The sequence below is a fragment of the Maylandia zebra genome, linkage group LG3, assembly GCF_041146795.1.
Source record: "Maylandia zebra isolate NMK-2024a linkage group LG3, Mzebra_GT3a, whole genome shotgun sequence".
Classification (NCBI taxonomy): Eukaryota; Metazoa; Chordata; class Actinopteri; order Cichliformes; family Cichlidae; genus Maylandia; species Maylandia zebra.
The window spans coordinates 55,383,827-55,868,687 of record NC_135169.1 but is presented as its reverse complement, the minus strand read 5'-3'; the positions used below and the strand labels follow the sequence as shown (position 1 = coordinate 55,868,687).

Genomic DNA, 484,861 nt, shown 5'->3' with positions numbered 1-484,861 from the left:
AGTGTAACTCTGAAGTGCTGCACTGTATGTTTGTAAGTTTTCTCCCAAACAAACACAACAATGCCGACGAAACGTTTTGCACCCTCAAATGCACCTTCAGGTTTCATTCCATGATACTGGACTTATGTTTCTACGAAGGTTTGAACTCTAAGAGTGTTTAACATGATAGTGATTTATTGATTCTAACCCTAAATCTATCCAGTAATGTCTGCACATATTTTCAGTACTGATTTTAAAGTGTTTTAATCCTTCTGTCACTCAGGGAACCCAATAAGGATTCAAATACTTCAAAAGTCAACCAATGACATTGATGTGTAAGACTATTTAATAATTATTTATTGTTTATATTTCATTTATTCATTCATTCTTTGCACTGTGATTTAACCCATCTTTGTGTAAAGCAGGGGTGTCAAACTCCAGGCCTTGAGAGCCAGCGTCCTGAAGCTTTTAAATGTATCTCTGCTGCAACACACCTGAATAAAATTATTAGGTCATTAGCATGACTCTACCCTACTCAAGTAAATTTAAATAAATGTAAGTACATACCACCAGGTAGCTCCACTCGTACCCAGTGTAACGGGAAGTGAGAGGGTTAGGTTTTGGCGCTTTGAATGTTCAGTTGTGTGATGCAGCGATTAACGTTTGAGTAAAATATTGGGCTCCCTCGCGTCTTCCCTACATTCCTCCACAATGTCCGTTTTTGCAAAAATGTACTTCTAGAAGTACTTTTATTGCACGATGTTCATTCACTCATGAGCTGCTGCAACATGAATCAAATGGCTGAACTGCCACCTTGGCGTGCAGTCAAGTTCTACAGTCTGCTAATGATCTAATAATAAGTATTAATATTCCTCACTCACCTTACTAAATGTTTGTGAACACAGCCAGAAACATTTGCATCACAAACACAGACTAGTGTTTATTAGCAGAAGCTTTTGGGTGGTTGCTCTCAAACCTGTGTACAAGTTGAAGCATTAATGGTCCCTTCACTGATTTCCAGGTATCCAATGTCAGGGCTAACAGATGGATTCAGACGCAGGCAGCGTTCTGGCAAGCAAAGGGTTGACAATTTATTAACACAGAAGGGAAACCACAGTGATGTGTATATACAGTGCATGGGGCAGGGCTTCAGGGCTCCAGGGGAAGGAATCCACACTCGCTCCCCACTCGGCCCAAACTCCGCCACTCCTCTTCTTACGCACACTCGCTTCTCCACAGCCACTCTCGCTCCAATTTCCACTTATGTTGACACACACAGGGATCACAGGTCAGGGTCCGCCACCAGTTCCGGGGAGATCTAAACACAAAGAGTCCAATTAGATCAATACGCCACACAACACTGAGAGAGTTTGTCTTAGGAGAGCTGAGAGCACGAACATGGGAGGTTCAACGTTCCAGTGCCGAATACTCCGTGCCGCAGCGTTAAATAGGCAAGGGGGACGCCGCCTGATCAGCAACAGGTGTAGAAATCACCGCAGATACGTGGGCCAAGGGTGAGAGCCCACAATGAGCTCCACCCAGGGAAGCAGGAGAGAAAACAAAACAAACCTGTGGCCAACATGAGCGAGCCGGAGAGGCACAGGGACCATGACAGCCAATACCAAGTGCACAAGTTCACCCCAGATGGTTCCTCTTCTCTGTAACTTGGAGGATGTGGAGTAGGCTGTATTTTCTAAGCTTCTAAGCTGCGGCTTTTAAATGTGTGCTTGGAAACCATTAAAGGCTGGATGGCTGAAAACTTCCTCCAACTAAATGAAAGTAAAACCGAAGTCCTCTTATGTGCCCCAGATAGACATATACCCAGTATAATAAATGCTCTTGGTCCTCTTTCAACGTTTGTAAAACCATCTGTCAGGAACTTAGGGATTATCCTTGATCCTGCTCTTACGTTAGATAGTCATGTTAAATCTCTTGTTCGGTCTTGCTTTTATCATTTAAGAAATATTTCTAAATTGAGCTCTATTATATCCTATACCGAACTGGAGATTGTTATTCATGCTTTTATCTCTTCACGACTGGACTATTGCAATTCCCTGTTTACTTGTTTAAATAAAGGTTCTTTGGAGCGTCTGCAGATCGTTCAGAATGCTGCAGCAAGACTTTTGACGAAAGCTTCAAAATTTTCACATATAACACCGTTGCTCATGCAGTTACATTGGCTTCCTGTTGAATTTAGAGTCCAGTTTAAGATTTTGGTTTTAACTTTCAAGGCTCTTCAACAACAAGCACCACCATATATCATTGAACTTTTACAGCCCTATGCCCCTAGTAGGTCTCTGAGGTCGAGTAGTCAGGGCCTACTTGTCATTCAGTATACGAGACTGAAAACTAGGGGTGATAGAGCTTTTGTTACTGTGGCCGCCAGACTGTGGAATTCCCTTCCTCAGGGCTTACGATCCGCTGATTCATTGATTACTTTTAAAAAACAGCTAAAAACACATCTTTTTAAAACTGCCTTTTGCTAACTTTGTTTGTATTTTGTATTTTGTCTTTTTAATCTGTTATATCTTGTAAAGCACTTTGTGATCTCTATCTAGAAATGTGCTATATAAATAAAATTTTACTTACTTACTTACTTTTAATCAAAGACATATCAATCAATCAATCAATCAATCAATCAATCAATCAATCAATCAATCAATCAATCAATCAATCAATCAATCAATCAATCAATCAATCAATCAATCAATCAATCAATAACCATGTCTAAAAACAACACAGGTTGACCAAAGTGCTGTACACAGTAAAAGAAAAAGTAAAAAGTAGAAACAAATACACACAATGAACAAAACAAAAAATAATCCCAAATTTCGTTTTTTTTCTGAAGGGGTCAAACACTTTTATGCAAGAATGACAGCGAGGTGAAAAACCTTCACCCGCAAGAAAACTCGAGCTGTGACTCATAGTACGAACACACACCTCACAGTAACACACTTTGTTTAATGGGAACTTTTTGCCAAGCTAGCTAATCCTGACCAACACACCAGACACAGAAGATAAAGGAACGATGTTTTACTGTTAGAGACAGAAAGGTTCAAACATTTTGGCAGAGGGCTAAAAGGGGCTAAAATTACCCAAAAAGAAATTCCATTTGACCAAAAACACTTAATTTTTAAAAAATTAAGTATATAGTTATGAATAATGAACAAATAATTAACAAACTGGGGTTTATAAATCGTGTAACACATCCTTATGGTAAGAAATTTTACCTTAATGCGTTACATGTGTTAGAAGTCAATGTATCTTTAACAATATGCTCCTTATTTTATATCTCCTGATCCTTCACAGAGCTGCATGAACCTGTTGTTGATGTCAGAGAGTCAAACTCTGCTGAAGAGTGGGTTGTTTCCTGTTCAGCCACTGGTCGACCTGCTCCCACTGTAACACTCTCACAACAAGACCTCAGCTTCTCACAGTACAACACTGTCAGTGTGTCCAACACCAACGCTACATTCACTGTCACCACTACAGCTGTGCTCTCAGGTTCACGTAAACACAGCACACAGGTGGGATGTGCAGCACGAGTGCTCTCTGCTCCTCACAGAGAGGTGATGGAGACGATTCCTGAGGTCCAGCAGACGTCAGATTATCAGTGATGGTGAGAAACTGAGATGCAATAACAATGCATTGTGCTAGTATGCATTTTCTCTTTGATCAATAATTGATGTATTCATTTTGATCAGTGTCACATTTTTCCTGCTTTTTCAAGTTTCCTCCTGGATCATTGTATTAGCTGCAGTATTGGTGATGATGGTCTTTGTCAGTGTTGCTGCTCTGCAGTAGGCTACTCTTTAAAGAAAAAGACCAGATAACTTTCATTTTTCATTTCTTGTCATTTTTTTCTACACCAAAATCTATCCAATAATATCTGCATAACATTTTCTACTTGTGATTTAGTTATTAATTCTTTGCTTCATGATTCAATCGGTCTTTGTCTAGTATTAAATTTTATGTTTCCCATTTAATCCCACTGGCTTTAAAGTGTTTCACCAGATTTTTACGAAGTATTTCCAGTCTTTTGTTGTCTCTGTCCCAAATGTTCTGAAATGTGTTGCATGTATTAAAAGAAGTTGGACCAAAAAATGTACTATGTACTTATAAACTTACATTTATGAAAGCTGAACAAACACTGATGTACTTGACTTTTGTAACAGTGAAAAGGCGATCTGTTTTTATTGATAAATATATATGTTTGCATTACTGTTATTTAGATTGCCATGTTAGAACGTAGCAAACAACATTGTTTGTTCCTCTATGGTTTCTTTATTTTTACAAATCTAAATGTTTTTGGTCAAAAGATTAATAATTTCATATTGAGGTCAGATGGTCAGCAGTTTTGATGTTTTTGCAGAGATTTTATTTTTTGCAAAATAGCACAAGTAAACATTAAAAGTAGTTCCTAAATCAAGGCATTTATTATTAAGGCGGCCATTATTATGGCCCTGTGTGGAAAAAGTGATTGCCCCCTAAACCTAATAACTGGTTGGGCCACCCTGAGTAGAAACATCTGCAATAAAGCGTTTGGGATAACTGGCAATGAGTCCTTTACGAGGTGGTGGAAGAATTTCTGCCCACTCATCTTTGCAAAATTGTTGTAATTCAGCCACACTGGAGGGTTTTTGAGTATGAACCACCTTTCCAAGGTCACAGCACCTCAATCAGATTCACGTATGAACTTTGGCTAAGCCATTCCAAAGTCTTTATTTTGTTTTACTTAAGCTGCTTAGAGGTGGACTTGTTGGTGTGCTTTGGATCAAGTGCACTTCAGCTTGTGGTCGTGAACAGATGGCCAGACATTCTCCTTCAGGATCCCAGAAACTGGATTCTGTTCATCTTGACGTTGCATCTCCAGACTGAGAGATCTCAATTACTTTGTTTCTTATTTGCTTCTGAATTTCCTTGGATTGCGCCATGATGTGTAGTTTTTGAGGATCTTTTGGTCTACTCTACTTTGTCAGACAGGTCCTGTTTAAGTGATTGATTCAGCACAGGTTTGGCAGTAATCGGGCCTGGCTATGACTATGGAAAAATTGTATATTTTCTATTGATAAATGCAAATATTTCATGTCTGTTATGTGCATTGCCGTGTGGAGAATATAAGGAAAAAAATTGTGTGGTTTACATTGTTTCTTCCTCTTAGATTTCTTGATTTTTTTTAAAAAATTGCAATAACTTTATGTTAATTTCAGTGCACTTTCACATTTCTTTAAATTCAAACTACAGTCCTGTGAATAACTAGAAACACTTCTAGCAGCACAAATGTAAGCTAATTGTTTTCTGCTTGACTTTATCAGTCTCTCATATTGTTGTGGAGGAATGTTGGCCCACTCTTCATTACAACGTTGCTTCAGTTCTTTGAGCTTTGTGGGCATTTATTTAAGCACAGCTCTCTGAATGTCCCAGGTTGAGGTCTGCACTTTGCTTTTCAGCTATTCTGCTGTAGATTTGCTGCTGTGTTTGGGATCATTGTTCGACTGCAAGACCTAAACTTTACCTATTAAACAGTTAACTCTGTATTTTACACTTTATGTGAATATTGTTGCAGATTTCAATTATTAATGTTTTTATAACTTTGTTCTTTCTTATATTTAATATTATACAATATTTATACTTCATGTCTCTGTCTTCTTTTGAACACTCCAGCACAGCATCACTATAACTTTGTCCTCACTGACAATAAAGCTGTTTTATATATTTCATTGCAAATGTTTCAAGCAATTTGTAGCTGTATCTTAAGATATTTTGTTAATAATATAGTATTTTATATTGTTTTTTTCCCCATATTTGAGAAATATTTAACATGTAAAAGTCTGTTTATGTACAATTTGGTGATATTAGCCCTGATTATTGGAGGAACTTGTACATGAAGCAGATTTCTGAGACTTCAGATTTGAAGGTTGTTGTCATATAATCTAAATGATGGCAGATTAACGTTCCCTACCTCTGTCCTACAACCACAGGACTCCTTTGCATTCGACTGATAGAAATTTCAAGCTCAGTGTTAATGAAGATTTCAAAGGCCTTAGTGCAGGGGTAGGGAACGTCTAAAACCTGCAGGGACACCGGCCCTCGAGGCCTGGAGTTCCCTACCGCTGCCTTAGTGTGAAAGGAATGAAGCTGTAGCGCCTCCCCGTGGTTGAAAAGAGGTACACAAGAGGTTTTGCAACCTGCTGTTTAATGAAGGTAATCAGCTGGGACAAAGGTACATTATGAGAATAATATCTCTGACAAACCTCTACCTCAATTAAAAGATGCATTTTGATTTACATGAATGCATTTCATCTTCTCTGCAAAGGCTACACAACCTTCTTTGCCATTTGAGTGTGTCCAGTCCAGCTGAAACCAGCTCATTACTGATGGCATGAAAACGATCTGTGAGGTAACATTTTTACTGTCATTCATTCCTGTTGAAAACTTGTCACGTGTTTGCTTAGGTTCTTCTCAATAATCCTCCCGTATCCTGTGTAACTACCCGAGCTTAAAGTATACAGACTGCCGGGAGGGGCGAGACGGGAATTTTCATTGCATATATATATATATTAAAATACAGATAGCAGCAGCCACGAAAACATAGGCAAGAGAGAGCATAGCAGTGTCGTAGATGTAGCCAAATAAGACAGATAAATTAAGATGGAAAATCCCCAAAACAAAACCCAATCTTTAGTGTGGGAGCATTTCCATGTCATTCCCAAAGGTGTAATTATTTTCAGCGACTGCAAACTGAACACAAACTTTTCATAACTGAGTTTGTTTCTTCAGTTGTATTTTGGTAATGCTGTTGTACAGCAGGGAAGCAAACACAAGTGCTAACGCTAACAAGATCCAATCAGGATTTATTGGTTAGATCAAAGCTAACATCTGCATTACATGTGAGCACTACACATGTTATTTAACATATATAACGTATAAGATTTTTACATCTTTCTCTTTCCCTCGAGAAGAACTGCTAAAACTGTAGAAATAACATTACAGAAAAGCAGGACATGCTCAAGCAAAACATTATAGAAAGTCTGTCACGGTTCTGGGTCAGTTTGACCCAGTATTTTGAGTTGTCATGTTTTTGCAGGTTTAGTTTAGTTCCATGTGTCATTTTCTGTCTCTCTCTCTATGTCGAGTCTGCGTCTTAGTGTGATGGTTTCTTGTTCCTGTTTTATTGTGAAGGTCTGCGTCTCATGTGAGTGTGTTCAGTTTGACCTCTGTCTCGTCTTGGTGATTATTCCCAGCTGTGTCCACCACCTGTGTGTAATTCCCCTGTGTTTCTCTGTGTATTTAAGTCGTGTCCTCTGTCATTGTAGTTGCTGGTCTGTCTGTGTATCCACCATGTCTCACCCGTGTGTTCTCCCTGCTGTCCATCTCCTCTGCTCGTTCTTGTCCAGGTTTGTGCTCTGTAGTTTAGTTGTTTCCAGTCTAGTCTAGTTCGTGCTCCATTTGCTGTTTGTCCATATTTATTTTTGTGTTCAATAAACCACCTTCACTTCTCCACTACTGCCTGCGATTGGATCCTCATTTATTATTTTCACACGGCTCTCCTCACCCGCTGTGACAGTACGGACCAGCCAGATATGGATCCAGCGGCAGTCACCCCACCTAGGGAGCTTCAGGAGGCCGTTATCGACTCTGCTTCTAAATTGATTTACCAGCTGTTAGAGCATGAGGGAGAAGTGTCTCTTTACACTGTGGAAGCCAGCCTACAACACCTTATTTCCAGTTACCCCTGGTTATTGGACTCACTGCGTCCGCTCGTACAGAATTTTGTTCTTCACGAGCTTCACCTACACCCCCCCCGCCGCTACCGCTCGCCTGCTCATGCAGTGATATCATCAGTGACAAGTCAGGTGATAGAGGCTAATGCAAAATGGTGTTTCAGTGAGGCACAATTTATTATGACAATACATTTTTTTAAATACTCAGTATGAATTAAACAGGTTAAAGGTCAATGCTCTGTTGTAATATAAAGACAAAATGATTGACAGCAGCCCAGCAATATCAGTAAAACACAAATTAGCCACATGGTGCAATGTAAGGAGCTCTGTGATTGGTTAGGAAAGGACAGACTGGCCACCTCGATTTTTCTTCACTGCACATTGATCCATAGCTTTGCTCTGTAAAGGCTAACAAAGTGCTTTTGCTTTACAAAGACATTCAGCGTCGGTATTCACTCTTTTAAAATGCCACTGAACACTGGAGTGAAATGGAGCCCTGATCCTCAGAGTTTTATTGTTGCTAACATTTCTTATAGATAGCACAGATAGTGCCCCACTGCAGTAATCACTCATGTCTAGATATTCCTGTTAAAAAGGAGTTTTTCCTCCCCACTGTAACATGGCAAACATAGCAAACGGATAATCCAGCTGAAGCTTCAGACAGCCGTCAGACAGTGAAACACTGCCATCTGCTGGACGCGAGTAACACAGACGCTGAAGGAAAAGCACTCAGAAGGAAAAGCACGCACACTTGGAAGACTTGACCATTTGCACAAAATGAACGTCTGACACTGGACAGATGAGAGAATGTGGATGGTCACACCCTCGTGCATTAAAGAGGGCTTTCAGTTCATTGAAAACACAAAACCAAACACACAAAAGACACAATGAGACAGCTGATCAGTTTGCTTCACACTGAAAAAAAGGGACTGGCCATCTCTTGGATTTATGTAAGCATCTTGCATGTATTTAACACAATTGCCTCATGTTTTAAAGATAAATGTAACTATATAGTGTAAAAACTACATGATATGCAGAAAGGGTGTATTAAATTGTTCATATCATGTTCAGGTGAAGTAAGTCAATAAGATAGCAACGTTAAATCTCGTGAAACCACGCGTGATTTCATCTCGCGGGCTTTGGATCGTGGTTTAAAAAATGCATCCATCTCAGTCAAGTCGAGCAGCCAACTCTACGTTTTTTGGTATGTCTTGATTTTTTGAATTAATATTTACCATATTTCAGCCAAATGTAGTTAAACGTCTAAAGTGCCGCCATGTAACATGCTAAAAAAGAGCCGTTAGCGTATTTGCTGTTTTATCTGTTATCAAAGAATTGGCGCTTTTTCATTTGAATTTGTCTTTGGCACAAGAGCCGTAATATCACATTAAACCTAATTACGAGGCACTCATAACATAATTTGGTTTTCTGTGTGAATAGATTTGTCAACTGACTCTTCAGTTACATTGTGTATTTACTGCACCGTGGTGTTAGTGAGATTTTGGACATTGAACAGCTTTAGCTAATATCATCAGCGGTATTATGCTAGCTTACATCCCTACCCCTCCTGCCCTCACCTGCTGTCCTTTTGTTTTTGTTTTTGTTTTTGTTGATGCACATTGAGAGACCACATCTATTCTGCATTTCACCAGGAGTCAGCTGATGGATTGTGGGTTCAAGGTGTTATGGTAAGAAAGTATATTCTATTTTCGCTTAAGGTTTCTGTAACTTAATTATAATAGGTTTTTTATAATTATTAGGTGCATGCATACTCAAATAGACCACCCTATTAATACAACTGAGAAATCCAAAATCTGCCATAGGTTTAACTTATACCTGTATGTATTGTCAGAAAGGTGATTACTGGACTCACATTAATGCACACTTGAACTAAAATGAGGTTGTAACTTGTGGGTTCTTGGGTTGCAAATCAGAAATAAACATCTTTGGATTTTTTTAATCCCATAAGATCTGGAAACACAGTTTTTATTCAACAAAACATTACTGATTATTAACCAAGCACAGTGCCTGCTGTTATTTCAAAATAATTTTATGTCATTTCAGATGAAATGCAGCATTCCAGTGCATCCCAACCATGCCTTTACAGTCAAGGTTTCTGACGGAGCTGAGTTTCTCTCTGACAGTCTGCTGAAAGTGTTTGCAAAGTGATCGGGGGAACAGGGCACAAAGCTAAAGGATGTAGCTGCCATGATGACAGTAAGAACTTTAAAATTCTTTAACTACAAAGTGTATATGTATTGCATTAGGTCAGTAAAAGATTTTTATGCTGCATCCATTGAAACAGTCAACTATTACCTGTGAGTACTGATTCCACCGAAAGGATGCCATAATTTTCGTCATGCATTTACTGGCCCACTGAGAAAAATTGATCTTTTTAAAAAAATAAATGTTCTGGAAACTATATATCCATAAAGTTAATGTCAAACAGGAACTTTTGATATTGCTTTGTAGATGCTGGTGTTGCATGTTGACTGGTTTAAGTTTTGGTCTGGGATCATTTTCTTCTGTGCTACTGAAAAGTTCACAAATCTCTGTTTTCTTTGTTATAATACTTTAGGATGACATTAATGCTCAAAGGGAGTCTCATCAAAGTGCTCCGCATCTGTGTGAAAGACAATTGCAACATCTTGGTGCAGGAGTTCATGGTGAGTGTTTTATGAGTAGATTGTGGCTTTGCAACATTTAAAAATGCATTTAGTTATCCACTTGATCCTCATTGGACCAGTTAGGACCAGTAGTCCTCTTTAATAATTTGAAGTTCACATGAGGCCTGGTAGTGAACTCAGCCGCCGGCCCTTGAGGCCCCACCCCTGTATTAGGGGTCACATCAGTGTGAAAAAACTTTAAATTTGTCATTCTAGTGAACAAAGGAAAATCCCACCAATATTTACATTAGCTTTTGTTTGAAAAAAAAAAAGACCAACAGCTAACCAAATTGTGGGGCTGAAAGTCTAAATTCTAACATCTTCTGAGTGACAAAACCTGGATTTCTGATGGGCCGGTGTCTTTCTAAGAAAAACTAATGTAAAGCATTTGAAATTATGTTTTTCACCCTCTCTTAGAAACTCTGTTAGACCATGAATGGCAGCATGGCAGGCCACTCTTTGGCTATAGCTATTTACTATGTTGCTTGCATTGGTTTAAATTACTCTAACATTAGAACTGGTAGATTCAAAAGAGATGAGTTTAAAAAGGAATCTTAAAGAAATGTTTTGTGTTTAACCAGGACTTGACTGAGGCCACTGCACAGATTGAGAAAACCACAATGAACATCTGTCTCCAGAGGATGCACCAGGCAATGACTTTTCTGATGTTGGCATCATCATCGAGGGTATAGTAGTTCTTCAAGATCTGGATAACGTGACCTTTGCAGTAGCCATGCTGTTTGGACCTTTTTTATTCCTTCAATATGAGTTACCCATCACAACTCTGCTACACTTTTGAGGTGATTCAAAGGGTGGTAATGGAGTTGGAAGCAACTCAGCTCTCAAGAAAAGTTCACAACTAAGACAAAACTGCTCCTGCAACGAAGCTCACTGTTATGCATGCAAGCTGATCAGCTCTAGGTGAGAAGACATTTAAATCTCACACTTGTTCTGCTGCATTTTTGAAGCTCAATTCCAGGAACAGATCGCAGGGTTCATTTTTATATACACTGCAACTGCCATGAGGACGAGCCGTTTTTTTGTTGTTGTTGTTGTTTGTTTTTCCTTTTGCTCTGTACAAGTTCTCTGTCTGTTTGGCAGCATTTTTAAATTTCTCTTTGTATTTTTTCTTTCTTTTACTAGTGAAGAGATGTAGCATGAACAGTTATGCAGTCTAAATATCCCATATGGGCCGTGTGAAATGGTATTTTCAGTTTCATTCAGTTGAAGTAAGGAACGTTGAATATTTCTAAGTGTGCTGTTTTGAACCAAGATGTCACAGTATGATCAGTGCCGTAATTTTTGACAGTCACTGTATCAATGTTATTTTTGCATCTCTTGAATAAAGGTTTTGACCTGCAAGTGCTAATTTCTTTAGTTATTGGGGTAAAATGGGTAATGTTAATAGGAAGGTGTTTGCCAATTCAGTAACCTAATTTAATGTTAATGGAAACTAACATTACCTCAAATTGTTTAGTTATAATTGTTGTTTAACTGAATCTTGACGTTAGAGGCCTTAAATAGAATGTTTTGTATTGTTCTTTCCCAACATTTTTCAAAAGAAAGAGTCTAATTTCTTTGCTGTGATTGATTCCAGAGAACACGGAAGAACTGACATTATTTAACTGTTGGTTTATATAGATTCAGTAGTGGAGTAATGTCAGTTTAATTCTTTACCTACTGTCAATGCAGTGAAATTAGACATTTTGTTTTGAAAGGTTACTGGTGGATGCCAGCAACCATCTTGGAAGAGAACAATATAATCTGTTATAAGGCCTCCATTTGAAAATTGTGTATTTGATACTAGAATATAATAGCAAAATGTAATTTGAAGATAACATGTAGTATTTAAGTGACCAAGTAGTATTGGGTAAAAGTTATTGAATGGTGTTGGGATAAAGTGAGAAAATTGTGAAGGATTAAAATATTTCAAGAGCTCAAATTACTTCATCAAAACATGTTTAAGTCACATTTTATCAACACAAATTGCACAGGTTTATTGAACATGAATAAATTGTGTTAATTTAACTCAATTGTTTAAGTTGCTGCCAAAGCAAAACATCTGTGTGCAACAAATGTCCACCATTGAATTAAGTAAATCCAACAACATATTTTTTTCAGTGCACTAAATCATCGACACAAGCCGTGTTGTAGAGGGTACTGCAGCCGTGGCAGGTTATCATCTTAACCTGGAATCTGCGGGTCAGACTTCCTGGGCCCCCGACCCCTGACCTCTGAGATTTTCATGTCTTGTATTTTATAATATTTATCTTTTGTTCTCCTGCCAAAATTGTAAACACTGTCATCATGCCATATTGCACTGTTGTTTGATCAGCTTCATTAAATATACTTTTATATATACTTTTATCCTTTGTTTTGTTATACATCCATTTAAACCCTCATATGAAATTATTACAACCAACTGGTAGTAAAACAAAAATAAAAAGATTGTTCAACATTTTAACTGCAAATGGTCAAAACATTCACTTTATTTGCCAAAAATTATACTTAAAAAGGGGGAAAAAGAAGTGTTAATAGTTTATTTGAAAGGTCAAAATATACCAACACATCTTTTTATTTTAAATCTATTTGTTTGTGCATTAATTTTTTTTCTAAAGCCAGATGTGGAAAAAAAAGGTTGCATCTACATGCAGGTTCTTGTGGTCAGTGGTCATCATATTTGCATTATCTTTCTGAGTCACAAGCAGGGAAGTGTTAAAGTTTCCTAGAAGTGGTGGGCCAGTGATGTAGGTGTGGATGCAAAGGATTATTTGAGGTGGTGCTGATCAGAAGTATAAAAATCAAAGTGTCCAGATCCAAACACACTTTGTTCCTCTGTGACAGAAGTGAACTAGAACTCACAGCAGCATCTGAACTGCAGAAGAGATCTCTGCTCATCTCCGTCTGCATTCCTCTTTTGGTAAGAACTTATTATGTATCATTTAAAATGATTTTCCTTTTAAAGCTGGGCAGCAGGCTCACGTTGAACATCTCCATAAACTGTCATAATTCTGCTGCTACACTAAACACTGCATTCGGTGAGCACACTAAACTTACGTAAGCTGTATATTTGCACGGTGAGAGACCTGTTTTTGCTGATTTGTGTTCAAATACAACAAGATCTTATTTAAACTGACTGTCAGATGTTGCCTATCCAGTTATGTAATGAACCCACTATATACATGAACCACAGACCCTTCACCACATCTTCATCACCTGCTGTTCCAGACAACCAACTTATACCTGAACCACTGCAGGTTAATCATCATCATTAGTAAAGGAAAAAAAAGGTGAGTGTCTTATTATTTTTATTTTGCAGTGTGTCATTGTTACTACAGAGCACACTGAAACATGTGACAGGAAAGAATAACTGAGTGCAGAAAGGCTTTTATATTAAATCGGATTTAAACTTTGTTCTTAATGAACCGGATCTATTATGACCTGGACTTTTATCTATAAAATGGGCTTGTGAAACCCAGAGAAAAACTCTCTCAATATATCTGTAGATATAAATATATATTTATCCAAATCACATCAAGTAAAAAAGGCAAAATGACAAAATTAAAAAAAAGAATAACAAAAAGTATAAATTAAAACACAAAATTTTAAGGCAAAAACAAATATCTTGATGTCTTAATACGATGAATATAAAATATAAAGTAATACAACAAGGTTAAATATCTAAACATTTAAACTACTTCAGCTTTTCAAAGCTTCTTTTTCCAGTTGAAAATGACATCATCACGCCTGAATCTGCTTCCAGGAGCCGTCCAGATCAGGCTTGTTCAGGATATTTAGAAATCGTCCTAACAGTTGAAAAATAAAAAATAAACAGAGAACAAAGTAATATATATGATTATAAATAAATAAAAAAGAAAACTATAAATAAAACGACTTCTTTCATTTAAAGAAAAAGGTCTATCAGTCCTCTTGTCGTGTGTGTTTGCAGCTCACAAAGACGACTTACTGAGCTTCAGGATCCAAAAGGATGTATCTGCCAAATTCTTAATGTGGAAAAATGTCCATGTGTTTTCTTCTCCAGGAGACGATGAAGACACTGTTTGTCTGCATGATGCTCGTGCTGCTCTTTGCTTCCGGATTTTCCAAAGTGAACAATTTTCTACCAAGCGAGCACCGACCTGAAGAAACACCTTATGAAAAGTTTAGAAGACAGCATGTAGATGCTAAGATGACTGAAAAGCTGTGTAACACAGAAATATCAAATAGGAATATCTACAAACTTGACAACAGTTGTAAGGAAACCAACACATTCATCCTCAGCATTCCAGCAAAGGTCAAATCCATTTGTAGAGGTGATGGGAGGTACGATGAAAATAGCGGCATGACGTATAGTACCGCAACGTTTCGCATAATTAAATGTAAGCTAAAGCATCAGGGAGCCAGGAAACCCAGCTGCCAGTATGAAGGCAGGCTTCTCACTAACAGGATCATTGTCGTGAAATGTGAAGGGAAGTTACCTGTGCACTTCGATCGGGACCTTCTACCCTCTGAGCGCAACGATGGCGAGCAACTATGAGGAAAGAGTGGTGTGGAGGGGGGCGTGGTCTGCGATGCTGCTGCAGGTCAGATGGATGTACCTGCGCTGCATTTGCTATCACGCCTCGCCAACTTAAAAGGCTTTGTGCTGTCTGAGTTGTTGGTGTTGTGGATGTGTTGGCTGGCAGTCCACAGACAGACTGATTTACACAACTGTGGAAAAAATAAAATTAATAAATAAAATAAATTGGAAAACATAGATGTTCATGCACTTCATGCACAGATGATCGCCGACAAAAAACAGCATGAAGAAACAATTAAAGAGCTCATAGAGCAACTGGAGGAGGCTAATGATAATAATAAGCCTGATAAGAGCAAAACAGAGGTTCAAGCAAAGGACAACCAAGCAGTTGTCATGCTGGATGACATGATCCGTGTCCTGCACGAAGACGTCAGCGACCCTACCACAGAGCAGTGTGTGGATTCTTCTACACAAACCACAGAGGCTTCACACACGGACTGTGTAGGTCTGAAGGAGGCTCAATTTGAAGTCCAATACAAGACTCAACAAGAGCAAATAGGAACACTCCAACAACAGCTCCTAGAAGCTCAACACCAACTCAAGGAACAGGAAGACAAACATAGGCAGGACCAGGAGACACTGAACATGGAAATCAGTGAGCTTAAATCCCAGCTCTGCTCCAACAAGGAGCTTCATGACATGAAAGTAGAGACTCTTTATCAAGAGTTGAAAGAAGTCAAAGCGTCCTACATTAAAATCACACAGGAGCAAAATGAACAAAATTCCAACACAGCAAATGGAAAATCTGAGCTTCTGGTGGAAAAAGACACCAAAGAACAGGACAAGGAAGAAGAAGAAGACTCCCTGACATCAACTGAGATGTCTCTGCATGACTCTCTACAACAAACAGAAGACAGAGAGAAAACGATAACTACCAATCCAGCTGAACTCGAAACTGAAGCTAAGACTGTGCCAGAGAAAAAACCCAAGAAGAAGAAGAGGAACTGGCTGCATCGGCTTTTCAGCTGTACCAGTCCACAGACAGACTGATTTACACAACTGTGGAAAAAATAAATAAATACAAAAAAAAAAAATAAATTGGAAAATATAGATGTGTCATTATTTCATATAGATTTCAAATAACATACCATTTGATGTCAACATGTTTTAGTTGCATTTGCAGTGCTCGTGCTGTTATATTCTTATGATTCTGTTCATTTTATGAGTGTATCCTTCAGCCTTGCTTCACATATTTACTGCTGCTTGATCAGCTTTAGTCCTGCTAGCATCAGCACAGGTAGAAACAGATCACACATCAGAGAATCGGCCGTGCATCTAAATGCAAATGGAAACTAAAAATGAAAACATAGATAACTGAGCTGAACTTCATAGATCTGAAAGTTGACCAATGCATACATAGTGCTAAAAATCAGGTATCGGGAAAACACATTATTTTATATTATGCTGATGTCAGGGCTCTGAGTGCGGGCAGGTGGAAATGTGGATCCAAATGCAGGACTCCGAGACGAAATGTAACTAAAACCACAGCTTTTATTGCTGGCATGAAACAAAAACAGAAACCAAACCATGAAACCAAGCAGGAACACACAGGCAGGGTCTGAGGGTACGACGCGACACCAAGCGTGGGAAAACACAGGGCTTAAATACACAGGGTAGTAATGAGGGAATGGGCCACAGAAGGGAGACACAGCTGGGGGAGCTGAACTTCATAGATCTGAAAGTTGACCAATGCATACATAGTGACAACACATTATTTTATATTATGCTGAAGTCAGTTTTTATCCAATTTTATAACTATATCATATAATAAAGTCTGTTTTGAAGTTTACTATGGTAACAATTCATCTTTTTAGGCTTTTCAGAAACACTGTAACTTCATAGGTATGAACCAACAAACCATTTTTCATCATGAAAATAAAAAATAAATCTAAAGGAGATAAACATCACAACTGTTCAACCAAGCATTAAGTCCATTTTGAAACAAAGAACGATGTACACTCAGCCAATCACATGGCAGCAACTCAATGCAGTGTAAAAGGTGAGATGTAAAATAAAACAATTAAAAATATTAATTAATCTTAATCAATCTTAAAATATGAAGCAATCTTCTAACTCCCCTTTACATACAAAGCTGTGGCCAACCTTACAAACCATTTTGAATTTTTTCCAGCCGAGGCGTTCAAAATAACCAAACTGCTAATAGTCACGGTTTAATTTGGGCAGCTGCCTGCCTAATATAATGTAAAATCATCACAATATTTTACACAAAGAGAGTAAATGTATCCTTGTACTCAGCTAAGACAGCTGGGCTGCTGTGGCTTGTGTTTATGTTCACAGTGACATCTGATTTAAAAGCAGACTGTCATGGTTGCGGCTGTGTGCAGGCAGGATGAGGACCCAAACGCAAGCTCACGGAGGCAGGAATGAACTCAAAACACAGCTTTATTGCTGGAGAGAGAAACCATACAACCTAAACGAGGAAACTATAACGTAATACACAGAGAAACACACGGCCATGAATGAGGGAGAACGCGACACAGAACTGAGGGAGACGCAGACATAAATACACAGAGGGTTAACGAGGGAAGTGGGAGCACACGGGGAACACAGGTGACACTGATAATCATAACAAGACACGGCAGGAGTGAACGCAACACTGACGGGAGACTGTCAAAGTAAAACAGGAAGTACACGGAGGTTCAGAGAGGAGGAGAGACAGCACGGGGAGAGCACGGACATAACGGGCTGGGAAAACATGGAATAAAACTCAAGGAGGGGAAACGAGGGCTCACAGATAAACAGAGGGGCACACAGGAGGTAATCAAATAAGGAACATCTTAACAGAAACCATGGCATAAATAAAGAACAACACACAAAACATATGAAAACTAAGAATGCTGGGCCAACATGGTCTAGGATCATGACAGACAGCAAAAGACACTGAGCAGCATATCAGTCAGCATGGGAAAAATGCCATAGATTTAAGGAACCAGGCTAAAATAGTTGGTTTCTAGTGGGTTCTATTGTAAGTGCTCTATATTTCAGCATGACATACTGTATGCATCCTACACTGAGAACCCTTGAAGCTGATCATCAGGGTATGCTGTGTACTTCTTACACAGAAGATAAAATAACATGCAAAGATTTTAGATGGTTGTGGTTGGTCCTTACACACAGATGTAAGGTCAAAAAAAAAATCACCCACAATGGATCGTTCACAGACGCTGGTCCAGTGGAACCCACTTCCACAAAGGCTGCACCTGCTCTGGCAGAACAGGAAGCATCAACTACATAGTAGCTATTTTCATAATTAAGACATCAACTATAGGTGTTCCCAAAATGTGCCATGTTGTCTGCACACCTGACAGTTCAATAAGTCCTGTGTTGGTTACAGATGGTGGTTGTTTCCAGAAACAGCACTTGCATAAAACAAGTACAGAGCACTTTATGAGCCAACCTGCTTCTTTAATGAGCATTTAGGTTGTTTGTATTCAGTGTTCACAGATAATATGCTCATTAAAAGGGGGGATCCACTATGTCCTTCTTCACAATCCTGTCTGCCAACTTTAAGAAGAAATCAGAGTGACGCAGAAGCTTTAAAACAGTGTTCAGAATAATCAGTGATGCTTTTATCTGAACTGATGACAGATAAAGATGAACGTGAGTGTGGCAGAAGAGTCAGTTCTCCCTCTTTCTTGGAAGTATACAAAAGTCTGTTGTTTCTAAAAAGTTAATAAACAAACAACAAGTTCTTACAGAATGAGACGTGAAGCCTGGAGACGAGCAGTTCAGACACGCTGTTATTAAATTCTACCTGAGCAGGTTATAGTTCACCTCAGTTACGGAAGAACAAATAACACTTGGCTCTGGGAGCTTCAGTTTTTATACACTGTCGTAGCACCACCCTAAGCCATCATTTGCATCAACACCTACATCACTAGCCCAGCAGTTCTAAGAAACTTCTCTGTTTGTGGTTCAGAACCTAATGTGACACCAATGAGCACAACAGCATGCAGCTGCAGGTTGTTGTTCATACCTGGCTTTACAATAAAGAGCCATGTTTGCAGGCAGCTGTTTGAAGTTTTGTGTAAAATATCATTTTTATAGAAATAAACCAAATGTGTCTAAATATATTAAGTAAACAATCAGAATAAGAACATTTTGAAATAAAATCCAAAAACTGCATCTGGCTTAGTTTTTGTTGAATAAATAATGACTCTGTGTAATATGTCATGTGTTGTATATGTAAGTTGTATTTGTACAATGAAGCCAGGCCTTCTTTGTGTTAGCTGCCTGACAAAACCTAAAACTCTAGTCAGAGATTGCAGGTGTCACAACAGACATGATCAGCTTTCTCTGTCGATCCTATCTTTCTGTTTCACACTCTGTGCACTCATAGAAAAAAATCTTTAAAAAAACAATCACATGACTCTTCTTCCACACAACATGATCCCTGAGTGCCGCCTGCTCCAACCAGACATGTTCTCACAGCGACGATGGTGATAATTAAAATCTACAAAGAACGTGATAAACATTATTAAAATGCAGCACTGTTAAAGCAACGTGATTAATGCTGCATTAAAATGAGCCTTTAGCACATAGAGATGATTCAACAGTTTCATTTGACTTCATTGTTTCTAAGGCAGATGCTACACCAGTGAAGGTGCACTTAGTTTTCACACACTGCTTCTGCATTGTGTCTTAGTTTTAGTGGATTAAATAATGACACAGTGTTTGTTTGTTTTTCTTTAGTAACAAATGACCTCAGACCAGCTTATAATATTTTATAAACAAATAAGCATAAATGCATAAACTCAGCCTGGAATCACATGGGATAAACATGGGATGTGCATTTTTTTATTTGTTTTGTGTTACTGAGTCTTGCAAGAATGCCAACCTTACCAGCAGCAGCTTGGTTTTTTTGTTTGTTGTTTTTTTAATTGAATGAGTGCTGAAAGTTGAGCAACAGCTGTGACAACGAGAGAAGATGGAGCCAATCAGAAACAACTGTGAAAATGTACAATATGCAAGCTAAGAAAGCAAAGTGTAGCAATGTTGCCATCATTTTTGTTGTTGTGGGATTTTTTTCAACATTCACTGAAAATCACTTCTCTCATATTTCCTCTTTATTATTTTCATCACTGTTTAAGAAACGTAACAAAGTCTTATAAAGCATCTAAACCAGCATCATGAAGTGATGTTTAAAAATGGCAGCAAGCTCACAGCATCTCTCAACTCAAGAGCAACATTCAAAGTGCACAGGCTGAAGGAAAGTATTGATTTTATCACATGCAATTACAATACGCCTTTTCATCTGTATCTGGATGTACAATGGGTGTCGTTGTTTGTCCCAGCAGTTTACAATACAGAATGTGCACGTCTGTGGGGCTTTTATAAAGATTTCTATTTGCATTGATACAATTGCTTGGATCACAAATTGTTCTAACTTGATTAAAGTCACCAATGATAAAGGTATTCTTGCGCTTACAGTTACCATTATTATCTCTGTTTGCTATCAGATCATCACATCCCCCTTGTGGGATCATGTTGATGATCTGCTGGTTTTCTGAACATGTCCGTTAGTCATGCAGAGCACAGTGCCAGAGAGCGCCACCAGCAGGAACATGGAAGTCTTCATTGTATTTCTATATGGAAAAAGTAAACAGAGTGAATATATAAATCAGTATTATTTCATTTCATTTATTAACTTGTTTATTTTTCCATTTTCCTAAATGTTAATCGTGCTTAACTATTAAAGTAAAAATACAGATAGATAGGAAACTCTCTGAAAAGTCAAACTGTTTTCAGTGAGTTTATATATTTGCCAGAGGAAAGGTCAGAATCTGCATATCTGACCACTTTGAATCAATTTATATCTAAACAGAAATCAGTAAAAGTTCAAATCAGTTTATCAATATCCTCACTTATGAGGATATTGATATCCGTATAACTGGAGTTATTATAGATTTTCATACATGACATTTGTGAAAAAGGCGAGGGTGTCAGGGTCCCTGTGTCTACCCGCTCGCCTCAGTGTGGCTACATGTGTTTTTTTGTTTTGATTTTGTCCCCGCTCTCTCCCTCCCTCCTTCTCTCACTGCCTGGGCGGAGCTCATCTGTGGGCTCCTGCCCTTGGCCCACGCACCTGGTGACACCTGTGGCTCATCACCCAACAGTGTTCCAGTCCCCTTATAAGATGGCAGCCCTGTATTTCTCGTCGCTGGACCGTTGCCGACTCTCGTCAGTGTTAACCCCAGCTCAGTTCGTTCTCGTGTTTCCCTAGCGATCTTCTTACAGTAACCTTTTGCATCTCTGTGAATAGATTTCCCTGGACCTGCCCCTGTGTTACCTGAGCGATCAAGTGTGTGAGGATTGGAGCGAGCTTTTGTGTTTCTTGTGGAGTGTGAAGAGGAGCGTGGAGCGTGGATGGAGTGAGGACTTTGGAGCGTGTGTGGACTGCAAGTGTCTTTCCCCCCTCCTGTTCGTGTGTGGATTCCCGGAACCCGTCTTTTCCCCACTGTGTAAATAGATCACCTGGTGCTTCTGTAAATAAAAAACCTTTATTGTTCCCTACTCAGAGCCTACGCGTGAGTCCGTTCAGTCCCGTTGTGACAGAGGGTAAGGACGTAAATCGACTGGTAAAGAGGGACTGGTGAAGAGTCTGCAGCCGCAGCACCGATCCATCTGTCCATCTCCTGTTCCCTTCTCTGATCACTCGTGAACAGGACTGCGAGTTTTGTAACTTAATAAAAGCAGTAATTTGTTTGCCAGAGTGCCCCTTCCACGTCACACCCTGTTCTTTCCTTCTTGTCTTATATGAAAATTCACTTTGTGGAGCTTTTTGGGAAATTGTTAAACTTCAGGAAGATTCTGAACATGCCCCATCGTTTAGCCAGCTCTTTGGAGCTGAGCAGGTTCAGGCCTGTTGTTGTAAGTTTTATAAAACGATCTCATTTAAACGGATAATCCAGCTGAAGCTTCAGACAGCCGTCAGACAGTGAAACACTGCCATCTGCTGGACTCGAATAACAAAGACGCTGCTTTGACGGGTGAGGGAGTTTCAACAAGTCTGCAACGACTCAAGCATCAAACTACAGAACTATTCTAGCGGACATGGTGCTCTAATGACTGCTTCATTAACGCAGCTCAGAAAGGATCAAACATATCAATAAATTATGAAATAAAAAAATTACTGTTTCACTGCACACACAAACCTTCTCTTATTAGCACAACACTGCCCAGGCCTCAGAGTGTATTCCTTATAGACTATTAAACCTTAGCATGTTATTTTAAAGTCTTACAGGTGAAACAGCCAACCAGTGATCCTAACTGTAATTTAAAATATTCAGCTGCAAAAATGATTTAACAAATAGTTTTTGAGTGTCACAGGTGATATGGTGTCATTAGTCCGGTCATCATGTTTAGGCTCATTCACTCCAGAATTATTTAGGCCAAATCTTTAAAACAGTGTCACTGCACACACATTTCAATCACACAAATGCAGGATTAATTCTTTGCAGTATTTTATCTGATTTATTATGAGAATGTCACGCCTGATCATTTGCACCCACAACATCAAAAATGGGGGCAAAAGAGAGGAGACCACGTTTAATCGATTATAACACGAGGTCAGAAATATAAGTGCTGACATGAGTAGTGTCCACAGAAACCTCTGAATCTCAGCTAAAAACTCATGTAAACCATGTCTACAAACACCAAACAAAGCAAAGACACCAGACAGTTAAAAGAGCAGTTACGTCACCATGAATCTGTGGACAGGTAATATCCCTATTTTGATTTATGATTTTCTGGAGTTAAATGTGAACCAAAGCATATTTTCAAACGTGTTATATGCTATAAAATACTTTTAAAAATTAGGTGAGGGAAATAAAAAATCTATTTTTCTATGTTTGAGTCACAGTAACTTTTAAAGTGTTTGTGCTAATAACATCATGTACAGTAAGACAGGCATGGAGAACAGCACTGACTGGGAGAGCCTTTGAACAGATGACATTTAGTTCAATTCAACATATAAGACTTTAAGAATGAACAAGCATCTAAGTAAAATCTATTTATTTAGTCTATCATCTGTGATATTATTATGTATAATTATAATGTATTGTTCACCTCTCTTAAATAAACAGGCAGCCTTAATGTATGAAATATTCATTCATTAAAACACTAAAATTTGTCTGTTGTCTCAGTGGCTGATAGTGCCCACAGGCATCAATAGCTTGAAATAGCTTGAAGCTATTTATAATTTTTATGTTTAATGGGTGGGTGCTCACGATAAACAGATTTTGAATGAAAGCCCGGGAACTTCAGTACCACAAAAAGTGGCTATTCTCTGTGCCCATATGGATCAGTCCCTCTTATTACCATTATTCCCTTAAGCCTCAAGTTGACTAGTTAAGTATCTGTGGAAGGCTGTGAATGACCAGAATACGAAGCTCAGCTCTCGTCCGTTTGGAGGCATCGCCGTGTGAGCAGAGGTGAGCAACAGGGAGGAAAAAAGTGACATCATTCAATTTATGAAGTGTGAATGACTGAAATCTCTCATTTGCGTGTGGCTCCAGCATTTCAATTAGGTAAGCACTGCAAGTACTGCTAAAAGAGATAAGCCTGCCTCGCATTGCAACATGCAATATCTGCAAAATGCATAGGTCAGTACCCCCCCTCCCTCACAAAAAGCACTATTTATTAAAACAGGGCAAATCAGTGTGAGGCTGCAAGACAACAAAAAAAAAAAAGCACTGATCAGGAGTCAAAAGTTGTGCGGGTGATCTACTAACAAAGCACAAATTCATGAGCACAGACGCAGCAGTTCATTTTACCGATGACCAATGCAAGCTGCCAACAGCAGCGCAAATTAGTGGGTTGCAAACAAGCAGATGAGGGAGCGAGTAATCCACTAACAACGCTGGTGCGGCTTGTTATTTGAAATTTGACAATTATAATACGGTACCAGCACATGTGAACAATTCAGACCGGGGAGAGGCAGTGGAAGGAGAATCGATGTGTTTGATATGAGGGTGAAGTCTGCAGTCAGGCATCTGAACTCGGATGAATCCTGACAGCTCCAAAAGAGCACAGGATTTATCTGCAGAGGTGCTGCTTTATTACAAACAGCTTCACTGTATCAAAGGTGCATTCTGAGATGACCTTTTGAATGTGCTGTACGTCGCAAACAGGCCTTGTGCTAATGAATTTAGTGCTGTGATGTGTCTGTAAATGCTCACATCATCACATCACTTCACACTCAATTTTTTTTCTGCATGCCGTGTGTATTTTTTCCGAGACAAAGGAAAGACTTTGGCATGCAACAAGCTGACACCAACAAACAGGACTTCAGGGAGTCTAATGTTTCTGCAAAATCTCAAATTACATTCAGTGAAGCCTGAATGTCATTGTTGCAAGATTCGAGCATTAATCTAACATGCTTCACTTCCACAGCTGTATTCTCACATTCTCACAAATGTTATGCAATGGAGTCATTATGCAAGAGAAGACGACTCGAAGAAGTGAAACAGCCTGCTTGAAATCTGATCTATGATGTTGCAGGGCTGCGTATGCAAACTGCTGACTAAAGGGGTTTATTTACAAATGGAAGCTTTGGTGCAGTCTGCAGTGTTTATTATGGACCGATTTCTGCGCAGATATGTGAAGAAAAACACTGAATTACTGCCTCTAATACATCCAGAGCCAGCTATTCTCCCCTTCTGCAGACATATCCCACGTTAAGTTCTGCTCTCCTGCATTAAAATTGAGGACCGGAAATAAGCAGGACACTGCTTTAAACATTTTAGGTAAGAACTTTGTGACAACCGACAGGATGGACACCAAATTTAGGCATGATTAAAGCTGTCAGAGACCTAAAACAACTAATTCAGAAGCACTCTGAGATGCAAAACTTCATTCACATGAAGACACGTTTATCATATTATTCTGCAGCATTAGTTGTACTTTTCTTACTGTCCTACATGCCTATTTGTGCAATTCAAGAACCTTTTCTAAATGCATTACTGAAACATACGCAAACTCTAAATGCATTACAGAAGCCTGCAAACCAAATTGAGAGCTGCGAAGTTATTGCATTAGCAGAAAACTGACCTGGGGTCACAAAGGAAGTCCGTACTCTCTCCATCAGCTCTCCACACCAGCCACTCTCTGAAGGAAGGGTGACAAAACATGCGCGTCTTGTCCCTCCGTTTGATGAGAAAGCACGAGAGCAGCTCCATGCGTTGCTGAAAGTCCTCCCATTGTAGCTCCCCCTGGACGAACCCCGCGTTGATGGCGTTGAACAGCTGCTCGTCAGTCAGGGGGTGCAGCGAGGCGAGCGATACGTTGAGGATCGGCAGTGAGCGCTCAAAGGCTGAATTGGTCATGAATTTCATGTTACACTGTAACTGGTACAGTTCTGCCAGTGAAACAGGCACGACTTTGTAACTGGCACTTTTGATCACGAGGTGGCCTCTTTCAAACAGATCCAGGGTGAGTTTGAGATACAGGTAGGACCCTTGGCTGCGGGAGATCAGGTGGCTACTTAGCTTGCCGACTGTGATAGGATCGGCCTTGCCGTTCAGGCTAATATTGTTCATGATGTCCTTGCTGCCGTTGATACGATACTGGATATATGCGTTGAGGTCATTGCTGATCTCTTTGTTGTCAGAAAAGTCATCCAGGGAGATTTTGGAGAAGGGCAGGAGGCTGGTGATCTCCTATTGAAGACAAGATAAAGACAGAGCGTGACATAAAAACATACATCTGAGCTTCAATGTACTATTAAAGTGTCAATGCATGAAAAAAAGTAATTTGGTGCAGTGTTTGCATTACAGACACAGCTGTATTACTCAATACCACAGCCAATAAATAAATAATTTAATTAATTAAAAGCAAAAATATTCTTTGCATCCTGAGCTGCCATTAAGAAAAACAAAATCTGCCTGTGTACGTGTATTATCAGAAGTGTTTCTTTGAGCAGTGGGGAAGCAAGCATGCTGAGCTATCAGGCCAAAGCAGACACTTGTTACTGTTCAAAATGTGGCTGTGAGGAAAACAGGAGTGGGGAAACTGAGTATTAAGAGGCAGGGGATGGATGGGATGGTAGCTAGCGGGCAAGCAGAGGTCTGAACTAGGGCTCACATTTCAATCTGTGTCCCAGGGGTTGGAGAAATCAATGCACCTTAATCCTCCAATCCTCTGCCTGTCTGAGGCTAGAGAAACATTGCCTCCGCAAGATAACATTTTTCCTCTCCCTCATCATGAGAAGGCAGCGCAAACAGACAAACACACACAAGCACATGTATGCACACGCTCAATAAAACATACCGAACACAATCCACAAGATTGGGGGGAGGGGGTGCAAACAACACCTCAGAGATTGTCCAGATATTAGTCTAGCAGGCAAGGGCCAATATATCGAACCCTTCCTCCGAGGTGAGATGCTATTTGTCTGTTCAAAGCACAAAACAATAGCGTGACAATTTCATCTCTATGCACAACTCGGATTCTGTCTGCAAATAAGAAACATTTCATGCCTTCATATTTTCTTGTCTTAACAATGCTATCTTGATTATTCTTCCATGATTCATTTTTGCTATGCCCCGAGTTAGTCGGGCAGTAAAGCAGATAAGCTTTATTTATTCACTGAGGGGTTTTTTGCAAGAGACACCTGAGTACAAGCGACAAGTACAAATGTACACGCATAATATTACAAGTATGAAGTGATAATGCTTTAAAGTCGATCATTTAGTGCTTCCAATTTCAAGCTAAATTGCAGCTTATACAAACACTAAGCTGCAGAGTTTCTGAACTTGTAGCCGAAAGCTTAGATAGCAAAGCCATACACACACAGACGCAGGTTTACCGATGGCTTTTGCATATTAATGATGGCCAAATGGTTCAGATAACTTACAAAGCCGAATGTAACCACTGTCTGCACTGAATGGCAATGCTGCTGACTGCTGTGTCCAGAGCTTTAATGTTAGGGGAAACGGTATGAGAATACAGCATGGAGCGTACAGTTTGTGCTTTTGATCTTTTGTAGGAACTTGCTCTAAAAACTTTTGAAGGAAGTAGGAACCATCATCATTAGCTCATATTTCAGTTTCAAGAACCTTTGAGTAATGCAAGTGTATGGTCATTATAGTCTATTGCATGGAGCAGGACTGACAACCATCATGTCCAAACAACATTTTATATACATTTTCTTTATTTACTGTATTTATTTCTCTATTTATTTTATTTTGAATGCTGTGCATGGTCCAGTTATCGTAGAATATCTTCAGTTTATCATTAATTCTGTTATTAAGCATTGTGCTGTCGTTATGTGTCATGGCATGTGGTTGTACGCAGCCCTGTTTGTTCATTGTTTTCATTTTGAATTCTGCTTTTGTAATATTTCTCATCACGTCCCACCGGACATAGAGAATTCAATTTTGGAATTTCTTTGTGATTTTGCAACCATTTCCTGCATCTTACCCAAATATGTGGACTCGTAGCCCCCCCCCCCCCCCCCCCCAAAAAAAAAAAAAAATAAACAATAAAAAGAGAGGACATACAGGGTTTTTCTGCAAAAGACTGCCAACTCTCTTAAAAACTATTTAACTGACTTCTGTTACATTTTTGGAAAATTAGACATTTTCAGTCAGTGACTAACAGCCTTTCCATTGCACTTAAAGGGAACTTACTGAACATCATAGGAGCCTGATTTACAAAAACATTGTCAAACCGACTCCGAGGTTTTCACATGCGAAGTCGTCATATAGCTCCCATTAAAACAACAGTGCCATTTGATTCATTACTGCAGACAACTGCTAAGTGGTTACAGTGGGAATGTGAACAAAACAGAAATATAACAAGAAAAATATGATTACAAGAAAGTAAAAGACACAGATGGCATGGTTAACAATGTGCTATCCTTTGCCACAGACCAGCATGTGCACAGGATTCACTAACAGAGGTTGTAAAAAAAACAGCTACTGTTACATATGCCTTAAACCACACGTTTCCTTTCCAGCACAGTTGTTACTATGAAATCTACCACACGGACAACAAAAACACATCTCCGATAACCGACTGCAACCTTGTTGTTGTTGCTGTTCTTGCTTTGCCAGCCTCCAGGTGGCTAAAAACGTCACCCTAGCAAATTCACACAAACAGTAACTCCCTCTCATTAAACACTGTTTCACTTTGTCAGAAGACATTACAACACATATGTTGCAGTGTTCTGCTTATGGATGGATGGATGGATGGATGTTGCAGTGTAGTCGAAATGTATTACTTTAAGTGCAGTCACCTGGAACATCTTTCCACGTCAAAAAACCAATTCTAATGCATTAATAGAAGAGCATAAGAGGTGAATACAAAATATCAGCGCTACAATATATTGATTCACCACACTGACAGGGCCTTGCCTGAATTCTTAATAGCTAGGCTGAATTCACTATATAGTACAGCCCACACTGATGGACAACACTCGACCCTGGCTTCTGACTGAGCAATAATAACTCAAATTCCAGATGTCAATCAAAAACCACATTATTATCCAAGGCTCAGTGCTTTCTTTTTTCCCCCAGCAAGGAAAATAAGTTTTCATGTAGTTCATCAGTAGTGTCAAAGCCTCAGTTGTCAGCAGCGTGAATTTAATCCAAGTCCATAGCATTTCAGGAACTGGTCAACCTAGTGTCAGCTCAAAGTGACTGACTCATCTCTCTCCTGCCCTGCAGGTCATGTGTCTCAATTCTTTCCTGAATGTTGCTGGATATGCCTGACTCTGTAAAGAGTAGAATAACAAGCGGGAGCAGCTCAGGAAACACTTGTCAAAATGTAAAAATGTGCAGGGTCTGGTGACAGTGAGTGAGTGCCTAGAGAGGTGACGGCATGTCCAGCTAGACATTTGTTAAAATGAGAGAATTTTGATTCATTTCTTTTCTAGGGTTGCCACAGTGTTAGATTTTCCGATTTAGGATATGAAATGTTCTGGTCAACAAATCAATAAATGTGTTTTACAGTGTTTTATGGACTGGGAAACAGGGCCAGTGTGAACTGTAAGTGCAGGAGGACTGTTGGCTACAACCGGCATACTTTTTTTTCCTGCACTATAAGCCGCACTTAAAATCCTTTAATTTTCTCAAAAATCGACAGCGTTGATGCTTTATCAGGTGTAACTATTAAGTTCAACATCCAAGCATCCATGAAAACAAAATTTATTAAATTTAACGGAGTTAGAAGTTAGCTCACTAGTTCCACCTAAACATGATATACATGACTAAGAGATTTCTGAAAAAATTTAAATGTACAGCTCTGCCGTCCCTTTCGACATAAATGAAGACAGAAAACTAAACAGCAGTGACATTTATAGGGTTACTGAAGCTTGGCTAGCTGGTATAAAATGATATGCTAGCGACACAGCTATGTTAGCATAACATAAACACAGTGAAGCTAGAGGATGAAGGCTAACTTTTTTCCACTCATAAAAGTTAATGTGAGGGTTCCCGAGGGTTAGGGACAAATGCAATCGCATGGCGGGATGCTGTAAACGGACCAAACTTCAATCAGGAGAACAACTGAGGTAATCCATCCACAATACAAAGGTTAGTCATTAATATGCTGCAACAACATGGGAATAGAGCAGCTGCAAGAGAATTCAGCATTTATGAATCAATGTGGATTGGAGGAAGCAAGAAGAATGAGTTGACTTATCTGACTGTTTTGTTTCGCTTAATGCGCCTTATAATCCGGTGCGCCTTATGGTCCGAAAAATACAGTATATTAAGTAAGTGAAAACTAGCACTAATAACATTAAAATATATTAAAAGGTAAGACTGTAAAAGCACTTAGTTAAAGATGCTTAGTTAAACTAGCCTGTGCAAATTTCATTCAATTTGTATAAAAAAATATAACAACAGAAGTCTTGAGTGTTCAAACTTTTTGATAAGCTTCAGCTCAGAGCGCTTGGAAAGCAGATAGTAGAGGATAAGAGCAGACACGAAACTGGTAATTAAGTTAAGAATCAAGCCCTTAACAGCTTGCCTGTATCCAGTACTTCACTCAACAGTGTAACAGCCAAACTGCACCTGTGTGAGTTCATTGTGGGAAGCGAGTCTCTGAGTGTGTGAGAGAAGCAGCTGCAGCAACAGAAGAGTGAATGCCATTAGCAGTAGTTACTTTAATCAGCCGTAAAGTGTGCGGATAAGCAGAGTAGTTACCGAGAGGGAAGAAAGAGTGATAAACTTTTTAAAACTAAAACTCATCACCAGTATAATGTGACATCTGTAATTCTGACTCGAGGTGATTATAACAGTGAATATTTTGTCATCTGAGTGAACTCAGAGCCATGCTTTATAAGTTCTTTCTTACCACCAAGTTGATTCGAACAGTGACAACCAGTTTTAGCCAGGAGGGGAACTTGGCAATGATTTTTGTGATGAAGGATGCAATGGTGTCTCCATAGTCTGGTTTGTGGAACTCCGCTTCATTCAGCCCGTCTATTAAGATTATGTAATCTTCCTCTGGAATCCTTCGCTCTGCAAAGACATTTACAAATAAATTAATATTAAAATACTATGAAATGAGATTAGTGGTCTCATACACGATGAAAATGAAATAGTGCAATATACAACTACAGTGTTTTACCTTTCCGAAGGTTGGCCAACGGTTCCAGGACTCCTCTCCGGAAAGCAGCCATGGGGTCTTGGACACAGGAGCGCAGACTGAGCATGCTCTGGAGGTGGGGCTCTTTCAGCAACAGCTCCCGGTATGCACTCAGTTGATGAGCTCTGCACAGAAGGGCTGCGATGCTGTGCACAAATTCTGGGACCAAGCAAGTGTACGTGTTATCTGCCTGGCAATAATGATAAGCCACCACCTGGAAGACAAAAGGAACGAGAACAAACGCGAGTGAAGCCATTGCTTTTTGAGAATCAGGAAGAATTAAAAATATGATTCACTGACTGATGGGTACATTTGATAACTTTAAAGCGTTTACAAACACCAACATCTCTGGTGACTGAAAAACTACCATGACAAAGTAAGTAAGTGAGGCTTTTGATACCAACAAGCCTCCATAAAACTACATATTATCTCTACAATGTCAAAGACATGATTTTATCCTTTCATTATTTCACACAGAAGGGATGATGAAGAGATTGGGCAACGGATGAAAAGCTATAAAAAGAAGTGAGTAGATCCCAGGTGGATATCTAAAGGTAGAATCTTCTGTACCTGAGCAGGTTTCCGCAGCATTCAAAGGAGGTCTGATTTAAAAGGAAAATGTAGGGACAGAGGTGGAGAAGAAGGAAGATGACTGTACTAATTACAGTCCAACCTGGAGGAGCTGACACACTTCCAGGCCCACAGGAGGAGGAGCAGGTGATCGGTTCCTCTGACGGCTCAACCTCAGCTGTTGCTGTTTAGTTCTCCACAGAAAACCGATGACCAGCTTCTAGAAAAATGACTAAAGCCTCAAGATATGAGACTTTTTTTTTAACATTTAGCATCAATAAATGTTTTGGACCCAAACTTCTCCCCACAGCACAGATCTAAATGCATATTTATGGTTCTTTCTTTTTCAAATAATAACATATAACTCACATGCCAATAAAGGCACAATTAAAGCTAGCGCAAATTAGAAAAGAGGGAGGTAAGATTTTAAAAATTATAGCTGAACTCCCTGGATGTATATAACCCATCTTTAGTAAGGAAAACATGTGACATCCAGTCAGAAGATGGACCAACTGAAACAATAACACAACCACTGATTCACATCTTCTCCAGAAACTGTCAAAAATCACGACCACCAGAATTTTTCTCTGATGTTATGCTTTAGCCTAAAAGCAGCAAACGTCTGAGAGAAGTCCGAACACTCCTTTCTGTCATTTTTGCGTCACGCGTTTTTTGAGCTTCATCACAAATGTGACATAACAAAGAGGGAAACTGATATATTGAATGCCTATTATTGTACAAAGTCAAGTAACCTGCTGTGTGCATGAACACAACTCTTAATAAGCCCCCTACTGCAGTGATGATTTAATTTAGCATACAAGTCACGCAGACTACCGCCTCATCAATGAGCAATACGAATCTCGACACACGATGATGCAAGGCTCTGCAGTCAAACCTCGGTAGCTCATCTGCTGGCAAAACAATAAATGCATTTTCAGAAATGTTACCTAAAGGCACGTCTCGATAATAAGAATAAGGCAGAAAGGGTAGTAGCCTCAGTGCTCCTGTTATGAGACCACTTTTAAATCAATGATTAAAAAAGCACTGGCAGAATCTGACAGAAGCTGCTCAGCGTTGCATCACACATCACAGGAACAGAGCCCCTGTGAAGGCGCCTATTGGAAACACTTTTCACCATAATTGGCTCAAGAGATACTGCTTGAGTTTCACAGACATTTACATGAAGCTCACTGCATTACCCTAGCTGTCTGGTGCATGAACTGTCCCCTTTGACAGGGTCACTAATTAGGAGGCCTCCCTGACAGGATAAGAGTATTAAATTCTAAAGGTGTTAGAAGGACAACAGGTTGTAATCAGTACCATTAAACGCAGCAGAATCAGTAGGAGACGTCACATCCACTGAGAAAGTCCTTCACAAAGCTGCCACCTATTAAATTACCTTACAACCTACCATCACAGCACTATTCAAACTCAACTGACTACAACAGTGGATCACAAATCTTCTCTGAATCCCGGTGGCCCCCAATCATCTTTATTAGACCTGCTACAAGGCAATAGCAGTGCCAAAGTCATCAAATGGTGCTTTTAGCAAGCAGTATTTCCAAAATGTAGTGAACGTGCACCTGCTATGTGACTGAACCCTCAGCAACACAAGAAGAGGTGGTGCGAGTAAAGATGCGGGAGTGAAAAATCGACAGAGAAATTTCAGTGGAAACAGAGCGAACAATTCCAAAACTAAAATAAAAGAGTCGTAGGCAAAAACCGCACACTGCTTAGTCGGCGTGCATCGAGAGAGGAACATTTTAAAGTGAAACATCGAGGACTTGTCTGTCCACTTCACAAGTCTGAAAGAGAAAGATGTGCAGAAATATGCTCAGTGTCTGGTATGCATGTTTGGGGGGGGTTTCGGTCACAGACAAGTGGTTAACAATGTTACTGACGGTGTGGGGGAGTAACAGAACACATGTAAAGCTGTTACCGTGCAGTACTTTATATCTTGTGAAAAATGTTGACAAGCTTATACAAGAAAACACTTAATTTTCTGCTCAACAGCGCTGACACGTAAACTTCCCAGAGAGGCAGTATTTAGACTTTATTTTGCGATCCTTGTAACGCCAGAAAAATCAACAGATGGAATATTCATCTGTCAAAAAAGTAAGCACTGTCCTCAGTAGTCAGTGTTGCTCCGCTTCATGGAATTTTGAGGATCCTTATCATGTTCAAACATCCCAGTTCAACACTTGAACAGGCGGCCTTACAATATATTTAAGCACCTATTTGAAGTTGACACAGGAACGGATACCAACCAGTAATTAAGCAGTAGTAGTGCCATACATGTCGGTATAACTGATAGCCGCCTAGATAAATGGTGTTGCTATTTGAAACGTGTGTTGATGTTTGTAAATTCCTAAATGACGTCTAATATTGATGAAGCTGGCTCTGTTTGACGTTGGTGTGTGTTTACATTCTGTGCTCTCAGGTCATGGCTGACAGGGCTCGCTGTGGGTTGTTGCTCCCTGAGGAGGTTCTAATCACTGACTAGTAAACTGCAACCTACCCTTATTGTTATGTATAATTTTATGCATCATTCAACAGAATGTATCACAATTATCTGTGGTCACTATTAAAGAGGAGTTTTCAGAAGTCAGACTGAAGCTGTTGTAGAAGTACTTGGTAAAACCTGAGATGCTTTTTGGTCGATTTTCCTTCTTTTTCCTTTTTTTTTTTTTTTTTTTTTTTTTAAAAGAAAGGAAGAAACAACAAATCCATCCATCAAAAACAAAAAATAATCTACTCACTGTTGAAAATTGTTAAAATTACTTTTTTTGATCCAGTGCACACACCAAACATTTTTTCCCTGAGTAAACACCACCATAACTAGTGCAATCTTTTTTCAGCTTCTTTGATTCCTGCTTCTTTGTTACTGTGAGCTCTCTTAGATGTTGAAAGGCGCACCTTTGCAGCCAGGCGTTTGACAGCCTCCTCCCTGTGCCGCTGCATCTCGGGAGTTCCTGGGCAACTGCTGGTCCTCAGTGTGTTGGCAGCACTGGATGGTGGAGTGGGCTGTGGAGGCTGGCTGAGAGGAAGTTCTGTGCTTTGTCCTGGGCCAGCTGGAAGACATGCACATGGTCACCAATATATAAAGTTATTACATTAATATAAACTAACATCTCTCTATATATGTATATGCTAGCATTAATAACATTAGTTGTGTGTGAGGGCATTCTTTTGTAAGGTAAATGTAATATTAGTCAACTTGATTTTATATTGCCAACGAATATATAATTACTTCCCTCCCACACTTTGCAAGCTAATGTTGAAATGAAATTATAATAACATTAGCTAAACACGAGCAGTTAATGTAGTGCTCACATCCAAAGGCAAATACTAAAACTAATTACTTTTCGGGGAGGCGCTGGGACTGTTGGAGGCGATCTGACGCATGCGTCCTCCATGGCAGCTCAGCGCCACAAGTCGGGAGATGATGGCCGTCTTCCCATACCCCACGCTGCCCACCACCACAGCACCGTGGTTCTCTGTGGACTCGCCGGCCTTCAGGACATCTTCCAGATGCTGAAAGAGCCAATCTCGGCCCACAAACACAGAATCTGTGGTGATGCTGGGAACCTCGAACAGCAAAGGTTTGAGCATGATGTCCACGGGTTTGTAGGGAGCAAAACGCGCTGAAGGAAACGGGAAAAGAAATGAAACAGATTAAAATTGTTTACACTACTTCTATTTTTTTTCCCCATGTCTCCGGGAAGTTAACAAATGATTACTTCTTTTAAATGCTGGAAACTTTACTGTAATAAATCGTTTTCCGTTGCAGTTAACCTACAAACATGCTTTGAGCATCTCCCGCATTCTTCTTCCCAGAAGGAGCCACATACATGAAAAACCCTGAACACTGTAGAGGATACATTTTCAATTAAGTGGAATCAGAGTGAAGACCTGAAAGAGGACTCTTATCTGGTCTACTTCAGCACTAATTAGATCTCATAACACTTGTTAACTAACATCACTAAATGACTGCTACCTTTAGTGCTAATGCACCTTTCAACATTACAACTATCACTGCTGTTAGCTGCTAGTGTTTTCACCTTGCGAGTTTGCCTGTGTTCACAAAAGCCTATTGTAATTGGAGGGGCAGTTGAGAGTGTTTATATTGGCAGGTGTAGGTCTGTTTATGTTTCTAGTGCCCTACAATGAAACCAAAAAGCGAACGAGCTGGTTCTGAGACACTTGAAATGATCACCACCTTCTACTATACCAGCAAAATAAGTACAGTGTTTGAAAAACTCTAACTTGAGCAAAAGGAGTATCGACGGGAACTAGAAAAAGAGTTATCTTTTATTAACCTCTCTTTATTGGATCCCCTTAGATTTCAAATCCATCTTCTTGAATATAAAGCCCCTAATGACCATGACTTGCTTTTTCAGTATCCTAAGCCGGAATGACAAGCAGAGGCTAAAGCTGCTTCGCTCCTGTGGAACCAGCTGGCTGTTTAGGGTTGGGAGCCAAACCCAATCTCTAATTTTAAGATTAGCCTCAAAACCTTTCATAGATTTATAGTTAAAGCTCGCTCAGCTAACGTCTGAATCACCCCTTACTTATTATGCTGCGACAGGCCTTTGCTTTCAGGAGGCCTCACATGGTGCACCGACATCCTCACCTCTTCTCCATTTCATTGTTCATGCATGTCAGTTTGTGTATTCTCTCTCCCACAGTTGAAGCTTTTCTCCTTCTCATCTTTTTTCCCCCCTTTCTTTTCACTCTCCTCTCATGGCAATCAAACGAGTGCTGCTCATCCCGAGTCTAGTTCTGTCGGAGGGTTCGCCCAGTCAAAAAGGAAGTCACTAAATGTTGCTCAAATCAGAACTGTAAGGTCCTCAGCGTACTAGGTTGAGTTTCCTAAGATGGCACATGTTGGGATTTTTGCAATATATGAATACAACTGCAATGAACTGCACTGAAATGTTGACCTACTGTTGCAAAATTTAGGTAAAGGTGGTGCCATCACACCCAAATCTGAAAAACAAATACCATAAATCATATAGATAGGGCTGGATCAGCTGACCCTGAATCCTCCCTTAGGTATGCTGCAATAGGTGTAGGCTGCTGGGGGATTCCCATGATGCATTGAATATTTCTTCTTCAGTCACCTTTCTCCCTCAAGATGTGTTAATAGACCTCTCTGCACTGAATCATACTTGTTATTAATCTCTGGCTCTCTTCAACAGCATGTATGTTATCCTGTCTTCCTTCTCTCTCTCCAACCGGTTGCTACAGATGGCCGCCCCTCCCTGAGCCTGGTTCTGCCAGAGGTTTGTTCCTGATAAAAGGGAGTTTTTCCTTCCCACTATTTCCAAAGTGCTTGCTCATAGAGGGTCATACGATTGTTGGGTTTTCATCTGTATGCGTTATTGTAGGGTCTACCTTACAGTATAAAGTGCCTTGATGCGACTGTTGTTGTGATTTGGCGCTGCATAAATAATACTGAATTGAGTTGAACTGAATCTCCCATAAAATTTATAGAAAAGAATCCAATTGTTTAAGATTGTTGCGTATGTACGAATTCATGTAGAAAAAACCTGCTCAGAACCACTGACCATATGCTTATGTATCAGCTTCATGTTTGAGACTGAGTGAAAATGAAAGAGGACATTTTCAAAAGGAAGACTAAATAGTCTGAGTATATATCCAGTGATGACTTATTCAGTAATTCATGTTCCCATGAAATATTTAATCTGCAGGATCTCTCAGAGGATTCAAAACACATAACCAAGATAAAAGTTAGCTGGGAAAAAAGGCATGATTTAAAAGCCAAAAAAAGGCTTTTGAGGATAATGTTAATACCCATAAGTGCTGCATTGTTTACATTGCAGTGTTCAAGTATTTGCACAGTTTTGTTGTTGGCTCTGCACTCAGACGTGGTACTTTGGAAACTTCAGAACTACCGTTGGCTGCCTATTAACTTCAGGGTTTTTCAGAGTCATACCACATAACATTATCCTATGTACTGCGATATTTTACACGTTTATTTTACAAATATCTCCCCTGAGTGCCTACAGCAGTAGTATGAATAGCCCAGTCACCTTTAGCGTCCTGAGGGGGCCTTCCTCCTGTATTATGCCAGGGTAGGCGAATGGATGTCCGGAGGGGGGTATTGCGCTGTTCATCAAGAAAGCTCAGGTCTTCAAGCTTTGTGGAACTGGTGGCTGTAGACAAGAGAGAAGACATACACACACACACACAAAGAGTGAAGCTGACAGTCTAGTACCTCCCGAGTACATTTGTCATCACAACTATAAAGAGAAAGACAGAAACACACACTAGAGTAAAACCTTGTGGCACTTATGCCATGTCTGAGGGTGGATGAGTGAGGAAAGAACAAAGCCAGTGCGCTCTGACATTTGCAGGGGCAGTGTGAGCAGCTACCAGCATATACTGTGGCAGGAAGAATAGCAGTATTCTAAAGTCAAGAGCAATATGCACCGATTCTCTTTGATTTGAGCTGACAGCTGGACACGATATAGCAATGAGAGGTCCATCCCCACAAGCACGCCTGCTAGGCTGTACGGAGAGGGCAGATTACCTTTACCTTTCATAAAACTACAACGAGTTATAGAAATGCTTCACCGCGGGTTTGGCACTCATCACTGTCAATCTACAGGACGCACAGGTGTAATCTCAGGACTTTTGTGTACTACAAACTACAATATCTGTAAGTCATTTGACGTGAAATGAAATAATAAAATTAATTAAAACCAGATCACAACTTGAGTTGTTATGGAGTTCAAATCTACTGAGATTTCATTAGGATTTAGCTTCATTTTGAAGCAGAGAGAGAACAAGTCTCAAAGCAGGCAATGATTTCCATCCCCAAACACAGGATATCTCCTGAAACTACTAGTCTACAGATTAAAACCACTTGATGAGCCAGTGATTAAAACTCAGCTTTTAATTTGAAGTCTAAGACACGGTCTGTTAACATAATAAAAATGTGCATTAGTGCGGCGAGGCCTCTCCTCCAACTGCTGCTCGTTTTTCAACTATGCTATCGCCGTTGCGATCCACGCTCTCCTGGGCTTAGTGAAGAGCAGAATCAAAGCCTCTCTTCTTCTTCTTTATCAATATCAGCTGGGAAAGACTGTCACTAACGCTCACTTCACTCCCTCACTCGGTCGCTAACTTACTCTCCGGAATGTCCCGCTAATTAAAACCGGTCTGCTGGCAACGGGAACTGAGGAAGCTGCCATCAACGCAACTTTGACTGGAACAGGAGAAGGGCCTGATGTTACTTTTACTGCAGTGCATTGTGCATACACAAACATCTACACTGGATAAAGCTTAAGGAATTGCAAACAAAGAGAAAAGAAAACAATAAAAGCAAACGCGCATGACCTGGAAGACCTTTTGCTGTAAAGCAAATGCCACTTTTCATCAGCTACAACTACTTACATCTAAGACCAAAGCAAGGAAGGATGGTGGGAATTCTCAAAGCCCTCTCTATCTCCCCAGTGACGAGATACTTGGGCAGGCATACAGTCAAGTAGGCAGGGTGTAAACTCACAGCTAAATCTCTGGAGAGTGTTCCCAGTGGACGAGGGCACAAAAGCGATTCCTCCACCCCGGTGCTCCCATGCCGGCACTCTGGCAGCCGAGCCGAGTGCTTGGCTGCTTCCTCTCTAGTGTTCAGTCAGTCACAGCACCCACAGCATTAGGCACTTGCTAAATGAACGCGCTGCCTTCCAACAGAGCATCACCCTCTCTACAATTTTAACACGTATGCGTACATCATCTCTGTCCACATGCTGCACATACACACACACACATAAATAACTCGGTATGCAAGCAGCAGAGGGGGAAATTGAGAATATTAGAGGAAATATAAACGGAAAACCAAGAGATTCACTTCGCAGTGGTTGATTAAAGTTTGTTATCCAACGGCTGCAGTATTAATCAACAATCCAGACTGCACAGAGATGGGGTTAAAAGAGGGGAATGTGGAAAAAAATGAAGGCGAAAAAGCAGCAGACTCATAAATGAGTGCAACAAAGAGTATCACGTGGATTTTGTGGGAGGTATGGACAAGACTCAAAAGAGAATAAAGAGAAAAATCAGCTTTATGCAACAAATCGCCACTAAATCCTCATGCTGACACAGGAGGGCCGCAAGATGTCAGTCTATTTCCCCCCTTCCTTCTTTGTTTTGCATGGAATAAAAGAAATAGCACAGTAGAGCTTTATTCAACAGACACGTAATACCGAATTTGACTTGCTAAAGGAGCTGCATAGCTGCATAGACTCCTTGATTCACGTCCGTGGCAGACAGCGCACCCAGCACCATAACTACATTTCTCTTTTGTTGAGTCGTTATCAACATTTTTTCCCAAGGCCAAGATTTCCCACACGATTCCTCCTCATCCCTCAAATCCTCCCCTTCATTTCTTCTCCTCTTTTTACTCCCGAGTTCCCTCCTATTCTTCCTCACCTCTACTCATTGATAAAACATACATATGATACCTTGAAGTCTGCACTTGCAGTCACTTTGAAGCTGCACAAATGTGTCAAGACTGTATTCTGATGAAAATGGGATTCTTTTTTCCTCGGGCAGATCTGCCCTTTGAAAACCCCCTGTTCTGTGTTTCCCATGACAGAACAGAGAAGAGGACTGAGCTCCTTTGCTCTAACCACCCCCACCCTCCCTCCCCAACTTGACTCCCTCTCGCCTCCTTACAAGGTGAATCTACTAAAGAGGAGAAGGGAGTCAAATACTCCCTTCACATATCTTCCTGTTTTTATAGTAGCCAGTTACACTTTACCCATTTTGTGATTTTGTATGAATAAATCAGTTCTTGGCTGTTCTCGGCTTATAGCCAATGCAAATACCCATTTTCCTTTTATTTGGTTTGATTTTGCTGGTATAAACACGCCTTAATAGCTTTTCATGACGAACGTTTGAACATTCAGACACAAATGAGAAAATCTGATCCCTCATATCGATAAACGTTGTTTTATTTGCAAAGAGGCTGATATCAGCACGCACTGATGTTTGGTCCATTTGTCTGCCTATTACTCCTAAGACCCGAACTCTTCCACGGCATGCATTTTTAATTTCTCTTTGATATTTGGTCACATTGGGGCCCGATGAATGTAAAAACAAAGAATTACCAGATTTTCTTTTTAACCTTATTTTTGTTTTTTTTGAAAAATAAGAGCCACATATGAGGATATTAGTTTAAAATTTTGAGAGAACAGTAGCAGTATAATGTCCTCATAAGTGGATATCAGGCCCTTGTAGAGCAGAATTGAGTATTTTGGTCTAAATAACCCAAAATGTGATGTGGTAAATATTAAGGGATAATTATTATTGTAATAATTGCATAGCCTTATGCTAAGATCAACAACATTTACTTTAAAAAAAACAAACCACCACTGTAACTGCTCCATAAGCTATTTCATATATATAAATGCCTCTGTGGTTAGCTAACGCTCTGTTCCTTTTAAGATTGGGCATTTGATAAGCCCTAATCTGTCAATGGAGTGCCGAGCACAATTTTAAAAGGGGCTTTCAAACGGATTGATCTGTAACAGATTTTATTTTTCTCCTGCTGTGACAGCTGGACCAAACAATTCTCTGAAAAAAGGGCACGTTAGAAGATGTCTCTGTGACCTTTTCATGCTCGAGAAAATGAATGGGCTTTCTTTCCTCTTTTTGTTTTCATTTTAAACTCTGCACTAAACAGATCAATATATACATGAAGCCAGAAGCAGAAGTGACTCCCGTGTCTACCTGGAGACATCGCACACACTGTTGGCATGTCTTTAAACATGATCACACAGCCTAAAACAATACAATAGACCACATGGTCTCAGAAACTACCGGGAAAGACAGCAAATGAGAGCAAATGAGATAAATCAGTGTGAGATTATTAAATTTAAGGGCTACGCCACTTTATGAGTTTGTAATTACTGTGTGACCTTTGCAAACATCTTTAAATCATAGGTTGTATTTATGTGGAAAAGGTTAAGATGATTTTAGTCGTTCTAATAAAACACAAAAGCATTCAGATGTTACCTCATCAGTGTTTTAGTAGACAAACAACATATCCTCGAATTTGCCTGTCAGCAGTCCACAGTCTTGGCTCCGTTATCATTCGTGAAGAGAGCCCGGCGCACGAGCTTTGCCAGAGGAATGTATGACTTTGGAGTACAAGCGAGCAATGAGTGCGCCATACCTGACTTTGTCTCAAACCACAAAGCTCTGCTGAATAGCTAAACACCACACAAGCATTGTAGCACCATTCCTCCGCCACGGTGACCCTCACTCAAATCTCCCTGTCTGAGAAACCCAACCACAAGCAGCTCAGGCTAAGATTTCAAAACCATGGAATTCCAGTGGCCAACACTAATATGGCCCTTTGACTGTGTAAGCCTTTATAGAGGAAAAAAGAAAAAAGCTCAACTCCAATTACTCAAAATTAGGATTCTTATAAACTGAGTATATCACCTCAGAGAGGAGGTGAAATTCCATCAACAACTCTAGTTTATACAGAAGATCTTACAATAGAGGCGACAGATAGATGTAAATAGTGGATTGCAAATAATAAAACAAAGAAAACACCAGAGCATAGAGTTAATTTACAAGTGCTTATTACTAATCCTGATGCTGAAATTTGACATCAAGTTTAATTTACCACAGCACTGCTTTTTGGTTTGATGGAACTATTTGGGGGAAACAGGGCAGACTGGCTTCACTTTCACAGAAACTGATATAGAGAAGTTCACAAAGCACCTGGAAGCCCGGGAAAAAGCTGTTCCCATTTATTTCAGGCTCTTAGTGCATCTTACACCCAATGCACCTGCCACGTTTGTTAGATTTAATGAACAGCTGTTGTAAACATGATTACACGTAGATTATTTCACGTATTAGATCTTTAAATGCAATATTTCGATGCCAGATGAAAATCAGTAACAATTTTAACAACCTTTTAAATCTGCCTCAGCAGCAGTTTCCTTTAGGAGGTGGACAGTAATATACAATCCCTAATATAAAGCTCTGCTAAAGACAAATCTAAATGAATTCATGTTGTTCTTGTAACATTTGTGCAATTTGTCACAGGACATGTTGGCACCAAAAAGTGGCGCTCCCACCAAAACCTAGGGACACCCACGCTACATGCAACATCAAGGCAGTGCAAACGACAGTTCTCAGCAATATGCAGACATTCCTTCTACATAATTACGGAGACTTCAAGAGGCCCAGCAATGCATCTGTTGATCGGCATCAGACAGATGGCCAAAATACACTCTGACACTAAGAAAGTGTGACCTTTGTCCAACAACGAGCCATTTTACAAACAACTGTCTGGTGAGTCTTGATTTCTGCTGTGACACTTGAATGCTTAAGGTGAGAATTTAGCTTAAACAACATGAAAGCATTGATCCATTCTTGGTGGTGGTTCTCTGCACTTTTTAGCCTGTTAGTACCAACTGAACATGGTTTTAAATGCCACAGGCCACCTGGGTATTGTTGCTAACCATGTCGATCCCTTGTGTCCAAAGTGTACTCATCTTCTGTCTATAAAAACGAGTTTACAGTACTCACTCTACCTCCACAGTCACCAGATCTCAATCCAATAGAGCACCTTTGGGATGTAGTGAAACAGGAGATTCACATCATGGATGAGCAGCAACTATATCATGCCATAATTTCAATCACTCTGAGGAATGTTTCCAGCACCTTGTCTTTTTGGTGGAGATAATCATAAGATAAAATTAAAAACTAATAGCAATACTGTAGCATGAAGCAATTATGCCCTAAATGAACTCATGATTATTTGTTTGCTTCTGCCTTTAATCTCTGTGCTCCTATTTAATATCTATCAATAAAATAAAGATAAATTTATAGATTAACCAGACAGCTCATTATCTCAGATGCTGTTTCACAAACACAGGACAAACAATAGTCACCAAGGTTCTGGCACAGAATGAATGCACTAATGATGAATACATATTATGTTTCGCCGTGGTAGCTTCTTTTCTCTCATTGCTTCTTTAGACTCGTTACTTTTTGGGGGTTTTTACCGAATACAATTTCCTTGAACAGAAGTGCCGTCTCTGCTATGCTGTGACCCCAAGAAAGATTTTACACTGTGTGACGAAACCCTGGGAGAGAGCATCAAGGACGCGATGAGACAACTTCATTTATGGCCTGAACCAATCTAAGGTGCGTGTTCTGCCGGTCTCAGAGGGCAACACTGCATAACTATGACATCAGCCCATAAACTCTGGGAGGACAGACAGACACAAGCACACCGGTGCTCACACGCAAACCAACACACATAAACAGCCAAACATTTTCTGGTCTGTTAAGCTTTATGAGCCACTGTGCGCCTGGACCGTCCAGGTTTATGTCACACACAATAATGATGAGATGTAAAAATGGTACGGACTCTTGGAACAATAGAATCATCAGGGAACAACACATCCAACTGTGGGCTGCAGAAAATATCAAAGCAGTGGCCACTGTGTAAAATACATGCGCAAGCTATGAGCTATGGTATGCAAGGAAATATCAGTACCGTGAGCCTACCATGTACTACTCCTTACTTCTTCTATAGCTTGTCCTCATCCCATCTTACTCCATTACTGCCTTCACAAGTTAAATTGCTTACCTGCTTCTAATTGTAAGGGCCTAGAGTGGACATTACACAGTTGCATTTCTCTGGTATGTTGAATAGGAACTGGGACTAGATTTTATCAAAGAGAGAAAACAGTCTAGAAGTAGACACACGGGAACTGTTACTATATTTCATCAAGAATAAACCCAAGGGAGGCAGGAGTCAAGTATCTGAACTTCAAAACATTGGCAGCTGCTACATACAGACTAAAGAGGTAAAGCAAAACAACATATTCAAGGAAGATTCTAGAGGAAAAAGTCTCATGAGGTCTTTTAAACTTTGAGTCGTCTCTGTCTAGGCCAGGTGTTTGACCTGAGTCACTCATGTTTTTATGCTTCTTTTCACAGCTCAGCCCAGGTTGCCCCTGCTGTGATTTTCCCTCACTGGCAGAATTGTCTGCTTTCAAAATTCAATGTAACAAACATTTCATCTGTGCTCTAAACTGTTTGTCTTTTCTTCTCTTTCTGTTTGCTCCTTTGACTTGGACTCTAATGTAGTCTCACTCTTTTGTTTCTACAGCCTTACAGTTAACATACCACTCTGGTCCGTCAACGTTTATTCAAGTGTACATTCATTCTATCAACAAGCATGGGCAGCCCTGCTAATTATGGAGTAAAATCATTAGCATAAGCTTGCATTAACATTTGAGCCATAAAATATACTCCTGATTAGTTCAAGATTCACTTACGTGTCAAAATACAGATGCACCGAGTCTATGTCCATGCGGAACATGTACACGGCGGTGCAGGCAAATAGTCGCAATCAAACTTATAGCTACATGCTAATATGTTGCTAGTGTGAAGTATGTCAGGGAAAGCTGGGTATAATTCTTTGTGCCTCTTTGCAATAGCAGAGCACTTTATTTTCAACTAAGTGTGAGAAGATCTTGCAACTTACTGCAGCTTGAGGGAAAGTTTGATCATGTCTTTTGTAATAAAAAATAATATTTTGCATTTGAAAGGTAATTTTTTGGGGGGGGTCCTGCGCATCTCTAGTCAAACCTGTCCAGGGCGTACCCCACTAGGATAAACTGCAGGCAACGCCTCCAACCCTGAATGGGATAAGGAGTAAAGAAGGGAGGTGGGTGAGTGAGTGGATGATAAAAGCTGTACATGACTCATACTGTCAGCTTAGCTACAAACTGCATTTAGGCAAAATTATATATAGGAAAATGCTAAACGTACTGCTGTTTGATTCACCAAAAATAGGCCGAGGTCAAAAGCAATAAGGTATGAGGAGACCTGGGAATAGTATGGGTGAAAAGACATAAGGGAAAAGGGGGTGAAGGGGGAAATATCAACAACTGTGACAGCTGTGTGGATATGGTAAGCTGAACCACAACAGGGAGGCTCCAGGGCAGGAATGCAGAACAGATCAGCCAGACCGGAGCGTGTGCTTAGGTTTGACATGGCGAGGCAGTGGCGAGCCACACCACACAGCAGCTGTCTAATCCCAAACTTCTGCCTTGATACTCCTGTTCTGAAAAGCACAGTCCGTTCTTTGAACTATTGACTTCTTATTTCTTCTAAACCTACTACAGATGCTCTCACTCTTCGGTGTCTATCACTCGCTTGGATTAAACTGACATGCCACATGTCAGCCTCTGGCACGCCACATGTCAGCCTCTGGCACAGGTCGTATCTCACGGTTACGATCTTGACAGGCAACACAATGCAGTCACAGATGAAAAGTATACAGAGCATTTCCTGTATACTTCTTGAGCTCCAGATGTCAAGACCTCAAAAACCAAGGAGTCTTACCTGCTACAGAGTTTGGCCTCGGCATCATGAGGGAAGCTGATGTCTGTGGCGGGTACGCAATGGGTCCCTCAGGTGAGTGACTTGGAGGGTGTGGTGGCCCTGGAGCACCCGCAGATATGTTAGGGTGCTGCTGGTCTGTCCTGGATGGGGTGTCTGCAGGTGTTGCTGTGGCACTGCTGGAGTCTTCTTCGGCCACAGGAGAGCAGGTGTCCGCCCGCACGCTCTGTGCCAGGCCATGGCGACCGCTGCCTCTTAGGCTGCCATCTTTACTCCACTCCAGGCTGGAGCCGCTGCGGTCATCATTCTCTGAAGAACTAGTGATGGTGGCTGAGAGCAGATTTAAATTTAAAAAAAAAAAAACAAAAAAAAAAAAAGAGAGAGAGAGAGAGAGAGAGAGAGAGAAGGGATTTTCAGCAAGTGAGGGAGGTGAAATGAGGGGAAGAGGCACAAGATATATCTGAGTAATGGTCTTTATGTGCGATGAACATTTATCCGTCTTAATCTCTAGTGAGACACCGAGCTGTAATGGAACTTTCAGCTTTGAGTGGCTTGGTGGTTTTGCTGATTGCCCTATCAACAGTTCTCAGAAGCTCATTTTATATTTACAGCGATCGTCTTCCTATACTCGTGAAACTCGGAAAGTAATATTGCACAGATTTATAGAACGTAATGTATTGTTATTGTTAAGAATCAGCGTTTGAATGATTTGGAATCATCCAGTGCAAACAGCAACTGCAACTGCAACAACTAGTCGGAGGGGAAAATGCAAAAGAGCAGGAATAACAATATAAAACCAAACATGGACATTTTTTTTTTACCCCTTCAGTTTAGACAGGTGTCTCTTCTAGAAGAAGAACTCCTTTAATCTCCCCTCGAGCCAACACAGCGACCTACCACAATCTTAAAAGCAAAGGAAAGGACTAACTCTCCATGATGACAGGCAGCTGGATACAGGAACATCAGCACTGTTAGTGGACTGGAGCCGGCCAGCCAGCTGGCCATGTTTGCATCACACACTACTAATCTGGATTTCATAATGGCGCAGCACGTTGCATCACCACTAATATTAATACAACAAACACATCTTGGACCCTGTGATTCCTGCGCTGGTTTCCTGGGCAAACATGAAGTCCTCTCATGGCAGCAGTCACGATAAACCCTGCTCGGACCACGGCATTAAAAGTCATCGTGATCTGACTGGCTAAACTACAGGACCTTGCTAAGAAGAATATGTAATTATTTATTCAAGCTTAGTGAAAATTTGAATTTTTATTTTATAAACAACTACATGCAGTCAAGTCCAGGCCCCTCGTGAAGGACCTTCTGAGGGAGCTGTTTTGTAAATGTTAAGACATTGCAAAGTCTCACTAATTCCATCAAGGAGCTTTTAATGCAAAACAAAGCCAAATTAATGTGCTTCTGAAATCAGAGTCAAAGTGAAACTTCAAAGAACAGAGAACATTAATCACAGGCATCAGTCTGACTTGTGGACGCACTGTGACTTTGTTCTTTCTTTTCCTTCCTGCACAATTTTATTAAGGAGTGTGGGTGGGATGTTGTAGACCAGTGGTACTTTACACCCCCTTCCCAAAAACACTCCACCCGCCCACTCAAGTACATAGCAGACTAGCATGCCATAGTCACCGATGTAACAATTTAATTTAACATCACTCTGCTGCAGATTTAAAAGCCCTCTGCTGCAGATACAGCTCAAGAATCTGCTGTTAGCAGTGAAGCAGCCAGTCAGTCACAGCTTCAAAGGATAGCTAAACACAGCTAATTAGACTCGAAAATTACATGCACATGGCATTTCATAGTTTGTAATGGGTGTACAATAAAGGGGTCGTAGAATTAGGGATCAAGAAAGGAAAACAAGCTGACCATAGTTATAGCACATGCTGCATTTCTGCAAAACTGTGTTCTGTCCGTTTCAAAGTTCAGGTGTTTGATAGTTGCTCATAACGTCTTCATTACTGACAGATTTTGATGCACAACTAGTGTTACTTTCTGCATGTCTGTGTGGGTCTGTGGGTTTGAGCAGCTAATGCACCCTCCCAGCAATCTGTCTGTGACCACAGCAAAGAGCTGAGAGAGACGGAGGCACCGATTTCCATTAAGAACTGGGTTTTATGCAGCATGACTTTACTTCATACCAGCTCGTTTCGCTAACTTTCCTGAAACCTGCTTACTGAAGTTAACAACCACACTTGCAGAGATGGCATTCTCTCACAAAACTCATTTTGAGTTAACTAAAGTAACGTAATTGCGTGCAACTGACAGCAACACATTTGGCACCAGTGCACATCTTATCCTGGGTGGTGTCAAAGCTGCAAGCTGGAAGATACTATATCGCAGCTTACATAAATTATTCAGCACGTTAGCAATGATATTGCTTTGGGGGGCAGAATGACTGAATCATGGTAATCATTTATGTCAACTCTGGAGTATTGGAAATCCAAATTGTTGTGTTGGATCTTGCTTTGGCATGCATTACTTTCTCCTGCATAACTATAATTTTCATCAGCAAGTCCGATATTCTTATTAGTTCAAGAATATCAGACAAATATAAGGGCAAGGGAAAAGTTTAAAATCTGGCACCCTGTCCTCTAGTCTAGGAGTGCAGTCAGGGAAAAAAAAAAAGGGGGGGGGTTTCAACAGTGGATAAATACAGCATCATAGAGTTACAATTTGCTATTCATTCCTCACTCAGAATGGAATCCCAGCATTTTTATAGGCACTGGAGGCTTTGTGAGTAGAAACGGCAGTTGAATTAATGCATCAATAGACTATGCCATCTTCCTGTCAGCTTGAGTAAATCCCCTGACGTCTTTTAGGGCTATTACTACAGATACAGCACAACGTCACACTGTGGCAACTGTCACCTTAACGCCGTCTCATGCCGATACAGCTCTGTCTAAACCCAATGACGTACATGGGGAAGGATGAATATAATGTGACACAGATGGTATTCGATCCCAAAAGGTTTCACACAACGAGTAGTGACTGACACTGCACAGGTGTGTTTTCTTTGTTCTAACTCATAGTGCAGATGAAGCAAGTCAGATTGCAAATTAAAATTAGAAGAGCTTCACAGGAAGTGATTAGTGATTATAAGCAATGCTGCTAAGGGGACTGGGTGTCCATGCTAAAGTGCAAACTAATAGACTACTAAGGAATCAGCAGAGCTGTTGGTATTATTAATGTTCTCATCAAACCCAGAAACCAGTGCAGGCACTGGTAAGCTACAAGTGATAAATTGGAGGCTGGTGTTACATTTTTGTCATTGCTATGAGCTGTGCTACTAGTGCATCTCGCACCAAGCTGCTCAGTCATGCAGGACACATGGTTGAAAGGGTGAGGTGGGGACTAATTTGCACAGGTCCATGCAAACTAAATGAGGAGGCAATGGTGAGGCCATATTTCTGAGCTATGCACAAAAGAAATTATTTTCACTGAAAATTTCTTTTTTAGATTTATGTAATTTGGATTAAAAGAGATGATGTGAAAAGTAACAGTTTAATCAAAGACCATTCATTTAAATGAAATTTAAGTGCCACCTACTTCCACCTCTGACCTGTGTATAGCTGCTAGATTATGAACAAAGTAAGACATTTTTAAATGCATACAGCGCAACCCTGAACTTCTGTACACATTACCCCGTAAAGAGTATTCAAATATCAGCTTCCAGTATGTCTGATTACAAGCCAGCTAGTTTCATATATGTGCACAGTGCCACAGACATATAGGCACACACACTCACAGACACACACTAACCTGTTGTTAGAGGCAAACCGCCTCACTGTGTTTCCAACATCAAACTCCACAGACCCTTAAATCACCCTCACCCAGCTGAACATTGAATATTTTAAAGAAGGTAAGGAAGAAGAAGATGTTGTTAAAGTTAAAGCTATCCAGAGCTCATAGCCAGCCCCAAGCCAGCAGCCTTGGTATGAGTAAAGATCAACACAAAAGAAAAATTCCAGAGATGAGTAAAAAAAAAAAAAGCGAGAGAGAGAAAGGATCAATGCCCTGTGATCTGGTGAAGTTCCTGACATTTGTTTTGGTATATGAATCTGTTGTACCTGCTTTATTTGTAAAGGTAAAATATGTCAGGCAGTGTGGATGCACAGCAACTCATTATTAGACAATTCTTTGAACTTGTTTCCAATAGACACATCATGCTCATCTGATCTGATCTTCTTTTGCTTCCTTAAAAAACCAGTCAGCTGCAGACCTTTTTGGCCAGAGCGGCGATAACGACGCCCAGGTTGGACAGTGAGCTGTTGATGGCGGTCATCTCTTTGAAACGGTCACCCTGAGACTGGCTCTTCACCATTCGCTCACTGCCAGCCAAGTCCACCAGGCACAGAGTGGCTACACACACAGAGAAAACCAACTCTTATAGGAAGCAGTGATCCGTTTTTCCTTCCATTAAAGGTAGTTTTAATACTTTACAAAACACTTCTTTTAGCGCTCAGGGGCTCAAACATTAACGTTGAGTCATCAGAGCAGATTTTGCACTGGTTACAGTAACAATAACTAACCAGACTAAATATTATAGATCCAAAAAGAAGAAGCCACATTCCTGATGCTGGTACTTCCAGTGTGATACATTTGCACTTGACATCCCTGCCGGCATTAACTCCCTCAATATCCAGCTGGAAGACTGAGTGGGAGCGAGACGAGCGGTCATTCTGGGCTGTCTGGGCAGTGGAGCGATTCTGATTGGCCAAAGCAATCAGACGGAGAACCTGAGAGGACGAGGGAACGTTTTAAAACATAGAGCATCGATAAAGTTTGATGTATTTTCAAAGTTTGGTAACAATTTGTCAGCAGATTTGAAATTAATTTGTTCTGAGCTACAGATGTCTGTCTGCTGTACCTGATCCTCATTGGAGACCCGCTCATAGGTGAGATTAGTGATTGTCAATTCGTTGCTGGCTGTCTTGCGGATCTCATGCTCAGGTCTCTTGCTGGACTTGCCGGTGAACACAAGGTCCCTCAGGGTCTCATTGTAAATTTCGACGAAGCTCGCTGTGAACGTGAACTGTGAAGTGAGTGGGGGTTAATGCCCCACACTCTTTTCTGTCACTGCTTTGAATGCACAGACTGGTCTTAATGTTGATCTTTGTAATCTTCAGTGTTACGACCCGGCTCAAAAGCCGCAACATAAAAACAGAGATGAATAGCAGAGTGTGGGTGAGAAGAGGTTTCATCCTAAAATGGAAAACCAGGTTGGCTAAAATGGCTGGTGCCACCAAGGCAAAGACTAGTGCACTGCCGGGAAGCTTGCCTCAGGTATGCTTTTATCCACACCTGACTAGGTGTGGCCAATTAGCACCAGCTGAAAACACTGAGACGATTAGAAGCTGCAGAGGGACGTAACATTCAGTATTGATATTTGTAAATGTAAACTATGAGGATTTATTTATTTTTAATTCTTTTCCTTTTTTTTCTTTTTTTTCCCTCTTTTTTTCTTTTTCCAAATAAATGTCCCGATTGAGTAATGAAACTAACCCAAAGGAGAATTCTAACAATATTAGACAGGCCATTCAATATGCTTTATCGTGGACAACTCGTGGCTAAAAACCCACAAACACACACACACACACACAAACCTCTAATTATGGAACGCCAGGACTGCCATAATGAATTAATTAAATACACCATTAAATAATTAATTAAATGTGGCAATAATTAATTAAAATTGGAATTAATTAATTAAATAAATAGTTATGACACATGTAATTAATTAATTATTGACACATTTAATTAATTATTTATGTATTTCACATTTTAATTAATTATTGACACATGTAATTAATTAATTATGTATTTCACATTTTAATTAATTATTGACACATTTCATTAATTAATTATTGACACATTTAATTAATTATTTATGTATTTCACATTTTAATTAATTATTGACACATTTCATTAATTATTGACACATTTAATTAATTATTTAATGATATATTTATTTATTTCATTTTGGCAGTCCTGACGCCTGGCTCTCATCATGAAATAATTTTATCTGTCAGCCTCACCCATCAAACTCAGGGGGCGGGGTTAACGCTGATCGAGTCAAAACCATTGCTTTGGCCTGGTGGCCATTGTTTCTAGCACACAACAACCGGCATGTGGAAGCTAACAGAACTGAGCTTTGAAAAACCCTGTTTGTGTGTCACTAAATACCGTTTTAATGTTTTTTTAGCCGAGAATGTAGTGGTTTAATCTTCATGTGTCTGGTCGGTTTGTCAAGATACAGCCTCTTTGCAAAAGTGCTTCGATGATTTCGGAGATGTCTGCCCAGTCTCACGGCAAAGCGTGGGATAGACCCGCTCGCCTCGCAAGCAATCCCACCGACAAAGCGCAGGCCCCGGTACACAGCTGTAGTAACCCCCGCTGACTTCTTTTACTGAGGTTATATTTATCGATGTTTTATTTCCTGATGTTCTTATGTGTCCTACGTGTTTCAGTCGCCAATTCTGAATTATAACTAACATTAAAAACATGTTTAAGGAGGAGAGAGAGCAAATAAATCTGTTTAACATCTGATCTTTGGGTTTTTGTTCAGTAATCAGCGTGACCTGTGTATAAACACATAAAAGAGATAACGTTGGTGTTTCCGTCATGTAGTAACTGCTGGCTTTAACTGTACAAAGGTTGTTCGACACTATGAAACACATACAGACTTCATGATGTTCGGCTAATATTTTTATTGTCAATATTAATCATGCTGACCTCGCTCTGTACACCACGCAGCGAGGTCAGCATATCCACGATATCCTCAGCTCCATGAGTTAACACAAAGTTTCCCAGCTGACTATCTAACTGCCAACTATTCCAGAGACGTGAAAATATACAGCATAAAGAAAAGTGTAAGAGACTCAGCAGCAGATTAGAATAACAGTTATACATTTAATAAATCACCAAATGAATCCAAGAAACGAGCAAACCTGTTCCGACAATTTAAATTTGTATTCCCTCAGCTGCAGACTCGCTGCTGTTTAAATGTTTCAAAAGGAAGATTAGATATAAACAAACGTCAAACACAGACTCAGTCTGCCTTCACATTTGATATGAGGCCAGCACGTATAGTGGCCTCAGCAGGCTATTACTGAAATACACATGCTATATCATAAACTATGATATAAACAGGGAGGTCCTATTAACATGTTTAGTTTTAAAGGACACCTTCCTGCCTTTAGTCTCATTCATGAGCAGTATTAGTTTTCTTCTAACATCCAGAAGTCTGCACAATGTGTTTCATAGTTTGTAACAAGCCTTTGACAGGTAAACATAACATGACCGAAAAAGCAAAAAAAAAGAAAAAAAAAAGAGAGAGAGTGTTGACATAAGAAGAGAAAATTCTCTCAATTATGGAGACAGACAAATGGTTCATTTATGTTTGATGTGTGTTTATTCCTCCCTAAATATCGTCGGTGAAGTTTGCCATGCATGTCAGATTTTCCTGCGCATTTTTATACCTCTGCCAACAGAGAGAGAAAAAAAATCACATTCTAACAGACAGCTGGTGCTTAGAATACAGTTGAAGAACTATTAAAAAACAGATGATATTTAGATGATAGTTCAGTCTAACACATGTGCCAGTGAACCATTAAACGTCTGTGAAACTATGCAGTTATGAAACGTAACTTTAACCTCAGCCAAACCGATTTGCTCAGTTGTAAATAAAACAGCAAAGTAAACGTGACCCGACAGACAGAACCTGAGTGAATGAAGTCCAGCGTTTAACCACTGAAAGCTAAAACTCAGCTGAGGTTTCAAAGCTGTGTGCCGGTGATTGGACATCAGCCGCTGATAAAGCTGTTCGCCTATAAAGTGCTCTGTAAGGAAACGAGCTCCAGCAGCTCTGCACTCGGGGAAAACACTATATTTACTTATCTTGTGCAGAAAAATGCGCTGACATTGCGTTATATCGAGCACCGGCTGCCCAGTTAAACTGTGACTATCACCAGGTAACTAGGCGTGTTTCTTGAATTAGCAGCAGGTGTTAAACAGCTGACAGATGAGGAGGAGGATGCATGCAGGTAAACTGAGGGTCTGTTGAGCTGATCGCTGGTTTCGTGAGAAAAATGTCAGCTCGTTCTTTATGTTACAGAAGCACAGAGACACAAGACCAGGCGGAAAGAGACGATCGTTCGGTGAAAATGAGAATCTGCGAATGCAACATGTGGAACACGGAGAGTGGAATATGTAAACAAACCGGTTAACGTAACCCCCTCGGTGCACTCTGCATGCTAACTGTTAGCAGAGCTAGTGAAATCTCTGAAAACATCTGAGCACTTTTGCAAACATGTTCTATGTTGACAACCTGACCAGACATACGTCGCGACATTCGCGGCTAAAACACTGTTAAAAGTGTAGCTGGTGACAGAAAAACGGGGTATTTTAAAACTACACCACCACCATTGCTGCTTGTGATTTGATCTGCATTCTGGGATAACTGGCTGCCCCAAGTCTACACAAGCAATCGATTTTCTAGGATCGACCTGTTTTGACTTACTTTGCACGGCAACCAATCAAATGTTAGAGAAGCTGCATGGGCAGCGTTAACCCCGCCCCCTGAGTTTGATGGGTGAGGCTGACAGATAAAATTATTTCATGACGAGAGCCAGGCGTCAGGACTGCCAAAATGAAATAAATAAATATATCATTAAATAATTAATTAAATGTGTCAATAATTAATTAAATGTGTCAATAATTAATTAAAATGTGAAATACATAAATAATTAATTAAATGTGTCAATAATTAATTAATTACATGTGTCAATAATTAATTAAAATGTGAAATACATAAATAATTAATTAAATGTGTCAATAATTAATTAATTACATGTGTCATAACTATTTATTTAATTAATTAATTCCAATTTTAATTAATTATTGCTACATTTAATTAATTATTTAATGGTGTATTTAATTAATTCATTATGGCAGTCCTGGCGTTCCATACTAATCAAACATGAAAACGGATAATCCAGCTGAAGCTTCAGACAGCCGTCAGACAGTGAAACACTGCCATCTGCTGGACTCGAATAACAAAGACGCTGCTTTGACGGGTGAGGGAGTTTCAACAAGTCTGCAACGACTCAAGCATCAAACTACAGAACTATTCTAGCGGACATGGTGCTCTAATGACTGCTTCATTAACGCAGGTCAGAAAGGATCCAACATATCAATAAATCATAAAACACAAAACGTCTCTTATTGCCCAGGGCTCAGGAAGTGAGTGTGTTCCTTATAGCCTATTAAACCTTAGCAGGTTATTTTGATGTGTTACAGATGAAACAGCTATCCAGTAACATTCAGCTACAAAAACGCTTTTTTATAATTACTTTTTTACAGCTTCGCACTTTTACACAAGTTTTATCATCAGTGTCACAATGGCTGCTGCTAAAATTGAGTACAAGATATTTGTTGGCCTGATTAAAAGGTCTTGATGCGTGCTCAATCATCAGGGAAGTAAATCTCCAAAAGTTGATTCTGTTCTTCTGGACGTAGCGTTTTCAGTCAGAGAAACCAGCCGACTGAAGGAACAATGGGCTGGGAGGTCAGTTCCTTAATCATGATTATGCAAATTCTCATGACCATTGATCAACAACCACTGATCAATGGTCCTGAGTACCATTCACAGAGAGTTGGAGAACGGCTGCAATCACAGCATTGTAAGATGGTGACAGATGTACCCTTAGGCCCCCTCCTTGATTCAGAGAGGGTCTTTCCCTTTTCACGTAAATGGCCTCCTTGACTCCGCCCTCAAACCAGCGTTCATTGCAGTTATTGTTGACAATCATATTGTGTCGTGTAACCATCCAGCTCACATATTCAATGTAAATGATTTGTTGAACTGAAGACATGATGAATGTTCCTGCATTAAAACACATCCAGCCTAGTGTTGTCACTCTCCCTAAATGGATCTGTTACATTAGTGATATATGGGAGTTGTGTTTCAGTCTTTTCCACATGAGGACATTTACATTTAGTTTTTGCTTTACTGATGAGTGGCTGGTTAACCTGCAGTGGTTGAAGTATGTGTCGGTCGTCTGGAAGAGTAGGTGTAGAAGACGTCTTTAATGAATGTAATGCTCTGAAGGTGTCAGTGATTACTGTGAATTCATTATAAAAGTGGATTTCAGTGAATAAAGTGAATAAAGACAGGCCCTCATGGTGACGCTCAGGTGTCCATAAAGTGTAACAGGAGAGCTTTGTCATACTTTCAGAGATTTTACATGAGCCAGTCTTTCAAAAATTACATAAATAAATAATTCATTCATTCATCCACAGGAAACACAATGCTCATATCTGAAAGTAAACTCTGATATATATCCCCGACTAGAGTTACTACTAAATAAAGGATCGCGCCAAAATGACTAAATATATAAAGACACTCTCCAGAAGAAGTTAAAGGGATTTTATTTATTGTACAAGCAATATCTTCATAAGAATTACAAATTCTGCAGACATATTACCTTCTTACTGAACCTGAACAACTCACACACAGACGTGTCTGCTGCTTATCTTTGTTCAAACATGATGTTTTATCTTCTCTTCAAAACACATTACTCATCTTTCTGGCATCGTGTTACATGAAAACACCTGCATTCTACCTGTGTCATTGTACCACAAAGACAATGATTGCAACACTGTGCTTGCAAAATAGAAGAAATAAGACGACCAGCAAATACATAAAAGATGGTAAAAGTGATTCCATCTTTGTGTCTCCTCCCATTGTTTCCCCAGTCTGTCTAGTTCCCATATTCCCAGGACACCGCTGGACAACAAGTGGGTATTCCAAGACTGAGAGACAGCCAGAGTTGGCAAAAGATCAGACATTCTCCACTTAAGTAGAAGTAAAAATACTATTGTTCCAGTGAAAGTTAAAGTACTGATTCAACTTCATTACTCAGCTAAAGCAAAAAAGTACAGGCTCGAAGCGCTTACAGAGAAAAGCAGACAACAGAATACAACAGAATGCTGATGGCGGCAGTAACACACACTTGGAGGAGAGGCTCCAGCCGTCCATTCCAGCCCTATCCCTAACATTAACTCTAACCATAACTTTAACCTTAACCCTATCAGGTCTTGTTTTACAAAGCGATTCATGATTAGAACAAAAAACACATTTACACATACCGATGATTTGTCACATAGCATCGTTACCTGTTGGGATGAGAACGTGTTGTTTCCAGAGCACCACAAATTGGGGTGTCTGTAGCTCAGGTAGAGCAGGAAACCTACTAATCAGAAAGTTGCTGGTTCAATCCCCGCCTGCTCCAGCCTGCATGCCAAATATCCTTGGGCAAGACGCTAACCCCAAGTTGCTCTCCGATGCATCCATCGGGAGGATGAATGCGTATTAATGTTAGATAGAAAGCACTTACAGAGAAAAAGCATAGAAAAAAGTGAGTGCATGAATGAGGCAAGTTGTAGAGAGTAGAAAGGTTTTATACAAGAACCAGTTCATTTACCGTTATATTTTAGTTTCATTTTCAGTTCTGTACTTTTTACATGTAATATTGATTCATTAGATTGACTACATGTATTAGACCTAACTTGCTGACAGCAAATTTAAACAACCGTAATAATTTATTTTCAGCGTCTGAAATATTTATTTAGTTTGTTTTTTGTTTTCTTTTTGGCTCCTGATATTAGTCAACTACTATTTGTCAATGTTGAACTAATAATGAATCTAAGAAAAGCTATTTGTCACGGTTGGCCAGCGTCAACCGTGGGGATGTGAGGAAGGAGGAGCCAGGCACGGAGCTCTGAATGCAAGCAGTGCGTTTATTTACAGTGAATGGAAAATAACAATAAATCCGCAGTGCGTTCCCGACTCCCGTGAAATGTCCTCTTCCCAGTGCTAGTGTTCCTTGTCTCCGCTCCTCAGTGTCTGAGCACCCCGTGCTCGCTGCCCTCTCGTCTCCACGCTTCTCCTGGGGAGATAACAAACAGGCAGCCGTAAGACACATACAATGCGGCAGACTATCCGTACTGACTGGCCGAGAGACTAACGTGAAGTCACGCAATGATCCAGCGTCAGAGAGAGCGCCACCGCATTCTTAAGTAGCTCCTCCGACAAGGCTTGATCAGCTGTGTGATGGTCTTCAAGTGTGGCCAACCACCTGGCAGGGCCACACCCACCAGGCCTGAAGGTGCCTGTAAACAGGTGCTCTCAGAAACTCCGGCATCCACACACACACACACAGATATACCTGCAAGCAGGGAGAACGAGGGACAGCACACCAAAAACACACATGTCCATAACTGCTGGGTCGTTTAGACTCCTGAGCTGTGCACGAGGGGTCGAACACCCACTGGAAGGCCGGGCACTGGTTTTCAACCGTAATATACCTGATGTGCTCAGGTAACCTGTAGCGCCATGAAACCACTGTCACACCAGGGTGCATAAGAAATGATGCTTTAAGAGACTGATGGGATCGGGCAGCAGGGAAAACATCCACAAAATGCTACTTTCAGTTTGACTCCCTAAGACTACCTAAACTAAGTAGAGTCATTACATGCTTGTTAAAAGCAAACTCTCATATAGTTTTTAATGTGCTTCTTTCATTACAATGACTAGATAAAGAATGTGGCCCTGTCTCTATTTAACACTGGCTACCCCAAAATGTTTCCAAACCTACAACCGTAACTTTCACTGAGAGATTTTTAGATACGGTTATTGAAGCTGTGGGGTTAATTTTTTAAGTAACATGAGAGAGAGGCAGCAGCATACTGTTAGATTATAATATTATTTTATGCCATGTTATACCCCTAACTAAAGATTGTGAATTATTATGTAGTTTTAGTTTGCATTATTCTCCTGAATTAGAAGAAGCTGATAACTATTGCATTAGTTAAACTGATTTGCATTACATTAGACTGCTGATTTATTGTGGATGAATGATATTGTTTTATGATGCATAATACTGCTGCAGAAAGTCATCGCCTTATTTGTCTGATTAGAAGAGAACAGAGCATGCTGGAGTTTTCTGCCCCAACTCAGCAGGAGCAGATAAACGGGGAGCCAAGGTCGTAGCTTAGGCGCCGTGTGAGAGAAAAGCATGTGAATGTTTAGGCTTTTATGATAAGGTGGAGGCACCAGAGGCTATAAGAGTTTGAGCAATGCTCCACCATTTTGAGATCTGAGGCTGTCTGTGTCATGGTCCTGCGACCATGACTCAGTGACTTTATGTTTATGTACTTATTGTTATTACTTTCATTATTATTCATGGCTGTTTTGGGATGGTTTGTGTTTGGGATTTTAGACACTGGGTTCTGGGTTTGTGCTCCCTCTGTTGGTCCCTGGTGTTAGTGTTCCCCTGTCTCGTCAGGTTAATCAGGTCCAGCTGTTTCCCCCATCTGTGTGTGATTTCCCAGTGTCTCTTTGTGTATTTATAGCGTGTGATTTCCTCTGCTCCTCGTCGCGTCGTCTGTGTTCCTACCTGTGTTCATCCTCTGTGTTACCCTGCGTACTCTGCATCTACCCTGTGAAATCCTCTGCGTGCTCTCCCTGCTGTTCTCCCTTCGTGTTCAGGTTTGCCACTCCTTTGTGTAGTTTCACCCAGTTTAGTTCATCCGTAGTTCTGTTTTGCCATCTCCTCTTTATGTTTGTTATTATCAATAAATCACCCTCACACCTGAATGAGTGCTGCGCTTTGAGTCCTCCTTCCACTCTCCACACGGCCGCTGCCCCGGACCGTGACAGTCTGCATCAGTGTCCATCTCCCACGCGTGTGATCATCATCGTTTGACTCAACCCGACCGGACCAGTGTTGTTATTGTGATTTTTCTCTTGTCTCCATCCCCAGTATTTTGAACCTTAACAGTACCGATTTAAAATCCTACATGTCTTTGTTCTCAGGTTTTCACGTTCACAAACTTTGGTGTCCACGCTATTTGCCTGCCAGGCTGACAATGATTTAGATCACAGAAATCCAACAACATTTTTAAGCTGTTATTCCTGGTTTCACAGTGGAAAACTCCGGGTAACGTCCATTATCTTTGCTCCTGTATAAGACTTTCCTGAATGCTGAGGTTTGGTCTTCCACATGAAATTCAGTACTTTTGTTTCAGTTTCATTAATGATGCATTGATTTTGGACATCGATGTAATATATATGTGATACACGACAGTCTTTGAGTCCGTCCTTCTCATATATAATCCCACTGTTTTTGCACTTCAGATGATTCCAGTAATGACTGATTTAAAAAAGAAAAGTGAAATATTTCTAATGAACTCACCACGATTCTTATTTCAAACTTCATTAAGAGCTGCTGGATCAACAGGGGTGTCCTGGATTTGTTAGTAATATAATATAGTAATATATTATTATTAGTTTTAATTATTTAGTCAAAAATCAATTCCAGACTGCTCTGAGCAACATGCTGCAGCGAGAGTCCTGACAGGGACTAGAAACAGAACATTTATTGGCTCCCTGTTTTATCCAGAATAAAAGATTCTTTTTTCTTTTGTGTGTCCCGTTTGGATCTTTAGCCATCAGAATTGTTGTCTTAAGGCCAAGAAAGATGCCAAGAGGATTTATTTTACCAAGTGGATCATCATGGCCTTGCCATATTGGTCCATTTGATTGACCTTTATTATAATTATGAATTTATTTTATTTTCAGTTGCAAACGGGACAGACATGACTGTGGGATAGGACAGGGAGAAAGAATGAAAGAAAGAGAGGGAGAGAAAGAAAACCAAAGGGGAGAAGAGACGGTGAGAAGGGGGGGAAGAGAGAAAAAAAAAACCAAAACTCCTGGGTCACCTGTATGGAGAAAAAAAAAACAGAAGAGAAAGCAAACAACAAAGAGCAACATAATAAGAAAAAAAAAGCACCATCACAATAAACCAGCTAGCAGTAGATATCAATAGTTACTAAATAATAAACGATATTGTGCAGCACGCAAGATAGACAGCGCACAATGTGCTTTGAGGCAGCAGCCAAGAAAGCTGTAGTCCGCGTCTGTGAATACCCGTGTGTACACCTGTGTGCATACCTGTGTGGATCAGCATGCTTGTATTCCAAAGGTTTCTCCATGTAACGATCTGCTAGGGAGTGTGTGTGTGTGTGTGGGGGGGGGGCACAGCCCCGTCCTCCAGGGCATGAAGCAGGTATGAAGGAGATCAAAACTCGAGACATCCAGAGGCCCCCAGAACACAAGAGACCAAGGAAGACCCACAGAGGGGCAGCCGCGCCACTGTCCCAGTAAGAGCTGAGGAGAGTCCCAGATGAGGGCTCATTCAGCAGCCGCAGAGCAGAAGCCAGGGGGAGTTGCAGTGACGCGCCCGTGAGCTCCGCCAGCAGCCAGCTGTGCCTGAGTGACCAAGCCCCAGGCCGAGAGGCCGGGGGCACCCCACCTCCGAAGTGCCCCAGGCTCCAGGCCCCGACAAGCGGCCGCCAAGGAGTGAGCCGGTGTGTACCCGGACGCCCACCCCCAGACACAAAGAACCACCAACGCACCGACATCTGAGGGAGTCCGCCACCGGCAGGGGAAGTGGTGGTGGGGGGAGATAGGCCTCCAAACCTTGGAGGGCCTGAGATGTCCCCAGAGAGGTGGCGTCTGATACCCAACCTGACATATAGACACAGACATACAGGCACACACAGACACAAACATCCATTCCCACCCTCATGCTCTCATATGCACTTACTCCACACTCAACCGACGTGGAGACAGACATAAAGAGACGCTGTATACACGATCACACTCCCCAAGCGTACTCTACGAACTGGGTCTAGGTACCCTTGCCCCTGGAGGGGGGAACTGCACCCAGACCCAGGTAGTGTTACCCTTTTCCCTGCGGTGGGGAGAGGCAGACCGCCCCGACTCCGCAGCAGCAGGGAGGCCCCACACCCCAGACCGCAGCCGGACGGCCAACTCCTCCTAGCCCCCCCGCTCCAGCAGGCCGCAGAGGATGGGGGTGAGAGAAGACTCCAAACCTCCCTCCACCCGCTCATTGTAGTGTTGATGCATGTGTGTTCTAAGGTGTAATTAAAACCCAGGAGGGCATGGAGCTACCTGCCAGAGAGCAGCAGGTAAGCGCATGGTCCCTCCTGCTAGCCCTCAATGTCTACATGTATTTAAAATTGAGAGGTGGGCAACGATGCCAGGGGTGAGGTGTACACCCTGATGGTAACTTGGACTCCGTGTATCGTGCCCACCCCCAAGATCCTATATGTATGTGCAATGAGGGTGTGAGTAATGTGAATGTCTAAGTTGTGGGATAAAATTGTCCATCTCCCACGCGTGTGATCATTAAAATCATCGTTTGACTTAACCCGGCCGGACCAGTGTTGTTATTGTGGTTTTTTCTCTTGTCTCTTGTCTCCATCCCCATATTTTGAACCATAACAATACACACAGAGCATCAGTGATAGAAAGCTAGGCTAACATAGGGTAGCTACCTGTTCAAGGAGAAACATGTATAGGCCCATCTCAAGTGCCAGTGAACATCTAAATGATTCAGGGAAGACTTTGGAGAAAGTGCTGTGGGGAGATGAAACCAAACTCCAATTATGTGGCTTTAACTGACCTTTTGAAATAGGAGTGTGATGCAAAAAATAGCATCCCCGCAGTCAAGCAGAGAGATGGAAACATTATGATGTGGGCTACAGGACGACTTAGTCGGGGTTCCAAGCAGTCAGGAAATGTGACATCGTCAGACTGCAGGCCACGGATTGGCTCGTCAGTCGCGGCACTCAATGAGTCATGAGACGGTGTCTTTCACGAAAATCAAAACTGCAGTTTTTTAAAAACCCTGCAACAAGGCGAATAGCTGCACAACACCGTGGTTTCCAAGTGTGACAAAAAGCCACAGATACATCATTCACACATTCACACACTGGTGATGGCAGCTACATTGTAGCCACAGCTGCCCTGGGGCGCACTGACAGAACATTGCAGAACCTTCAGCACCTCGTATGAAAAATATTTGACTGTGTGCATGCTTTTAGCACTGTTTGGATTTGAGAAAATCTAAAATAAATCGAAATTTGCTTTTAGAAGTTGTTTTATAAAGTTCAGTGGTATATTATGCATACAATAGGACATCTATTTAGATTTACATCTTCCACAGAAAAAACTGCACATTACTGAAACTTAGTATACTGGACTTTGTTGTTGTCCCACACAGGTTCAATTTCGAGTGGTAGATGGCTCAGTGCTCAGTCAACCAAGATTTTATGATAGTGGGCACAATGAGATAGATAAGCTGCTTGTAAACAGTACTTTTATGCTCTCTTTTTCCATTTGGATAAGAAAGAAAGAACCAGGAAACAAAGGCAAACAAATAATCTGTGCCTTTATCCCAGATTCACATTATAGGAACAGCTGCTCAATGACCACTGTAGTCTTTGCTTACAGCACTTTTATCTAGATCTATGCAAAGTGATCCACTACACCTACTTTTACAGTTAAATCATTTTATGAGCACTGATGCCATTTTAATCTGAGTTTCTACTCAAATACAATCAGTAAAGAAAAACACAGTCTGTGACGTTTGTTTTGAAGGAAAAGGTATTCCCTGCAAATGTTTATCTGTGTGAGACTATTCAGAAAACAGTCATTTTGTTTTATAGGTGAGACACTTGGCCTCTTTTTTCCTTGTTCTACGTTTGTCTTTTGTCCGATTACTCTGGAACACAAGATGGAAAACTGATATTCTCATGTTAAAAATATAGAAAAAGGATTTTATCACCCATAAATGTTAACTTCTCATGCCTCTAAGCACAAGCAGGAGCAGAAGTGCCCTCTGCAGTTTGTGTGTGGAAGTGCAAAAGCTTACAGCACCTGGTATTCCCAGGCGGTCTCCCATCCAAGTACTGACCAGGCCCGACCCTGCTTAGGTCACGATATCGGGCAAGCAGAGCTGAAGAGGAGGATGCAGGAGGCCTGTGTGTGTTCAGCAGCCTGCTGCATTGGAGTTTGCCTGGTAACAGATGACTCAAACAGCCCACACACCCGCTGGACGTGACCACAAACATGCCCCCCTACACCTTTTACATAGCCCGGCTGCTCGAGTTCTTTTGCTGGTTTTTCCCGCGACCCCCCACCTTCTTCAAATCCAACAAAAGTGGTATCAAACGTTTATGCTACGTTTGTGCTGTAAAAATTTTTGTTTGTGCTGCTATCATTTTAAAGATATTCAAGAAAATTTCTAGAGGTCCCCAGAGGTCAACCAGCCCCCCCACATTAATTAAATCAAACAAAACTGGTGTCAATCAACTGTGCTACGCTTGTGCTGGTTTGTGCTGCTAAAATTCTCGTTTCTGCTGCTTCTGTTTTAAAGATATTAACGGAAATGTAAAGGTCAAAAGGTCTCTTCAGTATCCTTCCTGATGGCAGCAAACTGAAGACGCTGTTGAAGAGATGAGTGGAGTCACCTGTAATGAAGAGGACCTCTCGAATGAGGCAGGCACAGTAGATCTCCTGGGGAGGGAGGCAAGAGAGGACCCTGCAATCCTCTCCACTGCTCTCACTACCCGTTGTCATATTTTTCCTGCAGGACCCAGTGCAGGAGTCATACCACACAGTGATGCAGTTGGTGAGGATACTCTCAATGGTGCTCTTTAGAAGGTGCTCATAGTGGGGGTTGAATCTCTTGTCAGCAGAGTGAAGAGAATTGTTATGTGCATTATTATTCAGCCCCCTTTGGTCTGAGTGCAGTCAGTTGCCCATAGACATTGCCTGATGAGTGCTAATGACTAAATAGAGTGCACCTGTGTGTAATGTAATGTCAGTACAAATACAGCTGCTCTGTGACGGCCTCAGAGGTTGTCTCAGAGAATACTGGGAGCAGCAACACCATGAAGTCCAAAGAAACACTCTGATGGACGTGTGGACAGCAATGCTGCCTTGAACAGTACCGATGTTTCAGGGCTGGGTGACGTTGTTGGGTGGGACATCTACATCCTGACATATCAAGGTTACTTTACTTTTAGGTCAATTTGCTTTACAGAAAAATAATAGCATTTGTCATCAAGATATTTATATGACTGCACTTGCTCAGGTTTGTCCGGATTTCAAACTGTTCTAAAAGTCTTTTGATTCAAATCTGGGGCTGTGTTATTGAAAGAAGCAGAGAAATCGATGAACTGAAGTCCTTTACTCTCTACATGTTTGACAATCAGGTGAAGTAGAATCAAAAGCACGTCCTCCACTCCTCTATTGGGCTTATGTGCAATCTGCATTGAATCAAGCTGAAGTTCAGTGTCTTCCATAATCACATTTCTGATGATTTTTTCAAAGACTGAGGTGAGGGCAGCAGGCCTGAAGTCGTTTAGAACTTTTGGACGACTAGATTTAGGACCAGGAACCACAACAGCTTCTTTCCAAAGAGAGGGCATGAACGATTTATTCAGAATAACCTAAAATATGGGACTGAGTTGTCTGTGACGGTTCTCAGTCATCCAGGTCATTGTAGACTAAGGAGCTTGCAAAGAAAAGCGTCTGGACTTCTTTGAGTTGCTTGAAGACGTTTCACCTCTCATCTGAGAAGCTTCTTCAGTTCTAAGGGTCAGTTGGTGGGGAGTCCCAGATTTAAACCCAGTGGGAGTTTCCCCCCAAAGAGGGACAAAGGACCCCCTGATGATCCTCTACGTAATCACATGAGCCAAGGTGTGAAAGCGGGTGGGGGTCCTAATCAGCCAGGGTTTCGGGTGAGCTCATTGTGAAACCTGGCCCCACCCTATCATGTGATTTCCTGAGGTCAGATGGCCCAGGATGTGAGTGGGCGTTAAGGTGTCTGGGGAGGGAACTCAAAACTGGATTATAGATTATTTATATTATATATTGATATTATTTATCTGAATATTTATTTATCATAACTCTGTTTCTACACTCACTTTATATGAGTGCTTGTTGTTTCTTGTATATTTGCTGCTATGACAACTCAGTTTCCCTCCTGGATTAATAAAGTTTCTCTGATTCTGAAATACAGTGAGCCATTATATTTGTAGTTTCTAACTAACAATATAAAGGCTCTGCAACCGATAGTGCCACAGCACGTCCCACTGGCAGCTGAAGGAGCTTTTATACAAAGGACTTTGTAATTGAAGCTTTATTTATACAGGTCGGCTCATTGAGACTCAATGTCTCATTTACAAGAGAGACCTGTTCCAGACACACATATTAAAATTACAACAATAAGAGAAAAGTTTGTGTAATGTACTCAGTCACATTAAAAACGAGAACAAGTTCCCAGAGATGGTTTCACAAAAACATGTGTACGTCTTTTGAAGTCTGCAAGTGAAATCAACGGAGAGCCTTAAATCCTTCGGTTATGTTTTCCATGAAGACGGAGCAGAAAAGGAGAACGCCTTCTTCCCAAGCTCTGCATGAACTGATGGAACAGTGGATGTAATGATGTCCTGAGACTGCAGGCTGTGACTAAACTGTTTGCCTAACATGTACTCTGATGAATAGGAGGCAGTAACCCAGAAACAGATTGATAGATAAAATGATACTAATGGACCATCCTGTGTAAGATCAATGAGGACCAGTTAACCAGAGAACACAGAGTATAGTGGTGTTCTTCTGTTGTAGAGAAAGATTAAAAATATAAGACACTGGCTCAGCTATGATATTTGCAGCCAAGTGCAAGAAGGAAGGAGAACGATTGTGAGGACGAGTTTCTGGTGTTGGGGCTATTCAAAGCCTTACAAACCTCTTCTACTGTGACAGGTGTGAAGGAAAAGGTATCAGTAAGCAGGAACTACGAGCAGAGTTGTGTGCAAGAGGTTTACCATCAGATACTGTGCTGAACAAAGAGCAAGAAGCAACAAAGTGTTTGTTAAAGCAACATTTCAGTTTTGTGTGACACAGGAGTGGAGTCGATATTTAAGTGAGGAGGAAGCTCTGAGGAGTCACAGCTGGCAGAGACACTTTATAGTTTGCCAAAACCTCCTACGGTCGTTTGGACTGTCAGTCGTTAAAGTAAAAAATAGTTACATCTTGATGATGGAGGCAGTAATCCGATTACACAGCTAATGAAAACGTAGCCAATCAGCATCAGAGCCAGACTTCCTGCCCAGGCCTGGTTTCTCTCATGTAGGAGATCGGCCGGTACTGAACCAAACCAGGCCTGTCCCGACCTTTCACCCTGACCTGGCAAAAAGGGGCGTGTCTGTCCACAAAGTAGACACAACTCTCCTGTAAATGTTCCTGTTGGGGGAAAACTCTGTAAAAGACCCAGGAGAAATAAAGACACAATGAGACAAAGTTACTTTCTTTATCAAACGTGTACACGGGTGAGCTGCTAAGAACAACTCACACCATGCACAGTGGCTTGGTAATTTTTATAGGAAAGACAGTGAGAACAGGATAAGAAAATACAAAACAAATAAAATAAACAACTCCATATGTGGCGCTAGTCTCGTCAGCAGAGAGCTGGGAGAAGGCTGTGAGAGATAAAACAATCTAAAACAATATGTCCCAGAAACAAGATGTCTTTGCTGGGAAAGTCTAAAAAGATAATTCTAAACTAATCTAACCATAGGCAAAGGGCAGACAAAAGGCATCTTTGTACATTTAAAAGAAGGTAAAGAAACATAGAATCATTTTTCCTGTAACAGTTCCCAAACTGACATTGTCAGCCTGTTTAATACGACCCCAGTTCAAACTGATGCGGGCTCGGAGCGTGAGATTTTAGTGTTTCTCACAGCACCAACTATGCAGTGATCACTCAGGTCGTTGGCAAAAACTGCAGATGTGGAAAACTTACGCAGCATATTAGTTAAAAAAGGTCAATAAGAGCAGATTTATCTGGGTGTTTAGGATCAAGGCGTGTGAGGCTTTAAATAATTTGAGTCAGTTTTAACAACAAGCAGCGTGCCTTAAAATCATCAGACACAGAAGAAAGCCAGTCCCAATGAAAATCATCCATCTGAAAGACGTCATTAAAATGCAGCTCAGATAAAAGTTGAACCAGAGACGGTGATGTGCTGGGGGAAGCAGGTGGAGGCTGATAGCAGCCAACAACAGTCTGATTTCCAAACAGATCAATAGTTAAGGCCAAGATTTCAAATGGCTGAGGTGCAGATCGAGAGAACAAGACTTGAGCAGCAAGACAGACCTTCACATACACTTCCAGACCTCCGCCTTTTCTGGGACAGTCTGAGAGCTAAATGTTAAATCCATCAGTTGCTACGTTTTTATCCAGTAAAGATTTGGAAAGTCTCAGAAACAACAACGATACCAGCACCGCTTGAACAGCCCAGATTCCAATCATATCCATGTCAGGAAGCACACGACGTGATGCACGTGTAACCCAGACAGTTTTTAACATCTGCTGGTGTTTCACATTCAGCCAGAGGCCCAGGGTTAGGTTGGATACCAGACAATAATAAAAGCATCGTTATTAGACTCTAGAGCTCGTTTATAGCTGACACCACATGTAGAGTTTAAGTTCACACAGAGACGATGACATTTTTCTAAAACCAGCAAACAATAAACAAGAAATGTAACAAGAGTTTCAGAAGAAGCTGTTTTACAGAGAAATGATTCCCTGAAGACAAAATTATTATTATCATCTTTATTTCTCCAGGTGAAAATTTAATTGAGATTAAAAATGTTGTTTTCAAGAGAGACCTGGCATCATGGCAGCAAGAGTCAGAAATACATCATAATTCAAACAAATACAAAATAGGAAAAACATCCTACATAAACTTCATAAAGTTTCATTAACAGACTTTGAACAATGGACTTCAAACTTCCCCCCAAAACAACAGAAACACATTTGAAGATAATGAATGACATTTATCCCTCTAAAGAAGGACTTAGACTACGATTTAATATGAATGAGAACATGTTCATAAATGGATGCAACCAAAGATTTCATCAATCCCTGATTTAGAGACAACAGAACGTTTGGTTTGATTTCACAAGATAAGAATGACGACTGAGTTGGAAGATTGTTTTATGTTTAGTCAAATCTTTCATACATAAAGTCGGATTACAAAATCATCCCCTAAATTTGTTGTTTTATTCAAGGAATTGAAATTATAGAGAAAATCTGTGAAATGACTTAAAGAAAACAAACCACAAAAACTCCAAGATGCTCTAAACCCCCTGGTTTAGGTCGGCAACCTTTCTGATGATGAGTGCATCTAACATTTCCTCAGAAGTCAATGTGCCATATGATTGCATTAGCAATAAATTACACACTATATAGAACCACTTCATAGGATTATATTTGTGCGCAGATGTTTGCAGCTATCAGCGAATATTTATCAGCTACTTTGAAACAAAGAAAGACTTTTTATCCATAACAGCAAATGAACTGTACAACAGAAAATACAAATGCTATTTATGGTCTCCTCACAACAATGATAAGAAAAATAAACTGGGCCAATATGTCATGTTTCTTAATACAGAGACACACATGTTAATGTGATCTCTGGTCTCCCACTCAGAGACACAGGTCTCCGAGTGTCCAGCATTCAGACCTGAGGACTCTCTTCATGTGAGAGAAAATCTGCTCACACAGATATGTAGAGCCGAATACTGTCAATAAGGCCTCTGCAATGTTCTGAAGACAGTTAAACCTGTCAGGTAGTGATGTCCAGCAGGTGAACATGCAGCTCCATGAACTCCAGAGTCTTGTTGGTATAACTGTCAGCTACTTAGAAAAGGATCCTGGTGTTATTTGTCTCTCAGAAACAGTTCATAACTTCCCTTCAACACATTCATGTCACCTAAAAGGTAAACCTGTTTCTCCATCACCTGTTCAGCTCTGATGATCCAGTAAGGACATCTCCTGGTTTCATCTTCATGTTTCCCTCTCACCACATATCCAAACCGATATCATGACCAGCAGCTTTACAGCTGTGGCTCCAGCAAACATCAGCTGATACTAGAAATTAATATTAAATAAATTCTAACAACAGCTGATCAAGCTTAAACGTGCTGCTGTTGTTTAGCGCGACATCCGCTGGTTTCCTCTTTCTGGCGCAAAGTGGATGATAAAAAAACAAGAGAGAAAAGCCGATCAGCTGATCATTGATCAGTTTCATGATTGAAGTAGCAACAGTAGAGGGAGGGTGAGAGAATGACAGTGTAAAGACACAGAATAAATCCAGCTTTGTGTCTTTTCCATTCTAGCTGAAGTCCGGGACAAATTGCGTAATATTTTCTCTGAATACGAGACGATTCTGTTTTTTACAGGACGGTTGGAAACTCTAATAAAATAAAGTTCACTATCAGTAACATCATAGCACCACCCAGCTGTATAGAAACTCCGTCATGCTAGCTAGTACACAGTAAGAGTTATTGTCACTAACTGTAAAAAGTCAGCACAAGGAAAATAAACTGCACCTAGTGTTACATCCTGTTTGTTTGCTTCCATCTGTATACATGTCCAGATTCACTGTTATGTTTCTATTCTTACATTGCTGTGTGATCACTGTTCCCTCTGCTGACTGATGTGACCTTTTGTATCTCACACTGATACTTGTCATATTTGTATCTGCGCCTAAAAGATAAAAAGTTTTCCACGCTAAAACACAGCTCCACCTCCTGCAGTTCTCCCTCTGAACCACTAGATGTCTCTGTTATCTAAATGAAGACGTGCAGCACAGCAACCACAGCAGCGCTCAGATCACACGTGTCCTGTTATTATGTATAAAAGCATGAAACAGGTGAGACAGGTGGGATCAATATTAATGTTGTGGAAATATATGAAAAAGCAACAGAAGAGTGAAAACATTTCCTGTTTCTAGAAAGATCTTTCAGCTCACAGCTGCTCACAGACTGTATTTACAAGTGACAAACTGCAACTCTACAGTACATCTACAGTATATATCAAATATATTCTGTATTCAAATCTATTGAGTGATGTTTGAAAGTCTTTCCAGGTGAGTTTGATCCAGGAGGGTCTGAAGCCAGAGTCAGACAGAGACTGTGCAGAGACTGTAGAAGGACAGAGCAGCAGCAGAGCAGTCCAGATACACTGATGATCCTCTATCAGATCCAGAGGGACACACAGGGATGATGCTGGACTCTACATTGTGTCTGACAGTGGAGCTGTTCTCAGAGCAGTTCACTCTGCAGCACTGACAGTCATCTGCACTTCTTCTCATTCCTCTGTCAGTCACTGCTGGATGAAGCTCTCCTCTCCACCTCCCAGTAACATGGCCCAGTCAGAGCGTCTCTACACACAAGCTGCTGCTGCTTCAACCTCTCTGGATCATCAGGACACAGCTCCTCCTCTCTCAGCACACACACCGTCCTGTTTACCATCAACACCACCACCTGCAGAGAGAAGAAGGAAGAGCAGAGGAGATAAACGAGTGTTTCCAGAGACTCTTCATCAGCTGTCAGTCAGTGATGCAGCACATCCAGTATAAAGAGCAGCAGGGACTTCAGTGCTGGGACTGTACTAGGACTCATTGTTGCTTCACTTTTTCTAATCTTTGGATTTTTATTGAAGTTGATGAAAATGTTTTTCCCTCCTAGTTTGAGTTTGGACTTTCATTCATTAGAAGAACCTTGGTGTGTCCACTCTGAGCTCTGTAGGAACCCCAACAACAAGCCCAACAATCCAGATGGACGGTTCCAGCTGTTAACTGGAGGAATTCCATCCAAACATCTGCTCTCACTAAATTCTTCCTCACCTACAGACTGTGTTCTTCACTGCTTTAAACTTGGAAATGAATGCAGTCATTGGTCTGCGTGCTGCTTTGTTCAGAGAGCTGATTGGCTGTTGACAGCGTTTGATCAGAGCGTGTCAGCCGTTACTATGGTGACCATAAAGGTCAGAAACAGGAAGTGTTTGTGTCCAATCCTGAAGCCTGTCACCATTCTCCTCTCACAGCTTCACTGAGAAGCTGCAGCTTTACAGGAAACACTGGATCTTTGTTTCATACTGACTGTGTTTAGTACAATACTGCTGACAGCACCACCCACTCACTCCATCACTCTACTGACCCCAGAGTCTCCAGTCTGTAGTCTGGACTCTGCTGAAGATCAGACAGCTGCTTCACATCTGGATACTTCAGGTAATTTGCCCACAGCTCCAGCTCTCTCAGATGGGAGGGGTTGGACTTCAGTGCTGCTGCCAGATAATCACAGCTGATCTTTGACAAACCACACCAAATCAATCTGTATAAAGAATGAAAGATGTAAGTTTATTAGACAAAGTGTGAGCTTGAAATCATTCAGTGTTTCATCATCTGTTCAGAGCTGAAGAAGGTTCAGAATGTAGAAGTTTAGAAAATGGAAACTCCAAACAGCTGAAGCCAACAGGAAGCAGCTTCAAACAGGAAACTGTGCAGAGTTTCAGACTATATGTCCTGATGCAGCCAGTTGGATTTTGGAGATTTGAATCTCTGTTCTGTGACTAAGTCCTTGAATCATTTCTTCCAGTTGGTCCAACAAGACAGACTAAGTGTTGGACATGTGTTGTGGCTCCATTAGGGGAGCTTCTAAATGTGATGTGATGGCCCCTCTGGGTCTGTCAGGTCACAGGACTGAAGAGAGCTCAAACTGGGCACACAGTTGTTCCAGTCTGGACCAAAGACTCTATACTGGGACTGAGGGACTGCTTTGACTGCACCCACTGGGACTTTTTAAAGGCTCATGTTCTCACTTAGATCATCGATTTCTACTTACATTTCTTTCTGGGAAAAATGGGGATTACTTTGGAAACAGGAAGTATTTTCCCCAATAAGCAGCCCTGGATTAGTAAATCACTCCAACATGTTCTCAGGCAGAAGAAGCTGTCTTGTTATGAGGAAGAGAAGAAAAAGATTGAGGCACAGAAACTTGTTGAAAGAGAGATAAAGCAGCTAAAATCAGGTGTAAAAGTAAAGCAGAGGATGAGCTGAATAAAGGACACTCAAGGCTGGCTTGGAAAGGAATGAAGTCCATGGTGGGGATGCAGGACAAGGAGCAAAGATGAATGTGATGCTGAATCAGCAGAAGACTTGGACTCATTTGATTCCAGCTTTGATATCATTGATTTCAATGAAGAGCTTTGTGATTGTAGCAAAGGGCTGGTAGCTCTGAGAGTCCCACTGATGAGGTGTTTGTGTGGAAATCTCTTAGTGGGACCAAAGAGAGAAAAAGCCCTGGTCCTGATGCTGTGGGAGGGAAATGATTGAAGTGTGCTGTGAGGAACTGACTGGGAGATTTTCACACATTTTCCAGTCCTCCTTGGAACAACAGGAAGTTCCCAGCATATGGAAACAAAGGTTAAGTGTCCTATGGCACTCAGTGATGATGGTGCTGTGGCCCCACCACCTCCACCTCTTTGTAAAGGAACTAACTGTCATCTGAAGCTTCAAATGGAACTAAGACTTCCTCCACTAGGTGGCAGTGTCTGATGAGAAAGTGTTAGTGGAGCTGGCCTGGAGTCAGAAACAGGAAGATGCAGGATTTGGGCTGAAATGGGGAAAAGTGGTTCACACTAGTGCCTTAAAGCAAGAAGGTTGTAGGTTGAAGCTTGTTGGCCTTTCTGTGGAGGTTGGATGTTCTCCCACAGTCCAATGAAATGCTGCTTAGGTTCATTGGTGCTTCTAAATTGGCTGTAGGTGTGGATGTGAGAGAGTGCTTCTCTGTCTCTCTCTGTTGGCCCTGTGATGGACTGCTCACCTGTGCAGGTGGACCACGCCTCTTGCCCTATGACAGCTAGGGCACAGGCTGCAGCCCTGTGAGCCTAAGCTGAATAAACAGTTAACAAAAATGATCCATAGATGGCCTGAAATCCCCCAGTTAGCAGTTTGGTAGATAGCTATGACATGCTAATCCCATCCAGCAGCTGTATTCTACCTGTAAGCTGATCCCTGCTGAGCCAAAGCACTTTTTCATATACAAATTACAACCTTTAATAGAAACCTATTGGTCAGCATCTTATTAGCCTGCTGTTAGCTTCATTCCACAGAAAACTGAGAGAAACTAACAGAGTTGATAAAGAATAAAGAGAAATGTGCTGATTTAAAGCCTTTGAAGTGCTTCAGATGATCTCTGTCCACTTCTGTCCACTCATTCATTCATGTAAGCTTTCTAATGCAGCTTTGATCTTCACAGTCTGCTTCATGAAACTCATTCTAACCCTGAATGTCAGAGTGTTCCTCCTTCTCTTTCCCATCATTCATGCTGGCAGTGGAGGAGATTTGGATGTTGGACTGTGTTTTGGATGATGTGTGTATGTTTGTGTTGGACTGCTGTCTGTAAAGCAAACGCACATTTTGCTTTGGATTTCAGTGTCAGACAGACTTTAAGGTGGAATGAAGAGTTGGAGAGTTTCACAGTGAATTATCCAGTGGAGGATTTTTCTTCTTCTTTGAAGGTTTGAAATGTGAACATTGTTCTGCTGCAGTCAATGGACTAAACCAGAGAAGAAGAAAACAGACTTTACCATGAAGATCCTCAGTGTGGATCAGTATAATATCAGCCTGATGTCTGCAGTTTAGTGTCAGCACAACTTTCACATCATATTCATCTCAGCACAACTAAAACATGCTGACTGACCTCAGAGTTTCAAGTCCACATCCTGGACTCTCCAGGAAACCACACAGATGCTTCACTCCTGAATCCTGCAGCTTGTAGTTGTCACTCAGCTCCAGCTCTCTCAGATGGGAGGGGTTGGACTTCAGTGCTGCTGCCAGATAATCACAGCTGATCTCTGACAAACCACAGCCCCTCAATCTGTATAAAGAATGAAAGATGTAAGTTTATTAGACAAAGTGTGAGCTTGAAATCATTCAGTGTTTCATCATCTGTTCAGAGCTGAAGAAGGTTCAGAATGTAGAAGTTTAGAAAATGGAAACTCCAAACAGCTGAAGCCAACAGGAAGCAGCTTCAAACAAACACAACAAGAGAAAAAACTCTGAATGTTTCACATTAAAGTCGTACATTTCTCATAAAAACAGGACAAAGACTTGAAAAAGTCGTGTTTTTCCTTCCAGGAACCACAAGGCTTCACTTTTAAAGGTGAAGTGTGAAAGAAATGGACATATTTGAAGTCCAACACCTTTTTCCAGTCACATTATTAAAGCAGACAAACTACAAGCTCATTTTCATTCCAACAAGTCATCTTCTGACCTGGACTAACAACACTGGTCTCTATGTGCAGCTGGCTGTGAGACCAGTGCTCAGGGAGCGTCTACAAAGTGCAACACTGAAAGAACATCACACACTAGCTGTGTCCCAAAACGTCGGCTGCATCCTTCGGAGGACCCGGTATTCGCGGTCTACGTGGGCCGGGTCCTTCAAAGACTGAAAAGGCTGGAAGTGCGAGGCTGTGAAATGGGATGGTCTAGCCTTCAGATTTGCGTCACCGCTGTCTCGGTGGAGTTTAATAAACTCGGCCGTCTGCTCCTTGCTATCTAAAATATAACAGGACACTGGCGTAAATTCTCGACCGTCTCACACTTCTGTTTAATCAGTTTCCTGTTTAACGTTTATTCAGCTGTGTGAAAATCCCGGAGGAACTTTGATCTCAGCCAAACCGATTTACTCCGGAACAAATAAAACACAGAAAAAAGGCAAACAATTACATTTTTAAGTTATCCGAGTGACTTATATATCATGTTTAACCTGAGTAGTGAAAGAGCGGGGTCTGAAAACAATGAAGCCGGGCGTCCGCTGCTCTCGCCGGCTGGAGTGACCATTGAACCCCCCGGCTTGCTAGCGAGCGGGTGGGTAACAGACGTCTCCGAAAACGTCGGCACACTTTTGCAAATATGTGATGTCTTGATAAACCAAGCAGATATTTGAAGTTTACACAGCTACTTTCTCGCCTGAAAATATGTTAAAAGTTTATTTTGTGACCCAGAAAGATTAATAAGAGTAATTTGAAAACTTAGTAGCTGCCGCCATTGTTGGCAGCTGAAATTTGGCTGGGCCGCGCTATGAATTCTGGGATATGGTGGGCCACGAAGGACACACTCGACGAATCCTTCAAATTCGGGGAAATGAAGGACGCATTTGTCGGGCACATTTGAAGGAGTCCACAAATACGGACAGCCTTCATCGCCTGGCTGTGACGTAATCGGCCTTCAAATGCAGCCTCTGGAGGATGCAGCCGACGTTTTGGGACACAGCTACTAATTTGCTTCCATCATCCAACCTGAAGAGGAAACAGAGACGCCTCCCCTTCAAAGTAAAAGCTGCTCCTTTTGGACACAGTATCAAAGAAAGTCTACAGTATAACATAGAAAAGACAGAACAAAGTTTTGGTTGTTTTTAAATTGTGCAGAAATGAAACTACACTAAGCTCAATTATGTGACAGACATTTCATCCCATGTCAGTTTGGCCTCATCCTGGGCCGGATTATCCAGCACACACTCTGACCACAGGTCCATGTTGAGCAGGATGAGCTGCTGGCTAATCTGGAGGCTGTAGCAGCAGCTCACAGTCACAGTGGGTTTCCACTCATGAAAAAGCTCTGGCTGCTTCATTTCTCATCTCATATCAGAGACTTTAATGCTTCACTGAAGCTGTACTGTGATGCTTCCATATTCCAGTGAGGCCTCCATAATGATTTCAGCTGTTCTGTACACACACTGTGTGCCCTGTATGGCTCAAAGTCTCTGCAGCCTGTTTTTATCTGCTATCATCAGATCTTCATCATCCTCATTCACATCCCTCACACACTCTACAGCCTCATCAGCACTGACTTCATCTTCACTGACTGATGGAGCACAACATGAACCTGTGGAGGCTGAAACACTGTCCTGTCAAACATCTCCCCGTCACCACTCCACTTCTGTCAGCCTTTAAATGAACCCTGCTCAAGTCTGTCACTTCTGTTTGGAGCCAAAAGAGCTTAAAGATTACGCCACTACATTCTTGTCTAGAAAATATTAAAGTGTATTTGGTGACACACAAAAAAGGGTAAAAGTATAGTTTGGGTCCACACATGTCCAAACCCTGGTGTGTAGGCCTACTTAGTATTGAGAAAAGCCCACTAAAAGAACGCCCACCAGACCAAAGCAATGGTGTTGACTTGATCAGCATTAACCCCGCCCCCTGACTTTGATGGGTGAAGCTGACAAATAAAATGTATTTATGAACAGCGATGCAGGGCCAGGAGTAGCAACGTGAATTAAATAAATACATCATTAAATAATTCATTAAATGTGTCAGTAAAATAATTAAAATAGAAAACAAACCAACAAAATATGTAATTAACTAATTTGAATTGTACATAAATACTTAATGAATTCTTTTAAATGAAATTAACCGATAATTCATTGTGATTTTGTTTTGTGTTTTGATGAGCTAATAATCAGCTCTCTTTTTCTCATTGTTGTTCTAAGCCGCTTATCCAAAGGTAAGGCACTACCTGTTGAATTATTTCCAAAGTGTGCCAAATTGGACATTACAAATTAAAGTCTACTCACTGAAATTACTGGGGAATGTCTGCTTTGATTTTGATGAGAATCTCATGACAGTACTGAGGATTTAATGCAGTTGGACTGCTAAAAATGATTGAATGCGGTTGGACCGCTAAAGGATTTAATACGGTTGGACCGTGGAAAGCAGTTGGACTGCTGAGTGATTTTAGTATATTAGGGAATTTGGTTATTGTTTGGGGTGGAGCCCGTATTGGTTATAAGGTTGGACCTGCTTCAGTCTTACACTTTTTTGGCTGTTTTACTGTTGTTCCAAAGTATTATAAATTATTCAAGAACGTCAGTTGGACTGATAGGAAGCGCAGTGCTCAGAGGTAACGCTTGCCAATGCCAAGGACGCTTAGGCATTGTCCTCGAAGAGGGATAGTCAGTTGGTCACTGTGGAGCTTGGGGCACTCCAGAATAACTAGGAGTTAGAGTCTCCTTACCGTTTGGAACGGTAGTCTGCGCTTTTTTGGCCAGCAGAAGTTGGACTTCGGGCGTGTAACTTTGACTTAAAACTTCGGGGTAAGCCTTGGCTATGAAATGCCAAAAATAGAGCTTCAGGCAAAGTTTGGGTTGGTTGACGCTTTTAAATTGAGTTAGGGATTTTAGAGATGAGGCCAGAAACTGTTGGACAGATACTGGTTAATTGATCACAAAAAAGTTGGACTTTATCGGTTGGACCGTTAACTTAAATTTGTCGAAATTGTTTAGGCGCTAAAGCTGACAGATGTGACAGTGGTTGTAAATATAAGACGTCTTTGTAATATAAAATAAGAGATCTCTGTGTGAAAGGAGTCTGAGGCAGTGCTGGAGCTATTTTTAGACTGTGTGTGTGTGAGTGTGAAAATGCAAATTAGTCAGCAGTGAACTGTTTAAACCACAGTTGGTTTTACAAATACTGCTGCAAACATTGTTGAGTGTGTGTTTAAGACGCCATTTATGTTCATTAGAGGGCTATAAATAAAGTTTTGAGTTGCCGTAGTGGATGTATAGTAATTGACTGAGTTTTGATATATAAATATAGTGAGTGCACTGTATATATTTAAGACTAACATATTACTTTTAGGAGTAACCTCTCATCAGCAATAAATGCTGGTGTGTTTTATTTTTTCTATTCTATGTGTGTGCTGTGAGAATTAATAGAGGTTTCAATTGTTTTCTTTGACTTGCTCTTTCTGATTATGAAAGGCATGTCTGAAATACTCTTAGGAAAGCGTGTTGTGAGTATATTCCTCAACTCTTGTCACAGTTTAAGTGTGTGAATGCTGTGAGTAGCAGGCTTTGAGTGATTGGGTGTGATTTGTACAAAATAATAAATAATAATAACACTATGAAAGTTGATAGTAGAGTGAGTGCAGAAGTGGAAGTGTGAGAGAAAAGGCGGTGTGTGTGTGAGACGATCTGACAAACGCAAAGAATTTAGTATATTTAGAAGTGTGTGCGTGAAATAAGGGTGAATTGTTTTAGATCAAGACTTAGTAAAACAAGAGTTTTATTAGCCTGTAAAAAAAACAAAACAGGAGAGATAGAAACAGAAAATATGGTTCTGAGCAGCTGCAAGGTTGACAGGAAATGGTGTGTGTGACAGGAACTTTGCATGCCCATAAAAGGAACTGACTGTGACAAGTGAGCACACAGAGAGAGAAACATACGAGTTAAACTCCAGGCAGATGAAGCAAATGGAGGTTTTAAGAAAAGAAATGAAAAGGATATTAATTGTATGCTTTAGTGTGTCAATACAGGTGGACTTCTTTCAACCTAGAATCTTGAGTACAAAACCATTGATTAACAGAATTGGGAGGAAAACAGGCCAGATTTTGGCTTAAAATTTTACAGCTTGACCTCCCACTTGTCCCGATCCTGAGAAGAAGCTCATAGGACAGTTAATCTCCTGATGAAGACCGACAGAACATCGTGGACTTCAAGAATTAACAGCAGGCAAAAGACAGTGCAACTGAAACTACACTGACGATACCAGCAGCAGCATGGAAGAAAAGCACGTGATGGAAAATGCACGGTGAACTGCAGGCTGGTAAGAACAGTGTGACATAACTGTTTAAAGACACTGAATGGGATATTTTGCCAGGCTGGGATTTAATCTAAAAGGAAAATACTGAAAAGAGCAACGGAGAAGAAACAGAGAAGAAACAGACTGTGTTTGCTGGGGATCACAAGACAACAAAGGACACTAAGAGAAGGGCACAGGGGCCAGTGGGAAGGTGAAGCCCAGACGAGTTCGACTGCGAGAATAGAGGGTACAATTGGGTTGAAATTGAAGCCGGAACTCAGGATGGTTTAGGGATGTCCACGTCACAAACAAAGAGGTAAACAAAAAGAAGGTAAAATAAAGAGAGAAAATAACTGACAATTACATTAATGAATAGAAGACACACATACAGATATTACATAGATTTATTTTTAGGATAAAGGGGAGAGCTTATACGTAGAAATGACTTTTTATACATATTGCATTTTGTGCCTTTAAGGGAGTTGTGGCTCAATTCGTCTCTTGTGGGTCACGAGCCTTTGGCTAGCGCTATGATTAGCCAATCTACTGTGAGGATGATATGAGTTATTGAAGGATTGCACACGCTTACAGACATATAGAGTCCATAAACACACATGACAGTATTGATTCCAGGCAAAAGGCCTCAAATTAATTTAGCGTTTAACTGAACTTGAGCTGGCCCTGTAACAAGTGACAGAAAAGAGGAACTGAATAGGAGTTTCTTGCTTTAGAGAAGGACCAAAGGAAGGAAAGCATATATTTTGGTTAAGTCTGATAAACTAGAATGAGAAGGTATTGTTACATCAAAGGAGCAAGATGAAATAAAAAGGCTGTACCAAAAACAGGCTATAACATAGGAAATGTGAGTTTTAAAATGAAGTTAGTGTTAACACACAGGAGTTGTTTCAAGGCAGCGTTTAGCTGTGATAAAATGTATGCAGGAGTAATTGCTTATATGTTTAAACTTAATTGATTAAAGTGGTTGTTTTTTTGGATCTTTTAGTAGAATAGGCGCTTATAATGATTTTCTTGTGAAAGGAGATTCTAGGTCAGAGTGGAGACCTTGCAGCAGCGAGACTTCTGTGTACAGGATGTTGATGATTAGATAAGGCAAGCGACAGGAAACGCATGCAGGGACGTGAAAGCAGCGTTTTAAGAGTTTTAAAATGATGAGTAATGTTGAAGAATATATATAAATACAAGTCAATAAGTCAAGAAGATAATTAGGATCAGGCTTTTGATTAAAGAGTCCCAAAGATGATAAGTTAGGGAGGTGCAGGAAAAGGTGTTTGGTTTGCTTTACAGAAGATCTCGGCGACCACAGGGGGGTGAGGATCCTGGAGGCCCGAGGCATGATGGACCACAAGAGAGGGACGCAGAAAAAACCTAATCTTACGCATGGAGTGTTCTCGAGGGGGAGCTGGTGTTTATTACTGGACCACTTAGATGACATGAGGTTGTCTGATTTGCTGAGCCAGAGGACAGCTAGAGAGGGTCAGAGCGGGAGTGGTGACCCCGATGTCCATGATGCCATGGATGGACATGGAAGCAGCTGAGTGGGCCGAGGAGTGACCCAACACAATGTATTGTGACCTCTGGTGTTCCAGAGGTCGAGAGAGGGAGTATTGAGATTGGAGAGATATTTTGCTGCTATTGTTAAAGGCTCATGTTCTCACTTAGATCATCGATTTCTACTTACATTTCTTTCTGGGAAAAATGGGGATTACTTTGGAAACAGGAAGCATTTTCCCCAATAAGCAGCCCTGGATTAGTAAATCACTCCAACATGTTCTCAGGCAGAAGAAGCTGTCTTGTTATGAGGAAGAGAAGAAAAAGATTGAGGCACAGAAACTTGTTGAAAGAGAGATAAAGCAGCTAAAATCAGGTGTAAAAGTAAAGCAGAGGATGAGCTGAATAAAGGACACTCAAGGCTGGCTTGGAAAGGAATGAAGTCCATGGTGGGGATGCAGGACAAGGAGCAAAGATGAATGTGATGCTGAATCAGCAGAAGACTTGGACTCATTTGATTCCAGCTTTGATATCATTGATTTCAATGAAGAGCTTTGTGATTGTAGCAAAGGGCTGGTAGCTCTGAGAGTCCCACTGATGAGGTGTTTGTGTGGAAATCTCTTAGTGGGACCAAAGAGAGAAAAAGCCCTGGTCCTGATGCTGTGGGAGGGAAATGATTGAAGTGTGCTGTGAGGAACTGACTGGGAGATTTTCACACATTTTCCAGTCCTCCTTGGAACAACAGGAAGTTCCCAGCATATGGAAACAAAGGTTAAGTGTCCTATGGCACTCAGTGATGATGGTGCTGTGGCCCCACCACCTCCACCTCTTTGTAAAGGAACTAACTGTCATCTGAAGCTTCAAATGGAACTAAGACTTCCTCCACTAGGTGGCAGTGTCTGATGAGAAAGTGTTAGTGGAGCTGGCCTGGAGTCAGAAACAGGAAGATGCAGGATTTGGGCTGAAATGGGGAAAAGTGGTTCGCACTAGTGCCTTAAAGCAAGAAGGTTGTAGGTTGAAGCTTGTTGGCCTTTCTGTGGAGGTTGGATGTTCTCCCACAGTCCAATGAAATGCTGCTTAGGTTCATTGGTGCTTCTAAATTGGCTGTAGGTGTGGATGTGAGAGAGTGCTTCTCTGTCTCTCTCTGTTGGCCCTGTGATGGACTGCTCACCTGTGCAGGTGGACCACGCCTCTTGCCCTATGACAGCTAGGGCACAGGCTGCAGCCCTGTGAGCCTAAGCTGAATAAACAGTTAGCAAAAATGATCCATAGATGGCCTGAAATCCCCCAGTTAGCAGTTTGGTAGATAGCTATGACATGCTAATCCCATCCAGCAGCTGTATTCTACCTGTAAGCTGATCCCTGCTGAGCCAAAGCACTTTTTCATATACAAATTACAACCTTTAATAGAAACCTATTGGTCAGCATCTTATTAGCCTGCTGTTAGCTTCATTCCACAGAAAACTGAGAGAAACTAACAGAGTTGATAAAGAATAAAGAGAAATGTGCTGATTTAAAGCCTTTGAAGTGCTTCAGATGATCTCTGTCCACTTCTGTCCACTCATTCATTCATGTAAGCTTTCTAATGCAGCTTTGATCTTCACAGTCTGCTTCATGAAACTCATTCTAACCCTGAATGTCAGAGTGTTCCTCCTTCTCTTTCCCATCATTCATGCTGGCAGTGGAGGAGATTTGGATGTTGGACTGTGTTTTGGATGATGTGTGTATGTTTGTGTTGGACTGCTGTCTGTAAAGCAAACGCACATTTTGCTTTGGATTTCAGTGTCAGACAGACTTTAAGGTGGAATGAAGAGTTGGAGAGTTTCACAGTGAATTATCCAGTGGAGGATTTTTCTTTTCAGGCCGCGTGTGGGCCGCGGGCCATACGTTGAGTCTCACTGTTTGAAATGTGAACATTGTTCTGCTGCAGTCAATGGACTAAACCAGAGAAGAAGAAAACAGACTTTACCATGAAGATCCTCAGTGTGGATCAGTATAATATCAGCCTGATGTCTGCAGTTTAGTGTCAGCACAACTTTCACATCATATTCATCTCAGCACAACTAAAACATGCTGACTGACCTCAGAGTTTCAAGTCCACATCCTGGACTCTCCAGGAAACCACACAGATGCTTCACTCCTGAATCCTGCAGCTTGTGGTTGTAGGTCAGCTCCAGCTCTCTCAGATGGGAGGGGTTGGACTTCAGTGCTGCTGCCAGATAATCACAGCTGATCTCTGACAAACCACAGTCCCTCAATCTGTATAAAGAATGAAAGATGTAAGTTTATTAGACAAAGTGTGAGCTTGAAATTAGGGCTGGGCGATATGACCCAAAATTCATATCTCGATATTTTTTAGCTGGATGGTGATATAAGATATATATCTCGATATATTTTTTTAAAGCCATAAGTTAAGAACAAAAAGAGAGTTCTTAGTCACACTGTGTCCCAGATGTCACACGGGCACTTTTATTTACATACAGCGTAGATGTACATGAAGAAATTACTTAAAAATAAATTATCAGCATTTATTAAATAATCATGGTCCATAAATAAAAGAAAATGTTGTTTTTGTGCATAACAAAAAGCTCACAATTGTGCAGTCAAAATGTAAACTAATAGACGCTGAGCATAATAACAAAGAGACAGATTTCACAGCTGCACCACGTCTCTGAACAGGTGCCATTTATGGTCCTTATACACACACAGTAGGGTAATATTACGTTGAAGCACAGTACGTATCACTCCGCGAGGCTCCTCCCCGGTAGCCGTAATCCTCCAACAATCCATCAAGCGGTGCAGCTCCGTAGCTTAGCAAAGTCATATTAAAACATTTTTTGACAGATTGCTGAGCGCTGTGTACCACATAAAATCGGTTCGCGGTCAGTAAGCACAACCAGAATTAATACATAAGGCGCACTGTCCAGTTTTGAGAAAATGAAAGGATTTTAGGCCGTGCAGCTCCTCCGGGCTGCATGTCGTTAGCGCGGTTAGCTCGTTAGCGTGGTTAGCTAGCTAACACGTTGACGCCGTCCAGCCCCACGCACGGGACGATCCGCGGTAACTCGCTAACGGAGATTTTCCGCTTTCATCTTGTCATTGCCTGCAGGTGAAGCTATGGGGGAGGCGGAGTTGTGTTCAGTGAAGGAGAGGCGAGGCCGAGTAACGTTTCGTAGAGACAAAAGTGGACGAAAGAGAGGCAAACCTGCAGCTCCACAAGTATAATTATAACGTAACATAGGCTATATCGATATAAACGATATTGTCACATCTTATATCTCGTATGAAAATATATCGATATTTTTAAAAAACTCGATATATCGCCCAGCTCTACTTGAAATCATTCAGTGTTTCATCATCTGTTCAGAGCTGAAGAAGGTTCAGAATGTAGAAGTTTAGAAAATGGAAACTCCAAACAGCTGAAGCCAACAGGAAGCAGCTTCAAACAAACACAACAAGAGAAAAAACTCTGAATGTTTCACATTAAAGTCGTACATTTATCATAAAAACAGGACAAAGACTTGAAAAAGTCGTGTTTTTCCTTCCAGGAACCACAAGGCTTCACTTTTAAAGGTGAAGTGTGAAAGAAATGGACATATTTGAAGTCCAACACCTTTTTCCAGTCACATTATTAAAGCAGACAAACTACAAGCTCATTTTCATCCCAACAAGTCATCTTCTGACCTGGACTAACAACACTGGTCTCTATGTGCAGCTGGCTGTGAGACCAGTGCTCAGGGAGCGTCTACAAAGTGCAACACTGAAAGAACATCACACACTCATTTGCTTCCAGCACTTTCACACAAACATCTACTGTCATTATTGTCACCAAACTCTGTGGATCCTTTATTGCAAATTCAAATGGGATCAAATGGTCAGACAAAAGAGGGTTATGAGGAAATATGTTGAAATGTTGTGTATTAGCAGCAAGTTATTGAATCATTTTCCTCAGAAAACAAACAAAATGATTGACAAACATGTTTTTACAAACTCAGTGTTGGACTTGGATCAGCAGGATAAGCTGATGTTTAAAGGCATTTGAGTCTTGCTGTATGAGAGTCCAGTTATTACTCAATATTTATGGATGATGTTCTTTCAGTGTTGCACTTTGTAGACGCTCCCTGAGCCTCACAGCCAGCTGCACATGGACCAGCTGACATTACCCAGCATTAGAGGCAGCTGTAAAAAAATGGATTTTCCTATTTAAATGGTTTTAATTTGAATAAAGCGATGTTGATTCATTCAATCCTGAATCGATTTTTAATATAAATGTATTTTGCCAGAATCTCAGGTTAAAGCTCCCAAAAGTATTTCAACAACAAGCAAACAGATAAAACAGTAAATGAGAGAAGCTAAACACACAAAGATGGAAACACAGAGCGTGGATCGTTCACTCGACGGCACGTACACGGACACGCCGTCGGGGCTGAAAGTGGACAGCTCACAGATCCTGAAGCTGCAGGTTTCATCTGTCTCCAACCAAAACTGACTGAACCAGCAGCAGAAGAAGATCCAAACTACGCTTTACGTTTGATGAACATCGTCATGAATTCTCTCTGACTTTGACGTTTACTTCCTGCACAGCTCTCTCTCTCTCAGTGTACTTCAAGAACAGTTTACCTTCAAAAATCTGTTTCCTGCATTATTCACTGCTTATTACGCACCAGTCTGCTGTTGTGTTCACTGCTGTCGGCCTCCGAAAACAAAGCCTCATTTCTGCTGTTCAATACTGAAGAAATGTAAACCTTTTAAAATGATGACAGATTACAAACTCTCAGCTGTGTCTGTAATCAAACCTCTGTAACTTTGCTTCACTTCAGCAGCATCAGCTCATGTTCACATGTTGATTCATGGTTTGCTTCAGTTTTTGATGGACTGCAGAATATTTTGAAGGTTATCTGCTATAAAAAGCCAGAACAGGAAAATCTGCTTCATGTGTTTCTGTTTGATCCTCAGTGACTTTGACACAAAGGCCTCTGCTGTGATGATCACACCTCTGATCAAGTCTCACAGTGTCAGCTTTGTTTTTATACATATGGATATGTGCTGATAAATGATCAGAGTTATAATATTTCCCACTGTCTGCTGTGTGCCGTGACCTTTGACCTGCTAAAGACAGTCAGCTGTGGATTATTCATTGTTGTGTCTGATACTTAGAACTGTGAGGAAGAACACTACACAGTTAATCAGGGTCCCCTCTCTCTGAATCAGGAAAGGTGGGCAGGCCGCGTGTGGGCCGCGGGCCATACGTTGAGTCTCACTGTTTGAAATGTGAACATTGTTCTGCTGCAGTCAATGGACTAAACCAGAGAAGAAGAAAACAGACTTTACCATGAAGATCCTCAGTGTGGATCAGTATAATATCAGCCTGATGTCTGCAGTTTAGTGTCAGCACAACTTTCACATCATCTTCATCTCAGCACAACTAAAACATGCTGACTGACCTCAGAGTTTCAAGTCCACATCCTGGACTCTCCAGGAAACCACACAGATGCTTCACTCCTGAATCCTGCAGGTTGTTGTTGCAGCTCAGGTCCAGCTCTCTCAGATGGGAGGGGTTGGACTTCAATGCTGCTGCCAGATAATCACAGCTGATCTCTGACAAACCACAGCTCTCCAATCTGTATAAAGAATGAAAGATGTAAGTTTATTAGACAAAGTGTGAGCTTGAAATCATTCAGTGTTTCATCATCTGTTCAGAGCTGAAGAAGGTTCAGAATGTAGAAGTTTAGAAAATGGAAACTCCAAACAGCTGAAGCCAACAGGAAGCAGCTTCAAACAGGAAACTGTGCAGAGTTTCAGACTATATGTCCTGATGCAGCCAGTTGGATTTTGGAGATTTGAATCTCTGTTCTGTGACTAAGTCCTTGAATCATTTCTTCCAGTTGGTCCAACAAGACAGACTAAGTGTTGGACATGTGTTGTGGCTCCATTAGGGGAGCTTCTAAATGTGATGTGATGGCCCCTCTGGGTCTGTCAGGTCACAGGACTGAAGAGAGCTCAAACTGGGCACACAGTTGTTCCAGTCTGGACCAAAGACTCTATACTGGGACTGAGGGACTGCTTTGACTGCACCCACTGGGACTTTTTAAAGGCTCATGTTCTCACTTAGATCATCGATTTCTACTTACATTTCTTTCTGGGGAAAATGGGGATTACTTTGAAAACAGGAAGTATTTTCCCCAATAAGCAGCCCTGGATTAGTAAATCACTCCAACATGTTCTCAGGCAGAAGAAGCTGTCTTGTTATGAGGGAGAGAAGAAAAAGATTGAGGCACAGAAACTTGTTGAAAGAGAGATAAAGCAGCTAAAATCAGGTGTAAAAGTAAAGCAGAGGATGAGCTGAATAAAGGACACTCAAGGCTGGCTTGGAAAGGAATGAAGTCCATGGTGGGGATGCAGGACAAGGAGCAAAGATGAATGTGATGCTGAATCAGCAGAAGACTTGGACTCATTTGATTCCAGCTTTGATATCATTGATTTCAATGAAGAGCTTTGTGATTGTAGCAAAGGGCTGGTAGCTCTGAGAGTCCCACTGATGAGGTGTTTGTGTGGAAATCTCTTAGTGGGAGCAAAGAGAGAAAAAGCCCTGGTCCTGATGCTGTGGGAAGGAAATGATTGAAGTGTGCTGTGAGGAACTGACTGGGAGATTTTCACACATTTTCCAGTCCTCCTTGGAACAACAGGAAGTTCCCAGCATATGGAAACAAAGGTTAAGTGTCCTATGGCACTCAGTGATGATGGTGCTGTGGCCCCACCACCTCCACCTCTTTGTAAAGGAACTAACTGTAATCTGAAGCTTCAAATGGAACTAAGACTTCCTCCACTAGGTGGCAGTGTCTGATGAGAAAGTGTTAGTGGAGCTGGCCTGGAGTCAGAAACAGGAAGATGCAGGATTTGGGCTGAAATGGGGAAAAGTGGTTCGCACTAGTGCCTTAAAGCAAGAAGGTTGTAGGTTGAAGCTTGTTGGCCTTTCTGTGGAGGTTGGATGTTCTCCCACAGTCCAATGAAATGCTGCTTAGGTTCATTGGTGCTTCTAAATTGGCTGTAGGTGTGGCTGTGAGAGAGTGCTTCTCTGTCTCTCTCTGTTGGCCCTGTGATGGACTGCTCACCTGTGCAGGTGGACCACGCCTCTTGCCCTATGACAGCTAGGGCACAGGCTGCAGCCCTGTGAGCCTAAGCTGAATAAACAGTTAGCAAAAATGATCCATAGATGGCCTGAAATCCCCCAGTTAGCAGTTTGGTAGATAGCTATGACATGCTAATCCCATCCAGCAGCTGTATTCTACCTGTAAGCTGATCCCTGCTGAGCCAAAGCACTTTTTCATATACAAATTACAACCTTTAATAGAAACCTATTGGTCAGCATCTTATTAGCCTGCTGTTAGCTTCATTCCACAGAAAACTGAGAGAAACTAACAGAGTTGATAAAGAATAAAGAGAAATGTGCTGATTTAAAGCCTTTGAAGTGCTTCAGATGATCTCTGTCCACTTCTGTCCACTCATTCATTCATGTAAGCTTTCTAATGCAGCTTTGATCTTCACAGTCTGCTTCATGAAACTCATTCTAACCCTGAATGTCAGAGTGTTCCTCCTTCTCTTTCCCATCATTCATGCTGGCAGTGGAGGAGATTTGGATGTTGGACTGTGTTTTGGATGATGTGTGTATGTTTGTGTTGGACTGCTGTCTGTAAAGCAAACGCACATTTTGCTTTGGATTTCAGTGTCAGACAGACTTTAAGGTGGAATGAAGAGTTGGAGAGTTTCACAGTGAATTATCCAGTGGAGGATTTTTCTTCTTCTTTGAAGGTTTGAAATGTGAACATTGTTCTGCTGCAGTCAATGGACTAAACCAGAGAAGAAGAAAACAGACTTTACCATGAAGATCCTCAGTGTGGATCAGTATAATATCAGCCTGATGTCTGCAGTTTAGTGTCAGCACAACTTTCACATCATATTCATCTCAGCACAACTAAAACATGCTGACTGACCTCAGAGTTTCAAGTCCACATCCTGGACTCTCCAGGAAACCACACAGATGCTTCACTCCTGAATCCTGCAGCTTGTGGTTGCAGCTCAGGTCCAGCTGTCTCAGATGGGAGGGGTTGGACTTCAGTGCTGCTGCCAGATAATCACAGCTGATCTCTGACAAACCACAGCGATACAATCTGTATAAAGAATGAAAGATGTAAGTTTATTAGACAAAGTGTGAGCTTGAAATCATTCAGTGTTTCATCATCTGTTCAGAGCTGAAGAAGGTTCAGAATGTAGAAGTTTAGAAAATGGAAACTCCAAACAGCTGAAGCCAACAGGAAGCAGCTTCAAACAAACACAACAAGAGAAAAAACTCTGAATGTTTCACATTAAAGTCGTACATTTATCATAAAAACAGGACAAAGACTCTAAAAAGTCGTGTTTTTCCTTCCAGGAACCACAAGGCTTCACTTTTAAAGGTGAAGTGTGAAAGAAATGGACATATTTGAAGTCCAACACCTTTTTCCAGTCACATTATTAAAGCAGACAAACTACAAGCTCATTTTCATTCCAACAAGTCATCTTCTGACCTGGACTAACAACACTGGTCTCTATGTGCAGCTGGCTGTGAGACCAGTGCTCAGGGAGCGTCTACAAAGTGCAACACTGAAAGAACATCACACACTCATTTGCTTCCATCATCCAACCTGAAGAGGAAACAGAGACGCCTCCCCTTCAAAGTAAAAGCTGCTCCTTTTGGACACAGTATCAAAGAAAGTCTACAGTATAACATAGAAAAGACAGAACAAAGTTTTGGTTGTTTTAAATTGTGCAGAAATGAAACTACACTAAGCTCAATTATGTGACAGACATTTCATCCCATGTCAGTTTGGCCTCATCCTGGGCCGGATTATCCAGCACACACTCTGACCACAGGCCCAGGGGCCACGCACAGCTGGCTCCATCCAAAAGACAGGAAACAAACCAACACAATAATAAAAAGCACCATGTGATCTTCTTACATCTTCAAGACAAACATAGTAAAAACATGAGCATATTTGTTTCCTGATAAAATGATGTGACAGGTAGAACAGAGTAAAGTGGTGGTGTTACAGCCTTTCTCCCCTCTGCTGCCGAGGCTGTTAGTCTCTCCCAAACTCAGCTACAGGACTTCCAAATGAATGAAAGCAGCAGAAGTGGCTTTACAAATGAAAGAGGAAGAGGAGAAGAAGAGGAGAGGGAGGCCACCCTGACCATCACTCCAGCTGAAAACATCACACTTCCATTAAAGTTGGTGAGGAAATGTTGAGCAGGATGAGCTGCTGGCTAATCTGGAGGCTGTAGCAGCAGCTCACAGTCACAGTGGATTTCCACTCATGAAAAAGCTCTGGCTGCTTCATTTCTCATCTCATATCAGAGACTTTAATGCTTCACTGAAGCTGTACTGTGATGCTTCCATATCCCAGTGAGGCCTCCATAATGATTTCAGCTGTTCTGTACACACACTGTGTGCCCTGTATGGCTCAAAGTCTCTGCAGCCTGTTTTTATCTGCTATCATCAGATCTTCATCATCCTCATTCACATCCCTCACACACTCTACAGCCTCATCAGCACTGACTTCATCTTCACTGACTGATGGAGCACAACATGAACCTGTGGAGGCTGAAACACTGTCCTGTCAAACATCTCCCCGTCACCACTCCACTTCTGTCAGCCTTTAAATGAACCCTGCTCAAGTCTGTCACTTCTGTTTGGAGCCAAAAGGAAAAACTGTTGTTCAGTCGTTTGGAAAGACAACATTTCTGAAAGCACTCAAACTTCTTCACATTTGTCTTCAGACACATCCTGAACATTTAGGAACTAAAGAAAGTTTCAAACATCAATCAAAGACCTGAAATATAGAAAAACAACAACAGCTGCAGTCAGTGAACTCACCTCAGAGTCTCCAGTCGACAGTTTGGACTCTCCAGTCCAGCACACAGAAGCTTCACACCTGAATCCTGCAGCTTGTTCCAAGTCATGTCCAGCTGTGTCAGATGGGAGGGGCTGGACTTCAGAGCTGAGGCCACAACTTCACAGTGAGACTCTGAGAGTCCACACTGAGTCAGTCTGTGATGATAGAAAATATAAAATGTGTTATTATAAAAGCAGAAAATCTGCATTATAAACACAGACTGAATGTATATGAAGACAAAACAGAGTGAGGTCATAATCTGATGAATCTGCTCTTCACATCTGTGCTTCAGCTCCTCTTACTGTGTTTGACATGACACAACGATTGAGTCTCTCTCAGACCTGCAGACTTTTAATGAGAATCTTTGTTTGGCTTTAATCTGCAGATGAAGGAGGAAGATGGTGTCACATTTAGGCTTCCATAATGTCCACAGTCTGTCACTGAGATCTGATCCAGAGTCAGAGTGAAGACACACATTTGGACTGTTTCCTGTTTTGACTCCAGAACATTTTGAATGAGTTCAGCTCAGTGAAGAGTTCCAGCTGGAAAGATGATCTCTGTTTGCTACCTGCTGTCAGGTACGACTGTTCACGTCCACACGCAGGAAAAACCTGCTGACTGTTACCAAACGGAGCAGAAATCTCATCACTGGACAATAATGATGAATGAACTCAGAGCTGCTGACATCAGATCTGATTTCAGGGGAACTAAACACAGAAATGATTGGCTCATTTTAGCTTTCTGAGCCATTATCTGCTGCTGTGTCGCTAGTTGGCAGAAAATGATTTGTATTCCTGTTCAGGGCTTCAGTGTTTATGAGTCCAGATCCAGGTGACAGCAAGTCAAAATGATGTTACCCGTCTGTGTCCAGCAGCAGCCTGTATTCACTTTGAATATTGTTATAACCTGACATGGATCAGTTTGTCTTTGATTGGTTTGTAAATGTCACTGTTTCCATTGGACCTGAGTGACGTACAAAGACAGAGAGGGAGAGAAAGGAGAGAGAGGATGGAGACAGCAAAGAGAGAGCAAACACAAACAGGTGAGAGTGGACAGGTGACCAAGGTCAGCAACCAATCAGAGAGCTTCTGTTTGACCCACAGTCACTGATGATGACTGCACATAACCAAGCAGTGTGTTACTCTGATATCAAATATGGATCCTGCTCTTATAATAATGATCATCAGATGATATTATTGTGTTATTTTGTAGCTGAATACAATGTTTGTGTGATTATCAGTGAAAGAAGCAGTGAGGAGGATGGAGAGAGAGAGAGGACAGAGGGTGAAGTTAGAAACACTAAAAGGATTTTTCATGGATTTCATGGATGATTTGAGTGATTTCCAGCAGGACACTTAAACATGTCAGTGGACGTCCTAAAGAACATATTCACTGATATGAAACGTGTCATTGAACAGGATTAATATCAGTGGAAACATGGTGGAAACAGCTGTGACTGCATGGATGTGACACACTTCAAATCTGTTCTCCACTCTTGGATTTGGGATCCATGGAGCTGCTGCTGAGTCTGTACAATAAAGGAATGGTGTGGAAGGTTGCAGCGTACGGACACAAACACTTTGTGCTTACAATCTGATTTTATTTTCAACATTAAACTACTAACCTACACTGATCAATGATGTTAATGATCACATCTGGACTCACCGAGCCTTTCTGCAGTTCCTCACAGCTGGAATCAGTCTCTGTCGTCCCCGCTCTGATGTGTTGTACTTCTGCAGGTCCAACTCATCCAGAACCTCCTCTGACATCTGCAGCATGAAGGCCAGAGCTGAGCACTGGATCTCAGAGAGTTTCTTCTCTGATCTGTTCTCTGACTTCAGGAACACTTGGATCTCCTGAAATAATGAGAGGTGGTTCATCTCCATCAGACAGTGGAAGATGTTGATGCTTCTGTCAGGAGAGATTTCATCACTGTTCATCTCCTTCAGGTTGTTGATGACTCTCTGGATGGTTCCTGGACTGATCTCTGTCTGACCCAGCAGACCTACTAAGAGTCTCTGGTTGGACTCCAGACAGAGGCCATGAAGGAAGCGAACAAACAGGTCCAGGTGGCCGTTTTTACTCTGGAGGGATTTCTCCATGACTCTCCTCAGAAATACATCAAGTGATTGGAGATCATCGTCATCAAAAAGACTGGAAATCATCTTGATTAAAGATTTTGGTTTAAGGAAGTTCTTCAGCACCTTTGTCTTCCTGTTGGTGTGACAGTGGAACATGTAGACAGCAGCCAGAAACTCCTGAATGCTCAGATGAACAAAGCAGTAGACTGGTTTCTGGAAGATCACACACTCTCTTTTGAAGATCTCTGTACAAACTCCTGAGTACACCGAGGCCTCTGTCACATCCAGACCACACTGCTCCAGGTCTTCTTGGTAGAACATGATGTTTCCTTTCTCCAGATGTTCAAACGCCAGCCTCCCCAGCTTCAGAAGAACTTCCCTGTCAGCCTCCGTCAGCTCCTGTGGACTCGTCTCATGTCCCTCATGGTACTTGTTCTTCTTCCTCTTTGTCTGAACCAGCAGGAAGTGTGAGTACATGTCAGTCAGGGTCTTGGGCAGCTCTCCTCTCTGCTCTGTAGTCAACATGTGCTCCAGAACTGTAGCAGTGATCCAGCAGAAGACTGGGATACTACACATGATGTGGAGGCTCCTGGATGTCTTCATGTGGGAGATGATTCTGCTGGACAGCTCTTCATCACTGAATCTCCTCCTGAAGTACTCCTCCTTCTGGGCGTCAGTGAAGCCTCGTACTTCTGTTAGCCTGTCAACACATGTAGGAGGGATCTGATTGGCTGCTGCGGGTCGGGAAGTTATCCAGACGAGAGCCGAGGGAAGCAGATTCCCCTGGATGAGGTTTGTCAGCAGCTGGCTGACTGATGACTTCTGTGTGACATCAGACAGCAGCTTCCTGTTGGTGAAATCCAATGAAAGTCTGCTTTCATCCAGGCCGTCAAAGATGAACAAAAGCTGAGAGACAGCCAGCTTCTCTGCTGTGACCTTCTGTAATGTTGGATGGAAAACATGGAGCAGCTCCAGAAGACTGTACTGCTCATCTCTGATCAGGTTCAGCTCCCTGAATGAAAGCAGAACCACCACACTGACATGTTGGTTCTCCAAGCCCTCTGCCCAGTCCAGAGTGAACTTCTGCACTGAGAAGGTTTTTCCAACACCAGCCACGCCGTTGGTCAGAACCACTCTGATGGGTCTCTGTTGGTCAGGTAAGGCTTTAAAGATGTCCTGGCACCTGATTGGAGCGTCATGGAGGGCGTCCATCTTGGAAGCTGTCTCCAGCTGCCTCACCTCATGTTGGGTATGAACCTCTTCACTCTGTCCCTCTGTGATGTAGAGCTCAGTGTAGATGGTGTTGAGGAGGGTTCTACTTCCTGTTTCATCACTTCCTTCAGTCACACGTTCACATCTCCTCCTCAGACTGATCTTATGTTCATCTAAAACCTCCTGCAGACCAACATCTGCTGAAAGAAAGAAAAACAATGAGACTAAAGAGAAAGAAAACTCTTCAATGTCTGAACAACACAAGAAGTGCAGTTTTCAGAAATGAGTCCATCAGCAGACAGATGTTCAGTCTTACTTTGTACACAGCTGCTCTGACTGGCTGTCTGCAGTCCAGCTCTGCTTCTGGATCTTTCTCCACACTGTGCAGAAGCTCTGATGGTGACACAGAAAAGTCACAGTGGAGATACTTCTGTCCACCTTTGATTAGACTCATTATAAAAAGGAAAACAAAGTTTGAACACAGTCATGTTTCCAGTTCACTGACTTACATTTATTCCATGGACACTCACTCTAACCTGAAGCACAGCTACAACCCAACATTGTTGAGGCCTCATCTCCTCCTTTCCTCACTGTAGAGGTTAAATATGCAACAACCAACAAATAAAAGAATTTGGTTCATTTCAAAGAAATTCACACGGTGACCAAGTAAAGTAACCGTAGTAAAGGAGACAACATCCCGTTGATGGTGGGATTATTTGAAAGATTTGCTTTAGTCACGTCACCAAATGCAGTTGAACCACCCGTGGATCCATGTTTGACCATTCTACCACTCTGAGCTCTGCTTTTGAATCATTTTATTATTATCATCATTCATTTATTCATTCTTTGGAGGGGGGCTATTTCCTAATGCCGCCCTAATAAGCTGATGTTCAAGGGGAAATATAACAGAAACTCTTTCAGTGTTATTCATTAATAAATTAACAGATAAACTGTGAAGAAGAAAAAAACTGAGATTTAAAGGAGAGAGTGAGAAACTTGATCATCCATCCTCATAATACATGTTTATCAGTATCTGCTGTGACCATACTGCAGTAATAACTACAAGTCTACATTTCTGTGACTGTTGATCAATCACAGCAGGAATCTGAGCTCATCTCTGCACACAGAGCAGCTTCAGCTCTGGGATAAACTGCTCGCTTCACGTCCTTCTCAGCTCACAGACACTCATCCTCATATTTTCCTTTAACATTTGATGGTATAATTCATCTGAGTTTACACTTTATCTGCATAAATACAGAAAAACAGACCCAAACACCAGAAACCATCAGTTTCACCATGTAGAATATATTGTTGTTTCCTTTTAATTCAGAGAAAAACTCTGATTTGGATTTTCTCTGTTCTCTTTGCCACAGCCCATCCCAGCAGCAGCTGAAGCAGCTGACTGTCACAACACTGAATAACACTTTAGGAGGAATTTCAGAGGTCAGTAAAGCTCCAGTTTCAACATCAGTTAATTAATCATAGTTCATCATAAATGTGAACCTGGCTGGCACACATGTTAATGTTAGCCATTTAAATATTAGCAGTTAGCTGAGGCCACAAGAAGAAGAGGCCCTAGAAGAACAATGGATGATAAGATTCGATTTTCAAGACTAGGCAGAGACGTGTTTTCCTTACCTAACCTAACCTACAGTTATGTTTCCTTATTTCTGCTGTTTGCATGTTCACAGCTGAAATAAAGCTGCCTCTTTGACTTCATCCTGTTGTGTTTGGGTCCAATCCTGCCTGCCACACAGCGCTACAGGACAAAGTCTAAGATTTTTATCTTTTTAATGAATCTTTGGTCATATTTATCCAGGAAAACACAAACATGTAAAGGAGTCATCACAGGTCTCTGACCTCGTTGGTTCAGCACTGAAGTCTGGAGGGTGACCTTTGGACCGGTCACTCCTTACAGACGGACAGCTGGATCCTGCAGACTGTGACCTCTGACCTCTGCAGACACAAACATGTTTTATTCAATGATCAATTCTCTGATAAAGTGATTGAAGCAGCTGTGATCACACAGACTGCAGATAATGCAGCTGTTTCCTGTCAGTAACAGTCCTCTTAGATTAGAGTTCAGCTTTTTACAGGAAAACAAATGTCCCTGAATGCAACAGTGAGACACAGTCTGCCTGTGTGGCTGTGATAGCTGCCGTTAGGAGCGCTCATGTGTTTGCAGTTAGACGAGGAGATGTTACCATCATGGACACGTTAACAAATCCTGCAGCATCACGTGGCACAAACACTTTGTGTTCCTGTCATCTGTAAGCAACAGGAAGTTCATTAATAAAGGCGGGATGGAGACGCGACTGTGATGGTTCTCCTTCATCCAGCTGTTACACACATCTGGGCTCACACGACGAGCCTTTGTCTAATACAGCAGCTGCTCTCTGAACACTTTTCTGAAGAGGAGCTGCACAAACTTTTGTTTGCTTTCTAGAGCAGCGTATCAAAGTCAAACTACCCACTGCTAGCAGCTGTTTCTATCATAGTTTAGGATCCAGATGTGTGAGGTCTAGATTTACACCTCTGATTAAAATACATAGTTAAAAACAGCCAATTGAGTCCAAATGTGTCTTAAACCAGATAAACTGACAGTTACAGCTGAGCCTGTGTGTCCTTGGAGACACTGCTCTGCTACAGAGATGCATTTTAGAAACCAGGAAACATCAAAATCATTTAAATCAGAGAGTTCTTGTTACTAACAGCTCACCTCTCTGCAGCAGAGACTTTGAAATTAATGATAAAATCTTACGCCTAAATTAACTTTACTGTTAACCAGTTTTCATGTTTCTGTAATCCACCAGTGTGCTCATGCTTTTTTAAGTGAAAACATATTTTTAATGATCAAATATAATTATGTTTGTTATTTGTGGATTTTAAATGTCCTTGACAGAGACAGATGATGATCATTATCCTGCACTGTGGTCTCAGGTTTGGTTGAGCTAGCACAAAGAATGGCTATGTTGAACTTCCTCCTGGGATCTACACTAAGAAGTGAGTCCAACATTAGCAGGGTCTCTTTCCTTTATCTGATTCACTTTAGCATTCACAGTCACGTGAAGCTTGTTATTAACTCGATAAGTCAACCCAGGGTTTCAGCTGAGCGCTCACATGAAACACATGGTGTTGACAGCATCTGATCAATCATATTCATGGAGACGTGTATCAGCAACAGAGCAGCTGAGTTTGCAGAAGGAAGTCAAACTAAACCACAGGAACAATATGAGGAGATTACACACATAATAAAATACTAGCAGTAACACAGCTGCTGCAGACAAATCAGTCGTGTGATCGTGTGTGAGAGGAGAAGGACTGTAAAGGAGTTTGGTGTTAAAAGCTCTGTATGAATGTGGGAGACTTTGAAGGGCTTTAAAAAGGCCAATATAAAATAAAAGGCAGCAAAATTGCTGAGTGTGAAAGTCACCAGACTTATCAGACCTCTGTGATTAAGACCTGTAAGAACACCTGTTTGTACTTGTTGGCATTATATCAAACACACACGTATATTAAGCCTTTGTTTGAACTCTGGTTGAATTTGTTACTTTCAGACTGTGAAACATCACAGAGGCTGCAGCTGCAGATCTTTTATTCACCTGGAAATTTACTTTAAATGTTAGATGGAAAATGTATTGCTCAGTTTAACCAAAGTAAGAACAAGAATCCATAAACCTTCATAAAGACAAACATCTCCCAGAACATTGAGCTGCTGAAGTGTCACTGAAGGGAAAAACTATTTGTCCTCCTCCATCCAGCAACACCTGAAACACCTGAGTGGAAGCTCCTCCCTACACTGTGTTTGAAGCAAAGCACAAAGGAGACACCTGCTGGAGCAGCTGGAGTCCTACAGACACTCAGCCTCTTCACTACACAAACACCTCCTACAACATCCACTCTTTCCACTCTGACTGCTGTGTTTGTGGAAACACTCCAACACACACCGCTTCACATACCAACATAGAAATGTGTGTGAAAAAGAGCTGAGCTGATATTAAACATGAGGATTTATTCAAAAATACAGAGTCAGGAACAACATCTAGACACACATTACCTCTCAGCAGCAGAAGAACAGCCTTTAAAGTTTATACCGATATCCTTTGACTCGTTGCTCTTTAAGGAAACACAGCTGGGTTCAGGTCCAGGAGATTCTGGCCTCTTATTGATCCTAAAAGAAAAACAATTGTCGCGTATTATTGAGGATGAGAACAAAACAACGAAGGTCCAGAAGAATTAGGTCAAACGATGATTTTAATGAACACATGCGTAGGGAGATGAACACCGTTACACAATCAGCGTCAATCTCCGCCCAAAAGCACACAAGCAGTTGCTTTTATAACATCAGGATATTATTACGCCCCCTCTTGCGTCAGAGCAGATACTTGCATGAGTTAAAAACACAAATGTTCTGTTGACAACTTTTGACACAGTTTGAAAAGAACATCGTCTCCACGCCAGGTGCTTCCTGTAGCTCGTCTTGCTTTCACTTATCCCTGGAACATCAGACGCACGTCCTGCAGCAAACTATCACTTATGCAGGCACAAAATGCAGTTACAAGCAAAATATGTCTGAACTCTAACCTAGAATATAAGTCTACCTACGGTGTGTGTGTGTGTGTGTGTGTGTGTGTGTGTGTGTGTGTGTGTGTGTGTGTGTGTGTGTGTGTGTGTGTGTGGATGTCTCGACCTCAATTGCACTCTGTCTCACCTCTCGCCTACTAAAGCTCACACCCAGACTCTCATATGTGTAACAATTTAACTGAAACTATATGTGTAATATATTGAATAAATGCTTTAATCAAATGCCACTACTCAAAGCTCAATAAAAAGGATATAAACGAATAAAAGATAATAATGAATACTTGTATCATGTGTGTTTTGTAAGCGTGTAGGCAATCCTTCCATACCTCTAAGTCACTTTGCACAATAGATCGGCATCGCGACATCGCGCCAGACGAAGCTTCTGACCATCAATTATCAGACTGAGCTTAAACTCTTTAAAAGCACAAACTGCAAGATGTGTATAAAAATAGTTATAACTGCACCTGGAATAAAGGTTAATATGGGATTATGATAACACCTGTAAAACAAGTTTTAACGTAATACCAACAGCATCAATAAATGCTTTGATGAAATGATGATTAATGCAATGGTAATGATAATGGTTATGACAGTAACAGTAACATATCTCCCTGATCTCCACACAATAAATGTAACAGCTTCATGAGACAGGAAGGAAAAAATGGAAATGTTAAATTAAAGACATGATGAACAATCTGAAACTCATAAAAATAATGTACTTACTCTTTGTCACATAACAGTCTTTTGTTAAAGTTTACAATAATACCCTTTGACATGTTGCTCTTTAAAACACACTTTTACTCCCTGACCTTTGACCCAGTGTGACATGTTGACTCACTACCTCAGACAGCTTAAAAATAGTCTTTTTGTTTTTTGGTGCTGCCTAAAAGAACCGTAAAATATCTGTCCTATATACAGTTATGTTCATATATTTTTGTACTACATCAGGAAACTCAAAAACATAGTTTGTAATATTTTAATCCTTATTTTTAAAACTGTTTTTGTCATTTTTCTTCTCCCATTGCATCAAAAATCATTATTTACACTGAATAAATGAGTCAGCAGCTCTCTTACATTGTTGCTGCAGGTTCATTACTGAAGTCTGGAGGTTGATCTTTGGACCAGTCACTCCTCACAGACACACAGCTGGATGCTGCAGATCCTGCTCCATCCTCTTCCTCCATCTTCTTGATGTCAGGGTGGAGTTAGTCTGAGAGGCAAACACACACACTCAGAGGTGCTGTTGTACTGGAAGCATCACACTGACAGGTTTCTAAAGTTCTCATTGATCATTTCATGGAGTTTCTGTGGTAAACACTGTCCTGTGACGTATGTGTTATGGTGAGGGTCATGAGGGCTAACCAGCCCCACTCCTTACTCCTCATATTTCAGCCTGAAGCACAATAACAGCCTAAACCTAACCAGGGCCCTGTTTCAGGAAGCCGGTTTAGAAAACTCAGAGTGAAAAACGATACTCAGGGTTGAGTAACCCCGAACTGTCCAACTCGGAATATTCGGTTTCAGAAAGGCTGATAACAAGTAGTTCAGTCAACGCGGAGTTGCTTTAACCCCAAGTGAAGCGCGCGCACGAGGATACATAAAGCCCTGATTAGTGGAGCACAGATTAAGCGAGTCACCATGGAGACGGAGGGAAAGAAGGCGCGGTCAATGTATCTTACAGCGCTTGAGGCCGAAATTCTGATGGCAGCATATGCCGATAACATGCAAATTTTGCAGAAAAAAAGTAACACAGCCTCAGGTGCCAAAGGAAGGGAGCATGCATGGCAAAACATAGCCGACAGAGTCAATGCGTGAGTGTTAATTTAAACATTGATCTAGGGATTTCCACCCATTTAACACGTTATTTTATCATATGTTATTTTATTTGTTATTTTATACATTTTATTTTGTGACGTGATGTGAGCGCAGGTGCAACCCAACAGGCCCCAAACGTTCCTGGCAGCAAGTAAAAATGAAATATAAAAATATAGTCCAAACAGGTAAGGTGTAATTGTATTATGAGCCATAGTGCTTGGTCTGTTTGTCCCATGTAAATCAATTGCAGTTAGAGGCTACATTAATTTTCTTTCTGTAAGCACTTATTGAAATTATCTGAGCACATTACAAGTACATATTTGCTTACTCTGTATGCTCAAATGTGGCCCGTTATAGCCAACAGAAAAAAAGCGGAGGCCCGAAAAACAGGTGGGGGTCCTCCACCACCACCACTCACAGAGGCTGGCCACTTGGCTTCCACATTTGTGATAATGTTGGCAGCATCACATATGATCTTCACAGTGCAGAGAACACAAATTAGCATCCATTACTATAATGAAATGATTTGTTAGTTTGAAATGCTACAGGGAACTATGTACCTGTACATTAATGCTGTGGAACGACTTCCTGTTCACATAGTCTCCTTCATTTACTGAAGGAGCAATGATTGGAATGTGAGTGCCATCTGTACAGCCAATCACGCCTGGGAACCGTGAAAATAAATGTGCAATTTAAGTAGTAGTCCAAGTATCACCACATCATGAATTAAATTTTGTTCATCCTGCTACCTGCAATTTTGTGGCATCCCTCTTTGATGAATCTTGTGGGTCTATGACCGGGGAACACCACAAACGAGTACAGGAGACGTTTCAGTGCAACTGTAACATTCCTGACTGCCCGACAGACGGTAGCCTTGGAAACGTGCTCAGCTTCACCAATATTATACAGAAAGCTCCCGTTTGCAAAAAACCGAAGTGCAATACAAATAATATGTACAGAACTGAGAGCATGTCCGCGATGTGTCACATGAGCAATATTAGGCCTGAGGATGTTATTCAAATGAATTATAGATTGTGCTGAAAAACGGTAACGTTCACACAGGAAATCATCAGGAAATGATAAAATGTCCGAACGCGCTCTAATCACTCTCTCCCGGCGGAGAGCTCTGCGGAGAATTTGGGCTTCAACATCTACTGGCTCTTCAAGGAAGGAGCACGCCATGTCTGACACTTCCTACAGTCAGGTTTCCGACACAGAGGCGGAGAAAGTCAGGGTTAGTTGAAGTAAACCTGCTAGGGAGCAGGTTAGCTTCACGGAGTGTGTCGTCATAGTAACTCACTCAGGATTAATCTAAACTCGCTTTGTGAAACCGAAAACCCAGAGTTTTCGTTAACTCAGGGTATACTTACTCAGAGTTTGCACTAAACCGGCTTCCTGAAACAGGGCCCTGAACCCTGAACAAACCCACCTGTTCTCTGATTGGATTGTTAAATTTGTGATTGACATGACATTGGCCAATCAAATGAAAGGCAGAAAAATAGGGACGTACTTGTAACTTGAAACTTGAGTGCAGAGTTTCACACGTATTGCTTGGCTAAGTCCACACACAAATTATTTTTACACCTACAAATCCTGATTTACAAGTACAAAATATTTATGACCACAATTTGAGCCCATACAGCCACAGACTGATGGAGGCAGGAGAAGCTGCCTACAGACATCAGTCAGTGGATCCACAGTAACATCGAGTTCAGCTGCTGATCATCAACTGTTTCTGTCTCGTTCCCAGACTCTGATCTCACATAAAACGAAGCAGATTTATGCTGAAACTAAGCTGCACACAGCTGATGTCAGCCAGGAAAACAGTACAGACTGCTAACGGTACCTTAACATGGAGACGATCAACTGCGCCACAACATTCACGAAAGTAAAAGCGACGGAAGGAAACGCCCAGAGAGGCGTTTGAGGGACGGTCAGAGTCAGGAACCTCAGAAACTCATCAGGCTGGAGTTTAAGTTTTAATCTGTAGTCTCACACACCACTTGTGCAGAGCACTTTTTTGTTTTGGTTCACATTGATTGATATTCTGCTGCAAACAACTAATGAGGACATTTTCTAAAAGCTTTGAGTGTCCATCAGGATCCTGTAGAAACAGCTTCTGGCTGCAGCTGCTGTGGAGCTCCACAGTAACCGGAAACACGTAACTTCAGTTAAATCGACTTTGACAGCGAAACTAAATTGCGTTTTTGTTACTATTGATGCTGCTGAGAAATAAAAATGGTTTTAAGTTTTTTTTAACGCTCTGGGTTTGTTCATAAAAATTCCCCTAAATTGTTCGTGGCCAAAAGTGACACTTGCTGTTTCGCTGATTAATTTTTTTTTTTACAGTACATCGTGTTGTGCGTTCTGATTGCTGTAGACCATTGTCAATCAATCTAGCTAGTCCAGTGTCTCCTGTACAGGAGCGGTCCCTAATAGGCCCACGGACCGGTCCGTGAGTCTTTTGGTACCGTTCCGCGAGAGTTGATCCTCCGGTGTGAAATGTATGGTTGTAGTTGTGTGTCTTATTTTGAAAGAACTATTTACGCGTTACCATAGCGACCAGAGAGCATTAAAAAGCAGAGAGGAGGATGTCACTGTCATTGTTGTTGGCGCACAGCTCAAGTCACATTTATTATTACATTTACAAAATACCACAGTTTCTTTTTTTTATTCTTTTGTTGTATTTATCCGCGACACCTTAAAGGTCGTTCCCTGAAAATATTGTCTGACATTAAAGTGGTCTGTGGTGCAAAAAGGTTGGGGACTCCTGCTGTACAGTACAGAATGCGTTTAGCTGTTGAATTTACATAAATCTTCGATCGCTAGCAGTGTAACTCTGAGGTGCTGCACTGTGTGTTTGTACGTTTTCTCCCAAACAAACACAACAATGCCGACGAAACGTTTTGCACCCTCAAATGCACCTTCAGGTTTCATTCCATGATACTGGACTTATGTTTCTACGAAGGTTTGAACTCTAAGAGTGTTTAACATGATAGTGATTTATTGATTCTAACCCTAAATCTATCCAGTAATGTCTGCACATATTTTCAGTACTGATTTTAAAGTGTTTTAATCCTTCTGTCACTCAGGGAACCCAATAAGGATTCAAATACTTCAAAAGTCAACATATGACATTGATGTGTAAGACTATTTAATAATTATTTATTGTTTATATTTCATTTATTCATTCATTCTTTGCACTGTGATTTAACCCATCTTTGTGTAAAGCAGGGGTGTCAAACTCCAGGCCTTGAGAGCCAGCGTCCTGAAGCTTTTAAATGTATCTCTGCTGCAACACACCTGAATAAAATTATTAGGTCATTAGCATGACTCTACCCTACTCAAGTAAATTGAAATAAATGTAAGTACATACCACCAGGTAGCTCCACTCGTACCCAGTGTAACGGGAAGTGAGAGGGTTAGGTTTTGGCGCTTTGAATGTTCAGTTGTGTGATGCAGCGATTAACATTTGAGTAAAATATTGGGCTCCCTCGTGTCTTCCCTACATTCCTCCACAATGTCCGTTTTTGCAAAAATGTACTTCTAGAAGTACTTTTATTGCACGATGTTCATTCACTCATGAGCTGCTGCAACATGAATCAAATGGCTGAACTGCCACCTTGGCGTGCAGTCAAGTTCTACAGTCTGCTAATGATCTAATAATAAGTATTAATATTCCTCACTCACCTTACTAAATGTTTGTGAACACAGCCAGAAACATTTGCATCACAAACACAGACTAGTGTTTATTAACAGAAGCTTTTGGGTGGTTGCTCTCAAACCTGTGTACAAGTTGAAGCATTAATGGTCCCTTCACTGATTTCCAGGTATCCAATGTCAGGGCTAACAGATGGATTCAGACGCAGGCAGCGTTCTGGCAAGCAAAGGGTTGACAATTTATTAACACAGAAGGGAAACCACAGTGATGTGTATATACAGTGAATGGGGCAGGGCTTCAGGGCTCCAGGGGAAGGAATCCACACTCGCTCTCCACTCGGCCCAAACTCCGCCACTCCTCTTCTTACGCACACTCGCTTCTCCACAGCCACTCTCGCTCCAATTTCCACTTATGTTGACACACACAGGGATCACAGGTCAGGGTCCGCCACCAGTTCCGGGGAGATCTAAACACAAAGAGTCCAATTAGATCAATACGCCACACAACACTGAGAGAGTTTGTCTTAGGAGAACTGAGAGCACGAACATGGGAGGTTCAATATTCCAGTGCTGAATACTCCGTGCCGCAGCGTTAAATAGGCAAGGGGGACGCTGCCTGATCAGCAACAGGTGTAGAAATCACCGCAGATACGTGGGCCAAGGGTGAGAGCCCACAATGAGCTCCACCCAGGGAAGCAGGAGAGAAAACAAAACAAACCTGTGGCCAACATGAGCGAGCCGGAGAGGCACAGGGACCATGACAGCCAATACCAAGTGCACAAGTTCACCCCAGATGGTTCCTCTTCTCTGTAACTTGGAGGATGTGGAGTAGGCTGTATTTTAATCAAAGACATATCAATCAATCAATCAATCAATCAATCAATCAATCAATCAATCAATCAATCAATCAATCAATAACCATGTCTAAAAACAACACAGGTTGACCAAAGTGCTGTACACAGTAAAAGAAAAAGTAAAAAGTAGAAACAAATACACACAATGAACAAAACAAAAAATAATCCCAAATTTCGTTTTTTTTCCTGAAGGGGTCAAACACTTTTATGCAAGAATGACAGCGAGGTGAAAAACCTTCACCCGCAAGAAAACTCGAGCTGTGACTCATAGTACGAACACACACCTCACAGTAACACACTTTGTTTAATGTGAACTTTTTGCCAAGCTAGCTAATCCTGACCAACACACCAGACACAGAAGATAAAGGAACGATGTTTTACTGTTAGAGACAGAAAGGTTCAAACATTTTGGCAGAGGGCTAAAAGGGGCTAAAATTACCCAAAAAGAAATTCCATTTGACCAAAAACACTTAATTTTTAAAACATTAAGTATATAGTTATGAATAATGAACAAATAATTAACAAACTGGGGTTTATAAATCGTGTAACACATCCTTATGGTAAGAAATTTTACCTTCATGCGTTACATGTGTTAGAAGTCAATGTATCTTTAACAATATACTCCTTATTTTATATCTCCTGATCCTTCACAGAGCTGCATGAACCTGTTGTTGATGTCAGAGAGTCAAACTCTGCTGAAGAGTGGGTTGTTTCCTGTTCAGCCACTGGTCGACCTGCTCCCACTGTAACACTCTCACAACAAGACCTCAGCTTCTCACAGTACAACACTGTCAGTGTGTCCAACACCAACGCTACATTCACTGTCACCACTACAGCTGTGCTCTCAGGTTCACGTAAACACAGCACACAGGTGGGATGTGCAGCACGAGTGCTCTCTGCTCCTCACAGAGAGGTGATGGAGACGATTCCTGAGGTCCAGCAGACGTCAGATTATCAGTGATGGTGAGAAACTGAGATGCAATAACAATGCATTGTGCTAGTATGCATTTTCTCTTTGATCAATAATTGATGTATTCATTTTGATCAGTGTCACATTTTTCCTGCTTTTTCAAGTTTCCTCCTGGATCATTGTATTAGCTGCAGTATTGGTGATGATGGTCTTTGTCAGTGTTGCTGCTCTGCAGTAGGCTACTCTTTAAAGAAAAAGACCAGATAACTTTCATTTTTCATTTCTTGTCATTTTTTTCTACACCAAAATCTATCCAATAATATCTGCATAACATTTTCTACTTGTGATTTAGTTATTAATTCTTTGCTTCATGATTCAATCGGTCTTTGTCTAGTATTAAATTTTATGTTTCCCATTTAATCCCACTGGCTTTAAAGTGTTTCACCAGATTTTTACGAAGTATTTCCAGTCTTTTGTTGTCTCTGTCCCAAATGTTCTGAAATGTGTTGCATGTATTAAAAGAAGTTGGACCAAAAAATGTACTATGTACTTACAAACTTACATTTATGAAAGCTGAACAAACATTGATGTACTTGACTTTTGTAACAGTGAAAAGGCGATCTGTTTTTATTGATAAATATATATGTTTGCATTACTGTTATTTAGATTGCCATGTTAGAACGTAGCAAACAACATTGTTTGTTCCTCTATGGTTTCTTTATTTTTACAAATCTAAATGTTTTTGGTCAAAAGATTAATAATTTCATATTGAGGTCAGATGGTCAGCAGTTTTGATGTTTTTGCAGAGATTTTATTTTTTGCAAAATAGCACAAGTAAACATTAAAAGTAGTTCCTAAATCAAGGCATTTATTATTAAGGCGGCCATTATTATGGCCCTGTGTGGAAAAAGTGATTGCCCCCTAAACCTAATAACTGGTTGGGCCACCCTGAGTAGAAACATCTGCAATAAAGCGTTTGGGATAACTGGCAATGAGTCCTTTACGAGGTGCTGGAAGAATTTCTGCCCACTCATCTTTGCAAAATTGTTGTAATTCAGCCACACTGGAGGGGTTTTGAGTATGAACCACCTTTCCAAGGTCACAGCACCTCAATCAGATTCACGTATGAACTTTGGCTAAGCCATTCCAAAGTCTTTATTTTGTTTTACTTAAGCTGCTTAGAGGTGGACTTGTTGGTGTGCTTTGGATCAAGTGCACTTCAGCTTGTGGTCGTGAACAGATGGCCAGACATTCTCCTTCAGGATCCCAGAAACTGGATTCTGTTCATCTTGACGTTGCATCTCCAGACTGAGAGATCTCAATTACTTTGTTTCTTATTTGCTTCTGAATTTCCTTGGATTGCGCCATGATGTGTAGTTTTTGAGGATCTTTTGGTCTACTCTACTTTGTCAGACAGGTCCTGTTTAAGTGATTGATTCAGCACAGGTTTGGCAGTAATCGGGCCTGGCTATGACTATGGAAAAATTGTATATTTTCTATTGATAAATGCAAATATTTTATGTCTGTTATGTGCATTGCCGTGTGGAGAATATAAGGAAAACAATTGTGTGGTTTACCTTGTTTCTTCCTCTTAGATTTCTTGATTTTTTTTAAAAATTGCAATAACTTTATGTTAATTTCAGTGCACTTTCACATTTCTTTAAATTCAAACTACAGTCCTGTGAATAACTAGAAACACTTCTAGCAGCACAAATGTGAGCTAATTGTTTTCTGCTTGACTTTATCAGTCTCTCATATTGTTGTGGAGGAATGTTGGCCCACTCTTCATTACAACGTTGCTTCAGTTCTTTGAGCTTTGTGGGCATTTATTTAAGCACAGCTCTCTGAATGTCCCAGGTTGAGGTCTGGACTTTGCTTTTCAGCTATTCTGCTGTAGATTTGCTGCTGTGTTTGGGATCATTGTTCGACTGCAAGACCTAAACTTTACCTATTAAACAGTTAACTCTGTATTTTACACTTTATGTGAATATTGTTGCAGATTTCAATTATTAATGTTTTTATAACTTTGTTCTTTCTTATATTTAATATTATACAATATTTATACTTCATGTCTCTGTCTTCTTTTGAACACTCCAGCACAGCATCACTATAACTTTGTCCTCACTGACAATAAAGCTGTTTTATATATTTCATTGCAAATGTTTCAAGCAATTTGTAGCTGTATCTTAAGATATTTTGTTAATAATATAGTATTTTATATTGTTTTTTTCCCCATATTTGAGAAATATTTAACATGTAAAAGTCTGTTTATGTACAATTTGGTGATATTAGCCCTGATTATTGGAGGAACTTGTACATGAAGCAGATTTCTGAGACTTCAGATTTGAAGGTTGTTGTCATATAATCTAAATGATGGCAGATTAACGTTCCCTACCTCTGTCCTACAACCACAGGACTCCTTTGCATTCGACTGATAGAAATTTCAAGCTCAGTGTTAATGAAGATTTCAAAGGCCTTAGTGCAGGGGTAGGGCACGTCTAAAACCTGCAGGGACACCGGCCCACGAGGCCTGGAGTTCCCTACCGCTGCCTTAGTGTGAAAGGAATGAAGCTGTAGCGCCTCCCAGTGGTTGAAAAGAGGTACACAAGAGGTTAGAAATAAGAGGCTGTAGAAATAACATTACAGAAAAGCAGGACATGCTCAAGCAAAACATTATAGAAAGTCTGTCACGGTTCTGGGTCAGTTTGACCCAGTATTTTGAGTTGTCATGTTTTTGCAGGTTTAGTTTAGTTCCATGTGTCATTTTCTGTCTCTCTCTCTATGTCGAGTCTGCGTCTTAGTGTGATGGTTTCTTGTTCCTGTTTTATTGTGAAGGTCTGCGTCTCATGTGAGTGTGTTCAGTTTGACCTCTGTCTCGTCTTGGTGATTATTCCCAGCTGTGTCCACCACCTGTGTGTAATTCCCCTGTGTTTCTCTGTGTATTTAAGTCGTGTCCTCAGTCATTGTAGTTGCTGGTCCGTCTGTGTGTCCACCATGTCTCACCCGTGTGTTTGTGCTCTGTAGTTTAGTTGTTTCCAGTCTAGTTTACTTCGTGCTCCATTTGCTGTTTGTCCATATTTATTTTTGTGTTCAATAAACCACCTTCACTTCTCCACTACTGCCTGCGATTGGATCCTCATTTATTATTTTCACACGGCTCTCCTCACCCGCCGTGACAGTACGGACCAGCCAGATATGGATCCAGCGGCAGTCACCCCACCTAGGGAGCTTCAGGAGGCCGTTATCGACTCTGCTTCTAAATTGATTTACCAGCTGTTAGAACATGAGGGAGAAGTGTCTCTTTACACTGTGGAAGCCAACCTACAACACCTTATTTCCAGTTACCCCTGGTTATTGGACTCACTGCGTCCGCTCGTACAGAATTTTGTTCTTCACGAGCTTCACCTACACCCCCCCGCCGCTACCGCTCGCCTGCTCATGCAGTGATATCATCAGTGACAAGTCAGGTGATAGAGGCTAATGCAAAATGGTGTTTCAGTGAGGCAGAATTTATTATGACAATACATTTTTTTAAATACTCAGTATGAATTAAACAGGTTAAAGGTCAATGTTCTGTTGTAATATAAAGACAAAATGATTGACAGCAGCCCAGCAATATCAGTAAAACGCAAATTAGCCACATGGTGCAATGTAAGGAGCTCTGTGATTGGTTAGGAAAGGACAGACTGGCCACCTCGATTTTTCTTCACTGCACATTGATCCATAGCTTTGCTCTGTAAAGGCTAACAAAGTGCTTTTGCTTTACAAAGACATTCAGCGTCGGTATTCACTCTTTTAAAATGCCACTGAACACTGGAGTGAAATGGAGCCCTGATCCTCAGAGTTTTATTGTTGCTAACATTTCTTATAGATAGCACAGATAGTGCCCCACTGCAGTAATCACTCATGTCTAGATATTCCTGTTAAAAAGGAGTTTTTCCTCCCCACTGTAACATGGCAAACATAGCAAACGGATAATCCAGCTGAAGCTTCAGACAGCCGTCAGACAGTGAAACACTGCCATCTGCTGGACGCAAGTAACACAGACGCTGAAGGAAAAGCACTCAGAAGGAAAAGCACGCACACTTGGAAGACTTGACCATTTGCACAAAATGAATGGCTGACACTGGACAGATGAGAGAATGTGGATGGTCACACCCTCGTGCATTAAAGAGGGCTTTCAGTTCATTGAAAACACAAAACCAAACACACAAAAGACACAATGAGACAGCTGATCAGTTTGCTTCACTAAATCATCGACACAAGCCGTGTTGTAGAGGGTACTGCAGCCGTGACAGGTTATCATCTTAATGTGGCCCTGACACTCCATCGTACGCCACAAAGCTGTGAATAAATGAAAAGCAAAGAGGCATCATCACTAACATAATAACTGTAGAAGTTATCCCGCTGCATTACATTTATCAGGATATCGTAATAAATGTTCATATGTTGCTTTGACCCATCATTGTTGTCATTAATATCGGTACGTGACACTGGACACTTCCTGTCATTCATATGTCCTGACTTTGTGATCAGTGTAGCAGCTTGAAAATAACTGCTTGGTTAACAGCAGGTGTACAGGCAGGTGCTCTGATCAAATAACATGTTTGGCTAAAGAAACAGAAAATAAAAACATGTAAATAGGAACACCCACATCTCTACTTCTTCTTCTATTTTCCATTTCACACTTACAAAAAAGTTCTCCTGCGTAGGTGTTGAGACAAATATATGTCAATTTAATACTTCAGACAGGCCCCAGAGCAGGGGCCCGTTCTTCGTACCTCGCTAAGTAGGTTAGCCGGATTAGATTGTTGACGATTTCGCGTGATCTTGGATCGTTCGGTTCCCCGAAGCTCATCCGGGACTTGCTGTCATAGCAACAGAGCCGTAAGCGTAAACCTGCTCGGGAGCAGGTTTACTTTATGTAAACAGGATTAGATCGCGGCCACGCAGGTATGTCCGCTTCATTTATACGAAAGCAACAGCGATATTTTTCCACTGTTTCACCATAAATAAATATTATCAATGTAACTAAAGATAATGCAGCACTTGATCCTTTTATTGATGTCACACAGATACATACAGGTCATTTCCTAAAAAAGGGAAATGTACTATTAACATTCTATTACATGTATGTGATTATTACAGATGTAATTCATATTTCAGAGTAGTAATTGTAAATTACTTCGTGTAATCAAGATGAGAGACCACGGCTATAAAAGCGAAGGTGGATTTGGGAAGCCTGTCGCAGCCATGTCCTGTCCGTATACGCGACCAACCCATTGCGGAAGGTGCAAGATTGATAAGGAGAGTCCTCAGAATTCAGCGTATATTGCGGGATAGACAGGATCCTTTAGCTCAGCGCGACAGTGTGCTCATAGAGAGATATCGATATTCCCGTGAGGGTATTATTTACTTAACCAACTTGTTGACGAGGGGGTGCAGGACCACCACCTGTCTTTTTTTCCTCTGCCCTTTTCTTGGTTGCTGTTATGAACAAACTAACAGAGTATTACAGGCCAGTATTACCTTGCCAAGAGACGCAAAGCAATCTAAGAGATAAATATTACCATTCTGTAGAATACTCCTGTATTCCACTTTTACTTGTTCCCATGTTCTTGTGGGTCCTGTTGTGGCTCTAATGTGAAAGGGGATATAATATAACATATTATAATATAATATAATGCCATATGATATTGGACAATATAGTGTCATATGATAGATCTACCCTACCGCCTACTGGTGTTGGCCAGAGGGGCCGATGGCGCGATATGGCAGCCTGGCTACAACCGTAGCTGCCTCCACCAGTGTGTGAATGTGGGAGTGAATGAATAGTGGTATCGTAAAGCGCTTTGGGTGCCTTGGAAAGCGCTATATAAATCCAATCCATTATTATTATTATTATTAAATTACCTACGAGTTTGATTTGTCAGCAACTTTCTGCCAGCCCTCTCTCCTTGCTTTTGCAGCCTTTGCAGTGTTCTCTTGCGTTTTAATTAAACTCTGAAACTCCTGTAATCCCTCACTCATGAGTTCTTGCTCTGCTGCCGGAAAATACCGAGCACGCCCCTTCGACATTTTCGCCGACCAATCAGCGGGTTGCCGATCAATGTTTCTACTATCGATGCGTAGCCCCTTTTACGACACCCAGTGATGTCACATTCCTGCGTCCAGCTGTAGTAATCGTCAACAGCAGGTGTGTTCGGGGAACCGGATTAGCGAGCTCACGGTTAGCGCGATGATTTGATCTTGGATGTAGTAAGCGACGTACGAAGAACGGGCCCCTGGTCTGAACAATTAGTCCACTTAAAATCAAAACTGCAATTTGAAACCATGCAATTAGCAATTTTGCAAAGAAAACTTGGCTAGGCTAAGCTAAGCTAACTGTTAGACAAAGTAGAGGAGTTGGAAGAGTAAAGGATTCTGGTTAACTCCAGTTCAACTTAACATTAAATTAAACTGACAAATATCATGTTTATATTCATATCTTAGTCTTTTGATGAGCTCTATCTTATAAATCTATTAGACTCAGACGAGGTCGGCACAGGGACAGGCCTCGGGGGTCCAGGCCCACCCGGTGAAGTCCTTCTTCCCCAACATCTTCTGATGTACTTCATTTATACATTTTGGTAATGAAGTACTTAAACTACCACCTCACTGATTAGTTATTGCAGTGTGAGTTCAGTTCAATTAATCAGGTCACAGTAGTTTAGCACTTCTACAGCAATCATGCAACCAGCATGACTGAGGAGGACACTGGGTGGACGGGCTTTGCAGGTCAGACTTTGAAACTATCTTTTATTGTCATTACGCCAAAAGCAGTGAAATTATATGCTGTCCCATTCAGTGCAAATAAAGAATCTGTGTTTACTGACAGGACAAAGCACTGAACATGATTTCATCTGTTAACCTGGACAAATTCCAAAACAATTCCTTATTATTTCTTTTTCTTAAGTAAAACCAGTAAAAGCTTCTACTTCAAAAATATGGACTTAACACTGAGATCCTGATATTTTAGACCAGTTGAATTTAGATGATCTTTTTTAGTTCATTCAGTTTGCTGGTTCTAACGACGACGGTCTTCATCAGTTTTAATGTCACTGTGACTCATATCTCTGCATGGCTGTTTTGTTCTGAGTGCACTGTGACAATGAAGTTAAGATCCGGTGATCAGCACAGCAGCCTGGGAGTGACTGCTTGGTTAACGACAAGGTTTACAAGACCTGATCAAATGTCACACTGGAAATATTTTGCAAGTGAAACAGCAAATGAAAAAATGTAAATATGTTAACTGGACCACCTACATTGTTTCGAGAGCAGAACTAAAGAGTGCGACCCATCACTTCAGTTTCAGCATATAATTTCTATTTAACACTCAAAAAAATCTGTTGTACAAGTATTAAAAATATATTCACAAATGAAATTGACATGCCTGAGATGAAAACATTACTCATACAAGTTGTCAGGTAAAGTCTATAGCACTGTTACATCTAAATATGGACACTGAGCTGGGACGATGTCACAGATCTGAGCCTCTGCACCTTCACTATACGTTTGTGTATGTCAGGCCTGTCCTGTATCTCTCCACCACCTGATCCAACACACCACCAAATCCTGATCAGCTGATCATCTCTGCTCCTCTAATCACCTGAATATCCAAGTATCCGAAAGTGTCCATCGATCTGACAATACAATTGTAAAACCGATCATTGACCTGTGCCCTAATGTGTTCTGTGCACTTGTGAACACACTTCCTTATGGAGTACGTTTATTAAGGACACTCTTTCATTAGCACACAGGTTCAATAACACAACAAATAACCTCCAATAAACCTTTTAATAAACTGTCATTGGAGGCTGATGTGTTCTCTCTTGGCTTGTTTTCTTGTTGTGTGCCACACAGAAAATAAATGCATGGTGTCTTAACTCACTGATACGGGGATATCAATGAGCACAGAGTCCAGCCAACGATGGCACAAAGTCAAACCTCCTTGAAGGAAACTGGAGAGTCCAACACTGGCATTGAGGCTACCCCAACAATATCAATATGGTGTAACTTCCTGCTCTAACTCAGGCTCCTTCCCCACAAGAAAGATGATATTTTATGTACTCGAAGTCAGACCTGGAATCTGCGGGTCAGACTTCCTGGGCCCCCGACCCCTGACCTCTGAGATTTTCATGTCTTGTATTTTATAATATTTATCTTTTGTTCTCCTGCCAAAATTGTAAACACTGTCATCATGCCATATTGCACTGTTGTTCGATCAGCTTCATTAAATATACTTTTATATATACTTTTATCCTTTGTTTTGTTATACATCCATTTAAACCCTCATATGAAATTATTACAACCAACTGGTAGTAAAACAAAAATAAAAAGATTGTTCAACATTTTAACTGCAAATGGTCAAAACATTCACTTTATTTGCCAAAAATTATACTTAAAAAGGGGAAAAAAGAAGTGTTAATAGTTTATTTGAAAGGTCAAAATATACCAACACATCTTTTTATTTTAAATCTATTTGTTTGTGCATTAATTTTTTTTCTAAAGCCAGATGTGGAAAAACAGGCTGCATCTACATGCAGGTTCTTGTGGTCAGTGGTCATCATATTTGCATTATCTTTCTGAGTCACAAGCAGGGAAGTGTTAAAGTTTCCTAGAAGTGGTGGGCCAGTGATGTAGGTGTGGATGCAAAGGATTATTTGAGGTGGTGCTGATCAGAAGTATAAAAATCAAAGTGTCCAGATCCAAACACACTTTGTTCCTCTGTGACAGAAGTGAACTAGAACTCACAGCAGCATCTGAACTGCAGAAGAGATCTCTGCTCATCTCCGTCTGCATTCCTCTTTTGGTAAGAACTTATTATGTATCATTTAAAATGATTTTCCTTTTAAAGCTGGGCAGCAGGCTCACGTTGAACATCTCCATAAACTGTCATAATTCTGCTGCTACACTAAACACTGCATTCGGTGAGCACACTAAACTTACGTAAGCTGTATATTTGCACGGTGAGAGACCTGTTTTTGCTGATTTGTGTTCAAATACAACAAGATCTTATTTAAACTGACTGTCAGATGTTGCCTATCCAGTTATGTAATGAACCCACTATATACATGAACCACAGACCCTTCACCACATCTTCATCACCTGCTGTTCCAGACAACCAACTTATACCTGAACCACTGCAGGTTAATCATCATCATTAGTAAAGGAAAAAAAAGGTGAGTGTCTTATTATTTTTATTTTGCAGTGTGTCATTGTTACTACAGAGCACACTGAAACATGTGACAGGAAAGAATAACTGAGTGCAGAAAGGCTTTTATATTAAATAGGATTTAAACTTTGTTCTTAATGAACCGGATCTATTATGACCTGGACTTTTATCTATAAAATGGGCTTGTGAAACCCAGAGAAAAACTCTCTCAATATATCTGTAGATATAAATATATATTTATCCAAATCACATCAAGTAAAAAAGGCAAAATGACAAAATTAAAAAAAATAATAACAAAAAGTATAAATTAAAACACAAAATTTTAAGGCAAAAACAAATATCTTGATGTCTTAATACGATGAATATAAAATATAAAGTAATACAACAAGGTTAAATATCTAAACATTTAAACTACTTCAGCTTTTCAAAGCTTCTTTTTCCAGTTGAAAATGACATCATCACGCCTGAATCTGCTTCCAGGAGCCGTCCAGATCAGGCTTGTTCAGGATATTTAGAAATCGTCCTAACAGTTGAAAAATAAAAAATAAACAGAGAACAAAGTAATATATATGATTAGAAATAAATAAAAAAGAAAACTATAAATAAAACGACTTCTTTCATTTAAAAAAAAAAGGTCTATCAGTCCTCTTGTCGTGTGTGTTTGCAGCTCACAAAGACGACTTACTGAGCTTCAGGATCCAAAAGGATGTATCTGCCAAATTCTTAATGTGGAAAAATGTCCATGTGTTTTCTTCTCCAGGAGACGATGAAGACACTGTTTGTCTGCATGATGCTCGTGCTGCTCTTTGCTTCCGGATTTTCCAAAGTGAACAATTTTCAACCAAGCGAGCACCGACCTGAAGAAACACCTTATGAAAAGTTTAGAAGACAGCATGTAGATGCTAAGATGACTGAAAAGCTGTGTAACACAGAAATATCAAATAGGAATATCTACAAAATTGACAACAGTTGTAAGGAAACCAACACATTCATCCTCAGCATTCCAGCAAAGGTCAAATCCATTTGTAGAGGTGATGGGAGGTACGATGAAAATAGCGGCATGACGTATAGTACCGCAACGTTTCGCATAATTAAATGTAAGCTAAAGCATCAGGGAGCCAGGAAACCCAGCTGCCAGTATGAAGGCAGGCTTCTCACTAACAGGATCATTGTCGTGAAATGTGAAGGGAAGTTACCTGTGCACTTCGATCGGGACCTTCTACCCTCTGAGCGCAACGATGGCGAGCAACTATGAGGAAAGAGTGGTGTGGAGGGGGGCGTGGTCTGCGATGCTGCTGCAGGTCAGATGGATGTACCTGCGCTGCATTTGCTATCACGCCTCGCCAACTTAAAAGGCTTTGTGCTGTCTGAGTTGTTGGTGTTGTGGATGTGTTGGCTGGCAGTCCACAGACAGACTGATTTACACAACTGTGCAAAAAATTAAATTAATAAATAAAATAAATTGGAAAACATAGATGTGTCATTATTTCATATAGATTTCAAATAACATACCATTTGATGTCAACATGGTTTAGTTGCATTTGCAGTGCTCGTGCTGTTATATTCTTATGATTCTGTTCATTTTATGAGTGTATCCTTCAGCCTTGCTTCACATATTTACTGCTGCTTGATCAGCTTTAGTCCTGCTAGCATCAGCACAGGTAGAAACAGATCACACATCAGAGAATCGGCCGTGCATCTAAATGCAAATGGAAACTAAAAATGAAAACATAGATAACTGAGCTGAACTTCATAGATCTGAAAGTTGACCAATGCATACATAGTGCTAAAAATCAGGTATCGGGAAAACACATTATTTTATATTATGCTGAAGTCAATTGTTATCCTTTTTTAAAACTATATCATATAATAAAGTCTGTTTTGAAGTTTACTATGGTAACAATTCATCTTTTTAGGCTTTTCAGAAACACTGTAACTTCATAGGTATGAACCAACAAACCATTTTTCATCATGAAAATAAAAAATAAATCTAAAGGAGATAAACATCACAACTGTTCAACCAAGCATTAAGTCCATTTTGAAACAAAGAACGATGTACACTCAGCCAATCACATGGCAGCAACTCAATGCAGTGTAAAAGGTGAGATGTAAAATAAAACAATTAAAAATATTAATTAATCTTAATCAATCTTAAAATATGAAGCAATCTTCTAACTCCCCTTTACATACAAAGCTGTGGCCAACCTTACAAACCATTTTGAATTTTTTCCAGCCGAGGCGTTCAAAATAACCAAACTGCTAATAGTCACGGTTTAATTTGGGCAGCTGCCTGCCTAATATAATGTAAAATCATCACAATATTTTACACAAAGAGAGTAAATGTATCCTTGTACTCAGCTAAGACAGCTGGGCTGCTGTGGCTTGTGTTTATGTTCAGAGTGACATCTGATTTAAAAGCAGACTGTCATGGTTGCGGCTGTGTGCAGGCAGGATGAGGACCCAAACGCAAGCTCACGGAGGCAGGAATGAACTCAAAACACAGCTTTATTGCTGGAGAGAGAAACCATACAACCTAAACGAGGAAACTATAACGTAATACACAGAGAAACACATGGCCATGAATGAGGGAGAACGCGACACAGAACTGAGGGAGACGCAGACATAAATACACAGAGGGTTAACGAGGGAAGTGGGAGCACACGGGGAACACAGGTGACACTGATAATCATAACAAGACACGGCAGGAGTGAACGCAACACTGACGGGAGACTGTCAAAGTAAAACAGGAAGTACACGGAGGTTCAGAGAGGAGGAGAGACAGCACGGGGAGAGCACGGACATAACGGGCTGGGAAAACATGGAATAAAACTCAAGGAGGGGAAACGAGGGCTCACAGATAAACAGAGGGGCACACAGGAGGTAATCAAATAAGGAACATCTTAACAGAAACCATGGCATAAATAAAGAACAACACACAAAACATATGAAAACTAAGAATGCTGGGCCAACATGGCCCAGGATCATGACAGACAGCAAAAGACACTGAGCAGCATATCAGTCAGCATGGGAAAAATGCCATAGATTTAAGGAGCCAGGCTAAAATAATTGGTTTCTAGTGGGTTCTATTGTAAGTGCTCTATATTTCAGCATGACATACTGTATGCATCCTACACTGAGAACCCTTGAAGCTGATCATCAGGGTATGCTGTGTACTTCTTACACAGAAGATAAAATAACATGCAAAGATTTTAGATGGTTGTGGTTGGTCCTTACACACAGATGTAAGGTCAAAAAAAAAATCACCCACAGTGGATCGTTCACAGACGCTGGTCCAGTGGAACCCACTTCCACAAAGGCTGCACCTGCTCTGGCAGAACAGGAAGCATCAACTACATAGTAGCTATTTTCATAATTAAGACATCAACTATAGGTGTTCCCAAAATGTGCCATGTTGTCTGCACACCTGACAGTTCAATAAGTCCTGTGTTGATTACAGATGGTGGTTGTTTCCAGAAACAGCACTTGCATAAAACAAGTACAGAGCACTTTATGAGCCAACCTGCTTCTTTAATGAGCATTTAGGTTGTTTGTATTCAGTGTTCACAGATAATATGCTCATTAAAAGGGGGGATCCACTATGTCCTTCTTCACAATCCTGTCTGCCAACTTTAAGAAGAAATCAGAGTGACGCAGAAGCTTTAAAACAGTGTTCAGAATAATCAGTGATGCTTTTATCTGAACTGATGACAGATAAAGATGAACGTGAGTGTGGCAGAAGAGTCAGTTCTCCCTCTTTCTTGGAAGTATACAAAAGTCTGTTGTTTCTAAAAAGTTCATAAACAAACAACAAGTTCTTACAGAATGAGACGTGAAGCCTGGAGACGAGCAGTTCAGACACGCTGTTATTAAATTCTACCTGAGCAGGTTATAGTTCACCTCAGTTACGGAAGAACAAATAACACTTGGCTCTGGGAGCTTCAGTTTTTATACACTGTCGTAGCACCACCCTAAGCCATCATTTGCATCAACACCTACATCACTAGCCCAGCAGTTCTAAGAAACTTCTCTGTTTGTGGTTCAGAACCTAATGTGACACCAATGAGCACAACAGCATGCAGCTGCAGGTTGTTGTTCATACCTGGCTTTACAATAAAGAGCCATGTTTGCAGGCAGCTGTTTGAAGTTTTGTGTAAAATATCATTTTTATAGAAATAAACCAAATGTGTCTAAATATATTAAGTAAACAATCAGAATAAGAACATTTTGAAATAAAATCCAAAAACTGCATCTGGCTTAGTTTTTGTTGAATAAATAATGACTCTGTGTAATATGTCATGTGTTGTATATGTAAGTTGTATTTGTACAATGAAGCCAGGCTTTCTTTGTGTTAGCTGCCTGACAAAACCTAAAACTCTAGTCAGAGATTGCAGGTGTCACAACAGACATGATCAGCTTTCTCTGTCGATCCTATCTTTCTGTTTCACACTCTGTGCACTCATATAAAAAAATCTTTAAAAAAAAACAATCACATGACTCTTCTTCCACACAACATGATCCCTGAGTGCCGCCTGCTCCAACCAGACATGTTATCACAGCGACGATGGTGATAATTAAAATCTACAAAGAACGTGATAAACATTATTAAAATGCAGCGCTGTTAAAGCAACGTGATTAATGCTGCATTAAAATGAGCCTTTAGCACATAGAGATGATTAAACAGTTTCATTTGACTTCATTGTTTCTAAGGCAGATGCTACACCAGTGAAGGTGCACTTAGTTTTCACACACTGCTTCTGCATTGTGTCTTAGTTTTAGTGGATTAAATAATGACACAGTGTTTGTTTGTTTTTCTTTAGTAACAAATGACCTCAGACCAGCTTATAATATTTTATAAACAAATAAGCATAAATGCATAAACTCAGCCTGGAATCACATGGGATAAACATGGGATGTGCATTTTTTTTATTTGTTTTGTGTTACTGAGTCTTGCAAGAATGCCAACCTTACCAGCAGCAGCTTGGTTTTTTTGTTTGTTGTTTTTTTAATTGAATGAGTGCTGAAAGTTGAGCAACAGCTGTGACAACGAGAGAAGATGGAGCCAATCAGAAACAACTGTGAAAATGTACAATATGCAAGCTAAGAAAGCAAAGTGTAGCAATGTTGCCATCATTTTTGTTGTTGTGGGATTTTTTTCAACATTCACTGAAAATCACTTCTCTCATATTTCCTCTTTATTATTTTCATCACTGTTTAAGAAACGTAACAAAGTCTTATAAAGCATCTAAACCAGCATCATGAAGTGATGTTTAAAGATGGCAGCAAGCTCACAGCATCTCTCAACTCAAGAGCAACATTCAAAGTGCACAGGCTGAAGGAAAGTATTGATTTTATCACATGCAATTACAATACGCCTTTTCATCTGTATCTGGATGTACAATGGATATCGTTGTTTGTCCCAGCAGTTTACAATACAGAATGTGCACGTCTGTGGGGCTTTTATAAAGATTTCTATTTGCATTGATACAATTGCTTGGATCACAAATTGTTCTAACTTGATTAAAGTCACCAATGATAAAGGTATTCTTGCGCTTACAGTTACCATTATTATCTCTGTTTGCTATCAGATCATCACATCCCCCTTGTGGGATCATGTTGATGATATGCTGGTTTTCTGAACACGTCCGTTAGTCATGCAGAGCACAGTGCCAGAGAGCGCCACCAGCAGGAACATGGAAGTCTTCATTGTATTTCTATATCGAAAAAGTAAACAGAGTGAATATATAAATCAGTATTATTTCATTTCATTTATTAACTTGTTTATTTTTGTTTCCTAAATGTTAATCGTGCTTAACTATTAAAGTAAAAATACAGATAGATAGGAAACTCTCTGAAAAGTCAAACTGTTTTCAGTGAGTTTATATATTTGCCAGAGGAAAGGTCAGAATCTGCATATCTGACCACTTTGAATCAATTTATATCTAAACAGAAATCAGTAAAAGTTCAAATCAGTTTATCAATATCCTCACTTATGAGGATATTGATATCCGTATAACTGGAGTTATTATAGATTTTCATACATGACATTTGTGAAAAAGGCGAGGGTGTCAGGGTCCCTGTGTCTACCCGCTCGCCTCAGTGTGGCTACATGTGTTTTTTTGTTTTGATTTTGTCCCCGCTCTCTCCCTCCCTCCTTCTCTCACTGCCTGGGCGGAGCTCATCTGTGGGCTCCTGCCCTTGGCCCACGCACCTGGTGACACCTGTGGCTCATCACCCAACAGTGTTCCAGTCCCCTTATAAGATGGCAGCCCTGTATTTCTCGTCGCTGGACCGTTGCCGACTCTCGTCAGTGTTAACCCCAGCTCAGTTCGTTCTCGTGTTTCCCTAGCGATCTTCTTACAGTAACCTTTTGCATCTCTGTGAATAGATTTCCCTGGACCTGCCCCTGTGTTACCTGAGCGATCAAGTGTGTGAGGATTGGAGCGAGCTTTTGTGTTTCTTGTGGAGTGTGAAGAGGAGCGTGGAGCGTGGATGGAGTGAGGACTTTGGAGCGTGTGTGGACTGCAAGTGTCTTTCCCCCCTCCTGTTCGTGTGTGGATTCCCGGAACCCGTCTTTTCCCCACTGTGTAAATAGATCACCTGGTGCTTCTGTAAATAAAAAACCTTTATTGTTCCCTACTCAGAGCCTACGCGTGAGTCCGTTCAGTCCCGTTGTGACAGAGGGTAAGGACGTAAATCGACTGGTAAAGAGGGACTGGTGAAGAGTCTGCAGCCGCAGCACCGATCCATCTGTCCATCTCCTGTTCCCTTCTCTGATCACTCGTGAACAAGACTGCGAGTTTTGTAACTTAATAAAAGCAGTAATTTGTTTGCCAGAGTGCCCCTTCCACGTCACACCCTGTTCTTTCCTTCTTGTCTTATATGAAAATTCACTTTGTGGAGCTTTTTGGGAAATTGTTAAACTTCAGGAAGATTCTGAACATGCCCCATCGTTTAGCCAGCTCTTTGGAGCTGAGCAGGTTCAGGCCTGTTGTTGTAAGTTTTATAAAACGATCTCATTTAAACGAATAATCCAGCTGAAGCTTCAGACAGCCGTCAGACAGTGAAACACTGCCATCTGCTGGACGCGAATAACAAAGACGCTGCTTTGACGGGTGAGGGAGTTTCAACAAGTCTGCAACGACTCAAGCATCAAACTACAGAACTATTCTAGCGGACATGGTGCTCTAATGACTGCTTCATTAACGCAGGTCAGAAAGGATCAAACATATCAATAAATCATAAAACACAAAACGTCTCTTATTGCCCAGGGCTCAGGAAGTGAGTGTGTTCCTTATAGCCCAACACGTTCTCACTCCCAACTCGTCAAACGTGTGACGCATGGTCAGGCTCCCTCTGCTTCACTTATGGACCATATGGACCACCAGGTAAGACCATTTAAACGGACAGCATTTATAGAATGACTATTAAAAGTCTGCGAGTGTCAGTAATGTTAATGTGGTTATGTTAGTAATACACCGAGTGCTAATATAACAGCTTTAAGATGCATTTGTAGATGTTATTACGTGTTTTACCGTCTTTATGGTGCTAGCTTAAAGTTACGGTGTAAACGTTAGCTTATATTGGAGGAAAGCTGTTACTGTTTAAACGATGTTAGCACAGAAATATTAGCTTCTGTCATGACTGATGAAGTTACTAGTTAATAAAGTTTCCAGTAAAGTGTTTAATCGCAGCCACAGACTGACAGCAAATATCTCGATTAGCTTCAGTGCATCTGTAATAAATATGTGCAAGTTTCAGTGCTTCGTTTAAACTGTATGATACTTATACTGACCCAGGGTCAGTGTAAAATACAATCCTAGCTGTGTGAACAAAGCCTGGCTGCTTTAATCCTGCATGACAAACCTCAGGATGCAGGTTATTATTACTCTTTCCTGCTGGCACACCTGTCACACCTGAGAGTCAGCTAGAAACTCACAGTGACGTGGACATCATGCAAAGACTGCCAGACTCTGTAATACTGCAAATGATCAGTGACTCAGGTTATCACTAAACTTTAAACGGCGTCTCTGTGTGCTGAACATCTAGGATTGAGTCAGGCTGCATTGACTGTGGGACTTTAATGTGTTAAAAGCAGGTTGAAGACGGCTCAGAAACATTTGAAGATTAAAATTTAGCATTATGGCTGCTGGTGGTTTGTAAAGCCTCTACTCAGCTGTATTTTTGTTACTAATTTATGTTTGTTGTTGTTTAACACAGATTTCAGAAGAGCAAATATGCTTAATAGTTTAACTAGATTTCATTTGTCAGTGTGGGACTGCTGAGTCACCTGAAGAACTCATTTCATTCATTCTCCACATGATGTTCATTTACAGAAATGTTTCACAGGAACTGATTTCTCCCAAAGGGTGAACTAGTGTGTTTCCATAGATTACCTCTGTATGAATGTACTTCTTAAATGAAGGCAAGTGTTTGTCCTTTTTTGTTCCTCAGGTACAGTACGTGATATCAAGGGCAGGCGGTCATCACTGGGGGTAGACAAGAAGCAGACGTACTTCCAAGAGGGAGCTGCAGTGAGGTCAGAGGTCAGAATCTGAAACAGCTCAGGTTTATATTTTAGAGGTTATAAAAAATCAAAATGTATTATTTAAAGAAACCTTTAAATAATAGTCATAATTATGATTATTATAAGAAATATCAAACATTTAAGTGGATTTTCTGTTACACATATCGTGTTAGCCCTGCAATAAACTGGCAGCCTGTCTTTGTCCTGTATCAGCTGGGATAGGCTTCATCCTCCTGCAACCCTGAATTGGATACATTGTATTCCAATTATGTAATCTGATCATTTACAAACTCAAGGTATCTAATCAAAATGTAAGTGATGCCGCCCTTGACAGACAGGGAGATTTTATTCCTCAAAGACCATCATCCAGTCGAAGTACTAGTTGCCACGTGGTCAGTGTTCTCACAACCATTGATTTTATCTCACAACTTGTTTTCACCAAAGAATTTCAGTAAGTAAATATTCTTCAATCTCTTTTTCCCCCCAGTGTCTGCAGATCAGCATCAGTGTCCACGTGAAGAACCTAGTTATGTTGCCAGTGTCAACCCAACAAAAGGTACTTTACCTTCTTGTATATATTGTGATTCCTTTACTTTTATATTTGTTGTTATAGTTGAGTTAGGCAGGGCTTTTGTGCAGTCCTAAGAAACATACTGCCTAGAGTGTTTTTCACTTTGTGGAAGAGTTTCTTTATTTTTTTTCTGTTAGTGTGTGGAACTGAGGTGCTTCGTCAGGAGCTCCTTCAGTTGTTGGAGGATGGAGAAGAGGACGCAGCCATGACTTGTGAGACGTTGTCTGAGTCAGCTGCTACTCACTGGGCGATCAGAAACATGGTGTCCTTGCTAAAGTGGAAAGAGGCCAGGCCTTGTCTTATAGACAATATGTTAGCTACTCTGGATCCACAGTCACACCGTGTGTGTCAGTGTGGCAAACAAGTAGTTGTGAGGTGTCTGGACTGCCTGCCTCTTCCATTCCTTTGTGCTGACTGTGATATTGCAGTTCACACACGCTTTGTCCTGCACAGCAGAGAGGCAGTAACAGGAGGGTTTTTGCAGCCTTCATCAGAGTTTCACAATCCAATAGGTACGGTTTTTAAGTCTTATGCATTTATTGCTATGTACTATGAGTGTGTGCTGTTATTGTATATTTATTGTGTATCATTTAATTTCCAATTCTTTTTATATATATTGTGTGTTTTTAATGTTAGTTCGGCTGTTGCCTGTGCAAAGACCAGACTGTGTGTGACTGCCCAGCAGGTAACGTTGAGGTTTCACCCGGTGCAATTGTGGCTCTTGTAACCATAAATGGTAAGTTGCTCTTTTGTCACACAGTACATACACAATAGATGTGTTTGCAGGTTTTATTGCAAATTGTACATTGCTACATTGTTTTGAATTACCCTCGGCCCGCAGTATATGTGGGCACCTGTCAAAGGTCATTTGGATTTACCAGACCGCTTTGAAAACAACATGGGAAAAAATGAATGTCTTTGTTGAGCCATGACTGGATTTCTCCTTATCCTTCCTAAAGGCCGTTATAACCTTGCACTGCCAGTGGTGAGCTGCACCAGCTGTGGCCTAATGTGGTCCCCCTCAGTTAAGGACTTCCAGGGTGGTGGATATTGGCCTGGCACCTTAAATTTCTGCACCCTGTTTTCAATGGATGTCTTTCAGTCTTTCTATGACATTAAGAAGCTGCAGCAGGGATGTCACTTAAGGCCTTTGTCAAAGTGCTGGATGAACGAACAGCCCATTTTGGAAGGGTGAGTTTCTAAATTTGTCAAGTTTAAGGAAATTGTGCAAATCAATGTTTATGATGACTGTCTGTGAATATTCTGTTGTTTGTCCTCGACTTAAAAGACTGGCCGAATATCAGCTGATGCCTTCAGCAAAAGTTTCTTGGAGTGGAGTGCTGTAAAGTGTGAGGTGGACAGGATGTGCAAGGAGCCATGCTTTAGCTGCCCTGCCTGCACTCCAGACATGCTCGCCGTCTCAGTTGATGGAAACTGCAAGCTTTATCGCTTTCAATCAAATGCAAGGTACGTTATGCATTGTGTACATAAATCAAATATGGATTTGTACAAAAATTGTATTTTGATGTTTCTTTTCAAACAACTGTCACCGTGTTCGTTCAGCACTTCAGAGCAGGGGAACTTTGAAGGTGTCTTCATTGAGAAAGATGAGGAAGTTGCTGAGTTTGTGAAATACATCCAGAGACACACAAATGATGTAAGATACACATATATATCAGTGCTGTCAGCGTTAATCTTGTTAAAATGACGTTAACGCCATAACCATATACTCATACGTGTGTGTGTGTGGATACATATTTGGATGGGTGGATATTTATTTTGTTTTTCTCTTGGTGTTGTCGTAATACTATTTACTTGACTTTATCTTAATGTGTACTTAATTTTGAGTAGCTCACACTTGGATGTGCGAGGTATACTGCAGCTTGTAGTCTTGGATACGTTTAAGACATTTTGTTATAAGGTTGAATGAATTCAGCAGTCATGTATTGTGACCTCCTTTCTATAGATCAAATGGGGAGGTGCGTTTCAGGATGGGGCCGGTTCTACAGTTGGAGAAGAGGTGGAGCAAGTAAACAGTTTCCTGTCTAGGGCGGCCATCACAACGAAGTACATGTCTAAAGCAGGTGTGTGTCTGTGTGTGAGATTCCACTCAGTCTCCTGCTCATTCATTCTTATTTGTATACTAACTGAAATGCAGGGCGAACAGACATGCTGAGCCTCCTGGCTTTGGGCTGGAACAAAAGGAAAGTGGAACAACTGGGCTGCACTTTGAGCCAGCGATATCTAAAGGTCATTTTTTCAACACCCATTTTAATGTGTGTGGTAATGGGGCAAAAACACCAGTACTCTAAAAATGTCCATATGAATGACATTTATTAATGTATTCTTAGATCATAAGGATCTTTAGAGAACAAGTGGAGAGCCTGAATGCGAGCAGAAATGAGCTGGGTGTGGATGACGACACACTGCAGCAATGGGCTGAAGGTGAGTCTCAATATAATGCACTCGTGTATAACAACAGGACCCACCATGGCCTCATTAAAGAACTTAGAGTTAAGATCTTTCTGACAGTGTCAACAAACAATGAAAAATAAGCTTGTAAAAGCAGAATTGATGGCAGAGTTGTTGCGTTTGATCAAATTGGATTGGACCTGGGTTGAAGTGATGTCGTACTAGTTGGTTTTATAAAGCTGAACACCAACATACTTGTTATCTCATGATAATGCAGCACATGAAGGCTCCAGATGTCTTATAATGAATATCATCAAGTCAGTGATTACAGAGTCCACTGTAGTTTGGTGACTGTTACTCATCCTGTGTTCTGATTAATATTCCTCTCACTTAGAAACGGATCAAACTGATGGCAGCCTTGGAGCGTTGCAGGCACGAGTAGAGCAGCTTGTCGTCATCATCAGAGTGCGAACACAAAGTCTTTACAGACAAAATGGTGTCACAGTTTCTTTGAAACGGACCGTTTGATGCTCAGTTTGTACAGCTTGTACAGCTACTTTGTAAACAGAATAAAATCAGATGCAGGTTTGTTTAAGCTGGATGTGATTTGTTCTAGCAAACGAATTGATGAGTGTAGATTAAAATGTAAATATATGCATTATGTGAAGGTGTTCCTTTTTATGATTATTTACAGATAGCAACAAGAGGCGACACAGAATTCGCAAGGTCATCTTAGATGAGAAGAAACGCTTGGCGGCTGCTGTTGACGACTACAACAAGGAAACAAGCAACAAAGCAAATCGTATCCAGTGATGCCCTCATGCAGAGCGACGTTTGGCCCTGGCAGAGCACAAGTGAACGTAAGCTCTTGATTTCTAAATATCCTTTTTAAACAAACTCCCAGTATCTGAGCAGCAGTTGAATGTTTTGTTCTTGAATCATAATATGCTGCTATGTTTTCCCATCTGATGTTGTTAAACTGCAGCTGCTGCTGACCTCCGGACAAAGAGAAAGGTCTTTGAGAAGGTGATGGCTGTGAGGCGCCTGAGAGAGGAGGAGATGATCCTTTGCAGGGAGATGCAGCATCACTGGACAGTGTTGCAAATGTGATCTGTGGTGTTGGGGACAATCTCCTCAGACTGTAAGCACATCTTTTATTTATTTATACATTTGGTGATGAATTGATTGAAAATAATAGCAGATGCTAAAGTCTTACTGGATCTTTTACCTATATTTGGGTTGCTAGCTAACACTGCCTTCTCCCTTAAAAAAAGTTTAATTACATGATCCTAACTCCTGAGGTTCAGTGTTTACGTGAAACCACCAATGTTCAAACACCTGAACTTTCCACACAGAGCACTATGGACTCTGACCAAACAGGCAGACATTACCCTGAGAGAAATCCCAGAGCACCTCAGAGACTGAACTTATAGGTTTCCAGTTCATTTTGTAAGGAAAGCAGTTAAAATGTTTAAGAGGAAACAACCTACCTCTATGTTGTAAATCACTGAGTAGGTGTCATATTTCAGTTTAAGTACAATTATTGGGTTACGGCATTTACCTGAAAATATCTCGATTGTTTGATACTTATGTTCATCAAAGCTGGATGGGAGGAACTGTGATGTATTTAGTAAAATCAGTTTATATTTTGTGGTAAAGTAGAGAACACCAAGCGTGGTGCATGTGCGCATTGATATGCCTGTGCCTTTCCACAACAAGGTTAATAAAGTAAGTTACTAACAACCAAAAATGTGTTGTTACTTTACCAGTTGAGTTATAAGAGAGAACATAACAAACTGGTTGAGATCCTGGATTAAAGAGGGAATGGGAAGGGAAGAGGAGTACAGAGGACTGATTGGTCGGTTCGTGAGGTGGTGTGAGGAGAATCACCTGAAACTGAATGTGGCCAAAACAAAGGTGCTGGTGGTGGACTAATTGTAATTTAAAATGTGAAAATTTTAGCTGTCCTCCATCATTCTCCCTGAGGAGTCGAGTTACGGTGACTTTGTATCTTCTACAAGAGATGCACAAGAGCAAGTTTAAAAAAAAACTGTAGAGGAAAATATGGCAAAGTCCCAAGACTTACAAAAGGAAGCTTATGCTAGACGAGTCCAGAAGTACAGAAACCTTGTGTACAGCGTTGGAGATGAAGTTCTTCTCTTGAACACGAAACATGGAAGGAAGGGAGGAAGACTTGATCCAGATTTTTCAGGACCCTACACCATTCAAGACATCGCTGGCAAATGTGTGAGATTAAAAAACACAGAAGGAGCAACTTTAAGAAATCACTACAGCATTGACCATATCAAGCCGTACAGAAGAAGCCACCATGTAAATATCAGTGACAAGTAAAAATACCCAACTCGCAGTCAGACAGGGAAAAGCAGCACAGACCTGAAGATGCCCCCCTGCCATCCTACTGCTAACCCTCAGTGCCAGCAAAGTCCAGAGGATTCATTCTGCACCCAAAATGGCTGACACAAGGAGTTTAATTGTGTTCCAGGACCAGAAACGCGTGAACAAGAACTTCCCTCCCGGAAACAAAGCTTAGAAAATGAAGGTGACATAGTGAACAACTCTTTTTGACCAGTTGGTCATTTGTTGCCAGTTTGGCGTTGCAACTTAATTGACTGTTGCATGACTTTGTTTGCATTTTGCAGTCTTCAACTCATATTGGATGTAAAGAAACGTGCACTGAGCTTGTGGAAGTCTGGAAATGGATCTGCCTGTCAGTAATTTTCTATTTTGCCCACCCGCTGTACCTTTCCTATTTCTCTGCGTGTAAATGCATGCCTATTGTATTGACTTTTTCCTGTTGTGGCCCGTTGGCCTTTACCAAGCGTATCCACTAGAAATCTCATGCATGCCTAAGCTAACTTATCATATTTTTCTTTTAGTAAAGAGGCTATGGCGTGCAAAGGATACTGGGCGCTTGGAGGCAGCTGTTGGACCATACAAGTTATTTTTCGAACACTGCAGGGGTCACGGTGGTTTCTGATGAGGTAAGAGAACTTATCATTATTGATTCTGATTTCGAGGTTCTGCTCCTTCTGAAGCATTTGCAGTGCAGAGACCATTAATAGTTTAAAATGTGCGAGTAGGTCGGGGGGTTTGTATTGCAAAACTCTGATAAGGTTTCACCCATTCACTTCAATAGGAAAAAATGTTATCAACCACAACACAGATGTTGTGACATCTGTGACATCATAATACCCAGTTCCAGTATATGCAGAAAGAACCTTTATCAGCAATTCTATTCCTTTAGATGTTTTTGTGTACAGCACTCAAGCAGTTACTTCAAAAATTGTTGCTGTTGTTGTATAAACTCAGATTTTTCAAAACAGGTCATTGATGCATATCTGCACCGTGTTATTGACAGACGAAAGGTAAGTAAGAAATGTCATTTACCTACTAATTTTGAAATTAAAAAAAAAAACCCTATTTACTGTTCTATAACATTTTTGTATACTTGTGCAGAATGCTGCACACCTGCTCTGTTCAGTAGTTGCAAGCTCGTTGTTTTCTGGGCAGTTCAGATGCCTCAACTGGTATGTTGAAAGCTCAGAAGTGGTCCAAACAGTTGACTCCTTTCTGTTGCTGAGGAAAGAGTTCGGTTCCTTTAAAGAAGACTATATTTGAAAACACCCTGAGACGCATGGTACCTAAGTAAATCCAAATTACTCTGCACTTCCAATCCCACAGATGAAGTTCCCAGTTGAAGACCTGGCTGTGCCCTGTGAACTTTGGTACACACTGGATTCTTGTGGTATGTGTTCATTTTGTTATTAATTTGCATAATTTGTTGTGAAGCAGTTTCTTGCACAAAGTGTTATTTTTAAATAAGTTTTCAGTGGCACAAACAATTGTAATTTTTAATGTAACTTTTTCTTTAGATTGTCAACATTTCTGCACAGAAAATACTGCTCATAGACCCCATGGGAATGAAGGTGTTTATGACAGGAAAATTCTGCGCAACTGGAGGTATGTATGATACTGAGGTGTTATTCTTAGATTAAAAAAAAAAAAATCTTGTTTCATTACAAACACTTTTGTTCAACTAGGAATTTTCTGAGGATGAGAGGGCATGAAGACACCATGGAGTGGCAGTTACAGACTATGCAACACAACAAGCGACAGGATTCCAGCAGTTGTGGAGTTTTACTGTTAAAGGTAACCCGTATTCAAATGATTCAGTTTCTTGTTAGCTAGAATTAAGACTTTAAGTGAATTTAAGTGAAGTGAAAGTTATTTCGGTCAACAACAACAAAGATGATCATTTTACATAGAAGTACTTAATCATACAGTAACTGAAAAAGGAATAGGCTGAAGCCTTGTGGCTTATAATTATCCTATCCTTTACCTAATTAAGACTTTACATTCTAATTATGATCAATCTCACAGTTTGCAGAACACTACCTTGATTTTGGAGAGGTCAGTGAGGTGTCAACCACTACAGAGCCAGTTGTGCTGGAGCGAATGCAGATAGCTTGCACCCTACTTGAAAATCGAGGTAAGTCCAGTAAAGTCCTTATCACGTTAGTGCGTACTTCCAATTTAAATAGTGCTTTTCAAACAGCACAGTACAAATAGTGCTCTTTAAACACTTTCAGATAAGACCCTTCTCAAAGTCTAATTTAGACTAATTTTCCAGGAAGTATATTTGGAAAAAATGTACTATTATTTTTTAATTATTCAATAAATAATGTTTGATTAAAACCTAACTATGATTGTGTTTCAGGGAACGCTGAGGACTACTGCATTGTTTGCTCCATGTTAGATGCTAACGCTGACCGCAGCATGATTGAAATGGTAAAACAAAACAAAACAAAAGAAACACATAAGTCTTAGTATCATTACTTGCCAATCATAATTAAAATGTTGAGTAATAGTATTCACCAAACAGAATATGAGCCATTTATTTTTCCTTTCCAGGTGCAGTGTGAATCTTGCCAAAGATGGGCACATTTTGCATGTGAAAAATATAAAGAGAGCAACCAAGAATATAAATGCCAAAAATGTAGCCAGAGTCAGACAGAGACTGTGCAGAGACTGTAGAAGGACAGAGCAGCAGCAGAGCAGTCCAGATACACTGATGATCCTCTGTCAGATCCAGAGGGACACACAGGGATGATGCTGGACTCTACATTGTGTCTGACAGTGGAGCTGTTCTCAGAGCAGTTCACTCTGCAGCACTGACAGTCATCTGCACTTCTTCTCATTCCTCTGTCAGTCACTGCTGGATGAAGCTCTCCTCTCCACCTCCCAGTAACATGGCCCAGTCAGAGCGTCTCTACACACAAGCTGCTGCTGCTTCAACCTCTCTGGATCATCAGGACACAGCTCCTCCTCTCTCAGCACACACACCGTCCTGTTTACCATCACCACCTCCACCTGCAGAGAGAAGAAGGAAGAGCAGAGGAGATAAACGAGTGTTTCCAGAGACTCTTCATCAGCTGTCAGTCAGTGATGCAGCACATCCAGTATAAAGAGCAGCAGGGACTTCAGTGCTGGGACTGTACTAGGACTCATTGTTGCGTCACTTTTTCTAATCTTTGGATTTTTATTGAAGTTGATGAAAATGTTTTTCCCTCCTAGTTTGAGTTTGGACTTTCATTCATTAGAAGAACCTTGGTGTGTCCACTCTGAGCTCTGTAGGAACCCCAACAACAAGCCCAACAATCCAGATGGACGGTTCCAGCTGTTAACTGGAGGAATTCCATCCAAACATCTGCTCTCACTAAATTCTTCCTCACCTACAGACTGTGTTCTTCACTGCTTTAAACTTGGAAATGAATGCAGTCATTGGTCTGCGTGCTGCTTTGTTCAGAGAGCTGATTGGCTGTTGACAGCGTTTGATCAGAGCGTGTCAGCTGTTACCATGGTGACCATAAAGGTCAGAAACAGGAAGTGTTTGTGTCCAATCCTGAAGCCTGTCACCATTCTCCTCTCACAGCTTCACTGAGAAGCTGCAGCTTTACAGGAAACACTGGATCTTTGTTTCATACTGACTGTGTTTAGTACAATACTGCTGACAGCACCACCCACTCACTCCATCACTCTACTGACCTCAGAGTCTCCAGTCTGTAGTCTGGACTCTGCTGAAGATCAGACAGCTGCTTCACATCTGGATCCTTCAGGTTGTTAAGTTGTAGCTCCAGCTCTCTCAGATGGGAGGGGTTGGACTTCAGAGCTGCTGCCAGATAATCACAGCTGATCTTTGACAAACCACACCACCTCAATCTGTATAAAGAATGAAAGATGTAAGTTTATTAGACAAAGTGTGAGCTTGAAATCATTCAGTGTTTCATCATCTGTTCAGAGCTGAAGAAGGTTCAGAATGTAGAAGTTTAGAAAATGGAAACTCCAAACAGCTGAAGCCAACAGGAAGCAGCTTCAAACAGGAAACTGTGCAGAGTTTCAGACTATATGTCCTGATGCAGCCAGTTGGATTTTGGAGATTTGAATCTCTGTTCTGTGACTAAGTCCTTGAATCATTTCTTCCAGTTGGTCCAACAAGACAGACTAAGTGTTGGACATGTGTTGTGGCTCCATTAGGGGAGCTTCTAAATGTGATGTGATGGCCCCTCTGGGTCTGTCAGGTCACAGCACTGGAGAGAGCTCAAACTGGGCACACAGTTGTTCCAGTCTGGACCAAAGACTCTATACTGGGACTGAGGGACTGCTTTGACTGCACCCACTGGGACTTTTTAAAGGCTCATGTTCTCACTTAGATCATCGATTTCTACTTACATTTCTTTCTGGGAAAAATGGGGATTACTTTGAAAACAGGAAGTATTTTCCCCAATAAGCAGCCCTGGATTAGTAAATCACTCCAACATGTTCTCAGGCAGAAGAAGCTGTCTTGTTATGAGGGAGAGAAGAAAAAGATTGAGGCACAGAAACTTGTTGAAAGAGAGATAAAGCAGCTAAAATCAGGTGTAAAAGTAAAGCAGAGGATGAGCTGAATAAAGGACACTCAAGGCTGGCTTGGAAAGGAATGAAGTCCATGGTGGGGATGCAGAACAAGGAGCAAAGATGAATGTGATGCTGAATCAGCAGAAGACTTGGACTCATTTGATTCCAGCTTTGATATCATTGATTTCAATGAAGAGCTTTGTGATTGTAGCAAAGGGCTGGTAGCTCTGAGAGTCCCACTGATGAGGTGTTTGTGTGGAAATCTCTTAGTGGGACCAAAGAGAGAAAAAGCCCTGGTCCTGATGCTGTGGGAGGGAAATGATTGAAGTGTGCTGTGAGGAACTGACTGGGAGATTTTCACACATTTTCCAGTCCTCCTTGGAACAACAGGAAGTTCCCAGCATATGGAAACAAAGGTTAAGTGTCCTATGGCACTCAGTGATGATGGTGCTGTGGCCCCACCACCTCCACCTCTTTGTAAAGGAACTAACTGTAATCTGAAGCTTCAAATGGAACTAAGACTTCCTCCACTAGGTGGCAGTGTCTGATGAGAAAGTGTTAGTGGAGCTGGCCTGGAGTCAGAAACAGGAAGATGCAGGATTTGGGCTGAAATGGGGGAAAGTGGTTCGCACTAGTGCCTTAAAGCAAGAAGGTTGTAGGTTGAAGCTTGTTGGCCTTTCTGTGGAGGTTGGATGTTCTCCCACAGTCCAATGAAATGCTGCTTAGGTTCATTGGTGCTTCTAAATTGGCTGTAGGTGTGGATGTGAGAGAGTGCTTCTCTGTCTCTCTCTGTTGGCCCTGTGATGGACTGCTCACCTGTGCAGGTGGACCACGCCTCTTGCCCTATGACAGCTAGGGCACAGGCTGCAGCCCTGTGAGCCTAAGCTGAATAAACAGTTAGCAAAAATGATCCATAGATGGCCTGAAACCCCCCAGTTAGCAGTTTGGTAGATAGCTATGACATGCTAATCCCATCCAGCAGCTGTATTCTACCTGTAAGCTGATCCCTGCTGAGCCAAAGCACTTTTTCATATACAAATTACAACCTTTAATAGAAACCTATTGGTCAGCATCTTATTAGCCTGCTGTTAGCTTCATTCCACAGAAAACTGAGAGAAACTAACAGAGTTGATAAAGAATAAAGAGAAATGTGCTGATTTAAAGCCTTTGAAGTGCTTCAGATGATCTCTGTCCACTTCTGTCCACTCATTCATTCATGTAAGCTTTCTAATGCAGCTTTGATCTTCACAGTCTGCTTCATGAAACTCATTCTAACCCTGAATGTCAGAGTGTTCCTCCTTCTCTTTCCCATCATTCATGCTGGCAGTGGAGGAGATTTGGATGTTGGACTGTGTTTTGGATGATGTGTGTATGTTTGTGTTGGACTGCTGTCTGTAAAGCAAACGCACATTTTGCTTTGGATTTCAGTGTCAGACAGACTTTAAGGTGGAATGAAGAGTTGGAGAGTTTCACAGTGAATTATCCAGTGGAGGATTTTTCTTCTTCTTTGAAGGTTTGAAATGTGAACATTGTTCTGCTGCAGTCAATGGACTAAACCAGAGAAGAAGAAAACAGACTTTACCATGAAGATCCTCAGTGTGGATCAGTATAATATCAGCCTGATGTCTGCAGTTTAGTGTCAGCACAACTTTCACATCATATTCATCTCAGCACAACTAAAACATGCTGACTGACCTCAGAGTTTCAAGTCCACATCCTGGACTCTCCAGGAAACCACACAGATGCTTCACTCCTGAATCCTGCAGCTTGTAGTTGTCACTCAGCTCCAGCTCTCTCAGATGGGAGGGGTTGGACTTCAGTGCTGCTGCCAGATAATCACAGCTGATCTCTGACAAACCACAGTCCCTCAATCTGTATAAAGAATGAAAGATGTAAGTTTATTAGACAAAGTGTGAGCTTGAAATCATTCAGTGTTTCATCATCTGTTCAGAGCTGAAGAAGGTTCAGAATGTAGAAGTTTAGAAAATGGAAACTCCAAACAGCTGACAGAGTTCATACTGTTAACTCAAAAGACACGACGTCGTACTCTCATTCACAGCGCTTTATTCGTTCCGCCATTTTACATACGGACCACAACAACAACACATCGCGGGCAACCGTACTCTCGCGATAAAACAGAAAATAACAAGTTAACAATCTCCCTTTTTCTTAAAAAAAATAAAATAAGAGTATAAACACACCCCTGTAAACATTTGTATACATATATGTATATATTTATATAAACAAAAAAAACATCTCAAAAGTGCTTTGCTTTACTTAAAGCATACTATCATTGCACACAATAAACAATGGTACATTTGAATGCAAAGACAACTTTGTAGACAAAGGATTACAGTATCCAGAGTCCTTCATCTAGCGCCTTTAGAAGGGTTAAAGGTGAAACTCCCTTTTTCGTCAGACAATCAGCAAGTTGAGATTTTGAATCTGACCAACAAACCTGTCTGATTTTCTTGGCTTGTATGAGCTCTTTAATGCTGCTCATTTCTAGCCTCAGTCTCTTCTCTGTAACCTGCTTAGTAGACTTGAGTGCATCAAACAAGGAATGATTATCAGTTACACAGATCAAAGGAAGAGCGTTTAGACCAGTGTTACCAGTTGTAAGCTCAGAAAAAAGTGTTGCCAGGAAGACAGCACTGTCTATTCCATCTGACATGGCAAGAGTTTCTCCTGCCAGTGTACTTCTGACCATGCGCCTGATTTTTTTAGACTGCCAGAAGAGAGGACAAAACTTTCCTCCTTTACCCATAAGGACGATTAATGCCCCTCCTTGAGTACCGCCATCAGGAAGGTTGCCAAATGAAGCATCACTGAAAACAACCAATGCCAGATCCTCACTGTTACCCAAGTGCTGAAACTTAAGAGTCACTTTCTCTGCCTTAAGTTTACGGATAACTTTGTTCACTTCATGAATAGACTGTACAGTTGCATCTTTGATATTAGATCCAAGGCTACATGTGTCAAACATAACATCAGGCCTTGTTTGTTTGGCAATCCACAAAATCTGTCCTATTTTTGACCTGAGTTGCTCACGTTCTGTTTCACTTAAGGGAGCCTCCCTCTGTACAGCCCGTGCTGCTTGTAGCTGAACCGGTTGTAGGTTGTCAATGTAAAGTTGTTGATGCACCTCTATTACATCATTAACTGTACAAATGTCCATACCAACATAAGAAAAGCTGTCATGTTCTTCACGGCCCACAAGGAAGGTAGATTTCAGTACAGGAATGATATGAGTTGCAAAGTGACTTGAACCAGCCCAAAGGAAATCATCAACGTGACATGCAAGCACTCCTGTAACCTCAGATTGTTCATTCTGCCAATAGAACACTGCAGGATCAACCTGTGATATTTTACCACCAGTTTTGAGCATAATGTCTTTGACCTTATTGTACCAATAAAGTGAAGCATCTGCAAGTCCATAAACACACTTTTTCAGTTTCCATAGAACATTGTCCTTGCCAGCTTCAGGTGGGGGACGAAGATAGATGTCTCTTGACAGTTGCATTCCCTGCAAGAAGGCAGATTTAATGTCCATTGAATTTACTCTCCACTTGTTTTGACATATCACAGCTTGCACCAGTCTGAGGGACTCAGACGCACATGTTGGAGAGTCTTTCTGTAGTTCTTTAGTATTTACCTCGTCAAACCCCCGTGCCACAAGTCGAGCCTTTGGGACAACACCATTAGTAGTTTCTTTGAGTGTACAGACCCATCTAGTAGACACACATTTTTGACCCAGGTCTTTCACTTCATCAAACACACCATTACTTTGCCAGCTCTCAATCTCCTGCTGCTTAGCAGAATCAAAGGAAATATCTTTTGTTATGAGTACATCTGCATCTCTGTTTTCAGCTTCAGTGCAAAGACCATCAACAAGTGACATGTCTACAGCTTTCTTTTCACCTTCACTACCATCATGCTCAAGATATTGCACATTGTACCAGTTTTTGTATTGCCCTTTTGCTTTTCCCGCTCTGCCTAGCACTCTGGCTGTGTGTTGAACACCGTTGTCTCTGTTGGTAAAAGCAATCAGCTGTCCTGATCTTAACTTTACATTTGCAGAGACATGATCAGTGGGTGTAGAGGGCTCATTTGCAGTTTGTGTGACAGACATGTTTTCTGTAGTGTGTGTGACAGACATGTTTTCTGTAGTGTGTGTGACAGACATGTTTTCTGTAGTGTTAGTTTCTCTGTCAATAGTGATGTCTTCTTCCTCACTAATACTCTGTTCCCCATCAGGTGTGTCAGTGTCATCATTTTCAACTGCGTCTTTGTTGTCATCATCAGTAGTACTGTGTGATATTTGTTTATCTCCAGTCCGTGAATCCACTTTAGTCAATCTTGACTGGTGTACTCTTACAAGAGTCCCCCCATGTCTTGCAACAGTTCCATCCTGCCCAATAACTACACCTGGACCCTTCCACTCTGTACAGTCGACTCGTTTGTAGTATACTTTATCTCCTGCCTCATATTTGTCATCTGTAGGCCTAAGTTGTTTGCGTAGTGCTCTCCTGATCCTTTCTGAACACTCTGCCTCAGTAAATGCTTTTCTGGAAGCATGTAATGCTGAGATATGTTCAGCTACTCTTGCACTTACAGTTGTGCCCTCTAAGGCAGGTGGCTTATCCATCAACACAGAAGGAAGGTTGGGGTTTTGGCCAAACACAAGTTGATGTGGACTATAACCATGTACATTAAGCATACTGTTTTTGGCCATAAGGGCCCAGTCTAGCGCAGTGTGCCAGTCACATCCTCGTTCCTTTTTTACCTTCAGGAGGATTTCTGTAAGTGTCATGTTATGTCTCTCCAGTAGTCCGTTGCTCCAGGGACTATACCCCGCCGTTGTTTTTACCTCAATGTTGAAGTTTTCAGCCATGTCCCGAATGTCTGTGTTGTTGAACTCTCCGCCGTTGTCTGTGTAGAGCCGTCTGGGGGCACCGTGAATGCTTATCCAGGTGTGAATGAAGGAGTTGACGATCTCTGCAGCTTTCTTTGTCTTTACGATGCTGCCAGCACTGAAGCGTGTGAAGTGGTCGATGATGTGAAGGTACCACACATTGGGCTCCAGCTCATGTAGATCCATCGCTACTGTCTCATTATACTCAGAAGCCAGGGGTAGACCAACAGCAGGTCTCGGCTTGGTTTTGCAATATTTCTGACAAATGTCACAGTCACGAACTATCTCTTGTAGAATAACTGCACATTGTTTATCTGTATTGCCAGAGCTTTGGATGAGCCTCAATATCCTCTCTGCAGATGCATGACCAAACTGCTTATGAAGTTTCACAAGGACTTTCTGTTTCTCTTTTGTAGACATTTCAGCAGTTACCATGAGAACTTCATTTTCATTGCAGCTTTCTGTAGTATTTTCATCTCTAATGTCCACACAATAGTGTCCCGAACTAGTGAGCTCTAGGGGAACAGGCTGCTTGAACATGACAACACTGTCATTCTCCATGTCTAGAACAGTCCCTGCTTTCTTGAGAGACGTTTTGCTCAGTAGTAGTGGAATGTCAACAGGAACTACTTCACTTTCAATGTCACATTTTGTTTGTCCAATTTTTGCTGGAAGTTTCACTTTTCTGCTGGAATACACTACAATACCATCCCCAAAGCGAAATGGTCTGGAGCTGGGGGTTTCTGATTGCAACAGCTTGTTTACTTGGCCTTGGCTGAGGTCACGCATGTAACTATCTAGCCACTTCTGACCACAAACTGTACGTGTACATGCAGTATCAATAATGGCTGACCCCAGTGCCTCAGTCAGGAAGATTTCAGAGTCTGTTTCAGAGTCTGTCATTGAGGCTTTAGTGTACAAAGTAATGTTACACTCCTCCACTTTCCCATCTTCAGTTAGCTTTACTTGGTCACCATTACGATGAGGACAGTCTTTCGCCCAGTGGTAAGTGCTCTGACAAATAGCACATCTTGTTCGCTTGCCAAACTTGTCAAGTGGGTTGGTACCTTGTAGTGGTTGTCGCTGTCCACTCCGCGACGAAGTACCGTTGTTTCGTTTGTATTTGGGACCTTTTTGTTCCGTAAGGAAAACTGCTTCTTGGTTCAGTTGAATTCCGCTGAAAACTCCAGTTACTTTCCCTCCGAAAATCCGTTTCAGTGCAGACTTCATAGACGCAAACGTTAAGTCCGTGCACGCTGTCAGTGCAAGCTGTCGACTTTTCTCATCAAGACAAGCTGTATCTAGAAGCTTAAATGCTAGCACAGCGTCAGGCAGCGTCATGTTGTACTTTTTCATCCGGTTATAACGCTGTTCAAAGTCTATAATGTAGTCTGCCATGGACACGCTGTGGTTCTTTGCAATGGAGTCAAAACACGAGTAGGCTTCATAAGCGCGGTCTTTCTCTTCGCTCTGAAACACCGCGTCAAGTTTTGCAAGTAGTATTTCCATACCGTCATCTTTGTCTAAATCTTCCGCGGGTATCTCCATGGCCGTTTCTCTGGCTCTTCCCTCGAGGCCCAGCGCCACCGCGAGTGCCTGTTTCTTTTTATCCAGCTCCGTAACCCGTCTCCAGATATTGACTTCATTCTTCCAGCATTCGTATGGCCTGGCTTCATCAAGCTTTGGTGGTACTTTGTAATTGGAAACCATCCTCTGCTACCAATGTTAACTCAAAAGACACGACGTCGTACTCTCATTCACAGCGCTTTATTCGTTCCGCCATTTTACATACGGACCACAACAACAACACATCGCGGGCAACCGTACTCTCGCGATAAAACAGAAAATAACAAGTTAACACATACGCCTTTGTCAGGGTCAAATTCAAGCAAGACCATGTGAAAATTAAAACACATCATCCTAGGTGAACTTAAACACCTTTGTTCCCCTTTTGTTAAGACATAGAAAAGTACACCACACAAAAATACTGCAAAAGGAAACGGTCGCCTTATATACATAGTGTATAAACTCAAAATGCACATTTCACTTCAAATTAAGATTAAGGCTTTGAACAGATCACATAGTTCAGTTCAACATATAAGACTTTAAGAATGCACAAGCATCTACTTAAAATCTATTTAATTTATCATCCATGATATTATTTTGTACAATTCCAATGTATTTTGTTCATCTCCCTTAAATAAACAGGCAGTCTTAAAGTATGAAATATTCATATACAAACACATATAAATGTGTGTACTGTCTCAGTGGCTGATAGTACCCCACAGGCCTCAGTGTGAGCTTGAAGACATTTATAATGTTTAAGTAGTTTAATGTGCAGGTGCTGACGATAAACACATTTTGAATGAAAGCCGGGGAACTTTGGTAGCACAGAAACAAGTGGCTATTCTTTGTGACTATATGGATCACTCACAATACCATTATTTCACACAAAGGCACCAAATTAATACTCAAAAAAGCTGCAGCAATACACACAAATATAAACAGTACTTGGTGACAACTTTGCTTTTAGCCTTTAACCCTTCTTGACTACTTTTGATGTGGCCTCTATATTTTACCTTTAAAAACAGTTCATCTTGCCAATCTGTTATTTTCTCATTTTGACCAACTGTATCAGCACAATTTATCTAAATTCAGACAAAATTTAAAATACAAGTAGAAAGTGATATTTTGACTGTAAAAACCACACACATGTTTAACGAATCATCTTCATAACTTGAAATGCAAATAGAGATTGTACACTTTTAAAAATACGCACACGTTTTGCAAACAACAAAGTTATATGGTACTATTTACCAAAAAATGCAGCCAAGGCTCAGACGTTTTTCATATAATCATTTCAAACTATTTACAGAACAATCAGGTGTCAAACAATAGTTTGTGTCACTCTAACACATATGAGAACAGCACAGGGATAAACCTGCAGGTCTGACAGCAGGTGTGTCACTCAGCGTTTACACTGCAATCTGCCTTTGTTGGCTTTAAGGCAGCAACTGTGACGATCACTAGTAGAACTGACACACAAAACAAAACAACAGCTACACACTAAATACACAAGACAACAAACTAACTTGAGACCAAACACGGTAAACGTCACAAATCTCTCACGTATCAAAACTCTCTCTCTCTTTCGCTCACTCGCTCTCTCTTGCCGGTCACTCCTAAAACTTCCCCCTTTTGCTAAACAACCAAATGTCATGTTTCCATATCATTTTTGATTGGTCGACATGGTACATTTTCCCACCTATAGGGCTTTGGAGCGTGATGTCACGGGAGATGGGCCACGCCCCCTTCCGCCATGACAGTAGGCCAGCCAAAGGATACCATTTCAGCTATGGATCGTACGTGTTGTGTTGTCGGTTGCAACGTTAGATCACACGATCGTGAAGGCAAGAAGCTGGATAACGGGCTCTCTTTTCATCGTTTTCCATCCTGGAGGCAACGTGAGGGATCCCATGTATCCGATATTACTAAACAAAGACGTCAGGCTTGGATTGCAGCGGTGAGACGAGCGGATATCGAGTTCTCTGCAATCCCCAGCTTTTTGTTGGTTTGCTCACGGCATTTTCTTTCCGGTGAGTTCTAAATTAATTCATATCACTCTTGAAAGGCTTTTAGTGTTATTTTCAACGTGCTGAGGTCATAGATAATGAGATAAAACATGCTAATGTGTGATGCTGCAGAACCACATCATGTCGACTGAGTAGCTTATGATTTGGCATTATTGCAGGCAAACCAGCATATGAAATGGATGTAACAAATCCAGACTGGGCACCAACACTGCACATGGGGCATGACGACATACCTGTATCAGACTCGGACCGGCACTCAAGGCGTACGCAATGGAAGCGAAAAAGAGCACCCATCGGAGGTAAACAACCCCCCCCCTCTAAAAACATACTAAATTGCTATCACTGTACACTAATCCGCACATAACTTCCAGATGAATCACACACCTGTCATTGGAATATTGGTGTACATTTACCTTATGTCTAATTTTATCTTACAGGCTTTCGTTATGCAGCTGCAGAGTCTGAAGGTGTGCCCCGTGCAGAAGTGATTGATGAAGATCTGACAGAAGACCAACAGCAAAATCACAATGTCATGGAGGCAGTGGACAGCAGTTGTGTTGGACAAGTGGAGGTTGAGGTACCAGCTGCAAATGTGGATATACTGAAGAAATGTAAACCTTTTAAAATGATGACAGATTACAAACTCTCAGCTGTGTCTGTAATCAAACCTCTGTAACTTTGCTTCACTTCAGCAGCATCAGCTCATGTTCACATGTTGATTCATGGTTTGCTTCAGTTTTTGATGGACTGCAGAATATTTTGAAGGTTATCTGCTATAAAAAGCCAGAACAGGAAAATCTGCTTCATGTGTTTCTGTTTGATCCTCAGTGACTTTGACACAAAGGCCTCTGCTGTGATGATCACACCTCTGATCAAGTCTCACAGTGTCAGCTTTGTTTTTATACATATGGATATGTGCTGATAAATGATCAGAGTTATAATATTTCCCACTGTCTGCTGTGTGCCGTGACCTTTGACCTGCTAAAGACAGTCAGCTGTGGATTATTCATTGTTGTGTCTGATACTTAGAACTGTGAGGAAGAACACTACACAGTTAATCAGGGTCCCCTCTCTCTGAATCAGGAAAGGTGGGCAGGCCGCGTGTGGGCCGCGGGCCATACGTTGAGTCTCACTGTTTGAAATGTGAACATTGTTCTGCTGCAGTCAATGGACTAAACCAGAGAAGAAGAAAACAGACTTTACCATGAAGATCCTCAGTGTGGATCAGTATAATATCAGCCTGATGTCTGCAGTTTAGTGTCAGCACAACTTTCACATCATATTCATCTCAGCACAACTAAAACATGCTGACTGACCTCAGAGTTTCAAGTCCACATCCTGGACTCTCCAGGAAACCACACAGATGCTTCACTCCTGAATCCTGCAGGTTGTAGTTGTCACTCAGCTCCAGCTGTCTCAGATGGGAGGGGTTGGACTTCAGTGCTGCTGCCAGATAATCACAGCTGATCTCTGACAAACCACAGTCCCTCAATCTGTATAAAGAATGAAAGATGTAAGTTTATTAGACAAAGTGTGAGCTTGAAATCATTCAGTGTTTCATCATCTGTTCAGAGCTGAAGAAGGTTCAGAATGTAGAAGTTTAGAAAATGGAAACTACAAACAGCTGACAGAGTTCATACGCCTTTGTCAGGGTCAAATTCAAGCAAGACCATGTGAAAATTAAAACACATCATCCTAGGTGAACTTAAACACCTTTGTTCCCCTTTTGTTAAGACATAGAAAAGTACACCACACAAAAATACTGCAAAAGGAAACGGTCGCCTTATATACATAGTGTATAAACTCAAAATGCACATTTCACTTCAAATTAAGATTAAGGCTTTGAACAGATCACATAGTTCAGTTCAACATATAAGACTTTAAGAATGCACAAGCATCTACTTAAAATCTATTTAATTTATCATCCATGATATTATTTTGTACAATTCCAATGTATTTTGTTCATCTCCCTTAAATAAACAGGCAGTCTTAAAGTATGAAATATTCATATACAAACACATATAAATGTGTGTACTTTCTCAGTGGCTGATAGTACCCCACAGGCCTCAGTGTGAGCTTGAAGACATTTATAATGTTTAAGTAGTTTAATGTGCAGGTGCTGACGATAAACACATTTTGAATGAAAGCCGGGGAACTTTGGTAGCACAGAAACAAGTGGCTATTCTTTGTGACTATATGGATCACTCACAATACCATTATTTCACACAAAGGCACCAAATTAATACTCAAAAAAGCTGCAGCAATACACACAAATATAAACAGTACTTGGTGACAACTTTGCTTTTAGCCTTTAACCCTTCTTGACTACTTTTGATGTGGCCTCTATATTTTACCTTTAAAAACAGTTTATCTGTTATTTTCTCATTTTGACCAACTGTATCAGCACAATTTATCTAAATTCAGACAAAATTTAAAATACAAGTAGAAAGTGATATTTTGACTGTAAAAACCACACACATGTTTAACGAATCATCTTCATAACTTGACATGCAAATAGAGATTGTACACTTTTAAAAATACGCACACGTCTTGCAAACAACAAAGTTATATGGTACTATTTACCAAAAAATGCAGCCAAGGCTCAGACGTTTTTCATATAATCATTTCAAACTATTTACAGAACAATCAGGTGTCAAACAATAGTTTGTGTCACTCTAACACATATGAGAACAGCACAGGGATAAACCTGCAGGTCTGACAGCAGGTGTGTCACTCAGCGTTTACACTGCAATCTGCCTTTGTTGGCTTTAAGGCAGCAACTGTGACGATCACTAGTAGAACTGACACACAAAACAAAACAACAGCTACACACTAAATACACAAGACAACAAACTAACTTGAGACCAAACACGGTAAACGTCACAAATCTCTCACGTATCAAAACTCTCTCTCTCTTTCGCTCACTCGCTCTCTCTTGCCGGTCACTCCTAAAACTTCCCCCTTTTGCTAAACAACCAAATGTCATGTTTCCATATCATTTTTGATTGGTCGACATGGTACATTTTCCCACCTATAGGGCTTTGGAGCGTGATGTCACGGGAGATGGGCCATGCCCCCTTCCGCCATGACAGTAGGCCAGCCAAAGGATACCATTTCAGCTATGGATCGTACGTGTTGTGTTGTCGGTTGCAACGTTAGATCACACGATCGTGAAGGCAAGAAGCTGGATAACGGGCTCTCTTTTCATCGTTTTCCATCCTGGAGGCAACGTGAGGGATCCCATGTATCCGATATTACTAAACAAAGACGTCAGGCTTGGATTGCAGCGGTGAGACGAGCGGATATCGAGTTCTCTGCAATCCCCAGCTTTTTGTTGGTTTGCTCACGGCATTTTCTTTCCGGTGAGTTCTAAATTAATTCATATCACTCTTGAAAGGCTTTTAGTGTGATTTTCAACGTGCTGCGGTCATAGATAATGAGATAAAACATGCTAATGTGTGATGCTGCAGAACCACATCATGTCGACTGAGTAGCTTATGATTTGGCATTATTGCAGGCAAACCAGCATATGAAATGGATGTAACAAATCCAGACTGGGCACCAACACTGCACATGGGGCATGACGACATACCTGTATCAGACTCGGACCGGCACTCAAGGCGTACGCAACGGAAGCGAAAAAGAGCACCCATCGGAGGTAAACACCCCCCCCCTCTAAAAACATACTAAATTGCTATCACTGTACACTAATCCGCACATAACTTCCAGATGAATCACACACCTGTCATTGGAATATTGGTGTACATTTACCTTATGTCTAATTTTATCTTACAGGCTTTCGTTATGCAGCTGCAGAGTCTGAAGGTGTGCCCCGTGCAGAAGTGATTGATGAAGATCTGACAGAAGACCAACAGCAAAATCACAATGTCATGGAGGCAGTGGACAGCAGTTGTGTTGGACAAGTGGAGGTTGAGGTACCAGCTGCAAATGTGGATATACTGAAGAAATGTAAACCTTTTAAAATGATGACAGATTACAAACTCTCAGCTGTGTCTGTAATCAAACCTCTGTAACTTTGCTTCACTTCAGCAGCATCAGCTCATGTTCACATGTTGATTCATGGTTTGCTTCAGTTTTTGATGGACTGCAGAATATTTTGAAGGTTATCTGCTATAAAAAGCCAGAACAGGAAAATCTGCTTCATGTGTTTCTGTTTGATCCTCAGTGACTTTGACACAAAGGCCTCTGCTGTGATGATCACACCTCTGATCAAGTCTCACAGTGTCAGCTTTGTTTTTATACATATGGATATGTGCTGATAAATGATCAGAATTATAATATTTCCCACTGTCTGCTGTGTGCCGTGACCTTTGACCTGCTAAAGACAGTCAGCTGTGGATTATTCATTGTTGTGTCTGATACTTAGAACTGTGAGGAAGAACACTACACAGTTAATCAGGGTCCCCTCTCTCTGAATCAGGAAAGGTGGGCAGGCCGCGTGTGGGCCGCGGGCCATACGTTGAGTCTCACTGTTTGAAATGTGAACATTGTTCTGCTGCAGTCAATGGACTAAACCAGAGAAGAAGAAAACAGACTTTACCATGAAGATCCTCAGTGTGGATCAGTATAATATCAGCCTGATGTCTGCAGTTTAGTGTCAGCACAACTTTCACATCATATTCATCTCAGCACAACTAAAACATGCTGACTGACCTCAGAGTTTCAAGTCCACATCCTGGACTCTCCAGGAAACCACACAGATGCTTCACTCCTGAATCCTGCAGCTTGTTGTTCCGGCTCAGGTCCAGCTCTCTCAGATGGGAGGGGTTGGACTTCAGTGCTGCTGCCAGATAATCACAGCTGATCTCTGACAAACCACAGTCACTCAATCTGTATGAAGAATGAAAGATGTAAGTTTATTAGACAAAGTGTGAGCTTGAAATCATTCAGTGTTTCATCATCTGTTCAGAGCTGAAGAAGGTTCAGAATGTAGAAGTTTAGAAAATGGAAACTCCAAACAGCTGAAGCCAACAGGAAGCAGCTTCAAACAAACACAACAAGAGAAAAAACTCTGAATGTTTCACATTAAAGTCGTACATTTATCATAAAAATAGGACAAAGACTTGAAAAAGTCGTGTTTTTCCTTCCAGGAACCACAAGGCTTCACTTTTAAAGGTGAAGTGTGAAAGAAATGGACATATTTGAAGTCCAACACCTTTTTCCAGTCACATTATTAAAGCAGACAAACTACAAGCTCATTTTCATTCCAACAAGTCATCTTCTGACCTGGACTAACAACACTGGTCTCTATGTGCAGCTGGCTGTGAGACCAGTGCTCAGGGAGCGTCTACAAAGTGCAACACTGAAAGAACATCGCACACTAGCTGTGTCCCAAAACGTCGGCTGCATCCTTCGGAGGACCCGGTATTCGCGGTCTACGTGGGCCGGGTCCTTCAAAGACCGAAAAGGCTGGAAGTGCGAGGCTGTGAAATGGGACGGTCTAGCCTTCAGATTTGCGTCACCGCTGTCTTTGTGGAGTTTAATAAACTCGGCCGTCTGCTCCTTGCTATCTAAAATATAACAGGACACTGGCGTAAATTCTCGACCGTCTCACACTTCTGTTTAATCAGTTTCCTGTTTAACGTTTATTCAGCTGTGTGAAAATCCCGGAGGAACTTTGATCTCAGCCAAACCGATTTACTCCGGAACAAATAAAACACAGAAAAAAGGCAAACAATTACATTTTTAAGTTATCCGAGTGACTTATATATCGTGTTTCACCTGAGTAGTGTGATCAGGAGATATTTTATTTTGTATTCTTATAATCAGTTATCATTGGTTAATCATTTACCATTGTTGAATCAGTGGACAGAATAATCTTTTAATTACATCTGTGTTACTCTGAGCAAATATTAATGCACACTGACTGTCTATTGAGGTTCTGTATCATTCTTGTTATCTGCTTAAGTTGTTGCACTTTAGTGCAGTCACACCGCTCAGACCCACCAGTCCTGTTGGACCCAGGCCCGTCTGCGTTCAGTTCTGCACGTACGCCGGCCTGTAACCACATGCACGCACTTATATAACACATGCACGTTTACACTCACACTTAGTAATAATAGGAGGGTCGTCTGAGGATAGTCTCTCTGAAAGCTACACTATCACAAAATGCACAATGTATTACACACTTGTTTTTCTCTAAAGTAGCATATGATGTCCATATAAGGAGAACTTTTTGAGTGCGAGGAACTGTTATCATTGCCAGTAAGGTCTAACTGTGTGACGTCATAATGACTATAAAGCTTTCTGTCTTTGTGCAAACGAAGAAGAAGTCCGGCTCTTCCCACACTGTAATGTGTGTTTTAATAAATGATCTGTGCTGACCCAAACTATATCCCAGTCGTAGTCTCTTCCTCAAAATCCGGACCATGACAGTAGCGAAAGAGCGGGGTCTGAAAACGATGAAGCCGGGCGTCCGCTGCTCTCGCCGGCTGGAGTGACCATTGAACCCCCCGGCTTGCTAGCGAGTGGGTGGGTAACAGACGTCTCCGAAAACGTCGGCACACTTTTGCAAATATGTGATGTCTTGATAAACCAAGCAGATATTTGAAGTTTACACAGCTACTTTCTCGCCTGAAAATATGTTAAACGTTTATTTTGTGACCCAGAAAGATTAATAAGAGTAATTTGAAAACTTAGTAGCTGCCGCCATTGTTGGCAGCTGAAATTTGGCTGGGCCGCGCTATGAATTCTGGGATATGGTGGGCCACGAAGGACACACCCGACGAATCCTTCAAATTCGGGGAAATGAAGGACGCATTTGTCGGGCACATTTGAAGGAGTCGACAAATACGGACAGCCTTCATCGCCTGGCTGTGATGTAATCGGCCTTCAAATGCAGCCTCTGGAGGATGCAGCCGACGTTTTGGGACACAGCTACTAATTTGCTTCCATCATCCAACCTGAAGAGGAAACAGAGACGCCTCCCCTTCAAAGTAAAAGCTGCTCCTTTTGGACACAGTATCAAAGAAAGTCTACAGTATAACATAGAAAAGACAGAACAAAGTTTTGGTTGTTTTTAAATTGTGCAGAAATGAAACTACACTAAGCTCAATTATGTGACAGACATTTCATCCCATGTCAGTTTGGCCTCATCCTGGGCCGGATTATCCAGCACACACTCTGACCACAGGTCCATGTTGAGCAGGATGAGCTGCTGGCTAATCTGGAGGCTGTAGCAGCAGCTCACAGTCACAGTGGATTTCCACTCATGAAAAAGCTCTGGCTGCTTCATTTCTCATCTCATATCAGAGACTTTAATGCTTCACTGAAGCTGTACTGTGATGCTTCCATATCCCAGTGAGGCCTCCATAATGATTTCAGCTGTTCTGTACACACACTGTGTGCCCTGTATGGCTCAAAGTCTCTGCAGCCTGTTTTTATCTGCTATCATCAGATCTTCATCATCCTCATTCACATCCCTCACACACTCTACAGCCTCATCAGCACTGACTTCATCTTCACTGACTGATGGAGCACAACATGAACCTGTGGAGGCTGAAACACTGTCCTGTCAAACATCTCCCCGTCACCACTCCACTTCTGTCAGCCTTTAAATGAACCCTGCTCAAGTCTGTCACTTCTGTTTGGAGCCAAAAGAGGTTAAAGATTACGCCCCTACATTCTTGTCTAGAAAATATTAAAGTGTATTTGGTGACACACAAAAAAGGGTAAAAGTATAGTTTGGGTCCACACATGTCCAAACCCTGGTGTGTAGGCCTACTTAGTATTGAGAAAAGCCCACTAAAAGAACGCCCACCAGACCAAAGCAATGGTGTTGACTTGATCAGCATTAACCCCGCCCCCTGACTTTGATGGGTGAAGCTGACAAATAAAATGTATTTATGAACAGCGATGCAGGGCCAGGAGTAGCAACGTGAATTAAATAAATAGATCATTAAATAATTCATTAAATGTGTCAGTAAAATAATTAAAATAGAAAACAAACCAACAAAATATGTAATTAACTAATTTGAATTGTACATAAATACTTAATGAATTATTTTAAATGAAATTAACCGATAATTCATTGTGATTTTGTTTTGTGTTTTGATGAGCTAATAATCAGCTCTCTTTTTCTCATTGTTGTTCTAAACCGCTTATCCAAAGGTAAGGCACTACCTGTTGAATTATTTCCAAAGTGTGCCAAATTGGACATTACAAATTAAAGTCTACTCACTGAAATTACTGGGGAATGTCTGCTTTGATTTTGATGAGAATCTCATGACAGTACTGAGGATTTAATGCAGTTGGACTGCTAAAGATGATTGAATGCGGTTGGACCGCTAAAGGATTTAATACGGTTGGACCGTGGAAAGCAGTTGGACTGCTGAGTGATTTTAGTATATTAGGGAATTTGGTTATTGTTTGGGGTGGAGCCCGTATTGGTTATAAGGTTGGACCTGCTTCAGTCTTACACTTTTTTGGCTGTTTTACTGTTGTTCCAAAGTATTATAAATTATTCAAGAACGTCAGTTGGACTGATAGGAAGCACAGTGCTCAGAGGTAACGCTTGCCAATGCCAAGGACGCTTAGGCATTGTCCTCGAAGAGGGATAGTCAGTTGGTCACTGTGGAGCTTGGGGCACTCCAGAATAACTAGGAGTTAGAGTCTCCTTACCGTTTGGAACGGTAGTCTGCGCTTTTTTGGCCAGCAGAAGTTGGACTTCGGACGTGTAACTTTAACTTAAAACTTCGGGGTAAGTCTTGGCTGTGAAATGCCAAAAATAGAGCTTCAGGCAAAGTTTGGGTTGGTTGACGCTTTTAAATTGAGTTAGGGATTTTAGAGATGAGGCCAGAAACTGTTGGACAGATACTGGTTAATTGATCACAAAAAAGTTGGACTTTATCGGTTGGACCGTTAACTTAAATTTGTCGAAATTGTTTAGGCGCTAAAGCTGCCAGATGTGACAGTGGTTGTAAATATAAGACGTCTTTGTAATATAAAATAAGAGATCTCTGTGTGAAAGGAGTCTGAGGCAGTGCTGGAGCTATTTTTAGACTGTGTGTGTGTGAGTGTGAAAATGCAAATTAGTCAGCAGTGAACTGTTTAAACCACAGTTGGTTTTACAAATACTGCTGCAAACATTGTTGAGTGTGTGTTTAAGACGCCATTTATGTTCATTAGAGGGCTATAAATAAAGTTTTGAGTTGCCGTAGTGGATGTATAGTAATTGACTGAGTTTTGATATATAAATATAGTGAGTGCACTGTATATATTTAAGACTAACATATTACTTTTAGGAGTAACCTCTCATCAGCAATAAATGCTGGTGTGTTTTATTTTTTCTATTCTATGTGTGTGCTGTGAGAATTAATAGAGGTTTCAATTGTTTTCTTTGACTTGCTCTTTCTGATTATGAAAGGCATGTCTGAAATACTCTTAGGAAAGCGTGTTGTGAGTATATTCCTCAACTCTTGTCACAGTTTAAGTGTGTGAATGCTGTGAGTAGCAGGCTTTGAGTGATTGGGTGTGATTTGTACAAAATAATAAATAATAATAACACTATGAAAGTTGATAGTAGAGTGAGTGCAGAAGTGGAAGTGTGAGAGAAAAGGCGGTGTGTGTGTGAGACGATCTGACAAACGCAAAGAATTTAGTATATTTAGAAGTGTGTGCGTGAAATAAGGGTGAATTGTTTTAGATCAAGACTTAGTAAAACAAGAGTTTTATTAGCCTGTAAAAAAACAAAACAGGAGAGATAGAAACAGAAAATATGGTTCTGAGCAGCTGCAAGGTTGACAGGAAATGGTGTGTGTGACAGGAACTTTGCATGCCCATAAAAGGAACTGACTGTGACAAGTGAGCACACAGAGAGAGAAACATACGAGTTAAACTCCAGGCAGATGAAGCAAATGGAGGTTTTAAGAAAAGAAATGAAAAGGATATTAATTGTATGCTTTAGTGTGTCAATACAGGTGGACTTCTTTCAACCTAGAATCTTGAGTACAAAACCATTGATTAACAGAATTGGGAGGAAAACAGGCCAGATTTTGGCTTAAAATTTTACAGCTTGACCTCCCACTTGTCCCGATCCTGAGAAGAAGCTCATAGGACAGTTAATCTCCTGATGAAGACCGACAGAACATCGTGGACTTCAAGAATTAACAGCAGGCAAAAGACAGTGCAACTGAAACTACACTGACGATACCAGCAGCAGCATGGAAGAAAAGCACGTGATGGAAAATGCACGGTGAACTGCAGGCTGGTAAGAACAGTGTGACATAACTGTTTAAAGACACTGAATGGGATATTTTGCCAGGCTGGGATTTAATCTAAAAGGAAAATACTGAAAAGAGCAACGGAGAAGAAACAGAGAAGAAACAGACTGTGTTTGCTGGGGATCACAAGACAACAAAGGACACTAAGAGAAGGGCACAGGGGCCAGTGGGAAGGTGAAGCCCAGACGAGTTCGACTGCGAGAATAGAGGGTACAATTGGGTTGAAATTGAAGCCGGAACTCAGGATGGTTTAGGGATGTCCACGTCACAAACAAAGAGGTAAACAAAAAGAAGGTAAAATAAAGAGAGAAAATAACTGACAATTACATTAATGAATAGAAGACACACATACAGATATTACATAGATTTATTTTTAGGATAAAGGGGAGAGCTTATACGTAGAAATGACTTTTTATACATATTGCATTTTGTGCCTTTAAGGGAGTTATGGCTCAATTCGTCTCTTGTGGGTCACGAGCCTTTGGCTAGCGCTATGATTAGCCAATCTACTGTGAGGATGATATGAGTTATTGAAGGATTGCACACGCTTACAGACATATAGAGTCCATAAACACACATGACAGTATTGATTCCAGGCAAAAGGCCTCAAATTAATTTAGCGTTTAACTGAACTTGAGCTGGCCCTGTAATAAGTGACAGAAAAGAGGAACTGAATACGAGTTTCTTGCTTTAGAGAAGGACCAAAGGAAGGAAAGCATATATTTTGGTTAAGTCTGATAAACTAGAATGAGAAGGTATTGTTACATCAAAGGAGCAAGATGAAATAAAAAGGCTGTACCAAAAACAGGCTATAACATAGGAAATGTGAGTTTTAAAATGAAGTTAGTGTTAACACACAGGAGTTGTTTCAAGGCAGCGTTTAGCTATGATAAAATGTATGCAGGAGTAATTGCTTATATGTTTAAACTTAATTGATTAAAGTGGTTGTTGTTTTTTGGATCTTTTAGTAGAATAGGCGCTTATAATGATTTTCTTGTGAAAGGAGATTCTAGGTCAGAGTGGAGGCCTTGCAGCAGCGAGACTTCTGTGTACAGGATGTTGATGATTAGATAAGGCAAGCGACAGGAAACGCATGCAGGGACGTGAAAGCAGCGTTTTAAGAGTTTTAAAATGATGAGTAACGTTGAAGAATATATATAAATACAAGTCAATAAGTCAAGAAGATAATTAGGATCAGGCTTTTGATTAAAGAGTCCCAAAGATGATAAGTTAGGGAGGTGCAGGAAAAGGTGTTTTGTTTGCTTTACAGAAGATCTCGGCGACCACAGGGGGGTGAGGATCCTGGAGGCCCGAGGCATGATGGACCACAAGAGAGGGACGCAGAAAAAACCTAATCTTACGCATGGAGTGTTCTCGAGGGGGAGCTGGTGTTTATTACTGGGCCACTTAGATGACATGAGGTTGTCTGATTTGCTGAGCCAGAGGACGGCTAGAGAGGGTCAGAGCGGGAGTGGTGACCCCGATGTCCACGATGCCATGGATGGACATGGAAGCAGCTGAGTGGGCCGAGGAGTGACCCAACACAATGTATTGTGACCTCTGGTGTTCCAGAGGTCGAGAGAGGGAGTATTGAGATTGGAGAGATATTTTGCTGCTATTGTTAAAGGCTCATGTTCTCACTTAGATCATCGATTTCTACTTGCCTTTCTTTCTGGGAAAAATGGGGATTACTTTGGAAACAGGAAGCATTTTCCCCAATAAGCAGCCCTGGATTAGTAAATCACTCCAACATGTTCTCAGGCAGAAGAAGCTGTCTTGTTATGAGGGAGAGAAGAAAAGATTGAGGCACAGAAACTTGTTGAAAGAGAGATAAAGCAGCTAAAATCAGGTGTAAAAGTAAAGCAGAGGACGAGCTGAATAAAGGACACTCAAGGCTGGCTTGGAAAGGAATGAAGTCCATGGTGGGGATGCAGAACAAGGAGCAAAGATGAATGTGATGCTGAATCAGCAGAAGACTTGGACTCATTTGATTCCAGCTTTGATATCATTGATTTCAATGAAGAGCTTTGTGATTGTAGCAAAGGGCTGGTAGCTCTGAGAGTCCCACTGATGAGGTGTTTGTGTGGAAATCTCTTAGTGGGACCAAAGAGAGAAAAAGCCCTGGTCCTGATGCTGTGGGAGGGAAATGATTGAAGTGTGCTGTGAGGAACTGACTGGGAGATTTTCACACATTTTCCAGTCCTCCTTGGAACAACAGGAAGTTCCCAGCATATGGAAACAAAGGTTAAGTGTCCTATGGCACTCAGTGATGATGGTGCTGTGGCCCCACCACCTCCACCTCTTTGTAAAGGAACTAACTGTCATCTGAAGCTTCAAATGGGACTAAGACTTCCTCCACTAGGTGGCAGTGTCTGATGAGAAAGTTTTAGTGGAGCTGGCCTGGAGTCAGAAACAGGAAGATGCAGGATTTGGGCTGAAATGGGGAAAAGTGGTTCGCACTAGTGCCTTAAAGCAAGAAGGTTGTAGGTTGAAGCTTGTTGGCCTTTCTGTGGAGGTTGGATGTTCTCCCACAGTCCAATGAAATGCTGCTTAGGTTCATTGGTGCTTCTAAATTGGCTGTAGGTGTGGATGTGAGAGAGTGCTTCTCTGTCTCTCTCTGTTGGCCCTGTGATGGACTGCTCACCTGTGCAGGTGGACCACGCCTCTTGCCCTATGACAGCTAGGGCACAGGCTGCAGCCCTGTGAGCCTAAGCTGAATAAACAGTTAGCAAAAATGATCCATAGATGGCCTGAAATCCCCCAGTTAGCAGTTTGGTAGATAGCTATGACATGCTAATCCCATCCAGCAGCTGTATTCTACCTGTAAGCTGATCCCTGCTGAGCCAAAGCACTTTTTCATATACAAATTACAACCTTTAATAGAAACCTATTGGTCAGCATCTTATTAGGCTGCTGTTAGCTTCATTCCACAGAAAACTGAGAGAAACTAACAGAGTTGATAAAGAATAAAGAGAAATGTGCTGATTTAAAGCCTTTGAAGTGCTTCAGATGATCTCTGTCCACTTCTGTCCACTCATTCATTCATGTAAGCTTTCTAATGCAGCTTTGATCTTCACAGTCTGCTTCATGAAACTCATTCTAACCCTGAATGTCAGAGTGTTCCTCCTTCTCTTTCCCATCATTCATGCTGGCAGTGGAGGAGATTTGGATGTTGGACTGTGTTTTGGATGATGTGTGTATGTTTGTGTTGGACTGCTGTCTGTAAAGCAAACGCACATTTTGCTTTGGATTTCAGTGTCAGACAGACTTTAAGGTGGAATGAAAAGTTGGAGAGTTTCACAGTGAATTATCCAGTGGAGGATTTTTCTTCTTCTTTGAAGGTTTGAAATGTGAACATTGTTCTGCTGCAGTCAATGGACTAAACCAGAGAAGAAGAAAACAGACTTTACCATGAAGATCCTCAGTGTGGATCAGTATAATATCAGCCTGATGTCTGCAGTTTAGTGTCAGCACAACTTTCACATCATATTCATCTCAGCACAACTAAAACATGCTGACTGACCTCAGAGTTTCAAGTCCACATCCTGGACTCTCCAGGAAACCACACAGATGCTTCACTCCTGAATCCTGCAGCTTGTAGTTGTCACTCAGGTGCAGCTCTCTCAGATGGGAGGGGTTGGACTTCAGTGCTGCTGCCAGATAATCACAGCTGATCTCTGACAAACCACAGTTCATCAATCTGTATAAAGAATGAAAGATGTAAGTTTATTAGACAAAGTGTGAGCTTGAAATCATTCAGTGTTTCATCATCTGTTCAGAGCTGAAGAAGGTTCAGAATGTAGAAGTTTAGAAAATGGAAACTCCAAACAGCTGAAGCCAACAGGAAGCAGCTTCAAACGAACACAACAAGAGAAAAAACTCTGAATGTTTCACATTAAAGTCGTACATTTATCATAAAAACAGGACAAAGACTTGAAAAAGTCGTGTTTTTCCTTCCAGGAACCACAAGGCTTCACTTTTAAAGGTGAAGTGTGAAAGAAATGGACATATTTGAAGTCCAACACCTTTTTCCAGTCACATTATTAAAGCAGACAAACTACAAGCTCATTTTCATTCCAACAAGTCATCTTCTGACCTGGACTAACAACACTGGTCTCTATGTGCAGCTGGCTGTGAGACCAGTGCTCAGGGAGCGTCTACAAAGTGCAACACTGAAAGAACATCACACACTAGCTGTGTCCCAAAACGTCGGCTGCATCCTTCGGAGGACCCGGTATTCGCGGTCTACGTGGGCCGGGTCCTTCAAAGACCGAAAAGGCTGGAAGTGCGAGGCTGTGAAATGGGACGGTCTAGCCTTCAGATTTGCGTCACCGCTGTGTCGGTGGAGTTTAATAAACTCGGCCGTCTGCTCCTTGCTATCTAAAATATAACAGGACACTGGCGTAAATTCTCGACCGTCTCACACTTCTGTTTAATCAGTTTCCTGTTTAACGTTTATTCAGCTGTGTGAAAATCCCGGAGGAACTTTGATCTCAGCCAAACCGATTTACTCCGGAACAAATAAAACACAGAAAAAAGGCAAACAATTACATTTTTAAGTTATCCGAGTGACTTATATATCGTGTTTCACCTGAGTAGCGAAAGAGCGGGGTCTGAAAACGATGAAGCCGGGCGTCCGCTGCTCTCGCCGGCTGGAGTGACCATTGAACCCCCCGGCTTGCTAGCGAGCGGGTGGGGAACAGACGTCTCCGAAAACGTCGGCACACTTTTGCAAATATGCGATGTCTTGATAAACCAAGCAGATTTTTGAAGTTTACACAGCTACTTTCTCGCCTGAAAATATGTTAAAAGTTTATTTTGTGACCCAGAAAGATTAATAAGAGTAATTTGAAAACTTAGTAGCTGCCGCCATTGTTGGCAGCTGAAATTTGGCTGGGCCGCGCTATGAATTCTGGGATATGGTGGGCCACGAAGGACACACCCGACGAATCCTTCAAATTCGGGGAAATGAAGGACGCATTTGTCGGGCACATTTGAAGGAGTCGACAAATACGGACAGCCTTCATCGCCTGGCTGTGATGTAATCGGCCTTCAAATGCAGCCTCTGGAGGATGCAGCCGACGTTTTGGGACACAGCTACTAATTTGCTTCCATCATCCAACCTGAAGAGGAAACAGAGACGCCTCCCCTTCAAAGTAAAAGCTGCTCCTTTTGGACACAGTATCAAAGAAAGTCTACAGTATAACATAGAAAAGACAGAACAAAGTTTTGGTTGTTTTTAAATTGTGCAGAAATGAAACTACACTAAGCTCAATTATGTGACAGACATTTCATCCCATGTCAGTTTGGCCTCATCCTGGGCCGGATTATCCAGCACACACTCTGACCACAGGCCCAGGGGCCACGCACAGCTGGGCTCCATCCAAGAGACAGCAAACAAACCAACACAATAATAAAAAGCACCATGTGATCTTCTTACATCTTCAAGACAAACATAGTAAAAACATGAGCATATTTGTTTCCTGATAAAATGATGTGACAGGTAGAACAGAGTAAAGTGGTGGTGTTACAGCCTTTCTCCCCTCTGCTGCCGAGGCTGTTAGTCTCTCCCAAACTCAGCTACAGGACTTCCAAATGAATGAAAGCAGCAGAAGTGGCTTTACAAATGAAAGAGGAAGAGGAGAAGAAGAGGAGAGGGAGGCCACCCTGACCATCACTCCAGCTGAAAACATCACACTTCCATTAAAGTTGGTGAGAAAATGTTGAGCAGGATGAGCTGCTGGCTAATCTGGAGGCTGTAGCAGCAGCTCACAGTCACAGTGGGTTTCCACTCATGAAAAAGCTCTGGCTGCTTCATTTCTCATCTCATATCAGAGACTTTAATGCTTCACTGAAGCTGTACTGTGATGCTTCCATATTCCAGTGAGGCCTCCATAATGATTTCAGCTGTTCTGTACACACACTGTGTGCCCTGTATGGCTCAAAGTCTCTGCAGCCTGTTTTTATCTGCTATCATCAGATCTTCATCATCCTCATTCACATCCCTCACACACTCTACAGCCTCATCAGCACTGACTTCATCTTCACTGACTGATGGAGCACAACATGAACCTGTGGAGGCTGAAACACTGTCCTGTCAAACATCTCCCCGTCACCACTCCACTTCTGTCAGCCTTTAAATGAACCCTGCTCAAGTCTGTCACTTCTGTTTGGAGCCAAAAGAGGTTAAAGATTACGCCACTACATTCTTGTCTAGAAAATATTAAAGTGTATTTGGTGACACACAAAAAAGGGTAAAAGTATAGTTTGGGTCCACACATGTCCAAACCCTGGTGTGTAGGCCTACTTAGTATTGAGAAAAGCCCACTAAAAGAACGCCCACCAGACCAAAGCAATGGTGTTGACTTGATCAGCATTAACCCCGCCCCCTGACTTTGATGGGTGAAGCTGACAAATAAAATGTATTTATGAACAGCGATGCAGGGCCAGGAGTAGCAAGGTGAATTAAATAAATACATCATTAAATAATTCATTAAATGTGTCAGTAAAATAATTAAAATAGAAAACAAACCAACAAAATATGTAATTAACTAATTTGAATTGTACATAAATACTTAATGAATTATTTTAAATGAAATTAACCGATAATTCATTGTGATTTTGTTTTGTGTTTTGATGAGCTAATAATCAGCTCTCTTTTTCTCATTGTTGTTCTAAGCCGCTTATCCAAAGGTAAGGCACTACCTGTTGAATTATTTCCAAAGTGTGCCAAATTGGACATTACAAATTAAAGTCTACTCACTGAAATTACTGGGGAATGTCTGCTTTGATTTTGATGAGAATCTCATGACAGTACTGAGGATTTAATGCAGTTGGACTGCTAAAAATGATTGAATGCGGTTGGACCGCTAAAGGATTTAATACGGTTGGACCGTGGAAAGCAGTTGGACTGCTGAGTGATTTTAGTATATTAGGGAATTTGGTTATTGTTTGGGGTGGAGCCCGTATTGGTTATAAGGTTGGACCTGCTTCAGTCTTACACTTTTTTGGCTGTTTTACTGTTGTTCCAAAGTATTATAAATTATTCAAGAACGTCAGTTGGACTGATAGGAAGCGCAGTGCTCAGAGGTAACGCTTGCCAATGCCAAGGACGCTTAGGCATTGTCCTCGAAGAGGGATAGTCAGTTGGTCACTGTGGAGCTTGGGGCACTCCAGAATAACTAGGAGTTAGAGTCTCCTTACCGTTTGGAACGGTAGTCTGCGCTTTTTTGGCCAGCAGAAGTTGGACTTCGGGCGTGTAACTTTAACTTAAAACTTCGGGGTAAGCCTTGGCTGTGAAATGCCAAAAATAGAGCTTCAGGCAAAGTTTGGGTTGGTTGACGCTTTTAAATTGAGTTAGGGATTTTAGAGATGAGGCCAGAAACTGTTGGACAGATACTGGTTAATTGATCACAAAAAAGTTGGACTTTATCGGTTGGACCGTTAACTTAAATTTGTCGAAATTGTTTAGGCGCTAAAGCTGACAGATGTGACAGTGGTTGTAAATATAAGACGTCTTTGTAATATAAAATAAGAGATCTCTGTGTGAAAGGAGTCTGAGGCAGTGCTGGAGCTATTTTTAGACTGTGTGTGTGTGAGTGTGAAAATGCAAATTAGTCAGCAGTGAACTGTTTAAACCACAGTTGGTTTTACAAATACTGCTGCAAACATTGTTGAGTGTGTGTTTAAGACGCCATTTATGTTCATTAGAGGGCTATAAATAAAGTTTTGAGTTGCCGTAGTGAATGTATAGTAATTGACTGAGTTTTGATATATAAATATAGTGAGTGCACTGTATATATTTAAGACTAACATATTACTTTTAGGAGTAACCTCTCATCAGCAATAAATGCTGGTGTGTTTTATTTTTTCTATTCTATGTCTGTGCTGTGAGAATTAATAGAGGTTTCAATTGTTTTCTTTGACTTGCTCTTTCTGATTATGAAAGGCATGTCTGAAATACTCTTAGGAAAGCGTGTTGTGAGTATATTCCTCAACTCTTGTCACAGTTTAAGTGTGTGAATGCTGTGAGTAGCAGGCTTTGAGTGATTGGGTGTGATTTGTACAAAATAATAAATAATAATAACACTATGAAAGTTGATAGTAGAGTGAGTGCAGAAGTGGAAGTGTGAGAGAAAAGGCGGTGTGTGTGTGAGACGATCTGACAAACGCAAAGAATTTAGTATATTTAGAAGTGTGTGCGTGAAATAAGGGTGAATTGTTTTAGATCAAGACTTAGTAAAACAAGAGTTTTATTAGCCTGTAAAAAAAACAAAACAGGAGAGATAGAAACAGAAAATATGGTTCTGAGCAGCTGCAAGGTTGACAGGAAATGGTGTGTGTGACAGGAACTTTGCATGCCCATAAAAGGAACTGACTGTGACAAGTGAGCACACAGAGAGAGAAACATACGAGTTAAACTCCAGGCAGATGAAGCAAATGGAGGTTTTAAGAAAAGAAATGAAAAGGATATTAATTGTATGCTTTAGTGTGTCAATACAGGTGGACTTCTTTCAACCTAGAATCTTGAGTACAAAACCATTGATTAACAGAATTGGGAGGAAAACAGGCCAGATTTTGGCTTAAAATTTTACAGCTTGACCTCCCACTTGTCCCGATCCTGAGAAGAAGCTCATAGGACAGTTAATCTCCTGATGAAGACCGACGGAACATCGTGGACTTCAAGAATTAACAGCAGGCAAAAGACAGTGCAACTGAAACTACACTGACGATACCAGCAGCAGCATGGAAGAAAAGCATGTGATGGAAAATGCACGGTGAACTGCAGGCTGGTAAGAACAGTGTGACATAACTGTTTAAAGACACTGAATGGGATATTTTGCCAGGCTGGGATTTAATCTAAAAGGAAAATACTGAAAAGAGCAACGGAGAAGAAACAGAGAAGAAACAGACTGTGTTTGCTGGGGATCACAAGACAACAAAGGACACTAAGAGAAGGGCACAGGGGCCAGTGGGAAGGTGAAGCCCAGACGAGTTCGACTGCGAGAATAGAGGGTACAATTGGGTTGAAATTGAAGCCGGAACTCAGGATGGTTTAGGGATGTCCACGTCACAAACAAAGAGGTAAACAAAAAGAAGGTAAAATAAAGAGAGAAAATAACTGACAATTACATTAATGAATAGAAGACACACATACAGATATTACATAGATTTATTTTTAGGATAAAGGGGAGAGCTTATACGTAGAAATGACTTTTTATACATATTGCATTTTGTGCCTTTAAGGGAGTTGCGGCTCAATTCGTCTCTTGTGGGTCACGAGCCTTTGGCTAGCGCTATGATTAGCCAATCTACTGTGAGGATGATATGAGTTATTGAAGGATTGCACACGCTTACAGACATATAGAGTCCATAAACACACATGACAGTATTGATTCCAGGCAAAAGGCCTCAAATTAATTTAGCGTTTAACTGAACTTGAGCTGGCCCTGTAACAAGTGACAGAAAAGAGGAACTGAATACGAGTTTCTTGCTTTAGAGAAGGACCAAAGGAAGGAAAGCATATATTTTGGTTAAGTCTGATAAACTAGAATGAGAAGGTATTGTTACATCAAAGGAGCAAGATGAAATAAAAAGGCTGTACCAAAAACAGGTTATAACATAGGAAATGTGAGTTTTAAAATGAAGTTAGTGTTAACACACAGGAGTTGTTTCAAGGCAGCGTTTAGCTATGATAAAATGTATGCAGGAGTAATTGCTTATATGTTTAAACTTAATTGATTAAAGTGGTTGTTTTTTTTGGGATCTTTTAGTAGAATAGGCGCTTATAATGATTTTCTTGTGAAAGGAGATTCTAGGTCAGAGTGGAGGCCTTGCAGCAGCGAGAGTTCTGTGTACAGGATGTTGATGATTAGATAAGGCAAGCGACAGGAAACGCATGCAGGGACGTGAAAGCAGCGTTTTAAGAGTTTTAAAATGATGAGTAACGTTGAAGAATATATATAAATACAAGTCAATAAGTCAAGAAGATAATTAGGATCAGGCTTTTGATTAAAGAGTCCCAAAGATGATAAGTTAGGGAGGTGCAGGAAAAGGTGTTTGGTTTGCTTTACAGAAGATCTCGGCGACCACAGGGGGGTGAGGATCCTGGAGGCCCGAGGCATGATGGACCACAAGAGAGGGATGCAGAAAAAACCTAATCTTACGCATGGAGTGTTCTCGAGGGGGAGCTGGTGTTTATTACTGGACCACTTAGATGACATGAGGTTGTCTGATTTGCTGAGCCAGAGGACGGCTAGAGAGGGTCAGAGCGGGAGTGGTGACCCCGATGTCCATGATGCCATGGATGGACATGGAAGCAGCTGAGTGGGCCGAGGAGTGACCCAACACAATGTATTGTGACCTCTGGTGTTCCAGAGGTCGAGAGAGGGAGTATTGAGATTGGAGAGATATTTTGCTGCTATTGTTAATAATCATCATTATTACCATTGCATTAATAATATAATCTACAGAATTGATATTGCATTCAGATGTTTAAACAGTGTGTGTCTTTCAGAAAGACTAAGTTGCAGGCTGACAGGAAGTTGCAGGTTTGAAGAGTGTGCCTTTTGCAGAACTGAAACCGAAAGCAGAGTCTAAGTGCAGGTTATTTTGAGGAGCCTTTAAGGACGAGGCACACACTTAGTTAAAGAGAATCATTTATAGGTGGAAGTTTAATCATGTTTTGCTCGGGGTTGCAAAAGAGCAGTTTGTCGCAGAACTGCTGCTGATGTGTCAAGATGATAAGCGAGCATCCGGCAGTGACAGGAAGTACCTGCCATGAAGATAGGAGATAATGTTCTTTTAAACTGTGTTAAAAGTCATTGTGGTTTTGATTTGACGTATGCATATATTCTGTTTGTGACGTATGAGGGGGCGTCATTAAATTCAAGCCCTGATGGTATAAAATATCTGTTTATGCTTTGAGTAAGTCGGAGATCAGCCCGGTCTGCGAACGGAGCTGGTCTTCCCACGCGTGTATTTCATTAAAATCGTTTGACCAAGTTCTGGACCATGGTTGTTTGAACTCTCCTTCCCCAATATTTGAACCTTAACATTAGTTTACTCAAAATAATTTTAAGACATTAATATTAAAGGTTAAATTATGATAATGAATACATGCAACTATAACTGATGACATAAGAATTTGGATTTTTAAGCTAAAGCGAAGGTGCTGACTCACTTGGCATGTTACTCTCAAATCCTCCCTAATAACAAGAACATAATTACACTTTAGCCACAAGAGGGCAGCAGCATTAATACAAGTCACGTGTATATAAAGGTACAGTGATTATATTACAGTGATTTTGACAAAAACAAAACAGAAGTTGATGGCAGTGTGTTTTTCATAACATACCAACCAAATTAAATAATAAAAACTTTATAACTTACAGAGCTTTTTTAGAGACTTTGACCACTGGCAGCAGCCTCAGAAGAGCCTCCTCTGAAGCAAAGTAATTCTGCAGGTCAAACGCATCCAGATCTTTTTCTGATGACAGTAAGATGAAGACCAGAGCTGACCACTGAGCAGGAGACAGTTTATCTGTGGAGAGACGTCCTGAACTCAGGGACTTTTGGATCTCCTCCACTAGAGAACGATCATTCAGTTCATTCAGACAGTGAAACAGATTGATGCTTTTCTCTGCAGACAGATTCTCACTGAGCTTCTCCTTGATGTACTGAACTGCTTCTTGATTGGTCTTTGAGCTACTTCCTGTCTGTGTCATGAGGCCTTGCAAACGAGTTTGATTAGTCTTCAGACCCAAGAGAAAACGAAGGAACAAGTCCAGGTGTCCATTGGGGCTCTGTAAGGCCTTGTTCACAGCACACTGGTAGAAGTATTTCTCTGTCTGAGAGCTTGTTTGTTGTTTTTCCAGCAGATTGAGTCCAGAGTTGATGAAGGTCAGGTGGACATGAAGAGCAGCCAGAAACTCCTGAACACTGAGATGAACAAAGCAGAACACCTTGTTCTGGTACAGTTGTTTCTCCTCTTTAAAGATCTGTGTGAACACTCCTGAGTACACTGAGGCTGCTCTGATATCGATGCCACACTCTGTCAGGTCTGGTTCATAGAAGATCAGGTTTCCTTTCTGCAGCTGATCAAAAGCCAGTTTTCCCAGTGACTCAATCATCTTCCTGCTCTCTGGACTCCAGTGTGGATCTGTCTCAGCTCCTCCATCATATTTGACCTTCTTCACTTTGGCCTGAACCACCAGGAAGTGGATGTACATCTCAGTCAGGGTGTTGGGCAGCTCTGCTCCCTCTCTGGTTTCCAGCACATCCTCCAGAACTGTAGCAGTGATCCAGCAGAAGACTGGGATGTGACACATGATGTGGAGGCTTCGAGCTTTCTTGACGTGGGAGATGATCCTGCTGGCCTGCTTCTTATCTCTGAATCTCTTCCTGAAGTACTCCTCCTTCTGTGGGTCAGTGAACCCTCTGACCTCTGTCACCATGTCGACACACCAAGGAGGGATCTGATTGGCTGCTGCAGGTCGTGTTGTTATCCAAAGGCGAGCAGAAGGGAGCAGGTTCCCTCTGATGAGGTTTGTCAGCAGCTCATCCAATGAGGTGGACTTTCTGGTTTCTGTCAGGATTTTAGTTTTGTTGAAGTCCAAATTAAGTCGACACTCATCCAGACCATCAAGTATGAACACAACCTGGAAGTCTTCAAGCCTGCAGATTCCTGATTCGTTAGTTTGATTAAAGAAGTGATGAACAAGTTCCACCAAGCTGAACTTTTCCTCTTTCAGCACATTCAGCTCTCTGAAAGTGAATGGAAATATGAACTGGATGTCCTGGTTGGCTTTGTCTTCAGCCCAGTCCAGGCTGTATTTCTGTGTTAAGACTGTTTTCCCAATGCCAGCCACTCCCTTTGTCAGCACTGTTCTGATTGGTTCGTCTCTTCCTGGTGAGGCTTTAAAGATGTCTTCTTGTCTGATTGTTGTTTCTGGTCTGTCTGGTTTCCTGGATGCTGTTTCAATCTGTCTGACCTCATGTTCCTCATTGACCTCTGCAGTCCCTCCCTCTGTGATGTAGAGCTCTGTGTAGATCTGATTCAGGAGGGTTGGGCTTCCTGCTTTAGCGATGCCCTCAAACACACACTGGAACTTCTTCTTCAGTTGGGCTTTAAGTTCACGTTTACAGAGTGGAGCAAATATTTCTGAAGGTAAGAAATTCAGAAAAAAATATTATATAATAAATATCATAGCCTTTCAGTACCCTGAAAGGATGAATGTCTATTGGTCCATTTCTTGAGCTATTAGGAAAGATCAATATTCAGTCTTTAGAGAAATTCTCTTACTGCTCTGCAGATGGTCAGCCATCTCATGCTGCTTAAGTCTCCTCAAGAAGTGGAGTGTGATCTTCAGAAATGCTTCTCTGCAGCTCTTTCTTTCATCTTCATCCTCACCTTCAAACATCTCCTCATCCTCCATCTGGCTCTTTAAAGTTTCTGGGTGATCTGGACTCAGAAGCTTCTGGATCTTCTTCAGCTCGTTCTTCACAAACATGGTGATGTTGTCCTCCAGCCGCTGGAAAAGAAGACTATATGAATTACCCAGTGGTAAATGGACTGGTTCTTATATAGCTCTCTTTGATACTCTGTGCACACAAAGCATTTTATACAACATGCCTCATTCAACCAAGCACATTGTTCTATGCTTAAATACTTTCTTTCACACTCTGATGGATGCATCAGAGGGCAGCTTGGGTTTAGTACGTTACCCAGTACATTTGCCAGCCAGGGTTTGATTCACAAACCTTCTAACTAGTAGCTGACCTGCTCACCTCCTGAGCTACAGTCACCCCAATCTGACTGAAATCATGGAGCCCAAACTCTGACTTATGTTGGACACACTGACAATCCTCTGGTCCACAAAGTGCAGCATAGAGGTGACTGAAAAGAACAAATGTAAACGTAGTACTACAAACCATAACCACAGAGTCCAGGTGTGTTTGGTGTTGCTGTGCAGACTGACCAGTGGAAACCTCTGCTCTCTGCTGGTCCACTCTGTGGAGGAGTAATGTATAATTAGCTCATGTTATGTCTGTCCACACACAGACACAAGCTAAAGGTCCATGAAGTGATGTTTGGATGGGTTCAGTCAATCAGATGACTGTCATGGTGGAGCTTTGCTAGTCCTGCTGATCCCACTGAGAATTAACAACTCAGTTTCCAGATGTCTGTAGTTTTCTGCTCAGTTTCTTTAGTCCCAACAGCTCTTACCATCTCCTGCATAAAGCTTTCCCTCCATGCTCAGATGCCCTGGAACAAGGTGCTCTCTTTATATCAGTGACTGGTTTAAAGGGACAACTTGCAGTGCTCGCCAAACTTTGTGTCAGCAAAAGTAGTTCTAATGTTTCTTACATTTATTACATTTTTACATACACAAATCAATGAACGCAAAAACATGAACTTTCCAGATATTTTGTTTCACAATGTTACAAAACTCAGTTCAAAACTCCACAGTCTGATTTACAAGTACAAAATATTTATGACCACAGTTTGAGCCGATGTATGTCCCGAGTCTGTGGACTCAGTGGTTTTGTTTTGATTGTTATTGTCTTTTGTTACAATTTCATTCTGATTAAGATTTTCTAGTTCTGAGGTTTTGGTTTCTGTGTTCCCTCTGTACTGTGTTAGTATTGTGTCTCTGTGTTCACTTCCTGTTTTATTTTGACAGTGCCATGTCCTACGTTAGTGTGTCTACTTTTGCTTCCCCTTGTCTGGTTATGTCCAATGAATCCTGCTGTGTCTCCCTTTTCTCATTCCCTGATGGCTCTTTTGTGTATATGAGCCCTTTGTTTTCTCCTGCTTGTTGCTGGTTCGTCTGTGTTGTCTCCCCGTGTCTCCGTTTAAGGTTTCAGGTTAGTTTTGTAGTTTTTTCAGTAGAGGTTATCTTAGCTTCTGCACAGGCCATCTCCACTGCACTTCACCGTTTCAATAAAGCTCACTCACTTCACAGCAGTGTTGGCATCTTGGGTCCTTTATTAAATTCAACATGGCTCGCCCCGCTAGCCGTGACATAAGATGTGAAAACAATATCCAAAAAACACGAGAGACAAACAGGAAATAGTTTTAAGGTGCAGGGCCAACAAACTGAGTCTAGCCATGAACTCAGAGTTGATTGAATTAGCATTTTGAATTGGCTGATCTGAGCAATCAAGTCTATGTTCACTTTGAGTTAAGATTATACGTGATTAATGGAAAAGAAAAAAGCCGTCATCAGCAACTGATTCTGATTTAGCAGGTTTTCAAATCTAAACGGTACCCATCCCTAGCTGGCTGTAGTTAAACCTTTACTTAAAAAGCATCCCTAGACCCAGCTGTCTTAGCTAATTATAGGCCAATCTCCAACCTGACAATCCTTGAAAGAGTAGTTGGGGGGCGACAATCAGAGGGGCAGTGTGATGATCTTAGGTTACAAACTACCGCAGTCAAGTCATTAAGGGAGACGGGATCAAACTGCTCTAAGACAGCTGAGCACACAGGAGAAAGACTCTGATCTGAGGCAGCAGTCGGCGAGACAAGAGCCCTAATAGATAGAAGCTTGTTGTTAAAAAACGCTAAAAAGAGTGACGCTGAAAAACTAGTTCATGCATTTATTACTTCCAGGCTGGACGACTGTAATTCATTATTATCAGGAAGTCCTAAAAACTCAGTGAAAAGCCTTCAGCTGATCCAAAATGCTGCAGCAAGAGTCCTGACAGGGACTAGAAAGAGAGAGCAGATTTCTCCTGTTTTGGCTTCCCTTCATTGGCTGCTCCTCACATACAAGGTCTTAAATAATCAGGCCCCATCTTATCTTAATGCTGCACCACAACACCTGATCTCTGGTTTCCTCACCTCTTCAATCCCACTTTAATACTTGACTAAACTCATTTTCCTGTTTAGGTGTTGAGGCAAAGCCGCCCATCTACAATGCAGGCAACAGCAAACGGAGCTATTTTTGATTCCCTTTGGGTTTTTTCTACTTTTGTGCTACAAAATGTTCAAGCTGATTAAATTCATTAGAATAAAAGTTCAGATAATTTTCTCATATTAATGTTGGAGGTAGAAATTCAGGTAACTTTGCACAAAAACTGGCAGAAATTTCCTTCAAAGATGGCGTTTTTACTTTAATACTGTGAGTACATTTCAGAGCCTGTACTCTTTTACCTTTACTTGAGTAAAGAAGTTGAATCAGTATTTCAGCTTTAAGAGGGTATTTTAACACAAACATCAGTCCTTCTACTTAAGTACGTTTGACACTTTGTTTAATCATCATTTTTAATGATCAAATATAATTATGTTTGTTATTTGTGGATTTTAAATGTCCTTGACAGAGACAGATGATGATCATTATCCTGCACTGTGGTCTCAGGTTTGGTCGAGCTAGCACAAAGAATGGCTATGTTGAACTTCCTCCTGGGATCTACACTAAGAAGTGAGTCCAACATTAGCAGGGTCTCTTTCCTTTATCTGATTCACTTTAGCATTCACAGTCACGTGAAGCTTGTTATTAACTCGATAAGTCAACCCAGGGTTTCAGCTGAGCGCTCACATGAAACACATGGTGTTGGCAGCATCTGATCAATCATATTCATGGAGACGTGTATCAGCAACAGAGCAGCTGAGTTTGCAGAAGGAAGTCAAACTAAACCACAGGAACAATATTTGGAGATTACACACATAATAAAATACTAGCAGTAACACAGCTGCTGCAGACAAATCGGTCGTGTGATCGTGTGTGAGAGGAGAAGGACTGTAAAGGAGTTTGGTGTTAAAAGCTCTGTATGAATGTGGGAGACTTTGAAGGGCTTTAAAAAGGCCAATATAAAATAAAAGGCAGCAAAATTGCTGAGTGTGAAAGTCACCAGACTTATCAGAGCTCTGTGATTAAGACCTGTAAGAACACCTGTTTGTACTTGTTGGCATTATATCAAACACACACGTATATTAAGCCTTTGTTTGAACTCTGGTTGAATTTGTTACTTTCAGACTGTGAAACATCACAGAGGCTGCAGCTGCAGATCTTTTATTCACCTGGAAATTTACTTTAAATGTTAGATGGAAAATGTATTGCTCAGTTTCACGAAAGTAAGAACAATAATCCATAAACCTTCATAAAGACAAACATCTCCCAGAACATTGAGCTGCTGAAGTGTCACTGAAGGGAAAAACTATTTGTCCTCCTCCATCCAGCAACACCTGAAACACCTGAGTGGAAGCTCCTCCCTACACTGTGTTTGAAGCAAAGCACAAAGGAGACACCTGCTGGAGCAGCTGGAGTCCTACAGACACTCAGCCTCTTCACTACACAAACACCTCCTACAACATCCACTCTTTCCACTCTGACTGCTGTGTTTGTGGAAACACTCCAACACACACCGCTTCACATACCAACATAGAAATGTGTGAAAAAGAGCTGAGCTGATATTAAACATGAGGATTTATTCAGAAATACAGAGTCAGGAACAACATCTAGACACACATTACCTCTCAGAGGCAGAAGAACAGCCTTTAAAGTTTATAACAGCATCCTTCGACCTGTTGCTCTTTAAGGAAACACAGCTGGGTTCAGGTCCAGGAGATTCTGGCCTCCTATTGATCCTAAAAGAAAAACAATAAATGTCACAGCTTCATGAGACAGGAAGGAAAAACTGGAAATATTAAATTAAAGACATGATGAACAATCTCATAAAAATAATGTACTTACTCTTTGTCACATAACAGTCTTTTGTTAACGTTTGCACCAATTTCCTTCGACTCGTTGCTCTTTAAGGAAACACAGCTGGGTTCAGGTCCAGGCTCTGGATTAGTTTCAGGGTTATGTCCAGCTGAGCCTGGTACGCCCCACAGCTCTGGGCTTTAAAACAACACACACAGAGGTATGAGTGTGAATAATGATGGAGCAGTGATGTGAGTGCTGAGCTGTGACATGGAGAAGAGTCATGGACAGTTAGAGATGGTCATCTCACCTCTGAGCTTTGGTCTGGCTCTCATGTTCCCCACACAGAGTGCTTTTAGAGGGAGGGACTCCCTCCTCTCTGTCCTCACACTGATCCATGCTGCTCAGTTCACATCAGCTCACACACACTTTCTACCTTCACCTGCAGAGGAAACACAAATCATTCATGTGCACATCAACTGAGAGCTGCAGAGGTCGTGTCTGATGTGTTGGACTAACATCCATCTGAGACGCAGCTTTCATCAGTTCACTACAAAAAGTGTCACAGAGCCCAGTTCAGCCTCCAAATCCTCCATTACTGTAGTCCTACAAAGCAGCAGGTCAAACATGGCTGCAGAGAGCAGCTTTATGTCAGTAACCATGTCCAGGACCGAGCTGACTGCTTACAGAGTTCATACTCTAACTGCTAGCTGCTCTGCTAGCTAAGCTAACTCAGTAACAGTGACTCTGACAGCAGTTACTGTGGAACAGCGGCCGAGCTCAGGACACATTCAGTGTGTTTAGTCTGAGTCCTGGACTCTGATTCAATGGATTCAATCCAGCTCAGAGTTTCATGTGTTCATCAGAATAAAATACATGTACTAATATAACAGAAGTAATGCTCTGAATGCAGGACTGTAATGGAGGATAAATAAGGTTTTTACAGCCTGAAAGAAACATTCAGTTCATATATTTGTAGACAGTGAAGCAGCTTTTAATACTGCAGCTGTTTCCTTCACCTGTGTGTGTGTGAGCCACACCTTCATGTGCTGCTTTAGAAATATGTGGTCTGACTGCTCAGACTGAGTCTAGGAGGAAAGTTCACACGCTGGAGAAAGTTTTGTTCCTAACTTTGTCAGAGTTCGGCTCCAAAGACAAAGAAGACGGAGCTCACAGTCTGTAGATGGTCCTCAGTGTGTGTGTGAAGCCAAGAGAGCACACAGGAGTGTGTTTATGTCAGCAAATCAGTGTGTGTGAAGAGTCTGAGGGAGTGTGTGAATGAGACTAAACACTGAAACCAACAGTCCAAGAAAAGCGTCTGGATTTCTTTAAGTTTAACTTAAAGAAATCCAGACGCTTTTCTTTTTGTCTCCATAATGTCTCCATAATGCTGCAATGTTATCTGCCCCAGAAACACTGTGCAGAAGCTCTGATGGTGACACAGAAAAGTCACAGTGGAGATACTTCTGTCCACCTTTGATTAGACTCATTATAAAAAGGAAAACAAAGTTTGAACACAGTCATGTTTCCAGTTCACTGACTTACATTTATTCCATGGACACTCACTCTAACCTGAAGCACAGCTACAACCCAACATTGTTGAGGCCTCATCTCCTCCTTTCCTGACTGTAGAGGTTAAATATGCAACAACCAACAAATAAAAGAATTTGGTTCATTTCAAAGAAATTCACACGGTGACCAAGTAAAGTAACCGTAGTAAAGGAGACAACATCCCGTCGATGGTGGGATTATTTGAAAGATTTGCTTTGGTCACGTCACCAAATGCAGTTGAACCACCCGTGGATCCATGTTTGACCATTCTACCACTCTGAGCTCTGCTTTTGAATCATTTTATTATTATCATCATTCATTTATTCATTCTTTGGAGGGGGGCTATTTCCTAATGCCGCCCTAATAAGCTGATGTTCAAGGGGAAATATAACAGAAACTCTTTCAGTGTTATTCATTAATAAATTAACAGATAAACTGTGAAGAAGAAAAAAACTGAGATTTAAAGGAGAGAGTGAGAAACTTGATCATCCATCCTCATAATACATGTTTATCAGTATCTGCTGTGACCATACTGCAGTAATAACTACAAGTCTACATTTCTGTGACTGTTGATCAATCACAGCAGGAATCTGAGCTCATCTCTGCACACAGAGCAGCTTCAGCTCTGGGATAAACTGCTCGCTTCACGTCCTTCTCAGCTCACAGACACTCATCCTGATATTTTCCTTTAACATTTGATGGTATCTGGAATAGTTGGCAGTAATAAGGATGATTTTCTGTAAAATAATATTGATATGAGCCGTGAATTATTCGTAGATGAGCGTTAGATTAGTTTGATGGGTTAACTCAGAGAGCTGAAGATATGGTGGACATGCTGACCTCGCTCCGTGGTGTACAGGGCCGTTTACCCTCATGATTAATATTCACAATAAAAAAATGAGGCGAACATCATGAAGTCTGTGTGTGTTTCATAGTGTCGAACCACCTTTGTACAGTTAAACCTAACAGTTACTACATGACGGAAACACCAACGTTATTTCTTTTATGTGTTTATCAGGTCACGCTGATTATTGAACAAAAACCCAAACATTAGATGTTAATCGAATCTTTTTGCTCTCTCTCCTCCTTAAACATGTTTTTAATGTTAGTTATAATTCAGAATTGGTGACTGGAACACGTATGACACATACGAACATCAGGAAATAAAAACACGATAAATATAACTTCTGTAAATGAAGTCAGTGTGCAGCGGGGGTTATTACAGCTGTGTACCGGCCTGCGCTTTGTCGGTGGTAATAGCAGCTCGATTGCTTGCGAGGCGAGCGGGTCTGTCCCACGCTTTGCCGTGAGACTGGGCTGGGCAGACATCTCCGAAATCATCGAAGCACTTTTGCAAAAAAGCTGTATCTTGACAAACCGACCAGACATCTGAAGATTAAACCGCTACATTCTCGGCTAAAAAATATTAAAACGGTATTTGGTGAGACACAAACTGTCATGGTCCCCGTGTCTGCCCGGCTGACTCAGGTTGGCTACATATGTTTCTTGTTTACATCTACCTCTCTCACGCTAGCTGTGTCTCGCCAGGGCGGAGCTCATTGCGGGCTCCCGCCCCTGGCCCTTGCACCTGAAGTTAATCACACATCTGTGGCTCATCGCCTAAACTCATCCACTACTTAAGGCAGAGGCTGGAAACATCTCGTCGCTGGACTATTGAGTAACCTCGGTAGTAAGCTCCGGAGTACTAGTCTCTTGTTGCCTTTTCGTATCGCTGACCCTTTGGATTAATCACTTGTTGTCTGTAAACAGGAATTCCGTTTCCCTGGAACCCTTGGTGTGCTGTGTTTTTTATGAAGTCCCTCGTGTGTGAAGAGCTCCTTTCCCGGATTTCCCTGTGCCCTGGATTCCCCCTGCCATCTCACTTGTATATATTTGCACCTGGTGTTGTATAGTAAAAAACGGAACTGTATTCTAGCTGCCTTGTCTGCGCTTGAGTCCATCCCACACACAAACACAAACAGGGTTTTTCAAAGTTCAGTTCTGTTAGTTTCCACATGGCAGTTGTTGGTGTGCAGTAACGCCTTCTAAAAACAATGGCCACCAGGCCAAAGCAATGGTTCTGACTCGATCAGCATTAACCCCGCCCCCTGGGTTTGATGGGTGAGGTTGACACATAAAATAAATTTATGGTGAGACCTGAAGGAGTCAACTGTGCCAAAATGAATTAATTAAATACACCATTAAATAATTATTTAAATGTGGCAATAATTAATTAAAACGTGAAATAAATAAATAATTAATTAAATGTGTCAAAAATTATTTATTTAATTAATTATTTCAAATTAAAATTTATTATTGTCACATTTAATTTATTATTTAATGGTGCATTTAATTAATTCATTATGGCACTCCTGGCGTTCCATACTGAGGTTGGGTCGACTTTACTCTATAGATGTTTCACATGTTTCCATCTCAGCAGCCCCGTTGACAGATCACAGTATTATTACTTTTAAACTTAACCCTGAAAATAAAACGCAGTTTAAAAAAGATTACTGGAAATTAAATGCAGATCTATTAATTGATGACGGGTATGTTAAGATAGTTAAAGAGCTCCTCCATAACATTTACAACAACGTAACAATTGGCAATTACATACATAGATGGGAATTTTTTCATTTAAAGTTAGAGAATTTTCAACTACGTTTAGTAAAATGAAAAGTAGACAACAGAAGGAATTTGAAAGTAAATTACTTTACGATATAAATAACTACTGTAATAGACATTTTATGTCAGAGGCTGATAAGAAATCCCTGTTGTCTTTACTCAATTAGATGATCTATACAAGAAAAAGGCTCATGGAGCTTACATTAGAGCTCGTGCAAAATGGATAGAAGAAGCTGAAAAAGTGCTTCATATTTCTACAATTTGGAGAAACTGAGGCAAGAAAAGAAATCTATTAATACATTAATCATAAATGGGGAGGAATGCACAAATCATAAGACTGTAGCGGAAGAAAAACATAAATTTTACTCAAATTTATTCTCCTCAAAATATTTAATTGCTGATTCATTAACTTTTTGTGATCAGATTGAACCTTATACTCCAAAAATCGATTCTGCATTCAGAGAAATTTGTGATTCTGATATATCACTGGATGACTGAGATCAAGCCTTAAACAAACTGAAAATGACAAAGCTCCTGGTCAGGATGGCTTGACTGCAATCTTTTATAAATTCTTCTGGAAAGAAATAAAAGAATTTTTCTTCAAAACTATTACTGAAATCATTAGTAATGAAATGTTAGCAACGACAATGAAACAGGGTCTTATCTCCCTTATTCCCAAACCTGGTAAAGATAAAAGACTAATCGATAATCTACGACCAATAATATTAGATTGGTTGTAGATCTACTGGATTCTAATCACTTAATTGAAGATGATGGTGTGATTCTTTTTTTAGACTTTTATAAGGCATTTGATACGGTCGAACATCCTTTTATTTTAAAAGCTCTACCCTATTTTGGTTTTGGTAAACAAAACTTCATAGATTTAATTTCTTTATTATACTCTGACTCAATAGTTCTGCTTCTTTACCTTTTGGAACATCTAAACGCTTTAATGTTAGACGAGGAATCGTCAGTTTTTATAGAACATGAATGAAATTTCACTTTTCTCAAAGGCTTCTGGTTTGTACCTGAATATTAGAAAATGAGAATTATTAACTATTCGTGATTGTGACCTAGTAGCTCTCTTAACATAGCTGTTAAAACTGACATTAAATATTTGGGTATTATAATGTCAAAGAACACAAATAATAGAGAAAATCTACATTTTGAGCAAATTACCCAGAAATCAAAAAGATTACAGGCTACAAAGACACCTCTCCATCTTTGGACGTGTCTTGCTTACTAAAACAGAAGGTATCTCTGGATTGATTTATCCATCACAATGTTTATATGTTTCCAATAGTCTAATCAATAATATAAATCAAATTAATTTCAATTACATTTGGAGAAACAAGCAACATTATGTTAGGAAGAATGATATAGTGAAGTCATTTGAAGAAGGAGGTTTGAATGCGATTGATTTTGAAGCAATGATGGTTCCATCAAACTCAAATGGTTGCAATCTTTCATAAATAATTCAAACAGTATTTGGTTTTATTTTCCCAAAGTAATTTTGGAGAAGCTGGGTGGCATTGAATTTCTTATAAAGTGCGACTTTGAAATTTCCAAATTAAATTATCCAATTTTCACAAACAGGTTCTCCAGTACTGGAAAATGATACACAAGCATATTTTTTCTCCACATACAAATTCGATTTGGAACAACAAATGTATACGATAAAAGAAAATCCATCTTTTATAAGGATTGGATGGATCATGGCATTTGGACGGTTTTACACCTTTTAGACAATGACGGAAATGTGTTAACATATAACAAACTCATAGATAATTATGGCATATCATGTACTCAGAGTAAATTCATTAAAGTTGTGAAAGCCATTCCCCCTGCAATGATTCAGATGTCTTCCCCCGACTGAACAACAACCCGTCAACAACATGCTGAGCTGTGACTCTTCTTCCCTCTAAAGTCCTGGTGTTAACACTCACCCTGCATCAGCTTCACCTTTTTTTAATTGTTTTTACTTTTCAAACCGACGGATCATTTGAAGCCAACCATCCAAAAACTGCTTCAGCTGTGTTTGATGTTTATGCTACAGCCTGTTTACCAATATAATCAATATCAGATATCAGAGCAACAGAAACCTCGGTGATCAGGACGCTGGGACTGAGAACAGGAAGTGGCTCAAACGTCACAGTTTCATAACGTCACCCTGAACTCCACTCACGGAGTTTCTGTCGCCATTGTAGTTTTTAAAGTCCCGTGATAAAGGCGGGTCTTTCTGTGAATCCGCACGCTCATTGGCTAATAGCTCGAGATTGACACATCGTTATCCAATGAGCGTGCGGGAACTTCCGACATAAAGTTGTTTCCTTTGAAAAACCAAAGTCTGATTATTTTTGCCTCCACTGACGGAGCCTGTTGTTCCCGCCACAGAGACACAGTAATGTCAGAGCGGTGTTAACACTCACCCTGCCTCAGCACAGCTCTCACTCTCCTCCTGCTCTCTCACACTAAACGGAGGCTCAGCTAAACTCACTTCCTCTCTACTTACAGGAAACCAGCGCTCAGAGGAGCCGACCGGCCTCACATTTCACCCACAGACACGAACAGCGTGGAATTATTTTATGTCATAAGAAGAAACATATTCATGTTAACACTCACCTGCCTCAGCTCCACCTTCCTCCTCCTGCTGCTCTGAACGGAGGCTCAATACTTTCACTTTCACTGCTGCTCCCTAAACACAGAGGATGCTGGGACTTGTAGTTGTTTCCTTCCGGTGCGGTCTTCCTCTTTGTTTGTTTGTGTTTGTGTTCAAGTTATTTCGATCATGTAAACATCAACAGAACACGTGAAGCCACACAGAGTTTGTATGTCGAGGTGGGTAGGAGGGTTTGAGGGTTTGGGGAGGGGTCAGAGGGAAGAGGTCTCTCAGTCTTGACAATCCACATTGATGGCATTGCATCTTTCAGCGTGTTTGTGGGTCGATTTGGATGCTCCAGGTGTGAGAGCAGCCACTCAGCCTCTACTGCAGATGTGTGTCACAAGTTCATCTAGTAGTAGGCTATGGCACTTGGCCACAGGTGGCAGCAGTGGACTGGCCTCCATGTGAGACTGCTCCAGCTGCTATGTGATAGTCCAGCTGCAAACTGAAGATCATATGCAAGTTTTGGAAATTAAACTGTACAATATAAAGCGCCTTGAGGCGACTGTTGTTGTGATTTGGTGCTATATAAATAAAATTGAATTGAAATTCAGAATATTCTTAACTTAGCTTTAAAACCAACCCAATCTCTCCTCCACACTCACAAACAAAGACAAACCAACTGACACATCTGAGTCCCTCACTTTCTTCAATCCACTCACTCTCACAAGCTCCACTTAGTCACACTGGCTCTGTTTATTACTAATTACTATTGTCTCCCCAGAAACACTTCTGTTTTCTTTTTTCCTATTTGTGTTTTCGTTTTTTCCTATTTGTGTTTTCGTTTTTTGTATTTGTGTTTTCTTTTTTCCTATTTCAGTTGTGTTTTTTGTGCTTTTGCAGCGTTTTTTTTTATTGCTGGTGTTTTCTTAAGTTGCAGTCCATTTGGCCTCTCAGGGCCACCGTAGATAAGGGCCAAAAATAAATGCATAACATCATTTCAAATCAGTTTAAAGGTTTATTTGCAAGACACAAAAACAGAAAAAATTAAAAGTTACAAATGTATTGTGTGTTTGAGGAAACCTCACAAATGTCACAGATGAAATATTTGGTGTTTATTTGCTGGTTTGTCGGTAGCAGCTCCTTCAAAGTAAGTCTACCACACATCTGTTTGACCAACGCCAGTTGATTTGGATCACCGGTCCAAACAATTTGAACGATTGTTGTGTTACCTTTGTGTTGAGTTTGACTGATATTTGCTGGATAGCAAATGTTTTAAAGCTATGCAACCTTTATCTGCACATAGCAGTTAAACTGTTTAGATCAATCTTTATTGATAATATACATTATTTATTTATGAATTACTGTGTACACAAGAATAAGTTAATGTATTAAGATAAACTGGCTGAAAGTTTTGTATTATTCTTGTGATTTTTTTTATTGGCCCTGTTTATTTACAGGCCAGGTGACCCTTTAGGGGTTTAAAATGCCGAGCCAATGAACGGCTGGGAGCAGGAATCTTTCTTCACTGAAGCTTCCACTTCCACGGGTCTGGTAGGAAGTTGTCCAAGCCAACAAAACAAACAGACAAAAAATCCATCTATCAATCACCTGGATCACCTGTTGAGAAAGAAAAAAGAGAAAACAAGCAAACAAAAGAGAGCAATATAATAAACAACATCACCGCGATGATCTATGTGAATATAACTGTAAATACTAAATATTGAATATTATTGTGCAGCACGTAAGATCGACAGCGCACAGTGTGCTTTGAGGTAGCAGCCAAAATGCAAGGCAAGTTTATTTATATCGCACAATTCAACAACAAGGTGATCCCAAGTTCTTTACAGAATATTAAAAAACAAAAACGGATAAAAAGCATGATTTAAACGTGACGTGCCCGTGAGCTCCGCCGGCAGCCAGCTGTGCCAGAGTGACCGAGCCCCAGGCTGAGAGGCCAAAGGCACCCCACCCTGAAGGAGCCCGAGCGAGCCCCAGGCTCCAGGCCCCGACAAGCAGTACCTGGACGCCCATCCCCAGACACAAAGAACCACCAATGCACCGATGTCTGAAGGCGTCTGCCACTGGCAGGGGGAGTGGTGGGGGGAGATAGGCCTCCATACCTTGGAGGGCCTGAGATGTCCCCAGAGAGGTGGCGTCTGATACCCGACCTGACATATGGACACAGACAAACAGGCACACACAGATACAAACATCCATTCCCACCCTCATGCTCTCATATGCAATTACTCAGCAGCAGGTAAGCACATAGCCCCTCCTGGTAGCCCTCAATGTCTACGTGTATTTAAAATTGAGAGGTGGGCAACGGCGCCAGGGGTGAGGTCGTACACCCTGATGTGATTCTGATCTTGGAAACATTAAAGACATTCATAGCCAGACTGCTGACTTTGTGTTTTTATTCAGTCGCCTAACAGAAGTGCAGTGAGAAACGATTTACCCCATCCTGATTTCTTAGCTATTTGCATATTTGCCACACTTACGTGTTTCAGATCGTGAAGCAAATTTTTATGATAGATAAAGATGACCAGAGTCAGCATAAAATAAAGCTTTTACATGTATTGCTGGGAGGTCGGCAGCTCCCTCCACTGCTTGGCCCTCTGTGAAAAACAACTGGGATCCAGCTTCCCTGTGATGCTGAATTATATAAGTGGACAAAAATAAATAGATAGAAGGATGGATGATTGTATTTTGTGTACAATCGTTGAAGTGTAAAAAGGGTTGGCCCTCCGTGGTGCCCTAAGCAAAGTTTGATTTTTGGGGCCCTTTAATAGTGCCAATAATAGTGATTAATGATCACCTACTATAAATGTATTTCATTTTCTAATGTTGATGTTGTTGTAATCCACAGTGAAAAATGTCATAAAAACAGATAACAAATTTGCAACTTTCATGAAAATGTTTTCATTAATATTAAAAAAAAAAAAACACCTCCCCCTGCTGGCCACACAGAGAAACAATAGATAAAACCTGAGAGCTGCACAGTTGCAGCAGTGTGGTTTACGTCATTCTGTTGTCAGCCTGTTTTACACATCGGTGGTTTCTTATTGACGTGTAAAAAGATCTGAAATCGTAGTAAATTCAGCTGCTATTGTGGGCTGGGGATGATTTACACTTAACATTTTAATAACTGGGTATTGAATGTCATAGGCCCAATGTTCCCTCTAATTTTTCAGGTGTCTGAGCGAACACACAAACTCCCTGAGCGGTTCCTTGGACCACTGTGAGCGACAGCAAACGTGTGCACTGTGGTCACACCAGCATCGAATCCATCCAAGTTTCATGGTTTATTAAAATAATCAAATTACAGCGTTTACATTTATGTTAGACTACTTTTAATTAACTGCTTCAGCCCATTTACAATGAAAATGTAAAAGAAATCTTGTTCATGACCTGTGTAGTATGTTAACACTATTGGAAGTACAAATAACTTGAACTCCAATTTAGAAAACACAACTTTTTTTTTTTATAAAGCTCTGACTTGTATTATGAGTCCGTGGTCTGGGAGAGAGTCTGTAACTCTCTGTCTCCAAAATACTGTATATAATGACCAAAGCTGGGAAATTAATCAATCAATCAATCTTTATTTATAAAGCACTTTTCATACAAAAAAAGTAGCACAAAGTGCTTTACATGGTTAAAAGCACCCCACCCCGCCCTCCAACTAACCCCCCACACTCTCATTAACATAAACAATCATGAATGCACCCATATCCCCCCCCACCAGCCAGGCTGAGAGGACCCCCAGAGCCCCAGCAGCCACGGTCGATCACAGCCCCGGTGCAGAGAGCCCCCTCCGAGGAAACACTGGAGATATGTCACAATAGGATATATACAGGGTAAAAAGATAAAGTAAATAAGAACGGGATACAATAGAAATAGTAAGAAGATAAAAAATGAGTAAGAATAAAATCAATAAATATTAGGTAAAACCTAAATTAATAAATAGAATAACAGGATAGAATAAATAAGCATAAAATAAATAAACGTTAGGTGAAAGATAAATTAAAAAGGTGGTCTTGAGCCTGTTCTTAAAAACATGTACGTTCTCTGCGGCCCTGAGCTCCTCCAGCAGGCTGTTCCACAGACGAGGACCATACCCCTGAAAAGCTGCCTCTCCGTGAGTATGTGTGCTGTCTTTGGGAACAGTCAAAAGGCCAGTACCAGAGGACCTCAAGGTCCGCGAGGGTTCATATGGTAAAAGCAGATCTGAGAGATAAGACGGCCCAAATCAAATTCAAATTCAAATTTTATTTGTCACGTATACAGTCGTACACAGTCATACACAGTACGATATGCAGTGAAATGCTTGGACAACTGCTCGTGACCTAAAGAAAAAAAAAAAGGAAATAAATAGGAAATAAATAGGAAAAATTAAAAAGGGTAAATTTAACTAGGAGGGAATAAGATATAAATTAAGGTTAAAAATGAAATAACTGTACAACACAAATTAGAATGAAGGGTAAATTTAACTGGGAGAATAAGATAAAATATATAAATTAAAGTTGAAAATAAAATAACTGTACAACAAAATACACAATATAGAACTATATAAGAATGTATGAAGAAATATAAATAAATAAATATATACACAATAACAGCAGCTGTACAAGTATTAACTGGAAATGAAGAATATAGTGACCAGTGTTGTGCAATCCACATTATGTCTTGTGCAGTGCAAATATGCTTAAAGTGATTTAAGTGATGAAGTGAAAACAATGTCCAGAAAGTCCAGTGTGTGTGTAAGAACCATATGTGTGGGTCAGTACTGTGTGGTGGTGTGATTGAGAGACCGTATCGCCTGCGGGAAGAAGCTCCTCCTCAGTCTCTCTGTGTTGGTCTTCAGGGAGCGGAATCGCTTTCCTGACCTCAGCAGAGAGAACAGTCCGTTGTTGGGATGGCTGAGGTCCTTCACGATCTTCCTGGCCTTGGTCCAGCACCGCCTGCTGTAGATTGAGTGCAGGTCAGGGAGCTCGGAGCGGATGGTGCGCTCAGCTGACCGCACAACCCTCTGTAGAGCTTGTCTGTCCTGCATGGTGCTGTTCCCGAACCAGGTTAAGATGTTTCCCGTCAGGATGCTCTCTATGGTGCAGGAGTAAAAGTTCCTGAGCACCTTGGAGGGCAGTTGGAAGTCTCTCAAGCGTCTGAGGTGGTAGAGACGCTGACGGGCCTTTTCACCACGGTGTTGATGTGACAGGACCATGACAGGTCCAGCGTGATGTGAACTCCGAGGTATTTGAAGCTGGGCACTCGTTGATGACAGGGGTCTGGTAGTTCCTCTCCTGCTTAGTGCTGAAGTCCACTATCAGCTCCTTTGTCTTACTGACATTTAGAAGGAGGTTGTTCCTCTGGCACCAGTTCTCCAGATTCCTAATCTCCTTCAGGTAGGCCGTCTCGTTGTTATCAGAGATCAGGCCCACCACGACGGTGTCGTCAGCAAACTTGATGATGGTGGTGGAGCTGGTAGTGGCCACACAGTCATATGTGCACAGAGAGTGCAGCAGGGGGCTCAGAACACACCCCTGGGGGGCTCCAGTGCTGAGAGTGGTGGAGGCTGAGACATGTCCGCCCATCCTTACTGCCTGTGGTCTGCCAGTTAGGAAGTTGGAGATCCACTGACACATAGATGAGCTGAGTCCCAGATGCTCCAGCTTGGTGGTGAGTGTGGAGGGAATTATGGTGTTAAATGCAGAGCTGTAGTCTATGAAGAGCATTTTAACATAATTCCCCCTTCTAGTGTCCAAGTGAGTGAGTGATGTGTGGAGGAGATGAGAGATGGCATCGTCTGTGGAACGATTTGGACGGTAAGCGAACTGTAGTGGGTCCAGTGTGTCTGGTAGTGAAGAAATGATGAAGTCTCTGACCAGGCGTTCAAAGCACTTCATCACTACTGAGGTGAGGGCTACAGGGCAATAGTCATTGAGAGAAGCAGACCATTAAGACATTTAAAAACCAATAAAAGAACTTTAAAATCGATCCTGAAATACACGGGGAGCCAATGCAGCGATTCTAAAACCGGTGTACTGTGGGCCCACCCTCTGGTCTTCGTCAGCACACGAGCTGCAGTTTTGTAAAAGTTGTAAGGGTGATATATTCTTTTTGGGGAGACCAGAGAGCAGGGCGTTACAGCAATCAATGCGACTGGTAATAAAAGCATGCATCAACATATATAGCTGAATTTTTTTAATATTTTGTACACAATAACAGAATAATTTCAGAAAAACACAAAATGACTGGTGTCAATATTATTTGCCCCACAAAAAAGGTCGAATATAAAACAATATTGCAAATATTGCACAGTTGAAAAAAAAAAAGCACTACAGCTCAGTTGTTCCTGCCATCCTTTGTCCTCCTGTTTCCCCTCCCTCTCCCCTCCAACGACGAGTTTGATGGTGTTACGGATTCAAATATTGGGGATGGATACAAGAGGAAAAACCACAATAACAACACTGGTCCGACCGGGTTGAGTCAAACGATGATTTTAATGATCACACGTGTGGGAGATGGACACCGTACGCAGACAGCATCAGATCTCAAAATGGTGGAGCATTGCTCAAACTCTTATAGCCTCTGGTGCCTCCACCTTATCATAAAAGCCTAAACATTCACATGCTTTCTCTCACACGGCGCCTAAGCTACGACCTTGGCTCCCTGTTTATCTGCTCCTGCTGAGATGGGGCAGAAAACTCCAGCATGTTCTGTTCTCTTCTAATCAGACAAATAAGGCGATGACTTTCTGCGAACAGTATTTCTTATAACTCAGCAGTATAATGCATCATGAAACAATATCATTCATTCACAATAAATCAGCAGTCTAATGTAATGCAAATCAGTTTAACAAATGCAATAGTTATCAGCTTCTTCTAATTCAGGAGAATAATGCAAACTAAAACTACATAATAATTCACAATCTTCAATTAGGGGTCTAACGTGGCATAAAATAATATTATAATACCACACTGGCAAACTTCTCCCAATGTTTCCACTGAAGGGGTTGAAAGTTAAAAAGCGCCGAAGGTTAAGTTAGGTTTGGAGTAAATCATGGATGTGCACACGTGTTTGTGTGCAGCTTGTAGTGCAAACGTGCGTGCAGAATTCATGCAGACATGTGTAACTGGTCGTTTTGAGGTAGAAAAGAGTGATGCGCGGTCAAGCTGGTAGTTGAAAGTGTCAGTCAGAGTAGAAGAGCATTGTGTAAAAATGCAAGTAATAACAAAAACGTGCAAGTCATTAATCGCATCACCCTGAAAAACCTGAGTAAGGAGTGCAGCTCCTGATGAAAGGAGGAGCACTGAAAACCAGGAAATGATGTTTCTGGAACAGTCTGATGACTGAAGCTGGATGTTTGAAGTCTCAGTGAACTGCTTGTCTTTTCCCCACAGCTCCTCCCTCAGCGATGTATATGGCTATATGTTATGAACAATGTGCTGATGTCCGTATCAGGTAACAAACAGCGTGACACAAACGGAGAACATTGTGTCCACTCGATAATATGCTGCTGTAAAAAGGCTCCATCCTGCAGGGAAGTCGGCCCAGCTTTACTCGCACAGCCTGCCAGCTCTGTTTGAACAGAAAGGACATCTGCACAAGAAACACAGCAGCCTGTCGCTCAGCACCAACTGCCTCACTGAGCGGATCAGTCTCAGGTACGACACGCCATCACAGATGCAGGGAAACAGGAGCTGTAGGTGCAGCAGTGTTAATAATGTCATGTATGATGCTACCACTTGATTTTGAGGAAGGAGGATACTGTAAACCCAATTTTGTCTGCTTGTTCTGACCTGGATATTCTCTGTTGGCCACAGAAAGTTTGCCATATCTGTAAAGATTCCTGACACTAAAGGTTGTAGGAGGTGCAGTGTAGGTAAGCAATGCCGAGTTACTCTGGTCAGTCTGTTTGTTCACGGAGAACAACTGCAGACACTTAGTCCTGCTCTCTCTGTTTCAGCAAGAAACCCATACACAGATAGTACATATCTGTGCGGGGCTGTCCCATCTGGCCTGGTTTTACTCTTGTGGTATGAGCCTCTTCAAAAGTTCATGCATCTAAAGGTTTGTACAGATATGTCGAACTTGCCACCTGAATAAATGTCTTCCTTTCTAACTCTACCCCGATTTCCACAATGCAAACCAGCCATTAGACCTGGATTACATAAAAGTAGACAGACAGCATATCAAAATCTGAAGCTGAAGAATGTAATTGATTTTTTTTAATAACATATGCATACTTTTTATTCAAGCCCAACAAGATTTTAGAGACTAAATAAAAGAAACGTTGTATAAACGCCGTCCAAAAACACCAACAGCACCTTCTCTGGGTCCAAGCTCGTGTAACTGAATGGTTACCATGTATTTTCTGTGCTACAGGAACAGTGTTATCAGCACACAGTTCAACGCCAGCATGCACCATTAGATCACATAGCACAGATAATTGACAGTTTTTTTGTGAATGTCTCGCACATTTCATAACGATAATGTATGTACTGTGAGAACAGAGCTCTGTGTTAAGCCTGTCTGCAGTCCTAACACAGTGCTGCTTGGAGAAACACGCCTGTGCCACAACATTATGGAAAAGTGGCATCAGTCCAAAGACGTGCAGTTAGGGGATGGATGGATGGATGGATGGATGGATGGATGGATGGATGGATCGACGGGTGGATGGATGGATGGATGGACGGGTGGATGGATGGATGGATGGATGGAAGGATGGATCGACGGGTGGATGGATGGATGGATGGATGGATGGATGGACGGGTGGATGGATGGACGGCTGGATGGATGGATGGATGGATGGATGGATGGATGGATGGATGGATGGATGGGTGGGTGGATGGATGGATGGATGGACGGATGGGTGGACGGGTGGATGGATGGATGGACGGGTGGATGGATGGATGGATGGACGGATGGATGGATGGATGGATGGATGGATGGATGGATGGATGGGTGGGTGGATGTTTGGACGAACAGATGGACGGGTGGATGGATGGATGGATGGATGGATGGATGGATGGATGGGTGGGTGGATGGATGGACGAACAGATGGACGGGTGGATGGATGGATGGATGGATGGATGGATGGGTGGATGGCATCGGTTTATCTTTAATCTCAAGATTTAATAATCATACAAGAATTCTGTTGTGCTGTTTTTGACGGTTGTATGAACAGGTTCAGCTCAGGTTTAACAAGCATCACTTAACCATCCATGAGAATTTATTTAGTTTTTTTTGTTTTCCTTGGTGACTGTTTCACAGCAACTCGCCATCAGACTCCCAGATTCTCTTCTCAGCTGTGTGTTGGAGTGAGAGACTGTAGTAATGATAAACCACCAACCGGCCAACAGCTCAGGTTTGATATTATAGAGCTGAACGGCGCTCCTGTTCCAGTGCCAGGTAGGACCGTTTCTGCGTGTCTCTGCTGACTTCCTGAAGCTTCAAGCTTCAACTTGTTGCAACAAGCTTCCTTCTTTCCGTGCATCAGGAGATAGTGGAGCACTCAGAGTCGTGCAGGTAACCCAGCTGGACCGAGACACTGTTCTCATCACCTTGGAAAGTAAGTCCCCTCGCATATTGTGAATCCTTCAAATGTCTTTCATGCTCATTCTCAATCTGTGTACCGTTTGGACAGGAACTGTAAAGATCGTGAACCTGCAAGGACTTCCATCCAGACAGCTGGCTGCAGAAATAGTCTTTGACTTCCCCATTGAAACACTAGGTAGAAATGATGATGTGACAAACAAAGTGAATGAGAGCTGATGTGTGTCCTGAAAGCTGAGTGACACCTCCTGTTCTGTCAGTCTGCTTGCAGGATAGTGTGCTGGCGTTCTGGAAGCATGGCCTCAAAGGGAGGAGTTTCAGATGAGGTGATGAACTAGTAAATTCATCCAACGTTGGCTGAGCTCGTATCATGTGCTTATCATATTAGTTCTAAGTCATTACACATGTGAATTTTCACTTTATGTGCAGGTAACACAAGAAATTACAGATGAGAGTCGTGTGTTCAGAGTTCTGGGAACAAACAGGTATGTTAACTGTATGCTGACAAGAGCTATCAATCACTGTGAGAAACTAGTAATCCTAGTACATCAGAAGTAATCAGGATAGTATTTTTCTTGATACTATTGTTAATAGACCTGGAAGTGATTTTCAGAGTAGCATGTGGAAGTAGCATGAATACTGCTAGCATTAATGGTAGCATTAAAGCAGGAGTCACACTAGAGTGTTTGTTCTGTTGGTTACTCAGATCCAAGGATTTAGGAAATGCAGCCTATGTGTTTGCATGCAGCCCTCCAAAGAAAAACAGCCATTAAAGTTACCAACTACCGTCTACCTGACACTTTGTACAGAAAACTACTTTCCTTAGTGCTAATTTTCTTTATTCTAGTGCCAAATCACAACAATAGTCACTTCAAGACACTGTATATTTTAAGATAAAGGCCCTGCAATTATGGTGCACAAAGGTGAAAAACTCCCTTTTAGCAGGTGAAAACCTGAACCAGGCTGGGGGAGGGGCGGGCATCTGCTGCGATTGGTTGGGGGGGTGAGAGGAGGAAGACGGGACAAAGACAATCTGGGGAAGAGAGCCAGAGAATATTCTCAACTAATGATTGAATGCAGAGAGGTGTTTAAACAGATAGTGAGTGAAAAGGGCGACTGAAGAAGAAACACTTGGTGCATCACGGGAACCCGCCAGCAGCCTAGACTTAGGCTAACTAAGGGAGGATTCAGGGAAGAAAGGAAAGTTTGAAGCCTAATGTTAAAAGTAGAGAGGGTGTCTGTCTCCCAAACCCAAACTGGAAGCTGGTTCCACAGAAGTGGTGGCTGTAGCTCAGGTGGGGGAGCAGGTCACCTACTCCCCGTCTACATGCCAGATATCCTGCATGAAAGTTGCTCTTCGGTGCATCCGTCAGAGTATGAATGGGTGTGAACGGGTGAATGAGGCAAGCTTTGAGTGCTCAGAGTAGAAAACCACTATATAAGAACCGGTCCATTTACCATTTACCAAGAGGGGCCTGGAAACCGAAGGGTCTGGCTCCCATTTTACTTTTAAATACTTGGAACGAAGTGCTCTAATGGGGTGATATGGTACTATAAGGTCATTAAGATAAGACAGGGGCTGATTATTCAAAACCTTTTATGTGAGGATTTTGAATCTTTTATTCTGGATAAAACAGGGAGCCAATAAATGTTCTGTTTCTAGTCCCTGTCAGGACTCTCGCTGCAGCATGTTGCTCAGAGCAGTCTGGAATTGATTTTTGACTAAATAATTAAAACTAATAATAATATATTACTATATTATATTACTAACAAATCCAGGACACCCCTGTTGATCCAGCAGCTCTTAATGAAGTTTGTAATAAGAATCGTGGTGAGTTCATTAGAAATATTTCACTTTTCTTTTTTAAATCAGTCATTACTGGAATCATCTGAAGTGCAAAAACAGTGGGATTATATATGAGAAGGACGGACTCAAAGACTGTCGTGTATCACATATATATTACATCGATGTCCAAAATCAATGCATCATTAATGAAACTGAAACAAAAGTACTGAATTTCATGTGGAAGACCAAACCTCAGCATTCAGGAAAGTCTTATACAGGAGCAAAGATAATGGACGTTACCCGGAGTTTTCCACTGTGAAACCAGGAATAACAGCTTAAAAATGTTTCTGTGATCTAAATCATTGTCAGCCTGGCAGGCAAATAGCGTGGACACCAAAGTTTGTGAACGTGATAACCTGAGAACAAAGACATGTAGGATTTTAAATCGGTACCATAGGTGTGTCTACTGGGAGGCTGAGGCTTAGCGCTGCTGGCTGCCAGTACTAAGTATTATTATACAACCCTTATTTAGTTGATCTTATCTTCTTTCCTTGTGTTTCAGTTAGTTTTTACTCAAACTGGGTGTAGAAGGAATCCCTGCAAAGGTTTCTTTTTCTTCTGTGTTATGTTTTATGTATTTCTCAGCTCTTTGCTTCCTTTTTTCTACTTTAAACTTGTTTGTATGCTGTTGTGTAAATGTTCACACTTATCATAAAGTTTAAAAAAGTAGTAGGCATGGTGATGAGCAGGAACAGGAGTAAAACTCCAGTAAGTGTACCAGTACTGTACCAGTGTGTAGCATTAAAGTCAAACTACAGTGGTTGTAGTATCAGTAGAGTAGTGTTAGTACTAGAGGTGGGAGGAGTAGAAGCAGGTGGAGGCACTGGCTTTAGGTTAGTACTGCCTTTCTCTGGTTCTCCTTTACAACTCATCTCCTTCTCATTTGCTGACAATGTGCAGAGCCATCATCCTTCAGAGCACACTGACTGATGACCCGTCAGCACTGAGCAGCCTGTACATCCTGACAGGACACGAAAGCAGCTACTGAGAGAGGACACGGGGCTTCTCTTTCGACGGTGTTACCAAAGAAAAGCACAGCCTGTCTGTAACTGTGGGGTGGAAACGATGCTCTGTTTCACTGAGGCTGTGCCAGGAAACGGTTCAATGCTGGGAATGACAAATGTTAGGAAGGTATCCTGCTGACTGTCCAGCCTTCACCTGTACACAAGACACCTGTCAAGGTCCTCGCTGGGGTTATAGTTGATAAAGCTTTCTAGCTTTTCTTGTCTATTCAGCTTACCTGCTTAAATCAGACCTTTCTGTTAAAGCTAATGCAGACTCCACTGATCCGCCCGCTCAGTGTGGACGGGAGAATAACCTGAACATGGCCTCTGGGACATCATCGTACTGATGTTATGAAGCGCTCAGTCAGGTTTTCTTCTTGATCAGACTGAGGGGCAGACTGAGTGTGTTTTGGTGCCTCAACATTCAGTCATATTCTGTAAAGCCATTTTCTGTCTGCATGCTGCACATAACCTCTTTGGACCAGAGTGCTGTGACACCTACACCTTACACCTGCAGGAGCTGCTCGGCCATAGAAAGCTGCTCTGTGAAGTGCACGGCTTTTTTGCCAGTGTTGATTTTATGGGTTTAATGTAATAACTAATTTTTCACATCATCGTCTGAGTCGTAATCCCAACGAGGAAACCTGGAATGTAAAACTTGATGGACGCTCCAGCTGAAGAGTGAAGTGTCAGACTTTTAATGGATCTTTCAAGTATTAGCGTACTTACAATGGCAGAAACAGTGCCACGTCTAAAGCATAGGAGCCATCTTCATCTCATTCTTCCCATTTCATGCAAGTTTCTTCTCATCCTCAGATGGACAGAATTTGGTTTGCTGACTTCATTCAGTCACACCATACTAGAGCATAAAAAGTGGAAATAAACTGGTCAGTAAGAAAGTGTGATGCTTGAAAGTATAGCGTAAGGACAGCAGCAGCACTGCATTTACAGCTGATATGATGACTTCAGCATCTTTAAAGAACTGTGAAGGAATTATCAGTGCTAACACAACCTTAAGCACGTGATGTGACCGTATACACTGCTTACACTTTCAGTATCCTTACTTAAAGAGAACATCTCAGAAAAAAGTACAGTTAGCAAGAAGCTTTGAGAACAAGGCAGTGTTATTGTATGCTAACCACCGTGGTGGTGTAGCTTGTCCTGATAAAAAGTGAATGTGGTCACATTATACTTGTTAACTAAAATGAAAAAATGAAATAATTCCACTACATGGGTAAAGATATTTATGATATTTATGGAAAGGATACTATAAAAGTAACACTGGCCTTTCCATGAGAGAAACTTGAAGTACAGTATGCATGTTGAGATTAATGTTTGTTTAATATGTTTTTGCTACTATTCAATTCAATTCAATTCAATTTTATTTATATAGCGCCAAATCACAACAAAAGTCGCCTCAAGGCGCTTCATAGATACAGAGAAAAACCCAACAATCATATGACCCCCTATGAGCAAGCACTTTGGCGACAGTGGGAAGGAAAAACTCCCTTTTAACAGGAAGAAACCTCCGGCAGAACCAGGCTCAGGGAGGGGCGGCCATCTGCTGCGACCGGTTGGGGTGAGAGAAGGAAGACAGGATAAAGACATGCTGTGGAAGAGAGACAGAGGTTAATAACAGATATGATTCAATGCAGAGAGGTCTATTAATACATAGTGAGTGAGAAAGGTGACTGGAAAGGAAAAACTCAATGCATCATGGGAATCCCCCGGCAGCCTACATCTATTGCAGCATAACAAAGGGAGGATTCAGGGTCACCTGGTCCAGCCCTAACTATATGCTTTAGAAAAAAGGAAAGTTTTAAGCCTAATCTTAAAAGTAGAGCTAGTGTCTGTCTCCCGAATCCAAACTGGAAGCTGGTTCCACAGAAGAGGGGCCTGAAAACTGAAGGCTCTCCCTCCCATTCTACTTTTAAATACTCTAGGAACAACAAGTAGGCCTGCAGAGCGAGAGCGGAGCGCTCTAATAGGGTGATATGGTACTACAAGGTCATTAAGATAAGATGGGGCCTGATTATTTAAGACCTTGTATGTGAGGAGCAGGATTTTGAATTCAATTCTGGATTTAACAGGAAGCCAATGAAGGGAAGCCAAAACAGGAGAAATATGCTCTCTCTTTCTAGTCCCTGTCAGGACTCTTGCTGCAGCATTTTGGATTAGCTGAAGGCTTTTCAGTGAGTTTTTTGGACATCCTGATAATAATGAATTACAGTAGTCCAGCCTGGAAGTAATAAATGCATGAACTAGTTTTTCAGCGTCACTCTGAGACAGGATATTTCTAATTTTAGAGATGTTGCGCAAATGGAAGAACGCAGTCTTACATATTTGTTTAATATGTGCGTTGAAGGACATGTCCTGGTCAAAAATGACTCCAAGGTTCCTCACCGCGTTACTGGAGGCCAAGGTAATGCCATCCAGAGTAAGAATCTGATTAGATACCATATTTCTAAGATTTTCAGGGCCGAGTACAATAACCTCAGTTTTATCTGAATTAAGAAGCAGAAAGTTAGCGGCCATCCAGGTCTTTATGTCTTTAAGACATTCCTGCAGTTTAACTAATTGGTGTGTGTTATCTGGCTTCATGGACAGATAGAGCTGGGTGTCATCTGCATAGCAGTGAAAATGTATGCTATGTCTTCTAATGATACTGCCTAAGGGAAGCATGTATAATGTAAACAGAATTGGTCCTAGCACTGAACCCTGTGGAACTCCATAATTAACCTCAGTGTGTGAAGAGGACTCTCCATTTACATGCACGAATTGGAGTCTATTAGATAGATATGATACAAACCACTGCAGCGCAGTACTTGTAATACCTACAGCATGTTCTAATCGCTCTAATAGGATATTATGATCAACAGTATCGAACGCTGCACTGAGGTCTAGCAGGACAAGCACAGAGATGAGTCCACTGTCAGAGGCCATAAGAAGATCATTTGTAACCTTCACTAAAGCTGTTTCTGTGCTGTGCTGAGCTCTGAAACCTGACTGAAACTCTTCAAATAAACCATTCCTCTGCAGATGATCTGTTAGCTGTTTGACAACTACTCTTTCAAGGATTTTTGATATGAAAGGAAGGTTGGAGATTGGCCTATAATTAGCTAAGACTGCTGGGTCTAGAGATGGCTTTTTGAGTAAAGGTTTAACTACAGCCAGCTTGAAGGCCTGTGGTACATAGCCGATTATTAGGGATAGGTTGATCATATTTAAGATCGAAGAATTAATTAATGGCAGGACTTCTTTGAGCAGTTTTGTAGGAATGGGGTCTAAAAGACACGTTGATGGTTTGGAGGAAGTAATTATTGAAGTTAACTCAGAAAGATCAATTGGAGAAAAAGAGTCTAACTTAATATCAATGGTACTAAGAGTAGCTGTAGATAATATTACATCTGTGGGATGATTATTGGTAATTTTTTCTCTAATGATAAAAATTTTATTTGTGAAGAAGTTCATGAAGTCATTACTAGTTAACGTTAAAGGGATGGTTGGCTCAAAAGAGCTCTGACTTTTTGTCAGCCTGGCTACAGTGCTGAAGAGAAACCTAGGGTTGTTCTTATTTTCTTCAATCAGTGATGAATAGTAAGATGTTCTGGCTTTGCGGAGGGCTTTCTTATAAAGCAGCAAACTATTTCTCCAGGCTAAATGATGATCCTCTAGATTTGTGACACGCCATTTCCTCTCCAGATTACGAGTCATCTGCTTTAGGGTATGTGTTTCAGAATTATACCACGGAGTCAGGTACTTCTGATTTGAGGCCTTAGTTTTCACAGGAGCTACAGTATCCAGAGTCGTACGTAGTGAGGAGGTGAAATTATTAACAAGATGATCGACCTCTGTTGGGGTAGCGTTCAGATAGCTGCTTTGCTCTGTGTTGGTACAGGGCATTGGAGATGATAACAGTGGGTGGATTATATTCTTAAACTTAGTTACAGTGCTTTCAGAAAGACATCTACTTTGATAAAGTCTACTCTTCACCGCTGTGTAATCAATTATTGTAAAAGTAAATGTTATCAGGAAATGATCAGACAGGAGAGGGTTTTCAGGAAACACTGTTAAATGTTCAGGTTCGATGCCATATGTTAAAACAAGATCTAGAGTGTGATTAAAGTGGTGGGTGGGTTCTTTTACATTTTGAGAGAAACCAATTGAGTCTAATAACAGATTAAATGCCATGTTGAGGCTGTCATTTTTAGCATCTACATGGATGTTAAAATCACCCACAATAATTATTTTATCTGAGCTCAGAACTAAATTAGATATAAAGTCTGAGAAATCAGACAGAAACTCTGTGTAAGGCCCAGGTGGACGATAGATGATAACAAGTAAGACTGGTTTCTGAGTTTCACAGCTGGGGTGGACAATGTTAAGCATCAGGCTTTCAAATGAATTAAAAGTCTGTCTTGGTCTTTCATTAATTAATAGGCTGGTGTGAAAAATTGCTGCCACACCGCCCCCTCGGCCTGTGCTTCGAGATTTCTGGTAGTTAGAATGGCTCGGGGGTGTTGATTCATTTAAACTAACATAATCATCCTGCTGCAACCAGGTTTCTGTAAGGCAGAGTAAATCAATTTGTTGATCAATTATTAAGTCATGTACTAACAGAGACTTGGAGGAGAGAGACCTAATATTTAATAATCCACATTTCACTGTTTTACTCTTTGGTTCAGATGTGGATACTGTATTGTTCTTTCTTTGTGATTGTTTATGTTTAAGTTGTTTGTTGCTGGTTTTTAGTTTGTTTTTTGTCTTTTTGGAAGCTGACACAGTCTCTATGGAGATGGGTTTTTGGGGGGGTAGCAGGAGGAGAGAAGCTGCAGAGAAGCGTGTAAGACTGCAACTCTGCTTCCTGGTCCCAACTCTGGATAGTCATATTTTGGGGGGTTTAATAAATTTGTCCATATTTCTAGAAATGAGAGCTGCTCCATCCAAAGTGGGATGGATGCCGTCTCTCCTAACAAGACCAGGTTTCCTCCAGAAGGTTTGCCAATTATCTATGAAGCCCACATCGTTTCTGGGACACCACTCAGACAGCCAGCAATTTAAGGAGAACATGCGGCTAAACATGTCACTCCTGGTCTGATTGGGGAGGGGACCAGAGAAAACTACAGAGTCCGACATTGTTTTGGCAAAGTTGCACACCGATTCAATATTGATTTTAGTGACCTCCGATTGGCGTAACCGGGTGTCATTACTGCCGACGTGAATTATGATTTTACTGAATTTACGTTTACCCTTAGCCAGCAGTTTTAAATTTCCTTCAATGTCGCCTGCTCTGGCCCCTGGAAGACAATTGACTATGGTTGCCGGTGTCTCTAGCTTCACATGTCTGAGAACAGAATCGCCAATTACCAGAGTTTGACCCCCGGCGGGTGTGTCGCCGAGTGGGGAAAAACGGTTAGACACATGAACGGGTTGGTGGTGTACCTGGGGCTTCTGTTTAGGACTATGCTTCCTCCTCACCGTGACCCAGCCGCCCTGATTCCCCAGCTGCTTGGGACCTGCCGGGGAACAGCTAGCGGGGCCTACGCTATTTTCGGCTGCACCAGCTACAGGGGCCTGGCTAGCTGCGGGTGAATGAAGGGTGCGAAGCCGAGTCTCCAATTCAGTAATCCTGGCCTCCAGAGCTGCAAATATGCTATATTTGTTACAGATATCATTACTGCTAAAGGAGGCCGAGGAGTAACTAAACATCTGACACAATGAGCAAGAAAGTGCAGGAGGGACAGGTGAAGTAGCCATGGTGCTAATGAGTCGGCTACGAGCTAAGCTAGGCTAGCGAGACAGTACAGAGACAGTGAGTGAATACTTTGGCTATAAATTAGGTAGTGAGTACACAGAAAGTGTGCTTCGGAGGAAGCACGTGAAGATTACTATGTGAAGATGTGATGTTATTAACAACACAGAATAGACAGAAATAAAGATTTTCATATCTCTTGGAGTTTTATGAAGAGTTTGTTGGGTTGTTCTTCTTTGAATGTGTGGATCGATGCTTCTGCGATTTATATCTTAATCCTTCAATTTGTAAAAAACATTTTGAATTCCGTTTGAGAAGATAAATGAAGGTTCTTGCGTTCAAGTGGAGGCTCTAGCAGACTGAGAAAGTAACTGCATAACTGGTCAAAGGAGCTTGTAAAGAAAAGCGTCTGGACTTCTTTAAGTTACTTGAAGATGTTTCACCTCTCATCCGAGAAGCTTCTTCAGTTCTAAGGTCAAATGGTGGAGAGTCCCAGATAACTGCATAACTGTGTTATTCCTGCACCCATAGCAGCAAGTAAGTGAAGGCAGTGATGAGGGCTGATGAGTTCTCAGATCACTCAGTCAGTCTCTGAGCGTCACCTTTATTGTGATCGCGCACTTTAAGCTTTCATGCCTGTATTTTTGCACAATTGTGATAATACTGTATTGAAAGAAATCTGTGCACAGACGAACATGGGGTGGCTTTGCTCAGGCAGTAGAGGAAGGTGCTTCAATCCCCGTCTGCATGCCAAATATCCCTGGGCAAGATACCAACCCAGAGTTGCTCTCCGAATGTGTGTGAACATTACACAGAAAGTGCTTACAGAGAAAAGTGCTTGCGTACACCTGAATGAGGCAAGTTCTTTAAAGTGCTTTGAGTACTATATAAGAACCAGTCCATTTACATCGCCAAAACACTCAATACTCTCTTTACGAAGTTCTCTGTAGTTTGTTTCTCCAGCACCATATTTGACCGCGGTCAAGTGAGCCCTCACTTACGACCACACAGTCAAGCCAGCCGCACCTAAAATGTTGTTGCACTATTCTTATGCATATTACGGTACGGGTGCCGACTGGCTTAGAAACGCAGTCTTTTGTGTCCTGACCAGAGATGGGCAGTAACGCGTTACTTGTAATCCGATTACTTTTTTCAAGTAACAAGTAAAGTAAGGGATTACTATTGCAAAAACGATAATTAGATTACCGTTACTTTCCCGTAGGAACGCTGCGTTACTAAAACAGTGATTTTTTTGCGAGAATGTCTCATGACAGTGACGTAAGCAAGTGCAACGTCCGTGACAACAGCTGTGTGCAGATCAACAATGGATAATATATCGAGTGCGGGAGAGAGTATGAGCGTGCAGCGTTTAAAGCGTGGAAGTACTGACCTTACTTTGAGTTTGATTCCATAAAAAGTGACAAAAACATTAGTGTCCGTTGTGCGTGGGAAGAAAACTTCTTTTTACGGCGAAAAAACCCCCTAAACTTCCAAGCAAGCACCGAGTGCGCTACGACGTAATGGGAAAGTCACAGAGAAACTCGCGGATTCTTCAACTGACCGCGGCACACCTGCACCAGGGTAAACCTCCGCCTACCCTACTCCTGCTTTACAGGTGAAAATAGAGCCAAAGGACCGCTAGTCTTTGATTTTATTTATTTTCTGCTGTGTTTTACTTGCATCTATTTGAAAGAGTGAGTGTAAACACAAAAAATATTTTATTTTATGTGCTGGAATGGGCAGAAAATAAGTTTAAATATTAAACAAATTTCTTCCAGTCAGAGAATGTTACATATAATTCAATTTTTGCTTGATGCATAAAGTTAAAAGATTAAAACTAATTAAACAAGTTTTAAAAAGAGAGACTTTTCCATTTGATTACATTTTATATGATGAATTATGCAGAAAAAGTAGAATTGGGCTGAAAGATCTATCGCTTTATCACCTATTCAGGTTGTAAATCGTGTTTTTAAAAAGTAACTAAGTAATTAATTACTTTTGAAAATTACTAATCAGTAAAGTAACAGGATTACTTTTTGGGGGAAGTAATCAGTAATTAGTTACTGATTACTTTTTTCAAGTAACTTGACCAACTCTGGTCCTGACACTATTGTACTTCACAATCCACTCCCAGTTTTGGTTCATCTCCACTTTTCCACTTTTTCCACTCCACCCTGTGATCCACAGCCCAAATTACTGTACGATTCAGAGAAAATTAACAGTAAAATTTACCCAATTTACTGTACTGTACTCTATATTTTCTCATATTTGAGCTCAGATTACAGGAAAACTGTAAGAGGTGACACTGATATCTCACTAGATTCTGACTCTGGGTGACCCCCACACACCCAAGATTACTGTACGGTTTCTGAGATTGCTTTGTTAACCCTCTCAAGGCAGGCGTTGCAGATCTGCAACAGTTAAAAGCTAACAACCTGATCACCCCACATACATATTTCATGAGTTTTTTACTCAGAAGTACCACTGCAGGTATTCTTTTGTGCATTAGCAACAAAAACTTAATTTGAGCCTGAGAGGGTTAAGCATGAGTATGACAAAGGCTAAGAAAATATACTGCCTACAATAATATCAAATTTAAACAACAAATTACAAAATTGCCACACCTGCTGTTATTGCCAGGTGTTCGATAGAGCATTATTTAGTCATAAAAAATACATATCACTGAAATATCATCAGTAAAAGAAACACTCTGTCATGGTCCTGGGTCAGTGACCCAGTGCTTTTAGTTATCATTTTCTAGTTTATTATGATGATGATGATTATTATTATTGTTTGAGTTCTATGTGTGATATTCGGTCTGCCTTTGAGTCTGTGTCTCTGTCTGTCTATGGTGTCACCCCATCTGTTTGTGAAGCTGTCTGTTTAGATCTGTGTCTTGTTTGGTTCCCCGTGTCTGAGTTTCCTGTTTTATTGTGAAGGTCTCTGTCTGATGTGAGTATGTTCAGTTTACATTTCCCCTGTCCCATCAGCTCTGATTTCTCCCAGCTGTGTTGCCCTCCTGTCTCTCATCCCCTGATTACTGGTGTGTGTGTATTTAAGCCCTGTGTGTTCTCCTGCATGTTGCCGGTTCGTCTGTATTACTCAGTGTATCCACCGTGCCTTCTCCTTGCTTTTCATCGTCATTCTCCTCTGCTCGTTTTCAATCAGGATTGTGCTCTGTAGTTTAGTTGTTTCCCAGTTTAGTTTAGTTCGAGCCCCGTTTGCTGTTTGTCCACATTCTTTTTGTGTTCAATAAATCACCTTCACTTCTCCACGACTGCCTGTGATTGGATCCTCATTTATTCCGCACGGCTCGCCTCGGCAGCCGTGACACACTCACTATGTAAGACATGTTAGCAAATTCAGTTAATAAATAATGTATCAAATCTATACAGATGTTTGAAGGTATATTGCAAAGCATGTTTGTTTCTTATGGCTTACAAATGTGTTTGCCTTTAACATAATTTACATTTTATTTATACAGTTTCACAGACGAAACAAAATAGGTTTCCTGAACTGTTCTTCGTGGCCTAATTTTGAATCCTTCTGAGGGGGATGCATTATCCATGAAGGTGGGCAATTTGTTCGTCGATCTCTGACCCTCGCTGACTCTGACGCCTCCTAATTCTGCTTCCAGCCTCGCTGATTAATTTGTTGTCACTGATGCTGTCACCAGTTGTACACAACATCTGTTTGTCCACCAGTCTAATCTGTAATTCAGGTGAACCCAGAATTACCTGCATCTTTGTAATGTTTCAGAAAATATACACTATATGTTGATGGGCTTTGTCCCACTTTTCTTTCCTTTATAAGTAAGAATCTCTGTGGTTTTAATGACAATTCATATACAGATTGTGGAGGACATTTTATTCAACACTCAAAAAAGTTCCTCACCAGCAGACTGTAGTACAATTTCAGCCCACCGTTAATAAACCCATCCAATGCAGCGTTATCAGAGAAATTATGCAAGTGTTATGTTTGTATGTACTGGTAATCTGTTTATCATTTATCATGATTCCTGCTCTGATGATTACTTTCTTCTCCTTCTGTAATTTTAACAGATAAAGGATGTTGAACATTAAGCTCCAAACAGGATGAATGAGGAAGACCACAGAGGAGAATCGTGGATGTAGTGAAAGAATATATGCAGATGGTTTTTTTCATGGTGGAGGAGCAACTTCTGATACCATCTTAAAGAAAAAACACATAAAATTGAAGAGTAAAAATAATGACAACAATATGTCTAAATTTTTTATTAATTCTTTAGAGCAAATGCAGTCTTGTCATGGTCAGAGTTGCCCACTCATATTTAACTAATTCAAATACAATTACTCCATTTAAATGCTTATGTTCTAATAAAAGGCATCGTTTAATACTTCTGCCATGACAACCCAAATAAATCAATGAGAGGGAAACGGGAAGATTAGTCATCAGGCAAGGTTTACTGTTCATTTACCATGCCTTGATAACAGTAAGCTTAACAAAAGAAAAATGTTGGCGACGAGAAAAGGTGTTCTGTCAAAACATCCTACCGTAGCGTAAATTTATAGTCTTGTCTATCAATCCGTGCTAACTTATCAGAATATGCTACCTTACGTGGTTAATGGCTCCGTTGTATAGGTAGCGTGTTCAGATGGCCCAATCACACTATTAAAACATGCTTCCTGCTGGGATTTATATAGGTAGCATGTTCAGATGACCCAATCACACTATTAAAACATGCTTCCTGCTGGGATTTATATAGGTAGCATGTTCAGATGGCCCAATCACACTATTAAAACATGCTTCCTGCTGGGATTTATATAGGTAGCGTGTTCAGATGACCCAATCACACTATTAAAACATGCTTCCTGCTGGGATTTATATAGGTAGCATGTTCAGATGACCCAATCACACTATTAAAACATGCTTCCTGCTGGGATTTATATAGGTAGCGTGTTCAGATGACCCAATCACACTATTAAAACATGCTTCCTGCTTGGATTTATATAGGTAGCGTGTTCAGATGACCCAATCACACTATTAAAACATGCTTCCTGCTGGGATTTATATAGGTAGCGTGTTCAGATGACCCAATCACACTATTAAAACATGCTTCCTGCTGGGATTTATATAGGTAGCGTGTTCAGATGACCCAATCACACTATTAAAACATGCTTCCTGCTGGGATTTATATAGGTAGCGTGTTCAGATGACCCAATCACACTATTAAAACATGCTTCCTGCTGGGATTTATATAGGTAGCGTGTTCAGATGACCCAATCACACTATTAAAACATGCTTCCTGCTGGGATTTATATAGGTAGGATGTTCAGATGGTCCAATCACACTATTAAAACATGCTTCCTGCTGGGATTTATATAGGTAGCGTGTTCAGATGACCCAATCACACTATTAAAACATGCTTCCTGCTGGGATTTATATAGGTAGCGTGTTCAGATGACCCAATCACACTATTAAAACATGCTTCCTGCTGGGATTTATATAGGTAGCGTGTTCAGATGACCCAATCACACTATTAAAACATGCTTCCTGCTGGGATTTATATAGGTAGGATGTTCAGATGGTCCAATCACACTATTAAAACATGCTTCCTGCTGGGATTTATATAGGTAGGATGTTCAGATGGTCCAATCACACTATTAAAACATGCTTCCTGCTGGGATTTATATAGGTAGCATGTTCAGATGGCCCAATCACACTATTAAAACATGCTTCCTGCTGGGATTTATATAGGTAGCGTGTTCAGATGACCCAATCACACTATTAAAACATGCTTCCTGCTGGGATTTATATAGGTAGCATGTTCAGATGACCCAATCACACTATTAAAACATGCTTCCTGCTGGGATTTATATAGGTAGCGTGTTCAGATGACCCAATCACACTATTAAAACATGCTTCCTGCTGGGATTTATATAGGTAGCGTGTTCAGATGGCCCAATCACACTATTAAAACATGCTTCCTGCTGGGATTTATATAGGTAGCGTGTTCAGATGACCCAATCACACTATTAAAACATGCTTCCTGCTGGGATTTATATAGGTAGCGTGTTCAGATGACTGTTGTGCTCTTTTGTGTTGGTCACATGTTACTTTTTGTGTGTTCAGTGTGGCAACTTCAGATCCTCATGTAGGGGCATCCATGCTTAAAGATGCCAACTTGCTTCAGAGGAACTTTTAATTTGTTTAGGGGTCCTAGAGGAACCCTTTTAAGGGAGGAGGTGTTACGTCCCTCTGCAGCTTCTAATCGTCTCAGTGTTTTCAGCTGGTGCTAATTGGCCACACCTAGTCAGGTGTGGATAAAAGCATACCTGAGGCAAGCTTCCCGGCAGTGCACTAGTCTTTGCCTTGGTGGCACCAGCCATTTTAGCCAACCTGGTTTTCCATTTTAGGATGAAACCTCTTCTCACCCACACTCTGCTATTCATCTCTGTTTTTATGTTGCGGCTTTTGAGCCGGGTCGTAACACTGAAGATTACAAAGATCAACATTAAGACCAGTCTGTGCATTCAAAGCAGTGACAGAAAAGAGTGTGGGGCATTAACCCCCACTCACTGAAATGGCATCCAAGATGCCTTCATAACTTTAAGAAAAGGAAAGAAAAAAGGCAATAAAATGCAACAGCCTTTAAATTTGGTTTTATTTGTAGAGTAAATGTAATAGCGTACATGTTAAATAAACATTTAATTCCCACGAAACATACTAATGATATGGCAGACATCGAAACAGGTAAAAGAAACAATCATATTTATTCATTTTCATTAATTTAAAATACCCTTTACAAAGTATATATATAGAAACATAATCCAACATATGTGGAAAAAAACAAAAAAAACTGACACCCTGCTTTAAACGCACATATATAAAAGTTACTCTTTTAATAATTTCTACTTTGTTGTCCTGATGACGCAGTCGTTCACCTGCATGTGGTGCAATCCAATTAGGCTGTCAGTAGTACTTCAGGTCTCCCAGCCCTTTGCCAGACAGGAGGAGACACCAACCCCCAGGTAACTCAAACAAAGATGTATTAATATAACATAAAACAGAGCTTTGACCTTGCAAGGTTAATATGTGTGCACGCCATATAAACATTGGAAGGTGTGATGGAAAAATGAATACATTTAATAAAGAAACGATATTGAACAATAAATGGAATATTTTAAAGTAGTGACTGTAAATTAAACTAAAGTGAATCAACGGGTGGTGAGGTGTGGAGCTTACCATGTGTGGCATGCCATCACACATGGCAACTGTCATGACCAACTCAGCGTGGAAACCTGAGATGAACCTAAAAAGTAGAAAACTCAGGTTTGTTTTTTTTTAATAATTCTACTTTTTGTTGGCAGTCGCTGTCCTGATGACGCAGTCGTTCACCTGTGGGGGAGAAAACAAAACAAAATTGTCAAAAATGTTAAAGTTACAGTGAAACTTCAAATCCTTGTACAATTCAGTGGTATTTATACTGTAAACTTAATCCCTATGCTGTAAACTGACATGTAACTCTAGGAATCACTCATTTCAGCCACCTTTGCCACCATTTTCCACATTAATTAGAAGAAGAAATGAAATAAATGAATCGATTAGCTCAAAGAAATTCCACTGTAGACGAGTGTTTTGGTGGTTAAACTGCAAAGCAAGCCACGCACATGGTGCAGGCCACTTCTGTGGGCTCTATCAGGGATTTATGTGACTAGTCGACTACTTGTCACTAGTCTGTATCAGACTTACCAGTCGTTCAATCTAATTGTTAACATTTTAATTGATGCCCAATGCTGGTACATTGTGTTCTAAATGTTAGGCAGCGATCTACCACCAGATGGTGCACTGTTGTTGAGAAACACCATAAATCTATTAATCTACCCTGATCTTCTTGTTAACACTGAGATCGCAGATACACGCAGAGGAAATTAGTTTCCTGAGAGGTGGAAAACCTCTCCTTTAGGAGAGCAGTTAAGTCAATGGGGGAGGGGCTCAGAGTAGAGTCACTACTCCTTCACATCAAAAGGTGACAGCCACCTTGGCCAGGAGGCTGTTCCAGCTGGGCACGTCCTACCAGTAGGAGGCCCCAGCATCCTTGGTCATGCTAGCCAGTTTACATCTATCAGCTGTGGTCAGGAGTAGTCCTTCCTGCTGCCCCCACAACCTGACTAGAAAACGGCTGTATAATGTATTAGCTGAATCATTCTCGCCACACTTAGACGTACTTTTAGATTCTCAAATGATTGTCATATTTCAATAGAACATCTTTTGTAGTAACGCATTTTCATTTGTATTTAACAGAATGTGATAAATGGTTTAAGATACCTCTGCGTCTAGTTTGACAGTTTCTATTAATCAGTTCTGAAAATCAACTCAATATCTGAATGTTCCTTAGTTTTACATTAGTTGGTTAGTCTAATTATTTCCCCCTCGATTAGTCGACTAGTAAATAAGACGCCAGGAACATCCCTACTCTTCAGACAAAATGTGAGTATGAATTACATACCAAGGTATTAAAATGGATATGGAGTATGGCTTTGGTTTACCATAAACAGCTGATGTAAGGACATCATTAATGTACTCTGTCCAATGAACACTGGAAACAAGACTGCACTGACCTTGCTGGCAAACCTCAATGAGTTCAGAGTTTCCCCAAAGCTGTCGGGCTCCGGAGCAATGTTAACAAACATCAAGCTGCAAATAAAGACATCCAAAATTAGTGCCAAAGAATAAACAGTCACAATCTGAAGTGGTGAGATCAAACGCTGTTAAATATTTTTTGGGGATAAATTCCTTCAGTTTTATGTGTCGTCATTATAAAGATTTGTGACGTCAACAAACTCACGTTTTGCCGTTTCCCCCCCAAACATCCCTGAAGGAGGTACGTGAGCTTCGAGTTCCTGTAAGCTACGTAAGTCTCCTGGAACACAAAGGCCAAAAAAATCATTAATACTGTAAATGTAAAGAAAGCAGGTGTGACATCTAAGACTACAGAAACTGCAGCTGCAGACCTTTTTGGCCAGAGCGGCGATAACGACGCCCAGGTTGGACAGTGAGCTGTTGATGGCGGTCATCTCTTTGAAACGGTCACCCTGAGACTGGCTCTTCACCATTCGCTCACTGCCAGCCAAGTCCACCAGGCACAGAGTGGCTACACACACAGAGAAAACCAACTCTTATAGGAAGCAGTGATCCGTTTTTCCTTCCATTAAAGGTAGTTTTAATACTTTACAAAACACTTCTTTTAGCGCTCAGGGGCTCAAACATTAACGTTGAGTCATCAGAGCAGATTTTGCACTGGTTACAGTAACAATAACTAACCAGACTAAATATTATAGATCCAAAAAGAAGAAACCACATTCCTGATGCTGGTACTTCCAGTGTGATACATTTGCACTTGACATCCCTGCCGGCATTAACTCCCTCAATATCCAGCTGGAAGACTGAGTGGGAGCGAGACGAGCGGTCATTCTGGGCTGTCTGGGCAGTGGAGCGATTCTGATTGGCCAAAGCAATCAGACGGAGAACCTGAGAGGACGAGGGAACGTTTTAAAACATAGAGCATCGATAAAGTTTGATGTATTTTCAAAGTTTGGTAACAATTTGTCAGCAGATTTGAAATTAATTTGTTCTGAGCTACAGATGTCTGTCTGCTGTACCTGATCCTCATTGGAGACCCGCTCATAGGTGAGATTAGTGATTGTCAATTCGTTGCTGGCTGTCTTGCGGATCTCATGCTCAGGTCTCTTGCTGGACTTGCCGGTGAACACAAGGTCCCTCAGGGTCTCATTGTAAATTTCGACGAAGCTCGCTGTGAACGTGAACTGTGAAGTGAGTGGGGGTTAATGCCCCACACTCTTTTCTGTCACTGCTTTGAATGCACAGACTGGTCTTAATGTTGATCTTTGTAATCTTCAGTGTTACGACCCGGCTCAAAAGCCGCAACATAAAAACAGAGATGAATAGCAGAGTGTGGGTGAGAAGAGGTTTCATCCTAAAATGGAAAACCAGGTTGGCTAAAATGGCTGGTGCCACCAAGGCAAAGACTAGTGCACTGCCGGGAAGCTTGCCTCAGGTATGCTTTTATCCACACCTGACTAGGTGTGGCCAATTAGCACCAGCTGAAAACACTGAGACGATTAGAAGCTGCAGAGGGACGTAACATTCAGTATTGATATTTGTAAATGTAAACTATGAGGATTTATTTATTTTTAATTCTTTTCTTTTTTTTTCTTTTTTTTCCCTCTTTTTTTCTTTTTCCAAATAAATGTCCCGATTGAGTAATGAAACTAACCCAAAGGAGAATTCTAACAATATTAGACAGGCCATTCAATATGCTTTATCGTGGACAACTCGTGGCTAAAAACCCCCACACACACACACACAAACCTCTAATCAAACATGAAAACGGATAATCCAGCTGAAGCTTCAGACAGCCGTCAGACAGTGAAACACTGCCATCTGCTGGACTCGAATAACAAAGACGCTGCTTTGACGGGTGAGGGAGTTTCAACAAGTCTGCAACGACTCAAGCATCAAACTACAGAACTATTCTAGCGGACATGGTGCTCTAATGACTGCTTCATTAACGCAGGTCAGAAAGGATCAAACATATCAATAAATCATAAAACACAAAACGTCTCTTATTGCCCAGGGCTCAGGAAGTGAGTGTGTTCCTTATAGCCTATTAAACCTTAGCAGGTTATTTTGATGTGTTACAGATGAAACAGCTATCCAGTAACATTCAGCTACAAAAACGCTTTTTTATAATTACTTTTTTACAGCTTCGCACTTTTACACAAGTTTTATCATCAGTGTCACAATGGCTGCTGCTAAAATTGAGTACAAGATATTTGTTGGCCTGATTAAAAGGTCTTGATGCGTGCTCAATCATCAGGGAAGTAAATCTCCAAAAGTTGATTCTGTTCTTCTGGACGTAGCGTTTTCAGTCAGAGAAACCAGCCGACTGAAGGAACAATGGGCTGGGAGGTCAGTTCCTTAATCATGATTATGCAAATTCTCATGACCATTGATCAACAACCACTGATCAATGGTCCTGAGTACCATTCACAGAGAGTTGGAGAACGGCTGCAATCACAGCATTGTAAGATGGTGACAGATGTACCCTTAGGCCCCCTCCTTGATTCAGAGAGGGTCTTTCCCTTTTCACGTAAATGGCCTCTTTGACTCCGCCCTCAAACCAGCGTTCATTGCAGTTATTGTTGACAATCACATTGTGTCGTGTAACCATCCAGCTCACATATTCAATGTAAATGATTTGTTGAACTGAAGACATGATGAATGTTCCTGCATTAAAACACATCCAGCCTAGTGTTCTCACTCTCCCTAAATGGATCTGTTACATTAGTGATATATGGGAGTTGTGTTTCAGTCTTTTCCACATGAGGACATTTACATTTAGTTTTTGCTTTACTGATGAGTGGCTGGTTAACCTGCAGTGGTTGAAGCATGTGTCGGTCGTCTGGAAGAGTAGGTGTAGAAGACGTCTTTAATGAATGTAATGCTCTGAAGGTGTCAGTGATTACTGTGAATTCATTATAAAAGTGGATTTCAGTGAATAAAGTGAATAAAGACAGGCCCTCATGGTGACGCTCAGGTGTCCATAAAGTGTAACAGGAGAGCTTTGTCATACTTTCAGAGATTTTACATGAGCCAGTCTTTCAAAAATTACATAAATAAATAATTCATTCATTCATCCACAGGAAACACAATGCTCATATCTGAAAGTAAACTCTGATATATATCCCCGACTAGAGTTACTACTAAATAAAGGATCGCCCCAAAATGACTAAATATATAAAGACACTCTCCAGAAGAAGTTAAAGGGATTTTATTTATTGTACAAGCAATATCTTCATAAGAATTACAAATTCTGCAGACATATTACCTTCTTCTTACTGAACCTGAACAACTCACACACAGACGTGTCTGCTGCTTATCTTTGTTCAAACATGATGTTTTATCTTCTCTTCAAAACACATTACTCATCTTTCTGGCATCGTGTTACATGAAAACACCTGCATTCTACCTGTGTCATTGTACCACAAAGACAATGATTGCAACACTGTGCTTGCAAAATAGAAGAAATAAGACGACCAGCAAATACATAAAAGATGGTAAAAGTGATTCCATCTTTGTGTCTCCTCCCATTGTTTCCCCAGTCTGTCTAGTTCCCATATTCCCAGGACACCGCTGGACAACAAGTGGGTATTCCAAGACTGAGAGACGGCCAGAGTTGGCAAAAGATCAGACATTCTCCACTTAAGTAGAAGTAAAAATACTATTGTTCCAGTGAAAGTTAAAGTACTGATTCAACTTCATTACTCAGCTAAAGCAAAAAAGTACAGGCTCGAAGCGCTTACAGAGAAAAGCAGACAACAGAATACAACAGAATGCTGATGGCGGCAGTAACACACACTTGGAGGAGAGGCTCCAGCCGTCCATTCCAGCCCTATCCCTAACATTAACTCTAACCATAACTTTAACCTTAACCCTATCAGGTCTTGTTTTACAAAGCGATTCATGATTAGAACAAAAAACACATTTACACATACCGATGATTTGTCACATAGCATCGTTACCTGTTGGGATGAGAACGTGTTGTTTCCAGAGCACCACAAATTGGGGTGTCTGTAGCTCAGGTAGAGCAGGAAACCTACTAATCAGAAAGTTGCTGGTTCAATCCCCGCCTGCTCCAGCCTGCATGCCAAATATCCTTGGGCAAGACGCTAACCCCAAGTTGCTCTCCGATGCATCCATCGGGAGGATGAATGCGTATTAATGTTAGATAGAAAGCACTTACAGAGAAAAAGCATAGAAAAAAGTGAGTGCATGAATGAGGCAAGTTGTAGAGAGTAGAAAGGTTTTATACAAGAACCAGTTCATTTACCGTTATATTTTAGTTTCATTTTCAGTTCTGTACTTTTTACATGTAATATTGATTCATTAGATTGACTACATGCATTAGACCTAACTTGCTGACAGCAAATTTAAACAACCGTAATAATTTATTTTCAGCGTCTGAAATATTTATTTAGTTTGTTTTTTGTTTTCTTTTTGGCTCCTGATATTAGTCAACTACTATTTGTCAATGTTGAACTAATAATGAATCTAAGAAAAGCTATTTGTCACGGTTGGCCAGCGTCAACCGTGGGGATGTGAGGAAGGAGGAGCCAGGCACGGAGCTCTGAATGCAAGCAGTGCGTTTATTTACAGTGAATGGAAAATAACAATAAATCCGCAGTGCGTTCCCGACTCCCGTGAAATGTCCTCTTCCCAGTGCTAGTGTTCCTTGTCTCCGCTCCTCAGTGTCTGAGCACCCCGTGCTCGCTGCCCTCTCGTCTCCACGCTTCTCCTGGGGAGATAACAAACAGGCAGCCGTAAGACACATACAATGCGGCAGACTATCCGTACTGACTGGCCGAGAGACTAACGTGAAGTCACGCAATGATCCAGCGTCAGAGAGAGCGCCACCGCATTCTTAAGTAGCTCCTCTGACAAGGCTTGATCAGCTGTGTGATGGTCTTCAAGTGTGGCCAACCACCTGGCAGGGCCACACCCACCAGGCCTGAAGGTGCCTGTAAACAGGTGCTCTCAGAAACTCCGGCATCCACACACACACACAGATATACCTGCAAGCAGGGAGAACGAGGGACAGCACACCAAAAACACACATGTCCATAACTGCTGGGTCGTTTAGACTCCTGAGCTGTGCACGAGGGGTCGAACACCCACTGGAAGGCCGGGCACTGGTTTTCAACCGTAATATACCTGATGTGCTCAGGTAACCTGTAGCGCCATGAAACCACTGTCACACCAGGGCGCATAAGAAATGATGCTTTAAGAGACTGATGGGATCGGGCAGCAGGGAAAACATCCACAAAATGCTACTTTCAGTTTGACTCCCTAAGACTACCTAAACTAAGTAGAGTCATTACATGCTTGTTAAAAGCAAACTCTCATATAGTTTTTAATGTGCTTCTTTCATTACAATGACTAGATAAAGAATGTGGCCCTGTCTCTATTTAACACTGGCTACCCCAAAATGTTTCCAAACCTACAACCGTAACTTTCACTGAGAGATTTTTAGATACGGTTATTGAAGCTGTGGGGTTAATTTTTTAAGTAACATGAGAGAGAGGCAGCAGCATACTGTTAGATTATAATATTATTTTATGCCATGTTATACCCCTAACTAAAGATTGTGAATTATTATGTAGTTTTAGTTTGCATTATTCTCCTGAATTAGAAGAAGCTGACAACTATTGCATTAGTTAAACTGATTTGCATTACATTAGACTGCTGATTTATTGTGGATGAATGATATTGTTTTATGATGCATAATACTGCTGCAGAAAGCCATCGCCTTATTTGTCTGATTAGAAGAGAACAGAGCATGCTGGAGTTTTCTGCCCCAACTCAGCAGGAGCAGATAAACGGGGAGCCAAGGTCGTAGCTTAGGCGCCATGTGAGAGAAAAGCATGTGAATGTTTAGGCTTTTATGATAAGGTGGGAGAACCAGAGGCTATAAGAGTTTGAGCAATGCTCCACCATTTTGAGATCTGAGGCTGTCTGCATACGGTGTCCATCTCCCACGCGTGTGATCATTAAAATCATCGTTTGACTCAACCCGACCGGACCAGTGTTGTTATTGTGGTTTTTTTCTCTTGTCTCTTGTCTCCATCCCCATATTTTGAACCATAACAATACACACAGAGCATCAGTGATAGAAAGCTAGGCTAACATAGGGTAGCTACCTGTTCAAGGAGAAACATGTATAGGCCCATCTCAAGTGCCAGTGAACATCTAAATGATTCAGGGAAGACTTTGGAGAAAGTGCTGTGGGGAGATGAAACCAAATTCCAATTATGTGGCTTTAACTGACCTTTTGAAATAGGAGTGTGATGCAAAAAATAGCATCCCCGCAGTCAAGCAGAGAGATGGAAACATTATGATGTGGGCTACAGGACGACTTAGTCGGGGTTCCAAGCAGTCAGGAAATGTGACATCGTCAGACTGCAGGCCACGGATTGGCTCGTCAGTCGCGGCACTCAATGAGTCATGAGACGGTGTCTTTCACTAAAATCAAAACTGCAGTTTTTTTAAAACCCTGCAACAAGGCAAATAGCTGCACAACACCGTGGTTTCCAAGTGTGACAAAAAGCCACAGATACATCATTCACACATTCACACACTGGTGATGGCAGCTACATTGTAGCCACAGCTGCCCTGGGGCGCACTGACAGAACATTGCAGAACCTTCAGCACCTCGTATGAAAAATATTTGACTGTGTGCATGCTTTTAGCACTGTTTGGATTTGAGAAAATCTAAAATAAATCGAAATTTGCTTTTAGAAGTTGTTTTATAAAGTTCAGTGGTATATTATGCATACAATAGGACATCTATTTAGATTTACATCTTCCACAGAAAAAACTGCACATTACTGAAACTTAGTATACTGGACTTTGTTGTTGTCCCACACAGGTTCAATTTCGAGTGGTAGATGGCTCAGTGCTCAGTCAACCAAGATTTTATGATAGTGGGCACAATGAGATAGATAAGCTGCTTGTAAACAGTACTTTTATGCTCTCTTTTTCCATTTGGATAAGAAAGAAAGAACCAGGAAACAAAGGCAAACAAATAATCTGTGCCTTTATCCCAGATTCACATTATAGGAACAGCTGCTCAATGACCACTGTAGTCTTTGCTTACAGCACTTTTATCTAGATCTATGCAAAGTGATCCACTACACCTACTTTTACAGTTAAATCATTTTATGAGCACTGATGCCATTTTAATCTGAGTTTCTACTCAAATACAATCAGTAAAGAAAAACACAGTCTGTGACGTTTGTTTTGAAGGAAAAGGTATTCCCTGCAAATGTTTATCTGTGTGAGACTATTCAGAAAACAGTCATTTTGTTTTATAGGTGAGACACTTGGCCTCTTTTTTCCTTGTTCTACGTTTGTCTTTTGTCCGATTACTCTGGAACACAAGATGGAAAACTGATATTCTCATGTTAAAAATATAGAAAAAGGATTTTATCACCCATAAATGTTAACTTCTCATGCCTCTAAGCACAAGCAGGAGCAGAAGTGCCCTCTGCAGTTTGTGTGTGGAAGTGCAAAAGCTTACAGCACCTGGTATTCCCAGGCAGTCTCCCATCCAAGTACTGACCAGGCCCGACCCTGCTTAGGTCACGATATCGGGCAAGCAGAGCTGAAGAGGAGGATGCAGGAGGCCTGTGTGTGTTCAGCAGCCTGCTGCATTGGAGTTTGCCTGGTAACAGATGACTCAAACAGCCCACACACCCGCTGGACGTGACCGCAAACATGCCCCCCTACACCTTTTACATAGCCCGGCTGCTCGAGTTCTTTTGCTGGTTTTTCCCGCGACCCCCCACCTTCTTCAAATCCAACAAAAGTGGTATCAAACGTTTATGCTACGTTTGTGCTGTAAAAATTTTTGTTTGTGCTGCTATCATTTCAAAGATATTCAAGAAAATTTCTAGAGGTCCCCAGAGGTCAACCAGCCCCCCCACATTAATTAAATCAAACAAAACTGGTGTCAATCAACTGTGCTACGCTTGTGCTGGTTTGTGCTGCTAAAATTCTCGTTTCTGCTGCTTCTGTTTTAAAGATATTAACGAAAATGTAAAGGTCAAAAGGTCTCTTCAGTATCCTTCCTGATGGCAGCAAACTGAAGACGCTGTTGAAGAGATGAGTGGAGTCACCTTTAATGAAGAGGACCTTTCGAATGAGGCAGGCACAGTAGATCTCCTGGGGAGGGAGGCAAGAGAGGACCCTGCAATCCTCTCCACTGCTCTCACTACCCGTTGTCATATTTTTCCTGCAGGACCCAGTGCAGGAGTCATACCACACAGTGATGCAGTTGGTGAGGATACTTTCAATGGTGCTCTTTAGAAGGTGCTCATAGTGGGGGTTGAATCTCTTGTCAGCAGAGTGAAGAGAATTGTTATGTGCATTATTATTCAGCCCCCTTTGGTCTGAGTGCAGTCAGTTGCCCATAGACATTGCCTGATGAGTGCTAATGACTAAATAGAGTGCACCTGCGTGTAATGTAATGTCAGTACAAATACAGCTGCTCTGTGACGGCCTCAGAGGTTGTCTCAGAGAATACTGGGAGCAGCAACACCATGAAGTCCAAAGAAACACTCTGATGGACGTGTGGACAGCAATGCTGCCTTGAACAGTACCGATGTTTCAGGGCTGGGTGACGTTGTTGGGTGGGACATCTACATCCTGACATATCAAGGTTACTTTACTTTTAGGTCAATTTGCTTTACAGAAAAATAATAGCATTTGTCATCAAGATATTTATATGACTGCACTTGCTCAGGTTTGTCCGGATTTCAAACTGTTCTAAAAGTCTTTTGATTCAAATCTGGGGCTGTGTTATTGAAAGAAGCAGAGAAATCGATGAACTGAAGTCCTTTACTCTCTACATGTTTGACAATCAGGTGAAGTAGAATCAAAAGCACGTCCTCCACTCCTCTATTGGGCTTATGTGCAATCTGCATTGAATCAAGCTGAAGTTCAGTGTCTTCCATAATCACATTTCTGATGATTTTTTCAAAGACTGAGGTGAGGGCAGCAGGCCTGAAGTCGTTTAGAACTTTTGGACGACTAGATTTAGGACCAGGAACCACAACAGCTTCTTTCCAAAGAGAGGGCATGAACGATTTATTCAGAATAACCTAAAATATGGGACTGAGTTGTCTGTGACGGTTCTCAGTCATCCAGGTCATTGTAGACTAAGGAGCTTGCAAAGAAAAGCGTCTGGACTTCTTTGAGTTGCTTGAAGACGTTTCACCTCTCATCTGAGAAGCTTCTTCAGTTCTAAGGGTCAGTTGGTGGGGAGTCCCAGATTTAAACCCAGTGGGAGTTTCCCCCCAAAGAGGGACAAAGGACCCCCTGATGATCCTCTACGTAATCACATGAGCCAAGGTGTGAAAGCGGGTGGGGGTCCTAATCAGCCAGGGTTTCGGGTGAGCTCATTGTGAAACCTGGCCCCACCCTATCATGTGATTTCCTGAGGTCAGATGGCCCAGGATGTGAGTGGGCGTTAAGGTGTCTGGGGAGGGAACTCAAAACTGGATTATAGATTATTTATATTATATATTGATATTATTTATCTGAATATTTATTTATCATAACTCTGTTTCTACACTCACTTTATATGAGTGCTTGTTGTTTCTTGTATATTTGCTGCTATGACAACTCAGTTTCCCTCCTGGATTAATAAAGTTTCTCTGATTCTGAAATACAGTGAGCCATTATATTTGTAGTTTCTAACTAACAATATAAAGGCTCTGCAACCGATAGTGCCACAGCACGTCCCACTGGCAGCTGAAGGAGCTTTTATACAAAGGACTTTGTAATTGAAGCTTTATTTATACAGGTCGGCTCATTGAGACTCAATGTCTCATTTACAAGAGAGACCTGTTCCAGACACACATATTAAAATTACAACAATAAGAGAAAAGTTTGTGTAATGTACTCAGTCACATTAAAAATGAGAACAAGTTCCCAGAGATGGTTTCACAAAAACATGTGTACGTCTTTTGAAGTCTGCAAGTGAAATCAACGGAGAGCCTTAAATCCTTCGGTTATGTTTTCCATGAAGACGGAGCAGAAAAGGAGAACGCCTTCTTCCCAAGCTCTGCATGAACTGATGGAACAGTGGATGTAATGATGTCCTGAGACTGCAGGCTGTGACTAAACTGTTTGCCTAACATGTACTCTGATAAATAGGAGGCAGTAACCCAGAAACAGATTTATAGATAAAATGATACTAATGGACCATCCTGTGTAAGACCAATGAGGACCAGTTAACCAGAGAACACAGAGTATAGTGGTGTTCTTCTGTTGTAGAGAAAGATTAAAAATATAAGACACTGGCTCAGCTATGATATTTGCAGCCAAGTGCAAGAAGGAAGGAGAACGATTGTGAGGACGAGTTTCTGGTGTTGGGGCTATTCAAAGCCTTACAAACCTCTTCTACTGTGACAGGTGTGAAGGAAAAGGTATCAGTAAGCAGGAACTACGAGCAGAGTTGTGTGCAAGAGGTTTACCATCAGATACTGTGCTGAACAAAGAGCAAGAAGCAACAAAGTGTTTGTTAAAGCAACATTTCAGTTTTGTCTGACACAGGAGTGGAGTCGATATTTAAGTGAGGAGGAAGCTCTGAGGAGTCACAGCTGGCAGAGACACTTTATAGTTTGCCAAAACCTCCTACGGTCGTTTGGACTGTCAGTCGTTAAAGTAAAAAATAGTTACATCTTGATGATGGAGGCAGTAATCCGATTACACAGCTAATGAAAACGTAGCCAATCAGCATCAGAGCCAGACTTCCTGCCCAGGCCTGGTTTCTCTCATGTAGGAGATCGGCCGGTACTGAACCAAACCAGGCCTGTCCCGACCTTTCACCCTGACCTGGCAAAAAGGGGCGTGTCTGTCCACAAAGTAGACACAACTCTCCTGTAAATGTTCCCAAACTGACATTGTCAGCCTGTTTAATACGACCCCAGTTCAAACTGATGCGGGCTCGGAGCGTGAGATTTTAGTGTTTCTCACAGCACCAACTATGCAGTGATCACTCAGGTCGTTGGCAAAAACTGCAGATGTGGAAAACTTACGCAGCAAATTAGTTAAAAAAGGTCAATAAGAGCAGATTTATCTGGGTGTTTAGGATCAAGGCGTGTGAGGCTTTAAATAATTTGAGTCAGTTTTAAAAACAAGCAGCGTGCCTTAAAATCATCAGACACAGAAGAAAGCCAGTCCCAATGAAAATCATCCATCTCAAAGACGTCATTAAAATGGAGCTCAGATAAAAGTTGAACCAGAGACGGTGATGTGCTGGGGGAAGCAGGTGGAGGCTGATAGCAGCCAACAACAGTCTGATTTCCAAACAGATCAATAGTTAAGGCCAAGATTTCAAATGGCTGAGGTGCAGATGGAGAGAACAAGACTTGAGCAGCAAGACAGAGCTTCACATAAACTTCCAGACCTCCGCCTTTTCTGGGACAGTCTGAGAGCTAAATGTTAAATCCATCAGTTGCTACGTTTTTATCCAGTAAAGATTTGGAAAGTCTCAGAAACAACAACGATACCAGCACCGCTTGAACAGGCCCAGATTCCAATCATATCCATGTTAGGAAGCACACGACGTGATGCACGTGTAACCCAGACAGTTTTTAACATCTGCTGGTGTTTCACATTCAGCCAGAGGCCCAGGGTTAGGTTGGATACCAGACAATAATAAAAGCATCGTTATTAGACTCTAGAGCTCGTTTATAGCTGACACCACATGTAGAGTTTAAGTTCACACAGAGACGATGACATTTTTCTACAACCAGCAAACAATAAACAAGAAATGTAACAAGAGTTTCAGAAGAAGCTGTTTTACAGAGAAATGATTCCCTGAAGACAAAATTATTATTATCATCTTTATTTCTCCAGGTGAAAATTTAATTGAGATTAAAAATGTTGTTTTCAAGAGAGACCTGGCATCATGGCAGCAAGAGTCAGAAATACATCATAATTCAAACAAATACAAAATAGGAAAAACATCCTACATAAACTTCATAAAGTTTCATTAACAGACTTTGAACAATGGACTTCAAACTTCCCCCCAAAACAACAGAAACACATTTGAAGACAATGAATGACATTTATCCCTCTAAAGAAGGACTTAGACTACGATTTAATATGAATGAGAACATGTTCATAAATGGATGCAACCAAAGATTTCATCAATCCCTGATTTAGAGACAACAGAACATTTGGTTTGATTTCACAAGATAAGAATGACGACTGAGTTGGAAGATTGTTTTATGTTTAGTCAAATCTTTCATACATAAAGTCGGATTACAAAATCATCCCCTAAGTTTGTTGTTTTATTCAAGGAATTGAAATTATAGAGAAAATCTGTGAAATGAGTTAAAGAAAACAAACCACAAAAACTCCAAGATGCTCTAAACCCCCTGGTTTGGTCGGACACCTTTCTGATGATGAGTGCATCTAACATTTCCTCAGAAGTCAATGTGCCATATGATTGCATTAGCAATAAATTACACACTATATAGAACCACTTCATAGGATTATATTTGTGCGCAGATGTTTGCAGCTATCAGCGAATATTTATCAGCTATTTTGAAACAAAGAAAGACTTTTATCCATAACAGCAAATGAACTGTACAACAGAAAATACAAATGCTATTTATGGTCTCCTCACAACAATGATAAGAAAAATAAACTGGGCCAATATGTCATGTTTCTTAATACAGAGACACACATGTTAATGTGATCTCTGGTCTCCTCTGAGTGGGAGTTATTATAACTGACTGTAAAAAGTCAGCACAAGGAAAATAAACTCCACCTAAACTTGGTTTATATCTGACCCAGACAGACTGCAGGTCATAACTTCTTACCTGAAGTTCAGTTCACCTGACACTCGGACCGGCAGCCGCCTCGGGTCTCTGCTCCTCCTGCCTCCCCTTTCACACATCCACCTGCTGCCTCTGTGGAAGCTCCGCCAAAGCCACCACCAAACAACTGACTTATTTCTACACATCGACCAGCATCCGGCCAATCCGCCATCTTTCATTGTTTATACCGTTACAAAAAAATAAAAAAAACATCATCAGCCCATGAAAACGAAAAATCACCATCAGTATGCCCGATGGCCAGTCCAGCTATGGTCGTGCCATCAGTTAACCCTTCACGTGGCAGCTGTGACACGCGTGCCCAGGGTTGCCGACCCCTGCTCTAAAGCATCTGATTTGGATTCCTGAGATCAAATATATTTTCCTTTGTGTTTGTTTTCTTCCCATTTGTGGCTTTAATGTAGTGTTACATCCTGTTTGTTTGCTTCCATCTGTATACATGTCCAGATTCACTGTTATGTTTCTATTCTTACATTGCTGTGTGATCACTGTTCCCTCTGCTGACTGATGTGACCTTTTGTATCTCACACTGATACTTGTCATATTTGTATCTGCGCCTAAAAGATAAAAAGTTTTCCATGCTAAAACACAGCTCCACCTCCTGCAGTTATCCCTCTGAACCACTAGATGTCTCTGTTATCTAAATGAAGACGTGCAGCACAGCAACCACAGCAGCGCTCAGATCACACGTGTCCTGTTATTATGTATAAAAGCATGAAACAGGTGAGACAGGTGGGATCAATATTAATGTTGTGGAAATATATGAAAAAGCAACAGAAGAGTGAAAACATTTCGTGTTTCTAGAAAGATCTTTCAGCTCACAGCTGCTCACAGACTGTATTTACAAGTGACATACTGCAACTCTACAGTACATCTACAGTATATATCAAATATATTCTGTATTCAAATCTATTGAGTGATGTTTGAAAGTCTTTCCAGGTGAGTTTGATCCAGGAGGGTCTGAAGCCAGAGTCAGACAGAGACTGTGCAGAGACTGTAGAAGGACAGAGCAGCAGCAGAGCAGTCCAGATACACTGATGATCCTCTGTCAGATCCAGAGGGACACACAGGGATGATGCTGGACTCTACATTGTGTCTGACAGTGGAGCTGTTCTCAGAGCAGTTCACTCTGCAGCACTGACAGTCATCTGCACTTCTTCTCATTCCTCTGTCAGTCACTGCTGGATGAAGCTCTCCTCTCCACCTCCCAGTAACATGGCCCAGTCAGAGCGTCTCTACACACAAGCTGCTGCTGCTTCAACCTCTCTGGATCATCAGGACACAGCTCCTCCTCTCTCAGCACACACACCGTCCTGTTTACCATCATCAGCTGCAGAGAGAAGAAGGAAGAGCAGAGGAGATAAACGAGTGTTTCCAGAGACTCTTCATCAGCTGTCAGTCAGTGATGCAGCACATCCAGTATAAAGAGCAGCAGGGACTTCAGTGCTGGGACTGTACTAGGACTCATTGTTGCTTCACTTTTTCTAATCTTTGGATTTTTATTGAAGTTGATGAAAATGTTTTTCCCTCCTAGTTTGAGTTTGGACTTTCATTCATTAGAAGAACCTTGGTGTGTCCACTCTGAGCTCTGTAGGAACCCCAACAACAAGCCCAACAATCCAGATGGACGGTTCCAGCTGTTAACTGGAGGAATTCCATCCAAACATCTGCTCTCACTAAATTCTTCCTCACCTACAGACTGTGTTCTTCACTGCTTTAAACTTGGAAACGAATGCAGTCATTGGTCTGCGTGCTGCTTTGTTCAGAGAGCTGATTGGCTGTTGACAGCGTTTGATCAGAGCGTGTCAGCCGTTACTATGGTGACCATAAAGGTCAGAAACAGGAAGTGTTTGTGTCCAATCCTGAAGCCTGTCACCATTCTCCTCTCACAGCTTCACTGAGAAGCTGCAGCTTTACAGGAAACACTGGATCTTTGTTTCATACTGACTGTGTTTAGTACAATACTGCTGACAGCACCACCCACTCACTCCATCACTCTACTTACACCAGAGTCTCCAGTCTGTAGTCTGGACTCTGCTGAAGATCAGACAGCTGCTTCACATCTGGATCCTTCAGGTTGTTTCCTCTCAGGTCCAGCTCTCTCAGATGGGAGGGGTTGGACTTCAGTGCTGCTGCCAGATAATCACAGCTGATCTTTGACAAACCACAGCTCCACAATCTGTATAAAGAATGAAAGATGTAAGTTTATTAGACAAAGTGTGAGCTTGAAATCATTCAGTGTTTCATCATCTGTTCAGAGCTGAAGAAGGTTCAGAATGTAGAAGTTTAGAAAATGGAAACTCCAAACAGCTGAAGCCAACAGGAAGCAGCTTCAAACAGGAAACTGTGCAGAGTTTCAGACTATATGTCCTGATGCAGCCAGTTGGATTTTGGAGATTTGAATCTCTGTTCTGTGACTAAGTCCTTGAATCATTTCTTCCTGTTGGTCCAACAAGACAGACTAAGTGTTGGACATGTGTTGTGGCTCCATTAGGGGAGCTTCTAAATGTGATGTGATGGCCCCTCTGGGTCTGTCAGGTCACAGCACTGAAGAGAGCTCAAACTGGGCACACAGTTGTTCCAGTCTGGACCAAAGACTCTATACTGGGACTGAGGGACTGCTTTGACTGCACCCACTGGGACTTTTTAAAGGCTCATGTTCTCACTTAGATCATCGATTTCTACTTACATTTCTTTCTGGGAAAAATGGGGATTACTTTGGAAACAGGAAGTATTTTCCACAATAAGCAGCCCTGGATTAGTAAATCACTCCAACATTGTTCTCAGGCAGAAGAAGCTGTCTTGTTATGAGGGAGAGAAGAAAAAGATTGAGGCACAGAAACTTGTTGAAAGAGAGATAAAGCAGCTAAAATCAGGTGTAAAAGTAAAGCAGAGGATGAGCTGAATAAAGGACACTCAAGGCTGGCTTGGAAAGGAATGAAGTCCATGGTGGGGATGCAGAACAAGGAGCAAAGATGAATGTGATGCTGAATCAGCAGAAGACTTGGACTCATTTGATTCCAGCTTTGATATCATTGATTTCAATGAAGAGCTTTGTGATTGTAGCAAAGGGCTGGTAGCTCTGAGAGTCCCACTGATGAGGTGTTTGTGTGGAAATCTCTTAGTGGGAGCAAAGAGAGAAAAAGCCCTGGTCCTGATGCTGTGGGAGGGAAATGATTGAAGTGTGCTGTGAGGAACTGACTGGGAGATTTTCACACATTTTCCAGTCCTCCTTGGAACAACAGGAAGTTCCCAGCATATGGAAACAAAGGTTAAGTGTCCTATGGCACTCAGTGATGATGGTGCTGTGGCCCCACCACCTCCACCTCTTTGTAAAGGAACTAACTGTAATCTGAAGCTTCAAATGGAACTAAGACTTCCTCCACTAGGTGGCAGTGTCTGATGAGAAAGTGTTAGTGGAGCTGGCCTGGAGTCAGAAACAGGAAGATGCAGGATTTGGGCTGAAATGGGGAAAAGTGGTTGGCACTAGTGCCTTAAAGCAAGAAGGTTGTAGGTTGAAGCTTGTTGGCCTTTCTGTGGAGGTTGGATGTTCTCCCACAGTCCAATGAAATGCTGCTTAGGTTCATTGGTGCTTCTAAATTGGCTGTAGGTGTGGATGTGAGAGAGTGCTTCTCTGTCTCTCTCTGTTGGCCCTGTGATGGACTGCTCACCTGTGCAGGTGGACCACGCCTCTTGCCCTATGACAGCTAGGGCACAGGCTGCAGCCCTGTGAGCCTAAGCTGAATAAACAGTTAGCAAAAATGATCCATAGATGGCCTGAAATCCCCCAGTTAGCAGTTTGGTAGATAGCTATGACATGCTAATCCCATCCAGCAGCTGTATTCTACCTGTAAGCTGATCCCTGCTGAGCCAAAGCACTTTTTCATATACAAATTACAACCTTTAATAGAAACCTATTGGTCAGCATCTTATTAGCCTGCTGTTAGCTTCATTCCACAGAAAACTGAGAGAAACTAACAGAGTTGATAAAGAATAAAGAGAAATGTGCTGATTTAAAGCCTTTGAAGTGCTTCAGATGATCTCTGTCCACTTCTGTCCACTCATTCATTCATGTAAGCTTTCTAATGCAGCTTTGATCTTCACAGTCTGCTTCATGAAACTCATTCTAACCCTGAATGTCAGAGTGTTCCTCCTTCTCTTTCCCATCATTCATGCTGGCAGTGGAGGAGATTTGGATGTTGGACTGTGTTTTGGATGATGTGTGTATGTTTGTGTTGGACTGCTGTCTGTAAAGCAAACGCACATTTTGCTTTGGATTTCAGTGTCAGACAGACTTTAAGGTGGAATGAAAAGTTGGAGAGTTTCACAGTGAATTATCCAGTGGAGGATTTTTCTTCTTCTTTGAAGGTTTGAAATGTGAACATTGTTCTGCTGCAGTCAATGGACTAAACCAGAGAAGAAGAAAACAGACTTTACCATGAAGATCCTCAGTGTGGATCAGTATAATATCAGCCTGATGTCTGCAGTTTAGTGTCAGCACAACTTTCACATCATATTCATCTCAGCACAACTAAAACATGCTGACTGACCTCAGAGTTTCAAGTCCACATCCTGGACTCTCCAGGAAACCACACAGATGCTTCACTCCTGAATCCTGCAGCTTGTTGTTCAGGCTCAGCTCCAGCTCTCTCAGATGGGAGGGGTTGGACTTCAGTGCTGCTGCCAGATAATCACAGCTGATCTCTGACAAACCACAGTCGATCAATCTGTATAAAGAATGAAAGATGTAAGTTTATTAGACAAAGTGTGAGCTTGAAATCATTCAGTGTTTCATCATCTGTTCAGAGCTGAAGAAGGTTCAGAATGTAGAAGTTTAGAAAATGGAAACTCCAAACAGCTGACAGAGTTCATACGCCTTTGTCAGGGTCAAATTCAAGCAAGACCATGTGAAAATTAAAACACATCATCCTAGGTGAACTTAAACACCTTTGTTCCCCTTTTGTTAAGACATAGAAAAGTACACCACACAAAAATACTGCAAAAGGAAACGGTCGCCTTATATACATAGTGTATAAACTCAAAATGCACATTTCACTTCAAATTAAGATTAAGGCTTTGAACAGATCACATAGTTCAGTTCAACATATAAGACTTTAAGAATGCACAAGCATCTACTTAAAATCTATTTAATTTATCATCCATGATATTATTTTGTACAATTCCAATGTATTTTGTTCATCTCCCTTAAATAAACAGGCAGTCTTAAAGTATGAAATATTCATATACAAACACATATAAATGTGTGTACTGTCTCAGTGGCTGATAGTACCCCACAGGCCTCAGTGTGAGCTTGAAGACATTTATAATGTTTAAGTAGTTTAATGTGCAGGTGCTGACGATAAACACATTTTGAATGAAAGCCGGGGAACTTTGGTAGCACAGAAACAAGTGGCTATTCTTTGTGACTATATGGATCACTCACAATACCATTATTTCACACAAAGGCACCAAATTAATACTCAAAAAAGCTGCAGCAATACACACAAATATAAACAGTACTTGGTGACAACTTTGCTTTTAGCCTTTAACCCTTCTTGACTACTTTTGATGTGGCCTCTATATTTTACCTTTAAAAACAGTTTATCTTGCCAATCTGTTATTTTCTCATTTTGACCAACTGTATCAGCACAATTTATCTAAATTCAGACAAAATTTAAAATACAAGTAGAAAGTGATATTTTGACTGTAAAAACCACACACATGTTTAACGAATCATCTTCATAACTTGAAATGCAAATAGAGATTGTACACTTTTAAAAATACGCACACGTTTTGCAAACAACAAAGTTATATGGTACTATTTACCAAAAAATGCAGCCAAGGCTCAGACGTTTTTCATATAATCATTTCAAACTATTTACAGAACAATCAGGTGTCAAACAATAGTTTGTGTCACTCTAACACATATGAGAACAGCACAGGGATAAACCTGCAGGTCTGACAGCAGGTGTGTCACTCAGCGTTTACACTGCAATCTGCCTTTGTTGGCTTTAAGGCAGCAACTGTGACGATCACTAGTAGAACTGACACACAAAACAAAACAACAGCTACACACTAAATACACAAGACAACAAACTAACTTGAGACCAAACACGGTAAACGTCACAAATCTCTCACGTATCAAAACTCTCTCTCTCTTTCGCTCACTCGCTCTCTCTTGCCGGTCACTCCTAAAACTTCCCCCTTTTGCTAAACAACCAAATGTCATGTTTCCATATCATTTTTGATTGGTCGACATGGTACATTTTCCCACCTATAGGGCTTTGGAGCGTGATGTCACGGGAGATGGGCCATGCCCCCTTCCGCCATGACAGTAGGCCAGCCAAAGGATACCATTTCAGCTATGGATCGTACGTGTTGTGTTGTCGGTTGCAACGTTAGATCACACGATCGTGAAGGCAAGAAGCTGGATAACGGGCTCTCTTTTCATCGTTTTCCATCCTGGAGGCAACGTGAGGGATCCCATGTATCCGATATTACTAAACAAAGACGTCAGGCTTGGATTGCAGCGGTGAGACGAGCGGATATCGAGTTCTCTGCAATCCCCAGCTTTTTGTTGGTTTGCTCACGGCATTTTCTTTCCGGTGAGTTCTAAATTAATTCATATCACTCTTGAAAGGCTTTTAGTGTTATTTTCAACGTGCTGAGGTCATAGATAATGAGATAAAACATGCTAATGTGTGATGCTGCAGAACCACATCATGTCGACTGAGTAGCTTATGATTTGGCATTATTGCAGGCAAACCAGCATATGAAATGGATGTAACAAATCCAGACTGGGCACCAACACTGCACATGGGGCATGACGACATACCTGTATCAGACTCGGACCGGCACTCAAGGCGTACGCAACGGAAGCGAAAAAGAGCACCCATCGGAGGTAAACAACCCCCCCCCTCTAAAAACATACTAAATTGCTATCACTGTACACTAATCCGCACATAACTTCCAGATGAATCACACACCTGTCATTGGAATATTGGTGTACATTTACCTTATGTCTAATTTTATCTTACAGGCTTTCGTTATGCAGCTGCAGAGTCTGAAGGTGTGCCCCGTGCAGAAGTGATTGATGAAGATCTGACAGAAGACCAACAGCAAAATCACAATGTCATGGAGGCAGTGGACAGCAGTTGTGTTGGACAAGTGGAGGTTGAGGTACCAGCTGCAAATGTGGATATACTGAAGAAATGTAAACCTTTTAAAATGATGACAGATTACAAACTCTCAGCTGTGTCTGTAATCAAACCTCTGTAACTTTGCTTCACTTCAGCAGCATCAGCTCATGTTCACATGTTGATTCATGGTTTGCTTCAGTTTTTGATGGACTGCAGAATATTTTGAAGGTTATCTGCTATAAAAAGCCAGAACAGGAAAATCTGCTTCATGTGTTTCTGTTTGATCCTCAGTGACTTTGACACAAAGGCCTCTGCTGTGATGATCACACCTCTGATCAAGTCTCACAGTGTCAGCTTTGTTTTTATACATATGGATATGTGCTGATAAATGATCAGAATTATAATATTTCCCACTGTCTGCTGTGTGCCGTGACCTTTGACCTGCTAAAGACAGTCAGCTGTGGATTATTCATTGTTGTGTCTGATACTTAGAACTGTGAGGAAGAACACTACACAGTTAATCAGGGTCCCCTCTCTCTGAATCAGGAAAGGTGGGCAGGCCGCGTGTGGGCCGCGGGCCATACGTTGAGTCTCACTGTTTGAAATGTGAACATTGTTCTGCTGCAGTCAATGGACTAAACCAGAGAAGAAGAAAACAGACTTTACCATGAAGATCCTCAGTGTGGATCAGTATAATATCAGCCTGATGTCTGCAGTTTAGTGTCAGCACAACTTTCACATCATATTCATCTCAGCACAACTAAAACATGCTGACTGACCCCAGAGTTTCAAGTCCACATCCTGGACTCTCCAGGAAACCACACAGATGCTTCACTCCTGAATCCTGCAGCTTGTTGTTGCAGCTCAGCTCCAGCTGTCTCAGATGGGAGGGGTTGGACTTCAGTGCTGCTGCCAGATAATCACAGCTGTTCTTTGACAAACCACAGTCCCCCAATCTGTATAAAGAATGAAAGATGTAAGTTTATTAGACAAAGTGTGAGCTTGAAATCATTCAGTGTTTCATCATCTGTTCAGAGCTGAAGAAGGTTCAGAATGTAGAAGTTTAGAAAATGGAAACTCCAAACAGCTGACAGAGTTCATACGCCTTTGTCAGGGTCAAATTCAAGCAAGACCATGTGAAAATTAAAACACATCATCCTAGGTGAACTTAAACACCTTTGTTCCCCTTTTGTTAAGACATAGAAAAGTACACCACACAAAAATACTGCAAAAGGAAACGGTCGCCTTATATACATAGTGTATAAACTCAAAATGCACATTTCACTTCAAATTAAGATTAAGGCTTTGAACAGATCACATAGTTCAGTTCAACATATAAGACTTTAAGAATGCACAAGCATCTACTTAAAATCTATTGAATTTATCATCCATGATATTATTTTGTACAATTCCAATGTATTTTGTTCATCTCCCTTAAATAAACAGGCAGTCTTAAAGTATGAAATATTCATATACAAACACATATAAATGTGTGTACTGTCTCAGTGGCTGATAGTACCCCACAGGCCTCAGTGTGAGCTTGAAGACATTTATAATGTTTAAGTAGTTTAATGTGCAGGTGCTGACGATAAACACATTTTGAATGAAAGCCGGGGAACTTTGGTAGCACAGAAACAAGTGGCTATTCTTTGTGACTATATGGATCACTCACAATACCATTATTTCACACAAAGGCACCAAATTAATACTCAAAAAAGCTGCAGCAATACACACAAATATAAACAGTACTTGGTGACAACTTTGCTTTTAGCCTTTAACCCTTCTTGACTACTTTTGATGTGGCCTCTATATTTTACCTTTAAAAACAGTTTATCTTGCCAATCTGTTATTTTCTCATTTTGACCAACTGTATCAGCACAATTTATCTAAATTCAGACAAAATTTAAAATACAAGTAGAAAGTGATATTTTGACTGTAAAAACCACACACATGTTTAACGAATCATCTTCATAACTTGAAATGCAAATAGAGATTGTACATTTTTAAAAATACGCACACGTTTTGCAAACAACAAAGTTATATGGTACTATTTACCAAAAAATGCAGCCAAGGCTCAGACGTTTTTCATATAATCATTTCAAACTATTTACAGAACAATCAGGTGTCAAACAATAGTTTGTGTCACTCTAACACATATGAGAACAGCACAGGGATAAACCTGCAGGTCTGACAGCAGGTGTGTCACTCAGCGTTTACACTGCAATCTGCCTTTGTTGGCTTTAAGGCAGCAACTGTGACGATCACTAGTAGAACTGACACACAAAACAAAACAACAGCTACACACTAAATACACAAGACAACAAACTAACTTGAGACCAAACACGGTAAACGTCACAAATCTCTCACGTATCAAAACTCTCTCTCTCTTTCGCTCACTCGCTCTCTCTTGCCGGTCACTCCTAAAACTTCCCCCTTTTGCTAAACAACCAAATGTCATGTTTCCATATCATTTTTGATTGGTCGACATGGTACATTTTCCCACCTATAGGGCTTTGGAGCGTGATGTCACGGGAGATGGGCCATGCCCCCTTCCGCCATGACAGTAGGCCAGCCAAAGGATACCATTTCAGCTATGGATCGTACGTGTTGTGTTGTCGGTTGCAACGTTAGATCACACGATCGTGAAGGCAAGAAGCTGGATAACGGGCTCTCTTTTCATCGTTTTCCATCCTGGAGGCAACGTGAGGGATCCCATGTATCCGATATTACTAAACAAAGACGTCAGGCTTGGATTGCAGCGGTGAGACGAGCGGATATCGAGTTCTCTGCAATCCCCAGCTTTTTGTTGGTTTGCTCACGGCATTTTCTTTCCGGTGAGTTCTAAATTAATTCATATCACTCTTGAAAGGCTTTTAGTGTTATTTTCAACGTGCTGAGGTCATAGATAATGAGATAAAACATGCTAATGTGTGATGCTGCAGAACCACATCATGTCGACTGAGTAGCTTATGATTTGGCATTATTGCAGGCAAACCAGCATATGAAATGGATGTAACAAATCCAGACTGGGCACCAACACGGCACATGGGGCATGACGACATACCTGTATCAGACTCGGACCGGCACTCAAGGCGTACGCAACGGAAGCGAAAAAGAGCACCCATCGGAGGTAAACAACCCCCCCCCCCCCCCTCTAAAAACATACTAAATTGCTATCACTGTACACTAATCCGCACATAACTTCCAGATGAATCACACACCTGTCATTGGAATATTGGTGTACATTTACCTTATGTCTAATTTTATCTTACAGGCTTTCGTTATGCAGCTGCAGAGTCTGAAGGTGTGCCCCGTGCAGAAGTGATTGATGAAGATCTGACAGAAGACCAACAGCAAAATCACAATGTCATGGAGGCAGTGGACAGCAGTTGTGTTGGACAAGTGGAGGTTGAGGTACCAGCTGCAAATGTGGATATACTGAAGAAATGTAAACCTTTTAAAATGATGACAGATTACAAACTCTCAGCTGTGTCTGTAATCAAACCTCTGTAACTTTGCTTCACTTCAGCAGCATCAGCTCATGTTCACATGTTGATTCATGGTTTGCTTCAGTTTTTGATGGACTGCAGAATATTTTGAAGGTTATCTGCTATAAAAAGCCAGAACAGGAAAATCTGCTTCATGCGTTTCTGTTTGATCCTCAGTGACTTTGACACAAAGGCCTCTGCTGTGATGATCACACCTCTGATCAAGTCTCACAGTGTCAGCTTTGTTTTTATACATATGGATATGTGCTGATAAATGATCAGAGTTATAATATTTCCCACTGTCTGTTGTGCCGTGACCTTTGACCTGCTAAAGACAGTCAGCTGTGGATTATTCATTGTTGTGTCTGATACTTAGAACTGTGAGGAAGAACACTACACAGTTAATCAGGGTCCCCTCTCTCTGAATCAGGGAAGGTGGGCAGGCCGCGTGTGGGCCGCGGGCCATACGTTGAGTCTCACTGTTTGAAATGTGAACATTGTTCTGCTGCAGTCAATGGACTAAACCAGAGAAGAAGAAAACAGACTTTACCATGAAGATCCTCAGTGTGGATCAGTATAATATCAGCCTGATGTCTGCAGTTTAGTGTCAGCACAACTTTCACATCATATTCATCTCAGCACAACTAAAACATGCTGACTGACCCCAGAGTTTCAAGTCCACATCCTGGACTCTCCAGGAAACCACACAGATGCTTCACTCCTGAATCCTGCAGCTTGTTGTTCAGGCTCAGCTCCAGCTGTCTCAGATGGGAGGGGTTGGACTTCAGTGCTGCTGCCAGATAATCACAGCTGATCTTTGACAAACCACAGTCCCCCAATCTGTATAAAGAATGAAAGATGTAAGTTTATTAGACAAAGTGTGAGCTTGAAATCATTCAGTGTTTCATCATCTGTTCAGAGCTGAAGAAGGTTCAGAATGTAGAAGTTTAGAAAATGGAAACTCCAAACAGCTGACAGAGTTCATACGCCTTTGTCAGGGTCAAATTCAAGCAAGACCATGTGAAAATTAAAACACATCATCCTAGGTGAACTTAAACACCTTTGTTCCCCTTTTGTTAAGACATAGAAAAGTACACCACACAAAAATACTGCAAAAGGAAACGGTCGCCTTATATACATAGTGTATAAACTCAAAATGCACATTTCACTTCAAATTAAGATTAAGGCTTTGAACAGATCACATAGTTCAGTTCAACATATAAGACTTTAAGAATGCACAAGCATCTACTTAAAATCTATTGAATTTATCATCCATGATATTATTTTGTACAATTCCAATGTATTTTGTTCATCTCCCTTAAATAAACAGGCAGTCTTAAAGTATGAAATATTCATATACAAACACATATAAATGTGTGTACTGTCTCAGTGGCTGATAGTACCCCACAGGCCTCAGTGTGAGCTTGAAGACATTTATAATGTTTAAGTAGTTTAATGTGCAGGTGCTGACGATAAACACATTTTGAATGAAAGCCGGGGAACTTTGGTAGCACAGAAACAAGTGGCTATTCTTTGTGACTATATGGATCACTCACAATACCATTATTTCACACAAAGGCACCAAATTAATACTCAAAAAAGCTGCAGCAATACACACAAATATAAACAGTACTTGGTGACAACTTTGCTTTTAGCCTTTAACCCTTCTTGACTACTTTTGATGTGGCCTCTATATTTTACCTTTAAAAACAGTTCATCTTGCCAATCTGTTATTTTCTCATTTTGACCAACTGTATCAGCACAATTTATCTAAATTCAGACACAATTTAAAATACAAGTAGAAAGTGATATTTTGACTGTAAAAACCACACACATGTTTAACGAATCATCTTCATAACTTGAAATGCAAATAGAGATTGTACACTTTTAAAAATACGCACACGTTTTGCAAACAACAAAGTTATATGGTACTATTTACCAAAAAATGCAGCCAAGGCTCAGACGTTTTTCATATAATCATTTCAAACTATTTACAGAACAATCAGGTGTCAAACAATAGTTTGTGTCACTCTAACACATATGAGAACAGCACAGGGATAAACCTGCAGGTCTGACAGCAGGTGTGTCACTCAGCGTTTACACTGCAATCTGCCTTTGTTGGCTTTAAGGCAGCAACTGTGACGATCACTAGTAGAACTGACACACAAAACAAAACAACAGCTACACACTAAATACACAAGACAACAAACTAACTTGAGACCAAACACGGTAAACGTCACAAATCTCTCACGTATCAAAACTCTCTCTCTCTTTCGCTCACTCGCTCTCTCTTGCCGGTCACTCCTAAAACTTCCCCCTTTTGCTAAACAACCAAATGTCATGTTTCCATATCATTTTTGATTGGTCGACATGGTACATTTTCCCACCTATAGGGCTTTGGAGCGTGATGTCACGGGAGATGGGCCATGCCCCCTTCCGCCATGACAGTAGGCCAGCCAAAGGATACCATTTCAGCTATGGATCGTACGTGTTGTGTTGTCGGTTGCAACGTTAGATCACACGATCGTGAAGGCAAGAAGCTGGATAACGGGCTCTCTTTTCATCGTTTTCCATCCTGGAGGCAACGTGAGGGATCCCATGTATCCGATATTACTAAACAAAGACGTCAGGCTTGGATTGCAGCGGTGAGACGAGCGGATATCGAGTTCTCTGCAATCCCCAGCTTTTTGTTGGTTTACTCACGGCATTTTCTTTCCAGTGAGTTCTAAATTAATTCATATCACTCTTGAAAGGCTTTTAGTGTGATTTTCAATGTGCTGAGGTCATAGATAATGAGATAAAACATGCTAATGTGTGATGCTGCAGAACCACATCATGTCGACTGAGTAGCTTATGATTTGGCATTATTGCAGGCAAACCAGCATATGAAATGGATGTAACAAATCCAGACTGGGCACCAACACTGCACATGGGGCATGACGACATACCTGTATCAGACTCGGACCGGCACTCAAGGCGTACGCAACGGAAGCGAAAAAGAGCACCCATCGGAGGTAAACACCCCCCCCCCCTCTAAAAACATACTAAATTGCTATCACTGTACACTAATCCGCACATAACTTCCAGATGAATCACACACCTGTCATTGGAATATTGGTGTACATTTACCTTATGTCTAATTTTATCTTACAGGCTTTCGTTATGCAGCTGCAGAGTCTGAAGGTGTGCCCCGTGCAGAAGTGATTGATGAAGATCTGACAGAAGACTGTGATATTATTCTGTTATTATATGTTACCTTATATATGTAATCAAAGTAGTTGAATTAGAATACTGCTGTAGATCATATTATACCCTTTAAAATAGAGTGTGTGATCTGTATTAGTTTAGTTCTCATTATACTTTTGAGTTAACAGAACATATTCACATATTAGTTCATTAGATAAATGTGCATCACTCTGTATCCTTGATCTGCTGGGAATGTGTTACACTGTTTTCTTGACATGCTTAATTGTTGAATCATGAAGAGAAGGTTGTAAGCAGGAGACTCTGTGTCTAAAGACAGGGGAGATAGACAGACCACATTCCACACCCCCACCTTACAGAAAGCAGAGAAACAACTGCCGAGGTCATAACTTAGGCGCTGTAACAGAGAAAAAATGTGATGTTTTGGCTTTTACGACTAGCTGGGGGCCACTAGAGACTATAAAAAGCTGAGCAACCCGTCACCATTTTGAGACATGTGCCTGACCCTCTGGTAGCATCTCTCCCGTCCGGACGTTGTAATGCTCTGACTGTTGAATTGTATGGAAATAAATGATTGTTGATTGAGCATTTATACACCGAGTATTGTCCTTCCTTCAGCCCAAAGATTCAAAGAACTGCTTGTTTTCAACAACTTGGTGCCGTGTGACCCGGATCTTTGGTGTGCTGAGGAGGTGTAGATTTGACCTTTGGTGAGATCGTGGGGCAAAGTGAACAGAAGGCCGGCCTAAAACAGAAAGGTAAGCACAGCCTGTTGTATTATAAATACCAAATGTGCATATTGGGCTTTCCAAATTAATCTGTTCGCTGAGTCACATGTATTTTCACAGTAAATTTGTCGGTGTCTGGTTTTTGGCGCAAGATACTAACAACATAAGTTGAGGCTGAATTCCAGTGTGTTAAATAAACTGCTTCTACCGAGATACTAATAACATACTACGTTGGTCTAGATTGCAGTAATCTGCTTCTACCGAGATACTAATAACATACTACGTTGGACTAGATGCAGCCACTTTACCTTCCACATTTAATTTTGTCTAATACTGGCTTCTGTAGCAATAATACGTTAGAATTTCTTCTGAAGACGCGGCCATTAGTTCAGTACATTGAAGTCGAGGTTTGAAGTTTGTTTATGGTGTCGGTTACGTCCTGGCTCTTGCCGGCTATGAAATAGAAGTTGATTTAAGGAAAAGCAGATGCTGGCTTCACGGTGCGGTTAAACACTGGCAACGCGAGAGCGAAACACGTCCGTAGGTTTGGTTTATGATACGGCGTGTTCCGGTGATATGCGGCCGTGAAGTGCAGTAGTGGTTGGTGCTAATTTTAGTACATTGAACAGAGGTTTGACGGTGGTTTGTGGCGTCAGTCGAGTTTTTTTTTAAGGGCTGCGGTCATAAAACAAAGTAAAATTTTACTTGCCAAGAAGTACATAGAGCAAAACCTGGTTTATGATGTCTGGTATAACTTCGGGGATGCAAGCATCACGTTTATGATGCGACTTTGCTCCGTGGTGGCGGTCATAAGCGCAGAGAAAAGGGTATTTTAGTCTATGGTGCAGTGTGCTTTAAGAAGATCTAATAGTTGAGCTCAGAGGTTTCTGTGTAAAATTCCCGCTGAGGAAAAGTGTTGTGTGTGAGTGTCAAAGCGCGCTCTGGGTGAGAGAGTGTGTGTGAAGCTGCGAGGCGCGCTCTGGGTGCTGTCTTCTGGGTGAAGCGCGCACTGAGTGAGAGTGTGAGTGAGGCGCGCTCTGAGTGTGTTTTTGTGTGGAGTGTGAAGCGTGAACACAGTGACAGTGACGGTTGATGTGTTTGATTAGGAGGACATTAGAGCAAATACACATTTTAGGATCAAAGGTTGATGCCTAGTGTACCTGTGGAACTTTGCCTATGGAGTAGCGACCCTCCTGTCCGTGGACGCGTGGCCAGGACCGGCGTTGTCCGGGTGCTGAGGTGGTGACTTGGGGAGGTGAGGGCCCCCGCATAGCCACGGAAATAACACTGGAACGGCCGTGTAATCACGGGTTCACATTTATTTCCGGACTAGAACAAGACACATTTTGCGAACAAACGTTGAGTCTAGATTAGTAAAGAAATATAAAAAGGTTGAATTCCTCGTTTCAGCGGTTGAAATTGTTGTGTGCCTGTCCCCTGACGAGTGTGAAATTAAAATAAAGAGGGAATTTGGAGCCACATAGAGATAGACGGGCATAATTGGGTGTATTACTCTGTGGTGTAATAAAAATAAAAAGGAGAGATAGTAAGAGGTGTGCAGTGGAGAATTATGGAGGAGTAGAGAGAGGAATGTGTTGGGAGACTGGCGTACAGTTTACGCTGTCAAGGTAGGCGTGTTGCCTGCTTATCGGTTTAAAAGTGATGAAAATGAAATTAAAATAAATCTCTTAGTGTGTTAATACAGGAAGCTGCGGACCTGGACCAACTGCCCCCACAAGCACAGCGGCCGAAGCAAAATTATAGGTAATGGGAACCACACCCAGCACGAATCAGCAGCTGTGAAACAGACAGCAGCGAGGAGAGAATTAGAGGAGAAATTAAGAGAAGTTTTAACACATAAAATTGGGGCCAACGGACTTGTGGAGGTTGGGAAGGCGTCCGGAGCATCACAACAAAAAGGTGAAACAAAAACACACACAAGCAGAGAAATCTGAGAGAAAGGCTCCTTTTAAGGTAACGCCTAGTTTGAGAAAAGATAAAATTAACCTGCTTTTATACAAATGCACATACACGCAATGAAGAAACAGCTTACACTCATGAACACGTGAAGATTTTCCAGCAAGGTTAAAGAAAAATTAACATACTTAAATGATGAAGTCTATACATTACTGACAAAGAAACCCTCTGGGTTGCAGGACAACAATTTAACAAAAAAAAAAGGAACACTGGTCTAACCAACCAGGCAAGACACAACAAATTTAGTGGTTAAAAGATTCAAATTGTGACATGTTTTCTGTTGATTGATTAATAAAAGTGATTACTGAATGAAAGAAAGTTCCTTTTTTGGGCTTTTAAACATGATCTTAAGAATTTTAACATATACCGGTGTTGTCCTGTCAACTTGGTGGGTTAGGAGTTGATTATATCGGGAGACAAAAAACAAAAAAAAAGGGGGAGAGAAGGCTGACACAGGGCCTGGCCCCGTTGCCTCCCCTCTGAATAACACAGCCAACACAACAACATTTTCCTGTTCGTTTGTTTTTGTTTTTTGTTTGTTTTTGTTTTGTTTTGTTTTTGTTTTTTCTATACATATTTAATTACAGGCTGCTTTGCCGGCCCTGAAAGCCGAGGCTGACTGGACTCCTGCTCTCCCCCATACGTGACACTGACCAAATGCTGCAACAGCTGGACCCACAACAACGACCTGAGAATGTTAACAGACCTGCAGGAATGTGATCTCATGCAGCTGAGACGGAGAGCACTAAACCTAAGGCCCGTTTCACTACACGGGGGAAAATTCCCAGACTGCGTCAGCTGACAGAGCTGTGACGAGACGCCCGCCAAGCCCGAATGAAAAGTAAGGCCGAGCGAAAGAATGCTGACCTTGATAACTTTGCATTCACACTGTGCAGGACAGTGATGGACCAACACGGATGATCGGGTGGCGAAAAAGGGCGTGACCGAGACAAGAGGAGTAACTGAGGACAGAAGGCACCTCAGAATGGACAAAAACACAGAAGAAGATGCAGGTTTCACCTGCGGTGAACATCGACACTGGAGAAAGGACTGCCCCAATTGGGGTCAGAACCAGGATGGACTGAATTTTGAGCAGCAGCAGCAGCAATGGTCGCAAACAAACTGAAAAAGGAGGGGGGCAGGACCCCAGGGCACGCTTCAGGCCGTGGTTTACCCAGAACACCAGAACAGGAAAGTGATGAACACAAACACCCACACAAACACACACATCTACATGCACTGACTCAGAATGAAGAGAAACACACACACACACACACACACACACACACACGTCTCCAAACACACAGATTCAGAATAAAGTGAAATACACACATGAACACGTGCACTCGTTGAGTGAGTGAGAAATGACACACACACACACACACACACACACACACACACACACACACACACGGGAATGTTGATTCACTGAGAAGTGATGCACACACATACACATGCACACGCTTGTGCAATGAAGAGTGATCCACACGCACACACACATACACGCTGATGCAATGAAGAATGCTTTGCTTATGCTGATATGCAAAATGCTGCACACAAACATCCCAATGCATAATTTTTATGAGGAGCCATTGATTACTTAGAATGTGTTATATGTCACCTAGAAGGCATTTATGTAGATTTTAGGAATAAGGTCTAAAAAAGTTTGGTTATGAAAACAATGTCTGTGCGTGATGTCTGTTTATGGCTCAAGGCCTTGACTGAATTCTTTGCTGTGCTTCACACAGCCCTGATGAGGAACAGTGGCACAGAGTGAAAATGATGAATTAATAGTGTAAGGTTAGGTTGGAGTACGGCATTTTCTGTGATTGAGTTTTAATTCAAGGAGGAACAAAAGGTGTTACGGCACCTGAGGTTCTCATTCCCACACAATATTGTCCCGGCAGGAAGCAAAATGTTCCTGTGAATTTCTGGTTGATTGTTTGGTTTTGTTTAGCGCTAGCTTGATTTTATCAGTGAGCTTTGGCTTGTGTTCTTTCTCGTAAGCGAGAGAGGGATAGTTTTATGCTTGGACATGTCTGCAACGGGCCCTAGTTTGTGTTATTTTAGTAGTATTTTGTTGGTTATGTCTGTTTTCGTTTTTGTTACAGTGCACTGGAGAAAAAACATCTGAGAGGTGTGATCCACCGGTGGTGATATGTTGATATTTTGTGAGTTCATGATTTAACAATCAGCTCTTTAAACCAGGCCTGAAAGATTGAAATTTAAAGCGCTATAAAATATTATTACTGTAAACAGTTACAAAGTGTGCTTCTCCATGATTGTAATTGGCTTGGGAGAAATTCACTTATAGGGAACACTGAGACGTTCTGAGTCTAAAAGGATTGCACCGAGTCAATCCGGCCCAAAAAACAACAAGGAATTGTTTTCCTTTAAAATGATGACGTCATCTTGCTGGTGATGGAGGCTCGAATAGGTTGCGCGGGAGACTCCATTATCAGCAACATCTGGTATGAATGTGTAGGGAGGTATGCATGTGAATGGACTGTGATGGACTGACAACTAAAAGTTTTGACTGACTTGATACTGAGACAATGACTGCACCCACTTTAGGATTAGTAAATGCCAATAAACAAGTCACCCAGCCGACAAGAGAAGGGTGGATGCTTCGCTTTGTTTTGTTTTGTTTTTTCAGGAGCAGGAGGATAAGAGAGACTGGAGGAGGAGACTCTAGCTTCACACTGTTTGCATCAAGAAAACTGTGCTATATTAACTGTGTTTTGATTAAGGTATCATGTTATATTATTGGGAATGCCAAATGCTACAGTGGAGAAGACTTTTGATACCACTCATGACTGGAATATGTTATTATTAACCACAGCAGGCCACTGTAAAAAAGTCAATTAAATTTTATAGAGGAAAATCGCCAAAATTGAACAATACCTATGAATGACTGGCCACATTCAGAATAGAGATATGCAATAATAAACATTGGTCCACGTGATTTAGGTTCTCACTTGAAATAGTAAGTTATTAAATGTAGAATATAATCGACAGGGACATTTGATAGGATGTGGTACTGAAAAAGAACAAGAGCAAAGTAAATAAAGAAAATATTGTGTTTAGTTTGGATAAATTCAAATTAAAATGTACCATTACACTCAGAGGATCAATATGGAATAAAACATATGCAAAATTTGTAGGAAGTACATGACTGATAACTGTTCTGTCCTGAGCGTTTGTTTCCAGAGCACCCACTTGACCACACCAACAGTTTCTCGCCACCGAGGAGGGGTACTTGCAAAAAAGAATAAAATAAAAATCTGAGTTTAACAAAACATTTTAAATGTAAATATCAAGCTTACCTTTCTTTTTCCATGAAATATGCTTGTGGGCACGCCAGCCATTTTGAAAAGGTGGGCAAAACAATTGGCAAGGCCACACCCCCACACATGTGATATAATTTTAAAGGTACTGTTGCCCTCTCTAAGAAACATCAGGAATTAGAGGAGTGGCAAGTAGAGTATGCGAGCTACAAGCAAAAACTAAAATGTGTACTACAGTGTGCAAAAATGAAATACTGGGTCATCAGGGGGTCATGAGGGACATTTATAAAACTAAAAGTCCCACTAACCTTAAAGTGCACTTGAAAAGCCCACACAAGAAGGTTAACCTAGCTTACCTAGAAGACCTCATCAGGGGGAGCACACTCCCCCTCCTTGAAGAGCTCACCCACTCAACCCGCATCCCCAGAAAACAGCTAACCCCAGATAAGGCAGCGTGATGTATCCCGAGACAACAGGACTGGGACATCTAAATAAAGGTGTGAAACAATCGCCTTCAAAAGGTTATCAATTCACTTGAACCAAAATTAGGACCACTCGGTGCGGCAAGAGTTAATAGTTATTAGTCTCAACACCCAAGGATAACCAGAAGAGCATGACTGATATGATGGAACTGGGATTTTGTTACCCTTAATTTTTGCAAAACACAAATAAAACTAAATTGAAACTAAGGATTTTCAGAAAATAAAAACTACACTAAACTAGCAAAGAATTGGTAAAAACTAATATAAACTGATGAAAATTGCAAAACTATTACAACCCTGGTGCAGAGATTGGCAAATCTGACCAGGAAACGTTATAAAATGGATTGTCAGGATAGTCAGCGTTAAAGCCACTTTTGACAGTCCATACTAGGATGGCATTGGACATCTTCGGGGCAGAAAAGGGTTGGTGTGACCAAGGTGTGGTTTGGCTTGTTGTATGTACATTTCAAAATATTACAGCTCTGATGGACCAGTTACCAGGGCATGGAAGGATGACGGACTTTATTACATGAGGAGAAGGGACATTTTCGGGATCGAAGATCCTCAGGGATGACAAGGCTGGAGCAACGCTCCAATGAATTGACACATGGGAGTGTGTCAAAAAGGGGGAAGTTGAGTCCGAACATCAAACAATGGTGATATGAAAATTTCTATGAGTTTATTTTTGTGTTTAATAAATTAGCTATGGTAAAACTTAAGCTTATAATGTGTTAGACTTAGAAAGGGTTCACTAATTTTTGATTTCTTTTACACACACATAGATTATGATTAGAATAGGTCCTGAACATAATATTTTAAACCAAATTTGAATCATTAGAACAACAATGGATAACAATATTAGATTATCAAGGCTAGGGAGAGAGGTGTTTTGGTTTTCTGTCTCTTGCAGAGAAAGGAACAGACACCAGACGGGGACCCGGAGATGTGAGGACCCTTCACAGCAGGGACAGATGTAGGGACTGCCGAGACAGCAACTGGGGTCAAGTGTCATGACGTTTGGGCTCCTGGAGAAGATGGATCCCACAAACACAGCAATAACCATGAAGGGGTTGGCGAAAACCAGGAACACCAGACCAACGAGGTTCGAGAGGCTCTTGGCAAAAAGGGGGACACGGCGGTGACCCCAAAACACACAGATCCTTGTTTGAAATCGCAATAATCCCCAGAACTGTGCAATGACTAAAGGGTGGTCTAACCCCGGAGGACGAAGAAAGAAGCTGAGAATCACCCAACTGGAAGACACTGGTAGCTGCAGCAATAAAAATAAAGGTTAAAAGCTCCTTAGACAGAGGTTCTAGTCTAAGTACATTTGAAAGGTATAAGGGGGCATTAAAATGGGAGTGGAAAACTGGAGCACCAAAATAAAGCTGTGGGAAAATGGGGAGTGATGGGAGTGTCATCTGTAACTGCTGTTATGGTTGTAAATCTAACGTTGCTTGCATCTGAACTGCGTGAACACAGAGGTCATCCCCCATATGGTCCACCCGTTAAAGGGGGACAGAGGGCCTCAGGATCAAGAAAACCTGGACCTTGCAACGCTGAAGTGCTTGTTATTAGTGATCTCTTTAATGAGAGATCAAAAGAGGGTATTGTGATATTATTCTGTTATTATATGTTACCTTATATATGTAATCAAAGTAGTTGAATTAGAATACTGCTGTAGATCATATTATACCCTTTAAAATAGAGTGTGTGAGCTGTATGTAGTTTAGTTCTCATTATACTTTTGAGTTAACAGAACATATTCACATATTAGTTCATTAGATAAAGGTGCATCCTTGATCTGCTGGGAATGTGTTACACTGTTTTCTTGACATGCTTAATTGTTGAATCATGAAGAGAAGGTTGTAAGCAGGAGACTCTGTGTCTAAAGACAGGGGAGATAGACAGACCACATTCCACACCCCCACCTTACAGAAAGCAGAGAAACAACTGCCGAGGTCATAACTTAGGCGCTATAACAGAGAAAAAATGTGATGTTTTGGCTTTTACGACTAGCTGGGGGCCACTAGAGACTATAAAAAGCTGAGCAACCCGTCACCATTTTGAGACATGTGCCTGACCCTCTGGTAGCATCTCTCCCGTCCGGACGTTGTAATGCTCTGACTGTTGAATTGTATGGAAATAAATGATTGTTGATTGAGCATTTATACACCGAGTATTGTCCTTCCTTCAGCCCAAAGATTCAAAGAACTGCTTGTTTTCAACAAGACCAACAGCAAAATCACAATGTCATGGAGGCAGTGGACAGCAGTTGTGTTGGACAAGTGGAGGTTGAGGTACCAGCTGCAAATGTGGATATACTGAAGAAATGTAAACCTTTTAAAATGATGACAGATTACAAACTCTCAGCTGTGTCTGTAATCAAACCTCTGTAACTTTGCTTCACTTCAGCAGCATCAGCTCATGTTCACATGTTGATTCATGGTTTGCTTCAGTTTTTGATGGACTGCAGAATATTTTGAAGGTTATCTGCTATAAAAAGCCAGAACAGGAAAATCTGCTTCATGTGTTTCTGTTTGATCCTCAGTGACTTTGACACAAAGGCCTCTGCTGTGATGATCACACCTCTGATCAAGTCTCACAGTGTCAGCTTTGTTTTTATACATATGGATATGTGCTGATAAATGATCAGAGTTATAATATTTCCCACTGTCTGCTGTGTGCCGTGACCTTTGACCTGCTAAAGACAGTCAGCTGTGGATTATTCATTGTTGTGTCTGATACTTAGAACTGTGAGGAAGAACACTACACAGTTAATCAGGGTCCCCTCTCTCTGAATCAGGAAAGGTGGGCAGGCCGCGTGTGGGCCGCGGGCCATACGTTGAGTCTCACTGTTTGAAATGTGAACATTGTTCTGCTGCAGTCAATGGACTAAACCAGAGAAGAAGAAAACAGACTTTACCATGAAGATCCTCAGTGTGGATCAGTATAATATCAGCCTGATGTCTGCAGTTTAGTGTCAGCACAACTTTCACATCATATTCATCTCAGCACAACTAAAACATGCTGACTGACCCCAGAGTTTCAAGTCCACATCCTGGACTCTCCAGGAAACCACACAGATGCTTCACTCCTGAATCCTGCAGCTTGTTGTTCAGGCTCAGCTCCAGCTGTCTCAGATGGGAGGGGTTGGACTTCAGTGCTGCTGCCAGATAATCACAGCTGATCTTTGACAAACCACAGTCCCTCAATCTGTATAAAGAATGAAAGATGTAAGTTTATTAGACAAAGTGTGAGCTTGAAATCATTCAGTGTTTCATCATCTGTTCAGAGCTGAAGAAGGTTCAGAATGTAGAAGTTTAGAAAATGGAAACTCCAAACAGCTGACAGAGTTCATACGCCTTTGTCAGGGTCAAATTCAAGCAAGACCATGTGAAAATTAAAACACATCATCCTAGGTGAACTTAAACACCTTTGTTCCCCTTTTGTTAAGACATAGAAAAGTACACCACACAAAAATACTGCAAAAGGAAACGGTCGCCTTATATACATAGTGTATAAACTCAAAATGCACATTTCACTTCAAATTAAGATTAAGGCTTTGAACAGATCACATAGTTCAGTTCAACATATAAGACTTTAAGAATGCACAAGCATCTACTTAAAATCTATTTAATTTATCATCCATGATATTATTTTGTACAATTCCAATGTATTTTGTTCATCTCCCTTAAATAAACAGGCAGTCTTAAAGTATGAAATATTCATATACAAACACATATAAATGTGTGTACTGTCTCAGTGGCTGATAGTACCCCACAGGCCTCAGTGTGAGCTTGAAGACATTTATAATGTTTAAGTAGTTTAATGTGCAGGTGCTGACGATAAACACATTTTGAATGAAAGCCGGGGAACTTTGGTAGCACAGAAACAAGTGGCTATTCTTTGTGACTATATGGATCACTCACAATACCATTATTTCACACAAAGGCACCAAATTAATACTCAAAAAAGCTGCAGCAATACACACAAATATAAACAGTACTTGGTGACAACTTTGCTTTTAGCCTTTAACCCTTCTTGACTACTTTTGATGTGGCCTCTATATTTTACCTTTAAAAACAGTTTATCTTGCCAATCTGTTATTTTCTCATTTTGACCAACTGTATCAGCACAATTTATCTAAATTCAGACAAAATTTAAAATACACGTAGAAAGTGATATTTTGACTGTAAAAACCACACACATGTTTAACGAATCATCTTCATAACTTGAAACGCAAATAGAGATTGTACACTTTTAAAAATACGCACACGTTTTGCAAACAACAAAGTTATATGGTACTATTTACCAAAAAATGCAGCCAAGGCTCAGACGTTTTTCATATAATCATTTCAAACTATTTACAGAACAATCAGGTGTCAAACAATAGTTTGTGTCACTCTAACACATATGAGAACAGCACAGGGATAAACCTGCAGGTCTGACAGCAGGTGTGTCACTCAGCGTTTACACTGCAATCTGCCTTTGTTGGCTTTAAGGCAGCAACTGTGACGATCACTAGTAGAACTGACACACAAAACAAAACAACAGCTACACACTAAATACACAAGACAACAAACTAACTTGAGACCAAACACGGTAAACGTCACAAATCTCTCACATATCAAAACTCTCTCTCTCTTTCGCTCACTCGCTCTCTCTTGCCGGTCACTCCTAAAACTTCCCCCTTTTGCTAAACAACCAAATGTCATGTTTCCATATCATTTTTGATTGGTCGACATGGTACATTTTCCCACCTATAGGGCTTTGGAGCGTGATGTCACGGGAGATGGGCCATGCCCCCTTCCGCCATGACAGTAGGCCAGCCAAAGGATACCATTTCAGCTATGGATCGTACGTGTTGTGTTGTCGGTTGCAACGTTAGATCACACGATCGTGAAGGCAAGAAGCTGGATAACGGGCTCTCTTTTCATCGTTTTCCATCCTGGAGGCAACGTGAGGGATCCCATGTATCCGATATTACTAAACAAAGACGTCAGGCTTGGATTGCAGCGGTGAGACGAGCGGATATCGAGTTCTCTGCAATCCCCAGCTTTTTGTTGGTTTGCTCACGGCATTTTCTTTCCGGTGAGTTCTAAATTAATTCATATCACTCTTGAAAGGCTTTTAGTGTTATTTTCAACGTGCTGAGGTCATAGATAATGAGATAAAACATGCTAATGTGTGATGCTGCAGAACCACATCATGTCGACTGAGTAGCTTATGATTTGGCATTATTGCAGGCAAACCAGCATATGAAATGGATGTAACAAATCCAGACTGGGCACCAACACTGCACATGGGGCATGACGACATACCTGTATCAGACTCGGACCGGCACTTAAGGCGTACGCAACGGAAGCGAAAAAGAGCACCCATCGGAGGTAAACAACCCCCCCCCCTCTAAAAACATACTAAATTGCTATCACTGTACACTAATCCGCACATAACTTCCAGATGAATCACACACCTGTCATTGGAATATTGGTGTACATTTACCTTATGTCTAATTTTATCTTACAGGCTTTCGTTATGCAGCTGCAGAGTCTGAAGGTGTGCCCCGTGCAGAAGTGATTGATGAAGATCTGACAGAAGACCAACAGCAAAATCACAATGTCATGGAGGCAGTGGACAGCAGTTGTGTTGGACAAGTGGAGGTTGAGGTAGCAGCTGCAAATGTGGATATACTGAAGAAATGTAAACCTTTTAAAATGATGACAGATTACAAACTCTCAGCTGTGTCTGTAATCAAACCTCTGTAACTTTGCTTCACTTCAGCAGCATCAGCTCATGTTCACATGTTGATTCATGGTTTGCTTCAGTTTTTGATGGACTGCAGAATATTTTGAAGGTTATCTGCTATAAAAAGCCAGAACAGGAAAATCTGCTTCATGTGTTTCTGTTTGATCCTCAGTGACTTTGACACAAAGGCCTCTGCTGTGATGATCACACCTCTGATCAAGTCTCACAGTGTCAGCTTTGTTTTTATACATATGGATATGTGCTGATAAATGATCAGAGTTATAATATTTCCCACTGTCTGCTGTGTGCCGTGACCTTTGACCTGCTAAAGACAGTCAGCTGTGGATTATTCATTGTTGTGTCTGATACTTAGAACTGTGAGGAAGAACACTACACAGTTAATCAGGGTCCCGTCTCTCTGAATCAGGAAAGCTGGGCAGGCCGCGTGTGGGCCGCGGGCCATATGTTGAGTCTCACTGTTTGAAATGTGAACATTGTTCTGCTGCAGTCAATGGACTAAACCAGAGAAGAAGAAAACAGACTTTACCATGAAGATCCTCAGTGTGGATCAGTATAATATCAGCCTGATGTCTGCAGTTTAGTGTCAGCACAACTTTCACATCATATTCATCTCAGCACAACTAAAACATGCTGACTGACCCCAGAGTTTCAAGTCCACATCCTGGACTCTCCAGGAAACCACACAGATGCTTCACTCCTGAATCCTGCAGCTTGTTGTTCAGGCTCAGCTCCAGCTGTCTCAGATGGGAGGGGTTGGACTTCAGTGCTGCTGCCAGATAATCACAGCTGATCTCTGACAAACCACAGTCCATCAATCTGTATAAAGAATGAAAGATGTAAGTTTATTAGACAAAGTGTGAGCTTGAAATCATTCCGTGTTTCATCATCTGTTCAGAGCTGAAGAAGGTTCAGAATGTAGAAGTTTAGAAAATGGAAACTCCAAACAGCTGAAGCCAACAGGAAGCAGCTTCAAACAAACACAACAAGAGAAAAAACTCTGAATGTTTCACATTAAAGTCGTACATTTCTCATAAAAACAGGACAAAGACTTGAAAAAGTCGTGTTTTTCCTTCCAGGAACCACAAGGCTTCACTTTTAAAGGTGAAGTGTGAAAGAAATGGACATATTTGAAGTCCAACACCTTTTTCCAGTCACATTATTAAAGCAGACAAACTACAAGCTCATTTTCATTCCAACAAGTCATCTTCTGACCTGGACTAACAACACTGGTCTCTATGTGCAGCTGGCTGTGAGACCAGTGCTCAGCACTACAAAGTGCAACACTGAAAGAACATCGCATACTAGCTGTGTCCCAAAACGTCGGCTGCATCCTTCGGAGGACCCGGTATTCGCGGTCTACGTGGGCCGGGTCCTTCAAAGATCGAAAAGGCTGGAAGTGCGAGGCTGTGAAATGGGACGGTCTAGCCTTCAGATTTGCGTCACCGCTGTGTCGGTGGAGTTTAATAAACTCGGCCGTCTGCTCCTTGCTATCTAAAATATAACAGGACACTGGCGTAAATTCTCGACCGTCTCACACTTCTGTTTAATCAGTTTCCTGTTTAACATTTATTCAGCTGTGTGAAAATCCCGGAGGAACTTTGATCTCAGCCAAACCAATTTACTCCGGAACAAATAAAACACAGAAAAAAGGCAAACAATTACATTTGTAAGTTATCTGAGTGACTTATATATCGTGTTTCACCTGAGTAGCGAAAGAGCGGGGTCTGAAAACGATGAAGCCGGGCGTCCGCTGCTCTCGCCGGCTGGAGTGACCATTGAACCCCCCGGCTTGCTAGCGAGCGGGTGGGTAACAGACGTCTCCGAAAACGTCGGCACACTTTTGCAAATATGCGATGTCTTGATAAACCAAGCAGATATTTGAAGTTTACACAGATACTTTCTCGCCTGAAAATATGTTAAAAGTTTATTTTGTGACCCAGAAAGATTAATAAGAGTAATTTGAAAACTTAGTAGCTGCCGCCATTGTTGGCAGCTGAAATTTGGCTGGGCCGCGCTATGAATTCTGGGATATGGTGGGCCACGAAGGACACACCCGACGAATCCTTCAAATTCGGGGAAATGAAGGACGCATTTGTCGGGCACATTTGAAGGAGTCGACAAATACGGACAGCCTTCATCGCCTGGCTGTGACGTAATCGGCCTTCAAATGCAGCCTCTGGAGGATGCAGCCGACGTTTTGGGACACAGCTACTAATTTGCTTCCATCATCCAACCTGAAGAGGAAACAGGGACGGCTCCCCTTCAAAGTAAAAGCTGCTCCTTTTGGACACAGTATCAAAGAAAGTCTACAGTATAACATAGAAAAGACAGAACAAAGTTTTGGTTGTTTTTAAATTGTGCAGAAATGAAACTACACTAAGCTCAATTATGTGACAGACATTTCATCCCATGTCAGTTTGGCCTCATCCTGGGCCGGATTATCCAGCACACACTCTGACCACAGGTCCATGTTGAGCAGGATGAGCTGCTGGCTAATCTGGAGGCTGTAGCAGCAGCTCACAGTCACAGTGGATATCCACTCATGAAAAAGCTCTGGCTGCTTCATTTCTCATCTCATATCAGAGACTTTAAAGCTTCACTGAAGCTGTACTGTGATGCTTCCATATTCCAGTGAGGCCTCCATAATGATTTCAGCTGTTCTGTACACACACTGTGTGCCCTGTATGGCTCAAAGTCTCTGCAGCCTGTTTTTATCTGCTATCATCAGATCTTCATCATCCTCATTCACATCCCTCACACACTCTACAGCCTCATCAGCACTGACTTCGTCTTCACTGACTGAGGTGGAAGGCTTCTACTCTGGTGGAAATAGTGATAAATTCAAGATGGCGCCTGTGTGTTCGGCACGCCGTCTATCGCTCTCCTTTATTTGTTTTGTTTTATTGTTTTTAGTTAACTTTGTGTTACATGTGTGTTGTACTTTTTCCTATGATCGCCAGACATTATTGGAAATAGGTTTATCCATCCGGATGTCTGACCGGCCTGAATATGACAACCAAGGCTTTTTTCCTCCCTATCTGGAACCAATACCACCGTACTGGCGTTCCCTACCACCGTCACCAATACCACCGTACTGGCGTTCCCTACCACCGTCACCGGATCTGCGGAAGCGACGTAGGAGACGGGGTAACCGTGGAGGTCGTCTTGTGAAGCTGAAATCCTGGATTGCTCATTTTCCCCATGAGCTCCGCTGCATCCGCCGCTTTTGTCCGCAACTATTGGTGCCATTGCGTGCCTTGGATCCGGTGGACTCCTGGCTTGTTCCTATTGTTGGGTCTTTCGAAAATGGTCCAGCAAAACTCTCTCCTCTACGGCATATGCGCTGGCGCGGAGTTGACAAGAAAAATCTTCGACCGGTGGATCTGGTTGCTAATACCTCGGAAGTTTTGGACCCAGTCCCTCTCAGGCTGGGTCTAATAAATACCAGGTCGGTGGTCAACAAGACCTTCATATTGAAGGATTTTTTTCTCTCTCGTGTTCTGGATTTACTCTTCTTGACTGAAACCTGGATATCTCCCGGTGAGTTAAGCGCTTTCATTGAACTAGTACCCGCTGACTGTACCTTTTTTAATGTTCCGAGAGCTTCTGGTCGCGGAGGAGGGCTTGCTGTTGTTTTTAAGGCTCACTTGGATTTGAAGCAGCTTTTCCCTTCGTCTCGCTACACCAGCTTTGAACTCTGTTTATGTAAACTGGGCCACTCGCCTTCGTTGTTATGTGCGATTGTTTATCGCCCGCCGAAATATAACAAGGTGTTCTTATCAGAGTTCTCCGAGTTTCTTGCAGATTGTGCATCACGATATGACCAGATCCTCCTGCTTGGTGATTTTAATATTCACGTTTGCTGTCCGGGGAAGCCCCTGGCCAAGGACTTTCTGGACTTAGTGAACTCTTTTAATTTTGTCCAATTTGTTAGTGGTGCCACTCAAGAACGTGGTCACACACTGGACTTAGTTTTATCTCATGGTTTATCTGTTTGCAATGTACGGGTTGAAGATGCAGTATTTTCTGATCATATGCCTATCTTATTTGATATTGCTCCTTCTAACGCTTTTGCAAATCAGACTGCACCTGCTCGATGTTATCGTGCCTTTGGCTCTGATTCTGCCGAACGGTTTTCTATACTGTTTGACAAATTAATGTCTTATGCCCCTGAGTTGCCCACTGCAGATGACCTACTTTTGTATTTTGATTTTGCTTGTAAATCTGTGCTTGATGTTGTTGCCCCTTTGAGAGTAAGAAAATGTAAATCAAAGACTAGTCCTTGGTTAACAGATCATACCCGAGCTATTAGAAGACAATGTAGGAAATGTGAAAGACAGTGGAAAAAAGACAGATTGCATGTCTCCCTGGAAGCCCTAAAGATTAGTTGGAAAACTTATCAGAGGGCAGTTAAGGCCGATAAACACTCCTACTTTTCTCAACTTATTTCGGCCAACTCTCATAACCCTCGTGTTTTATACAATACGATTAATTCTGTACTTAACTTGGAGGGTTACAACCTTTTGCCGTCCTCTGAGGCTATGTGCAATAAGTTTATCACCTTTTTTGTGGACAAAATTGCTAGCCTGAGGCCTCTGATTCCACCTATTGTTGATCCGGCCATGCATTCTCCTTGCTCAAGCTTATTCCCTGCTTTTGCACCGATTTCTCTGCGTGACTTAGAGGAGTTGGTGCTACATGCTAAGCCCTGTGGCTCCCCAAATGATGTTGTTACTCCCCGCTTTCTCCAAAAAGTATTTCCCATCCTTGGACCTTATATCCTGAAAATTATCAATACTAGTCTGTTAACCGGTCAAGTTCCTAGTGGGTTTAAACATGCAGTCATACACCCCTTACTTAAGAAACCTGGCCTTGATAGTTCTACTATGTCAAATTTTAGACCTATCTCCAAACTTCCCTTTTTAAGCAAGATCTTGGAGAGGATTGTACATACCCAACTGTTGGATTATTTGAGCGACTCGCAATTGTCTGAAATTTTCCAATCTGGTTTTAAGCCCTTTCACAGTACGGAGACAGCTCTTGTTAAAGTTATGAATGACATTCTTGTTGCTACTGATCGTGGTAAATATGCTGTGCTTGTCTTATTGGATATGACAGCTGCATTTGACACAGTGGACCACGACCTGCTGATCTCCCGCTTACATCACTGTGTGGGAATTTCTGATCTGGCATTGTCATGGATAAAATCATATCTTTCCGAAAGGAGTTTTTGTGTCAAGCTGGGGTTGGCCGCTTCCTCTGTGGCCCCTCTGCTTTGGGGTGTGCCCCAGGGATCTATCCTTGGGCCATTACTTTTCTCGCTGTATTTACTCCCCCTTGGTGCAATTTTTCGTAAACACGGAGTGTCATTTCATTTGTATGCCGATGACTGTCAGCTTTACTTACCTTTTAGTCATTTGGATACCTCCCCATGTCAATCACTGCTTGACTGTCTTAGCGATATTAAATTATGGATGGCAAATAATTTTTTGAATTTTAATGGTCGCAAAACGGAAGCAATTTTATATGGCCCGCATCGTTCTACTGATTCTCCAGATGTTGATTTTGGTGATTTGACCTCTCATCTGAAAAGTTCAGTCACTAATCTTGGTGTTAAACTTGATTCTGCGCTTACTTTTGAAGGTCATGTAAGTGGGGTGGTAAAATCAGCTTTTTATCACCTCAGACGCCTGTCGAAGGTTAAGCCTTTCCTTTCCAAACCCAATTTGGAAACTCTTATTCATGCTTTTATCACCTCACGTCTGGACTATTGTAATTCCCTTTTAATAGGGGTCGGGTCGGGCACCTTGTCACGCCTGCAGTTAGTGCAAAACGCGGCGGCGCGATTTTTAACCGGTAGTAGGAAATTCGATCACATCACTCCGGTTCTGGCTTCCTTGCATTGGCTTCCCATTGATTTTAGGGTTCGTTTTAAGGTCCTTTTATTGGTTTTTAAATCTTTAAATGGTCTGGCTCCTGTGTACTTAACTGACTTGCTGAAGTCACATGTTCCTCCTCGCTCGCTCCGTTCAGCTGAGCAGCTGCTGCTGTCGGTCCCTAAGTCGCGGCTGAAATGCAGAGGAGACCGTGCCTTTTCAATTGCGGCTCCGATGCTCTGGAATAACCTTCCCCTCCAAATTAGACAAGCGTCATCAGTGCAGGTCTTTAAGTCCAGATTGAAAACCTATTTTTATTCCCTGGCTTTTAACTCTGTAGGAAACTGACACCTTCTTATTTATTTTATTGTTTGTAATGATTTTATGGTATTTTTAATTTGGTTGTTGTTTTGATCTGTGTTGTTCAGCACTTTGGTCTGCCTGGTGTGTTCTTAAAGTGCTATACAAATAAACGATGATGATGATGATGATGATGACTGATGGAGCACAACATGAACCTGTGGTGGCTGAAACACTGTCCTGTCAAACATCTCCCCGTCACCACTCCACTTCTGTCAGCCTTTAAATGAACCCTGCTCAAGTCTGTCACTTCTGTTTGGAGCCAAAAGGAAAAACTGTTGTTCAGTCGTTTGGAAAGACAACATTTCTGAAAGCACTCAAACTTCTTCACATTTGTCTTCAGACACATCCTGAACATTTAGGAACTGAAGAAAGTTTCAAACATCAAAGACCTGAAATATAGAAAAACAACAACAGCCGCAGTCAGTGAACTCACCTCAGAGTCTCCAGTCCACAGTTTGGACTCTCCAGTCCAGCACACAGAAGCTTCACTGCTGAATCCTGGAGGCCATCATTTCTACTCATGTCCAGCTCTGTCAGATGGGAGGGGTTGGACTTCAGAGCTGAGGCCACAACTTCACAGTGAGACTCTGAGAGTCGACACTGAGTCAGTCTGTGATGATAGAAAATATCAAATGTGTTATTATAAAAGCAGAAAATCTGCATTATAAACACAGACTGAATGTATATGAAGACAAAACAGAGTGAGGTCATAATCTGATGAATCTGCTCTTCACATCTGTGCTTCAGCTCCTCTTACTGTGTTTGACATGACACAACGATTGAGTCTCTCTCAGACCTGCAGACTTTTAATGAGAATCTTTGTTTGGCTTTAATCTGCAGATGAAGGAGGAAGATGGTGTCACATTTAGGCTTCCATAATGTCCACAGTCTGTCACTGAGATCTGATCCAGAGTCAGAGTGAAGACACACATTTGGACTGTTTCCTGTTTTGACTCCAGAACATTTTGAATGAGTTCAGCTCAGTGAAGAGTTCCAGCTGGAAAGATGATCTCTGTTTGCTACCTGCTGTCAGGTACGACTGTTCACGTCCACACGCAGGAAAAACCTGCTGACTGTTACCAAACGGAGCAGAAATCTCATCACTGGACAATAATGATGAATGAACTCAGAGCTGCTGATATCAGATCTGATTTCAGGGGAACTAAACACAGAAATGATTGGCTCATTTGAGCTTTCTGAGCCATTATCTGCTGGTGTGTCGCTAGTTGGCAGAAAATGATTTGTATTCCTGTTCAGGGCTTCAGTGTTTATGAGTCCAGATCCAGGTGACAGCAAGTCAAAATGATGTTACCTGTCTGTGTCCAGCAGCAGCCTGTATTCACTTTGAATATTGTTATAACCTGACATGGATCAGTTTGTCTTTGATTGGTTTGTAAATGTCACTGTTTCCATTGGACCTGAGTGACGTACAAAGACAGAGAGGGAGAGAAAGGAGAGAGAGGATGGAGACAGCAAAGAGAGAGCAAACACAAACAGGTGAGAGTGGACAGGTGACCAAGGTCAGCAACCAATCAGAGAGCTTCTGTTTGACCCACAGTCACTGATGATGACTGCACATAACCAAGCAGTGTGTTACTCTGATATCAAATATGGATCCTGCTCTTATAATAATGATCATCAGATGATATTATTGTGTTATTTTGTAGCTGAATACGATGTTTGTGTGATTATCAGTGAAAGAAGCAGTGAGGAGGATGGAGAGAGAGAGAGGACAGAGGCTGAAGTTAGAAACACTAAAAGGATTTTTCATGGATTTCATGGATGATTTGAGTGATTTCCAGCAGGACACTTAAACATGTCAGTGGACGTCCTAAAGAACATATTCACTGATATGAAACGTGTCATTGAACAGGATTAATATCAGTGGAAACATGGTGGAAACAGCTGTGACTGCATGGATGTGACACACTTCAAATCTGTTCTCCACTCTTGGATTTGGGATCCATGGAGCTGCTGCTGAGTCTGTACAATAAAGGAATGGTGTGGAAGGTTGCAGCGTACGGACACAAACACTTTGTGGTTACAATCTGATTTTATTTTCAACATTAAACTACTAACCTACACTGATCAATGATGTTAATGATCACATCTGGACTCACCCAGCCTTTCTGCAGTTCCTCACAGCTGGAATCAGTCTCAGTCGTCCCCGCACTGATGTGTTGTACTTCTGCAGGTCCAACTCATCCAGAACCTCCTCTGACATCTGCAGCATGAAGGCCAGAGCTGAGCACTGGATCTCAGAGAGTAACTTCTCTGATCTGTTCTCTGACTTCAGGAACTCTTGGATCTCCTGAAATAATGAGAGGTCGTTCATCTCCATCAGACAGTGGAAGATGTTGATGCTTCTGTCAGGAGAGATTTCATAACTGTTCATCTCCTTCAGGTTGTTGATGACTCTCTGGATGGTTCCTGGACTGATCTCTGTCTGACCCAGCAGACCTACTAAGAGTCTCTGGTTGGACTCCAGACAGAGGCCATGAAGGAAGCGAACAAACAGGTCCAGGTGGCCATTTTTACTCTGGAGGGATTTCTCCATGGCTCTCCACAGAAATACATCAAGTGATTGGAGATCTTTGTTATCAAAAAGATTGAAAATCATCTTGGTGAAAGATTCTGATTTTAGAAACATCTTCAGCACCTCTGTCTTCCTGTTGATGTGACAGTGGAACATGTAGACAGCAGCCAGAAACTCCTGAATGCTCAGATGAACAAAGCAGTAGACTGGTTTCTGGAAGATCACACACTCTCTTTTGAAGATCTCTGTACAAACTCCTGAGTACACCGAGGCCTCTGTCACATCCAGACCACACTGCTCCAGGTCTTCTTGGTAGAACATGATGTTTCCTTTCTCCAGATGTTCAAACGCCAGCCTCCCCAGCTTCAGAAGAACTTCCCTGTCAGCCTCCGTCAGCTCCTGTGGACTCGTCTCACGTCCCTCATGGTACTTGTTCTTCTTCCTCTTTGTCTGAACCAGCAGGAAGTGTGAGTACATGTCAGTCAGGGTCTTGGGCAGCTCTCCTCTCTGCTCTGTAGTCAACATGTGCTCCAGAACTGTAGCAGTGATCCAGCAGAAGACTGGGATACTACACATGATGTGGAGGCTCCTGGATGTCTTCATGTGGGAGATGATTCTGCTGGACAGCTCTTCATCACTGAATCTCCTCCTGAAGTACTCCTCCTTCTGGGCGTCAGTGAAGCCTCGTACTTCTGTTAGCCTGTCAACACATGTAGGAGGGATCTGATTGGCTGCTGCGGGTCGGGAAGTTATCCAGACGAGAGCCGAGGGAAGCAGATTCCCCTGGATGAGGTTTGTCAGCAGCTGGCTGACTGATGACTTCTGTGTGACATCAGACAGCAGCTTCCTGTTGGTGAAATCCAATGAAAGTCTGCTTTCATCCAGGCCGTCAAAGATGAACAAAAGCTGAGAGACAGCCAGCTTCTCTGCTGTGACCTTCTGTAATGTTGGATGGAAAACATGGAGCAGCTCCAGAAGACTGTACTGCTCATCTCTGATCAGGTTCAGCTCCCTGAATGAAAGCAGAACCACCACACTGACATGTTGGTTCTCCAAGCCCTCTGCCCAGTCCAGAGTGAACTTCTGCACTGAGAAGGTTTTTCCAACACCAGCCACGCCGTTGGTCAGAACCACTCTGATGGGTCTCTGTTGGTCAGGTAAGGCTTTAAAGATGTCCTGGCACCTGATTGGAGCGTCATGGAGGGCGTCCATCTTGGAAGCTGTCTCCAGCTGCCTCACCTCATGTTGGGTATGAACCTCTTCACTCTGTCCCTCTGTGATGTAGAGCTCAGTGTAGATCCTGTTCAGGAGGGTTCTACTTCCTGTTTCATCACTTCCTTCAGTCACACGTTCACATCTCCTCCTCAGACTGATCTTATGTTCATCTAAAACCTCCTGCAGACCAACATCTGCTGAAAGAAAGAAAAACAACGAGACTAAAGAGAAAGAAAACTCTTCAATGTCTGAACAACACAAGAAGTCCAGTTTTCAGAAATGAGTCCATCAGCAGACAGATGTTCAGTCTTACTTTGTACACAGCTGCTCTGACTGGCTGTCTGCAGTCCAGCTCTGCTTCTGGATCTTTCTCCACACTGTGCAGAAGCTCTGATGGTGACACAGAAAAGTCACAGTGGAGATACTTGTGTCCACCTTTGATTAGACTCATTATAAAAAGGAAACAAAGTTTGAACACAGTCATGTTTCCAGTTCACTGACTTACATTTATTCCATGGACACTCACTCTAACCTGAAGCACAGCTACAACCCAACATTGTTGAGGCCTCATCTCCTCCTTTCCTGACTGTAGAGGTTAAATATGCAACAACCAACAAATAAAAGAATTTGGTTCATTTCAAAGAAATTCACACGGTGACCAAGTAAAGTAACCGTAGTAAAGGAGACAACATCCCGTTGATGGTGGGATTATTTGAAAGATTTGCTTTAGTCACGTCACCAAATGCAGTTGAACCACCCGTGGATCCATGTTTGACCATTCTACCACTCTGAGCTCTGCTTTTGAATCATTTTATTATTATCATCATTCATTGATTCATTCTTTGGAGGGGGGCTATTTCCTAATGCCGCCCTAATAAGCTGATGTTCAAGGGGAAATATAACAGAAACTCTTTCAGTGTTATTCATTAATAAATTAACAGATAAACTGTGAAGAAGAAAAAACTGAGATTTAAAGGAGAGAGTGAGAAACTTGATCATCCATCCTCATAATACATGTTTATCAGTATCTGCTGTGACCATACTGCAGTAATAACTACAAGTCTACATTTCTGTGACTGTTGATCAATCACAGCACGAATCTGAGCTCATCTCTGCACACAGAGCAGCTTCAGCTCTGGGATAAACTGCTCGCTTCACGTCCTTCTCAGCTCACAGACACTCATCCTGATATTTTCCTTTAACATTTGATGGTATAATTCATCTGAGTTTACACTTTATCTGCATAAATACAGAAAAACAGACCCAAACACCAGAAACCATCAGTTTCACCATGTAGAATATATTGTTGTTTCCTTGCTTTTAATTCAGAGAAAAACTCTGATTTTGATTTTCTCTGTTCTCTTTGCCACAGCCCATCCCAGCAGCAGCTGAAGCAGCTGACTGTCACAACACTGAATAACACTTTAGGAGGAATTTCAGAGGTCAGTAAAGCTTCAGTTTCAACATCAGTTAATTAATCATAGTTCATCATAAATGTGAACCTGGCTGGCACACATGTTAATGTTAGCCATTTAAATATTAGCAGTTAGCTGAGGCCACAAGAAGAAGAGGCCCTAGAAGAACAATGGATGATAAGATTAGATTTTCAAGACTAGGCAGAGACGTGTTTTCCTTTACTGTCTCTTACAGAGGAGGGAGCAGATACCAGACGAGGTCACGGAGGTACAGGGAGGATTCGCAGCAGACAGCAAGACTGCCACGTCCATGCGAGAGAGCGATGGCTACGATAATCTCTGTTTTTGTCTCCCTATATAATGTTGTACAGCCCATGGGAGGGTTAACACAAACATCAGTCCTTCTACTTAAGTATGTTTGACACTTTGTTTACACCTAAATTAACTTTACTGTTAACCAGTTTTCATGTTTCTGTAATCCACCAGTGTGCTCATGCTTTTTTAAGTGAAAACATATTTTTAATGATCAAATATAATTATGTTTGTTATTTGTGGATTTTAAATGTCCTTGACAGAGACAGATGATGATCATTATCCTGCACTGTGGTCTCAGGTTTGGTCGAGCTAGCACAAAGAATGGCTATGTTGAACTTCCTCCTGGGATCTACACTAAGAAGTGAGTCCAACATTAGCAGGGTCTCTTTCCTTTATCTGGATTCACTTTAGCATTCACAGTCACGTGAAGCTTGTTATTAACTCGATAAGTCAACCCAGGGTTTCAGCTGAGCGCTCACATGAAACACATGGTGTTGGCAGCATCTGATCAATCATATTCATGGAGACGTGTATCAGCAACAGAGCAGCTGAGTTTGCAGAAGGAAGTCAAACTAAACCACAGGAACAATATGAGGAGATTACACACATAATAAAATACTAGCAGTAACACAGCTGCTGCAGACAAATCAGTCGTGTGATCGTGTGTGAGAGGAGAAGGACTGTAAAGGAGTTTGGTGTTAAAAGCTCTGTATGAATGTGGGAGACTTTGAAGGGCTTTAAAAAGGCCAATATAAAATAAAAGGCAGCAAAACTGCTGAGTGTGAAAGTCACCAGACTTATCAGACCTCTGTGATTAAGACCTGTAAGAACACCTATTTGTACTTGTTGGCATTATATCAAACACACACGTATATTAAGCCTTTGTTTGAACTCTGGTTGAATTTGTTACTTTCAGACTGTGAAACATCACAGAGGCTGCAGCTGCAGATCTTTTATTCACCTGGAAATTTACTTTAAATGTTAGATGGAAAATGTGTTGCTCAGTTTAACCAAAGTAAGAACAATAATCCATAAACCTTCATAAAGACAAACATCTCCCAGAACATTGAGCTGCTGAAGTGTCACTGAAGGGAAAAACTATTTGTCCTCCTCCATCCAGCAACACCTGAAACACCTGAGTGGAAGCTCCTCCCTACACTGTGTTTGAAGCAAAGCACAAAGGAGACACCTGCTGGAGCAGCTGGAGTCCTACAGACACTCAGCCTCTTCACTACACAAACACCTCCTACAACATCCACTCTTTCCACTCTGACTGCTGTGTTTGTGGAAACACTCCAACACACACCGCTTCACATACCAACATAGAAATGTGTGTGAAAAAGAGCTGAGCTGATATTAAACATGAGGATTTATTCAAAAATACAGAGTCAGGAACAACATCTAGACACACATTACCTCTCAGCAGCAGAAGAACAGCCTTTAAAGTTTATATCAATACCCTTCGACCTGTTGCTCTTTAAGGAAACACAGCTGGGTTCAGGTCCAGGAGATTCTGGCCTCTTATTGATCCTAAAAGAAAAACAATAAATGTCACAGCTTCATGAGACAGGAAGGAAAAACTGGAAATATTAAATTAAAGACATGATGAACAATCTCATAAAAATAATGTACTTACTCTTTGTCACATAACAGTCTTTTGTTAAAGTTTACAACAATACCCTTCGACTCGTTGCTCTTTAAGGAAACACAGCTGGGTTCAGGTCCAGGCTCTGGATTAGTTTCAGGGTTATGTCCAGCTGAGCCTGGTACGCCCCACAGCTCTGGGCTTTAAAACAACACACACAGAGGTATGAGTGTGAATAATGATGGAGCAGTGATGTGAGTGCTGAGCTGTGACATGGAGAAGAGTCATGGACAGTTAGAGATGGTCATCTCACCTCTGAGCTTTGGTCTGGCTCTCATGTTCCCCACACAGAGTGCTTTTAGAGGGAGGGACTCCCTCCTCTCTGTCCTCACACTGATCCATGCTGCTCAATTCACATCAGCTCACACACACTTTCTACCTTCACCTGCAGAGGAAACACAAATCATTCATGTGCACATCAACTGAGAGCTGCAGAGGTCGTGTCTGATGTGTTGGACTAACATCCATCTGAGACACAGCTTTCATTTCAGTAACAGTGCCCAGGACCAAGCTGACTGCTTACAGAGAGTTCATACTGTAACTGCTAGCTGCTCTTTGGGCTCCGCCTCCAAGACTGTGTTGTAGGTTGAATGACTTCTTTGTGAGCACGGCTGCTGAGTTATTGCATTTATGTGCAAGGAATTTAATTGTACCCTTGAAATGAAATTATTTGCTCGGATCATGTTTTTGCTAATGCTTGTGTTATGACATAAAAAAACAAACTGTAGGACAGGTGAGAAGTGGGAGGAGATTTTCAAATTAATTTGTAGCTGTTTATCTTTGTCTTGTCAGAGTTAAATGTATCTTATATCTCCCTTTTTTCACTGAGCAGTTTCAACTTTTATTAAAAATGGAATGATATTTTTTTAAGTCTGTAACTTGTGGATTATCAATAAAGTGCATTTATTTTTTCAACATGAATAGTGTACCACTCTTCAACCTTCTGCATGACTTGACTTCGTTTACTTTTCAAACATACTTTACTAAGAGCATAAACAGGACATAATGCCAGCATAAAGATGATGATTGGTGATGGGTCTGCCTCGCACAACCCCTCGCTGGAACAGAGACAATTCAACTACAACAGCAAAAAGCTTTGAACACCAGGCAGAGCTCTTTGAGTTTCTTGTGCATGAGGGAGAGAACTGGACAAAACTCATACTGGAGACATACAAACACATCTGTGTTTGTATGTGTGGGGGTCAAGATGTGACCCCATAAACAACTTCCCTAAACCTGCAGTCCAGCTATTGTTGGGATTTAAATATATATTCTTAATTCTTATTTTCTCATTATATTTTTTATTTATTTTAATATGAGATGCCTTCAGAAACTGAGCTCAGAGGAGACAAGACTAGGTTAAGGCATAAAACAATAAAAGAAGGTATGACCTCTCTCATGATCCCAAGTTGTGTGTGCATGCCAGAGCACTCTGGAAGGCACACAGAGTCTTTACAGACTACTAAGGATCAAACCTCTGTCATCATGCAATCGATTATAAAACTCTAAGCATATATGAGTAAATATTTCTAAGCATAAATGACAATCAACAATATTAACCTTACAATTGGCATCAGGGATTTACTTTTAGGCAATAGGGCAGTTTTACTTGCTGATCAGCAAAAACATATTTATGTTACAGTTTTTTCAGCTAAGAAGAGCTTAAAGACTCTCAGCTTTTATACTCAAGCCCCTGTAAATAGTTGGACAAAAAAATAATTTTCTCAGAAGTGTTCATGTTCCTTTATTCACAGATTATTTCACAGATAGAGACTGAATAACATTTGTAACCCGGCACTTTGCAAAAACCAATGACTTTAAATAAGTATTGTATTATTTTAAAAGTCGGAATATAGTATAAATACTATGCCTAACCAGAAACTTATGACTTTTATTAAAAAATATTTTTAAAAAATTGATCGTTTAAATGCATTTATCTTTAAATAGTTTTTGTCATTAACCAAAATGCAGTGAGTTTATTTTCGAAATGTAAAACCTGTCAAACCCGTTTATGGTGTGAACAAAGCGGACATTTTATGACGCAGTATTTTAAAGCAGAGTCAGACATGAGAATCTAGAAACTATCAACTACATGTAGGTAAAAGACTAACTTGTGACTTTTTTTTAGCTTGTGCTGTTTCCATGAATACAAAGACAAATTGTTAAAGGAGGAAACAAAGCAAACTTACAGTTTCTTCACACACCAACAAGCTCCGCTCCACACCTGGACACTAAACACGGACACACAGGTGAGCTGCTTCCGGGAAGGAGGCGGGACTCCAGCTGAAGCTCACAGGTGGGAGGGGCTCAGCTCTGTGTGTGCTGATGTGTTAACTTTAAAAATATGCCGTCTGACTGCTCAGACTGAGTCAGAGTAAAGTTCACATGCTGACGTGTGGAGACATGAAACCTTGTTGTAGCTGCAGGTGTGAACACACTGATCCCAGATCAGCTCTGCTGTATTTGTAACATGAACATTTCTGCTGCAAAGCTTCAAATGTTCAGCATGTTTCTCTGTTTCCAGTCTATAGATCCAGTCACACTTTCTACCTTCACCTGTGCAGTAAAGACTGAGAGCAGAGCTGAAACCAAGCGTCCAATCAGGGAGCAGCATCAACACCTGAGCTTCCTTCAGACTCTGTTATTGAAGATGTTGTTGGTACAAAGTTCATCTGCTGCTCACATGAATCCTGTGATGAAAGCTTTGTTTCACTGAAGGTTTCTTCAAAGCTCATTTCAACCTGTTGAAGTCATGAATGAAAGTGCAGACTGAGAGTGGATCACATGATGTTTAAGGTGTGTCATGTGACATGTTCAGTATTGTCACACATGTCTAGTTTGTCCCTGATATCATAACTGCTCAAACACTGATGATTATATTTGAAGAATTATTACTGATGGCAGCAAAGTTTGAATTGAGCTCTCTGTCTGTGCGGATTTGTCGCCCTCTGGAGGTCAAAACACAAACTGCATGATGTCACTGTAACCAGTGACATCATGCAGATATATATACATATATATACATATATATATACACACATATACATATATCACTGACTTTCAGCTTGTTGTGTTTGTGGATATATGACTGACTTTAATTATTAAACATTCGCACATAAATAAGTGACGTCATATTCAGTACTTTTGACAGTTCACTCTTCAGCTGCTCCATCTTATTAGGGAAATTCCATGTACATAAATGTAAATTTCAAAACTCAACCCCATCATTTAATTTGTTTTTGATTGAAATTGAATATTACTTAAACTCTCTTAAATTAACTTCCAATAAAAAAGGTTTATCATTGATTTAAATTCATTCAGAAATGTTTAACGAATGAGCTGTCACAATTTTCAAGTACAAAGTTGTTATGAAGTCTGTCACATTCCCCCCTTTTTTTCTTCTTTTTTTCTCCTTTATTTATTCATCCTTCTTATTTCATTGTACTGTATATTGTTACTCTTATTTGCCTTGTATGTCTACTGTACAAACTGGAACTGGAATGACTGACTGTTCACTTTATAATTTCAATAAAGTTTGGGGGAAAAAAAAGAAAATCTCTTCGGCCACTCCCTTCTGCCGTATTTTGCGGCAAAATTATCCACACCCACCGCTGCGCTATGAATTGTGAGATATATGGGACCACGAAGCGTGCGCCGGACCACGCTTGATATTTGGGGAAATCGACAGCGCATTTGAAGTACACTTCGAATTGGGACAGCCGTCGTCGCGTGGCGGTGACGTAACCGCACTTAAAATGCGTACTTCAAGCATGCAGACCCTGAATTGGGACAGAGCCATCAAGCCATCCTGTCACACTGAGCATGTGCAAACACAGCAGCCAACATTCTGTTACACTGAGCATGTGCAAACACAGCAACCAACATCCTGTCATACTGAGCATGTGCAAACACCACTCTCAGCTTCCATCACTCACAAGCTCCACCCTCCACTTAAAAGCCCAGAACAAAGCTTGTGACCAACACAGCACAGACAGAGGTGATGTTCACGCTCTGTTTCTGGGTGGGAAACTCACCTGTGGGTGTGGCTGTTCCTCCCCTACAATCTCTGATGTCACAGCTGCTAAATTAGACTGAACTGAAGCCAGACTCAAACAGAAAACATCCTCAAAGACTTAGAGAGAGCGCTGCTCTATCTCTGGACCCAAAATATATGTTCCACCTGTGCTTCAAATCCAGGGAGAAGGTGGACATGTTTGTGGGAGGCTAGGATTCTGGACGCCCTTTGCGGCCACACTGTGATGTCATGGACCTTCAGAGGAAGCAGAGGCTGAATTTAAACACACCTGCTGACTTCATGTGTTCGGCTCTGACAGCTGCCATGTGTCACAGCGTGGATAATAAAGCCATCAAACTTCACTCAGCTCCAATAACACCATCAGTGTTTGATGTCCAGAGGATTCATCAGCTTTAACCATGATAGAAGCAGGAAGTTAAGATGAAGATGATAAACCACACTGAGCGACACACTGCGAGCAGGTTCGCAGAGATCTGAGCAAGAGCGAATGAAAAAACTGAGCGAGAGGGGCTGTTATTGAATGAATGAAGTCCTCATTTCCCAGCTTCAGTCAGACTGGTTCACCTGTCCCCACACCAGTCACACCACTGGCTGAGAACATGGATCAGCACTTGCACTTGAGCACATGGATAATGTGACTTGGAGCTCTTTTGGTTCAGAGACAGCAAGCAGTTAGGCAAAGAGAGAAGAACTCAGCCTGTGGGATTCACTGAAAGAAGTCATATAAATCCTCAGCACCATCCACAAGCATTTGTATTATTTGCAAAGAACATGGAGAACATCGGTGTATGAACGCAGCAGTATTCATGTATATTGGAAAACAACATTTACAGCTACATTTACCAGAGGATCACAGACCCGCGCAGTAAACACAAGAGAGATAAACATGTTTGTGAACACAGGTTTGTTCTTACAGATTTATGACTTAATGCCAAACTATTCTGATCTCATTTTAAAATGAAACATGTCCATGTAATGACTGCATTAACCTGATGGGCCTGAGGTCAAGTTTAGGATATATTGTTCATTTCTTCAAAATATATTTCAGATTGGTCGTACCTGATAAGTAGAAAAAGTAAAAATTATCTTTGAATGGTGTTTTTCTGTTTATTTATTTCTAAATGCTTGGACTGGCCAAAATGAAAGGGATTAGCAATGAGTATGTAACACTGGTGGTGCAATACTAGTAATGGGCATGTAAGACCTGTTAGTGCTACTTCTTGCCTTCGTTGCCTGTTGTACGGCAGTATAGTTACCTTTAACCACAGTACGAGGACAGAAGGGAAATATGGACCAGATCAAACAGGTTCTAGATTTGTAGGAGCTAAGGGTGTATGACAACAGAGGACTTGTACACAGTAGGTGTAGAAAACACAATTGCATTTATTAGCAATTATTAAAGTTGTGCACATTTAACAAAAGTAGAGCGCGCTTCTTGAAAACAAAATAAAATAAAATAAACCCCACAAATGGTCGACCCAAGGATATATTGTCTTTTGTGTCTTTTTTAAAGTCAATTTCAGTCTTTCAATGTTCAATAGTCACTCAGTGTGTTTGTAACCAGTCGGGTTACAATCTACCAGTTCATCCGGCTCTTTGGGCTGGGCTCGCCATCCAGTACTGGAAAAGGGATCCTCGATTCTTCTCAGGTCCTCAAAACCAATCCAATCCAAATAAGCAAAGGGAAAAAACCTGACCTGGGGACCAGGCCAGAACACAGTAGTTCAACATTTAAGCTATCATGCCTGTAACTTATTATTACTACTGGTTGCTTGTAGTGCTTCTAAATTTCTTTCAAAATATTCTATGTTGTACAACAAATTATTCTCATTTCAAAGGGAAAAAGTGCATAGGAAATACACATTTAAAACAATACTAAATAGCTCAGCAGTGCATTAAAAATACACATTGGCTTGAGACTTATCAAGTTTCAGCTAAGTACAGTGCAGGTGAAGGCACTTAATTTTACGTTGCTAATACTTAATTGTGCAGAACTATAATTAGCACCATGAGAAAAGTGAACATGTGCTAACATAACAACTTCGCACAAAACCATACATCAATACCACAGTAATGTGACATAAACCTTTAAAGAACATCTCGTATAAAGTGCAGCAGACTCAGTGCTAATTGCTTTAGCCTCGGAAAAGGCACTTTCATTGCAAAATGGCTAATGGAAGTTAGCATCGGAGCTAGCGGCAAGTAGCATGCTATGCTAGCGCACGTGTTTTTTTTTTTTTTGCGATCAACTTTTTTTTTTTATTAACAATTGAAACAATACAGTCACAAACAACATAACACATTATAGTGCAAATGAACTCTCGTGGAGGATTAAAAAAAAAAACACAGTCAATACAACAAAACTAACAGCAAGGATCTGGGGGGACGGGGGCTAGACAAAAAATCCACAGGATTAACGGGGAAGAATTCAAAAAAGAGCACAGGTTGATATACAATAAAGGTAATAATCAAAACAGTTGCAAATGGGAAATGTCATCACAGATTGTGGCAAATCTGCTTGACTTCAGTTTTTTAAGTGACATGAAATAACGTTTAAAGTCATTGATGAACCATGTAAAGGATGGTTTTCTATTCCTCCATTTACAACAATGTATATGGTATTTACCTAACAGGATGACAATGTTAATCACAGTAGAGACAGATGGATGTTGTTTAGCCATATAGAAAATAATATCAGAAATATTAAACTGGGGAATATCGTTGATCTTGAGGGATAACCAACTGTGTAGTTCTAACCAAAAGGCAGCTGATACAGGACATGAGAAAAACAAATGGTGTAATGTTTCACAGGCTGAATCACAAAATGCACACTGATCAACCTCAAATTTAAACCTCCTCTTCAAAAATTCAGACACAGGATATATATTATTAATTATCTTGAAATGAGTTTCTTTTACTTTTGGGGAGACAGGCCACTGAGTGAATTTTGAGAACGCCTTTTCCATGAGTGACTGGTCCCCATGAAGGGCCTGCAAATATCTACCTGAGTTAAACCCCTGGAAAAGAATAGATTTAAAATTCACACTGATAAATTTATTGTTACATTTACTATCATTTAGGATGCGGTTACCAATTTTTAAGTTTGGCAGCGCTGGATTGACCACAGAGAGTAGCATTGAGTAGCATCAGCTGCCTTAGGGCCAAAGGGATAGCACAGCAAACTTTTCTGTATTCTTTTAATGGACAATTAAAGTCGTGTCTTTTTGAGAAAGACACGTAATCCAATAGAGCACCACTCGAATCCAGCAAGTCAGTTACAAACAAGATACCACTCTCAAACCAGTTCCTGATAAATAATGTCTTTTTGTTAGCAGTTATCACTCTATTGTTCCATAGGGTCGACATGTGAGGAGAAAAGTTGTGTGTAAACACCATTTTCCAAAAATGAAGAATCTGTTTGTGAAAATTACAGAGTGTAACAGGTATTTTACTAGTCTCAAAGTCACATTTTAATAGAAAATCAATTCCTCCTAATTCCTTAAATAAAGATCTGGGTATATGAAACCACATGGAATCAGACTGACATAAGCAAGCTCTGAGCCAGTTGATCTTAAAAGTTCCGATCATATCTGAGTAATGGTCTTTATGTGCGATGAACATTTATCCGTCTTAATCTCTAGTGAGACACCGAGCTGTAATGGAACTTTCAGCTTTGAGTGGCTTGGTGGTTTTGCTGATTGCCCTATCAACAGTTCTCAGAAGCTCATTTTATATTTACAGCGATCGTCTTCCTATACTCGTGAAACTCGGAAAGTAATATTGCACAGATTTATAGAACGTAATGTATTGTTATTGTTAAGAATCAGCGTTTGAATGATTTGGAATCATCCAGTGCAAACAGCAACTGCAACTGCAACAACTAGTCGGAGGGGAAAATGCAAAAGAGCAGGAATAACAATATAAAACCAAACATGGACATTTTTTTTTTACCCCTTCAGTTTAGACAGGTGTCTCTTCTAGAAGAAGAACTCCATTAATCTCCCCTCGAGCCAACACAGCGACCTACCACAATCTTAAAAGCAAAGGAAAGGACTAACTCTCCATGATGACAGGCAGCTGGATACAGGAACATCAGCACTGTTAGTGGACTGGAGCCGGCCAGCCAGCTGGCCATGTTTGCATCACACACTACTAATCTGGATTTCATAATGGCGCAGCACGTTGCATCACCACTAATATTAATACAACAAACACATCTTGGACCCTGTGATTCCTGCGCTGGTTTCCTGGGCAAACATGAAGTCCTCTCATGGCAGCAGTCACGATAAACCCTGCTCGGACCACGGCATTAAAAGTCATCGTGATCTGACTGGCTAAACTACAGGACCTTGCTAAGAAGAATATGTAATTATTTATTCAAGCTTAGTGAAAATTTGAATTTTTATTTTATAAACAACTACATGCAGTCAAGTCCAGGCCCCTCGTGAAGGACCTTCTGAGGGAGCTGTTTTGTAAATGTTAAGACATTGCAAAGTCTCACTAATTCCATCAAGGAGCTTTTAATGCAAAACAAAGCCAAATTAATGTGCTTCTGAAATCAGAGTCAAAGTGAAACTTCAAAGAACAGAGAACATTAATCACAGGCATCAGTCTGACTTGTGGACGCACTGTGACTTTGTTCTTTCTTTTCCTTCCTGCACAATTTTATTAAGGAGTGTGGGTGGGATGTTGTAGACCAGTGGTACTTTACACCCCCTTCCCAAAAACACTCCACCCGCCCACTCAAGTACATAGCAGACTAGCATGCCATAGTCACCAATGTAACAATTTAATTTAACATCACTCTGCTGCAGATTTAAAAGCCCTCTGCTGCAGATACAGCTCAAGAATCTGCTGTTAGCAGTGAAGCAGCCAGTCAGTCACAGCTTCAAAGGATAGCTAAACACAGCTAATTAGACTCGAAAATTAAATGCACATGGCATTTCATAGTTTGTAATGGGTGTACAATAAAGGGGTCGTAGAATTAGGGATCAAGAAAGGAAAACAAGCTGACCATAGTTATAGCACATGCTGCATTTCTGCAAAACTGTGTTCTGTCCGTTTCAAAGTTCAGGTGTTTGATAGTTGCTCATAACGTCTTCATTACTGACAGATTTTGATGCACAACTAGTGTTACTTTCTGCATGTCTGTGTGGGTCTGTGGGTTTGAGCAGCTAATGCACCCTCCCAGCAATCTGTCTGTGACCACAGCAAAGAGCTGAGAGAGACGGAGGCACCGATTTCCATTAAGAACTGGGTTTTATGCAGCATGACTTTACTTCATACCAGCTCGTTTCGCTAACTTTCCTGAAACCTGCTTACTGAAGTTAACAACCACACTTGCAGAGATGGCATTCTCTCACAAAACTCATTTTGAGTTAACTAAAGTAACGTAATTGCGTGCAACTGACAGCAACACATTTGGCACCAGTGCACATCTTATCCTGGGTGGTGTCAAAGCTGCAAGCTGGAAGATACTATATCGCAGCTTACAGAAATTATTCAGCACGTTAGCAATGATATTGCTTTGGGGGGCAGAATGACTGAATCATGGTAATCATTTATGTCAACTCTGGAGTATTGGAAATCCAAATTGTTGTGTTGGATCTTGCTTTGGCATGCATTACTTTCTCCTGCATAACTATAATTTTCATCAGCAAGTCCGATATTCTTATTAGTTCAAGAATATCAGACAAATATAAGGGCAAGGGAAAAGTTTAAAATCTGGCACCCTGTCCTCTAGTCTAGGAGTGCAGTCAGGGAAAAAAAAAAAGGGGGGGGGGGGGGGTTCAACAGTGGATAAATACAGCATCATAGAGTTACAATTTGCTATTCATTCCTCACTCAGAATGGAATCCCAGCATTTTTATAGGCACTGGAGGCTTTGTGAGTAGAAACGGCAGTTGAATTAATGCATCAATAGACTATGCCATCTTCCTGTCAGCTTGAGTAAATCCCCTGACGTCTTTTAGGGCTATTACTACAGATACAGCACAACGTCACACTGTGGCAACTGTCACCTTAACGCCGTCTCATGCCGATACAGCTCTGTCTAAACCCAATGACGTACATGGGGAAGGATGAATATAATGTGACACAGATGGTATTCGATCCCAAAAGGTTTCACACAACGAGTAGTGACTGACACTGCACAGGTGTGTTTTCTTTGTTCTAACTCATAGTGCAGATGAAGCAAGTCAGATTGCAAATTAAAATTAGAAGAGCTTCACAGGAAGTGATTAGTGATTATAAGCAATGCTGCAAAGGGGACTGGGTGTCCATGCTAAAGTGCAAACTAATAGACTACTAAGGAATCAGCAGAGCTGTTGGTATTATTAATGTTCTCATCAAACCCAGAAACCAGTGCAGGCACTGGTAAGCTACAAGTGATAAATTGGAGGCTGGTGTTACATTTTTGTCATTGCTATGAGCTGTGCTACTAGTGCATCTCGCACCAAGCTGCTCAGTCATGCAGGACACATGGTTGAAAGGGTGAGGTGGGGACTAATTTGCACAGGTCCATGCAAACTAAATGAGGAGGCAATGGTGAGGCCATATTTCTGAGCTATGCACAAAAGAAATTATTTTCACTGAAAATTTCTTTTTTAGATTTATGTAATTTGGATTAAAAGAGATGATGTGAAAAGTAACAGTTTAATCAAAGACCATTCATTTAAATGAAATTTAAGTGCCACCTACTTCCACCTCTGACCTGTGTATAGCTGCTAGATTATGAACAAAGTAAGACATTTTTAAATGCATACAGCGCAACCCTGAACTTCTGTACACATTACCCCGTAAAGAGTATTCAAATATCCTTCAAAGTCGACATTAAATGTTGTTTAATCTGTCAGATCCTTAGTACAAAGTACAAATGGACCGATCAACTGGCCAGGGATCGGAATCAGACGATATTCAACTTCTCGACATGGAGTAGTGACTGGCTGATCAGCTTCCAGTATGTCTGATTACAAGCCAGCTAGTTTCATATATGTGCACAGTGCCACAGACATATAGGCACACACACTCACAGACACACACTAACCTGTTGTTAGAGGCAAACCGCCTCACTGTGTTTCCAACATCAAACTCCACAGACCCTTAAATCACCCTCACCCAGCTGAACATTGAATATTTTAAAGAAGGTAAGGAAGAAGAAGATGTTGTTAAAGTTAAAGCTATCCAGAGCTCATAGCCAGCCCCAAGCCAGCAGCCTTGGTATGAGTAAAGATCAACACAAAAGAAAAATTCCAGAGATGAGTAAAAAAAAAAAAAGCGAGAGAGAGAAAGGATCAATGCCCTGTGATCTGGTGAAGTTCCTGACATTTGTTTTGGTATATGAATCTGTTGTACCTGCTTTATTTGTAAAGGTAAAATATGTCAGGCAGTGTGGATGCACAGCAACTCATTATTAGACAATTCTTTGAACTTGTTTCCAATAGACACATCATGCTCATCTGATCTGATCTTCTTTTGCTTCCTTAAAAAACCAGTCAGCTGCAGACCTTTTTGGCCAGAGCGGCGATAACGACGCCCAGGTTGGACAGTGAGCTGTTGATGGCGGTCATCTCTTTGAAACGGTCACCCTGAGACTGGCTCTTCACCATTCGCTCACTGCCAGCCAAGTCCACCAGGCACAGAGTGGCTACACACACAGAGAAAACCAACTCTTATAGGAAGCAGTGATCCGTTTTTCCTTCCATTAAAGGTAGTTTTAATACTTTACAAAACACTTCTTTTAGCGCTCAGGGGCTCAAACATTAACGTTGAGTCATCAGAGCAGATTCTGCACTGGTTACAGTAACAATAACTAACCAGACTAAATATTATAGATCCAAAAAGAAGAAACCACATTCCTGATGCTGGTACTTCCAGTGTGATACATTTGCACTTGACATCCCTGCCGGCATTAACTCCCTCAATATCCAGCTGGAAGACGAGCGGTCATTCTGGGCTGTCTGGGCAGTGGAGCGATTCTGATTGGCCAAAGCAATCAGACGGAGAACCTGAGAGGACGAGGGAACGTTTTAAAACATAGAGCATCGATAAAGTTTGATGTATTTTCAAAGTTTGGTAACAATTTGTCAGCAGATTTGAAATTAATTTGTTCTGAGCTACAGATGTCTGTCTGCTGTACCTGATCCTCATTGGAGACCCGCTCATAGGTGAGATTAGTGATTGTCAATTCGTTGCTGGCTGTCTTGCGGATCTCATGCTCAGGTCTCTTGCTGGACTTGCCGGTGAACACAAGGTCCCTCAGGGTCTCATTGTAAATTTCGACGAAGCTCGCTGTGAACGTGAACTGTGAAGTGAGTGGGGGTTAATGCCCCACACTCTTTTCTCTCACTGCTTTGAATGCACAGACTGGTCTTAATGTTGATCTTTGTAATCTTCAGTGTTACGACCCGGCTCAAAAGCCGCAACATAAAAACAGAGATGAATAGCAGAGTGTGGGTGAGAAGAGGTTTCATCCTAAAATGGAAAACCAGGTTGGCTAAAATGGCTGGTGCCACCAAGGCAAAGACTAGTGCACTGCCGGGAAGCTTGCCTCAGGTATGCTTTTATCCACACCTGACTAGGTGTGGCCAATTAGCACCAGCTGAAAACACGGAGACGATTAGAAGCTGCAGAGGGACGTAACATTCAGTATTGATATTTGTAAATGTAAACTATGAGGATTTATTTATTTTTAATTCTTTTCTTTTTTTTTCTTTTTTTCCCTCTTTTTTTCTTTTTCCAAATAAATGTCCCGATTGAGTAGATATTTGTTGGCCTGATTAAAAGGTCTTGATGCGTGCTCAATCATCAGGGAAGTAAATCTCCAAAAGTTGATTCTGTTCTTCTGGACGTAGCGTTTTCAGTCAGAGAAACCAGCCGACTGAAGGAACAATGGGCTGGGAGGTCAGTTCCTTAATCATGATTATGCAAATTCTCATGACCATTGATCAACAACCACTGATCAATGGTCCTGAGTACCATTCACAGAGAGTTGGAGAACGGCTGCAATCACAGCATTGTAAGATGGTGACAGATGTACCCTTAGGCCCCCTCCTTGATTCAGAGAGGGTCTTTCCCTTTTCACGTAAATGGCCTCCTTGACTCCGCCCTCAAACCAGCGTTCATTGCAGTTATTGTTGACAATCACATTGTGTCGTGTAACCATCCAGCTCACATATTCAATGTAAATGATTTGTTGAACTGAAGACATGATGAATGTTCCTGCATTAAACCACATCCAGCCTAGTGTTCTCACTCTCCCTAAATGGATCTGTTACATTAGTGATATATGGGAGTTGTGTTTCAGTCTTTTCCACATGAGGACATTTACATTTAGTTTTTGCTTTACTGATGAGTGGCTGGTTAACCTGCAGTGGTTGAAGTATGTGTCGGTCGTCTGGAAGAGTAGGTGTAGAAGACGTCTTTAATGAATGTAATGCTCTGAAGGTGTCAGTGATTACTGTGAATTCATTATAAAAGTGGATTTCAGTGAATAAAGTGAATAAAGACAGGCCCTCATGGTGACGCTCAGAGATTTTACATGAGCCAATCTTTCAAAAATTACATAAATAAATAATTCATTCATTCATCCACAGGAAACACAATGCTCATATCTGAAAGTAAACTCTGATATATATCCCCGACTAGAGTTACTACTAAATAAAGGATCGCCCCAAAATGACTAAATATATAAAGACACTCTCCAGAAGAAGTTAAAGGGATTTTATTTATTGTACAAGCAATATCTTCATAAGAATTACAAATTCTGCAGACATATTACCTTCTTACTGAACCTGAACAACTCACACACAGACGTGTCTGCTGCTTATCTTTGTTCAAACATGATGTTTTATCTTCTCTTCAAAACACATTACTCATCTTTCTGGCATCGTGTTACATGAAAACACCTGCATTCTACCTGTGTCATTGTACCACAAAGACAATGATTGCAACACTGTGCTTGCAAAATAGAAGAAATAAGACGACCAGCAAATACATAAAAGATGGTAAAAGTGATTCCATCTTTGTGTCTCCTCCCATTGTTTCCCCAGTCTGTCTAGTTCCCATATTCCCAGGACACCGCTGGACAACAAGTGGGTATTCCAAGACTGAGAGACAGCCAGAGTTGGCAAAAGATCAGACATTCTCCACTTAAGTAGAAGTAAAAATACTATTGTTCCAGTGAAAGTTAAAGTACTGATTCAACTTCATTACTCAGCTAAAGCAAAAAAGTACAGGCTCGAAGCGCTTACAGAGAAAAGCAGACAACAGAATACAACAGAATGCTGATGGCGGCAGTAACACACACTTGGAGGAGAGGCTCCAGCCGTCCATTCCAGCCCTATCCCTAACATTAACTCTAACCATAACTTTAACCTTAACCCTATCAGGTCTTGTTTTACAAAGCGATTCATGATTAGAACAAAAAACACATTTACACATACCGATGATTTGTCACATAGCATCGTTACCTGTTGGGATGAGAACGTGTTGTTTCCAGAGCACCACAAATTGGGGTGTCTGTAGCTCAGGTAGAGCAGGAAACCTACTAATCAGAAAGTTGCTGGTTCAATCCCCGCCTGCTCCAGCCTGCATGCCAAATATCCTTGGGCAAGACGCTAACCCCAAGTTGCTCTCCGATGCATCCATCGGGAGGATGAATGCGTATTAATGTTAGATAGAAAGCACTTACAGAGAAAAAGCATAGAAAAAAGTGAGTGCATGAATGAGGCAAGTTGTAGAGAGTAGAAAGGTTTTATACAAGAACCAGTTCATTTACCGTTATATTTTAGTTTCATTTTCAGTTCTGTACTTTTTACATGTAATATTGATTCATTAGATTGACTACATGCATTAGACCTAACTTGCTGACAGCAAATTTAAACAACCGTAATAATTTATTTTCAGCGTCTGAAATATTTATTTAGTTTGTTTTTTGTTTTCTTTTTGGCTCCTGATATTAGTCAACTACTATTTGTCAATGTTGAACTAATAATGAATCTAAGAAAAGCTATTTGTCACGGTTGGCCAGCGTCAACCGTGGGGATGTGAGGAAGGAGGAGCCAGGCACGGAGCTCTGAATGCAAGCAGTGCGTTTATTTACAGTGAATGGAAAATAACAATAAATCCGCAGTGCGTTCCCGACTCCCCTGAAATGTCCTCTTCCCAGTGCTAGTGTTCCTTGTCTCCGCTCCTCAGTGTCTGAGCACCCCGTGCTCGCTGCCCTCTCGTCTCCACGCTTCTCCTGGGGAGATAACAAACAGGCAGCCGTAAGACACATACAATGCGGCAGACTATCCGTACTGACTGGCCGAGAGACTAACGTGAAGTCACGCAATGATCCAGCGTCAGAGAGAGCGCCACCGCATTCTTAAGTAGCTCCTCCGACAAGGCTTGATCAGCTGCGTGATGGTCTTCAAGTGTGGCCAACAGGCACGTGCAGAGGGGGGGGGGGGGCTAGAGGGGCTTGAGCACCCGCCCCTTTCCTGATGTTTGCCCAAAGTGCCCTTTTGTTGAGGCAACTTTAAAAAAAAAATTTTTTCCTTTTTTATGTGTGTGTGCGTGCGGAGTCCTGTCTGTGCTCCTCAACAATAATATTTAACTATTAATCACAGTTTTGCTAAATAAAAGGATCTGGCTTGCATCAGTCACATGATCACATTTAACCAATGATCGCCCTTGACGGCAGAACGCGCTGGTTACGAGCCGGGAACGAGCTCACAAAGAGCACGCGCATTTTTAGCAGTCCGGAGCTGTAGGAGAAACACAAGTTAACTCAGAGACACAGACTGATGCGACACAACCAGTAAGTAGGTGTACAGCGTACACTGTAGTGTGTAGCACACAGGAGTATCAGCTTATTACGTACACGTTGGTAAGCTGTCTTGTTGCAACTGACGAACTGAAACAAACGAGCGTGCTGTGTATGCAACAGCGCGACAAACATTACCTGTCCTTTTATTAACTGCACAAGTAGTGCTGGTCATAGCTGCTGGCTACCTGTGTAAGGCTGTCATGGGTCTGTAGCTCTGTCACCGTTTTAGGGAACATATTTAGTTTTAAAGTAAGTTTCCGGGCTTTTCCTGCCTTTCTGGAGGGATTATATTTCACTAAAAAACCATCTAATATGCATGTCCACATAATAATTATAATATATTAAAAACATGCTGTATTTTAAAGAACATACATTAAGAAGCAGATTATATTAGATTTATATTTTAATTAAGACAAAATTTGGATTTTACAGCAGTAAAATGATTGTATCTCTACAGTTTAAAAATGTAATAAGCTTTGCCCTGCACAGAGTGGATAGTGAAACAAATGGAATCATCATAAACACATTATCCATCCATCCATCTTCATCCGCTTTATCCGAGGCCGGGTCGCGGGGGCAGCAGCCTAAGCAAAGAGGCCCAGACCTCCCTCTCCCCAGCCACCTCCTCCAGCTAAATACATTATTTCATATTTATTACTTCCCCCTCCTCATTGCTTTATTATTGTAGCTCTAGTAATAAATAATAATATAAGGATTCTGGATCAGTGCGATGCCCATAGTATATACAGTATTCTGAAGAAGGTCTAAAATGTCACTGTGTGTGCGTGCATGTGTGTGTTTTATTTAGATGGATTTTTTAAAAATATTACTCATGATATAACATTGTGCAGACATGGCTGGTAAGGACATGAGGAGGAAACAGCAGGAGCTGTGTGAGGCTACTAAAGGCAGGGCTATAACATTTTTCTGTCATCATTTTATTATAGATTAAGTGCAGGAGTTGTTAGGTGTGGATAATTAGATTATAGTTTATTGCAATAGCAAGTTGTGCCTTGTTCTCACATAGACAGCAAGTGGAGAGTGATATATGAAATGATGGGAAGGAAGGAAGAAGAGAAGCAAATCAGAATCAGAATCAGAATCAGAATACTTTATTGATCCCTGGGGGAAATTATTTTTTGTTACAGTGCTCCATTTTAAACCAACATTAAGACAAGACAGACAATACGCTAACTAAGAATAGTACAATATATACATATATATACATACATACATAAGTCACTTATAAATAAATATTTGGAAAAGAAACATGTGTAGTTGTAGCAGCAAACAGTGTGTTAAGTGGATGCGTTGTACAGGGAGATGGCCACAGGCAGGAATGATTTCCTGTGTCGTTCAGTGGTGCTTTTCGGTAATCTCAGTCTCTCACTGAACGAGCTCCTGTGACTGACCAACATGTCATGGAGTGGGTGGGAGGTGTTATCCAACATTGTCTTTATCTTGGACAGCATCCGCCTCTCCGACACCACCTTGAGGGAGTTCAGCTCCATCCCCACAACATTGCTGGCCTTACGGATCAGTTTATTAAGTCTGTTGGCATCTGCGACCCTCAGCCTGCTCCCCCAGCATGCAACAGCATAGAGGATCGCACTGGCCACCACAGACTCATAGAAAATCCTCAGCATTTTCTGGCAGATGTTGAAGGACCTCAGTCGCCTCAAAAAATAGAGACGACTCTGGCCCTTCCTGTAAAGTGCTGTGGTGTTTTTAGCCCAGTCCAGTTTATTGTCAATGTGTACTCCAAGGTATTTATAGTCCTCCACAATGTCAACACTGACCCCCTGGATTGAAACAGGGGTCAAGTGTTTCCTGGTCTTCCTGAAGTCCACGATCAGTTCCTTGGTCTTTGCCACGTTGAGCTGCAGATGATTCTGCTCACACCACGTGACAAAGGAGTCGACCACAGCCCGGTACTCTGTCTCATCATCCCTGCTGATGCATCCAACCACCGCAGAGTCATCAGAAAACTTCTGAAGATGGCAGGTCTCTGTGCAGTGGCTGAAGTCTGTGGTGTAGAGGGTGAAGAGGAAGGGGGAGAGGACAGTCCCCTGTGGTGCCCCTGTGTTGCTAATCACCTTGTCAGACACACACTGTGGGAGACGTACATATTGTGGTCTTCCTGTCAGGTAATCAACAATCCAGGACACCAGAGAAGCATCCACCTGCATCGCTGCTAACTTATCACCCAGGAGGGTCGGCCTGATGGTGTTGAAAGCACTGGAAAAGTCAAAAAACATGACCCTCACAGTGCTCGCCGGCTGGTCCAGATGGGTGTAGACACGATTGAGCAGGTAGATGATGGCGTCCTCTGTTCCGAGACGAGGCTGATAAGCGAACTGAAGGGGATCCAGATGTGGTCTTACTATGGGTCGCAGCTGGTCCAGGATGAGCCTTTCCAGGGTCTTCATGATGTGGGAGGTCAGTGCCACGGGCCTGTAATCCTGGGGGCCACTGGGACGAGGCGTCTTTGGTACAGGGACGAGGCATGATGTCTTCCACATCACCGGGACCCTCTGCAGACTCAGACTCAGCATAAACAGTTTATGAAAGACTCCACACAGCTGGGGGGCACAGGCCTTGAGGACAAGGGGACTCACTCCGTCTGGTCCAGCAGACTTGCCTGAGTGAAGTCTCCTCATTTGCATCTCAACCTGGTATTGAGTGAAGGTGATGGGTGGGGGAGGGGTGTCAGGAATCTCACAGGAGGCAACATGTGAAGAGAGAGGCTGGCACAGTGGTGTGGCTCTGGATTCCAGGCTGACTACAGGTGAGGTTGTGGGGGTGGGAGCAGACACTGTGGTGTCGAATCTATTGAAAAACAGATTCAACTCGTTGGCTCTATTCTCACCTCCCTCAGCTCCCCTGCTGTTGGTTGGCCTGAATCCAGTGATGGTCTTCATGCCCCTCCACACCTCTCTCATGCTGTTCTGCTGGAGTTTCCACTCCAAGAGTGATTCACAGGCAGAGCCTAAATTATTTCTCACAGTTTTTTGTTGCCTTATGGTTCCAAGCGCTGTCACCAATCTTTGCATTTTGTTATTATCTCATGACCCTTGTTTAATCAGCTACCATCTCTCCTATGGACTTTTTAATGTCTACAGTCTCAGATCAACACAGCCCTGCCCTTCCCATATTAGATTCTTGATGAATGTGTTGTTGTTATTCAGCCTGGTTCAATGTGCCCCTTTTTAACTTTGAGCACCCGCCCCTTTAAACCTCTCTGCACGGCCCTGGTGGCCAACCACCTGGCAGGGCCACACCCACCAGGCCTGAAGGTGCCTGTAAACAGGTGCTCTCAGAAACTCCGGCATCCACACACAAACACAGATATACAGTGGGGCAAAAAAGTATTTAGTCAGCCACCGATTGTGCAAGTTCCCCCACTTAAAATGATGACAGAGGTCAGTAATTTGCACCAGAGGTACACTTCAACTGTGAGAGACAGAATGTGAAAAAAAAAATCCATGAATCCACATGGTAGGATTTGTAAAGAATTTATTCGTAAATTAGGGTGGAAAATAAGTATTTGGTCACCTCAAACAAGGAAAATCTCTGGCTCTCACAGACCTGTAACTTCTTCTGTAAGAAGCTTTTCTGTCCCCCACTCGTTACCTGTATGAATGGCACTTGTTTGAACTCATCATCTGTATAAAAGACACCTGTCCACAGCCTCAAACAGTCAGACTCCAAACTCCGCCATGGCCAAGACCAAAGAGCTTTCGAAGGACACCAGGAAAAGTATTGTAGACCTGCACCAGACTGGGAAGAGTGAATCTACAATAGGCAAGCAGCTTGGTGTGAAAAAATCAACTGTAGGAGCAATCATCAGAAAATGGAAGACATACAAGACCACTGATAATCTCCCTCGATCTGGGGCTCCACGCAAGATCTCATCCCGTGGGGTCAAAATGATCATGAGAACGGTGAGCAAAGATCCCAGAACCACACGGGGGGACCTGGTGAATGACCTGCAGAGAGCTGGGACCAAAGTAACAAAGGTCACCATCAGTAACACACTACAACGGCAGGGAATCAAATCCCGCAGTGCCAGACGTGTTCCGCTGCTGAAGCCAGTGCATGTCCAGGCCCGTCTGAAGTTTGCCAGAGAGCACATGGATGATACAGCAGAGGATTGGGAGAATGTCATGTAGTCAGATGAAACCAAAGTAGAACTTTTTGGTATAAACTCAACTCGTCGTGTTTGGAGGAAGAAGAATACTGAGTTGCATCCCAAGAACACCATACCTACTGTGAAGCATGGGGGTGGAAACATCATGCTATGGGGCTGTTTTTCTGCCAAGGGGACAGGACGACTGATCCGTGTTAAGGACAGAATGAATGGGGCCACGTATCGTGAGATTTTGAGCCAAAACCTCCTTCCATCAGTGAGAACTTTGAAGATGAAACCAGGCTGGGTCTTCCAACATGACAATGATCCAAAACACACCGCCCGGGCAACAAAGGAGTGGCTCCGTAAGAAGCATTTGAAAGTCCTGGAGTGGCCTAGCCAGTCTCCAGACCTCAACCCCATAGAAAATCTGTGGCGGGAGTTGAAAGTCCGTGTTGCTCGGCGACAGCCCCAAAACATCACTGCTCTCGAGAAGATCTGCATGGAGGAATGGGCCAAAATACCAGCTACTGTGTGTGCAAACCTGGTAAAGACCTATAGTAAACGTTTGACCTCTGTTATTGCCAACAAAGGTTATGTTACAAAGTATTGAGTTGTATTTTTGTTATTGACCAAATACTTATTTTTCACCCTGATTTACGAATAAATTCTTTACAAATCCTACCATGTGGATTCATGGATTTTTTTTTCACATTCTGTCTCTCACAGTTGAAGTGTACCTCTGGTGCAAATTACTGACCTCTGTCATCATTTTAGGTGGGGGAACTTGCACAATCGGTGGCTGACTAAATACTTTTTTGCCCCACTGTACCTGCAAGCAGGGAGAACGAGGGACAGCACACCAAAAACACACATGTCCATAACTGCTGGGTCGTTTAGACTCCTGAGCTGTGCACGAGGGGTCGAACACCCACTGGAAGGCCGGGCACTGGTTTTCAACCGTAATATACCTGATGTGCTCAGGTAACCTGTAGCGCCATGAAACCACTGTCACACCAGGGCGCATAAGAAATGATGCTTTAAGAGACTGATGGGATCGGGCAGCAGGGAAAACATCCACAAAATGCTACTTTCAGTTTGACTCCCTAAGACTACCTAAACTAAGTAGAGTCATTACATGCTTGTTAAAAGCAAACTCTCATATAGTTTTTAATGTGCTTCTTTCATTACAATGACTAGATAAAGAATGTGGCCCTGTCTCTATTTAACACTGGCTACCCCAAAATGTTTCCAAACCTACAACCGTAACTTTCACTGAGAGATTTTTAGATACGGTTATTGAAGCTGTGGGGTTAATTTTTTAAGTAACATGAGAGAGAGGCAGCAGCATACACACAGAGCATCAGTGATAGAAAGCTAGGCTAACATAGGGTAGCTACCTGTTCAAGGAGAAACATGTATAGGCCCATCTCAAGTGCCAGTGAACATCTAAATGATTCAGGGAAGACTTTGGAGAAAGTGCTGTGGGGAGATGAAACCAAATTCCAATTATGTGGCTTTAACTGACCTTTTGAAATACGAGTGTGATGCAAAAAGTAGCATCCCCGCAGTCAAGCAGAGAGATGGAAACATTATGATGTGGGCTACAGGACGACTTAGTCGGGGTTCCAAGCAGTCAGGAAATGTGACATCGTCAGACTGCAGGCCACGGATTGGCTCGTCAGTCGCGGCACTCAATGAGTCATGAGACGGTGTCTTTCACTAAAATCAAAACTGCAGTTTTTTTAAAACCCTGCAACAAGGCAAATAGCTGCACAACACCGTGGTTTCCAAGTGTGACAAAAAGCCACAGATACATCATCGCTGCGACGTCTTCCTTTGTTGTGGCATTCGTGTTGCTCATAAATGACAACATGGACATCGGGCCGCTTTGCTGCAATGACCCCACGCACATTAGGTGGTACTTGATTGTAATGGAAAATGAGTCACAGCAAGCTGATCTGAGTATGTACTAGTGGAGAAGTGCTATAAGATCATGGAGTGGTCTAGTCAGTCTCCAGACATCAGTACTGTAGAAAATCTGTGGAGGGAGCTGAAGTTTCAACTTTCCAAGTGGCAGTCAAGAAACTTACAGGATTTAGAGAGTTTCTGTAAGGAGCAGAGGGTTAATGTTTGCGTGTCCTCACTGTAAAGACTGCAGGTTACTGGAGCGTGTCGTGTCATGTTTCCTGTTGCTCTGAGGTGCATCCAACAAATACACAAATCATTTACCACTAATAATAACACCTCCCCCACTTAAGTGTGTTCAACAGGAAGCTAAAGACTGGTGCTGTTAAAGTGTTCAAAAAACAGCAGGAGCTCGGTGTGAGGCCACAGTGGGCCAAAAAACACAAGATGACCTCCAGCAAGGACAAAATGTATCTGGACGTCTCTGTGAGCATCTGTCTCACTGTGTAAGTGTAGCACAGTGTCTGTGTGTGCATGGCTGGGCAAGAGAGACAGCACAACTGAAAGCACTCAGACGAGGACCCGGTGCATCGTCTGTCTCATCTCAGCCAGTTTACTTACAAACTCTTTAAGTTTGAATTTTAAAGCCGACAATGTGCACAGGGCAGTGATATTTAAAATGAAGGTAAACTATTCCAATCTCTGCAGCCCCAATTGTGTATCTCACACACACACACACACAGTCCTGAATTCATTACTGAAGTCTCATCCAGACATTCAATGTGCTCTGTAATTAAATTGAGATGTGGGGTCAAAATTCCCACCTAGATTGAGTGAGATGAAATAGAAATCGGCTCTCCTCTAACTGACTTTATAGAAATAATTGCATAAGCTGCATTTATAACTGTTATTAAATAACAGCAGCACACGAGAACTAAAGAGTAATCCCAGCACATTTCGCTTCGCTTGCACTGATTCTTTAGAGATGACGACCGTGGTGGGTAATTAAGGGCAAACAATATACAAGTGGCGTGAAAAATGGAGGCTGCATTACCTTTCCAAAGCTTCCTTTCCCGATGGCCCGCAGTATCTGGAAGTGGTCAAAGTTTACTGTGGAGAAAATGAGAAGCAGTTAGTGAGAACGTGTCAGTTTGAGCTGAGCTATAAAACAGGGAACATGACATGTACAGCACTGTGCAAAAGTCTTGAGCCATCCCTGATTTGCTTCCAGGGATCCGGACTTCCCTGTAATCTTTAAAGTGGTATTAAGGAATAGCTCTCCAGGCTTTTTAAAGTGTTTCTGATTTTTAATCCAGGGCTTGTATTTGACCACTTTTTGTCTGTTAAGACCCTTCACACTAATCTCTGAAACATTCAAACATAAACAGACACCTAAGTCACGGAAAGGACCAGAAAACTTAACAAAGAACCAATTTTAAATTGTATCTGTACACATTTACTTGCAGCCTATTGCAAAAAAACAAAAGCCCACATCATTTGTTCTCACTTCTTTAGTTGAAGAATGCAGTTAATAACACCGTTAACACAGACTGACCTGGCAAAACACGAAAAAATAAGGGGGTGGTTCAAGACTTTTGCTCGGTACTGTATGAGAAATGGAAATGTGCACTTCACAATGTATCGCTGCACTTCGGCAGTACTGTGAAGATTAAATGTTTTTTCCTTCCCGATGCATGTGAAAGGTTAAGACTTACATCTCCAAATGTACTGGAACTGATTTGAACCAGAGGACTCAGCCACACTGTTACTATGTACTGCATAAACACGTTTACCGATGAAGATAAATCAGACGCTGTCCTGACTGTGTGGCTAAATTTTGTGCTGAAAGCATCAAATCAATTGAATATGATTAACTTGCTATGAGAGGTTTTTACTCCAAGTGTGACTTTTTCTGGCTTCATACACCTTTCAGGGTCAAATTCAAGCACTTTGTGAGCACGTTTAATGTCCATTTTCAACATTTTCCAGCATATTACCATAAAAAGGATGCATATTTCACTTCGCATCACCTGAATAAGACCACGTGAAAGGCCAAATTAATAAGTCTTCTCATCAGATATTGATGCTTCTTTCTTATGTGACACAAAAAACAGGAGGAGACAGATCTTTGCTTGTGTTGTTTTTTAAGTTCATTCATTCAAAACTAACTGTAAGACGCTTAACTACATTGCAGTCTGTGTTATTGTTGTAGACCTAATTATCACCTTTAAAGTGTTTGTGCTAATAACATCATGTAGAGTAAGACAGGCATAGAGAACAGCACTGACTGGGAGAGGCTTTGAACAGATGACATACTCAGATCAATTCAACACTTTAGACTTTAAAAATGCACAAGCGTCTTTCAAAAACCCATTTATTTAATCTATCATCATTGATATTATTATGTACAGTTATAATGTACTGTTCATCTCCCTTAAATAAACAGGCAGCCTTAAAGTGTGAAATAGTCACTTGTCTACTGTCTCAGTGGCTGATAGTGCCCCACAGGCCTCAATGTCAGCTTGAAGCCATTATGTTTCAATTGTTTAATGAGAAACAGATTTTGAATGAAAGCGAGGAAACTTCGGTAGCACAAAAAAGTGCCTATTCTTTGTTCCCATATGGTTCAGTCTGTTAAGATTCAATATTGAGGAAGGGTACAAGAGGTGATCGAAGAATAACCACACCGATCCGGCCGGGTGAAGTCAAACGATGATTTTAATGAATACACGCGTGGGAAGACAACTCTGTACGCAGACAGGAAGTAGTCTTCGACTTAATCAAAGCATGAACAGATATTTTATAGCATCAGGGTTTGTTTACTGACGCCCCTTCATGCGTCACAGATACATTTTATACATAGATCAGATCAACATCATCATGACTTTTCACCTAGAAAATCATCTTCTATTTTCATGGCTAGCCCTTCCTGTCTACCTTTCAGTTCTTGTCTTGTTCCTCTTTCTTGCCGAGACACCAAGAAACGGTTCCTCTTTTACCAAGACAATTTTGCAGTTACAGCCAAACATAACTAACCTCTCCTCTAAATAAATCTAATTTAAAGTGTGTGTGTGTGTGTGTGTTGACCTCACATGCTCTTTGTGTCACCTCTTCACCTACTGTCTGTGTCTCGTCCTCAAATGCTCTTTCTCAATTCACCTGTTGCACTTCTGACCTTTTACCAGACCAGAAGCTCACTGAGACTATGTGTATGTCTTCTACTAAATAAATGTTTTAATCAAGAACCTCTACTAAAACCTTAATATAAAATGATCTGATATATAAGTGTTTTGTAAGCATGTATTGCAATTCCTTCTACGGCTCCAAGTCACTTGCACAATAGATTGTCCGAACATCGCGCCGAACAAAGCTTCCGACCCCCAATTAATTGACCGAGCTCCAACTCTTTAATAAGCACAGATATGCATTGTGTATAAAATAGTCATAGCTGCTTAAGGCCTTCTTAAAGCTATCTGTTACATTGTTAAAGCCTCGTCTTAGCCTGCGGCTCAAAATAACTTCCTGCTTCTTTCTGCATACAACTTCCTGTCAGCCTGCAACTCAGTCTTTCTGAAAGAGACACTGTTTAAACCTTGGAATGCAATATCCATGCTGCAGATTATATTATTAATGCAATAACAATTATTTAACAATAGCAGTAAAATAATTTCCCTCCTCGACACTCCCCCTTTTGACCTCTGGAACACCAGAGGTCACAATACATTGTGTCCTCACGCAGACCCTTCTCTGGTGGTCTCGAACCTCGAGATCTCCAGGATCCTCGCCCCTCCTGTGGTCGCCGAGATCGATCTTCTGCAAAGGAAACAAAACACCTTTTCTTGCATCTCCCTAACTTATCCTATCTGGGACTCTTTAATTAAAAGCCTGATCCTAATTATCTTCTTAACTTATTGACTTGTATTTATGTATACTCTTCAACGTTACTCATCACTTTAAAATTCTTTTAAGCGCTGGTTTCACGTCCAGTTGCTCGCTCTACTTTCCCTTATCTGATCATCAACATCCTGTGCACAAGTTGTCGCTGCTGCAAGTTAATCTACTCCAAAAGAAAACAACCACTTCAATCAATTAAGTTTAAGCATATAAGCAATTACTCCTGTATACATTTCATCATAGCTAAATGCTGCCTTGAAACAACTCCTATGTGTTAACACTAACTTCATTTTAAAACCTCACATTTCCTATGTTATCACCTGTTTTGGTATAACCTTTTTATTTCATTTTGCTCCCTTAATGTAACAATACCTTCTAATTCTAATGTATCAGACTTAACCAAAATATATGCTTTCCTTCCTCTTTGGTCCTTCTTTAAGTTCAGTTAAAAGCTAAATGAATTTAGGGCCTTTTGCCTGGAATCAATACTGTCATGTGTGTTTCTTAACTCTGTGTCTGTAAGCGTGTGCAATCCTTCATGAACTCATATTATCCTCACAGTAGATTGGCTAATCATAGCGCTAGCCAAAGGCTCGTGACCCTCCAGAGACAAATTTGAGCCACAACTCCTTTAAAAGCACAAAATGCAATATGTATAAAATAGTTATAACTGCACCTGAAATACAAAGTTAACATCATCATAAACATCTTATGGTCATCAAAGCAATGGGCAGGGCTGCGACCCAATTTAGCCCTGTCTGCACAAATTTTAGCCAACTTGTTTTTCAAATTTAGGTTCATCCTCTCTACCTTTCCTTGAGATTGAGGATGAAAGACCGTCCCGAACTTATGTTGCATTCCCAACATCCTCTCTACCTCTTGCAAATCTTTATTCTTGAAGTGAGTACCATTGTCTGATCTAATTCTCTTGGGAAACCCATGCCTTGGAATGTAATGATTGATTAAGCACTTAATCACGCTTTTCGCGTCTTCACATTTGGTCGCCCATGCTTCGGGCCATCCAGTCAAAACATCCACACACACCAACAAATACCTCACCCCACCTGGGCCTGTATCAATCATGTCGGTATAATCAATCACGACCTCTTCTCCTGGCCTTTCTGGCATGAGAAACTTACCAGCTTCAGGTTTTACTGCTGGCTTTGGGTTGTGTGCCCCACAAATTAGGCACGTTCTGGCCTTTTCCAGTATCATCCTTCTCAAATCAGGATGCCACCATCGGCACAAATTTCTCTCCATCTGTTTCACTCCCACGTGACCAAGCCCGTGAGCCTCATTCACCTTTTGTTCCGCCATTTTGGCCGTTAAAGCGGGACGCCCATCTGGCCCCCTCCACAAACCGCCATCTTGCCAGGCTCCTTTGTTTTCCCACACCCCCTTTTCCTCTGGGGATGTCTCCTCCTGAGCCTGTCTAACTTCTTCCATGCTGTTAGTGCTAACCTCCTCTTCTGGGGTTACCTGCACCAGTTGTCTCTGTCCTTTGTAGCCCGCTGCTTCCTTTGCGGCTTCGTCAGCTTTCTGATTTCCTCTTGCCACCATACTGTCTGCTTGTGAGTGGCCTTTGCATTTTATAATACTTACCTCGTCTGGGTCCTCCAGGGCCTTTTTGTGACAGATGGGTGCATTAGTGGCCGTTCTGAACCCAGCTCTCTTCCACTGAGCCAGTTCCACATGAGCTGCTCCAAACGCATATGCTGAGTCAGTGTAGATGTTCACTCTCATGTTTTTAGCCAACCTCAGGGCTCGAGTTAGGGCTATCACTTCAGCTCTCTGGGCCGACTGTTGTCCCTCAATTTTTCCTTCAACCTGGGCTTTCTTAATACAGTCATGTGGTTCTCCTGACCCCATTAGGTCTGCCATATTTATTCCTTCATGTGTGAATATCAGATTTGGCGCCTCTAAAATTTTGCTGAACCTTTGTTGCGTCAGTGGAGTCATTGTGAATGCCTGTGAGTTCACATAGGCCACTACACTGTGTGTAGTAAGCACTTTCAGTGGGTGTTCCCTCACTATATGTGCTGTTTTCTGAATTATCTTTGCTACTCCTGCTGCGTGTTGTGTGCATGTGGGATGCCTTGCTTCTGTTGAATTTAATCTTATGCTGACATACATAAGTACATCCCTACCTCCCCCTTTTTTCTGAAACAACACACCATTCACAACTCCCTTTGTTTCTGAAACATCAAGATAAAATGCCTCATCATAGTTAGGTGTGGCCAGATCTGTGGCTCTTGACAAATCCTGTTTTAGTGAAATGAACGCTGTCTCTGTGTCCGGCGTCCAAGGCAATTCAGCCTTCAGATTTCGAACACCAACTTTCTTGATCAGGTCCCTTAAAGGGGCCGTTTTACCCGCATAGTTCGGAATGAACTGCCTGGTGTAACCTGTCAAGCCAAGAAAGGAAAGCAACTCCTTCACAGTTCTTGGTTTTGGATGTGTCAGAATTTGGTCTCTGTGTGTGTTCATTAACCCCACTGATCTGTGTGCGATCACCCGGCCCAGGAATGTTACCTCTGGCCGGACCAACTGCAGTTTTTCTTTGCTCACTTTGAAGCCACACTCCGCCAATCTGTTCAACACCACGAGCAATGCTACCGTACAGGCCGCTGCTGACGGGGCTGCAATAAGAAGATCATCAACATACTCTATTAATGTACAGCCCCCTGGCAGTTGACATGGGGACAATGTCTCTTTCAACACCTGATTAAAAATTCCTGGTGAGAGTGCAAAGCCTTGTGGTAGGCGTGTGTACCTAAATTTGCGGCCTCTGTATGTGAATGAGAAAATATCTCTGAGTGACTCGTGCAGTGGGAGACAAAAGAATGCATTCGCTAGGTCAATACATGTGAACCACTTTTGGTCTTCAGTTTTGTGCTTCTATTATGGTCTGTTAAATGGTATGTCAGACTTCAGCTGGAACAGGACAGGCGAACAGTTAGCTAGACCTACATCTGTGGGCCCTGCGGACCACAAAGTACCAGGCAATTTTGAGAGCTCAGCTACTGCATCAGGATGATCCATTCTTTCCCTGCCATGTATTCTGGAGATTTCTTTATGTTCTAAGATCACTGCATCGTTGGACAAACAAGTTATGCGATATATTTTACATTTTGGTGCATACCAAACGTTTGGAATTTGGGTGCTTTGCCAGCATGCGTTGTCCAGCGCCCGCTTGACCATTGGTCCCAGATCTCTTGGCCCATGACCCTCGTGGACCGCCAATGTAATGTGAGGGGCTGAATCCTCTCCCACATTGTACCAAGGCAGTTGTTCATCAGTAAATTTCACAGCCGCGGCCACACCTTCTGGTCCAACATAAATGTTATGTGTTTGCACATTCCACGTCTGTCCCTCAAGATCAGACTGGAACTGTTCCCGATAGATATCGTTATCTTCCCTATCATAAAAGAGTGTAACGTGGAAAGGATCTCGCGGAGGGGAATAGACGGCCAGGCTCATTATCCAGGGTTTCCATAGCTGATAATGTCTCAGAATGCCTTCTTCCACTAGCCTCCCCCAGTAGATTTCGGCAGTGGGTTGTTCAGAGTTCTGGACTAGATATTGAGTCTTTGAAGGTGATCCCAGTTTCACAAGCAGGTCCCTGCCCATGAGATTTTCCAGGCACCTGTGAGGACACCACATATTGGTGCTTCAAAGTCTGTTTTCCCAGCTGTGTCAATGCTGGATTTGTCAATGGCAGTGTCATTGGAATCCCGGAAAAGCCTACCACATTAACTGTGTGACAGGAGAGTGTTGCACTGTCTGGTGTGTCTTTCAATGTTGAGTATGTTGCTCCAGTATCCACCAGGAAGGGCAATTCAGTACGGTCATCGACAGCATGGGTTCTGCCGTTCCCACCCTGTTCGGTTTCTCCGGGCTCCGTCAGTATTGCTCCCCCTCCCAGCCCCAGTCGGCTACTGGGTACTGGGGGGCTGGTGCTGCATTCGGGTTTGGAGCTTGATGTGCTCCCCTGTAAGCAGCTCTTTGTCTTGGGCCTCCTCGTGCCTGGGATTGATAGCCTCGCCCCTGATAGTTCTGCGGCGGTTCAGGGCAATCTCGGGCCCAGTGTCCTTCTGCTCCACATCTCAGACACGCAGTCCAAGACACTCTGCCAGGATTCCCCGGATTCCGAGCCCTTTGTCCTCCCCTCACGGATCCACCACGCCCTCTCTGCGGTCCACCGGTCCCCCAATTCCCTACTGGTTGACGCTGCCTTGGTGCATTGGCGGGCCAACGGTCATCAGGGTAGAGACCCGGATCCTGATCTGGCCAGTCAGGCACAGGATCGGGCTGAGGCCTTGCCACCATTATTTTCCTTGCGCTCTCTTTATCCTCTTTCTTTCTGTCTCCTGCTTTGTTTTCTGCTTCTGCCAGCTGCAACTTGACCAGCCACGCCTGGGCTTCCTCCAACTCTTTCTTTTGTTTGTTTGCCAAATCCTGTTCCTGCTGAAGTCTGTGGGTCACATGTCTGTCCCACTGCACCGAGTCTGCAACGGCAAAATCTGGGTTCTTTTCCAAGTCAACTGCAACCTGATTGGGCAGCCCTGCCAGCACTGCCGAACGAAACCACGCTCTACTTTCACCCTCCTTCCCCGGATGTATTCCTGTTCCTAACAACCATTGTTCCTTTGCTTTAGCTAAACACTCTCTGGGTGTGTTTTTGGGATCCCAAATAATTTTTGGAATGGCTCCAGAGTTAGGAGTTGGGTCCTTCTCCCGGACTGCATCTGCTAAGTCATTCTGCACCTCATGATATTTCAGGTCATTTGCATATCTGGTTGTTTGAGCTATCTGCTCTACATCTGCTAACCCACCACCCAGCATACAACGTCCAGCCAAAGCGCGAAAATCGCCCAGCGCTAATTCTTCTCCTTCCCAATGTTCTCCCTTGGTTATTGGTGGAAGTTGTTTAACCAATGCTTCCAAATCTCTCACCTTATAGGCGCGATAAACTGGTTCGTTCTTTGGACCTGCTATTAGAGGCAGACTTAAACCAGGGTCAGGAGCTCCTTGTTCAAAACTCACTTTTCTACTCTTTGAGCTCTTAAATATGGGCCGTCTCTGTGCTTGGTCTCTCTTCACACTTCTTTTCCTCAAAATTAGGCTTGTACTTGGTTGAGGTTCAGCTCCTCCATCTTCGTCCTCCTTATCATCCTCTTCTTCTGATGACGTCGCACGGTCTTCATTCTCCTCTTCTGGCCCTCCCTGCATTACTCTCTGCTTTATAACCTCCAATGCCGTTAATGCCTCTATGGACGCACGTAGGGCCTCATGCATTTGTCCGTACACTTCTCCTTCAGTTTTTAACACCAAGCTCAGAGGTATTTTATCACCCAGCCCTTTCTGTTGGGATGTAATAAGTTTACTTACCTCAACCTCCATCGCTTGGCACTCTTTCTCTGCTGCTTTTAATGCTCCAGGTGAAGCCAAACGAATAGCTTTCTTAAGCTGTTCAAGCTGATCCTTCAGAGGTTTGCATCCCCTTTTCCCACTAGGTGTCGCACCCGAGCTGTCAGCCATTCTCTGAAACACAGACTTACCTCTTCCAATGGCGTTGGTCGACTCCACCTTCTTGGTCTAGGTCACCCAGACACGCTTAACTTTCGGTTTCAGTCTTCGTCTCGCTGTTCTCGCAACCACTGGCTCCTCTTCCCCTGCTCGGTGATACACAAAGTTTAACCCAGCACTTTAGACGCTGTCCTCGCGTTCTCAAGCGTTGACACTCAATCAAAATTATTCGCCCTCAAAGTGTTAATATATGACACCAGCAACCCTTATGCGCAACGCGCTCACCTCCGTATACTTACCTCTCCAATAGTTCCTCGGATTAGTGTTTTTCATTTATTTTAAACCCATTAACGGCGCTGCGCGTCCCTTATATACTTTACAGCGACACACCCTCAAGGGTCCCTCAACTTGTCCCGTACTAATAAGTCTAAAACCAAGAAATCACCTTTATGACATTATGTCAAAGCTTTCTCCATGTTGCACAGCCTGCCACAGGTTTAACAAAAAAATCGCTGCCCGAGAAGGCTCCCACATATCAAGGTGGTCGTTTTCACAAACTTCCAGCAGACCCTCAAATAAACAAAAACAACGACCCAGGCAGGCTTCCAGTTCAGCCTCCTCAATTTCTATGCACACTGAAAACTCATGGGGAGATTCTTCTGTCTCCCCGTGTCCTACACAATTCACCTCCAAATGATCCCCTACAATTGAAATTTCAGTGTGGAATGACGCAGAGATTAACATTTCCTTATTTATTCACTATATGTAACCTGAATTTTCTCTCTCTCTTCAAATAACAAAGGTTATCTTTACAATTTGTTATTGAACTTCTAATTAAGTTGCTTTTTATGGTGTCAGTGATAAACTGCCCCTAAAAAGTCCACTTTATTGCGTGCTCATTGAGTTACTCCTATCAAAACTATTTAACAAGTTCAATTTACACATACTCATTAATTTGTCACGCTTATTAGTGGCTCATGGTTGCTTAAAGCCTATGTCTGACTTGACCACAGAGTTAGAGCATCATTCAATCCTCTCAGGATGACCACTCCACTTACTCTGCATCCAGTCAGCTCATGAATTAACAACCCTTGCAGACTGTAACCCTTTTATTTTTTGTTTATGCCTTCAAATCCACCTTAAATCTTCTTTACCTAAACGTTGGTTTTAAACACAAACAATTCTTATATTCTATTTTGAAACGCTGTCACCATTCATATAATCACAATGTTGTTATTTACTAAGCCAGCATTTTAATTGCAGACATTTATCCACATTTGCAAACAATAGTTATAGAGCTGAATAACACACAAAACCGAAAGCATAGTCCTCTCATGCGCTCTGCATCAGCTGCCTCATTTGCATGCACACACACTCTTCATCTAAGAATAGCAGCAGGCAGTCAGTGCATTGCTGACTCGACCCACAGAGATCTTTTTTAATACAGAGACGTCTTATATTTACAACTGCACAGATTTTAAACCTTTTAACACCTATCGAATTTCGACAAATTTAACATAACCGTTTTTTGCGATCAATTAACCAGTATCAAGACTTTAACTGTTTCTGGCCTCATTTCTAAAATCCCTAACTCAATTTAAAAGCGTCAACCAACCCAAACTTTGCCTGAAGCTCTATTTTTGGCATTTCACAGCCAAGGCTTACCCCGAAGTGTTAAGTTAAAGTTACACGCCCGAAGACCACTTCTGCTGGCCAAAAAAGCGCAGATACCGTTGCAAACGGTAAGGAGACTCTAACTCCTAGCTTAATTCCGGGATGCCCTGTACCCCACAGCTAAACCACACTGAACTAACCCTCTTCGCCGAGAGGTCAATGTCGCGCGTCCACGACAAGGAGGGAGCGTAACCTCCGGGCTCTGCGCTTCCTAGCAGACTCGAACTGCCGTTCTAGAATAATTTATAATATTTTGAAACAACAATCAACACCCGAAACAAGTGTATAACTGAAGTAGGTGCAACCTAGTGGTCAAATGGAGACTCCAACTCACAAGATGACCGCTCAGGTCCACTCTTATGACCAAATTTGGACTCTAACCAACACAATAACCAATTCCCTACCAAACTACTTGAGACTCTAACTCAATTTCTTTGGGACTTCAACCCAATATTTAAACTTTTTCCTGGCAGACTCAAACTGCTTTAGCAGACTTTACTGCTTTCATTTCTTCTTAGCAGAACTCTAACTGTTTCAACTCATGAAATTTTCATCAAAATCAAAACAGACATCCACCAGTAATTTCAGTGAGTAGACTTAAATTTTATCATGTCCAATTTGGCACACTTTGGAAATAATTCAACAGGTAGTGCCTTACCTTTTGGATAAGCCGGCTTATGCCCACTCACTTAGACCACTGGAATTCATGTCTGCCCGTCAGACCACCCAAGACCCCGGATTTCTCCGTCCAAACCTCCAACTCTCCCTCCTCAATAACCGGACGAAGCCCCCAAATGTTAAGATTCAATATTGAGGAAGGGTACAAGAGGTGATCGAAGAATAACCACACCGATCCGGCCGGGTGAAGTCAAACGATGATTTTAATGAATACACGCGTGGGAAGACAACTCTGTACGCAGACAGGAAGTAGTCTTCGACTTAATCAAAGCATGAACAGATATTTTATAGCATCAGGGTTTGTTTACTGACGCCCCTTCATGCGTCACAGATACATTTTATACATAGATCAGATCAACATCATCATGACTTTTCACCTAGAAAATCATCTTCTATTTTCATGGCTAGCCCTTCCTGTCTACCTTTCAGTTCTTGTCTTGTTCCTCTTTCTTGCCGAGACACCAAGAAACGGTTCCTCTTTTACCAAGACAATTTTGCAGTTACAGCCAAACATAACTAACCTCTCCTCTAAATAAATCTAATTTAAAGTGTGTGTGTGTGTGTGTGTTGACCTCACATGCTCTTTGTGTCACCTCTTCACCTACTGTCTGTGTCTCGTCCTCAAATGCTCTTTCTCAATTCACCTGTTGCACTTCTGACCTTTTACCAGACCAGAAGCTCACTGAGACTATGTGTATGTCTTCTACTAAATAAATGTTTTAATCAAGAACCTCTACTAAAACCTTAATATAAAATGATCTGATATATAAGTGTTTTGTAAGCATGTATTGCAATTCCTTCTACGGCTCCAAGTCACTTGCACAATAGATTGTCCGAACATCGCGCCGAACAAAGCTTCCGACCCCCAATTAATTGACCGAGCTCCAACTCTTTAATAAGCACAGATATGCATTGTGTATAAAATAGTCATAGCTGCTTAAGGCCTTCTTAAAGCTATCTGTTACATTGTTAAAGCCTCGTCTTAGCCTGCGGCTCAAAATAACTTCCTGCTTCTTTCTGCATACAACTTCCTGTCAGCCTGCAACTCAGTCTTTCTGAAAGAGACACTGTTTAAACCTTGGAATGCAATATCCATGCTGCAGATTATATTATTAATGCAATAACAATTATTTAACAATAGCAGTAAAATAATTTCCCTCCTCGACACTCCCCCTTTTGACCTCTGGAACACCAGAGGTCACAATACATTGTGTCCTCACGCAGACCCTTCTCTGGTGGTCTCGAACCTCGAGATCTCCAGGATCCTCGCCCCTCCTGTGGTCGCCGAGATCGATCTTCTGCAAAGGAAACAAAACACCTTTTCTTGCATCTCCCTAACTTATCCTATCTGGGACTCTTTAATTAAAAGCCTGATCCTAATTATCTTCTTAACTTATTGACTTGTATTTATGTATACTCTTCAACGTTACTCATCACTTTAAAATTCTTTTAAGCGCTGGTTTCACGTCCAGTTGCTCGCTCTACTTTCCCTTATCTGATCATCAACATCCTGTGCACAAGTTGTCGCTGCTGCAAGTTAATCTACTCCAAAAGAAAACAACCACTTCAATCAATTAAGTTTAAGCATATAAGCAATTACTCCTGTATACATTTCATCATAGCTAAATGCTGCCTTGAAACAACTCCTATGTGTTAACACTAACTTCATTTTAAAACCTCACATTTCCTATGTTATCACCTGTTTTGGTATAACCTTTTTATTTCATTTTGCTCCCTTAATGTAACAATACCTTCTAATTCTAATGTATCAGACTTAACCAAAATATATGCTTTCCTTCCTCTTTGGTCCTTCTTTAAGTTCAGTTAAAAGCTAAATGAATTTAGGGCCTTTTGCCTGGAATCAATACTGTCATGTGTGTTTCTTAACTCTGTGTCTGTAAGCGTGTGCAATCCTTCATGAACTCATATTATCCTCACAGTAGATTGGCTAATCATAGCGCTAGCCAAAGGCTCGTGACCCTCCAGAGACAAATTTGAGCCACAACTCCTTTAAAAGCACAAAATGCAATATGTATAAAATAGTTATAACTGCACCTGAAATACAAAGTTAACATCATCATAAACATCTTATGGTCATCAAAGCAATGGGCAGGGCTGCGACCCAATTTAGCCCTGTCTGCACAAATTTTAGCCAACTTGTTTTTCAAATTTAGGTTCATCCTCTCTACCTTTCCTTGAGATTGAGGATGAAAGACCGTCCCGAACTTATGTTGCATTCCCAACATCCTCTCTACCTCTTGCAAATCTTTATTCTTGAAGTGAGTACCATTGTCTGATCTAATTCTCTTGGGAAACCCATGCCTTGGAATGTAATGATTGATTAAGCACTTAATCACGCTTTTCGCGTCTTCACATTTGGTCGCCCATGCTTCGGGCCATCCAGTCAAAACATCCACACACACCAACAAATACCTCACCCCACCTGGGCCTGTATCAATCATGTCGGTATAATCAATCACGACCTCTTCTCCTGGCCTTTCTGGCATGAGAAACTTACCAGCTTCAGGTTTTACTGCTGGCTTTGGGTTGTGTGCCCCACAAATTAGGCACGTTCTGGCCTTTTCCAGTATCATCCTTCTCAAATCAGGATGCCACCATCGGCACAAATTTCTCTCCATCTGTTTCACTCCCACGTGACCAAGCCCGTGAGCCTCATTCACCTTTTGTTCCGCCATTTTGGCCGTTAAAGCGGGACGCCCATCTGGCCCCCTCCACAAACCGCCATCTTGCCAGGCTCCTTTGTTTTCCCACACCCCCTTTTCCTCTGGGGATGTCTCCTCCTGAGCCTGTCTAACTTCTTCCATGCTGTTAGTGCTAACCTCCTCTTCTGGGGTTACCTGCACCAGTTGTCTCTGTCCTTTGTAGCCCGCTGCTTCCTTTGCGGCTTCGTCAGCTTTCTGATTTCCTCTTGCCACCATACTGTCTGCTTGTGAGTGGCCTTTGCATTTTATAATACTTACCTCGTCTGGGTCCTCCAGGGCCTTTTTGTGACAGATGGGTGCATTAGTGGCCGTTCTGAACCCGGCTCTCTTCCACTGAGCCAGTTCCACATGAGCTGCTCCAAACGCATATGCTGAGTCAGTGTAGATGTTCACTCTCATGTTTTTAGCCAACCTCAGGGCTCGAGTTAGGGCTATCACTTCAGCTCTCTGGGCCGACTGTTGTCCCTCAATTTTTCCTTCAACCTGGGCTTTCTTAATACAGTCATGTGGTTCTCCTGACCCCATTAGGTCTGCCATATTTATTCCTTCATGTGTGAATATCAGATTTGGCGCCTCTAAAATTTTGCTGAACCTTTGTTGCGTCAGTGGAGTCATTGTGAATGCCTGTGAGTTCACATAGGCCACTACACTGTGTGTAGTAAGCACTTTCAGTGGGTGTTCCCTCACTATATGTGCTGTTTTCTGAATTATCTTTGCTACTCCTGCTGCGTGTTGTGTGCATGTGGGATGCCTTGCTTCTGTTGAATTTAATCTTATGCTGACATACATAAGTACATCCCTACCTCCCCCTTTTTTCTGAAACAACACACCATTCACAACTCCCTTTGTTTCTGAAACATCAAGATAAAATGCCTCATCATAGTTAGGTGTGGCCAGATCTGTGGCTCTTGACAAATCCTGTTTTAGTGAAATGAACGCTGTCTCTGTGTCCGGCGTCCAAGGCAATTCAGCCTTCAGATTTCGAACACCAACTTTCTTGATCAGGTCCCTTAAAGGGGCCGTTTTACCCGCATAGTTCGGAATGAACTGCCTGGTGTAACCTGTCAAGCCAAGAAAGGAAAGCAACTCCTTCACAGTTCTTGGTTTTGGATGTGTCAGAATTTGGTCTCTGTGTGTGTTCATTAACCCCACTGATCTGTGTGCGATCACCCGGCCCAGGAATGTTACCTCTGGCCGGACCAACTGCAGTTTTTCTTTGCTCACTTTGAAGCCACACTCCGCCAATCTGTTCAACACCACGAGCAATGCTACCGTACAGGCCGCTGCTGACGGGGCTGCAATAAGAAGATCATCAACATACTCTATTAATGTACAGCCCCCTGGCAGTTGACATGGGGACAATGTCTCTTTCAACACCTGATTAAAAATTCCTGGTGAGAGTGCAAAGCCTTGTGGTAGGCGTGTGTACCTAAATTTGCGGCCTCTGTATGTGAATGAGAAAATATCTCTGAGTGACTCGTGCAGTGGGAGACAAAAGAATGCATTCGCTAGGTCAATACATGTGAACCACTTTTGGTCTTCAGTTTTGTGCTTCTATTATGGTCTGTTAAATGGTATGTCAGACTTCAGCTGGAACAGGACAGGCGAACAGTTAGCTAGACCTACATCTGTGGGCCCTGCGGACCACAAAGTACCAGGCAATTTTGAGAGCTCAGCTACTGCATCAGGATGATCCATTCTTTCCCTGCCATGTATTCTGGAGATTTCTTTATGTTCTAAGATCACTGCATCGTTGGACAAACAAGTTATGCGATATATTTTACATTTTGGTGCATACCAAACGTTTGGAATTTGGGTGCTTTGCCAGCATGCGTTGTCCAGCGCCCGCTTGACCATTGGTCCCAGATCTCTTGGCCCATGACCCTCGTGGACCGCCAATGTAATGTGAGGGGCTGAATCCTCTCCCACATTGTACCAAGGCAGTTGTTCATCAGTAAATTTCACAGCCGCGGCCACACCTTCTGGTCCAACATAAATGTTATGTGTTTGCACATTCCACGTCTGTCCCTCAAGATCAGACTGGAACTGTTCCCGATAGATATCGTTATCTTCCCTATCATAAAAGAGTGTAACGTGGAAAGGATCTCGCGGAGGGGAATAGACGGCCAGGCTCATTATCCAGGGTTTCCATAGCTGATAATGTCTCAGAATGCCTTCTTCCACTAGCCTCCCCCAGTAGATTTCGGCAGTGGGTTGTTCAGAGTTCTGGACTAGATATTGAGTCTTTGAAGGTGATCCCAGTTTCACAAGCAGGTCCCTGCCCATGAGATTTTCCAGGCACCTGTGAGGACACCACATATTGGTGCTTCAAAGTCTGTTTTCCCAGCTGTGTCAATGCTGGATTTGTCAATGGCAGTGTCATTGGAATCCCGGAAAAGCCTACCACATTAACTGTGTGACAGGAGAGTGTTGCACTGTCTGGTGTGTCTTTCAATGTTGAGTATGTTGCTCCAGTATCCACCAGGAAGGGCAATTCAGTGCCTTCCACGGTCATCGACAGCATGGGTTCTGCCGTTCCCACCCTGTTCGGTTTCTCCGGGCTCCGTCAGTATTGCTCCCCCTCCCAGCCCCAGTCGGCTACTGGGTACTGGGGGGCTGGTGCTGCATTCGGGTTTGGAGCTTGATGTGCTCCCCTGTAAGCAGCTCTTTGTCTTGGGCCTCCTCGTGCCTGGGATTGATAGCCTCGCCCCTGATAGTTCTGCGGCGGTTCAGGGCAATCTCGGGCCCAGTGTCCTTCTGCTCCACATCTCAGACACGCAGTCCAAGACACTCTGCCAGGATTCCCCGGATTCCGAGCCCTTTGTCCTCCCCTCACGGATCCACCACGCCCTCTCTGCGGTCCACCGGTCCCCCAATTCCCTACTGGTTGACGCTGCCTTGGTGCATTGGCGGGCCAACGGTCATCAGGGTAGAGACCCGGATCCTGATCTGGCCAGTCAGGCACAGGATCGGGCTGAGGCCTTGCCACCATTATTTTCCTTGCGCTCTCTTTATCCTCTTTCTTTCTGTCTCCTGCTTTGTTTTCTGCTTCTGCCAGCTGCAACTTGACCAGCCACGCCTGGGCTTCCTCCAACTCTTTCTTTTGTTTGTTTGCCAAATCCTGTTCCTGCTGAAGTCTGTGGGTCACATGTCTGTCCCACTGCACCGAGTCTGCAACGGCAAAATCTGGGTTCTTTTCCAAGTCAACTGCAACCTGATTGGGCAGCCCTGCCAGCACTGCCGAACGAAACCACGCTCTACTTTCACCCTCCTTCCCCGGATGTATTCCTGTTCCTAACAACCATTGTTCCTTTGCTTTAGCTAAACACTCTCTGGGTGTGTTTTTGGGATCCCAAATAATTTTTGGAATGGCTCCAGAGTTAGGAGTTGGGTCCTTCTCCCGGACTGCATCTGCTAAGTCATTCTGCACCTCATGATATTTCAGGTCATTTGCATATCTGGTTGTTTGAGCTATCTGCTCTACATCTGCTAACCCACCACCCAGCATACAACGTCCAGCCAAAGCGCGAAAATCGCCCAGCGCTAATTCTTCTCCTTCCCAATGTTCTCCCTTGGTTATTGGTGGAAGTTGTTTAACCAATGCTTCCAAATCTCTCACCTTATAGGCGCGATAAACTGGTTCGTTCTTTGGACCTGCTATTAGAGGCAGACTTAAACCAGGGTCAGGAGCTCCTTGTTCAAAACTCACTTTTCTACTCTTTGAGCTCTTAAATATGGGCCGTCTCTGTGCTTGGTCTCTCTTCACACTTCTTTTCCTCAAAATTAGGCTTGTACTTGGTTGAGGTTCAGCTCCTCCATCTTCGTCCTCCTTATCATCCTCTTCTTCTGATGACGTCGCACGGTCTTCATTCTCCTCTTCTGGCCCTCCCTGCATTACTCTCTGCTTTATAACCTCCAATGCCGTTAATGCCTCTATGGACGCACGTAGGGCCTCATGCATTTGTCCGTACACTTCTCCTTCAGTTTTTAACACCAAGCTCAGAGGTATTTTATCACCCAGCCCTTTCTGTTGGGATGTAATAAGTTTACTTACCTCAACCTCCATCGCTTGGCACTCTTTCTCTGCTGCTTTTAATGCTCCAGGTGAAGCCAAACGAATAGCTTTCTTAAGCTGTTCAAGCTGATCCTTCAGAGGTTTGCATCCCCTTTTCCCACTAGGTGTCGCACCCGAGCTGTCAGCCATTCTCTGAAACACAGACTTACCTCTTCCAATGGCGTTGGTCGACTCCACCTTCTTGGTCTAGGTCACCCAGACACGCTTAACTTTCGGTTTCAGTCTTCGTCTCGCTGTTCTCGCAACCACTGGCTCCTCTTCCCCTGCTCGGTGATACACAAAGTTTAACCCAGCACTTTAGACGCTGTCCTCGCGTTCTCAAGCGTTGACACTCAATCAAAATTATTCGCCCTCAAAGTGTTAATATATGACACCAGCAACCCTTATGCGCAACGCGCTCACCTCCGTATACTTACCTCTCCAATAGTTCCTCGGATTAGTGTTTTTCATTTATTTTAAACCCATTAACGGCGCTGCGCGTCCCTTATATACTTTACAGCGACACACCCTCAAGGGTCCCTCAACTTGTCCCGTACTAATAAGTCTAAAACCAAGAAATCACCTTTATGACATTATGTCAAAGCTTTCTCCATGTTGCACAGCCTGCCACAGGTTTAACAAAAAAATCGCTGCCCGAGAAGGCTCCCACATATCAAGGTGGTCGTTTTCACAAACTTCCAGCAGACCCTCAAATAAACAAAAACAACGACCCAGGCAGGCTTCCAGTTCAGCCTCCTCAATTTCTATGCACACTGAAAACTCATGGGGAGATTCTTCTGTCTCCCCGTGTCCTACACAATTCACCTCCAAATGATCCCCTACAATTGAAATTTCAGTGTGGAATGACGCAGAGATTAACATTTCCTTATTTATTCACTATATGTAACCTGAATTTTCTCTCTCTCTTCAAATAACAAAGGTTATCTTTACAATTTGTTATTGAACTTCTAATTAAGTTGCTTTTTATGGTGTCAGTGATAAACTGCCCCTAAAAAGTCCACTTTATTGCGTGCTCATTGAGTTACTCCTATCAAAACTATTTAACAAGTTCAATTTACACATACTCATTAATTTGTCACGCTTATTAGTGGCTCATGGTTGCTTAAAGCCTATGTCTGACTTGACCACAGAGTTAGAGCATCATTCAATCCTCTCAGGATGACCACTCCACTTACTCTGCATCCAGTCAGCTCATGAATTAACAACCCTTGCAGACTGTAACCCTTTTATTTTTTTGTTTATGCCTTCAAATCCACCTTAAATCTTCTTTACCTAAACGTTGGTTTTAAACACAAACAATTCTTATATTCTATTTTGAAACGCTGTCACCATTCATATAATCACAATGTTGTTATTTACTAAGCCAGCATTTTAATTGCAGACATTTATCCACATTTGCAAACAATAGTTATAGAGCTGAATAACACACAAAACCGAAAGCATAGTCCTCTCATGCGCTCTGCATCAGCTGCCTCATTTGCATGCACACACACTCTTCATCTAAGAATAGCAGCAGGCAGTCAGTGCATTGCTGACTCGACCCACAGAGATCTTTTTTAATACAGAGACGTCTTATATTTACAACTGCACAGATTTTAAACCTTTTAACACCTATCGAATTTCGACAAATTTAACATAACCGTTTTTTGCGATCAATTAACCAGTATCAAGACTTTAACTGTTTCTGGCCTCATTTCTAAAATCCCTAACTCAATTTAAAAGCGTCAACCAACCCAAACTTTGCCTGAAGCTCTATTTTTGGCATTTCACAGCCAAGGCTTACCCCGAAGTGTTAAGTTAAAGTTACACGCCCGAAGACCACTTCTGCTGGCCAAAAAAGCGCAGATACCGTTGCAAACGGTAAGGAGACTCTAACTCCTAGCTTAATTCCGGGATGCCCTGTACCCCACAGCTAAACCACACTGAACTAACCCTCTTCGCCGAGAGGTCAATGTCGCGCGTCCACGACAAGGAGGGAGCGTAACCTCCGGGCTCTGCGCTTCCTAGCAGACTCGAACTGCCGTTCTAGAATAATTTATAATATTTTGAAACAACAATCAACACCCGAAACAAGTGTATAACTGAAGTAGGTGCAACCTAGTGGTCAAATGGAGACTCCAACTCACAAGATGACCGCTCAGGTCCACTCTTATGACCAAATTTGGACTCTAACCAACACAATAACCAATTCCCTACCAAACTACTTGAGACTCTAACTCAATTTCTTTGGGACTTCAACCCAATATTTAAACTTTTTCCTGGCAGACTCAAACTGCTTTAGCAGACTTTACTGCTTTCATTTCTTCTTAGCAGAACTCTAACTGTTTCAACTCATGAAATTTTCATCAAAATCAAATCAGACATCCACCAGTAATTTCAGTGAGTAGACTTAAATTTTATCATGTCCAATTTGGCACACTTTGGAAATAATTCAACAGGTAGTGCCTTACCTTTTGGATAAGCCGGCTTATGCCCACTCACTTAGACCACTGGAATTCATGTCTGCCCGTCAGACCACCCAAGACCCCGGATTTCTCCGTCCAAACCTCCAACTCTCCCTCCTCAATAACCGGACGAAGCCCCCAAATGTTAAGATTCAATATTGAGGAAGGGTACAAGAGGTGATCGAAGAATAACCACACCGATCCGGCCGGGTGAAGTCAAACGATGATTTTAATGAATACACGCGTGGGAAGACAACTCTGTACGCAGACAGGGAGTAGTCTTCGACTTAATCAAAGCATGAACAGATATTTTATAGCATCAGGGTTTGTTTACTGACGCCCCTTCATGCGTCACAGATACATTTTATACATAGATCAGATCAACATCATCATGACTTTTCACCTAGAAAATCATCTTCTATTTTCATGGCTAGCCCTTCCTGTCTACCTTTCAGTTCTTGTCTTGTTCCTCTTTCTTGCCGAGACACCAAGAAACGGTTCCTCTTTTACCAAGACAATTTTGCAGTTACAGCCAAACATAACTAACCTCTCCTCTAAATAAATCTAATTTAAAGTGTGTGTGTGTGTGTGTGTTGACCTCACATGCTCTTTGTGTCACCTCTTCACCTACTGTCTGTGTCTCGTCCTCAAATGCTCTTTCTCAATTCACCTGTTGCACTTCTGACCTTTTACCAGACCAGAAGCTCACTGAGACTATGTGTATGTCTTCTACTAAATAAATGTTTTAATCAAGAACCTCTACTAAAACCTTAATATAAAATGATCTGATATATAAGTGTTTTGTAAGCATGTATTGCAATTCCTTCTACGGCTCCAAGTCACTTGCACAATAGATTGTCCGAACATCGCGCCGAACAAAGCTTCCGACCCCCAATTAATTGACCGAGCTCCAACTCTTTAATAAGCACAGATATGCATTGTGTATAAAATAGTCATAGCTGCTTAAGGCCTTCTTAAAGCTATCTGTTACATTGTTAAAGCCTCGTCTTAGCCTGCGGCTCAAAATAACTTCCTGCTTCTTTCTGCATACAACTTCCTGTCAGCCTGCAACTCAGTCTTTCTGAAAGAGACACTGTTTAAACCTTGGAATGCAATATCCATGCTGCAGATTATATTATTAATGCAATAACAATTATTTAACAATAGCAGTAAAATAATTTCCCTCCTCGACAAGTCATATTACCGTCATTTCCCCCTAAGCTGTTCCCAAAGACACCAGGTTAATACTTGAAAAGGCTGCAGCGATACACAAAAATATCATCAATATTCTGTTTACTTGGTGACAACGTCGCTTTTAGCCTTCAATCAGAAAGCCTGACGTTGTCTAGTTAAACATCGGGCTAACATTTAACGCTTTCACTTGAGGGAAGTAACTTGTATTACTGCTACTGCTGTGTAATCTTGGTTCAATTCACAGCATATTCTACAAGTTACCCTGCAATAACTAACTGTTAGAATAGCGCCACCGTATTGTATCGCACTGAGTGCACTTCAATCCTTTATCCCGCGAGTTTGCTAGCTAGCAAAATAATAATACCAATTTGAAACAAATAACATGTGTAACGTACACACTCGAGAAAATTATTTACTAGTACTTACGCAAACTCCCCCGTTGTGAAAACGTACAAATCCTTCTTGTATTTTTCGTTTTCCAGCAAACACTCATTAAAACAGCCTCCAGGCACATTAGCGCACTCACCCCCGACTGATCAGGGAGGGGGTGAGGGGTCACACACTGAAACAGACTAACGTGCAGAGGTACAGCCCAGGCAGAGAAATGTTGCTTTTAGACTTTGCGACTCGTTTTATTTCTCTATCTGATAAGAAAAATATTCAATCAGATAGTTATTTGTGGTGAATGAAATACGGTTACAGTTTCAAGAAGTTTTAAGCACCAAATCCGAAATCCAAGCACTGCAATATTAAAATCCAATTCAATTTCTTGTTTGCTCCGAAATCTACGACATGACTATATACAGAAAAGCTTGACATGGTATGCAAAAAAAACCCGAAGACAATACAAATACAAATACATGAACAAAAAATGTTTTAACTGTCAGTTATGTCATTTTAAAATTTTCCAAAACTAACATTTTCTTTGATTGACTGATATTAAATTGATTAGGGTCAAGTTTAGTGTGAACAATATTACACAAACAAGCACGTGTGTGCGCATGCGCACGCGCACATATGAGAATCCCTTCGATCGCTTCTCATATGTGCGCATGCGCACATATTAGAATCGCTTCGATCGCTTGTGACGCGGTAACTTTGCTTTGATCCTTTCTGACGTCATAACTTTGCTTTGATCCCAAAACCCATAAATAGGAGCGCTCACCTGTTACTTTATGCTTAACGGACGTTGACCTGCAGCAACTAAAACCCTTTCGAGAAATTTTGAGAGCAATTTACGAGAGAAACCAAAACAAGTTCAGTTTTGTTTCTCACCAATCCACAGCGCAAACAGACACATTACACCATGTCAGCCAACCCATCCTTCGGCTCAGATGAGCTTGGAATATCTAAAGGGACCATTTTGGGAGATCACCACATGGTGGAGGCTTTCCTTGGAGAAGGAAGCTTTGGTGTTGTAACGAAATGTTGCGATACAAAAAACAACAAAACGGTTGCTATTAAAGTCAACAAGAGCGACCCTGAAATTCTGCTCCAGGCAAAACTGGAAATTTTCATCCTGGAGCAGCTACGACGCTTGGATCCAGACAGGTGCAACATTGTCGAATGGAACGGCTATTTCCTCGATGGAGAGCGCATTTGCTTGAATTTCGAACTCCTCGACCAAAGCCTGTCAGATTACATAGGGGACCGGAATAACCAAGGTCTCCCAATGAGAGAAATCAGGCCAATTTTGCATCAGCTCGCAAATGCTCTGTTCCACCTGGGTTCTGTGGGAATAGTGCATGCTGACCTCAAACCTGTCAACATCATGGTTGTGAACCGCAGTGAGTCTCAAGTCAGAGTCAAACTTATAGACTTTGGCATCGCATGTAACACCTCTGCAGTGATTCCTGGTGACTGTGTGGGGACAATTGGTTATTGTGCACCTGAGATTATGCTTGGCACTCCATATGATGAAGCAATTGACATGTGGTCTCTGGGGCTGGTAGCTGTGGAGCTTGCTACAGGGGTGCCTCTCTATCCTGGGGAAGACGATTATGATGTTTTGAAATTCATAATTGAAACTCAGGGTCAGCTACCAGATCATCTCCTAGAGTCTGGCTTGTACACTGACAGCTATTTCATCGAGGATAACCACAACGAACAGCGCTGGACATTTAAGACCCAAGAACAATTTCAATACGAGACAGATTATCGATCCAAGGAAACTCGATCGATAAAACTTAAGTGTCTCGATGACCTCGAACAACTGCTGAAGGTTAGGCGAGGACCGGAAAATGGCCAAACATTATTTGTAAGGCTAATCAAAGAAATGTTGGCCTTGGATGCAAATCAGCGCATAACACCCTCGGAGGTTCTGAAGCATCCCTTTTTCGACCCTGGCCTCTCAAGGAGAACCCCCTGCACGGACATGAATAGTACAGGGGGACAAAACCTTGTGCTCTCTCAGCAGCAATCATCGTTTGGGTGGCCAGAATTCTAGGGGAGCTAGAAATTCTTGTGGAAAAAAAGCCCAAAACAATAACATCAACAAAAACAACCAGTGAATGTGGTCTTAAACTTGGGCACAATTTGGCTTGAAATCCATCAACTAATCTCTCAATATTCAAAGCGGAACAGCAGAAAACTTACCATCACATCAGTCCTTCAATCAGACCTACAACAAACGTCTTCAGTGGACCTGTACCGCCGGTCAGAGGAGGAGACGAGAGATTCAGCAGGTTGTTTACACTGAATAAATGGCTTATATCAGCATGTGCTGACCACTCAGTGCACTTTATCGACAACTTTAATATTTTTTGGGAACGCAGGCATCTGTTCAAAGCAAATGGATTTAATTTTAACAAGTCAGGGGTGAAACTGTTCACCTCCAACTTGTTTTATTCCATACGTCATCCATCCGTGCTTGGTGCCAAGGCTGAGATAAACGAGGAGTTATCTCATAAAGAGGAACAAACAGTACTCCAAGAACAGACAAAGCCCAGCAGAAACCTTGAGGAGGAGCTCCATTTGCCCCCACCCGGGAAGAGCCTCAGAAAGGAGAGACATCCATGGCATCTGAGGAAGAGCCTCAGAAAGGAGAGACATCTAAGGCAAGAAGAGGGGTCCCTATTTGCCTCCAACTCTCTCAACAACACCAACGACCAGGACAAGAGACCACGACCTTCCCCAGTCCCCCAAACCCCTGACAGGCCATCACCCTCCTCCCCCTCCCTTTCTCCCTCCTCCCCACACCTGAAATTCACTGAGGAGATGATGGAGCGGGTCAATGCTGGGCTCAGACCTACCCCCCGTCCCAATCCCTTTTTGTCCCCCATAAACCCCCCACCAGAGCGGCCAAAGGTTCGCCATCGAGCCCCACCCTCAACAGAGCAATCGAAGTCACATTGCCCAGCCTCGCCCCCCTTAGTTCCTCTTCATGCCCTGTCTCCGCAGTCTGATGCGTGATGTGTGAAGGGTCCGGGCTGTGAGGATTATGGCAGTGATGACTTTTCCCAGGAGAAGCTGGGACCCTGTTTACTAGAAGGTTTTAAAATTTCTGTACTTTTAGGTGACAGGAGACATGTGGCCTGGTCAAAACACAGAGAGCTGCACTCTAAAAGATCTTTAAACATAGTAAACATACCTTGTGTGCCACAGACTGCTCCCAAACACGAGGGGACAAGTAATACCTCTAAAACACTTAAGTTGGCTTTATTAAACATTAGATCTCTAGCTGGGAAAACATTTTTAATTAATGATTTAATCACTGAGCACAGCCTTGATTTTATGTTTTTAACTGAAACTTGGTTGGACCAAAGTAACAGTGGAGCTGTTCTCATCGAGACGACCCCTCCTAACTACAGTTTTATCAGTGAGGTCAGGGCGAGCAGGAGAGGAGGAGGGGTTGCTGTCTTATTTAATGAATCATTTCAATGTAAGCAGCTATCTCCTGGAAGTTTTCAGTCTTTTGAATATGTGGCTTTACAGCTGAAGGCCCCATCCAAAGTTGTGTTTCTTAATGTTTACAGGCCTCCCAAATACTGCACAGACTTTTTTAATGACCTCAGTGAACTGCTGTCTGTGATCTGTGTTGATTTTGACTGTGTAATTATTGCTGGGGATTTTAACATTCATGTGGACAACCCTCAGGACAAAGGGACTAAAGACCTGAGTAACACTCTGGGCAACTTTGGGCTGACTCAGCATGTAACAGAGGCCACACATAATAGAGGACACACTCTTGACCTACTGATCTCCAAAGGCCTGAGCATTTCAAAGGTTACTGTGTCTGATGTGGGCCTGTCTGATCATTACTGTGTTTTCTTTGAAAGTAAAATCTCAGCCCACACAAATATATCAACAACAGTGATCACAAAACGGTGTATAACTGAACACAGTAGTGCAATTTTTAACCAGGTCTTCCCATTAACACCTGACCTGCCCAGAGGGTCAGTCAATGAGCTCGTCAATAGCTTCAATGCTAACATGTTAAATGTAATGGACACTATTGCTCCCATTAAGGTGAAGGTTATCTCTGGAAGGAAAAAGTCTCCATGGAGAAACTCCACACTGGTGAAAAAAGAAAAAAGAGAGTGTAGGAAAGCTGAGCGCAGATGGAGAAAAACAAACCTCCAGGTTCATTATGACATTTATAAAGAGAAACTTCACAATTATAATTTACAACTGAGGAATGCAAGGAGGTCCTACTTCTCTGACATCATCACTAAAAACAGCCATAATGCTCGGGTCTTATTTTCTACAGTTGACAGGCTAACAAACCCTCCTGTGTCAGTGGCAGCTGAACTTCATTCGACCATGGCCTGCAATGACTTTGCCAAATTCTTCACTGAAAAAATCCAAAAAATTAGACAAGCAATTGGTACATCAACAGCAGATCCAGGATATGTACTGTGTCCACCAAAAAACTGTTTAAACACCATGAAACAGTTTCAACCTATTAACAGTAAAGACCTGGAGGACATCTTAGGTAAACTGAACTCCTCCTCCTGCTGTTTAGATGTCCTGCCAACAAGTTTTTTCAAAAAGGTCTCAAAGACTTTAGAGTCAGACCTGTTACAGATCGTCAACTTTTCTTTATTATCAGGTGTGTTTCCAGAATCACTAAAAACTGCTGTAATCAAACCTATACTGAAAAAGGACAATCTTGACAAGACACAAATGAACAACTACAGGCCGATCTCAAATCTCCCGTTTTTAAGTAAGATCATTGAAAAAGCAGTTTCTCAACAGCTCAGTTACTTCTTAAAACAGAATAATTGCTACGATGCCTTCCAGTCAGGTTTTAGACAGAACCACAGCACTGAAACCGCTCTGACCAAAGTGTTTAATGACATATGTCTGAATACAGACAGTGGAAAAATGTCAGTCCTAGTTTTACTGGATCTCAGTGCAGCATTTGATACAGTTGACCACAACATATTACTCAAACAACTGGAGAACTGGACAGGTCTTTCAGGAACTGTACTAAACTGGTTCAAAACATACGTAGAAAACAGGAAATACTTTGTATCAATAGGTAACTTCACATCTGAGCAGACAAGTATCACATGTGGAGTTCCCCAAGGTTCCATCTTGGGACCCCTTCTGTTTAACATCTACATGCTCCCACTGGCACAGATTATAAACAACAACAAAATAAACTACCACAGCTATGCAGATGACACACAAATATATATCACAATGTCACCAGGAGACCGAGGCCCTGTACAAGCTCTTGGTAAATGCATTGAGGAAATCAATGACTGGTTGTGCCACAATTTTCTCCAGCTAAACAAAAACAAAACTGAGGTAATAGTCTTTGGCGCCAAAGAAAAACGATTACAGGTCACCAGAGAACTTCAATCTATACATCTAAAAACCACAAACCAGGCGAGAAATTTGGGTGTAGTGATGGATGCAGACCTAAACTTAGAAAAACACATTAAGACAATAACAAAGTCAGCTTACTATCACCTCAAGAATATATCAAGGATAAAAGATCTGATGTCTCAACAGGACCTGGAAAAACTAGTACATGCATTCATCTTTAGTAGGCTTGATTACTGTAACAGCATCTTTACAGGTCTACCTAAAAAATCAGTCAGACAACTACAGCTCATTCAGAACTCTGCTGCTCGAGTCCTCACTAAGACCAAAAAAGTGGACCACATCAGTCCAGCTCTGAGGTCCTTACACTGGCTGCCTGTCCGTCAGAGGATAGACTTTAAAGTTCTGATGCTGGCCTATAAAGCTCTGAATGGTTTAGGACCAAAATACATCAATGACCTCCTGACCCAGTATGAACCATCCAGATCCCTCAGGTCATCTGGATCCAGTCTTTTATCAGTTCCCAGAGTCAGAACCAGACACGGAGAAGCTGCATTCAGCTTTTATGCTCCTTATATCTGGAACAAACTCCCAGAAAGCCTCAGATCAGCTGAAACACTCAGTTTATTTAAATCCAGGTTGAAGACTCACCTGTTCTCAGCTGCATTTGAATAAAGCACCAAATCCACACTTTAAGCTTAAATTTCAAAACTTACATTTAACTACTGATTTTATCTACTGTTCTGATTTTATCTGTTTTGATTTTATATACTGTTTTGTTTGTTTGTTTGTTTGTTTGTTAATTAGTTAGTTAGTTTATTTGCTTGTTTTAATCAATTTTAAATCATGCTTTTTATTTGTTCTTGTTTCTAATGTCTCTGTAAAGCACTTTGAATCACCTTGTTGTTGAATTGTGCTATACAAATAAACTTGCCTTGCCTTGCCTTGCCTTGCCTTCATGCTATTTATGCCAAATTCTGACCCGACCATCTGCATGTCAGAGCAGAAATCAAGACTCATCAGACCAGGCAACATTTATCCAATCTTCTCATGTCAAATTTTGAGAACTGTAGCTTCAATTTCCTGTTCTTAGCTGACCAAAACGCTCTTCTGCATTCTTTGGTTGCAACAAATGGTTGTATGAGCTACGGTTGCCTTCCTATCAGACATTTTTCTCTGACCGTTGACATCAATAAGGCAGTTTTTCCAAGAGAACTGCCTTTCACTGGATATTTTCTCATTTTTGTCACCAAAAAGGGTGTCTGTGTTACTTCTTGTCTTATATATATTGTCTCTGTTTTCCTCTGTCCTTTGTCAGTGTCTGTTCACCTACCCCTGTGTCTCCATATTCCCAGTGTTCAAGGTTTCCGAGTGTTTTCCCAGTTTAGGTTTTCATGGTTGGTTCTGTTTGCTACTCAGCCAGAATAAACAGCTCGCTCTTTTTAAAAGTAGGCTCCAGAATGGATGATGGCATGTTCGCATGTCTTTATGCAACACTGAGTGTGCTGAACTAAAGGTAGGCCTAGTTTCATTTTCATGGTCATTATTATCATGACAATGATTACGCCTTATTCTGATTATTTCTCCCTTTTGGAGATGTAACATTTACATGAGGGGTGTAGGAACATTTCCCCCTAAATATTTTTAGATAAATTTTTGTTGAAGTCACTGTTTTTGTCGTATTGATGATGCAGCTAGAATAAGTGCTTTTAAATAAAAGAATAACCATTCAAAGTGCTCAGTGGTGAAACTGTAACTCTTTCAGAGTTTGACAGCTGGACAAGTGATGCCGTATTTAAAGAAACATGAGATGAGTGCAGCATATTATCTGAACAGAGATCATTCAATGAGCAAGAATAAACACTGAAAGAGAAACACTTCACTGTTGATTATCATATGAAGTCTAATAAAAGCTGTTAATCTGTTAATATCCTGCTAATCTGCATACAGCAAATACAGAACATGCGACTTTAAAGCATCCAGCAAAGTGATAACTGTCCTCTGCCCACTAAGTAGTGACTCTACAAAAGATTATTTTCAATATCATCTTTATATTATATTTAGTTATTCTCCAGCGCAACAATGTAAGGAGCTCTGTGATTGGTTAGGAAAGGACAGACTGGCCACCTCGATTTTTCTTCCCTGCACATTGATCCATAGCTTTGCTCTGTAAAGGCTAACAAAGTGCTTTTGCTTTACAAAGACATTCAGCGTCGGTATTCACTCTTTTAAAATGCCACTGAACACTGGAGTGAAATGGAGCCCTGATCCTCAGAGTTTTATTGTTGCTAACATTTCTTATAGATAGCACAGATAGTGCCCCACTGCAGTAATCACTCATGTCTAGATATTCCTGTTAAAAAGGAGTTTTTCCTCCCCACTGTAACATGGCAAACATAGCAAACGGATAATCCAGCTGAAGCTTCAGACAGCCGTCAGACAGTGAAACACTGCCATCTGCTGGACGCGAATAACAAAGACGCTGCTTTGACGGGTGAGGGAGTTTCAACAAGTCTGCAACGACTCAAGCATCAAACTACAGAACTATTCTAGCGGACATGGTGCTCTAATGACTGCTTCATTAACGCAGGTCAGAAAGGATCAAACATATCAATAAATCATAAAACACAAAACGTCTCTTATTGCCCAGGGCTCAGGAAGTGAGTGTGTTCCTTATAGCCCAACACGTTCTCACTCCCAACTCGTCAAACGTGTGACGCATGGTCAGGCTCCCTCTGCTTCACTTATGGACCATATGGACCACCAGGTAAGACCATTTAAACGGACAGCATTTATAGAATGACTATTAAAAGTCAGCGAGTGTCAGTAATGTTAATGTGGTTATGTTAGTAATACACCGAGTGCTAATATAACAGCTTTAAGATGCATTTGTAGATGTTATTACGTGTTTTACCGTCTTTATGGTGCTAGCTTAAAGTTACGGTGTAAACGTTAGCTTATATTGGAGGAAAGCTGTTACTGTTTAAACGATGTTAGCACAGAAATATTAGCTTCTGTCATGACTGATGAATTTACTAGTTAATAAAGTTTCCAGTAAAGTGTTTAATCGCAGCCACAGACTGACAGCAAATATCTCGATTAGCTTCAGTGCATCTGTAATAAATATGTGCAAGTTTCAGTGCTTCGTTTAAACTGTATGATACTTATACTGACCCAGGGTCAGTGTAAAATACAATCCTAGCTGTGTGAACAAAGCCTGGCTGCTTTAATCCTGCATGACAAACCTCAGGATGCAGGCTATTATTACTCTTTCCTGCTGGCACACCTGTCACACCTGAGAGTCAGCTAGAAACTCACAGTGACGTGGACATCATGCAAAGACTGCCAGACTCTGTAATACTGCAAATGATCAGTGACTCAGGTTATCACTAAACTTTAAACGGCACCTCTGTGTCTCTGTGTGCTGAACATCTAGGATTGAGTCAGGCTGCATTGACTGTGGGACTTTAATGTGTTAAAAGCAGGTTGAAGACGGCTCAGAAACATTTGAAGATTAAAATTTAGCATTATGGCTGCTGGTGGTTTGTAAAGCCTCTACTCAGCTGTATTTTTGTTACTAATTTATGTTTGTTGTTGTTTAACACAGATTTCAGAAGAGCAAATATGCTTAATAGTTTAACTAGATTTCATTTGTCAGTGTGGGACTGCTGAGTCACCTGAAGAACTCATTTCATTCATTCTCCACATGATGTTCATTTACAGAAATGTTTCACAGGAACTGATTTCTCCCAAAGGGTGAACTAGTGTGTTTCCATAGATTACCTCTGTATGAATGTACTTCTTAAATGAAGGCAAGTGTTTGTCCTTTTTTGTTCCTCAGGTACAGTACGTGATATCAAGGGCAGGCGGTCATCACTGGGGGTAGACAAGAAGCAGACGTACTTCCAAGAGGGAGCTGCAGTGAGGTCAGAGGTCAGAATCTGAAACAGCTCAGGTTTATATTTTAGAGGTTATAAAAAATCAAAATGTATTATTTAAAGAAACCTTTAAATAATAGTCATAATTATGATTATTATAAGAAATATCAAACATTTAAGTGGATTTTCTGTTACACATATCGTGTTAGCCCTGCAATAAACTGGCAGCCTGTCTTTGTCCTGTATCAGCTGGGATAGGCTTCATCCTCCTGCAACCCTGAATTGGATACATTGTATTCCAATTATGTAATCTGATCATTTACAAACTCAAGGTATCTAATCAAAATGTAAGTGATGCCGCCCTTGACAGACAGGGAGATTTTATTCCTCAAAGACCATCATCCAGTCGAAGTACTAGTTGCCACGTGGTCAGTGTTCTCACAACCATTGATTTTATCTCACAACTTGTTTTCACCAAAGAATTTCAGTAAGTAAATATTCTTCAATCTCTTTTTCCCCCCAGTGTCTGCAGATCTGCATCAGTGTCCACGTGAAGAACCTAGTTATGTTGCCAGTGTCAACCCAACAAAAGGTACTTTACCTTCTTGTATATATTGTGATTCCTTTACTTTTATATTTGTTGTTATAGTTGAGTTAGGCAGGGCTTTTGTGCAGTCCTAAGAAACATACTGCCTAGAGTGTTTTTCACTTTGTGGAAGAGTTTCTTTATTTTTTTTCTGTTAGTGTGTGGAACTGAGGTGCTTCGTCAGGAGCTCCTTCAGTTGTTGGAGGATGGAGAAGAGGACGCAGCCATGACTTGTGAGACGTTGTCTGAGTCAGCTGCTACTCACTGGGCGATCAGAAACATGGTGTCCTTGCTAAAGTGGAAAGAGGCCAGGCCTTGTCTTATAGACAATATGTTAGCTACTCTGGATCCACAGTCACACCGTGTGTGTCAGTGTGGCAAACAAGTAGTTGTGAGGTGTCTGGACTGCCTGCCTCTTCCATTCCTTTGTGCTGACTGTGATATTGCAGTTCACACACGCTTTGTCCTGCACAGCAGAGAGGCAGTAACAGGAGGGTTTTTGCAGCCTTCATCAGAGTTTCACAATCCAATATGTACGGTTTTTAAGTCTTATGCATTTATTGCTATGTACTATGAGTGTGTGCTGTTATTGTATATTTATTGTGTATCATTTAATTTCCAATTCTTTTTATATATATTGTGTGTTTTTAATGTTAGTTCGGCTGTTGCCTGTGCAAAGACCAGACTGTGTGTGACTGCCCAGCAGGTAACGTTGAGGTTTCACCCGGTGCAATTGTGGCTCTTGTAACCATAAATGGTAAGTTGCTCTTTTGTCACACAGTACATACACAATAGATGTGTTTGCAGGTTTTATTGCAAATTGTACATTGCTACATTGTTTTGAATTACCCTCGGCCCGCAGTATATGTGGGCACCTGTCAAAGGTCATTTGGATTTACCAGACCGCTTTGAAAACAACATGGGAAAAAATGAATGTCTTTGTTGAGCCATGACTGGATTTCTCCTTATCCTTCCTAAAGGCCGTTATAACCTTGCACTGCCAGTGGTCAGCTGCACCAGCTGTGGCCTAATGTGGTCCCCCTCAGTTAAGGACTTCCAGGGTGGTGGATATTGGCCTGGCACCTTAAATTTCTGCACCCTGTTTTCAATGGATGTCTTTCAGTCTTTCTATGACATTAAGAAGCTGCAGCAGGGATGTCACTTAAGGCCTTTGTCAAAGTGCTGGATGAACGAACAGCCCATTTTGGAAGGGTGAGTTTCTAAATTTGTCAAGTTTAAGGAAATTGTGCAAATCAATGTTTATGATGACTGTCCGTGAATATTCTGTTGTTTGTCCTCTACTTAAAAGACTGGCCGAATATCAGCTGATGCCTTCAGCAAAAGTTTCTTGGAGTGGAGTGCTGTAAAGTTTGAGGTGGACAGGATGTGCAAGGAGCCATGCTTTAGCTGCCCTGCCTGCACTCCAGACATGCTCGCCGTCTCAGTTGATGGAAACTGCAAGCTTTATCGCTTTCAATCAAATGCAAGGTACGTTATGCATTGTGTACATAAATCAAATATGGATTTGTACAAAAATTGTATTTTGATGTTTCTTTTCAAACAACTGTCACTGTGTTCGTTCAGCACTTCAGAGCAGGGGAACTTTGAAGGTGTCTTCATTGAGAAAGATGAGGAAGTTGCTGAGTTTGTGAAATACATCCAGAGACACACAAATGATGTAAGATACACATATATATCAGTGCTGTCAGCGTTAATCTTGTTAAAATGACGTTAACGCCATAACCATATACTCATACGTGTGTGTGTGTGGATACATATTTGGATGGGTGGATATTTATTTTGTTTTTCTCTTGGTGTTGTCGTAATACTATTTACTTGACTTTATCTTAATGTGTACTTCATTTTGAGTAGCTCACACTTGGATGTGCGAGGTATACTGCAGCTTGTAGTCTTGGATACGTTTAAGACATTTTGTTATAAGGTTGAATGAATTCAGCAGTCATGTATTGTGACCTCCTTTCTATAGATCAAATGGGGAGGTGCGTTTCAGGATGGGGACGGTTCTACAGTTGGAGAAGAGGTGGAACAAGTAAACAGTTTCCTGTCTAGGGCGGCCATCACAACGAAGTACATGTCTAAAGCAGGTGTGTGTCTGTGTGTGAGATTCCACTCAGTCTCCTGCTCATTCATTCTTATTTGTATACTAACTGAAATGCAGGGCGAACAGACATGCTGAGCCTCCTGGCTTTGGGCTGGAACAAAAGGAAAGTGGAACAACTGGGCCGCACTTTGAGCCAGAGATATCTAAAGGTCATTTTTTCAACACCCATTTTAATGTGTGTGGTAATGGGGGGGAAACACCAGTACTCTAAAAATGTCCATATGAATGACATTTATTAATGTATTCTTAGATCATAAGGATCTTTAGAGAACAAGTGGAGAGCCTGAATGTGAGCAGAAATGAGCTGGGTGTGGATGACGACACACTGCAGCAATGGGCTGAAGGTGAGTCTCAATATAATGCACTCGTGTATAACAACAGGACCCACCATGGCCTCATTAAAGAACTTAGAGTTAAGATCTTTCTGACAGTGTCAACAAACAATGAAAAATAAGCTTGTAAAAGCAGAATTGATGGCAGAGTTGTTGCGTTTGATCAAATTGGATTGGACCTGGGTTGAAGTGATGTCGTACTAGTTGGTTTTATAAAGCTGAACACCAACATACTTGTTATCTCATGATAATGCAGCACATGAAGGCTCCAGATGTCTTATAATGAATATCATCAAGTCAGTGATTACAGAGTCCACTGTAGTTTGGTGACTGTTACTCATCCTGTGTTCTGATTAATATTCCTCTCACTTAGAAACGGATCAAACTGATGGCAGCCTTGGAGCGTTGCAGGCACGAGTAGAGGAGCTTGTCGTCATCATCAGAGTGCGAACACAAAGTCTTTACAGACAAAATGGTGTCACAGTTTCTTTGAAACGGACCGTTTGATGCTCAGTTTGTACAGCTTGTACAGCTACTTTGTAAACAGAATAAAATCAGATCCAGGTTTGTTTAAGCTGGATGTGATTTGTTCTAGCAAACGAATTGATGAGTGTAGATTAAAATGTAAATATATGCATTATGTGAAGGTGTTCCTTTTTATGATTATTTACAGATAGCAACAAGAGGCGACACAGAATTCGCAAGGTCATCTTACATGAGAAGAAACGCTTGGCGGCTGCTGTTGACGACTACAACAAGGAAACAAGCAACAAAGCAAATCGTATCCAGTGATGCCCTCATGCAGAGCGACGTTTGGCCCTGGCAGAGCACAAGTGAACGTAAGCTCTTGATTTCTAAATATCCTTTTTAAACAAACTCCCAGTATCTGAGCAGCAGTTGAATGTTTTGTTCTTGAATCATAATATGCTGCTATGTTTTCCCATCTGATGTTGTTAAACTGCAGCTGCTGCTGACCTCCGGACAAAGAGAAAGGTCTTTGAGAAGGTGATGGCTGTGAGGCGCCTGAGAGAGGAGGAGATGATCCTTTGCAGGGAGATGCAGCATCACTGGACAGTGTTGCGAATGCGATCTGTGGTGTTGGGGACAATCTCCTCAGACTGTAAGCACATCTTTTATTTATTTATACATTTGGTGATGAATTGATTGAAAATAATAGCAGATGCTAAAGTCTTACTGGATCTTTTACCTATATTTGGGTTGCTAGCTAACACTGCCTTCTCCCTTAAAAAAAGTTTAATTACATGATCCTAACTCCTGAGGTTCAGGGTTTACGTGAAACCACCAATGTTCAAACACCTGAACTTTCCACACAGAGCACTATGGACTCTGACCAAACAGGCAGACGTTACCCTGAGAGAAATCGCAGAGCACCTCAGAGACTGAACTTATAGGTTTCCAGTTCATTTTGTAAGGAAAGCAGTTAAAATGTTTAAGAGGAAACAACCTACCTCTATGTTGTAAATCACTGAGTAGGTGTCATATTTCAGTTTAAGTACAATTATTGGGTTACGGCATTTACCTGAAAATATCTCGATTGTTTGATACTTATGTTCATCAAAGCTGGATGGGAGGAGCTGTGATGTATTTAGTAAAATCAGTTTATATTTTGTGGTAAAGTAGAGAACACCAAGCGTGGTGTATGTGCGCATTGATATGCCTGTGCCGTTCCACAACATGGTTAATAAAGTAAGTTACTAACAACCAAAAATGTGTTGTTACTTTACCAGTTGAGTTATAAGAGAGAACATAACAAACTGGTTGAGATCCTGGATTAAAGAGGGAATGGGAAGGGAAGAGGAGTACAGAGGACTGATTGGTCGGTTCGTGAGGTGGTGTGAGGAGAATCACCTGAAACTGAATGTGGCCAAAACAAAGGTGCTGGTGGTGGACTAATTGTAATTTAAAATGTGAAAATTTTAGCTGTCCTCCATCATTCTCCCTGAGGAGTCGAGTTACGGTGACTTTGTATCTTCTACAAGAGACGCACAAGAGCAAGTTTAAAAAAAACTGTAGAGGAAAATATGGCAAAGTCCCAAGACTTACAAAAGGAAGCTTATGCTAGACGAGTCCAGAAGTACAGAAACCTTGTGTACAGCGTTGGAGATGAAGTTCTTCTCTTGAACATGAAACGTGGAAGGAAGGGAGGAAGACTTGATCCAGATTTTTCAGGACCCTACACAATTCAAGACATCGCTGGCAAATGTGTGAGATTAAAAAAACACGGAAGGAGCAACTTTAAGAAATCACTACAGCATTGACCATATCAAGCCGTACAGAAGAAGCCACCATGTAAATATCAGTGACAATTAAAAATACCCAACTCGCAGTCAGACAGTGAACAGCAGCACAGACCTGAAGATGCCTCCCTGCCATCCTACTGCTAACCCTCAGTGCCAGCAAAGTCCAGAGGATTCATTATGCACCCAAAACGGCTGACACAAGGAGTTTAATTGTGTTCCAGGACCAGAAACGCGTGAACAAGAACTTCCCTCCCGGAAACAAAGCTTAGAAAATGAAGGTGACATAGTGAACAACTCTTTTTGACCAGTTGGTCATTTGTTGCCAGTTTGGCGTTGCAACTTAATTGACTGTTGCATGACTTTGTTTGCATTTTGCAGTCTTCAACTCATATTGGATGTAAAGAAACATGCAACGTGCACTGAGCTTGTGGAAGTCTGGAAATGGATCTGCCTGTCAGTAATTTTCTATTTTGCCCACCCGCTGTACCGTTCCTATTTCTCTGCGTGTAAATGCATGCCTATTGTATTGACTTTTTTCCTGTTGTGGCCCGTCGGCCTTTACCAAGCGTATCCACTAGAAATCTCATGCATGCCTGAGCTAACTTATCATATTTTTCTTTTAGTAAAGAGGCTATGGCGTGCAAAGGATACTGGGCACCTGGAGACAGCTGTTGGACCATACAAGTTATTGGATTCCTCTTTTCGAACACTGCAGGGGTCACGGTGGTTTCTGATGAGGTAAGAGAACTTATCATTATTGAGTCTGATTTCGAGGTTCTGCTCCTTCTGAAGCATTTGCAGTGCAGAGACCATTAATAGTTTAAAATGTGCGGGTAGGTCGGGGGGGTTATATAGCAAAACTCTGATAAGGTTTCACCCATTCACTTCAACAGGAAAAAATGTTATCAACCACAACACAGATGTTGTGACATCTGTGACATCATAATACCCAGTTCCAGTATATGCAGAAAGAACCTTTATCAGCAATTCTATTCCTTTAGATGTTTTTGTGTACAGCACTCAAGCAGTTACTTCAAAAATTGTTGCTGTTGTTGTATAAACTCAGATTTTTCAAAACAGGTCATTGATGCATATCTGCACCGTGTTATTGACAGACGAAAGGTAAGTAAGAAATGTCATTTACCTACTAATTTTGAAATAAAAAAAAAACCCTATTTACTGTTCTATAACATTTTTGTATACTTGTGCAGAATGCTGCACACCTGCTCTGTTCAGTAGTTGCAAGCTCGTTGTTTTCTGGGCAGTTCAGATGCCTCAACTGGTATGTTGAAAGCTCAGAAGTGGTCCAAACAGTTGACTCCTTTCTGTTGCTGAGGAAAGAGTTCGGTTCCTTTAAAGAAGACTATATTTGAAAACACCCTGAGACGCATGGTACCTAAGTAAATCCAAATTACTCTGCACTTCCAATCCCACAGATGAAGTTCCCAGTTGAAGACGTGGCTGTGCCCTGTGAACTTTGGTACACACTGGATTCTTGTGGTATGTGTTCATTTTGTTATTAATTTGCATAATTTGTTGTGAAGCAGTTTCTTGCACAAAGTGTTATTTTTAAATAAGTTTTCAGTGGCACAAACAATTGTAATTTTTAATTTAACTTTTTCTTTAGATTGTCAACATTTCTGCACAGAAAATACTGCTCATAGACCCCATGGGAATGAAGGTGTTTATGACAGGAAAATTCTGCACAACTGGAGGTATGTATGATACTGAGGTGTTATTCTTAGATTAAAAAAAAAAAATCTTGTTTCATTACAAACACTTTTGTTCAACTAGGAATTTTCTGAGGATGAGAGGGCATGAAGACACCATGGAGTGGCAGTTACAGACTATGCAACACAACAAGCGACAGGATTCCAGCAGTTGTGGAGTTTTACTGTTAAAGGTAACCCTTATTCAAATGATTCAGTTTCTTGTTAGCTAGAATTAAGACTTTAAGTGAATTTAAGTGAAGTGAAAGTTATTTCGGTCAACAACAACAAAGATGATCATTTTACATAGAAGTACTTAATCATACAGTAACTGGAAAAGGAATAGGCTGAAGCCTTGTGGCTTATAATTATCCTATCCTTTACCTAATTAAGACTTTACATTCTAATTATGATCAATCTCACAGTTTGCAGAACACTACCTTGATTTTGGAGAGGTCAGTGAGGTGTCAACCACTACAGAGGCAGTTGTGCTGGAGCGAATGCAGATAGCTTGCACCCTACTTGAAAATCGAGGTAAGTCCAGTAAAGTCCTTATCACGTTAGTGCGTACTTCCAATTTAAATAGTGCTTTTCAAACAGCACAGTACAAATAGTGCTCTTCAAACACTTTCAGATAAGACCCTTCTCAAAGTCTAATTTAGACTAATTTTCCAGGAAGTATATTTGGAAAAAATGTACTATTATTTTTTAATTATTCAATAAACAATGTTTGATTAAAACCTAACTATGATTGTGTTTCAGGGAACGCTGAGGACTACTGCATTGTTTGCTCCATGTTAGATGCTAACGCTGACCGCAGCATGATTGAAATGGTAAAACAAAAGAAAAGAACCACATAAGTCTTAGTATCATTACTTGCCAATCATAATTAAAATGTTGAGTAATAGTATTCACCAAACAGAATATGAGCCATTTATTTTTCCTTTCCAGGTGCAGTGTGAATCTTGCCAAAGATGGGCACATTTTGCATGTGAAAAATATAAAGAGAGCAACCAAGAATATAAATGCCAAAAATGTAGCCAGAGTCAGACAGAGACTGTGCAGAGACTGTAGAAGGACAGAGCAGCAGCAGAGCAGTCCAGATACACTGATGATCCTCTGTCAGATCCAGAGGGACACACAGGGATGATGCTGGACTCTACATTGTGTCTGACAGTGGAGCTGTTCTCAGAGCAGTTCACTCTGCAGCACTGACAGTCATCTGCACTTCTTCTCATTCCTCTGTCAGTCACTGCTGGATGAAGCTCTCCTCTCTACCTCCCAGTAACATGGCCCAGTCAGAGCGTCTCTACACACAAGCTGCTGCTGCTTCAACCTCTCTGGATCATCAGGACACAGCTCCTCCTCTCTCAGCACACACACCGTCCTGTTTACCATCATCAGCTCCACCTGCAGAGAGAAGAAGGAAGAGCAGAGGAGATAAACGAGTGTTTCCAGAGACTCTTCATCAGCTGTCAGTCAGTGATGCAGCACATCCAGTATAAAGAGCAGCAGGGACTTCAGTGCTGGGACTGTACTAGGACTCATTGTTGCTTCACTTTTTCTAATCTTTGGATTTTTATTGAAGTTGATGAAAATGTTTTTCCCTCCTAGTTTGAGTTTGGACTTTCATTCATTAGAAGAACCTTGGTGTGTCCACTCTGAGCTCTGTAGGAACCCCAACAACAAGCCCAACAATCCAGATGGACGGTTCCAGCTGTTAACTGGAGGAATTCCATCCAAACATCTGCTCTCACTAAATTCTTCCTCACCTACAGACTGTGTTCTTCACTGCTTTAAACTTGGAAATGAATGCAGTCATTGGTCTGCGTGCTGCTTTGTTCAGAGAGCTGATTGGCTGTTGACAGCGTTTGATCAGAGCGTGTCAGCCGTTACTATGGTGACCATAAAGGTCAGAAACAGGAAGTGTTTGTGTCCAATCCTGAAGCCTGTCACCATTCTCCTCTCACAGCTTCACTGAGAAGCTGCAGCTTTACAGGAAACACTGGATCTTTGTTTCATACTGACTGTGTTTAGTACAATACTGCTGATAGCACCACCCACTCACTCCATCACTCTACTGACCCCAGAGTCTCCAGTCTGTAGTCTGGACTCTGCTGAAGATCAGACAGCTGCTTCACATCTGGATCCTTCAGGTTGTTTCCCCACAGGTCCAGCTGTCTCAGATGGGAGGGGTTGGACTTCAGTGCTGCTGCCAGATAATCACAGCTGATCTCTGACAAACCACAGCTCCACAATCTGTATAAAGAATGAAAGATGTAAGTTTATTAGACAAAGTGTGAGCTTGAAATCATTCAGTGTTTCATCATCTGTTCAGAGCTGAAGAAGGTTCAGAATGTAGAAGTTTAGAAAATGGAAACTCCAAACAGCTGAAGCCAACAGGAAGCAGCTTCAAACAGGAAACTGTGCAGAGTTTCAGACTATATGTCCTGATGCAGCCAGTTGGATTTTGGAGATTTGAATCTCTGTTCTGTGACTAAGTCCTTGAATCATTTCTTCCAGTTGGTCCAACAAGACAGACTAAGTGTTGGACATGTGTTGTGGCTCCATTAGGGGAGCTTCTAAATGTGATGTGATGGCCCCTCTGGGTCTGTCAGGTCACAGCACTGAAGAGAGCTCAAACTGGGCACACAGTTGTTCCAGTCTGGACCAAAGACTCTATACTGGGACTGAGGGACTGCTTTGACTGCACCCACTGGGACTTTTTAAAGGCTCATGTTCTCACTTAGATCATCGATTTCTACTTACATTTCTTTCTGGGAAAAATGGGGATTACTTTGGAAACAGGAAGCATTTTCCCCAATAAGCAGCCCTGGATTAGTAAATCACTCCAACATGTTCTCAGGCAGAAGAAGCTGTCTTGTTATGAGGGAGAGAAGAAAAAGATTGAGGCACAGAAACTTGTTGAAAGAGAGATAAAGCAGCTAAAATCAGGTGTAAAAGTAAAGCAGAGGATGAGCTGAATAAAGGACACTCAAGGCTGGCTTGGAAAGGAATGAAGTCCATGGTGGGGATGCAGAACAAGGAGCAAAGATGAATGTGATGCTGAATCAGCAGAAGACTTGGACTCATTTGATTCCAGCTTTGATATCGTTGATTTCAATGAAGATCTTTGTGATTGTAGCAAAGGGCTGGTAGCTCTGAGAGTCCCACTGATGAGGTGTTTGTGTGGAAATCTCTTAGTGGGACCAAAGAGAGAAAAAGCCCTGGTCCTGATGCTGTGGGAGGGAAATGATTGAAGTGTGCTGTGAGGAACTGACTGGGAGGTTTTCACACATTTTCCAGTCCTCCTTGGAACAACAGGAAGTTCCCAGCATATGGAAACAAAGGTTAAGTGTCCTATGGCACTCAGTGATGATGGTGCTGTGGCCCCACCACCTCCACCTCTTTGTAAAGGAACTAACTATAATCTGAAGCTTCAAGTGGAACTAAGACTTCCTCCACTAGGTGGCAGTGTCTGATGAGAAAGTGTTAGTGGAGCTGGCCTGGAGTCAGAAACAGGAAGATGCAGGATTTGGACTGAAATGGGGAAACGTGGTTCGCACTAGTGCCTTAAAGCAAGAAGGTTGTAGGTTGAAGCTTGTTGGCCTTTCTGTGGAGGTTGGATGTTCTCCCACAGTCCAATGAAATGCTGCTTAGGTTCATTGGTGCTTCTAAATTGGCTGTAGGTGTGGATGTGAGAGAGTGCTTCTCTGTCTCTCTCTGTTGGCCCTGTGATGGACTGCTCACCTGTGCAGGTGGACCACGCCTCTTGCCCTATGACAGCTAGGGCACAGGCTGCAGCCCTGTGAGCCTAAGCTGAATAAACAGTTAGCAAAAATGATCCATAGATGGCCTGAAATCCCCCAGTTAGCAGTTTGGTAGATAGCTATGACATGCTAATCCCATCCAGCAGCTGTATTCTACCTGTAAGCTGATCCCTGCTGAGCCAAAGCACTTTTTCATATACAAATTACAACCTTTAATAGAAACCTATTGGTCAGCATCTTATTAGCCTGCTGTTAGCTTCATTCCACAGAAAACTGAGAGAAACTAACAGAGTTGATAAAGAATAAAGAGAAATGTGCTGATTTAAAGCCTTTGAAGTGCTTCAGATGATCTCTGTCCGCTTCTGTCCACTCATTCATTCATGTAAGCTTTCTAATGCAGCTTTGATCTTCACAGTCTGCTTCATGAAACTCATTCTAACCCTGAATGTCAGAGTGTTCCTCCTTCTCTTTCCCATCATTCATGCTGGCAGTGGAGGAGATTTGGATGTTGGACTGTGTTTTGGATGATGTGTGTATGTTTGTGTTGGACTGCTGTCTGTAAAGCAAACGCACATTTTGCTTTGGATTTCAGTGTCAGACAGACTTTAAGGTGGAATGAAGAGTTGGAGAGTTTCACAGTGAATTATCCAGTGGAGGATTTTTCTTCTTCTTTGAAGGTTTGAAATGTGAACATTGTTCTGCTGCAGTCAATGGACTAAACCAGAGAAGAAGAAAACAGACTTTACCATGAAGATCCTCAGTGTGGATCAGTATAATATCAGCCTGATGTCTGCAGTTTAGTGTCAGCACAACTTTCACATCATATTCATCTCAGCACAACTAAAACATGCTGACTGACCCCAGAGTTTCAAGTCCACATCCTGGACTCTCCAGGAAACCACACAGATGCTTCACTCCTGAATCCTGCAGCTTGTTGTTCCAGCTCAGGTCCAGCTCTCTCAGATGGGAGGGGTTGGACTTCAGTGCTGCTGCCAGATAATCACAGCTGATCTCTGACAAACCACAGCCCCACAATCTGTATAAAGAATGAAAGATGTAAGTTTATTAGACAAAGTGTGAGCTTGAAATCATTCAGTGTTTCATCATCTGTTCAGAGCTGAAGAAGGTTCAGAATGTAGAAGTTTAGAAAATGGAAACTCCAAACAGCTGACAGAGTTCATACGCCTTTGTCAGGGTCAAATTCAAGCAAGACCATGTGAAAATTAAAACACATCATCCTAGGTGAACTTAAACACCTTTGTTCCCCTTTTGTTAAGACATAGAAAAGTACACCACACAAAAATACTGCAAAAGGAAACGGTCGCCTTATATACATAGTGTATAAACTCAAAATGCACATTTCACTTCAAATTAAGATTAAGGCTTTGAACAGATCACATAGTTCAGTTCAACATATAAGACTTTAAGAATGCACAAGCATCTACTTAAAATCTATTTAATTTATCATCCATGATATTATTTTGTACAATTCCAATGTATTTTGTTCATCTCCCTTAAATAAACAGGCAGTCTTAAAGTATGAAATATTCATATACAAACACATATAAATGTGTGTACTGTCTCAGTGGCTGATAGTACCCCACAGGCCTCAGTGTGAGCTTGAAGACATTTATAATGTTTAAGTAGTTTAATGTGCAGGTGCTGACGATAAACACATTTTGAATGAAAGCCGGGGAACTTTGGTAGCACAGAAACAAGTGGCTATTCTTTGTGACTATATGGATCACTCACAATACCATTATTTCACACAAAGGCACCAAATTAATACTCAAAAAAGCTGCAGCAATACACACAAATATAAACAGTACTTGGTGACAACTTTGCTTTTAGCCTTTAACCCTTCTTGACTACTTTTGATGTGGCCTCTATATTTTACCTTTAAAAACAGTTTATCTTGCCAATCTGTTATTTTCTCATTTTGACCAACTGTATCAGCACAATTTATCTAAATTCAGACAAAATTTAAAATACAAGTAGAAAGTGATATTTTGACTGTAAAAACCACACACATGTTTAACGAATCATCTTCATAACTTGAAATGCAAATAGAGATTGTACATTTTTAAAAATACGCACACGTTTTGCAAACAACAAAGTTATATGGTACTATTTACCAAAAAATGCAGCCAAGGCTCAGACGTTTTTCATATAATCATTTCAAACTATTTACAGAACAATCAGGTGTCAAACAATAGTTTGTGTCACTCTAACACATATGAGAACAGCACAGGGATAAACCTGCAGGTCTGACAGCAGGTGTGTCACTCAGCGTTTACACTGCAATCTGCCTTTGTTGGCTTTAAGGCAGCAACTGTGACGATCACTAGTAGAACTGACACACAAAACAAAACAACAGCTACACACTAAATACACAAGACAACAAACTAACTTGAGACCAAACACGGTAAACGTCACAAATCTCTCACGTATCAAAACTCTCTCTCTCTTTCGCTCACTCGCTCTCTCTTGCCGGTCACTCCTAAAACTTCCCCCTTTTGCTAAACAACCAAATGTCATGTTTCCATATCATTTTTGATTGGTCGACATGGTACATTTTCCCACCTATAGGGCTTTGGAGTGTGATGTCACGGGAGATGGGCCATGCCCCCTTCCGCCATGACAGTAGGCCAGCCAAAGGATACCATTTCAGCTATGGATCGTACGTGTTGTGTTGTCGGTTGCAACGTTAGATCACACGATCGTGAAGGCAAGAAGCTGGATAACGGGCTCTCTTTTCATCGTTTTCCATCCTGGAGGCAACGTGAGGGATCCCATGTATCCGATATTACTAAACAAAGACGTCAGGCTTGGATTGCAGCGGTGAGACGAGCGGATATCGAGTTCTCTGCAATCCCCAGCTTTTTGTTGGTTTGCTCACGGCATTTTCTTTCCGGTGAGTTCTAAATTAATTCATATCACTCTTGAAAGGCTTTTAGTGTTATTTTCAACGTGCTGAGGTCATAGATAATGAGATAAAACATGCTAATGTGTGATGCTGCAGAACCACGTCATGTCGACTGAGTAGCTTATGATTTGGCATTATTGCAGGCAAACCAGCATATGAAATGGATGTAACAAATCCAGACTGGGCACCAACACTGCACATGGGGCATGACGACATACCTGTATCAGACTCGGACCGGCACTCAAGGCGTACGCAACGGAAGCGAAAAAGAGCACCCATCGGAGGTAAACAACCCCCCCCCCCTCTAAAAACATACTAAATTGCTATCACTGTACACTAATCCGCACATAACTTCCAGATGAATCACACACCTGTCATTGGAATATTGGTGTACATTTACCTTATGTCTAATTTTATCTTACAGGCTTTCGTTATGCAGCTGCAGAGTCTGAAGGTGTGCCCCGTGCAGAAGTGATTGATGAAGATCTGACAGAAGACCAACAGCAAAATCACAATGTCATGGAGGCAGTGGACAGCAGTTGTGTTGGACAAGTGGAGGTTGAGGTAGCAGCTGCAAATGTGGATATACTGAAGAAATGTAAACCTTTTAAAATGATGACAGATTACAAACTCTCAGCTGTGTCTGTAATCAAACCTCTGTAACTTTGCTTCACTTCAGCAGCATCAGCTCATGTTCACATGTTGATTCATGGTTTGCTTCAGTTTTTGATGGACTGCAGAATATTTTGAAGGTTATCTGCTATAAAAAGCCAGAACAGGAAAATCTGCTTCATGTGTTTCTGTTTGATCCTCAGTGACTTTGACACAAAGGCCTCTGCTGTGATGATCACACCTCTGATCAAGTCTCACAGTGTCAGCTTTGTTTTTATACATATGGATATGTGCTGATAAATGATCAGAGTTATAATATTTCCCACTGTCTGCTGTGTGCCGTGACCTTTGACCTGCTAAAGACAGTCAGCTGTGGATTATTCATTGTTGTGGCTGATACTTAGAACTGTGAGGAAGAACACTACACAGTTAATCAGGGTCCCCTCTCTCTGAATCAGGAAAGGTGGGCAGGCCGCGTGTGGGCCGCGGGCCATACGTTGAGTCTCACTGTTTGAAATGTGAACATTGTTCTGCTGCAGTCAATGGACTAAACCAGAGAAGAAGAAAACAGACTTTACCATGAAGATCCTCAGTGTGGATCAGTATAATATCAGCCTGATGTCTGCAGTTTAGTGTCAGCACAACTTTCACATCATATTCATCTCAGCACAACTAAAACATGCTGACTGACCCCAGAGTTTCAAGTCCACATCCTGGACTCTCCAGGAAACCACACAGATGCTTCACTCCTGAATCCTGCAGCTTGGTGTTGGAGCTCAGGTCCAGCTGTCTCAGATGGGAGGGGTTGGACTTCAGCGCTGCTGCCAGATAATCACAGCTGATCTCTGACAAACCACAGCTCATCAATCTGTATAAAGAATGAAAGATGTAAGTTTATTAGACAAAGTGTGAGCTTGAAATCATTCAGTGTTTCATCATCTGTTCAGAGCTGAAGAAGGTTCAGAATGTAGAAGTTTAGAAAATGGAAACTCCAAACAGCTGAAGCCAACAGGAAGCAGCTTCAAACAAACACAACAAGAGAAAAAACTCTGAATGTTTCACATTAAAGTCGTACATTTATCATAAAAACAGGACAAAGACTTGAAAAAGTCGTGTTTTTCCTTCCAGGAACCACAAGGCTTCACTTTTAAAGGTGAAGTGTGAAAGAAATGGACATATTTGAAGTCCAACACCTTTTTCCAGTCACATTATTAAAGCAGACAAACTACAAGCTCATTTTCATTCCAACAAGTCATCTTCTGACCTGGACTAACAACACTGGTCTCTATGTGCAGCTGGCTGTGAGACCAGTGCTCAGGGAGCGTCTACAAAGTGCAACACTGAAAGAACATCACACACTAGCTTTGTCCCAAAACGTCGGCTGCATCCTTCGGAGGACCCGGTATTCGCGGTCTACGTGGGCCGGGTCCTTCAAAGACCGAAAAGGCTGGAAGTGTGAGGCTGTGAAATGGGACGGTCTAGCCTTCAGATTTGCGTCACCGCTGTCTTTGTGGAGTTTAATAAACTCGGCCGTCTGCTCCTTGCTATCTAAAATATAACAGGACACTGGCGTAAATTCTCGACCGTCTCACACTTCTGTTTAATCAGTTTCCTGTTTAACGTTTATTCAGCTGTGTGAAAATCCCGGAGGAACTTTGATCTCAGCCAAACCGATTTACTCCGGAACAAATAAAACACAGTAAAAAGGCAAACAATTACATTTTTAAGTTATCCGAGTGACTTATATATCGTGTTTCACCTGAGTAGCGAAAGAGCAGGGGTCTGAAAACGATGAAGCCGGGCGTCCGCTGCTCTCGCCGGCTGGAGTGACCATTGAACCCCCCGGCTTGCTAGCGAGCGGGTGGGTAACAGACGTCTCCGAAAACGTCGGCACACTTTTGCAAATATGTGATGTCTTGATAAACCAAGCAGATATTTGAAGTTTACACAGCTACTTTCTCGCCTGAAAATATGTTAAAAGTTTATTTTGTGACCCAGAAAGATTAATAAGAGTAATTTGAAAACTTAGTAGCTGCCGCCATTGTTGGCAGCTGAAATTTGGCTGGGATATGAATTCTGGGATATGGTGGGCCACGAAGGACACACCCGACGAATCCTTCAAATTCGGGGAAATGAAGGACGCATTTGTCGGGCACATTTGAAGGAGTCGACAAATACGGACAGCCTTCATCGCCTGGCTGTGATGTAATCGGCCTTCAAATGCAGCCTCTGGAGGATGCAGCCGACGTTTTGGGACACAGCTACTAATTTGCTTCCATCATCCAACCTGAAGAGGAAACAGAGACGCCTCCCCTTCAAAGTAAAAGCTGCTCCTTTTGGACACAGTATCAAAGAAAGTCTACAGTATAACATAGAAAAGACAGAACAAAGTTTTGGTTGTTTTTAAATTGTGCAGAAATGAAACTACACTAAGCTCAATTATGTGACAGACATTTCATCCCATGTCAGTTTGGCCTCATCCTGGGCCGGATTATCCAGCACACACTCTGACCACAGGTCCATGTTGAGCAGGATGAGCTGCTGGCTAATCTGGAGGCTGTAGCAGCAGCTCACAGTCACAGTGGGTTTCCACTCATGAAAAAGCTCTGACTGCTTCATTTCTCATCTCATATCAGAGACTTTAATGCTTCACTGAAGCTGTACTGTGATGCTTCCATATTCCAGTGAGGCCTCCATAATGATTTCAGCTGTTCTGTACACACACTGTGTGCCCTGTATGGCTCAAAGTCTCTGCAGCCTGTTTTTATCTGCTATCATCAGATCTTCATCATCCTCATTCACATCCCTCACACACTCTACAGCCTCATCAGCACTGACTTCATCTTCACTGACTGATGGAGCACAACATGAACCTGTGGAGGCTGAAACACTGTCCTGTCAAACATCTCCCCGTCACCACTCCACTTCTGTCAGCCTTTAAATGAACCCTGCTCAAGTCTGTCACTTCTGTTTGGAGCCAAAAGAGGTTAAAGATTACGCCACTACATTCTTGTCTAGAAAATATTAAAGTGTATTTGGTGACACACAAAAAAGGGTAAAAGTATAGTTTGGGTCCACACATGTCCAAACTCTGGTGTGTAGGCCTACTTAGTATTGAGAAAAGCCCACTAAAAGAACGCCCACCAGACCAAAGCAATGGTGTTGACTTGATCAGCATTAACCCCGCCCCCTGACTTTGATGGGTGAAGCTGACAAATAAAATGTATTTATGAACAGCGATGCAGGGCCAGGAGTAGCAACGTGAATTAAATAAATACATCATTAAATAATTCATTAAATGTGTCAGTAAAATAATTAAAATAGAAAACAAACCAACAAAATATGTAATTAACTAATTTGAATTGTACATAAATACTTAATGAATTATTTTAAATGAAATTAACCGATAATTCATTGTGATTTTGTTTTGTGTTTTGATGAGCTAATAATCAGCTCTCTTTTTCTCATTGTTGTTCTAAGCCGCTTATCCAAAGGTAAGGCACTACCTGTTGAATTATTTCCAAAGTGTGCCAAATTGGACATTACAAATTAAAGTCTACTCACTGAAATTACTGGGGAATGTCTGCTTTGATTTTGATGAGAATCTCATGACAGTACTGAGGATTTAATGCAGTTGGACTGCTAAAAATGATTGAATGCGGTTGGACCGCTAAAGGATTTAATACGGTTGGACCGTGGAAAGCAGTTGGACTGCTGAGTGATTTTAGTATATTAGGGAATTTGGTTATTGTTTGGGGTGGAGCCCGTATTGGTTATAAGGTTGGACCTGCTTCAGTCTTACACTTTTTTGGCTGTTTTACTGTTGTTCCAAAGTATTATAAATTATTCAAGAACGTCAGTTGGACTGATAGGAAGCGCAGTGCTCAGAGGTAACGCTTGCCAATGCCAAGGACGCTTAGGCATTGTCCTCGAAGAGGGATAGTCAGTTGGTCACTGTGGAGCTTGGGGCACTCCAGAATAACTAGGAGTTAGAGTCTCCTTACCGTTTGGAACGGTAGTCTGCGCTTTTTTGGCCAGCAGAAGTTGGACTTCGGGCGTGTAACTTTAACTTAAAACTTCAGGGTAAGCCTTGGCTGTGAAATGCCAAAAATAGAGCTTCAGGCAAAGTTTGGGTTGGTTGACGCTTTTAAATTGAGTTAGGGATTTTAGAGATGAGGCCAGAAACTGTTGGACAGATACTGGTTAATTGATCACAAAAAAGTTGGACTTTATCGGTTGGACCGTTAACTTAAATTTGTCGAAATTGTTTAGGCGCTAAAGCTGACAGATGTGACAGTGGTTGTAAATATAAGACGTCTTTGTAATATAAAATAAGAGATCTCTGTGTGAAAGGAGTCTGAGGCAGTGCTGGAGCTATTTTTAGACTGTGTGTGTGTGAGTGTGAAAATGCAAATTAGTCAGCAGTGAACTGTTTAAACCACAGTTGGTTTTACAAATACTGCTGCAAACATTGTTGAGTGTGTGTTTAAGACGCCATTTATGTTCATTAGAGGGCTATAAATAAAGTTTTGAGTTGCCGTAGTGGATGTATAGTAATTGACTGAGTTTTGATATATAAATATAGTGAGTGCACTGTATATATTTAAGACTAACATATTACTTTTAGGAGTAACCTCTCATCAGCAATAAATGCTGGTGTGTTTTATTTTTTCTATTCTATGTGTGTGCTGTGAGAATTAATAGAGGTTTCAATTGTTTTCTTTGACTTGCTCTTTCTGATTATGAAAGGCATGTCTGAAATACTCTTAGGAAAGCGTGTTGTGAGTATATTCCTCAACTCTTGTCACAGTTTAAGTGTGTGAATGCTGTGAGTAGCAGGCTTTGAGTGATTGGGTGTGATTTGTACAAAATAATAAATAATAATAACACTATGAAAGTTGATAGTAGAGTGAGTGCAGAAGTGGAAGTGTGAGAGAAAAGGCGGTGTGTGTGTGAGACGATCTGACAAACGCAAAGAATTTAGTATATTTAGAAGTGTGTGCGTGAAATAAGGGTGAATTGTTTTAGATCAAGACTTAGTAAAACAAGAGTTTTATTAGCCTGTAAAAAAAACAAAACAGGAGAGATAGAAACAGAAAATATGGTTCTGAGCAGCTGCAAGGTTGACAGGAAATGGTGTGTGTGACAGGAACTTTGCATGCCCATAAAAGGAACTGACTGTGACAAGTGAGCACACAGAGAGAGAAACATACGAGTTAAACTCCAGGCAGATGAAGCAAATGGAGGTTTTAAGAAAAGAAATGAAAAGGATATTAATTGTATGCTTTAGTGTGTCAATACAGGTGGACTTCTTTCAACCTAGAATCTTGAGTACAAAACCATTGATTAACAGAATTGGGAGGAAAACAGGACAGATTTTGGCTTAAAATTTTACAGCTTGACCTCCCACTTGTCCCGATCCTGAGAAGAAGCTCATAGGACAGTGTTAAGATTCAAGAATTGAGAAAGGGTACAAGAGGTGATCGAAAAATAACCACACTGGTCCGGCCGGGTGAAGTCAAACGAAGATTTTAATTCACATGTGGGAAGATCACTGAACACAGCAATTGATCTTCAACTTACTAAAGCACAAACAATTATTTTATAACATCAGGGTTTGTTTACTGACGCCCCTTCATGCGTCACAGATACATTTTATACATAGATCAGATCAACATCATCATGACTTTTCACCTAGAAAATCATCTTCTATTTTCATGGCTAGCCCTTCCTGTCTACCTTTCAGTTCTTGTCTTGTTCCTCTTTCTTGCCGAGACACCAAGAAACGGTTCCTCTTTTACCAAGACAATTTTGCAGTTACAGCCAAACATAACTAACCTCTCCTCTAAATAAATCTAATTTAAAGTGTGTGTGTGTGTGTGTGTTGACCTCACATGCTCTTTGTGTCACCTCTTCACCTACTGTCTGTGTCTCGTCCTCAAATGCTCTTTCTCAATTCACCTGTTGCACTTCTGACCTTTTACCAGACCAGAAGCTCACTGAGACTATGTGTATGTCTTCTACTAAATAAATGTTTTAACCAAGAACCTCTACTAAAACCTTAATACAAGAATATGAACATATAAAAGATAATAAAATAAACTGATATAAGTGTTTTGTAAGCATGTATTGCAATTCCTTCTATGTTCTAGTTTTCCCTCAGCATGTATCACCTGAACAGTCACGTCAGTGAGGCTTACGACCTTTAAAGAACCTGAACATCAACTCAAATAAGCACAGATATGCAATATGTATAAAATGGTTATAACTGCACCTGAAATACAAAGTTAGCATCATCATAAACATCTTAAGGCCATCTTAAAGCTATCTATTACCTTGTTAAAGCAATGATCATACTGCAGATTATATTATGCTGGTAAAATACTTTTGTTCATCCCCACAACAGTTAATCTCCTGATGAAGACCGACAGAACATCGTGGACTTCAAGAATTAACAGCAGGCAAAAGACAGTGCAACTGAAACTACACTGACGATACCAGCAGCAGCATGGAAGAAAAGCACGTGATGGAAAATGCACGGTGAACTGCAGGCTGGTAAGAACAGTGTGACATAACTGTTTAAAGACACTGAATGGGATATTTTGCCAGGCTGGGATTTAATCTAAAAGGAAAATACTGAAAAGAGCAACGGAGAAGAAACAGAGAAGAAACAGACTGTGTTTGCTGGGGATCACAAGACAACAAAGGACACTAAGAGAAGGGCACAGGGGCCAGTGGGAAGGTGAAGCCCAGACGAGTTCGACTGCGAGAATAGAGGGTACAATTGGGTTGAAATTGAAGCCGGAACTCAGGATGGTTTAGGGATGTCCACGTCACAAACAAAGAGGTAAACAAAAAGAAGGTAAAATAAAGAGAGAAAATAACTGACAATTACATTAATGAATAGAAGACACACATACAGATATTACATAGATTTATTTTTAGGATAAAGGGGAGAGCTTATACGTAGAAATGACTTTTTATACATATTGCATTTTGTGCCTTTAAGGGAGTTGTGGCTCAATTCGTCTCTTGTGGGTCATGAGCCTTTGGCTAGCGCTATGATTAGCCAATCTACTGTGAGGATGATATGAGTTATTGAAGGATTGCACACGCTTACAGACATATAGAGTCCATAAACACACATGACAGTATTGATTCCAGGCAAAAGGCCTCAAATTAATTTAGCGTTTAACTGAACTTGAGCTGGCCCTGTAACAAGTGACAGAAAAGAGGAACTGAATAGGAGTTTCTTGCTTTAGAGAAGGACCAAAGGAAGGAAAGCATATATTTTGGTTAAGTCTGATAAACTAGAATGAGAAGGTATTGTTACATCAAAGGAGCAAGATGAAATAAAAAGGCTGTACCAAAAACAGGTTATAACATAGGAAATGTGAGTTTTAAAATGAAGTTAGTGTTAACACACAGGAGTTGTTTCAAGGCAGCGTTTAGCTGTGATAAAATGTATGCATGAGTAATTGCTTATATGTTTAAACTTAATTGATTAAAGTGGTTGTTTTTTTTGGATCTTTTAGTAGAATAGGCGCTTATAATGATTTTCTTGTGAAAGGAGATTCTAGGTCAGAGTGGAGGCCTTGCAGCAGCGAGAGTTCTGTGTACAGGATGTTGATGATTAGATAAGGCAAGCGACAGGAAACGCATGCAGGGACGTGAAAGCAGCGTTTTAAGAGTTTTAAAATGATGAGTAACGTTGAAGAATATATATAAATACAAGTCAATAAGTCAAGAAGATAATTAGGATCAGGCTTTTGATTAAAGAGTCCCAAAGATGATAAGTTAGGGAGGTGCAGGAAAAGGTGTTTGGTTTGCTTTACACAAGATCTCGGCGACCACAGGGGGGTGAGGATCCTGGAGGCCCGAGGCATGATGGACCACAAGAGAGGGACGCAGAAAAAACCTAATCTTACGCATGGAGTGTTCTCGAGGGGGAGCTGGTGTTTATTACTGGACCACTTAGATGACATGAGGTTGTCTGATTTGCTGAGCCAGAGGACGGCTAGAGAGGGTCAGAGCGGGAGTGGTGACCCCGATGTCCATGATGCCATGGATGGACATGGAAGCAGCTGAGTGGGCCGAGGAGTGACCCAACACAATGTATTGTGACCTCTGGTGTTCCAGAGGTCGAGAGAGGGAGTATTGAGATTGGAGAGATATTTTGCTGCTATTGTTAATAATCATCATCATTACCATTGCATTAATAATATAATCTACAGAATTGATATTGCATTCAGATGTTTAAACAGTGTGTGTCTTTCAGAAAGACTAAGTTGCAGGCTGACAGGAAGTTGCAGGTTTGAAGAGTGTGCCTTTTGCAGAACTGAAACCGAAAGCAGAGTCTAAGTGCAGGTTATTTTGAGGAGCCTTTAAGGACGAGACACACACTTAGTTAAAGAGAATCATTTATAGGTGGAAGTTTAATCATGTTTTGCTCGGGGTTGCAAAAGAGCAGTTTGTCGCAGAACTGCTGCTGATGTGTCAAGATGATAAGCGAGCATCCGGCAGTGACAGGAAGTACCTGCCATGAAGATAGGAGATAATGTTCTTTTAAACTGTGTTAAAAGTCATTGTGGTTTTGATTTGACGTATGCATATATTCTGTTTGTGACGTATGAGAGGGCGTCATTAAATTCAAGCCCTGATGGTATAAAATATCTGTTTATGCTTTGATTAAGTCGGAGATCAGCCCGGTCTGCGAACGGAGCTGGTCTTCCCACGCGTGTATTTCATTAAAATCAATTGTTTGACCAAGTTCTGGACCATGGTTGTTTGTACTCTCCTTCCCCAATATTTGAACCTTAACATTAGTTTACTCAAAATAATTTTAAGACATCAATATTAAAGGTTAAGTTATGATAATGAATACATGCAACTATAACTGATGACATAAGAATTTGGAATTTTTAAGCTAAAGCAAAGGTGCTGACTCACTTGGCATGTTACTCTCAAATCCTCCCTAATAACAAGAACATAATTACACTTTAGCCACAAGAGGGCAGCAGCATTAATACAAGTCACGTGTATATAAAGGTACAGTGATTATATTACAGTGATTTTGACAAAAACAAAACAGAGGTTCATGGCAGTGTGTTTTTCCATAACATACCAACCAAATTAAATAATAAAAACTTTATAACTTACAGAGCTTTTTTAGAGACTTTGACCACTGGCAGCAGCCTCAGAAGAGCCTCCTCTGAAGCAAAGTATTTCTGCAGGTCAAACTCATCCAGATCTTTTTCTGATGACAGTAAGATGAAGACCAGAGCTGACCACTGAGCAGGAGACAGTTTATCTGTGGAGAGACGTCCTGAACTCAGGGACTGTTGGATCTCCTCCACTAGAGAACGATCATTCAGTTCATTCAGACAGTGGAACAGATTGATGCTTTTCTCTGCAGACAGATTCTCACTGAGCTTCTTCTTGATGTACTGAACTGCTTCTTGGTTGGTCTGTGAGCTACTTCCTGTCTGTGTCATCAGGCCTTGCAAACGAGTTTGATTAGTCTTCAGACCCAAGAGAAAACGAAGGAACAAGTCCAGGTGTCCATTGGGGCTCTGTAAGGCCTTGTCCACAGCACACTGGTAGAAGTATTTCTCTGTCTGAGAGCTTGTTTGTTGTTTTTCCAGCAGATTGAGTCCAGAGTTGATGAAGGTCAGGTGGACATGAAGAGCAGCCAGAAACTCCTGAACACTGAGATGAACAAAGCAGAACACCTTGTTCTGGTACAGTTGTTTCTCCTCTTTAAAGATCTGTGTGAACACTCCTGAGTACACTGAGGCTGCTCTGATATCGATGCCACACTCTGTCAGGTCTGGTTCATAGAAGATCAGGTTTCCTTTCTGCAGCTGATCAAAAGCCAGTTTTCCCAGTGACTCAATCATCTTCCTGCTCTCTGGACTCCAGTGTGGATCTGTCTCAGCTCCTCCATCATATTTGATCCTCTTGACTTTGGCCTGAACCACCAGGAAGTGGATGTACATCTCAGTCAGGGTGTTGGGCAGCTCTGCTCCCTCTCTGGTTTCCAGCACATCCTCCAGAACTGTAGCAGTGATCCAGCAGAAGACTGGGATGTGACACATGATGTGGAGGCTTCGAGCTTTCTTGATGTGGGAGATGATCCTGCTGGCCTGCTCCTCATCTCTGAATCTCTTCCTGAAGTACTCCTCCTTCTGTGGGTCAGTGAACCCTCTGACCTCTGTCACCATGTCGACACACTGAGGAGGGATCTGATTGGCTGCTGCAGGTCGTGTTGTTATCCAAAGGCGAGCAGAAGGGAGCAGGTTCCCTCTGATGAGGTTTGTCAGCAGCTCATCCAATGAGGTGGACTTTCTGGTTTCTGTCAGGATTTTAGTTTTGTTGAAGTCCAAATTAAGTCGACACTCATCCAGACCATCAAGTATGAACACAACCTGGAAGTCTTCAAGCCTGCAGATTCCTGATTCGTTAGTTTGATTAAAGAAGTGATGAACAAGTTCCACCAAGCTGAACTTTTCCTCTTTCAGCACATTCAGCTCTCTGAAAGTGAATGGAAATATGAACTGGATGTCCTGGTTGGCTTTGTCTTCAGCCCAGTCCAGGCTGTATTTCTGTGTTAAGACTGTTTTCCCAATGCCAGCCACTCCCTTTGTCAGCACTGTTCTGATTGGTTCGTCTCTTCCAGGTGAGGCTTTAAAGATGTCTTCTTGTCTGATTGTTGTTTCTGGTCTGTCTGGTTTCCTGGATGCTGTTTCAATCTGTCTGACCTCATGTTCCTCATTGACCTCTGCAGTCCCTCCCTCTGTGATGTAGAGCTCTGTGTAGATCTGATTCAGGAGGGTTGGGCTTCCTGCTTTAGCGATGCCCTCAAACACACACTGGAACTTCTTCTTCAGTTGGGCTTTAAGTTCACGTTTACAGAGTGGAGCAAATATTTCTGAAGGTAAGAATTTCAGAAAAAAATATTATATAATAAATATCATAGCCTTTCAGTACCCTGAAAGGATGAATGTCTATTGGTCCATTTCTTGAGCTATTAGGAAAGATCAATATTCAGTCTTTAGAGAAATTCTCTTACTGCTCTGCAGATGGTCAGCCATCTCATGCTGCTTAAGTCTCCTCAAGAAGTGGAGTGTGATCTTCAGAAATGCTTCTCTGCAGCTCTTTCTTTCATCTTCATCCTCTCCTTCAAACATCTCCTCATCCTCCATCTGGCTCTTTAAAGTTTCTGGGTGATCTGGACTCAGAAGCTTCTGGATCTTCTTCAGCTCGTTCTTCACAAACATGGTGATGTTGTCCTCCAGCCGCTGGAAAAGAAGACTATATGAATTACCCAGTGGTAAATGGACTGGTTCTTATATAGCTCTCTTTGATACTCTGTGCACACAAAGCATTTTATACAACATGCCTCATTCAACCAAGCACATTGTTCTATGCTTAAATACTTTCTTTCACACTCTGATGGATGCATCAGAGGGCAGCTTGGGTTTAGTACGTTACCCAGTACATTTGCCAGCCAGGGTTTGATTCACAAACCTAACTAGTAGCTGACCTGCTCCCCTCCTGAGCTACAGTCACCCCAATCTGACTGAAATCATGGAGCCCAAACTCTGACTTATGTTGGACACACTGACAATCCTCTGGTCCACAAAGTGCAGCATAGAGGTGACTGAAAAGAACAAATGTAAACGTAGTACTACAAACCATAACCACAGAGTCCAGGTGTGTTTGATGTTGCTGTGCAGACTGACCAGTGGAAACCTCTGCTCTCTGCTGGTCCACTCTGTGGAGGAGTAATGTATAATTAGCTCATGTTATGTCTGTCCACACACAGACACAAGCTAAAGGTCCATGAAGTGATGTTTGGATGGGTTCAGTCAATCAGATGACTGTCATGGTGGAGCTTTGCTAGTCCTGCTGATCCCACTGAGAATTAACAACTCAGTTTCCAGATGTCTGTAGTTTTCTGCTCAGTTTCTTTAGTCCCAACAGCTCTTACCATCTCCTGCATAAAGCTTTCCCTCCATGCTCAGATGCCCTGGAACAAGGTGCTCTCTTTATATCAGTGACTGGTTTAAAGGGACAACTCGCCAAACTTTGTGTCAGCAAAAGTAGTTCTAATGTTTCTTACATTTATTACATTTTTACATTTTTACACACACAAATCAATGAACGCAAAAACATAAACTTTCCAGATATTTTGTTTCACAATGTTACAAAACTCAGTTCAAAACTACACAGTCTGATTTACAAGTACAAAATATTGATGACCACAGTTTGAGCCGATGTATGTCCCGAGTCTGTGGACTCAGTGGTTTTGTTTTGATTGTTATTGTCTTTTGTTACAATTTCATTCTGATTAAGATTTTCTAGTTCTGAGGTTTTGGTTTCTGTGTTCCCTCTGTACTTTGTTAGTATTGTGTCTCTGTGTTCACTTCCTGTTTTATTTTGACAGTGCCATGTCCTATGTTAGTGTGTCTACTTTTGCTTCCCCTTGTCTGGTTATGTCCAATGAATCCTGCTGTGTCTCCCTTTTCTCATTCCCTGATGGCTCTTTTGTGTATATGAGCCCTTTGTTTTCTCCTGCTTGTTGCTGGTTCGTCTGTGTTGTCTCCCCGTGTCTCCGTTTAAGGTTTCAGGTTAGTTTTGTAGTTTTTTCAGTAGAGGTTATCTTAGCTTCTGCACAGGCCATCTCCACTGCACTTCACCGTTTCAATAAAGCTCACTCACTTCACAGCAGTGTCGGCATCTTGGGTCCTTTATTAAATTCAACATGGCTCGCCCCGCTAGCCGTGACATAAGATGTGAAAACAATATCCAAAAAACACGAGAGACAAACAGGAAATAGTTTTAAGGTGCAGGGCCAACAAACTGAGTCTAGCCATAAACTCAGAGTTGATTGAATTAGCATTTTGAATTGGCTGATCTGAGTTACTTCAATCAAGTCTATGTTCACTTTGAGTTAAGATTATACGTGATTGATGGAAAAGAAAAAAGCCGTCATCAGCAACTGATTCTGATTTAGCAGGTTTTCAAATCTAAACGGTACCCATCCCTAGCTGGCTGTAGTTAAACCTTTACTTAAAAAGCATCCCTAGACCCAGCTGTCTTAGCTAATTATAGGCCGATCTCCAACCTGACAATCCTTGAAAGAGTAGTTGGGGGGCGACAATCAGAGGGGCAGTGTGATGATCTTAGGTTACAAACTACCGCAGTCAAGTCATTAAGGGAGACGGGATCAAACTGCTCTAAGACAGCTGAGCACACAGGAGAAAGACTCGGATCTGAGGCAGCAGTCGGCGAGACAAGAGCCCTAATAGATAGAAGCTTGTTGTTAAAAAATGCTAAAAAGAGTGACGCTGAAAAACTAGTTCATGCATTTATTACTTCCAGGCTGGACGACTGTAATTCATTATTATCAGGAAGTCCTAAAAACTCAGTGAAAAGCCTTCAGCTAATCCAAAATGCTGCAGCAAGAGTCCTGACAGGGACTAGAAAGAGAGCAGATTTCTCCTGTTTTGGCTTCCCTTCATTGGCTGCTCCTCACATACAAGGTCTTAAATAATCAGGCCCCATCTTATCTTAATGCTGCACCACAACACCTGATCTCTGGTTTCCTCACCTCTTCAATCCCACTTTAATACTTGACTAAACTCATTTTCCTGTTTAGGTGTTGAGGCAAAGCCGCCCATCTACAATGCAGGCAACAGCAAACGGAGCTATTTTTGATTCCCTTTGGGTTTTTTCTACTTTTGTGCTACAAAATGTTCAAGCTGATTAAATTCATTAGAATAAAAGTTCAGATAATTTTCTCATATTAATGTTGGAGGTAGAAATTCAGGTAACTTTGCACAAAAACTGGCAGAAATTTCCTTCAAAGATGGCGTTTTTACTTTAATACTGTGAGTACATTTCAGAGCCTGGACTCTTTTACCTTTACTTGAGTAAAGAAGTTGAATCAGTATTTCAGCTTTAAGAGGGTATTTTAACACAAACATCAGTCCTTCTACTTAAGTATGTTTGACACTTTGTTTACGTCTAAATTAACTTTACTGTTAACGAGTTTTCATGTTTCTGTGATCCACCAGTGTGCTCATGCTTTTTTAATTGAAAACATATTTTTAATGATCAAATATAATTATGTTTGTTATTTGTGGAGTTTAAATGTCCTTGACAGAGACAGATGATGATCATTATCCTGCACTGTGGTCTCAGGTTTGGTCGAGCTAGCACAAAGAATGGCTATGTTGAACTTCCTCCTGGGATCTACACTAAGAAGTGAGTCCAACATTAGCAGGGTCTCTTTCCTTTATCTGGATTCACTTTAGCATTCACAGTCACGTGAAGCTTGTTATTAACTCGATAAGTCAACCCAGGGTTTCAGCTGAGCGCTCACATGAAACACATGGTGTTGGCAGCATCTGATCAATCATATTCATGGAGACGTGTATCAGCAACAGAGCAGCTGAGTTTGCAGAAGGAAGTCAAACTAAACCACAGGAACAATATGAGGAGATTACACACATAATAAAATACTAGCAGTAACACAGCTGCTGCAGACAAATCAGTCGTGTGATCGTGTGTGAGAGGAGAAGGACTGTAAAGGAGTTTGGTGTTAAAAGCTCTGTATGAATGTGGGAGACTTTGAAGGGCTTTAAAAAGGCCAATATAAAATAAAAGGCAGCAAAATTGCTGAGTGTGAAAGTCACCAGACTTATCAGACCTCTGTGATTAAGACCTGTAAGAACACCTGTTTGTACTTGTTGGCATTATATCAAACACACACACATATATTAAGCCTTTGTTTGAACTCTGGTTGAATTTGTTACTTTCAGACTGTGAAACATCACAGAGGCTGCAGCTGCAGATCTTTTATTCACCTGGAAATTTACTTTAAATGTTAGATGGAAAATGTATTGCTCAGTTTCACGAAAGTAAGAACAATAATCCATAAACCTTCATAAAGACAAACATCTCCCAGAACATTGAGCTGCTGAAGTGTCACTGAAGGGAAAAACTATTTGTCCTCCTCCATCCAGCAACACCTGAAAGACCTGAGTGGAAGCTCCTCCCTACACTGTGTTTGAAGCAAAGCACAAAGGAGACACCTGCTGGAGCAGCTGGAGTCCTACAGACACTCAGCCTCTTCACTACACAAACACCTCCTACAACATCCACTCTTTCCACTCTGACTGCTGTGTTTGTGGAAACACTCCAACACACACCGCTTCACATACCAACATAGAAATGTGTGTGAAAAAGAGCTGAGCTGATATTAAACATGAGGATTTATTCAGAAATACAGAGTCAGGAACAACATCTAGACACACATTACCTCTCAGCAGCAGAAGAACAGCCTTTAAAGTCAGCACCAACATCCTTCGACACGTTGCTCTTTAAGGAAACACAGCTGGGTTCAGGTCCAGGAGATTCTGGCCTCTTATTGATCCTAAAAGAAAAACAATAAATGTCACAGCTTCATGAGACAGGAAGGAAAAACTGGAAATATTAAATTAAAGACATGATGAACAATCTCATAAAAATAATGTACTTACTCTTTGTCACATAACAGTCTTTTGTTAAAGTGAACACCAAAACCCTTCGACATGTTGCTCTTTAAGGAAACACAGCTGGGTTCAGGTCCAGGCTCTGGATTAGTTTCAGGGTTATGTCCAGCTGAGCCTGGTACGCCCCACAGCTCTGGGCTTTAAAACAACACACACAGAGGTATGAGTGTGAATAATGATGGAGCAGTGATGTGAGTGCTGAGCTGTGACATGGAGAAGAGTCATGGACAGTTAGAGATGGTCATCTCACCTCTGAGCTTTGGTCTGGCTCTCATGTTCCCCACACAGAGTGCTTTTAGAGGGAGGGACTCCCTCCTCTCTGTCCTCACACTGATCCATGCTGCTCAGTTCACATCAGCTCACACACACTTTCTACCTTCACCTGCAGAGGAAACACAAATCATTCATGTGCACATCAACTGAGAGCTGCAGAGGTCGTGTCTGATGTGTTGGACTAACATCCATCTGAGACGCAGCTTTCATCAGTTCACTACAAAAAGTGTCACAGAGCCCAGTTCAGCCTCCAAATCCTCCATTACTGTAGTCCTACAAAGCAGCAGGTCAAACATGGCTGCAGAGAGCAGCTTTATGTCAGTAACCATGTCCAGGACCGAGCTGACTGCTTACAGAGTTCATACTCTAACTGCTAGCTGCTCTGCTAGCTAAGCTAACTCAGTAACAGTGACTCTGACAGCAGTTACTGTGGAACAGCGGCCGAGCTCAGGACACATTCAGTGTGTTTAGTCTGAGTCCTGGACTCTGATTCAATGGATTCAATCCGGCTCAGAGTTTCATGTCTTCATCAGAATAAAATACATGTACTAATATAACAGAAGTAATGCTCTGAATGCAGGACTGTAATGGAGGATAAACAAGGTTTTTACAGCCTGAAAGAAACATTCAGTTCATATATTTGTAGACAGTGAAGCAGTTTTTAATACTGCAGCTGTTTCCTTCACCTGTGTGTGTGTGAGCCACACCTTCATGTGCTGCTTTAGAAATATGTGGTCTGACTGCTCAGACTGAGTCTAGGAGGAAAGTTCACACGCTGGAGAAAGTTTTGTTCCTAACTTTGTCAGAGTTCGGCTCCAAAGACAAAGAAGACGGAGCTCACAGTCTGTAGATGGTCCTCAGTGTGTGTGTGAAGCCAAGAAAGCACACAGGAGTGTGTTTATGTCAGCAAATCAGTGTGTGTGAAGAGTCTGAGGGAGTGTGTGAATGAGACTCAACACTGAAACCAACAGTCCAAGAAAAGCGTCTGGATTTCTTTAAGTTTAACTTAAAGAAGTCCAGACGCTTTTCTTTTTGTCTCCATAATGTCTCCATAATGCTGCAATGTTATCTGCCCCAGAAACACTGTGCAGAAGCTCTGATGGTGACACAGAAAAGTCACAGTGGAGATACTTCTGTCCACCTTTGATTAGACTCATTATAAAAAGGAAACAAAGTTTGAACACAGTCATGTTTCCAGTTCACTGACTTACATTTATTCCATGGACACTCACTCTAACCTGAACCACAGCTACAACCCAACATTGTTGAGGCCTCATCTCCTCCTTTCCTGACTGTAGAGGTTAAATATGCAACAACCGACAAATAAAAGAATTTGGTTCATTTCAAAGAAATTCACACGGTGACCAAGTAAAGTAACCGTAGTAAAGGAGACAACATCCCGTTGATGGTGGGATTATTTGAAAGATTTGCTTTGGTCACGTCACCAAATGCAGTTGAACCACCCGTGGATCCATGTTTGACCATTCTACCACTCTGAGCTCTGCTTTTGAATCATTTTATTATTATCATCATTCATTTATTCATTCTTTGGAGGGGGGCTATTTCCTAATGCCGCCCTAATAAGCTGATGTTCAAGGGGAAATATAACAGAAACTCTTTCAGTGTTATTCATTAATAAATTAACAGATAAACTGTGAAGAAGAAAAAACTGAGATTTAAAGGAGAGAGTGAGAAACTTGATCATCCATCCTCATAATACATGTTTATCAGTATCTGCTGTGACCATACTGCAGTAATAACTACAAGTCTACATTTCTGTGACTGTTGATCAATCACAGCAGGAATCTGAGCTCATCTCTGCACACAGAGCAGCTTCAGCTCTGGGATAAACTGCTCGCTTCACGTCCTTCTCAGCTCACAGACACTCATCCTGATATTTTCCTTTAACATTTGATGGTATCTGGAATAGTTGGCAGTAATAAGGATGATTTTCTGTAAAATAATATTGATATGAGCCGTGAATTATTCGTAGATGAGCGTTAGATTAGTTTGATGGGTTAACTCAGAGAGCTGAAGATATGGTGGACATGCTGACCTCGCTCCGTGGTGTACAGGGCCGTTTACCCTCATGATTAATATTCACAATAAAAAAATGAGGCGAACATCATGAAGTCTGTGTGTGTTTCATAGTGTCGAACCACCTTTGTACAGTTAAACCTAACAGTTACTACATGACGGAAACACCAACGTTATTTCTTTTATGTGTTTATCAGGTCACGCTGATTATTGAACAAAAACCCAAACATCAGATGTTAATCGAATCTTTTTGCTCTCTCTCCTCCTTAAACATGTTTTTAATGTTAGTTATAATTCAGAATTGGCGACTGGAACACGTATGACACATACGAACATCAGGAAATAAAAACACGATAAATATAACCTCTGTAAATGAAGTCAGTGTGCAGCGGGGGTTATTACAGCTGTGTACCGGCCTGCGCTTTGTCGGTGGTAATAGCAGCTCGATTGCTTGCGAGGCGAGCGGGTCTGTCCCACGCTTTGCCGTGAGACTGGGCTGGGCAGACATCTCCGAAATCATCGAAGCACTTTTGCAAAAAAGCTGTATCTTGACAAACCGACCAGACATCTGAAGATTAAACCGCTACATTCTCGGCTAAAAAATATTAAAACGGTATTTGGTGAGACACAAACTGTCATGGTCCCCGTGTCTGCCCGGCTGACTCAGGTTGGCTACATATGTTTCTTGTTTACATCTACCTCTCTCACGCTAGCTGTGTCTCGCCAGGGCGGAGCTCATTGCGGGCTCCCGCCCCTGGCCCTTGCACCTGAAGTTAATCACACATCTGTGGCTCATCGCCTAAACTCATCCACTACTTAAGGCAGAGGCTGGAAACATCTCGTCGCTGGACTATTGAGTAACCTCGGTAGTAAGCTCCGGAGTACTAGTCTCTTGTTGCCTTTTCGTATCGCTGACCCTTTGGATTAATCACTTGTTGTCTGTAAACAGGAATTCCGTTTCCCTGGAACCCTTGGTGTGCTGTGTTTTTTATGAAGTCCCTCGTGTGTGAAGAGCTCCTTTCCCGGATTTCCCTGTGCCCTGGATTCCCCCTGCCATCTCACTTGTATATATTTGCACCTGGTGTTGTATAGTAAAAAACGGAACTGTATTCTAGCTGCCTTGTCTGCGCTTGAGTCCATCCCACACACAAACACAAACAGGGTTTTTCAAAGTTCAGTTCTGTTAGTTTCCACATGGCAGTTGTTGGTGTGCAGTAACGCCTTCTAAAAACAATGGCCACCAGGCCAAAGCAATGGTTCTGACTCGATCAGCATTAACCCCGCCCCCTGGGTTTGATGGGTGAGGTTGACACATAAAATAAATTTATGGTGAGACCTGAAGGAGTCAACTGTGCCAAAATGAATGAATTAAATACACCATTAAATAATTATTTAAATGTGGCAATAATTAATTAAAACGTGAAATAATTAATTAATTAATTAAATGTGTCAAAAATGTTTATTTAATTATTTATTTCCCATTTTAATTAATTATTTCAAATTTTAATTAATTATTGTCACATTTAATTTATTATTCAATGGTGCATTTAATTAATTCATTATGGCACTCCTGGCGTTCCATACTGTGGTTGGGTCGACTTTACTATATAGATGTTTCACATGTTTCCATCTCAGCAGCCCCGTTGACAGATCACAGTATTATTACTTTTAAACTTAACCCTGAAAATAAAACGCAGTTTAAAAAAGATTACTGGAAATTAAATGCAGATCTATTAATTGATGACGGGTATGTTAAGATAGTTAAAGAGCTCCTCCATAACATTTACAACAACGTAACAATTGGCAATTACATACATAGATGGGAATTTTTTCATTTAAAGTTAGAGAATTTTCAATTACGTTTAGTAAAATGAAAAGTAGACAACAGAAGGAATTTGAAAGTAAATTACTTTACGATATAAATAACTACTGTAATAGACATTTTATGTCAGAGGCTGATAAGAAATCCCTGTTGTCTTTACTCAATTAGATGATCTATACAAGAAAAAGGCTCATGGAGCTTACATTAGAGCTCGTGCAAAATGGATAGAAGAAGCTGAAAAAGTGCTTCATATTTCTACAATTTGGAGAAACGGAGGCAAGAAAAGAAATCTATTAATACATTAATCATAAATGGGGAGGAATGCACAAATCATAAGACTGTAGCGGAAGAAAAACATAAATTTTACTCAAATTTATTCTCCTCAAAATATTTAATTGCTGATTCATTAACTTTTTGTGATCAGATTGAACCTTATACTCCAAAAATCGATTCTGCATTCAGAGAAATTTGTGATTCTGATATATCACTGGATGACTGAGATCAAGCCTTAAACAAACTGAAAATGACAAAGCTCCTGGTCAGGATGGCTTGACTGCAATCTTTTATAAATTCTTCTGGAAAGAAATAAGAATTTTTCTTCAAAACTATTACTGAAATCATTAGTAATGAAATGTTAGCAACGACAATGAAACAGGGTCTTATCTCCCTTATTCCCAAACCTGGTAAAGATAAAAGACTAATCGATAATCTACGACCAATAATATTAGATTGGTTGTAGATCTACTGGATTCTAATCACTTAATTGAAGATGATGGTGTGATTCTTTTTTTAGACTTTTATAAGGCATTTGATACGGTCGAACATCCTTTTATTTTAAAAGCTCTACCCTATTTTGGTTTTGGTAAACAAAACTTCATAGATTTAATTTCTTTATTATACTCTGACTCAATAGTTCTGTTTCTTTACCTTTTGGAACATCTAAACGCTTTAATGTTAGACGAGGAATTGTCAGTTTTTATAGAACATGAATGAAATTTCACTTTTCTCAAAGGCTTCTGGTTTGTACCTGAATATTAGAAAATGAGAATTATTAACTATTCGTGATTGTGACCTAGTAGCTCTCTTAACATAGCTGTTAAAACTGACATTAAATATTTGGGTATTATAATGTCAAAGAACACAAATAATAGAGAAAATCTACATTTTGAGCAAATTACCCAGAAATCAAAAAGATTACAGGCTACAAAGACACCTCTCCATCTTTGGACGTGTCTTGCTTACTAAAACAGAAGGTATCTCTGGATTGATTTATCCATCACAATGTTTATATGTTTCCAATAGTCTAATCAATAATATAAATCAAATTAATTTCAATTACATTTGGAGAAACAAACAACATTATGTTAGGAAGAATGATATAGTGAAGTCATTTGAAGAAGGAGGTTTGAATGCGATTGATTTTGAAGCAATGATGGTTCCATCAAACTCAAATGGTTGCAATCTTTCATAAATAATTCAAACAGTATTTGGTTTTATTTTCCCAAAGTAATTTTGGAGAAGCTGGGTGGCATTGAATTTCTTATAAAGTGCGACTTTGAAATTTCCAAATTAAATTATCCAATTTTCACAAACAGGTTCTCCAGTACTGGAAAATGATACACAAGCATATTTTTTCTCCACATACAAATTCGATTTGGAACAACAGATGTATACGATAAAAGAAAATCCATCTTTTATAAGGATTGGATGGATCATGGCATTTGGACGGTTTTACACCTTTTAGACAATGACGGAAATGTGTTAACATATAACAAAATCATAGATAATTATGGCATATCATGTACTCAGAGTAAATTCATTAAAGTTGTGAAAGCCATTCCCCCTGCAATGATTCAGATGTCTTCCCCCGACTGAACAACAACCCGTCAACAACATGCTGAGCTGTGACTCTTCTTCCCTCTAAAGTCCTGGTGTTAACACTCACCCTGCATCAGCTTCACCTTTTTTTAATTGTTTTTACTTTTCAAACCGACGGATCATTTGAAGCCAACCATCCAAAAACTGCTTCAGCTGTGTTTGATGTTTATGCTACAGCCTGTTTACCAATATAATCAATATCAGATATCAGAGCAACAGAAACCTCGGTGATCAGGACGCTGGGACTGAGAACAGGAAGTGGCTCAAACGTCACAGTTTCATAACGTCACCCTGAACTCCACTCACGGAGTTTCTGTCGCCATTGTAGTTTTTAAAGTCCCGTGATAAAGGCGGGTCTTTCTGTGAATCCGCACGCTCATTGGCTAATAGCTCGAGATTGACACATCGTTATCCAATGAGCGTGCGGGAACTTCCGACATAAAGTTGTTTCCTTTGAAAAACCAAAGTCTGATTATTTTTGCCTCCACTGACGGAGCCTGTTGTTCCCGCCACAGAGACACAGTAATGTCAGAGCGGTGTTAACACTCACCCTGCCTCAGCACAGCTCTCACTCTCCTCCTGCTCTCTCACACTAAACGGAGGCTCAGCTAAACTCACTTCCTCTCTACTTACAGGAAACCAGCGCTCAGAGGAGCCGACCGGCCTCACATTTCACCCACAGACACGAACAGCGTGGAATTATTTTATGTCATAAGAAGAAACATATTCATGTTAACACTCACCTGCCTCAGCTCCACCTTCCTCCTCCTGCTTTCACTTTCACTGCTGCTCCCTAAACACAGAGGATGCTGGGACTTGTAGTTGTTTCCTTCCGGTGCGGTCTTCCTCTTTGTTTGTTTGTGTTTGTGTTCAAGTTATTTCGATCATGTAAACATCAACAGAACACGTGAAGCCACACAGAGTTTGTATGTCGAGGTGGGTAGGAGGGTTTGAGGGTTTGGGGAGGGGTCAGAGGGAAGAGGTCTCTCAGTCTTGACAATCCACATTGATGGCATTGCATCTTTCAGCGTGTTTGTGGGTCGATTTGGATGCTCCAGGTGTGAGAGCAGCCACTCAGCCTCTACTGCAGATGTGTGTCACAAGTTCATCTAGTAGTAGGCTATGGCACTTGGCCACAGGTGGCAGCAGTGGACTGGCCTCCATGTGAGACTGCTCCAGCTGCTATGTGATAGTCCAGCTGCAAACTGAAGATCATATGCAAGTTTTGGAAATTAAACTGTACAATATAAAGCGCCTTGAGGCGACTGTTGTTGTGATTTGGTGCTATGTAAATAAAAATGAATTGAAATTCAGAATATTCTTAACTTAGCTTTAAAACCAACCCAATCTAACTCTCCTCCACACTCAAAAACAAAGACAAACCAACTGACACATCTGAGTCCCTCACTTTCTTCAATCCACTCACTCTCACAAGCTCCACTTAGTCACACTGGCTCTGTTTATTACTAATTACTATTGTCTCCCCAGAAACACTTCCGTTTTCCTTTTTCCTATTTCAGTTGTGTTTTTTGTGCTTTTGCAGCGTTTTTTTTATTGCTGGTGTTTTCTTAAGTTGCAGTCCATTTGGCCTCTCAGGGCCACCGTAGATAAGGGCCAAAAATAAATACATAACATCATTTCAAATCAGTTTAAAGGTTTATTTGCAAGACACAAAAACAGAAAAAATTAAAAGTTACAAATGTATTGTGTGTTTGAGGAAACCTCACAAATGTCACAGATGAAATATTTGGTGTTTATTTGCTGGTTTGTCAGTAGCAGCTCCTTCAAAGTAAGTCTACCACACATCTGTTTGACCAACGCCAGTTGATTTGGATCACCGGTCCAAACAATTTGAACGATTGTTGTGTTTCCTTTGTGTTGAGTTTGACTGATATTTGCTGGATAGCAAATGTTTTAAAGCTATGCAACCTTTATCTGCACATAGCAGTTAAACTGTTTAGATCAATCTTTATTGATAATATACGTTATTTATTTATGAATTACTGTGTACACAAGAATAAGTTAATGTATTAAGATAAACTGGCTGAAGTTTTTGTATTATTCTTGTGATTTTTTTTATTGGCCCTGTTTAGTTACAGGCCAGGTGACCCTTTAGGGGTTTAAAATGCCGAACCAATGAACGGCTGGGAGCAGGAATCTTTCTTCACTGAAGCTTCCACTTCCACGGGTCTGGTAGGAAGTTGTCCAAGCCAACAAAACAAACAGACAAAAAATCCATCTATCAATCACCTGGATCACCTGTTGAGAAAGAAAAAGAGAAAACAAGCAAACAAAAGAGAGCAATATAATAAACAACAGCATCGCGATGATCTATGTGAATATAAATGTAAATACTAAATATTGAATATTATTGTGCAGCACGTAAGATCGACAGCGCACAGTGTGCTTTGAGGTAGCAGCCAAAATGCAAGGCAAGTTTATTTATATCGCACAATTCAACAACAAGGTGATCCCAAGTTCTTTACAGAACATTAAAAAACAAAAACAGATAAAAAGCATGATTTAAACGTGACGTGCCCGTGAGCTCCGCCGGCAGCCAGCTGTGCCAGAGTGACCGAGCCCCAGGCTGAGAGGCCAAAGGCACCCCACCCTGAAGGAGCCCGAGCGAGCCCCAGGCTCCAGGCCCCGACAAGCAGTACCTGGACGCCCATCCCCAGACACAAAGAACCACCAATGCACCGATGTCTGAAGGCGTCTGCCACTGGCAGGGGGAGTGGTGGGGGGAGATAGGCCTCCATACCTTGGAGGGCCTGAGATGTCCCCAGAGAGGTGGCGTCTGATACCCGACCTGACATATGGACACAGACAAACAGGCACACACAGATACAAACATCCATTCCCACCCTCATGCTCTCATATGCAATTACTCAGCAGCAGGTAAGCGCATAGCCCCTCCTGGTAGCCCTCAATGTATACGTGTATTTAAAATTGAGAGGTGGGCAACGGCGCCAGGGGTGAGGTTGTACACCCTGATGTGATTCTGATCTTGGAAACATTAAAGACATTCATAGCCAGACTGCTGACTTTGTGTTTTCATTCAGTCGCCTAACAGAAGTGCAGTGAGAAACGATTTACCCCATCCTGATTTCTTAGCTATTTGCATATTTGCCACACTTACGTGTTTCAGATCGTGAAGCAAATTTTTATGATAGATAAAGATGACCAGAGTCAGCATAAAATAAAGCTTTTACATGTATTGCTGGGAGGTCGGCAGCTCCCTCCACTGCTTGGCCCTCTGTGAAAAACAACTGGGATCCAGCTTCCCTGTGATGCTGAATTATATAAGTGGACAAAAATAAATAGATAGAAGGATGGATGATTGTATTTTGTGTACAATCGTTGAAGTGTAAAAAGGGTTGGCCCTCCGTGGTGCCCTAAGCAAAGTTTGATTTTTGGGGCCCTTTAATAGTGCCAATAATAGTGATTAATGATCACCTACTATAAATGTATTTCATTTTCTAATGTTGATGTTGTTGTAATCCACAGTGAAAAATGTCATAAAAACAGATAACAAATTTGCAACTTTCATGAAAAATGTTTTCATTAATATTTAAAAAAAAAAAAAAAAAAACACCTCCCCCTGCTGGCCACACAGAGAAACAATAGATAAAACCTGAGAGCTGCACAGTTGCAGCAGTGTGGTTTACGTCATTCTGTTGTCAGCCTGTTTTACACATCGGTGGTTTCTTATTGACGTGTAAAAAGATCTGAAATCGTAGTAAATTCAGCTGCTATTGTGGGCTGGGGATGATTTACACTTAACATTTTAATAACTGGGTATTGAATGTCATAGGCCCAATGTTCCCTCTAATTTTTCAGGTGTCTGAGTGAACACACAAACTCCCTGAGCGGTTCCTTGGACCACTGTGAGCGACAGCAGACGTGTGCACTGTGGTCACGCCGGCATCGAATCCATCCAAGTTTCATGGTTTATTAAAATAATCAAATTACAGCGTTTACATTTATGTTAGACTACTTTTAATTAACTGCTTCAGCCCATTTACAATGAAAATGTAAAAGAAATCTTGTTCATGACCTGTGTAGTATGTTAACACTATTGGAAGTACAAATAACTTGAACTCCAATTTAGAAAACACAACTTTTTTTTTTTATAAAGCTCTGACTTGTATTATGAGTCCGTGGTCTGGGAGAGAGTCTGTAACTCTCTGTCTCCAAAATACTGTATATAATGACCAAAGCTGGGAAATTAATCAATCAATCAATCTTTATTTATAAAGCACTTTTCATACAAAAAAAGTAGCACAAAGTGCTTTACATGGTTAAAAGCACCCCACCCTGCCCTCCAACTAACCCCCCACACTCTCATTAACATAAACAATCATGAATGCACCCATATCCCCCCCCCCCCAGCCAGGCTGAGAGGACCCCCAGAGCCCCAGCAGCCATGGTCGATCACAGCCCCGGTGCAGAGAGCCCCCTCCGAGGAAACACTGGAGATATGTCACAATAGGATATATACAGGGTAAAAAGATAAAGTAAATAAGAACGGGATACAATAGAAATAGTAAGAAGATAAAAAATGAGTAAGAATAAAATCAATAAATATTAGGTAAAACCTAAATTAATAAATAGAATAACAGGATAGAATAAATAAGCATAAAATAAATAAACGTTAGGTGAAAGATAAATTAAAAAGGTGGTCTTGAGCCTGTTCTTAAAAACATGTACGTTCTCTGCGGCCCTGAGCTCCTCCGGCAGGCTGTTCCACAGACGAGGACCATACCACTGAAAAGCTGCCTCTCCGTGAGTATGTGTGCTGTCTTTGGGAACAGTCAAAAGGCCAGTACCAGAGGACCTCAAGGTCCGCGAGGGTTCGTATGGTAAAAGCAGATCTGAGAGATAAGACGGCCCAAATCAAATTCAAATTCAAATTTTATTTGTCACGTACACAGTCATACACAGTACGATATGCAGTGAAATGCTTGGACAACTGCTCGTGACCTAAAGAAAAAAAAAAAGGAAATAAATAGGAAATAAATAGGAAAAATTAAAAAGGGTAAATTTAACTAGGAGGGAATAAGATATAAATTAAGGTTAAAAATGAAATAACTGTACAACACAAATTAGAATGAAGGGTAAATTTAACTGGGAGAATAACATAAAATATATAAATTAAAGTTGAAAATAAAATAACTGTACAACAAAATACACAATATAGAACTATATAAGAATGTATGAAGAAATATAAATAAATAAATATATACACAATAACAGCAGCTGTACAAGTATTAACTGGAAATGAAGAATATAGTGACCAGTGTTGTGCAATCCACATTATGTCTTGTGCAGTGCAAATATGCTTAAAGTGATTTAAGTGATGAAGTGAAAACAATGTCCAGAAAGTCCAGTGTGTGTGTAAGAACCATATGTGTGGGTCAGTACTGTGTGGTGGTGTGATTGAGAGACCGTATCGCCTGCGGGAAGAAGCTCCTCCTCAGTCTCTCTGTGTTGGTCTTCAGGGAGCGGAATCGCTTTCCTGACCTCAGCAGAGAGAACAGTCTGTTGTTGGGATGGCTGAGGTCCTTCACGATCTTCCTGGCCTTGGTCCAGCACCGCCTGCTGTAGATTGAGCGCAGGTCAGGGAGCTCGGAGCGGATGGTGCGCTCAGCTGACCGCACAACCCTCTGTAGAGCTCGTCTGTCCTGCATGGTGCTGTTCCCGAACCAGGTTAAGATGTTTCCCGTCAGGATGCTCTCTATGGTGCACGAGTAAAAGTTCCTGAGCACCTTGGAGGGCAGTTGGAAGTCTCTCAAGCGTCTGAGGTGGTAGAGACGCTGTCGGGCCTTTTTCACCACGGTGTTGATGTGACAGGACCATGACAGGTCCAGCGTGATGTGAACTCCGAGGTATTTGAAGCTGTCCACTCTCTCCACTGGGCACTCGTTGATGACGGGGGTCTGGTAGTTCCTCTCCTGCTTAGTGCTGAAGTCCACTATCAGCTCCTTTGTCTTACTGACGTTTAGAAGGAGGTTGTTCCTCTGGCACCAGTTCTCCAGATTCCTAATCTCCTTCAGGTAGGCCGTCTCGTTGTTATCAGAGATCAGGCCCACCACGACGGTGTCGTCAGCAAACTTGATGATGGTGGTGGAGCTGGTAGTGGCCACACAGTCATATGTGTACAGAGAGTACAGCAGGGGGCTCAGAACACACCCCTGGGGGGCTCCAGTGCTGAGAGTGGTGGAGGCTGAGACATGTGAGGCATCCTTACTGCCTGTGGTCTGCCAGTTAGGAAGTTGGAGATCCACTGACACATAGATGAGCTGAGTCCCAGATGCTCCAGCTTGGTGGTGAGTGTGGAGGGAATTATGGTGTTAAATGCAGAGCTGTAGTCTATGAAGAGCATTTTAACATAATTCCCCCTTCTAGTGTCCAAGTGAGTGAGTGATGTGTGGAGGAGATGAGAGATGGCATCGTCTGTGGAACGATTTGGACGGTAAGCGAACTGTAGTGGGTCCAGTGTGTCTGGTAGTGAAGAAATGATGAAGTCTCTGACCAGGCGTTCAAAGCACTTCATCACTACTGAGGTGAGGGCTACAGGGCGATAGTCATTGAGAGAAGCAGACCATTAAGACATTTAAAAACCAATAAAAGAACTTTAAAATCGATCCTGAAATACACGGGGAGCCAATGCAGCGATTCTAAAACCGGTGTACTGTGGGCCCACCCTCTGGTCTTCGTCAGCACACGAGCTGCAGTTTTGTAAAAGTTGTAAGGGTGATATATTCTTTTTGGGGAGACCAGAGAGCAGGGCGTTACAGCAATCAATGCGACTGGTAATAAAAGCATGCATCAACATATATAGCTGAATTTTTTTAATATTTTGTACACAATAACAGAATAATTTCAGAAAAACACAAAATGACTGGTGTCAATATTATTTGCCCCACAAAAAAGGTCGAATATAAAACAATATTGCAAATATTGCACAGTTGAAAAAAAAAAAGCACTACAGCTCAGTTGTTCCCGCCATCCTTTGTCCTCCTGTTTCCCCTCCCTCTCCCCTCCAACGACGAGTTTGATGGTGTTACGGATTCAAATATTGGGGATGGATACAAGAGGAAAAACCACAATAACAACACTGGTCCGACCGGGTTGAGTCAAACGATGATTTTAATGATCACACGCGTGGGAGATGGACACCGTACGCAGACAGCATCAGATCTCAAAATGGTGGAGCATTGCTCAAACTCTTATAGCCTCTAGTGGCCCCCACCTTATCATAAAAGCCTAAACATTCACATGCTTTCTCTCACACGGTGCCTAAGCTACGACCTTGGCTCCCTGTTTATCTGCTCCTGCTGAGATGGGGCAGAAAACTCCAGCATGTTCTGTTCTCTTCTAATCAGACAAATAAGGCGATGACTTTCTGCGAACAGTATTTCTTATAACTCAGCAGTATAATGCATCATGAAACAATATCATTCATTCACAATAAATCAGCAGTCTAATGTAATGCAAATCAGTTTAACAAATGCAATAGTTATCACCTTCTTCTAATTCAGGAGAATAATGCAAACTAAAACTACATAATAATTCACAATCTTCAATTAGGGGTCTAACGTGGCATAAAATAATATTATAATACCACACTGGCAAACTTCTCCCAATGTTTCCACTGAAGGGGTTGAAAGTTAAAAAGCGCCGAAGGTTAAGTTAGGTTTGGAGTAAATCATGGATGTGCGCACGTGTTTGTGTGCAGCTTGTAGTGAAAAACGTGCGTGCAGAATTCATGCAGACATGTGTAACTGGTCGTTTTGAGGTAGAAAAGAGTGATGCGCGGTCAAGCTGGTAGTTGAAAGTGTCAGTCAGAGTAGAAGAGCATTGTGTAAAAATGCAAGTAATAACAAAAAAGTGCAAGTCATTAATCGCATCACCCTGAAAAACCTGAGTAAGGAGTGCAGCTCCTGATGAAAGGAGGAGCACTGAAAACCAGGAAATGATGTTTCTGGAACAGTCTGATGACTGAAGCTGGATGTTTGAAGTCTCAGTGAACTGCTTGTCTTTTCCCCACAGCTCCTCCCTCAGCGATGTATATGGCTATATGTTATGAACAATGTGCTGATGTCCGTATCAGGTAACAAACAGCGTGACACAAATGGAGAACATTGTGTCCACTCGATAATATGCTGCTCTAAAAAGGCTCCATCCTGCAGGCAAGTCGTCCCAGCTTTACTCGCACAGCCTGCCAGCTCTGTTTGAACAGAAAGGACATCTGCACAAGAAACACAGCAGCCTGTCGCTCAGCACCAACCGCCTCACTGAGCGGATCAGTCTCAGGTACGACACGCCATCACAGATGCAGGGAAACAGGAGCTGTAGGTGCAGCAGTGTTAATAATGTCATGTATGATGCTACCACTTGATTTTGAGGAAGGAGGATACTGTAAACCCAATTTTGTCTGCTTGTTCTGACCTGGATATTCTCTGTTGGCCACAGAAAGTTTACCATATCTGTAAAGATTCCTGACACTAAAGGTTGTAGGAGGTGCAGTGTAGGTAAGCAATGCAGAGTTACTCTGGTCAGTCTGTTTGTTCACGGAGAACAACTGCAGACACTTAGTCCTGCTCTCTCTGTTTCAGCAAGAAACCCATACACAGATAGTACATATCTGTGCGGGGCTGTCCCATCTGGCCTGGTTTTACTCTTGTGGTATGAGCCTCTTCAAAAGTTCATGCATCTAAAGGTTTGTACAGATATGTCGAACTTGCCACCTGAATAAATGTCTTCCTTTCTAACTCTACCCCGATTTCCACAATGCAAACCAGCCATTAGACCTGGATTACATAAAAGTAGACAGACAGCATATCAAAATCTGAAGCTGAAGAATGTAATTGATTTTTTTTAATAACATATGCATACTTTTTATTCAAGCCCAACAAGATTTTAGAGACTAAATAAAAGAAACGTTGTATAAACGCCGTCCAAAAACACCAACAGCACCTTCTCTGGGTCCAAGCTCGTGTAACTGAATGGTTACCATGTGTTTTCTGTGCTACAGGAACAGTGTTATCAGCACACAGTTCAACGCCAGCATGCACCATTAGATCACATAGCACAGATAATTGACAGTTTTTTTGTGAATGTCTCGCACATTTCATAACGATAATGTATGTACTGTGAGAACAGAGCTCTGTGTTAAGCCTGTCTGCAGTCCTAACACAGTGCTGCTTGGAGAAACACGCCTGTGCCACAACATTATGGAAAAGTGGCATCAGTCCAAAGACGTGCAGTTAGGGGATGGATGGATGGATGGATGGATGGATGGATGGATGGATGGATGGATGGATGGAAGGATGGATCGACGGGTGGATGGATGGATGGATGGACGGCTGGATGGATGGATGGACGGCTGGATGGATGGATGGATGGATGGATGAATGGATGGATGGACGGATGGATGGACGGGTGGATGGATGGATGGACGGGTGGATGGATGGATGGATGGACGGATGGATGGATGGATGGATGGATGGATGGATGGATGGATGGATGGATGTTTGGACGAACAGATGGACGGGTGGATGGATGGATGGATGGATGGATGGATGGATGAATGGATGGACGGCTGGACGGATGGATGGATGGATGGATGGATGGATGGATGGATGGATGGATGGGTGGGTGGATGGATGGATGGATGGATGGGTGGATGGGTGGGTGGATGGATGGATGGATGGATGGATGGGTGGATGGCATCGGTTTATCTTTAATCTCAAGATTTAATAATCATACAAGAATTCTGTTGTGCTGTTTTTGACGGTTGTATGAACAGGTTCAGCTCAGGTTTAACAAGCATCACTTAACCATCCATGAGAATTTATTTAGTTTTTTTTGTTTTCCTTGGTGACTGTTTCACAGCAACTCGCCATCAGACTCCCAGATTCTCTTCTCAGCTGTGTGTTGGAGTGAGAGACTGTAGTAATGATAAACCACCAACCGGCCAACAGCTCAGGTTTGATATTATAGAGCTGAACGGCGCTCCTGTTCCAGTGCCAGGTAGGACCGTTTCTGCGTGTCTCTGCTGACTTCCTGAAGCTTCAAGCTTCAACTTGTTGCAACAAGCTTCCTTCTTTCCGTGCATCAGGAGATAGTGGAGCACTCAGAGTCGTGCAGGTAACCCAGCTGGACCGAGACACTGTTCTCATCACCTTGGAAAGTAAGTCCCCTCGCATATTGTGAATCCTTCTAATGTCTTTCATGCTCGTTCTCAATCTGTGTACTGTTTGGACAGGAACTGTAAAGATCGTGAACCTGCAAGGACTTCCATCCAGACAGCTGGCTGCAGAAATAGTCTTTGACTTCCCCATTGAAACACTAGGTAGAAATGATGATGTGACAAACAAAGTGAATGAGAGCTGATGTGTGTCCTGAAAGCTGTGACACCTCCTGTTCTGTCAGTCTGCTTGCAGGATAGTGTGCTGGCGTTCTGGAAGCATGGCCTCAAAGGGAGGAGTTTCAGATGAGGTGATGAACTAGTAAATTCATCCAACGTTGGCTGAGCTCGTATCATGTGCTTATCATATTAGTTCTAAGTCATTACACATGTGAATTTTCACTTTATGTGCAGGTAACACAAGAAATTACAGATGAGAGTCGTGTGTTCAGAGTTCTGGGAACAAACAGGTATGTTAACTGTATGCTGACAAGAGCTATCAATCACTGTGAGAAACTAGTAATCCTAGTACATCAGAAGTAATCAGGATAGTATTTTTCTTGATACTATTGTTAATAGACCTGGAAGTGATTTTCAGAGTAGCATGTGGAAGTAGCATGAATACTGCTAGCATTAATGGTAGCATTAAAGCAGGAGTCACACTAGAGTGTTTGTTCTGTTGGTTACTCAGATCCAAGGATTTAGGAAATGCAGCCTATGTGTTTGCATGCAGCCCTCCAAAGAAAAACAGCCATTAAAGTTACCAACTACCGTCTACCTGACACTTTGTACAGAAAACTACTTTCCTTAGTGCTAATTTTCTTTATTCTAGTGCCAAATCACAACAATAGTCACTTCAAGACACTGTATATTTTAAGATAAAGGCCCTGCAATTATGGTGCACAAAGGTGAAAAACTCCCTTTTAGCAGGTGAAAACCTGAACCAGGCTGGGGGAGGGGCGGGCATCTGCTGCGATTGGTTGGGGGGGTGAGAGGAGGAAGACGGGACAAAGACAATCTGGGGAAGAGAGCCAGAGAATATTCTCAACTAATGATTGAATGCAGAGAGGTGTTTAAATAGATAGTGAGTGAAAAGGGCGACTGAAGAAGAAACACTTGGTGCATCACGGGAACCCGCCAGCAGCCTAGACTTAGGCTAACTAAGGGAGGATTCAGGGAAGAAAGGAAAGTTTGAAGCCTAATGTTAAAAGTAGAGAGGGTGTCTGTCTCCCAAACCCAAACTGGAAGCTGGTTCCACAGAAGTGGTGGCTGTAGTTCAGGTGGGGGAGCAGGTCACCTACTCCCTGTCTACATGCCAGATATCCTGCATGAAAGTTGCTCTTCGGTGCATCCGTCAGAGTATGAATGGGTGTGAACGGGTGAATGAGGCAAGCTTTGAGTGCTCAGAGTAGAAAACCACTATATAAGAACCGGTCCATTTACCATTTACCAAGAGGGGCCTGGAAACCGAAGGGTCTGGCTCCCATTTTAATTTTAAATACTTGGAACGAAGTGCTCTAATGGGGTGATATGGTACTATAAGGTCATTAAGATAAGACAGGGGCTGATTATTCAAAACCTTTTATGTGAGGATTTTGAATCTTTTATTCTGGATAAAACAGGGAGCCAATAAATGTTCTGTTTCTAGTCCCTGTCAGGACTCTCGCTGCAGCATGTTGCTCAGAGCAGTCTGGAATTGATTTTTGACTAAATAATTAAAACTAATAATAATATATTACTATATTATATTACTAACAAATCCAGGACACCCCTGTTGATCCAGCAGCTCTTAATGAAGTTTGTAATAAGAATCGTGGTGAGTTCATTAGAAACATTTCACTTTTCTTTTTTAAATCAGTCATTACTGGAATCATCTGAAGTGCAAAAACAGTGGGATTATATATGAGAAGGACGGACTCAAAGACTGTCGTGTATCACATATATATTACATCGATGTCCAAAATCAATGCATCATTAATGAAACTGAAACAAAAGTACTGAATTTCATGTGGAAGACCAAACCTCAGCATTCAGGAAAGTCTTATACAGGAGCAAAGATAATGGACGTTACCCGGAGTTTTCCACTGTGAAACCAGGAATAACAGCTTAAAAATGTTTCTGTGATCTAAATCATTGTCAGCCTGGCAGGCAAATAGCGTGGACACCAAAGTTTGTGAACGTGATAACCTGAGAACAAAGACATGTAGGATTTTAAATCGGTACCATAGGTGTGTCTACTGGGAGGCTGAGGCTTAGCGCTGGTGGCTGCCAGTACTAAGTATTATTATACAACCCTTATTTAGTTGATCTTATCTTCTTTCCTTGTGTTTCAGTTAGTTTTTACTCAAACTGGGTGTAGAAGGAATCCCTGCAAAGGTTTCTTTTTCTTCTGTGTTATGTTTTATGTATTTCTCAGCTCTTTGCTTCCTTTTTTCTACTTTAAACTTGTTTGTATGCTGGTGTGTAAATGTTCACACTTATCATAAAGTTTAAAAAAGTAGTAGGCGTGGTGATGAGCAGGAACAGGAGTAAAACTCCAGTAAGTGTACCAGTACTGTACCAGTGTGTAGCATTAAAGTCAAACTACAGTGGTTGTAGTATCAGTAGAGTAGTGTTAGTACTAGAGGTGGGAGGAGTAGAAGCAGGTGGAGGCACTGGCTTTAGGTTAGTACTGCCTTTCTCTGGTTCTCCTTTACAACTCATCTCCTTCTCATTTGCTGACAATGTGCAGAGACATCATCCTTCAGAGCACACCGACTGATGACCCGTCAGCACTGAGCAGCCTGTACATCCTGACAGGACACGAAAGCAGCTACTGAGAGAGGACACGGGGCTTCTCTTTCGACGGTGTTACCAAAGAAAAGCACAGCCTGTCTGTAACTGTGGGGTGGAAACGATGCTCTGTTTCACTGAGGCTGTGCCAGGAAACGGTTCAATGCTGGGAATGACAAATGTTAGGAAGGTATCCTGCTGACTGTCCAGCCTTCACCTGTACACAAGACACCTGTCAAGGTCCTCGCTGGGGTTATAGTTGATAAAGCTTTCTAGCTTTTCTTGTCTATTCAGCTTACCTGCTTAAATCAGACCTTTCTGTTAAAGCTAATGCAGACTCCACTGATCCGCCCGCTCAGTGTGGACGGGAGAATAACCTGAACATGGCCTCTGGGACATCATCATACTGATGTTATGAAGCGCTCAGTCAGGTTTTCTTCTTGATCAGACTGAGGGGCAGACTGAGTGTGTTTTGGTGCCTCAACATTCAGTCATATTCTGTAAAGCCATTTTCTGTCTGCATGCTGCACATAACCTCTTTGGACCAGAGTGCTGTGACACCTACACCTTACACCTGCAGGAGCTGCTCGGCCATAGAAAGCTGCTCTGTGAAGTGCACGGCTTTTTTGCCAGTGTTGATTTTATGGGTTTAATGTAATAACTAATTTTTCACATCATCGTCTGAGTCGTAATCCCAACGAGGAAACCTGGAATGTAAAACTTGATGGACGCTCCAGCTGAAGAGTGAAGTGTCAGACTTTTAATGGATCTTTCAAGCATTAGCGTACTTACAATGGCAGAAACAGTGCCACGTCTAAAGCATAGGAGCCATCTTCATCTCATTTTTCCCATTTCATGCAAGTTTCTTCTCATCCTCAGATGGACAGAATTTGGTTTGCTGACTTCATTCAGTCACACCATACTAGAGCATAAAAAGTGGAAATAAACTGGCCAGTAAGAAAGTGTGATGCTTGAAAGTATAGCATAAGGACAGCAGCAGCACTGCATTTACAGCTGATATGATGACTTCAGCATCTTTAAAGAACTGTGAAGGAATTATCAGTGCTAACACAACCTTAAGCACGTGATGTGACCGTATACACTGCTTACACTTTCAGTATCCTTACTTAAAGAGAACATCTCAGAAAAAAGTACAGTTAGCAAGAAGCTTTGAGAACAAGGCAGTGTTATTGTATGCTAACCACCGTGGTGGTGTAGCTTGTCCTGATAAAAAGTGAATGTGGTCACATTATACTTGTTAACTAAAATGAAAAAATAAAATAATTCCACTACATGGGTAAAGATATTTATGATATTTATGGAAAGGATACTATAAAAGTAACACTGGCCTTTCCATGAGAGAAACTTGAAGTACAGTATGCATGTTGAGATTAATGTTTGTTTAATATGTTTTTGCTACTATGTGAAGATGTGATGTTATTAACAACACAGAATAGACAGAAATAAAGATTTTCATACTCTTGGAGTTTTATGAAGAGTTTGTTGGGTTGTTCTTCTTTGAATGTGTGGATCGATGCTTCTGCGATTTATATCTTAATCCTTCAATTTGTAAAAAACATTTTGAATTCCGTTTGAGAAGATAAATGAAGGTTCTTGCGTTCAAGTGGAGGCTCTAGCAGACTGAGAAAGTAACTGCATAACTGGTCAAAGGAGCTTGTAAAGAAAAGCGTCTGGACTTTTTTAAGTTACTTGAAGACGTTTCACCTCTCATCCGAGAAGCTTCTTCAGTTCTAAGGTCAAATGGTGGAGAGTCCCAGATAACTGCATAACTATGTTATTCCTGCACCCATAGCAGCAAGTAAGTGAAGGCAGTGATGAGGGCTGATGAGTTCTCAGATCACTCAGTCAGTCTCTGAGCGTCACCTTTATTGTGATCGCGCACTTTAAGCTTTCATGCCTGTATTTTTGCACAATTGTGATAATACTGCTTTGCTCAGGTAGTAGAGGAAGGTGCTTCAATCCCCGTCTGCATGCCAAATATCCCTGGGCAAGATACCAACCCAGAGTTGCTCTCCGAATGTGTGTGAACATTACACAGAAAGTGCTTACAGAGAAAAGTGCTTGCGTACACCTGAATGAGGCAAGTTCTTTAAAGTGCTTTGAGTACTATATAAGAACCAGTCCATTTACATCGCCAAAGCACTCAATACTCTCTTTACGAAGTTCTCTGTAGTTTGTTTCTCCAGCACCATATTTGACCGCGGTCAAGTGAGCCCTCACTTAGGACCACACAGTCAAGCCAGCCGCACCTAAAATGTTGTTGCACTATTCTTATGCATATTACGGTACGGGTGCCGACTGGCTTAGAAATGCAGTCTTTTGTGTCCTGACCAGAGATGGGCAGTAACGCGTTACTTGTAATCCGATTACTTTTTTCAAGTAACAAGTAAAGTAAGGGATTACTATTGCAAAAACGATAATTAGATTACCGTTACTTTCCCGTAGGAACGCTGCGTTACTAAAACAGTGATTTTTTTGCGAGAATGTCTCATGACAGTGACGTAAGCAAGTGCAACGTCCGTGACAACAGCTGTGTGCAGATCAACAATGGATAATATATCGAGTGCGGGAGAGAGTATGAGCGTGCAGCGTTTAAAGCGTGGAAGTACTGACCTTACTTTGAGTTTGATTCCATAAAAAGTGACAAAAACATTAGTGTCCGTTGTGCGTGGGAAGAAAACTTCTTTTTACAGCGAAAAAACCCCCTAAACTTCCAAGCAAGCACCGAGTGCGCTACGACGTAATGGGAAAGTCACAGAGAAACTCGCAGATTCTTTAACTGACCGCGGCACACCTGCACCAGGGTAAACCTCCGCCTACCCTACTCCTGCTTTACAGGTGAAAATAGAGCCAAAGGACCGCTAGTCTTTGATTTTATTTATTTTCTGCTGTGTTTTACTTGCATCTATTTGAAAGAGTGAGTGTAAACACAAAAAATATTTTATTTTATGTGCTGGAATGGGCAGAAAATAAGTTTAAATATTAAACAAATTTCTTCCAGTCAGAGAATGTTACATATAATTCAATTTTTGCTTGATGCATAAAGTTAAAAGATTAAAACTAATTAAACAAGTTTTAAAAAGAGAGACTTTTCCATTTGATTACATTTTATATGATGAATTATGCAGAAAAAGTAGAATTGGGCTGAAAGATCTATCGCTTTATCACCTATTCAGGTTGTAAATCGTGTTTTTAAAAAGTAACTAAGTAATTAATTACTTTTGAAAATTACTAATCAGTAAAGTAACAGGATTACTTTTTGGGGGAAGTAATCAGTAATTAGTTACTGATTACTTTTTTCAAGTAACTTGACCAACTCTGGTCCTGACACTATTGTACTTCACAATCCACTCCCAGTTTTGGTTCATCTCCACTTTTCCACTTTTTCCACTCCACCCTGTGATCCACAGCCCAAATTACTGTACGATTCAGAGAAAATTAACAGTAAAATTTACCCAATTTACTGTACTGTACTCTATATTTTCTCATATTTGAGCTCAGATTACAGGAAAACTGTAAGAGGTGACACTGATATCTCACTAGATTCTGACTCTGGGTGACCCCCACACACCCAAGATTACTGTACGGTTTCTGAGATTGCTTTGTTAACCCTCTCAAGGCAGGCATTGCAGATATGCAACAGTTAAAAGCTAACAACCTGATCACCCCACATACATATTTCATGAGTTTTTTACTCAGAAGTACCACTGCAGGTATTCTTTTGTGCATTAGCAACAAAAACTTAATTTGAGCCTGAGAGGGTTAAGCATGAGTATGACAAAGGCTAAGAAAATATACTGCCTACAATAATATCAAATTTAAACAACAAATTACAAAATTGCCACACCTGCTGTTATTGCCAGGTGTTCGATAGAGCATTATTTAGTCATAAAAAATACATATCACTGAAATATCATCAGTAAAAGAAACACTCTGTCATGGTCCTGGGTCAGTGACCCAGTGCTTTTAGTTATCATTTTCTAGTTTATTATGATGATGATGATTATTATTATTGTTTGAGTTCTATGTGTGATATTCGGTCTGCCTTTGAGTCTGTGTCTCTGTCTGTCTATGGTGTCACCCCATCTGTTTGTGAAGCTGTCTGTTTAGATCTGTGTCTTGTTTGGTTCCCCGTGTCTGAGTTTCCTGTTTTATTGTGAAGGTCTCTGTCTGATGTGAGTATGTTCAGTTTACATTTCCCCTGTCCCATCAGCTCTGATTTCTCCCAGCTGTGTTGCCCTCCTGTCTCTCATCCCCTGATTACTGGTGTGTGTGTATTTAAGCCCTGTGTGTTCTCCTGCATGTTGCCGGTTCGTCTGTATTACTCAGTGTATCCACCGTGCCTTCTCCTTGCTTTTCATCGCTTTTCATCGTCATTCTCCTCTGCTCGTTTTCAATCAGGATTGTGCTCTGTAGTTTAGTTGTTTCCCAGTTTAGTTTAGTTCGAGCCCCGTTTGCTGTTTGTCCACATTCTTTTTGTGTTCAATAAATCACCTTCACTTCTCCACGACTGCCTGTGATTGGATCCTCATTTATTCCGCACGGCTCGCCTCGAACATGCTATATAGGTAGCATGTTCAGATGACCCAATCACACTATTAAAACATGCTTCCTGCTGGGATTTATATAGGTAGCGTGTTCAGATGACCCAATCACACTATTAAAACATGCTTCCTGCTGGGATTTATATAGGTAGCGTGTTCAGATGACCCAATCACACTATTAAAACATGCTTCCTGCTGGGATTTATATAGGTAGGGTGTTCAGATGACCCAATCACACTATTAAAACATGCTTCCTGCTGGGATTTATATAGGTAGCATGTTCAGATGACCCAATCACACTATTAAAACATGCTTCCTGCTGGGATTTATATAGGTAGGGTGTTCAGATGACCCAATCACACTATTAAAACATGCTTCCTGCTGGGATTTATATAGGTAGCGTGTTCAGATGACCCAATCACACTATTAAAACATGCTTCCTGCTGGGATTTATATAGGTAGCGTGTTCAGATGACCCAATCACACTATTAAAACATGCTTCCTGCTGGGATTTATATAGGTAGGGTGTTCAGATGACCCAATCACACTATTAAAACATGCTTCCTGCTGGGATTTATATAGGTAGCATGTTCAGATGACCCAATCACACTATTAAAACATGCTTCCTGCTGGGATTTATATAGGTAGGGTGTTCAGATGACCCAATCACACTATTAAAACATGCTTCCTGCTGGGATTTATATAGGTAGCGTGTTCAGATGGCCCAATCACACTATTAAAACATGCTTCCTGCTGGGATTTATATAGGTAGCGTGTTCAGATGACCCAATCACACTATTAAAACATGCTTCCTGCTGGGATTTATATAGGTAGCGTGTTCAGATGACCCAATCACACTATTAAAACATGCTTCCTGCTGGGATTTATATAGGTAGGGTGTTCAGATGACCCAATCACACTATTAAAACATGCTTCCTGCTGGGATTTATATAGGTAGCGTGTTCAGATGGCCAAATCACACTATACATAACATAAGTGGTGGCTCGTCCGGGATCTTTGGACATTTTAGTGGAGACTGAATGTCAGTTTGTTTTGCTTTTAAGTGGGTGAGTGATGGTGTTCAGTGTAATTGAGCAAACTCCCTTTAGTGTGTTTCAGCTGGGTGACTGTGCTGCCCTTCCATCGAAGCACTTGTTTGTTGTTTTGCTTTATTGTTTTAGTTTGTATTTGGTGGCTATCCTGGGTGGGGGTACGCTTCAGAGTTTGGTAGGAGACTATATCTCTGGTCTGCTGCCTGCTCTCAAGTTCGCGTTTAAAGTTGCCTCGAGCCTGGTACACCACTGAAGACTAGGGTAGGGAAAGTAAGGGATTTGTTGTTTTTAGTGTACTTTTGGTTTTGTGTTGTAGCAGGTCAGGTAATCATTTTGGGTTTGACTGTTGTGCTCTTTTGTGTTGGTCACATGTTACTTTTTGTGTGTTCAGTGTGGCAACTTCAGATCCTCATGTAGGGGCATCCATGCTTAAAGATGCCAACTTGCTTCAGAGGAACTTTTAATTTGTTTAGGGGTCCTAGAGGAACCCTTTTAAGGGAGGAGGTGTTACGTCCCTCTGCAGCTTCTAATCGTCTCAGTGTTTTCAGCTGGTGCTAATTGGCCACACCTAGTCAGGTGTGGATAAAAGCATACCTGAGGCAAGCTTCCCGGCAGTGCACTAGTCTTTGCCTTGGTGGCACCAGCCATTTTAGCCAACCTGGTTTTCCATTTTAGGATGAAACCTCTTCTCACCCACACTCTGCTATTCATCTCTGTTTTTATGTTGCGGCTTTTGAGCCGGGTCGTAACACTGAAGATTACAAAGATCAACATTAAGACCAGTCTGTGCATTCAAAGCAGTGACAGAAAAGAGTGTGGGGCATTAACCCCCACTCACTGAAATGGCATCCAAGATGCCTTCATAACTTTAAGAAAAGGAAAGAAAAAAGGCAATAAAATGCAACAGCCTTTAAATTTGGTTTTATTTGTAGAGTAAATGTAATAGCGTACATGTTAAATAAACATTTAATTCCCACGAAACATACTAATGATATGGCAGACATCGAAACAGGTAAAAGAAACAATCATATTTATTCATTTTCATTAATTTAAAATACCCTTTACAAAGTATATATATAGAAACATAATCCAACATATGTGGAAAAAAACAAAAAAAACTGACACCCTGCTTTAAACGCACATATATAAAAGTTACTCTTTTAATAATTTCTACTTTGTTGTCCTGATGACGCAGTCGTTCACCTGCATGTGGTGCAATCCAATTAGGCTGTCAGTAGTACTTCAGGTCTCCCAGCCCTTTGCCAGACAGGAGGAGACACCAACCCCCAGGTAACTCAAACAAAGATGTATTAATATAACATAAAACAGAGCTTTGACCTTGCAAGGTTAATATGTGTGCACGCCATATAAACATTGGAAGGTGTGATGGAAAAATGAATACATTTAATAAAGAAACGATATTGAACAATAAATGGAATATTTTAAAGTAGTGACTGTAAATTAAACTAAAGTGAATCAACGGGTGGTGAGGTGTGGAGCTTACCATGTGTGGCATGCCATCACACATGGCAACTGTCATGACCAACTCAGCGTGGAAACCTGAGATGAACCTAAAAAGTAGAAAACTCAGGGTTTTTTTTTTTAATAATTTCTACTTTTTGTTGGCAGTCGCTGTCCTGATGACGCAGTCGTTCACCTGTGGGGGAGAAAACAAAACAAAATTGTCAAAAATGTTAAAGTTACAGTGAAACTTCAAATCCTTGTACAATTCAGTGGTATTTATACTGTAAACTTAATCCCTATGCTGTAAACTGACATGTAACTCTAGGAATCACTCATTTCAGCCACCTTTGCCACCATTTTCCACATTAATTAGAAGAAGAAATGAAATAAATGAATCGATTAGCTCAAAGAAATTCCACTGCAGACGAGTGTTTTGGTGGTTAAACTGCAAAGCAAGCCACGCACATGGTGCAGGCCACTTCTGTGGGCTCTATCAGGGATTTATGTGACTAGTCGACTAATTGTCACTAGTCTGTATCAGACTTACCAGTCGTTCAATCTAATTGTTAACATTTTAATTGATGCCCAATGCTGGTACATTGTGTTCTAAATGTTAGGCAGCGATCTACCACCAGATGGTGCACTGTTGTTGAGAAACGCCATAAATCTATTAATCTACCCTGATCTTCTTGTTAACACTGAGATCGCAGATACACGCAGAGGAAATTAGTTTCCTGAGAGGTGGAAAACCTCTCCTTTAGGAGAGCAGTTAAGTCAATGGGGGAGGGGCTCAGAGTAGAGTCACTACTCCTTCACATCAAAAGGTGACAGCCACCTTGGCCAGGAGGCTGTTCCAGCTGGGCACGTCCTACCAGTAGGAGGCCCCAGCATCCTTGGTCATGCTAGCCAGTTTACATCTATCAGCTGTGGTCAGGAGTGGTCCTTCCTGCTGCCCCCACAACCTGACTAGAAAACGGCTGTATAATGTATTACCTGAATCATTCTCGCCACACTTAGACGTACTTTTAGATTCTCAAATGATTGTCATATTTTAATAGAACATCTTTTGTAGTAACGCATTTTCATTTGTATTTAACAGAATGTGATGAATGGTTTAAGATACCTCTGCGTCTAGTTTGACAGTTTCTATTAATCAGTTCTGAAAATCAACTCAATATCTGAATGTTCCTTAGTTTTACATTAGTTGGTTAGTCTAATTATTTCCCCCTCGATTAGTCGACTAGTAAATAAGACGCCAGGAACATCCCTACTCTTCAGACAAAATGTGAGTATGAATTACACACCAAGGTATTAAAATGGATATGGAGTATGGCTTTGGTTTACCATAAACAGCTGATGTAAGGACATCATTAATGTACTCTGTCCAATGAACACTGGAAACAAGACTGCACTGACCTTGCTGGCAAACCTCAATGAGTTCAGAGTTTCCCCAAAGCTGTCGGGCTCCGGAGCAATGTTAACAAACATCAAGCTGCAAATAAAGACATCCAAAATTAGTGCCAAAGAACAAACAGTCACAATCTGAAGTGGTGAGATCAAACGCTGTTAAATATTTTTTGGGGATAAATTCCTTCAGTTTTATGTGTCGTCATTATAAAGATTTGTGATGTCAACAAACTCACGTTTTGCCGTTTCCCCCCCAAACATCCCTGAAGGAGGTACGTGAGCTTCGAGTTCCTGTAAGCTACGTAAGTCTCCTGGAACACAAAGGCCAAAAAAAATCATTAATACTGTAAATGTAAAGAAAGCAGGTGTGACATCTAAGACTACAGAAACTGCAGCTGCAGACCTTTTTGGCCAGAGCGGCGATAACGACGCCCAGGTTGGACAGTGAGCTGTTGATGGCGGTCATCTCTTTGAAACGGTCACCCTGAGACTGGCTCTTCACCATTCGCTCACTGCCAGCCAAGTCCACCAGGCACAGAGTGGCTACACACACAGAGAAAACCAACTCTTATAGGAAGCAGTGATCCGTTTTTCCTTCCATTAAAGGTAGTTTTAATACTTTACAAAACACTTCTTTTAGCGCTCAGGGGCTCAAACATTAACGTTGAGTCATCAGAGCAGATTTTGCACTGGTTACAGTAACAATAACTAACCAGACTAAATATTATAGATCCAAAAAGAAGAAGCCACATTCCTGATGCTGGTACTTCCAGTGTGATACATTTGCACTTGACATCCCTGCCGGCATTAACTCCCTCAATATCCAGCTGGAAGACTGAGTGGGAGCGAGACGAGCGGTCATTCTGGGCTGTCTGGGCAGTGGAGCGATTCTGATTGGCCAAAGCAATCAGACGGAGAACCTGAGAGGACGAGGGAACGTTTTAAAACATAGAGCATCGATAAAGTTTGATGTATTTTCAAAGTTTGGTAACAATTTGTCAGCAGATTTGAAATTAATTTGTTCTGAGCTACAGATGTCTGTCTGCTGTACCTGATCCTCATTGGAGACCCGCTCATAGGTGAGATTAGTGATTGTCAATTCGTTGCTGGCTGTCTTGCGGATCTCATGCTCAGGTCTCTTGCTGGACTTGCCGGTGAACACAAGGTCCCTCAGGGTCTCATTGTAAATTTCGACGAAGCTCGCTGTGAACTGTGAAGTGAGTGGGGGTTAATGCCCCACACTCTTTTCTGTCACTGCTTTGAATGCACAGACTGGTCTTAATGTTGATCTTTGTAATCTTCAGTGTTACGACCCGGCTCAAAAGCCGCAACATAAAAACAGAGATGAATAGCAGAGTGTGGGTGAGAAGAGGTTTCATCCTAAAATGGAAAACCAGGTTGGCTAAAATGGCTGGTGCCACCAAGGCAAAGACTAGTGCACTGCCGGGAAGCTTGCCTCAGGTATGCTTTTATCCACACCTGACTAGGTGTGGCCAATTAGCACCAGCTGAAAACACTGAGACGATTAGAAGCTGCAGAGGGACGTAACATTCAGTATTGATATTTGTAAATGTAAACTATGAGGATTTATTTATTTTTAATTCTTTTCTTTTTTTTCCCTCTTTTTTTCTTTTTCCAAATAAATGTCCCGATTGAGTAATGAAACTAACCCAAAGGAGAATTCTAACAATATTAGACAGGCCATTCAATATGCTTTATCGTGGACAACTCGTGGCTAAAAACCCACACACACACACACACACACAAACCTCTAATCAAACATGAAAACGGATAATCCAGCTGAAGCTTCAGACAGCCGTCAGACAGTGAAACACTGCCATCTGCTGGACTCGAATAACAAAGACGCTGCTTTGACGGGTGAGGGAGTTTCAACAAGTCTGCAACGACTCAAGCATCAAACTACAGAACTATTCTAGCGGACATGGTGCTCTAATGACTGCTTCATTAACGCAGCTCAGAAAGGATCAAACATATCAATAAATCATAAAACACAAAACGTCTCTTATTGCCCAGGGCTCAGGAAGTGAGTGTGTTCCTTATAGCCTATTAAACCTTAGCAGGTTATTTTGATGTGTTACAGATGAAACAGCTATCCAGTAACATTCAGCTACAAAAACGCTTTTTTATAATTACTTTTTTACAGCTTCGCACTTTTACACAAGTTTTATCATCAGTGTCACAATGGCTGCTGCTAAAATTGAGTACAAGATATTTGTTGGCCTGATTAAAAGGTCTTGATGCGTGCTCAATCATCAGGGAAGTAAATCTCCAAAAGTTGATTCTGTTCTTCTGGACGTAGCGTTTTCAGTCAGAGAAACCAGCCGACTGAAGGAACAATGGGCTGGGAGGTCAGTTCCTTAATCATGATTATGCAAATGCTCATGACCATTGATCAACAACCACTGATCAATGGTCCTGAGTACCATTCACAGAGAGTTGGAGAACGGCTGCAATCACAGCATTGTAAGATGGTGACAGATGTACCCTTAGGCCCCCTCCTTGATTCAGAGAGGGTCTTTCCCTTTTCACGTAAATGGCCTCCTTGACTCCGCCCTCAAACCAGCGTTCATTGCAGTTATTGTTGACAATCACATTGTGTCGTGTAACCATCCAGCTCACATATTCAATGTAAATGATTTGTTGAACTGAAGACATGATGAATGTTCCTGCATTAAAACACATCCAGCCTAGTGTTCTCACTCTCCCTAAATGGATCTGTTACATTAGTGATATATGGGAGTTGTGTTTCAGTCTTTTCCACATGAGGACATTTACATTTAGTTTTTGCTTTACTGATGAGTGGCTGGTTAACCTGCAGTGGTTGAAGCATGTGTCGGTCGTCTGGAAGAGTAGGTGTAGAAGACGTCTTTAATGAATGTAATGCTCTGAAGGTGTCAGTGATTACTGTGAATTCATTATAAAAGTGGATTTCAGTGAATAAAGTGAATAAAGACAGGCCCTCATGGTGACGCTCAGGTGTCCATAAAGTGTAACAGGAGAGCTTTGTCATACTTTCAGAGATTTTACATGAGCCAGTCTTTCAAAAATTACATAAATAAATAATTCATTCATTCATCCACAGGAAACACAATGCTCATATCTGAAAGTAAACTCTGATATATATCCCCGACTAGAGTTACTACTAAATAAAGGATCGCCCCAAAATGACTAAATATATAAAGACACTCTCCAGAAGAAGTTAAAGGGATTTTATTTATTGTACAAGCAATATCTTCATAAGAATTACAAATTCTGCAGACATATTACCTTCTTCTTACTGAACCTGAACAACTCACACACAGACGTGTCTGCTGCTTATCTTTGTTCAAACATGATGTTTTATCTTCTCTTCAAAACACATTACTCATCTTTCTGGCATCGTGTTACATGAAAACACCTGCATTCTACCTGTGTCATTGTACCACAAAGACAATGATTGCAACACTGTGCTTGCAAAATAGAAGAAATAAGACGACCAGCAAATACATAAAAGATGGTAAAAGTGATTCCATCTTTGTGTCTCCTCCCATTGTTTCCCCAGTCTGTCTAGTTCCCATATTCCCAGGACACCGCTGGACAACAAGTGGGTATTCCAAGACTGAGAGATGGCCAGAGTTGGCAAAAGATCAGACATTCTCCACTTAAGTAGAAGTAAAAATACTATTGTTCCAGTGAAAGTTAAAGTACTGATTCAACTTCATTACTCAGCTAAAGCAAAAAAGTACAGGCTCGAAGCGCTTACAGAGAAAAGCAGACAACAGAATACAACAGAATGCTGATGGCGGCAGTAACACACACTTGGAGGAGAGGCTCCAGCCGTCCATTCCAGCCCTATCCCTAACATTAACTCTAACCATAACTTTAACCTTAACCCTATCAGGTCTTGTTTTACAAAGCGATTCATGATTAGAACAAAAAACACATTTACACATACCGATGATTTGTCACATAGCATCGTTACCTGTTGGGATGAGAACGGGTTGTTTCCAGAGCACCACAAATTGGGGTGTCTGTAGCTCAGGTAGAGCAGGAAACCTACTAATCAGAAAGTTGCTGGTTCAATCCCCGCCTGCTCCAGCCTGCATGCCAAATATCCTTGGGCAAGATGCTAACCCCAAGTTGCTCTCCGATGCATCCATCGGGAGGATGAATGCGTATTAATGTTAGATAGAAAGCACTTACAGAGAAAAAGCATAGAAAAAAGTGAGTGCATGAATGAGGCAAGTTGTAGAGAGTAGAAAGGTTTTATACAAGAACCAGTTCATTTACCGTTATATTTTAGTTTCATTTTCAGTTCTGTACTTTTTACATGTAATATTGATTCATTAGATTGACTACATGCATTAGACCTAACTTGCTGACAGCAAATTTAAACAACCGTAATAATTTATTTTCAGCGTCTGAAATATTTATTTAGTTTGTTTTTTGTTTTCTTTTTGGCTCCTGATATTAGTCAACTACTATTTGTCAATGTTGAACTAATAATGAATCTAAGAAAAGCTATTTGTCACGGTTGGCCAGCGTCAACCGTGGGGATGTGAGGAAGGAGGAGCCAGGCACGGAGCTCTGAATGCAAGCAGTGCGTTTATTTACAGTGAATGGAAAATAACAATAAATCCGCAGTGCGTTCCCGACTCCCGTGAAATGTCCTCTTCCCAGTGCTAGTGTTCCTTGTCTCCGCTCCTCAGTGTCTGAGCACCCCGTGCTCGCTGCCCTCTCGTCTCCACGCTTCTCCTGGGGAGATAACAAACAGGCAGCCGTAAGACACATACAATGCGGCAGACTATCCGTACTGACTGGCCGAGAGACTAACGTGAAGTCACGCAATGATCCAGCGTCAGAGAGAGCGCCACCGCATTCTTAAGTAGCTCCTCCGACAAGGCTTGATCAGCTGTGTGATGGTCTTCAAGTGTGGCCAACCACCTGGCAGGGCCACACCCACCAGGCCTGAAGGTGCCTGTAAACAGGTGCTCTCAGAAACTCCGGCATCCACACACACACACAGATATACCTGCAAGCAGGGAGAACGAGGGACAGCACACCAAAAACACACATGTCCATAACTGCTGGGTCGTTTAGACTCCTGAGCTGTGCACGAGGGGTCGAACACCCACTGGAAGGCCGGGCACTGGTTTTCAACCGTAATATAACTGATGTGCTCAGGTAACCTGTAGCGCCATGAAACCTCTGTCACACCAGGGCGCATAAAAAATGATGCTTTAAGAGACTGATGGGATCGGGCAGCAGGGAAAACATCCACAAAATGCTACTTTCAGTTTGACTCCCTAAGACTACCTAAACTAAGTAGAGTCATTACATGCTTGTTAAAAGCAAACTCTCATATAGTTTTTAATGTGCTTCTTTCATTACAATGACTAGATAAAGAATGTGGCCCTGTCTCTATTTAACACTGGCTACCCCAAAATGTTTCCAAACCTACAACCGTAACTTTCACTGAGAGATTTTTAGATACGGTTATTGAAGCTGTGGGGTTAATTTTTTAAGTAACATGAGAGAGAGGCAGCAGCATACTGTTAGATTATAATATTATTTTATGCCATGTTATACCCCTAACTAAAGATTGTGAATTATTATGTAGTTTTAGTTTGCATTATTCTCCTGAATTAGAAGAAGCTGATAACTATTGCATTAGTTAAACTGATTTGCATTACATTAGACTGCTGATTTATTGTGGATGAATGATATTGTTTTATGATGCATAATACTGCTGCAGAAAGTCATCGCCTTATTTGTCTGATTAGAAGAGAACAGAGCATGCTGGAGTTTTCTGCCCCAACTCAGCAGGAGCAGATAAACGGGGAGCCAAGGTCGTAGCTTAGGCGCCGTGTGAGAGAAAAGCATGTGAATGTTTAGGCTTTTATGATAAGGTGGAGGCACCAGAGGCTATAAGAGTTTGAGCAATGCTCCACCATTTTGAGATCTGAGGCTGTCTGCATCAGTGTCCATCTCCCACGCGTGTGATCATCATCGTTTGACTCAACCCGACCGGACCAGTGTTGTTATTGTGATTTTTCTCTTGTCTCCATCCCCAGTATTTTGAACCTTAACAGTACCGATTTAAAATCCTACATGTCTTTGTTCTCAGGTTTTCACGTTCACAAACTTTGGTGTCCACGCTATTTGCCTGCCAGGCTGACAATGATTTAGATCACAGAAACATTTTTAAGCTGTTATTCCTGGTTTCACAGTGGAAAACTCCGGGTAACGTCCATTATCTTTGCTCCTGTATAAGACTTTCCTGAATGCTGAGGTTTGGTCTTCCACATGAAATTCAGTACTTTTGTTTCAGTTTCATTAATGATGCATTGATTTTGGACATCTATGTAATATATATGTGATACACGACAGTCTTTGAGTCCGTCCTTCTCATATATAATCCCACTGTTTTTGCACTTCAGATGATTCCAGTAATGACTGATTTAAAAAAGAAAAGTGAAATGTTTCTAATGAACTCACCACGATTCTTATTTCAAACTTCATTAAGAGCTGCTGGATCAACAGGGGTGTCCTGGATTTGTTAGTAATATAATATAGTAATATATTATTATTAGTTTTAATTATTTAGTCAAAAATCAATTCCAGACTGCTCTGAGCAACATGCTGCAGCGAGAGTCCTGACAGGGACTAGAAACAGAACATTTATTGGCTCCCTGTTTTATCCAGAATAAAAGATTCTTTTTTCTTTTGTGTGTCCCGTTTGGATCTTTAGCCATCAGAATTGTTGTCTTAAGGCCAAGAAAGATGCCAAGCGGATTTATTTTACCAAGTGGATCATCATGGCCTTGCCATATTGGTCCATTTGATTGACCTTTATTATAATTATGAATTTATTTTATTTTCAGTTGCAAACGGGACAGACATGACTGTGGGATAGGACAGGGAGAAAGAATGAAAGAAAGAGAGGGAGAGAAAGAAAACCAAAGGGGAGAAGAGACGGTGAGAAGGGGGGGAAGAGAGAAAAAAAAAACAAAACTCCTGGGTCACCTGTATGGAGAAAAAAAAAACAGAAGAGAAAGCAAACAACAAAGAGCAACATAATAAGAAAAAAAAAAGCACCATCACAATAAACTAGCTAGCAGTAGATATCAATAGTTACTAAATAATAAACGATATTGTGCAGCACGCAAGATAGACAGCGCACAATGTGCTTTGAGGCAGCAGCCAAGAAAGCTGTAGTCCGCGTCTGTGAATACCCGTGTGTACACCTGTGTGCATACCTGCGTGGATCAGCATGCTTGTATTCCAAAGGTTTCTCCATGTAACGATCTGCTAGGGAGTGTGTGTGTGTGTGTGTGGGGGGGGGGGGGGGGGGGGGGGGGGGCACAGCCCCGTCCTCCAGGGCATGAAGCAGGTATGAAGGAGATCAAAACTCGAGACATCCAGAGGCCCCCAGAACACAAGACACCAAGGAAGACCCACAGAGGGGCAGCCGCGCCACTGTCCCAGTAAGAGCTGAGGAGAGTCCCAGATGAGGGCTCATTCAGCAGCCGCAGAGCAGAAGCCAGGGGGAGTTGCAGTGACGCGCCCGTGAGCTCCGCCAGCAGCCAGCTGTGCCTGAGTGACCAAGCCCCAGGCCGAGAGGCCGGGGGCACCCCACCTCCGAAGTGCCCCAGGCTCCAGGCCCCGACAAGCGGCCGCCAAGGAGTGAGCCGGTGTGTACCCGGACGCCCACCCCCAGACACAAAGAACCACCAACGCACCGACACCTGAGGGAGTCCGCCACCGGCAGGGGAAGTGGTGGTGGGGGGAGATAGGCCTCCAAACCTTGGAGGGCCTGAGATGTCCCCAGAGAGGTGGCGTCTGATACCCAACCTGACATATAGACACAGACATACAGGCACACACAGACACAAACATCCATTCCCACCCTCATGCTCTCATATGCACTTACTCCACACTCAACCGACGTGGAGACAGACATAAAGAGACGCTGTACACACGATCACACTCCCCAAGCGTACTCTACGAACTGGGTCTAGGTACCCTTGCCCCTGGAGGGGGTAACTGCACCCAGACCCAGGTAGTGTTACCCTTTTCCCTGCGGTGGGGAGAGGCAGACCGCCCCGACTCCGCAGCAGCAGGGAGGCCCCACACCCCAGACCTAGCCCCCCCGCTCCAGCAGGCCGCAGAGGATGGGGGTGAGAGAAGACTCCAAACCTCCCTCGACCCGCTCATTGTAGTGTTGATGCATGTGTGTTCTAAGGTGTAATTAAAACCCAGGAGGGCATGGAGCTACCTGCCAGAGAGCAGCAGGTAAGCGCATAGTCCCTCCTGCTAGCCCTCAATGTCTACGTGTATTTAAAATTGAGAGGTGGGCAACGACGCCAGGGGTGAGGTGTACACCCTGATGGTAACTTGGACTCCGTGTATCGTGCCCACCCCCAAGATCCTATATGTATGTGCAATGAGGGTGTGAGTAATGTGAATGTCTAAGTTGTGGGATAAAATTGTCCATCTCCCACGCGTGTGATCATTAAAATCATCGTTTGACTTAACCCGGCCGGACCAGTGTTGTTATTGTGGTTTTTTTCTCTTGTCTCTTGTCTCCATCCCCATATTTTGAACCATAACAATACACACAGAGCATCAGTGATAGAAAGCTAGGCTAACATAGGGTAGCTACCTGTTCAAGGAGAAACATGTATAGGCCCATCTCAAGTGCCACTGAACATCTAAATGATTCAGGGAAGACTTTGGAGAAAGTGCTGTGGGGAGATGAAACCAAATTCCAATTATGTGGCTTTAACTGACCTTTTGAAATAGGAGTGTGATGCAAAAAATAGCATCCCCGCAGTCAAGCAGAGAGATGGAAACATTATGATGTGGGCTACAGGACGACTTAGTCGGGGTTCCAAGCAGTCAGGAAATGTGACATCGTCAGACTGCAGGCCACGGATTGGCTCGTCAGTCGCGGCACTCAATGAGTCATGAGACGGTGTCTTTCACTAAAATCAAAACTGCAGTTTTTTTAAAACCCTGCAACAAGGCAAATAGCTGCACAACACCGTGGTTTCCAAGTGTGACAAAAAGCCACAGATACATCATTCACACATTCACACACTGGTGATGGCAGCTACATTGTAGCCACAGCTGCCCTGGGGCGCACTGACAGAACATTGCAGAACCTTCAGCACCTCGTATGAAAAATATTTGACTGTGTGCATGCTTTTAGCACTGTTTGGATTTGAGAAAATCTAAAATAAATCGAAATTTGCTTTTAGAAGTTGTTTTATAAAGTTCAGTGGTATATTATGCATACAATAGGACATCTATTTAGATTTACATCTTCCACAGAAAAAACTGCACATTACTGAAACTTAGTATACTGGACTTTGTTGTTGTCCCACACAGGTTCAATTTCGAGTGGTAGATGGCTCAGTGCTCAGTCAACCAAGATTTTATGATAGTGGGCACAATGAGATAGATAAGCTGCTTGTAAACAGTACTTTTATGCTCTCTTTTTCCATTTGGATAAGAAAGAAAGAACCAGGAAACAAAGGCAAACAAATAATCTGTGCCTTTATCCCAGATTCACATTATAGGAACAGCTGCTCAATGACCACTGTAGTCTTTGCTTACTGCACTTTTATCTAGATCTATGCAAAGTGATCCACTACACCTACTTTTACAGTTAAATCATTTTATGAGCACTGATGCCATTTTAATCTGAGTTTCTACTCAAATACAATCAGTAAAGAAAAACACAGTCTGTGACGTTTGTTTTGAAGGAAAAGGTATTCCCTGCAAATGTTTATCTGTGTGAGACTATTCAGAAAACAGTCATTTTGTTTTATAGGTGAGACACTTGGCCTCTTTTTTCCTTGTTCTACGTTTGTCTTTTGTCCGATTACTCTGGAACACAAGATGGAAAACTGATATTCTCATGTTAAAAATATAGAAAAAGGATTTTATCACCCATAAATGTTAACTTCTCATGCCTCTAAGCACAAGCAGGAGCAGCGGCGCCCTCTGCAGTTTGTGTGTGGAAGTGCAAAAGCTTACAGCACCTGGTTTTCCCAGGCGGTCTCCCATCCAAGTACTGACCAGGCCCGACCCTGCTTAGGTCACGATATCGGGCAAGCAGAGCTGAAGAGGAGGATGCAGGAGGCCTGTGTGTGTTCAGCAGCCTGCTGCATTGGAGTTTGCCTGGTAACAGATGACTCAAACAGCCCACACACCCACTGGACGTGACCGCAAACATGCCCCCCTACACCTTTTACATAGCCCGGCTGCTCGAGTTCTTTTGCTGGTTTTTCCCGCGACCCCCCACCTTCTTCAAATCCAACAAAAGTGGTATCAAACGTTTATGCTACGTTTGTGCTGTAAAAATTTTTGTTTGTGCTGCTATCATTTTAAAGATATTCAAGAAAATTTCTAGAGGTCCCCAGAGGTCAACCAGCCCCCCCACATTAATTAAATCAAACAAAACTGGTGTCAATCAACTGTGCTACGCTTGTGCTGGTTTGTGCTGCTAAAATTCTCGTTTCTGCTGCTTCTGTTTTAAAGATATTAACGAAAATGTAAAGGTCAAAAGGTCTCTTCAGTATCCTTCCTGATGGCAGCAAACTGAAGACGCTGTTGAAGAGATGAGTGGAGTCACCTGTAATGAAGAGGACCTTTCGAATGAGGCAGGCACAGTAGATCTCCTGGGGAGGGAGGCAAGAGAGGACCCTGCAATCCTCTCCACTGCTCTCACTACCTGTTGTCATATTTTTCCTGCAGGACCCAGTGCAGGAGTCATACCACACAGTGATGCAGTTGGTGAGGATACTTTCAATGGTGCTCTTTAGAAGGTGCTCATAGTGGGGGTTGAATCTCTTGTCAGCAGAGTGAAGAGAATTGTTATGTGCATTATTATTCAGCCCCCTTTGGTCTGAGTGCAGTCAGTTGCCCATAGACATTGCCTGATGAGTGCTAATGACTAAATAGAGTGCACCTGTGTGTAATGTAATGTCAGTACAAATACAGCTGCTCTGTGACGGCCTCAGAGGTTGTCTCAGAGAATACTGGGAGCAGCAACACCATGAAGTCCAAAGAAACACTCCGATGGACGTGTGGACAGCAATGCTGCCTTGAACAGTACCGATGTTTCAGGGCTGGGTGACGTTGTTGGGTGGGACATCTACATCCTGACATATCAAGGTTACTTTACTTTTAGGTCAATTTGCTTTACAGAAAAATAATAGCATTTGTCATCAAGATATTTATATGACTGCACTTGCTCAGGTTTGTCCGGATTTCAAACTGTTCTAAAAGTCTTTTGATTCAAATCTGGGGCTGTGTTATTGAAAGAAGCAGAGAAATCGATGAACTGAAGTCCTTTACTCTCTACATGTTTGACAATCAGGTGAAGTAGAATCAAAAGCACGTCCTCCACTCCTCTATTGGGCTCATGTGCAATCTGCATTGAATCAAGCTGAAGTTCAGTGTCTTCCATAATCACATTTCTGATGATTTTTTCAAAGACTGAGGTGAGGGCAGCAGGCCTGAAGTCGTTTAGAACTTTTGGACGACTAGATTTAGGACCAGGAACCACAACAGCTTCTTTCCAAAGAGAGGGCATGAACGATTTATTCAGAATAACCTAAAATATGGGACTGAGTTGTCTGTGACGGTTCTCAGTCATCCAGGTCATTGTAAACTAAGGAGCTTGCAAAGAAAAGCGTCTGGACTTCTTTGAGTTGCTTGAAGACGTTTCACCTCTCATCTGAGAAGCTTCTTCAGTTCTAAGGGTCAGTTGGTGGGGAGTCCCAGATTTAAACCCAGTGGGAGTTTCCCCCCAAAGAGGGACAAAGGACCCCCTGATGATCCTCTACGTAATCACATGAGCCAAGGTGTGAAAGCGGGTGGGGGTCCTAATCAGCCAGGGTTTCGGGTGAGCTCATTGTGAAACCTGGCCCCACCCTATCATGTGATTTCCTGAGGTCAGATGGCCCAGGATGTGAGTGGGCGTTAAGGTGTCTGGGGAGGGAACTCAAAACTGGATTATAGATTATTTATATTATATATTGATATTATTTATCTGAATATTTATTTATCATAACTCTGTTTCTACACTCACTTTATATGAGTGCTTGTTGTTTCTTGTATATTTGCTGCTATGACAACTCAGTTTCCCTCCTGGATTAATAAAGTTTCTCTGATTCTGAAATACAGTGAGCCATTATATTTGTAGTTTCTAACTAACAATATAAAGGCTCTGCAACCGATAGAGCCACAGCACGTCCCACTGGCAGCTGAAGGAGCTTTTATACAAAGGACTTTGTAATTGAAGCTTTATTTATACAGGTCGGCTCATTGAGACTCAATGTCTCATTTACAAGAGAGACCTGTTCCAGACACACATATTAAAATTACAACAATAAGAGAAAAGTTTGTGTAATGTACTCAGTCACATTAAAAACGAGAACAAGTTCCCAGAGATGGTTTCACAAAAACATGTGTACGTCTTTTGAAGTCTGCAAGTGAAATCAACGGAGAGCCTTAAATCCTTCGGTTATGTTTTCCATGAAGACGGAGCAGAAAAGGAGAACGCCTTCTTCCCAAGCTCTGCATGAACTGATGGAACAGTGGATGTAATGATGTCCTGAGACTGCAGGCTGTGACTAAACTGTTTGCCTAACATGTACTCTGATGAATAGGAGGCAGTAACCCAGAAACAGATTTATAGATAAAATGATACTAATGGACCATCCTGTGTAAGACCAATGAGGACCAGTTAACCAGAGAACACAGAGTATAGTGGTGTTCTTCTGTTGTAGAGAAAGATTAAAAATATAAGACACTGGCTCAGCTATGATATTTGCAGCCAAGTGCAAGAAGGAAGGAGAACGATTGTGAGGACGAGTTTCTGGTGTTGGGGCTATTCAAAGCCTTACAAACCTCTTCTACTGTGACAGGTGTGAAGGAAAAGGTATCAGTAAGCAGGAACTACGAGCAGAGTTGTGTGCAAGAGGTTTACCATTAGATACTGTGCTGAACAAAGAGCAAGAAGCAACAAAGTGTTTGTTAAAGCAACATTTCAGTTTTGTCTGACACAGGAGTGGAGTCGATATTTAAGTGAGGAGGAAGCTCTGAGGAGTCACAGCTGGCAGAGACACTTTATAGTTTGCCAAAACCTCCTACGGTCGTTTGGACTGTCAGTCGTTAAAGTAAAAAATAGTTACATCTTGATGATGGAGGCAGTAATCCGATTACACAGCTAATGAAAACGTAGCCAATCAGCATCAGAGCCAGACTTCCTGCCCAGGCCTGGTTTCTCTCATGTAGGAGATCGGCCGGTACTGAACCAAACCAGGCCTGTCCCGACCTTTCACCCTGACCTGGCAAAAAGGGGCGTGTCTGTCCACAAAGTAGACACAACTCTCCTGTAAATGTTCCCAAACTGACATTGTCAGCCTGTTTAATACGACCCCAGTTCAAACTGATGCGGGCTCGGAGCGTGAGATTTTAGTGTTTCTCACAGCACCAACTATGCAGTGATCACTCAGGTCGTTGGCAAAAACTGCAGATGTGGAAAACTTACGCAGCATATTAGTTAAAAAAGGTCAATAAGAGCAGATTTATCTGGGTGTTTAGGATCAAGGCGTGTGAGGCTTTAAATAATTTGAGTCAGTTTTAAAAACAAGCAGCGTGCCTTAAAATCATCAGACACAGAAGAAAGCCAGTCCCAATGAAAATCATCCATCTGAAAGACGTCATTAAAATGCAGTTCAGATAAAAGTTGAACCAGAGACGGTGATGTGCTGGGGGAAGCAGGTGGAGGCTGATAGCAGCCAACAACAGTCTGATTTCCAAACAGATCAATAGTTAAGGCCAAGATTTCAAATGGCTGAGGTGCAGATGGAGAGAACAAGACTTGAGCAGCAAGACAGAGCTTCACATACACTTCCAGACCTCCGCCTTTTCTGGGACAGTCTGAGTGCTAAATGTTAAATCCATCAGTTGCTACGTTTTTATCCAGTAAAGATTTGGAAAGTCTCAGAAACAACAATGATACCAGCACCGCTTGAACAGGCCCAGATTCCAATCATATCCATGTCAGGAAGCACACGACGTGATGCACGTGTAACCCAGACAGTTTTTAACATCTGCTGGTGTTTCACATTCAGCCAGAGGCCCAGGGTTAGGTTGGATACCAGACAATAATAAAAGCATCGTTATTAGACTCTAGAGCTGGTTTATAGCTGACACCACATGTAGAGTTTACGTTCACACAGAGACGATGACATTTTTCTAAAACCAGCAAACAATAAACAAGAAATGTAACAAGAGTTTCAGAAGAAGCTGTTTTACAGAGAAATGATTCCCTGAAGACAAAATTATTATTATCATCTTTATTTCTCCAGGTGAAAATTTAATTGAGATTAAAAATGTTGTTTTCAAGAGAGACCTGGCATCATGGCAGCAAGAGTCAGAAATACATCATAATTCAAACAAATACAAAATAGGAAAAACATCCTACATAAACTTCATAAAGTTTCATTAACAGACTTTGAACAATGGACTTCAAACTTCCCCCCAAAACAACAGAAACACATTTGAAGATAATGAATGACATTTATCCCTCTAAAGAAGGACTTAGACTACGATTTAATATGAATGAGAACATGTTCATAAATGGATGCAACCAAAGATTTCATCAATCCCTGATTTAGAGACAACAGAACATTTGGTTTGATTTCACAAGATAAGAATGACGACTGAGCTGGAAGATTGTTTTATGTTTAGTCAAATCTTTCATACATAAAGTTGGATTACAAAATCATCCCCTAAGTTTGTTGTTTTATTCAAGGAATTGAAATTATAGAGAAAATCTGTGAAATGACTTAAAGAAAACAAACCACAAAAACTCCAAGATGCTCTAAACCCCCTGGTTTAGGTCGGCAACCTTTCTGATGATGAGTGCATCTAACATTTCCTCAGAAGTCAATGTGCCATATGATTGCATTAGCAATAAATTACACACTATATAGAACCACTTCATAGGATTATATTTGTGCGCAGATGTTTGCAGCTATCAGCGAATATTTATCAGCTACTTTGAAACAAAGAAAGACTTTTTATCCATAACAGCAAATGAAATGTACAACAGAAAATACAAATGCTATTTATGGTCTCCTCACAACAATGATAAGAAAAATAAACTGGGCCAATATGTCATGTTTCTTAATACAGAGACACACATGTTAATGTGATCTCTGGTCTCCTCTGAGTGGGAGTTATTATAACTGACTGTAAAAAGTCAGCAACATGAAAATAAACTCCACCTAAACTTGGTTTATATCTGACCCAGACAGACTGCAGGTCATAACTTCTTACCTGAAGTTCAGTTCACCTGACACTCGGACCGGCAGCCGCCTCGGGTCTCTGCTCCTCCTGCCTCCCCTTTCCCTCATCCACCTGCTGCCTCTGTGGAAGCTCCGCCATAGCCACCACCAAGCAACTGACTTATTTTTACACATCGACCAGCATCCGGCCAATCCGCCATCTTTCATTGTTTATACCGTTACAAAAAAATAAAAAAACATCATCGGCCCATTAAAAACGAAAAATCACCATCAGTATGCCCGATGGCCAGTCCAGCTATGGTCGTGCCATCAGTTAACCCTTCACGTGGCAGCTGTGACACGCGTGCCCAGGGTTGCCGACCCCTGCTCTAAAGCATCTGATTTGGATTCCTGAGATCAAATATATTTTCCTTTGTGTTTGTTTTCTTCCCATTTGTGGCTTTAATGTAGTGTTACATCCTGTTTGTTTGCTTCCATCTGTATACATGTCCAGATTCACTGTTATGTTTCTATTCTTACATTGCTGTGTGATCACTGTTCCCTCTGCTGACTGATGTGACCTTTTGTATCTCACACTGATACTTGTCATATTTGTATCTGCGCCTAAAAGATAAAAAGTTTTCCATGCTAAAACACAGCTCCACCTCCTGCAGTTCTCCCTCTGAACCACTAGATGTCTCTGTTATCTAAATGAAGACGTGCAGCACAGCAACCACAGCAGCGCTCAGATCACACGTGTCCTGTTATTATGTATAAAAGCATGAAACAGGTGAAACAGGTGGGATCAATATTAATGTTGTGGAAATATATGAAAAAGCAACAGAAGAGTGAAAACATTTCGTGTTTCTAGAAAGATCTTTCAGCTCACAGCTGCTCACAGACTGTATTTACAAGTGACAAACTGCAACTCTACAGTACATCTACAGTATATATCAAATATATTCTGTATTCAAATCTATTGAGTGATGTTTGAAAGTCTTTCCAGGTGAGTTTGATCCAGGAGGGTCTGAAGCCAGAGTCAGACAGAGACTGTGCAGAGACTGTAGAAGGACAGAGCAGCAGCAGAGCAGTCCAGATACACTGATGATCCTCTGTCAGATCCAGAGGGACACACAGGGATGATGCTGGACTCTACATTGTGTCTGACAGTGGAGCTGTTCTCAGAGCAGTTCACTCTGCAGCACTGACAGTCATCTGCACTTCTTCTCATTCCTCTGTCAGTCACTGCTGGATGAAGCTCTCCTCTCCACCTCCCAGTAACATGGCCCAGTCAGAGTGTCTCTACACACAAGCTGCTGCTGCTTCAACCTCTCTGGATCATCAGGACACAGCTCCTCCTCTCTCAGCACACACACCGTCCTGTTTACCATCATATCCTCCACCTGCAGAGAGAAGAAGGAAGAGCAGAGGAGATAAACGAGTGTTTCCAGAGACTCTTCATCAGCTGTCAGTCAGTGATGCAGCACATCCAGTATAAAGAGCAGCAGGGACTTCAGTGCTGGGACTGTACTAGGACTCATTGTTGCTTCACTTTTTCTAATCTTTGGATTTTTATTGAAGTTGATGAAAATGTTTTTCCCTCCTAGTTTGAGTTTGGACTTTCATTCATTAGAAGAACCTTGGTGTGTCCACTCTGAGCTCTGTAGGAACCCCAACAACAAGCCCAACAATCCAGATGGACGGTTCCAGCTGTTAACTGGAGGAATTCCATCCAAACATCTGCTCTCACTAAATTCTTCCTCACCTACAGACTGTGTTCTTCACTGCTTTAAACTTGGAAATGAATGCAGTCATTGGTCTGCGTGCTGCTTTGTTCAGAGAGCTGATTGGCTGTTGACAGTGTTTGATCAGAGCGTGTCAGCCGTTACCATGGTGACCATAAAGGTCAGAAACAGGAAGTGTTTGTGTCCAATCCTGAAGCCTGTCACCATTCTCCTCTCACAGCTTCACTGAGAAGCTGCAGCTTTACAGGAAACACTGGATCTTTGTTTCATACTGACTGTGTTTAGTACAATACTGCTGACAGCACCACCCACTCACTCCATCACTCTACTTACAGCAGAGTCTCCAGTCTGTAGTCTGGACTCTGCTGAAGATCAGACAGCTGCTTCACATCTGGATCCTTCAGGTTGTTCCAGCTCAGGTCCAGCACTCTCAGATGGGAGGGGTTGGACTTCAGTGCTGCTGCCAGATAATCACAGCTGATCTTTGACAAACCACAGAAACTCAATCTGTATGAAGAATGAAAGATGTAAGTTTATTAGACAAAGTGTGAGCTTGAAATCATTCAGTGTTTCATCATCTGTTCAGAGCTGAAGAAGGTTCAGAATGTAGAAGTTTAGAAAATGGAAACTCCAAACAGCTGAAGCCAACAGGAAGCAGCTTCAAACAGGAAACTGCAGAGTTTCAGACTATATGTCCTGATGCAGCCAGTTGGATTTTGGAGATTTGAAACTCTGTTCTGTGACTAAGTCCTTGAATCATTTCTTCCAGTTGGTCCAACAAGACAGACTAAGTGTTGGACATGTGTTGTGGCTCCATTAGGGGAGCTTCTAAATGTGATGTGATGGCCCCTCTGGGTCTGTCAGGTCACAGCACTGAAGAGAGCTCAAACTGGGCACACAGTTGTTCCAGTCTGGACCAAAGACTATATACTGGGACTGAGGGACTGCTTTGACTGCACCCACTGGGACTTTTTAAAGGCTCATGTTCTCACTTAGATCATCGATTTCTACTTGCATTTCTTTCTGGGAAAAATGGGGATTACTTTGGAAACAGGAAGTATTTTCCCCAATAAGCAGCCCTGGATTAGTAAATCACTCCAACATGTTCTCAGGCAGAAGAAGCTGTCTTGTTATGAGGGAGAGAAGAAAAAGATTGAGGCACAGAAACTTGTTGAAAGAGAGATAAAGCAGCTAAAATCAGGTGTAAAAGTAAAGCAGAGGATGAGCTGAATAAAGGACACTCAAGGCTGGCTTGGAAAGGAATGAAGTCCATGGTGGGGATGCAGAACAAGGAGCAAAGATGAATGTGATGCTGAATCAGCAGAAGACTTGGACTCATTTGATTCCAGCTTTGATATCATTGATTTCAATGAAGAGCTTTGTGATTGTAGCAAAGGGCTGGTAGCTCTGAGAGTCCCACTGATGAGGTGTTTGTGTGGAAATCTCTTAGTGGGACCAAAGAGAGAAAAAGCCCTGGTCCTGATGCTGTGGGAGGGAAATGATTGAAGTGTGCTGTGAGGAACTGACTGGGAGATTTTCACACATTTTCCAGTCCTCCTTGGAACAACAGGAAGTTCCCAGCACATGGAAACAAAGGTTAAGTGTCCTATGGCACTCAGTGATGATGGTGCTGTGGCCCCACCACCTCCACCTCTTTGTAAAGGAACTAACTGTCATCTGAAGCTTCAAATGGGACTAAGACTTCCTCCACTAGGTGGCAGTGTCTGATGAGAAAGTGTTAGTGGAGCTGGCCTGGAGTCAGAAACAGGAAGATGCAGGATTTGGGCTGAAATGGGGGAAAGTGGTTCGCACTAGTGCCTTAAAGCAAGAAGGTTGTAGGTTGAAGCTTGTTGGCCTTTCTGTGGAGGTTGGATGTTCTCCCACAGTCCAATGAAATGCTGCTTAGGTTCATTGGTGCTTCTAAATTGGCTGTAGGTGTGGATGTGAGAGAGTGCTTCTCTGTCTCTCTCTGTTGGCCCTGTGATGGACTGCTCACCTGTGCAGGTGGACCACGCCTCTTGCCCTATGACAGCTAGGGCACAGGCTGCAGCCCTGTGAGCCTAAGCTGAATAAACAGTTAGCAAAAATGATCCATAGATGGCCTGAAATCCCCCAGTTAGCAGTTTGGTAGATAGCTATGACATGCTAATCCCATCCAGCAGCTGTATTCTACCTGTAAGCTGATCCCTGCTGAGCCAAAGCACTTTTTCATATACAAATTACAACCTTTAATAGAAACCTATTGGTCAGCATCTTATTAGCCTGCTGTTAGCTTCATTCCACAGAAAACTGAGAGAAACTAACAGAGTTGATAAAGAATAAAGAGAAATGTGCTGATTTAAAGCCTTTGAAGTGCTTCAGATGATCTCTGTCCACTTCTGTCCACTCATTCATTCATGTAAGCTTTCTAATGCAGCTTTGATCTTCACAGTCTGCTTCATGAAACTCATTCTAACCCTGAATGTCAGAGTGTTCCTCCTTCTCTTTCCCATCATTCATGCTGGCAGTGGAGGAGATTTGGATGTTGGACTGTGTTTTGGATGATGTGTGTATGTTTGTGTTGGACTGCTGTCTGTAAAGCAAACGCACATTTTGCTTTGGATTTCAGTGTCAGACAGACTTTAAGGTGGAATGAAGAGTTGGAGAGTTTCACAGTGAATTATCCAGTGGAGGATTTTTCTTCTTCTTTGAAGGTTTGAAATGTGAACATTGTTCTGCTGCAGTCAATGGACTAAACCAGAGAAGAAGAAAACAGACTTTACCATGAAGATCCTCAGTGTGGATCAGTATAATATCAGCCTGATGTCTGCAGTTTAGTGTCAGCACAACTTTCACATCACATTCATCTCAGCACAACTAAAACATGCTGACTGACCTCAGAGTTTCAAGTCCACATCCTGGACTCTCCAGGAAACCACACAGATGCTTCACTCCTGAATCCTGCAGCTTGTTGTTGCAGCTCAGGTCCAGCTGTCTCAGATGGGAGGGGTTGGACTTCAGTGCTGCTGCCAGATAATCACAGCTGATCTCTGACAAATCACAGTCCCACAATCTGTATAAAGAATGAAAGATGTAAGTTTATTAGACAAAGTGTGAGCTTGAAATCATTCAGTGTTTCATCATCTGTTCAGAGCTGAAGAAGGTTCAGAATGTAGAAGTTTAGAAAATGGAAACTCCAAACAGCTGACAGAGTTCATACGCCTTTGTCAGGGTCAAATTCAAGCAAGACCATGTGAAAATTAAAACACATCATCCTAGGTGAACTTAAACACCTTTGTTCCCCTTTTGTTAAGACATAGAAAAGTACACCACACAAAAATACTGCAAAAGGAAACGGTCGCCTTATATACATAGTGTATAAACTCAAAATGCACATTTCACTTCAAATTAAGATTAAGGCTTTGAACAGATCACATAGTTCAGTTCAACATATAAGACTTTAAGAATGCACAAGCATCTACTTAAAATCTATTGAATTTATCATCCATGATATTATTTTGTACAATTCCAATGTATTTTGTTCATCTCCCTTAAATAAACAGGCAGTCTTAAAGTATGAAATATTCATATACAAACACATATAAATGTGTGTACTGTCTCAGTGGCTGATAGTACCCCACAGGCCTCAGTGTGAGCTTGAAGACATTTATAATGTTTAAGTAGTTTAATGTGCAGGTGCTGACGATAAACACATTTTGAATGAAAGCCGGGGAACTTTGGTAGCACAGAAACAAGTGGCTATTCTTTGTGACTATATGGATCACTCACAATACCATTATTTCACACAAAGGCACCAAATTAATACTCAAAAAAAGCTGCAGCAATACACACAAATATAAACAGTACTTGGTGACAACTTTGCTTTTAGCCTTTAACCCTTCTTGACTACTTTTGATGTGGCCTCTATATTTTACCTTTAAAAACAGTTTATCTTGCCAATCTGTTATTTTCTCATTTTGACCAACTGTATCAGCACAATTTATCTAAATTCAGACAAAATTTAAAATACAAGTAGAAAGTGATATTTTGACTGTAAAAACCACACACATGTTTAACCAATCATCTTCATAACTTGAAATGCAAATAGAGATTGTACATTTTTAAAAATACGCACACGTTTTGCAAACAACAAAGTTATATGGTACTATTTACCAAAAAATGCAGCCAAGGCTCAGACGTTTTTCATATAATCATTTCAAACTATTTACAGAACAATCAGGTGTCAAACAATAGTTTGTGTCACTCTAACACATATGAGAACAGCACAGGGATAAACCTGCAGGTCTGACAGCAGGTGTGTCACTCAGCGTTTACACTGCAATCTGCCATTGTTGGCTTTAAGGCAGCAACTGTGACGATCACTAGTAGAACTGACACACAAAACAAAACAACAGCTACACACTAAATACACAAGACAACAAACTAACTTGAGACCAAACACGGTAAACGTCACAAATCTCTCACGTATCAAAACTCTCTCTCTTTTTCGCTCACTCGCTCTCTCTTGCCGGTCACTCCTAAAACTTCCCCCTTTTGCTAAACAACCAAATGTCATGTTTCCATATCATTTTTGATTGGTCGACATGGTACATTTTCCCACCTATAGGGCTTTGGAGCGTGATGTCACGGGAGATGGGCCACGCCCCCTTCCGCCATGACAGTAGGCCAGCCAAAGGATACCATTTCAGCTATGGATCGTACGTGTTGTGTTGTCGGTTGCAACGTTAGATCACACGATCGTGAAGGCAAGAAGCTGGATAACGGGCTCTCTTTTCATCGTTTTCCATCCTGGAGGCAACGTGAGGGATCCCATGTATCCGATATTACTAAACAAAGACGTTAGGCTTGGATTGCAACGGTGAGACGAGCGGATATCGAGTTCTCTGCAATCCCCAGCTTTTTGTTGGTTTGCTCACGGCATTTTCTTTCCGGTGAGTTCTAAATTAATTCATATCACTCTTGAAAGGCTTTTAGTGTGATTTTCAATGTGCTGCGGTCATAGATAATGAGATAAAACACGCTAATGTGTGATGCTGCAGAACCACATCATGTCGACTGAGTAGCTTATGATTTGGCATTATTGCAGGCAAACCAGCATATGAAATGGATGTAACAAATCCAGACTGGGCACCAACACTGCACATGGGGCATGACGACATACCTGTATCAGACTCGGACCGGCACTCAAGGCGTACGCAACGGAAGCGAAAAAGAGCACCCATCGGAGGTAAACAACACCCCCCCCCCTCTAAAAACATACTAAATTGCTATCACTGTACACTAATCCGCACATAACTTCCAGATGAATCACACACCTGTCATTGGAATATTGGTGTACATTTACCTTATGTCTAATTTTATCTTACAGGCTTTCGTTATGCAGCTGCAGAGTCTGAAGGTGTGCCCCGTGCAGAAGTGATTGATGAAGATCTGACAGAAGACCAACAGCAAAATCACAATGTCATGGAGGCAGTGGACAGCAGTTGTGTTGGACAAGTGGAGGTTGAGGTAGCAGCTGCAAATGTGGATATACTGAAGAAATGTAAACCTTTTAAAATGATGACAGATTACAAACTCTCAGCTGTGTCTGTAATCAAACCTCTGTAACTTTGCTTCACTTCAGCAGCATCAGCTCATGTTCACATGTTGATTCATGGTTTGCTTCAGTTTTTGATGGACTGCAGAATATTTTGAAGGTTATCTGCTATAAAAAGCCAGAACAGGAAAATCTGCTTCATGTGTTTCTGTTTGATCCTCAGTGACTTTGACACAAAGGCCTCTGCTGTGATGATCACACCTCTGATCAAGTCTCACAGTGTCAGCTTTGTTTTTATACATATGGATATGTGCTGATAAATGATCAGAGTTATAATATTTCCCACTGTCTGCTGTGTGCCGTGACCTTTGACCTGCTAAAGACAGTCAGCTGTGGATTATTCATTGTTGTGTCTGATACTTAGAACTGTGAGGAAGAACACTACACAGTTAATCAGGGTCCCCTCTCTCTGAATCAGGAAAGGTGGTCAGGCCGCGTGTGGGCCACGGGCCATACGTTGAGTCTCACTGTTTGAAATGTGAACATTGTTCTGCTGCAGTCAATGGACTAAACCAGAGAAGAAGAAAACAGACTTTACCATGAAGATCCTCAGTGTGGATCAGTATAATATCAGCCTGATGTCTGCAGTTTAGTGTCAGCACAACTTTCACATCATATTCATCTCAGCACAACTAAAACATGCTGACTGACCTCAGAGTTTCAAGTCCACATCCTGGACTCTCCAGGAAACCACACAGATGCTTCACTCCTGAATCCTGCAGCTTGTTGTTGGAGCTCAGCTCCAGCTCTCTCAGATGGGAGGGGTTGGACTTCAGTGCTGCTGCCAGATAATCACAGCTGATCTCTGACAAACCACAGTCCCTCAATCTGTATAAAGAATGAAAGATGTAAGTTTATTAGACAAAGTGTGAGCTTGAAATCATTCAGTGTTTCATCATCTGTTCAGAGCTGAAGAAGGTTCAGAATGTAGAAGTTTAGAAAATGGAAACTCCAAACAGCTGAAGCCAACAGGAAGCAGCTTCAAACAAACACAACAAGAGAAAAAACTCTGAATGTTTCACATTAAAGTCGTACATTTATCATAAAAACAGGACAAAGACTTGAAAAAGTCGTGTTTTTCCTTCCAGGAACCACAAGGCTTCACTTTTAAAGGTGAAGTGTGAAAGAAATGGACATATTTGAAGTCCAACACCTTTTTCCAGTCACATTATTAAAGCAGACAAACTACAAGCTCATTTTCATTCCAACAAGTCATCTTCTGACCTGGACTAACAACACTGGTCTCTATGTGCAGCTGGCTGTGAGACCAGTGCTCAGGGAGCGTCTACAAAGTGCAACACTGAAAGAACATCACACACTAGCTTTGTCCCAAAACGTCGGAGTTGGCCGTCCGACTGCGGTCTGGGGTGTGGGGCCTCCCTGCTGCTGCGGAGTCGGGGTGGTCTGCCTCTCCCCACCGCAGGGAAAAGGGTAACACCACCTGGGTCTGGGTGCAATTCCCCCCTCCAGGGGCAAGGGTACCTAGACCCGGTTTGTAGAGTACGCCTGGGGAGTGTGATTGTGTGTACAGCGTCTCTTTATGTCTGTCTCCACGTTGGTTGAGTGTGGAGTGAGTGCATATGAGAGCATGAGGGTGGGAATGGATGTTTGTGTCTGTGTGTGCCTGTATGTCTGTGTCTATATGTCAGGTTGGGTATCAGACGACACCTCTCTGGGGACACCTCAGGCCCTCCAAGGTTTGGAGGCCTATCTCCACCCACCACCACTTCCCCTGCCGGTGGCGGACTCCCTCAGGTGTCGGTGTGTTGGTGGTTCTTTGTGTCTGGGGGTGGGCGTCCGGGTACACACCGGCTCACTCCTTGGCGGCCGCTTGTCGGGGCCTGGGGCCTGGGGCTCGCTCGGGCCCCTTTGGAGGTGGGGTGCCCCCGGCCTCTCGGCCTGGGGCTCGGTCACTCAGGCGCAGCTGGGGGCCGGCGGAGCTCACGGGCGCGTCACTGCAACTCCCCCTGGCTTCTGCTCCGCGGCTGCTGGGCGAGCCCTCATCTGGGCCTCCTCAGCTCTTACTGGAACAATGGCGCGGCTGCCCCTCTGTTGGTCTTCCATGGTCTCTTGTGTTCTGGGGGCCTCTGGATGTCTGGAGTTTTGATCTCCTCCATACCTGCTTCACACCCTGGAGGACGGGGCTGTGGCCCCCCCACACTCCCTAGCAGATCATTACATGGAGAAACCTTTGGAATGCAAGCATGCTGATCCACACAGGTATGCACACATGGGTATTCACAGACGCGGACTAAAGCTTTCTTGGCTGCTGCCTCAAAGCACACTGTGCGCTGTCTATCTTGCGTGCTGCACAATATCGTTTATTATTTAGTAAATATTGATATCTATGACTAGCTAGTTTATTGTGATGGTGCTTTGTTTTCTCTATTATTATGTTGCTCTTTGTTGTTTGCTGTCTCCTCTGTTTGTTTGTTTTTTTTGTTTGTTTGTTTGTTTGTTTTTTCTCCATACAGGTGACCCAGGAGTTCTTTTTTTTTCTCTCTCTTCCCCCCCCTTCTCACCGTCTCTTCTCCCCTTTGGTTTTCTTTCTTTCTCTCCCCCTCTTTCTCTCATTCATTCCCCCTTATTTATTTAAAAAAAAAAAAAAAAAAAAAAAAAGACAAAGGATGAACTGAAGCTCTGCCATCACGTAATGTCGCATACTGCTGTTTCTGATGTCATTTAGAAGAAAAAAAAAAAAAAAAAAAAAAAAGATTTGCGTCACTGCTGTCTCGGTGGAGTTTAATAAACTCGGCCGTCTGCTCCTTGCTATCTAAAATATAACAGGACACTGGCGTAAACTCTCGACCGTCTCACACTTCTGTTTAATCAGTTTCCTGTTTAACGTTTATTCAGCTGTGTGAAAATCCCGGAGGAACTTTGATCTCAGCCAAACCGATTTACTCCGGAACAAATAAAACACAGAAAAAAGGCAAACAATTACATTTTTAAGTTATCCGAGTGACTTATATATCGTGTTTCACCTGAGTAGCGAAAGAGCAGGGGTCTGAAAACGATGAAGCCGGGCGTCCGCTGCTCTCGCCGGCTGGAGTGACCATTGAACGCCCCGGCTTGCTAGCGAGCGGGTGGGGAACAGACGTCTCCGAAAACGTCGGCACACTTTTGCAAATATGCGATGTCTTGATAAACCAAGCAGATATTTGAAGTTTACACAGCTACTTTCTCGCCTGAAAATATGTTAAAAGTTTATTTTGTGACCCAGAAAGATTAATAAGAGTAATTTGAAAACTTAGTAGCTGCCGCCATTGTTGGCAGCTGAAATTTGGCTGGGCCGCGCTATGAATTCTGGGATATGGTGGGCCACGAAGGACACACCCGACGAATCCTTCAAATTCGGGGAAATGAAGGACGCATTTGTCGGGCACATTTGAAGGAGTCGACAAATACGGACAGCCTTCATCGCCTGGCTGTGACGTAATCGGCCTTCAAATGCAGCCTCTGGAGGATGCAGCCGACGTTTTGGGACACAGCTACTAATTTGCTTCCATCATCCAACCTGAAGAGGAAACAGAGACGGCTCCCCTTCAAAGTAAAAGCTGCTCCTTTTGGACACAGTATCAAAGAAAGTCTACAGTATAACATAGAAAAGACAGAACAAAGTTTTGGTTGTTTTTAAATTGTGCAGAAATGAAACTACACTAAGCTCAATTATGTGACAGACATTTCATCCCATGTCAGTTTGGCCTCATCCTGGGCCGGATTATCCAGCACACACTCTGACCACAGGTCCAGGGGCCACGCACAGCTGGGCTCCATCCAAGAGACAGCAAACAAACCAACACAATAATAAAAAGCACCATGTGATCTTCTTACATCTTCAAGACAAACATAGTAAAAACATGAGCATATTTGTTTCCTGATAAAATGATGTGACAGGTAGAACAGAGTAAAGTGGTGGTGTTACAGCCTTTCTCCCCTCTGCTGCCGAGGCTGTTAGTCCCTCCCAAACTCAGCTACAGGACTTCCAAATGAATGAAAGCAGCAGAAGTGGCTTTACAAATGAAAGAGGAAGAGGAGAAGAAGAGGAGAGGGAGGCCACCCTGACCATCACTCCAGCTGAAAACATCACACTTCCATTAAAGTTGGTGAGGAAATGTTGAGCAGGATGAGCTGCTGGCTAATCTGGAGGCTGTAGCAGCAGCTCACAGTCACAGTGGGTTTCCACTCATGAAAAAGCTCTGGCTGCTTCATTTCTCATCTCATATCAGAGACTTTAATGCTTCACTGAAGCTGTACTGTGATGCTTCCATATTCCAGTGAGGCCTCCATAATGATTTCAGCTGTTCTGTACACACACTGTGTGCCCTGTATGGCTCAAAGTCTCTGCAGCCTGTTTTTATCTGCTATCATCAGATCTTCATCATCCTCATTCACATCCCTCACACACTCTACAGCCTCATCAGCACTGACTTCATCTTCACTGACTGATGGAGCACAACATGAACCTGTGGAGGCTGAAACACTGTCCTGTCAAACATCTCCCCGTCACCACTCCACTTCTGTCAGCCTTTAAATGAACCCTGCTCAAGTCTGTCACTTCTGTTTGGAGCCAAAAGAGGTTAAAGATTATGCCACTACATTCTTGTCTAGAAAATATTAAAGTGTATTTGGTGACACACAAAAAAGGGTAAAAGTATAGTTTGGGTCCACACATGTCCAAACCCTGGTGTGTAGGCCTACTTAGTATTGAGAAAAGCCCACTAAAAGAACGCCCACCAGACCAAAGCAATGGTGTTGACTTGATCAGCATTAACCCCGCCCCCTGACTTTGATGGGTGAAGCTGACAAATAAAATGTATTTATGAACAGTGATGCAGGGCCAGGAGTAGCAACGTGAATTAAATAAATACATCATTAAATAATTCATTAAATGTGTCAGTAAAATAATTAAAATAGAAAACAAACCAACAAAATATGTAATTAACTAATTTGAATTGTACATAAATACTTAATGAATTATTTTAAATGAAATTAACCGATAATTCATTGTGATTTTGTTTTGTGTTTTGATGAGCTAATAATCAGCTCTCTTTTTCTCATTGTTGTTCTAAGCCGCTTATCCAAAGGTAAGGCACTACCTGTTGAATTATTTCCAAAGTGTGCCAAATTGGACATTACAAATTAAAGTCTACTCACTGAAATTACTGGGGAATGTCTGCTTTGATTTTGATGAGAATCTCATGACAGTACTGAGGATTTAATGCAGTTGGACTGCTAAAAATGATTGAATGCGGTTGGACCGCTAAAGGATTTAATGCGGTTGGACCGTGGAAAGCAGTTGGACTGCTGAGTGATTTTAGTATATTAGGGAATTTGGTTATTGTTTGGGGTGGAGCCCGTATTGGTTATAAGGTTGGACCTGCTTCAGTCTTACACTTTTTTGGCTGTTTTACTGTTGTTCCAAAGTATTATAAATTATTCAAGAACGTCAGTTGGACTGATAGGAAGCACAGTGCTCAGAGGTAACGCTTGCCAATGCCAAGGACGCTTAGGCATTGTCCTCGAAGAGGGATAGTCAGTTGGTCACTGTGGAGCTTGGGGCACTCCAGAATAACTAGGAGTTAGAGTCTCCTTACCGTTTAGAACGGTAGTCTGCGCTTTTTTGGCCAGCAGAAGTTGGACTTCAGGCGTGTAACTTTAACTTAAAACTTCGGGGTAAGCCTTGGCTGTGAAATGCCAAAAATAGAGCTTCAGGCAAAGTTTGGGTTGGTTGACGCTTTTAAATTGAGTTAGGGATTTTAGAGATGAGGCCAGAAACTGTTGGACAGATACTGGTTAATTGATCACAAAAAAGTTGGACTTTATCGGTTGGACCGTTAACTTAAATTTGTCGAAATTGTTTAGGCGCTAAAGCTGACAGATGTGACAGTGGTTGTAAATATAAGACGTCTTTGTAATATAAAATAAGAGATCTCTGTGTGAAAGGAGTCTGAGGCAGTGCTGGAGCTATTTTTAGACTGTGTGTGTGTGAGTGTGAAAATGCAAATTAGTCAGCAGTGAACTGTTTAAACCACAGTTGGTTTTACAAATACTGCTGCAAACATTGTTGAGTGTGTGTTTAAGACGCCATTTATGTTCATTAGAGGGCTATAAATAAAGTTTTGAGTTGCCGTAGTGAATGTATAGTAATTGACTGAGTTTTGATATATAAATATAGTGAGTGCACTGTATATATTTAAGACTAACATATTACTTTTAGGAGTAACCTCTCACCAGCAATAAATGCTGGTGTGTTTTATTTTTTCTATTCTATGTGTGTGCTGTGAGAATTAATAGAGGTTTCAATTGTTTTCTTTGACTTGCTCTTTCTGATTATGAAAGGCATGTCTGAAATACTCTTAGGAAAGCGTGTTGTGAGTATATTCCTCAACTCTTGTCACAGTTTAAGTGTGTGAATGCTGTGAGTAGCAGGTTTTGAGTGATTGGGTGTGATTTGTACAAAATAATAAATAATAATAACACTATGAAAGTTGATAGTAGAGTGAGTGCAGAAGTGGAAGTGTGAGAGAAAAGGCGGTGTGTGTGTGAGACGATCTGACAAACGCAAAGAATTTAGTATATTTAGAAGTGTGTGCGTGAAATAAGGGTGAATTGTTTTAGATCAAGACTTAGTAAAACAAGAGTTTTATTAGCCTGTAAAAAAACAAAACAGGAGAGATAGAAACAGAAAATATGGTTCTGAGCAGCTGCAAGGTTGACAGGAAATGGTGTGTGTGACAGGAACTTTGCATGCCCATAAAAGGAACTGACTGTGACAAGTGAGCACACAGAGAGAGAAACATACGAGTTAAACTCCAGGCAGATGAAGCAAATGGAGGTTTTAAGAAAAGAAATGAAAAGGATATTAATTGTATGCTTTAGTGTGTCAATACAGGTGGACTTCTTTCAACCTAGAATCTTGAGTACAAAACCATTGATTAACAGAATTGGGAGGAAAACAGGCCAGATTTTGGCTTAAAATTTTACAGCTTGACCTCCCACTTGTCCCGATCCTGAGAAGAAGCTCATAGGACAGTTAATCTCCTGATGAAGACCGACAGAACATCGTGGACTTCAAGAATTAACAGCAGGCAAAAGACAGTGCAACTGAAACTACACTGACGATACCAGCAGCAGCATGGAAGAAAAGCACGTGATGGAAAATGCACGGTGAACTGCAGGCTGGTAAGAACAGTGTGACATAACTGTTTAAAGACACTGAATGGGATATTTTGCCAGGCTGGGATTTAATCTAAAAGGAAAATACTGAAAAGAGCAACGGAGAAGAAACAGAGAAGAAACAGACTGTGTTTGCTGGGGATCACAAGACAACAAAGGACACTAAGAGAAGGGCACAGGGGCCAGTGGGAAGGTGAAGCCCAGACGAGTTCGACTGCGAGAATAGAGGGTACAATTGGGTTGAAATTGAAGCCGGAACTCAGGATGGTTTAGGGATGTCCACGTCACAAACAAAGAGGTAAACAAAAAGAAGGTAAAATAAAGAGAGAAAATAACTGACAATTACATTAATGAATAGAAGACACACATACAGATATTACATAGATTTATTTTTAGGATAAAGGGGAGAGCTTATACGTAGAAATGACTTTTTATACATATTGCATTTTGTGCCTTTAAGGGAGTTGTGGCTCAATTCGTCTCTTGTGGGTCACGAGCCTTTGGCTAGCGCTATGATTAGCCAATCTACTGTGAGGATGATATGAGTTATTGAAGGATTGCACACGCTTACAGACACAGAGTCCATAAACACACATGACAGTATTGATTCCAGGCAAAAGGCCTCAAATTAATTTAGCGTTTAACTGAACTTGAGCTGGCCCTGTAACAAGTGACAGAAAAGAGGAACTGAATAGGAGTTTCTTGCTTTAGAGAAGGACCAAAGGAAGGAAAGCATATATTTTGGTTAAGTCTGATAAACTAGAATGAGAAGGTATTGTTACATCAAAGGAGCAAGATGAAATAAAAAGGCTATACCAAAAACAGGCTATAACATAGGAAATGTGAGTTTTAAAATGAAGTTAGTGTTAACACACAGGAGTTGTTTCAAGGCAGCGTTTAGCTGTGATAAAATGTATGCAGGAGTAATTGCTTATATGTTTAAACTTAATTGATTAAAGTGGTTGTTTTTTTTGGATCTTTTAGTAGAATAGGCGCTTATAATGATTTTCTTGTGAAAGGAGATTCTAGGTCAGAGTGGAGGCCTTGCAGCAGCGAGAGTTCTGTGTACAGGATGTTGATGATTAGATAAGGCAAGCGACAGGAAACGCATGCAGGGACGTGAAAGCAGCGTTTTAAGAGTTTTAAAATGATGAGTAACGTTGAAGAATATATATAAATACAAGTCAATAAGTCAAGAAGATAATTAGGATCAGGCTTTTGATTAAAGAGTCCCAAAGATGATAAGTTAGGGAGGTGCAGGAAAAGGTGTTTTGTTTGCTTTACAGAAGATCTCGGCGACCACAGGGGGGTGAGGATGCTGGAGGCCCGAGGCATGATGGACCACAAGAGAGGGACGCAGAAAAAACCTAATCTTACGCATGGAGTGTTCTCGAGGGGGAGCTGGTGTTTATTACTGGACCACTTAGATGACATGAGGTTGTCTGATTTGCTGAGCCAGAGGACGGCTAGAGAGGGTCAGAGCGGGAGTGGTGACCCCGATGTCCATGATGCCATGGATGGACATGGAAGCAGCTGAGTGGGCCGAGGAGTGACCCAACACAATGTATTGTGACCTCTGGTGTTCCAGAGGTCGAGAGAGGGAGTATTGAGATTGGAGAGATATTTTGCTGCTATTGTTAAAGGCTCATGTTCTCACTGAGATCATCGATTTCTACTTACATTTCTTTCTGGGAAAAATGGGGATTACTTTGGAAACAGGAAGCATTTTCCCCAATAAGCAGCCCTGGATTAGTAAATCACTCCAACATGTTCTCAGGCAGAAGAAGCTGTCTTGTTATGAGGGAGAGAAGAAAAAGATTGAGGCACAGAAACTTGTTGAAAGAGAGATAAAGCAGCTAAAATCAGGTGTAAAAGTAAAGCAGAGGATGAGCTGAATAAAGGACACTCAAGGCTGGCTTGGAAAGGAATGAAGTCCATGGTGGGGATGCAGAACAAGGAGCAAAGATGAATGTGATGCTGAATCAGCAGAAGACTTGGACTCATTTGATTCCAGCTTTGATATCATTGATTTCAATGAAGAGCTTTGTGATTGTAGCAAAGGGCTGGTAGCTCTGAGAGTCCCACTGATGAGGTGTTTGTGTGGAAATCTCTTAGTGGGACCAAAGAGAGAAAAAGCCCTGGTCCTGATGCTGTGGGAGGGAAATGATTGAAGTGTGCTGTGAGGAACTGACTGGGAGATTTTCACACATTTTCCAGTCCTCCTTGGAACAACAGGAAGTTCCCAGCATATGGAAACAAAGGTTAAGTGTCCTATGGCACTCAGTGATGATGGTGCTGTGGCCCCACCACCTCCACCTCTTTGTAAAGGAACTAACTGTAATCTGAAGCTTCAAATGGAACTAAGACTTCCTCCACTAGGTGGCAGTGTCTGATGAGAAAGTGTTAGTGGAGCTGGCCTGGAGTCAGAAACAGGAAGATGCAGGATTTGGGCTGAAATGGGGGAAAGTGGTTCGCACTAGTGCCTTAAAGCAAGAAGGTTGTAGGTTGAAGCTTGTTGGCCTTTCTGTGGAGGTTGGATGTTCTCCCACAGTCCAATGAAATGCTGCTTAGGTTCATTGGTGCTTCTAAATTGGCTGTAGGTGTGGATGTGAGAGAGTGCTTCTCTGTCTCTCTCTGTTGGCCCTGTGATGGACTGCTCACCTGTGCAGGTGGACCACGCCTCTTGCCCTATGACAGCTAGGGCACAGGCTGCAGCCCTGTGAGCCTAAGCTGAATAAACAGTTAGCAAAAATGATCCATAGATGGCCTGAAATCCCCCAGTTAGCAGTTTGGTAGATAGCTATGACATGCTAATCCCATCCAGCAGCTGTATTCTACCTGTAAGCTGATCCCTGCTGAGCCAAAGCACTTTTTCATATACAAATTACAACCTTTAATAGAAACCTATTGGTCAGCATCTTATTAGCCTGCTGTTAGCTTCATTCCACAGAAAACTGAGAGAAACTAACAGAGTTGATAAAGAATAAAGAGAAATGTGCTGATTTAAAGCCTTTGAAGTGCTTCAGATGATCTCTGTCCACTTCTGTCCACTCATTCATTCATGTAAGCTTTCTAATGCAGCTTTGATCTTCACAGTCTGCTTCATGAAACTCATTCTAACCCTGAATGTCAGAGTGTTCCTCCTTCTCTTTCCCATCATTCATGCTGGCAGTGGAGGAGATTTGGATGTTGGACTGTGTTTTGGATGATGTGTGTATGTTTGTGTTGGACTGCTGTCTGTAAAGCAAACGCACATTTTGCTTTGGATTTCAGTGTCAGACAGACTTTAAGGTGGAATGAAGAGTTGGAGAGTTTCACAGTGAATTATCCAGTGGAGGATTTTTCTTCTTCTTTGAAGGTTTGAAATGTGAACATTGTTCTGCTGCAGTCAATGGACTAAACCAGAGAAGAAGAAAACAGACTTTACCATGAAGATCCTCAGTGTGGATCAGTATAATATCAGCCTGATGTCTGCAGTTTAGTGTCAGCACAACTTTCACATCACATTCATCTCAGCACAACTAAAACATGCTGACTGACCCCAGAGTTTCAAGTCCACATCCTGGACTCTCCAGGAAACCACACAGATGCTTCACTCCTGAATCCTGCAGCTTGTTGTTGCAGCTCAGGTCCAGCTGTCTCAGATGGGAGGGGTTGGACTTCAGTGCTGCTGCCAGATAATCACAGCTGATCTCTGACAAACCACAGTCCCTCAATCTGTATAAAGAATGAAAGATGTAAGTTTATTAGACAAAGTGTGAGCTTGAAATCATTCAGTGTTTCATCATCTGTTCAGAGCTGAAGAAGGTTCAGAATGTAGAAGTTTAGAAAATGGAAACTCCAAACAGCTGAAGCCAACAGGAAGCAGCTTCAAACAAACACAACAAGAGAAAAAACTCTGAATGTTTCACATTAAAGTCGTACATTTCTCACAAAGCTCAATTATGTGACAGACATTTCATCCCATGTCAGTTTGGCCTCATCCTGGGCCGGATTATCCAGCACACACTCTGACCACAGGCCCAGGGGCCACGCACAGCTGGGCTCCATCCAAGAGACAGCAAACAAACCAACACAATAATAAAAGCACCATGTGATCTTCTTACATCTTCAAGACAAACATAGTAAAAACATGAGCATATTTGTTTCCTGATAAAATGATGTGACAGGTAGAACAGAGTAAAGTGGTGGTGTTACAGCCTTTCTCCCCTCTGCTGCCGAGGCTGTTAGTCTCTCCCAAACTCAGCTACAGGACTTCCAAATGAATGAAAGCAGCAGAAGTGGCTTTACAAATGAAAGAGGAAGAGGAGAAGAAGAGGAGAGGGAGGCCACCCTGACCATCACTCCAGCTGAAAACATCACACTTCTATTAAAGTTGGTGAGAAAATGTTGAGCAGGATGAGCTGCTGGCTAATCTGGAGGCTGTAGCAGCAGCTCACAGTCACAGTGGATTTCCACTCATGAAAAAGCTCTGGCTGCTTCATTTCTCATCTCATATCAGAGACTTTAATGCTTCACTGAAGCTGTACTGTGATGCTTCCATATCCCAGTGAGGCCTCCATAATGATTTCAGCTGTTCTGTACACACACTGTGTGCCCTGTATGGCTCAAAGTCTCTGCAGCCTGTTTTTATCTGCTATCATCAGATCTTCATCATCCTCATTCACATCCCTCACACACTCTACAGCCTCATCAGCACTGACTTCATCTTCACTGACTGATGGAGCACAACATGAACCTGTGGAGGCTGAAACACTGTCCTGTCAAACATCTCCCCGTCACCACTCCACTTCTGTCAGCCTTTAAATGAACCCTGCTCAAGTCTGTCACTTCTGTTTGGAGCCAAAAGGAAAAACTGTTGTTCAGTCGTTTGGAAAGACAACATTTCTGAAAGCACTCAAACTTCTTCACATTTGTCTTCAGACACATCCTGAACATTTAGGATCTAAAGAAAGTTTCAAACATCAAAGACCTGAAATATAGAAAAACAACAACAGCCGCAGTCAGTGAACTCACCTCAGAGTCTCCAGTCGACAGTTTGGACTCTCCAGTCCAGCACACAGAAGCTTCACACCTGAATCCTGCAGCTTGTTCCCAGTCATGTCCAGCTCTGTCAGATGGGAGGGGTTGGACTTCAGAGCTGAGGCCACAACTTCACAGTGAGACTCTGAGAGTCCACAGTGAGTCAGTCTGTGATGATAGAAAATATAAAATGTGTTATTATAAAAGCAGAAAATCTGCATTATAAACACAGACTGAATGTATATGAAGACAAAACAGAGTGAGGTCATAATCTGATGAATCTGCTCTTCACATCTGTGCTTCAGCTCCTCTTACTGTGTTTGACATGACACAACGATTGAGTCTCTCTCAGACCTGCAGACTTTTAATGAGAATCTTTGTTTGGCTTTAATCTGCAGATGAAGGAGGAAGATGGTGTCACATTTAGGCTTCCATAATGTCCACAGTCTGTCACTGAGATCTGATCCAGAGTGAAGACACACATTTGGACTGTTTCCTGTTTTGACTCCAGAACATTTTGAATGAGTTCAGCTCAGTGAAGAGTTCCAGCTGGAAAGATGATCTCTGTTTGCTACCTGCTGTCAGGTACGACTGTTCACGTCCACACGCAGGAAAAACCTGCTGACTGTTACCAAACGGAGCAGAAATCTCATCACTGGACAATAATGATGAATGAACTCAGAGCTGCTGATATCAGATCTGATTTCAGGGGAACTAAACACAGAAATGATTGGCTCATTTTAGCTTTCTGAGCCATTATCTGCTGGTGTGTCGCTAGTTGGCAGAAAATGATTTGTATTCCTGTTCAGGGCTTCAGTGTTTATGAGTCCAGATCCAGGTGACAGCAAGTCAAAATGATGTTACCTGTCTGTGTCCAGCAGCAGCCTGTATTCACTTTGAATATTGTTATAACCTGACATGGATCAGTTTGTCTTTGATTGGTTTGTAAATGTCACTGTTTCCATTGGACCTGAGTGACGTACAAAGACAGAGAGGGAGAGAAAGGAGAGAGAGGATGGAGACAGCAAAGAGAGAGCAAACACAAACAGGTGAGAGTGGACAGGTGACCAAGGTCAGCAACCAATCAGAGAGCTTCTGTTTGACCCACAGTCACTGATGATGACTGCACATAACCAAGCAGTGTGTTACTCTGATATCAAATATGGATCCTGCTCTTATAATAATGATCATCAGATGATATTATTGTGTTATTTTGTAGCTGAATACGATGTTTGTGTGATTATCAGTGAAAGAAGCAGTGAGGAGGATGGAGAGAGAGAGAGGACAGAGGGTGAAGTTAGAAACACTAAAAGGATTTTTCATGGATTTCATGGATGATTTGAGTGATTTCCAGCAGGACACTTAAACATGTCAGTGGACGTCCTAAAGAACATATTCACTGATATGAAACGTGTCATTGAACAGGATTAATATCAGTGGAAACATGGTGGAAACAGCTGTGACTGCATGGATGTGACACACTTCAAATCTGTTCTCCACTCTTGGATTTGGGATCCATGGAGCTGCTGCTGAGTCTGTACAATAAAGGAATGGTGTGGAAGGTTGCAGCGTACGGACACAAACACTTTGTGGTTACAATCTGATTTTATTTTCAAAATTAAACTACTAACCTACACTGATCAATGATGTTAATGATCACATCTGGACTCACCCAGCCTTTCTGCAGTTCCTCACAGCTGGAATCAGTCTCTGTTGTCCCCGCTTTGATGTGTTGTACTTCTGCAGGTCCAACTCATCCAGAACCTCCTCTGACATCTGCAGCATGAAGGCCAGAGCTGAGCACTGGATCTCAGAGAGTTCCTTCTCTGATCTGTTCTCTGACGTCAGGAACTCTTGGATCTCCTGAAATAATGAGAGGTCGTTCATCTCCATCAGACAGTGGAAGATGTTGATGTTTCTGTCAGGGGAGATGTCATAACTGTTCATCTCCTTCAGGTTGTTGATGACTCTCTGGATGGTTCCTGGACTGATCTCTGTCTGACCCAGCAGACCTACTAAGAGTCTCTGGTTGGACTCCAGACAGAGGCCATGAAGGAAGCGAACAAACAGGTCCAGGTGGCCATTTTTACTCTGGAGGGATTTATACATGGCTCTGCTCAGAAATACATCAAGTGATTGGAGATCATCGTCATCAAAAAGACTGGTGAAAGATTCTGATTTTAGAAACATCTTCAGCACCTCCGTCTTCCTGTTGGTGTGACAGTGGAACATGTAGACTGCAGCCAGAAACTCCTGAATGCTCAGATGAACAAAGCAGTAGACTGGTTTCTGGAAGATCACACACTCTCTTTTGAAGATCTCTGTACAAACTCCTGAGTACACCGAGGCCTCTGTCACATCCAGACCACACTGCTCCAGGTCTTCTTGGTAGAACATGATGTTTCCTTTCTCCAGATGTTCAAACGCCAGCCTCCCCAGCTTCAGAAGAACTTCCCTGTCAGCCTCCGTCAGCTCCTGTGGACTCGTCTCATGTCCCTCATGGTACTTGTTCTTCTTCCTCTTTGTCTGAACCAGCAGGAAGTGTGAGTACATGTCAGTCAGGGTCTTGGGCAGCTCTCCTCTCTGCTCTGTAGTCAACATGTGCTCCAGAACTGTAGCAGTGATCCAGCAGAAGACTGGGATACTACACATGATGTGGAGGCTCCTGGATGTCTTCATGTGGGAGATGATTCTGCTGGACAGCTCTTCATCACTGAATCTCCTCCTGAAGTACTCCTCCTTCTGGGCGTCAGTGAAGCCTCGTACTTCTGTTAGCCTGTCAACACATGTAGGAGGGATCTGATTGGCTGCTGCGGGTCGGGAAGTTATCCAGACGAGAGCCGAGGGAAGCAGATTCCCCTGGATGAGGTTTGTCAGCAGCTGGCTGACTGATGACTTCTGTGTGACATCAGACAGCAGCTTCCTGTTGGTGAAATCCAATGAAAGTCTGCTTTCATCCAGGCCGTCAAAGATGAACAAAAGCTGAGAGACAGCCAGCTTCTCTGCTGTGACCTTCTGTAATGTTGGATGGAAAACATGGAGCAGCTCCAGAAGACTGTACTGCTCACCTCTGATCAGGTTCAGCTCCCTGAATGAAAGCAGAACCACCACACTGACATGTTGGTTCTCCAAGCCCTCTGCCCAGTCCAGAGTGAACTTCTGCACTGAGAAGGTTTTTCCAACACCAGCCACGCCGTTGGTCAGAACCACTCTGATGGGTCTCTGTTGGTCAGGTAAGGCTTTAAAGATGTCCTGGCACCTGATTGGAGCGTCATGGAGGGCGTCCATCTTGGAAGCTGTCTCCAGCTGCCTCACCTCATGTTGGGTATGAACCTCTTCACTCTGTCCCTCTGTGATGTAGAGCTCAGTGTAGATGGTGTTGAGGAGGGTTCTACTTCCTGTTTCATCACTTCCTTCAGTCACACGTTCACATCTCCTCCTCAGACTGATCTTATGTTCATCTAAAACCTCCTGCAGACCAACGTCTGCTGAAAGAAAGAAAAACAATGAGACTAAAGAGAAAGAAAACTCTTCAATGTCTGAACAACACAAGAAGTCCAGTTTTCAGAAATGAGTCCATCAGCAGACAGATGTTCAGTCTTACTTTGTACACAGCTGCTCTGACTGGCTGTCTGCAGTCCAGCTCTGCTTCTGGATCTTTCTCCACACTGTGCAGAAGCTCTGATGGTGACACAGAAAAGTCACAGTGGAGATACTTGTGTCCACCTTTGATTAGACTCATTATAAAAAGGAAAACAAAGTTTGAACACAGTCATGTTTCCAGTTCACTGACTTACATTTATTCCATGGACACTCACTCTAACCTGAACCACAGCTACAACCCAACATTGTTGAGGCCTCATCTCCTCCTTTCCTGACTGTAGAGGTTAAATATGCAACAACCAACAAATAAAAGAATTTGGTTCATTTCAAAGAAATTCACACGGTGACCAAGTAAAGTAACCGTAGTAAAGGAGACAACATCCCGTTGATGGTGGGATTATTTGAAAGATTTGCTTTGGTCACGTCACCAAATGCAGTTGAACCACCCGTGAATCCATGTTTGACCATTCTACCACTCTGAGCTCTGCTTTTGAATCATTTTATTATTATCATCATTCATTTATTCATTCTTTGGAGGGGGGCTATTTCCTAATGCCGCCCTAATAAGCTGATGTTCAAGGGGAAATATAACAGAAACTCTTTCAGTGTTATTCATTAATAAATGAACAGATAAACTGTGAAGAAGAAAAAAACTGAGATTTAAAGGAGAGAGTGAGAAACTTGATCATCCATCCTCATAATACATGTTTATCAGTATCTGCTGTGACCATACTGCAGTAATAACTACAAGTCTACATTTCTGTGACTGTTGATCAATCACAGCAGGAATCTGAGCTCATCTCTGCACACAGAGCAGCTTCAGCTCTGGGATAAACTGCTCGCTTCACGTCCTTCTCAGCTCACAGACACTCATCCTGATATTTTCCTTTAACATTTGATGGTATAATTCATCAGAGTTTACACTTTATCTGCATAAATACAGAAAAACAGACCCAAACACCAGAAACCATCAGTTTCACCATGTAGAATATATTGTTGTTTCCTTGCTTTTAATTCAGAGAAAAACTCTGATTTTGATTTTCTCTGTTCTCTTTGCCACAGCCCATCCCAGCAGCAGCTGAAGCAGCTGACTGTCACAACACCGAATAACACTTTAGGAGGAACGTCTTGATGCATTCTCAATCATCCAGGAAAGTAAATCTCCAAAAGTTGATTCTGTTCATCTGGACGTAGAGTAAATGTGGTTATCCCAGCTGGACTTTTGTCAAAGCTGGGATAACCACATTTACCAGCCGCTGCTTAAGCAAAAACCTGTAGTGATCCCGTACGTGTCAGGAGTATCGGAGCAGTTGAGACAGATTTTTTCTAAACACCGGGTCTCTGTGGCTTTTAAACCCCAAAACACGCTGCGCCAAAAACTGGTCCACCCCAAGGATCAGAGTAACAGAGTAACATAGTGTAGCTGTTAAGTGCAGGACGATTGGCAGGATTTATACATCGGGGAAACCAAACAACCTCTGGCTACAACACAGCAGAGCCACCTCGTCAGGCCAGGACTCTGCAGTCTATTTACACCTGCAGGCCAGTGGACACTCTTTCAATGATGAGGATGTAAAATCCTGGACAGGGAGGAACGCTGGTTTGAGGGCGGAGTCAAGGAGGCCATTTACGTGAAAAGGGAAAGACCATCTCTGAGTGGAGGAGGGGCCTAAGGGTACATCTGTCACCATCTCTTACATGCTGTGATTGCAGCCATTCCCCAACTCTCTGTGAATGGGACTCATGACCATTGATCAGTGGTTGTTGATCAATGGTCATGAGTCCCATTCACAGATTCACACACAAATTTGCATAATTAAGATTAAGGAACTGACCTCCCAGCCCATTGTTCCTTCAGTGGGCTGGTTTCAGTTATTATTCAAATGTCCTGTTTATAAGATTGAAACCTGCAGTCAGCTGAGACTGAAGGAGTCACCTGGATGATGACGAAACGTTTCTCCCACAAAACGCTACGTCCAGATGAACTGAATCAACTTTTGGAGAAAGAAGTTGAATCAGTATTTCAGCTTTAAGAGGGTATTTTAACACAAACATCAGTCCTTCTACTTAAGTATGTTTGACACTTTGTTTAATCATCATTTTTAATGATCAAATATAATTATGTTTGTTATTTGTGGATTTTAAATGTCCTTGACAGAGACAGATGATGATCATTATCCTGCACTGTGGTCTCAGGTTTGGTCGAGCTAGCACAAAGAATGGCTATGTTGAACTTCCTCCTGGGATCTACACTAAGAAGTGAGTCCAACATTAGCAGGGTCTCTTTCCTTTATCTGATTCACTTTAGCATTCACAGTCACGTGAAGCTTGTTATTAACTCGATAAGTCAACCCAGGCTTTCAGCTGAGCGCTCACATGAAACACATGGTGTTGGCAGCATCTGATCAATCATATTCATGGAGACGTGTATCAGCAACAGAGCAGCTGAGTTTGCAGAAGGAAGTCAAACTAAACCACAGGAACAATATGAGGAGATTACACACATAATAAAATACTAGCAGTAACACAGCTGCTGCAGACAAATCAGTCGTGTGATCGTGTGTGAGAGGAGAAGGACTGTAAAGGAGTTTGGTGTTAAAAGCTCTGTATGAATGTGGGAGACTTTGAAGGGCTTTAAAAAGGCCAATATAAAATAAAAGGCAGCAAAATTGCTGAGTGTGAAAGTCACCAGACTTATCAGACCTCTGTGATTAAGACCTGTAAGAACACCTGTTTGTACTTGTTGGCATTATATCAAACACACACGTATATTAAGCCTTTGTTTGAACTCTGGTTGAATTTGTTACTTTCAGACTGTGAAACATCACAGAGGCTGCAGCTGCAGATCTTTTATTCACCTGGAAATTTACTTTAAATGTTAGATGGAAAATGTATTGCTCAGTTTAACCAAAGTAAGAACAAGAATCCATAAACCTTCATAAAGACAAACATCTCCCAGAACATTGAGCTGCTGAAGTGTCACTGAAGGGAAAAACTATTTGTCCTCCTCCATCCAGCAACACCTGAAACACCTGAGTGGAAGCTCCTCCCTACACTGTGTTTGAAGCAAAGCACAAAGGAGACACCTGCTGGAGCAGCTGGAGTCCTACAGACACTCAGCCTCTTCACTACACAAACACCTCCTACAACATCCACTCTTTCCACTCTGACTGCTGTGTTTGTGGAAACACTCCAACATACACCGCTTCACATACCAACATAGAAATGTGTGTGAAAAAGAGCTGAGCTGATATTAAACATGAGGATTTATTCAAAAATACAGAGTCAGGAACAACATCTAGACACACATTACCTCTCAGCAGCAGAAGAACAGCCTTTAAAGTTTAGACCAACATTCTTCGACCTGTTGCTCTTTAAGGAAACACAGCTGGGTTCAGGTCCAGGAGATTCTGGCCTCTTATTGATCCTAAAAGAAAAACAATAAATGTCACAGCTTCATGAGACAGGAAGGAAAAACTGGAAATATTAAATTAAAGACATGATGAACAATCTCATAAAAATAATGTACTTACTCTTTGTCACATAACAGTCTTTTGTTAAAGTTTACAACAACATCCTTCGACATGTTGCTCTTTAAAGAAACACAGCTGGGTTCAGGTCCAGGCTCTGGATTAGTTTCAGGGTTATGTCCAGCTGAGCCTGGTACGCCCCACAGCTCTGGGCTTTAAAACAACACACACAGAGGTATGAGTGTGAATAATGATGGAGCAGTGATGTGAGTGCTGAGCTGTGACATGGAGAAGAGTCATGGACAGTTAGAGATGGTCATCTCACCTCTGAGCTTTGGTCTGGCTCTCATGTTCCCCACACAGAGTGCTTTTAGAGGGAGGGACTCCCTCCTCTCTGTCCTCACACTGATCCATGCTGCTCAATTCACATCAGCTCACACACACTTTCTACCTTCACCTGCAGAGGAAACACAAATCATTCATGTGCACATCAACTGAGAGCTGCAGAGGTCGTGTCTGATGTGTTGGACTAACATCCATCTGAGACGCAGCTTTCATCAGTTCACTACAAAAAGTGTCACAGAGCCCAGTTCAGCCTCCAAATCCTCCATTACTGTAGTCCTACAAAGCAGCAGGTCAAACATGGCTGCAGAGAGCAGCTTTATGTCAGTAACCATGTCCAGGACCGAGCTGACTGCTTACAGAGTTCATACTCTAACTGCTAGCTGCTCTGCTAGCTAAGCTAACTCAGTAACAGTGACTCTGACAGCAGTTACTGTGGAACAGCGGCCGAGCTCAGGACACATTCAGTGTGTTTAGTCTGAGTCCTGGACTCTGATTCAATGGATTCAGTCCAGCTCAGAGTTTCATGTGTTCATCAGAATAAAATACATGTACTAATATAACAGAAGTAATGCTCTGAATGCAGGACTGTAATGGAGGATAAATAAGGTTTTTACAGCCTGAAAGAAACATTCAGTTCATATATTTGTAGACAGTGAAGCAGCTTTTAATACTGCAGCTGTTTCCTTCACCTGTGTGTGTGTGAGCCACACCTTCATGTGCTGCTTTAGAAATATGTGGTCTGACTGCTCAGACTGAGTCTAGGAGGAAAGTTCACACGCTGGAGAAAGTTTTGTTCCTAACTTTGTCAGAGTTCGGCTCCAAAGACGAAGAAGACGGAGCTCACAGTCTGTAGATGGTCCTCAGTGTGTGTGTGAAGCCAAGAAAGCACACAGGAGTGTGTTTATGTCAGCAAATCAGTGTGTGTGTGAAGCACACAGGAGTGTGTTTATGTCAGCAAATCAGTGTGTGTGAAGAGTCTGAGGGAGTGTGTGAATGAGACTAAACACTGAAACCAACAGTCCAAGAAAAGCGTCTGGATTTCTTTAAGTTTAACTTAAAGAAGTCCAGACGCTTTTCTTTTTGTCTCCATAATGTCTCCATAATGCTGCAATGTTATCTGCCCCAGAAACACTGTGCAGAAGCTCTGATGGTGACACAGAAAAGTCACAGTGGAGATACTTCTGTCCACCTTTGATTAGACTCATTATAAAAAGGAAAACAAAGTTTGAACACAGTCATGTTTCCAGTTCACTGACTTACATTTATTCCATGGACACTCACTCTAACCTGAACCACAGCTACAACCCAACATTGTTGAGGCCTCATCTCCTCCTTTCCTGACTGTAGAGGTTAAATATGCAACAACCAACAAATAAAAGAATTTGGTTCATTTCAAAGAAATTCACACGGTGACCAAGTAAAGTAACCGTAGTAAAGGAGACAACATCCCGTTGATGGTGGGATTATTTGAAAGATTTGCTTTGGTCACGTCACCAAATGCAGTTGAACCACCCGTGGATCCATGTTTGACCATTCTACCACTCTGAGCTCTGCTTTTGAATCATTTTATTATTATCATCATTCATTTATTCATTCTTTGGAGGGGGGCTATTTCCTAATGCCGCCCTAATAAGCTGATGTTCAAGGGGAAATATAACAGAAACTCTTTCAGTGTTATTCATTAATAAATTAACAGATAAACTGTGAAGAAGAAAAAAACTGAGATTTAAAGGAGAGAGTGAGAAACTTGATCATCCATCCTCATAATACATGTTTATCAGTATCTGCTGTGACCATACTGCAGTAATAACTACAAGTCTACATTTCTGTGACTGTTGATCAATCACAGCAGGAATCTGAGCTCATCTCTGCACACAGAGCAGCTTCAGCTCTGGGATAAACTGCTCGCTTCACGTCCTTCTCAGCTCACAGACACTCATCCTCATATTTTCCTTTAACATTTGATGGTATAATTCATCTGAGTTTACACTTTATCTGCATGAATACAGAAAAACAGACCCAAACACCAGAAACCATCAGTTTCACGATCAACGGGAAGTGGCTCAAACGTCACAGGTTCATAACGTCACCCTGAACTCCACTCACGGAGTTTCTGTCGCCATTGTAGTTTTTAAAGTCCCGTGATAAAGGCGGGTCTTTCTGTGAATCCGCACGCTCATTGGCTAATAGCTCGAGATTGACACATCGTTATCCAATGAGCGTGCGGGAACTTCCGACATAAAGTTGTTTCCTTTGAAAAACCAAAGTCTGATTATTTTTGCCTCCACTGACGGAGCCTGTTGTTCCCGCCACAGAGACACAGTAATGTCAGAGCGGTGTTAACACTCACCCTGCCTCAGCACAGCTCTCACTCTCCTCCTGCTCTCTCACACTAAACGGAGGCTCAGCTAAACTCACTTCCTCTCTACTTACAGGAAACCAGCGCTCAGAGGAGCCGACCGGCCTCACATTTCACCCACAGACACGAACAGCGTGGAATTATTTTATGTCATAAGAAGAAACATATTCATGTTAACACTCACCTGCCTCAGCTCCACCTTCCTCCTCCTGCTTTCACTTTCACTGCTGCTCCCTAAACACAGAGGATGCTGGGACTTGTAGTTGTTTCCTTCCGGTGCGGTCTTCCTCTTTGTTTGTGTTTGTGTTCAAGTTATTTCGATCATGTAAACATCAACATTAATTACAACAATTAATTACAGCAAAAACCATCATTATAATTATCTCAATTGATATTGTAATCTCAGTTTTCAACACAATTGTTCATTAACTTAAACAATGTTACAAGATAAATATATATTCTTAGTGCTTATTTTCTGATTAGATTGTTTTATGTATTTTAATAAGAGAGGCCTTTATAAACCAATCGCAGTGTGTGTCTGGCAGGAAGTGAAGCAGGAAGTCTGAATATAGCTTGTGAGCTTGTGAGAGACATTTCAAAATGAAAACAGAGGAATTAGAGAATGAAAGTGCAAAGTAATAGTAATGAAAATGATATTAAATAAATGTCTTAGTGTGTTAATACAGGTGCCCATGGACTTGCTCAACCTCCTGGAAGAATACAGCAGAAAAATGATAGATTAACAGAATTGGGACGAAAACAGGCTTTGGTTTAAAATGTCACAGCTTCACCTCTCATCCTGTCCTTATCCTGAGAAGAAGCTTAAAGGACAGTTAATCTCCTGATGAAGACAGAAGACAGACAGAACAACACCGTGGACTTGAAGAATTAACAGCAGGCAAAAAGACAGTGCACCTGACCTACAACACTGAAGGGTCCAGCAGCATGTATGTTGATGGAAACATGCGCTCTGAATTACAAGCTGGAAAGTGTACCAGTGACATGACTGTGTGAAACCACTGGATGGGACTGTCTGAGTTCATATTTGCCATGCTGGGAGTTAAGCGCCAAGAAAAGACTGAAAAGAGGAAGAGAGAAGAAGAAACAGCTGATGTGGGCCTGTGTTTGATTTGGGAGGCCACACAGGAAGTTGAGAGAAGAGGGGACGAGGACCGGTGAGAGGTGAAGGTTGGACGTGTTAAAGTGACAGCATAGGAAAGTTGGGTTGAACATTGAGGCTGAATTTGTGGGTTTAGAAACATCCAGAGCATCACAACAGAAAGGTAAATAAAAAAAGAGAGAGAGATAAAGAAATAAATAAACTAATAATACATAAATGAATAGAAAAATATAAAACACACATGTAGAAATTGTCACATGTGAAATTGTTTTTGGAGAGAATCAGAAGTGAGACAGTTTGAATCCACAGTTCAGCGCAAAGATGCAGGAATTAAATCTGATTATAAAAACACATCGAGGCAACGAAGACCAGCTTACACGCAATATTAATATGAACACACAACATACACGCAATGAAGACATGCTTACACTCATGAATGTGAATACATGACATAAATGCTGAATGGTGTAGATTTAACACACTTAAAGGCTGAAGCTGAGGAATAACTCAGGAAGTTGCAGGACAATAGAGCGACTTTTGTGACAAGGAAAAAGAGACTGGGAGGACCAACCAGTGATTAGAAGCTTAAAGCAGGTTTAAAATAGTGAATTAGAAGTGGTTTCCAGCTGATTGAGCAAAAGAAGTGACGACTGTAGAAATAAAAATAAAAGAATAATAATTGAATTATGCAGCAATGTTTTGAATATGCATTTCTGTTGTCAGGGCAACTTCTCGAGATGTGACTCAATATGCAAATTAGTTGAATGAGTGGGGACAGAAAAAAAAGAAAAACTCAAGTTTCCTGTCTAAGACATGAGTGAAGTTTGCATTAAGAGAAATATATCTGTGACTGTGTGAGAAGAACTGTTTGGTAAAATATATGATAGCAGCCGCAGGACAATTAAATAAAGTCTGTGACTAAGTGCAGTCGTGCAGATTTGGAGAAGAAGTTTATAATTTAGTGATGACACATTGTTATAAAGTGTTTAGAAAGGGCTTAATGGGAATATTACTGTTGGGCAAACTGTGCGGCTTTAACAAGATTTTCTGTGTATTTAGCAGGTGAAACTCTGTCAGCTGACTTCAGACTGTCAGGAAGCTGAAGAACCTGAGGCCAACCACTGAAACATGATGTGGGCAAAATGAACAGAGGGAAGGATTTTAAAGGACTTTAGGACTTACTGCAAATGTTACTATGTCAAAGTTACTGTGACTCAAACAGAGGAAATTCTGATTTTCTTATTTCCACACCCAGCATGTTTTGGGTGTTATATGCTATTAAATACTTTTAAATAAATTAAAAAGTATTTAATAGCATATAACACCCAAAATATGCTTCGGTTCACATTTAACTCCAGAAAATCATCAATCAAAACATGGATATTACCTGACCACAGATTCGTGGTGACGTCACTGCTCTTTTAACTGTTCGGTGTCTTTGTTTGTTTGCTGGTTGTAGAAATGGTTTATATGAGCTTTGAGCTGAGAGTCAGAGGTTTCTGTGGACACTGCTCATGTCGGCACTTATATTTCTGACCTTTTCTTATAACCGATTAAACATGATCTCCTCCCTTTTGCCCCCATTTTTGGTGGTGTAGGTACAAATGATCAGGCATGACATTCTCATAATAAATAAGATACTGCAAATAATTATTTCTGCATTTGTGCGATTGAAGTGAATTGAAAATGTGTATGAAATGACACTGTTTTAAAGATTTGGCCTAAATAATTTTGGAGTGAATGAGTCTAAACATGATGACCTAACTAGTGATACCCTGACACACACACACACACACACACACACACACACACACACACACACACACACACACACACACACACACACACACACAGCATGTTATGCCAGTTTCAGCTGAAACTATGTTTCAAACCATGTTCCGGGTTTTTAGTTCACCATTTATGAGGCTTCAAGAAGAAAATAAAAGACAGATCTGAATGTTTGAAAATGTTTTGGAAAGATTCTGTAAAGATGAGATGAAAAATACTCAAAGGATAAATTTAATTGGTTTATTATTTAGATAAGTTGAAAAAAGTTAAACAAGCAAGTAAATGAAGAAACAAGGTAAAATGAAGGAATAATGAAAAAAGTTAAACAAGTAAATGAAGAAACAAGGTAGAGGAGAGAAAAGCCCAACAATCCCCTCTGAGCAAGCAGTTGGCGACAGTGGGGAGGAAAAACTGCCTTTAAACGGGCAGGAACCTCCGGCAGAACCAGGCTCAGGAGGGGACAGTCAACGGCCGGGACTGGTTGGGGGGGTTAACAGAGGTGGAGCAAGACGAGGCTACATCAGGTGAGGAAGCAGTAGCGTCTCTCCTCCGGAACAAGTGGAACCATTTTTTCTTTTTTTTCATGCACTTTTCCACGAGCGCTTTTTTCTCCAGGATGAGATTTCTCAGCTCATCGATGGTTTCTGCGTTTTGTTCTTCAAGTTTCTCACATCTTTGTTCCACCTCTTCCAATGTTGCTTGTTGTTCTTCAAGCTTGTCTTTGAGTTGTTTGGATGTTGCCTCCTGTATCAGCTTGTCCTTGTGCATGTCTGCATTTCTCTGTTGGACCTCTTTGTGCTTGTCTTCTAACTGCTCGTTTCTTTTCTGGATTTCTTGGAGCGTGAGCTGCAGGTCTTCATGTATTTTGTCTTCTTGTTGTTTTTGCGCCTGCATTTGAGTGTTTTCACACTTCAAGTTATTGAATTCCACCAAAATCCCCTTAACGAGCTCGGAGTTGTTTCTCGCTATCTGATCGATCCTTCTCTGCATCTGTGAGCAGCGTTTCTCCAGTTTGTCCTTTTCTTCTTCCACTTTAGTTGCTTTGTCCTCCAGCTGATTACAAAACTCTTGCAGTTTTAGATTTTTAGACTCAAAGTCCTGGACGATACGTTTTCCTTCTTTCAGTCTTTCTTGCTGTTGCTCTTTCTGTTGAAGAAGGTCTTTATTTTGGCGCAGTGTTTCATCCAGGCTTTCTTTCAGCATGCGGTATTTTTCCTGCATGCTCTTCAGTTCGTGCTGCATGTCTCGTTGCTTTTTGTCCTGCTCTTCCTTCTGTTGGAGGAATTCTTTCTTTTCTTCCACAGCTTCATGGAGCTGTCTTTGGAGGAGCCGATTTTTTCGGTCCATGTATTGGAGATCCCGTTGTATCTTATCAGTCATCGTTTTCTTGTCTTGGAGCTGGTTGGTCATTTCTTTTAGTTCTGCACTCTTTTGCCTGTTTTCTTTAATGAGGTGCACAATCTGCTCTCGGGTCTGAGCAAACTTGATTCCCCAGCCCTCATTAATAATTTTTATGTCCGGCTGGCGCTGTTGTCTTTCTTCCAGCTCTTTATTTTGGGCTTCCATTCGTCTACACTTGTCCTCCAGTTGAAGTTTCTCTTCTTCAATTTGTTGCATTTTTTTCTGGAGAAGGTAGTTTTCCTTCCTACTCTCCTCTAACGCCCTTTGGAAGGATGAGACGCCATTTGGGGAAATTGGCCGGCCACGCCAGGAAGGAGAGGCGGCGTAATCTTTTTGAATTGGTTGTTTTTTTCTTGGAAACATGTTGGAGTTTCTATACGATGACTTTGAAGAGCTTGTGGTGAACGTTTTGTAGGCTGCAAACACAGATGCTGCTGAAACGAACTAAAACTTGCTGTTTCTCACCCCTACTTAAGGAAAAACATCAAAGGACTTAAGATTCTTAAGATCTATGACATCATCACTCCCTAAGCCAATGAGATTGTCACAAGACATTTTGGAATGGGGTATTTTTTTTTAAACTGTTTTCAAACTTAACTTAAAATTTCAGTGTTTCCTGGTTGTGGACTATTGGTTAGTCCAGCCGATTAAGAAATTAATTGTCACAAACATCACTAATATTATATAACAGACGACAGAAAACAAGACAGTTTTTTTTCTACGCAATAGAGGTATAATAAAAGTTTTTTTAATTATCCTACTTTTTATAAAAGAGAACATTTATTAAAGATTATGTATTTAATTAAAAAACTCTGTTCATCTAAAGCAGGGGTCAGCAACCTTTAAGACCCAAAGAGCCAAAGAGCCATAATTGGCCTATCTGGGGTTGAAAGGCTCGATAAATGCACGGCGTTTCGCCGGGTACACCGGCTTCCGCGAGTGTGACGCTTATTTTGAGCGATGAAAAAATAACAAAATTTTATTTGTATATTGCAAAATCACAATAATCTTCCAATTTAGAACTACAAGTTAAAAAAAGAACTAACATAAATAAAATACACTTCAGCTAATTTATTTTCACAAACCACGCGGAGCCGCACTATAAGGACTAAAGAGCCGCAGGTTGCCGACCCCTGATCTAAAGGGTTTAACAAAAAGGGGGAGCTTCCTGCTGGAAATTGAAATGTCCCCATGTCCCCACTGGGCGATCGTGGCTCAAGAGTTAGGAGTTCGCCTTGTAATCGAGCCCCGGCTTGGACAGTCTCGGTCGTTGTGTCCTTGGGCAAGACACTTCACCCGGCAAGACACTTCACCCGTTGCCTACTGGTGGTGGTCAGAAGGCCTGGTGGCGCCCCAGGGTGGCTGTAGCTACATCACCAGTGCGTGAATGTGTGCGTGAATGGGTGGATGACTGAGCGTGGGTGCTTAACTAGTTAAAAAGACAAAACAAACATCTGTCTCTTATTTTTTATGTCACACAGGAAAGAAGCTTCAATGTCTGATGAGAAGACATTAATTTGTTGGTGTTTGTGGTGTTTGGTGCAGTTTTCTTGTTCTCTGGCTTGTTGTTTATTTACAGTGGAGATGAAGATCTCTAACAAGTTGATTTGTTCACATTTGCACATCTTAATTTTTAAGAGGAATGTGTTTTTTTGAGTTTGTACACTATATGCATGTAAGGCAACCGTTTCCTTTTTCTGTATTTTTGTGTGCTGCTCTTTTAACAAAAGGGGAACAAAAGACATTTAAATCGACCTCAGATGATTTGTTTAAATTTTTACAAGGTCTTACTGAGGTGATGCAAAGTGAAACATGCTTCTTTTTTGGTAATGTGCTGGAAAAGCTTGAAAATTGACCTTGAATGTGCTTAAAAAGTGCTTGAATTTGACCCTAAAAATGTGTATGAACCCTGCATATATTGCAGTATTTACAGTTTATAGTAGGAATTTCATGGCAACAGCTAATCTTTATTTTGTTTACTGGGAAATGAAATGCTGCCAATTCACAAAGCTGTGCTTCAGCTGCACTTCCTGTTGTAGACTTGTGATGCACACAGGCTCTGTTCCAGCACTCAGCATGTTCTTCCTTATTTGCTCCACCAGGGGGAGCTCCTAAACTATGACATCTTGATAGGAGTGAACCAGGGAGAGGGGCTGAAGTTTGTGGACGACAGTGAGGACAACGACGGCATCTCAGCTGCGGCGTTCGACTACACCATCTCCAGCTTTGTTGACAACCTCTACGGCTACCCAGAGGGTGAGGACGCCACCTCTGTACACTGCCACTTTTTCAGTTATTCCATTTTACAGCCTCCTCTCACTTAACTGCATTTTGCAGCATCATCAGGTTTTGTCTTATTAGGAGCCGCGTTTGTTGATTTGTTCGTTTTTTTCTGTTTGCTGTATTCATTAAAATAAACGGATAATCGTCAAAATGACAAATGTGGACAATTATCAAAGCTTACATTACAATTCTGACAGCTTGAGTTCACATGAATTTTCAAAAGAATATCAAAACCTGTGAAAGTGCTTTAAGCGTTTAAAACATGCGAGTAAAGAATGGAATCAGTAACATGTGAGCCCAGTGAAGTGCATCAAACAAGACAAGCGTGCTAAAGAGAGCCACTCATCCACATCACAGCGTGTCTGCGCCTTAACCTTTGAGGCTCTGTGGGCAGTAATGCTATCATCCCCCAGGTAGTCGGCTCCCAATCTCAGTGTCGGTGTTTCTGACAGATCGGCCTGCGAACCCCTCACAGCCGGACCACAGTCACAGTACAGACATGTTTGGATAATGCAGTCATGCTTCCTCTCTGCTGCCTGTCACTCCTTCTGTTATCAGAAAGACTTTTTTTTCCTCTCTAGATTTCTCACTCGCTTCCTGTTTACGGACCACCAGTGGGTGGCACCAGCTGTGGCCACTGCCAAACTCCATGCTGAGTTTCAGTCCCCAGTTTACTTTTACACGTTCTACCACCACTGCCACACCGAGACGCGGCCCGAGTGGGCCGACGCCGCGCACGGAGACGAGATACCTTACGTGTTCGGCGTACTGATGATCGGTGCCACGGACCTGCTCCCGTGCAACTTCTCCAAGAACGATGTGATGCTGAGCGCTGTGGTCATGACTTACTGGACTAACTTCGCAAAGACTGGGTAGGCCTCATGTCACAGTAGTGTAAACTGTACACGTTACTGTATGTTCACTGATAGCCTTCTAGTCATGTTGAATACTTGAATCTGGGTTGCTAGTTTAATTCCCGTGTGGCTTTGAAGAATTGAACATACTGGTTCACCAAAAGCATCCAGATCCCAGAGCAGCCGGTTGGTCTTAGATAGTTTAAAGGTTGCACAGAGAATGGGCCTCCTGTCTGTATTCAGTGTATTGATGCCACATGTTACTTATAATGGAGACTGAATATAACTTTGAACTGAAACGTTTAACCTTTATGCTCCACCAGGGACCCCAACCTGCCCGTCCCTCAGGACACCGAGTTCATTCATACCAAGCCCAACCGCTTCGAGGAGGTCATCTGGACCAAGTTCAACTGGAAGGACAAGCAGTACCTTCACATCGGTTTGAAACCTCGTGTCAGAGACAACTACAGAGCTAACAAAGTGGCCTTTTGGCTGGAATTAGTCCCTCATCTTCACAGCCTGCACGACGTGCTCTTTCCCACCACTACGCGCTCCCCCGCAGGCCGTGACCCCGGCACCATGAGGCCCAGAAACAACGTTCCTCGAACCACTCGTCATCCTTACCCTACCTTCCCATCAGATCCTGAGCCCGAGGGCTCAGAGCGCCCGCCCCAGGACCTCTTTCCCGGAGACACCCGCGACTACTCCACTGAACTGAGCGTGACAGTTGCAGTTGGAGCGTCGCTCTTCTTCCTCAACATCCTGGCCTTCGCCGCCCTTTACTACAAGCGTGACAAGCGGCACGAGATGCGCCGGCACCGGCTGTCCCCTCAGCGGGGCGGCCCCGCCAACGACCTGGCTCACAGCCAGGAGGAGGAGATCATGTCCCTGCAGATGAAGGACTGGGAGCACGACGCTCACCACGACATGGAGCCCCTGCGACCCCACGACATCCTGCGGCCCGCCTGCCCTCCCGACTACACCCTGGCGCTGCGCCGCGCCCCCGACAACGTGCCGCTGATGACGCCATACACCATCACCGTGATCCCCAGCACCATCACCAGCATGCAGCCTCTTCACGCCTTCAACACATTCCCCTCCACCGGCCACAACAACACCCTGCCCCACCCCCACTCCACCACCAGGGTATAGTAGGGACAGGCTCGACACAGCGCCACCTAGGGACCAGGAACACTGGCTCTGCTTCCGCTCTGGAAGGGAGGCCTCTAGACGTGGGCCTTCGTTCTGTCCTCTTATTCTCTTCTTTCTCCAAAAGCAACTCCACCTGCTGCGTCATGTGCTGTGAAACTTGGCAGCTCCCTCCACTGGTGGCATGTGGAGGTGCAACTGAAGTGTCCAGCAGCAGATGAGCAGTTTGGGGTGGGTGACTCAGATCTTTCAAAGATACTGTTTTCAAAGACGGTCTGCTGTTTCCAGGCTCAAGACCTCCAACATTTGTCAAAGGGACGAATGCTCTCTCGCTCCTCGCTGTTTTCTCTTTTTTACGCTGGCGTCATCTCTTTTTCCATCTCCTGTGTGTTATGTGCACATTATGCTTCTCTTTTCTACATCCGTGTTTTATTACTGCTCTCTTCCTCTCATTTGACACGCCTCCCTCCTGCTCTTCTCTAAAAATTCCCGATCTGCTGAGCAGTCTGGAGGGGGAGGCGTACACTAAACATATAACCATGAAAACACTGATATCTTTCATTCGACCAGCATTTTTAGGTGCCAAGTAAGTACTGCTGTGTTTCATTTCTCATCGAGGGAGAAGAAAAACCAAAGAAAAATAGAGTTTCGCTATTTACCGTCAACTAACAGAGTTCTGTCATGTTCTCATGACAAAGTGCCAAACTGGCCTCAGTCGTGATTTTCTTTCTTCCATCTTCTCTCTTTTTGTTGTTTTGTTTGAAGCATTTGTTTAATTGTTGTTTTTTATTGTGTGGAAAGAATTTTTCTGAAAATATAGATATAGAGAAATGATATTATATATAGTTCTATATAAAATGTGTACAAAGGAGAAAGTATATAAAAGGGTTTTCTCAGTGGGGGATCTATGCATGAATTATTTTTAAAGACGCGGGGAAAAGGACACCGTACCTGTCGATGCACGTTTCCCAAAATCTAAATGAGTCATATCGCTCCATGTTTGCTACTTTTGGTTTTTGGTTTTCTCCCGCAGAGTAAGAGCATCGCAGGAGCATCGCAGGAGCATCGCAGGAGCATTGCAGGAGCATCGCAGGAGCATCGCAGGAGCATTGCAGGAGCTCCTGAAGTCAAACGACGCCTCCCAGCACTCATTTATTAAAACGGAGTCGATGCCAAAAGTCTTAAACGTTAGAATCAAAGCAACAGCTGTGAACTCAGTCATGGTGTCATGTGCAGCCTCCGTCTTACTGTCACTACTTTTTCATTTTAGGGTACGTGAGGTAAAGCGTCCGTCGATGTAGCTTGATTGTACAAAATTATTTTTCTACGTTATTAACAAAACAGAGCAGAGACTGATGCTGCTCCTGTCTGACCCCCTTATGTCTGCCACATGTGTATTCTGACTTCATATCATCACTGCTCCCTCCCTCCTCCTCTCTCCATCCTACACCGCCTTTGTTATTTAACACCGACCCCCCCCCCCAAACTGATAATCAGACAAATTCCCAAACAGCTGACTTCACTGTGTCGACACCGTTCCTGACTATTTCTGACCTCAGCTCAGCTCTGCTATTATCCTCACATTAAGGGTTCGTTCACCTGCCTGCAGATGATCTGTGAGCTCGTCGGTTGTAAATTAAACTCTAAGCACACTGAGGGTAACCGGGAGGCGTTCAGGGCCTGCAGTGCAGAGCTGCAACATGAAAAAAAGGGATGGGGGCTCAGATTTCCTGAACAGGGTGGAAACAACACGGTGGGTTTGTGCTGTTTGTGATTCCTGCTCCGTCACTCTGGTGGAGACGACTGCAGCTCAGCAGCGCTCCCTGCTGACCCTCTGATGAAGATGTCAACAGTATGTAAACTGAGCTGATGTGCTGCTGTTTGAGCCCACGTGGTAGCGTACGTCCAGTATGGGAGAACTTAGTCACCGGTGCTGTCTTTGCTTGTGCTCTAGCTTTAGCCTGTTTGATTGTTTGTTTTCTATTTTATTACTGCCTAAAAGGGGAGGTGGGGGAAACACATGCCTGACTTCTCCTGTCAGAGGTTTTGTAAGCTCACTGGAAGGGAAACGTGCACAATGTAAATCATAAAACAACTGAGTGGGGCTGTGCTGCAGGTGGATCAGTGCTGTGGACAGTAGCTGTGGAAAAGAGACTGGACAAAGACTCTCAGCCTTAAATACAGGACAGAGGATGATCCGATCATCTTTCAGCTAACAGTGTCGAGCAGAAGGACGGCCGGCTGATGCGTCCGTACGAACCCTTTTGTACTCACTCCTGTGTATAAGGAGGTGGCGAGGGGTTGTGTAGTTAACCTCAGTGATAGGTTTGTAGCATAAACCTATTCGTTGGAACGTTAAGGACAATTTAATTACATAGCAAAGCAAGACACGAGTAGGCAAAGTTCTTCATGTTTCCCGTGCACGGGAGAGAACCGGACAAACGCCGTTCCTTCGCTTCACCCCAGTTGCTCTCGTCCGCTCCCCCGTAACACTGCTCTTTTATTGAGGTTACATGAATATACATATGACGTTCATTAACATATGACGTCTACATACAAACAAAGAGTACGTTGCCTGTGCGTGCGTGCGTGCGTGCGTGCGTGTGTGTGTGTGTGTGTGTGTGTGTGTGTGTGTGTGTGTGGTGGGGGGGGTCAGAGTGTGACCCCATAAAGACTTCCCTAAACCTGCTGGTCTGGAAGTCCAGCAGTTCATCTAAACAAAAGGCACTTAGCCTAAATCAGATATAGATACATTTATCCTAAATGAACAGAGGGAGTGACTTTAAGTCTGATTTCAGACTATGTCAGTATTAGTTAAGCCAAGAGTCGGCAAAAGCTTTATGACCCGGAAAGTTCTAATTCCCACAACATATTGTTGGATTAGTAAGCAAAACTTTTCTGTGATGAAGATTTTTGGGGTCGTTGTTTTAGTGATGGGTTCATTCTGTCAGTTAGCTTTGGCTTGTTTTCTTATTTCAATAGAGGGAGTTTTACTAAACATGGACATGTCGAGGAGCGGCTCATTATTTCTGTAACAGTGCACTTAGAGAAAACTGTCAGGTGTCGCCCCCTTTGGTGATGATGTTTTGTGCTCTGATGAGCTAATAATCAGCTCTCTTTTCCTCCTTCTTTGTTCTAAGCAGGCCTGCAAGATTGAATTAACAGCGCTGTAAAACATTGTTGTGAGAGCAAATATAAGGTGAGCTTTTCCAGATTACAATGGGCTGAGGAAAAGGTCACCTGTGGGAACCTGCGAGTTCCTGTCTAAAGGATTGCAGCGAGTCAATCCAGTCCAAGATCATAAAGAACTCTTTTTCTAAAAACAAAAGAAAGAACAAATAAATGAGCTCATATTGATGAGGGTGGAGACTCTGATGCTTTGTGCGTGAGGCTCCACTTGTCTGCTGTGCAGCCGTGACAAAGACTGGACCAGCGTTAGGATGAGTAGATGTTGACAAACAATTCACGACGCCGTTAAGAAAAGGGTGGATGCTTTGCTTTGCTTTTGGCAGGAGCACAAGAGAGAGAGGGAGACCGAAAGGTTCACATGAGAGTGGAGCTGCAGACTCCACCCTTGGGCGGCTAATTTTGGGTTGCTGATGTTTGCTTTAAGAAAATGTTGTTTTATTGACTGGGTTTAGATGATGGTGTCACATTATATTGTTGGGAAAATGCCAAATGCTGAAGGGGAGAAAATGTTTGATATTACTGATGTTACCATTAACCAAAGCAGGCCACTGTAGAAGTCAATGACATTTTATAGAAGGAAAACAGAACCAAAGCCAAATGTAGGAGTTATATAGGGGATTGGTGGACTTGTCACATTCCAAATCCAGTTATGGAATAACAAACACTGGTCCAAGGGAAAGGGCAGGTGATACGAGGTGGTGCTGGAGGGAAACGAGCAAAGTAAAGACAGCAAACCTATTTTGGTTCGATTTGATAAAGTCAGATTAAAAGAAGTACCATGACACTCAGAGGATCAACGTGAAACTAAAACATACGCACATTTTGTATGAAGCACATGACTGATAACTGTTGTGTTTTAAGTTTAGTTTCTTATAGCACAGAGTGGATCACAGTGAGGGAAGGACAGGGGGGGAACTGAGTTTAAATGTGAAGTTGATGCTAATATACAGGTTTTGTTTCTAGGTCGTTCTGGGGATGCAGGCTCTGGGTGGAGCCAGGAGCTGAAAAGATCGAACATGATAATTAAACTGATTTTATTATTTAAACACAGGTTTGCAGGCCCGGAGCAAATATACTCGAGAGGAGAATCGCTGAGGTTTCCTGAGAAATGATCTGATGAACCTTTTTCTTTTAATTTTCTAGTTGTGGTTTTGTTTGACACATGAAGATGTGTCAAAAGGGGGAGTTTTAGGTCTAATTTGAAACAATGGATTATATGATCAATGATGCAATTCTACACTGCAATCATCGAGTCCATCCTCACCTCCTCCATCACCGTGTGGTACGCTGGAGCCACTATCAGGGACAAACAGAGACTGCAGCATGTTGTGCGCTCTGCTGAGAAGGTGATTGGCTGCAGACTCCCATCTCTGCAGGACCTGTACGCCTCCAGGACACTGGGGCGTGCAGCTCAGTCACAGCTGACCCTTCTCACCCTGGACACAGTCTGTTTGACCTGCTCCCCTCAGGCAGGAGGCTCCGGTCCATTCGCACCAGAACCTCTCGCCATAAGAACAGTTTCTTCCCCTCTGCTGTTGGACACATGAACAATAACCGTATGACTGTTCCCACCACTACCACGTGACCCTACGCTGTGTTCACTGCATCATTCCATGTTTGGCCCTGATCACCACCTGCACTCATGTATATATCTATCTACTTAGCACTTTTAATCCTTATTTTTATTTTTATTTAAGTGTTATATGACAGTATGTTTGCACTGAAGCACCGCAGCAATTTCCTAATGTTGTAAACCTGCTCAACATTTGGCAATAAAACCGTTTTTGATTCTGATTACTGTCAGCATTTTAATCGCTAGTTTAAAGGCTGCAGCTGTTGCTCTAACATAAATGTAACAGGCCTCAGTGCTGGTTCTAATAGTCTGAGCTGCTTCCAGCTTTATTTGTGAAGAGCACAGCAGCTTACAAAACACGTAGCTAGCTCGTACAGCTGCGACGTTAAACTTTCATGAGCTAAGATGACCTTAAAATAACGGGGCTACGTGTGGTGATGCTAGCGTTAGCCACGTTAGCGCGTTAACTTCACAGGTGGTCAGACTGAGTAAACAGGCACTAAGTCAGAGGTTGGGCTCTCCGTTTCGCTGCAGGATCCCTTCATTCATGCAATTTATGCAGTTTATTAAAGTGCAATTGGAAAAAGGATTTTGAAATGCAGTTTTTAAAAGCATTTCAAAAATCAGTTTATTAAATGGGAATTCAAAAATGAATTTACAAATGCAGAATTTATTCTATAATTCATTACTTAAGCACAGAATTCTTTATTTCGATGCGCGTGGCTCTTGTGGTCCTCCATACAGGAGTGAGAACGTGTTGGCAATTGGGTCGTCCTTCCCCTCATCATAGTCTGCCACGCAGGCCGTGACAGAAAAGCCCACTAAAAGAACGCCCACCAGACCAAAGCAATGGTTTTGACTTGATCAGCATTAACCCCGCCCCCTGACTTTGATGGGTGAAGCTGACAAATAAAATGTATTTATGAACAGCGATGCAGGGCCAGGAGTAGCAACGTGAATTAAATAAATACATCATTAAATAATTCATTAAATGTGTCAGTAAAATAATCAAAATAGAAAACAAACCAATAATTGATTAAATATGTAATTAACTAATTTGAATTGTATATAAACAAATATTGAAAAATTTTAAATGAAATTAATGGATAATTCATTATTAATATATATCTTTAATTGATTATGTAGATTTTTTAATTACTGAAATAGTTCATTCATTAGTGATGCATTTATTTAATGCAACCATAAAATTATTGCTAGTTTAAGTAAAATCAATTTAAGACATCAATATTAAAGGTTAACTTATGATAATGAATACATGCAACTATAACTGATGACATAAAAATGAGGATTTCTTAAGCTGAAGCCAAAGTGCTGACTCATTTGTCATGTTACTCTCAAATGTTTTCCCTAATAACAAGAACATAATTACACTTTAGCCACAAGAGGGCAGCAGCATTAATATAAGTCACATGTATATAAAGGTACAGTGATTATATTACAGTGATTTTGACAAAAACAAAACAGTTGATGGCAGTGTGTTTTTCCATGACAGAATAATTACGCACACCCCACTTTGCAGTTATTTATTTGTAAAAAATGTTTGGAATCATGTATGATTTCCGTTCCACTTTGTGTTGGTCTTTCACGTGGAATTCCAATAAAACTGATTCATGTTTGTGCTGTAATGTGACAAAATGTGGGAAAGTTCAAGGGGGCCAACACTCGGACCGGCGGCCGCCTCGGGTCTCTGCTCCTCCTGCCTCCCCTTTCCCTCATCCACCTGCTGCCTCTGTGGAAGCTCCGCCATAGCCACCACCAAACAACTGAGTTATTTCTACACATCGACCAGCATCCGGCCAATCCACCACCTTCCATCGTTTATACCGTTACAAAAAAAAAAAAATCATAAAAAAACATCATTGGCCCAGAAAAACGAAAAATCACCATCAGTATGCCCGATGGCCAGTCCAGCTATGGTCGTGCCATCAGTTAACCCTTCGCTTGCCAGCTGTGACACGCGTGCCCAGGGTTGCCGACCCCTGCTCTAAAGCATCTGATTTGGATTCCTGAGATCAAATATATTTTCCTTTGGCTTTGTTTTCTTCCCATTTGTGGCTTTAATGTAGTGTTACATCCTGTTTGTTTGCTTCCATCTGTATACATGTCCAGATTCACTGTTATGTTTCTATTCTTACATTGCTGTGTGATCACTGTTCCCTCTGCTGACTGATGTGACCTTTTGTATCTCACACTGATACTTGTCATATTTGTATCTGCGCCTAAAAGATAAAAAGTTTTCCATGCTAAAACACAGCTCCACCTCCTGCAGTTCTCCCTCTGAACCACTAGATGTCTCTGTTATCTAAATGAAGACGTGCAGCACAGCAACCACAGCAGCGCTCAGATCACACGTGTCCTGTTATTATGTATAAAAGCATGAAACAGGTGAGACAGGTGGGATCAATATTAATGTTGTGGAAATATATGAAAAAGCAACAGAAGAGAGAAAACATTTCGTGTTTCTAGAAAGATCTTTCAGCTCATAGCTGCTCACAGACTGTATTTACAAGTGACAAACTGCAACTCTACAGTACATCTACAGTATATATCAAATATATTCTGTATTCAAATCTATTGAGTGATGTTTGAAAGTCTTTCCAGGTGAGTTTGATCCAGGAGGGTCTGAAGCCAGAGTCAGACAGAGACTGTGCAGAGACTGTAGAAGGACAGAGCAGCAGCAGAGCAGTCCAGATACACTGATGATCCTCTGTCAGATCCAGAGGGACACACAGGGATGATGCTGGACTCTACATTGTGTCTGACAGTGGAGCTGTTCTCAGAGCAGTTCACTCTGCAGCACTGACAGTCATCTGCACTTCTTCTCATTCCTCTGTCAGTCACTGCTGGATGAAGCTCTCCTCTCCACCTCCCAGTAACATGGCCCAGTCAGAGCGTCTCTACACACAAGCTGCTGCTGCTTCAACCTCTCTGGATCATCAGGACACAGCTCCTCCTCTCTCAGCACACACACCGTCCTGTTTACCATCATAGCCTCCACCTGCAGAGAGAAGAAGGAAGAGCAGAGGAGATAAACGAGTGTTTCCAGAGACTCTTCATCAGCTGTCAGTCAGTGATGCAGCACATCCAGTATAAAGAGCAGCAGGGACTTCAGTGCTGGGACTGTACTAGGACTCATTGTTGCTTCACTTTTTCTAATCTTTGGATTTTTATTGAAGTTGATGAAAATGTTTTTCCCTCCTAGTTTGAGTTTGGACTTTCATTCATTAGAAGAACCTTGGTGTGTCCACTCTGAGCTCTGTAGGAACCCCAACAACAAGCCCAACAATCCAGATGGACGGTTCCAGCTGTTAACTGGAGGAATTCCATCCAAACATCTGCTCTCACTAAATTCTTCCTCACCTACAGACTGTGTTCTTCACTGCTTTAAACTTGGAAACGAATGCAGTCATTGGTCTGCGTGCTGCTTTGTTCAGAGAGCTGATTGGCTGTTGACAGTGTTTGATCAGAGCGTGTCAGCCGTTACTATGGTGACCATAAAGGTCAGAAACAGGAAGTGTTTGTGTCCAATCCTGAAGCCTGTCACCATTCTCCTCTCACAGCTTCACTGAGAAGCTGCAGCTTTACAGGAAACACTGGATCTTTGTTTCATACTGACTGTGTTTAGTACAATACTGCTGACAGCACCACCCACTCACTCCATCACTCTACTTACACCAGAGTCTCCAGTCTGTAGTCTGGACTCTGCTGAAGATCAGACAACTGCTTCACATCTGGATCCTTCAGGTTGTTCCAGCTCAGGTCCAGCACTCTCAGATGGGAGGGGTTGGACTTCAGTGCTGCTGCCAGATAATCACAGCTGATCTTTGACAAACCACAGCTCATCAATCTGTATAAAGAATGAAAGATGTAAGTTTATTAGACAAAGTGCTTGAAATCATTCAGTGTTTCATCATCTGTTCAGAGCTGAAGAAGGTTCAGAATGTAGAAGTTTAGAAAATGGAAACTCCAAACAGCTGAAGCCAACAGGAAGCAGCTTCAAACAGGAAACTGTGCAGAGTTTCAGACTATATGTCCTGATGCAGCCAGTTGGATTTTGGAGATTTGAATCTCTGTTCTGTGACTAAGTCCTTGAATCATTTCTTCCAGTTGGTCCAAAAAGACAGACTAAGTGTTGGACATGTGTTGTGGCTCCATTAGGGGAGCTTCTAAATGTGATGTGATGGCCCCTCTGGGTCTGTCAGATCACAGCACTGGAGAGAGCTCAAACTGGGCACACACTTGTTCCAGTCTGGACCAAAGACTCTATACTGGGACTGAGGGACTGCTTTGACTGCACCCACTCATGTTCTCACTTAGATCATCGATTTCTACTTACATTTCTTTCTGGGAAAAATGGGGATTACTTTGGAAACAGGAAGTATTTTCCCCAATAAGCAGCCCTGGATTAGTAAATCACTCCAACATGTTCTCAGGCAGAAGAAGCTGTCTTGTTATGAGGGAGAGAAGAAAAAGATTGAGGCACAGAAACTTGTTGAAAGAGAGATAAAGCAGCTAAAATCAGGTGTAAAAGTAAAGCAGAGGATGAGCTGAATAAAGGACACTCAAGGCTGGCTTGGAAAGGAATGAAGTCCATGGTGGGGATGCAGGACAAGGAGCAAAGATGAATGTGATGCTGAATCAGCAGAAGACTTGGACTCATTGGATTCCAGCTTTGATATCATTGATTTCAATGAAGAGCTTTGTGATTGTAGCAAAGGGCTGGTAGCTCTGAGAGTCCCACTGATGAGGTGTTTGTGTGGAAATCTCTTAGTGGGACCAAAGAGAGAAAAAGCCCTGGTCCTGATGCTGTGGGAGGGAAATGATTGAAGTGTGCTGTGAGGAACTGACTGGGAGATTTTCACACATTTTCCAGTCCTCCTTGGAACAACAGGATGTTCCCAGCATATGGAAACAAAGGTTAAGTGTCCTATGGCACTCAGTGATAATGGTGCTGTGGCCCCACCACCTCCACCTCTTTGTAAAGGAACTAACTGTAATCTGAAGCTTCAAATGGGACTAAGACTTCCTCCACTAGGTGGCAGTGTCTGATGAGAAAGTGTTAGTGGAGCTGGCCTGGAGTCAAAAACAGGAAGATGCAGGATTTGGGCTGAAATGGGGAAAAGTGGTTCGCACTAGTGCCTTAAAGCAAGAAGGTTGTAGGTTGAAGCTTGTTGGCCTTTCTGTGGAGGTTGGATGTTCTCCCACAGTCCAATGAAATGCTGCTTAGGTTCATTGGTGCTTCTAAATTGGCTGTAGGTGTGGATGTGAGAGAGTGCTTCTCTGTCTCTCTCTGTTGGCCCTGTGATGGACTGCTCACCTGTGCAGGTGGACCACGCCTCTTGCCCTATGACAGCTAGGGCACAGGCTGCAGCCCTGTGAGCCTAAGCTGAATAAACAGTTAGCAAAAATGATCCATAGATGGCCTGAAATCCCCCAGTTAGCAGTTTGGTAGATAGCTATGACATGCTAATCCCATCCAGCAGCTGTATTCTACCTGTAAGCTGATCCCTGCTGAGCCAAAGCACTTTTTCATATACAAATTACAACCTTTAATAGAAACCTATTGGTCAGCATCTTATTAGCCTGCTGTTAGCTTCATTCCACAGAAAACTGAGAGAAACTAACAGAGTTGATAAAGAATAAAGAGAAATGTGCTGATTTAAAGCCTTTGAAGTGCTTCAGATGATCTCTGTCCACTTCTGTCCACTCATTCATTCATGTAAGCTTTCTAATGCAGCTTTGATCTTCACAGTCTGCTTCATGAAACTCATTCTAACCCTGAATGTCAGAGTGTTCCTCCTTCTCTTTCCCATCATTCATGCTGGCAGTGGAGGAGATTTGGATGTTGGACTGTGTTTTGGATGATGTGTGTATGTTTGTGTTGGACTGCTGTCTGTAAAGCAAACGCACATTTTGCTTTGGATTTCAGTGTCAGACAGACTTTAAGGTGGAATGAAGAGTTGGAGAGTTTCACAGTGAATTATCCAGTGGAGGATTTTTCTTCTTCTTTGAAGGTTTGAAATGTGAACATTGTTCTGCTGCAGTCAATGGACTAAACCAGAGAAGAAGAAAACAGACTTTACCATGAAGATCCTCAGTGTGGATCAGTATAATATCAGCCCGATGTCTGCAGTTTAGTGTCAGCACAACTTTCACATCATATTCATCTCAGCACAACTAAAACATGCTGACTGACCTCAGAGTTTCAAGTCCACATCCTGGACTCTCCAGGAAACCACACAGATGCTTCACTCCTGAATCCTGCAGCTTGTTTTCTTTAGTTGAAGACCAGTAGTCATTACTCAGGTCCAGCTCTCTCAGATGGGAGGGGTTGGACTTCAGTGCTGCTGCCAGATAATCACAGCTGATCTCTGACAAACCACAGCCCTTCAATCTGTATAAAGAATGAAAGATGTAAGTTTATTAGACAAAGTGTGAGCTTGAAATCATTCAGTGTTTCATCATCTGTTCAGAGCTGAAGAAGGTTCAGAATGTAGAAGTTTAGAAAATGGAAACTCCAAACAGCTGAAGCCAACAGGAAGCAGCTTCAAACAGGAAACTATGCAGAGTTTCAGACTATATGTCCTGATGCAGCCAGTTGGATTTTGGAGATTTGAATCTCTGTTCTGTGACTAAGTCCTTGAATCATTTCTTCCAGTTGGTCCAACAAGACAGACTAAGTGTTGGACATGTGTTGTGGCTCCATTAGGGGAGCTTCTAAATGTGATGTGTTGGCCCCTCTGGGTCTGTCAGGTCACAGCACTGAAGAGAGCTCAAACTGGGCACACAGTTGTTCCAGTCTGGACCAAAGACTCTATACTGGGACTGAGGGACTGCTTTGACTGCACCCACTGGGACTTTTTAAAGGCTCATGTTCTCACTTAGATCATCGATTTCTACTTACATTTCTTTCTGGGAAAAATGGGGATTACTTTGGAAACAGGAAGTATTTTCCCCAATAAGCAGCCCTGGATTAGTAAATCACTCCAACATGTTCTCAGGCAGAAGAAGCTGTCTTGTTATGAGGGACAGAAGAAAAAGATTGAGGCACAGAAACTTGTTGAAAGAGAGATAAAGCAGCTAAATTCATGTGTAAAAGTAAAGCAGAGGATGAGCTGAATAAAGGGCACTCAAGGCTGGCTTGGAAAGGAATGAAGTCCATGGTGGGGATGCAGAACAAGGAGCAAAGATGAATGTGATGCTGAATCAGCAGAAGACTTGGACTCATTTGATTTCAGCTTTGATATCATTGATTTCAATGAAGAGCTTTGTGATTGTAGCAAAGGGCTGGTAGCTCTGAGAGTCCCACTGATGAGGTGTTTGTGTGGAAATCTCTTAGTGGGACCAAAGAGAGAAAAAGCCCTGGTCCTGATGCTGTGGGAGGGAAATGATTGAAGTGTGCTGTGAGGAACTGACTGGGAGGTTTTCACACATTTTCCAGTCCTCCTTGGAACAACAGGAAGTTCCCAGCATATGGAAACAAAGGTTAAGTGTCCTATGGCACTCAGTGATGATGGTGCTGTGGCCCCACCACCTCCACCTCTTTGTAAAGGAACTAACTGTAATCTGAAGCTTCAAATGGAACTAAGACTTCCTCCACTAGGTGGCAGTGTCTGATGAGAAAGTGTTAGTGGAGCTGGCCTGGAGTCAGAAACAGGAAGATGCAGGATTTGGGCTGAAATGGGGAAAAGTGGTTCGCACTAGTGCCTTAAAGCAAGAAGGTTGTAGGTTGAAGCTTGTTGGCCTTTCTGTGGAGGTTGGATGTTCTCCCACAGTCCAATGAAATGCTGCTTAGGTTCATTGGTGCTTCTAAATTGGCTGTAGGTGTGGATGTGAGAGAGTGCTTCTCTGTCTCTCTCTGTTGGCCCTGTGATGGACTGCTCACCTGTGCAGGTGGACCACGCCTCTTGCCCTATGACAGCTAGGGCACAGGCTGCAGCCCTGTGAGCCTAAGCTGAATAAACAGTTAGCAAAAATGATCCATAGATGGCCTGAAATCCCCCAGTTAGCAGTTTGGTAGATAGCTATGACATGCTAATCCCATCCAGCAGCTGTATTCTACCTGTAAGCTGATCCCTGCTGAGCCAAAGCACTTTTTCATATACAAATTACAACCTTTAATAGAAACCTATTGGTCAGCATCTTATTAGCCTGCTGTTAGCTTCATTCCACAGAAAACTGAGAGAAACTAACAGAGTTGATAAAGAATAAAGAGAAATGTGCTGATTTAAAGCCTTTGAAGTGCTTCAGATGATCTCTGTCCACTTCTGTCCACTCATTCATTCATGTAAGCTTTCTAATGCAGCTTTGATCTTCACAGTCTGCTTCATGAAACTCATTCTAACCCTGAATGTCAGAGTGTTCCTCCTTCTCTTTCCCATCATTCATGCTGGCAGTGGAGGAGATTTGGATGTTGGACTGTGTTTTGGATGATGTGTGTATGTTTGTGTTGGACTGCTGTCTGTAAAGCAAACGCACATTTTGCTTTGGATTTCAGTGTCAGACAGACTTTAAGGTGGAATGAAGAGTTGGAGAGTTTCACAGTGAATTATCCAGTGGAGGATTTTTCTTCTTCTTTGAAGGTTTGAAATGTGAACATTGTTCTGCTGCAGTCAATGGACTAAACCAGAGAAAAAGAAAACAGACTTTACCATGAAGATCCTCAGTGTGGATCAGTATAATATCAGCCTGATGTCTGCAGTTTAGTGTCAGCACAACTTTCACATCATATTCATCTCAGCACAACTAAAACATGCTGACTGACCTCAGAGTTTTAAGTCCACATCCTGGACTCTCCAGGAAACCACACAGATGCTTCACTCCTGAATCCTGCAGCTTGTTGTTGGAGCTCAGCTCCAGCTGTCTCAGATGGGAGGGGTTGGACTTCAGTGCTGCTGCCAGATAATCACAGCTGATCTCTGACAAACCACAGTCCATCAATCTGTATAAAGAATGAAAGATGTAAGTTTATTAGACAAAGTGTGAGCTTGAAATCATTCAGTGTTTCATCATCTGTTCAGAGCTGAAGAAGGTTCAGAATGTAGAAGTTTAGAAAATGGAAACTCCAAACAGCTGACAGAGTTCATACGCCTTTGTCAGGGTCAAATTCAAGCAAGACCATGTGAAAATTAAAACACATCATCCTAGGTGAACTTAAACACCTTTGTTCCCCTTTTGTTAAGACATAGAAAAGTACACCACACAAAAATACTGCAAAAGGAAACGGTCGCCTTATATACATAGTGTATAAACTCAAAATGCACATTTCACTTCAAATTAAGATTAAGGCTTTGAACAGATCACATAGTTCAGTTCAACATATAAGACTTTAAGAATGCACAAGCATCTACTTAAAATCTATTTAATTTATCATCCATGATATTATTTTGTACAATTCCAATGTATTTTGTTCATCTCCCTTAAATAAACAGGCAGTCTTAAAGTATGAAATATTCATATACAAACACATATAAATGTGTGTACTGTCTCAGTGGCTGATAGTACCCCACAGGCCTCAGTGTGAGCTTGAAGACATTTATAATGTTTAAGTAGTTTAATGTGCAGGTGCTGACGATAAACACATTTTGAATGAAAGCCGGGGAACTTTGGTAGCACAGAAACAAGTGGCTATTCTTTGTGACTATATGGATCACTCACAATACCATTATTTCACACAAAGGCACCAAATTAATACTCAAAAAAGCTGCAGCAATACACACAAATATAAACAGTACTTGGTGACAACTTTGCTTTTAGCCTTTAACCCTTCTTGACTTCTTTTGATGTGGCCTCTATATTTTACCTTTAAAAACAGTTTATCTTGCCAATCTGTTATTTTCTCATTTTGACCAACTGTATCAGCACAATTTATCTAAATTCAGACAAAATTTAAAATACAAGTAGAAAGTGATATTTTGACTGTAAAAACCACACACATGTTTAACGAATCATCATCATAACTTGAAATGCAAATAGAGATTGTACATTTTTAAAAATACGCACATGTTTTGCAAACAACAAAGTTATATGGTACTATTTACCAAAAAATGCAGCCAAGGCTCAGACGTTTTTCATATAATCATTTCAAACTATTTACAGAACAATCAGGTGTCAAACAATAGTTTGTGTCACTCTAACACATATGAGAACAGCACAGGGATAAACCTGCAGGTCTGACAGCAGGTGTGTCACTCAGCGTTTACACTGCAATCTGCCTTTGTTGGCTTTAAGGCAGCAACTGTGACGATCACTAGTAGAACTGACACACAAAACAAAACAACAGCTACACACTAAATACACAAGACAACAAACTAACTTGAGACCAAACACGGTAAACGTCACAAATCTCTCACGTATCAAAACTCTCTCTCTCTTTCGCTCACTCGCTCTCTCTTGCCGGTCACTCCTAAAACTTCCCCCTTTTGCTAAACAACCAAATGTCATGTTTCCATATCATTTTTGATTGGTCGACATGGTACATTTTCCCACCTATAGGGCTTTGGAGCGTGATGTCACGGGAGATGGGCCACGCCCCCTTCCGCCATGACAGTAGGCCAGCCAAAGGATACCATTTCAGCTATGGATCGTATGTGTTGTGTTGTCGGTTGCAACGTTAGATCACACGATCGTGAAGGCAAGAAGCTGGATAACGGGCTCTCTTTTCATCGTTTTCCGTCCTGGAGGCAACGTGAGGGATCCCATGTATCCGATATTACTAAACAAAGACGTCAGGCTTGGATTGCAGCGGTGAGACGAGCGGATATCGAGTTCTCTGCAATCCCCAGCTTTTTGTTGGTTTGCTCACGGCATTTTCTTTCCGGTGAGTTCTAAATTAATTCATATCACTCTTGAAAGGCTTTTAGTGTGATTTTCAACGTGCTGAGGTCATAGATAATGAGATAAAACATGCTAATGTGTGATGCTGCAGAACCACATCATGTCGACTGAGTAGCTTATGATTTGGCATTATTGCAGGCAAACCAGCATATGAAATGGATGTAACAAATCCAGACTGGGCACCAACACTGCACATGGGGCATGACGACATACCTGTATCAGACTCGGACCGGCACTCAAGGCGTACGCAACGGAAGCGAAAAAGAGCACCCATCGGAGGTAAACAACCCCCCCCCCCCCCCCCCCCTCTAAAAACATACTAAATTGCTATCACTGTACACTAATCCGCACATAACTTCCAGATGAATCACACACCTGTCATTGGAATATTGGTGTACATTTACCTTATGTCTAATTTTATCTTACAGGCTTTCGTTATGCAGCTGCAGAGTCTGAAGGTGTGCCCCATGCAGAAGTGATTGATGAAGATCTGACAGAAGACCAACAGCAAAATCACAATGTCATGGAGGCAGTGGACAGCAGTTGTGTTGGACAAGTGGAGGTTGAGGTACCAGCTGCAAATGTGGATATACTGAAGAAATGTAAACCTTTTAAAATGATGACAGATTACAAACTCTCAGCTGTGTCTGTAATCAAACCTCTGTAACTTTGCTTCACTTCAGCAGCATCAGCTCATGTTCACATGTTGATTCATGGTTTGCTTCAGTTTTTGATGGACTGCAGAATATTTTGAAGGTTATCTGCTATAAAAAGCCAGAACAGGAAAATCTGCTTCATGTGTTTCTGTTTGATCCTCAGTGACTTTGACACAAAGGCCTCTGCTGTGATGATCACATCTCTGATCAAGTCTCACAGTGTCAGCTTTGTTTTTATACATATGGATATGTGCTGATAAATGATCAGAATTATAATATTTCCCACTGTCTGCTGTGTGCCGTGACCTTTGACCTGCTAAAGACAGTCAGCTGTGGATTATTCATTGTTGTGTCTGATACTTAGAACTGTGAGGAAGAACACTACACAGTTAATCAGGGTCCCCTCTCTCTGAATCAGGAAAGCTGGGCAGGCCGCGTGTGGGCCGCGGGCCATACGTTGAGTCTCACTGTTTGAAATGTGAACATTGTTCTGCTGCAGTCAATGGACTAAACCAGAGAAGAAGAAAACAGACTTTACCATGAAGATCCTCAGTGTGGATCAGTATAATATCAGCCTGATGTCTGCAGTTTAGTGTCAGCACAACTTTCACATCATATTCATCTCAGCACAACTAAAACATGCTGACTGACCCCAGAGTTTCAAGTCCACATCCTGGACTCTCCAGGAAACCACACAGATGCTTCACTCCTGAATCCTGCAGCTTGTTGTTCCTACTCAGGTCCAGCTGTCTCAGATGGGAGGGGTTGGACTTCAGTGCTGCTGCCAGATAATCACAGCTGATCTCTGACAAACCACAGAGACTCAATCTGTATAAAGAATGAAAGATGTAAGTTTATTAGACAAAGTGTGAGCTTGAAATCATTCAGTGTTTCATCATCTGTTCAGAGCTGAAGAAGGTTCAGAATGTAGAAGTTTAGAAAATGGAAACTCCAAACAGCTGACAGAGTTCATACGCCTTTGTCAGGGTCAAATTCAAGCAAGACCATGTGAAAATTAAAACACATCATCCTAGGTGAACTTAAACACCTTTGTTCCCCTTTTGTTAAGACATAGAAAAGTACACCACACAAAAATACTGCAAAAGGAAACGGTCGCCTTATATACATAGTGTATAAACTCAAAATGCACATTTCACTTCAAATTAAGATTAAGGCTTTGAACAGATCACATAGTTCAGTTCAACATATAAGACTTTAAGAATGCACAAGCATCTACTTAAAATCTATTTAATTTATCATCCATGATATTATTTTGTACAATTCCAATGTATTTTGTTCATCTCCCTTAAATAAACAGGCAGTCTTAAAGTATGAAATATTCATATACAAACACATATAAATGTGTGTACTGTCTCAGTGGCTGATAGTACCCCACAGGCCTCAGTGTGAGCTTGAAGACATTTATAATGTTTAAGTAGTTTAATGTGCAGGTGCTGACGATAAACACATTTTGAATGAAAGCCGGGGAACTTTGGTAGCACAGAAACAAGTGGCTATTCTTTGTGACTATATGGATCACTCACAATACCATTATTTCACACAAAGGCACCAAATTAATACTCAAAAAAGCTGCAGCAATACACACAAATATAAACAGTACTTGGTGACAACTTTGCTTTTAGCCTTTAACCCTTCTTGACTACTTTTGATGTGGCCTCTATATTTTACCTTTAAAAACAGTTTATCTTGCCAATCTGTTATTTTCTCATTTTGACCAACTGTATCAGCACAATTTATCTAAATTCAGACAAAATTTAAAATACACGTAGAAAGTGATATTTTGACTGTAAAAACCACACACATGTTTAACGAATCATCTTCATAACTTGAAATGCAAATAGAGATTGTACACTTTTAAAAATACGCACACGTTTTGCAAACAACAAAGTTATATGGTACTATTTACCAAAAAATGCAGCCAAGGCTCAGACGTTTTTCATATAATCATTTCAAACTATTTACAGAACAATCAGGTGTCAAACAATAGTTTGTGTCACTCTAACACATATGAGAACAGCACAGGGATAAACCTGCAGGTCTGACAGCAGGTGTGTCACTCAGCGTTTACACTGCAATCTGCCTTTGTTGGCTTTAAGGCAGCAACTGTGACGATCACTAGTAGAACTGACACACAAAACAAAACAACAGCTACACACTAAATACACAAGACAACAAACTAACTTGAGACCAAACACGGTAAACGTCACAAATCTCTCACGTATCAAAACTCTCTCTCTCTTTCGCTCACTCGCTCTCTCTTGCCGGTCACTCCTAAAACTTCCCCCTTTTGCTAAACAACCAAATGTCATGTTTCCATATCATTTTTGATTGGTCGACATGGTACATTTTCCCACCTATAGGGCTTTGGAGCGTGATGTCACGGGAGATGGGCCACGCCCCCTTCCGCCATGACAGTAGGCCAGCCAAAGGATACCATTTCAGCTATGGATCGTACGTGTTGTGTTGTCGGTTGCAACGTTAGATCACACGATCGTGAAGGCAAGAAGCTGGATAACGGGCTCTCTTTTCATCGTTTTCCATGCTGGAGGCAACGTGAGGGATCCCATGTATCCGATATTACTAAACAAAGACGTCAGGCTTGGATTGCAGCGGTGAGACGAGCGGATATCGAGTTCTCTGCAATCCCCAGCTTTTTGTTGGTTTGCTCACAGCATTTTCTTTCCGGTGAGTTCTAAATTAATTCATATCACTCTTGAAAGGCTTTTAGTGTGATTTTCAACGTGCTGAGGTCATAGATAATGAGATAAAACATGCTAATGTGTGATGCTGCAGAACCACATCATGTCGACTGAGTAGCTTATGATTTGGCATTATTGCAGGCAAACCAGCATATGAAATGGATGTAACAAATCCAGACTGGGCACCAACACTGCACATGGGGCATGACGACATACCTGTATCAGACTCGGACCGGCACTCAAGGCGTACGCAACGGAAGCGAAAAAGAGCACCCATCGGAGGTAAACAACCCCCCCCCCCTCTAAAAACATACTAAATTGCTATCACTGTACACTAATCCGCACATAACTTCCAGATGAATCACACACCTGTCATTGGAATATTGGTGTACATTTACCTTATGTCTAATTTTATCTTACAGGCTTTCGTTATGCAGCTGCAGAGTCTGAAGGTGTGCCCCGTGCAGAAGTGATTGATGAAGATCTGACAGAAGACCAACAGCAAAATCACAATGTCATGGAGGCAGTGGACAGCAGTTGTGTTGGACAAGTGGAGGTTGAGGTACCAGCTGCAAATGTGGATATACTGAAGAAATGTAAACCTTTTAAAATGATGACAGATTACAAACTCTCAGCTGTGTCTGTAATCAAACCTCTGTAACTTTGCTTCAAACACAACAATAGAAAAAACTCTGAATGTTTCACATTAAAGTCGTACATTTCTCACAAAGCTCAATTATGTGACAGACATTTTATCCCATGTCAGTTTGGCCTCATCCTGGGCCGGATTATCCAGCACACACTCTGACCACAGGCCCAGGGGCCACGCACAGCTGGGCTCCATCCAAGAGACAGCAAACAAACCAACACAATAATAAAAAGCACCATGTGATCTTCTTACATCTTCAAGACAAACATAGTAAAAACATGAGCATATTTGTTTCCTGATAAAATGATGTGACAGGTAGAACAGAGTAAAGTGGTGGTGTTACAGCCTTTCTCCCCTCTGCTGCCGAGGCTGTTAGTCTCTCCCAAACTCAGCTACAGGACTTCCAAATGAATGAAAGCAGCAGAAGTGGCTTTACAAATGAAAGAGGAAGAGGAGAAGAAGAGGAGAGGGAGGCCACCCTGACCATCACTCCAGCTGAAAACATCACACTTCCATTAGAGTTGGTGAGGAAATGTTGAGCAGGATGAGCTGCTGGCTAATCTGGAGGCTGTAGCAGCAGCTCACAGTCACAGTGGGTTTCCACTCGTGAAAAAGCTCTGGCTGCTTCATTTCTCATCTCATATCAGAGACTTTAATGCTTCACTGAAGCTGTACTGTGATGCTTCCATATTCCAGTGAGGCCTCCATAATGATTTCAGCTGTTCTGTACACACACTGTGTGCCCTGTATGGCTCAAAGTCTCTGCAGCCTGTTTTTATCTGCTATCATCAGATCTTCATCATCCTCATTCACATCCCTCACACACTCTACAGCCTCATCAGCACTGACTTCATCTTCACTGACTGATGGAGCACAACATGAACCTGTGGAGGCTGAAACACTGTCCTGTCAAACATCTCCCCGTCACCACTCCACTTCTGTCAGCCTTTAAATGAACCCTGCTCAAGTCTGTCACTTCTGTTTGGAGCCAAAAGGAAAAACTGTTGTTCAGTCATTTGGAAAGACAACATTTCTGAAAGCACTCAAACTTCTTCACATTTGTCTTCAGACACATCCTGAACATTTAGGAACTAAAGAAAGTTTCAAACATCAAAGACCTGAAATATAGAAAAACAACAACAGCCGCAGTCAGTGAACTCACCTCAGAGTCTCCAGTCGACAGTTTGGACTCTCCAGTCCAGCACACAGAAGCTTCACACCTGAATCCTGCAGCTTGTTCCAAGTCATGTCCAGCTCTGTCAGATGGGAGGGGTTGGACTTCAGAGCTGAGGCCACAACTTCACAGTGAGACTCTGAGAGTAGACAGTGAGTCAGTCTGTGATGATAGAAAATATAAAATGTGTTATTATAAAAGCAGAAAATCTGCATTATAAACACAGACTGAATGTATATGAAGACAAAACAGAGTGAGGTCATAATCTGATGAATCTGCTCTTCACATCTGTGCTTCAGCTCCTCTTACTGTGTTTGACATGACACAACGATTGAGTCTCTCTCAGACCTGCAGACTTTTAATGAGAATCTTTGTTTGGCTTTAATCTGCAGATGAAGGAGGAAGATGGTGTCACATTTAGGCTTCCATAATGTCCACAGTCTGTCACTGAGATCTGATCCAGAGTCAGAGTGAAGACACACATTTGGACTGTTTCCTGTTTTGACTCCAGAACATTTTGAATGAGTTCAGCTCAGTGAAGAGTTCCAGCTGGAAAGATGATCTCTGTTTGCTACCTGCTGTCAGGTACGACTGTTCACGTCCACATGCAGGAAAAACCTGCTGACTGTTACCAAACGGAGCAGAAATCTCATCACTGGACAATAATGATGAATGAACTCAGAGCTGCTGATATCAGATCTGATTTCAGGGGAACTAAACACAGAAATGATTGGCTCATTTGAGCTTTCTGAGCCATTATCTGCTGCTGTGTCGCTAGTTGGCAGAAAATGATTTGTATTCCTGTTCAGGGCTTCAGTGTTTATGAGTCCAGATCCAGGTGACAGCAAGTCAAAATGATGTTACCTGTCTGTGTCCAGCAGCAGCCTGTATTCACTTTGAATATTGTTATAACCTGACATGGATCAGTTTGTCTTTGATTGGTTTGTAAATGTCACTGTTTCCATTGGACCTGAGTGACGTACAAAGACAGAGAGGGAGAGAAAGGAGAGAGAGGATGGAGACAGCAAAGAGAGAGCAAACACAAACAGGTGAGAGTGGACAGGTGACCAAGGTCAGCAACCAATCAGAGAGCTTCTGTTTGACCCACAGTCACTGATGATGACTGCACATAACCAAGCAGTGTGTTACTCTGATATCAAATATGGATCCTGCTCTTATAATAATGATCATCAGATGATATTATTGTGTTATTTTGTAGCTGAATACGATGTTTGTGTGATTATCAGTGAAAGAAGCAGTGAGGAGGATGGAGAGAGAGAGAGGACAGAGGGTGAAGTTAGAAACACTAAAAGGATTTTTCATGGATTTCATGGATGATTTGAGTGATTTCCAGCAGGACACTTAAACATGTCAGTGGACGTCCTAAAGAACATATTCACTGATATGAAACGTGTCATTGAACAGGATTAATATCAGTGGAAACATGGTGGAAACAGCTGTGACTGCATGGATGTGACACACTTCAAATCTGTTCTCCACTCTTGGATTTGGGATCCATGGAGCTGCTGCTGAGTCTGTACAATAAAGGAATGGTGTGGAAGGTTGCAGCGTACGGACACAAACACTTTGTGGCTACAATCTGATTTTATTTTCAACATTAAACTACCAACCTACACTGATCAATGATGTTAATGATCACATCTGGACTCACCCAGCCTTTCTGCAGTTCCTCACAACTGGAATCAGTCTCTGTCGTCCCTGCTCTGATGTGTTGTACTTCTGCAGGTCCAACTCACCCAGAACCTCCTCTGACATCTGCAGCATGAAGGCCAGAGCTGAGCACTGGATCTCAGAGAGTTTCTTCTCTGATCTGTTCTTTGACTTCAGGAACTCTTGGATCTCCTGAAATAATGTGAGGTCGTTCATCTCCATCAGACAGTGGAAGATGTTGATGCTTCTGTCAGGAGAGATTTCATCACTGTTCATCTCCTTCAGGTTGTTGATGACTCTCTGGATGGTTCCTGGACTGATCTCTGTCTGACCCAGCAGACCTACTAAGAGTCTCTGGTTGGACTCCAGACAGAGGCCATGAAGGAAGCGAACAAACAGGTCCAGGTGGCCATTTTTACTCTGGAGGGATTTCTCCATGGCTCTGTTCAGGAAATCATCCAGAGAGGACTCGTTGTATTTTTGTCCCAAGAAGTTCTTCAGCACCTTTGTCTTCCTGTTGGTGTGACAGTGGAACATGTAGACAGCAGCCAGAAACTCCTGAATGCTCAGATGAACAAAGCAGTAGACTGGTTTCTGGAAGATCTCACACTCTCTTTTGAAGATCTCTGTACAAACTCCTGAGTACACCGAGGCCTCTGTCACATCCAGACCACACTGCTCCAGGTCTTCTTGGTAGAACATGATGTTTCCTTTCTCCAGATGTTCAAACGCCAACCTCCCCAGCTTCAGAAGAACTTTCCTATCAGCCTTCGTCAGCTCCTGTGGACTCGTCTCACGTCCCTCATGGTACTTGTTCTTCTTCCTCTTTGTCTGAACCAGCAGGAAGTGTGAGTACATGTCAGTCAGGGTCTTGGGCAGCTCTCCTCTCTGCTCTGTAGTCAACATGTGCTCCAGAACTGTAGCAGTGATCCAGCAGAAGACTGGGATACTACACATGATGTGGAGGCTCCTGGATGTCTTCATGTGGGAGATGATTCTGCTGGACAGCTCTTCATCACTGAATCTCCTCCTGAAGTACTCCTCCTTCTGGGCGTCAGTGAAGCCTCGTACTTCTGTTAGCCTGTCAACACATGTAGGAGGGATCTGATTGGCTGCTGCGGGTCGGGAAGTTATCCAGACGAGAGCCGAGGGAAGCAGATTCCCCTGGATGAGGTTTGTCAGCAGCTGGCTGACTGATGACTTCTGTGTGACATCAGACAGCAGCTTCCTGTTGGTGAAATCCAATGAAAGTCTGCTTTCATCCAGGCCGTCAAAGATGAACAAAAGCTGAGAGACAGCCAGCTTCTCTGCTGTGACCTTCTGTAATGTTGGATGGAAAACATGGAGCAGCTCCAGAAGACTGTACTGCTCATCTCTGATCAGGTTCAGCTCCCTGAATGAAAGCAGAACCACCACACTGACATGTTGGTTCTCCAAGCCCTCTGCCCAGTCCAGAGTGAACTTCTGCACTGAGAAGGTTTTTCCAACACCAGCCACGCCGTTGGTCAGAACCACTCTGATGGGTCTCTGTTGGTCAGGTAAGGCTTTAAAGATGTCCTGGCACCTGATTGGAGCGTCATGGAGGGCGTCCATCTTGGAAGCTGTCTCCAGCTGCCTCACCTCATGTTGGGTATGAACTTCTTCACTCTGTCCCTCTGTGATGTAGAGCTCAGTGTAGATCCTGTTGAGGAGGGTTCTACTTCCTGTTTCATCACTTCCTTCAGTCACACGTTCACATCTCCTCCTCAGACTGATCTTATGTTCATCTAAAACCTCCTGCAGACCAACATCTGCTGAAAGAAAGAAAAACAATGAGACTAAAGAGAAAGAAAACTCTTCAATGTCTGAACAACACAAGAAGTCCAGTTTTCAGAAATGAGTCCATCAGCAGACAGATGTTCAGTCTTACTTTGTACACAGCTGCTCTGACTGGCTGTCTGCAGTCCAGCTCTGCTTCTGGATCTTTCTCCACACTGGGGACAGGAGGAGTCTCCCGATGAAGCAGACTGGTCCCAGTATGAGGAGATGCACTGTCTGCAGAACCAGTGTCCACAGCTGGTAGAGACTGGATCCTTCAGGACGTCCTGACACAAAGCACAGCAGGACAGCTGCTCCTCATCACAAACACCACTCCTCTTCCTCTCTCTGTGAACACATTTCTTTATCACTAAAACATTTACTGTCAGTGAAAAACATCCAGATGTGACCAAACTGCAGTTCCTCACAGTTCCTTTGATTTCATCAACACTAATGAGCTGCTCTTCCTGTCTGCCTGTCTCATTAAACACTGAGTGATGAATACAAACTCAACACTTCCTGCAGACTTCCTGACTTCACAATAAAAGCTTTCCATCAGAGAGAGACAGTTATGACTTTCACTGTTTTACAGCCGCTGTGTGCAGATTATCTGGGTCAGTTCACTCTGAAGCAGCTTAGAAGTGTCCGTGTAGAGCCGTGGTCTGACACACAGAGACTTCTGATTTTCTCTATTTAAACAAACATGATGAAGATGAGCAGGTTTCTCTTCTAGGATAAACTCTGTGTCTCTCTGGCTGGCTCATGATGGCTTTTCAGGTTTTATGTTTTGCTCTCTCCTGCTAGCGTTTTGCCTGCCTGGGTGGAGATTGTAATGGCCTCTCGCTCTTGGTCTACACAGCTATGATGATTACACCACCTGTTGCTGATTCACCTGGGCTTACCGGTAACCATTTAACGCTGCGGCATGGAGCAGTTTGTCGCTGGGACATTGACCCTCCTGTGTTCATGATCTCAGCTCCTTGCTAAGAAATCTCTCTTTTAATTCACCAGTTGGGTTAACTTTGTGTATACTTTGAGTATATATTTCCCCGGACCTGGTTACAGACGCTTACCTGTGACTCCCGTGTGTGGCTGTGTGAGTGGAGAGCAGGACAAGAGTGACTGAAGAGGAGTGAGAGTGGACTCCCTTCCCTCTTTTCCCTGGAGCCCAGGACCCCCTCCCCAACTCACTGTACATATATAGAGCACTGTGGTTCACCCCTTTGGTAAATAAACTGTCACCTTTTTTGTTTGTCAGAACTCAGTCTGTGCTTGACTTCCTCTGTTAGCCATGACATTTTGTTGGTTCTCTCTCTTCAGGTCCCTGTAAGTGTTTGATCTAAAACATTATATTTATTCTGCTTTGATTGTTTTGTGTGCTGAGGGACATTGTTGCACGATCCACTTTTTCTTATCACTCAAATATCCTGATACTTTCAGAAAGTTGGAGAGCTCTCCTGGCTTGCTTAGTCTTTGCTCTGTACTGCAGTACTTGCACTGGTTTCACTGGACAAGTCTGCATGTGAATCTACAACTGATCTGACATTGTGGCACAAACACAGTAAACAAACACTACGAGCACCTTGTTTCATGTGCAGTGGCTTTCTTCTCATTCTGTTACTGAACACTGTATGAAAAGCCTCTCACTGCCAGCATCCTTCCAGCCCCACGACAACAAGACCAACTCACATCTTCACAACACCAAGAATTTTTCCCCTTTTCTTTGGAGAAACTGAGAAGCCAATAGGATTGTAGCTCAAACTGCCCACAGTCCTGCTTCATCACTGCTCACTCCTACCTGTGTTGGTGCTCAGTGGACAGTCATTAGGGTTGCCAACTCCCTGAAAAATAAATAAGGGACACCTCGTGGCCAGGGCCGGGCAACCTGTCTTCACCCTTCCCAGTGTGGTAGCTCTTTTTCGTGTGTGTGAAATTATTTTTTAACCATTTGACTTGAATTTGATTTAACCAGATGCATATTCTTTGTGATATGACCATATGGGAAACAAATGATCATTTAGCCATTTATTTTTCTGCTGTTTGCATGTTCACAGCTGAAATAAAGCTGCCTCTTTGATTTCATCCTGTTGTGTTTGGGTCCAATCCTGCCTGTCACACAGCGCTACAGGACAAAGTCTAATATTTTTATCTTTTTAATGAATCTTTGGTCATATTTATCCAGGAAAACACAAACATGTAAAGGAGTCATCACAGTTCTCTGACCTCGTTGGTCCAGGTTCAGCACTGAAGTCTGGAGGGTGAAGTTTGGACCCATCACTCCTCACAGACGGACAGCTGGATCCTGCAGACTGTGACCTCTGACCTCTGCAGAAACAAACATGTTTTATTCAATGATCAATTCTCTGATGAAGTGATTGAAGCAGCTGTGATCACACAGACTGCAGATAATGCAGCTGTTTCCTGTCAGTAACAGTCCTCTTAGATTAGAGTTCAGCTTTTTACAGGAAAACAAATGTCCCTGAATGCAACAGTGAGACACAGTCTGCCTGTGGGGCTGTGATAGCTGCCGTTAGGAGCGCTCATGTGTTTGCAGTTAGACGAGGAGATGTTACCATCATGGACATGTTAACAAATCCTGCAGCATCACGTGGCACAAACACTTTGTGTTCCTGTCATCTGCAAGCAACAGGAAGTTCATTAATAAAGGCGGGATGGAGACGTGACTGTGATAGTTCTCCTTCATCCAGCTGTTACACACATCTGGGCTCACACGACGAGCCTTTGTCTAATACAGCAGCTGCTCTCTGAACACTTTTCTGAAGAGGAGCTGCACAAACTTTTGTTTGCTTTCTAGAGCAGCGTATCAAAGTCAAACTACCCACTGCTAGCAGCTGTTTCTATCATAGTTTAGGATCCAGATGTGTGAGGTCTAGATTTACACCTCTGATTAAAATACATAGTTAAAAACAGCCAATTGAGTCCAAATGTGTCTTAAACCAGATAAACTGACAGTTACAGCTGAGCCTGTGTATCCTTGGAGACACTGCTCTGCTACAGAGATGCATTTTAGAAACCAGGAAACATCAAAATCATTTAAATCAGAGAGTTCTTGTTACTAACAGCTCACCTCGCTGCAGCAGAGACAGGCTGGGATTTAAAATCAATTCCTCGACGATTGGACCAGCCACTCTTTAAGGACACAGAGCTGGATGGTTTCTGATTGACGCTAAAAGTAAGTGAACATGAAACATGTGTCACATCCAATGTGTCCAATACATTACATAAAAAGTATAAACAAACTATGTAAATAGTTTATTATTTAAATCGTTAAATAGTAAAAAGCTGATTAAAATTTCAAACATTTTAACACTGACATGAACTTACTTTTTGTCAGATGACTTTTTTTGCCCTAAATTATGAAAGAAATGCTTCACCCGTTTGCTCTTAGAAGACACAGAGCTGGGTGGAGGTCCAGGCTGGTTCCTGTGAATAATGATGGAGCAGTGATGTGAGTGCTGAGCTGTGACATGGAGAAAAGTCATGGACAGTTAGAGATGGTCATCTCACCTCTGAGCTTTGGTCTGGCTCTCATGTTCCCCACACAGAGTGCTTTTAGAGGGAGGGACTCCCTCCTCTCTGTCCTCACACTGATCCATGCTGCTCAATTCACATCAGCTCACACATACTTTCTACCTTCACCTGCAGAGGAAACACAAATCATTCATGTGCACATCAACTGAGAGCTGCAGAGGTCCTGTCCAATGTGTTGGACTAACAGTCATCTGAGACGCAGCTTTCATCAGTTCACTACAAAAAGTGTCACAGAGCCCATTTCAGCCTCCAAATCCTCCATTGCTGTAGTCCTACAAAGCAGCCGGTCAAACATGGCTGCAGAGAGCAGCTTTATGTCAGTAACCATGTCCAGGACCGAGCTGACTGCTTACAGAGTTCATACTCTAACTGCTAGCTGCTCTGCTAGCTAAGCTAACTCAGTAACAGTGACTCTGACAGCAGTTACTGTGGAACAGCGGCCGAGCTCAGGACACATTCAGTGTGTTTAGTCTGAGTCCTGGACTCTGATTCAATGGATTCAATCCAGCTCAGAGTTTCATGTGTTCATCAGAATAAAATACATGTACTAATATAACAGAAGTAATGCTCTGAATGCAGGACTGTAATGGAGGATAAATAAGGTTTTTACAGCCTGAAAGAAACATTCAGTTCATATATTTGTAGACAGTGAAGCAGCTTTTAATACTGCAGCTGTTTCCTTCACCTGTGTGTGTGTGAGCCACACCTTCATGTGCTGCTGTAGAAATATGTGGTCTGACTGCTCAGACTGAGTCTAGGAGGAAAGTTCACACGCTGGAGAAAGTTTTGTTCCTAACTTTGTCAGAGTTCGGCTCCAAAGACAAAGAAGACGGAGCTCACAGTCTGTAGATGGTCCTCAGTGTGTGTGTGAAGCACACAGGAGTGTGTTTATGTCAGCAAATCAGTGTGTGTGAAGAGTCTGAGGGAGTGTGTGAATGAGACTCAACACTGAACAGTCCAAGAAAAGCGTCTGGACTTCTTTAAGTTTAACTTAAAGAAGTCCAGACGCTTTTCTTTTTGTCTCCATAATGTCTCCATAATGCTGCAATGTTATCTGCCCCAGAAACACTGTGCAGAAGCTCTGATGGTGACACAGAAAAGTCACAGTGGAGATACTTCTGTCCACCTTTGATTAGACTCATTATAAAAAGGAAACAAAGTTTGAACACAGTCATGTTTCCAGTTCACTGACTTACATTTATTCCATGGACACTCACTCTAACCTGAACCACAGCTACAACCCAACATTGTTGAGGCCTCATCTCCTCCTTTCCTGACTGTAGAGGTTAAATATGCAACAACCAACAAATAAAAGAATTTGGTTCATTTCAAAGAAACTCACACGGTGACCAAGTAAAGTAACCGTAGTAAAGGAGACAACATCCCGTTGATGGTGGGATTATTTGAAAGATTTGCTTTAGTCACGTCACCAAATGCAGTTGAACCACCCGTGGATCCATGTTTGACCATTCTACCACTCTGAGCTCTGCTTTTTAATAATTTCATTATTATCATCATTCATTTATTCATTCTTTGGAGGGGGGCTATTTCCTAATGCCGCCCTAATAAGCTGATGTTCAAGGGGAAATATAACAGAAACTCTTTCAGTGTTATTCATTAATAAATTAACAGATAAACTGTGAAGAAGAAAAAACTGAGATTTAAAGGAGAGAGTGAGAAACTTGATCATCCATCCTCATAATACATGTTTATCAGTATCTGCTGTGACCATACTGCAGTAATAACTACAAGTCTACATTTCTGTGACTGTTGATCAATCACAGCAGGAATCTGAGCTCATGTCTGCACACAGAGCAGCTTCAGCTCTGGGATAAACTGCTCGCTTCACGTCCTTCTCAGCTCACAGACATCTGAAGATTAAACCGCTACATTCTCGGCTAAAAAATATTAAAACGGTATTTGGTGAGACACAAACAGGGTTTTTCAAAGTTCAGTTCTGTTAGTTTCCACATGGCAGTTGTTGGTGTGCAGTAACGCCTTCTAAAAACAATGGCCACCAGGCCAAAGCAATGGTTCTGACTCGATCAGCATTAACCCCGCCCCCTGGGTTTGATGGGTGAGGTTGACAGATAAAATAAATTTATGGTGAGACCTGAAGGAGTCAACTGTGCCAAAATGAATTAATTAAATACACCATTAAATAATTATTTAAATGTGGCAATAATTAATTAAAACGTGAAATAAATAAATAATTAATTAAATGTGTCAAAAATTATTTATTTAATTAATTATTTCAAATTAAAATTTATTATTGTCACATTTAATTTATTATTTAATGGTGCATTTAATTAATTCATTATGGCACTCCTGGCGTTCCATACTGTGGTTGGGTCGACTTTACTATATAGATGTTTCACATGTTTCCATCTCAGCAGCCCCATTGACAGATCACAGTATTATTACTTTTAAACTTAACCCTGAAAATAAAACGCAGTTTAAAAAAGATTACTGGAAATTAAATGCAGATCTATTAATTGATGACGGGTATGTTAAGATAGTTAAAGAGCTCCTCCATAACATTTACAACAACGTAACAATTGGCAATTACATACATAGATGGGAATTTTTTAATTTAAAGTTAGAGAATTTTCAATTACGTTTAGTAAAATGAAAAGTAGACAACAGAAGGAATTTGAAAGTAAATTACTTTACGATATAAATAACTATTGTAATAGACATTTTATGTCAGAGGCCGATAAGAAATCCCTGTTGTCTTTACAGGCTCAATTAGATGATCTATACAAGAAAAAGGCTCATGGAGCTTACATTAGAGCTCGTGCAAAATGGATAGAAGAAGCTGAAAAAGTGCTTCATATTTCTACAATTTGGAGAAACGGAGGCAAGAAAAGAAATCTATTAATACAATAATCGTAAATGGGGATGAATGCACAAATCATAAGACTATAGCGGAAGAAAAACTCAAATTTATACTCCTCAAAATATTTAATCACTGATTCATTAAGTTTTTTGATCAGATTGAACCTTATACTCCAAAAATCGATTCTGTATTCAGAGAAATTTGTGATTCTGATATATCACTGGATGACTGAGATCAAGCCTTAAACAAACTGAAAATGACAAAGCTCCTGGTCAGGATGGCTTGACTGCAATCTTTTATAAATTCTTCTGGAAAGAAATAAAAAAGTTTTTCTTCAAAACTATTACTGAAATCATTAGTAATGAAATGTTGGCAACGACAATGAAACAATAATTCAAACGGTATTTTGATTTATTTCCCCAAAATAATTTTCGAGAAGCTCTGAATTTCTTTTAAAGTGCGACTTTGAAATTTCCAAATTAAATTATCCAATTTTCACAAACAGGTTCTCCAGTACTGGAAAAAGATACACAAGCATATTTTTTCTCCACATACAAATTCGATTTGGAACAACAGATGTATACGATGAAAGAAAATCCATATTTTATAAGGATTGGATGGATCATGGCATTTGGACGGTTTTACACCTTTTAGACAATGACGGAAATGTGTTAACATATAACAAATTCATAGATAATTATGGCATATCATGTACTCAGAGTAAATTCATTAAAGTTGTGAAAGCCATTCCCCCTGCAATGATTCAGATGTCTTCCCCCGATTGAACAACAACCCGTCAACAACATGCTGAGCTGTGACTCTTCTTCCCTCTAAAGTCCTGGTGTTAACACTCACCCTGCATCAGCTTCACCTTTTTTTAAATTGTTTTTACTTTTCAAACCAACGGATCATTTGAAGCCAACCATCCAAAAACTGCTTCAGCTGTGTTTGATGTTTATGCTACAGCCTGTTTAGAATGTGTTACATACTTAAAAGGATAAATCAATATGAAGAACATGAAAGTAATTTGGGCTAAATGTGGAAGGAAAAATCGTCATTGACATTTAGTAGTGCTGTATATTGCTGATTATCCTGATTTGTTGTTTAGTTTTGCATTGTTACATAAAGATACATGTTAGAGGGATTTTTGGGTTGTTGGCGCCCTCTTGTAAGAATAATTACATTGCAGATAGGGGGCAGGTGCTGAGAAGAATTTTTTCTTCTTCCTGTTCCTTTTCACCCATGGGTTCAGTGTTATATTAATGGGAAGGAGGATCTGTATGTAGGAAACAAAACACTGTTGAACCACGTGTGAAATAAATAAAGAAATGAAATGAAATATAATCAATATCAGATATCAGAGCAACAGAAACCTCGGTGATCAGGACGCTGGGACTGAGAACAGGAAGTGGCTCAAACGTCACAGTTTCATAACGTCACCCTGAACTCCACTCACGGAGTTTCTGTCGCCATTGTAGTTTTTAAAGTCCCGTGATAAAGGCGGGTCTTTCTGTGAATCCGCACGCTCATTGGCTAATAACTTGAGATTGACACATCGTTATCCAATGAGCGTGCGGGAACTTCCGACATAAAGTTGTTTCCTTTGAAAAACCAAAGTCTGATTATTTTTGCCTCCACTGACGGACCCTGTTGTTCCCGCCACAGAGACACAGTAATGTCAGAGCGGTGTTAACACTCACCCTGCCTCAGCACAGCTCTCACTCTCCTCCTGCTCTCTCACACTAAACGGAGGCTCAGCTAAACTCACTTCCTCTCTACTTACAGGAAACCAGCGCTCAGAGGAGCCGACCGGCCTCACATTTCACCCACAGACACGAACAGCGTGGAATTATTTTATGTCATAAGAAGAAACATATTCATGTTAACACTCACCTGCCTCAGCTCCACCTTCCTCCTCCTCTCAACGGAGGCTCAATACTTTCACTTTCACTGCTGCTCCCTAAACACAGAGGATGCTGGGACTTGTAGTTTTTTCCTTCCGGTGCGGTCTTCCTCTTTGTTTGTTTTTGTTTGTGTTCAAGTTATTTCGATCATGTAAACATCAACAGAACACGTGAAGCCACACAGAGTTTGTATGTCGAGGTGGGTAGGAGGGTTTGAGGGTTTGGGGAGGGGTCAGAGGGAAGAGGTCTCGCCAGTTGCAGGATCTCTAACATTAGAATCTAAAAATGTGTCTCATATAGGTGTTATTTTGGTACTTTACACGTCACACAGTTTCAACAACTCCTTATATGGTACAAGTTCCTCTTTTCTGTCTGGCTTCCTGTATTTATTAATATGCTTGTATATTTCTACACTAACTTCCTGTTTTTCAGTCTGTCTGAGCACTTAGTTTGTGAGTCAAAAGTGGCCTTGCTTTACAAACCTTCATTATTAAAGTACATAAAACTATATAATCAGAAAATAAGCACTAAGAATATATTAATTACATGACAGTTCTCCCCCTTTTCGTGTTTCCTAAGAAACACGACATAATTCCTAATTTATCCCATTAAGTTTACCTGCATGTTAAAAGGCTAAAATATAACAAAAGAGATTATGCTAAACAAAATTAAACCTTTCAATTGCCCAACCCTATCTGTCCCCTCAACGGGTTGTATGTTTTCAATGTTTCCTTATTATTCCGTCATAATTACTTCTATCCACAACAAATAAATCAAGCTCTAAGACAGCACCTGTGAAATGTGAAATGTCCTAAATCTACTTCCTACACCCCCTTTTTTACCCAGAATCCCAATTTAAACCCACTCCTGACTTCCCTCAGTGCTCACTGTAAACTCCAAACAGATACAATCAGCTTTTCTGGTAAAAGGCCCTAGATTATTTTGTCAATCTTTGGAAACATCCTCCATAGAGTTAGCCCATTTCATCTTCCAAACTTAGTCCTGGTTTCTTTGCCCCCTTTAACGTGTAGAGCATATCCGGCCTGAATACTGTGTTTGGGCAATTTACATAACATAGAAATCCTGCAACTGTTCCTAAAGTCCCTCTCATTACTCTTCATTACTTTTATGCTCACATTTAACCTGTGTCTAACGAGCTTTTAATCTCCTAAACAACACATTTTCTGGAACTATGGTTCTCTGTGCTCTGTGCTTCTTTTCGGGTTCCCCTTTCTCTGGTTGGTTCCGTTCGGTCTGGGGCTTCCAGGATTCTCGCCACCCCTGTAGTCGCTGTGGTCCTGAAATCTTCTCCTGTAAAGGATAGAAAACAAAACGCCTCTCTCTGCTACACCTCAATAATCTACTGTGTGCATCTATTGTTCCCTTAATTATTCAAAGTTGGTTCAAGATATCATGTTCTGGGCTCTGTCCTTTATATTAACTTTACTTAATCTTTAATTAATCTTAATTTACTTGATCTCAATGTTCTTTATGTGTGTGAGCAACACTTTTAATTTTATTAAACACACCCAGGGTAAGATATACACCATCACCATATCAGCATAAAAACAGACAGAGACGTTCCTCTTTCTGTCACATTCTTCCATACATGACAATTAGTTTCACCTTCCAGATGATTCCTGGGGACTTACAATTTCTTGACTCTTCTTCTGTCACTTGTTACTAGGCAGCTCAAATGCAGTTAGAAGCAAAATGAATTCCAGGCCCTCGGCCTGGCCTATGTTTAAATCATTTGTGTTTGTAAGCGTGTATGCGGTTTAACCTTCTGCTGCTCCAAGTCACTTACACAATAGATCATCGGGACATCGTGCCCAACGAAGCTTAAGACCTTGAATAGACTGAGCATCAACTCTGTCATGAGCACAATATGCAATGTGTGTATACAATGATTATAGCTGCACCTTTAATAAAAGTTTTAGTCTAATGCCAGTAGCTTTAATAAACATTTTAATGCAATGTTAATGATGAAGGCTATATTGTAGCAGTAAAGTATTTTCTTTATTCCCACATTCCCTCTCTTGACCTTTCAAAAAGAAAGGTCACCACACTTCGTGTTGTGTCACTCCTCGGCCCATTTGGCCGCTTCTAAGTCCATCAATGGCATCATGGCCACTGGAACGACCGTTCTGGGGTCCACTGCCCTCGTTATTACATTTTCCAGCAGTCCTCTGGCGCAAGGAATGAGACAACAACCGCAGGTGACCAGTATCGCTAAAAAGTGGCAGTAGAAAACATTGCAGACATGAAAAACCCCTTCCATTTCCCAAACACTGAGGTCATCCAGCTGTCCAGCGGATTGTCAATTCCCGAGTGCTCATGCATGGTTTTAGACAGAGTTTTCAGCCCCTCCGTATCCGTTACCGTATCCGTATCCGTTGAGAATTTAAAGCATGTGTAGTTGTTTCGTTTGGGCATGAATGGTCCTACTTGTGTTTGCTTGTGAATTAGGGGAAATAAGCTGGACAAGATAGTCCAGTTGCCAGTGCTCACCGCTTCTCTAGTCAACCGCAACATGCAGTCATAGCCCCACTTGTCCTCTGGATACAGTGGTGCGGGCTCCGTGAACAAACGTGGTCTAGCTGAAGCACAGGCAACACAATCAGATACATGTTGTTCTTTAGCATTTTGAGCCACCCAGTCCAGCCAGAGGTTACTGTCACTGAAGCCGGTGGCACGCTCAATCAGGTCCTCAGTCCTAGTGTAATCCACCGTCAGGACTGGCCTCCCGTTTGTTTCCTGCTCCTCTTAATGTAATGGTACATTTTATTTTACTTTATCAGACTTACCCAAAATATATATGCTTTCGTTACTTTGCTGCTGTTTTAATAATTTACTGTTTAAAAGTCAAGTCAAGTCAAGTCAAGTATTTATTTATTGTCATTGTCAAAGAACAATGAAATTGCGTTTGGGGCTTCCGTACAACCCGTAAAAAAAAAAAAAAAAAAATACCCCTTAAAACCCAAGTGTAAATATTTAACCCAGTGTGACTTCAGTGCAATGAGACAATCCTTAGCAACAACATGAGAACAAGACAGGTAATGTTCATAGGACATTCAGACAAAGACCTGAGAAACATGACAAACTGCAACAATGCAACCCGTTCAATATTATTATACTGTGAGATATGATGGTTGTCTATTTAAGAAAAGGGGGGGGGGCAGGGGGGGAAAAGGGAAAAAAACCTTGGTCACTTGGACAAGTCTTTGTAATTATTTTCCTCTATCAAATTTAATTGACTTCTACAGTGGCCTGCTTTTGTTAATAGTAACATGAGTAACATCCAACATTTTCTCCCCTTTAGCATCTGGTATTTCCCCCTACTATATAATGTACTACCATAATCTACACCCAGTCAATAAAACAGAATTTTCTCAAAGCAAACATCGGCAACCCAAAATAAGCAGCCCCAGAATTAAGTCTTCAGCTCCTCCTGCTCATGGCAAAAGCAAAGCAAAGCAAAGCAAAGCAAAGCAAAGCATCCCCTTTCTCTTGCCAGCATGGTGAATTGTTTGTCAGCATTTATTCATCCTACTCTTGGTCCAGTCTTTATCTCAGTGTCCAGTCAGTCCAACCTTTAGTCCACATCGTCAGTCCAGTCACAGTCCATTCACACACATTCACACCAGATATTGCTGAGGGTGGAGACTCCTGCGCAAATAATCAGATTCTCCACCCTCAGCAACGTGAGCTCATTCATTTGTTTTATTTTGTTTTGTTTTTTGTTTTTTAGGAAAAGAGTTCTTTATGCTCTTGGACTGGATTGACTCGCTGCAATCATTTTAGACAGGGACTTACAACCTGATCAGGTCCCCACAGGTCAGCTTTTCCTCAGCCAGTTGTAATCTGGAAAAGCTCACCTTATATTTGTTCTCCCGAAAATTTTTACAGCGCTGTTAATTCAATCTTTCAGGCCTGCTTAGAACAAAAATGAGAAAAAGAGAGCTGATTATTAGCTCATCAGAGCACAAAACATCATCACCTGACAGGTTTTCTCTAAGTGCACTGTTACAATGTTAAAGGGCCCAGTTCTAACCATGTCCATGTTTAATAAAACTCCCTCTATTAAAATAAGAAAACAACCCAAACCTAACCGACAGAATCAACCCATCACTAAAACAACAACCCCAAAAATCTTAATCACAGAAAAGTTTTGCCTTAAGTTCTTCAGTGTCCTGACAGTCTGAGGTCAACTGACATAGTCTCACCTGCTCAATACACAGAAAATCTTGTTAAAAGCTGCACAGTTTTGCACACCATTGATATTCTCATTAAGCCCTTTCTAAAGACGTTATAACCATCTATCATCACTAAATTCTAAATTTCTTTTCCAAATCTGGACGACTGCACTTAGTCACAGACCTGAACACTTTATTTAATTATCCTGTCTGTTACCAAGCCTTTCTTCTCACACAGTCACAGTGTGTGTTTCAGTGCAAGCTTCACTCATCCAGTCAGACAGGAAACACAAGTTCTCCTTTTTCTGTTCCTGTCCCCAGTCATTCAACTCATTTGCATACTGAGTCATATCTCAACGTCCCTGAGTTATTCCTCAACTTCAGGGTTTAAGTGTGTTACATTCACACTATTTTAACACTGATGAAAGATAACAAGCTGATTTTCATTGCATGTGTGTTATTAGTCAGGTTTAATCGATGTCTGTGCAGTGGAGCTGCAGATCCACCAGGACATGTTCTCAAAGCTGCCTTTCCTACACATTTCTCTGCTATAATTGGATCATTTTTAACTACTTTGCTATGAGTCCAATGATCTTTGTATCACTTTTTCTTCACACTAAGTGACTTGGACAAGATGATAAACAGACTCACATGCTGAAGATGTTGTCTAATCTTCATGAGCTCTCTTGTATTTGTAAGTGTTAGTAAGGTTAATACATTTTCTGCTTGTGTGTGTGATTTTGTGTATGTTTCTATTTGCAGTGTTTCAGACTCCTTCACAATTTTCCCACTTAAGCAGTCAGTTTTCTTTTCCCCAGGTTTGCTAACCCAAATTTAGATTTCCCACATTAAATAACAGCGTTCCTTTGTGTTCTCACCTACTGCTCTCACTCCTTTGTCCTCTCCCACTTCAACAATCCAATAACAGGAAGTTCTCTTTCAGCTTTGTCCTGCATTCTCCACTGTCGCTCTTTAACTGCCGTGTTATTGCTCTTTGGAGCTGCATTCCTCGTCTTCAGCCAGGAGTGAGAGCTCGCTTGTCAGGTTTAGTGACACATGACGCTGTAAACAATTCAACCAGAAACTTGGCCTGAAACACCAGAAACACCAGAAACTCCAATTTTCCATTCATGAGTGTAAGCGTGTCTTTGTTGCGTGTATGTTGTGTATTCATATTAATATTGAGTGTAAGCTGGTCTTCGTTGCCTCGATGTGTTTTTATAATCAGGTTTAATTCATGTATCCACTACAGAAGGCCTAAATACCGTGGCTATACATTTATAGCCCATAATTCTTCGGGTTTCGACAGCTATATTCTCCTGGAATACCTCGTTAAACAGGGTATTGCTCCGGGTGTAACAATGAGAGGGAGTCGTGTCGTTCTAATGTATGACAAATCCTATGATCAGAGATGGATGGACTCATTTAGCTCTCTGCCTTCTGCCTTGGGATTCGAGGACCTTGAAAAAGGCTTCTTCCCACACACATTTAACACAAGGGCTGACGAATTCTATGTAGGTCCTTATCCTGCCCCGTCTTTTTACGGGTATGAAAAAATGTCTGAATTTGAAAAGGAGAAATTGATGGCGTGGTACAAGCCTGCCTGCAAGAAACCATTTGATTTACAGGCTGAAATGCGTAAGTACTGCATTAATGATGTCGAAGTGTTGAGAATGGCTTGTAAAATATACCGCGAGACCTTGATGGAGTGCACACAGATTGATCCATTTTCACACGCCACCCTGGCATCATACTGCATGGGGATTTTCAAAACCTTGTTTCTTCCAAAAGACACCCTGGCATTGACTCATCACGGTGCGCATGTTGATCAGAATAAGACATTTTCAGACGTGTCTCTTGAATGGCTTCAATACGAAACAAAACATTGTAATCAAGCATGCTCTCAGAGGCGGCGAACAAAAAGTAGGACCTTATTTTGTGGATGGATTTGATGCTTCCAGCAGAAATGCATATGAATTCTTTGGGTGTTTCTATCACGGTTGTCTCCGCTGCTACCCAGAGAGTGATGTTAACCCTGCCGCCAAGCTGTCATATGGCGAGTTGTATCATGCAAATTGTGAGAAGGTGAATGCTCTAAGAATGCATTATGGTCTTAATGTCGTGGTCATGTGGGGGTGTGATTGGTCATCATTAAAGTCGACTGATCAGTCAGTCAAGGACTTTATGCACAAATACAAAAAGCCTGAGCCTCTGGACCCTAGAGACGCGTTGTTTGGGGGGAGGACTAATGCGATGAAACTGTACCACAAGGTTGATGATGGTGGAGATGAAAAGATCAGATACTATGATTTTACAAGTCTTTACCCCACTGTTCAGTGCACGAAACATTATCCAATAGGTCACCCTCAGATCATATCCAATCATTTTGACAGAGTTGAAAATTATTTTGGGTTTGTTAAGTGCACTGTGCTTCCTCCAAGGGGTCTATTTCATCCTGTTCTGCCCTACAAGTGCCACAATAAGCTGATGTTTCCTCTCTGCAGAACGTGTGCTGAAGAGCAGCGCCAGCACAGTGATTGTGTGCATGCTGAGCGTGAGAGGCAGCTGTCAGGTACTTGGGTTTCCTTTGAGCTTGAAAAGGCTATTGAAAAAGGGTATCAGATTGTCTGCATCGCTGAAGTTTGGCACCTCCCTAATAAGACTGACACACTCAAAACATTTTTGAAATTGAAGCAGCAGGCATCTGGATACCCGAAAAATGTCAAAACAGCTGAGGAGCAGCAGAAGTTTGTTCCAGACTATTGTGAGAGAGAAGGCATCAGACTTGACCCTGCTAAGATTTGTGTAAACAAAGCAATCAGAAGTTGTAATAAACTGCTTCTGAACTCTCTCTGGGGGTGATTCTGCATGCGAACAAATATGCCATCTTGCGAGCTGATTACAGACCCTGCCAGATTCACACAGCTGATGTTCAGTGACCATTATGACGGACGCCAGTTTTGTTTCATCTCTGATGATGTTGCAGTGGTTCAGTGGTGTCACGCTGATGGTAGAGGGTCGCGGGTGAAGGATGTGAATGTCTTTGTCGGTGCTATGACTACGGCCTATGCGAGGCTCACTCTGTATGACTTGTTAGACAAGCTGCAGGAACGCATTCTTTACTGTGACACAGATTCAGTTATCTTCACCTCTCATCCCGGGGAGTGGGTACCCCCTTTAGGACCATACCTCGGTGAGCTGACTGATGAGCTCAATGATGGCGGGTCTGGAGAGGATGATCACATTACTGAGTTTGTCTCTGGAGGTCCAAAATGCTAATGTTATTACACAAAACAGGGCAAGACTCAGGTTAAGTGTAAAGGTGTAACACTCAATGATGTTAATTCTAAAGTTGTTACCCACGAATCGTTGAAAGGCTTAGTCAAGGCATTTGTGGCCAACAGGGATGCACGTTTAGTTGCAGAGTCTGACACCATCAAACGCAATAAGAAGAAGTTTCATCTCAGGAATGAAACAGTTGTAAAAAAAGTTCAGGTGGTCTATAACAAGAGAAGGGTGCTGCCTGACTATACAACACTCCCTTATGGATACTGATCAGGATCAAGCCTTTGATGGGAGGCTCCAGCACCCTTTAGTTTAGTTATTAGCGGGCCGAGTAATTGTGGAAAGACTTTCTTTGTCAAAAGCATCATTGAAAAAGCATCTACTATTATTTCAGCCAAAATTGGCATATTGTTTACATCTACTCCTGCTGGCAACCTTAATACAATCAACTTCTTCAGATAAGAAAAATCACCTTTGTGAATGGTATACCGGAGTCTCTGAGTGACGATGTCCTTTTACCTCCGGATAAGAACAACTTGCTCATTATCGACGATGTGATGAATACTGCGTCTGACAGCATAGAAGTTCAAAATGTGTCCACACAATACGTTCATCATAGGAACTTGAGCTGCATGTGTTTAGTTCAGAATTTGTTTATGCAACAATTTCGTTCAACACTAATTATTTAACTCTGTTTAACAACCCCAGAGATAAATATCAAATTTCAGTTTTAGGTAGACAGATGTTTCCAGGTAATACAAAATACTTCTTAGAAGCTTTTAATGATGCCACATCCACCCCATACGGGTATCTTCTAATCGATTATAAATCTAAGACGCCTGACTATTTAAGACTCAGAACCAATTTGTTGTCAGATCGTCAAGTTGTTTATATCCCCAAAAAACGGCTAAAGCGGTAAAAAGGATGTCGTATTCACGGATGCAGAGAAACATTGCACTGTTGGAGTTGTTGTATAAATCCCCACCCAGCGTACGGAGGAATATTATTTGTAATGCAAGCATGGATTTTATTAATGCTCTGTGTGAGATATCGCTCAATGTTTTGAAAGGTGTTATCCCGCTGACTGATCAACAGTACAGACAACTAAAAAAGAAAAAAAGTAATCAGGCTGGTTCCAGACAAAAAGGTCAAACGTTTGAAAAAGAGAAGCTCCATCAACCAATCTGGAGGATTTTTGCTACCATTATTAGAGGCTGCCATACCCTTCATCACCAGTCTTATAGCAAACAGGTGAAAATGGAGCACACACAGAAAATGTTGTTGATCCCGCAGCATCAGTTGGACATGTTAAACCATCAGCAGCAACAACATACAGGCTCCGTCAGACATGTAGAGCAAAACGAGCGAGACAAAGCTATGGTTGAAGTGCTGCAGCTGCAGATTTGGATGTGTATGAGAGGCTAAAAAGTGTTCTGCCATTCTTCAGAGATACCGTTCACTTGTGAAACAAGGCATGAGTGAAAAAAATGTGCTAACACTATCTTTGCCTTCTGAAACCGGTCAGGATGCATCTGACCGCCAAAGCAATGTTGGTGGCGACAGACAAAAAGACATGTTTGGGATGAGATTTTGTCCTATATGGCAAAAAGGAGCAGAAAAAATGCAGAGCTTATTTTAACAGCGCTCACTCGTGCGTCGGGAGTTTCTTGGAATGATAGGGGTGAGATTATTATTGACAACCAGAGAATCAGAGGTTTGCATCTCTATGATTTGATCCAAAGTGCAACAGCAACACGTAGAGCAACAGATGTTTCATGGCCTGCAGGGTGGTCGACATTTCTAAAAACACTCGCCCGCTTAAATGTTCCTCTGTCTGCTTTTCCTAATGCTGAGGTGAGGAGGACTATTAGCCAATATAAAGGCGACACTGGCGACCCGAGTGTGGAAACAAATGGTTTGCACAAGAAGCGGTCACTGAGCGATCAAAGCTTATTTACCACACATAAAAAATCAAGGCAGAGTAGAAGCGGGTGGATCGATTTTTAATGAATTTTAAAATTATGTTTGTTTTTCTTATTCTTGAAAAAAGATCATTTAACCTCGCATTTGTTTCCCTTTTTATACACTACTACTTATGTGTTTTTTCTTATTTATGTCTATATTGTTTAGTTAAACAGATGACAGTTTTCCCCTTTTTACTACTTTTTGAACTCTGTGCTGATGTTTAAAGATTTTATTATTACTAAATAATGTTTTTAACAATTAGGTGAAAATAAATACCAGATGAAACGATATTCTCTTCTGTTATCTTTTATTATTTGTTACTTGAATCAGTATCCGCGCTGCACACAATCAAAGTTATTTTCAAAACATGCAGAAACAGGTCTTATTTTGTTAACAAAATGACAAACCATTGCATCGTTACAAACAAGGTTATCACTGTACATATTAATTAGTCTTGAATAAGACGCTCCTTTTTGGACATGATATAGAAAAAGCACACAGTGTTGTCCGCAGGTTACCGAAAAGTCCTTCTGAACCTGTCTCCCAGAATACAATATCCGAGCGGTGTTTTTAAAAGAAAAACTTTTATCTCGGGTGAAAACGTATCAGGTGAGTTACCGAAGCTGTCAAAAAAAGTGCCCTTGCTTGTCTTTGTGATATTGAACGCCAACCAGTGCTTCCCAGGTAAGTCTGATGGATCTGTATTCACAATGCCCATGCATGGATATCTGATGGGCTTTGTTGGCAGCTGGTCACATGCTAAGACGCCTAGAAGATGAGCCCTGTTACTAATCCTTTTAACAATGCTGGTTAGTTCTATTGTATTCATTTTGAATGTTTAGTAGTCGTCCAGCAGCACTTGTCTCATATTAGATATTTGGATGACTGAATCAAATACAGAGTAACACACCAGGTTCATTGTTCGGGGTAGCGGATTTCTGAAACGGGTTTCCAGCCTCACGCTCCCTGTTTGAACTAATGATACGTTCCCTGAATGTCCTTCATCAGCTTCCAGATTGAAACAGAATAATGTGTAGCCAAAGTCCTCACGTGTTATGGCCAATGGTCTATCCTTTAAATGTCTTCCAGTGGTTTGTATCAGCTGATAAAATTCTCTGGTGTAGTGTTTTCTCTGAAAATTTGGCTGGAATTGTTTGGCCGGATACGACTGTCCATCAGCGTATAAACACATGAGTTCTATAGTTCACAGTTTCAAAATTAAATGGATTACGTGTAAAAGAACCAGGATAAGCTTCGTTATCCACGAAGGCGATGATGACAAATTTAGGCAACCTGCCCATAAATAAATTAGTTGATATTCTTGCCCCAGCAGGTGTGGAGAAGGTCTTTAAAGAAACTCTGCCTACAGCATATTTTGCATTTGCATGATGCAGCGCCTTGCCGTGTGCCAGCCTGACACTTGGTGAGACACTGATTCTTTTCACAAATAAGCTGGCAGAGACGATTTTAACTTTATACGCGGTGTTAGCTCCAGTCATGAGAGCAAATTCGTCTTTAGAGCGCACAAATTTCAGCGACAGATCGATTCCATTAAGTAATAATTTTTCTTGAAAAAACAGGTCTGCGTGTGCTGGAGCAATCAATTCAACAATACTGCTATTCGCTGTATAAGTACCTCTGGTCACCAGACCCTGGCTCTCCCCTTCTATACATGTATCATTCATGTGCGAGGCTGTGTCTGTACAGAATAAAGCGCTGCTGAACTGTGTGTCTAAAGTCTGCTTATTATAATTGATAAGACATTCTATTATGCCTCTGTATGGATACGTGTTGGATGATTGGCTGATCAAGCGATCCCCCAAATTTACATCTACCTGACTAAATAAGGTGCAACCTGGATAATTAACAAGTCCCATGTTTGCATCCCTGCCTAAGTTTGTGCCGTCAGCATCTGTGATTCTTACTCGTGTGTAGATATAGGAATCGTTTAGATCCAGGTAATCCTCTCCGGACGATGAGATTTAAACTCAATTGGACCTCCGTCTGTGATTGCAGAAACTGGCGGAATTTCAATAAAGGTCGTTTTCTCTATGGACGTTTGTGTGTATGGGACAGTAAAAAGATCGAGCTCTGTTTTTAGACATTCTCTGATTGGTTGTGTAACAGAGCCATTTAGAAGATGTCACATGCTGTAGTTTTTGAACGACTGGTTCTGGGTCTTTTCACTCCGCGTGGTTGTCTCCGTTTGGTGGCTTTCCTGGCAGGTTTTGTCATTTTACGCTTTTTATGCGGCGGCGTATCACGCATGCGTGCAGTGGGAGGGGTCTTAGAAGGTTTGGGTGTATACACATACAAGCTGTTGCCATCCTGCTCAGTAGATGTTGGCTTGGTTATGTTGGATATCACATCAGACACTATGCCTGATGCTGCTGTTTTTAGGTGGGGTTTGACTATGCTGACTCCTTTTTTAAACAACGGTACAGCAATTCTAAACAGGCTGCGGAACAAACCTCCCAGACCTGCGCCACATTGCGTGCTGGTCCCAATATAACCATTCAATTCTCCACCAGCCTGATTTAAATAATATCTTACAGATTTTGCTTCATCTGTGTTGTAGACAGACATCCTTATTTTTTAAAAATGGTGTCTTATGGGTCGGAAGTTGAACTTGACAAACACCTTCCCGTATAAAAAGGGTATGTGTTGATTTTGGTCGTCTTTCAAATCAATTTCTATGTCATCGATTAAGGATTTCGAGACTGGTGTGTAGTGTGGGCTGTCAAATTGAAGAATGGCTCCCCGACGGTCATCGTCTGTTATATTTATTGCTCTTAATAGCTGCGCATGGGCGTCACCCACAAGCTGGTAATCAACGATATCTGCATAAATAAAAATGTTCTATTTTCCGCCGTATACGTCTGCAGGATGTGGTGCGTATGTGTTTTTATAATGAAGTACAAACGGGTCTTCTGATTTGAATCCTAAGATTTCTGCCAGTCTCCCTCTAAATGTGAGAACTGTGCCCCTATAGGGCCCATAACACTAACATAGTTACTAACTTCACTGTATTGTGTTTTAATGTCGGTGTTATGTTTTAATGTTTTATTATCTGCGCCACAGATGCATAATGCCCCACAGACAGCTCAATCACGGTTATGGACAATGCTCCATCTTTGACTGGATCATAAATTTCCACTCGCGAATCTGATTGTGGAAAAGACAACCATAGTCTTGGGTATTGAAATTCTATAACACCGACCTCATACGGTTCATTTAAAACAACAGGTTTTGCTAGCTTTGTTCTAAAATTAGATTTCTTATTGCCTGGATAAACATGTGCTGAAGCATTCGAGAAGAGGCTCACATAAAAGCCTGCGTTGTTGTTGTTCGTTTTATCCATTCCTTCCTTCCTTTATCAGTCTTTGTCTATTGCAGAATGAAAGTATGCAGAGCTGCGGCGTCTCTGTTAATCACACTTCAACGATGTCTTTTTCAGGGATCCATGATTTTCAAATGAGAAGGCCAACCGAGCCATTTGACCAGCGCTAACTTTTTTCGGTCCTCTTTTACCGTGCCATCGTGAAAATGCCTACTCCCGCGCTACGGCTTATTCTTATAACCTCTCCTGCCTGCACCTGCATAAACAAGCTGAGGTTGGCGACAAAATAAAGTCTAATTTGTTTTTTATTCTTGTTTTCATGTTAGATTTGTTTGCATTGCAGGGTGTACTTCAAAGAGGGAAGGCTTTTATCTAAACTTAGAATGAGACAGACACAAATTTTTTTTCTTTTAGGCAGAGAGACCTTTATTTTATTTATTTTTAAATATAGGTCAAAATGCACCCTCTAACAGCCCTAAGGGCAGAAAATGGTCCCGAACGAGCAGCGGGCCAAGCTGCTGCTGCACTCGGGGAATGAGTCTGCCTTTCCCGGGTGTATGTCTCGAGCAGCCCGCTGGAAAAGGTCTATGTTCCAGCAGGCGTCACATGTGGAACAAGGGCGCCACCCGGTGGCCAAATAAAAAAAAAATTACAATTCTAAGGCCCCTTGTCCAACACGGAACCGAAACAGAAGCCATCACCCATACGTTAATGGTAATAATTCTGCAGTGAAAAATAGCGTTTATAATGGGTTTCAATGGGGCGATTTATGGCTCTAGGACCTCATGTGGATGGCGGTTTGTAGCTTAGCCACTTTAAGCTAATCTAATAAACGGAGACTGCAATTCTAAAGAAAAAAGAAAAAAAAAAGGGTCGGAAGGTTTGGCTATATTCTATTCAACACAGTGAAAATGGCCTAATATTAAAAAACGCTGGGGATGAAAAATGGCTGTAGGTCCTACTGAGGACTGCAAAGCAAGCCACGCACATGGTGCAGGCCACTTCTGTGGGCTCTATCAGGGATTTATGTGACTAGTCGACTAATTGTCACTAGTCTGTATCAGACTTACCAGTCGTTCAATCTAATTGTTAACATTTTAATTGATGCCCAATGCTGGTACATTGTGTTCTAAATGTTAGGCAGCGATCTACCACCAGATGGTGCACTGTTGTTGAGAAACACCATAAATCTATTAATCTACCCTGATCTTCTTGTTAACACTGAGATCGCAGATACACGCAGAGGAAATTAGTTTCCTGAGAGGTGGAAAACCTCTCCTTTAGGAGAGCAGTTAAGTCAATGGGGGAGGGGCTCAGAGTAGAGTCACTACTCCTTCACATCAAAAGGTGACAGCCACCTTGGCCAGGAGGCTGTTCCAGCTGGGCACGTCCTACCAGTAGGAGGCCCCAGCATCCTTGGTCATGCTAGCCAGTTTACATCTATCAGCTGTGGTCAGGAGTGGTCCTTCCTGCTGCCCCCACAACCTGACTAGAAAACAGCTGTATAATGTATTACCTGAATCATTCTCGCCACACTTAGACGTACTTTTAGATTCTCAAATGATTGTCATATTTTAATAGAACATCTTTTGTAGTAATGCATTTTCATTTGTATTTAACAGAATGTGATAAATGGTTTAAGATACCTCTGCGTCTAGTTTGACAGTTTCTATTAATCAGTTCTGAAAATCAACTCAATATCTGAATGTTCCTTAGTTTTACATTAGTTGGTTAGTCTAATTATTTCCCCCTCGATTAGTCGACTAGTAAATAAGACGCCAGGAACATCCCTACTCTTCAGACAAAATGTGAGTATGAATTACACACCAAGGTATTAAAATGGATATGGAGTATGGCTTTGGTTTACCATAAACAGCTGATGTAAGGACATCATTAATGTACTCTGTCCAATGAACACTGGAAACAAGACTGCACTGACCTTGCTGGCAAACCTCAATGAGTTCAGAGTTTCCCCAAAGCTGTCGGGCTCCGGAGCAATGTTAACAAACAACAAGCTGCAAATAAAGACATCCAAAATTAGTGCCAAAGAATAAACAGTCACAATCTGAAGTGATGAGATCAAACGCTGTTAAATATTTTTTGGGGATAAATTCCTTCAGTTTTATGTGTCGTCATTATAAAGATTTGTGATGTCAACAAACTCACGTTTTGCCGTTTCCCCCCCAAACATCCCTGAAGGAGGTACGTGAGCTTCGAGTTCCTGTAAGCTACGTAAGTCTCCTGGAACACAAAGGCCAAAAAAATCATTAATACTGTAAATGTAAAGAAAGCAGGTGTGACATCTAAGACTACAGAAACTGCAGCTGCAGACCTTTTTGGCCAGAGCGGCGATAACGACGCCCAGGTTGGACAGTGAGCTGTTGATGGCGGTCATCTCTTTGAAACGGTCACCCTGAGACTGGCTCTTCACCATTCGCTCACTGCCAGCCAAGTCCACCAGGCACAGAGTGGCTACACACACAGAGAAAACCAACTCTTATAGGAAGCAGTGATCCGTTTTTCCTTCCATTAAAGGTAGTTTTAATACTTTACAAAACACTTCTTTTAGCGCTCAGGGGCTCAAACATTAACGTTGAGTCATCAGAGCAGATTTTGCACTGGTTACAGTAACAATAACTAACCAGACTAAATATTATAGATCCAAAAAGAAGAAGCCACATTCCTGATGCTGGTACTTCCAGTGTGATACATTTGCACTTGACATCCCTGCCGGCATTAACTCCCTCAATATCCAGCTGGAAGACTGAGTGGGAGCGAGACGAGCGGTCATTCTGGGCTGTCTGGGCAGTGGAGCGATTCTGATTGGCCAAAGCAATCAGACGGAGAACCTGAGAGGACGAGGGAACGTTTTAAAACATAGAGCATCGATAAAGTTTGATGTATTTTCAAAGTTTGGTAACAATTTGTCAGCAGATTTGAAATTAATTTGTTCTGAGCTACAGATGTCTGTCTGCTGTACCTGATCCTCATTGGAGACCCGCTCATAGGTGAGATTAGTGATTGTCAATTCGTTGCTGGCTGTCTTGCGGATCTCATGCTCAGGTCTCTTGCTGGACTTGCCGGTGAACACAAGGTCCCTCAGGGTCTCATTGTAAATTTCGACGAAGCTCGCTGTGAACGTGAACTGTGAAGTGAGTGGGGGTTAATGCCCCACACTCTTTTCTGTCACTGCTTTGAATGCACAGACTGGTCTTAATGTTGATCTTTGTAATCTTCAGTGTTACGACCCGGCTCAAAAGCCACAACATAAAAACAGAGATGAATAGCAGAGTGTGGGTGAGAAGAGGTTTCATCCTAAAATGGAAAACCAGGTTGGCTAAAATGGCTGGTGCCACCAAGGCAAAGACTAGTGCACTGCCGGGAAGCTTGCCTCAGGTATGCTTTTATCCACACCTGACTAGGTGTGGCCAATTAGCACCAGCTGAAAACACTGAGACGATTAGAAGCTGCAGAGGGACGTAACATTCAGTATTGATATTTGTAAATGTAAACTATGAGGATTTATTTATTTTTAATTCTTTTTTTTTCTTTTTTTCCCTCTTTTTTTCTTTTTCCAAATAAATGTCCCGATTGAGTAATGAAACTAACCCAAAGGAGAATTCTAACAATATTAGACAGGCCATTCAATATGCTTTATCGTGGACAACTCGTGGCTAAAAACCCACACACACACACACACACACACACACAAACCTCTAATCAAACATGAAAACGGATAATCCAGCTGAAGCTTCAGACAGCCGTCAGACAGTGAAACACTGCCATCTGCTGGACTCGAATAACAAAGACGCTGCTTTGACGGGTGAGGGAGTTTCAACAAGTCTGCAACGACTCAAGCATCAAACTACAGAACTATTCTAGCGGACATGGTGCTCTAATGACTGCTTCATTAACGCAGGTCAGAAAGGATCAAACATATCAATAAATCATAAAACACAAAACGTCTCTTATTGCCCAGGGCTCAGGAAGTGAGTGTGTTCCTTATAGCCTATTAAACCTTAGCAGGTTATTTTGATGTGTTACAGATGAAACAGCTATCCAGTAACATTCAGCTACAAAAACGCTTTTTTATAATTACTTTTTTACAGCTTCGCACTTTTACACAAGTTTTATCATCAGTGTCACAATGGCTGCTGCTAAAATTGAGTACAAGATATTTGTTGGCCTGATTAAAAGGTCTTGATGCGTGCTCAATCATCAGGGAAGTAAATCTCCAAAAGTTGATTCTGTTCTTCTGGACGTAGCGTTTTCAGTCAGAGAAACCAGCCGACTGAAGGAACAATGGGCTGGGAGGTCAGTTCCTTAATCATGATTATGCAAATTCTCATGACCATTGATCAACAACCACTGATCAATGGTCCTGAGTACCATTCACAGAGAGTTGGAGAACGGCTGCAATCACAGCATTGTAAGATGGTGACAGATGTACCCTTAGGCCCCCTCCTTGATTCAGAGATGGTCTTTCCCTTTTCACGTAAATGGCCTCCTTGACTCCGCCCTCAAACCAGCGTTCATTGCAGTTATTGTTGACAATCACATTGTGTCGTGTAACCATCCAGCTCACATATTCAATGTAAATGATTTGTTGAACTGAAGACATGATGAATGTTCCTGCATTAAACCACATCCAGCCTAGTGTTCTCACTCTCCCTAAATGGATCTGTTACATTAGTGATATATGGGAGTTGTGTTTCAGTCTTTTCCACATGAGGACATTTACATTTAGTTTTTGCTTTACTGATGAGTGGCTGGTTAACCTGCAGTGGTTGAAGCATGTGTCGGTCGTCTGGAAGAGTAGGTGTAGAAGACGTCTTTAATGAATGTAATGCTCTGAAGGTGTCAGTGATTACTGTGAATTCATTATAAAAGTGGATTTGAGTGAATAAAGTGAATAAAGACAGGCCCTCATGGTGACGCTCAGGTGTCCATAAAGTGTAACAGGAGAGCTTTGTCATACTTTCAGAGATTTTACATGAGCCAGTCTTTCAAAAATTACATAAATAAATAATTCATTCATTCATCCACAGGAAACACAATGCTCATATCTGAAAGTAAACTCTGATATATATCCCCGACTAGAGTTACTACTAAATAAAGGATCGCCCCAAAATGACTAAATATATAAAGACACTCTCCAGAAGAAGTTAAAGGGATTTTATTTATTGTACAAGCAATATCTTCATAAGAATTACAAATTCTGCAGACATATTACCTTCTTACTGAACCTGAACAACTCACACACAGACGTGTCTGCTGCTTATCTTTGTTCAAACATGATGTTTTATCTTCTCTTCAAAACACATTACTCATCTTTCTGGCATCGTGTTACATGAAAACACCTGCATTCTACCTGTGTCATTGTACCACAAAGACAATGATTGCAACACTGTGCTTGCAAAATAGAAGAAATAAGACGACCAGCAAATACATAAAAGATGGTAAAAGTGATTCCATCTTTGTGTCTCCTCCCATTGTTTCCTCAGTCTGTCTAGTTCCCATATTCCCAGGACACCGCTGGACAACAAGTGGGTATTCCAAGACTGAGAGACAGCCAGAGTTGGCAAAAGAGCAGACATTCTCCACTTAAGTAGAAGTAAAAATACTATTGTTCCAGTGAAAGTTAAAGTACTGATTCAACTTCATTACTCAGCTAAAGCAAAAAAGTACAGGCTCGAAGCGCTTACAGAGAAAAGCAGACAACAGAATACAACAGAATGCTGATGGCGGCAGTAACACACACTTGGAGGAGAGGCTCCAGCCGTCCATTCCAGCCCTATCCCTAACATTAACTCTAACCATAACTTTAACCTTAACCCTATCAGGTCTTGTTTTACAAAGCGATTCATGATTAGAACAAAAAACACATTTACACATACCGATGATTTGTCACATAGCATCGTTACCTGTTGGGATGAGAACGTGTTGTTTCCAGAGCACCACAAATTGGGGTGTCTGTAGCTCAGGTAGAGCAGGAAACCTACTAATCAGAAAGTTGCTGGTTCAATCCCCGCCTGCTCCAGCCTGCATGCCAAATATCCTTGGGCAAGACGCTAACCCCAAGTTGCTCTCCGATGCATCCATCGGGAGGATGAATGCGTATTAATGTTAGATAGAAAGCACTTACAGAGAAAAAGCATAGAAAAAAGTGAGTGCATGAATGAGGCAAGTTGTAGAGAGTAGAAAGGTTTTATACAAGAACCAGTTCATTTACCGTTATATTTTAGTTTCATTTTCAGTTCTGTACTTTTTACATGTAATATTGATTCATTAGATTGACTACATGCATTAGACCTAACTTGCTGACAGCAAATTTAAACAACCGTAATAATTTATTTTCAGCGTCTGAAATATTTATTTAGTTTGTTTTTTGTTTTCTTTTTGGCTCCTGATATTAGTCAACTACTATTTGTCAATGTTGAACTAATAATGAATCTAAGAAAAGCTATTTGTCACGGTTGGCCAGCGTCAACCGTGGGGATGTGAGGAAGGAGGAGCCAGGCACGGAGCTCTGAATGCAAGCAGTGCGTTTATTTACAGTGAATGGAAAATAACAATAAATCCGCAGTGCGTTCCCGACTCCCGTGAAATGTCCTCTTCCCAGTGCTAGTGTTCCTTGTCTCCGCTCCTCAGTGTCTGAGCACCCCGTGCTCGCTGCCCTCTCGTCTCCACGCTTCTCCTGGGGAGATAACAAACAGGCAGCCGTAAGACACATACAATGCGGCAGACTATCCGTACTGACTGGCCGAGAGACTAACGTGAAGTCACGCAATGATCCAGCGTCAGAGAGAGCGCCACCGCATTCTTAAGTAGCTCCTCTGACAAGGCTTGATCAGCTGTGTGATGGTCTTCAAGTGTGGCCAACCACCTGGCAGGGCCACACCCACCAGGCCTGAAGGTGCCTGTAAACGGGTGCTCTCAGAAACTCCGGCATCCACACACAAACACAGATATACCTGCAAGCAGGGAGAACGAGGGACAGCACACCAAAAACACACATGTCCATAACTGCTGGGTCGTTTAGACTCCTGAGCTGTGCACGAGGGGTCGAACACCCACTGGAAGGCCGGGCACTGGTTTTCAACCGTAATATACCTGATGTGCTCAGGTAACCTGTAGCGCCATGAAACCACTGTCACACCAGGGCGCATAAGAAATGATGCTTTAAGAGACTGATGGGATCGGGCAGCAGGGAAAACATCCACAAAATGCTACTTTCAGTTTGACTCCCTAAGACTACCTAAACTAAGTAGAGTCATTACATGCTTGTTAAAAGCAAACTCTCATATAGTTTTTAATGTGCTTCTTTCATTACAATGACTAGATAAAGAATGTGGCCCTGTCTCTATTTAACACTGGCTACCCCAAAATGTTTCCAAACCTACAACCGTAACTTTCACTGAGAGATTTTTAGATACGGTTATTGAAGCTGTGGGGTTAATTTTTTAAGTAACATGAGAGAGAGGCAGCAGCATACTGTTAGATTATAATATTATTTTATGCCATGTTATACCCCTAACTAAAGATTGTGAATTATTATGTAGTTTTAGTTTGCATTATTCTCCTGAATTAGAAGAAGCTGACAACTATTGCATTAGTTAAACTGATTTGCATTAAAGTAGACTGCTGATTTATTGTGGATGAATGATATTGTTTTATGATGCATAATACTGCTGCAGAAAGTCATCGCCTTATTTGTCTGATTAGAAGAGAACAGAGCATGCTGGAGTTTTCTGCCCCAACTCAGCAGGAGCAGATAAACGGGGAGCCAAGGTCGTAGCTTAGGCGCCGTGTGAGAGAAAAGCATGTGAATGTTTAGGCTTTTATGATAAGGTGGGAGAACCAGAGGCTATAAGAGTTTGAGCAATGCTCCACCATTTTGAGATCTGAGGCTGTCTGCATCAGTGTCCATCTCCCACGCGTGTGATCATCATCGTTTGACTCAACCCGACCGGACCAGTGTTGTTATTGTGATTTTTCTCTTGTCTCCATCCCCAGTATTTTGAACCTTAACAGTACCGATTTAAAATCCTACATGTCTTTGTTCTCAGGTTATCACGTTCACAAACTTTGGTGTCCACGCTATTTGCCTGCCAGGCTGACAATGATTTAGATCACAGAAACATTTTTAAGCTGTTATTCCTGGTTTCACAGTGGAAAACTCCGGGTAACGTCCATTATCTTTGCTCCTGTATAAGACTTTCCTGAATGCTGAGGTTTGGTCTTCCACATGAAATTCAGTACTTTTGTTTCAGTTTCATTAATGATGCATTGATTTTGGACATCGATGTAATATATATGTGATACACGACAGTCTTTGAGTCCGTCCTTCTCATATATAATCCCACTGTTTTTGCACTTCAGATGATTCCAGTAATGACTGATTTAAAAAAGAAAAGTGAAATATTTCTAATGAACTCACCACGATTCTTATTACAAACTTCATTAAGAGCTGCTGGATCAACAGGGGTGTCCTGGATTTGTTAGTAATATAATATAGTAATATATTATTATTAGTTTTAATTATTTAGTCAAAAATCAATTCCAGACTGCTCTGAGCAACATGCTGCAGCGAGAGTCCTGACAGGGACTAGAAACAGAACATTTATTGGCTCCCTGTTTTATCCAGAATAAAAGATTCTTTTTTCTTTTGTGTGTCCCGTTTGGATCTTTAGCCATCAGAATTGTTGTCTTAAGGCCAAGAAAGATGCCAAGAGGATTTATTTTACCAAGTGGATCATCATGGCCTTGCCATATTGGTCCATTTGATTGACCTTTATTATAATTATGAATTTATTTTATTTTCAGTTGCTACAAACGGGACAGACATGACTGTGGGATAGGACAGGGAGAAAGAATGAAAGAAAGAGAGGGAGAGAAAGAAAACCAAAGGGGAGAAGAGACAGTGAGAAGGGGGGGAAGAGAGAAAAAAAAACCAAAACTCCTGGGTCACCTGTATGGAGAAAAAAAAAACAGAAGAGAAAGCAAACAACAAAGAGCAACATAATAAGAAAAACCAGCACCATCACAATAAACTAGCTAGCAGTAGATATCAATAGTTACTAAATAATAAACGATATTGTGCAGCACGCAAGATAGACAGCGCACAATGTGCTTTGAGGCAGCAGCCAAGAAAGCTGTAGTCCGCGTCTGTGAATACCCGTGTGTACACCTGTGTGCATACCTGCGTGGATCAGCATGCTTGTATTCCAAAGGTTTCTCCATGTAACGATCTGCTAGGGAGTGTGTGTGTGTGTGTTGGGGGGGGGGGGCACAGCCCCGTCCTCCAGGGCATGAAGCAGGTATGAAGGAGATCAAAACTCGAGACATCCAGAGGCCCCCAGAACACAAGACACCAAGGAAGACCCACAGAGGGGCAGCCGCGCCACTGTCCCAGTAAGAGCTGAGGAGAGTCCCAGATGAGGGCTCATTCAGCAGCCGCAGAGCAGAAGCCAAGGGGAGTTGCAGTGACGCGCCCGTGAGCTCCGCCAGCAGCCAGCTGTGCCTGAGTGACCGAGCCCCAGGCCGAGAGGCCGGGGGCACCCCACCTCCGAAGTGCCCCAGGCTCCAGGCCCCGACAAGCGGCCGCCAAGGAGTGAGCCGGTGTGTACCCGGACGCCCACCCCCAGACACAAAGAACCACCAACGCACCGACACCTGAGGGAGTCCGCCACCGGCAGGGGAAGTGGTGGTGGGGGGAGATAGGCCTCCAAACCTTGGAGGGCCTGAGATGTCCCCAGAGAGGTGGCGTCTGATACCCAACCTGACATATAGACACAGACATACAGGCACACACAGACACAAACATCCATTCCCCCCCTCATGCTCTCATATGCACTTACTCCACAGTCAACCGACGTGGAGACAGACATAAAGAGACGCTGTATACACGATCACACTCCCCAAGCGTACTCTACGAACTGGGTCTAGGTACCCTTGCCCCTGGAGGGGGGAACTGCACCCAGACCCAGGTAGTGTTACCCTTTTCCCTGCGGTGGGGAGAGGCAGACCGCCCCGACTCCGCAGCAGCAGGGAGGCCCCACACCCCAGACCGCAGCCGGACGGCCAACTCCTCCTAGCCCCCCCGCTCCAGCAGGCCGCAGAGGATGGGGGTGAGAGAAGACTCCAAACCTCCCTCCACCCGCTCATTGTAGTGTTGATGCATGTGTGTTCTAAGGTGTAATTAAAACCCAGGAGGGCATGGAGCTACCTGCCAGAGAGCAGCAGGTAAGGCAAGGCAAGGCAAGTTTATTTGTATAGCACAATTCAACAACAAGGTGATTCAAAGTGCTTTACAGAGACATTAGAAACAAGAACAAATAAAAAGCATGTGTGACAGGTGAGACCTGGAGACTTGGGACCGCCCCTGGTGGGCGGAGCTGGTCTTCGCTCCTTTCATAAGCGCAGGTGTGGGCAATTGGGTATTCCTTTGCAAACCTGAAGCTGCGAGTGCTTGGTCCGAGTTGGGCAAGTTGGTGTTTCTTAACTATGAAAGTCTGATACGCGTCCTCCCCTAAACTTCTGTTAGAACGGTGGGAAACATTGCTCCCGTGAGAACGGTATAGTGGACTTCATCGCCACTGACCCACATTTATTAGGGTGTGACACGAACTTGTGGACAGAGTACCGAGCTGCTGCTTTGCCAGGTGGATTTCTGGCTGCGGGCAAAGGACCCGACACATCAGTGTGTTTTAATTTGTTTTAAACTGGTGTAAGCCGACAGACTGACTGCTGCGGCTGTCGATGGTTTTGGTTTTTTTGTTTTACTTTTTCTGTATCAGTAGGCACCACAGATATTGATTCGCAGGCGGTGAAGGCGCTGCAGGGAAAACAAATCCTTTTGTCTCCCCGCTCTTGCATGCACAGCGGGGGGCCCGAGTGAAGACGGCACCGAAGATTTGCCTTTTTTTTCTATAGTGTTTTACCCATTTAGGGTCATGTGTGAGTTGCCGTCCATTTTTAACCTGTGTGCTATGTTGATTTGTTTTTAAACTGTTCTCCGCAGCGCTTGTCCTGCCTCACGGGCAATCGTACAGTCTTATCGTTTTTTAATAAGGTAACGTTTTTAATTGTTTTTAGGTGCTGCTGTTACACTGTTTCTTTTATTTTGTATTAAAAATTAAACTCTTTTAAACTGACTGTGCGCCTACGGCTCTGTCCTATTTTAAATAGGTACCTACCACGGGTCACACATGATTTAAAATTGAATAAAACAAGCAAATAAACTAACTAACTAATTAACAAACAAACAAACAACAGTATATAAAATCAAAACAAAAGCGCATAGTCCCTCCTGCTAGCCCTCAATGTCTACGTGTATTTAAAATTGAGAGGTGGGCAACGATGCCAGGGGTGAGGTGTACACCCTGATGGTAACTTGGACTCCGTGTATCGTGCCCACCCCCAAGATCCTATATGTATGTGCAATGAGGGTGTGAGTAATGTGAATGTCTAAGTTGTGGGATAAAATTGTCCATCTCCCACGCGTGTGATCATTAAAATCATCGTTTGACTTAACCCGGCCGGACCAGTGTTGTTATTGTGGTTTTTTTCTCTTGTCTCTTGTCTCCATCCCCATATTTTGAACCATAACAATACACACAGAGCATCAGTGATAGAAAGCTAGGCTAACATAGGGTAGCTACCTGTTCAAGGAGAAACATGTATAGGCCCATCTCAAGTGCCAGTGAACATCTAAATGATTCAGGGAAGACTTTGGAGAAAGTGCTGTGGGGAGATGAAACCAAATTCCAATTATGTGGCTTTAACTGACCTTTTGAAATAGGAGTGTGATGCAAAAAATAGCATCCCCGCAGTCAAGCAGAGAGATGGAAACATTATGATGTGGGCTACAGGACGACTTAGTCGGGGTTCCAAGCAGTCAGGAAATGTGACATCGTCAGACTGCAGGCCACGGATTGGCTCGTCAGTCGCGGCACTCAATGAGTCATGAGACGGTGTCTTTCACTAAAATCAAAACTGCAGTTTTTTAAAAACCCTGCAACAAGGCAAATAGCTGCACAACACCGTGGTTTCCAAGTGTGACAAAAAGCCACAGATACATCATTCACACATTCACACACTGGTGATGGCAGCTACATTGTAGCCACAGCTGCCCTGGGGCGCACTGACAGAACATTGCAGAACCTTCAGCACCTCGTATGAAAAATATTTGACTGTGTGCATGCTTTTAGCACTGTTTGGATTTGAGAAAATCTAAAATAAATCGAAATTTGCTTTTAGAAGTTGTTTTATAAAGTTCAGTGGTATATTATGCATACAATAGGACATCTATTTAGATTTACATCTTCCACAGAAAAAACTGCACATTACTGAAACTTAGTATACTGGACTTTGTTGTTGTCCCACACAGGTTCAATTTCGAGTGGTAGATGGCTCAGTGCTCAGTCAACCAAGATTTTATGATAGTGGGCACAATGAGATAGATAAGCTGCTTGTAAACAGTACTTTTATGCTCTCTTTTTCCATTTGGATAAGAAAGAAAGAACCAGGAAACAAAGGCAAACAAATAATCTGTGCCTTTATCCCAGATTCACATTATAGGAACAGCTGCTCAATGACCACTGTAGTCTTTGCTTACAGCACTTTTATCTAGATCTATGCAAAGTGATCCACTACACCTACTTTTACAGTTAAATCATTTTATGAGCACTGATGCCATTTTAATCTGAGTTTCTACTCAAATACAATCAGTAAAGAAAAACACAGTCTGTGACGTTTGTTTTGAAGGAAAAGGTATTCCCTGCAAATGTTTATCTGTGTGAGACTATTCAGAAAACAGTAACTTTGTTTTATAGGTGAGACACTTGGCCTCTTTTTTCCTTGTTCTACGTTTGTCTTTTGTCAGATTACTCTGGAACACAAGATGGAAAACTGATATTCTCATGTTAAAAATATAGAAAAAGGATTTTATCACCCATAAATGTTAACTTCTCATGCCTCTAAGCACAAGCAGGAGCAGCGGCGCCCTCTGCAGTTTGTGTGTGGAAGTGCAAAAGCTTACAGCACCTGGTATTCCCAGGCGGTCTCCCATCCAAGTACTGACCAGGCCCGACCCTGCTTAGGTCACGATATCGGGCAAGCAGAGCTGAAGAGGAGGATGCAGGAGGCCTGTGTGTGTTCAGCAGCCTGCTGCATTGGAGTTTGCCTGGTAACAGATGACTCAAACAGCCCACACACCCGCTGGACGTGACCGCAAACATGCCCCCCTACACCTTTTACATAGCCCGGCTGCTCGAGTTCTTTTGCTGGTTTTTCCCGCGACCCCCCACCTTCTTCAAATCCAACAAAAGTGGTATCAAACGTTTATGCTACGTTTGTGCTGTAAAAATTTTTGTTTGTGCTGCTATCATTTTAAAGATATTCAAGAAAATTTCTAGAGGTCCCCAGAGGTCAACCAGCCCCCCCACATTAATTAAATCAAACAAAACTGGTGTCAATCAACTGTGCTACGCTTGTGCTGGTTTGTGCTGCTAAAATTCTCGTTTCTGCTGCTTCTGTTTTAAAGATATTAACGAAAATGTAAAGGTCAAAAGGTCTCTTCAGTATCCTTCCTGATGGCAGCAAACTGAAGACGCTGTTGAAGAGATGAGTGGAGTCACCTGTAATGAAGAGGACCTTTCGAATGAGGCAGGCACAGTAGATCTCCTGGGGAGGGAGGCAAGAGAGGACCCTGCAATCCTCTCCACTGCTCTCACTACCCGTTGTCATATTTTTCCTGCAGGACCCAGTGCAGGAGTCATACCACACAGTGATGCAGTTGGTGAGGATACTTTCAATGGTGCTCTTTAGAAGGTGCTCATAGTGGGGGTTGAATCTCTTGTCAGCAGAGTGAAGAGAATTGTTATGTGCATTATTATTCAGCCCCCTTTGGTCTGAGTGCAGTCAGTTGCCCATAGACGTTGCCTGATGAGTGCTAATGACTAAATAGAGTGCACCTGTGTGTAATGTAATGTCAGTACAAATACAGCTGCTCTGTGACGGCCTCAGAGGTTGTCTCAGAGAATACTGGGAGCAGCAACACCATGAAGTCCAAAGAAACACTCTGATGGACGTGTGGACAGCAATGCTGCCTTGAACAGTACCGATGTTTCAGGGCTGGGTGACGTTGTTGGGTGGGACATCTACATCCTGACATAAGATAAGATAGAACTTTATTAATCCCTCGGGTGGGTTCCTCTGGGAAATTCGACTTCCAAAAAAAGCACAGCAACGACCAAAGTTACAGTTACAGAACTGTTATATATATATATATACACACACACACACACACACACACACACACACACACACACACACACACACACACACATATATAAATACAGAGACAAATATAAATAAAATATACAAAGGGGATAAATAGAATAAATAGGAATAAAAAATAAAAATACAAGTGAATTGCACATTTCAAGTATTGAGTCTATTGCACTGTTGACTATTTACAAAAAGTATTGCACAAGGTATTGTACAGTGAGGTGCAGAGGCACTACAGCTTAGTTGTTCCCCCCTCCTTTGTCCTCCTGTTTCCCCTCCCTCTCCCCTCCAGAGAGGAGTTAAACAGTCTGATGGCGTGTGGGACAAAGGAGTTTTTAAGTCTGTTAGTTCTTGTCTTGGGGAGAAGCAACCTGTCACTGAACAGACTCTTCTGATTGTTTATGGCCGTGTGCAGAGGATGCCCAGCATTGTCCATAATGTCCATCAGTTTCTTTAATGTCCTTTTCTCTGCCACTGTCACCAGAGTGTCCAGCTTCATGCCGACCACAGAGCTAGCCTTCCTGATCAGTTTCTCCAGCCTGGATGAGTCCTTCTTTGCTGTGCTGCTCCTCCAGCACACCACAGCATAGAAAAGTACTCCAGCAACCACTGACTGGTAAAACATCCGCAGGAGCTTCCTGCAGATGTTAAAAGACCTCAGCCTCCTGAGGAAGTACAGTCGGCTTTGGGCTTTTTTATACAGGTGCTCTGTGTTGCATGACCAGTCCAGTTTATTGTCCACCCACATCAAGGTTACTTTACTTTTAGGTCAATTTGCTTTACAGAAAAATAATAGCATTTGTCATCAAGATATTTATATGACTGCACTTGCTCAGGTTTGTCCGGATTTCAAACTGTTCTAAAAGTCTTTTGATTCAAATCTGGGGCTGTGTTATTGAAAGCAGCAGAGAAATCGATGAACTGAAGTCCTTTACTCTCTACATGTTTGACAATCAGGTGAAGTAGAATCAAAAGCACGTCCTCCACTCCTCTATTGGGCTTATGTGCAATCTGCATTGAATCAAGCTGAAGTTCAGTGTCTTCCATAATCACATTTCTGATGATTTTTTCAAAGACTGAGGTGAGGGCAGCAGGCCTGAAGTCGTTTAGAACTTTTGGACGACTAGATTTAGGACCAGGAACCACAACAGCTTCTTTCCAAAGAGAGGGCATGAACGATTTATTCAGAATAACCTAAAATATGGGACTGAGTTGTCTGTGACGGTTCTCAGTCATCCAGGTCATTGTAGACTAAGGAGCTTGCAAAGAAAAGCGTCTGGACTTCTTTGAGTTGCTTGAAGACGTTTCACCTCTCATCTGAGAAGCTTCTTCAGTTCTAAGGGTCAGTTGGTGGGGAGTCCCAGATTTAAACCCAGTGGGAGTTTCCCCCCAAAGAGGGACAAAGGACCCCCTGATGATCCTCTACGTAATCACATGAGCCAAGGTGTGAAAGCGGGTGGGGGTCCTAATCAGCCAGGGTTTCGGGTGAGCTCATTGTGAAACCTGGCCCCACCCTATCATGTGATTTCCTGAGGTCAGATGGCCCAGGATGTGAGTGGGCGTTAAGGTGTCTGGGGAGGGAACTCAAAACTGGATTATAGATTATTTATATTATATATTGATATTATTTATCTGAATATTTATTTATCATAACTCTGTTTCTACACTCACTTTATATGAGTGCTTGTTGTTTCTTGTATATTTGCTGCTGTGACAACTCAGTTTCCCTCCTGGATTAATAAAGTTTCTCTGATTCTGAAATACAGTGAGCCATTATATTTGTAGTTTCTAACTAACAATATAAAGGCTCTGCAACCGATAGAGCCACAGCACGTCCCACTGGCAGCTGAAGGAGCTTTTATACAAAGGACTTTGTAATTGAAGCTTTATTTATACAGGTCGGCTCATTGAGACTCAATGTCTCATTTACAAGAGAGACCTGTTCCAGACACACATATTAAAATTACAACAATAAGAGAAAAGTTTGTGTAATGTACTCAGTCACATTAAAAACGAGAACAAGTTCCCAGAGATGGTTTCACAAAAACATGTGTACGTCTTTTGAAGTCTGCAAGTGAAATCAACGGAGAGCCTTAAATCCTTCGGTTATGTTTTCCATGAAGACGGAGCAGAAAAGGAGAACGCCTTCTTCCCAAGCTCTGCATGAACTGATGGAACAGTGGATGTAATGATGTCCTGAGACTGCAGGCTGTGACTAAACTGTTTGCCTAACATGTACTCTGATGAATAGGAGGCAGTAACCCAGAAACAGATTGATAGATAAAATGATACTAATGGACCATCCTGTGTAAGACCAATGAGGACCAGTTAACCAGAGAACACAGAGTATAGTGGTGTTCTTCTGTTGTAGAGAAAGATTAAAAATATAAGACACTGGCTCAGCTATGATATTTGCAGCCAAGTGCAAGAAGGAAGGAGAACGATTGTGAGGACGAGTTTCTGGTGTTGGGGCTATTCAAAGCCTTACAAACCTCTTCTACTGTGACAGGTGTGAAGGAAAAGGTATCAGTAAGCAGGAACTACGAGCAGAGTTGTGTGCAAGAGGTTTACCATCAGATACTGTGCTGAACAAAGAGCAAGAAGCAACAAAGTGTTTGTTAAAGCAACATTTCAGTTTTGTCTGACACAGGAGTGGAGTCGATATTTAAGCGAGGAGGAAGCTCTGAGGAGTCACAGCTGGCAGAGACACTTTATAGTTTGCCAAAACCTCCTACGGTCGTTTGGACTGTCAGTCGTTAAAGTAAAAAATAGTTACATCTTGATGATGGAGGCAGTAATCCGATTACACAGCTAATGAAAACGTAGCCAATCAGCATCAGAGCCAGACTTCCTGCCCAGGCCTGGTTTCTCTCATGTAGGAGATCGGCCGGTACTGAACCAAACCAGGCCTGTCCCGACCTTTCACCCTGACCTGGCAAAAAGGGGCGTGTCTGTCCACAAAGTAGACACAACTCTCCTGTAAATGTTCCCAAACTGACATTGTCAGCCTGTTTAATACGACCCCAGTTCAAACTGATGCGGGCTCGGAGCGTGAGATTTTAGTGTTTCTCACAGCACCAACTACGCAGTGATCACTCAGGACGTTGGCAAAAACTGCAGATGTGGAAAACTTACGCAGCATATTAGTTAAAAAAGGTCAATAAGAGCAGATTTATCTGGGTGTTTAGGATCAAGGCGTGTGAGGCTTTAAATAATTTGAGTCAGTTTTAAAAACAAGCAGCGTGCCTTAAACTCATCAGACACAGAAGAAAGCCAGTCCCAATGAAAATCATCCATCTGAAAGACGTCATTAAAATGCAGCTCAGATAAAAGTTGAACCAGAGACGGTGATGTGCTGGGGGAAGCAGGTGGAGGCTGATAGCAGCCAACAACAGTCTGATTTCCAAACAGATCAATAGTTAAGGCCAAGATTTCAAATGGCTGAGGTGCAGATGGAGAGAACAAGACTTGAGCAGCAAGACAGAGCTTCACATAAACTTCCAGACCTCCGCCTTTTCTGGGACAGTCTGAGAGCTAAATGTTAAATCCATCAGTTGCTACGTTTTTATCCAGTAAAGATTTGGAAAGTCTCAGAAACAACAATGATACCAGCACCGCTTGAACAGGCCCAGATTCCAATCATATCCATGTTAGGAAGCACACGACGTGATGCACGTGTAACCCAGACAGTTTTTAACATCTGCTGGTGTTTCACATTCAGCCAGAGGCCCAGGGTTAGGTTGGATACCAGACAATAATAAAAGCATCGTTATTAGACTCTAGAGCTCGTTTATAGCTGACACCACATGTAGAGTTTAAGTTCACACAGAGACGATGACATTTTTCTAAAACCAGCAAACAATAAACAAGAAATGTAACAAGAGTTTCAGAAGAAGCTGTTTTACAGAGAAATGATTCCCTGAAGACAAAATTATTATTATCATCTTTATTTCTCCAGGTGAAAATTTAATTGAGATTAAAAATGTTGTTTTCAAGAGAGACCTGGCATCATGGCAGCAAGAGTCAGAAATACATCATAATTCAAACAAATACAAAATAGGAAAAACATCCTACATAAACTTCATAAAGTTTCATTAACAGACTTTGAACAATGGACTTCAAACTTCCCCCCAAAACAACAGAAACACATTTGAAGACAATGAATGACATTTATCCCTCTAAAGAAGGACTTAGACTACGATTTAATATGAATGAGAACATGTTCATAAATGGATGCAACCAAAGATTTCATCAATCCCTGATTCAGAGACAACAGAACATTTGGTTTGATTTCACAAGATAAGAATGACGACTGAGTTGGAAGATTGTTTTACGTTTAGTCAAATCTTTCATACATAAAGTCGGATTACAAAATCATCCCCTAAGTTTGTTGTTTTATTCAAGGAATTGAAATTATGGAGAAAATCTGTGAAATGACTTAAAGAAAACAAACCACAAAAACTCTATGATGCTCTAAACCCCCTGGTTTAGGTCGGACACCTTTCTGATGATGAGTGCATCTAACATTTCCTCAGAAGTCAATGTGCCATATGATTGCATTAGCAATAAATTACACACTATATAGAACCACTTCATAGGATTATATTTGTGCGCAGATGTTTGCAGCTATCAGCGAATATTTATCTGCTATTTTGAAACAAAGAAAGACTTTTTATCCATAACAGCAAATGAACTGTACAACAGAAAATACAAATGCTATTTATGGTCTCCTCACAACAATGATAAGAAAAATAAACTGGGCCAATATGTCATGTTTGTTACTACAGAGACACACATGTTAATGTGATCTCTGGTCTCCTCTGACTGGGAGTTATTATAACTGACTGTAAAAAGTCAGCACAAGGAAAATAAACTGCACCTAAACTTGGTTTATATCTGACCCAGACAGACTGCAGGTCATAACTTCTTACCTGAAGTTCAGTTCACCTGACACTCGGACCGGCGGCCGCCTCAGGTCTCTGCTCCTCCTGCCTCCCCTTTCACACATCCACCTGCTGCCTCTGTGGAAGCTCCGCCAAAGCCACCACCAAACAACTGACTTATTTTTACACATCAACCAGCATCCAGCCAATCCGCCATCTTTCATTGTTTATACCGTTACAAAAAAATAAAAAAAAACATCATCAGCCCATAAAAACGAAAAATCACCATCAGTATGCCCGATGGCCAGTCCAGCTATGGTCGTGCCATCAGTTAACCCTTCACGTGGCAGCTGTGACACGCGTGCCCAGGGTTGCCGACCCCTGCTCTAAAGCATCTGATTTGGATTCCTGAGATCAAATATATTTTCCTTTGGCTTTGTTTTCTTCCCATTTGTGGCTTTAATGTAGTGTTACATCCTGTTTGTTTGCTTCCCTCTGTATACATGTCCAGATTCACTGTTATGTTTCTATTCTTACATTGCTGTGTGATCACTGTTCCCTCTGCTGACTGATGTGACCTTTTGTATCTCACACTGATACTTGTCATATTTGTATCTGCGCCTAAAAGATAAAAAGTTTTCCATGCTAA

At 41.7% G+C, this 484,861-nt stretch overlaps 13 protein-coding genes and 3 long non-coding RNA genes across 16 annotated transcripts in view; 5 read left to right on the top strand and 11 right to left on the bottom strand.

Moving 5' to 3' along the window:
- Nucleotides 1–8,619: 8,619 nt before the first annotated feature.
- On the top strand, nucleotides 8,620–12,493 carry LOC112433201 (uncharacterized). The gene is made up of 4 exons (XR_003023413.2): nucleotides 8,620–9,391; nucleotides 9,768–9,920; nucleotides 10,282–10,369; nucleotides 10,951–12,493. It is a non-coding gene; the product is annotated as an uncharacterized LOC112433201 (long non-coding RNA).
- A 6,711-nt stretch (nucleotides 12,494–19,204) lies between these two features.
- On the bottom strand, nucleotides 19,205–45,879 carry LOC112433202 (protein TANC1-like; the record flags this gene model as incomplete). Its single annotated transcript, XM_076882266.1, has 8 exons — nucleotides 19,205–20,554; nucleotides 25,020–25,627; nucleotides 30,270–30,436; nucleotides 30,546–30,777; nucleotides 34,050–34,204; nucleotides 34,496–34,777; nucleotides 37,190–37,312; nucleotides 45,540–45,879. Coding segments are annotated over 8 exons (2,010 nt in total), but the record flags the coding sequence as incomplete, so codon positions are not given.
- Nucleotides 45,880–68,089: 22,210 nt separating this feature from the next.
- LOC143416813 (NACHT, LRR and PYD domains-containing protein 12-like) lies at nucleotides 68,090–447,614 on the bottom strand. Its single transcript, XM_076882434.1, has 17 exons — nucleotides 447,485–447,614; nucleotides 447,302–447,400; nucleotides 447,045–447,143; nucleotides 446,180–446,281; nucleotides 444,069–444,304; nucleotides 442,161–443,952; nucleotides 248,664–248,840; nucleotides 242,631–242,807; nucleotides 239,262–239,438; nucleotides 227,208–227,384; nucleotides 223,836–224,012; nucleotides 88,423–88,599; nucleotides 85,876–86,052; nucleotides 82,514–82,690; nucleotides 74,041–74,217; nucleotides 71,497–71,670; nucleotides 68,090–70,821 (listed from the first exon to the last, which is right to left on the bottom strand). Exons 1-17 carry the CDS (start codon nucleotides 447,571–447,573, stop codon nucleotides 70,809–70,811), a joined length of 4,197 nt encoding a protein of 1,398 aa, XP_076738549.1. The 5' UTR covers nucleotides 447,574–447,614; the 3' UTR covers nucleotides 68,090–70,808.
- Nucleotides 90,338–102,172, bottom strand: LOC143416818 (protein NLRC3-like). Its single transcript, XM_076882454.1, has 5 exons — nucleotides 101,899–102,172; nucleotides 99,312–99,447; nucleotides 93,970–94,046; nucleotides 92,026–93,853; nucleotides 90,338–90,515 (listed from the first exon to the last, which is right to left on the bottom strand). Exons 2-5 carry the CDS (start codon nucleotides 99,419–99,421, stop codon nucleotides 90,338–90,340), a joined length of 2,193 nt encoding a protein of 730 aa, XP_076738569.1. The 5' UTR covers nucleotides 99,422–99,447; nucleotides 101,899–102,172.
- On the bottom strand, nucleotides 113,493–117,254 carry LOC143416829 (uncharacterized). Its single transcript, XR_013097080.1, has 3 exons — nucleotides 116,203–117,254; nucleotides 115,376–116,118; nucleotides 113,493–115,213 (listed from the first exon to the last, which is right to left on the bottom strand). It is a non-coding gene; the product is annotated as an uncharacterized LOC143416829 (long non-coding RNA).
- LOC112433197 (mitogen-activated protein kinase kinase kinase kinase 2-like) lies at nucleotides 183,547–187,221 on the top strand. Its single transcript, XM_076882476.1, has 9 exons — nucleotides 183,547–183,751; nucleotides 183,831–183,954; nucleotides 184,114–184,172; nucleotides 184,257–184,360; nucleotides 185,564–185,701; nucleotides 185,790–185,861; nucleotides 185,937–186,023; nucleotides 186,106–186,171; nucleotides 186,275–187,221. Exons 1-5 carry the CDS (start codon nucleotides 183,724–183,726, stop codon nucleotides 185,612–185,614), a joined length of 366 nt encoding a protein of 121 aa, XP_076738591.1. The 5' UTR covers nucleotides 183,547–183,723; the 3' UTR covers nucleotides 185,615–185,701; nucleotides 185,790–185,861; nucleotides 185,937–186,023; nucleotides 186,106–186,171; nucleotides 186,275–187,221.
- Nucleotides 197,548–198,832, top strand: LOC143416836 (uncharacterized). Its single transcript, XR_013097089.1, has 3 exons — nucleotides 197,548–197,790; nucleotides 197,932–198,019; nucleotides 198,509–198,832. It is a non-coding gene; the product is annotated as an uncharacterized LOC143416836 (long non-coding RNA).
- LOC112434151 (carboxy-terminal kinesin 2-like) lies at nucleotides 200,617–204,259 on the bottom strand (the record flags this gene model as incomplete). Its single annotated transcript, XM_076877835.1, has 6 exons — nucleotides 200,617–201,824; nucleotides 203,048–203,123; nucleotides 203,275–203,349; nucleotides 203,441–203,580; nucleotides 203,819–203,957; nucleotides 204,089–204,259. Coding segments are annotated over 5 exons (540 nt in total), but the record flags the coding sequence as incomplete, so codon positions are not given.
- On the bottom strand, nucleotides 332,576–334,748 carry LOC112433428 (protein NLRC3-like). Its single transcript, XM_076882458.1, has 2 exons — nucleotides 334,492–334,748; nucleotides 332,576–334,350 (listed from the first exon to the last, which is right to left on the bottom strand). The coding sequence occupies exons 1-2, from the start codon at nucleotides 334,697–334,699 to the stop codon at nucleotides 332,576–332,578; spliced, it is 1,983 nt and encodes a 660-aa protein (XP_076738573.1). The 5' UTR covers nucleotides 334,700–334,748.
- On the top strand, nucleotides 352,769–358,792 carry LOC112433429 (mitogen-activated protein kinase kinase kinase kinase 2-like). The gene is made up of 10 exons (XM_024801624.2): nucleotides 352,769–353,106; nucleotides 353,186–353,309; nucleotides 353,469–353,527; nucleotides 353,612–353,715; nucleotides 354,891–355,028; nucleotides 355,117–355,188; nucleotides 355,264–355,350; nucleotides 355,431–355,496; nucleotides 355,600–355,655; nucleotides 357,917–358,792. Exons 1-5 carry the CDS (start codon nucleotides 353,079–353,081, stop codon nucleotides 354,939–354,941), a joined length of 366 nt encoding a protein of 121 aa, XP_024657392.2. The 5' UTR covers nucleotides 352,769–353,078; the 3' UTR covers nucleotides 354,942–355,028; nucleotides 355,117–355,188; nucleotides 355,264–355,350; nucleotides 355,431–355,496; nucleotides 355,600–355,655; nucleotides 357,917–358,792.
- LOC112433427 (carboxy-terminal kinesin 2-like) lies at nucleotides 364,016–370,421 on the bottom strand. Its single transcript, XM_076877833.1, has 6 exons — nucleotides 370,401–370,421; nucleotides 367,497–367,655; nucleotides 367,227–367,365; nucleotides 366,849–366,988; nucleotides 366,682–366,756; nucleotides 364,016–366,530 (listed from the first exon to the last, which is right to left on the bottom strand). Exons 1-6 carry the CDS (start codon nucleotides 370,419–370,421, stop codon nucleotides 366,516–366,518), a joined length of 549 nt encoding a protein of 182 aa, XP_076733948.1. The 3' UTR covers nucleotides 364,016–366,515.
- Nucleotides 397,700–407,651, bottom strand: LOC112432356 (protein NLRC3-like). Its single transcript, XM_076877826.1, has 3 exons — nucleotides 407,642–407,651; nucleotides 402,994–404,786; nucleotides 397,700–397,852 (listed from the first exon to the last, which is right to left on the bottom strand). The coding sequence occupies exons 1-3, from the start codon at nucleotides 407,649–407,651 to the stop codon at nucleotides 397,700–397,702; spliced, it is 1,956 nt and encodes a 651-aa protein (XP_076733941.1).
- LOC112433291 (neuroligin-2-like) lies at nucleotides 415,746–419,678 on the top strand. Its single transcript, XM_076877824.1, has 4 exons — nucleotides 415,746–415,795; nucleotides 417,453–417,657; nucleotides 418,226–418,539; nucleotides 418,845–419,678. The coding sequence occupies exons 1-4, from the start codon at nucleotides 415,746–415,748 to the stop codon at nucleotides 419,671–419,673; spliced, it is 1,398 nt and encodes a 465-aa protein (XP_076733939.1). The 3' UTR covers nucleotides 419,674–419,678.
- Nucleotides 425,963–441,049, bottom strand: LOC143416823 (NACHT, LRR and PYD domains-containing protein 12-like). Its single transcript, XM_076882472.1, has 4 exons — nucleotides 440,477–441,049; nucleotides 436,597–436,773; nucleotides 428,127–428,300; nucleotides 425,963–427,451 (listed from the first exon to the last, which is right to left on the bottom strand). Exons 1-4 carry the CDS (start codon nucleotides 440,749–440,751, stop codon nucleotides 427,439–427,441), a joined length of 639 nt encoding a protein of 212 aa, XP_076738587.1. The 5' UTR covers nucleotides 440,752–441,049; the 3' UTR covers nucleotides 425,963–427,438.
- A 19,502-nt stretch (nucleotides 447,615–467,116) lies between the features above and the next one.
- LOC112432532 (carboxy-terminal kinesin 2-like) lies at nucleotides 467,117–468,188 on the bottom strand (the record flags this gene model as incomplete). The annotated part of the gene is made up of 4 exons (XM_024801050.2): nucleotides 467,117–467,278; nucleotides 467,370–467,509; nucleotides 467,748–467,886; nucleotides 468,018–468,188. Coding segments are annotated over 4 exons (612 nt in total), but the record flags the coding sequence as incomplete, so codon positions are not given.
- A 15,072-nt stretch (nucleotides 468,189–483,260) lies between these two features.
- LOC112432160 (protein NLRC3-like) overlaps nucleotides 483,261–484,861 on the bottom strand; it is a 17,254-nt gene continuing 15,653 nt past the window's right edge. Inside the window, exon 5 of the mRNA XM_076882455.1 lies at nucleotides 483,261–484,861. This exon is cut by the window's right edge and continues 751 nt beyond it. The gene's annotated coding sequence lies outside the window, so the exon portion shown is untranslated.

What these genes read in the sequence shown, in the direction of transcription:
- LOC112433291 (XM_076877824.1), top strand. Translation starts at nt 415,746, where the DNA reads ATGTTGGAGTTTCTATACGATGACTTTGAAGAGCTTGTGGTGAACGTT. An exon ending in GAGCTTGTGGTGAACGTTTT is followed by an intron (nt 415,796 to 417,452) that starts GTAGGCTGCAAA and finishes GCTCTGTTCCAG; the next exon opens with CACTCAGCATGTTCTTCCTT. An exon ending in AGGGTGAGGACGCCACCTCT is followed by an intron (nt 417,658 to 418,225) that starts GTACACTGCCAC and finishes TTCTGTTATCAG; the next exon opens with AAAGACTTTTTTTTCCTCTC.
- LOC112433429 (XM_024801624.2), top strand. Translation starts at nt 353,079, where the DNA reads ATGAACAATGTGCTGATGTCCGTATCAG. An exon ending in TTGTAGGAGGTGCAGTGTAG is followed by an intron (nt 353,528 to 353,611) that starts GTAAGCAATGCA and finishes TCTCTGTTTCAG; the next exon opens with CAAGAAACCCATACACAGAT. An exon ending in AAAAGTTCATGCATCTAAAG is followed by an intron (nt 353,716 to 354,890) that starts GTTTGTACAGAT and finishes ACTGTTTCACAG; the next exon opens with CAACTCGCCATCAGACTCCC.
- LOC112433428 (XM_076882458.1), bottom strand. Translation starts at nt 334,699, where the DNA reads ATGTTTGTGAAGAACGAGCTGAAGAAGATCCAGAAGCTTCTGAGTCCA. An exon ending in GGCTGACCATCTGCAGAGCA is followed by an intron (nt 334,351 to 334,491) that starts GTAAGAGAATTT and finishes TCTTACCTTCAG; the next exon opens with AAATATTTGCTCCACTCTGT.
- LOC143416818 (XM_076882454.1), bottom strand. Translation starts at nt 99,421, where the DNA reads ATGGAGGAAGAGGATGGAGCAGGATCTGCAGCATCCAGCTGTGTGTCT. An exon ending in TCAGAGCAGCTGTGTACAAA is followed by an intron (nt 93,854 to 93,969) that starts GTAAGACTGAAC and finishes TCTTTCTTTCAG; the next exon opens with CAGATGTTGGTCTGCAGGAG. An exon ending in AGGAACTGCAGAAAGGCTCG is followed by an intron (nt 90,516 to 92,025) that starts GTGAGTCCAGAT and finishes CTATCATCACAG; the next exon opens with ACTGACTCAGTGTGGACTCT.
- LOC112432356 (XM_076877826.1), bottom strand. An exon ending in AACAGAGACTGATTCCAGCT is followed by an intron (nt 397,853 to 402,993) that starts GTGAGGAACTGC and finishes CTGGAACACCAG; the next exon opens with AGGTCACAATACATTGTGTT.
- LOC143416823 (XM_076882472.1), bottom strand. Translation starts at nt 440,751, where the DNA reads ATGACCTCACTCTGTTTTGTCTTCATATACATTCAGTCTGTGTTTATA. An exon ending in TGTCGACTGGAGACTCTGAG is followed by an intron (nt 436,774 to 440,476) that starts GTGAGTTCACTG and finishes TTCTTTATACAG; the next exon opens with ATTGAGTCTCTGTGGTTTGT. An exon ending in TGTGGACTTGAAACTCTGGG is followed by an intron (nt 428,301 to 436,596) that starts GTCAGTCAGCAT and finishes TTCTTTATACAG; the next exon opens with ATTGATGAGCTGTGGTTTGT.
- LOC143416813 (XM_076882434.1), bottom strand. Translation starts at nt 447,573, where the DNA reads ATGGATCAGTGTGAGGACAGAGAGGAGGGAGTCCCTCCCTCTAAAAGC. An exon ending in TGTGGACTGGAGACTCTGAG is followed by an intron (nt 242,808 to 248,663) that starts GTGAGTTCACTG and finishes TTCTTTATACAG; the next exon opens with ATTGATGGACTGTGGTTTGT. An exon ending in TGTGGACTTGAAACTCTGGG is followed by an intron (nt 88,600 to 223,835) that starts GTCAGTCAGCAT and finishes TTCTTTATACAG; the next exon opens with ATTGTATCGCTGTGGTTTGT.
- LOC112433197 (XM_076882476.1), top strand. Translation starts at nt 183,724, where the DNA reads ATGAACAATGTGCTGATGTCCGTATCAG. An exon ending in TGTGCTGATGTCCGTATCAG is followed by an intron (nt 183,752 to 183,830) that starts GTAACAAACAGC and finishes TCCATCCTGCAG; the next exon opens with GGAAGTCGGCCCAGCTTTAC. An exon ending in TTGTAGGAGGTGCAGTGTAG is followed by an intron (nt 184,173 to 184,256) that starts GTAAGCAATGCC and finishes TCTCTGTTTCAG; the next exon opens with CAAGAAACCCATACACAGAT.
- LOC112433427 (XM_076877833.1), bottom strand. Translation starts at nt 370,421, where the DNA reads ATGCTATGTGACAAATCATCG. An exon ending in GGGTCTCCAATGAGGATCAG is followed by an intron (nt 367,366 to 367,496) that starts GTACAGCAGACA and finishes TCGTCCTCTCAG; the next exon opens with GTTCTCCGTCTGATTGCTTT. An exon ending in CAGGGATGTCAAGTGCAAAT is followed by an intron (nt 366,989 to 367,226) that starts GTATCACACTGG and finishes CTGTGTGTGTAG; the next exon opens with CCACTCTGTGCCTGGTGGAC.